This window comes from Schistocerca piceifrons, chromosome 3 (genome assembly GCF_021461385.2).
Source record: "Schistocerca piceifrons isolate TAMUIC-IGC-003096 chromosome 3, iqSchPice1.1, whole genome shotgun sequence".
Lineage (NCBI taxonomy): Eukaryota > Metazoa > Arthropoda > Insecta > Orthoptera > Acrididae > Schistocerca > Schistocerca piceifrons.
This window is the reverse complement of record NC_060140.1, coordinates 129,883,999-130,460,714: the sequence shown is the minus strand read 5'-3', so window position 1 is coordinate 130,460,714 and position 576,716 is coordinate 129,883,999. Positions and strand designations below refer to the sequence as shown.

Below are 576,716 nucleotides of genomic sequence, written 5' to 3'. Positions count from 1 at the left end.
ACAATCAGTCCCCTTCGCAGTGTTCGCTAGAAATCTGAGATAGAGCCTCATTCAATGACAGCGACAATTCCTGTCGGGTTTGAAAACCATTTTCATTGCCGAGGCGTAGGGCGAAGTACCCATATTTCATGTGGGTGCCAATTCTTGGTAGCTGAGTACCTGTCTTACATGGTTCTACACTCAGTAGTTCGCTCCGACAACTAGTAATGACGGGCATTCTGATCGCCACTGTGAGTTTGGCGACGGTGCTGTTAACACTTCGTTCTCCACAATAATTTTTGCATTGCGTACAAGATAAACATTTTCTACATAGTCCCGTTGGAGGTCCTTCCTCAAGTTAGGTAAGACGTACTTTGAAATTATTTCATATGAGACAGTTGTCTGAGCATTCTCTTCCTCATTTAATCGATAAAAGGATTATCCATTGCTGATTTAAGGGTTAGGTGGTCCCTTTATAGAAGTAACAGGTAGTCCCAAATAGCGGTTATAACGGGAAGCCGAAATATAGCGTCAGTTTACACAAGCAGATATTCTGAATTTTATTGCAGATGGCATCTTTGCAGTGACTGAGAGACAAAGGCGTTGCGGCAGTGATGGACTGCGTATATTGCAGATCCGCAACAGCAGAAGTAACTGCAAAGGGTTTAAAAAAAAAGAAAAGAAAAAAGCGGGACCTATCCTTGTGACCCCCTGCTTTTTTCATCCTTAGATTTCCCTCTTCAGCAATCTGCAGCATGAACAGACCTCAGTACTATTGTCGACTGCAGTAATGGAATGGAAGGAACAGCGGTTTCTACTTCTGAAATCAGATCACCTCCTCTGCTTCTACCATCAAATCGAACACCTAGAGCAGGTAAAGAAACAGGGATGACGTGATACCCATTTATGCCACATCGCTGCCCACAGTGATTAGAGTTTTTGTTGGTATATTGTAAATGCAGAGTGTAGGAAGAATTTGTTACGGGAGGCTAGCGATGCGTAGGAACATAAAGCAGGCTCATCTGATGGCCGCAACACGTGAGAACGGCCGGGCCAGGAAGAACCGTATCTTACTGGAACAGGGAGAGACAGTGGGGATTCACGTAACGCTGTAGGAGCAAAAAAGTGCATCTTTTATTACTTATATTTGCTATTTAAATATCAATACACATTTCCAACCGTGCAGATGATGATACTTGCACTGAGAACTTGTTCAGAGTAGTTTAAATATCGCTCAAGCCATCAGGAAATGGTAATTACAAATTTTAGTTGCTGCCAGTATTTATGGAAAGGATGGACCAGTCACAATTTCACCCTAAAGGGGTATGCGCTAAACTGCTAAGATAGCTCACTCATAGTCTACGGTCGGTTTGTGGGGAGAATCATGAATCCGCTTATAAAATCTGATCTCATATGAAGATGCAGTAGTGTGTTAAGAAATTCATCTACATCTACATTTATACTCCGCAAGCCACCCAACGTTGTGTGGCGGAGGGCACTTTACGTGCCACTGTCATTACCACCCTTTCCTGTTCCAGTCGCGTATGGTTCGCGGGAAGAACGACTGTCTGAAAGCCTCCGTGCGCGCTCTAATCTCTCTAATTTTACATTCGTGAGCTCCTCGGGAGGTATAAGTAGGGGGAAGCAATATATTCGATACCTCATCCAGAAACGCACCCTCTCGAAACCTGGAGAGCAAGCTACACCGCGATGCAGAGCGCCTCTCTTGCAGAGTCTGCCACTTGAGTTTGTTAAACATCTCCGTAACGCTATCACTGTTATAATAACCCTGTGACGAAACGCGCCGCTCTTCTTTGGATCTTCTCTATCTCCTCCGTCAACCCGATCTGGTACGGATCACACACTGATGAGCAATAGTCAAGTATAGGTCGTACGAGTGTTTTGTAAGCCACCTCCTTTGTTGATGGACTACATTTTCTAAGGACTCTCCCAATGAATCTCAACCTCGTACCCGCCTTACCAACAATTAATTTTATATGATCATTCCATTTCAAATCGTTCCGCACGCATACTTCCAGATATTTTACAGAAGTAACTGGTACCAGTGTTTGTTCCGCTATCATATAATCATACAATACAGGATCCTTCTTTCTATGTATTCGCAATACATTACATTTGTCTATGTTAAGGGTCAGTTGCCACTCCCTGCACCAAGTGCCTATCCGCTGCAGATCTTCCTGCATTTCGCTACAATTTTCTAATGCTGCAACTTCTCTGTATACTACAGCATCATCCGCGAAAAGCCGCATGGAACTTCCGACACTATCTACTAGGTCATTTATATATATTGTGAAAAGCAATGGTCCCATAACACTCCCCTGTGGCACGCCAGAGGGTACTTTAACGTCTGTAGACGTCTCTCCATTGATAACAACATGCTGTGTTCTGTTTGCTAAAAACTCTTCAATCCAGCCACACAGCTGGTCTGATATTCCGTAGGCTCTTACTTTGTTTATCAGGCGACAGTGCGGAACTGTATCGAACGCCTTCCGGAAGTCAAGAAAAATAGTATCTACCTGGGAGCCTGTATCTAATATTTTCTGGGTCTCATGAACAAATAAAGCGAGTTGGGTCTCACACGATCGCTGTTTCCGGAATCCATGTTGATTCCTACATAGTAGATTCTGGGTTTCCAAAAACGACATAATACTCGAGCAAAAAACATGTTCTAAAATTCTACAACAGATCGACGTCAGAGATATAGGTATATAGTTTTGCGCATCTGCTCGACGACCCTTCTTGAAGACTGGGACTACCTGTGCTCTTTTCCAATCATTTGGAACCTTCCGTTCCTCTAGAGACTTGCGGTACACGGCTGTTAGAAGGGGGGCAAATTGCCTCGGAAGACGTACTTGTACCATGTTGTGTTAATCTAAGGCAATTTACGAACTGTTTTCGAGGTGGCACACGCGAACTATTGCGTGAAGCGCAGCTCCGCGTAAAGATGGATCTGATTGTTAAAGTTGCCTCGGGAAACTTATTTGTGCGATCTCATGTGGATTCTTGGATCGTTGAATCATTTTAGGACTTTTATGGTGCTCGGGAACTAATGATTTATGATCGTGGCTCTTGTTATGTATATTAACGGTAGACTGGCCCTAGAAATCGTTTTGCTGAGTTTTGAATTGGACAAATAAAACAGAATCAGTAGGGATCGTAATATTCCACGATTCCCTTCACGCGTAAGGATATAAACCTACCCAATTGCGACATTATAATGCACTGTTTACTGCACAAGCGTCGGAGCCCGCAATCGATGGGGAAGAAACTAATTGGGACAACGCTTGCAAGACGCGATGTAAGCAAATTGGGAACAAGTCAGTTACGAGAAAAGTGTGTGTGTGTGTGTGTATGTGTGTGTGTGTGTGTGTAGGGGGGGGGGGGCAATGCACTGGAATTTCATATGAAAATCACTCGGAGCATCAACCAGTTCTTTCTCCTTTCTCTTACAACCTTCAGCAGACATCTTCTCTCACCAACCGATACTCTTTCATTACTCACTCTTTCCATCGAGTTTATTCTCCCCATTCTCCCCCTCATCCACATCTCAAATGCTTCTAACCTTTTTTCATCCTCTCGTCTCAGTGTTCATTTTTCTGCCCCATATAGTGCCACAGTCCAGACAAAACATTGGCCAAGCCTTTTCCTTAGTCCTTTATCTAATTTGCCACATAAGAGTCTCCTCTTTCTGTTAAATGCTTCCTTCGCTATGGCAATTCGAGCTTTCACCTCCTGGTGACATCTCAAGTCTTCAGTTATTGTGCTTCCGAGATATTTAAATTCACGTACTTGGCTAATGGTAGATTGTCCTATTTTAATATTGGACAGTCTGCGTCTTGTACTGATGACCATACTCTTTGTTTTTGCTGTGTTTATTTGCATCCCATATTCCACACAAGTTTCATTCAGATCTTTGAGCATGTTATTCACTGTTCGCTCACTTTCCGCCACTAATACCATGTCATCAGCAAATCTTATACATTCTGTTCTCTTTCCATCAATACATATTCCTCTTTTCCCATCTGCTTTTCGCAACACTCTCTTCAAGGTATACGTTAAACAACAGTGGGGAAAGACAACAAGCTTATCTAACACCTCTTCCAATGCTTCTTCCTTCTGACATTTCATTTCCAATCCTTATCCTTACTTTCTGATGTAAATATAGATTCTGTATCAGTCGTCTCTCTTTCCAATTTACTATTTTCCTAAACATCGTTTAATTTTAATAGGATGCATTAAACCCTTATAATAGCATTACATTTAGTATCTCTAACTGAGGAAAAAGGCAAGTAATCGGCGTTGTAATCGATGTGGCAGGAGCAGTTCTGGGTCAATAAACTTATGGAGTGGAAATCACACTTGAACTTTTAAAGACAGTGATTAATTGAAGTGGGCGAAGTTTTGATCAGCGCATATCTGAAGAGAACTGTGATTTTAAGTTTTGGTGTGTACTGTGAGGTTGTGAATACTAAATGTAAGGACTCCCGTGTCGCTGTTGAAAAGGCGTGATATTTTTCATGATCGACGAGTGTTAGGGGAGAAAACTGTTTTTGAACTGTGGACTTAAAACGGATTTTGTGTACTTCGGATGTTTGATTATTGTCACGATACTAATCTGTTGCCGATGTGTGTATTATATGTGCGGAGGCAGAGACATAGAACCGGGGACTTATGGCGATGCCGCCGGCAAAAAAACTTGATCGTCTGGAGCATCTACAAGTTGGCGGCTTAGGCGCAGCGTGGCGGGGCACGAGTGGTACTTGACGTTCCGAGGTCAGCGCGGAACGGCGACGGAAGGGAGGGAGGTCGGCCGCGTTGGCAGGACGACGTGCGCGGCGGGTATCGTGACAAAGTGGAGGAGGTGCCTGATTTCGCTATAATTAACGTAAATGGTACTTACAGAATTATTAAAGAAGGGAATTTTTGCTGTAGTGTCAGGTGATTTAGCATTGATATTTTATGATTTGTAAAGTGTGTGTTTGTGACTTATTCATGACGCAAGAAGAATCTACATCTACATACATGCTCCGCAATCCACCATACGGTGCGTGGCGGAGGGTACCTCGTACCACAACTAGCATCTTCTCTCCCTGTTCCACTCCCAAACAGAAGAAGGGAAAAATGACTGCCTATATGCCTCTGTGTGAGCCCTATCTCTCTTATCTTATCTTTGTGGTCTTTCCGCGAAATGTAAGTAGGCAGCAGTAAAATTGTACTGCAGTCAGCCTCAAAAGCTGGTTCTCTAAATTTCCTCAGTAATGATTCACGAAAAGAACGCCTACTTTCCTCTAGAGACTCCCACCAGAGTTCCTGAAGCATTTCCGTAACGCGTGATCGCATGATCAAACCTACCAGTAACAAATCTGGCAGCCCGCCTCTGTATTGCTGCTATGTCCTCCCTCAATCCGACCTGATAGGGATCCCAAACGCTCGAACATTACTCAAGAATAGGTCGTATTTGTGTTTTATAAGCGGTCTCCTTTACAGATGAACCACATCTTCCCAAAATTCCACCAATGAACCGAAGACGACAATCCGCCTTCCCCACAACTGCCATTACATGCTTGTCCTGTGGTGTCACCGCCAGACACCGCACTTGCTAGGTGGTAGCCTTTAAATCGGCCGCGGTCCGGTAGTATACGTCGGACCCGCGTGTCGCCACTATCAGTGATTGCAGACCGAGCGCCGCAACCCGGCAGGTCTAGAGAGACGTCCTAGCACTCGTCCCAGTTGTACAGCCGACTTTGTTAGCGATGGTTCACTGACAAATTACGCTCTCATTTGCCGAGACGATAGTTAGCATAGCCTTCAGCTACGTCATTTGCTACGACCCAGCAAGGCGCCATCATCATTTGCTATTTATCTTGTGATGCATGTACCGTCAGACCGATGTTCACCAATTACGGATTAATGTTAAGTATTCCAACAGATACGTACTATTTTTGCTAGACCCAGATCCCTGACCTGTTCCAGACCTCACGCCAGCCTGCGTGAGCTTAAACGCGTGCCTTTCGGCTTCACCTCCTAGTGGTTTGGCTGTCTTGCCAAGTCACAACATGTCCCACTTCATATCACTCTGCAATGTTACGCCCAAATATTTAATCGACATGTCTGTGTCAAGCGCTACACTACTAATGGAGTATTCAAACGTTACGGGATTCTTTTTCCTATTCATCTGCATTAATTTATATTTATCTATATTTAGAGTTAGCTGCCATTCTTTACACCGATCACAAATCCTGTCCAAGTCATCTTGTATCCTCCTACAGTCGCTCAAAGACGACACCTTCCTGTACACCACAGCATCATCAGCAAACAGCCGCAGATTGCTATCCACCCTATCCCAAAGATTATTTATGCAAATAGAAAACAACAGCGGACCTACCACACTTCTCTGGGGCACTCCAGATGATACCCTCACCTCTGATGAACACTCACCATCGAGGACAACGTACTGGGTTCTATTACTTAAGAAGTCTTCGAGCCACTCACATACTTGGGAACCAATCCCATATGCTCGTACCTTAGTTAGGAGTCTGCAGTGGGGTACTGATTCAAACCCTTTCGGGAAGTCAAGGAATATGGCATCCGTCTGATACCCTTCATCCATGGTTCGCAAGATATCATGTGATTACAGTGTGGGTGATGATAACACCACTCAAGTAGATGCTTGCAAATACTGAAAATGGTATTAATCAATGAATTAATAGTGCCAATAGTAATTTATTACTCTTGAGTGATTCTCATGATGTAGCGTATGACAAAATTGTTGAGGTAAATATGGAAAAATGTGTTAGTGACATTGTAAATCACATTGACAACATAGTTGACGGTGACAATGTGGAAATAAATTTTAATGAAAATCACGCTTTATCGACAGAATTGTCAAATATTGATGATGAAATTAGTGTTGAGACTCCCACAGAATGTGATTTTACAGTGTTGTTACGAGAAATGAGACAGATGTCAAAGAAATTTCGTAGAGATCTGAAACCAATCAGTAAACAAACTAGGGAAGTTATGTGAAGTAAAATTAATCAGTGAATGGATCAGCTGACGAAATCTTGTGATGAATTTAGAAAGGAAATTGAAATTCTAATGGCCGAAATGAACGCTGAATTGATGGATCGAAAAAATACGTTAATGTCTGGCAACTTGTATACGGCAAACAGTGAATTAAATACTTAGCAGGAAGCATTAGGAGAGATTATTTGTAATGAAAATAAAGTACAAGAATACGACGACGAATTGGACAGAATGAGGATAAGGGTCATGAATTAATATCGTAAATAAGTGTCATAAATGAAAATGTGAGCACACAGCTGTTTATATGAGAAACATGAGTTTAAAATGTGTGTGGAAAGGTAAAGGGAGTAATATTAATCATAAAGTGATGGAAAACTAATTTAATTGTTGTACAGAAGGAAGTAGTAAAGGAATAATGACCAATATAGGCAAAATGGATGAGGACTACATAAATAAATCGCCTTGTGAGATAGATGATGCGCACTTTTGACGCTGTAAACCAGAACAATGATTGAAAATCTGCAACTCTATTGGGTCAAAGAATATTACAAGTGATGCCGTTTATGATGACATAAGTCATTTAAGATGTTATGATAAAAGTAAAACATTGCTAAAATTATTGAGGAAGGATTAGCAAATATTTTCTGAAATTTATATTATTTGGAGAGTCTATGTCCACTGGTTTGAGGTGCAAAAGCATAACCCTCTGAAACGACGGCTTCTGATCACGTCGTAGTAGCATGAGAAGCTGTAGGTGATAACAGTATGTAGTTGTTTGGATTGTCAGAAGTGTTCCTCTTAATTTAGTATTTACTGTGAGGTCATTGTAAGGTTTTACTAATATCGTGTGGCACTGACCACGGATGGTGTAAGTATTACATGTTTGAAGTAAGAGAGAGAATTCATAGAAGAAGTGCTCAGTGTATGGATGTTGAAATCAGGTGGGCTCATAATAGCAGTTCTGTAGACGTGGTTAATGCTGTGCGGGGTGACGAAGTACCACCCACCTGCTGTTGCGGCAAGGTCATTTACAAACAAATTTAGGATATAGTTTCTTATGAGATGAAGAGGAACACTTTATAATTAATAATAAAGTTATTGTGGCAAGACTATTATTAGTTCATGTAATTCACAACTTCGTAATTTTTGTTTCTTAGGAATATTGTAATGTTGGACGTGTTTATGTTTCTATTATTTAACGCATTCTGCCTGTATCAAAATGTACGAGGGAATAGAGAGATGGTGCCAAGAATACCAGTTCGACATCAGCAACTGGCAGATCAGAACGCAAGTCAGCAATTGGAAACAGAAAACAAGTAAATGGGCACAATGTTGCCTAAGTGTTGTCAAGAAAAATAAATTTGATATTGAAATGTAATGTTTAAAGATTGAATGTATGGAAACAATTTTTAAACGTTAAGTATTTGGAGGAGCCAGACTTTTTATATGAATAATTGTGCGGAATTTACTGTATTCCGACAGTTGGGACGAGCTCCTTAGGATTTGGTGGAACGTTGAAATATTGGAAAGTAAAAAATAATAAGGTAAATTTGATGTAACAATGTAGTGAAGGTCCTATCATGGTTGAAGTTCACTCTTAGTTTTTAAATTTTTAGTTTCGTCATAATTAGCTAATCTTAAAAAGAAAAAAATTCAAGTTGTGGGATATGTGGCGCTTTCGCCACAACCTTGCAATCATTTATTACATTTTTGCAGCCATATTTTAATACAAAGAAGAGTAAGACTTTGTTACGGGAGGCTATTGAGTAGGTAGGATCGCAACACAGACTCATCGAATGAACGACGTGCCAGATGGTTACACAACGTGAGAAGGGTTGGCGATTCATTTACAACGGTGGGCGTCATTGAAAAACTGAACACAGATCAATCGAGAAAACAAGAAGAAGTTGTGTGGAAGTATGAAAAAAAAAGCAAAATATACAAACTGAGTAGTCAATGGGCAAGATAGGAAACATTAAGTTATGAGCTTATGAGCGCCGTGGTCCCGTGGTTAGCGTGAGCAGCTGCGGAACGAGAGGTCCTTCGTTCAAGTCTTTCCTCGAGTGAAAAGTTTAATTTTTTATTTTCAGAAAATTATTATCTGTCCGTCCGTCCGTCCGATGCGATCACTTTTTTCGGAATCATTATCACATCCACAAGAAAACCTAAATCGGGCGAGGTAGAAGAATCTTTTTACCCATTCGCCAAGGGTACAAGTTAGGTGGGTCGACAACATATTCCTGTCATGTGACGCTCATGCCGTCACCAGTGTCTTATAGAATATATCAGACGTGTTTTCATGTGGAGGAATAGGTTGACATATGGCCTTGCGATCAAATGTTTTCGGTTCCCATGGGAGGGGCACGTCCTTTCGTCTACTAATCGCACGGTTTAGCGGTGTGGTCGCAAAACACAGACACTAAACTTATTACAGTGAACAGAGACGTCAATGAACGAACGGACAGATCACAACTTTGCGAAAATAAAAAAAAGCAAACTTTTCACTCGAAGGAAGACTTGAACCAAGGACCTCTCATTCCGCAACTGCTCACGCTAACCACGGGACCACGGCGTTCCTGAGCTCAGACACTCCTTGATGTTGCCTATCTTGCGCATGGACTACTCAGTTTCTATATTTTGCTCATTTTTTCATAGTTCCACACAACTTCTTCCTGTTTTCTCGATTGTTATGTGTTCAGGTTTTCATGGCCTATCCACTGTGCCAACTTATAACTAAATGTGAGGGGGGTGCGATGAGGAGGTTCCCTTGTGAGAACCTGTTAATAATACTGCAAACAATGTTGTAGATGGGGCAACCACAGCTATCAGCAGTCATCTTAGGTATTAATAACCGCTTCAGCTGTTAATCCTTTGTCGTTAATCACTATCGGTTTCGTGGCACTAACAGCCGCATCTTCAGGTGAAAATATGACTAAAACATTAGAGCGGAAAAGGTCGGAATCTTTTTACCCAACATTCGTTGTCCGTCAGAACAAAACACCACGAAAAGGCGGTATGTCAATGAATAAAACATCCGGATTAGAACATAGTGGATAGGTCCGCTTCTGCGATCTATACGGAACCATGTGCAGGGGACGCGCCTGTATGCTCTATCACACTCACCATTATGACCAGTATGACAGAGCACGCGCCTATTAGACGGAGCGGGTCCAACAGCCGACAGTTCCAGTCATTCCACCAGGAAGGAGGTACACGGCTTGTGTTGTCTGTAGTTCGACCGTGCCTAGACGGTCAATACCGCGGTTCGATCGCGTCCGCATTGTTACTTTGTGCTAGGAAGGACTCTCAACAAGGTAAGTGTCCAGGCGTCTTGGAGTGAACGAAAGCGATATTGATCGGACATCGACGAAGTAGAGAGAGACAGGAACTGTCGATGACTTGCCTCGCTCAGGCCTCCCAAGGGCTACTGCTGCAGTGGATGATCGCTATCTACGGGTTATGACTCGAAGGAACTCTGACAGCACCGCCACCATGTAGAATAATGCTTTCGTGAAGCCACGGGCCGCATGATGCGCAACTCCACTCCCGACGTTCATGGCGAGGTTCATCTTTGCTACCACGACACCATGCAGCGCGTTGCAGATGGGCCCAACAACATGCCTAATGGAGCACTCAGGATTGGCATCACGTTCCCTTCACCGATGAGTGTCGCATATGCCTTCAACCAGACAATCGTCGGAGGCTTGTTTGGAGGCAACCAGGTCAAGCAGAACGCCTTAGACGCACTGTCCAGCGAGTGGAGATAGGTGGAGGTTTCCTGATGATTTGGGATGGCATTATGTGGGGCCGCCGAACGGCGCTGCTGGTCATGGAAGGCGCCATAACGGCTATACGATACGTGAATGCGACCGGTAGTACAACCATAACGGCAGCACTTTGGGAGGCATTCGTCTTCATGGACGACAATTCGAGCCCCATCGTGCACGTCTTGTGAATGACTTCCTTCAAGATAACGACATCGCTCGACTAGAATGGCCAACATATTCTCCAGACATGAACGCTATCGACCATGCCTGGGATGGACTGATATGGGCTGTTTATGGACGAAGTGTGTCACCAACCGCTCTAAGGGATCTACAACTTGAGCAACTAGTAGTTAGTATGCTATGACGAATATAGGCATGCATCAATGCATGAGGAATTGCTACTGGGTATTAGAGGTACCTGTGTGTAGAGAAATCTGGACCACCACCACTGACGGTCTCGCTGTATGGTGGTACAACATGCAATGTGTGGTTCTCATGAGCAATAAAAAGGGCGGAAATGACGTTTATGTTGACCTCAATTCCAATTTTCTGTACAGGTTCCGGAACTCTCGGAACAGAGGTGATACAAACTTATTTTGATATATGTAAATAATCTAGTAAATAGTAAGATTACCTTCAGTATTACCAGTAGTGGTACGGAAAGAAACATAAACGAATGTAGAAACAAGGAGCTGACAACTTCTCCTTCTTGTTCTGCACATAATTATAACTGAGCAACATTTAGTGTTAGTCCGTTTTGTTGTTTTACCGAATGCAGATTCAAAATGGCTCTGAGCACTATGCGACTTAACTTCTGAGGCCATCAGTCGCCTAGAACTTAGAACTAATTAAACCTAACTAACCTAAGGACATCACACACATCCATGCCCGAGGCAGGATTCGAACCTGCGACCGTAGCGGTCGCTCGGTTCCAGATTGTAGCGCCTAGAACCGAATGCAGATTACATTTAATAATTAGTAACAGTGTAAACTCTGCGCTTTAAGTTCTTCATTTTGATCAAAGGCAAGCGTCTACTGTTATTACTAATAAATGTCAAAGTTGTTTGTGAACAACAGAAACATGTTTTATGTGAGTTCGATGAAGTATTGAAGCAATTTTGTTGAGCGTCCTTCTATTTTGCCTTTTTGTTGTGAAAGTTGAGCTTTCCATCGCTATATCATAAATTGGGTCAAATGGCTCTGAGCACTATGGGACTTAACATCTGAGGTCATCAGTCCCCTAGAACGAAGAGCTACTTAAACCTAACCAACCTAAGAACATTACACACATCCATGCCCGAGGCAGGATTCGAACCTGCGACCGTAGCTGGGGCCGAAATTAACATAAACCTATTCGTTAGTGTAGGGCCAGCCTTTCGATCTATGACAGAAATAGTTTCCCACGAAACGGTTTCAGATCTGGTTGCGACTGGCCAGCCATGTCACGCCACTGGCATTAGAATGTGGTTCTCTTTGGACCATGTCGACAACTCGGAAAACTGCCAACTTCGCGGCGTGTGTTGCAACAGTTGGGGGATGCTCTCCAACTGCATCACCAACATAACTCTCTGGTCACTTGCGAGTGAATCTGCTTCAAAAATCGGAGTTTTTTTCCATCTCAAATCAATATTTAGAGTTTTCTCAACAAAATGGTAGTTAAATGAATCGATTCAGACATGGAGAACATCTTTAAAAACAAATTTAAATGGATGTCGGTATGCGGCCACGACCGTGTTTCCGCCACGGTCGGATGTCAAATGGCGTCATTACTATTTGCGTTGACCTAGAAGCGTGAGATGCGGAAAGAAACAAGGTTTCACAGTGCACCTGAAGGAAAGTAACGGAAAGTGTTTAGTTTGTAATTACATAAGACGAAGAAACAGTTTATCTCTGAGTTCCTTTAATCCGTTTTTCGGTTTGTATTTCCGTCTTTGAAAGCGTATTTCCCTGGTCAAGTAAGCGTATATCAAGTTAAATTGATATCACGTACTAAGGTCGGTGGTCGCTTGGCGGTGTCAAAGTTTGAAGCTTGTAAGTGAAGGCAGCGAGGAGTTAGGGTAATTTATGCGTTCGCGATGTGTCTAATTTATGCGATTCTCTCACACTTGTTTGGATTTGCCCGTTGTAATAGGACAGCTAGGAAAGCAAATGCCGTGGAGTCTCATGTCAATAAGGGAAGTCGCAAAACGAACAATAGATTCGCGAGGAAACCAAAGAGACCAGAATAGCACAGGGGAGCAAAAAACGGAAGCTGTGAAACGCAAAAAATTCTGCACGAAAAGAGGCCAGAATAGCACAGTAGAGCAAGAATCAGCCACTCCGTTACTAATTATAAAAAATGGATTCCTGGGGCAACCAAGGAGGCCAGAATAGCACAGAGGAGAAAGAAACAAAGCTGTGAAACGAAAACAATTCCGCACGAAAAGTGGCCTGAATAGCACAGAGGAGCATGAAACGAAAGCCGTGAAACGAAAAATATTCCGCACGAAAAATGGGCTCCGAAGCAACCAAAGAATCCAGAATAGCATAGACGAGCTTCAACTGAATTTCCCAAGAATCAAACTTCTGAAATGTTTATTTTATGCGTGAAATAGCTAATTGAGGAAGAGGTCTGAAATTACTTATATTTAAGGCCACCATTTGGATAAAAGTAGACTAGAGACACCAGCTTACTATCACGAGGGGGAAAATATACCCTTATTAATTATATAAAATTACCTTAGTTTGGATTGTCTAATTTATGTATTTATAGTACAGAAGCTACTGATTGAAATCATTTGATTTAGCCTGATTTTTAGATAACTATGTCATAAATGCGTGCACAAAGTTTTAAAAATGGTTCAAATGGCTCTGAGCACTATGGAACATCTGAGGTCATCAGTCCCCTAGAACTTAGAACTACTTAAACCTAACTAACCTAAGGACATCACACACATCCATGCCTGAGGCAGGATTCGAACCTGCGACCGTAGCAGTCGCGCGGTTCCGGACTGCGCGCCTAGAACCGCTAGACCACCGCGGCCGGCAAACAGAGAGTGACAGGGAAAGCTTTGAATTACTGACCGACATAAATTTTTGTATAATAAAGTTTATATCGAAGCTATTCTGATTATTCTTATACCAAAATCTTCATCCTCAAAACACTTTCACTGTCCTAAAATTTCTTTGTATTCAGAGTTTACATTACGTAGTCAGACCCTCATAAACTTTATGAAAATTATTTGTGTTTTCCAGCCCTTCAGCGGCAAGTCACCTTAAGGAACCAACGCAGAGTCCAGCTGTCAACGAACAATAGTAAACGCTTCCACAATGGCCTTCCAATGATCACAGGGAATAGCTAAGTGTTTTAAAGAAAGTGACACCTGAGCGAGGTTCTTGTACGTATAAAACAATGAAATAAATTCTGTACACACTTAAAATATTATCGTTGCTCACTTCCACACATGAGTACGCAATAAAGCAGTCACGGGCAACATTTAGAGATTCGTGTTGTGATTCACATACTTACGTATCTCGCGGGTGACTTTGTCACATGACACGACAGCAATGCACCAAGCGCATGAAGTCAGTATTATTGAGTAAGTGACATTAATGTTTAAGGGGTACGGCACTGATATGAATGAAATCCTTTCCAGAAACGCAACACCAACAAATTATGCCTCAAAAAACCCGTTTTTGAGAGTACATTTTCACGTTTATTTTCGTGTCATGGTTTATCTATTTCAATGATGTCTTAAAAACTTCGATTACAAAATTCTGCAAAGTCGTTAGTAAAGAATCTTCATGGAACTTCAGTAAATGGACGCGTCTGTCGATGATATGCCAGGCGTTTTGAAATACCGTCATGGAAAAATAAACGCCTATAAAACCAACTGGCTGCAGGTAATTCATTATGAATTACCTTCAGTTCCCACCTTAGTTCCATTTCAGCCGCGCTAGCGAGTGGACGTTGTTTACACCGCTGTACTTGTGCTTCGTCGAGTGCTGTCCGTCCGTTAATCTCCGTGTTCGTTCATGTTCCTTGTGATCTGATCGCTCCTTCTAGTCAAGTTGTGCTGCTGCTAATTGGAATTTCGTCGCTGGATTAATTTTGAGGTGTATTAAATCCTAGCTTGAACTACCTATTATTTTGTTTTATTTACCATATTCGATATGACAAATTTCTCAATCAGGAATTTACAACAGAAACCAAGAAATCTTTACAGATTTGAGAATTATGAGGAATCGAATCACCCATGTCACAAAAAAAGACCCAAACGTCCTTAACGAAACAGTAACATTTAACTCAGTTTAGTCCTTGGTCATAGGGGACTCGGTCTAGTTAAATTCAGTCTCACATTCGGCACTGATGGAATAATGATCATACTTTGGGCAAAGAGGAAGGCCTTACCTCAGACTGGTGGGTTGCTTATCACAAGATACACCGGTAAAAATATAAAGACGTCATTAATAGGGAGGACTGTACCATAGATGTACGTAATCACACTGTTTAGTTATTCGACTACGCTGGTGATGATCAACAGAGGATCAACCATATATAAATTCACTCTAGTGGCCACAGTGGAGGGGCCAACATCACCGAAAGTTACGTTAGGGTTAGTTAATGTGGAAAGGACGGCTGTCTAATACGATGAAGCCAGATGAGGGCAGCTACACATTCCAGACACAACGTTACTGGTAGCACACGACACAAGCAAACACGCTGGGTCTGACAATTCACAAAGGAACTGCAGAATACGGAGGTATTGTACATCGTTCGTTGTAGGATAAAAGAGGCTACAGAACAGTCACTTAGATAGTACAAGGGAGGGGGTGGGGCGATTGCGATGGCCCACGATTCGGGTTTATGTGGATGAGTTAATCAGTAGCCGAACACAATATGCGAAACAGCAATACACCTTACAATTTAGGATAAGATAGGCTATTGAATTAGCATTGTGACAGACGCCCCAAGATTCAGTTAAATTCGGATGATTCTATACTTCGAAAAATCGATCGCAAACTTCGCCCATGCCATCCTCTGTTGAGGTTAGGAGGAAATACGCTACTGAATGAATACGGTCGGAATGACGTAACACATGCTTTGAACACACGTGGTGACTAATGGTTCAAGATTCAGCTAAGTTTGTGCAAAGAAAATTTCACCGTAATTTGATAAAAAATTGCATATAGTACGCATTCGGTCGAAGGTAAGCGTAGGGGGTCTCGACGTCACAGTCCTAAATGACATACTATTATAAGCACTTAAAAGGCATGTGTTTAACGGACATTATTCATGAACAAAGCCGGTCCTACTGTAAGTCGACAAACTCACCAAACGATACCAGAATTACAACCTAAAATAAAATCGGTGATTATGACGAAACATCAAACAAACTGCTGTTCCTAGGAAAGATTGTAACTCAAAATCGAAAAAACTCAGCAAATACTTTGTCTGAGCAGTGCCAGCAAGATGTGTCCAAACTTACCCAAATCCCAGCGACACTTTTTACTCTCCAGCGGACGGGAAGAGGATAAGTGGAACTGGCGAGTGCCAACCTTTATACCTGCACTCAAGAGTCGAGAGACAGTGCTCTCTTAAAAAGCCATGTCTCTCAACAGATACCCCTCCGTTGTGGTTGCACCTACGGTACGGCTATCTCTATCGCTGAGGGACACAAGCCTTCCCACCAACGGCAAGGTCCATGGTTAATGGGGGGGGGGGGGAGGGATTTTTCGTTAACGAACTTTATTTTATGATAACAAAAATGAGAGGAATTACTTTTTGACTGACCCTAGTAAGTTACGGCTTGCGTACATGAATTGCTTCCATATGATAACTACAGTAAGTCTGACATACGCCTTCCCGACGTCAGATTTATGTGGTCGTTCCACTTCAAATCTTTCGCACTGTGTACTCCTAGATGTTTTGTGATTGTGACTAGTTCCACTGACTGAGATTCAAGTTCGTAGTCAAACAGTGTCGGCTCTTTCCGTCGATTTAACGTATTACGTTACGTTTAGTTATATCCAGAGTGAGCCGCCCGTCATTCCACCTGGTACTAATGATGCACAGCTTCACAATTTGTAACAAGTTTCTGAAGCTCACATTGCGTCTGCATCGAACACCACCCTAATACTCCAGGTATTCCTCGTCCGTTTATTCATATGATGATTATCAGAGGACACGTCACACAACTCATAGCTACGCCCGACGCAATCTTTGGTTGCAACGATGCGTCACATTTACGAAACTCATTGAGTTTCGTTTGCTAGAGAGTCGTCAGTTTTTGGTTGTTCTTTACGCGTGTACTATGTCGAAGGCCTTCTGGAAGGCGAGAAACAGGACATCAACTATAGTCAACTTGCAGAAAGCTGAGGTGGTAATACCAGTATGCACTTACCGATACTCTGTCTGTCAGGGAAGGTATTTCAAAATACGTGTACTTTTACAATTATATAGATAGTGTCCGACAAGGAAAAATGGGAAGGAGGAGGATTAAAAATAAATAATGAACACATTTGCGCTCTTCTCTGTCCAAGGCTTGCATGTCGGGTTGCAGCAGACAAAAACATACCAGTGCAAAATGAACTCAATGCTGACAATTCTTTTAAGCCGAAATGGGGCTAATTTAAATGAACCTCTCAAGTCTTATTTGTAATTTAAAGACAGTTGGTTGATAATAACATTGCTTTAAGAAATTACGTTAAAGCACCGTTTAATTTCGTTTAGATTTAACAAAAAATGAATCATATGTTGGGAAGTAGTATGAAGTTCACTGCTTTCTGTAGCAATGTTACAAAAACATACTGAAGATGTAACCAAAGTGGAGGGGGTAGAAAACGATGATTGACAAGATTTGAATGTCAGTGGAGTGGTTCTATTCCTCCCAGCGGACGGACAAGATAATGACAGGGATGATGCTAACAGTCACGAAGATGAAGAGATTTCATGAAATCAGGTAACGGAGTTGAGTCTGAAAATCCTGAAATCATGAAAATTGAACTTACTGTTGCTTGACACAATCCTCCACAAAATGTCTTTGAACATTTGTGATGAAAGTGTGGAAAATACACTGAAAAGCCAAAGAAACTGGCACAACTATCTAATATCGTGCAGGTCCCTCGCGAGCACAGATATGCTCAATAATGTTTATGTCTGGGAAGTTTGGTGGCCATCGGAAATGTTTAAACTTAGAAACGTGTTCCTGGAGGCACTAGTAGCAATTCTCGACGTTTGGGGTGTCACATTGGCTCTGAGCACTATGGGACTTAACATCTATGGTCATCAGTCCCCTAGAACTTAGAACTACTTAAACCTAACTAAACTAAGGACATCACACAACACCCAGCCATCACGAGGCAGAGAAAATCCCTGACCCCGCCGGGAATCGAGCCCGGGAACCCGGGCGTGGGAAGCGAGAACGCTACCGCACGACCACGAGATGCGGGCGGGGTGTCACATTGTCCTGCTGGAATTGTCCAAATCCGTCAGTATGAACAACGGGCATGAATGTGTGGGGTCCTGCCCACTCGTCTCTTATAGGCTGTCTAAAGGATTCTGCTTTCTCGGATAGCCATACAACAATGGTTTTTATTACATTTAAGTAGCCTGCAATACTTAGCATTGTGTCGCAAGCAGTTGATGACATGCAAATAATCAATGTCCCCTCGCTATATACAGTGTCCATACAAGTAATTCACACAAGTTCCAATGGATCACGAATAACGGCTGTTCTAGTGCCTCTGTTCTAGTGCGTGGTTTGTAGTCCGTGTCTAATAGTGCCTCTGCTACTGCGAGTCTTCTACTGTCCGGCCGAGTCTGGCAGGAGCGGCGGTTACATTCTCTCCGGATAGAGGCATCTCCTGTCGTGGTGCGATCCCAGTCAGGGTACTACTGGCTGACGTCGTCTCACAGCCTTCTCTGCTCTTGCGTTCTTCATCTTTTTGCCGGAGCTTGTCGTTACGCCGGAACAGAATAGATGGAGGTGATCAGACAGGATGCCTACGTGTGTGCCATCTCTCAGAGTCGTATCTAGACGTATCACGGGTCCCATATAACTCCAACTGCACAGGCCTCACATCATTATAGAGCCTCCACCTGCTTCAGCATACCCTGCTGATATGCAGGGTCCATTGATTTATGGTCTCCACACCACTACACGTCCATCCGCTCCATACGATTTGAAACGAGACTCGTCCGACCAGGCAACATGTTTCCGGTCATCAACAGTCCAATGTCGGTGTTGGCCGGCCCAGGAAAGGCGTAAAGCTTAGTGTCGTGCAGTCATCAAAGGTATACGAGTGGGGCTTCGGCTCTGAAAGCCATTCGTTGAATGGTTCGCAAGCTGACACTTGTTGATGACCCATCACTGAAATCTGCAGCAATTTACGGAAGGGTTGCACTTCTGTCACGTTGAACGATGCTCTTCAATCGTCTTGGGTCACGCTCTTGCAGGATCTTTTTCCGGCGGCAGCGATGTCGGAGATTTGCTGCTTTACGTGATTAATGATATTCACGGTACACTTGTGAAATGGTCGTACGGGAAAATTCCCACTTCATCGCTACCTCGGATATGTTCTGTACCATCGCTTGTGCGCCGATGATAACACGAGATTCATACTCACTTAAATCTTGATAACTTACCATTGTAGCAGGCGTAAACGATCTAACAACTGTTTCAGACACTTGCCTAGCAGACCGCAACTCTGTCTTCTGCCTGTTTGCATATCTCTGTATTTGTATGCGCGTGCCTAATCCAGTGTCTTTGGCGCTTCATTGTACGAACAAAAGAACAAATACTGTACTTCACTCACTACTAAGTTTTCCAAAGTAGAGATAAGTTACTAGTAGGGGTTTGTGAGATAAAATATCGACAGATGAAGTCACGTGTCAAGGAAAGCATGGACAGAAAGATAGTGACCCTTAAGTTTAAATAAAGAACACTAAACATTTTCTCAAAAGTTACAGACAACCACTGACCGATCTATAGATTTTTTCAAAGCGTTTCTTCGAATGACATAATGACTCCAATTTGTAAGACATGTTTAATGGTATTTTGCAGTGAAAGCTTGTACAAACTTAGGTGAATTATGCACTTACTTTTGGATTCCCTTGTCGTCTGGAAACCTTAGACCTCCGTTCCGAAGACTTTATTGGGAAACTAAGGAGGATACTATGAACTATGTTGCCTCTAATGCCATGGAAAGAAATAGAGGTGAAGCTATAAGGGCTACATAGATTTCTGCATCTCAATGATAATCAAGAAATTGATTTGTCTGCTGAAGCAAGATAAAGAAAATGCTCCACTTCGAAACATGGCCAAAACAGGAAACTCAAAAATGGCTCTGAGCACTATGGTACTTAATATCTGTGGTCATCAGTTCCCTAGAACTTAGAACTACTTAAACCTAACCAACCTAAGGACAACACACACATCCATGCCCGAGGCAGGATTCGAACCTGCGACCGTAGCAGTCGCGCGGTTCCGGACTTAGCGCTTAGAAACGCTCGGCCACCGCGGCCGGCATAGGAAACTCAGTTGGGTTCCCTTCATGCAATAAAACGTTAGACCTAAAATTACTCTTCTGAGATGAAATGGTGACAGGAAGGTGAATATACGCACAAATCTACCAGAAAACGTTTTAAGTCTAATACAGTGCCAACGTAGGAGTGAAAAAGACAGTAGATCCCTTCGATCAGCATCAAAGCCTCTTCGGAATTCGAAGCAGCTTTAAGAAGGGGAGTAAGAACTACTGCGCTTTCTGCCTAAATGGTTGAATGTTCCTATGGTCAACATCTGACTATTGTACAGGAGCTTAGATATCACCCGAAGAATAACACGGGCATTACTAACTGTTTATGAAGATAAAAACACCAGATACTGTCACTCCGATAAGACTGAATCTGGGACCTCAGGAAGTCCGCTATGAGGGAGTGAACCACCTTGTTGAAAAACAATCGTCTCAACGTAGTCGCGCGTCTGGTGGTAAATGTATTAAGTTATGTTGTATAAAATGCGTTGTAGGTTGACATCGTGACAAAATGGATCACAGCGCTTCAGGCTCTTATCTCGCTCACATAGCGCAGCCACGGTAGTGAAAAAGAGCTCTACAGCGTCGAATTACAAATGGTCTACGAAGTAATCAGTTACGATATTGAACGAAAAGAATTTTACGCTGTCTTGCATAGATCTCACTTGAATATATACGCTATTCGGTATGTGTATGAGTGCTGACATATAAGATGTACTTGCACCTTCAGTCCTCGAAGCCCTTGTTATAGATGGGTAACAGACTTAGTGACTGCTTTATTAAAACTATCGTGACACTTTATGAAGAATTTATTGTTAGAACTTGTAACATAGGTTTACCAATTATAAATTTTTATCATTGAAATATCGTCATATTGGCACAATAAAATTTATGTAAATAGATCATTTGTGAACTAACACGAACGGCATGGACGGAACAATAGTAAAAGATCTTTGAAACGTGAACTTGATCAAAAATAAGAAGAGAGTGAGAAGTGATGTTTTACGATATGACAGGAGTTCATGTGTTATTCTGTAGTTGAGATTATGGAGCCGATTGAAAAAAATACCTTAAACAATTACGATCATCTGATTAACAGATTATCAGTTTGGTATAATGTTGGAGGAGAGTCGACAGAACCACAAATGATAACAACACAATTATGTGTCTTTCCAATGACGGTAAAAAACACAGAACGAAATTAAACTCAAATGTCAGAGGGAAGGCTTCTTAAGCAAATGCTGCATCAGAATACTTCAGGAACAAGGACTATGGATCTGGAAGACAGTGCCACAGTCAGTATGTTGGGCGTCATTTCAACAGTCGTAGATGCATTTTCTGTTGTTTGGGCTGATATTTGCTGTTTCCTTTTCGCATTGTGTTGTAATTTCACTTCAGCGTCAATCTAGGTTGCTATTATGACTGCTGTCAGTTGACAACAGGCCACGAGTTGCCAGTTATATGCCTGTGTGAACAGTGCTCCTACTCCCAACAAACGGTATGAGCCAATCATACACATAAATTATAACTACTGAAATAACTACTAACGTCTATGTCGAAACACTGATTTATTCAGGAGCATGCATACTTGTCCCCCATGAGATCTTTGTACATATAATCCTAGTCTCTGCCAGTCACAGACAACGTCCAGATCTCTTGACAACATGGTAGTGAAGAGAAGCAGCTATTAGTATGATTAAAAAATAATTCAAAAACAGTCTTAATCGCATTTACTATTATTATAGTTATTATACCGCCAACCGGTTTCAACCCGACGTAGGGATCATCTTCTGGCCGTTTACACCATTGGTCGACTGCTGGTGGTGTCACTCCTGTCTACATAACGGCAGGAAACTATTGATTAAAGTCCAGATCAATGAATACTATATCTTCTTCCCGGAGTGGATACCACTCTGTGGCAATGTCTTGCATGGACACTGGACTATTAAAGCCGCATAGGGCTTGTCGTCGATGAGCGTGGGTGATTCCTTGGCAGGTGAAATGGCAGCTGTAATTGGAACTGCCTGTTTAGCCACGAGGTTCGGCTTGGTTTATATACTAGTTTTCCCATTGTTTCGAAACGGCACACTTTTGTTACATGTGGTTACTGAAGTGCAATGTGTTTTACATTTGCAGTCTCTGTAGCAGGCCTCTCGAATTGCTATCGGACTTCCTCCGCCTGGCGAGGAGGAAGACGCAAGCTAGCATGCAGTGGATGTGTGACTACGCGACTAACTCCCTTCCCCCACACTACCTCTAAAGGGACAGATAAGGACAAATGCGGAGCATATTCTTGTTCTGTTAGCACTGTTGTGGGTGGATGAGCTTGATTTCCACGATGACCTCAGTACTACAACCGCTTGGCTCAGCTTGCGTGAGTTTTAGTTGTTGTGGTAGGTCGGTGCTGACTGACGGTAGCGATCCCACGACTTATCCTTCTTCCTCCAGGACCTAGTTGTACCCATATGTAACTGAAGAAGCTTCGTAGCTTTTGAAATGGAAAGGGTTTTTGTCACTGTCGTACCTGGTCCATATGCTTACGTCGGGTAACACTGCTTTCAGCCACTATAAGCTACATCGTTCCTCAGTTTACATACCGCTGTCACCAGTATCCACCATATTTTATTACATACTATTACATAGAGTCATATCACCAACAAATTTACACTTCATATCTACACCACGGCCACGAAAAAAGGGACAAATGTTATCATCCGGTGGTCTCGCGGTTCTAGGCGCGCAGTCCGGAACCGCGCGACTGCTACGGTCGCAGGTTCGAATCCTACCTCGGGCATGGATGTGTTTGATGTCTTTAGGTTAGTTAGGTTTAAGTAGTTCTAAGTTCTAGGGGACTGATGACCACAGCTGTTAAGTCCCATAGTGCTCAGAGCCATTTGAACCATTTTGTTATCATCATGACCAAGTTTACAAGATATCCTAGTCCTTATACACAATGGCTTATCAGTAAAAATAATTTTTGATGTATCTCCAAAACCACGAACTTGAGACATGGTAATCATGAACGTCTGATAACCCAAAACATCACGAGGAGGTATCTGCTCCAAAGACGTTGTAGTAGACTTTGTAGTTTCATCAATACGTATTATTGCAACAGTCATTCAACACTGACCAACAGGATTGTCAGTAACAGAAAATAAAAAGTCAAAACGACCTCCTCGAAATACAGTCTGTCCTTTCAACACATCAACCAGAACAGATGAACTGACGTTCATATTATATTCAGCCTCGACGTCCAGAATACACCTGTAAATAGTAGGCCTCCATCGTTTTCTAAGTCCATGACCTTAAGTGACATGTCGGCTATAAATAGCGTGTTGGGGTAGCTGTCGCACAGTCGGCAGCATGCCTCGTCACAGGATACATCGTGTCTTCCGATGGAGGCCCACTATTTACAAGTCTATTTTGGACGTCGAGGCTGAATATAATATGAACGTCAGTTCGTCCGTTCTGGTTCATGCACTTCTAAATATATTAACTTGTTGTTAACGTTGTATTTCTTCTGCTTAATTGTATTTTCTCTTCCTGCGGTTACCTCAAGCGTATAAGGTACTGTTACGGTAAGGTTCCCATCTGTCCCCGTTTTAGTACAATTTGAATATTTGTGTATATTTTTATACCATATTCTATCGCCTAATATAAAGCACTTGGCACATGATCTGACATTGTTTATGATTATTTCCATTTCTAAGTCATCCCATATTTCGTCTTTCTTTTAGGTGTATTTTTGTACTACTGCTTTCTAATACTCCCTTTAAAGTTTCTGGAGCTATGAAATTCTCTTCTCAAAGATCCGTTTTCCGCTTTGTCTAGAGCCCTTTTTATTTTTTATAAAATTTGGTAAGCTTAAATGCTTCATTGCGTTCAAACACTCTTCTAGCGCTGGGTTTTCTTAAACTAATTGGGGTGCTCTTTTAAACTGGAAGCAGGAGCTTACATTGTTATCACGTACGTTTCTGCCGTACCGACATATAACAGATTAACCCGAGGATTTTCACTTTAAAATTTACGGCCCTCCTCGAGTACAGCCGCATGTTTGTGCACTCTGCTGTGATTCAGAGAGCTATGCTGGCAGTAGCTTAAGCTCCTGGCAGCGCCTGTACAGCCTGACAGGCCTCTTGGCTGGAAGTCAGACGAATAGTAGTCCACTACGTAGACCAGTAAAGGGTTGGAAGGCGGCGGGACTGTTAGGCATAACGAAGCCGGCCCACCTGTACAAGGCAACCCTGAAGAAAAACAGGAAAGGACGCCCTACAAGACCTGGAGTGAAGGCAACTGTCTAAGGGAGACCACAGTCCGCCCCCAAAAGAAACCTCACAGCGCCACCACCTAGCTACTGTGGCCATAGGGTGGTATCCTCTAAAGGCGGACCAAAGTGAGGAAAGAGCTTCAGAGGAGAAGTACGGAAATTTTTGAAAATAGTAGCATGGACGTTAGGGCAATGTTTACTAAAAAAGAACAACTAATAAAATAAATAAATACTACAAAATTTGATGTAGCTGTAGTATCTGATATAAAAAAGAAACTACAACACTAAAAAGAAATGAATAGTCTCAAAGCTGTATCCTTGTTTCTGTGCGCGCCTTTGATGTAGATTATGATATGAAGTTTCTTATTATTTCTCAATACGCAAGGTCGTTAGCCAAATTATCATGAAGCAACACGCAGACAATTTATAATCCTAATCCCAAGTAAATAAACGAATCTTTAACCATATAAGACGAGCGAGAACAATGCTCGTTGCCGTCAGTGTATAATAACTAGTCGTTGAGTCTGTTCATTGTGCACAACGATGCCACTGTCACAATGAGAATAACGTTATTTGGTGTTTAAGTTCTGTCTGTTATTCTTAGGTTTATCAAATATTTAAAAATTATGGGAAATTAAATGATATTGAAATACAAATTATGGTTGCTTATAACCAATTATTATTTGCTCCAGTTGTTGAACACACTATAAGAGAAATTGACAGAGAGCAGAGTTCTGTAAAACCCCTACTGAATTTACGCAAAAAGACGATAACACTATGGGGCTGGAGGGGGGGAGGAGGAGGGAGGGGTGGGGTATCAAATTATATTGGTGACAGCGCGGAGAAAAAGCAACAAGATATCCTTAGGCTGGTCAGGTTGCGAATTCAAAGTTCAAATGGTTAAAATGGCTCTAAGCACTATGGGACTTCTGAGATCATCAGTCTCATAGACTTAGAACTACTTAAACCTAACTAACCTCAGGACATCACACATATCCATGCCCGAGGCAGGATTCGCAACAGCGACCGTAGCGGCGTCGCGGCTCTGGACTGAAGCGCCTAGAACCGCTCGGCCACAGCGGCCGGCGAAATCAAAGTTAATGAGACAAAATCACAAATTAAAAGTAAAATCACCAGCTCGAGTTGCATAGTAGGACATGTAAGTAGAGAGCTGCTCCGATTATGGATCACGCTACCATGGACTGTGACACTTACATTTCCCCAAAATCGGCAAAATGGACGCCCATCAGCAACAGACAATGCCCAGGAGACGACTCTCTAGCAATCATAAACTCACAACTTTCAAAAAAATTCCAAGTTGAGAGGATATGTCAATGCACTTGACAATGATGTGGACGAGAATATGGCTGATTTCACGAAGAAATCAGGTGAATTCAGCAGAAGCATCCAATTCTTGACGCCCAAAATCCACATTATCAAATATGAGGTCGGAACTGGCCCGGAGCAATATCTCCATGTTTGACCGTCTTCTTTGTATAGTATAGTGTACGGACACGTTCGATTGAATAAATAATATTTTTGGAGCTAAAGCAACCAAGTTTCTCATGCTGAATGTCCTTTGATGTTCATGCAGTAAAGGCAAAACTGTCAAGCACAATTACTCTAATGGAATGGCAATGACGGCGTGAAGCTCTCTGCCTTCAGCGAGGACAGGTGCCAGCCCTGCCAGTAAAAGCACAGAGCAGGCCGCAGCCCCACTTCTCTAGATTCCCTGGAGAGGCTCATCTCTGCTGTTGAGTTTCATTGACTATCCTCTGCCGACAAACGGGAACCTGAGACCACATCACGAGTGCACTTTGCTCAATTTCATGGTTCTATCTCAGTTATGGAGCTAAGTTTCCTGCTAATGAAGGTGTTTTCCTGTTCAGCTGTATTTTTGCTTCTGATGAATGTATATTTAGATATACTGAACCCGTGGTCAAGGATTTCAATAAATCTTTATCCTGCAACTGTTTGGCTTTTATCATTTACCGTGAAGTTAGTCATGCAAGTTAGCATTCCTTCATAGTTCCTACCATACCAACGATAACTGATGATAAACAGCTAGAATAAATAAATGCTTTATAATACCTGTGATGTGAGATTACATGTGGTACATCCTATGATCAGAAATTGAAACTGGAAAAAAATTCAACAGCAGGTAGGTACCACAAATACAACTACTCCCAGAAAGCTAGGAGGGGGCATACCGGAGTTAGGTGGAGGTGGGAGATGGTATGGAATATTAAGTAAGGTAAAAAGTACCCACCCGGTTAGCCGTGCGGTCTAACATACTGCTTTCCGGGCGGGAAGGCGTGCCGGTCCCCGGAACGAATCTGCATGGTGGATAAGTGTCGAGGTCCGGTGTGCCGTCCTGTCTGTGGATGGTTTTTAAGGCGGTTTTTCATCTGCCTTGGAGAATTCGGGCTGGTTCCCCTTATTCTGCCTCAGTTACACTATGTCGGCGATTGCTGCGCAAACAAGTTCTCCACGAACGCGTAGACCATAATTACTCTACCACGCAAACATTGGGGCTACACTCGTCTGGTGTGTGATGTTCCCAGGGGGGGGGGGGGGGGCACGGGGAGGGGGGGCGTGCAACTGGGAGCCGAACTGCACAGTAACCCTGGTTTCGGTGTGGGGCAGCGGTGGGGTGAGTGGACTGCTGTAGCCTGTTGTGGGGTTGTGAACCACTGAGGGCTACGGCTGGGACGAAGCCTCTCCGTCGGTTCTAGGTCCCCAGTTCCATACAGTACAATGCAAATCAATGCAAAAGTACTGGTCCTACCACAGGCGTCAGTTCATAACGAAACAGAAATAAAAAAAAGTTATAAAGTATGCTGGCCCTCGCTGAAAATATGGGATCGTTCTAAAAAAATGCGTATACACCCATATCTAATGGTTAAATTAATGGAAAAGTTATATAAGGCATGACCAGTACATCAGACACTGTAGAGAAAGAAATAATCATTATGATTTTTATGAACATATTTTAATTCTTATCAATTGCTACCAGATTTTAATGGGAGTGTAAGAAAAAATTTTAGTCAAAGCAAGGCCAATGCTTTAACAATCAAGTCAGTTTATTTCTAACCATCTCGAACATGTATGTTACATTATATTGGGTGTCCAAAAGAAAAGTGTCGAATACTTTGAGAGGTAGTAGTGCTCATCGAAACAACAAAAATATGTCCAACGAACATCGGTTCGTGAACGCGTACTTCCACATGTAAACACGTGTTTATAGGAAGGACTGTACGACACTTGGTTGCGGATATTAGTCGTCGTAATGGCGCTGCGTCAAATGTGTCGGCAGGTTATCATGTGGTCTTGCTCACGGTATTCTACCTGGCCTGCAGTCTGTTGTGTGGTTCGAGTCGTATTGTAGGCTGCGTTAGTTTTCGTCGTGTTTATGTGCCTTATTGTACAGCACTGTCAACCCTCGGTAGGTATCATGGTGACTTACCCTCTTCCAAACGCGGATTTACGTATGTGTTGTTTTTTGTACGTACAAATGGTGTAGTACTTTTAAATTTTCTCTCTTGTGCCACTTGTTAGCAGTGGAAGTCTACTACTAGACAACTGGAATGATGGATATGATATTCTGCTGTGGTTTACCAACTGGACGTAGCCTACGAGCTTGTGTCCTCTACACTGAAAAATAACCACAGCGCTGAGTACCCTGTGATAAGCCGGTAGGCAGACTTTTCCAAAGTCTGAGGGACACTGTTACCGTTGTACGTCGGAAGACTCACAGTGGTAAGTCCGTCACAGTCTGCACCCCTGACATGGAGGAGCGTCTGCTAATTTCGGTGGAAGAAACCACTGGGACTAGAGTGAGATGAATAGCAGCAGCAAAGGCGTGTCCTACTCCATTATCATTAAGGGGTGGCAGGGGGCGGGCAGGAGGGCAGGGTACTTCGTGAACAATTGTTTTTCTCATATCATCTACAGCGCGTTCAGGCCCTAAGGCCGCAGGGTCATCATGGCAGACTGAGGTTCTGTCGAAGCCTGTTGCAGAAGTGTCCCGCAGATCAACCGTTCACATCCATGATTTTTTTTTCTGATGAGGCAGGGTTCACAAGAGAGGGTTTTGTGAATTTCCATAACCCGCATGTGGGGGCAGATGTAAAGCAATTCAGGAAAGCGGGCTTCAACACCTCTTCTCAATCACTGTGTGGGCAGGCGTACTAGGCGACACATTATTAGGGCCGTACATATTACCACAAAAGGTTAACTGGGGCACATTATCTGGACTTCCTCATTGCTGGAGGATGTGCCATTGCAGCAACGAATGCAAATGCGGTTCATGCATGATGGTGTACACATTGTCCTGCTCGTTCCTCAGACCTCAATCCCCTAGATTTTTGGTTATGCGGACACTTGAAGGAATTGGTCTACCCCACACCTATCAAAAATGTGCGGACACTACAGGGTTGCGTCTTCAATGTGTGCCGCAGGTACAGCAACAACTGGGTATACTTCAAAGGGTGCGTCATTCTTTACGCCGGAGGGCAAAGGGGTGCATTGTCGTGAATGGAAGCCACGTTGAACACCTCCTGTAAACACGTGTTTATCGCAGGAGAGATGCATTCCGGCCCCATGTTTACTGCACTTATTTTTCTTGTTTTGATAAGGTCTACCACTTCTCAGAGCATTCCACATTTTATTTGAACACCCAGTGTATACGAGTATGAGTGTACGAATTCTAGACATCACACTACTCGTTAAGTTCTGCGTTCGATTGAGCTGCAAAGCACGTTTTACAAATTTAAAACTCTTATGTCTAGTAATAATAATGTGGGTATATAAAGCTTAGTCAGTACTAAAATGATTTTTTTGTTCAATAGCTTTTAATTTTCTCTCCACATAAAAGTGTTAAATACATAAAAATTTATTTAATTGACATCCACAATTTTTATATTTGATACTTTCTTATTTTCGCCATTTGAAAGCTGTTTTCGCCTTTTAGAGGATTAGCCCTTTAGTGCTAGCGTGGGGCACTGCGCGCACCCCACACATTGAAAACTGCTCGTATCATTAGTTTAAATTTCCATAATTGTCTACAGCTCCTGCTAGCTTTCGATCTACCAATTATGTAAATAATTACATAAAAATACATTAAATTTTAGTTACCATTGTTGTTCAGTTGCAAAAACATACACTGGTGTGTTCAGGACAGCCTTCGTCAATCCCAATGTAAGAAAAAGAATAATACCTAGTGTCAACTTTTGAAATATTACAGACATTTCATTGTTGTCTCATTTCATGTTATAATAAGTGAACCCAGTGTTGCATAGTACCGCTATTCTAACTGCTTTCCATGTGAAACAAAAGTCTTGGAGCAGCTATTTTTTCTGTCACTGTATGATAGGAACTCAATCTACAATATGTATACGTCTGAAGAAAACGATAGACACATACAAAGTGCGAAGAACTGAAAATATGTTGAAACAGAGACAGGTGGTGATGGTAATGAAATAAGTTTTGAAAATGACAGTTTCTGCTTGGGAAAAGACAAATCAACGAAATGCGTGAATAACCTTTGAATAACAAATAAATATGAGACTGACGTACTGTTTCCGGTTGTAAGATATGACCTGTAATAATAAACGAACGGTTGTAATGAAACTTATACTGTCGCAATGTGAAGGAAAAGCTGCACTGTAATAGTAATTAATCGTCGTAATGCAAAGTGAAGTCTTTAGTACTGTTAAAGTTAACATTCTGATTGCAAGAAATTTTAACAGTATAAACTGCCTGAATAATGAACTTTGACATAAAACGTACGATGATTAGTTTGACGGAACCGATCACAGATCATTAAAACTGATAGACAGCACAGAAAATTCTAACTGTCCCTGAAGTACATAAGTTGGCCCTAACTGAGCTGAAGCCTTAAAAATATTAAGTCTACTGTTTGAAAATCTGGATTACGCGTTGTTGTACTTCTTTGCCTGGCGCGCTGCTGTGTTAAAGCTGCATATTACTATATCTACACAGAGACACTCCTGAGGTAAAAAATGAAATTATAGTATGGCATTTATTGGCCGGGAAATCCCCTTCTGGGTTCGGCCGCTGTATTGCAGGTATTTTTAGTAGACGCCACTTCGGCTACCTGCATGTCAATGATGATGAAGAACACATATCACCCAGTCCCCTGCCGGGAATCGAGCCCAGGCCCCCTTGTATGGTAGGCGGTAACGCTACCGCTGCACTACTGAGGCGGACACTCGGGAGGTGCAATGATTTCAATGTTAGTTTCAAATCGAAGTATTTTCGGAACGCACTTGGTTCCTTTTCTGCGTTTTGAAAAAGCATGATCAATAAAAAATTGTAAGAGAAAGGTAGGAGAAAAATAGCGCTGCAGTAATGACGTCAAAGAAATAACCTTATAATTCCTCTTCACGTAAATAAAAGATTTCATTACACTTCCTCCTTCTCAGATCAGTTACTCCTACATAATCATCTTAATTAAACATATCTATAAATTGAGACTTTACATTTGAAACATAACTGCTTCCTCACGTTAACACAGCTAACCGCTATTAGCTACTGCGCCTTCGCGCAAACCAAAGATAGCAGCCCTACTTCTGCGATACAGCTTTACAACATCGCTGTTCGCTCACAATCAATTCAGATACCAAAATTATACATGACACCTATCACCCTCCACGTAGAAAAATAAGGATACGACCTCAAAATACCATTATTCTGTACCAAGTGTGGAATGTATCTTAGAATGCTTCACGTCGTGTATTAGGAAAGGTATATTCGAACGAATATGTTGATATACTAAAGTATACATAAGAAGCATTTCGTGAAATTTTGCCAGGGAACGTAAAGCCAAATAGAAAGATGCGGCTGACGTTAAGGCTTTTGTTCGGATACAAGGACCAGTGACCCTAAAATGATTGTGGAATTGAGATATATCACACTACGAGCACCAGTTCCTGTTCAGATGCATGTGGTGTGATGACATTCAAAGAAGTCCAGAGAGCAAGAAAAAAATTATTAGTGTAATATCTGAATTGTTCGAAGCGAGCTGTAACAAGAACTACACAGTATCTGAAGTATACTGCAGTGGAAGAGCAATTGGCCGTTTTCAAAGGAACTTTTTCGGCAGTTATACCAAGCAAGCCATCGAAGTGTGATGAGAACATTCTAACGCTATGTGATGCCAGGACTTGGTACGCCACTGCCCACATGGATATATAGTCAGAAAGCAGCCAGATGCGCCATATAACGTTTGAAAATCTTCCCAGGGTGTGGTAAGTCTGCTGAGCGGCGGGGACTGGCCACAATCTAACGGCAGCAGTTGGTTTCCTAATAACAACTTGCCTAAACAGCTACTGAACAAGGAACTTACTTTTGTTGACACTGTTCGAAAAAAATTGAACGTTCTCCTAAATTTGTGAATGTGAAGCAACTATAAGCAAGCATTAGCTTATATGGATTCATAAAGCATTTGACAATCGTATGGTATGTGCCATAAATGAACAAGAACGTGATACTGAACAAGAACGTGATACTCCTTACATCTTTCTACTTCTATAGTCAAATAGATGACGGCAGCGGAGAAAAAAAAAACTGAAATTATCGCAAAGTACAACTCTAGAAAAACAGTACTCGAAACAGTACTCCTACTCAACATAAAAATGGTGCTCGCCCTGCGCAATATTTTCCCGTATTCTTGATGTTTCTGGAATAAATTCTGAATTAATATTTACCAGAAATAATCAGTCCAATAATATGGGCAGAAAATTGTTCCTGACAATTAAATCAGCTAGTACAACCAGCTGTGTCCAATAGAGTAGCGCCGACGTTTTTGTCCAAATCCATAAAACAGGAAGTGGCGGATATGACAACACAAGAAGATGAAAATCTAGGAATTTCAGTGGAAAGAGTGTTTGCAAACAGCAATATGAACTATGAAAGAAAGGAGACATACAAGGTACACTAGAAATGAAGTCGTGAAAACAAGATGCTTTCGTGTGAAGTGCATGAAACGTGTCTAAGTCATATAGCCACAATATGTAATGTTTCTTTCGGTAACAAACATGTTTCTCATTCGGAGGTGTAATGTAAAATAATCCAGGAAACGTTGAAACTTGACAGAACTAATAGATATATATCAATTGAACATGGAAAGATAGAAATATTACTATTTTTATTACTAACAATAGTATTGGTGTTTGAATTAATATTTACAATGCTTAGAAGGTGTATAAAACTGTGGAAGAGTTTAAGATTTCGATACAATAATATTGGAACATTGATTTTTCCACCATTATTATTTTTACTTTGGGGTGTGTGCGTACCAACAGTGCGGCAGTCCATAACGGTGGGGATGACATTGTAGACAAAAAGTTCACGTTTCGGTCATTACAACACGGAAATCGCGCGAGTGTGGACATGGAAATATATATATATATATATATATATATATATATATATATATATATATATATATATATATTGTTTTGTGTTGTGGCTTGTCATTAGTCATCTGCAGTGCTCAGAAGTCGGTCGAGCTGAATGGTTCGCTGCACGCTCTCTGTTATTATATGGTTGTGCAGGAAATTAAGTTTTTGTATCGTTACAACGCGCAGTTTTAAGATTTCTGTTTTAATGGAACGAATGACCCAAGTGGAAAAAAGTGTTACAGTTCTTCAGCAAAACTGAAAGCGTTAGGCCAAAAACGACAACGATACGAAGAAGAGTTAGACAGTTTGCCCTTTGTGCCACTAGATAAATCAACAGTATCGGCCGAGTGAAGACTTCAAGACGACGTTGAAGCTTCCTCAATTGCAAGAGAGCAGGAGTAGGATTCTCAGAGGCAAGGTACGTCGTTAGAAAGATCTACTGATAACTGATAAAAGCTGTTGTGGTGTAAGTATTAAGAATTACCCTCTCGTGCCAAAAACTGTCCCATTTTTCAAAGTTTTGCAGATGCTGATGTGCAAGAACGAAGTTGTTTAAAAGCATCTGTAGCATCGGGGAAGCAGACATAAGACCATGCGATCAAGGAGAGACGACAGTATGGTGACATTTGCTCTGAGGAGGAATACACACAAAAAATGAATTGATATTGTTAGAGAAAGTGATAATGACACTGCCGGAATCGTTTCACACATAGTTCCGTCCTTATTCAAGAGACATCGAAATGTACACTGTAGGATACCTTCAAGGAGCTAAATACAGCCTCAGGAAAGATACCTGGACATTGACTGAACTTCCCATAGTTCATGAGTGAAAGAACAAATTACCTAAGTCAGCATATCTGTCAGTTAACTGACGAAAGACATTATCAAGAAACGTGTCTATGGAAGAGCTGGAGAATCGTAGACGCTACACGATTATCAACAGCCTTTAACGACTGCGCAGGCGTCATTTTCTTCCTCGACTGGATGTGAAAGAGGGGATGTAACTTGCAACGTATGCGTTAGGGTTCCTGGCGAAGTTTGATCCGGTTGTGAAACAGCATTTAACAAAAGCTGAAACATCGAAAGGAGATGGAAAACACACGGTTCATTATACCACACGATGTTCAGAACAAATTTATCGAAAAAGCTAGACATTTTGTTCGCCAGACTATTTTAACAGAGTTAAAACAATAAATAATGTACTGTTACGGTAGATGTGGCTCCCGATGAAGACCAAAGAGAGCAGAACATTTTTATCTTGGGCTACGTCGCCTTCTATGAAGAAAATCGATACAGAATTAGCGTTTTCTCGATTTTGTTGAGAGTAAGGAGAAGAACGGTCAGTCAACAGCTAAAATTATTTTCTATAAGCTGATGTCGTGCCTTACAGCTTAAAAGCGGTTGCTCGTTATTTTCAGGTTACTATTGCTTGCTGTAGGAACGGTGATTTTTGATATTTTGTCTAAACCAGCAAGGTAAAACAGAGGCCACTAGTTCCACCAGATCAAGTGGATTTAGTGCTCACGTATTCACACTGAGCGGTGAAAACTTCCCAGATTATCAGTGGGGAATAATTGAACATGATTATTGCTGTTATCGGTGGCATGCGTGCAATGGTATGCCAGGCGCACGATATTGAATCTTTATCCTACCGTTAACGGTGCGAGACCTGCACGACCTTATGGCAACCGTTATAGTTCTGCATTATTCTGTGACACTAGGGGTGATTTCACGTAATGAAAGGGAGAATATAAGATTATTTACTAAACAGTTGAAAATTGAACAATAATACAACCAAATTGGGGAGGGGGAAGAAAGATTCGAGTTCAGCAGCCTGCCCCAACGTACGTTCGTAACAAGCCACGATAGCAGAAGAAAAGGAATTTTAGTAACGATCGCCGTATTATCAAATGGGGTCCAATTTACTAAAGGAAGGGGCTGCAGGCGTGCAACGACCACCACCAGGAATCAGCCAAAGGCTAATAAAGATGCTGCTGTGCGTGAATCGCTAGGTAGCCTCCCGTACTAAAGGAATAAAACCCGCGAGACGCGAAACTGTTCACAATGATCTATAAGGTTCCCTCTGGGCCGCAGGGCGTGAATCTACAGTGCACGTCGGCGCTCATGCTTACCGAACTTCATCTCCTGGAAGCAGCTCCACCGGTCTCCGGCACTGTCACACTAGAACTGCAGTGCTGCCGCTTTGTCCACTAGCCACCCGCGGAAGGCGGTTGGCACCTACCGGCGAAAAACGGGCGCGCACCTGAACTGGCCAATCAGAGGGCCGGAATCTCACAAGGAGGCGACCTCGCGACGTTAAAATCGAGCAGAAATGGCGGTTACAGGGTTGGTAAGGCAGGTTGGGGAACTCAGAACAGGATAAACTTTGGCCACTACTGAATGTTCAAACGACACCACGTGCTACCCTGGCGATCGGAAAAGGGATGGGAAACGCGGAGTCATCATGGCTGCTAGGAAGACTGCTACCCTCGCCCATAAAGAAAGAAAATTTCTAGCGCCAAGCTCCTCTCACAGATCAGTGTGAGACAAGCTATAAAAATCGTCAAATAAATCAGGCAACCCATAGAAATTATTAATATTGCCTGAATTATTACTTTACCGAATACCAGAATGCTGGGATTAGAAACATGAAATACGAGCACTGAATTGTGAATGAAGTGCACGTCTTTCAAGCTTTCAGACGGTCATGGGTCGAGTTATGACACCGGGAGGTATACGGGTGACACCAGTGAGAGAGCTGAAACGCACATATTAAAAGAAAATGCGATGGCGCGTTTTCCTCCATGTGAAGGTCTTTCACTATATCATTGTGGAGGCCATGCTGTTCAGAGTTGCGCGAATGTGGTAACATTTTTCGGAATACTTTCGAAAACATGTCATTCCTTTCGTTCTAGATCCCAAAAGTGGAAACAATCCAAAGAAAGTATTGGATCGTCTCTTCAATGGCTATCGGAAACGAGGTTGTCTGCGTGGGTAGATAATGTGCTTCCATTTGAAAAGCATTTGGCAGAACCGCAAAGGAGGGTTGAACATGTTTATAACTTTAATTTGACTGCGGAAGCATATACTGAACTAAAGAGCATTCAGAAGTATTTGAAATCATTTCAGCGTGTCTTGCTGTCTTCGATGTGGTTCAAAAAATTAGGCGTGATGAACACAAGAAGCGTGTGCCTCAAACAGTGAAGCCACAATAGATGTTGAAAGTGCCAATGTTAAGGATCTAAGGGAAGAATTCAATAAACTGAGAAGCAGTTGGGACACTATTTACGCAGGATTCTTCAAAGTGGCAGAAAATATTTGAATATCACCTGGCTTGAATGTAACAATTCACGGCATAGATTAATGCAAAGAAAAGAAATAGCTTTATAGATGAAACACTATAAGAATATTTAAATTGAGTCCTGAGGACAGTTCTCTACTAAATGTCTTCAATGTTATTCTTGATACAACTTTAGGAAACATCTATTTGGTATGCTGCCAGATGGCAGTTATAAGAGTCGAGGGGCATCAAAGGGAAGCAGTGGTCGGGAAAGGAGTGAGACAGGACAGTAGCCTATCCCCGATGTTATTCAATCTGTATTTTGAGCAAGCAATAAAGGAAACAAAAGAAAAATTCGGAGTAGGAATTAAAATCCATGTAGAAGAAATAAACACTTTGAGATTCGCCAATGACATTGTAATTGTCAGAGACAGCAAAGGACCAGGAAGAGCAGCTGGACGGAATGGACTGTGTCTTGAAAGGAGGATATAAGATAAACATCAACAAAAGCAAAACGAGGATAATGGAATGTAGTCGAATTAAGTCGGGTGATGCTGAAGGAATTAGATTAGGAAATGAGACGCTTAAAGTAGAAAATGAGTTTTGCTATTTGGGGAGCAAAATAACTCACGATGGTCGAAGTAGAGAGGATATAAAATGTAGACTGTCAATGGCACGAGAAAGCGTTTCCGAAGAAGAGAAATTTGTTAACATCGAGTATAGATTTAAGTGTCAGGAAGTCGTTTCTGAAAGTATTTGTATGGAGTGTAGCCATGTATGGAAGTGAAACGTGGACGATAAATAGTTTAGACAAGAAGAGAATAGAAGCTTTCGAAATGTGGTGCTACAGAAGAATGCTGAAAATTAGACGGGTAGATCACATAACTAATGAGGAGGTATTGAATAGTATTGGGGAAAAGAGGATTTTGTGGCACAACTTGACTAGAAGAAGGAATCGGTTGGTAGGACATATTCTGAGGCTTCAAGGGATCACCAATTTAGTACTGCAGGGCATCGTGGAGGGTAAAAATCGTAGAGGGAGACCAAGAGATGAATACACTAAACAGATTTAGAAGGATGTAGGTTGCAGTAGGTACTGGGAGATGAAGAAGCTTGCACAGGTTAGAGTAGCATGCAGAGTTGCATCAAACCAGTCTCTGGACTGAAGACCACAACAACATGCTGCCAGAGCCTGTTGTGGACTTATTTCGTTTCTTTTGGATCTGCATAAAACTAGACGATTCTGCACTATCTGAGCGCCTGGAAAACATAGCACTTTGTACTGCGTATGATTTAATAGAAGTAATTTTGAAGTTAAAAAAGACTTAGGCATATAATTTCGGGTGTGACCCACTTCCCCTTCTGCACCTTCCGAATGCTTTTCATAAAGGTAATTTTAATATCGTACTTCAGAATGTAACGGTATCCTTACGGATTTTCTGCACTTTACATTTTTCTGATTCCCATAGAGTGGGATCAGTAAACGTTCTTGCATTCCGAGAACTAAAACTGGGCAAGAGCGTCTTGTTAGATTAGCTATGATCACAGTGGAGTCAGAATTAGCCTGCTCATTTTATAAAGATTACAAAAGAGTCCGGATCTAAGTATCGATTTTATGTAAGCTTATAGCATTAAGAAACTTTATTGATAAAGGCATTCTTTGATTTTTGTATTAATTTCCTGTACTTATTCAAAAACCAAAGTTTAAAATTTAAAAAAATGGGCGAAGGGCTTAAGTACGCTTACCTGCTTACCTGGAGATCGCAAATCCTGGCACCGACCGTGGGCGGCTGTACCAGTTCTAGTATACGGGTCAGAGAGCGGATAAAGATCAGTGAAATTTGTCATGAACTAAAAGTCAAAAGCATAATGTACAAAACAGATGAGCACAGAAGGAAATAGCATGAACATAAGCAAACTATATCGAATGAATGAATACCTAAAAGTAATATACAATATTCAGGATACACCTCAAAGGGAAAGAAATGTTGGATGTCCTAAGATGATATGGAAATATCTGTAGCAGTTTACTCTAAACTGGAACAAGTAAAGGTCCCTATACCAAATCTGGATATGATGATGAAATTTACAGCCCTTTGTTAGTTCATAGCTACCAGTTCCCTGTAAGTCTGATATGGTTTCTTGTATGCGGTGTAAAACCATTTCACGTGCTGCTGCTAATAGGAATTTATTCTCGAAGTATACTGACAGCTTTTTATTTAATCTCTGTGCAGTATAATGCACTCGATTTCTTGTTTGGAAACAACAGTCTTACGGCCGAACAAGTGTTTTTTGAACGACTTGTTTCGTGGATGAATTACATTTCCTTAAGATGCTGCCTACGAATCTGATTCTGGCATTAGCTTTTCCTACTATTCGTTTTGTTTGGTCATTCAACTTAAGGTCGTTCCTGATGGTTACTCCTAGATATATTACGGTAGACACTGTTTACAGCAATTTGTCTTCTATAACCTTGTTTTTGAGTAGTGAGTTTATTCTTCTATGTATGCGCAATATGCTATATTTATTTACGTTCGAGGTTAACTGCTAGACCGTGCATCATTAGTACGTCCTTTTGTGAATCAATACAGTCTTCTGTAGTTTTATATAAAAGAAATTTGATTTTCTTCGTCTTTAATTTATAACACCAATAATAAAAAAATAAAACGTAAACCATTGAACTCATTTATGGCATTTAAATCACGATGTAGAAACACTGATAATAAAAACGAATAGCTTTACTATTAGATAGTGCTGAAAGACCTGTCCATGGACACATCGCATGTTGGTGGTCGTTTAGTTGGGTAGGAGGATGTGAGTATAAGGATGGAGGACTGATGGATAGTACAGACGGTAGACAAGCGGATGCTGGGAGACAGGAAATGAGAATAATTTTTGGGTGTCGATAATCCCGCAATATGAGGTCAAGTCGTAGTGAAAGATGTAAGGGAAAGGGTGTCCTGGTGAGGTGGGATTGATTCGGTAGGTTTATAGGTTGGATGAGTAAGCAGATGTCACGGAGAGAGAGAGAGGGAGAGAGAGAGAGAGAGAGAGTTGAAATTTCTGTGAGAGAGGATGTGGACCGTTTGTTGGCGTAGGATTGGTTCAAAGTAAATGAAAAAAGGTAGGCATTCTATGAGATGGTAACCCGTTAAGCCCCGGAGTGCGGCTTATGATTTGCGCTGTGATATAAAATTGTGAACTATTTGTCCCGCCTGATTGATGGCGTGTAACATACATAGTTCCCGTTGTGCTACCACTGTAGTAGGCCGCTCTCATTGCTAGCGGACTCACTCCGCCTGACTAGCACACTACCCGTGCAACGTGCGTTGCTAGAGGGGAGGGCTGGCCTTAAGTGATGTTGCATCCATGAGAGTCGAGATCACAGCACATCGAGTAGATGGTGTCAGCCAAAAGAGATTTTGCCCATCACCTCTTTCATGCGGCGGTAGATGTCAACCGAAAATGTTGCTTTACTTCTCGTTACTACTGTCTTTTTGAAACGGAATTTTGTGTGTCCATTTGTAGTGGAAACATAGATTAATACGATGAGATATTTGGTATAATAATATGCATTAAAAGGAAAATAAAAACACGAAGAACAGACAGTACTACAGTAGAGACTAAGTATAGAGACAACGTTGTGCAGTCTGGCATATGAAACGAGAAGGATCAAGTCACGCAAGTGTGACGTGACAGTCGGCCGGAGTGGCCGATCGGTTCTAGGCGCTACAGTCTGGAACCGCGCGACCACTACGGTCGCAGGTTCGAATCTTGCCTCTGGTATGGGTGTGTGTGATGTCCTTAGGTTAGTTAGGTTTAAGTAGTTCTAAGTTCTAGCAGTTATGTCCCATAGTGCTCAGAGCCATTTGAACCATTTTTTTGTGACGTGACAGAGAAGTGGTTAAAGACATGATCAGTGTAGACAACATGTAACAAAGCTGTACATCTCTCTAAAATGGGTATCTCTATAAATGGGCACATAAAATTGCACTGTACAACACATAGTTTGTAAACGAGAAGCAAACCGTTTTCCCGTTGACAATGGGCACCACCATAATCACGTGTTAAGAAGTAATTTTTTGGGTCTCTAAACCCACATATCGATTAATTAAAAATTGTAAGTATCTGCCGAAACAGCAGGGAAAATGCGCCGTAAAACGCTTAGGAGTGACACCGAACATAATCATTCGAAGAAGAATAAGTTTATGGGGATGACAAAGAAGCATCTGATGGCAATTAATTCTTTGAAACAATGCCTCACTACCGAATCCACTATTGAATCCTCCGTACCTGGCAAACCATAGTCTGCACTAGTAGCCTATATTTTCTGCTGTTCCACCTATTTAGAGACACTCTAAGGTGGGTATACTGACCCCACTACCCTGCGGTAGAGTGAATGTCTTCCGTCTCCTCTTCCTTTCACTCTCTGTGTCATCAGTAAAATGTGAAAACACCTACAGAACGAATGTCCAGATACAAATGTGGCCGTCAATAACTCAACGTACACTCAACGTAGAGTATTATAGTATTCCCTGGACTAATACCTGACCCAAAGTTTATGTGGTTTTTTGGTATTCAGCTCGCAGTGATAGCATTCTGAGGGCTGATGCATAGTGCAGCAAAAAGAATTGAATCTGATTGTATTGAAGGATATTCTGTGTAACAGATTCCCCCCCAACCATTTCGAGAAAGAACAGCGCATACGAATAAATTCTTTGCAAAAAAATGCGAGCTGCACGACACTGCCACGAGAAATTACGAACCGCATCTCTCAGCAGCACGTCAGCCGTTGAAGTTATTGTTCGCAAAGTTTCTCTCTTTGTACTGCGAGATGAATATATGATATCCCTCTGCAGCTATAAACAAACCTTTTTTATCCGAAAAGAGTAGTGGGAGCTCTGATGCACTGCGTCCCGGCATTAAAGTAAAACCACAGCGACGTAATGGTTCTCCCTTTTTTAGTGAAAACGAACAGACAAGAAGGATAGTTACGAGCTCTCTTCCTCGTTTTGGAGTCCTGAACTCGTCAGCTACGCTTTATAAAGCTAAAGAGGAACATGATATTTAGAAGCAACTGGGAGCTGTGAGAGATAGAGCAGAAAATTGCGCTTCCGTCGGTGATGAACTAGCACACAATAAAGCAGAGACTCTACAAAGCAGTTATTAGCCAAAAAAAGTCTCTGTGCATCATGTAGCATGCTCTTATGTTTCACGAATGAAAGATCTTCATCTATTGTTATTTTCTTTTTTGCAATTGACTTGCAGTCATTTTAGACAAAAAACTCCACTTTCAGGTGTCAAAAATTTTAGTTTTGAGTCTTCGTCATGATTTGGTGAAGCTACCCATACGCGGGGAGCTATATTGGTAAATAAGTAAGACTACGCACCTTGATCTAAAACAAGTATAGGTTACAAATTACTGTGTCATTATCTGTGAGGTGTCAGTTACATCTGTGCAGTCCGAAGATGTAACGGTGTGAATATAAGTGCAGATATGTTTATATGTCGTACCTTAATACGTACCAACAACAGTATGTTTGCTGTTTTTCCTTTGCATAAAACAGTCTTCCCGCAAACACGTCACGTAATTAACTGCCTGATATTTTGTGCATGATCGTAGCTGCACCACTAACTGGACTACTGTCGGTGTAGGATAACTGTTTTGCGTCCATGCATTCACACTTCAGCAACTGACCAGCTCCGCAATTAAAAATAAACATTAATACTTTGCACTTGCCACACATACTTGGAGGTACTACCCAGACTGGGAACATACGACTTGAAAAAAACTATAATCGTTAGTTTTAATTAACATATACGTATTTGTGTGTGTGTGCGTGCGTGTGTGTGTGTGTGTGTGTGTGTGTGTGTGAGTGTATTTATGTGTGTGTGGCATAATACAGGAGAAAATTTCCATTGGGGTAAGGCATCTGGGCATCCCTTTTGCTGGAGGTGGGAAAGTGTTGTCACGTAAGCATAACGCTGGAGCGCCTGGAGCAATTTCCAACCAAACATGGAAGAGATCAGACATCTGCAAAGATTACTGGTGGAGTAGCCCGCCACAAATACCCTTAAAGGTGAGGTCGGGGCGCACAGCAAACACACAAACATGATATTAAACGCACTATATATCTGTCGAATCATCGTTTTTGGAGCTTATGCAGTGATTATGGTCAGTCAATGGATCAAAAATGGCTCTGAGCACTATGGGACTTAACATCTGTGGTCATCACTCCCCTAGAACTTAGAACTACTTAAACCTAACTAACCTAAGGACATCACACACATCCATGCCCGAGGCAGGATTCGAACCTGCGACCGTAGCAGTCGCGCGGTTCCGGACTGCGCGCCTAGAACCGCTAGACCACCGCGGCCGGCCTATGGTCAGTCCTCATCACATTTTACGTGTGATGTAGCGGTAGCAATGGTCTACAGATGAGGTGTGATTCTGGAACACGTCTTCTCCTACTTCTTCGTGGCCATATCCCATGTCATCACAGGGTAGGCATGTAAATCTGCATGGGGGATTACGGAAGCGTTAGTGGTAGATGGGGGGGGGGGGGGGGGGGGAGTTGTGCAGAAACCCTTCTTGTCGCCATCAGGGTCTCAGGTCCAAAACTCGCCTTTCCTTCAATTTAAAAAACAAACAAAAAAGAACAAAAAATCAAAGAAGTCATCATCAATGTGGCCGAAGACATCTACCATAAGAACTCAACCTCGTTGTGTCAACGGTCTTGTTAAATAAGACGGAGGAGTGGACATAATTTCAGGGCACTCTCTTCCTCTTGGGGTGTGAAACTTTTCCTAAAAGGCGGAAGAAGCAGAAATTATCAACTGCATGAGCATGCAGGAAGCAATGGAAACCATTAAAAACACTTCATGTGTATCCACAGGACGTCTGGCGGTAATTGAGAAAGTGTCAAGATGATCTCTCCACTGGCAAAAGAGTCCAGACTAGGTTCCAATTCGGATCTCAGGGAGGGGGTCAAGACAATGAGAAAAAGATTCAATAACCAATGAAACGTTAACGTTTTACGAGTCGGCGCATGAAATATCAGAGGTTTGAACATGATGGGGAAGCTAAAAATAGTCGAAAGGGAAATATAAGGCTCAGTCTAGATACAGCGGGCTTCAGTAAAGTGGTGTGGGAAGACAAGGATTTCTGGTCAGGTGAACTAATACCCAATACAGCAGAAAATGGTATAACGGGAGTAGGATTCGTTATGAATAGGAAAGTAGTACAGGGTGTGTGTTACTATAAACGGTTTAGTAATGGAGTTGTTCTCATCAGAATCGACAGTAAACCAACACCGGCAACAATAGTTAAGGTACACATGCCAACGTTGCAAGCAGAAGATGAAGAGGCGGAGAAAGTATATGAGAATACTGAACGGGTAATTCAGTACGTAAAGGGAGATGAGCGAAGGCGAATATCTAACAATCATGGGAGACAGGAATGCGGTTGTGGGGGAACGAATAGATGAAAGGTTTGCGGGAGAATATGACCTTGGTATTAGGAATGAAAAAGGTGAAGGCTAACAGATGTCTCCAATAAATTTCAGCAAGTGAATAGTGGTTACTCTGTTCAAGAGTCACGAGAGGAGGAGGAGGTTCATACGGAAAAGGCCGGGAGATACGGAAAGATTTCAGATTTCGTCATGGTCGGGCAGAGATTCGAAAATCACGTATGGATTGTACCTAGGAGCAGGTATACATTGAGATTGGTGGAGAAAAGCAGGCTGAAGTTAAAGAGATAGTCAGAAACAGTCAATGGGAAAAGAATTTGGATGCGGAAGTACTAACGAATCCCGAAGTTCTGTAAGACCATAGATACTGTGATAACGAAAAACTCAGTAGACAGTTGAGTTGAAGAATAGACATCTCCAAAAAGGACATTCAAGGAACTTGAAAAACATAGGTACAAGGAAGATAAATGAGGAAAAACTATTGGTAACAGAAGAAATGCATCAGTTGATTAACGAAAGAAGGAAGTACAAAAAAGTTGTGGGATTTTCAGGAATGCAGAAACACAAGTCACTTAGGGATGAAATAAATAGGATGCGCAGGGAAGCTACGGTGAAATGGCTAAGTAAAAATCTGAAGAAATCGAAAAAGAATTGATTGTCAGAAGGACTGACTCAAAATACAGAAAAGTCCAAACAACCGTCGGTGAAATTTGAAGCAAGGGTGGTAACGTTGATAGTGCAATGGAAATTCTACCGTTAAACGCAGAGGAGAGAGCGAATAGGTGAGCGGTCTATTAGATGATGACCAATTTGGCTTCATAAAAAATGAGGAAGTTCTTATGTTGCAGTTTACTTCAGAAGCAACACTGAAGGAAAATCAAGATAGGATTTGTCGTTCTAGAAAAAGCGTTTGACAATGTCAAATGGTGTCAAATGTTGGAAATTCTCAGAAAAATAGGGGCAAGCTATACAGAAAGACGGGTAATACACAATATGTACAAGAAACAAACGGATGTAGTTTTCACCCCTACTGTTTAATCTATACATCGAAGAAGCGATAACGGAAATGAAAGTAAGATTCAAGAGTGGGATTAAAATTTACTGTGAGAGGACACGAAGCATGAGATTCATTGATGACATTTCTATCTTGAGTAAAAGTGGAGAGGAACTACAGTATCTGTTGAATGGAATGAACAGTAATGAGTACAGAATATGGATTGAGAGTAAATCGGAGATAGACAAGGTAGTGAGAAGCAGTAGAAATTTGAATAGCGAGGGACTCCACATTAGAATTGGGATCACGAGGTCGTCGAACTTAAGGAATACTGCTACCTAGTCAACAAAATAACCCATTAAGCACAAAGACAGAAGGACTTAAAAAGCAGGCTGGCACTGGCAAACAAAGCATTTCTGGCCAAGACGTTTAATACTACCAATCATATGCTTTAATTTGAGAAAGATATTTCTTACAACATACGTTTGTAACTCAGGGTTGTACGGTACTGAAACGCGGATTGGGCGAAAATCCGAACAGAAGAGAATCGAAACATTTGAGACGTGATTCTACAGACGAATACTGAAAATTAGGTCATTTGGTAAGGTAAGAAATAAGATTCTCAGCGGAATTGACGAGGAAAGTATTATATGGAAAACATTGAAAAGTAGTTACAGGATGATATGACATGTGTGTAGACATGAGGGATTAATAATCCCGTCGGAGGTTTGAATCCTCCCTCGGGCATGGGTATGTGTGTCGTCCTTAACGTAAATTCCTTTAAGTTAGATGAAGCAGTGTGTAAGCCTAGGGACCGACGACCTCAGCGGTTCGGTCCCATAGGAACTTACCACCACCAAACATCAGGCAAGGGATGACTTTATTGCTCAAATGACCCTTTCCGTAATTTGTTCGTCATCAGATATCTACAAAAAACCAGATACAATAATACTTTATAAAAAACGGACTGCCTTAGTTTTAACAAAAATATTGTAGTCTCCTTCCCTTGTCTTACTGACTATATTTAAATTTGTGACACATGTTTGTATAGTTTTCGTATATTTCAATTTTAGGTCACTGTCATATCACTCAGCTGTAGTAACTGTAGCTTTTGACGATGTGTTGCGCACCGTAATATCCTAGAATTTCAGAAATGCTTTGCGTAACTCGTAAATTTTTACCATTTGTATAAAGAAAATATTTCTTTTATAATAAGCTGGTTCACAGCCATCAGGCACATAACGTAATAAATGCATAGTAGTTGACGTGCCTTGACGCCACTGTATATCTTGGAATGCTGATTGGTGGCAAATATATCTTCTTGACCTGCACTATGCAGAACTGCGTTAGTAGACTGCAAATGTTTGTTTCAAACAGAACTTCAAAATCCGTATCTACGTGGAGCAATCGCTCCTGAATCGGTGTATTATAGTTCGTGTCAGATGATTTAAGTGAAAGTGGAATGCTATAGCCATCCATTGCGATGTCTTATAAAATATATTTCTTTCTGATTTTTTATAGATATCTGACGATGAGTAATTTCTGAAACAGGTCATTTAAGGAATAATACAATTCCTTGTCTGATATTTCGTTTTTACCGTTGCGACCCAATCAACCTGATTGATTTTTATAATATTGGTCACTTGGCTCCTGCGTGACTTCATGTCACATTGTATTAGACAATAATTTCCATGTTTCTAGAGGGAGCTCTTGAGGGTAAAAACTGTAGAGGAGAACCGATTGAAATAGATCCAGAAGATAAATGATGACGTAGATTGCAAGTGCATCTCTGAGATGAAAAGGATGGCCCAAGAGAGGAATTCATGGTGGACTGCATCAAACCTTTCAGATGACTGACAACTTAAGGATTAAACAGAAACTGTAGTTTCCAAATTCCCTTATATGTTTAGTCATTTAGAAGAATTGGTGGGTTCGCTTTTTTTTCTTTTTTTTGAGTCATCAGTCTTCTGACTGGTTTGCTGCGGCCCTCCACGAATTTCTCTCCTGTACCAACCTCTTCATCTCAGAGTAGCACTTACAACGTAAGTCCTCAATTATGCGCTGGATATATTCCAATCTCTGTCCTCCTCTACGGTTTAGACTCTCTGCAGCCCCCTCTTGTACCATGGAACTTAATCCATGATGTCTTAACAGGTGTCTTATCGTCCTGTCCTTTCTCCTTGTCAGTGTTTTCCACATATTCCTTCCCTCTACTATTCTGTGCAGAACTTCCTTAATCCTTACCTCATCGGTCCACCTAACTCCCAACATTCCATTCGTCTATAGCACCACATCTCAAATGCTTCGATTCTCTTCTGTTCCGGTTTTCCCAAAGTCGCTCTTTCACTACCATACAATGCTGTGCTCCAAACGTATAATGTCAGAAATTTCATCCTCAAATTAAGGCCTGTGTTTAATACTTGTAGATTTTTCTTGCCCACGAATGCCCTTTGTGCCATTGCTTGTCTGCTTTTGTTGTCCTCCTTGCTCGGCCCATCATTGGTTATTTTGCTGCCTAGGTAGCAGGACTCCTTAACTCCATCTATATCGAGTCCATCAATCCTAATGTTAGGTTTCTGGCTTTTCTCATTTCTGCTACTTCTCATAGCTTTCGTCTTTCTTCGATGTGCTCTCAATCCACATTCTGTACTCATTAGATTGTTCATTTCATTCAGCGGATCCTTCACTTTCACTCAGAATAGCAATGTCATCACGAATTGTATCATTGACACTCTCTAACCTTAAATTTTAATTCCACTCCTGAATCTTTCTTTTATTTCAATCATTGCTTTTGGATGTACCAATTGAACAGTCTGGGAGAAAGACTACATCCCTGCCTTACACCCTTTTTAATCCGAGAATTTAGTTCTTGGTCGTCCACTCTTACGATTTCCTCTTCGTTCATGTACATATTTTATATTACCCGTCTCTCCCCATAGCTTACCCCTATTTCTCTCAGAATTTCGAACATCTTGCACCATTTTACATTGACGAACGCTTTTTGTACGTCACAAATCCCATGAACGTGTCTTGACTTTTCTTTTTTCTTGCTTCCGTTACCAACCGCAACGTCAGAATTACCTCTCCGGTGCCTTTACCTTTCCTGAGGCTATGATGATCGTCGTCTAACACATCGTTAATTGTCTTTTCCATTCTCGTGCATATTGTTCTTCTCAGTAACTTGGATGCATTGGCTGTTAAGCTGATTGTGCGATAATTCTCGCACTTGTCAGCTCTTGCAGTCTTTGAATTTGTGTGTATGATATTTTTCAGAAAGCCAGATGATATATTGACTGACTCACACATTCTACACACCAACGTGAATAGTCGTTTTGTTGCCACTTCCCCTACTGATTTTAGAAACTCCGATGAAATGTTATCTATCCCTTCTGTCTTATTTGATGTTTAGCACTCCAGAGCTGTCTAACATCGTGATTCTAATATTGGATCGACTCCTGTTTCTCCTATCATATCAGACAAAACCTCCCCACATAGAGGCAATCAATGTACTCTTTCCACCTATCCGCTCTCTCCTCTGCATTTAACAATGCAATTCCGGTTGCACTCTTAATGGTACACCCTTGCTATTAATTCCATCGAAGGTTGTTTTGAATTTCCTATATGATGAGTCACACCTTCCAACTATCACTTCTTTTCGATTTCTTCACATTTTTCATGCAGCGACTTTGTTTCGCTGCACCTTCTACTTATTTCATTCCTCATCGATTTTGTATTTCTGGATTCCTAATTTCGCTGTATATTTTTGTACTTCCTTCTTTCATCGATCAGCTGAACCCATGGTTTCTTTACAACTACCTTCCTCGTAAGTATGTTTTTTCTTTCCAGCTTCTGTGATTGCCCTTTTTACAGATGTCCATTCCTCTCAACTGTATTGCCCACTGAGATATTCTTTATTGCTGTGTCTACAGCCTTAGAGAATTTCAAGCTTATCTCGCCAATCCCTAGTACTTCTGAATGCCACTTCTTTGAGTATTAATTCCTCCTGAATAATCTCTTAAACTTCAGTCTACTCTTCCTCACGACTATATTGTAATCTGAAGCTATATCTGCTCCTGGGTACGCCTTACAATCCAGAATTTGATTTCCGCCTGACCATGATGTAATCTAACTGAAATCTTCTCACATCACCCGGCCTTTTCCGAGTATACCTCCTCCTCTTGTGATTCTTGAACAGAGTATTCGCAATTAACTAGCTGAAATTTATTACAGAACTCAATTACTTTCTCCTCTCTCATTCCTTGTCCCATGCCTACATTCTCCAACTCCTTCCCCTACAACTGCATTCCAGTCCCCCATGACTGTTACGTTTTCATCTCCCTTTGCGTACTGTGTTACCCTTTCAGTATCCTCATATACTTTCACTGTCTCTTCATTTTCAGCTTGTGACGTCGGCATGCATACCTGAATTATCGTTGTAATACAGTCTGATATATACAGTCGCGACACTCACTGCTGTGAAAGTTGTTACCATTTGACAGTTCAAGTGACAATAGCGCCCCTAGCGGCCAGAAAGCTCGCCTTCCTCAAACGGCAGATGCGACGTGAAAGTAACGTTTGTTTTTAATTCTTCTTGTACGTAATTTACAAAATAGTTAGAATATTGTAGCGTCACAAGTGTTAGGAGAACAGCGAGAGACATAAATGATCGTGAAATATAAGTAATACAGAGCACGAACTATTGAATGAAGTGGCATAAGCTGTAACATATTCTTGAAGAAATAATTAAGAAGTAGCATACAATCGCACTTACTCCACTGAAAGTAAGAGAATACACACTGCATATCACGCATATGTAGTATATAGATCCTCTTCCTCGTGTAAAAATGAAGCGACACATCACTTTTCTTTACGTTCTGCTTTGCAGGAAGCCTGCTTTCAAAAATACAATTTTCATCTTATTCTTTGTGCTATCAGGTTATCTCAATAAAAAGTATGACTGTTTTAAAACTTTATTATATCCCATTGATACATTTAACGAAAATAAAATGAAATGAATGAGTCAGTCCCAACACTTTAGCAACCCAAATGAGCCAGCTTCACCACATTTTTATTTGTTCTCTTGCTCCTACAGACTATGTCTTGATTCCTGAATTTAATAATGTGAAAGAGCCTCACTTTCTTATTAACAGCAGCTTGGTTTCAGCACAGCACCCAGGTGGAAAATTGGGGATGTCCATCAACATGTTCACAAAGAAAGCACCACAATTAGTTATGTGAGCATATTCATCAGAAGTAGAAGTCATCTTAGTCTCACAATGAGATAAAAATTCTTCGACATCGTCTGTACAAATAAATAGGCTTCCAAAGTTGCCTTCATAACTTTTAAAATGACAATGAACTTTGTCATTTGTATCTAAGTCTTGGCTGCCATCTACAAGTATTGTCCTACATTTATAAAAGTCACGAACTGCAAGCAGTTTCTTTAATACTAACCAAACACGTATCTCATGCTGTTTGCCTCTCCGAGGTCTGTTTGAACTTCCACATTTGGTAGTCTGATCACTGAACTCGTGTCACTGATGACCAACAGTGGTGAAACAAGTAATTTGGGCGCTGCTTTAATATCCACTATAGTCTGACCCCAGTTGATCCCCTCACAATCGGAGGTAGCTACACTGTGTGTGTTCATTAAGGTGCTTAAAGCTCAATTCTTGAATGTAGCACAAAACTGTCGTGTTGATGGGTAGCTACAGAAACCACCTTCATGCCTCATCACTGAGAAAACATTTTCCAGTCGTTCTTGATTAATTTTGCGTGTTAATAAATATAACTTTGTTACATCCAAAACATCATCAGCAAACATGTTCAAAGCGCTTGTTACCCAGAAGTCCTTTAACACACTTAATCCTAGATGAAAAATCTTTCCCATCAACATTCCATGACTGTATCAATGGGTTCAGTGTCTAATGTTTCCAAATGTCTTGAGACACTTGTAATGCAGTTCATTAAGGATACAGGCCCTTGAACACTATATGCATTAAATATGTCAAAAATATCATTTACTTTTTGGCAAAAACCTGCAGTAGCAGTAGCAGATGATGATATGGTGCCACAAGTAGCAAGTGTCTCAATGCCTGCTGCTACTGTATGACTCAACACACTAACTGCAGTGCTTACTTTCATTTTTGAAAATGCTGCCAATTGGACAGCTCTTTTAGTGAGCTTGGGGGCCAACTTGTACTACCTTTCACAATCACTTTAGTACAACTGACAAATGTCCTTCCATGAAGCAGTGTCAATCCATCCTTCATCTGTTATGTGGATAATGCTATTCCTGAATAAATTATTACGTATGCTTTTATCAAGTGTGTGGTGTCATAAAAAAGGTAGATCTTACTCCCTTCGTGTACTAAGCATGGGTTAACTGGTGTGATACCCAGTCTGTGCTTCCACCACACAGAATTCGAGCCTTGGCCAGTCACTCATGTTTTTACAACCAAACCAACCTCTGTCAGTTTTTCACAACTTCAAAAAATATGCGAGTCAGATGGGTGGCTCCTACTGGTCCTTTGGAGAAATAATATACTAATGGCTGTTTAAAAGTTGAGAAGAAGCCGTTAATCATTATAACTAATGCAGTAAGAGTGATTTCAGGTGTGGCGCAGGGGAGTGTCGTAGGACCGTTGCTATTCACAATATACATAAATGACCTTGTGGATAACATCGGGAGTTCACTGAGGCTTTTTGCGGATGATGCTGTGGTGTACCGAGAGGTTGTAACAATGGAAAATTGTACTGAAATGCAGGAGGATCTGCAGTGAATTGACGCATGGTGCAGGGAATGACGATTGAATCTTAATTTAGACAAGTGTAATGTGCTGCGAATACATAGAAAGAAAGATCCCTTATCATTTAACTACAATACAGCAGGTCAGCAACTGGAAGCAGCTAATTCCATAAATTATCTGGGAGTACGCATTAGGGGTGATTTAAAATGGAATGATCGTATAAAATTGATCGTCGGTAAAGCGGATGCCAGACTGAGATTCATTGGAAAAATCCTAAGGAAATGCAATTCGAAAACAAAGGAAGTAGGTTACAGTACGCTTGTTCACCCACTGCTTGAATACTGCTCAGCAGAGTGGGAATCGTACCAGATAGGGTTGATAGAAGAGATAGAGAAGATCCAACGGAGAGCAGCGCGCTTCGTTACAGGATCATTTAGTAATCGCGAAAGCGTTACGGAGATGATAGATAAACTCCCGTGGAAGACTCAGCAGGAGAGACGCTCAGTAGCTCGGTACAGGCTTTTGTTGAAGATTCCAGAACATACCTTCACTGAAGAGTCAAGCAGTATATTGCTCCCTCCTACGTATATCTCGCGAAGAGACCATGTGGATAAAATCAGAGAGATTAGAGCCCACACAGATGCATACCGACAATCTTTCTTTCCACGAACAATACGAGACTGGAATAGAAGGGAGAACCGATAGAGGTACTCAAAGTACCCTCCGCCACACACCGTCAGGTGGCTTGCGGAGTATGGATGTAGATGTAGATGTACATATGAAACCCATGTCTTCAAATCCAATAACACGATCCCTAGAGCTGTCATATATCGAATTTTCCATTGGAGACATCTCATCCATAGACAAATTAGCAATTATATCAATTTCTGGTAACTGCTGCACTTTCTGCTTTAAAAGATGAAATATGTTATTATTTATCCCACAACTTAATTGTATATCTCCCACATACCTTTGTAGGGTACGTACTGATGGAAGGCTAAAACAGTGTGATAAAACACTGTATGGCTGAGTACTATAATACAAGAAATTAAGTGCAAATAATTTAGTTTCATCTTACCATCTCGCACCACGTTTTCCATTCAATGGTATGCTGATTTGGCTTTACAATAAATCGAGAGCATCTTTTTTTTTAAGTACTTGGAACCAATACTTTTTAAAATGAGCTTGTCCTTTTGTACTTGTGTCCTGTGACGTTGTGGTTGCAGTTTATTCTTACGATGGGCACTTTCCTTGTCACGTAGTAATTTTGTACGACGTCTAATGATTTGCACGTTTTTACATTTCGCACAATTTTCCAACACGCGAATAATTTCACGTAATCCAATCATTTAATCTTCAAAAGATGTCTGTGTTGCAAATTCCGTTGATAGTGACTTTGTATATGTCTCTCGTGTAGGAACACTTGTGGTAGCTGTTTCTTCTGTGTCAGGAGACAGTTTTATTGTTTTTGGAGTAATACTTTCCCGTTTGTATGGCAATTTCCTCTTCATCGTCACTATATGTGGCTTATTCGGTACGTCAAATAACGTAGGAACTGCATTCCATAACAATGTCTTCTTTTCCGCGCTCATGAACTGGTTTGATTCGAAACGTAACGCACAAAACTTCACGTTATTGTGCAAATTAGGGACATCTTTTGAAGCAGGTCCTGTCCTCTACTATTTCTTAACCATTTCTTGCTCCTAAAAAAGATAAACAAATTCAGTAATTCAGTACAGTTTTGAAACAAATCGTAAATAAAGAGGGCTCTAATGTGGTGTTTCATACGTCTCAGGGTCCTTAGGAAACCTGAAGATTGACAAATGTGGTGTCTTCTTCCTATTACTACTGCAATTGACTGCGCTATATTCGCTGGCTTTCGTATAAACCATGTAAAAAATAAATATAAACCATACTGTTTATATTTACTGAATAGCGTATTCAGCAGCGTAGCTTCTCCACCGCTTGGGGCGCTGTTGTCGCGGTGTATAACAAAAATCAACGAGAGTGTCGTGACTGTATGTATTAGACTGTGGTTGTAATATATTAATAATACGAAAAAAAGAAAGGCCATCAAACACACCTTCACCAATTTTACTTCAAATTTTTTGACGTTTCCTTAACTCGCGTCACGATGAACATACGCTATAATTATTATATGCGACTAGAGCTCCAATTATCGTTAATATGTACACGGACCAGTCAAAACCGAATGCGAAAAAGAAAACTCTGTTCTGCGCTTTGCTGTGAATGTGTTAAATTTTGTTCCATTTCTCAGTTTGACGTACCATAGCATTTAAACCATTAGAAAAATTGTTTTCCCTTTGCATAGTCTTTCTTGTTATTTTTATTTAAACGAAAATTGTGTACACAGCAGTTTTTTGTTTCTTTTTCTTCACAGAAAACACAAAAATTATACTTATGGCATATCAGCTTATTACTAGAGTACTACTACGGAATGTGAATTTGCAATTACAATAAACAAGCCACAAGATTAGAGAGTGAGGAGGGGGGGGGGCGAGAAGATGGACGGAAACGGGACGTGGGGGGGGGGGGGGGGAGAAGGAATTGGGCATAGAGAGAGGGAAGGAGGAATGACCAGAGATAGGGGAAGCGAGCAGAAGACAGCGAGGGAGGAGGAGGAATATTGTGCGTTGTGTTGTGGTCTTCAGTCCAGAGACTGGTTTGATGCAGCTCTCCATGCTGCTCTATCCTGTGCAAGCTTCTTCATCTATCCATACCTACTCCAACCTACATCCTTCTGAATATGCTTGGTGTATTCATCTCCTGGTCTCCCTCTACGATTTTTACCCTCCACGCTGCCCTCCAATGTTAAATTGGTGATCCCTTGATGCCTCAGAACATGTCATACCAACCGATCCCTTCTTCTAGTCAAGGTGTGCCATAAATTTCTCTTTTCCCTAATTCTATTCAGTACCTCCTCATTATTTATGTGATCTACCCATGTAGTCTTCAGCATTCTTCTGTAGCACTACATTTCGAAAGCTTCTATTCTCTTCTTGTCCAAACTATTTATCGTCCACGTTTCGCTTCCATACATGGCCACACTCAGTACAAATAGTTTCAGAAACAACTTCCTGACACTTAAATCTAAACTCGATGTTAACAAATTTCTCTTTTTCAGAAACGACTTCCTTGCCATTGCCAGTCTACATTTTATATCCTCTCTACTTCGAACATCATCAGTTATTTTGCTCCCCAAATAGCAAAAGTCATTTTCTTCTTTAAGCGTCTCATTTCCTGATCTAATAACCTCACCATCGCCCGATTTAATTCGACTACATTTCATTATCCTCGTTTTGCTTTTGTTGATGTTCTTCTTATATCCTCCTTTCAAGACACTGTCCATTCCGCACAGCTGCTCTTCCAGATCCTTTGCTGTCTCTGACAGAATTACAATGTCATCGGCGAACGTCAAAGTTTTTATTTCTTCTCCATGGGTTCTAATTCCTACTCCGAATTTTTCTTTTTTTCCCCTTACTTCTTGCTCAAAATACAGATTGAATAACATCGGAGATAGGCTACTGCCCTGTCTCACTCCCTTCCCAACCACTGCTTCCCTTTTATGCCCCTCGATTCATATAACTATCATCTGATTTCTGTACAAATCGTATATAGCCTTTCGCTTCCTGTATTTTACCCCTGCCACCTTCATAATTTGAAAGAGAATATTCCAGTCAACACTGTCAAAAGCTTTCTCTAAGTCTACAAATGCTAGAAACGTTGGTTTGCCTTTCCTTAATTTAAGTCGTAGAGTCAGTATTGCCTCACGTGTTCCAATGTTTCTACGGAATCCAAGCTGATCTTCCCCGAAGTCTGCTTCTACCAGTATTTCCATTCGTCTGTAAAGAATTCGTGTAAATATTTTGCAGCCGTGGCTTATTAAACTGATAGTTCGGTAATTTTCACATCTGTCAATACCTGCTTTCTTTGAGATTGGAATTATTATTTTCTTCTTGAAGTATGAGGGAATTTCGCCTGTCTCATACATCTTGCTCACCAGATGGTAGAGTTCTGTGAGGTCTGGCTCTCCCAAGGCTATCAGTAGTTGTAATGGAATGTGGTCTAATCCCGGGGCCTTGTTTCGACATAGGTCTTTCAGTGCTCTATCAAACTCTTCACGCAATATCATATCTCCCATTTCTTCTTCATCTACATCCTCTTCAATTTCCATAATACCGTCCTCAAGTCCATCACCCTTGTACAGGCCCTCTATATACTCCTTCCACCTTTTTGCTTCTTGCTTTTGGGTTTCCATCTGAGCTCTTGATATTCATACAAGTGGTTCTCTTTTCTCCAAAAGTCTCTTTAATTTTCCTGTAGGCAGTATCTATCTTACCTCTAGTGAGATATGCCTCTACATCCTTACATTTGTCCTCTAGCCAACTCTGCTTAGCCATTTTACACTTCCTGACAATCTCATTTTTGAGACGTTTGTATCCCTTTCTGCCTGCTTCATTCACTGCATTTTATATTTTCTCCATTCATCAATTAAATTCAATATATCTTCGGTTACCCATGGATTTCTACTAGCCCTCGTTTTTTTACCTACTTGATCCTCTGCTGCCTTCACTATTTCATCCCTCAAAGCTACCCATTCTTCTTCTACTGTATTTCTTTCCCCCATTCCTGTCAATCGTTCCCAAATGTTCTCCCTGAAACTCTCTACGACCTCTGCTTCTGTCAGTTTATCCAGATCCCTTCTCCTTAAATTCCCACCTTTTGCAGTTTCTTCAGTTTTAATCTACAGTTCATAACCAATAGACTGTGGTTAGAGTCCACATCCGACCCTGGAAATGACCTATAATTTGAAACGTGGTTCCTACATCTCTGTCATACCACTATATAATCAATCTGAAACCTTCGAGTATCTCCAGGCCTCTTCCATGTCTGCAACCTTCTTTTGTGATTTTTGAACCAAGTGTTAGCTATGATTAAGTTGTGCAAAATTCTACCAGCCGGCTTCCTCTTTTATTTCTTACCCCGATTCCGTATTAACCTACTACGTTTCCTTCTCTTCCTTTTCATACTGTCGAATTCCAGTCACCCATGACTATTAAATTTTCGTCTCCCTTCACCTTCTGAATAATTTATTTTATCTCATCAAACATTTGATCATCTCTTCGTCATCTGCGGAGCTAGCTGGCATATAAACTTGTACAACTGTAGTAGGCATGGGCTTCGTGTCTATCTTGGCCCCAATAATGCGTTCATTATGCTGTTTGTAGTAGCTTACCCACACTCCTATTTTTTTCATTCAGTATTATAACTACTCCTGCATTACCTCTATTTGATTTTGTATGTATAACACTGTATTCATCTGACCAGTAGTCCTGTTCCTCCTGCCACCGAACTTCACTAATTCCCGCTATATCTAACTTTAACCTATCCATTTCCCTTTTTAAATTTTCTAACCTGCCTGCCCTACTAAAGGGTCTGACATTCCACGCTCCGATCCGTAGAACGCCAGTTTTCTTTCTCCCGATAAAGATGTCCTCCTGAGTAGTCCCCGCCCGGAGATTCGAATAGGGGAGTATTTTAGCTCCGGAATATTTTATCCAAGAGGACTCCATCATCATTTAACCATACAGTAAAGCTGCATGCCCTCGGGAAAAATTACGGCTGTAGTTTCCTCTTGCTTTCAGCCGTTCGCAGTACCACAACAGCAAGGCCGTTTTGGTTAGTGTTACAAGGCCAGATCAGTAATCATCCAGACTGTTGCCCCTGCAACTACTGAAACGGCTGCTGCCCCTCTTCAGGAACCACACGTTTGTCTGGCCTCTCAACAGATACCCCTCCGTTGTGGTTGCACCTACGGTACGGCTATCTGTATCGCTGAGGCACGCAAGCCTCCCCACCAACGGCAAGGTCCATGGTTCATGGGCGGGGGGGGGGGGGGGGGCGGGGATAGGGAGGAATATTGCATTATAATAAAAAACTTATTGCGCACAAGTTGTGCATGTTAAGATACATTATTTAAAATAGAAGTCCTCGATTGATTTCACCAGTTTTTTACAAGTTAGTACGTGGTATCGGTCACAATGTTTTTCACAGAGTTCACATATGCATATCGAATCCGTGTCGTGGTATGTCTTCGTTCTGCAGATTATTTGGATGGTTGCCATGGTCCACCATGGAATTTACGAAGTGTCTCAGATCCTGGTCTGTGCCGGTCCATGCTCTGTACATGTTGGCGTCTGAAGATTAGAACACTGGGCGTATCTCATTCTTTTTCTTTTCCCTCTCTAGCCGCAGCTTCTTCCAGTTCTCTGTACAGGGCAAGTTGAATTTCCATTTCAAGTCCTCTACTAAAAGTGTTTCTCTCGAGAGTTCGTACGCTAGTCTTGAGTTGGTGTACTTTGAAATTTCGAGGGCTGCCTTCAGGAATCTGGCTATCACTTTTCCATTCGTAGTAGATTTTCATAGTTTAGCTTTTCCCGTGTTATATTTATTCGATATGTTAGAATAGGAACGATTATGGCTTCGAAGGGGGCCATGGCTGTATCCAGGGATAGTTTGATTAGTGACCTGAAGTTTTAGATGGCTTTGATTGTGGCTAACAGAAACAGGGTGTTCTGGCCTAACGGCAAGCGCCGGCACGAAGATGAAGAACGCAGGAGCACAGAGGGCTGGGAGACGACGTCAGCCAGTAGCACTCTTACTAGGACGTCACCATGACAGGAGCGGCCCCTAAACGAAGAGAGTGTAATCTCCGCTCCTGCCGGCCTCTGCCGGACAGTAATAGACCAGAAACAGCACACCCGAACAGTAGAGCCGTCATCGTAACTGTTGCACTGAGAATTGTGCCTTATATTAATTGCTTGTATGGATATTGTCTATAGGGAAGTTTTGTCAGTCTAATTATTTGTAATAAAAACCTTTAATGTGATATGCTTGAATAGTTGTATAGCTATCCGAGAAAGCAGCATACTTTAGGAACCATTTAGGCATCCTACAGGACGAGTCGGCAGGACCCAACACAGGGGTGTGGAGGTGGTGGACAGAGAGAGTGGGAGGATGAGAACATGGAAAAAGAGTGAGAGGGGAGGGGATGGGCAGAGAAAGATGGGAAAGAGGAATCAGGACACATATTGATATCCCATAGATATTTTGGAATTGCGAAGTGCTACCGAGGTCACTAGTGTAATAAAGTAGTTGTGAACTGCTTTAAAAAATGTTGCACCATATCACCGCAGGTGTTCCACTCCGTTTCTGCTCACCATTACTTTAGGTTGATTTCTCAAGCGCAGCTTTCACCGGAAATTCGTTCTTGTACCTGGAGGTAGAACTGAAATAATCGTATAAGATCAAGTTTTCTGCTAAGTTTATGTTGCGATGAATTTGAGAAAGTTGTTGCTTTATGATTGGTGCACTGAATTTATAATATTAGAAACAAATAGAAAATCTTTGTTTTTACATAACAGAGTGCCGACGACCAACTGATCATACAGAACAGTGAAGACAACCTGAAAGAAAGGTTTCTTAGATTAAACAATATGTGTCCCAAGTATAAACTGAAGATATCAAAATCTAAAACAAAAACAATGGCCTTTTTTGGGAAAATATGTCATCTCTGACAATTCCTTGACAAGCCATGGACTACGATACTATAGGAAGAAGGAGTATGGGAAGAGCGAGAAACAGAAGGCTACGCCAGAGCAGGTCAGGAGTCCTAATCGTAGACTGGCAGAACTAGAAGAAGAAAATAGTGATTTCAGCGCATTTTCCCTTTTACATATGTTTGTGTTGAATAAGTAACCTGGCGATGGCTGATATGTGCTAGCATATAAGTAAATCGATGAGCCAAATCATTACGATCATCTTCTCAGTAGCAAATTGACTCACATTCCGATGGCAACAAACGGCGACCTGCGTGGAATGGATTCGACAACTCCTTGGTAGCTTTCGAAGATACTTAGCACCAAATGTCTAAACACGGATACCGTAGATTGTGGGTCAGTTGTTTGTGGGGGTAAAGCTGTCGCCCCATAGCATCCAAAACGTGGTCTGTAGGGTTCATATCAGTCGGATTTGATATTCAAGTTATCAACGAGAAATCGCTACTATGCTCCTACAACCACTGTAGCGTGATTCTGGGCCTGTATACGGACAGCTTTCCTGCTGGTAGTTACCATTACAGTCGGGTAAGACATCAGACATAAGAAGATGCAGGTGGTCTCCCAGAGATGCTGTGTACCATCGTTTGAGCGCCGACTATGATATCACGTTCAAATTCACTTAAATCTTGATAACCTGCCATTGTAGCAGCTATAACCCATCTAACAACTGCGCCAGACACTTGTTGTCATATAAAGGCGTTGCCGACCTCAGCGCCGTATTCTGCCTGTTTACATATCTGTACTTGAATACGTATGCCTATGCCAGTTTCTTTGGCGCTTCAGTTTATATATGGTTGGCACAAACATGCATTCAGGTTTTCCTAGTCTCTATTAGCGTCATATCTTGAATCACTGACTACGAAAGCTGCTAGCCTGTAGACCGCACTAGGGAAACAGACGAGTGTTACATTAAACGTCGTCAATAACCAATAACGTGCTGAGAGCTTCTACAGTAAAGCCTTTGGTAAGTGTATGATACTTCGTATACCCCTGCCGAATACATCCCGTCGCACATCGATACGTTATGTGTTGCCAACCATGCAGGAAACGTAATGAGCAGCGGTGTCTTACAACTGGTCAAAAGAGGCCACCTTCGACAGAACATCTACTTTTGCCACACGTATCACAGGTGCCCATCCAAGACTACGTCACCTGATTAGGGGAGTCAACAGACGACCAGCTCGCTATCTCGTATAGCGGCAGCCAATCGTGCAGTTCCACTGTAGCCACTTTCCTGCTATTATAACCTGTGACCAAGGGCTGCAGAGTCAGTCATATCCCAATTCTTCAGTCACAGTGGGTTAACTGGGATGGCAGCCTGGGAGTCACCACAGCAGTGACGAACTTATTGCACCAAGCACAGTCAGATACTGTACAGCTGTATGGTACCTAGCCTCACTCACAGGTTAAATTGCATGCTTGCGTTCAGAGTTCTCATCAGGGAGGACAGAGTTCTCATCAAGATATGAGTTATTGTAAAAAGGAGCTAGTCTTGGACTAATTTATTGTGTAGTAGTTTCAGAACACTACATTGTTGCAATCGTTAAAGTGGTGGTAGCAATTTCGTATGGGACAAAACTGCTGAGGTTATCGGTTCCTAGGCTTGCACACTACCAGGTGACACTGGTCTGAATGACTCTACGACCAATGTGTCGTAATCAGGTGGTGGGTAGAAATATCTGAAGCCGTAATTTTCGCTCAACTTTTTTTTTAAGTATAATGCACAAAGAACGGTAAGGGTCTAAAGCGCACTGGCATCGATTTTGAGATTTTAGGCTTCTCATATATATGACTCCCACATACATGCTTGCAAGTTCTGCTAGTCTACATTAGCGTCATGTGTTCAGTTACTGACAAGGAAAGCTGCCAGTCTGTCAGGCCTTTGAACGGGAAGAGACGTGTTTTACACTAAACCTCGTCAGTAACCAATAACGTGAATGATGGCTTCTAGAGTAAATGGATGTACCTGACATCTGTTGCCCTTATGGTGATCCAGGTTTTCCTGCGTGTGTATATCACATTAACGGAAAGACATCTCACCAGTTTAGAATAAAATTCAGTTACAAATTAGAATACTCTATGTAGAAGACACTGACATCTGCAAAAACCAATACTGAGCAAGTTACTGTAATATAATTCTTATACTTCACATGAGTGTATAGCCAAGATCTAAAGATTTGTAATTTTTTAGGCTTCTGAAGATGACTAATTTGTCGAAACCAGTAAGCAGCAACTGACGACTGAAATTTATTCTAAAACGTATAATCTACAATTGTTGAAAATTATAGCCATGGACGAAGTAATTTCTTGGATATTCAGTTCCGTAAGACCACAAGCGTGAAGCATAATTTGTTGCCTTGCATTGCTAGGTTGTTATTTATGGTTAATAACATAATTTAATGTCTACTTCATGTATGTGGTAGTAATGTTTCATAATCGGAGGTGTATCGGTAGATGCACTTAACCAATATGATGACAATGAAGACTATAAGGTATTGGAATAGATCATAATTGCGTGTGTGATGAATTTAGTATCTGTTCTATGTAATTTGATTTTAGTGTCACTTGAATTACAATTTTGTGCAACTGTCAAAAGACATTATCGACACTACCGTGTATATTAAAATTTTATAAATTACTTATGATAAATATGATCTTAAATATTAATTGTTATTCCGTAACATATAATGAGTACAGTTTCTTCTTAGGAAGTGTAGGATGTAGAGAGGTGGTTAAAAAAACAAATCAGATCTATGTGACTGATGGTTTGTCTATAAGTTTGATTTTCACAAACGTTTTCTCGGGTCTTATTTTCTGTGCTTTGAGCCTTTATAGCTGTCAGTGGCTGAGTTACACACGTACTTTGCAATTTTCCACTTTTACTACCGTGAGACATAAAATTAACGTTTATGTAAGATACTGACTCACTTTCTGCAATTAACAACAGGCAGTAATGTGATCATTTACTAAGCAAAACTTTATAAGCCTCAGTCTTGAGAAATTGTAATTTGAAGTTGGCAACAACACATTAATAAGCAGTTTTACTAGGAAAATTATTTCAGCAAGCATCATTAACTTTAACCCACCCTCTTGCCACATTAACTTTAACTTTCTCTTTACTATGTTCAAGAGGCATTAATTAGAAAACTGGGTTTTGATGTACTTTCAGTAAGGACACTCGGCAATCACTCTAGTTCAAACGGAGAGGACCCTGAGAGGCGTTGTGATGAGGAGAAAAATCAAGGTAGGTACATAAGTTCAGATATAAATTACCTTATATTTCAGCACATTAGCACATCTATTAAGCTGATCCTTCACTGTACATCATTATAGTATTACGTTGCAATGATTGCGCAATGTGGTGGCAACTGCATGTTGGTAGTTGAAATTGCAGACAGAATTGCTGGACTCTGTCATTTCTTGGTGGCGATGATAGATACAAATTCCAGAATAGTTCCAGCTATTTATCCATCCTTCCGAGACCTTGGAAAGAAGCAGGAAAAGCCTCTCTCGGAATCAGCACAATATGCATCTTTTACATGGCAGTGCACGGACTCGTAGCTCGTCCCCGACTGGTGGCTCCTCCTCGACTGACTATCAGTTCCACCTTTTCCACCTAGGCCAACCACAGTTTGCGTGCGCTACACAGTTCCGTTCCCGAGGGGAACCACTACACCATTTACATACAAACTAACTAAGAACCCTAAGTGAGGATCAGCAATTTACATAACAGCAACCAAATGCATTAAATAAAACAAAACATTTACACATATTGACATCTCTACAAAAAATTATTCACACAAAATTACAATTATATACAGTAAGTTTTGTTCCCTCCAAATGGGACAAAGAGTTTAAATGAAATATATGCTAAAAAAATGGTTCAAATGGCTCTGAGCACTATGGGACTTAACTTCTGAGGTCATCAGTCCCCTAGAACTTAGAACTACTTAAACCTAACTAACCTAAGGACATCACACACATCCATGCCCGAGGCAGGATTCGAACCTGCGACCGTAGCAGCAGCGCGGTTCCGGACTGAAGCGCCTAGAACCGCTCGGCCACCGCGGCCGGCAAAGATATGCTACACATCATAGAACCAAATCATGACATCAAAGCTTGTATAAAGAAAGCAGTATACAATTTTATGTTATCGATTCAATCACACACATTTACAGAAGCACAGCAATGTAACATTAAATGAAACAAAAGCAAAATAAATCAGTACAGCATTAGAGCTATGGTGTTACACATGCCCCATGTTTCGTTGAAATTCCCGTAAGGGACACATCAAGGAAACATCTATAACACCTAAGTGGTGTTGGCTGCAAAAAAAAAAAAAAAAAAAAAAATATTATTCCATCCAACTTCAGTTGGGAAAAAAAATTACATATTACAGACATACAGCATATACACTAAGAAATTTTATACTTTTTCCCTAAATATTTTCAAAAATAAGACATTTACAGTAATTTTCATGCCCACACTTGTTTAAGGAAACTCATTTTCATCATTACATAAGACATTTTTAAGCATGTTCATTGCATACACATACAGTTCAAAAAAACAGACAAACAGTACAAAAATAATCTGCAAATTAGTAGAAAAGGTATAGCCTTCAAATAAAATAAAAAAGTAAACACATATACAATAGCACAGAACATTTTAACATAACAAAGCAGAAATTTGTCTTTCAATATTTTTAAAGGAATGTAAATATTCAAACACACAAGCATGTTAATGATCATAGTACTTTTCACAAGGTTCAGTAGTTAATGTAATGTTCAAAATTTCAGTTTGCACCCACATATGCACAAATATTTACACAAACAGCTATGAGAACCTTTTCCAAATGATTTTTTAAATACAAAAGTAACTTTTCAAGGTTTTCTCAAAAAAATTAACTTTAAAGCTGCTCTTCGTTAATAGCAGTCCAAAATGTTTGTTGAACATAAACACATTAACCTATTCAGACCCTATCTTTAATCATCACTGCTGTATTTTTAAAACAAGGCAGTCCAAAACAAACATCTACATCCATTTGAATAAGAATGCATATATATTGTATAACAACTTTTCACTGACTTCAATAAGAATAGTCAGTTCATAACACACTGTTCAAAAACCTAACTTACTTCACTGCTTGTCTCAGCAGAAGCAGTCCATGTTACTCATTCTGCCCATTATTGGTTTGGCAATATTTAAAATGGCCACTAAAGGAAATGCTCAAAAATTGGAATAAAGATTGGTGAAGCTACACTTTTCTTTAATTTATTTGCAGATGTCTAGGAAATGCTGAGAAAGCGTAAAGAATGTATAGCAAATGGGGTTTGGGAATAACTCTGATTAAGCTCACGTATATGGGACAGGGTTTAGTGAAAACTGATACAGAGGAAGGAGAAATAAAACACTACAGAAGCTGAAAATATTTGGGAATAATAATACGAGTAGATAACCCAGGTACATGAGACAAACGTATTAGTACCTGAACGTCAGTGTGGTAGAGAGCTACTGAAGCTTTGCTTGGGGTAATAGGGAATAATAATGTTCTTCAGGACTCTAAGAAAATAACACTTGACAGTGTGTGGCTTCAAATCATGAAAGGTACGGAGCAAACTAGAACAATGGAGATGACTATAGTGTATGAGTAGATATCTGCAGTTAACGAGGATGTATGAAATATGAAATGAGGACATTTGTAGGGGAATGGAAATGACGTGTTCCATAAGAAAAACTTAGGAGAGCTTCAATGGAGCGGGGACGTACAGAGAAAGTTGAACCATAGGAGTCCAAAAATGATTTTAAACTGGGAGCCGCATAGAAGAAGGCCAGTGCTAAGACGGGAAAATCACACACAGGAAGCAATGGAAGAAATGTGGGCACGGATGACAGAAACGAAAAAGGCTAACTCCTAGGGGGAAGTGCAAACAAGAATAAGAGAAGACTTCCGAGCCCTGAAAATTAAATTAGTTTTGTTCTCCGATGGAACCTCACTTTAATTTTCCAAAAATTCTCATCCAATCTGAGCTCCGCGTGTACAAGAGTAAACGCTCCTTCGCCAGTGTTTACTTTTTTTCTCTGCTGACGCAGGAAGCCTAAGGCGGAAGTGCTCTGCGCTAAATTGGGTCCTCACGGCTGAGCTGCTATCAATAGAGGCCCTGTTGAACGTTTTACTTGGAGACTGGGCGGACGTCAAATCTTCATGCAGGCGGATATTGCTTTCGCAGACTGATGCCAGTTGTACTTTCAAGTATGATTTTACATAATACTAGATCATGACAGACCACCAGGGATTTTACTCTTGTTCATTTGTGGGAGGCTTGTGTCGTAATCTCAAAAGTATTTTAACGCCTTCATCGACTTCGCTCAAGCAAATATAAAAACTATACATTGGACATTAACATCCATATAAGCAGCAATATACTTCCCTTCACTAGCATTATTTACTTTCTTGGCTCAGTACACTCGCAATATCCGATAGATTTCGGGATATTTGAGACTGTCAGCAGAAAGAATTAATATTAACATATTTCTTCGAATGGGAAAAGTCGTTTGACGAAATTCACTGGACTTGCCTTGTGAAGACTTGAAAGACGTTGGTGTAGAGAGCCGTGCAGGCTCCTATCGATCTTGGTTTTCCACGGCAGTTGTATTTTTTGGCTGTTAGGCGGAACCATAGTTAGCGGGTGCACGGATTAGGGATGTGAAAAACCGACAGGTTAAAATCAACACCAGCATTTTTTGGTGTTTGTTTGCACTCGGTTATAACAGATGTCTCTTATTTTTTCCTAGTAACTGAATAAAAAAAAACTAAATATGAATTAGTCTAGCAGCAGTACTAAAGTTTTTGATTGTTAAATGAATATTTTTTAATGAGTAATTTTTATTCGTAATATTTGCATTTGTATGAGATAGTGAGCTATTATAGAAAATGGGAAAAGCGATCACTGCTATTTTAATAAAGAGAAGCAGCACATGGCGTAGGAATTGGCACAACACTGCTGAGACAATAATGTCCCTGTTTTCGTGTGTCGTGGTTTAAGATAAGCGTGAATAAGCACTGCAGAACACTTTCCCCCACCTGGTCTATATGATAGTTTCTCACCATCATCGTCGGACAACCGTCGAGTAGCAAAATGACCCAACGCTAGCCTGAAAATAATTTTAATGAGTAGTAAAACAAACAATAAAAAAGCAAATTATGGTAACAGTAATAAGTTAGAAGCTTAACAACATGTCATTCACACTATACAGTAGAAAGTAGGTGATCTGCTGCCTGTGTCTACATAATAGCCTTTATCTGCTTTTAGGCCTTGAAAACGGATAAATTTAACACGAAAAACCGATTTTTTCAACATTAGTTCTCACCCTTTAGCAATGACTTCTCGTAATGCCGAAATAGTGGTATGATCCATTAGAACATGATTTTCGAGGGTATTTTCTAAAAATTGGAATCAATACGAGAATGCTGGTCATTTTTTGTAATATTCAACCCTTTATCACTTTTCACGTAATGCAGTGAATAGGGGATGAACTAAGTCTTCTTTTATTTGTCTATTTAATTTACTATTTCACTTCTATGTATCTTGAAACTAAGAGAGTCAAAATTGTTCAATCTTTGTTGGAATTCTACGTTTATCACAGGAGCACAGCACTCCGTCTTCAGGCCACAAGTGGCCACCATCGGGAATATCCGACTGTAGTGTCATCCTCAGCTGATGTTGCGGATAGGAGGGGCGTGTGGTCAGCACACGTCTCTCTCAGTCGTTATGATGGTTTTCTTTGACCGGAGCCGCTACTATTCGTTCGAGTACCTCCTCAATTGGCATCACGAGGCTGAGTGTACCCCGAGAAATGGCAACAGGGCATGACGGCCAGGATGGTCACCCACCCAAGTGCCGGCCACACCCGACAGCGCTTAACTTCGGTGATCTGACGGGAACTGGTGTATCCCCTGCGGCAAGGCCGTTGCCCTCTATTACAGGAAATAATCGGAAATCGGTTATTTCAGTAACTGGTTATTTTCAGTGGTTTAACCTGGCGTAGGAAAAAATCGACATAACCGAAAACAGGTTGTTTCAGGGATACCGCCATCCCTAGTGAGGACCTCCTGGCAGATGAATAGAGGGACGTCCTGGTCGGATGCCGAGATGTGAGCTGTGATGCGGGGTGCATACACAGCGCTCCGGGGCGAATATGGCCGCCCGGGTTCGTAGTCCGACTTATCGGCATGATTACTGGGATGTACCGGGCGGTTCGGGTCGGTGGAATAACTTGCTCTGGATTTTCGTACACTTTGATGTTAACTGACTTTGCCGGAAATGTAGATGTATTAATTCACCCGGTTGTATGTCAAGATTGCATCCTTGGTGACCAATTTCGTTGATTGCGTAACGTGCCGCTCTAGTTTTTGTGTGGTTGCCGGAGTGCGAGTCAAGTTTAGATTCAATGTAAAACCTACAGAACAAACTCGCTCCTACAGAACAAACTCGTTCTACTGTATTATAGGAAAAAATACAGTTTAAATGGTGTCTGGTTCCGTCTCAGTCTCCGTTCTGCCGAAAATTGTCAGTTTGCGTGAATGCTGCGCGAGGCATACGCACAGTAACCACTACGTGTTTAGTATTTTATAATTAACCTTTGAACGTCAACAGTCGAGGTCAAGCTGTTGAGCGAACCTTCTTAGTGTCTCTATTCATGTTTCATTGTACTCATCAGAACAAGTGAAACATATTCTCTTGCACCATCGTGGGTTGCAAAGCGCTTACTATCTTAATAACCACGGCCTTAAGTTTTACTTATCTTTTCATATTAAGCAAATTGATTATAACTCTTGTTTTGTGTTTTTCAAGTTGAAAAGCTGCTGTGCAGTCTGAACCACATTGTAGAGTCATTATAACGCCTTGTGTTGAGGGCTGTACCCCGTAGTCAATAAGTATTTTAATTTACAGACGGAATTTGCCGCACAAGGGTTTTTATATGGCCGTTTTTCTTTTACGTTTTTGTTGGAGTTAACCAAGGAAATAAAAGTTCTACTGCAAAGCAGGCCGTGGCGGTTCTGATTTTAAGGAAAAGTAACGTCAAGCAGGTATTTGCTGTTAAATTAACCGTTTTCAACTATTTGTGATACAGTTGTGTTGTTGAAATAGATTTTGAATATTTCAAGGATTAAATTGTTTGTAGGCGTTTGTGCTTGGCAAAGTTCAGTATAAACATTTATTTAACATTTATTAATTCTTGTTGCCTAAGGTGCCTGTCTAAACAATCTTGTTCTAAATTTCATTTTTTGTAAGCAGTTTACAATCAAAATTTAAGAACTTTCATTATTCGTGATGTGTAAATTAATTTTTAAAATCCATGTTTATTGAGCTTCATTAGTTAATTGCGAATGCTGTTATGATGCTCGAAATATAATTTACGTTAGGTTGTTATGACCTGGCCCTCCTAACCAGCAGCTAGTTATGCAGATGCTAAGGTGGCGTACCACATTTCAGACGGTTAAGGGATAAAGCGTTAGAGAATGGATGAACAAAGTTAACTTAGCAGATTAACAAGCAGCTATCGCAGAAAGATAGGAAGAACTACAATTTACGATGAAGATGTTTATAAAAGTAAAGAAAAGAGTCTGTAAGGGCTGTAAATGGAACAAAAAACAATAAGACGATTATAGACGGGATATGACATTTACATTAAAATATGTTTGCAGTAAATCTTGGAATAAGTAAAACATTTTAGGTACTTGGAAAGTTTGATGGTAGAAAACTAAAGCTCTGTTGTGGAAATAAGAAGTCGAAGAATTATGAGTAAAAGATCGTCATTGTTCGGCAGTCATTCACTTGTCGTACTCATCAAAATAACCTCTTTACCTCTAGTCTTTTAAAAAAGCTGTACAGAAAATAAAATAGTTTTCCATACTGATGACGTCACATCAGAGAAGCCTCATTACCTGCCAATGGCGTCTGCTGTCGCAAACCGGCGCATTAGTCATTGCGTGTTTGAAAGCCGGCTATCCTATTTGCTTTCACGATTTTCAGGAAGTTTTCACTGTAAATTTTAATGAAATTGCGAATTTCACAAATGTACTCAACCTCTGCAGTATTGATAGAACCACATTCTTTGTAAGTCTATTCCTGAGACCACAATTGTTGGTCAGACACGTTACTTATTTTGAGGAGAGTAACAGACAGTGTCTGCTAGACACTCTGGCTATGTACTCAGTTTGAAAAGGGCGGAAGCTCGCCTGCCGTCTAGCGCAGCCAGCGTTATTTTAAAAGGATTTTGTAATAATTTGTTTTGAGGAATATTGAAGAGAACGAGAAAAGATTAATGGGAGAATTAGAACTCAAGTGTTAAGGTAATCCAGTTTTTTCATATTTATAACTGTGTAGTTTCTTATTGTTAGGACATTGCTTATCTCTGATGTTTCCAGTAGAAATTGTATAATACAACATGTGGTTTTGTCTTATAAATGAAAGAGGTGCTAAGGAAAGTTATTGTACATAAGAATATTACTAAGAAATATTTTGTTAACCCGTCTAGTTACGAGAACTTCATGAAAGGGTGTATTCTTGTAAAGGCTTAATGAAGCATAGTTATATTTGCTGTCTTTGTTCTCATTTATCAGTTCTCAAGTTTCTTCATATTTTTGTTTTTTTGTTTTTTGAATGTGTTTCTGTACTCGCACTATACATCGCCAATTGTGTGCTGCAGAAGCATTATGTGAAAATGCTTTGCACACCACAAATGAAATCTGGTTTTGAACAGTCTCATCATTATCTTAAGAGTTACAAGTAGCAGAACAGGCGAGCGTTCGGTGCCGACAGCTACGCCAACAAATTTAATTATCATCAAGGTTCACGTCTGAGCTCTGTTACTACTCCAGTTATGTGCTAGAGAAACAAAAATTGCAATTCAACCACAGCTACTCAAAGGAGATAAGAGGCTGAAGATCTTTGCTGATGGACAAACTCGTGGTTGGTACATAATTTTAATTTCAGCGACAGGACAAATTTCATTATTACAGAATTACAAAGCAGAATAACAATATGAAAATTTAATTCGGAACTCTATTCTCTTAAGAAAATATACAACTGACTTTAAACAGAAAATTATGTATTGTATCGTGAATTAATATAACAAACAGTATTTTAAAATAATAATTAGGTATAGAATGAAATTTTCACTCTACAGCGGCGTGTGAGCTGATATGAAACTTCCTGGCAGATTAAAACTGTGTACCGGACTGATACTCGAACTCGGGACCTTTGCCTTTCGCGGGCACGTGCTCTTGGTCCGGCACACAGTTTTAATCTGTCAGGAAGTTTCATATCAGCGCACACTCCGCTGTAGAGGGAAAATTTCATTCTAGAAACGTCCCCCAGGCTGTGGCTAAGCCATGTCTCCGCAATATCCTTTCTTCCAGGAGTGCTAGTTCTGCAAAGTTCGCAGGACAGCTTCTGTGAAGTTTGGATGGTAGGAGACGAGGTACTGGCGGAATTAAAGCTGTGAGGACGGGGCGTGAGTCGTGCTTAGGTAGCTCAGTCGGTAGAGCATTTGCCAGCTAAAGGGAAATTTGCCGAGTTCGAGTCTCGGTCCGGCACACAGTTTTAATCTGCCAGGAAGTTTCAATAATTAGATCTGATTGCACAAGGATCACAGACTGTCACCACCATAAGCACGCTAATAAGTTCATTGCTTACCAAAATTTACAAAACGCTAATGATTCAGCTTGAGTTACTTATAAAGAGATCTCGTCCGTCCCGACGGACAGGCTGGACATTTAACTAAAGGATGGAAACGCGGCTTAGACACGGTGGTACTCGGAAAAACGAGTAGAAAGCAACAGCCAAGCAACTTCGAAGACGATGAGGCTGCAAACCAAGGGCCGGCCAGGGTGGCCGAGCGGTTCTAGGCGCTACAGTCTGGAACCGCGCGACCGCTACGTTCGCAGGTTCGAATCCTGCCTCTGGTATGGATGTGTGTGATGTCCTTAGATTATTTAGGTTTAGGTTTAAGTAGTTCTCAGTTCTAGGGGACTGATGACCTCAGAAGTTAAGTCCCATAGTGCTCAGAGCCTTTTGAACTTACGTCCTGATTGAGGGAAACAAAAGGAGACGGCAGCTTTGTAACCTTTCCCTGAATTTGTTTACTAACAGATAGCTGCTGTTTTTTGCAATCATCTACTTCACCTGTTGTTTCTTGCAAATTAATACTGACTACACCCCCTTCATTTTCTGGTACCGTATGATTATTATTTTTCCGTTCATCACTTTCCATTCGCATTCTGCCTTCCGGTTCCTCTGCCTCCTGATCGCACTGTTCTTGCTTGCGAACTGAGGAAGTTGCAAGCTTTTTTTGCAAACTAGGGCAGAAAACACGTCGAACACACATACGATCTCAGCGTGCACGCCAAGACGACAAACCCCATCTGCCCCACATTCCAGACCATTTCTGTAACAGCAAATAGTTAATGCGGCAGACAAACGCAACTCCTGATTCGCCTTTTTCAAGTCCATGCAAGGCTTACTAACTGCGTGACTATCTGTAACATAACTGTAAAACAAACTGAGACATTTACCGAATAAAAGAACAATTATAATTACACTCATTTAACAAGAGCTCTTGCCTTCATATTAAAAGAAGTCTAAAACCATAACTGGGCGAAGAGCACACTAATTAACATACTACATCAAAGTAACACTGCAAGGAACCTTTAAAACAAGCTATAAAACTCTATTCCCTTTGCATTTGCCGAAATAATTAAACTGCGCTCTGCGGAAACAACACTTCGAAGCCTTAGACTTCGGAAGCTCAGTATAACACTCTCTTATTCAGAACCATGCTCAACTTATCTCCGGCAGATACAACTTGCCACCACAAGTTTCACAAATCTTCATAGGCTAACCGCAGAATATGAATCATACGCAACTTAATGCTTTCAGTTACGCGATGAGTAGATGTCCAGCATGAGATGACGGACCACCACCGTTTCGCACACAAACGCGGCGACTAATCAGCACCGTACACCCGGCGCGCGGCAAAACGGCAATGACAGCGACAGCGGATAGAGACGAGGGCCTGCTTTCGAAAAATGCTGCCTTGTTGAACGCCGACTTGCCACAGGCCAAGACGGAAAACCAATGGCGGAACAGTCAGAGATACAAGAGCAGACGAGTGTTGATATCAGCTACGCAAGTGGAGCCCAACTAGCGCCAGTCGCCACGGCTCAACGTCCACTGGAATTGTTATAGTGTACTTATGAAAATAATATAATCTCAGTTCAGGGGTTTCGTATCAGTGAAAGACTTCAAGATAGTACTCTCTTGTGAATTTTCAATCAGTTTCACAAGATAGTCAGATGAGTTAATATTTACGTTCATTTGCTGAGTAATTACGATAACAGTTCTAATACAGTGATTGTTTGCAAGACTAAGATAAAGTAAAGATTAACAATATTCAGGGCCCACAGTTTTTTTGCAGTCAGATAATATATGTAAATTTCATTTAAAACGATTTGCTTCTCGCTGGCGAATTGTTTGATGTACTGTGTAGTCCTGATTTCATATGCTGTAGCGTGAACTTCACATATTTCCGGTCAAAACTTAATTTCGACACAGTTCTGTTGTGCTGTACTGGAGTGATTCTCCAACAGAAAGAGGTTCCTACTCAATGGTCTGAAGATGACCACAGTAGTGGTCGAAACCGGTCACCTTGATAAATAAATCGTGATCAAGACTGTTTTTAATAGTAAATATTTATAAGACATTGATCACTGCTGTTCCTGTAATGCATTCAAAAGTAACTCTCGTTTATAGATAGCTAAATATTGTTATTGGTGGTTGCCAGTGCTCCTTGTTCTGGATGTACTGCTATCTCCATTTCCGTACGCATTTCTAGGACAGTTTCTTCTAAAATCAAGACTGCCGTTTCCTGAATGTTTAAAAACACAGTGCATGATTCCTGATAACTATCAAATGCAAGTGTAGCATTGGTAGCATCACAATCAGCGGTCTTGGAAAGTGGATCTACTTGTCCAAAGATTATCTGAAGTAATTGCGAGGACGTTTCATCCAGTGATGGGACAGTAGCGACGCCAATTCGTGTCTTAAACGTTTTCGCCTTGTCTTGAATCCATTCTTGTTTTGTGCTTTGTTTGAAATTGTCATAAAACAGTTTCAGTTGTTTCGTTGTTCTTTCATTCACGAATTCGTTTGAAGTAAAACACTCCACAAGCTCGTACCATCCTTTGTCTTTGTCACGCACTGTTGTGCTGTTGGTTTTATTTCATTTTGGAAATGAAGCCCGCAACCAAACTTTTCTCATGAGAAAATTTTGATCCTATCTTCTTTGTGCCATTTTTTCGTTATTGTGATGTATTTGTAAGAGTTAATATAATTTACAACCAAAAGAGATCGACCTTTACCGAATTTATATACGTTCAACCGAAAAACAGAAAACAACAACGGAAACAAACGATAAAATACGATAGCGTCAATGTAGTACACGATACGAGAATTTCATGACCTACTGTAAACCCTATTTTGAACAGTCTATTAAAATAAACGTATTGTCAATTCATTCTGACCTATATTTATGAAACGCCATAGCTTTTGACGATACGTCTGAAATAAACGAGCTTTCGAATTTAACGTTCGTCTAGAATTTTTAGACGGAAATTGGTGAAACCCGGGATTAATTTCTCAAGGTATACACCTGTAGGAAAAATAACCCATATATAAGGTAGTATATGAAAAATTTCTAAGTTTTTGTTCTTAGTCCACGACCACAACGGGAACTTATTTTCTAATAGGCCGACCGCATGCATGAGGTCGACGAACGAGATATTTTATTTTTGGTACAGGATTCTGCTATACTATTGATTTGTTTATTCATATTGACTGCAAACTTACACTACAAGCTCGTTTCGGCTTTTTGCCGTTATCAAGCGTACCTGTGCGTATAATATAATCGCTAAAATATTGTTCCTTAAGTCTACATGATTTTGAACACTCTCCGTACGCCCCACCTGGTACGATTTGGTCCATATTGCATCTCGGTTGTCTTTCTTTCACGTCGTGATCGTGTTATTTAGATATACTTTTATTTGTGTGGTCTGGGTAAAATAATTTTTGACAGCTTTTTAACAGTTCTGGATCCAGCGATGCTATATGTTTCGATGGAAATTTTATTTCACGGGAAGTTAGTCAGTACGTCTAATTTTCAGAGATTGAATTTTTTGGTTTTATGTAAGTAATGTTCTGTTGTTTTCTATCTGCCGTGAAAATTTGCTCTTTTTCTTTTATAATGCCAATAAAACTTTCCAGGTACTTTTTATGTTTAAAAATGCCTTTATTTATTAAGGATCTCCTATGTTTATTTCACACTCATACTGAAAAATGACAGAACTATCTCCTCGTGAAATTTTTGCATTCATTGTGAGTAAATAAATCAATAACGCAGCAGAAACCTACAACAAAAATAAAACAATGACATTGCTTTCGGAATCAGCGTCACTAAGCAACTTGCCTCGAGGCAGAGGATTCACAACTGAAATGCGTCAAGGCTGCTCTAGCCTTGAAAGCTGGCGAATCCTTCTACACCTGACAGATATTCAAGAAAGGTGAATCTGAGGATGTAGCTGACCTGAGGAGCCTCATGGGGACCTTTCGCCACCGTTCTATTCATACACCGGTCAACGTTGCACCCTTCTGAAATCACGCCATTGGAAGTCACGAAATAGAGGGGCTGAAAAAGTATCAACACCATTTGCCGCTTCGGATCGCATTCAAATATCGTCTAATGGTTTTGGTTGGTCCTTAGTGGTTCCACTCTGTATACCAGAGCAAAATATTGGGGTCCAAAGGAATCAGATCACGTTCAGTGATGATATCCTCAGAGTAGGCTTGAAGCAGCCAGTGGGTGTCAGCAGTGTGGAAGACTGTCAAGAAAGTCGTACTGTACCTCATCGCAATGCGACTTTCGTTTTAGATCGCAAAATGTGTAGGAGTCAACGCCACAGGGAAGGGGTGGTGTCATTGACGCCTTTTATGCCACCTCCTGAGGACTTTTTGTGTCGATACTGAACAGGGTGTGTGAAGTTGTTTCTTCGGCTACCGACAAGAAAATCGCATGACTCCAACGCTATGTGTCGCGGTTGAAATCTCTCTCGCAGAGGCATCAAGAGCTGTTTGAAGCGAAGACGAGTTGGATGGCGACGTTCCAGCGAGCTACGCTTTTGCATAATTGAAGAGGAAGGCTGTAGGCAATTTTCAGAAAAATTTCAAACTTATGTTTAGCATTGGGAAATGATTAAAGGATTTTGGAAAAGTGACATTTTTTTTTCGTACTGTATCTGCATAATTTGTGCGAACGTTAGTGAAAGCGCGTCTGTACCTCTTCATCAGAAGAACACACAGCTAGCTACGTGGTTCAGTGATAAAGCTATTCACACGAAACGTAACTCATTAAATTACGAAAATGCACAAAATTTCCAATGATGTAGTGAGTCAGAGGACACACTTCCTGATGCAGTAAGGAGCGTACCAATGTAAGTACTCTGTAATACATGTCGAGACGACTCGTATCATTGTTCTTGCTGCCAGATGACAGTCAAGTAGGTACTTCTGGATGTATCATTACAGTATTTGCAAGGAAGTACTTTTTAATACCGGGCTATTTATAAGTACCTCCAGGATTTCAGAGCACGACTAAGTGTAATCTGTAAGACACACAGAAAATTGATACATGTGAGTGGAGACGGCCAGAGTGACCGAGCGGTTCTAGGTGCTACAGTCTGGAACCGCGTGGTCGCTACGGTCGCAGGTTCGAATCCTGCCTCGGGCATGGATGTGTGTGATGTCCTTAGGTTAGTTAGGTTTAAGTAGTTCTAAGTTCTAGGGGACTGATGACCTCAGAAGTGAAGTCCCATAGCGCTCAGAGCAATTTGAACCATGTGAGTGGACAGAGAATCTCATCGAATATCGGATCGTAATACTTTCACAAAGGACGCATCACTAGGAGGCAGGGTATCTCAATATGAAAACAAATCATCCTCTCTGTTCTGTCACATAGAATTAGTTCGCGCCTGCAGATGGGCGCTGTAGTTGCGCCCTCCGCAGCTCCAACGTATAGCACGCGCGTGCTTTACCGCTTATATAGAAGTTTGCCATGTCACAAACGGTAGCCTTATTCAGCACCTGAGATACGAGTTAAAAATGTACAGAGGTGATCTGTTCATTGATACGTGATTTTTCTGTATGCGTTGATGTTTTCGCGTATTTCTTGCGAAACCTCAAGCTACTTACGAATATCCGTGTACATATTTGTAGGACTCATTATGATCACTCTTGCTCTTTTTCTTAGGTGACACTCGGACCAGGATGAGCGAAATATTTTCGGATGAAGCTAAGCAGCTTACTAATGTAAGTACGCTGTTGAGTAAATGTTGAGGACTCATTACATGATTGACCCTTCTTCACTTGTTCTTATGTGACTCTGGAGATGGCCTGTAGTGCTTCTAAGCTTCCTTCACGTTAATGGTTGCTGAAACTATGAACTGACATTCGTTCTGCTAAATTTGTCTGCAATACCAGCTATAATCGTATAGTATTCCGCTCCCTGTCCCATCGGAGTAGCGTGATTCGGCATGGGAGGCACTACGGGATAGGGTTTATCTACTTTGGAGAGACCTACGCCCTAATATTTCTTCTGGCGCATTATCCTACCAGTACAAATATGCATGTTTGTCTGTTTGGAGTATAATTACTCACACATAATTCCAAATGTCATGATAATTTTTAGAACCTAACCATTTTCCGGAGACTGTTTTGTGTAACGTAAATGAACAGCTCGTCTTTCTGTTCTTAAAAAGAATTCTCGCTAGCTAATTAACGAAAGTCACTTGTGATAACGAATTGACGGGCAGAGTGATCAAAGCCATCCACAGCGCGATGTCATCTTCAAACAGTTTTCAAAATTCCAGTGAAATCGCTCCAGATTCTCTTTACTGTGGAGTTTCTTCAAGATCGTGTTCATAGGTTTCTCCAAAATTTACTAGCTAAACGGCAAAAGTACCGATAATGATGTCAAATATCAGAAAATTTCTGATGAACAGAAGTGTTACAGAGACAGGACATCACATGGACTTGGGCTCTGCTTTGTCACGCCACAAGCACCATGCGATACATATAATAACCCTGTGTTCCGTGCTGAACGTAGGTAACTACTATTTGAAGTTAGATTTCATCTGAAGAGCTTCTGTCGTTAAATCAACCGAACCGTCCCCTTACTGTTGGTTACTAATTCGAAGCAAGTATTTCTGTCACTGGAAGTACAACTTCGTAGCGTGCTATATTAAAAAACACAATATAAAATACGATGGCTTGAGGCCGATTAGTAACACATTTATATTGGAATAAAACTGTTGTTCGAGTGATGTGAGTGACAATAAGAAAGACATGGTAAAGGCTGACTCAAAAGGATACAATGCTTTGTTCACTAATCTGTGTAAGACAAACCAAACCTCAGCTGAAAGTATAACGAATAACAACAGAAAGTGTTGCTGCAGAAGCAGTAAATAAACCATGTTCAGAAGTCACATTCGCAAAGCATGAAACGAGGTGATAGAGATTTAATACTGATTGTTAGAGGTTAACTGGTATTCCATTTACTGTCTCATGTCGGCGATCTAACTACATGAAACAAGTGACGCACTCTCCAGACAGTTCAGTGTGCTATATGGTAAGTGGTTTACTCTGTTTTTCACGACGCAACGGTTATTTAGTGCAGAAACAGTCACAGTTGAACAGTTCAAATGTTTACTTACAACACAGTTAGGATGATTTACGAAAAAATGCTATGCTTGAATACTTATCTTGTACAAGAAATAAGACTGGAACACTGTTGGCAATATGTTAATGCTTTCATTAAGAAACCATGACATTTTTGGTCATCCTTCACGGTGTATGGACTGTATTTTTCTCAGATCTTGTGTTTCTGAAGTTATTTATAAAGACAGTGAACTACTTTTATTTTACTGTGTAACGTAAAACATTTTTCATAAGTGAAGTACACACATTAATGTAGGATTCACTTTGAGTGCTGTGGTGGTAGAAAGAGAATGTCTTGTTACAGAAGCCTACACCGCACGTGTATACCACTGAAATTTCTTGCAAGATCTGACTAGAAAATAATGCTGACTTTTTAAAGATTTAATAACTTACAGGAAAGGAAAGCAAGGAATGAAAAAATGAAGCAATAGCTATTTGCGAGATGGAAGTTTTGTTTTAAAAGAAGTGACTTCAGTTGATGTACCTCTAAATAAGAAATAAAACAAAGGTGCGGTAAAGTGGGTTAACTTTATATCTTTTATGTCTACTGCCTATGAATCAGTAACTCTGAGAAAAGATTACACATTATATCAGACGGGGCCTTAACACACAGCGGGATGAGAATATTAATTATAGATTTCGCTTTTCTTTGGAATCCAGATTGGTCAAATGGAAATGTCGGTTCCCTGAACTTATGTGTTCTCATTCATGTTGTGGTGGAAGCTATAATATGTTTCATGCTTAGACCTATTACATCAACCACTACTCAGTCAATTGATAGGCCAGTCAGTAAATCAATATCATTTCACTTGAAGTCGCAGTCCAAGGCCACTAGACGAAATGGTTCACTCAAGATTAAACGTTACAGGTCAAGCTCAAAAAGAAAGGTAACTAAATGTCAAGGTCAATGATCACATCTATTTCGAAGATGCCATATCCTCCTTACTTATGTTACTGATGACGATTGAAGACACATTGCCAATACACAACTGGAGAAAGCATCATTATACATAAACAAATCAGTAACACATCTTAAAACTGAATCTGGAAACGAAATTGTATTTACTATTTTTTATATCTATTCCTTTTATTTAGTTACCAATGCAGCTTACCATTTCGTTTAGGTGCGCACAAGAAAGAGTAGCTAACATATCAACTTCTAACATGCTCGTGGAATGTGCTATGCTATCTTGCAAGGATATCATTTTTCCAGGAAGTATCATCGAAGCACGAGGTAGTTCTCCGCGCTTACACCTAACACCGTTTCATTATTGTTAAGACCATTAATAACATTTTTCCAAAAGTTAGACTGCCTTGTCTCGATCTCAAGTAATTTTTACAATTTCATTAGTTTTAATTGCATCTGAAACTCGTTTTGCCAGTTCCTGTCTGCTTGCTGATTTATTGTTGCGTTTCTGGCCTGAAAACAAGACCTCTTTCCTGCTGGGAGCCGTTACGGAGCTTCCTTCACCCTGTGCCTGGCCAAACTCCAGACACTCTCCCCCTGAAGTAAATTATCGTTATATTGGTTCGGGTGCTTGCAGCTTACTGGCCATCTGCAGCCAGAAAACTTCAGCAACCTATTCCCAGCCTTCTGAAAATCAGCCTCTGAAAAATTCTACTTCGGTTTTTAAATGAACTATTCAACGTGCACGAGACACATTGTGAACTTTCCAACAAGTGGTCCTGTTTTATTGGGTCATGAAGATCCTGAAATATACAAATAACTTCTTTGTTGCGTACTACATCTATAATACAATCAGTGGTTGCTTAAAATAATTTCTAGGCGTATACTTCCCGATACATTTTGTGTGGATCTGAATTGTTTATATTCTTTAGCTGCTAATATCGTACCTATGTGAATGATGTAGAATAATTTTAAATCATGTACTATTTACCTGTGACGTATCTGTATACATGATTTCATGTTGTACCAAGCTGCTGACAATATGGTTCAATAAATCAAAGGAAAAAAAATAGCGCACTGCAAACATTTTTCATTAGTGAACTCTAATTTCGATCGTAGAATTGTTATTAGGGATAAATCGAGGAATAATATAGAACCCTGTTATTTACTGCACACAAAAATTTCACAGTATTTGTTTGTGGATGTACGAATAAAACAGATCATGGGTAAGTGAGGTAGAAGTGGAAACTGTAGAAGAAAACGGCTATTTTTAGACAAGCACTGATTAAGATCTGCTGTTTAGTAAAGACCTCAAGGAGAGGCTTTCGATGAGGAAACTTACAGCCAAATTTTTTTTTAAATATCTGACATCGTCAGTGGAGCCGGAGACGATCTTCTATATTTGAATATTTGAAAGGGTAATATTCTTATAGGACACTTTATTGCCTAGTTCGCAGGTTTTGTTACACAGATAATCAGTTTCAGCCAGTTCAATGCCCATCGTCAGACCTGTACATGTTAACGACGAAATACAGGCCACTACATCTTAAATAAACAAAAAATTTTGTATTCTTCTGAGTTTCTCACTGAAAGGTACGAATAATGTGGACCTACTTCATGACACAAGTTAGGCAAGATCAAACGATGGTCCTTTACCATTTTGCTTTTATACTAAATTAAGTCTTTCCATACTAATTCGTTGTCTCGAACCTTATCTGCAGGGAACCGGACGATATTCTTTTCCTCATGTGCTAATAATCATCGCTCGACAATCTGTAACGGAAGTTTCCGTAAGACAAGGCTAACTAGTTTGTATTGCATGACTTTCTGCCATTTATTCTTTCCGTTGGGGTCAACAGTCGGATATCGTCGCATGTCTACGAGATTCGTGATCCTTTGAAAACTTGCCTGTAGCTCAGCGAGGAATGATTTAAGGTCTTTCTTAGTCATCAGAGAACTGATGTCGTACTTCAATGCTCCGATTGTATGTGTAGCACACGAATTGCCAACCATTTCACTGACAGATACTTTTCTGATAGGCTATGACTGAATTATACTGCTTTATCAGTCTCTGATAGATGTCAGTGAAAATCTTCAAAAGAGACTTGTCAAATAAGTTTGAAAGTTTGTAGTAACACACTGTCATACGAGTACAATGGACAACGCATCTTTTGAGGCACCACCCTTTCTATGAAATATTTAGTAACTGTACCTCAATAAACCAGGAAGGTAGCTAACATATATCAGTCTTAAGATAGGTATCTATTCACACGTTTTCAAATTACCTCGGTCTCGTGCCGCTCCCTTGACCCGGTAGTAGCTTCGTGCACTTTTTATTATTGTTCCACATTCAAACCCCGTATGTTTTTCCCTCTCCCTCCCCTGTAATATTTCATTCGATTACCCTTCATAGCAGGCTTTTTCCTCTTTCCTATCTTATTTTCTTCGCAATACACACTGTCTGATGAAAAGCATCAGGACAATCTAACGACGCTTGCTAGACGTTTCCAAAGAGGTATGCGTAAGACAAAAAACGAAGCGATGTGCTAAAGCGGAGATGCTGTTAGATGAGAGATATGTGACTGTCAATATTTTTTTTTCGTCGAAAAAGAGAGAAGTCTGTAGTGTGTGTGTCTTGGTAAAGAGAGGAGGCGAACATTTTTATCGCTCCTCCTGTTGTAACAGTTTTGTTAATAATATTGGATTCTGTGTCAATATAAATAAATTGGAGCAAATTTCAGTGCCTGTCTACTTATTTGACGAACAGTCCACCTCACCAAATCGAAACATGAGTTTCTTTCATTAGGCGACACAGTCAACAATTAGCAACTTCTACGGCGGCTGTATTCGACGCTACGATCGCAGTAGGAAGAAGAGGTAAACTCTTCCTACTTAGAAGAATATAGAACGAAGAAAATTTAGTATTAAATTTCTTAGAAAGTTTGTTTCAGATACGTCTGATGGTGTCTGTTCGGCAGCATGCCGTAAGAGCATTTCATTGACTTATGACTTCCCATTTAAAACTCAGAAAATATTTCCAATTTAAAAATTGTAGTTTATTATCCAGTCAGTAGTGAAAAAAATTGAAGCCAATACACTGAGAGCAGATCCCGCAATCTTCGGATCGTAAGCAAAATATAACGTAACTGTAACTGTGATCGTTGAAGTACTAATTTATTGTGTCTTCGTTCCATATATTCGTAATGAGGATACAATGAGGAAAGGAGAATGTTATTGGTAAAAACGGAATACAATTGTGGAAACTAAACAAAATTTTCTTCCGAGACAAATAACTGAACTTCACGAAACGTGAACGGACGTATGTAAGGAAAGGTAGGACTAAAAATATTCCATTGATCATAGCATGCAAAAGCAATTCCACCACAATATCCTGGTCCGTAACCGACTTCAAACCTTTTTGCAAGCAACAATACTCATCGTAAAGTGGATAGCAATAGTAACCGACTTTTATGTACGGAACAGTGACAGAATGAGAAGCCACCTTGTCGCGAAGGTATATCACGAGTGAAATTTTCCACAACTACTGAGAGTCTGTTATATTTCAATAATTCAGATTCAGTGTGCCCCTTTTATTGCCAGTAAAAAAGCGATCACGTGTCATTGAGGAAATTAATACTAATGGTAGTGATCACGAAAATACTGAGTCAGAATCAAATGTATGAGATAATGATAATGACAATGCATCGAAACAGGATAAAAATGTCACTATCGAAAACAATGTACAACGGAACTCAAGTGCAATGAATGTAAGACCAAATGATGCCACATAATTAACAGTCGCTGAGGTTAATTCACGATCTCCAATAGGAAGTCTCTCTTTTCAAATAATTTGAGTAGAAATGCAACAGACGTAGAAAATTTTGCGAACTCGATACTGAGCGAATGGAACGGACACACGCACATACTCAGGATATGTTCACATTAGACAATGATAGTTCGAAAAAGAGAGAACGTTACTCACAGAAATGAATACAAATGAATGCTGAATTACGTACAGACTTGAGTGCAAAACTCACAAGCGTGTTCACTGGTCTAGGGAATTTAGTTCAGACGGCCGCGGTAGCCGAGCAGTTCTAGGCGCTCCAGTCCGGAACCGCGCGACTGCTACGGCCGCAGATTCGAATCCTGCCTCGGGCATGGATGTGTGTGATGTCCTTAGGTTATTTAGGTTTAAGTAGTTCTAAGTTCTAGGACACTGATGACCTCAGATGTTAAGCCCCATAGTGATCAAAGCCATTTGAACTATTTTTTGAAATTTAGTTCAAACTCTCAGTACCTTAGACTAGAAAGTCATGACACTTTTCGAACGACTTCGAAAATTTGCGTACTAACTTGACCACATAGTTGACAGATGCAACGAAGAAACTAAATACAATAGGTACAATCAGCTAGACAAAATACTTTCTAATGTGAGTGAAAAATCAAGGCCAAAGTGCTTGTCAGGTTGAGGAACTTACAACGGCGCACGCTAATTTACAAAGCGCACATGGAAACTTAGCTAAAGTGCTAATAACAAGTGAAACACACTTATCAGAAATGAAGTCTGCCTGCGAAAATTTACAAGATCACATACAAAAAAATCACGAAAGACGTAGGATTTATGACTCCAGGACAAACTTTTCTGGAAACCAAGTACAACTGCATCAATAAGGACGTAAAAAGATTAAGAGAGCTGAGATCTGCGTCTTTGACAGCGATTCTACTCTAGCTGCAAAATGTGTCCAGGAACAAAAATCTTACGTTGACGCCGTTGAAGAGATCATAAACAAAAGTCATCATAAAATTCTTGTTAAAATGATAGCGATATGAAAGCAATAGAACGTAAGTTTCTTTGCAACCTTATCAGTGAAAGAGACAGATCGAGCAAACAGCATCCCGCAGCTAATCAAAACAGGGAAGCGGTAAGAAACGGTAGTCACGCGAACATTGTTTCTCCGAAGACAGATTATGATAAAAGCTTAAGGAAACTGTTTTGCAAACAATCAAACGTGTGTGCCGATGTTACCATTCGCAGCATTGCGGCCTCCGATAAGGCGTAGGACGGCGCTGCAGTTTGATGGTGCCATGCCAGGCCTATTGTCAGTCATAATAGCGGAGCGTCTAATAGAACAAAAGCAATTCCCAGTCTTCTCAAAGAATCCAAGAAAACAAGCCCATGTGCCTTTGTGAGGGGTTTTAGAAATGTTTTATCTCGGAATTGGTCCGTAGTGCTAAAGATCCAGTTCGTTGTTGGTTTCACACATGGCGATGCGCGGTTGTAGGCTGCTGAACAGGCAGATCATTGTAGAATGTATAAAGAATTTGAACAGTTCTTCCTAGAGCTATAATGGGCGCAAGGTATTCAGGAGAGACTATGAATGGAAGTTTTTGATCCGAAGCCGTTTAATGTAGTCAACGCAGACTGCACCGGTATTTCAAAAGACGCTTGAACAAGAAGAGATACTGGAGCAATCCGATATCACACGATCGATGTTTTATGAATATAAAAGAGTCGTTTGCAGGGCATTCGTGAGACATGATAACTTTACCAACTTAAGATCTAGAATACTTTCTCACGATCGTGGATTCGATTAATCTCATCATGAGAGTAGTCAAAACACAAATGACTAACACAAACCAATCGGATCCACTTAAAAATGAAGGATTTAATAATCGTGGTAACAAAACAACAACAACAGCAACTGCAGTAATAACAGAAATCAGTAGGCAACGCACAGTGCGGTTGGCTTCCATGCGCGCCGCCCCAGGGATTTAGCGATAATGGAGGATTCGGAAATCGTCGCAGTAACGGTTTACAAGAGAGATGTAATAGAAATTCCAGTTCATGGTTTGTGGCTCAGCATCAATAAATCACCGTAATGGTTGAAGTAATTGACGTGGCCCAATAATAATAGACAACAAGGGTACAGGAACGGGAATGAACACTCACGCACAAACAACAATTATGGAAACAACGACTGTGAGAGTGGCATAAACAAAAATCAGCGAAACGCCTCACTCACGTAGAATAGAATATGGTAAAATGCCGATCACGTTGTAAACATTTCAGAAGTGACTGTCGGGAGCGGCTACATCCCCCTTCCCCAGACGGTAAACAGCGATCTGTCGGCCTAGATCTCCGCCGCCGATCGAAAACGGAAGTAGGGGCACAACGCTAATAATCAATTATTTCTTAAGCTATAACAAAGAAATCGATACATGAGATAAAGAAAAGACAAATGATATAAAAGGATTAAATGAATATACAAAATTAACAGAACAAACATTCGAGTTTAGGCTTCTACCAATATACGATGGTACAGATACCCCCATTATGCGAGAATATGAAAAAATATGAGTCCGCTTCAAGAGGAAGATACTCGATGGAACAAGAGGGTAACAACTAACAACAACTGACGGTGCAGAACTGACATGTTATGTGTTACTTACGGCGTTCTGTTTTGTTGTAGAGCTCCTGAATCTGGTAACTGGTGTGTTTAAGCATATATAGACAATTTATCAGGTAAACACATAATTCGTGGGGTCTCTATGGTGTAGCCAAACGTGCCCAGAAAATGTCATACCGCTATTTCCCTAACTCTGGACGTAGAGTGCAGCAGGTCATCAACAAATGTGTAATGTGTCATAAGACGAAACACTTAAACAGTTCACGATTCAAAGAATACCAGTAACGTCCATTGTCATCGTATCATTCCATGCCGTATGACCTTTCCCGATGGCAAACGGAGGAGGGAAATACGTAACAGCCTTGTGTGATGTGTTTTATAAATATCTGCATATGTATACCACTAAACTCCAATGGCAGGGCCTATAATGAAGCGAATTGTGGGAGAATATTTTGTGAGAGTGGGTAAACAAAAAGGTATTCCGACCGATAGTGCAACGAAGTTCACAAGTACAAAGTGGAAACAATTTTTCGAGTCACATAACATAAATCGTATTTACGTACCCAAATTTCATCCTGAGGCGCGCCCAACAGTACGGGTATTTTTTGGGTTTAACACTAAACGCATTGAATACTTGACGCTTTTCCATAAAATAGTAAATAATTTTCCACACTCATCTATAGATTTTACAACAATGGAATTAATGTACAAGAAATATGTATTGAGATATGGGTTAAATCTGTACCTGAGTTTTCTGAGAAAGAAACATCGTTAGAAGGAAAGGTTAGACAAGCCTAAAATAATGTTGGAAGCAAAGGTACAAGCTGAAAAAAACAGTATCATAAATGAATAGGCCGCACAACTACTTTTCACGTTGGAGAGGAGATGGTATTGTGCATATACCTTCAATCTACGAAAACAAATAGCTTAACAAAAAACTCGCAGTTGGTGAACACAGCAGCATCCATTATACACAGAATACCATTGAGGGACTCTGCTGAGCAACCCAAAAACATGGAAAATATGTGGCCTATATTCACATATACACATATCAAAGAATTTACGTGCTAAAGATGAGACGTCAGTGCACCTCAACCACTTCAGTGGGTACAGCCCTTATGGAAAACGCAACAATCTACAATCTTCACAGAAACTTGGATTGTCTATCTGACTGTAAAAAACGAAAACACTTCTAGGATGTGACACAATATAATTTCTTAGGTTAAGTACATGCAAAATATCGATATTAGTTTTGAAACAAATTGGAGAATCTCGTAATGAATGTTAGACTAGGTATAATCCAAGGTATGTGGAAGGGGAGGATTTAGCTGATTTGCAGGTCGTAAACATTTCTCCCCTCTCCTCTTCCCACTTTTAATGTAGTCTGCAGCGGTCATATTCGCTCGTGCGCGCTATACTAATGCGCTAGCGCGCCGCTTAACGCATGAATGGAACGGTACAGCGAGTCATTCAAGCATTAACTGGTGGAAATGACAAAATAATACTTCATTTAGCAAAGGTAATACTATGAGTAAACTGCATTAAATAAACACTGAGGCGTACATAACACGAAATTAAAGGAAATTCGAAGAAGTGAACCTGCACATTTTCCATATTCAGTATGCAACTAGTTATGGGAATAAAGATTACACTTGATAACCCTTGTCGTTAGCCAATGCAATAACCATCGTTAGCCAATGTGTTAACCAAAACTAGTAAACATTACTGCACTCTTTCTATTTTCCACATTGATTTCGCTAGTATGAAATATTTTATTTAATGACATGTCCATTTTGCCACGTCATTATGTGACAAACTTCAAAACAACTTCACACGTACGACCATATGTAGCTGTAGGCTATGTACAAGAATAAAGATATATCAGAGTAAGAAGTTATGTAAAAAAGGAATTATTTACACCGAAAGAGCTATGGGCACGTGCAAGGAAGGAACTATTTACAGAAAGCTTACAATTTTACGAAAGTAATAAAACAAATCTTAATGAGTAACCTACGAAGAGGAACAAGCTAATGAATATACTGACGGTATTAAAGTTAAGTGCGGTTTATATTACTCTATCTACAGCTACTTATAATAATGAAGAACTGTGCTGTTTATACACAACTAAAACCGATTAATCTATGACGATTATACAGTATTTCACACTCTTCTGTGGAAAAATACCTCTACATTAAAGTGAATACAAAAAACTAATGTACTGTATACAAAGAAATAAAAAAATAAGAAAAAATTAAATTAGGTCCACATGATTAACGTGGCAAAAACTTTGCGTAGCTAATAGCTACAAGCCCACAGGTAAGTTAAGGTTCCTTACAACAAATAAGTGCTATTTACCCAAACACAGAGCAGCAGACAAATCACTGTCAAAGAGCGCGTGAAGAAGTATGAAATATTGAGAAACACATACTCTGAGAGGTATGAAGACAAAACGTTCAAATGGTTCAGATGCCTCCGAGCCATCAGTCCCCTAGAACTTATAAGTACTTAAACCTAACTAACCTAAAGACATCACACACATCCATGCCCGAGGCACGATTCGAACCTGCGACCGTAGTGGTCACGCGGTTCCAGACTGAAGCGCCTAGAACCGCACGGCTGAAGACAAAACGTTATTACCAAAAATATTAAATGTGACGACTTGTGCTATGTGTGTGTGTGTATGTGTGAATGGACACGCTGACTGATCGATGGGCTGTTATACATAATTAAGGAGTTATGTGAAATAAGAATTTTGTAGAGAATGAAACAAAGCACGTCCCACGTGGCGGAAGGACTGAAATGTAGGTGGAAAGTACCAAATAAAATGTAACCCCCATATTAGTTTATAAGTTATATATAATTGTAATTGTGTGTGAATTTATGGAAAGAAAAGTAGGCACCTTTATATTTAGTACGTTGAAACTGCTAAACGCAAATGTAGATCTGCCAGCTGATGAGTAATAATGAATACAGCGGATCTTAAATAAATTAGCCTGCCTATTAAGCAATGACGTGAACCTTTGAGTGGTCTATATCCAATGAAATACACACATGGTTATGCAAGCCACATTTAACGGTAAATTAACATTTATGTTCACGTTGTACAAAGAGTAATACGAAACTAGCGTTGTGGGAAATATTGAACACTATATTCATACACAGAGTTACCAGTGAAACTGAACACAAAATGCAATGAAAACATATATACATATACATCGATTTGTAGCATAAGACGACGGGTTCAACAGTGATTAACAGATTGAAAAATATAAATATTAAATTAAGGATTTTGAGAGGTAGATATGAATATAAGAAAGATAAACTTTGAGCTGAACTTCCTCGTAGCAAGTAGAATAAAATTGTTTGTGGAAACAAATACTAGTACAAGAAGAATGTATGATGTTTATCTTAAGCAAAAGTTGCTTGACCTAATTCCTATGCCTCTCCATTCCTCGTGTATTCGCGAAATTGTTCTTGACTATGTTCATGATAATATCAGCTTTCAGGTTGTTGCGCGACCTATAAAGATTTTTGAGAAGTAAATAATTCACTCACTGAAAGAAATTAAAATGAGAAAACTTTCTTTGAGCTAAAAATAAAAGCGGCAGCTTAATTAATTACGAGGAACCGCGTATTAGGATACAGTTAACATTTTCTTGTAGTTTTGCCTGTGCGATTTTTATTTGTTTCATGTCTTTCTAAATATGTTCATGTATATTTTGTGAAAACCAGTCTCATGTGACATCAGTCGTATTAGAAAGTGCAGATATATGTGAAATAGTGCTACGTAAGTTGTGCAGCCTACCTAATATACTTGGAGTGGCCACTTAATGGTTGAAAAAGTAGCGCTGTGCAACAGTTAAAGTTAGCAGTCGCCAAGTGATTAATCATCTGCAATGCGCAAGGTCTAACGAATATGCACTCCCGAGGGGAACAGTAGCGCGTATGTGCTAATGGAAATATGAAAGCTCACCAAATATCGACGAAGGTCTCATCCAGATGTATCTGGTCGAGCTGGGTCCTTCGGCTTCACGATGCAGTGGAGAACGTCGTAGCTGGTGGTCTCCGTAGGCAGGTGTAAATGGTTACCCAGAATGGACACTACGAAGTGTTCACACTCCACCACCCGCGCGATGATGCACTGCATGGTGTGGAAAAGGATAGCCGCGTGGAATTTCAGCCAATGGAACCAGGTCATACCGAAGACTCTACGACAATAGAAGTACAAAGTACAGAGATGAATTAAATTTTTCTTGCAAACTAAAGAGAGACACAATTGTCGTACATGTAAATACAGAAAGGTAAATATTTAACTGCTTGGTTTAAATTTTCCTTATAAATTTAATTGTTTTATTTGTGTTTTTGATATAGTGTAAGAAAATCTTTGGTAAAACGTATGACATAATAACGAGGATCCCACAAAACTAAAACATATTGGTAAAGTAGTATATTAAAGAATTATTATTACTTATTGAGATTTTTCTCTCTAGAAAAGTTTTCCTCCCACATAACAAATACCCGGAAATTATTACATCTGTTACTTAAGATCTTAATTTATCTCCTCAGGATGTCCTTCTAGGTGTTCCGATCCTGTATATCGTTTTCCTCTGTGCCAAGTCTTCACATTGTTAATCGTATGTTTTGGAGCTTGGTGATCACAGGCTGTCCTCTTCCCTTCTTTCACTCTGGTTCACATTCCAGAATCATTTCCGGAATTCTGGCTTCCTCCATTCTTCATACATGCCTGTATCATTGTAATTTCCTTCTAACCATCACGTCATGTATTCTTTCTATTACTTCAGTTCTCTTTATTATTTCGTCGTTTCCTACCAGAATACCTCACTGATGACGCAGATGACTTATACAGAGCGGGAAAGAAAATGAAGAAGGTCAATGGGATCCATTTAAGAGATGGATGGAAAATCAGAGGTATAAATGAATAAGGAATTGGCAGTGGAAGGAAGGTCATTGGGATGCTCAACTCAATCTGATGGAGCAGAAATATAATAAAACGAACCAAAGAACTCATATATAAATCGACACTAGAGAGTATAGTTATGTACGGAGTGGAGACTTGGACTACTAATCTGAAACACATAAAAAAAACTGCAAGTGGTAGAAACGGACTTCTGGAGAGGATCAACAAGAATTCTTTGAAAATTTGTTTCCAGCTTACTTTTATTTATTTTACCAATGATTCTCATTAATGTGTTTATAACAAATTCCTCGATAGTTCCAGCACATTTTTCGATGTTCTTTCTAAAATGTAGTATTGATGCAGCCCAGCTTCATTTCCTTGGGTATAGAATCACCCTGTAACATTTTATTGAACAACCATGTTATTAGTTTAACAATTTTATCACCACCATAATTTCAAAGCTTCATACTGATACTGGATGGGCGAAGTGATTTATCATTCTTCCCTGCTATTAATACCTCACTCACCTCTCTTTCGAAAACTTGGATCTCCTCCCCTTCCTATCCCCTTTCTTCCAATGTTCATTCTTCCAGATACTCTTCTCAATCCTCATTTAATAATTTCCTGAAATATTCTTCGCTTTCTTCTGGGGTTATGAGTTCAACATGGTTTTGGCTTTCGTCTCCTGTCGAAGTCCATTTAATACTGACCACGTCTCTTTCGCTTTCGCAAATCCTAGTTTGTTATTGGCATTAGCACATGTCGTTCCCCATGCGTCATCCTTTGCTATTCTTATTTTTTTATCACTTTATTGTTCTTTTCCTTGTAGATTTCCTTGATACTTACAATTTATCATTCAACTACCTGTTGTATGCGTTCCTCTTTTCTTTAACTGACACCTTTGCTCCCTTCGACCACCATTCTGCTGTACAGCTGTGGTTTTTCCCCTTATGCCCAGCGCGTCTGATGCTATACTTACTGGATTTTATGTATTTCGTCTGTACTTCCTTGAGACTAGTCTTCCGATATTTTTTCCATTCTGCCAGCAAATAATGTTCATATACTTTCATCTTGTAGGCTGTCATAATTGACGCGTAGATTTTGAGCTTTCTTAGCACTATTCGTTTTAATTCGGTAATGTTGTTAGAATCGTTCCTTACACTCTTTCATATTAAGGAATAAAAGGTTTCTGACCATTCGGCTATGAAAGCAGACGATTGTACTTTTGTAACTTGCCCCCCTGGGTAAAAAAAGAAAAGAATGTAACGCCTATAAATTAATAAGAAAAGGGAATTTTTGTGTTCTGTTCTGTGTATTCGAATTCATAGGCCACAGTAGAGGGCAGGTGTAAATGGCACTTGCTAGACGTTTCTAAAGAGGTATACGTAAGATAAAAAAAGGAAGCAGAGATGCTGTTCAGTAAGAGAGATGTGACCGTGGAGGTGAAAAAAGAAGGGAGGTGGCACTACAAACCTACGCTGTACGTTGTTTTGAAGCGAGAGTGGGCGAGGCCTGCTGCCATTTTAAGCAGCACAGAACATTAGCAGACTACTGTAAACGATTGCTCCAAGTTCATTATTTATGTCGTGTTGCCGCAACCGCTGCTTTAAATACTAAAAATTATAGAGCTTGTCCGGAAGGCATTCAAATATTTTTCTGTTCTTGCATGCGTATTTGCTCTAGTAATAAGACACTTTTGGCCTCATTAAAGTAACCGCCTCCTTGCTGCCATATTTCGGATAACCAGAAACAGAGGGAAGTGGTGTGAAAAGCATGCTTTTTTAATCCATTTCATTCCACTTTTGATGTATTTGTATGGATAGCAAATGAAACTGGAAATCCTAAACCAATGTTTGTTCGCTTAGTGAGATCGGTAACACTTCTTGCTCGTTACATTTTTAGCTTTCAATTCGTATGCATTTGTAGTGTTCGCGTTTGCAAACATCTTTGCTATTTGTTCTTTGCTAGCCCATAAACATGTGAAATGAGGAAAGAAGGAAGGCGTGAACGTCAAGAAAGTGAATGATTATTGAAATGTGAAGTAAATACAGCTGGATACAGGAATACCTCCATGCAGAATAGACTTCTTGTTTTATCAGACTGTCGGTACATTAAACTCACTGTTTACTCATCTTCTCATTTCGATATTTTACTTATAATGCGTCATTCAGTGTGTGGCCAAACATTTACAGGGAAAGAAAACGACATAATTTTTAAACATCTTCCAACATTGGGGAATTGTATAAATGTGATTGAGGGGATTGTCTCAAACGCTTAAGATCCCTTAAAATGTATATTTTGCTTTGAGATGTGTGTGAGTAACTTGCATAAGATGTAGGCTTACACTTCCAACCGTAGCCTATTTACTTCTTTTCCCGGAATATTTCTCGCCTGTAACTCTGACAGTTTTTCAGGAATAATCAAACATAGCACAATTAAAATGCACTTCTACTTTGATCATTTGCTTGATTTTACTTTTGAATTTCATTTTGAGGGTCTCAAAGTATAGTCTATACCCTGCTTTGCGACATACTAATAGTTAGTTTCATGTTCCACGTATCATTTGCATGATAAATCGTAATGATACAGAACTAGTCATTATACATTGACATCAGTTTTTCTTATAAATGTGCCTCCGTGCTGACCACTTATTAGTTTTTATTCAGAAATTCCAATCCACTACCACTTACACGTTACAGTAATAGTTTATCTGCCGCGGAATAGGAGGAGATTTTAGTTTAGCTTCAACGTTTGATCAAAACTTACGGTTTCAGCATTGTGAATCCCTGTTTGTGCTACAGAAACCTTAATGTGCCGTAATAAATATCTGTTTCTCTTCTGGTGTTGTAATTACGTAAATAATTGTTCCCCGTTGAAGTGCACTCGATTATTTGCAACCAACTTCATGAAGGAAAAGGTATTCTGTGAAATGGATAGATTACTACTTACACCTAGATCACAAGGCAGGCACGATGAAAAGTGTGTTCACATAAATTGGCAACCAAAGCTTTCTTCAGAAAGAAAGCACAGCACACATATGCATTCATACACACAGAACCCTGTCTCACATGACCACTGGCTCCGAATGTTATTGACAGAAACTTTTGTAACGACAGACGGAATGTGAACAAAGAAAATAATTATCGGCGAAAGGACTTTAGGACATCAAATGCTGCCGCAACATTCATCGCGGTTGCGTGGGCGTGTGTTATGCGGGGACAAGACCGTTGATACAGTGTAGCTCGGATGTCGGAGCGTTTGGGAATTGGAAGGCAATGAAAAACACGGGAAAGAAGAGAAAGAACGCACACTGAATAATGTAACACAAATATAAAGTCAAATGAGAGAGATAAAACAACTACTATAAAAGTAAGCAACAGTAATTCATGTGTACAAAGAAAATATTGCTTTAATTGTTCTACTTGGAAAATTTTTAACGCTGTTCCTGTTGTAACCGTTTTGTTAATAATATTGGATTTTGAGTCAATACAAATTACGTGAAATAAATTACAGTGCCTGTCTATTTATTTGACAAACAGTCCATCTCACCGTTTTGAAATATGAGTTTCTTTCATTAGGCGACTCTGTCAACAATTAGCAACGTGTACGGTAGCTGTATGCGAGACGACATATGCATTTACTATTAATTGTTCTAGAAAGTTTATTTGATATATGTTTGGTAGTGTCTGTTCAGCAACCGATCATAGAAGCATTTCGGTAATTTCCATTTATGACTTCACAGTTAAAAGTCAGAAAACTTTTCCAATTCAAAAACTGTAATTCGTTATCGAGACAGCAGTAAAAAAAATATAGACTATAATACATCTGTTGGTGGACATTAATATTGGCTGGTTCCAGCCTTCCCCAGTATGATGAAGAAATCTGCTGAGGACACTTATAATGATTGGAAATGTTTGTGGAGGAATGTCAGTCTATTATTCGACACGAGTAGCAAGAACCGGATTCACAGAGGGTAGAGATAATGGACGTTGGAGTCTGAACCGAAGCCGATGTTCTTAGCCATTCCAAAGATCAACCTTTTGGTTCAAGTCATAGCTATGGACATAACATTCCATTTTAAGAATTTTATTGCCCACAAAATCCATCTCACAGACGTTGCTTTATGGCAGGGAGCATCAGCATGCTGATACAAGGAGTCATTGTCTACGAAGTATTCCTCTGCTTTACGCATTATACAAAGCTATAAAATTTGTTCATATCGTTCCACATTTAGCGTTTTCTTAAGGGAAATAATGGAATCACATTCTAACCACAAAAAATCACCGCGAAACCGTAACACTATCTGTTCTATATTTCACTGTTGGCACTGCACATGACGCAGGTTACGTTCTACAGGCGTTTGCCATATCCAAATCGTTCCTTCGTACTTTTACAAGGTACAGCATGATTCATCACACCAAATCACTCGTTTCCAGTCATCCACTGTTCTGTGGCGTAGGTTAACACCGACATCAGAAATGTATGGCTTACGAGGAGTTGCTCGATCATAGATCACCCATTCCTTTTGACTCGGTACACGCAGCCATTGTGCAAGCTTGAATGCTGGTAGCACTTTGGGACAGCAGCTCAGCTGGTTTGGTGCGATTTTTTTACACCCATTCCTCGCAGTGGTCGGTGGACTCTTTCCGTCAGTAGATGAGGTCTGCCTTGTCTAGGTTTAATTATGGTTGATCCTTCGGGTTTCCACTTCACAGTCACCTGACTAACAGCCAAGCTGGGTGGTTTCAGAATGGTTGAAAACTCCAGGATGGATCTGTTACTCAAATTAAGTACAATGTTTAGTTCACATTCGAAGCCACTGAATTGTCCTGGCCACCCATTCTGCTGTTACTGCTAGTGTGCTGACAACTTAATTCTCCTGACTTCCTTTTATACTGGGGTCTCAAGTAGTGCGACATCTAGTGGTCGATTTCCAATTACATTAGGGTGTTCGAACACTTTAGATGCATTACTGTATGACCCTGTCAAACTGTTTCTTCATTCTTATTTTTTCCACCAGCTCTGCTCCCTCCCTTATTTTAAACAGGGATTTATTTAGTACTCGTTCTGTCAGTCATTTCTACTCTAAGGAATTTGTTAAATATCGGCATTCGAAAACTATTCCTGTTTTTTTAGTGTCATACTTTTCGACTATTTACGCTGCACTCGACACAAAATACTTGGCGACATCATGCGAGTTTGTTTCAGTAATGTACCAATGCAGGTAATTGGTCTACTTGCAGTAGATTTACTATCATGTTTATGAAACGAAATCAAACAGTTGTTAAATCGATAAAGTTATACAAGACTGAGACAAAAGTATCGTTACGTTTATTTATGATAATTTTTAATGTTGGAAATTACACAACCGTGCTGGTAGGAGAAGGGGAGGGAGTTATTAGAATCCACTTTCAGATATCCTGTTTTATGTTTTCTGTAGTTATCTTAAAATAACACCCTCTTTAGTACAGTGCTTGAGATTAGAATTGTAATACCGGAAGGGATAGAAAGTAATTAATTTTATAACTTACACTGAGAGAAAAAAGATCCCAACAACAAGAAAAAATTGTTCGAGGTAAACGTAAGATATTGGACGCCTTTCTATCTTGATAGCGAATTCAGGACAGCATGATATAATGCAACTGAAGATTCAGAGCAAAATGAAGGTATTTGTGTCATTAAGTTTGATTTGCAGTAGGCACTACCTGCCCCCAAACTTTCGGCTGGTTTTGCTTTCTACAAAAAGAAGCTCTTCTGTTATAGTCTCAGCATCAATTCTTCTTCATAAAAACAGGGATTTATTTATGTGTGGGAGATGAAAGAAGCGTTTTGAATGACAAGACATTCGGCGAAAGAAGTTAATACCATACTTGACTACTGCGGAGGGCAATAGAAAAACTGGACCATTGTTGAAAGACTGTGAAAAATAATAGTAGATGGTAATTCAAAATTGTAACACACACACTTTCGCAAGTAGTATATACAATGTTGCCTTGTGCTCGCGATTTTGGTCGTCGATAAATTGGAATCATTGTCAGCACGAATTCTCGCCTAAGAATGGGAAGAGATCTTGAAAAAGTATGAGAAGAAGATATCAATGACTGTCTGCTGTAGGACCACAGCTGATTTTGTGAAAATTTCAAACTTGCGAGATAACTTCAGGCAGGCTCGTAAAACATATTCCGGAGAAAAGTTTGGAATTATAAATGTCGTGAAGATTTTCAAGTCAGAAAATTAAAATAAATGAAACTGTAATTCATACCGTGTTCAATGGATCCTATATCAATAAGGAGACGAGGTCGTCTAGGGCAGTTCATCGAAAGGTTGAATCTCTCTTCAGATTCTGCGCAGAGTTCCCTAACCCATCTAGGTGATCACCTTGAATGACGTTCTTTCTTGTTTCCTGTACACACTGGAGGATTAGCATGCTTATTACCAACCTGTCTCGTTAATACTTTGCCTTCAGTTATTATCCATCAGCTCTTAAAGTCAATTTTTTCTATGACAATTGAACATCTTTAATACCATCACTGAAATGGCATCTACATTTTACCACCAAGAATAACTAGGTATCTGCCACATAATTTGTGTCAATGTCTCATGTACTGCTTCTTTTTCTAGTTAAAAAAATCATTTTGTGGACTTACTAGTGCTTTTTTCAGTGTTCATATACTTAATAAAAAATATGAAGAAAAAATACAAAATTCTGAATGAAAGATTATATTTTCATAAAATTTCGTATCTAATAACAACAATGCACTAACATTTCACCACATTTTAGATCAAGCCCATTAATTATTATGGGTCAAATAATAAAGCAACAAATGATATTAAGCGAACATTACTTTTATTTTTCTGATGCTGTGTACATTGCGTGCTCAGTCAAACAAGGAGAAGGGAGCCTCAGCTTGATCTAATGTAAGTCAAAGTACGCTGCTCCGCAGATACTCAGGATATGCAAAACCGTAGAAAATAAAGCAGCCAATCCAACGCTTGACATGTTTGATAAATACAGAGCAGAGTCAGAAACAACACCCCTGGATCAGAAAAAGTTTGTGTTTATATTGTATTTACATGCAGAAGGACTGCTGCAAAGATACTATATGACTCTGACAGAGGCCACCCACTCGAGAATACCACTCGGCCAAAATCTCCGCAGTACTTGTGAATCATCATTTGACAAAATGCCCTGGCATGTTTCTTAATACCAGAGGTCTGCAGCACGTGGTGCAGGTTTGCATTGGTGCTTGCTGGTCATGTTCTGTTACGCTACAGCACACTGTAAATATGAACCTAAATTATGTCATTTCTTTTCGAATTCAAGCTTGAAATCGCACTAGAATTACACCATTCTTCTTTAAATGAAAGCCAGAAATCACACAAAAATTATTTAGATTCTCTTCGAATGCGTGCTGCTGTGTAAATAAAATGGACGAATAATGTTGTGTTGTGCGCCATCCGTGATAACCTAAAAAAGCGTCGAGCGCTGAAATGATGGTCAGCTATACTACCATCAATTCAGAGAAGGGATGCAGCTGTCTGTTTTTGAACGCACATGCTCTGCAGTGACGTCGTCGCTGCCGGTGCTGTGAGTGCTACGTTGGTCACAGCAACAGTTCACAAGGGAACCTCCCCATCGCAACCCCCTCAGATTTAGTTATAAGTTGGCACAGTGGATAGGCCTTGAAAAACTGAACACAGATCAATCGAGAAAACAGGAAGAAGTTGTGTGGAACTATGAAAAAAATAAGCAAAATACACAAACTGAGTAGTCCATGCGCAAGATAGGCAACATCAAGGATAATGTTAGCTCAGGAGCGCTGTGGTCCCGTGGTTAGCGTGAGCAGCTGCGGAACGAGAGGTCCTTGGTTCAGGTCTTCCCTCGAGTGAAAAGTTTATTTTCGCAAAGTAATGATCAGTTCGTTCGTTCATTGACGTCCGTGTTCACTGTAATAAGTTTAGAGTCTATGTTTTGCGACCGCACAGCAAAACCGTGCGATTGTTATTGAAGTCTCGAGCTATATTTGCTGGATTCATATTGCCCACGGAATACATCTCACGTATTTAATGCACTCTCTTCCAAAGCAGTGAACAGTCAACTGCCAGCCAGGGAGCCTCGTCAGCAGGAATACTCTCTCTCCGTGCGCTGAAGTCGACTGACGTCGTGTGTTTCGATGTTTGTTTAGGTGTAGCGTCCCCATGCTACTGCGCAGTTACCTCGCATCGGACGGACGAACGGACAGATAATAATTGTTTGAAATTAAAAAATTAAACTTTTCACACGAGGGAAGACTTGAACCAAGGACCTCTCGTTCCGCAGGTGCTCACGCTAAGCACGGGACTACGACGCCCCTAGTCTCACGTTCTCCTTCATGTTGCCTGTATTGCGCCTGGACTACTCAGTTCGCATATTTTGCTTATTTTTTTCATAGTTCCACACAACTTCTTCCTGTTTTCTCGATTGATCTGTGTTCAGTTTTTCAAGGCCTATCCACTGTGCCAACTTATAACTAAATCTGAGAGGGGTGCGATGGGGAGGTTCCCTTGTCAGTCTTTTTCCTTGTGCACTGCGTGTGAGTGAGCCCTGACTGAGTGGTTTAGTGCGCAGACAGGAAATTTATTGACTTCTCTTCGAAAGTCACTGCTACAAACCTTTTTTTTCATTTTGTTTTATTCCTAAACTATCATGTAAATTGAAGAGGGGAGAGGAGGGAGAGGACAGAAAAGGAAAGAAATTAATTATACTAGCTGCATCTAGAGTTTGTGCAGAATCAGTGGTGACGAACGAAAATATATGCTGGACTAGTGTTCGAAACTGGTTTCTCCTGCTTAGTGCGAACCTCACCACGCTACCGGGCCGACCCACATTCCCACGTAGCGTCACCTACCCCCAATCCTTATTCATGTTCTCCATGCTCGCTAATTTTAGATCCCTGCTGGGAATCACAAATGTGCATCTGCACTAAATGTAGTGGATTCATTGCCTATCAAGGCGAATGAGTTATATTAATGCGTGACACCACACACTCACACAGTCAAATCATTAATTATAAAATTCAGCCTTTGATTGCTCTCTACACTTTGTGAGGAGAGCGGCTTTGTTGTCGCTATACTACTTGCTTAATGCTGCTAAGAATACTGTTAGATGAAAAAATTTGATTTCTTTACATCTCACAATCTGATAACTCCGCTCGATAAAGGGCTGAACTTGCTTTGGTTATTCGTCATAGCTACTGAGCTGCACAAATTTTAGTAACACTGCACAAAAATTTAAAGACATTGCAAAGGTAAAAACTCATTACTTCGCGTATGTTTGACTTTAGCCCAAACATTGGTGTGTATGAAATGGTTATACTATAACAAAACTTCATTGGAAGCTGACGGCAGAAAGAAATTTCGCTTCACTCTCCAGATTATATCCATTGGACGGTTGTGTACGATACACACATTTTTGTCTCTGTGCATCAGAGTTCACAACCATTGTCACATTTCATTAACTGTTGAAGATATTCAAACAAAGTATTTTGTAATTGATAGCACACAAAGAGGCGCATAAATTTTATGATAAATACTCAAAACTATTTTATTCGCCGAGGTATGGCAGTGACTCATCTGTGTGAATCAGAGGGTCTGCAGAACAGGATGCGTAAACACGTCAGTAGTGCTTAAGTTGTCTAAGCGTTGAGTATGAGGGAATTTCAAGTAGCAGCTCATGTATTTGTTCTATAGCCTACTGTCTAAGCATTTTTGTTGTTGTGGTCTTCAGTCCAGAGACTGGTTTGATGCAGCCCTCCATGCTACTCTATGCTGTGCAAGCTTCTTCATCTCCCAGTACATACTGCAACCTACATCCTTCTGAATCTGCTTAGTGTATTCATCTCTTGGTCTCCGTCTATGATTTTTACCCTCCACGCTGGCTTCCAATACTAAATTGGTGATCCTTTGATGCCTCAGAACATGTCCAACAATCCGATCCCTTCTTCTAGTCAAGGTATGCCACAAATTTCTCTTCACCCTAATTCTCTTTAATACCTCCTCATTAGTTAAGTGATCTACCCATCTAATCATCAGCATTCTTCTGTAGCACCACATTTCGAAAGCTTCTATTCTCTTCTTGTCTAAACTATTTATCGTCCACGTTTCACTTCCATACATTGCCACACTCCATACAAATACTTTCAGAAACGACTTCCTGACCCTTAAATCTATACTCAATGTTAACAAATTTCTCTTCTTCAGAAACGCTTTCCTTGCCATTGCCAGTCTACATTTTATATCCTCTCCGGTTCGACCATCATCAGCATATGGACTGCAAATTTGTCGACTCAGTTCCAATTCCCACCGCTTCCATAATTTTCTTTTTCAGGTTATTTGTTGCTCACAATGTTAAACAAATAATTGTGAAATTTAAATATATTTAAACAGTTCATTATGTATTTAAAATAAATGTGTTCAATTCAGTTGCTGTTGCTGCCCTTGTAAGTCAAAAGACTACAGGCTACTATATTGTAGCGCAATGGTAAAATAATTTTGCACAGCCCACTACGGCAAGATTCTAACACAACAATAACGGTCAGTGAAAAACTGGCAGCCACATGTATCCTTGATTGGGACAGACGCTTAGAGAGGTGCAGTATACTAGACACTCTGGAGCATAGAATTTTGTATCTATCAGTCTCCGCCGTTAGGCAAACTGTTAAGTAAATACTCGTCCATGTGGACCACGTTGAATTGGTCCTACACAGCAACAACCACAGCGTAAGAGTTTAAGCCATTTTCAGCCTGAACCAGATCAGCCACCACGTCAATAATATGAAAACAGCAGATTCCGTCTCCCACCTACAGTACATCGAGTAATTCCAAGTTATAACCTACCTATTTAAGCCATGTATTCAACCTTTACACACAGCGTTTAAAAAGGTGAGATGAATGTCAGCAACCAGGCCAGCCAAAAGACTGTTTAAAAAATCACGAAAACGACGGTCTCGCATCGACGTCAACATGCGGCAACACAGCACTTCATGACCTAGACGGGAAGCAGCTGCAGCAACTGGACGATCGGGGCATCAATCTGCACAGAGTTGGCTTCCCGGGAACAATGAGCAGCAACAAATTATACAAATGGGAATGGATCACAAATGTGGAAACTGAAAGAGTTCTCAGGAGTTAAATCAAAACGCATTTTAACTTTTTATTTCATTAATCTTTTTCCGTTGAATAAACAGTGCAATTTCATAAGATCATAATAAAAGATTCTTTAAAAAGTGCTAGTTTGTGAATTAGACCTAGACAGGCAGTAGTTGATACGAGTGAGCAGTTGCTCGTCGTCACTGGAGTAACGGTGGCCAGCAACGTCAGTTCCAGCGACTCCAGCTCCCCCGTTGCGAGCACCGCTCGTCCAGCACCACCGACATGCCTTCTTCGTTTAATACGCCCGTACTCATATAGGTCTATGTTTTATACATTCTCTGAAAATGTTGTTATTATTCTGCTTTTATTATTTTTAGTTAGATTGTCTATATGTGGCGTAATATTGCTACAGTTGATAAAATAGTAAAAACAATCTAGCAACGCTTCGCAAATTCTAAGACACGTACGATCGATATCTTACGAACACTATACACAAACAAATGCACCTAAATAATTTTCGTGAAAGTGAATATGCTTTTAGCGGTCGCTTTTCTTTTCAACGTGTTAGGTCAAATATAATGTTCTTTCTATGGAATAAAAGTCGTCATCCTTTAGGCGTAGTACAGACCAGTTCCTTAAAATGACTGGCAAATTTGTCATTAAACTGCCTGGTTCAGGCACCCAGATTTGCTGGAAGAAAAATTACTAATTAGTCTGCATTGATAAAATGCACCTGTACAGCAATAATGTAAATTTTAAACGTGCCGCGTCATGGCGGCGGACGGCAGCGCTCCAGCGACGCTGTTTCCGCTTCGCTGAAGACAATGCTATCATTCTGAAAACTGGTTTTATTTGACAAAGGTTTAACACTTCTGAAATTCCCGCTAAACCCGCTTGGCAGAACAGGTGTTTGGGATTGTGGGAAGGGCCAAATAAGGTTGAGGTCAGTTTAACTTTAAATTGTAATTTATTGTAATTTAGTAACACATTTACAACCAAAGCAGCACATAGCCGAACTTTTACAACTACGAGTTTCAAACTCCAAATCGTTCACGGCTGAAGGCCTCCAAACAAGAAATTATAAAAAATCAACAAGGTAAATTCAAGTGACTGAAAACACGCAGTTACAATTACAAATAATATATATATATATATATATATATATATATATATATAGTGTTAGGTTAGTGTTCATCACGAACGTGGTATTGCAGTCAGTGCAATGTTTACAAATACGGAGTTGGCAGATGCCCATTTGATGTATGGATTAGCACGGGGCAATAGCCGTGGCGCGGTACGTTTGTATCGAGACAGATTTCCAGAACGAAGGTGTCCCGACAGGAAGACGTTCGAAGCAATTGCTCGGCGTCTTAGGGAGCACGGAACATTCCAGCCTATGACTTGCGACTGAGGAAGACCTAGAACGACGAGGACACCTGCAATGGACGAGGAAATTCTTCGTGCAGTTGACGATAACCCTAATGTCACCGTCAGAGAAGTTGCTGCTACGGGAGAACCAGTTGTTTCCGTACCATGTACAGCGTGTGCAGGCACTATCAGCAGCTGATTGGCCTCCACGGGTACACTTCTACGAATGGTTCATCCAACAATGTGTCAATCCTCATTTCAGTGCAAAAGTTCTCTTTACGGATGAGGCTTCATTACAACGTGATCAAATTGTAAATTTTCACAATCAACATGTGTAGGCTGACGAGAATCCGTACGCAATTGTGCAGTCACGTCATCAACACAGATTTTCTGTGAACGTTTGGGCGGGTATTGTTGGTGATGTCTTGATTGGGCCCCATTATCTTCCACTACGCTCAATGGAGCACGTTATCATGATTTCATACGGGATACTCTACCTGTGCTGCTAGGACATGTGCCTTTACAAGTACGAAACAACATGTGGTTCATGCACGATGGAGCTCCTGCACATTACAGTCGAAGTGCTCGTACGCTTCTCAACAACAGATTCGGTGACCGATGGATTGGTAGAGGCGGACCAATTCCATGGCCTCCACGCTCTCCTGACCTCAACCCTCTTGACTTTCATTTATGGGGGCATTTGAAAGCTCTTGTCTACGCAACCCCGGTACCAAATGTAGAGACTCTTCGTGCTCGTATTGTGGACGGCTGTGATACAATACGCCATTCTCCAGGGCTGCATCAGCGCATCAGGGATTCCATGCTGTTAAACGCGCTGCAGTCTGGAACCGCAAGACCGCTGCGGTCGCAGGTTCGAATCCTGCCTCGGGCATGGATGTTTGTGATGTCCTTAGATTAGTTAGGTTTAACTAGTTCTAAGTTCTAGGGGACTAATGACCTCAGCAGTTGAGTCCCATAGTGCTCAGAGCCATTTTTGATTCCATGTGACAGAGGGTGGATGCATGTATCCTCGCTAACGGAGGAGATTTTGAACATTTCCTGTAACAAAGTGTTTGAAGTCACGTTGGTACGTTCTGTTGCTGTGTGTTTCAATTTCATGATTAATGTGATTTGAAGAGAGGTAATAAAATGAGCTCTAACATGGAAAGTAAGCGTTTCCGGACACATGTCCACATAACATATTTTTTTTCTTTGTGTGTGAGGTATTTTTCTGGAAGTTTGGCCGTACCTTTTTGTAACACCCTGTATATATATCACGGCTAGGCTGAAAGCCTCAAGGCAAGGGTGGATAGACAAACATAAACAAGATGACAAGATGCAGTACAAATGGCTGAAGGCCCACAGTAATAATTTCAAGATTTTGAAATAAATTACTATAACCTTCCAAAGGCAGAAGGCCGCAATGTTTAAGCTTGAAAGGTAATTTTAAGAATAAGATTCCAAGGCTGAAGGCCCACAATTAATTTTCCGAAATTTAAAAAGAAATATAACCATAAGCCTTAAGTTTTAAGTAGCTGAAACCACACTTAACGAAAATACAACACAACGGCAATAACCTTTCAGCAAATATCCACTTGCCGGAATCCAAACTTACTTACATAAAACACAGTAAAGCGAAGAATTTTTTTTGATCATTGGCTATGATGGATTATAAATAGACAATTACACATCGGTGAGAAAGACAGTAAAGACAACAGCACTCAGAAGCCTCCAGGGAGTCAGTCTGCCCCCGTTCACTTTGGTGAGATGCGTGGTGAGCTCAACTACACTTGATCCGTCGGAACCCAACCAAGGGACAGCCACGGACCGAGAGACAAGCGACTTCCTTGCCACCAATCGGTACACTGCCTGAAATTACGTTAGTGGCCAGGGCAGGCAACCAAAAGTCTAACGGCCACAAGGCAGAAAATTCCGCTGGTACACTTGATTTGTAGTCAACCAATATAGTTAATTCCACCACATGGCGGCTAAATTTCAGCAATACAAACAGTGTTGCTCACAGATAAACCTCCCCAACAGCGAACCACCGAAACGAACCACACAATATGAATGGACCTGGCTTGGGTACTTAAAGCCGCTACTCAATTTTGACGTTCTGGGTCCGTAAACCACGATGTGCGTAGCGATCGGACAGCTGCACACACGCTCCGAAACTACGCAGGGACCGCCAGCGGACTCGGCCGACTGCACTGCGCGGAGATAACTTCCCTGGTCCGCAGCAAGCGACCGACTGCCCGCAGACCACACAGCCAGAAACCATACGCACAAAACCAAAGGTGGTACACGGTGCTGCGCTGCTGCGAGGCGTAGAAGGAAGAAGAACCACGGTGTAACTGCAACAAGGGCGGGAAACCACAGATAGAAACCAAGTTCACGAAAACGCGTAGTTGGGAGTTAGCATGGCTCAAATAAAACTCAACTCAAACTTAACTTCGTATCTATTTGGGATCAGCTCAGTTAATTACATTACAGACCTGGATAAGCAATATACGTAATAACATTTCGGTAGACAACCAGAGATAGAGCGAGAGCGAGAACCTTATATTTAAAAATCGCTTGGAGTCCGCAGGTGAACATTTATCAGTACAATCAAATCGATTATTTTTCAAATACGTCATTATTGTGGCTGTTTTTTAAACTATCATTGTCCTAACTGTTAGCATGAAACACTGTCTTTACGCATGTCATAGTCACACGGCTTTTGTTTCTTTTCTGCGTCTCACTTCTCTTGCAAAAGGTATAACTATTACTTAATGGTATGGGGACGTTATAATGATACCTGTGAAGTCTGTTAGGGCCAGCTGCGCGTCTCCAACACTCTCGACCTTTAGCGTTCCTTACTGCGCAAAAAGAAAGCTCTCACCTCGACGGCCACTGTTTTCCCTGAAAGCAGCCGGGCTTTTTCCGCCCTTTGAGCGCCTGCCGCTACCTCCACTTGTCTGCATAGAGCCGTCGCTTTTTCTTAAATTCTTCACAGCAGCCTGAGCAGCTCTGTCAGATCATTTTCAGATGATGATGCGATTTACAGACAATTCAAGTCACCATGAAATCAACACGATTTGTAAAATGATTAAGGTAAGTTATCGAAATGTGGTCCTACCGAAGAATGCTGAAGATTAGTTGGGTACATCACGTAACTAATGAGGAGGTACTGGAAAGGATTGGAAAGAACAGGCATTAGTGGCACAACTTGACTAGAAGGGACATTTTCTGAGGCATCAAGGGATTACCAATTTAATACTAGAGGGCAGCTTGGAGGGCAAAAATCGGAGAGGGAGACCAAGATACGAATGATTCAGAAGGATTTATGTTGAAATAGGTACTTGGAAGAGGCGTCTTACCACGGATCGCGCGGCTTCACCGTCGGAGGTTCGAGTCCTCCCTCGGGTATGGTTGTGTGTGTGTTGTTCTTAGCGTAAGTTTAAGTTAGAGTAAGTACTGTTTAAGCCTAGGGACCGATGACCTCAGCACTTCGGTCCCACAGAACTTACCACAAATTTTTCATTATTTAAACCTTGTCGACTGAACACCTGAGGATTACATTTACCAACAACTGAAGTTTGGTCCATCTAATAGTAAATATTATGGAGAAAGCAGAACAAATACTGTGCTTTATTTGCGCAATCCCTAGAAGACACCACAGGTCTACTGGAGAGACTGCCTATACTACACTTGTCCTTCTTCTGGCAGTCTTACGTGGTAGGACTCACGGAGAACACCGACAAAAGTCAAAGAAGGACAGTTCGTTTTGAATCAGTTTGATAGAGGAGAGATAATTGAATCTGTGTGGCAACCACCAAAAAAAATCGTTTCTGTTGCGGCTAGATGTTTTCACAAAAAATAAGCAGCAACTCTCTCCACCGTAGGGGAAAATGTTTTTTCTAGTTACAATAAAATGACAGGAATCTGAGTTCACACGGAGAGATTTAGATGTTCGTTTTCCGCAAGTGGAACCGTAGTTCCATAGTCAGAAACTCCACGGCCCTTCTGCGAAAGAGTAAAACCCAAAGCAGTCACGTATACATAGATGTAATCGGCATCTGGTGACTTATGGACGAATCGGTAAGTTAGAAAGGAGCCATAATGTCACATGCCTACAATTCCGGTGTTTTACTTCCTTCTTTCACTACACTCCACCAACACTCAAGAGTAATTCATAAGAGAATATCAGTTGATCCGTTATCCATAACAAGAATTACGTCAAAGCAGCGCAATATTATTGATGTAGTCACATATCTCTCTGCAACAATGACTAAACAATGATGAATAAACGCTTCACCTACTAAAAAGCTCCCTATTTTACTCCGTGACTCGTTCCGTCTCTTATATTTTCTAGTGGAATGTGAAACTCACATTGTAAATGCAGCTATGTCAAAATATAATGGTTTTTAATCTTGAAGTTCCTCAATATTTTTACGAGGGTGAGCCAAATAAAACCTTAAATATTTTTTTAAATATTATTTATTGAGCACAAGTGGTACAAAATACATTCAGACCCTTAAGCACTGAATCCTAAGGCCCTGTCCACATAATAAATAAATTAAATTGTCTTGCCTCTAAAGCAGCAACGGAGCAACGCGATATATTCTGGTCACTCATAAAAAATATGCTAAGTACAGGCTCAGCAGTGTGCAGTGCCGCTATAATACTTTGAAATGCACAAGAAATTCTTTTGGCTGATAAACGAGAACTTTTAAGAAAATTCAACTTTTTTAAACAAATGTGTGACATGGACTGGGAGGCGATATTGATTATGGTGAATTACCAACACTGAGTTCTGTTAGCAAAATTATATTGCAAGTTATGTTTGTCTTTTCAAAAACATCTGACAACTGAAGCTACATTACTCACAGTTGATTCACAAACTTGAAGAATTTTTAACATCGTGCAGCCCCGTCAGCAACTGTAATAATTAAACATATAACAAGTCAACCTCAGTTGCAAATAGAAACCAATCTTTACATAGGTTTCAGGCAAAATAATTTGGCCTTCTTCAGGGGCTATTGACACTGGTTTAGTGTCAATAGCCCCTGAAGAAGGCCAAATTATTTTGGCTGAAACCTAGGTAAAGATTGGTTTCTATTTGCAACTGAGGATGACTTGTTAGTGTCAATAGCCCCTGAAGAAGGCCAAATTATTTTGGCTGAAACCTAGGTAAAGATTGGTTTCTATCTGCAACTGAAGATGACTTGTTACATGTTCGATTCACAATCAATGAGTTTTAAACAGAAAGTATTATCTACCATAAACGTAAACGTTTAGACAACATTGTTATGGATTAACAGCGATTAATATAAATTAACTTAGTATTAAGAAATGGCCCCTGCGATCGGCTGCAACCGGTCGCCACTAAATAAATAAAAAACGCGATTCAGACTGTTTTCTTAACACTAAAATAAATGTAAATCATCAAATTACATACAGCTGTTAATAAATCTTAATAGCATTACAAAAATAAAATATCTAACTAGTCTTTTCTCAAAACAGTTTACGTTCATTCTGGGGTTACTCAACAATTACAAATTATTAGCCAACTCATCTATACTAACGAGCTGGCAAAAACAAAAATCATAATTACTTAATATTTTTTACTTTACACTACCGGCCATTAAAATTGCTACACCAATAAGAAATGTAGATGATTAACGGGTATCCAATGGACAAATATATTATACTAGAACTGACATGTGATTAAATTTTACGCAATTTGTGTGCATAGACGTTTTCAGTTGGTGAGAGATCTGGAGAGTGTGCTGGACAGGGCAGCAGTCGAACATTTTCTGTATCCGGAAAGAACCGTACGGGACCTGTAACATGCGGTCGTGCATTATCTTGCTGAAATGTAGGGTTTCTCAGGGATAGAATGAAGGGTAGAGCCACGGGTCGTAACACGTCTGAAATGTAACGTCCACTGTTCAAAGTGCCATCATTGCGAACAAGAGGTGACCGAGACGTGTAACGAATGGCACCCCATACCGCGATGTTGCCAAACACGGATGCCACCATCATGATGCAGTAAACAGAACCTGGATAATTCCGAAAAAAATGACGTTTTGCCATTCGTGCACCCAGGTTCGTCGTTGAGTACACCATCGCAGGCGCTCCTGTCTGTGATGCAACGTCAAGGTTCAAATGGCTCTGACCACTATGTGACTCAACATCTGAGGTCATCAGTCCCCTAGACTTAGAACTACTTAAACCTAAGGACATCATACAAATCCATGCCCGAGGCAGGATTCGAACCTGCGACCGTAGCAGCAGCGCGGTTGTAGCGTCAAGGGTAACCGCAGCTATGGTCTCCAAGCTGATAGTCCATGCTGCTGCAAACGTCGTAGAACTGTTCGTGCAGATGGTTGTTGTCTTGCAAACGCCCCCATCTGTTGACTCAGGGATCGAGAAGTGGCTGCATGACCCGTTACAGCCATGCGGATAAGATGCCTTTCATCTCGACTGCTAGAGATACGAGGCCGTTGGGCTCCAGCACGGCGTTCCGTATTCCCTTCCTGAAATGACCGATTCCATATTCTGCTATTAGTCATTGGATCTCTACCAACACGAGCAGCAATGTCGCGATACGATAAACCGCAGTGGCGACAGGCTACAATCCAACCTTTATCAAAGTCGGAAACGTGATGGTACGCATTTCTCCTCTTTACACGATGCATCACAACAACGTTTCACCAGGCAACGCCGGTAAACTGCTGTCTGTGTATGAGAAATCGGTTGGAAACGTTCCTCATGTCAGCACGTTGTAGGTGTCGCCACCGGGGCCAGCCTTGTGTGAATTCTCTGGAAAGCTAATTCTTTTCATATCACAGCATCTTCTTCCCGTCGGTTAAATTTCGCTTTTGTAGCACGTCATCTTCTGGTGTAGCAATTTCAATGGCCAGTAGCGTATTGCTATGAGAACTTCTGTTTCCATTTTCAACAATATTGACATACCTACATCTAACTCTTGGTGGCTCTACACAGCACACCACAAAAACTGCCTACTCTATAGTCTTTCCTTCACAGACAGCTACCTACGACTGAGAGCCCAGCGCTCTCTTACTCCAACAAAACATTACAGGATCTTTGGCTCTGTGGTCGCACACAAACAGCAATCCACATTATCGAGCCTATCAGAGACACTCATCGTCTATAGTATAATAGATTCATTCTAATGTATTAATATTCTTATCTTATTCTGGTGCCACGTACAAGTGCGCCATAGCATACTCCTTTCAAGGGGCATAAAGGGGAAACAGTGGTTGAGAGGGGAGTGAGACATGTTTGCAGCCTCTCCCAGATTTTATTCATTCTGTAAACTGAGCAAATAGTAACGGAAATCAAAGAAAGGTTTGCAGTAGGAATTAAAGTTCAGGAGAAAATTAAAGAAAATTTGAGTTTCTGCGATGAGGTTGTAATTCCGTAAGAAGCAGGAAAGGACATGGGAGAGAAGAGACAATGTCCTGAAAGGAGGACATGAGATGATGATAAACAAAAGCAAAAGAAGGTTAATGGAATACAGTCCAATTAAAGGTCATGATGAGGAAGATAGATAAGTAATCGAGACGCTTAAAGTAGTACATCAGTTCTGTCATTTAGACAGCAAAATAACAAATTATGGCCGATTTAGAGCAGATGTAAAATGTAGACAGACAATGGAAAGAAAAATGTTTCTAAAGAAAAGAAAGTTGTTCACATCGAATGTAGATTTCAGTTTTTCTGAAAGTATTTGTATAATGTATAGCCATCGACAATAAACAGTTTAGAGAAGAAGAGAACAGAAGCTTTTGATATGTTACAATGATTATCTGAAATTTTCAGTTGTATTGGAGGCGATCTCAGAATCTAAACAGGGCTCTTCATCTTATTATAAAAGCTTATTCGCCTATCGCACAAAGGTACAAAATAATTACTAGTGTCTGCGAAATTAAGTCACAGTCTTCGGGTCATCTGCAGAGAAAAATTTCTTGCAGGGTCAGTCTATTTCGTCGATTGTTCACAATTATAGGACACAAGTTATAGAGACGGCATTGAATTGGACGCCATTTGAAATGTTGTTCTACAGAAGATTGTTGAAAATTAAATGGGTAAATCACGTAGGACAAGGAACAAATCCTGAAGAGAATTGGGAAGAAAAGAAAGTTATGGCACAGCCTGACTAGGAGTAGGAATCGGTTTATAGGACACTTTCTGAGACATCAATAGATCACAGTCTAGAACTGGAGTGCAAATGCAGAAGGATGGAAGTTGCAGTAGTTATTCGGGGATGAAGATGTGTGTACAAGATAGAGTTACATGGAGAGTTGCATCAAACCAGTCTTCGGATTTAAGACCATAACAGTAACAATTTTACGTCTTTGGGGAAGGTGCTTAGATAAATCCTGGGTTTCTATACACATTGAAACTTCGTTAGTGAGAATTAAATTTGTAGAGAGGGAATGATTACCACCAGATTTCCTGTTATTTATTACTTATCACCACTCTACACCGTAACTGGTTTTACATTTAGATTAGAAAAACGTCCATTGCAAAATATGTATTCGTGGTCATGCCAGGCGAACGGCAAGTAGCTATAGTTGTCTGCATTTCTCCTTATGAGTACTCCCGCTCGTATTCCAAGCCATTACAACAGTTTTTGGACTGAGTATTCTCAATAGCGTTACACATGTAGGTGTCTCGGTTCCGTATTTAACTGTACGGGTCTCCTACCTCCATTCAAAGTCTCAGCATACGAATGCGTGCTGAAAAGTAATGCATCAGAAATTATTATGTGAAAACTATAGAAGTTTGTTTTTTAAAATAAAACATTCTACACCTTTATTCTTAATATATACTTATTTATTTCTCAACATAGTCACCCTGGTGACGAACACACTACTCATAACGAAAGACTAATTTGTTGATACTGTCACTGTAAAATGTTTGACTCTGTTGACGGTGCCACAGATTCACGTACGCCCGTACCGCTTCATCAATTTTAATGTGAAGTCCTTGAAGATATTCATTAAGATCTGGAAACTGATGAAAATCGGATGTGGCCGCGTCGGACTGCATGGTGGATGATCAATGACAATGAGCCCAAGGCCTATGATTGTTACACATGTCTAAGCGCTTTTGTCTGGTCTGGCGTTGTCAAACTGAAGGAGAGGGTGAGAAATTATCGAATTAGAATTCGAAACAGTACATTGTCTCTTGCGGGCCGACGTAGTTTCATACTGCAAGTTACATGCTACAATTCGGACCGTTTAGCCACAGAGGACTGAAAATTTTAGACACAGAGAATGTAAACAACGTTTGTTTTATTTAAAAAGCTTTACGTGTTTTCAGATAAAAAATTCGGAGGTATCACTTTTCAGTACGTGCTCGTACTTTGATGTTCAGCGCTACTTTACGCTACTCAACAGAATTTATTTTTTTTCTGTGGTACTCACTGTGCAAATTCATCTCTAGACAGTATTTTACTTGCCCCTGATTATTCTGAACTGAATGAAATAATGTTTTGCATTTTGAAATAAATGTTTAGGTATAGTTAAGTTTTAACTGTTATGTTCTTCACTCATCAAGGTACAGCTATTTAATTTGGCATATCCGTTATAACCTGGTGTCAAAGTTCACAATTATATCTGTCACACTGTATTTCATCCAAAGATGGCACAGAAAGTAGACTCTAGGTTATGGACAGAGGTGAAGGTCACAAATTTTAATTGGAATACAAGAAAATGCTGTAATATTTTGATATACCATGGTATCAGAGTGATAATATCAATTATAAACAATCCAAACTATTTTGAGAGGTTTTGTGAAGATATTCTTAAATGAAGTAGAGGGAATGAATCAGAAGAAACTACTTGAATTCAGTCGTAAATTGTGTCTTGTTACCTGTAAGACACTCAATATTGTTTGACAGATAGATGAATACATTTGTAAGAATACATTGGACATTTTTCAGTAGTAATGTTAATTTTTACTTGAGAGCAGTCATTTTCCTGCGTAGGCTGTTCGTTTATTACGAAACACATAATTTAGCAAGAGCTGATTTTTCAGTCCTTGGGCATTAGCATTTTGCTATTTTAGACATGAAGTCGGCACGTAAAATTGGAAACATATTTGTCTCTTTGGATGTAGTTTTTGTACTAGTATTATATTAATACTTCGTACTTAACAGAGAAATATTGGTAATAGAGAATGACATTAATGAGTAAATGCATTGACAAGCAGTTGTCAAAACACTAAACTTCCTTCAGAGGTCTTTCAGTATGCCCTAGAAATGGACACAGTTCATATAAAATATGCCTGTAGTCTGAAAGTACAGTATTTCTGCGAAAATAAATATGTAGCTCATTGGCGAACAAAAAAGTGCGAAATAAACAAGTTTTTGAAATTATAAATCATCTATTGTAGTAATCGTGAGAACTGCAGGTTCTGCTGAACTAGGCTCAGTATCTCCCTGTAATCTGAAAAAGTAAGCAATCGCTACTTCGTGTATTTTATTGTCACAGCTGACTGTTTTTGTAGCTTGTGGACTTACATGAGAAGTGCTGAATTTTACGTTCTGAGTCTTGTCAAAATTTCATAATAATTCCGACCACTCCAAAAGATAACAAGTTCTCCATACGTTTCTTCTTTTGTGCGTGCCTATCGACAACTTAACACTAACGTATCTACAGTCTTCAAGAAGTTACCTATAACTTTCATGATAATTCGTTTGCTTTCATCCATCAGTCAATCTTAGCAAAAATTTTGCTGGCTGCAGTTTCAGTGAAATGATTAGGAACCGTACAGCGAGTGAGGAGATCAGATGTTTAGCACAAGATGAAAGGAAGTTGGTAGAGCGCATCCATATATGTAGTGGTCAAGGCGAGACCTGCTGTGTCATAGAAGTTCAACCCTGACGCAGTTAAGTGAACTGCTCTCTCAAACCGCACCCTTCCCTTCCATTTCTTGTTGTTGATGAAATTATGAATTCTCTCTTGGCCTCGATTATCAGTTTTACCCGTCAGAATGCTAATGAAACAGTGCAATAATCAAAAACAACACTTTTAAGGGAGGGTAGGACGTGAAACGGGTGGCCTTGGAGCAGGAGAGGCACCATAGGGCATTTTAATTTGCACTGTCTATAATTTTACAAATAAATTTATAAAACTTTTTCAGCATGACCAGAAAGGATTCATGATCACATTCATAGCAGTGGAAGTTCAAAAACGTAACAAAACTTTTTTTTCCATGTGAAATTTCATCATTTTTCTCACTTAGTATTGGCTGCATTTGTTGCTGTAGATACACTTTTCTTCATAAGTAAGGAAGATTCTTCGATGTAATTTGCACGGCATACACACTTACAGGTGTATGAAACTATAGAATTTCCCAAATATGTTAAAAACTGTGGTAAAAATTGAGATACCTAGCTATAAAACTCGAATTTGCTCTAAACATGAAGTTTAAAATGTAACAGCTCATTCATTTTTCCATAGATTAAATAAATTCTAGAATTTCACACACCTGTAAGTATGGTATGTAAGCTATGCAAAATTCATCGAAGAATCACTCTTATTTATGAGGAAAAGAGTACCTATAGCAACAAATGCAGCCAACAGTAGGTGAGAAAAATCATGAAATTTCACATGTAAAAAAATTATTTTGTCATGTTTTTGAACTTCAACTGCTATGAATATAAATCCCGAATCCTTCTTGGTCATGCTGACAAAGTTTATTAATTTATTCGTATAAGTATAGACACTGCAAATTAAAATGTCCTGTGGTGCCTCTTCTTCTCGAAGCCAGCCCGTTTCACATCCTCCCCCCTTAACAAACTATGCTTTCGATGATGCAGGCACTTAAGTTACATAGAGAAACATGCCTAAATAAAATGGAGCGATTTACATGAATATGATACGTAACTTAGGTGTATAAATCTTTTTTCTTGCATGTATAGTTTGTTTAAATATCACGTAACCTTATAGAGAAGACAGTTCTGGAGATTCACGTGCCACATACAGAGTCTGAAATTAACATGAAAACAGTTGAGTCAGTCGATAAATAACGTTAACTGCTATGTGTGGAGCGACTCTAAGTTGGGGCCTGCCTTCGCGCGGTGCGACCTAGGGACTGCACGACCTTGGCGTGAAATATTGCGTAGCTGGGGGCGGCCACCCGATCCTAGCCCGTAAGCCTCAGGCGGCCCCGGAATGAAGCCCTGTGGAACTCGGCGCTGCGCCTCGCTGCCGCGAGTTATGCCAGCCCGCTCTGCGGCCACGCCCCTCAGCGTCTCATCAGCGGCAGAGGCTGTGTCACCAGCGGATATTACTTTCTCACAACCAGACTCACTCAGGGCAGCTCGTGCTCTGATTACTCGGAACGAATTCTGAATAACCTCCTCTCCTAGTAGTTTTCAAATCACGGTTTCATTTGCGCTCACAGAAGAGAAAGTAATTAATTTTCGGAAATGTAGAAAGTTCTGTTGAAAATAAAAAACCCTGGACAAAAGAACAAAAGCCAATGAAGACACAAAGGAATTACAGACACAGGCGGTGAGAAGGCACTGATCAAATCAATGGAGAAAGTCGAAAATTACTGCTTACTAGTCAGATGTTCTGACAATTAAGCCACCGGGACGCAGCTGTCGTCGCATCTCCCCCAACCACCCCAGCACACCTCCCGTCAGATCCAAATCAACATCTTATTCCCAAAGTACTTACGTAGTGCCCCCTACTCGTTATTATTCCTAGCATATAGCCGATTACCATAAGAGTTTGGGCCTGGTGTGCATCCACACTTAAGAGCTAATCGGCTGTCTTCGCCTTAATTATGTATATGTTGTTTCGGATATTTCTGTGCCAAGGTTTTCATATCACAGTACTTGCAACCTACATCTCAATTATTCTTTGCTGATCCATTATGGAATGTGGTACAACGGCTGACATGTATTTCTTGATACAATAGTTTACCAACAGCCGATGTATTGTAGACATCAATTTATGAACTTCTTATATGCGACCAGTTTCGGCATTACATTGATGCCATCTTCAGGCCCCTGTACAATGAGTAGAACAAATGTACTATAGTAAAAATATAGAATACAAGTAAACAATTGACAGGTATCTACGCTAACTACGTAAGTGTCTAAAAAGAACATATTGTATATCATTAAAACTGTATGTAGCATTGGGACAAATATGCTTCTACCTGTGTCATGCTGTTATTAATAGTTTTCGCTATTTTACTCGAATACAGCATTCGTGAATGAAATTGGGTTTTAAGACAAACTTTTTTATGCTTCCTATCGTTAATATTGCGGCAGCTATTTATGGTACCACACATAACACGACCTAGGCTAAACATACGTGACTTACGTATTCTGACATTGTTATGTCACTTTTTACTGTATTTTAATTTATTTTATTATTCATTCGTGTTAGTTAATGATGTCTAAAAGAAAAGAAAACTTCTTCCACTGGGCCTATGATTGTACGCAGCACATTTGATTGTTGTGTTGCATGACCTATTACAGCTGTGTGATAAGGATTTATGAATAATAGCGTATACTTATGTTCATCTATTATGCTATATTCGAGTAACATAGGGAAAACTATTAATAACAGCATGACACAGGCAAAAGCATATTTGTCCTTATGTTAAATATAGTTTTAATGATATACAACGTGTCCTTTTTAGCCACTTACATAGTTAGCATACTTACTTGTCAATTGTTTACGTATATTCCATATTTTTACTATAGTGCATTTGTTCTACTCATTGTATAGGGGCCTGAAGACGGCATCAATGTAATGCCGAAACTGGTTGCATATAAGAAGTTCATAAAACAAATGTCTACAATACGTACGGTTGTTGGTAAATTAATTTATCACGAAATACATCTCAATTATTCGCTAGATGTATACTAATGTCTGTATTTCTAGACAATTTTACCCTCTACTGCTCTCCCTAGTACTATCGAAGTTATTCCGTGATGTCTTAATAGATGTCTTATCATGCGGTCCTATTTTCTTGACAGTGTTTCGCGTATATTCCTTTCCTTGCCGATCCTAAGCAGAACCTCCTCATTCCTTACTTTATCAGGCAACCTGATTTTCAACACTATTCTGTAGCATCACATCTCAAATGTTTTGATTGGCTTCTTTATAGTTTTCCGCACAGTACACATTTCACTGCCATACCATCCTATGCTCCAGACGTACATTCTGAGAAATTTCCTCTTAAAATTAAGATCTATGTTTCATAGTACAAGATTTCTCTTAGTCAGGAATTACCTTTTCCCCGGCGCTAGTCTGCTTTTTATGTCACCCTTACGCCAAACGTTATGGGTTATTTTGTTGTTTCAGTAGCAGAATTCTTTAATTTCATCTACTTCATGATCACCAATTCTAATGTTAATTTTCTCACAAAGTAGCAACGTCATCAGTTAAACTGAATACTTCTATCCTTCCACCTTGAATTTCAATCCCACTATTGAACTTTTATTTTTGTTATCGCTTCTTCGACGTATAGAATGTAAAGTAAGGCGGAAAGGCTAAATCCCTGTCTTACCCCCTTTTTAAGCCATGCGCTCCGTTCTTGGTCTTCCATGCTTACTCTTCCTTCTTGGTACTTCTACGTAGTGTATATTACACGTCTTTCCCTACAACTAAGGATTCCGAACATCTTCTACAGTTTTACATTATCGAACGCTTTTTCCACATCGACAAACCCTATGAACATGTTTCAATTTTTCTTCAGACTTGCTTCAGTTATGAACTGCAACATCATAACTGGCCCTCGGTGGTGCTTCTACCTTTCTTAAAGCAAAACTAATCATCATTTAACGGATCTCTAAATTATTTTCCTTTCCTCTGTATACTATTCTTGTCAGCAACTTGGATGCATTAACTGTTAAACTGATAGTGCGATAATTCTCGCACTTTTGGCCCTTGTTGTCTTGGGAATTGTGAGGATGATATTTTTCCGAAAGTGCGATGGTACATTGATTTTAAGCCTCCACAAATATTCCAAATTCTGATTCTAATACAATATTCCAAATTTCATCCTTATCGACTCTAGGTTCCTCCTCTGTCTCGTCATCGGATAAATCCTACTCCACAAAGAGGCCCTCACTCTACGCTTTGCACCCATCCGTTTTCTTCTCTGCCTGTGCAGAATCGACTGCAAACCAACATCGACCACGATAGTTTAGGTATGAAGACGGCGCCGAAAGCTGAAGATGAAGAGATAGGAAACGTATACGATGATATTGAATGGGTAGGGCAGTACATAAAGGAAGGTGAAAATCTAATGGTCATGGGGGGACTGGAGTGCAGTTGAAAGAGAAGGAGTAGAAGAAAGGTTATAGGAGATTATGGGCGCGGTACACGGAATGAGAGAGGAGAAAGACTACTTGAGTTCTGCAATAAATTTTAGCTAGTAATATCGAAAACTCTGTTCAAGAATCATTAAGACGTGGAGATATACTTGAAAAAGGTCAGAGAGAGATTCCGAAATCAGATACTCGACTATAAGGCATAATCAGAAGCAGATGTAGACTCAGATCACAAAGTAGTAGTGATGAACAGTAGGCTGATGTTTAAGAGATTAGTCAGAAAGAATCAATACGCAAAGACATGGGGTACAGAAGTACTAAGGAATGACGAGATACGCTATAAGATCTCTAAGGCTATAGACACAGCAGTAAGGAATAGCACAGTTGGCAGCACAGGTAAAGAGGAATGGACATATTTAAAAAGGGCAATAACAGAGGCTGGAAAGAAAAACATAGGTAAAAAGAAAGTAACTGCGATGAAACCATGGGTATGAGAAGAAATACTTCAGTTGATTGATGAAAGAAGAAAGTACAAAAATATTGAGGATATTCAGGAATACAGAAATACAAGATACTGAGGAATGAAATAAAAAGTGCAGGGAAGCTAAGATGAAATGGCTACATGAAAAATGTGAAGAAATTGAAAAAGAATTGATAGTCAGAGGGACTGACTCTGCACATAGGAAAGTGAAATCAATCTTCAGTGAAACAAAAAGGAAGAGTGGTAACATCAAGAGTGCAATGGAGAGAGCGGATAAATGCAAAGAGTACATTCAAGACCTGTATAAGGGGAAGATTGGTCTGATGTAATAGAAGAAGAAACGGGGGTCTACTTAGAAGAGATTGGGGATCCAGTATTAAAATCAGAATTTAAGAGAGCTTTGAATAAGATCAAATAAGGCATAAGGCGTAGATAACATTCCATCAGAAATTCTAAAATCATTGAGGGGAGTGGCAACAAATTGACTATTCACGTTGATGTGTAAAATGTATGAGTCTGGCGACATACCATCTGAGTTTCGGAAAAATAACATCCATACATTTCCGATGACGGCAACAGCTGGCAAGTGCAAGAATTATCGTACAATCAGCTTAACCTCTCATATATCGAAGTTAAGTACAAGCATAGTATACAGAAGAATGGAAAAGAAAACTGAGGACGTGTTAGATGACAATTAATTCGATTTTAGGAAAGGCAAAGGCACCATAGAGGCAATCCTGACATTGCGGTTGATAATGGAAGCGAGGCTAAAGAAAAATCGAGACACGTTCATTGGATTTGTCGACCTGGAAAATGCGTTCGACAATGTAAAATGGTGGAAGATGTTCGACATTCTGAGAAAAGTAAGGATAAGCTGTAGGGAGAGACGTGTACTATGCAGTACATACAAGAGCCACGAGGGAGTAATAAGAGTGGACAAATAAGAACGAAGTGCTCGGATATCGCCCCTTCCTTCTGCACATCGAAGAACCAATGATGGAAGTAAGGATTCAGGAGTGGAATTAAAATTTTTGGTGCAAGTATGTCAATGACACAGTTCGCTGATGACATTGCTACCCTTAGTGGAAGTGAAGAAGAGTTACATGATCTGCTGAATGGAATGAGCAGCCTAATGAATACGGAGTAAATCGAAGAGAGACGAAGGTAATGAGAAGTAGTAGAAATGAGAACAGTGAGAAACTTAACATCAGGATCGATGGTCACGAAGTAGATGAAGAGAGGGAACTCTGCTACCTAGGTAGTAAAATAACGAATGATGGATGGAGCAAGGAGAACATTAAATGCATACTAGCTCTGGTAAAAAGGGTATTCCTGGCCATGAGAAGTCTACTAGTGTCAAACATAGGCCTCAATTTGAGGAAGAAATTTCTGAGAACGTACGTTTGGACCACAGCATTGTATGGTAGCGAAACATGGACTGTGGGAAAACCGGTACAGAAGAGAATCGAATATTAAAAATTTGTTGGATTGATAAGGTAAGGAATGAGAAGGTTCCGCGCAGAACCGGAGAGAAAACGGATATGTGGAAAACGCTGTCAAGGAGAAGGGACAGGATGTTAGGACATCTGATGAGACATCAGGGAATGACTTCCATGGAACTAGAGGGGGCTGTAGAGGGCGAAAACTGCAGAGGAAGACAGAGATTGGAATACGTCCAGCAAATAACTGAGGAATTAAGTTGCAGTTGCTAGTCTGAGATCGAGAGGTTGGTGCAGAAGAAAATTCGTGGCTAGATGCATCAAACCACTCAGAAGACTGAAAATAATACTATTACAACCGCCAAGACTACGGGGAGACAGGAAAAATTTCAGTGACAGGACGGACAGTTCATAATGTCGTGAAAAAGAAGACGGCACAAGGGAATTTAAACCACGGCTCATCCGCTTGGCTGTCCACGTCCAAGACCACTTACCCAGGACGCAGTAGCTGTTAGAGGCTACGCTTTATTGCTCTTGTACTTGGACCGTTCACTGTTTCTACGCTGCATTTTTTTTTTGTAGGTTTCAGTACACCTTTTTCCTCATTTGATGCTTGCTCTGTGTTCAGTTTTTGACGGGCTATCCACTGTGCCGTCTTTATCACTAAATCTGAGGGGTTTGAGGTCGGGAGTTTCCCTTGTTAGGAGCGGTGAGACGCGGATGTCTTATTTGCGTCCATTCAGTAGAACAGTGTTTGGGCATTTGTTTACTTCCTAACTTTTGCGAGTCTTTAGGCACGTATATGGCGCACTCCTATAGACAGGCAACGACCAAAACCACTTTTCAACAGGATCACGCCAGACTACGTGATTCCTAAAAGACGCTGAACATCTGGATCTCCAGGACGTCGTGGGCGTCCATTGCTCAGTTTCGGCCAGCGCCATGTATGTCAAGATGATAACTGCTGAGGAGTACACAACTGTGGAGAACACATCCGCTAACTCAAGTTCGAACAACGCTCACAACGGGGCGGTTACAATGGACTATACTACTCTGGGCTTGTGCACGCTTACAGCTTTTAAACTCCTTTTTGAGGCGCCGGCCGATTTTGTAACTGCGGCTTTCTGACCATACGGAAACATGATCAGCAACGTGGCCGAGAAATGGCCGAGTTATGAGACTTACAAGATGTACAATGGTGTCCGCTAAACAAAAGTCGATCTGACAAAACATGTACCGTTCTACGTTGTAATGTATGATGGCCAACCATGCACGTGTTGTAGCTACGGGGAGAAAGGCCATGGCAGGCTGGTGTGCAATCAACGGCGGCTGACACAAACATCGATCAGAGAATCGGCGCCACCGGCGGATGCGACTATCTCCCCATCAATTCAGGCGACGAAAACACTGCAACATCCAAAACCTCTGTCACCCGTGCCAATCACATTAAACTGGACGCAGTTGGAGATTCGGCAATGTGGATTTTGTGTAGACTTTCCTCTGTGTTCTGTATTGACTGCAACATACCAAATCGATTGTGGCTGCGTGGAATGTCACGCCCTGGGGTATTTCCACCATAATCGTTTGTCGTCTCCGGTACATTGCGCTGTAGATCACCTTCGCCGTCACCAACGGTGGAGCCAGGATAGCACCGTGTGTGTAACTGAGCTCCAAATAAAAACGCCCAAGGTAGGAGAACGGTGCTGGGATGTATCGTAACACCGGGGACTCGACGGAGGCTGGCGCTAGTGCTTCCAGCAGCAAGCTCGTGAGGCTGGTGGGGCGGCGAAGCCATTACCGTAAAAGTGAACTAACGAACAGGGTCACCACTGTGTCCTTGGAGAGTATGAGGGATTCATATAGAACAACGTTCCTTTGCTAATGAAGTAGCCGAGAACCGCCATAATGCTGCGTTCATTGTGCTCGTAACTTAAAGTGCCTATGCGACGTGAAGGATGCGCGACGCTAGGCAGACATTGGCATACTGAAGGATGTTGAAAGTCCGCAGGTGGTGATCTGCTATCCTGCTGTAATTTGGTGCAGGGGGAGCGTATAATTATGGGTCACCGTACGGCGTATTTAATTCATGAAGTCCAAATACAAGCATCACAGCTGTTCACTGACGCGTAAGCGGTGACACTGTTTGGTGGTAATCCTATCCCGATTCACTTTGCTACTGACTTGTAGACGTCATTGCCGCTACTCGAGGCTGCCCCGTACGTCGTGATGTATTCCATGGTGTTCTCATATCACTGCCATGAAGTACCAATATCAAATCGTCCTTGTACGCGGTGCATCGGAAGGCGGTGTATCGAGTGTTATCCCAGTAAATCTATGGCGTAGGCATAACAAGCGTCTACAATCGATGATAGTGGGCAGCCTTGTCGAACCAAGCGGAGAATCTGGATGGCCGCTGTTAAACAACAATTAAAGACTAACCCCGAAAACATATCATGTGGTAGGCCATCACCATTTTTAACGGTCTGAGCATCATATGCTCCGGAGAATTGTAGTCAAGAGTCATTGGCCGACTTGGTAAAATGCTTGACTAAAGTCAATGGTTGCCAGCGCACGTGGTGTGCTCCGATACTTCGCCAGTGTTATAAAGTTCTTATATCGGCACAGATCTGCTCAAATATTGTGGTGACCGGCCAACGATGCTTCATCGTGAGGAATTATATACTGAGTTGTACTCTTGAAATGCTTAACTGTTAACCTGGTGAAAATTTTCATGTCACTTTTCAGCGTCTCAAGATTCTGTAATCTTGGAATGGAACGCACCGGTTGGTTTGTGAACATGCCCTAACAGCGCTTCTCAGAAGGTTGCAGGTTTGCAGGTGGTGATACGTTGGGAAAAGTTAGTTCTTGGAATATCTCTGTCCAATACGGTAAGCAGTTGATTGAAGGCCCTATAAACTTCCAAAGGGAGGCCATTTGGTCCTGGGATATCGACGGTCGCGCCTCTGTCGATGGCATTGGACACCTCGTCTTCTGACACATCCTCTATCATGTCCTCTTACAGTGTGCACTAAGGAGGTGTGGAACAACCCTGAGACGCGGATGCGGTTGCCGCACCGAGTCAAGGACACTGGTCGTAACTTTGGCTAAATCCCTTTGCTCATTGAAATTTCTACCCTCCTCGATGTCGATAACGTGGACTAGCGCCCGTCGTCGACTCTTGGGCGCCTTGGATGTGTTGTACATCGGAAATCTTTCTGTGAGCAAGCAGTCTTCTGCACGCTCACGTACTACAGCTCCCAATGGAGGCGCGTGAGAGAAATGATTTTTATAAAGTATAGACTGCAGTGATCAGTGGTCCATTTTTAGATTTTATTACGCAAATCCAGGTTTTGGTTAGTAGCTAGCCATTCTTAATGTACTGTTTTCTATTCCAAATGCATGTAAGTCCCTGTTGTTCGGGCGTCAGTCACAGTTATTTGAATCCAGCATTGAGAATAGAAAATAGTGCATTAAGAATGACTAGCTACTAGCCGAAACCTCGATTTGCGTAATAAAATCTAAAAAAGGACGACTGATTGCTGCACTCTATAATTTATGTCACATAACATTCGCTAAGTGCACCCACTTTCCGAATGGAAAGTAACCTACTGATTTTTCCTTTGACACGGTTTGAGTGAAGCCAGTCTGTCCAGCGGGTGCAGCTGTTCTGAATATTGTATGTCTGCGCCATGCAGCCGCTTCTCTACTGCACATCGTGAAAGTTCACCCGAGGGCCGCTTTTGCGCAGTTAGTCGATCATCTAAGGGCCAAGGGCCAAAGAGACACTTTTTCGATATACCTTCCACAGATACATCACAGACTGCAGAGAACAAGTGAGTGGTGTTGAGCTTCCGTGGGCTCCTGCTTCGCCATTCCCTGAGAGAACTGAGGCTTACTGCACAGATGTAGGCGAGTGGTCCAAAAAAGCTGTTGGCCACATTTCAACATCACATATCGCCATTTGCAGTCGAAATGGATGACGTCTGGAGAAGTGAGTATAGCTGGGTCTATCAGCGTGGACATGACGTAACTTGTCCACCAGTTGAAGATTGTGGATGAGTATGTCGAACTAAATTCACAGGGAATGGGCTGGGAGCTGATCCGTAGTTACTTGTGAGCAATTAAAGTCACCGCCCATCACCAGAACATCTAGTAGAGTAAAAAAGCTGAAACGTTCCCGGTGTCGATCACTACTAGAAAGGACACAGACACTGATGAGTCTATACATCGTGGTGGCCATGCCCCTGCCATTGAGGTGATATCGAACATCGTCGGCTAACGTGGTCTCTCTGAGCAAAATCGCGACACCAGTGCAGGTCGGCGAAACTTGGGGTACATTAGTTGTGAAACCGAAGAGGTCAGGAAAGCTGGCTATATAGACCTCTTGCAGGGGAGCAATGTCAGTACGCAGAGCATTAGACATTTCTCGCAACATGGAAAATTTATGGCGCGTTCTGATAGTGTTAAGGTTGATTGTTCAGTCGAAAAGTTTGTTGCCTTGTCTCTATCTCAGGTGGTGTCGTCATTGACCACGATAGAATGGGTATCGTAGTATAAACCCCGCTGACTCACTTCCATTTACTTAGTCGCCAAAGGGGTAAGGGTACACTGGGTATCTCCAGTACGATATCTCCAAAAAACTTCAAATGTGTGTGAAATCTTATGGGACTTAACTGCTAATGTCATCAGTCCCTAAGCTTACACACTACTTAATTTAAATTATCCTAAGGACAAACACACTCACCCAAGCCCAAGGGAGGACTCGAACCTCCGCCGGGACCAGCCGCACAGTCCATGACTGCAGCGCCCCAGACCGCTCGGCTAATCCCGCGCGACTATGATCTCTCCAATATATCTCTCTTCTGTCGTGTCACATTCAACGTCGTCTGCCCGGGGGCCATTATATCCCAGCTGTTTTGGTGTAGAAGTTCCCCAAGTCGGATCCTGTATCTCTTTCCTACGAACATCTGACCAGGGGTCAGCTTCCCTTAACGTCGTAGCCAGCAGGTTTAGAGGAGAAGACCGCTGCTTGAGAGTGGAAGGAGTGTAATCGGTCAGCCTCCCCCCCCCCCCTCTCCTTCTCTCGCAGGCGGGGCCCCTGCTGTGTCAAAAATGGTTCATATGGCTGTGAGCACTATGGGACTTACTGCGTCTGAGGTCATCAGTTACGTAGAACTTAGAAATACTTAAACCTAAGTAACCTAAGGACATTACACACATCCATGCCCGAGGCAGGATTCGAACCTGCGACCGTAGTGATCGCGCTGATTCATACTGAAGTGCCTAGAACCGCTCGGCCACAAAGGCCGGCCCCCTTGTGCCTCACCGAGCGAGGTGGCGCAGTGGTTAGACACTGGACTCGTATTCGGGAGGACGACGGTTCAATCCCGCGTCCGGCCATCCTGATTTAGGTTTTCCGTGATTTCCCTAAATCGCTCCAGGCAAATGCCGGGATGGTTGCTCTGAAAGGGCACGGCCGACTTCCTTCCCCATCCTTCCCTAATCCGATGAGACTGATGACCACGCTGTCTGGTCTCCTTCCCCAAACAACCAACCAACCAACTTTGTGCCCTCCTCAATTCCTGTTCCGTTGTGTCGAGGAGGCAATCAACGGATGGTGTGCGCCACCATCATTTATGTTTGCGAGGTGGTAGTGGCTGATGGACAGAAGTTTCTTTGCAGGGGTGATGATGTTGTTCAGTCACCGTCGCCCTCCCACTAAGCCGGACGAGGGTTAGCAGGACCCTGTTATCGACGTCTAGTTGTTCTTGAAGTTCTTCTGGTGATGGAGTTGTGGCTGTTTCAGAGTTTTCGTCGCCTGATTGGGAGATTATCACCTCCCCGGTTGTGCCGATTCACCTATCGGTTTCTGTGACAGCCGCCGTTGAGTAGGCTTCAACCTGACATGGCCTTCCTGGCCGCTGCCAGAACACTTGCATGTTTGGCAGTCGTACGTTACAAGGTACGACGGTACGTTTTTTGTCTGATCGCCTTTTATATAGTGGAGACGATCGTATAACTTATAAGTCTCAAAAGTAAGCCATTCCTCCGCCATATAGCAGATCACGTTTCCGTACGGTCGGAAAGCCGCAGTTACAAGGTTGGCCGGCACCTGAAAGGGGAGTTCAAATATTCTGTGTGGGCAACCCCAGGCCAGCAAGGTTCACAGTAACTGCCCTGATGTAATCTTTGAATTGTATATACCTCGACATTAATCATCTTGACGCACACGGCGCTGGCTTTAATTGAGAAATGGATTCCTACGATGTCCAGGAGATCCAGGCACAGATCGTCTCATGGGAATCGTTCAACCTTACATGCGAATCATCTGACGTGATTCTGTCAAAAGTGATTTTGATCGTTTCCCATCTATAGGAGTGCGCCATATATAGAACGTGAGCGTAACGACTCGCAGCATTTAGAAAGTAAACAAGTGCCTAATCACAGCTGCTCTGGCAGGACGCAAACAAAACGCCAGCGCCTCACCAAAAAATAAAAATGGTTCAAATGGCTCTGAGCACTATGGGACTTAACTTCAGAGGTCATCAGTCCCCTAGAACTTAGAACTACTTAAACCTAAAAACCCTAAAGACATCACACACAACCATGCCCGAGGCAGGATTCGGACCTGCGACCGTAGCAGTCACGCGGTTCCAGACTGTAGCCCCTTGAACCGCTCGGCCACTCCAGCTGAGCACCTCACCGCTGCTATGTATAAACTACTAGGCATATGCTCTGACCACTGTGCCACCCAGACATCGTGGTCATCTCAACTCTGCTGACTAACCTTGCACGCCTCCTTTCAGATTCAAAATCTCATCCTCAGAATAACCCTCCCTTGCCAATTACGACTCACATGGAATTGTGAGTATTTTCAGCGAAGTAAAATTTGGTACAGAAATGTGTAACATCAAATATAAATTAATTTAATTTGTGGTGGTGGTGGTGGTTAGCGTTTAACGTCCCGTCGACAACGAGGTCATTAGAGGCGGAGCGCAAGCTTGGGTTTGGGAAGGATTGGGAAGGAAATCGGCCGTGCCCTTTCAAAGGAACCATCCCGGCATTTGCCTGAAACGATTTAGGGAAATCACGGAAAACCTAAATCAGGATGGCCGGAGACGGGATTGAACCGTCGTCCTCCCGAATGCGAGTCCAATGTGCTAGCCACTGCGCCACCTCGCTCGGTAATTTAATTTGTATTTCTGGAGATTGAACAGTACTTTAGGTGTACACAAAATTTTTCGTTTAAGTAACAGTCACTTTATACCTCTGTAACAAATTTTTTGTGTATTTGGGAATTGAAAACATAAACATGTTATTTTTAAAAGAAATTATGACGCAGTGTTTGTATATTCAAAATTACGATTGTTATAAATATGAAATCTACATAAAAGTGAAAGAAAATCTTGGCAGTGTATAGAATCGGGCCGGAGATTTCACACTTAAAAACGCATTACGCAAAACTTTTGTATATGATTACAATTTTTTCAGTGTATTATACGCTGTAGTTTAAAGTAGTTTCCTTTGCTCATTTATGGTGCATGGTTGCCGGAGAGAAAGCGGAGACAGGTGATGTAGATGGCTTCGCCAGGCGAAGGCTCAGTGGTCGCGTCCGTTATGTGCAGTCAGCTGTGTCACATCTCCTACGAATGTCCGGACCTGTGCGTCCGTGTCTGCACTGCGGTAGTAGATGATTGCGCTAGAGTTGGACCCTGGGGGAGCTGCATAAAAGCCCCGCGGGCGACTGCCGGTAGTTTACCCGTCGGCGAGGCACCAGCGCAGCAGACAGCGTAGCCAGTACCAGCACCTCAGGACGCAGCTTCACTTCAGCTGCCTTCCTGCGTAGCGGCCTCCGGCCTTCACATCTCTGAATATACTAATGAAACAAAAATTTTTTGTACTTAACCTCGGTCCAAAGCCTTCCAATATTCACAGGCGCATTTTTCGGCTTTTTTTTATTTACGTTACATATTTATTCAGGTTTTTAAGCTTCTCGTCGTACTGACTAGAGACAGCGGTTTCTAGGCACTGACCTTCAAATCGAGTATCCTGTCCACAGGTTCAAAGTAGATGTGGTGCAGACGCGTAGAAGCTTCTCAGCAATTGTTTTCGCCTTCAGTCTAGAGGCAGTGATTGAATCCCAAACACATTTATTTTAGTGACGAGATTGCGTACATTAAGCGACACTTAATGTTACTCTATGTCGAGGGCCTATTAGGAGAATATCGACGGACCAGAAGAGAGACTGTAGTATAAGCTGTTTCCTTTTAGGAGAGAGAGAGAGAAAGAAAATATGAACTTGTATTTGTAACAAGTTTGTTTGCGCGGCCATCCTCCGCAGCAAGCACAGAAATACTATAAAACTGCTTTTTCATGCTGCAACTTAATTTATTTTTCGCAGACGCGTTTCACCTTCTTCTTACTCTAAGGCATTTCAGTGGGACCTATAGTTTTGTTACTGTTAGATTATCAAACAGTTCACGTGGCGTTTTTTTATGTAATTAAATAATTACTTACAGTTTGCTGTGATCCGCATTTCCTCTCATCTGGTCTGGAGGTCGCACTGCCATTTTATTTTCCATACACAAGCGTAAATTTGTATTCCGAATTAGAATCAATAATAAAGAACACCTCCGAACCATGCAAGAAAATTACAGCAGAAAGGAAAACCCTGTTGAATGATCAAGTACACATGCCAAACAATTCATTGCTTACACTGATAAAAAATGGAATAACACTCCCAAAGAGGATTAATACAGGGTGATTCAAAAAGAATACCACAACTCTAAAAATGTGTATTTAATGAAAGAAACATAATATAACCTTCTGTTATACATCATTACAAAGAGTATTTAAAAAGGTTTTTTTCACTCAAAAACAAGTTCAGAGATGTTCAATATGGCCCCCTCCAGACACACGAGCAATATCAACCCGATACTCCAACTCGTTCCACACTCTCTGTAGCATATCAGGCGTAACAGTTTGGATAGCTGCTGTTATTTCTCGTTTCAAATCATCAATGGTGGCTGGGAGAGGTGGCCGAAACACCATATCCTTAACATACCCCCATAAGAAAAAATCGCAGGGGGAAAGATCAGGGCTTCTTGGAGGCCAGTGATGACGTGCTCTGTCACGGGCTGTCTGGCGGCCGATCCATCGCCTCGGGTAGTTGACGTTCAGGTAGTTACGGACAGATAAGTGCCAATGTGGTGGCGCTCCATCCTGCTGAAATATGAATTGTTGTGCTTCTTGTTCGAGCTGAGGGAATTCTCTAACATCTCCAGATACTGTAGTCCAGTTACAGTAGCACCTTCGAAGAAAAAGAGACCAAAAACTTTATTGGGTGAAATGGCGAACAAATGTACAACTAAATGACACTTTATAGCTCCCTTAATTCGCCGACAGATAGTGGTTAGCCTTTTGTCGTTGCAGAGTTTTAAATTCCTAAAGTTGTGGTATTCTTTTTGAATCACCCTGTATAATAATACCACCCAATATAATAACAATACCACCCAACATCTTTTCATTCACTTATCCGTGAACCCCTCCACAGAACATTAAAACCGATAGTCAAATCAGATGCCGCCAAAGCTTTCGGCCACTATCTACCAGCTATTAGATTCATATTCAACACTCTACAGTTCCAACCACCAAGCCCCCCAACAACCAACCCCCACACACATACCCACTACAGAAAAACAAGGAAAAGAGCACCCCCCCCCCCCCCCCACACACACACAGTCTCTCTCATATAGACACACACAAACACACACACACACACACACACACACACATATACACATACACAGAAATATAAACATCATGAAGAGAACTTGGTTTTGAACATATAATCCGTTACGTTGTAAACATGTAGGTAAAAAAACCAAAGAGGAGGAAACACATAATGAAGTTACAATACTTACGTTATTAAAAGAACAGTGTTCGAACAAATAGCCATATCTAGTGACAAAAGAATAATACTACACCACAAAAAAGAAAGAGAAATATGGTGAACAGTGTGAATACGTTCGGAATACTAAATTATGCCTATGCTTCGAAAATATAGTGGTAGTGCGACCTCCCAACCCGATGAGAGGAAACACAGATCACAGCAAACTGTAAGTAATTTCTTAATTACGTAAAAAAACAGGCGACATGAACTGTTTGATAATCTAAAAATAACAAAGCTGTATCGTTAAAGATCCCACTGAAGATGCGTTAGTGTAAGAAAAAGGCGAAATGCGTCTGGGAAGAATATATAAAGTTGCAACAAGAAAAGGCCGTTACAAAATAAGCATTTATATTTGCTAATCTTTCTGTTTACATGTTTCTTGGGTCAATACATGAAACGAAGTTTGCTAAAGAGTCTCAGATTTTTGTTAGGTATTTGTACTAGGTTGCAGACTGAAAACCTCTGTACAAGCCATGCCGAAGTTCAAAATACACTAAATGTGTCAACGTTGCAACACTAAGGACTACCTAAGTCTATGAATGGGTGTTGTCAGTTCTTATGAACATGTCTGAAAGAACAGACACAACGCATTCATATAACTGAGTTGCCTCGACGGTCAACGAATGCACTTTCATCAGTGCGGATGCACAATTACACCTGACCTCCTGCGGAAATCTCAAAGTAGCGAGCATGGACAGAGACTGCAAACAGATGGCGCTAGTTGGGAATGTGGGTCGGCCGGGAGACTTGCCGAAATATTCCGCGCAGTTGCTTGTAGATCAGTGGTTAACGCAGCTGCCTACTGAGCAGGCGGTCTTAGGTTCGAAACCCGATCCACTCACATTTTCACTCGTCGCTGCTGACTCTGCGTAAAGTCCCGATGCAGATGACACCAACAGTCCCTTCCCATCCCTTTCACTTACTTTCTCCCTTCCCACTTTCGCCTTCAGTTTATGCATAAACTACCTAAGTTCCGAAAAAAGGACAAAATTTAAAGAAAAAAATATTTTATTGTCTCTTCCTTTACTACATGGCACTGTAATTTCAGTTCCTGAATATTACTTCCCAGTTCCGCTCCTACCATGTTCTCCCAGTTTTATGTAATCACCATGCAGGTAATGTTTGTGTAATCAAGAAGGCGGTAAAATAGCGTCACAGCGTGAGATATTTTTACTCTTTGTTTTATGGTGAGCGTTTACAAGTGATTGCAATGGAGTAACGTTTACGAAAGTTTCGTGTAGATCTACATTTACAGTCTTCAGCATTCCTCGTTCCTATAGAGTGTAATTACTACACTTTAATAATCTTGGCAGACTACGAACTCTATAGAAGCTAGGATTTTATCCAGAAGCTTTCAGCCGGTCGATATTGAAGGAAATCGAAAACAGGAGAGTTGCTGGAGCTGATATTATTACTACTCGGTTTGAAAATCAGATTAACGAAGAAGAAAAGGGAGGAGATGACCGCTTGTGGATGAAGAGGAGTATGCATATGGTTTGCATGAGTTCACCCAAAGAAGCTAATCCCTTATACGCTGTAAAATCTTTGATTCGTGTTTCCTGTAACTTACATTTTGGAATATTTATGCACGGTTTCCCCACAAACCACCGACAAATGGCTCAAAATGGCTCTGAGCACTATGGGACTAAGCATCTGAGGTCATCAGTCCACTACAACTTAGAACTACTTAAACCAAACTAACCTAAGGACATCACACACATCCATGCCCGAGGCAGGATCCGAACCCGCGACCGTAGCGGTCACACGGTTCCAGATTGAAGCGCCTAGAACCGCTCGGCCACCCCGGCCGGCACAATCCACTGACGTTAGAGTACTTAAATCTGTCATGCAACTACTCAATATTGTATTGTTACATTGTGTGGAAGTAATTTTCATTTAATGGAACAGTAACCCATTTGTGTTAGAAAGAGACCCTAAAATTTCGTGTGTTTTCTTACATATATTTGAAAGTTGTAAAAAGCCAGCAAAAGAAGATATCATAATTTTGTTCTAGATATATCAGCGATAATAGTATATCAAATATTGTGCCCAAATGCATCAATTTCTTTGTGATAGATTTTTTTTAAAAAAAGGAATATTCGTACAGATCTTGTTGAAAAGTTCCAGTTGTTAATAATTAGTAACATAAAATGTCAGCGAGAAGGAAAACTTATGTTTGTATGCAATGAAGACTTCTTACCAACTGTGCCAAATTTAGTTGCATTGATTTCAAAATGTTGGACATTATAATGCTTTTTTCTAAGTATTGCAATTTCGCATACGTCTCTCCTTGACTAAAGAGACAAAGGTACCACAGAATAGATATTTCACAAAACTGTTACAAAACTGATTTGAGTAAGGAGCTGGGCATAATAACCAACTCAAAAAATATAGTACAGTGCGAAATAATCTGCCTTTTGCATAAATCCAGATGTATGATTAAAGAGCACCCGGATGTGTTTCTATGAATTATCCACTTGGTCTGTCTAGTTCACAAATCATCAATAGTTGCTGCTGGAGACCGTGTCAGCCATTTTGTTTCCTAATCAAATTTCGAAACGTGTCTTGGACATCATTTCAGGCTAATGAACAGGCTAGGGAAGGAGTGGCACGTGGGTTCTTCGAATAAGACTTGCACGTTCTTTTCCTGGTGCGGTTCAGAAATAGTGCATTTTGACAAGTGTAACTGAATGAGACAAGTGCACAACCTCGCTTTTCTAAGAGTTCTTAGTGTAACAGTGGCTATTCGTAATGCCTTCAGTGGGTAAGATTATGGGCTGAAACTTCCGTCCGCTTGGAGTTGGTCCTGTATGTCGCTCGACAATGGAAGCTGTCAAACTGCGGTCACTAGTGTACTTACCATGAAATATGCTGGCATCGATGGTTTACTGCTGATTTCACTGGACAGCATACTATGGCCTTACCTGCAGAAAATCTAGAAGGGTTGCTGCTGTTACTATCCTAAATGATTTATATAGACCAAGAACAGCAAAGTGCCGAAACACTTCCTTGGGGTACCCCAGATGCCACATCGGTTTCATTAGATGGATTCTTGTCAGTTACTACACAAAGTGCGATGTTAAGCAGGATGGTCTGCAACCAGTAGTACAGTTGACTGATATTCCATATATACAGAATTTAATAAGTAGACTTTTCTGCTGGCCAGAACTATTAAGGATATCTAGAAATAAAACTTCCTGACAGATTAAAATTGTGTGCCGGACCGAGATTCGAGCTCGGGATCTTTGCCTTTCGCGGGCAAGTGTTCTAGTTTGGAAGGTAGGAGACGAAGTACTGGTAGAATTGAACCTGTGAGGACGGGTCGTGAGTCGTGCGTGGGTAGCTCAGTTGGTAGAGAACTTTCCCGCGAAAGGCAAATGTCCCGAGTTCGAGTCTCAGTCCGGCACGCAGTTTTAATCTGTCAGGAAGTTTCATATCAGCGCAGAGTCCGCTGAAGAGTGAAATCTCATTCTGAATCCAGAAATATATAATCAGCTTGATATTCACTGTTTGTAACATTCATTACTTCGTGCGAACTGAGATAAAGTTGTGTACGGTGAGATTGATATTTTTTTTTAAAAATCCATGCTTGATGGGATTTCAAAACCCATTTTTCCTGGAGATTACCTTTTGGGGTGGAGACAGTGCAGGCTATTTGTTCTAACTAGAGACATCTAAATATCTTGAAAACGACCCAGAGTAAAAAAAAAAAAAGAAAGAACTATAGGTGGAATATTAGTAAAGAGGACGTTTGTCTCAGTTACAGCTCGTCGGCTCCTAAGCACTCCGCCTGTGTGGGCGTAGTAAACTTCGTATGTTCAAGTGAGAACCACCCAGTTTCGTTGCATATTCGTATTCTACGCAAAAAAATTCACGGTTTACTAAAACAATTTTTTCCTATTCGTGGTAGATGACTCTGTAGTCTTCAAATATCAAATGTATTTCTTTTTACAATTAAGAACCGACACACGTCATTTCACATTTCATTTAGTATGTTACTGTAAACCTTTGGGTCCGCCACATTACTTCGCCAGAGGGAAAGAAGCATTTAACCACAATTTCAGTGATTGCTGAATCGTCAGAAGTAGTCCGGTATCGTGACCTGGGAGACGATCCGAACATACACCGCCGGATTTTTTTCTTGTGGGTTAGTCTGAAAGACAAAGTATATGCAGAAGTACCAACTAAATACTCGACAGAACACGACAGAACGTATCAGAAATGCTTGCGCAAACATTCCACAACACGTTCTTTTGTGTACATACATCCCATGCACAAATTAATAAATGTGTCGAAATTGTAGGTCGCAGGTTTCAACTTTTGTTGTGAATGGCAGTTACGGAGAGAGGCAAGGCGACTCACCGAAATAAAGTACCCCTACGGTAAGAGGCAAGGGGACTAACTGAAATCAGGTAACCCAATGAGGCAAGAGCAATCATGGAAATGAAACACTGCAAAAGTGGAGGCTTGGGGACTCACCAAAATTAAGCACCGCAATGGTAAGAGGCAAGGGACTAACAGATATCAAGTATCTTGATGGGAACAGAAAACTGTCACATCCATTTCGTAATTTCAAATCAGACTCTCAAACAGCTAAGCATATTGTCCTGTAAAAAAAATTAACGACACTACATTTCGAACATAAATATCAAACTTTAGAATACAAATATTTGTATTTACACCATAAATTTAGAATTAAATGCGTCGGTCCGTAATCACCACAACAGGCACACTTGATATCTGTCGATTACAGTGCCATCTACTACGAATGGAAGACGGGGGTTTGATAAACAGTGTGTATATTTTGACATAGAAACCGAATAGATAATAAAATTGGGGTTCCCATTTAAGAATACGAAGCTGGCCCAACGTATCCAGAAGTAGTGGCTCGGAGGTTGCTAGTTTTAGCTCCTAGAAGTTTTTTTCGTTTGTTGTCTCAAGTTGTCTGAAGTTAAAAAAAAACACCCTCAATCCACCGAAGAACCCAAAAATTACTACCAACCACATTTTTCCACGTTTCTAACGCAGTACAACATCAGTCATGCATGACAGGGATGGGATAAGTCCTTGGTAGGTTTCTAGAGGTATGTGGCACCGTGTGTCTGCGAACAGCTCACGCAAACGCCGTGAATTGATGCTCTGTGATTTATGAGCTGTTGTCCAATCACGTACCAGATGTGGACTGTATTTCAAATCAGGCAATGTTGGCGAATAATACATCGTCAGTACGCTATCATGCTCCTCGAACTACTACATCATGGTTCTGGCCTTGTGACAATTATCGCGCTGGAATATGCCATCGCTGTTGGGAATGACATCAATCATGAAAGGATGCAGGTGATCTATAACTACGTTAATATATTCCGCAGCTGTCATGACACCTTTTATTACCACCACTGGTCCCATGGAAGCAAATATGAATGTCCCCTACAGTGGCAGATCATGACCAACTGCAAATATCACACTAAAATTATGCCACTTCTCTTACAATAAAGTTATAAATGTACTTGAATTCGTCCATTTCTCTTCTAATGCAAGTCAGAAATAACACCCAAATTACGCTAATTGTCTTCGAATGCATGTTGGTACGCAAATCAAATGAACAAAAACATGGTTTGTAGCGCTCTCTCTGCGATAACTAGAAATCAGTCGAGTGCTGAAATGATTCGCACTACTGTCAACTCAGATAAGGGACACAGTTGCCTGTTTTGGACTATATTTGCTTTGATGTGCCGTCATCCCTGCCGGCACTGAAGGTGCTACATCACTCGCAACACACACACACGCACACACACACACACACACACACACACACACATATATATATATATATATATATATATATATATATATATATAATTTTTTGGCACGGATCCAAATGTCCATCCTGATGACAACATTCCTTTTCATTTTATTTTATGCCTCTGAATGTTAAACAATTAATTACGAAAGTGAACACTTTGAATTCTACAGATATGCTCTCTACATTACGTGCTGAGAGCAGCTTTGTAGTCGCTATAATGTTGGCCTGATGCTGCTTTCTGTTCTGAGGGACAGCATTCAGGCGGCTATGTAATATACTATGTGATCAAAATTATCCGGACATCCCCAAGAACATACGTTATTTCTAGTAGGTGCGTTGTGCTGCCACCTACTACCAGGTACTCCATATCAGCGAACCCAGCAGTCGTGAGAGAGTAGAATGGAGCCCTCCGCTGAACTCATGGACCTCAAACGTGGTCAGGTGATTGGGTGTCACCTACGTCTTTCGTCTGTACGTGAGATTTCCACACTCCTAAACATCCCTAGGTCCCCAATTTCCGATGTGATAGTGAAGTGGAAACGTGAAGGGACAACTACAGCTCAAATGGGTACAGGCCGATCTCGTCTGCTGACTGACAGACCGCCGACAGTTGAAGAGGTTCGTAATGTGTAGTAGGCAGACATCTGTCCGGACCACCATACAGGTATTCAAAACTGCTTCAGGATACAGTGCAAGTACTATGACAGTCAGGCGGAACGCGAGAAAACTTGGATTTCATGGTCGAGCGGCTGGTAATAAGCCACACATCACGCCAGTGAATGCCAAACGCCTCGCTTGGTGTAAGAAGCGTAAACATTGGACGATTGAATGACGTTGTATGGAGTAACCAATCACTGTACACAATGTCGCGATCCAGTGGCAGGGTGTGGGTATGGCGAATGCCCGGAATGACATCTGCCAGCGCGTGTAGTGTCAACAGTAAAATTCGGAGGCGATGTTGTTATCGTCGGGTCATATATTTCATGGAGGGGCTTGCACCCCTTGTTGTTTTGCGTGGCACTATCACAGCACAGGCCTACATTGATGTTTTAAGGACCTTCTTGCTTCCCACTGTCGAAGTGCAATTCGAGGATGGCGATTACATCTTTCAACACGATCGACCACCTGTTCATATGGCACGGCCTGTGACGGAGTGGTTACACGACAATAACATCCTTGTAATGGACTGGCTTGCACAGGGTCCTGACCTGAATCCTATAGAACCCCTTTGAGATGTTTTGGAAAGCCGACTTCGTGCCAGGCTTCACCGACGGACATCGATACCTCTCCTCAGTGTAGCACAACGTGTAGGATGGACTGCCATTCCCCAAGAAACCTTCCAGCACCTGACTGAACGTGGAAGCTGTCATCGAGGCTAAGGGTGCGCCAATACCATTTTCAATTCCAGAATTATCGCCGGCCGAAGTGGCCGTGCGGTTAAAGGCGCTGCAGTCTAGAACCGCAAGACCGCTACGGTCGCAGGTTCGAATCCTGCCTCGGGCATGGATGTTTGTGATGTCCTTAGGTTAGTTAGGTTTAACTAGTTCTAAGTTCTAGGGGACTAATGACCTCAGCAGTTGAGTCCCATAGTGCTCAGAGCCATTTGGACCAGAACTATCGTCTCAGGGCGAAACGAACTTTTAAGTCATTTTCAGCCAGGTGGCATGATACTTTTGATCACATAGTGTACGTATCATCCGACCTTAAGAAAACTATTGGGTCACGAATTTTTTTTGTATTTTTCTTTTTTTTTGTATTTTACTGTCTGATATCTTCGATCGATAGAGGACAAAGTTACTATGCTGCTTCAGACTAAGTAAAATCGCTGTACAAATTGGCAGAGTTCGCAGAGGTAGAAGTGCACTTTATATACTTTGTGTATGGTTGATTTAGCACAAACATTGCTGTATACGAAATGTAGACAAGATATCGAAATTTTATTTAAAACGAAGAAAGACCCCTTATTTTCTTCTCGAGATTCTGCTTGTTATATCCTTCAGATAGGCGCGCAGTGTGTCTATTTCTGTGGCTGTGCATTGGGAATGACGTGGTCATAATAATCGTCAAATTTCATAAACGGTTTACGATATCGCATATGACAGCGTGTAGAGAGGCAAGTATATTTTTTGATAAATACTCGAAACTGTATAGCATTGGCAACAAGTAGCGTTAGTCTGTTGTGGAGTCCCACGTTCAACAACGTGAACTGTTACGTGTCGCTCACAAAGACTCAGGAAAAAAATTGATAAAAGTTTACAACACTTTATTGATCAAGGAAAGAAACGTCCGATTCGAGAGTAACAACAAAATCACAGTTACAGTGTCTCAAAGCTATGTAGACTTGAGAGAATGGTCATTCCAGATTCTGATAAAGCAATGCGTTTGGAATCTTCATAGACAAATACACATGTATGGATACTGTTGCAGGCTCGATGAAGCTGTCCTGAACTACACTAGCATCAGAACACAAAAAAATCTATCATGGTTACAGCTGATCGCACTAAGAGAAACAACGATGAATGCTTAACACAGCGACGTCGGTCCCTACGATGGAATTCGAGAGCCTCCTACCACAATGGGATGAGTAGCACCCGCCCTTAGGCTACGAGAATCTTTCGAAGCTGGAGGAACTGCCTTGTGCAGCACTGGCTCGATCTTTATAACGCCCGGCGGTGAACTACTCAAGGCACTATTTCTTGGTCACATGTGTTGCGGACGCGAGCAGGTCTCTCGGAAGCGGGGCCTCTAAAAGCGCTGATACCACGCCTGGTGTCCGTCCGTTAGTGCGACCGGGCAACTTCATGAGGCTGAGGCGGGCAGGGGCAATTTAGGCAGCACGCGTGCCCCAAGTGCAAGAAGTGTTGCCGAGCGCCGTTGCGAAGACGTGCGGTATAGCAACCTGTGTACACGGAAAAAGTATGCACCAGAATGTACTATGTCATCAGAGCTGACACAGGTCCGCGCCTGCCCTGCTTTACAGAGGCGTGGTTTTACTGTCCATCACCCAATTTTCTGTAGATTCTCGCAACAGTAGCTCAGGAACAGCTGATCAGCTTCAACTTCAGTGAGATGATATTCCCAGACATTGGCCTAAAAAGATCTGCCCGTTGTCTAAGTCGTTTACTTCATCGGATTTCCTCATTTCTGTTTATATCGTCACTAGAATTATTCCCCATCCATATATCCTCCAGTTCAATGCCGATCTTACCACATAAAGTGCTCCCAACCACACCATTTGGTATTCAATCTCGCCATTGACCTTGGTCATAATCTCTTGTATGATCAGTGTATGTCACAAAATCCTACAACAAATCGATGCTAATGAAATGAGTCCAAAATTTTGTGGACTTTTTCTGTTTCCTTGTTTTGTGTATGACAATGAACTATACAGCTTTCCAGTCCTATGATACGGATCCATCGTCGGGTGAGCGCTCTATATGTTGCAAAAAATTGCTCTATAATGTGCAGTAGACGTTCTCCTTCGCTAGAAGTACCACCTCTTTCAGGCATGAGCTACAAGTAAAACACACTTATTCTGACACACAAGAGGCAGCACTTCTGGTTCTACGTTAATAACGGTGCAGGGCTTGATATGTTCTCAGATGTTACTCCTTATCGGCATTTCGTCTGAATATTCTGGTTTACAGAAACGTTTGTGTGTTGCGTCAGGTTTCCCTACCTTCATGTCTGAATCTGAGTGTGTGGCTAGACAGAGTCTAGAAGCACAGGAGTCCAGACAAATAGTAGATCTGTCTCAGTTGTGTAGCAGCAGCCGTGTTCTTGGAGTATAAATGTCCGTCGGTGGTGTCACAGCATGTAGCTGTCTTTTCTTTCCTGAAATATTTTGTAACTGGTCTGTCTCTGTCAGCATAAGATTTGTAAGGTTAGGTTATCCTATTTTTTTCCAAACAATAATTTTTCCATCCTCGCTACAGTTTAGAGTTATGAATGGATTCACCTCCGGAAAATTTAATTTAAAAGGATCACAGAATTGTTTAGAAAAATATTCGGATATCTTACACGTTAACTTCAGTTATAGTAGAGATCACAAAATGTCTCCAATACAATATGTGTTATCTTTGCACTTTGCTGCATTTAGGTAAACATCGATTAGGTTCATCGTCTACTCATTACAAGATTGGTTACTAACATTTGATGAAAATTCAGTGCGATTTGTAATTAACTGATTCTAAAACGATTGCCCATGTGTAAGTAAATCTATTTTTTTAAACTCCCCTAACTCCTCTTCAACACCGTAATTTTCTCTTATAATCCCTCACAACATCGATCCTGTATGAAAGGTCTTACCGGACGTAGAACAATTGCTCAGTCTGGATCAAAAAGAGGCTGCTCAGATATTAATACTAAAGGAAGGCAAAAAGTAATCGATCAGAGTATTAACTATCTCGGAACAAAAGCATTCTACATTTCTACGTTGTCTCTTCTTAGGTTAACGAAAACTTCCATCGCTTTCCTGTGACTATATTCTATTCTTGAAGTGCCATTCTGTAAAATCTGCTAACACCACATTTACAACTGATGTAGCCTCTTCATTTAATTCGAAAGTTTTCCTCTCAAAACATCATTTTATGAGGAAACAGGTGTATGTCAGGCGGTGGCCAATATTCTGGATATTGTATATGATCTTGCATTTCGTATTCATATTCTTTTGTTTTACCATCTGCGTTGTTTAAATGAAAAAGGGTGCAAAACATTTTACAGGCTGAATGCCTTGTTGAACAAAATTTATAAATAGATTCCATTACGACTAGTTACATTAAAACAAGCTGCATAATTTCTTACTGAATAGGATCAGAAAAGAAGGGAATAAAAACATGAGACAACGAAAGGACGAGTTTTAAAATGGACTGCATACGAATTTAACGAGGCAGGAGAGAAATGTGAAATATTTATCCAATTTTGACATAAAAGCATATAACTCTGTTGACAAAACATTTGTGTTTCAAACACAGGAAAAGTGTATTACAAATGAGAAAACATAAATATGTTTCAACACATAGCAAGAAGTACAATTACTAAGCTATATAAGAAACTGCATGACGCTTTCAGTGTGATTACACGTTTTCGACACCACGATGGTAAGTTCCTGATACAATTGCAGTGAATCCTAACTCTAATTATGAGATAAAGAGGGAAGCTAGAATCCCAAGAATCTTGCTATAAATTACACTGTATTTGATCTTTCTATTTTTTCTGACGGTGAAACGACGGTTACAAAACGTGCTCACTGACTGAAAAGTCCTACGTAAGAAAATCACATTATCAAATAGCGGCAGTAAGTTCTAAAAACGTTTTAAAAATATAAAAATCCTTCATACTTCTTAACCATAGTTTGAGGCTCAATTGATACAATCAATAACCTTGACTGAACATAATGGTTGTTTGGTGTAAGAGAGCGTGGAGTGGTCTGTTACTAAATCAAGACTTATACAACTGTAGCAGACCTTTGAATGTTCAGGAACAATAGGTTCTTTGTTATGCTTATGAAAACAAAACCGCCAATTGGCCTGGCCTAATTTAAGGACCTTATGGAAACAAACTAGCCACTTATGCTCTTATCTAATGTGTAATTACGACATATTTACGTCACACTATACTAAAAAAAGTGCCTTACTATTTTCCTTATTATTATAATTTATGACCCGAAGTGGCCAACGAAGATTCCTCTCCACCCCTTCCCCATTACTCTACATCAGACGCCTCCAAATATTTTAGATTAAGGGGTACACTAGTGCCAAGGACCTATGGTCTGTCAAAGTTTGCTTGAAGCCTGATGCCATAGTATTACTCGGAACCCCTTAGTACAATTGGAAGTTTTGTGATCCTTACCACTGCTGCCAATCTTTCCGAATTGACACTGAGTGTCACTTATTGACTGAACTTGAACTCAATTTAATTTCGCAAAGCTTGCTACAAATAAATACCACTCGCGAAGGTCGTTGTAACTCGCTTTCACGTAACTTCGTTACTTCCACGCGCCATAGCAACTGGTCAAAACGTAGTGCGTGCTGCGTACGGGATATCTTCCGACAGCAACATTTCTCGGCACGCGGTGGCAATAGTGGTTACCTCTTCGTTCCCTTCGGTCACCGCTGGTGTTGCTAAAGAAAAGTTGGACAGACTATACTTCATTATACCAACATACCTTAGTGTTGAATTACGCGCAGATTTTCGTTTCAGGACTAGATTGAAATATCCACGTCACAGGGAGCGGTGGTGGGCTCCACTGCAAAATTTGCGCTGGCGAGGGGCCACGTCATTTCATTGACGGGATGATAGCCGATACATGTGCTGCGCTTTATTCATTGTTCTAATTACTTCCATTAATGCTGAAGACACAGTAACGACGTCATTTGGATAGTAGAGAAGTTACGTGCAGTAGTAGACCACCGTATTCTGGGCAGCAGCAACATGTGAGATCTCAAGAGCAAAATATGATGGGATTACTGTGTTTTGTAACTACAAATGGCTCTGAGCACTATGGGACTTAACATCTGTGGTCATCAGTCCCCTTTGTGACTACAGTTTCTTAGTGAAGATACAGTGTGTTTAACAGTGAGTATTTACTTTAATTAAACTGTCTTAAAGGTAAGTCCTGTGCAGTACATTATTCACAACATTTGTAGTTAATACTGTTAGTTGGCATCATTTTTATTGGTATTACATTCCTTTTGTGTGGGTTTGCGTAAATACCCAAACGAAACGGAAGGTACACAGTGACTGTAGGAATTTTAAAGAGCAATGTGGACATTAATGTTTCGTCACTAAGTTAAGTAATAAAGCAATGTGTATAATTTGCAATGAAGCAATATAAATTCTCGAAGAATGCAATGATTAATATCAGTTCGAGATAGATATTCCCAAGAGTTATTCCAAATTTGCCAGAAGCTAACTAGAAATATATGCGACTTTGAAATGCGGTCTGAAATCTCAAGTAAATTCTGAACAAGCAGCAGCAAGTCGTGCTAGTATTCGATTGGCTCAGCAACAGATATATGGGAAATCGCTTACTGACAGCGAATTACTAATGGTTTTCAGGTGATGAAGTGTGACCAGTAAATGCTGTTTATTTAAATAAACAGCTTTTACTGGTCGCGTTTCATACATACATACAAACGTAAGACTATCAGCAAACATTGTGGCTCGAATAGTAAATGATGTTGTTGGATGGGTCAACGAATGATCCAGATACTGTGCATTATTAAATGTATGATGAGCTTCTTGTCGTTCATAGTATTGACGGCATGGCCGCTGGAGGTTAAGAACATGTTGTTCAGAAAAAAGATCTTCATTGAAAGAATTTAAGGTGTATCACAACGGATGGTCGAAATAAATGTGTGAAAAAATAAAAGGGTCGTTGCTCTTGTGCCGAAGGTTCTAGAAAATGTCGGTGGATTTGTAAATATTCAAGGAACTTCATATACTTAGTTACAGTTAAAAGGTTAAATTAAGGTGTATCTTGTCTGGCCACAAGGTAGAAACAATTTCTTATTCCAAGTAATTTGTAGCATTTATAGGAATAGAAAATTTTAAACTGTACCGTGTTATTTTGCTTACTGAGCAACGTTCATTCCTAATTAAAACCTGTTACGTGAATATTTCATTCTGTAGGAATTCTTGTAGGATTATTCAGTGTGTTGCATTATGGAAAAAACAGACACTCAGACAGATTTGTAATACAGATCTGTAATATTTTGTTTATAGTACAACTCATCCTATTTTAGAAAAAAGTTTTCTAAATATATTTATTTATGTCAGTGCTTCAGAATTTGTCGAAAAAGAGACGCAGAAAAATCGTGAATAAAACTCGTTGCGTGCATAACTACTGCGCTTTGGGCATCTTTAATAACACGAGTTAGGTGATGGCAGTATTCATAAACAGAAGCTGCAAACGAAAAGGTTACATGAGCTGGCGAAAAACAGATCTCGCAATATCGTTGCAGAGAATTTCCAACATCATCGCAGAAGCCCAAGCAGTGGTATGGGTAACAACAACTGCGGATGGTGGTCTTTGAAATGGTTATTAAAGACTGAAAAATACCACTAAATAGACTCTTTATGTGAAACGTTATTTATCAAGCAACTCAATTTCTTACAGTTTCCTCTATTAGTTTGGCGAATCATTCATTATGGAAATGCTCGATAAGCAAGGTTCGTCCGCAACAAAAATAAACTACGGTGGGACGGATACAGTGCATGCCTGACCCCTTAACGCGGACCGGTGTACGTGGGTGGGTGTTGGCCCACAGGCTGTGGTTTGGAGGCCCCGTAATCTAGACTAAGTTGGTGAGGAATAAATGACAGAATACTGAAATGGGGGTTGTCCTGTTGGTTTGAACAGGATACTACCTTAAGTACTATACACTTATCTATACACTGAGGGGACAAATGTCATTTGCTAGCGCTATGCACATATACAGATGGCGCTGGCATCGCATAAACAAGGTATAACACCTAATGCATTGGCACAGCTGTCGTTTGAACTCATGTGATTCATGTTAAAATGTTTTCGACGTGATTATTGTCACAAGACGAAATTAACAGACTTTGAATTCGGGATGGTAGTTGGAGCTAGACGCACGGGACATTCCACTTTGGAAATCATTAGTGAACCATTCCACTTCGAGAACCGTAACGTCAAGAGTGTGCCGAGAATGCCAAATTTCATTCGTTACCTTTTACCATGGCCAACACAGCGGCCAACGGCCTTCACTTAACGAGCGAGAGCAGCGAAGTTTGCGTGGTGTTCTCAGTGCTAAGAGACAAGCAACACTGCGTGAAATAACCTCAGAAATGAATGTGGGGAGTACAACGAACGTATCCGTTCGGGCAGTCGGCGAAATGTGGCGTTAATGGGATACGGCAGCAGACGACCGACGCGAGTACCTTTGCTAATAGCACATCACCTGCAGTTTATCTCCTGGGCTTTTGACCACATCGGTTGGACCATAGAAGGTTAGGAAACCGTGGCCTCGTCAGACGGGTCCAGATTTCAGCTGGTAAGAGCTGATGGTAGGATTCGAGTGTGCTGCAGACCCCACGAAGTCATGGACCAAAATTATCCACAAGGCGTTGTGCAAGCTGCTGGTGGCTCCATAACGGATTGGGCTTACGTCCCTTTTGGGCGTAAGATGAATCACTCCGCTTTTGCAATACGACAATACTTGCACTTTTATCCGTGTCTCGCGACACACTTTATATACCCTCCACTGATGATGCTGCCACCTGTCACCTATGAGTGGTTATTGCACGCTGACGTCGAATAGAGGCGGCAGAGGTTTTCAAAGTAGATATTGGGTTCTGAGACGCAGCCGAGACCTGATGTAGACACAGTTGACAATTTAGTAATGACGAAGAACAGATAGAAATTTTATAGCATCATCCACAACACTAAGTGGATAATGAAATAGAGCGCTGAAGTACTGAATAACGGCGTCATGGGTTTGTAGTTTTCTGAGGCTGTAGATACCGTGATAATGAATACCACAATAAGACGTCTGCAAAAAGGATAACCACAGAAATTGGGCAGACATACTTAAGTACACGGAATGTAACTGCGAAGAGATCATCTGATAGACGAAACAAAAAAGAACAAAAACGTTCAGAAAAAGATAGGAATACTGCAAAATAAGTCACTCAGGAATGAAATAAATAGGAAGCACAGGGTAGAAAAGGGGAAGCAGATGCTGGAAAAATAGAAAAAAAACTGAAAAAGAAGTAGTGGCCGGAAGGACTGGTTCAGCATATACAGAAGTCAAAACCACAGTAGATGAAATTAAGAGCCAAGTTTTCAGCGCTAAAGGTGCGAGAGGGGTTCCAGTATTGAACTCAAAGGATAAAGCGCATTGGTAGAAAGAACACCTGAAAAGCTTGTAAAAGAGGAAGTTACAGCTGACGTGGTAGAACAAGATATGGGAATCAATATGTAAGACGTAGGGACTTCAGTGTTACAGTCAGAGTGTAATGGTCTTTGGAACGCTTGGGATGAAGGAAGGTGGAAGGCATAGATAACACAGACGATACTGTTGACTACTTTGGAAAATCACAAGGAGCAGAGACGAACAAAGGCTGTCGAATAGGTTTTAAGGATCTATGAGTCTGGAGGCATAAGACTGGATTTTCTAGAACATATCGTTCACAAAATTCTGAATATTGCAACGGCGGATCTGTGCGGCAACTATCTCCTGAAGTTCTCAGGATAGTAGCTGTAAACTACGTATATGGGTAATATACAATACCTACTAGAACAGAGAGAAAAAATTAATGCTGAAGAATGAAGTACTCGGATTGGAAAGGGCATAATAAATGAATGTAGTATTCTGCCCCACTGATCACTCGAGGACGCAGTAGAGAAAATAAATCATTAGGAGTGGTAGCAAAATTCAGGGAGATTGGACTGGGATCCTCATTGAAACTGATAAAAAGTTACAAGATCTACTGAATGGAAAGAACACTATAACAAACGAAGGAATGTAGACTGAGGGTAAACCGGATAAAGACGAAAGAAATGAGAAGTAGCTCAAATGAGATTAGCAATAAACGTAACAGAAAAATTGATGAAAACGACTTAGATGAAGTGAAAGAAATTCAGATACGTTGGAAGGAAAAAAAAAAACACGTGACGGACAGCAAGGAGAACGTGAAAAGCTGTCGACCAGCACAGGCAAACAGGGCGTTCCAAATCTACTACTATCAAACAACGGCACAATATGAGGAAGAAACTCCTGACCATCTATTGTTGAATCATGGGAAAACCAGAAAAGAAGGGAATCCAAGGGTCTCAAATGTGGTGCTATAGTAGGAAGTTGAATATTACCTGACCTCCAGAATCGAACATGTGTAAGACTTTGACAATAAGAAGGAAAAGTGTGATAGGAAATCAGGGAATAAATCCCATGGTACGTGAGGGAGCTATATAGGGTAAATAATGCATGGGAAGATCTATATCCGATTATATTTAACGGGTAATTGAGGACGCGGAGTGCTGGTACCATTCTGAGCTGAAGAGGCTGACACAGAAGAGAAATTCGTGGCAGGCTACATCAGATCAGTTAGTGGACTGAATAGAAGAAAAAATCTATAAAATGAAGATGACTGAGAAATGACTTCATGCGGCGTATGAAAGTGACAGGCGACGAGGTTAACCCCTGTCTGCCTGGGCAGGTCTAATAGACGGGATAGTGAACTGACTTGGCTATTGGTCTAGTAGGGACTCACTGCGGAGGCTCCAAGATCCTGGATGTCGACGTGAGCCCGCACTGTTCCAGAAATGACTCCAGGACATTTTTTACGTGCCTCCTCTTCGCGAGGGAAGGCCTTACGGGCGACATTCGTTCTCCGGTTTAGGGTCCCCTTAACGTTACTGTCAGCACTAAAGACATTATGACCACACATTTCTGCGTTATTGACGTTTCACCGCACTTTAACAGCTCCGTTCCGGAAACATTATGCTACGCTCATAACTTTTATTCGCTAGCGTTTCCATAAAAATAATCTACATTCCTTCTAACTGCATTTTCTAGACCAATTCCTACGAAATATGTCTCAAGATAGAATTGAAACTATTGCACTGCAAATCAGTTGGAACATGTATCTCAGTATTTTCATTTAACTCCGCCATGAAGCGAATTACACTGCTGAATTCTAATTCTAATCCTGAAATCTATGATTGATTTGCTTTCTTCCAGTTACGCCTTGTATTTGTAGTCCTGATTTTATTTGCAAGTTTCATTTCACGTCTATTCTTCCACAGAAATAATTTATTTCCTATCTCTAATTTCTGTTGTATCTTTTCATTTCATACCTTATATTCATACTACAGTGAAGTAATACGTAAAATTCAGTACAATCTGAACTTATTGATTTTTTAAAAATTTAGTGCAAATTTTTCCATGAAGGTAATGGAATCTTACCTATCTGCTTCCATGTTGGTTTCTTCTTCGAAAGGGAGGGTGTATAAGATAAAGTTTAATGAATTTACACAACACATTTTTTGATGTTTCATTTCTGTTTTAAATGTGATAGGCCATAGTATCCTAATGTCTATGGCATTTAATGGTGGGAGGAGTAATTCCACTCGACAAAAGAGTGTTGGCCTTTTAGCTTTTCTACGGAACTAGCTTTTAAGAGGAACGCGGAGTTCTTATAGAGGCAAAACTATACCTTTCTTTCCACAGTATGTAAAAATTTAGAAATGTTATTTAACGGAGGATGCCAAACCAGCGCCTCTTTTAATTTATATCGGTGTGTCATTTTTAACAGTTAGTATTTTCACGTTTAAGTGCTTTCAGGTATTTTGTGTTGTTTCATTTTCAGTATGGGTTGGGTTGATTTGGTGGAAGAGACCAAACAGCGAGGTCATCGGTCTCATTGGATTAGGGAAGGATGGGGAAGGAAGTCGGCCGTGCCCTTTCAAAGTGTAACACCACAGCTCTTATGCTGTATGGATTTATTTTGCTTTTGCTTTATTTAATGTCACATTGTTGATCTTTTGTAAATGTGTTTGAATCGATAACATAAAATTGTGTACTCTTTTCTTTGTTAAAAACTTTGGTGTCTTGATTTGATTCTATGCAAAGTAGTGTATCTGTAATTTAAAGTTCTTTGTCCCATTTGGAGGGAACAATACTTACTGTATATGATTGTAATTTTGTGTGAATAATTTTTGTAGAAGTGTCAATATGTGAAAATGTTCTGTTTTATTTAATACATTTGGTTGCTATTATGTAAACTGCTGATCCTCACTTAGGGCTCTCAGTTATTCTGTATGTAAGAGGTAGTGTGGTTCCCCTCGAGAACGGAACTGTGTAGTGCGCGCAAATTGTGGTTGGCCTAGGTGGAAAAGGTGGAACTGATAGTCAGTCGGAGACGAGCCACGAGTCGGAAAGGACCTACCAGTTTGTGCATTGTCAATGTAAAGGTGCATATCATGCTGATTCAGAGAGAGGCTTTTACTGCTTCTTTCCAATGCCTCGGATGGGTGGATAAATAGCTGGATCTATTCTGGAATTTGTATGAATCATCGCCATGAAGATACGATAAAGTCCGGCAATTCTACCTGTAATTCCACCTACCAACATGCAGTTGCCACCACATTGCGCAATCACTGTAACGTAATACTATATTGATGTACAGTGAAGGATCAGCCTAATGGATGTGTTAGTGTGCTGAAATATAAGGTAATTCATATCGGAATTTATTTACCTACCTTGATTTTACTCCTCATCATAACACCTCTCAGGGTCCTCTCCGTTTGAAGTAAAGTGATTACCGAGTGTCCTTACTCAAAGTACGTTGAAGCCTAGAGCTTTGTTAAATAATGCCTCTTGAACTTATTTGAAAGATAGTTAAAGCTAATGTGGTAACAGAGTGAGTTAAAGCAAATGTTATTTGTCCAATAATAATTTTCCTATTGAAACTGTTATTTAAAGTGCTGTTACCAACTTCAAACTTTAGGCTGAGTCTTATAAAGTAAATGATCACGTTGTTGTCTGTAGTAAATTCTAAAAAGGAGAGTCAATTCCTTGCAATTTTGTCAACATTGTGTTTCGTTGTAGTAAAAGTGAGAAAGCTGCAGTTGTGAAACGTTACATTATCATGTATGCCAAGTGTTTGTCTCTCTTGTGTGCATATTAACAGTATAAAGACCACTCAGTTTGTGTAAACCCTGAAAGTGATAGTGTTTTTCTGTACCTGTTATAATTTTGAAAATAGTTCCTGCTGCTCTAACTGTTAGCTTCAATCTTAAAACATATGTGTGTTAGAGTTCATTGCACTCGCGTCTTGCTAAGTCTAGGTTGTGTCTGTTGTGTTGTCCATTATAGTTACTTATACCTACTTTCATAAACGAGAATGTTAATCTTTCTCTTGCCTAATTAGGCTGGCGACCGTTTCCCTTATTCTATAAACAGTATAGCTAGGCAAAATTTTGTTTGTCACTATTCCTATATTAACGTAATTCTGACTTTCATTTCCGATAAGCCACTTCCATTAGGAACAATACGGTCAACTTAACAAAATTCCTCTCAGAGGGTAACACTGCTCTGTTGCTTTGTGCCATAGTTACTTTTACAAAATTGTTTTATGTTACAACCTGCTTCTGGCATTGAGGTTATGGTACAGTAGTTAGCAGACGGGGAGTGTTATACGTGGCGCCGCGTGACAGGACGTTGTTCAGTTTGCACCTACAGACGGAAAAAATTATAAGTAGTTAGCATTTTACAATCATTGAGTGAACATAAAACGTCCAGCGGCACGAACCTGTACATTACTTGACAGAACTAGTAGTGAAAGTTCAGTTTAAATTAAAAATAAAAGGTATCAGTACTTAATAATAGCTAAAATGGACAGGAAATTAGAAATAAATTTAGACGCGCGAGAGCAAAATGCAACCGAGAGCAGTTCAGGCAGCACACCAACAGATGGCATGACGCGCGAGTTAAATTACGTACGTTATCACGCAGACATTAATAAACAGATCGAAGCTATGTGTGTAGCGCGTACTAAGCAAGACAATGTAGGCGATGTTGTCGAAGACAGTGGCTATGCTGATGAATCGAGGGATATGTTTGAATCACCAAAACCAGAAAGGGGTGTAGGATCTGAACACGAAAAGGCAGTAGAACCTAAAAGTGAAAAGACATTAAATCTGACTGACTTGCTTAAAATACTGTCTGCACAAAATGACAATATTAATGCACAAATTGCAGCACAGGGGCAGTTAATTACCACACAAGGTAGCGATATTAGTAAACAGATTGAGAAAGTTGATGTAAAAGTAGACATTGTGAGTAATGAAATTAAAAACCTCAAAAGCGAAATTACTGTCATCAATGGCAATATTGCCAACATACAAGGACAAATTGATGACATTAACGAAAGATTTGACTCTGAAGTAATTAAAATTCAAGATCAAATTGAACCCTTAGTCTGTACTAAGGTTGACGAAAAGGTATTCGGTATTAAATCCGAAATACAAACCGAATGTAACGCGGAATTTGCACAGATTAAACAATCTGTAACAGAAACAAGCAGAGCTCTAACCAAACAGATTCTTACTTGCGAAAAGAAGTGTGAACATAACACTTCACAAATCCAAAGCAAAGTGTATGACTTGGAAAGGAAAATACAAACCGGACCTACACATTTTACTGAAAGAATGCCTCTTAGTAAAATATTAGAGGGCGAGGAAAAATTCGACCCAGCGAAGAGACATAACGGCTGGCACCCCCTAGACTTTGTAAAGAACTGCGAAAGAAATTTTCCTGAATATTTGTCTGATCAGGAAAAAATTAATGTTGTAATTAGTGCACTAACGGGAGAAGCAAAAAGGTGGGGGTTGAATCTTGATATTAACCAGATGTCTTTTGAAACCTTCAAACAAAAATTTATTGACGAATACTGGTCAGAACAAAAACAAGACCAGTTGTGGCGTGAGTTTTTAATGGCCAGGTTGTATGACATCAGAGGTAGGCAAACCATGAAAGAATTCTGCGAATCATGGTACAGAAAACTGATACATTTGAAGGCTAGAAGAACTGAAGCTGAGATCGTTTGGGTTCTTTGGCAGAAACTGCCTGAGGATTCGAAACGATATGTTGGGAGTACACACAGTAGTTTTTCTGCGTTCTTGGAAAGGGTAGAGGATGAAGATCACTGGCGAAGAAATCGCGAGTACCGTCCCCATAATAACAATAATTATTCGCGAGAAAGTAATGACCAAAATGAACAACCTGAAAACGAAAGATGTCGTGTAAACGCGATTCAAAGAGGTCGTGCGAGAGGTAGAGGAAATTATACGGCGCGCGGCAGAGGATACATAGCACGAAATTCCCAAACTAGAGACGAAATGGAAAACTAAAGACCGCGTGTGTTACGGGCCGGATTCACGCGGAAACCGGTTTTGGGCCCAAAGAAAAGATGCCAAATATTAGATTCGAGAAGGAAAGACGTGAACTACGGGGCAGGAAGGTTAAGGGCGCGCCTATAGCAGACGGGCGCGGAATGATACATAGTGGCGTTCCCAGTGCGAAGTCACGTGACGGTTTGTGCTCGGGCCAGCCGTTGCCGAAGCAGCGTACATTGCACTTGGCAGCAGACACAAATGGCAGACGTCGGAACAAGATGGCTGCCGTAGAGAGAGACAGAAGAGGCGGGATCGGACACTTCCGATGGCCGGTTTCAGTAGTAGATGAATGTAGAGATGAAAATAAAGTTAATATGTCATATGATAATGATAACTCGGTATCGGAATCGTGTGAAAAGACTTTTTTAAAGAATGAAAGGGAGCCAGAAAAGGCGAGTGAAAAGGAGAACATTTGTACTGTTAATGATGTGTATGAGGTAAAAGACGTAGATGTGGGGGAGGTTGTGATGAATAAGGAGGAAAGGGAGGTAGAATATGCCACGCAAAAGACGTGTGCACAATTAATAATAGGCAAAAATGAGGTAGAGGAGGACGTTAGTAATCATGACATTATAAGCAGTGCAGACAAAATTGTTGTTGATGGAAAGGTGTTTTATGATTCTAATGCAGAAGGGTCTAGTAAGAATTTCGCACGATTACCTGAAAATGACAGCATGGAAGAAAATGAAATGAGTGTTATCGAAGTATATGACGATTATACTAAGTATGAAGTTAAGGCTGAAATCGTTCAAAGTGATAAAACAGAAGTGCCTGACTGTCCAAACGATGTGCATTGTGTAGAAAATGAGTCGGAAAACGAAGTGACTGAAACATCTAGTGATAATCTGCCTCACTGTCTAAAAGTTGCTTTCCTCCTGGAATCTGATGACGAAAATGAAATCAGTGATAGTTCAGATAATGAAGGGTATATGAATACAGATAAGAATGAATATACCAACTTTCCCTATTGTTCAAAAGTCGAGTACTTAAGTAATTCTGATGGTGAGGAAAAGAGTAGTGATGACTCCAGTGAGGATGAATTCTCAGGTGTAAATGAAAGTGAATATACTTTTACTGAAAGAGGGTATGAGAAAATTAGTGACATTTTTCCAAAGCAAGATACAGGAAGTAGAACTGGGCCAAAACCGAATGAATTATTTAGTAATGTAACACAGGGGCATAATTTGCAGGAACCTCCAGATGATACTATACTGGGGCAAGCCTTAACAAATGTTTTGAAAGAGTGTGAATCACAGGAACAAAAAGAACCTCATGATAACACTATATTGGGGCAAGCTTTAACTAATGTTTTGAGTAAGTGTGAGGCACAGGAACAAAAAGAACCACCTGATAAAATAATAGCAGAGCAGGAGATGTTGTACCTTGCTAAAAACTTTGAAATTCCAAAACCTAAAAAGCCACCTGATGAAACAAAACGTTGGCAAGATCTGAATAGGTTAGTGAAAGATGTAGAAAGTAGTCGGCCTAAAAAGCCACCAGACTTAGTAACTGTTTTATGAACCATAAAAGACTGCCTTGTTAATAAAGAGACTGGAGGCAGGGTGCTGTATTTGTATATATGTTGTTAATATAATGCATGACTATTATTATTATTATTATTATTATTATTATTATTATATCTGAGTGTTACCTGAAAGTGGATTGTTGTTTTGTTGATCTTGAGGCCTGTTGGAGGTTGTTGCTCATTTATTATAGTGTACTGTTTAACTTTGCTTAGGAAATGTTTATTTTCAATTGAACACTTACTGTTGCCAGTCTAATTATGATGAGAGGGTCATGTAGTGTGAGAAACATGAAAACTTTATGAATAAACATGCTTATGGTAACTTAATGAAAGTGCAAAGAACTCTTCAAGATAATAATTAATTTCTAATATACTTAAAATTCAGAAAGGGCTTATGTTTGCAGTATGTGATTTACTTAAAGATACATGTCCTCAGAAGAGGGTTATTAACCCTCAGGGGGCAATGCACTCTTTGCATTGTCAGGTGCCTGACGAGCACCAGGGACCCGAGTCGTTGCTAGCACTACTTCCATTTCTTTTCGTGCTGCCAACCTTCCTCTTCATCATTCAGAACTTTTACTATCTTCTTTCCTTCTTCTCTATCAGAGTGTATTGAATAGTGTGGCAATGATGTAAGATATTGTGTATTGTTTGTGGACGAGTAAATGGAAAAATAATATGGGTACACTAGAAAATGGCAAAGAATAATGAAAATATAGTGGGTACTGTAAAGGAAAAATGAAATTAAAAAGTAATTGGAAAGAGAAATATGGATGAGAAAAGGTAAGAATATTGAAAAGAAAAGGTAAATGAATGCCATAATATAACTAAATGTAAATGTTTTTGAAAAACAAAGGGGCAAATATGGTGTTGAAAAACTGTATATGTGTTTAAAACTGAGGAGATGAACCTGGCTAAGGTATGTGTAAAGTAGATGTGAGGTATGTGTCTAGTGCCAGCAAAAGAGTTGGCAGAAATCACTTGCAATAGGATATGAAATTATTGTCCTGATCTTGATGTATGTAATGACCTAACTGTGTGTGGAAAAGCAATGATAAAGGAGTAGTAAGAAATACTTTATCCTAACTTGATCCTGAATATGACATTTAATTCTTTCTCGATTAATGTATATGTTACCTGATTGTGTCATTTGAAAAGAAATGGTTTTGTTACCAGTGTCTAATTGCTGTTTCAAAGTTACAGGTTTCATGTTTTATACCACTAATGCAAATTTTACCAAAAGTGTGTCAGAACGATAAAAAACCTGGAAATGATGACAATAAACTGCTCAAAAAATATGTTGATGGGCAGTAAAACAAGACAAAATAATAAAAATGCTGTGGTCCTGATGCTAAGGACTACAAAATATACGATGTGAGCAGTAACCAAAGGACTTGCCATTGTGGGGCAAGGAGCTGATAAGTGGTCATGAACTGCCAAACCTAGAGGATGGGGCAGTGTGTCAATTTAAAAATGTGTTTTTTGTGTATTCTTAATCTAAATTGTGTTTTTGTGTCTAAATGTGTATGTAAAAAGACTGCTAAACCAATAATGGGTAGAATGTGTAACATGGACTGCTAGTGCTGAGGCAAGCAGTGAATTAAGTTAGGTTTTTTTGAGCAATATGTTATAAACTGACTATTCTTATTGAAGTCAGTGAAAAGTTATTATAAAATGTATAAGGAATCTTATTTAAATGGATGTAGATGTTTTTGATACTAGGTTTTTTGAAATAACGTAAAGTTTTGGACTGCCTTGTTTTGAAACACAGCAGTGATGATTAAAGATAGGCTCTGAATATGTTAGTGTGTTTATGTGTAACAAATATTTTGGACTGCTATTAATGAAGAGCAGTTTTAAAGTTAATTATTTTGAAACAACCTTGCAAAGTTACTTTGGTATTTAAGGAGTCAGTTGGAAAAGGTTTCTCATAGTTGTTTGTATAAATAATTGTGCATATCCGGATGCAAACTGAAATTTTCAATATTTCATTAATTACTGAACCTTGTAGAATATACTGTGATCATTAATATGCTTGTGTGTCTGTGAAATTTTACATTCCTCTATAATTATTGAGAGACAAAATTCTGTTTTGCTAACTTAGAATGTCCTGTGTTATTGTATATGTGTTTAAATTTTTTTTTCATATTATTTAAAGGCTTTTCCTATTCTACTTATATGTAGATGAGTTTGTGTACTGATTGCCTATTAATTGAACTGTGTGTGTATGAAAAGAACATGCTTAAAGATATCTTGTGTAATGGTGCAAAATTAGTTTTCTTAAATCAGTCTGTGGATAAAAATTACTGTAAATGCTTTACTTTGAAAATATTTTGGAAGAAATACATGCAATTTCTTAGTGTATATACTGTATATTTGTAATGTGTGTGTGTGTGTTTTTTTTTCTCCCAACTGAAGTTGGATGGAATAAATTTTTTTTTGCAGCCAGCACCACTTAGGTGTTATGGATGTTTCCTTGAAGTATCCCTGATGGGAAACTTCAACGAAATATGGGGCATGTGTAACACCACAGCTCTTATGCTGTATGGATTTATTTTGCTTTTGCTTTATTTAATGTCACATTGTTGATCTTTTGTAAATGTGTTTGAATCGATAACATAAAATTGTGTACTCTTTTCTTTGTTAAAAACTTTGGTGTCTTGATTTGATTCTATGCAAAGTAGTGTATCTGTAATTTAAAGTTCTTTGTCCCATTTGGAGGGAACAATACTTACTGTATATGATTGTAATTTTGTGTGAATAATTTTTGTAGAAGTGTCAATATGTGAAAATGTTCTGTTTTATTTAATACATTTGGTTGCTATTATGTAAACTGCTGATCCTCACTTAGGGCTCTCAGTTATTCTGTATGTAAGAGGTAGTGTGGTTCCCCTCGAGAACGGAACTGTGTAGTGCGCGCAAATTGTGGTTGGCCTAGGTGGAAAAGGTGGAACTGATAGTCAGTCGGAGACGAGCCACGAGTCGGAAAGGACCTACCAGTTTGTGCATTGTCAATGTAAAGGTGCATATCATGCTGATTCAGAGAGAGGCTTTTACTGCTTCTTTCCAATGCCTCGGATGGGTGGATAAATAGCTGGATCTATTCTGGAATTTGTATGAATCATCGCCATGAAGATACGATAAAGTCCGGCAATTCTACCTGTAATTCCACCTACCAACATGCAGTTGCCACCACATTGCGCAATCACTGTAACGTAATACTATATTGATGTACAGTGAAGGATCAGCCTAATGGATGTGTTAGTGTGCTGAAATATAAGGTAATTCATATCGGAATTTATTTACCTACCTTGATTTTACTCCTCATCATAACACCTCTCAGGGTCCTCTCCGTTTGAAGTAAAGTGATTACCGAGTGTCCTTACTCAAAGTACGTTGAAGCCTAGAGCTTTGTTAAATAATGCCTCTTGAACTTATTTGAAAGATAGTTAAAGCTAATGTGGTAACAGAGTGAGTTAAAGCAAATGTTATTTGTCCAATAATAATTTTCCTATTGAAACTGTTATTTAAAGTGCTGTTACCAACTTCAAACTTTAGGCTGAGTCTTATAAAGTAAATGATCACGTTGTTGTCTGTAGTAAATTCTAAAAAGGAGAGTCAATTCCTTGCAATTTTGTCAACATTGTGTTTCGTTGTAGTAAAAGTGAGAAAGCTGCAGTTGTGAAACGTTACATTATCATGTATGCCAAGTGTTTGTCTCTCTTGTGTGCATATTAACAGTATAAAGACCACTCAGTTTGTGTAAACCCTGAAAGTGATAGTGTTTTTCTGTACCTGTTATAATTTTGAAAATAGTTCCTGCTGCTCTAACTGTTAGCTTCAATCTTAAAACAAATGTGTGTTAGAGTTCATTGCACTCGCGTCTTGCTAAGTCTAGGTTGTGTCTGTTGTGTTGTCCATTATAGTTACTTATACCTACTTTCATAAACGAGAATGTTAATCTTTCTCTTGCCTAATTAGGCTGGCGACCGTTTCCCTTATTCTATAAACAGTATAGCTAGGCAAAATTTTGTTTGTCACTATTCCTATATTAACGTAATTCTGACTTTCATTTCCGATAAGCCACTTCCATTAGGAACAATACGGTCAACTTAACAAAATTCCTCTCAGAGGGTAACACTGCTCTGTTGCTTTGTGCCATAGTTACTTTTACAAAATTGTTTTATGTTACAACCTGCTTCTGGCATTGAGGTTATGGTACAGTAGTTAGCAGACGGGGAGTGTTATAAAAGGAACCACCTCAGCATTTGCCTGAAGCGATTTAGGGAAATCACTGAAAACCTAAATCAGGATGGCCGGACGCGGGATTGGACCGTCGTCCTCCCGCAAGCAAGTCCAGTGTGCATCTTCAGTATGCAGTATTCTAATTTATTTATAGTTGGCAGTCTTCCACCAATTATTCCCCTGCAGTTCTCCGATGCTGTGAACGGAGGCAGGGACTTCAAGACGGTAAGAAGGGCCTGTGATTCCTATTTAAAAATAATTAGCATTTTTCCACAGGGTGAACCTATTATAGTGAGTCTGACGACCCGATTGATTTCGGAGGTGTGGATGGGAGCATGAAGTGCAGCTGATTGTAACTATCTTTGTGCAGCTAAATGAGCGGGTATAACGTCACAAGATCCCAGTACCAAACAATGAAATCTGTTCTGAGATACGCGCTTTGTTCCAATTGAATCAACACCGATCCGCCCGACGCAGTTTCTTCGTTTTCTCTCTGCTCCCTCATCAATAGTTGTTAGTTACTTCCCGTCGTTCCTCGGGGTTTCATATTACAATTCGATGTTTCATATGTATTATGAGAAAGATCATGTCTCCGTGCCACTAAATCACTATTATATCAAAGGAGTAGCAGTGTCACTGGTTATGATTACATTTTGACCGGTGTGTAAAACGCAACTAATAAAATTGTGCATGATACACAAATATATGATTAGAATTTCTACTAAATAAGTAAAATATTGTTGATATTAAATCTTTCCTGAACTAGCAATATGTTTACTTCTTCCACCTCTGGCGTCGCCTTTGCGTCCTTGTTTTTGCCGTTGGGAGGATTGGAAACCAATTCTGATCCACTTGCCGAGGTCGATTCAAGATTTACATTCGCTGACGGTGAGTTACCAAAATAGAGCCACTCATCAAAACTTTGCTCTCATCGATGTCGACCGCTTTCATTCAGTTTCGCATTCGTTTCTCATAGAAAAAATACTTAACCAAATCATACAAACATGCAGGAAAAATAAAGCTGTAATCCTTTCCTAAGCTACAAAGCTGAGGATAGCTGTCGGCTATCAAGTAATAAAAATATTGAAATTTACCGTCTGCTTGCGTGAAGTATCGAGTCATCCTCGCACTATTAGCTACACAGTCAGTATAGTTTCTCAGATAGCGCCGTATCTACCAGGTACCACCCCAGTCTACAGTTCTCCGTTCAGAACTACTGCAAACATTACCGGAGAGATATCTTCCTCCTAATGCGAGCATGTCTCGGCAAAAACAGTGTAATGGCCAACGATGTGGAGAACAGTATGATTGTAAAAGAAAGAGACGTGTCCTTGAAAACGTGGGGTCATTAGGTGCTTTAGTCACATTAGGAGTTTCTATCTCTTTTGGTTTTTGAATTGATATTTTTTAATTTTTGAGTAACATTTCATTTTTTAATGTTCTGTAATTGTAAAACTATGGTACATTTTCAAAAAGATTAAAATCTATCTGCTGGTTGTAGACGTCAAAATGTAGTTTGTTACTAATCGCATAGGAAACTACTCAGAAATATCAGTTAAAGTAAAATGAGATTTTCACTCTGCAGCGGAGTGTGCGCTGATATGAAACTCCCTGGAAGATTAAATCTGTTTTACGGACCGAGACTCTAACTCTGGAGAGCTTCTGTAAAGTTTGGAAGGTAGGAGACGAGGTACTGGCAGAACTAAAGCTGTGAGGGCGAGGGCGTGATTTGTGCTTGCGTAGCTCAGTTGGTAGAGCACTTGCCCGGGAAAGGCAAAGGTCCCGAGTTCGAGTCTCGGTCCGGCACACACTTTTAGTCTGCCAGGAAGTTTCATCAGTTAAAGTAGGTTGCAATTAGAGTTGCAGCCGTTACTTTTCCACAGTGACTGTGTTGAAATGAAACATTGTAACGGGAGTAAAACTGCAAAGATAACGCATAGCATTGACGAGGTAACGGAGACGACTCAATCTTTTTAACGGAGATAAGAACGACTTGAAAAAAGGTATATAATATACAGAAGGTGTGTGGAGATTAAACAACGACGCAATTCAGGAGTATTATAACTGAGAGCATCTTTATGCAAAATATTAGAGATGTGTTAGGCAAATGAGATGAAGTCAACGACTTGCTTTGACGAGAAAGCAAGGCTACATCAGATGACCGTAGCAATGCAGACGTCGTAAGAAAACTGGTAGGGTGGGGCTCGTGGGGTTATAAATGAAGGTAATAAACTTTTTTGTAACAAAGCTGAAAAGTATAAAGGAATGGTTTTTCAGATAAAGAATCTTTCCAGCGGAAAGAAACCTAACCGCAAAAAGTTATCCGAATGCGACGGAAATCCATAGATATGATGTACATATACGAAAAAACAAAATGATTAGTTTCAGAGAAATTGGATGATTAATTCAAAAGAAATATCTACACAAACTGAGCAAGTCAATAAACGTTGGTCTACCTCTCTACAGCTACATCTGGAAAAACAAAATGATTAGTTTCAGAGAAATTGGATGATTTATTCAACAGAAATATCTACACAAACTGAGCAAGTCAATAAACGTTGGTCTACCTCTCTACATCTACATCTACATGGTTACTCGGCAATTCACACTTAAGGGCCTGACAGAGGATTCATCGAACCATTTTCATACTGCTTCTCTACTATTCCACTCTAGAATGGCGCGTGGAATAAAAGGACACCTAAATCTTTCCGTTCGAGCTCTGATTTCGCTTATTTTATTATGCTTATCATTTCTCCCTACCCAGGTGGGTGTCAACAAGAAACTTACGCATTTGGAAGAGAAAGTTGGTGATTGAAATTTTGTAAATAGATCTCGCCCCAAAGAAAACCGCCTTTGTTTCAGTGACTGCCACCTTAACTCGAGTATTATATCAGTGACACTCTCACCCATATTTCGCGACAACACGAAATGACCTGCCCTTCTTTGCACGTTTTCGATGTCCTCCGTGAATCCTACCTGGTAAGGATCCCATACCGCGCAGCAGTATTCCAGCAGAGGACGGACAAGTGTAATGTAGGCCCTTTAGTGGGTTTGTCGCATCTTCTAAGTGTTCTGCCAACAAGACGCAGTCTTTCTTTCGCCTTCCCCACAATATTATGTATGTGGTCTTTCCAATTTAAGTTGCTCGTAATTGTAATTCCTAGGTATTTAGTCGAATTGACAGCACTTAGATTTGTGCGATTTATCCTATACTCAAAATTTATCGGATTTCTTTTAGTACCCATGTGGATGACCTCGCATTTTTCTTTCTTTAGTGCTAATTGCCGCTTTTCGCACCACACAGAAATTCTCTCTAGATCATTTTGTAACTGGAATTGATCGTCTGATGATATTACTAGACGGTAAATTACAGCGTCATCTGCAAACAATCTAAGGGGGCTGCTCAGATTACCATTTATATAAGTCAGGTAGCAACGGGGCGTATGACCTACTCTCGCCTTTATGCCAGTACGTCATTGATTGTTAGAGTTGTTGGATGTCCTCTTGAGGGATATATTGCTAAATTTTGTCCACGTAGCGTGTTATGTCGTCAAAATCCCGAGCTGGTTGTATGTACCTGCCCATAATGCTCAAAACGTTCTCAATTGAGGAAAAATCCCGCTATCTTGTGGGAAAAGGTATGATTCGGCAAGCACGAACGCAATGCCAACAAAGCGCCTTCTTTGTTTCGCCTTCTCCACAATATTATCTATTTGGTCTTTCCAGTATAAGTGGCTCGTAATTGTAATTTCTAGGTTCTTAGTCGAATTGACAGCACTTAGATTTGTGCGATTTATCCTATACTCAAAATTTATCGGATTTCTTTTAGTACCCATGTGGATGACCTCGCATTTTTCTTTGTTTAGTGCTAATTGCCGCTTTTCGCACCATACAGAAATTCTCTCTAGATCATTTTGTAACTGGAATTGACCGTCTGATGATATTACTTGACGGTAAATTACAGCGTCATCTGCAAACAATCTAAGGGGGCTGCTCAGATTATCACCTAGATCATTTATACAAATCACGAACAGCAGAAGGCCTATTGTGCTATCGATAGCTACGATGCCACAAGGTAGGTCCGCTCCGCTAGGTTGGCACTACAATAGACACCGACGACAGCGCCTCTAGCCGGTGCTGTCGAGGTCTACGAGCTCCGCGACTGCTTCGCCCCTTTTCATCAGGTGCAGCCAGCCAGGACACTTCGCTTCAGCATCGCACCTACCTACAAAGCTATGTAATCGTTTATCACCTTGTTTTTGCACCAGTAAACCACTTTCTTGCAGTACCGACTTGTATCACCTTTTCCCGTTCCTACCCAGGCGCCGCCTCCGAGGCGGGATACAAAATCTGTGACACTACTCTCGCAAGTAGAGTTGCTAGAGTTGTTGAATGCCCTCTTGACGGATATACTGCTAAATTTTGTCCACGTATCGTGTTATGTCGTCAAAATCCCGAGCTGGTTGGAGGTACCTGCACATAATGCTCAAAACGTTCTCAATTGAGGAAAAATCTTGCGATCTCGTGGGAAAAGATATGATTCGGCAAGCAAGAAGACAAACAGTAGAAATCTTGCCGTGTGCGAGACGGGATTACATTGCTTAAATGTAAGCTCAGGATGGCTTGCTATAAAAGCCAATAAAGCAAGACGTAGAATGTCGTCGACGTAAACGCTGTGCTGCAAGAGTCGCGCAGATGACAACGAAGGCGTCGTGGTATGGAAAGAAGTGACACCCTTGGCCATCGCTGCTGACTGTCGTTCTGTACGGCGGGAGGCAGGCACACTGGTGTCCCATCGAACCGCTGTCTGAGGCGTCTCCAGACATGTCTCCACTGGTCATCGGGGCTCAGTCCAAAGAGGAACTCATCACTGAAGACAATTCCACTCCACTCAGTGATATTACATTCCAAAGATGTGTCTGAAGATGCCCTGGACAGTGGCGGGATACCATCTTGACTGTCGCCTGTCATGCCACCGATGGCTTGGCATATTCAATAGCAGGACCTCTTTCGTTGTAATCCGCGCACTCTTAAAGCGCAGCGGTACGTTGACGATATTCTACGACCTGTTTTTTGCCCTTCTTGCCAAATCATCCTGATCTAACATTTCAGCCAGATAATACCGCACGTACACGGTGAGTATTTCTACTTATTGTCTCCGTGCTTGCCAAACCTCACCTTAACCCGCAAGATAAGGATATTTCCCCAGTTCAGAATTATGAGCAGGGAGCTCTGACCAGTAGTGTGTGCTATAGGACAAGAGTATTTGGTGACTTACTCCGTATATTATGATTTTAACCTTGACTTGCCCATGTATTTTTCGTCGCGTCCCTCACATATTATACCTGGCAATCATGTAACAAAAGTACTTGCACAGCCTGGTACAACGGACATGTAACAACTATTATCGAGATTTCAAGGTAGTAACCACGCTTACCGAAACCTGTAATCGACAATAAAGGTTGTTTAGAGACGACCTTGGCTACGAAGCTCAGACCGTTGTAATATCCAAGACGATATGTTCTAGCCACGAGATGTTAAAATGAACAAAGTGTACAAACTTCAACCAATATTATCGATACTACGTATAAAAACACTGTATCGTGTAAAAATGATGATAATTATTTCATTATTTCTGTAATAATTTAATTTCTGTGTGCATTACAACTATTATCAGAGAACTACATTCATAGACAACGACAATTATAAGCCTTTTTGCTATCTGTGATAATCGTGATTCAGTTGTTCTTCCTGGTCTAACCGACGAACTGTTCGGACAGGAGACATGTGAGGTCTGTAAAGAGAAACCTTAACTATATATTGTTAATTATTATTTGAAAAATATAGTCGCTATAGTCTAGATGTGGATTTGTATTTATTTCAATAGTAATCCAATCTAATTAATGTTTTTAAGTGTTAATTTTCAGCTCCGCAATCAGGAGCGCAGCCGTTAGCGCTAGTAACTTACAGCGGAGTTTACTAGTAGCTGTATAAAAAATATGACGGTATTTATCATTGAAAATGATTTTAAATGCTAAAGAATGGAGATAAAAGGCTTAAAGAGATTTATCTAAATATATGACATTGATATAATAGGAATGGAAAATAACAATAGACAAATTGACTATCGTCTGTCTGCCGCCATCTTAGCAAAAATATCTCCGCGGCCGTTTTGAATCGAGAATTTTAACAAACATAAATGTTGTTGGAAATAAATGAATGAAAATAAGTGTGCGCCGGTGATCCTGAATCTACTTTAAAAGACAGAATTCAACTTGAATTGAATCTTTGAAAATAGTGTTCACAGCACGTTACGTAGTATCAATTTCTTATTTGCTGATCTATGAAGCCTAATTATTTCTGACGATTTACATGAAATATTTTAATAGGAGACATATGTCAGTGTTGTGCGCGGGTAGTATTTTGTGACTGAATGTTCCTTTAGCTAGAGAAAAGTGCTTCCATTTTAAGTAACAGTTGTGTAAAATACACTCCTGGAAATTGAAATAAGAACACCGTGAATTCATTGTCCCAGGAAGGGGAAACTTTATTGACACATTCCTGGGGTCAGATACATCACATGATCACACTGACAGAACCACAGGCACATAGACACAGGCAACAGAGCATGCACAATGTCGGCACTAGTACAGTGTATATCCACCTTTCGCAGCAATGCATGCTGCTATTCTCCCATGGAGACGATCGTAGAGATGCTGGATGTAGTCCTGTGGAATGGCTTGCCATGCCATTTCCACCTGGCGCCTCAGTTGGACCAGCGTTCGTGCTGGACGTGCAGACCGCGTGAGACGACGCTTCATCCAGTCCCAAACATGCTCAATGGGGGACAGATCCGGAGATCTTGCTGGCCAAGGTAGTTGACTTACACCTTCTAGAGCACGTTGGGTGGCACGGGATACATGCGGACGTGCATTGTCCTGTTGGAACAGCAAGTTCCCTTCCCGGTCTAGGAATGGTAGAACGATGGGTTCGATGACGGTTTGGATGTACCGTGCACTATTCAGTGTCCCCTCGACGATCACCAGTGGTGTACGGCCAGTGTAGGAGATCGCTCCCCACACCATGATGCCGGGTGTTGGCCCTGTGTGCCTCGGTCGTATGCAGTCCTGATTGTGGCGCTCACCTGCACGGCGCCAAACACGCATACGACCACCATTGGCACCAAGGCAGAAGCGACTCTCATCGCTGAAGACGACACGTCTCCATTCGTCCCTCCACTCACGCCTGTCGCGACACCACTGGAGGCGGGCTGCACGATGTTGGGGCGTGAGCGGAAGACGGCCTAACGGTGTGCGGGACCGTAGCCCAGCTTCATGGAGACGGTTGCGAATGGTCCTCGCCGATACCCCAGGAGCAACAGTGTCCCTAATTTGCTGGGAAGTGGCGGTGCGGTCCCCTACGGCACTGCGTAGGATCCTACGGTCTTGGCGTGCATCCGTGCGTCGCTGTGGTCCGGTCCCAGGTCGACGGGCACGTGCACCTTCCGCCGACCACTGGCGACAACATCGATGTACTGTGGAGACCTCACGCCCCACGTGTTGAGCAATTCGGCGGTACGTCCACCCGGCCTCCCGCATGCCCACTATACGCCCTCGCTCAAAGTCCGTCAACTGCACATACGGTTCACGTTCACGCTGTCGCGGCATGCTACCAGTGTTAAAGACTGCGATGGAGCTCCGTATGCCACGGCAAACTGGCTGACACTGACGGCGGCGGTGCACAAATGCTGCGCAGCTAGCGCCATTCGACGGCCAACACCGCGGTTCCTGGTGTGTCCGCTGTGCCGTGCGTGTGATCATTGCTTGTACAGCCCTCTCGCAGTGTCCGGAGCAAGTATGGTGGGTCTGACACACCAGTGTCAATGTGTTCTTTTTCCCATTTCCAGGAGTGTATGATAAATGAAATGGAATTTAGTGCCACTCACACGACTTTGCAGACATTTCTACACAACGTCAAGTGGAGATTTCTTTATCGGAGTGACAAATATTAGCCGGGATAATCATTTTTGAGATCAAACGGATTGTTACTCTGACAATAGGTAACTCGTTTTATAATTTTTTGTCTACCTGAAATATCATTTATAAGTAATTAAACTCACGAAATACTATAAACCGGTTCCGCCACACCCTCTGAAGTATCTTCAAAATCAAATCTACCGCAATCCTGTACTACTTTACAAAAGGAATACAAATATGACGTACTAAATCAAAATGTGACACTATGAACAGATTGGTGACACTGCTGCACAAAACTCTTCAGGGACAAGGAGACTACTGAAAGCTATCCAGTGCTATAAAAAATAATTTAGGTGGCAGTTCATTAAGTAAGAGCAAGGAAAAGACTAAAATTTCAATAATGCCACTGAGAAAATTAAGTCTAATATGTTCACAGGAATGAGAAGATAAGCTCAAGTTATCATAGAAATACATAAAATGATAACATATAACATAATAATCAGATTAAATTTAACATGTATAGAAATTTACCTCAATTGAAAGAAGCCGCGTAATAAACGTCGCCTACAGAAATGCTCGTTTCAGAAACGTAGACATTTGATGAGCCCTGCATTCGAAGTTGGCATGATGAAGAAGCTTATAGAAATGTACACTGAGCTGATAAAAGTCACGACCTACCTCTGAATATCACTTCGGAGCTCATTTTGCCCGGTGTAGTGCAGCAACTCAACGTAACATATACTATTCAAGTCGTGGGAAGTTCCCTGGAGAAATATTGAGCCATACTGCCCATAATTGCAGAACTGTTGCCGATGCAGGATGTTGTGCACGAACTGACCTCTCGATTATGTCCCATAAATGCTCGACGGGTTTCATGTCGGGCGACCTGGGTAACCAAATCAGTCGCTCAAGTTGTCCAGAATCTTTTTCAATCGCGAACGGTTATAGAATGGTGCAAATAGCTCTAAGCGCTATGGGACTTAACATTTGCAGTCATCAGTCCCCTACACTTAGAACTACTTTAACGTAACTAACGTAACACACATCCATGTCCGAAGCAGTATTCGAACCTGCGACCGTATCAGCAGCGCTGGTCCGCACTGAAGCGCCTAGAATCGCTGGACCACAGAAGCCGGCGGCGAACGATTACTGTCCGATGACATGGTGCATTGTCACCTATTAAAATTCCGTCGTTGTTTGGGGACATGAAGTCCACGAATGGCTGCAGATGGTCTCCAAGTAGCCGAACATAAGTAGAGGACACAGTCAATTACAAATAAACACAGCCCATATCATTATGGACCCGCACCAGCTTGTACAGTGCCTTGTTGACACCCTCGATCCATAGCTTAGTGGGGTCTAGGGACTTCCTAACCCTACCATCGGCTCTTACAAAATGAAATCCGAATTCACGTGACTAGGCCAAGATTTTCCAGTCGGGTAGGGTCCAACCGATATTTTCATGAGCCCACAAAGGGCCGCAGCAGGCGTTGTCGTGCTGTTAGAAAAGGCACTCGCTTCGGTCCTCCTCTGCCATAGCCCAGTAACGTCGCATGACTTTTGTCGCCTCAGTGTAAGTAGCATCCTACTTGCTCTATCTGCATTGAGAATTACAGGAGCAACTGTTTTGTATGCGTATTATTATAGAATATAAGAAGGAATAAATTATTTAAATGTCTGTGATACATGTGTCATTTCTTACTGTTCTTTAATTTATTAGTGGAGTTATATAACCTGTAGAGATGAAGGAGTGTTCGACTTTATTGTGCGAGGAATCTGACGTACTTCGATCCACCCAGATAGAGCATTTTCTTTACTTGCTCAGAAACTTACTGTGACGTTTCCTTTATTTCTCGTGTATGTAAATGTAACCAGGGTCTGCCCCACAACAGAGAGGATCCTGAGAGCGGCGGAGATAAGAAGGTTGAGTTGTTCAGGAAGCCTCGTTAGCTGCACGACTGCATCGAAGAGCCGCCAAAAATGTCCCTGACGCGGATAAACGTGTGATACTACATTTCTATTAGGGCTTGAGCTATGTATTAAAGTAAAAAAGAGCCTCTAGATATTCTATCGCAGAGGACGCTGTGGACAACCAACAACCACCTGGATGCCACGGCCTGTAGACTGAAGAACTCGTCATGGAGCTCCAATGTTGCTCCTCGTTGCCAACATTTCTCTTCCTCTCAATCTTATAGGGGCTCCATTGATTACATTTTTGTAACACTCCTAGTGCGTGTCTACAAATTAGTTGTACAAAAGCAATATTGAATTGTCAAAAGGGTAAATTGCTTACAGAAATGTTTGATACAGTGTTGAATGCAGTATATCTTCAAGTTTTATTTTCAAATGTTCATTGTGGCTATTTTCTGTAACACGACAAGCTTCCTATCTGTAATCAGGTTCACGCAAAATCCTATGAAGTAACTACAGACGTATGATAGCAAATTGCTCGTGTTATCTGTCGTCGCAGCTCGTCGACGTATCTCGGAAGCAGAGGAATAAACACTGTGTTTTTAATGTAATAATATGCACATCCCATCCTTCTGTTACCTGTTAGTTTCCTCGTCCTTTCTGTTTACGGTGCTACTAATGAATTCATTGAATTCTTTACACCTGCTAGTCGCTTTCCCAAACGGATATTGCAAGTCCGACATCCCATTTTTTTTATTGATAGCCAGCATCATCCAAATTATTTATGCATTCACTACACTCACATCGATCTCGTTGAAGTAAACCACAAATGGGCAGCGAATTGTTTTTCTCCCCACACTCTAGCATCGCGTCTTCTTATTCGTGATGTCAAAGACTCCATCTGTGGCCTTGTATGTTGTTGTAACTTCAGGCTTCTTTACTCGTGATGATGACGCCATCGGTTCGACACGAAGAGAACTAAGGACAGAAACAACTTTGTCTCTCTTACGAACATAAGAGGCTATAATCAGATCTGGATGAAAACCAAATGATGTGGAGTATACTTCACGTCCCTTAGGTGTAATAAAATCTGCAGGAAGTTCGCCTCTGTTTTTTCCCACAGTATAGTGCCAGTTCTTTTGACAGCAAATAATGAGCTAAATCGATAAATGTAAAAAACTATAACGAAAGATATTACATCCAGAACTTACAAGTTCAGTCACCATGTTTTTTACAACATTCTCTCCAAGTCGCACCGCTCTAGTTTCTTCCTCATTCTCTAAGTACTCTTTCATCTTCAAGCAGTAGCTTGTTACACTGTCGCAAGTTGCCCACAACTTTATTCCGTATCAGCCAAGTTTTGATGGGATGGGATGTAATGTCGAAATGGACAGCCACCTCGAAAGGTGACCAAGTGTTCATCCCTGGTCACGCACCATTCTGGAATTTAGGCATCCCTAACGGTTATCTCTCACATCTCAAAAACATTTCTCATTAGTTCCAGCTTTTCATTTGACCGATGTTCACGTCTGCCTGCTGAAATGTCAAAGAACAACACCACGAGAATAGCATAGAAGCGATTGCGAGACGTAATTTCATTGAACAGTGGTCGGCCGTTCCAACACTCCAAAGCTGATAACTTCATTTCTTGACTTGTAAACGAAAGTCAGGACCAGAACACCGAGAAACTTTCTCATTTCATGCATGTTTATATCTACCCAGTCCCTTAAAAGATTTGGTCACTCCTTGTTGGTCCATATATAGAGTTTGTGATTGAAGGTTACAAAGAAGAACAACATGAAACAAGATTCTTAATTATCACAGTTCCTAATGGAATATCTTGAAGATCCGTGGTCTTCTTTCAATACATCCTTCTTCCTCCACCTACCAAAGAATCTTTCTAGGGGAGCTGCAGCCTACGTTTCAATCCAATTACGGGAAAACAATAGGTCACACTCAACAGAATTTGCACTAGATTCTTCTTTTCCATCTTCGTAAAGGGATTCTTCATGGTCATCATCTTCGTGTAGGTCTGTGTTTTCTGAGACGTCTATCTCATCATCATCATCATCATCATCATCATCATCATCACTGGAAGATTCACATTTCAGTAGGTGGCTTTTTAGAATCCAACAACTCTCTTATCTTCTCATCTGATAGTTCTCTTCTCCGTAACATTTTCAGTTTGTAGAACAAACAACTGTTGCGGCATAATGCACCTGAATAAACACGTTCTTATCACAAAGAGTATTGTCAAACGCTGAAAGAATAACAGCACACGTCAACTGTGACAAATGACCTAGAAGAAGCTGAACAGGCAGACATTTGGCTGTCGAAAAATTGCCTCTCAGGCCTGTACAGGAAGAAGCGTGCACCAACACTTTTACACAAAGCCAAGGGTAAATTTTTATAATGTTTTCCCAAAATTATGACTAATGTGACAAATTAGAAAAAGTCATAAAATTTCATTAAAAAGAAACGTTATTTATAAATAGAGAAGATTTTAAACATCACGAATGGGTCAATGAGGCCCGATGCTAGATAAAGTGATAAACAATAATGCACACAATCTGAACCGTTATACGCCTTCATCATGACTTTTGGAATAGCTAATTCAACCCTGTCGACTAGCAGGGATGTCGGGAACAGAGTTCGGAGGGAATAAAACTGGAAGAAATACTGTATTAAATGTTGTATCAAACATTTCTGTAAGTTATTTACCGTTTTCACAATTAAAGGTTACTTCTCTATAACTAACTTATAAGCATCAGTGTTGATGCTCGACAACATGTGCACTTGTTAATGAACCTATTCCACACTTTCCTACGGATCAATGTTTAATGTTCGTTTCATGTTGCTTTGTAAATCCTGATGCAGAATATATCGCATTTTAGGAGCAGAGTTTAAGCTCCTCTCATTCTTACGTTTGTGGATTGCCGTTTCTATTCACCTATAGCCTCATGATTAACTACGCTCAATCTATGTTCAAAATAGCCGCTTGACTCACATCTGCAAATAGGATGGAGTCAGATCCTTCAAAAGAAACACGATACGGTGTCACCTCTAATGGGTTCTATTTGTTAGTGGAAACGGTGGGCATGCGATGTGTAACATCAAAAGAGGGCCGTCACAGAACTACGGATGAAAGCAGGTTAGGATGAATGGGTGTAAAGCCCCCCAAAATTTCAGTATTTCTAATATTGTGGTCAATGATGGGTAAATTTCAATTTGAAGTCATAGGCTGGGTTGTTACCTATGTTGTTGTTGTTGTCGTCTTCAGTCCTGAGACTGGTTTGATGCAGCTCTCCATGCTACTCTATCCTGTGCAAGCTTCTTCATCTCCCAGTACCTACCGCAACCTACATCCTTCTGAATCTCCTTGGTGTATTCATCTCTTGGTCTCCTTCTACGATTTTTACCCTCTACGCTGCCCTCCAATACTAAATTCGTGATCCCTTGATGCCTCAGAACAAGTCCTACCAACCGATCCCCTCTTCTAGTCAAGTTGTGCCACAAACTTCTCTTCTCCCCAATCCTATTCAACACCTCCCCATTAGTTATGTGATCTACCCATCTAATCTTCAGGATTCTTCTGTAGCACCACATTTCGAAAGTTTCTATTCTCTTCTTGTCTAAACTATTTATCGTCCATTTTTCACTTCCATACATGGCTACACTCTATACAAATACTTTCAGAAACGACTTCCTGACACTTAAATCTATACTCGATGTTAACAATTTTCTCTTCTTCAGAAACGCTTTCCTTGCCATTGCTAGTCTACATATTCTATCCTCTCTACTTCGACCATCATCAGTCATTTTGCTCCCCAAATAGCAAAACTCCTTTACTACTTTAAGTGTCTCATTTCCTAAGCTGAATCCCTCAGCACCACCCAACTTAATTTGACTACCTTCCATTATCCTCGTTTTGATTTTGTTGATGTTCATCTTATATCCTCCATTCAAGACACTATCCATTCCGTTCAACTGCTCTTCCAAGTCCTTTGCTGTCTCTGACAGAATTACAATGTCATCGGCGAACCTCAAATTTTTTATTTCTTCTCCATGGATTTTAATACCTTCTCCGAATTTTTCTTTTGTTTCCTTAACTGCATGCTCAATATACAGATTGAATAACATCGGGGAAAGGCTACAACCCTGTCTCACTCCCTTCCCAACAACTGCTTCCCTTTCATTCCCCTCAACTCTTATAACTGCCATTTGGTTTCTATACAAATTGTAAATAGCCTTTCGCTCCCTGTATTTTACCCCTGTCACCTTCAGAATTTGAAAGAGAGTATTCCAATCAACATTGTCAAAAGCTTTCTCTAGGTCTACAAATGCTAGAAACGTAGGTTTGCCTTTCCTTAATCTAGCATCTAAGAGAAGTCGTACGGTCAGTATTGCCTCACGTGTTCCAATATTTCTACGGAATCCAAACTGATCTTCCCCGAGGTCCGCTTCTACCAGTTTTTCCATTCGTCTGTAAAGAATTCGCCTTAGTATTTTGCCGCCGTGACTTGTTAAACTGATAGATCGGTAATTTTCACATCTGTCAACACCTGCTTTCTTAGGGATTGGAATTATTATATTTTTCTTGAAGTCTGAGGGTATTTCGCCTGCCTCATACATCTTGCTCACCAGATGGTAGAGTTTTGTCAAGACTGGCTCTCCCAAGGCCGTCAGTAGTTCTAATGGAATATTGTCTACTCCCGGGGCCTTGTTTCGATTCAGGTCTTTCAGTGCTCTGTCAAACTATACACGCAGTATCATATCTCCCATTTCATCTTGACTTACATCCTCTTCCATTTCCATTATATTGTCCTCAAGTACATCGCCCTTGTATAGACCCTCTATATACTCCTTCCACCTTTCTGCTTTCCCTTCTTTGCTTAGAACTGGGTTTCAATCTGAGCTCTTAATATTCGTACAAGTGGTTCTCTTTTCTCCAAAGGTCTCTTTAATTTTCCTGTAGGCAGTATCTATCTTACCCGTAGTGAGATAAGCCTCTACATCCTTACATTTATCCTCTAGCCATCCCTGCTTAGCCATTTTGCACTTCCTGTCAGTCCCATTTTTGAGACGTTTGTATTTCTTTTTGCCTGCTTCATTTACTGCATTTTTATACTTTCTCCTTTCATCGATTAAATTCAATATTTCTTCTGTTAGCCCTAGTCTTTTTACCTACTTGATCCTCTGCTGCCTTCACTACTTCATCCCTCAAAGCTACCCATTCTTCTTCTACTGTATTTCTTTCCCCCATTCTTGCCATTTGTTCCCTTACGCTCTCCCTGAAACTCTGTACAACCTCTGGTTTAGTCAGTTTATCCAGGTCCCATCTCCTTAAATTCCCACCTTTTTGGAGTTTCTTCAGTTTTAATCTACAGTTCATAACCAATAGATTGTGGTCAGAGTCCACATCTGCCCCTGAAAATGTCTTACAATTTAAAACCTGGTTCCTAAATCTCTGTCTTACCATTATATAATCTATCTGAAATCTGTCAGTATCTCCAGGCTTCTTCCATGTATACAACCTTCTTTTATGATTCTTTAACCATGTGTTAGCTATGATTATGTTGTGCTTTGTGCAAAATTCTACCAGGCGGCTTCCTCTTTCATTTCTTAGCCCCAATCCATATTCACCTACTACGTTTCCTTCTCTCCCTTTTCCTACTACCGAATTCCAGTCACCCATGACTATTAAATTTTCGTCTCCCTTCACAATCTGAATAATTTCTTTTATTTCTTCAATTTCTTCGTCATCTGCAGTTCTAGTTGGCTTTTAAACTTGTACTACTGTAGTAGGCGTGGGCTTCGTGTCTTGGTCACAATAATGCGTTCACTATGCTGTTTGTAGTAGCTTACCCGCATTCCTATTTTGTTATTCATTATTAAACCTACTCCTGCATTACCAATATTTGACTTTGTATTTATAACCCTGTATTCGCCTGACCCAAAGTCTTGTTCCTCCTGCCACCGAACTTCACTAATTCCCACTATATCTAATTTTAACCTATCCATTTCCGTTTTTAAATTTTCTAACCTACCTGCCCGATTAAGGGATCTGACATTCCACGCTCCGATCCGTAGAACGCCAATTTCCTTTCTCCTGATAACGACGTCCTCCTGAGTAGTTCCCGCCCGGAGATCCGAATGGGGCACTATTTTACCTCCGGAATATTTTACCCAAGAGGACGCCATCATCATTAACCGTACAGTAAAGCTGCATGCCCTCGGGAAATATTACGGCTGTAGTTTCCCCTTGCTTTCAATCATTCGCAGCACAGCAAGGCCGTTTTTGTTAGTGTTACAAGGCCACATCAGTCAATCATCCAGACTGTTGCCCCTGCAACTACTGAAAAGGCTGCTGCCCCTCTTCAGGAACCAAGCGTTTGTCTGGCCTCTCAACAGATACCCCTCCTTTGTGGTTGCACCTTAGGTAGGGCTATCTGTATCGCTGAGGCACGCAAGCCTCCCCACCAACGGCAAGGTCCATGGTCCATGGTTACCTATAACCCATCCAAATTCCACCCCTGCCTGGTTACCGATTACAGAGAAGTTTACAGTTTAGCTAAAAGAAAAATTTGTGGGTCTAACTGCACAAAATAGGTTAAGCCCCACAGTGCGTGTCTTTCCCCATTTGAGATCAATATTGGTTCAAATAACCCGCTGTAGCAATTTTGTATCGCAGCAAAGTTACCCAACATAATATATAACTGCAATTTTAACATTATGTATAAAAGTATTTGCACAAAAATAACACTTTCTCGTCCACGAAATGATGGTTAGTAAGGGGGGGGGGGGGGTTACATGAAAAATGGTAAGCTGTATAGCTGCCTACTAAATAGTATACTTTTTTATAGCCTCTGATGCATCGTTGAAATCCATGGCTCTTGTTCTCCTTCTTCTTCGTCTTCTTTTTCGGATAATCCGTCTCCAAATAGTAAGCCCTTATCTATATCTGAGTTATTCTCTTGAAGTGAGAAGCCTTAATCTTACTCTGAAGAACAAGGAACCGGCTGTTTGTTCTATTTTCTTCCTATTTTTGGCATTGGCGAAACGAATATGGCTTGTGTCATTTTGTTTCTAGATACTCCGTCGTTCTTTGGTGAGTCGTTGCTTCTCAGCATTAAGCTTTTCATTTCCCATGCACTCTTCTTCCTCTCGTTCTTTATTAGATGTCGACTTAGAAACATAGAAATCAGTGCTTTTCCAGAATGTGTTTCCTGAATCTTTAGTTTAGTCATCGGAATTACATCTTCAGGTGAGAAAAAATGAGCACCCTTTGTGTTGTCATTGAAGACTTGCCATTCCGTTGTAGGAGCTGCAGGAATTTTCTCAATTTCCCATTTTCGCACGAAAGTGCAAGTGCTGATTTTGGGGACCAGTTGTAATAATTATTTCCAAGCGAAATTGAAGACTGAATGTAGTAATGTCAACAAGTAATTTGCTGATCCTTCGTTCCAAATCCTACATTACCCAATATTCAAGTAAACCTTTAGATAGGTTATATGTAAGCAGTAAAAAGAAAAAATGTTTTATTATGCCATCTCTGGAGCGACCTGCGGGGATGAACTTTGACGGAATAATAATTTAGATGGCAGTCAATTGAAAAACCCGGATATTTTTCCCACACGGGGCTTTAGCCCCCTCCTCCGTACGCCCACTGCCCTCCCGTGGCCTCTCAGCAGCAGATATCACCTTGACGTATACTCACGTCTAAGAGCAGACATTTTACTGCGGTACTGACGATAAAACAGTATTTAAAAAACACCTTTGTATCATGGGCGCAGTTCGAATGTAACCATTTAAAGTTGACACTGAACCACAATAAGTTCATGAATTACTCTGTCGATAATGTTCACGGAGAAGGTGTTTTTTCAACGCCTCGAATTATTTGACAGTTCAGTGTTTGCCTAAAGCTGAGCGATGGGATCACAGTACATCCGGCCGAAATAACACCCAGTGTTCGACTTAATAACACAAACTTGCTGTATGTTGTACTAAAATTCGAAGTGGTCGCAGATTGCCGGTTTAGGGACTGGGCTGCTCTTTTCAAGTGCAGCTGACTTCAATCGATTTACGCACGGTGACATGACACTTTCTGAAGCCCATTCAGCAGCCAAATGACACTTATCTTACTCTTTTCACTCATATAACTTTAGGTACTTTTGTGTCGCAATCAGCAGGTATTATTGTTGTTGAAATCTGGCATCAAAAAATGTTTCAAGATAGCAATCACCTATGAAAATTAGGCCTGAAAACATTTTTGTCTTTTGTGAGTTTTCACATTAATTATAGGCTGACCATACTTTGTCGTTTCTTCATTAGTGGCTGAACAACTGCATATCTACAACACCATGAAGTTTCTTTGTGACACTGGCTAGAGAGATAACGAAAATAATCTTTTTCCATGCTGTTCTGTAGTGCAAAAATATTTTGTGACAATATTTCGTGAGTACGTACAATGTGTTTCACATTCCTTCCAAAATGCTGTAGTTATTCCCATGAATATAAAGCCTCAAAAACTTACTAATGTTCCAGTTTAGTACCACCACACACAAGTTTATTATCTGTCTACTTTCGTGCCACAGTTTCATACTTATTGTTTAATGGTGATTAGTTTAGAAGAAATCAGTTCATTTTCGAATATTCATCACACTAGGAAATGATTAAAGTGTAATTAAAAGCTGACCACTAAATTTTGGTAAGTAAGACTACTGTGGAGTCATTTTTCGCCATATTGTGTGTATTTTTTCGCAGTTGGGTGTTTCCTTCCGAACAAACAATACCTAACACTTTCTAACACTCATAGAATGCCATACCAGCTGAAGACGCATGAAACATTAATAGAATTTGAGTCTAGATTTTATTGTAAAGTGTGTGATAGGAACTGTATCAGGCATCAAGAAAATTGATTTCAGAATAAAATTTCAGTATGTGTCTTCTCTTACATTTTCACTGCAGGATAGTTGCGATTGGTGAGCCCAGGAACATTGAATAGTGTTCCGGTACGCGCATTAGGATTACATTTTGAATACTAAGTTGATAGAAAATTACGTTTATTCACGAAATGGAGCGAACTCTTCGACTACAGAAAACATTTAATGTAAATATTTGTCTTAAGGGAAATCTGTTTCTCACAATGTTAGCAGCATTCAGCAAGCATTAGATTAAGTGAAGAACACATGGGCACTCAGATGTACAAAAATTCAGACACTGAAGGAAGACAGAAGGCAAAGTTCACCGCCTATAGTGCAGTTCGAGTTGTGCAAACTGTCTTGTGACCCACAGGGGAAAGATACCGAGATGCATGAAGTGAATTACTGCTCGATATGGCACAACCTTATCCATATGGAACCTAGTCCAACAATCGGAAAATTCTCACTTGCAAAATTCCTCTAGAAATGCTTCTGACAAGTGAATTAACAATCACAGAAACGTTCTAAAACCGTACACCCTATTTAGTCCCATCCAAAATCACATTACAAGTGCATACAGCAGAGGCACCTCACACTCACCGGACCTACAAGGAGTGTCTGCAAACCTCAAAAAAATCCAACCTGCCCAACTCTGTGGCAGAGAAAGCAAAGAAAGAGACAAAAATTGACAGTAGTAAACTTCCCAATCCGCAAAGAAAATTAGCTGTGGTACCATGCGTCTCGTCCAATCAAGAGATGCCAGACAATGTCTGGTTCCCCGTTCAGAATTTCCCACCGACCCAACATTTAAGATTCGAACAATCGTTTTCCTTGTTCATGGATCTGAAGGAAAGGATGAGCAGACAGACACCTCACCAAACAGGCGTTGCAAGCTATCCTCAGAGACTTAAACCGAGAGGTCCTCTCTAGGCCCTGATGGAAGGCCACATCAAAAAAGTGCTCCTGTATTTACCAACATGCATACACTTTAAAGAACAGTCACATTTATACATTCTACCAGTCATCCATGTTTAGGGAGGCAGTTTAAGGTACATGAGATGCTAAATATCAAGCATAATAGAAATGAGATTAATAATCAATCAAATGATTTCCACCATGATCTTTCCCCTCCTGTATGATAAAAAATCTTGAGAAAACTCAGGCAGAGAACAGACACTATACATAATAGATTTAATTACAATAGTTTGTGAAAAGGTGGGGTAAATGTCGCCTTTCATTTATCGCCATGCAGATTAGAAAAATCATACTAGATCCGTTATTACAATCTGATCACAGGGACAAGTTAATTTTTTCTTATTTATCGTTTCTTTATCCCATCTTATTAATTCATGTGAACACAGGTCTCCTGTTCAACACGAAAAAAATTTGGTTACGTCTACGCTATGTAAAAGTATTTTCAAGTATGTAAACTTGCTTAAGTAACCGGATGATCCATAGCCATTACTTACAAGACCAATTATGAGTCATAAATTTTAGATGAAAATTTTACCTCCTTCGCTCACTCGCAACTTACATTAATCACCATTAAAAATGAGACATTATCTATTACCTACTTTCTGTGAAACAGAAAAGCAATTAGATGCTTAAATGAAATAGCTAAAGACAACGGAAACTTCGGAAAAGAACCCCACAAGACACATATGCAATGACAGCCCACGAAAATAAATCATATGCCAAATATAGATATGAGTTTGTGTTTAAGGTAACAATTTATCAAAAACAATACCACGTGTCAGGAAATGTTATCACTAGTCAAAGATACGTCAAACGAACTATACTACAGCTAATAACCTGGTACATGAAATAAGAACCTCATTTGGATAGAGTTTATTGAAAGAGTAAATTGTGAAACCAATGTCCCTTTCCGGGAACAAGAAACACACAATCAAAAAATAGTAATACAAAATGTGGTCCTCATTCAGACGAAATAAAGAATATGATCTTTACATAAGTCATTGTCTTCTCCGGAAAAATAAATACAAAAACACATACCGAAACAAAACATTACACATTCACTTTTGATATAGAATGCAGTGAACGTCCTAATTACTTTACTTCCAGTTAGGGAAACGGAAAAATAGGTCGTAAAAATTTTTGTGTCTCCTCAGGGGGCGTACTTTTAATATGGATGCGATATTAGCAGGATGGAGAAAGAGGAGGGAGGCATCTTGGAGACATGTCTTTTACATAGTATGTTCCCTTAATTCCACCAAAATGACACCCCTAGGTCACCCAGTATGGAGGTATCCACTGTCAGCTAAATAGTACATTCTTATATTACGGTTCCCGACTCTACAATTAGTTAATAGTCGTACGTCTTTTCAATCTGCATGCTACAGTGGACGAATCCCTGTCATTTCAACAGAATAGTCCATGGCGAAGAACCTTAACTCAGCTTCTAACTCGTGACTATCATTAGAAAGTTCATGTGTTGGTTATAAACCACTTCTCATAACGTAAAAATGTCCAAGCGTTGCTTAACAAACTCCCTGGTTTCAGTTGATATGAAGGTCTTGATATTTTAAGATTGAAAGGAAAATTAGTTCCTACCTCGTACAACATGGTGGTTGCCTGTTGTCAGATGTCATTGCAAGCCTTTGGCTAATTGTTCATCCCGTGCGAGCACACAGGATTAGTAAGAATAATGCTCCTGTAACTACTAATCACCTGCTCACCAGTTCACATTCTTGACGCAGTTAGTTCCGTAGGAATGTCCTCTTGTACAGGCAAGATGGCTCACGGGCGCTCGGCTTCTTGTAGACTAGCAGGACAGATCGATGCATGTACAGGTTAAATAGCTTCATTGAGAGGCCATAAACCTGCGTTCCATCTCTACTACTACTTGTCTTTCATGTACTTACAGTCTGGTTAATATAGAAGTTTTACATATGTTTTTAAACTTTTTAAAATTAACATATGTTATAAAATAATATAGATACGTGAAAGTTATTGCATTCGTCTGGAAGTCTGAGAATACTTCCCCAGTTTCCTATATCTTGTATGCAATAGGAATTAGTTTTGTGGTGGCTGACTTTCACAAGGTGCTAAATGATTCTGAAGGAATGTATTCTACGTCAGACACCTTTTCCTCACTTTCTGTGCTCTGTCAAATTCTTGTCGCAGTATCGTAACTCCCATCTCAGCTTCATCTACTTCTCCTCGTTGTATTCATATTTTTTTTCCCTTGTATAGACCCACTAAATATTCCTTCCGTCTTTTGGCCTTCCCTACTTTCATTTAGTATACATTTTAGATTTAAGTCGAAAAGCTAAAGCTATATAATTCATTTTTTTGTTTATTTTTTCACACTTGCCTGTTATCATGTTACACGCTGTAATCCCTGCATTACTTTACTGCATCATGTCACAAGAGGAACCAAAAGGAAATAGCGCTGCCCATTGATAATGCAGAGCACGTGCAAGGAGTTAGTCATTAAGTTTCTGTTGTAACACTGATAAAACTAAATTACGTCTTCAAACGTTATTTACAAATATGTGGTGTGTGTGTGTGTGTGTGTGTGTGTGTGCCCTGCGTAGAGGACACTCTGTAATCTCTGTGCCACAGTAATACAGCACTCTGATAGAGCATCGAAAACTAAGATTTGATACCCTTCTTGAATTGTAACCAATGGGCTTCAAAAATCTAACTCCTTCACCAGCGTGTTGTCGTACTACGGTGCCACGGGTTTCATTGTGTTTCAGAACTGCAGATATCTACCAGCGAACCAAGAATTAAGCGACTGTCAATCTGTACCAATCGAAAAGATATTAATAAGCAATGCAGTCGCTTTTTACCTTTCCACGAAAACAATCTCTCGGTTGTTATGGTACGAAAATCTACTAAGTTGAAACTGCAAACAGCAGAGAGGTAACCACGCTTGCATTGAGATTTTCGCTGACGCACTCTTTTCGAGTGAAGAGTCCTGTATGAAACCCATTGGGATACGGTTTTCGAAGAGGCCAGGAAGGTGATTAAGGAGTGGAGCGCCTGAGGATAGTTTGGCTGATATCTTTTCATTCTTTATTTAATTTTTCTAACTCAAATTTCATTAAAAACAAAGTCTTCAGATCCTCCGCCAAGTTGAAACACTCGATGTCCTTGGAGTGAGGCGAATGCCAGGTGTGAGAATCCGCCAATCTCGACCAGTGCACAGCCGGTGGCAACGTAGGCGGTCACCCTTCACCTGCTGAGACTGTAGAATGAAAGGAAGAGGGAAGCGCTCTTACCAAAGCAGAGAAATGAGTAAGCTACTTGATCTCACTTCACGCAATAGCACTACTGACTGATGATACTTATAATTATCTCGTATTTTTTACCATAGTCCTAGGGTAATATCTGAATGATGTTTCCGCCATTTGACTGTACAAACTTCTTTATGTTACTTTCATGGTGTCGTCCTTAGGCTATTATCAAATACAACTATGTTTGGTATAATTAGACTTTGTTAGGTGAAGTCGTCGACAGGATCTATTGAACTGGCTGTCCCAGTGTGTACATGAGTGCTAAATAACATATTTTTTGTAATTTTATAGTTATCTACCCGTTGGGTCAACCAGTTTAATATATCTTGACAACGACCTCACTCAAATTCTAATTATGTCGAACATTGCTGTCTCTGATAATGGCTTAAGGCCGATACCATGATAGTAACGTGAAGAATTTTGTACAGTCAAATGGCTAAAATATCATTCATACACTTAATATCACATCGAACCTTCCAGTTGAGCATTATCCTGAAATTCTACATGAGTTGCATTAAATAAAACTTCTGACCCAATAAACATCAAACGTGATATAAACGTAGGTAATGGCTCAAAAAAACACACTTATAGACAAGAGGTTTTTACACGTGGCCAGTTAATAATAAAACGTACATAATGTTAGTAAACAAAAAAAGCGGCCGCTCTCTAAACTACTGCTATGTAGAGTGCTCACTTATTAACTGTATTGTTCTTAAAGTCACTTTCAACTACAGAAGTAGACACTTATCGCGAAAATATGACTGCATTAATTGACACTAGTCGCAGCTTCAATTAAGTTTTCAACTTAGAGCGTTTCTTCACCCTTTGCAGCTAATCAGACCCTAGCCTGATCAACACTGACAGTAAATTCCAGAATAGCTCGCTAGCTTTAGACTATCACTACAGAATTAAAACACTTCCCGCTGTAGGGCGTTGTAGATGAGAACCCCAGAGAGCCACTGAGAAAAGTGAGCGATCACGAGAACGAACTAACGTTCGTTCTTCCTAATGCACCCGTCCGTAAAATGTACAGCACTGAAAAGTGAATCCAACTTCCGAATAACACAACCAACAAGGATTTCATTCCTAAGAATCAGCTAAAACACACAACAGTAATCCTCAAGGAAAACACCAGGACATTGTCGTCGACTTAATATAATTGCACTATCGTATGTTCACCACAGAAGTAATATCAAAACTACCACGAGAATAGCCTACTCAGAGCAAATACGGAGCAACACAAGGCGACGACGCAACTAAGCACTCCCACATTTGTCAACAATGCTACAGTTAACTAGATCCTGACAAATTACTGAAACACAGCCAGTTAAATTCAATATTACGTGGAACGCGGCTGTCCAAGACCACTCGTCACACCTCACACTAATCAACGAACACAGTAGTGTCTCCAGTCTTAATTTAGTTGTTCAAGGTTCGGCACAAAACACGAGCTATTCTAGTCATTCCTCTCTAATAACATCTAATAACATTCAAAACGTTTTCTAGCCAATACACTCACTACTCGTATCATGCTGCTTACACCAATGATGCCACAGCGATCTGAATACAATATTTAATACAAGACACGAGATAGACAAGCTATAAGCCACTGATCTTTCACGTACTTGGACTTCCAAAATGGACGACACATGTTGGCCAAATTACTGATCATATGTACAGTGCAACCACTCCCAACGGAGCTGTAATCGATTCCTGAGCATGCGGTGCGTTGCAGAGAACGAACGCACACGCCAACCAAACCGCTACAAATTTACTTTGGCAACAGCTTGTCGGTGCGTCTCGCAAAAAACAAACGCCAACCTCGTGCTAGTAGAACGAGACCGAGATTAGTCAGATCTTTCGCATTTCAAAATGAAACCTTCCCCCTTCTCTTCTATATCTCTTTTGTTACGCAACCTTCAATTCTACAATAACCTATGAAACCTTCCCTTAGGATTTCTACCTCTTGCTTAGTAATAACTGTTGTGGTTGGCAGGAGAGCCAACACAGTGTTAATAGAGGAGACCGAAATGCACGCGTTTTAGCTCACGCAGGCTGGCGTGACATCTGGAACAGGACAAGGAAATTAGAGTTTAGAAAAACGGACGTAGCTGGTGGAATACTTAACTTTAATCCCTTAATGATGAACGTCGGTCTGGACGGTACATGATCCACAATATCAATAGTAACTGATAATGGCGCCTTGCTAGGTCGAAGCAAATGACGTAGCTGAAGGCTATGCTAAACTATCGTCTCGGCGAATGAGAACGTAAGTAGGCAGTGAACCATCGCTAGCAAGGTCGGTTGTACAACTGGGGCGAGTGCTAGGAAGTCTCTCTAGACGTGCCTTGTGGCGGCGCTCGGTCTGCAATCACTGATAGTGGCGACACGCGGGTCCGACGTATACTACCGGACCGCGGCCGATTTAAAGGCTACCACCTAGCAAGTGTGATGTCTGGCGGTGATACCACATTCCTTCCCCGCAAATCGGCGTACGGTTGTGGTATAAGGCTTCCGCCCGGCGTGGGGAGGACCCCATATTGACGTATGCGACGAGGTGGGGAGCCTCACAACAGGCGAGGCTGTGCCACCCGCACCCTACCATTCGAACCGCGGGGAGATAGGAAACGCCTGAAAACCTGCTCCAGGGTGCACGCCAACATGCGGTGTATGCGCCCGTAGAGAGACAGGAGGCGCCGACGGGTCGACCTCCATCGGGCCGGGGCACCCGACGGGCGAAGACGACACATGGTCCGCAGCGGGCAAGAGTTCCATGTCGGAGGACAACTGGTCCCGGGAAGCGATCGGCGGCGCGTGACCCAGGGAGGCGCCCGGCGGCTGCATCGAAGCGTCCACTGGGGGCGTCGCCGGCGGGAGAACAGGAGGCGGCGGCGGCGCGTCGCCATGGGGCAAAATGGAAGGCAGCGTCGGTAACACCTGGGGCTGAGGAGAGGCAGTAGATATGTCCCCAGGGCGCTGACCGGACGGTACCGTCGCTGAAAGCAGACGGGGAGCGGGAGATCCCGTGCGACGACAGAGGCGCAGCTGATTGAGATGCCGACGCACCTCACCAGAGGCCCACAAAACCAGATACATAGCGCGGCCGAGGCAGCGAAGAATTCGCCCTTCGAGCCAACGGGGTGAACCACGATAGTGGCGATAGTAGACAACGTCACCTGGAGCAAAAGCAGGCGTCTGCCACTCCACAGGAACCTGATGCGGCGGATGTAGGTTCGATGATGACGACCGTGGAGCAACTCAGCCGGCGAGCGACTATCTCGGGGCTGAGACCGATACGAGGACAAAAAGAACAATAACGCGTCCTCCCGAGAATGCGACTCTTTCAGCTTCAACATCTGGGACTTGAAAGTCCTGACCAATCGTTCGGTGGCACCGTTTGACTGTGGCAAAAACGGCGCAGACGTCAGATGTTGAATACCATTGGCCTTGCAGAATGACTGAAATTCTGCGGACATGAATTGTGGGCCATTGTCGGAAACAATAGTCTGTGGAAGACCTTCAATGCAAAAGATAGCCGATAACGCTTGGATGGTGGCAGATGACGTCGTGGAAGACATCCGGACAACAAAAGGAAAATTACTGAATGAATCTACCACAACCAACCATCGAGCATTCCAGAATGGACCAGGAAAATCGATGTGTAAGCGTTGCCAAGGGGAAGTGGCCTTTGGCCATGCAAAGAATTTCCGCGGTGGTGCTGTTTGTTGTTCGGCACATACCACGCAAGAAGAGCGCATATTCGTAACCGCTGCATCGATTCCGAACCAAATACAGTGCTGACGAGCAAGTTGTTTCGTTCTCACAATATACTAATGTCCTTGGTGGAGAAGCTGCAAGACAGAGGACTGCAACGTACGTGGGACCACGACCCTGGACTGATCATTATCAGAACGCAACAGCAAAACACCACGTCGAACAGAAAGTCTCTCATTGTGAGCAAAAAATCGACGAATCAACGGGTTCCCGATCCGTGACTTTGACAAGGGCCATTGCGTAGCAACAAAACGCAGAACGGTAGAAAGGACAGGGTCGGCAGCTGTGGCTGTAGCTACACGACGAAAATCAATCGGGAACGATTCGACCACGTCATCGGTTTCCGCATCAATGAAAATGCAAGCAACTTCGGAGGAATCGAAAGCCCTATCCTCAGCAACAGGCAAGCGGGACTACGCATCGGCGTTTCCGTGCTTAGCAGTGGACCGATACAAGATATCGTAGCGGTACTGCGAGAGAAAAATAGACGAGCGAATGAATTTCTGCGCTGTACGTGAAGGTACAAGCTTGGTCTCATGAAAAAGCGAAGTCAAAGGTTTGTGCTCTGTGATTATGGTAAAGTGACGACCATACAAGAAATCATGGAACTTTGTAACACCAAATACGAGAGCCAATGCTTCTGTCTCAATTTGTGAATAATTTCTTTGCACAGACGAGAGCAACTTGGACGCAAAGGCAATAGGGCGATCGTGCGATCCATCTTTGTGCGCAAGCACAGCACCGATCCCGAAATCCGATGCATCCACCATCAACAAAAGGGGCTTTTGGGGATCGAATGGCGTAAGGTAGGTATTGGAAAGCAACGCCGATTTCAACTGGCGAAAGGCGCGCTCGCATTCCGTCGTCCAGACGAACGGAACACCTTTACGGCGTAAGCGATGAAGCGGAGCTGAAATGGAAGAGGCGTATGGAACATATCGGTGATACTAGTAGATTTTTCCCCGCACACTCCGTAGCTGCTTCAAATTCTGCGGCGAAGGCAAGTCTTGTATGGCACGGAGGTGCTCGGGACTGGGATGTATGTACATGTCCCAGGTATGGCAAGTCACAAGCAAAAAACACACATTTGGACTTCCGCAAGCGAAGACCATTTTGTCACAAGACGTGAAATAATGTTCTGAGATTGGCTAAATGTTCTTCTTCCGTCTTTCCGGAGATCACAATATCGTCCAGATAGTTTGCTGCAGTAGGAACCGACGCACAAACAGTTTGTACATATTGCTGAAACTATGCAGGGGCGGATGCACACCCGAATGGCAGTCGTTTGAATTGATACAACCCAGCTGGCCATTGTGGCCGAGCGGTTCTAGGCGCTTCAGTCTGGAACCGCGCGACTGCAACGGTCGCAGGTTCGAATCCTGCCTCGGGCATGGATGTGTGTGATGTCCTTAGGTTAGTTAGGTTTAAGTAGGTCTAAGTTATAGGGGACTTATGACCTCAGCTGTTGAGTCCCGTAGTGCTCAGAGCCATTTGAACCATTTGATACAACCCAAGATGCGTGTTAACCACCAAAACGCGCTAGGATTCTTCGTCCACCGGTATTTGCAAGTACGCATCTGCGAGGTCCAACTTCAAAAAACATTTACCTGGGCACAGTTTGTCAAAAAGATCTTCCGGGCAGGGTAAAGGAAAAGTTACAATCACTAGTTGTGGATTCACTGTTGCCTTGACGTCCACACAAAGTCTCAATTTTCTGGAAGGTTTTGGCAAAATTACTAAGGGTGATGCCCAGAGAGAAGCCTGCACACGCTCAATTACACCTTGTGATTCCAAATCGTGTAATGTATTTGTGACCTCATCACGCAATGCGTGGGGAACATTGTGTGTTCTGAAAAATTTCGGTTGCGCATTTACTTTCAGTTCCAAATGTGCTTTATAGTTCTTAGCGCAACTGAGGCCCGGTGCAAAAATGTCTGCAAATTCTTCACATAGACGGGAAACACTGTCTGAAGGCACAGTCTGGTTCACTGATAGGACCTGATTTACTATAGACAAGTTAAACAACTGAAATAAATCGAAACCAAACAAGTTCACTGCAGAAGAAGAACGAAGGACGTAAACTGACAAGTTTTGTTTTTCCTTTGTATGTTGCAAGAAGGCTGCACTGTCCTAACACAGGGATATCTTGACCTGAATAACTAGTTAGCTTAACATTTGCGGCACGCAACGGAGGTGTGCCCAGCTGTTTGTACGTGTCTTGACTGATCAGTGAAACTGCAGCTCCGGTATCGAGCTGGAATGGTATCACTTTGCCGTTAATGTCCAAGTCTACAAAAAGTTTATTGTCCTGCTGATGACAAGAGCGACTGTCTCGTACAACGTGAACTGACTCTGGTACATAATCAGTTATGACTTGATGGGATTTCCGGCGATGTCGACACACACTATTTGTGGGACGAACACAGTCACTGTTAGAGAGAGTGGCACTGGGCGGAGTGGAATGAACTACATGAATTTCCATGGGCGAAGTTTCGCAAGCCTGAGTATCCTTGGTTTGATTCCGATTCTAGCGTGAAGCGAAGGGCCTGGCATGATTTTGAGCTTCCGATCTGAGCTTTTTCTGGCAAACACACTGAACATGTCCTTTTTTATTACAATAAAAGCAAATAGCTTGGCGTGACGGGCAATTCTCACGCGAATGTCTAGTAGCGCACCGCGGGCGTGATTTGAGCACTGCATTTGCTTGTCTGAGTGGCACACGTGGCTGAGAGCCTGGCGGCGGCGGCGCGACCGGGCGCGAGGGCTGATTACTGCTCCGTGCAGCTCGCCCGGCGGGCCGGTTAATGTGACACACGGGTGGCGAAGTTTCAAACGATTCCTGAGCAAAGTCAAGTGTGTCCTGCCGATCCAATATGTACATCACTTGTTGAAGGGAGGGATTGACTAGTTTCAAAATCTGTTCCTGTATACGAACATCAGAAACGTTCTGTGCAATTGCATTATGTACCATAGTATCTGAATAAGGGAGTCCACATTGACACTCAAAAGCACAATCCCTAGTAAGGCCTTGCAAGGTTGCAACCCACTCCCTATTAGTCTGACCTGCCGTATGTTTTGTACGAAAGAAGGTATACCTTTTCGCAACTACATTGACTGATTCTTGGAAATATGCAACTAATGAGACAAAATTTCTTCGTAGGACAGAATTGCTACGTCGAGTCGGGGAAATAATTTAACTATCACACGGTACGTTTGTATGCTGACCAATGACAAGAGATATGGCTGCCACTCGTTATCTTGAATTCTGTATACGGCGAGATGGAATCCAAATTGGCGTGACCACTCTGTCCAGCTTTCCAGTGCAGCATGAAAAGGTCGAAATGCGTGTTGTGGCTGCGTTAGCAGGGGAGCTGCGGCTGCCACATCGTTTTGCATTGCACGTTGACCCTGGAAGAGCTATCCAAGGACATCCAGTAAGGCCTGCGTCTGCTGATTCTGTAAGCGATAAAATTCGGACAGTGCATCTAGAGATTGTGGCGAAGCCATTACACAAGTAAATCAGGGCAATATCGATAAAAACGCGGTTTTTCCTCGTCGCCAATGTTGTGGTTGGCAGGAGAGCCAACACCATGTTACTAGAGGAGGCCGAAGTGCAGGCATTTTAGCTCACGCAGGCTGGCGATACGTCTGGAACTGGACAACGAAATTAGAATTTAGAAAAACGGACGTAGCTGGTGGAATACTTAACTTTAATCCATTAATAATGAACGTCGGTCTGGTCTGTACATGATTCACAATATCAATAGTAACTGATAATATCGCCTTGCTGGGCCGAAGCAAATGACATAGCTGAAGGCTATGCTAAACTATCGTCTCGGCAAATGAGAACGTAAGTAGGCAGTGAACCATAGCTATCAAAGTCGGCTGTACAACTGGGGCGAGTGCTAGGAAGTCTCTCTAGACCTGCCGTGTGGCGGCGCTCGGTCTGCAATCACTGATAGTGGCGACACGCGGGTCCGACGTATACTAACGGACCGCGGCCGATTTAAAGGCTACCACCTAGCAAGTGTGGTGTCTGGCGGTGACACCACAATAAAAAATGAAATCTTCCCTTTGAAAATAATTCTCTTTCTCAATCTTCGCACACAAATTTAAATACTGCTTATTAAAAGTTATATTCTGATTATCTCGACGAAACATAGAATGTGTCGTCGTCGTGGCCCTCAGTCGTTACCTGCAATAACCCAAAACTGTTCCTAACATTTTTTATTGTTGTTGGATCGCCATCTGACGGTTACATCGAACTGCGACATGAATATACTTACTCTGTTTTACTATACTCTATTAGCTGCTGGTGGGATGTCATAATAAGTGGCTGTATATATTACCAATGCTGACGTTATTCTTTAATAGCAAAGCTGACGTTATTCTTTAATTAATTTGACTGAAGTTACGTAATTCATAGTTAAACGTTCTATTGACGACAATAAAATTTTGCGAAGTTTTACGTTGATGGTTTTTGAGATGGATTATAATCAGTAATGCAATATTGTTGGCAAAAATTAATTATTTTCTGAATGAAACGATTTTACAAACCTTCAATGGGACTTAATTTTTACAATAATCTTACAACTAGAAATGTGCAAACATACCCTCAGTAGTCTTGAGTTCCTCAAAAAATTAATTCAATAATATTATTTCCTCTCATGATAATAGTTAGCTGTTGTCTCTGTACATCCGTTTATAATCTCTTATAAATCATAGCTGGGTGCTGGCAGGCACACCGCTCCTCTCAACCTCTCGCTTCAGACCTGCTACCAACTCGCTTCACATCTCGCTTACCACTGGCTTCCTACGAATTCTAAATGCGGTCTCTCCTGCCAACAATGCTTTCTGGTGCAGACAATCACTGCTACCATTACAAAATGTATCAATGCGTGGTCTTTCCCGCTCTTTTCTTAAAATGTATGCATATGCAGTCTCTCCCGCCTTTTTTAAAATTATATCAATATGTGGTCTCTCTTGCCAACAATACTTTTGTGCAGACATTCCCTGCTACCACAATTATTTCCAACATGAGAAATATTAATTATTCCTACTTAATTGTCTTAATAAAATATGAACATCTTTCTTAAATTGTGGTTTGACAATAGACAATAGAAATATACACGTCTTACATAACCCTCCACTGGGTTTCCTTAAAATTATCCTACTTTGTTAAGTAATTTGGACTTGACGTAAGGAGAAAATTTGATTATAGAAAAATGGGTAGTGATAAGTAAGTTAATGATAGATAATTTCTTTCAACAAAGCACATACATATACTGTCATAAGAATTTGTTTTCCTAAGTCTGACAAAGGGAATACTCAAAAGAGAATACATCAAAGTACACAAATAATATGAGTCAGTAAGTTGGAAGTGTACATAAGGTAGTAAAAGTTATTTATATCTCTAATAGTAATGGATGGCAACAAAATTAGAACATAGTTTATGTTTCATTACAATTTTTTTCTGTGGTAAAATTGGCATTATTAGTGCCATATTCAAGGAAAGGAAAAAAAAGGAATGGTCGAAGCCCTGGCAACTGTCTGTGAATGCACTCAAAAGTCCGGTTCTTTCCCTCACATAGCACAACACCAGGTTTCCCCATGTGATTCCGTCGTCTCTTTGATCCATATATGTAGTATAACAAAACACTAAGTTAACCGTCGATTTGCCCGAGTTGCCACAGCTACATCAGGTACAAGTTCCAACTCCAATTGTCCTTTAGTAGTGATGGTGTGCATCTTGGTATGCTAGCACTTATTGACATACATCATCACTGTGGTATGCATCTTGGTATGCCGACACCTCACAGAAAACATCGTACATTGAAGTAACGTGGTTTACTATTGACTTTGTTTGTGCTCCATAACCATGGGGATGCACAGGAATAGGTAGGTATAATCATTTTGTCAAAAGGTTCACGGATATGGTTGATACCATTATTACCAAATTTTACATCATCTCTTTCCTCTGTGCTCATAAACATTATTTATTTTTTGTTTAAAAGGACAAAATATGTCACCTTGTGTAACTGTAGAAAAAGTTTATAGTTTTAAACAATTACATAAAAAACACAAGTTCCATCTGTAGTGAATTCAGCCTACAGTACATATGACATTACGTGACAGTCAATAACATAAAGAAATATTCCTGTAAGGGAATTTAGTAGTACATTTAGGCATCAACATTTAAAATAAAATAGACAAGTACCTTTATATAAACTCTGTCACTTTCTATGATTTAACAGATACATTTCCTCTAAATAAATCATAATCTGTTGCTCATATAAATAATTACGCAAATACACTTTTATATTACTTCACAGGGTGTGAATTCACAGTTTTTGAAATATGAAAGTACATTTTGACAAACTATGTCACTTTCTGTGACTTCAGCATGTTCGGTAAGGTAGTCGTCAGTTACGAGTCATATTGTCAGTCGACTATATATTATGTTTGAGTTGCGTAGCGCACATCGTCATTGTTATTTAAAAGAAAACATTTGTATTTTACGCAGGGTGCGAATCGGTATGCTGACATTTGGAGTGATCTGTTTTTCCTATGAATGTATCTAATGTAAAAGATATCACGTTCAATGCAAAAAAAAAAAAAATCGAATAGCGAAGTACATGTAGCAAGCAATTTAATGTGGTTTCTCAATCCATAGTGCTGCGTTGCGTTGTGTCACCTGTTACCAAAATAAACCATTGCTAAATTCTATTCCTTACATACTAACATCTTCAATCTGCTCTCTCCTTTGTACCTCGTGTCATCTCTCTTCATAGCCTCCAATAAAATATTCACTGTTAATTGTCAGCGCACGGCATGACTTCAATATCTCTCTGCATTTCCTATAATAAAATATACATGGTTAATAATCGTCAGTGCACGGCATGACTTCATCATCTCTCTGCGTCTGGAAAATCGCGTCAGCTCTCGGCATGACCTGTAAAGCATTTATCCATATTTCTCCATATTCAAAACTTATATTATAATTAAAACTACGTTTATTTTGGTGAACTATGACAAGAACGCTGCATGCATGGGTTAAGAAACACATCTAAATGCTACTACTATATGAAAATTATTTGTACATGTTATCCATTTACATTTAAAGTAGTCCTGTTAATTGCTTCACTTACCTTACATAATGTGAAATAAATGTCCTGCAAGAACGCTTCTAAGACTGCTATTAATGTTCAGTGTGTTTATCTACAGTCGAATCGAGGTGACCTGTTGTGCACGTAAATAACCCTTTAGTAGCTCACTGTGTTCGAGCTTGTTGGAACGTGTCAAAAAGATCATTATTATACTCTGTCGATATGTATCCCTGTGAGAAGGTTTTTCTATTTTAAGGATTTCTTTATGTTCCACATAAGATGGTTTTCTCTCGATTTTTTGTTCGGAATGTCTCAATATGTACAACATTAGCGTGCGGAATATTTCGAATTCTGTACGGTCCTGCACATAGAAGTTCAAATTTTTTGCATCGGTTCTTCCCTCAATGTGACAGATAATGGGTACGGACTAGTACCTTATCACCAATGTCGTACTTGCGTACTCTACTTACCTGCTTCTGCTGTCTCTTCCGAAGATATACAGCTCTTTTAATGTTCGCTAGTGCCATGTCTATTATCTCACAATGCGAAGTCTACGCTTCTTTGGAGAAGTAATCATATCAGTAAGTTTATTCGGTGGGTCTTCATTCGTCAGTATTACAGTTGGTGAGAGCATCGTTGACTCATTACGGTATTGCATTTATTACTTCCTGAAACTGTGAAATGTATTCGTCCCATGTTGTATGCTTTCTGTGGGAATAAATTCTACATAGTTCCCTATCTCTTTCATTATTCTTTCTGACGGGTTAGAAGAAATGTGATATCTTGACGTGTAAATTGGTGTTATGTTCTTACTCTCTAACATTTATTTCCGTATGTCTGACCTAAACTGCAGTCCGTTATCTGAAATAACCTTCTGTACATGTCCTACTATTGATAGAAAATATCTTACAAATGTTCTTGATTCTGATCTAGCTGTTGCTTTCCTTAGTGGAGAAAATGTTACAAATTTGAATGTCAGTTCTACAGCTACTAGAATATAACCTTTACTTGTTCTGAGGATTTGACCAAAAAGATCTACTGCTGCCGTGTGTCTTAACGTAACCGGTATGATGGACTACAGTGGTGGAATATGTGATAATGTTGATGATTTAGCTTTTTGACATATCTTGCAGGATGCTATAACTTTGCGAATGTGTTTTTCCATATTGTTGAAGTGACAATTTTGTCGAAGAATTAGAAGGCATTTCCTAGCTCCGTAATGTGCATAGCTTAGGTGCGTATACCATATCAATTTTTTTCTGATCCCTTCTGGAATGCATAAAAGCCAATTGTTGCCTACATCTACATCTACATTGATACTCCGCAAGCCACCCAACGGTGTGTGGCGGAGGGCACTTTACGTGCCACTGTCATTACCTCCCTTTCCTGTTCCAGTCGCGTATGGTTCGCGGGAAGAACGACTGTCTGAAAGCCTCCGTGCGCGCTCTAATCTCTCTAATTTTACATTCGTGATCTCCTCGGGAAGTATAAGTAGGGGGAAGCAATATATTCGATACCTCATCCAGAAACGCACCCTCTCGAAACCTGGCGAGCAAGCTACACCGCGATGCAGAGCGCCTCTCTTGCAGAGTCTGCCACTTGAGTTTATTAAACATCTCCGTAACGCTATCACGGTTACCAAATAACCCAGTGACGAAACGCGCCGCTCTTCTTTGGATCTTCTCTATCTCCTCCGTCAACCCGACCTGGTACGGATCCCACACTGATGAGCAATACTCAAGTATAGGTCGAACGAGTGTTTTGTAAGCCACCTCCTTTGTTGATGGACTACATTTTCTAAGCACTCTCCCAATGAATCTCAACCTGGTACCCGCCTTACCAACAATTAGTTTTATATGATCATTCCACTTCAAATCGTTCCGTACGCATACTCCCAGATATTTTACAGAAGTAACTGCTACCAGTGTTTGTTCCGCTATCATATAATCATACAATAAAGGATCCTTCTTTCTATGTATTCTGGGTATGAGCGAATAAACAGAATATTTTGATGTACAGTGTAATTATGTCTGACTTTTGCGTTGCTCTTGTCTCGCCAAAATGTTACAATCTCTTTTAGTGTTTCATCTTTCTGCTGTTCTCTCTCTATGTCCTGTAATGCTAATGATATAAAGTTTTCGAAAGCTACTTGTTTGAAATACGTAATACTATGGTTGTTGTGGCAGAAGGTATTTTCTTTCTCTAGTCGTTTATGCTGAATAGATCTCGATAGTGCGTCGGCAACAATATTCTGCGTACCTGGAATGTGTACAATAGTAAAGTCGAACTCTTGTAGATATAATTTCCAACGGCTTAATCTGTCATGCGTAAGTTTTGCTGACAACAAAAACTGGATTGCTCGGTGATCGGTATATACTGTGGTGAGTCTTCCATATAGATAATGACGGAATCTCTTAAATGCCCATACCACGCATAGTGTCTCTAATTCTGTTACAGAATAATTGCGCTCTGCTGGAAAAAATATCCTGCTTGCAAACGCAATATGTTTAACGATTGCTTTACCTTCCTCCTCCACTTCCTGGAAAATATGTACTCCTAGTGCGGTAGTTGAATCATCTGTTGCAATGTAAAAGTTTTGTGTTGGGTCAGGATGTGACAACAAAGGTGCCCTAAGAAACGCTTCTTTCAAATTCTCGAATTCAGCTTCGTCTTCATTCGATGACCAAATTGTGTTTTTACTTGTGAGCTGGTGTAGCAAGGGTGTGTCTAATTCTTCATAATGAATGAATTTTCTAAACATATTTAATAAGGCCTAAAAACTCCGTAGTTCCTTCTTATTTGTTGGCACGTCGATATCTTTCAATGCTTGCAATTTGTCAGAGTCTGGTGCAATACCTGTTTGTGAAGTGATATGACCTAGAAATTTTATTGAGGCTTTTCCAAATTCAGATTTATGGAGGTTTATAGTTACACCGTTCTGCTCGAATGTATTCAGTAATTGTTGAGGAGTGTGGTTGCGCTGTTCCCAGTTTTCTGCTGCGACTAGAATGTCATCTACATATGTAGTAATTTTGGTTTTAAGATCCTGTGGGAGAATTGTTTTCATGCCTCGTATAAAAGCTGCAGACGAAATCATTAGTCCAAACGGAAGTTTACAAAATTGGTAACGTTCACCAAAGCAAAGGAATGGCGTATACTTTCGGCCATTTGGATGCAACTGGACTTGCCAAAATCCTCATTTGAGATCGAGGGTGGTATATACAGAGGGCCATGAAACTTTAGCAGTAACTCTTCTAACGACTGTGGTCGGTCAGTTTTTGTAATGATTATTTTATTAACTTGACGTGAATCTAAAACTGAACGGAGCGATTCATCCCTCTTTTCAACGATGTGCTATGGATTTATATAATGACTTGCTGCTGGTTCAATTATATCCTGATCAATCATTGCTCGTAACTCTTTCTTAACTGCTTCTGTGTGTATATGCGGGATTGGATAGTGTTTTTCTTTAAACGTCTTGTGTGGTTTCACCTGAAATCCGTACATAAATCTTGTCATCGTTATGTTGCACAAGAATATTTTCTAATTCTGTGCGTTCTGTGTCGTCTTTTGCTATACCATCTCCAACCTTGCGTGTAACTGTCTCTAATACATTATACTCCTGTTTCTCTGCCATGTCGTTATTATGTGTATTCGTGTATAGTGTGAGATAACAATCGTTATCTTTAGAATCTGCAGTAATCTCAATCCTGTGCATATTTTGTTCTTCTGAGGACACTGTATTTTGAAATCGCACTACCACTTCACTGTTCCTTCTGTAACGTTAGGTATGACGATTTAATGTCAATCTCTGCGTAGTACTGTACGAGAAAGTTCATTCCTAATATTACATCAGTTGTTAAATGTGGAACTATCCAACAATTGCTGTGAAAAGTATGTCCTGCAGAAACAAACGATAATTGTGTCTGTCTTTTGACTTCAGTGCTTCTCCTGGAAATGCTTCCTTAACTTTAGTTTCGTTTAACGGGAATACTGGGTAATCATTATTGCTATTGCATCTGTTAAATGTGTCTTCGTTAATTGCGCACATTGGTGAGCCTGAATCAATCATTGCTAAAATATTTTGTGACTTTAAATTTATCTGGATTATTGGGTGGAGTATAGTTTTCTGCATGCTCGGTTTTTCGTGTAACAATGTGTCTTGCACGTCGTCGAATGTAATGGCATTCTCTATCGTTATCTTTTCTCTGTCCTTATCCATAGTGTCGTCATTTAGAGATTCATCACAGGCAATCTCTAGTCATAAATGCTTTGACACTTCATTTTTTGTCAGGGAGTGTTGTGTGTTTTCTATGAGCTGTACTGTTCTACCGTTTTGATTATTAGCGGTAGGTGGCGGATGAAATCTTGTGTCAGGTACATTCATACGATGACTTGAATGTTGTGCACTGTTTGAATTTCGATGAAAATTATCATTGTAGAATGTCCTTTGCGGTCGGTGTACGTTTTCTCTCCTTCTGTCATTATAACTGTGGTTATACGACGAGGCACACGTGTTTCTCTGAAAAGGTTGTCTTTGTTCGTTTTGTGTATTTTGCGGCTGACCCGTGTATTGCTTGCGCCTGTCCCATTCTCTGGGCGATGAGTCATGTGAAAGTTTGACCGGTTCGGCATTTCCTGTCGTATATGTGTCGTGTTATTTGGATGGCTTTGTTGCTGTCTTGAATTGTAACGTACATTGTTGTTATACTGGTGTTCATTAAATCCTTGTGTATAGTCTCGATTAAAATTTTCATTTTCGCTGCAAGAGCGTTCATTACGATTGTTATTGCCAAATCATATTTGCTCAAAATTAGCATTGTTTGTCTGGTTTGCGATATGTCGTGAGAAGTTCTTATTAACAAACGCATAATCTTCCTGGTGTACCTCTAGAAATTGCAGGATGTCTCTAAATGCGTACACACTGTCCTTTTGCTGGCCTGTTAATAATGACACTTTTAATGCTCTGGGAAGTTTTGAAATACACAGCTGTATTAATGCGGATTGACTGTATGACTCATTGAGGTATTGGTTCTGTTCAACCATACCCTCGAAATATTGTGTGGTTGTTGGGTAAGTAGAATTATCGAAATTTGGCAGACTAATTAGCCGAGCTTTGATGCTACTCTGTATGGTATCTGACCAATATGCTGCTAGAAATGCTTCCTGGAATGCTTCTACTGAAAAGCACTGTCTAGCAATTGGTCGCATTCTTCTCGCCGGTTCCCCTTCAAGAAAACTAATAATAAATTCTAGCTTTTGTTGAACTGGCCATGACGGTGGGAGTGCTGCATTGAATTGTTGGATCCAGTCCAGTGGATGTATTTGCGTCCTTTCGTTTTTAAATGTTTTAAACTCTCCCACTGAAATGAAATGCTTGTGGTCGAAATCGTCACGTCTTTGTGTGTAATTATTTTCGTAATGTTGTGCATATTAATTTATGTGTCTTTCTGCCTGATTAAGATCTCTTACTCTCTGAAGTCAACCGACATTGTAAGTATTCTGCATCTGAGGCATGTCGTAATGGTGTGTGTTCTGTTGAAATTGATTGTTTCTTGTGTGTCACCAATCCTTTGCTGTAAAGAATTGATTTTCGGATGTAATAAATTATTACGTGATTCTAGGTCTGTGATTGTTTCTTGCACATTTGTAATTTGTGTATCTTTACTATTAGAAATCCGTTGAACTGAGACTGGTGTAGTGTCATCTGATTTACAGTCATTCTTAGTATCTAACAGGTCTATCCTTTTAGAGAGTTCGTTGATCTTATCTGTCAATTCGGTTTACTTTTGGTTACTTTCTTAAAATCTGCTTTCAAATTTTCTGAGTCTTGATTGATTTCAATGTGTTCTATTTTGTCAGTTAGTGTCACAACTTCTTATGTTAATTTATCCCTAATATACTGGATTTCAGTGTCTGTAGAAATTTTCGCCTCAATTGTGTGTGATTGGATTTCGGTGAGCGTCTCTTGTGTTTGAATATTTGTCTCCTTAACCGTTTCTATTTCTTCCGAAATCGAGTGTATGTGATTGTGCACATAAGTGTTTCCCTGACCAAACACTTTCTTTTTGTCGTCCTGTCGCTGTTTAGTAATTGTTTGTAATAGTTCTTTTTGTTCTTTATCCTGCGATCGCACCAGTTTGCAGTGACGTATCAAACAGTTTTCTTTGTGATTTTTAAAACGTTCATTAATGTGAGCATTTTGTTTAGAAACGTTCTCTGTCATTGTTTCTCGTATGCTAACCGTGAATGCTTCTTGTTTTTCTGTTATTTCTTGAATCTTGGCGTGTAATTCTTGGTTTGATTGTGAACATTTTTCAGCGACTGCTTGAATTTCTACTTTGGTTTCGTGTTTTAGATATTGGTACATTTTGTCTAATTTCTGATCTGTGTGCGTGCGTTCTGCCTTGATCTCGTTTTTTAGGTCTGCTGATTCTTGTGCCCTTCCGTAGTTTTGATTCATGTCTTGTCTCATTTGTAGCAAAAATGCCATTTTGGATCCGTTTCGGATTGACCTCTGTGTGTATTTGCATTCATTGTTAATGGTTGTACATCTGTGTTCATTTGAACATCCTCAGAGGATTGCAATCTTGTCACCTCCTCCGTTGTTTCGGAATTTTCGTCAATAAAACTGTGGTATCTGCTACGCAGATTGTGTAGCTGTGTACCGTTTGGATGTGTTTCGGCACGTAATGGAGTCACATTGTATGACTGCATTATAGTGGTTTCGTTACTGAAACTATTATGTCTGCTACGCCTAATTTGTGGCTGTGTAGCGTCTGTTGCATGTAACAACAAATTATTTTGCACTTGATTGTTCGTCAAAAGATTCCATATTATTACTACTCTCGAATCTCTGCTGACCGAACGTTTCACTATCGGGTTTTTCACACGTATTATTTCTGCCTATTCCTGAAAAGAATTTCTCGTCAGTAATTTCTACACTTTTATCGCTTTGAAAACGGGTAATTATTCTGCGGGACATTTTCTATAATTAACACACCCAACAAAATATATCACTGTTCAAAGCGGATTCAACACTAAAGAAACACTTTTCAAAGCAGAATCAATAGAGCAAACACAATTGCCGATGGGCTGTGAAATTAAAGGTATACAGCTTAGTATAAGCGTTGCGCCACTTTACACTAGCTTATTCATACAATTGTCAGAGTCAGTATATTCATTTTCACAGTAGATTCACTAACGAATCTTACTGATTGGATGTCGCCAAGTGAAACCTTCCCGTCTCCTCTATATCTCTTTTTTGTTACGCAACCTTCCCTTTTACAATAACCTATGAAACCTTCCCTTAGGATTTCTAGCTCTTGCTTAGTAATAACAAATGAAATCTTCCCTTTGAAATTAATTCTCTGTCTCAATCTTCGGACACAAATTTAAATGCTGCTTATTAAAAGTTATTTTATGATTATTTCGGCGAAACATAGAACGTGTCGTCGTCGTGGCCCTCAGTCGTTACCTGCAATAACCGAAAACTGTTACTTAACATTTTTACTGTTACTTTATCGCCATCTGACTGCTACATCGAATTGCGACATGAATATACTTACTCTGTTTTACTATACTCTATTAGCTGCTGGTGGGCTGTCATAATAAGTGGCTGTATATATTACCAAAGCTGACGTTATTCTTTAATAGCAAAGCTGACGTTATTCTTTAATAGCAAAGCTGACGTTATTCTTTAATAGCAAAGCTGACGTTATTCTTTGTTTAATTTGACTGAAGTTACGTAATTCATAGTTAAACTTTTTCTTGACAACAATAAAATTTTGCGAGGTTTTACGTTAATGGTTTTTGAGATGGATTACAATCAGTAATGCAACATTGCTGGCACGAATTAATTATATTCTGAATGAAACGATTTTACAAACGTTCAAATGGGACTTAATTTTTACAATAATCTTACAACTAGCAATGCGCAAACATACCCTCAGTAGTCTTGAGTTTCTCAAAGAATTAATTCAATAATATGGGAAAGCTCTACAGATATGTAGGGTAGGTGGGAAATAAAATACCACCCGTGGACCAACACAGGACCAGAAATCCAAAGGCGACTGTCTCACATTGGGCGGTCTTTGGTCAGCGTCTGTTCCCCAGGTTAGGGGCGGCTGGGAAAAACCTCCAGGGCTAACAACCGTGGTTGTAAATTTGTGGCTCGAAGAGTCACCCCTTACATAATACTATCAATCATGGAAGAGTGTAATGTGAAACAAATTACCCCAGGTAGACAATCCACCGCACCAAGGTGCGCAAGCAGACTATCGGATTCTGGGGAGTCTGCAGCATTGCACAGAGATGAATCGGGACATGATAAGACATCAAGCAAATTGAAATGTAAAAAAACAAGTTACACAGCTACTTTCAATGTAAACTCTCTTTTAAAAACAGGAAAATTAAAACATCTTACAGATACCCTCAAACATCATAGAATACTCATAACATCACTACAAGAAACTCGATACATAGATGAAAACAATTTTGATTCCGGAGGTTTCAGAATATACAAAGGAAAGGTAGGCAAAAGAATAATGAAAAAAACACCCCACCTTGGAACGGGCTTTATAATAGATAAAAGTATTTTAGACTCCATTATCAGCTTTCAATCACAATCGGAAAGACTCTCCACACTCACTTTTAAATCTGCTAATAGAGCATACACAATTGTGAATGCACATGCCCCCATAAATGAAGACAATAGGAAAAATAAGGAAAAGGTGGAACGTTTTTGGGAACAACTAGATGACGTGGTGCAAAAGATCCCAGACAAACACAACATCATACTTACGGGGGACTTCAATGCTCAAGTAGGAAAAGAGAAGAAATACAAAAATATTGTTGGAAACTACCCAGCGCACAATAGAACAAACCAAAATGGAGTCAGATTAGTAGAACTCTGCCAAGCGCATGGCTTGATCCTGAAATCCACAGCCTTTAAGAGACTACCCAGAAAACAGAAGACATGGTCCTCACCAAACCCACACTTGGGTGAATTTCAACTTGATCATGTGGCGATAAAATGGAAACACCATACAGAAATACAAAATGTCAAAGTACTCAGAGGAGCAAACTTGGATTCTGATCACTATCTTTCTAAAATAAAACTCAAAATTATCCCCAAAAGGAAAGATAGAAGCAGTAAACCCAAAAGCAGAAGATACGATCCAGAAAAGATAATGAATTCGAAGGAGTTTCCCCTCGCGACTCAAGATATAAGGAACCAAAATTGGGATCAAATGAAGGAAAGCCTACTAACCAAAGCTGAACAAATAACACCTATAACCAAAATCAAAAAACACGCATGGTGGACAGAGGAATGTGACAAACTTATTGAGCAAAGAAAGAAAGCATGGCAATAGATGCAATCTCAGAAAAATGAATATAATAGGCAAAATTTCCTGAGTGTAAGAAAACTAGTGAGTAAAAACCTCAAAAGAATTAAAAAAGCACAAGAAGATCAACTACTTTTGCAGATCAACGAAGACTTCAACAAAAACAAGACTAGGAGCTTTTACAGAACTTTTAAACAAAAAGTAACCAAGTACAGCCCACCGACACTCCAATTACAAGATAAAAATGGTAATATTGCACACAACAACAGGGATAATTGTAAAATTTTGAGGGAATATTTCAGAAACCTTCTCAACTGTAAAGAACCAATTGAAAAAATGGATTTCAGCAACTCAACTTCAACAAGTCCTAACTCAGAACCACCCACCGTCGAGGAACTACAATCAATCATTTTGAATCTCAAAAACTATAAGGCTTCGGGAGAGAACCAAATTACAGCTGAACTGTGGAAAAATGTCAATAGAAATGCCATAGAATCTCTCCAAAACATTTTTGAAGAAATATGGAAAACAGAAAGAATTCCGGATGAATGGAAGATGGCCCTCATCCACCCAATTCATAAGAGGGGATCCAGAACAGACCCCAACAATTACAGAGGGATTTCGCTCCTTGACGTAACATACAAAATACTGTCTAAAGTCCTTTTGAACAGAGCAGAACTCCAGCTAGATTGTCAACTTGGAGAATACCAGGCAGGCTTCAGGAAGGGAAGATCTTGCCCAGAACAAATTCTAAACCTCAAAATTCTTATGGCCTACCAAAAATCGAGAGCAAAAGCGTATGTCATCACATTCATTGACTTTCAAAAGGCGTACGACTCCATAGACAGGGAATCTCTAATCTCCATATTAAAAGAATTGAACCTAGACAATAAAACTACAAACCTAATTAGAGAAACCATCACCAACACATACTCCAAAATTAAATTTATGGGAGAACTCTCAGACCTATTTGAGATAAAAACTGGAGTACGACAAGGTGATGGACTCTCTCCATTGTTATTTAACTGTGCCCTAGAAAAAATAGTAAGAAAATGGAACAAGAAAATCAATAGTGGAATCCGACTAGGAACAAAAAACAAAGGCATCAAGGTTAATTGCCTAGCATTTGCAGATGATATGGCCCTACTAGCTGAAACATGGGAAGAAGCCAAAGAACAGATCCTCGAATTACAGAAACAAGCAGAGAAAATAGGCCTTAAAATTTCTTTTGAAAAAACCAAAATAATCACAAATATAAAAAAGTCAATGAAATATCTTAAAGTAAGAGACCAAAAGATCGAAATTGTTAAAGAATTCAAATATCTTGGTGAATGGATTAGCTGGAACGCCCTTGAGAAAAAAGCAATAGAATTAAGAAGAAACAAAGTTGAACTAGCCTTTCAGCTTACTAAAAATACTTATAATAAAAAGTCCCTCTCATGGAATTCAAAAATAAAACATTACAACACTGTCATTAAACCAGAAGCACTATATGCAGCTGAGACATTATCTATCACTAACCATGGCCCAATTGAAAGGCTAGAGATCAAAGAAAGAAAAATATTGAGAAAAATTTTAGGCCCCAAATTTCATAACGACAAACTAATTCATACCAAAAATGAAACACTCTACAAAACCACAGAAAAACTTTCGGATACAATGAGGAAAAGAAGAATTGAGTTTTATGGGCACATTCTCAGAATGAACCCAAATAGACTTACAAAAAGAATGTTTGACTACTTCAGGAATAAAAAATCCAAACCAAATTGGTTTATCCAAACAGAGAAAGACTTAAGAGAACTACACATCACAGAAAAAATGCTCACAGACAGGACCGCAAAAATGATAAGCAAAGACAGAAAAGAGGGATTCCAGTTCCAAAATAGAAAGAAAAGAACGATTGTCATCTCTGATGAGGAAAGAAAAGCAAGATCAGAAAGAATGAAGCAGTACTGGGCGAAAAGAAAGGCACAGAACACACAGAAGTGATTGATTCAACGTACCCCAAAGTTGGGTGAAACGAAGAAGAAGAAGAAGAATATTAGTTCCTCTTGTGATAATAGTTAGGTAATGTCTCTGTACATCCGTCTATAATCTCTTGTAAATAATGGCTGGCAGCTGGCAGGCACACCGCTCCTCTCAACCTCTCACTTCAGACCTGCTACCGACTCGCTTCACATCTCGCTTACTACTGACTTCCTACGAACGCTAAAGCGCGGTCTCTCCTGCCAACAATGCTTTCTGGTGCAGACAGTCACTGCTACCATTACAAAATGCATGAGTGCGCGGTCTTTCCCGCTCTTTTCTTAAAACGTATACATACACTGTCTCTCCCGCCCTTTTTAAAATTATATCAATGTGCAGTCTCTCTTGGCAACAATACTTTCGTGCAGACATTCCCTGCTGCCACAAATATTTCCAATATGAGAGATATTAATTATTCCTACTTAATTGTCTTAGTAAAATTTAAACATCTTTCATAAATTGTGGTTTGACAATAGGCAATAGAAATATACACGTCTTACAAATATAAGTTACGAAGCAAAGTCAGAGTGGAGAGAAACAATTCAAAAACATTTTCACCCCAAAGCGCATACTGCCAAGGATCCAACACCATGCCTATTACTTTCTACATGACCGAACTCACTACGCCAAAGCCGCAACCACAACTACGGAACTGGAATACAGGATTTCAATCGGACTGCGTACTTCAGGTCTCAGTGTGCAGCTGACAGTATTAAGTAGCGGGAATAAACTTTCGAGCTATAAACCTCCCAACTTTTCGCGCCATCTGACAATGGTAAATATACTATTAGGAATGGCATGTCATGGTGGAATCCTAGCCAAGCGATCAAAAAGATTTTATTAGGTGTGGTGCCAAACCTGGCGGCAGCACACATGCTCACTAGTGCAAAACGTGAGCCCAACGCGAAATTAAAAACTTTTCCTACACTCGGATCGCACACCAAATACGCACAACACGTATTCAAAATCACCAACAATGCACTTTTTGCTAAACCACTTCCAGTAGACTCAACACGTTTCAGAACAATTGATTCAGGGTAAGTTAGGGACACAAACACATACTACATTCACTGCTAACCACAGAGACGTCAGCCTGCCTGTCCCTACAAGAAACAGCTGTTACTATAGCTGGCAGGAAGTAAGAATTTTATCCCATTCTTCCAACGTTCGATGAATGAGTAACCATGATCAAACAACAGGACCAAGAACTTGGGGCATTTCTGATGTACGGAAGAATACTAAAAAGTACACAACTCCCCTGTATTAACCAAGAAGGCAAAATGGAAAGGCTGTCACAACAGCGCCTAAATAGATGACATTACGCCTTGCCGACGCAACGAGCAAAACCTACCACAACAACCGTAAGAGGCTGACCCTACTGCTAGCTAGTTAGACAGTAGTACATGTCAAGCGAGAGTAGACGAAGTCTCTGGTCGACTCGGCCATCAGTGCTGAACACGGAGGTGGCGGTATTTCAAAAACACCAAATGTCAGGACCATGCGACGTCGGTCTGTCTCGTTTCCTACTCCTCATCTATAGATGGAGCTTAAGGATTACTCTGTTACTCGACTGGAAAGTCGAGTAGTCTTCCACAAAATAAGTTTGTTTCTATTAATCCACCATCCAACGCTAAGTCGATTGAAAGTTCTGACGCTCTCATCTCTAATGAATTATTCAAACGCCCGTTGCCACTTCAACAGTAATTGTGAATATTAAAAACGTTTCCAAGATTTTTCATATTTAATTCTGGATTACTGCTGCTGTTGGCTATACTCAAATACGAGGGTAGCTTGATACGTGTTGTGAATTTAAATGTAATGGCGGTGTATTTTGTAAAGCAAGCTGTTGGTAAGCTAGGTAATTACGTCTTTTTTGTTGATACTTTCAACAGAAAGACCGTGCAGCGAACTTAAGGAAAGCGTCCCACTCTTTCCGTAAAAGTTTATGTATATGACTGATATGTTATAATTAAAAAGTTTTTTTTGAAAGTATTTCATATGTAGTCAATATAGAAACAGGTGAGGGACATTCATGAGGGCTCTGCATCGGAGCTCAATCGTCAGTGTTAATCAGTGGATAAATGACTTTTAAAAGTGTTCACATTAAAGTAGAAAATCTGCTTGCTTTCTAAGGGAAATGTAAATGAAGTCCTTGTTATGGTAATATAAGAGTATCATATTAGGTTATTGAGTTTTTTGAGCTGGTAATACAGAAGTGCATATGTGTCAGACTACAAAAACTTAAGCTGAGGAAACACGTCAGTCATAACCCTCAGACAGTTCTAAGATTTTCCATCTCACTTATCGCTTCTTTAGAGCAATTACCTGAATGTATTAGAAATTCGAGATTTCACCGTGGTCTGGAGTGTACATTAAGCAGTAGACCTTCCTACATCTAACTTGCTTACTCACTTCAATAACTGATAGAAGATAGGGGCTTATGTGAGGACAGCGGCTAATAAAGCTATGCGGTTTTGAAGCTACCTGTAGGGATATAGGCGACTTTAATTTAGGCGCATCATATAAATATAAATATGCCGGGTTAGATTACACATATGTGAAACTCACTGTGAGAGAACATTTACAAATCGTACTTGAAGATGATGGACCGTAAAGCGGACACTTTTTTTATATCGGAATATGACTGTGGATGGAATAGGGAACCTTGTTCAAGCCAAAACCATAATCAGAGCAAAGAATTGCTGCAGATAACACTGCATCAAACGAATAAAAAATATAGTCTTCACACAAGCGGAATGAAAGGTTGGTGGAGAATGCTTAAGGAATTCCAGTGAAACAGTAAATGAAAGACGAATACTTAACACGTGCCGTTACTTTACCTTTGGCACTGTTAACTGAATGAAGACGAAGCTACTACGAGTGTTCTTGTCCACAGGACATCTGGCATAGGTTGTCACGATGACAACTATCAAATAATTTCCCACTTACCTTCCTGAAATTACAGATTTGGACCCATGTGGCATTTCATTCTCGCTTGAGACACTAAAACACACACACACACACACACACACACACACACACACACACACACAGCCATATTGCTTTCAGTAAAAAGGAAGTGAAACCTGGTGGTAATCAAGGGAAAGGAAAGGCAGGATTCGGTTATTATTGTGGATGGGGCCGTAATTAGTTCCCTTTTACAATTACACACAATGTATTTTAAACCAGTAATTGCAGACTCAACAATAAATAAAAGATACCATACGTAATTAATGAAGGAATAAACAACAGTGTAAATAATGTTTTCAGTGGGTTACAATTTAGAAAATCACCATTAAATACAGATACAACAGATAATGTTTTAAAAGCAAGCCACTGTGATCTGGGGAGAAGGCCTTACACGCCAAGAATGGCAATAAATTAATAATTGTTTAAAACTCACTGCAACTTTCAAATTACAGGTATTGAAATACTAAAGGCAAGTCGCCACAAACACATCAGATGGCATCAGACGCCAGGAATGCCAGTAAATAAGGTTCTAAAGGCTTAGTGCGTAAATACAACTACCAAATTAGAATTTTAAGGCAGGCGACCACAATCACGGCTGAAGGCCATACACGCCAAGAATGGCAATAAATTAAAAATTGTTTAAGAACTCGCTGCAATTTACAACTTACAGGTATTGAAACATTAAGGTAAGTCGCCACAAATACAGCAGAAGGCATCAGACGCCAGGACTGGCAGTAAAGAAGGTTTTAAAGCCTACTGCTAAAATAGAAATACCAAACTAGAATTTTAAGTCAAATGACCACAATTACAGCTTAAGGCCTTACACGCCTGGAAGGGCAATAATATAAAAAATTTGAAACCTGCTGTAAAATAGCAAATACAATAGCAAAAGTTAATTAAAATAACAAGCAACTGATCTAGACGGTGATCCAGGAATCGACCTTTGAGAAGGTCCTTCAACAAACACTTTCGAGCGCGATGAGATAGGCAGCGAAGAGTTGCATTCACCTCACAAGATGGTAACTCAGACTAGTGACAGTCTAACGAATGGCTAATGGTAATCTTGCTGAAGGTACCTCACGTCCGCTAAACCAAAGGCAACGATGGCACAATACGCCGAAGCCGGAACCGGCGGTCTGCACTACGTCCAGAATCCCCTGAAACGAGAAAGGAATCATTACTACCAGAGGAATCACCATTCTGCCTACAGTCAAGAAACCTGTCAAAACTACACGCCTCACCGGATAGGAGCGGCAAGGGACGAGGAAATGTACACAGCCGTTACATACACTAACCCCCAGGGCAGGTAACTGGGGCTTTAGAGGCCACCAGGCAAGAAAAATTACCGCTGGTTGAACATAATAAATCGTAATAAGTTGAACGCAGTAAATACTAATAAGTAGTCGAGGAAAGCTAATCACATCCGCCTTCCCCAAGCATTCCACTAGCTGCTCTTCGCCTCGGCGACATTATGAGCAGAAACACGAACCGAAGTCACTGAAGAATCGCCAGATATCACAGTGGTGGAGGTTTCTCTACTTGGATTGAAACGCACTCGTCTTAAGGGGAGCCGGAGGTGCCTATGCTGCCCATGTTAAATTCACTAAGTTTGAGGAACATTTATGAATAAACTACCAAATAGAAAAATTTGAAATTTTTTACATATAGAGTGGTTTAGTATTGCAGTTATGACAGAGGGATTTTGGAGTATCTTTTCTAGTTTCCTTCCAATAATTTTTTTATTAATGACCCAAATTTTTTTTACAAATAATTGCTTTATAATTAAACTGAAACGAAACTACTGAACATATTGCCAAATGGCTGTGTTACAATGTACGTTTGACCACTAGGAGTGCTGTATAAAAATTTCATCTCTCTAGCTTGAGTGGATTTTGAGAAAATGTTCCATATATTCGAAAAATTCTAATTTACAGGAAATGGCTATCAAAGTTTCTCAATACATTCCTGCACTATAGGATGGATTATCAGGGTCCTCTTCTTCATCCTCCAAAAGCTTCCTCTTCTGTCTTCTTTTCTGGCCTGTTTTTCCATCACACTTCATATACCTTTCTCTTCTTTCTGCTCCTCTTATCCTTTCTCTGTCAATATTTCTTAGTGCTCGTACAGTGTTCATCCCAGCTGTAAATTCTAATGCCTTCAGAACTTCACACTTCACACTGTTCCCTTGGTTTTAGGTCGCTATTGCATCATAAACGCCAAAGTGCAGTGTTTTTATGCTTCCAAACACCCTTTTAGGAATCACTTTCCAAATCAAATTGTTTACGCTCTAATTAGGATTTTGCGTCTTTCCGTGTAGACATTTGTGTAACAATTCTGGCTGTGCTAAGTCATGAAAAATTGGTTTTATTGCATTTATCACAGCCGCTGGCAAACCATGTTTGTGATCATAGCCCTTTTTTGCATTATATTTGCACCAGGAATCTTTTGGGCACAGGCTGTGTTTAGGGTATTCATTGGAAGAGGCAGAATGAAGGAACAATGCCCACACTGCTTTTCGCATGTCACTAACATTACTAGTATTTTGCCTTATAACATGCCCATAGTATCTCTGTAGACGTTCAATCACCTCATCAGTAAGCCTGCCTCTCCCTCCTATTGTCTTTCCATCACTGAGCTTACTTGAATCCAAAGTTTGTTTGAGCCTTCGAAGCCATGCACCCATGTGCTTTTGCACGTGCCCAATGCATTCCAACTTTTCAACTACAAATTCATTTCCATATGGTTTTAGTTCTTGTATAGTCTTGAAACCTTTGGAGTCACCATCCCCAAGGTAGTATTTGTACCTAACGTTGTATCTGGGAACTGAACGTTCAAAAATTTGTTTCACACCATTCACTTCCATTGCTCCACTTGATCCACTAAAATTTGCCTCACAGGTTCCACTGCGCTCTCCTTTGATTTTATTTTTGCACCTACAATGTTTTGAAAATATTGCAACATTTATCACTTTTGCACTATCACCACAAGTAGCAGTTACAACCCCATTCAGGGATTTACGACCCCTCCTTTGCCAGGAACCATCTAATGCCACTACCAAATCCCTAGAACCACCATTCATTTCTACAGATTCCTCCACTGCTTCCTTCATGGTTTTCAAAGCCACATTTTAAACAGAGGATCCTACTGGATCACAGTAGTACCCAAATTTTCTTGGAGGCGATGGCAAGTTCATAATACCACAAAACAGTTTACCTGCAGCAGACGCATTTCCAATGGATCGAAGACCATACACAAGTCGAACATTCACATCAGACACTCTAGATCGTCCATTTTCACCAAAGAGACTGGCATGTGAATTGTAGAAAGTCACTTGATACTTGCAACATGCACAGATTATCTTCATCTCACAAGCTAAACCAAAGTGCTTTGTTATCTTTAGTCCCACTCCTACACTTGAACACATTTTGCACAGAACACTTTCTTTCAGCACAGAAGATAATAATCCAATATTCAGCACTTCGTTAATATCATCACTGTCACTAACATATTCACGAAATCTATCACTTCCACCAGTCAGCTTCTTGCTAGAAGATGTCGTAGGGCTATGGCCGGCAATGTGTTGCTTAGCAGAAGAACGCACTGTTTCAGTAATTGTAGTATTGCAACTTGGTATTAATGTTAATTTTCTTTTCCCTACGTTCTTCCTCTTCTTATATACACGGTTACTAAAATGTGGCATCGTAACCATAACAACGCTTTACACCAGAAGTATAATACTACCAACAACAGGCACAACACTGAACTAATTCGAAACGGTAAACAGCAAAGAGACGCTGTTCGGCGCTCTTAGCGCTTCATTTGTCACAGAAAACAATGTAGCCAACCCTTGCACACTCGCTGTATGCGTAACATAAGGCGCTGTATGCGTAACAGGCCAAGAAAATCCCAAGCAGTTCGCCAGGAAGTCACGAGAGGGTGTTAGATGCATTCAGCGGCCGCCATTTCCTCTAAATGGCTCTGAGCACTATGTGACTCAACTGCTGAGGTCATTAGTCCCCTAGAACTTAGAACTAGTTAAACCTAACTAACCTAAGGACATCACAAACATCCATGCCCGAGGCAGGATTCGAACCTGCGACCGTAGCGGTCTTGGGGTTCCAGACTGCAGCGCCTTTAACCGCACGGCCACTTCGGCCGGCCCCCATTTCCTCTGCAGGCGTGGGGGAAAATGGTAATAACTCCACTTCTAGGGCGAGTAGAACAATAATTCAAAGTTTACATTAAAGAGGAATGTTCCAATTAATTTTCGGTAGCAAAAAAGAAATCGTAATTTTTTGGGTTTGACCACCTCCGGCTCCCCTTAAAGCTTGCTGGATCTGGTTTACGACGAGGTCGTGTACCCTCGTGACCACAGGCCTTCCGTCCGGCAGTCCATCCAGCTGTCCCGGCGTGTTCTGGCAGTGCGCGGACCTGTCTCCTCCTGAGTCCTCAACCGAACTGGTCCAGTCACACGACCCGGAAAAACAACGACGTCGCCCCAAAGATAGGGCAACAGTTAGTACATATCGATAACCACCGCTGCTGCCACTAGCGGACAGGCAACGCTTGCGAAACCGATTGGCGCCAGTCAACACGAGAAAAAGACAAACGACCGCCACCATGTCAACTAACGATAGCGTCTGACCTCCGTCAGAGGGTGGAAACCTACAAACAGCACCAACGTGAGCCGCAGCACGGCTCAGGAATTATCCCTCATGAAGTGTTTCTAATAGAGTACATGTATTATCTGTAAATAATTTCTTGTATGAGGAGATATAATTTATAGAATCTATGTGAAGTGATCGTATTGACGTCAATGGGGATTGTGTTGAGACATATACGTCCACGACTATTTCAACAACAGCCGTAGGTTACAGAATGTTCTTTATTATTCGCTCGGATAGACCATCATCAGGTTACGTTAAAATATCAGAAACGTTCTGCCAAAAAGCATCCTCCAAGAAGGCATGATACCGCATAAAACGTACTAAAAGGCAACCTCATGGAGCTGACGGCACGAATAGCAGCACAGAACATGAGGCCGCCTTTTACTACGTTTTATGTGGTATTTGCTTTCTTGACGGGTGCTTTTTGGCGAAAATTTATTATTTCTTAACCTAACCTGATGAAGCCCTAGCCTGGCAAAGCCGGTCGTTCTTAAGTTAATAACCAACGACTGTTTTTTAAACAGTAGGTTCAAAAATGGCTCTGAGCACTATGGGACTCAACTGCTGAGGTCATTAGTCCCCTAGAACTTAGAACTAGTTAAACCTAACTAACCTAAGGACATCACAAACATCCATGCCCGAGGCAGGATTCGAACCTGCGCCCGTAGCGGTCTTGCGGTTCCAGACTGCAGCGCCTTTAACCGCACGACCACTTCGGCCGGCTTTAAACAGTAGGAATAGAAGGTTGTTGAACCATCACGCCAAGATGAAAGAATTTTTAAATATTCAGTATTGAAAGATTATATTATTTACCATTTTCCTACCAAAATCATGAACCCATCGTTGGTTGTGTCTCATGTTCCAAATATCCACATTCGTAGTAAAGAACAGAGTTAAAAGAAGAGTAATCATGCAATCAGCCATGACACGCAGCAAAACGTTTTAAAAGTTACCAATTTTTTTCAGAACAGTAGAAAATGTTTCATAACCTTGCCTTCCAGTATCAAACTTCTTAGTGATTAGCGAGGGAATTTGTGTGATTTCTAAAAAGAGCTATGAATGATTCTCCCTCTTTAGCTTTTTTTCGGAGTAAAATTTTATTTTCGTTGTTCACTCAGTAAGTTTTCTCGTAAGAGGGTCATTCTCTTTTAATACGAATATGTCTTCTGGATATAGTGGATGGAAACGAGAGGATCAAGATTAGCATAAAATAATAGCAGGGGAAGTCCATTTCCTCAGCCACAAGACAGATGCTGTGAGCAGTTGGAGCAAACTCATGTCGTGGGCTTAGGGATGGAACTGTAAATAAATTACTCGCAGTAGACGGGGAGTACGCTTGCTGTTTCGGATGTTGCCCTCACTACGGACAAACTTTCTCCGGACGGCGGTGGGTGGGCGCTGGCGTCATCCCCTTGTTTGTTGCTGCCGCCACTGCCACCCTCATAAAACTGGAGCGCTCCCCGCCGGGAAAGTTTTAAATTACTTTATGAGCGTCACAAGTTGCATTTGCTCACCGAAACTCGATCAGGAAGTTCGCAAGTACATTAAACATCCGCTTTAATAACTATTCCATCTCTGGAATATGAAAACTGGAAGACGTATTACAGGTCCGACGTAATCGCCAGCGAAAAGCTGAAGAAAAAGCTAGACTGCGCCATTTTTATAGTTTGTTTCAATTATGTTGTTCTTTGGAACAAAGGTTGGAAAAAAAACCTGGAAATGCTTGCTTGAACATAAATCCAGATGCCAGCCAATCCTGGAGGGTGCAGTGTTACATTTTATCACGAATAGTATTTGTGAAAAACCCTTAGTACTTTGCAAGGGCCAGCTGTGATCAGAGCAACGTTCTGTGTAACTGGAGCTATAGGGCGACAGTTATTGAACAATACGACAAAAATAAATAAATTAGTTACTAACTACGGCCTGCACGTACTTTATTGAACATGTAAACGTCACCACACTTATTAGCCGATGATGTGCCGCAGACGAATAGCGAAATTCCGGATGATCCGCTGAAATGTTGAAACACCAATGCTGTCGATGACTTCCTGAATCACTGTTTTCAGCTCAGCAATGGTTTTGGGGTATTGCTGTAACCTTGTCTTCAATACAGTCCCAGAGAAAAGTCCGGAGAATATGGCGGCCAATGGAGACCCCTGCCAATGGCCTCCGGGTAGCCCAGAGCCACAAAGCGGTCCCCAAAGTGTTCCTCCAGGATATCAGACTCACTCCTGCTTCGATGGGATCAAGCTCCGTCTTGCCTTGAACCACATCTTGTCGAAATCAGAGGCACTCTGGATAATGGAGATGGAATCATTTTCCAAAACCTTCACGTACAGTTAGGCAGTCACCTTGCCATCAAGGAATATCGCATCGATTATTCCGTGATCGGATATTGCTCTCCACACAGTCACCCGATGAGGGTGAAGAGACTCCTAGATCGCAAAATGTGGATTCTCAGTCCCTCGAACTGCACCAATTTTGCTTACTGACGAGCCCATCCAAATGAAACTGAGCTTGGTCGCTAAACCAAACCATGCGCATGTGCATACTAATTCACACCATGCCTAGCGGCTGACGGTGCAGTTTGAGCGTCCTAACGCAAAACGTTCAAAAGTTATTAGGATTTTATTTCATCTTCAATAATTAACACCCTGTGAGTTCGAACATCGGGTAACTTTTGGTGCTCCTATGGAGGAGCTTCCGTAACAAAGGCAGTGTTTGATGTTTCAAGAATCATCGTATCGAAGATTTACTCCGCATACAGAGAATGCGGGGAAAGGTCATCCACTAATTCACAACGCGGACGAAAGTGTGTTGAGTGATCGTGACATACGGTCACTGAAGAGGACTGTGAAGAAAAGTAAGAGAAAGGCAGCTGCAAAAGCTACTGCATAACTGAACATCGCCCTCGTGGGCGCTGTCAGGGCCGAAACAAAACGCAGGGAGCTCCATAAGCTGCAAATTGCAAGGGGAGAGGGTATTCCAAACCGCACACCTGTGACACAATGCAAATAATAAGAAAACGTGGAGCCGAAGCCATAAAACCTGGAGTGCGGATCAGCGGAGAAAAGCCATATGGTCGGATGAATCTTGTTGCACTCGCGAGCCAAGTCTGTACCAAAACCACACGAGGAGAGTTCAGTAAACTGGAAATGGCAGGACGAGCTGGAATTACAAGCCCAATTATCAGTGATGAAAATGCCCTTAAAAGGAATATGTGGTACCGAAGCCCAAAAACCTGTGGGGCAACGGACGAATGTCATTTGATCGGATTAGTATTGTTCGAAAATGTTTCAAAATCCTGGTCGGGTTTATGTCCCAAGCTTGAAACATGGCGAGGGTGCCGAGATCATTTGGGCAGTCATATGGTGGTATTCCATAGACGGCATCGGTACTCTGCAAGATCACATTATTGTCAGGAATTGTGTCAGCATTTTGACTGATCACGTCCATCTCATGGTATAATGCTTGTTCTCCAATGGTGACGCTGTATTGCAAGACGGAAAGGCTATTCACATTGCTCGCTTCAGTTTGGTGAGTGCGAGGATGAATTGTGGCATCTATCCTGACCACCACACTCACCATATGAATATTATTGAGCTTTTGTGGTCTTCACTGGAGAGAAGGGTGCGTGATAACTATCCACTTCCATCATCACCAACTGATCTTGCTAGTGTTCAGCAGCAAAAAAGATATAAGATTCACGTGAAAACCACGCGCGATCTATATTTAACGATTCCGAGACGACTGCAAACTCTTTGGAATGACAATAATTTTCCAACACCGTATTAGCCATGGTAATGTGTTGTATTTACAGTGTATATATGTCTTTGTGCACCCCCTATAAATGTCTCGTCACAAGTACCGTCTCATATTAATTCTAAATCTGATAATATCAGTCAATTAATGTTGGAATATACAGAGCACATAAGAAATGATGATTAGTACGAACAAAAGCACTTTAAGGAAACAGTTATTACTTTGCCATACTCATAACAAGTAAGTAAAAACCAACAGTATATAAGTTTGCCGCAGTGTTTCCACTTATACTACAATGAATAAATTTCGATACAAAAACTGTACAATGTAGTTTAACTTCAAATATCACAAAGATACGACCGCAAACGATTTTGAAGACCGTTAGGTAATTATCGGCCTTGGTTGGGGAATTATAAGCTTGCGAAGGATAGCTTGTATTACGTCTGCGTCTACACTACATTTACCATCACATGTATACTCCGCAAGCCACGGAATAATGCAGGGCGGTGCTTTCTGTGTGCAAACATTAATCGTTTCTTATTCTGTTACACTCGCAGACACTGCGAGGGAAAAGCTACAATATATTTGCGTCCGTATGAGACCTACTTTCTCGTATCTTCGTAAACTTACGCGAAATGTATGTTGGCAGCAGTGTGATTGTCTGCAGTCAGCTTCAAAAGCCAGTTCTCTAAATTTTCTCGTTACTGTTCCTCGAAAAGAAGGTCGCCTTCCCTCCATGGTTTCCCATTTGCGTTCCCACAGTATTTCCTTAATACTTGTGCATAGTTCGTACCTTCCGGTAAGAAGTACAGCAGGAGTTGATTCCATATCGTCCTCTAAAGCGACCTGTTGCTGATCCCAAACACTCGAGCAGTACTCACATTCCTGAAATCCTCCCTATAAGCCGAAGTCGACTATTTCCCCTCTCTACCACAATCCTCAGATGCTCATTCCATTTCATATCGCTTTGCAACGTTACGCCAAGATATTTAAACGACTTGAATGTGTCAAGCAGGACATTACTAATCCACGTTAACTAACATTTTTCCTCATTTAGACCCAGATGTCATTCATTACCACAACTGGAAATCTTGTCTGAGTCATCTTGTATCATACCGCAGTAGCTCTTTCTCGACCCCTTCCCGTACACCTCAGCATCATCAGCAAACAACCGTAGAATGCTGCACATCCTGTCGGCTAGAAAATAGTAGGGGGCGTATCACACTTCCCTGATGCACTCCTGACGGTACTATTGTCTCTAACACTCGCCACCCACGATAGCATACTGTATTTTATTGCTTAAAATGTCTTCGAGCCACTAACATATCTTAGAACCTACTCCGTAGGTTCGTACCTCCGTTTACAGCCTGCAGTGACGAATATAGAATATTTTTGTTGCCCTTAATCCGTAGTTCGCAGGGTATCATGTGAGAAAAGGCAAGGTGAATTTCACATAAGCGATGCTTTCTAAAACCATCCTGAGTCGCTGCCACAAACTTCTAGGTCTCTAGAAAATGTATTATGTTCTAACTCAGAATACGGTGTAGAATTCCGCAACAAATCAGTGCTAAGGACATAGGTCTGTAATTCTGCAGGTCTATTCTTTTACCGTATTATATATATACGAGTCTTGCTTTTTTCAGTCGCTTGCGACTTTGCGCTGGGCGACAGATTGGCGATAAATGCAACTACGTCAGGGGGAATGCAGTAGAATACTGTTTGTAAATCCAAACTGGGATTCCATTCGGGCGTAGGGACGCACTTCTGTTGAATTCTTTCAGCTGTTTCTGGTGAGTTAGTTATTTTATTCAGCTGTTTCTCTACGCCAGGATATTTACTACTATGTCGTCCATATGGGACTCTTTGTGACAGTCAATCTGTGTATTTTTGTACGATTCTTCTGCTTACGATTTATTGAACGTGAAATTTAAAACTTCGGCTTTCGTTTTGCTATCTTCAACTGGCACAAGAGAGTGGTCAACGAGTGGCTGAATGGATGCCTCATACGCGCTTAGCGATTTTACGGAAGATCCTAATTTTCTCGGCCAGATCTTTTGCTAAGATATGGCAGTTGTAGTAGCATGCTCCGCACATAGATATTTTCACAGACGAGAGAATCTTTACTAACTTTTGTCTGTTGTCTCTTGTGTGTTTTCTTCAACAGCCTCAGCTTTCTCAGCATTTTCCGAATTTCGTAGTTAAACTACGGTGGGTCCTTTTCGTCTATAATCCACTTACTAGGCACATGCATCTCCTGAGCATGATTTATTTCTTCTAGTAAAATTTAATTACTTTTCTGAAGTTCTTCTTCGTTTCCTTCACACCTTCTTGAATTTATGGACTGAATAACATACGGGATAGGCTACAACCTCAACTACTGTTTTCATACGTTTCGACTGTTATAACTATAGTCTGGTTTCTGTACTAGTTGTAGATAAATTTTCCTTCCATGCAATCTTAAGAATTTTATAGAATGCAGTACAGTCAACAATGCCAGAAACTTCCTACATTTTCACGAATGGTGTAGACGTACGTTCTCCCTTTTGTAAGCTTTCTATGTTATTTATCTATATATAAAATACGGAATATTCTTTTTCAAAAAATTTTCTCCTCGTGATACGGGTCCTTAAGACTGTTGATCTTCCCTGTATTGCGCTTGTGAACAGTGTCACCTTCATCTAAGTGAAATGCTTAATTTGAAATAATGAAAATAAATCTAATCAAATCCCAAAAGAAGCTAATTGCATACTCAGTGAAACCTATTTAATTGAAATTCAATACTGACATACATTATGGAAGTTACGGAACATGATGTGCAATGTCTGACTTGAATTTTCCACTAAATAAAAAACTGCTAAATTCGTAAGAAAATAACTTTTTAAGATTACCTTCACTGTTCACTGTGAATTACTCTACTTACTTATCACAACACCCGAAAATTCTGACTGTGTTCAGTTTGCTCACAAGAATGCAAAGTAAGATGCGCACTGAAAGAAAAGTAACTTACTTCTTGCTCAGCATGCTGGTTTGTGTATGGTGTGCTGATGTTCTGCAGTAGCTAAAGAAAAGTAATCAACTCACTATGAAACTTTGCATTGTTTACTTTTGATTACATTGTGGGAGTGAACAGGGATCAATGTTGTAACAAACATTTACTATCAAAAACAGTATTGATCACAAATTATGTATTCCGGTTCAACATCAGTAACAACATGAGTAACAACCTCGGTCTGGTGGTGATTTACGACCAGAAAGAGGTTCTTATTCATTGGTCTGAAGATGACCACAGTTGCGGTCGAAACCGGTCACCGGAATAAATACTTTGTGATCAAGACTGTTTTTGATATTAAATATTTTCTTTGTTTGTCAGAAACAATCTGTGACGACGTGTGCCGTAACTTGCAATGAGCACTCGACGAATTGTTTAAAACTTTGCTAGAAATGACGGAGGGTTTTATTATAAAGAAAAGGGTTCTCGAAAAATAAAGCTCTGATTATTATCGGAAAAGGCTACACAACGTAAGAAGACCCTAAAATTACGAAATTCACTTACAACTATAAATACGGACATCTAAACCAATTGCGCTATTTGTGACGTAATGAAAATTGAAAGTTCAAATTAATACTTATGGTCAGTAATATTAGTTATCTACTGGACACTGATTTCCTTAAATTGCCGGCCGTTGTGACCGAGCAGTTCTAGGTGCTTCAGTCCGGAACCGCGAGCCTGCTATGGTTGCAGGTTCGAGTCCTGCCTCGGGCATGTATGTGTGTGATGTCCTAAGGTTTGTTAGGGTTAAGTAGTTCTAAGTCTAGGGGACTGATGACCTCAGATGTTAAGTCCCATAGTGCTTACAGACGCTTCCTTCAATTAATAGTTCTGACAAACAAACATTTCATTCTTGCACGTGCATTTGTTTCCTTGAAATATTTCACCAAAAATCAACTCCATCCGTAAAGTCAAGGAAATACCATTACAAATAAGTTTAGACCACCATAATAAAGTATTCCAGACAATAATTGCCAGATTCACAAATACCAGATCTCCTCCTCTAAAACTCAACTATTTCCTAGTATGCATCTAAGAACAATGCCCAGTGTCTACTGAACGAACGTTCAGCGAACGTTGTTGCGTACTGGCCTCCGCAACAGGTGTCTGGTTCATGCATCCATGCTGACTGCTATTCATCAGCGACGAAAGCTGGAATTAGCACGCCAGGGCCGCTCCTGGACGTCAATTCAGTGGCAGCAGGTGGCCTTCTAAGATGAATCACGCTTTATGCTGCATCGTACAGATGGCCATTGGCGTGTACGGCATGAAATGTCTGAAAGCAAACACTCTGCAACTATCGTCGGGAGGAGCGAGGCCGGAAGAGGCGCGTTGAGGTCTGGGAAATGTTTCCATGCATTTAATGGGGGATCTTGTCATTCCTGGAGCCACAATAGCTCAACATAAGTATGGAGCTATCGTCGGGGACTTTGTCCACTTAAACATCGGCACGATGGCATCTACCAGCAGGACAATGCAGCATTTCACACAGCTCGCAACATATGTGCGTGGTTCGAAGAGCATCAGGATGAATTTGCCATCCTCCCATGGCCCTGATTTAAAACCAGGCGAGAAACTGTGGGACAACCTCCATCGGGCTGTTTGGGTCAGGGATCAAGCAGAGAAACTTACCACAGGTCCAGGTCCTTGTCGGTTCCTCACTCACTCTCTTCCTGCACGCCTGCACTGCAAAAATGTGGTTGTTCTGGCTTTTAATAGGTGGTCTTTTTAATGTTACTAGAAAGTGCAGAAGCTTTTGAAACATGCCGTTACAAAAGAATGGTGAACATGCTGGGTAGACAGAGTAACTAGGCGGTGAATCGAAGCGGAGAGAAAGGAATTTAAGAAAGAAGGGATTCAATACATTAAACATAGCTGCACAGCAGCAACGGTTTCACGTAATAAAATTATAAACAGCCGGCCAATTGCAATGGATAAAGACATTCTTTACCTAGATTTCGACAAATACAAATTTGTCTTCTTCAGAAGGTAAGCCGGCCGGAGTGGCCGTGCGGTTCTAGGCGCTAGAGTCTAGAACCGAGCCACCGCTACGGTCGCAGGTTGTAATCCTGCCTCGGGCATGGATGTGTGTGATGTCCTTAGGTAAGTTAGGTTTAATTAGTTCTAAGTTCTAGGCGACTGATGACCTCAGAAGTTAAGTCGCATAGTGCTCAGAGCCATTTGAACCACTTCAGAAGGTAACAATTTTACATTAGTAAGGACTAATGTACCATCGCTTTCTTACAATTGTCGGCATAGATCCATGTGTCAAAAATAAAATATAGCACTAGAATTACGGTTTGTCGCGTTAATATAAAATAACTAATGGATCTTGCAGAGCTCACAACCGACCTATTTTATATTAATGTGACGAACCCTAATTCTAGGGCTATATTTTATTTTTGACGCATGGATCTATGCCGACAATTGTAAAAACGGCGATGGTACATTAGTCCTTACTAAGGTAAAATTATTACCTTCTGAAGAAGACAAATTTATATTTATCGAGACCTAGGTAAAGAATTTCTTTATCCATTGCAACTGGTCGGCTGTTTATAATTTTATTAAAGAATTAATAGGGCGTACCATGAGAGATCAAGGTACAGTCCCTTTGGCAGTGGAGGAAACTAGTGGTGGAGGTTCAAATGGAATGTAATTTGCAGTAGCTGTTCAGAGAGGAAGAGTCTCGCACAGGATACACCAGCTGGGCGTACTGGATCAAACAAACCTTTGGGCTGTGGACAGCGAGCACAGCAACAACGACACTGCTAATCAGTGCGAAACGTTTTCCCTGCCTCTGCTCTCCCGAGCTGCGGCCGCTCTGTCCGGCTACCGGACAGCCCGCAGTTGCCTGTGTGCTCTCCACCTGTGCCTGCAGGCTGCACGCGGGCCGTGGCTGTGGTTGCGGCGAGCCGCGGACTGCGCACTGCGTCGCAGCCGAGCGCTGCGCTGCGCTGCGTGTTGCGGTGCGGCAGGGGCGACTCGTGACCGCCGCAGGCTACAACAGGCCGCGATGCGGCGCAGTCAACGTGCCACAGGCACACGCGTAGCGGGCCAGTATTACTGCGGCGAAATACTGGTCGCTCCAATACATCTACATCTATACTCACAAGGAGAACACGGCTAGTGCAATAATCAAGCTACCCAGAACTTCCCACACAAGACCTTTGACCTCGAACCTTGCTTAGAATAACACCCAATCACACAATAACAGTGCCTGTGTCATTTCCATGCAAGACATTGTATTATACTAAAAGTGACATGTTAATAGAGGGAGAAAAAGTACACTACTGGCCATTAAAATTGCTACACCAAGAAGAAATGCAGATGATAGACGGGTATTCATTGGACAAATATATTATACAAGAACTGACATGTGATTACATTTTCATGCGATTTGGGTGAATAGCTCCTGAGAAATCAGTACGCAGGACAACCACCTCTGGCCGTAATAACGGCGTTGATACGCCTGGGCATTGAGTCAAACAGACCTTGGATGGCGTGTACAGATACAGCTCCCATCATGCAGCTTCAACACGATACCACAGTTCATCAAGAGTAGTGACTGGCGTATTGTGACGAGCCAGTTGCTCGGCCACCATTGACCAGACGTTTTCAATTGGTGAGGGATCTGGAGAATGTGCTGGCCAGGGCAGCAGTCGATCATTTTTTGTATCCAGAAAGGCCCGTACAGGACATTCAACATGCGGTTGTGCATTATCCTGCTGAAATGTAGGGTTTCGCAGCGATTGAAAGAAGGGCAGAGCCACGGGTCGTGACACATCTGAAATGTAACGTCCACTGTTCAAAGTGCCGTCAATGCGAACAAGAGGTGATCGAGACGTGTAACCAATGGCACCCAATATCATCACGCCGGGCGATACGCCGGTATGGCGATGACGAATACACGCTTCCAATGTGCGTTCACCGCGACATCGCCAAACACGGATGCGACCATCATGATGCTGTAAACATAACCTGGATTCACCGAAAAAATGACTTTTGCCATTCGTGCACCCAGGTTCGTCGTTGAGTACACCATCGCAGGCACTCCTGCCTGTGATGCAGCATCAAGGGTAACCGCAGCCATGGTCTCCGAGCTGATAGTCCATGCTGCTGCAAACGTCGTCGAACTGTTCGTGCAGATGGTTGTCGTCTTGCAAACGTCCCCATCAGTTGACTCAGGGATCGAGACGTGGCTGCACTATCCGTTACAGCCATGCGGATAAGATTCCTGTCATCTCGACTGCTGGTGATAGGAGACCGTTGGCATCCAGCACGGCGTTCCGTATTACCCTCCTGAACCCACCGATTCGATATTTTGCTAACAGTCATTGGATCTCGACCAACGTGAGCAGCAATGTCGCGATACGATAAACCGCAATCGCGATAGGCTACAATCCGACCTTTATCAAAGTCGGAAACGTGATGGTACGCATTTATCCTCCTTAGACGAGGCACCACAACAACGTTTCTCCAGGCAACGACGGTCAACTGCTGTTTGTGTATGAGACATCGGTTGGAAACTTTCCTCATGTCAGCACGTTGTAGGAGTCGCCACGGACGCCAACCTTGTGTGAATGCTCAGAAAAGCTAATCATTTCCATAAAACAGCATCTTATTCCTGTCGGTTAAATTTCGCGGCTGTAGCACATCATCTCCGTGGTGTAGCAATTTTAATGGCCAGTAGTGTAGCAAGATATCAAAACCATAGGAATTACGACGGTCGTTCAATAATAAATGTCGGACATTATTTATGAAACGGCATTAAGATACATAGACAATTGTCCTTGGTGGTGCTTCACATTTGATGTTTGTTCTGTGCGCCGGTGAAGTTCCGAGTCATTCTGGCAGATGGCAGAGCCGTAGTACACCGTCAAAATGGCGTCTACATACGACTCACGTTACAAGCAGTGTGCTGTTATTTAATTCTTGTGTGCAGAAAAGTAAACCTTGGTGAATATTCATGAACGTTTATGTGCAGTGTACGGCAATGGTGCAGTTGATAGGGGTACTGTTGGGCGATGAGTAAAGAAAGTTACAACCTCAGGAAATGCGGAAACAGAGATCCATGAGCAGCCACGCTCGGGATGTCCTGTCACAGCCACTGCTCCAGACATGCTGAATCGTGCGGATGCCACAGTTCGTGGAGACCGGCGCATCACAACTCGACAATTGGCTCAACAGTTATTCGTCAGCATTGTAATTGCGTCTGCAAATCATCGAGGCTCTCGGATATTCAAATCACCACGTTGGGTTGGACATCATTGTCTTATCCACCCTACGGTACAGACCTGGCAGCCTCGGAATTCCATCTCTTTGGCCTCTTAAGGATTCTCTACGGGGAACACACTTTGAAGATGACGAGAGTGTCAGTCATGCAGGGAAAACATGGCTACGCCTACAGCACAACAGCTTTTACCAACAGGGAATACATGCTTTTCCACAACGTTTGCACACGGATACAGAATGTTATGGAGACTATGTAGAAAAATAGGACATAGACAAGACATTTTGATGCATATTGTCACCAGATTTTGACCCTTAACAATAAATATGTTCTGAGAAAAAAGTGAGGCAGTACTTATTGAGCGATCGTCGTGAATTATATGTAGCTCAGTCACGTAAGTCAATCATTACATCTTCAGTCAACAGTGCAAAAAAAAAACCGATGCTTGAAGTAATTATAATAACGCAAAACACAAATTCCCACGAACGTGATAGTTCGTATACTGTTCCTCATAGTGCAGATACCGGATTTAGGTGAAGTAGTTAAAACAAAGGGAAGAGAACAATTTTCACACCTCACTAAGGCCACGTTCTTATGTTCAGAATGACTTCCTAATTCAAGCACTTCAATATCATAAACCACACTAACTACATTTTTGAATGATGATTTGGGTATGTCAATGTAATAACTTTCCTTTGGCCAGCCATTTTGCAACGTAGGCGTACACTTTGGTGCAGAAAATTGATTGTAAATCGCAGCGCTAAATTTCAAGATGACATAACGATCATATAGCCTCATTTCTGCGTTAGTACATTGTAGTCTTAAAAAATCAGGAGTAGATAATTATAGACACACATCACAATGTAGTAGTGATGAAGAGTAGACTGAAGTTTAAGAGATTAGTCAGGAAGAATCAGTGCGCAAAAAGGTGTGAAAGTGTGATACGGAAATACTTATGACGAGATGCGAGGTTCTCTAAGGCTATAGATACAGCATTAAGGAATAGCTCAGTACAGTTGAAAAGGAATGCACGTCTCTGGAAAGGGCAATCACAGAAGTTACAAACAAAAGCATAGGTACAAAGAAGGCGAGGAAACCACGGGTAACAGAAGAAATACTTAAGCTGATGGGTGAAAGAAGGAAGTACAAAAATGCTGAAGGAAATTCAGGAAAACAGAAAGACGAATCGCTGAGGAAGGAAATAAATAGGAAGTGCAAGGAATTTAAGACGAAATGCCTTCTTGAAAAACATGAGGAAATAGAGAAAAATGATAATCGGAAAGACTGACTCAGGAAATAGGGAAGACTAAACAATCTATGGTGAAATTTAAAACAAGGGTGGTAACATTAAGAGTGCAACGATAATTCCACTGTTAAGTGCAGAGGAGAGAGCGGTTGGTGGAAAGAGTACAATGGAGGCCTCTATGAGGGGGATTATTTGTCTCATGTGATAGAAGAAGAAAGAGGAGTCGATGTAGAAGAGGTAGGGGATCCCGTATTAGAATCAGAATCTGACATAGCTTTGGAGGACTTAAGATCAAACAAGGCAGAAGGGCTACAAAACATTCAATCAGAATTTCTAAAATCATTAGGGGAAGTGGCAACAAAAACGCTATTCACATTGGCGTGTAGAATGTATGAGTCTGGAGACATACCATCTGACTTTCGGTAAATATCATCCACACAGTTCCGAAGACTGCAAGAACTGACAAGTGCGGGAATTATCGCACAATCAGCTTAACAGTTCATGCATGCAAGTTTCTGACAAGAATAATATAGAGAAGAATGGAAAAGAAAATTCATGTGCTAGATGGCGACCAGTTTGGCTTTAGGGAAGGCATATAGATGCGAACTCTATCGTTGATCCCGATTTCGATTCTATATTCAGCACGTTGCAACTTTGTCCCTCTTATTTGGACCACATTCACAAGATTAAGTCTTTTCCTGCTATCAGTGTACACAGTTTGCACGGTAAACCGAAGGTGAACACTCTTGCAACTATTCCATTCAGGCAGCTCGAGCGCTCCCTAGTGTTCAGCCCAGATCACGTAAGAAACAGATTGACCGTCCTTACGGCGGAACAGGCAACCGTAAAAATAGTTTTCCCGCCGGTCAACAGAAGTCGCGGGCGACGCTACAATGCTAACTGACCTGTCCATGTCGCGGAATTGGCAACGCTGTATCTTCGGTGACGTGAATGACGTTGATTTGTGTTCGGCTAGAGCGCTGCGCGCGAAATGCATTTGTCACACAGCTGACTGTAGACCATGATCGGCTATGGTTTTTCCCGAGTTTTCAATCGAGGAATGTAGATTAGCTCCTGTAATTCTACCAACCAAGTTTATTTCTACTGTAGGGATAATTCTCACAATCATATGCGAAATGAAATAAATGAAAAGTAACACACAAATATTTCTCGTGAGTTACTGTTTAAATGCAGACTGTATTGCAGTCGCATAGGTTTTACACTCACCTTCCATGCCATCTATTTCCTCTTTGTTATACAGCTCTTCTGATACGGATTATAGTGGCAAAAAAGTTCTCCACGTGCAGATTTTCAAAACCTTCTCAACGTCTTTGAAATATAATCCGTTAATTTACTGACAAATGTTGCACTGAGCAGTGGGTTTCGCGTCCTGACATTACCGACATAATTATTTACTTTGCATAGAGTATGTATAGGGATTAGGTGAGTTATAACGACTATTTGTTTTTCACATTGAGTCTGTAAATAAGTTTAAGAAACAGATTTTGCTTCCTTTATAAGTATTTCTGTAAGCGTTCTTAAGTATAACCACATTTTGCATTTGATTACTGTTAGTTGTAAACGAACATAATTTCATGTGCGCACTTAACAACGATATCTTAGAAAAAAATAAATATTGTGAAACTTAAAATATCGTAAGTAAAAAAAAAATTCTGTGATGGTAAACATCTTAACTTTGCGGTCAGCACATCTACTATTGTCACAAGCAGTACTGTTTTGCTCAGATTTAACACATTACTTCTTTCTAGTTAAACGTGGTAGAGTAATCAAGGAAGGGCAGCAAAACTTATTTGTGCAGCCTAAAGGAGAATATTTATTTAGTACTTAAGTACAATATGAATAAACTACATATTTTTTTATAATTTTCAGTTTTGAGACAGTTCTACTACACTTGTCTTTGAACGTTGTTCTGCAAACTGTAATACAATTTGCATTTCACAAGATGATTCAAAATGAAAAGTGTGTACTCTCCATATTCCTCATCGTCCAACCAGTGAAAGTTTTCAAGTTTTGATTTGATGTAATTAACAATCCTAAACTTTATATTTCTCTTATAAATAAACTGTGAAAAACAGGACTCATATGCCTGTAAAGACATTTCAATAATGTTGCTAAACTCAACAGTTGGAGCGCTGAGTTCCACTGAAGAATGGCACAAATTCCCAGTTGCGTATTTTTTATGGAAAATAAATAATTCCCTCTTCTCTTGAAGTCACTGCTACGTGTAAGTGTCTCCTTACATGTCAAACAACCATACATTTCGATGCACATGTGCGCTAAGTAGCCAGTAAAATATGCTACTGAACACTGTTCAGAGGAAAGGTCTTGCTGTGAGGAAGACAAATACTCGTCGGCCTCGATGGTACTCCCTTCTTCATCCGTAGAGGAACCAGGGGTGTTCGGAATTCCGACGTTTCCAGAGCTCTCCAACAGCTGAGATTCATCACCTTTTTGCAACACACTGTTGTTCAGTAACAGTATCTTGTCAGTGTCATTCTCACAATTCGAAGCGTCAGAAGGCTTCATTAGTGAGTTAATAGTGCTTGTTCGGAACAAGCACCTTAGTGTTCTAACTGTTGGATTACGGTTGTAGCCTCCTTTCTGACGGTACACAGAAAATAAATTCTCAAGAGTATCTTGATTCAATCTGCTGGTCAGTAAGAATTTAATGCGGGCAGTTTGTTCCTCAAGAAAAAACTGAGCAATAGCATTCACAGTCTGGATTAAACCCGTAATGCATGGTGGTGTCGTTATTTTACCTGTCTTTTTTTCAATTTTATTTATGGTACTTAAGACTTCTGCATTCTGTAGCGTTTCCATTACTACTGGGCGTTGTTCTGATAATGCACACCTATATGGATTAGAGGAAAATGCTGTCCTGCTGTTCAAAACGTCAAACAAATTGTTCATAAATTCTATAAAAGTAGCTGTGCTCTCTGCTGTATCACTCTGCAATTCTTTAGTCGCTACGCAAGTTCTGATAGCTGCAGCAACAGAGTGGCTCAGGACCTGGACTGCCATTTTTACGTTCATTTTCTGGAATGAATCAGGTTGCAAATGACTGTCAGTGAGTTTTACCAACATTCTGCTTTTTTTATTCTTCTTATCAAGGTCATATGTTTTCCTGACATCTTCGAATGAAACAACAGCATTATTTCGTATGCTTTTGAATAAATGTGAGACATCATAAATATAGAACAATTTCTGTCCATTTACAATAAAATAAGGTTTCTCAGGCGTAACATGTAAATGCTTCACAACACTTCGATTACTAGCTCCCTGATCACAAACGACTAATTTTGGCTCTAGGTTTGCATTTTGCAATAAAATAATTAGTTTCTGTAAGAGTCCCAATAAATCCGCATGTTTTACTCCTGAATTAGACAAAAAATGCGAAACAGGCCATTTCCAGTTGCTCTAGATGCCTCTAATCATAAAAACAAGTGCATAATTTGCAGGAAGTGGTTTCCTTCCCCTATCACCCAAATCTTCTAGACCTTCTACTAAATCGAGATCTTTTGCATATTACAGATGACGCATTATCGACATCTCATCAAAAGATACTACACATGCCTTTTCTAAATAAGTTTGTGCCTCAAATTTATTGCTAAGTTGACTAAAAAGGTTTTTGTTAAACCCTGGTAGAAATTTTGTGACGCCAATCCATCGTCTAACTGTGGACAGTCCAGGTAATACGATACCCAATTTTCGCAAAAATTTATATGCTGCAGGAAATCTGTAAAACAACATCAGAGAGAGATTTTTCTCGATAGAAGACCACGGACGTTTTTTGCTCTTGCACTGCATTGCAGCCAGTGCCCTGGAGTAATCAGATGGGAAGCGGAAACTGCTTAACACATGGGCAATACTATTTGAGCTCATACAATGCAATAGTCTACTCTTAACTTTTGACAAGTAGGAAGTTTTGTCTTTCAGTGATCTGTTCGTATCATGTATTCTGTTTCAGTTTTTGCTTCCTAGGAGTATCCTCATCATCATAACGTAGCATTCACAGTTTTCTTTTAACTTGTCTCGCAGGCATTCCTATGATTTCTTTCAGGTCTTGAAATGGTTCACACTTTTGTGGTGTTGCATTTGTTTCTACCAGAAGGTGATTAGCTGCACTGTATGTTCTCCTTGGAATGTTCACTTTCAGTTCAGGTGATGACAAACTATTCTTATCACTAGTTCCCTCACATAATGCTGAAGAACCAGTGTCAGATGTAAATTTTACAGGAATTGCTGTGTGTATAAGCCGTTGTTTCGTACTGTTCATGAATGACTTTTCATCAAAATGGACATCACACAGCAGTCTATTGCGCAGTTTTTCTGGGTCCATATCCAGCAGTTTGACATTCCCTGTAACAATAGCTATCTATCGGAAAAATACGATATATGTATATACCATTAACACATTTACTAGCTCAGTCTACAATAACAAGATATAAAGGAATCTTTCATTAAGTATTTGCTAAGAGAGATCTTTGTGTGCAACCTTTTTTGGACTTTAAATATTATGATTAATTCTGGGAATGTGGTTATGATTAATTCTGGAAATGTGGTCCTATGGCGCTTTAAGGCTGGTCAACACTGACCGAACTAAAACAGGAAAAACTGCATTCTCATATGTGTTGCCGAATTTGAGCAAACGACATTCAGTCGTGCCTCTGAAGTTCCTGCAAAAGTTAAGAAACACGTGATTTCTAACCTCTTCTGCGTGACATTACTTGCTTCGCAATTAAAACGAACATTGCCTATAACGTTGTTTCCCCTTTAGTGCTTAGCTTTTCACAGTGAGAAACAATTAAGTAGCGAAAGCATGACACCAATGTTCGCAAGTGTTTGCGTGATGAAATGCTGATTCTGTAGTGTCCAATTCCATTCACCACTGTGAGACAATAATATTCAGTCTTTTTCGGTACGCATTCGGTAGTGTTCGTTAGTGTTCAGCTGGCTGTCGGTTTTTGAGCAAAGCATCAAAAGAAGTTTGCGTCGTCCCCCCTTTGGCGTAACCAGGACGGAGAGTACTCGTCTTCTTGCGAACTGCTTTATGTTGCTGCAAGTAAACTTCCTCGTCAGGTGTAATGAGGAGCCAGCGAAAGGCGTCAATCGAGATATGTGCAAAATTCTGGAATAAATCTAAAGAAGGCTGGAGCTACAATTCAGTGTTAAGTGCACTGGCACTGCTTCCAAGCGTTTCACATCTACGTAACAGATTAGGCCATTAACATATTTATTTTCCTACGCCACTTTGTTTGCTTTGTCAGAACCAGCGGGCAAAACAATCTTATCTCAGTATCAAAGATCTACATCGTAGCTGTAACTAGAAGTCTGTGCGGACGGAAAAATGCCGCCGTCCGTATGTGCACCGCATCAACAAGATCATTTTCCACATCTGCCAAGTTGCTTATAGGCATTTTGAGATATTAACGTTTTGTAAAGCAGTTTAACCCACCACTGCTCTGTAAAGAGACTTATGGCCGGCCTGAATTTTTGTCTGCTGAAGTCCGCACTCGGTTACGATGCGAATTAAGGCTGGACATATTTCAGTGACAGTAATTTCAAATTAAAATTCTTTTGCTTTGCATGTAACTTATCGTAAATGATATAAGAGTGGCACAAAACGATGAATTTTGGATTGTTGTTGAAAGGGGGCTGCAAACGCGGTAATATACAAGTGAAAGCGTGTTTTTCGAGCATATTTTGGCGGTGTCAACTTTGAAGAGCCACAGACGACAAACCATAATTATGTTAAAAATTTACTTTGTACAGTTTAAAGATAACTCGCAAATATTCGCAACTGACGTACGCTTTTATCTGCAACATAGTTAGTACTGGGGATATCCGCACTCGCGCAGACCTGTTAATATAAGTAGTGTTGTTTTCGAGTGAAAGCTGCGTGAGAATTATTAGCGCACAGATAAAAAAAAAATTAAAATAGGCAGCGCCTATAGTTTTCATGCTATGCTCGTTCTCTTCTATTCTCCTCCCTTCAGTCCAGTATAAACGGTTGTTCACACGTATAAACGAATGGCAGTGAACATTGGCGAATTATCTATGAATACTTATTTGCAGCAGTGTAAACGAGGTTTTACACTCGTTCACTTCGTTCGCTCTAGTATATACCAAGATTTAGAGGGACCGATGACCTAGCAGTTAGATGACGGCTATTATTCATATATTTCACTGTTGAGATTTCAGCTCTAGAGCCATTTTCAAGTACCAAGGGAAAGGACTTGTAAGGTAATGCTTCTTAAATTGTTTACCAAATGTTACCACACTATGCTTTGCATTTTGTTATCCATATCTTATATTGGTTTCAGTTTTCACATTGCACACAAAAATGCCTCTACAGCCAAAATTACGATAGTGAAGTGAATAAACAGTTTAAAAAAGTTCAAATCGCAGCAAAGATTTCATTTAAAAATTATATGCCACGTTATATCAGAATATAAGATCGACAAAATTTAGATATGATCGAATGTTAGGGCTCTTTATTAATTCTTACTCTAACTAATTTATTGATTTACCTGAATTTAAAATCCACTCGCGTAACCTTTCTTTATCTTTGACGGGAAATCTGAACATTTTAAATTCAGGATTTGGTCGTCTACTCCTTCCACAGTTGATATACTCGCAGGCCCTCTGCATGACGACTCGATCAACTACCACTGGTATGTCGGAAACAGCTGTACTTCATAGACGCCAAATAGTGGAAAGCTGCACGCGTTCGGCCGATGTTGCCACATATTTCACAGAACGGAGTGCCATCTCGTGGTTGATTCCACAAGTAAGGGTGTGACGCTGTTGTCGCCTGGGGTTTCCTGACAAGGGTTGCCTGCTAGACCAAGCGATCGGGCAATCTGTTTCTTACGTGATCTGGGGAGTTCAGTCTGGAACCGCGCGACCGCTATGGTCGCAGATTCGAATCCTGCCTGGGGCACGGATGTGTGTGATGTCCTTAGGTTGGTTAGGTTTAAGTAGTTCAAAGTTCTAGGGAAATTATGACCTCAGATGTTAAGTCCCATAGTGCTCAGAGCCATTTGGACCGACCTCCCTAGTGAAGCTACAACATGGCATCGTCTGATGCCGCTAGCAGACAAGTGCTGAGTTTTGGATGGAAAAGACCACTGTCGTTTTTATGATTTAGTGTTAGTCTAAGCCTGATTAAGTGAATTTACGAGCGTTCGAGAACAAAGGTGTCCCTTGTCAGTGTAAGAGAAGCCATAATAAGCGAACACGTTTCTCGGCTCGTTCGCAGATACTCCCCCTTTTCCATTGTCCCCCTCCTCCTTGCAAATCCTCCCAGGCTTTTATTCGGTATCAGTGTGCTACGTTAGTGTTGTGTTTCGGTGCTGTTATACAGTGTCATCTACTGATTTGGTTTTAATTGTGAGCTCGACCTGTTTATCGTCTATGACCATTCCGTGCTACGCCGTCCATCCTGTGGCTGTTTTACTCGTTCTACCACTTTTTATGCTCCGGCTGTACTTTGCCTTCAATCTAGTGTGCGTTTTTTGTGTAACATGCATTTTTGGATTTTTATCTCTTATTTACAGTCACCGCTTTGTATGCTTTCTTTTCTTACATTTCGCCTTTCTTATTTCTATATTCCGCCCTGCTGTTTTGCTCGTTCTACCACTTTTTATGCTCCGGCCGCACTTTGCCTGGTACCTTCAATCTTCTGTGTGTTTTTTGTGTAACATACATTTTTGGATTTTTATCTCCTACTTACAGTCACCGGTTTGTATGTTTTCTTTTCTATTTTTTTTTTTGGTCATCAGTCTACTGACTGGTTTGATGCGGCCCGCCACGAATTCCTTTCCTGTGCTAACCTCTTCATCTCAGAGTAGCACTTGCAACCTACGTCTTCAGTTATTTGCATGACGTATTCCAATCTCTGTCTTCCTCTACAGTTTTTGCCCTCTACAGCTCCCTCTAGTACCATGGAAGTCATTCCCTCATGTCTTAGCAGATGTCTTATCATCCTGTCCCCTCTCCTAATCAGTGTTTTCCACATATTCCTTTCCTCTCCGATTCTGCGTAGAACCTCCTCATTCCTTACCTTATCAGTCCACCTAATTTTCAACATTCGTCTATAGCACCACATCTCAAATGCTTCGATTCTCTTCTGTTCCGGTTTTCCCACAGTCCATGTTTCACTACCATACAATGCTCCAGACGTACATCCTCAGAAATTTCTGCCTCAAATTAAGGCCGGTATTTGATATTAGTAGACTTCTCTTGGCCAGAAATGCCTTTTTTGCCATAGCGAGTCTGCTTTTGATGTCCTTGCTCCGTCCGTCATTGGTTATTTTACTGCCCAGGTAGCAGAATTCCTTAACTTCATTGACTTCGTGACCATCAATCCTGATGTTAAGTTTCTCGCTGTTCTCATTTCTACTACTTCTCATTACCTTGGTCTTTCTCCGATTTACTCTCAAACCATACTGTGTACTCATTAGACTGTTCATTCCGTTCAGAAGATCATTTAATTCCTCTTCACTTTCGCTCAGGATAGCAATGTCATCAGCGAATCGTATCAATGATATCCTTTCATCTTGTATTTTAATTTCACTCCTGAACCTTTCTTTTATTTCCATCATTGCTTCCTCGATGTACAGATTGAAGAGTAGGAGCGAAAGGCTACAGCCTTGTCTTACACCCTTCTTAATACGAGCACTTCGTTCTTGATCGTCCACTCTTATTATTCCCTCTTGGTTGTTGTACATATTGTATATGACCCGTCTCTCCCTATAGCTTACCCCTACTTTTTTCATAATCTCGAACAGCTTGCACTATTTTATATTGTCGAACGCTTTTTACAGGTCGACAAATCCTATGAAAGTATCTTGAGTTTTCTTTAGCCTTGCTTCCATTATTAGCCGTAACGTCAAAATTGCCTCTCTCGTCCCTTTACTTTTCCTAAAGCCAAACTGATCGTCACCTAGCGCATTCTCCATTATCGTTTCCATTCCTCTGTATATTGTTCTTGTAAGCAGCTTCGATGCATGAGCTATTAAGCTGATTGTGCGATAATTCTCGCACTTGTCAGCTCTTGCCGTCTTCGGAATTGTGCGGATGATGCTTTTCCGAAAGTCAGATGGTATATCGCCAGACTCATATATTCTACACACCAACGTGAATAGTCGTTTTGTTGCCACTGCCCCCAATGATTTTAGAAATTCTGATGGAATGTTATCTATCCCTTCTGCCTTATTTGACCGTAAGTCCTCCAAAGCTCTTTTAAATTCCGATTCTAATACTGGATCCCCTATCTCTTCTAAATCGACTCCTGTTTCTTCTTCTATCACATCAGACAAATCTTCACCCTCATAGAGGCTTTCAATGTATTCTTTCTACCTATCTGCTCCCTCCTCTGCATTTAACAGTGGAATTCCCGTTGCACTCTTAATGTTACCACCGTTGCTTTTAATGTCACCAAAGGTTGTTATGATTTCCCTGTATGCTGAGTCTGTCCTTCCGACAATCATATCTTTTTCGATGTCTTCACATTTTTCCTGCAGCCATTTCGTCTTAGCTTCCCTGCACTTCCTATTTATTTCCTTCCTCAGCGACTTGTATTTCTGTATTCCTGATTTTCCCGGAGCATGTTTGTACTTCCTCCTTTCATCAATCAACTGAAGTATTTCTTCTGTAACCCATGGTTTCTTCGCAGCTACCTTCTTTGTACCTATGTTTTCCTTCTTTTCTTATATTCCGCCTTTCTTATTTCTATATTCCGCCATGTTTTCTTCTTTATATTGTTTTAGATGTCTTCCTGACTCTTTATGTCTCCCGGCTGAAGGGCAGCGTTTGTGCAGCGGCCAGCCCACCCCTGTTGGGGGATGGAAATTACAATAAAGGAAATAAAGATTGAGGTATGTGTTGTGCTTTTCAGCGAGAGATAATTTGACCGAAGTGGTGGCACAGTGGCTAGCGTCTCGGTTACACACTTTTGCTCCTCGTTTTCGAAAACCAATAATGGATTTTAATTATTTATTTGTATTTATCTACTAATTTCGGTAGAAAGTTACCGCATGAATGTTTCCTATCAAGTAAGGTGATACAAGGGCATTATATTAATTGTAAAATTTCAGTTGAGTTTCACAATAATTGTTATACTTTTATTATATACGAGTGTATAGTATTTTCAGGGGTCACAACCTTTTTAAATCCTCATATTCTTACATTCCATTCTGATATAGATTCTTAGTTCTTGTAATTTTTTTTCTCATGTTTATTCTTCAGGAAAATTTGGTGAATTTCCCTGTATGATACCGAAATTTTCGAAATATACAAGTTACGAAAACCACGAGCATAGCTCGAAGGCATGCCACAGCGACATTTCTTCGTATGACCCTCACTCTGGAAACAAACATCGTTAACATTGCTGAATATCTCACACGTTGGTAATAAATTCGCAACAAACCACGCCTAACGGATCGCTTTACCGAAAACTGGCGCTTGAAATTGATTGTGAATCAAGATACACTACAGGAATATCACCGAAAAATGTTTGTAATAATTTTTCCATTCATTTATTGTTTTTTTTATTTTTTGTTTTAAATTCATTCATCAGCCTTACGGATAGAAGACGAACAAGGACCACGTTATTTCAATGTACACCGAAAACATTCCTGTAGTAATGTTCTGTTGGAATGGCTATATAAATGGAAAACAAAAATAACACGAATACTGCTCGCAAAAGTGCGAAACCGAGACGTTAGCCACTGTGCCACTGCTTTGTTCGAACTATTTATTGGCTAAAAGGCACATAAAGCACCTCGAAATTTTTTTTGAGAGATGGTCAAATATCTCCGGATAATCCGAAGCACGTCTTCGTGCTACTTTCACTGCGCGAAGTTTCTGAGAAATCGAGTTGTGGCACTTGTAGTTTTCTCCTCGTCAGCAAGCCACCTTATGGTATTTGGCGGGGGATATTTCATTTCTTATCCTTCCTGTTCCATCTGAGTACAGTGCTTCGAAAGACCGACGAGTATATCACCGAAAAGGAACTTCTGAAGCAACAGAGACTACTGAACAATGGATATTAAAAAGCATCGGGCTGCAGATAGAGAGATGCTGAATGAAACAAGTTTGGTTATCAGTAGAATAATGCACAAAACTTTCAAGGATAACCCCAGCAGATTGTTGTCGAAAGATCTTTCACAAAACTCAAATAAATTCTGGTGGTATGTAAAGGCTGTTAGTGACACCGAAATTAGTGTGCATTCAGCACGAGACAGGAACTGCAAGGGAGATTTTTAATGTGTTTTCAAATGTCCCTTCACAAAGGTAAACCCAGGAGTACTGCACCAGTTTTATTCTCGTACCGTAGAAAAGCCATGTGAACTTGATATTAGTGTCATGAGCGCTGAGAAAGAGCTGAAATTATTAAAACAGAACAATGACCTACGGCCGGTGGAATCCCTGTGAGATTCTATGCCGAATTTTCGTCTTAGTCCCTCTTTTAACTATAATTTAATTTCCTTGAACAAAAAAACCGTGCGCAGTACATGGAACGAAGCCGTTCAATATTCTTAACATTCATTTGTTGTAGAATCTTAGAACACATTCTGAGTTCAAGCAGAATAAGGTATCTGAAACAGAATTACCTCCTTATTTTCAATCAGCACGGATTTCCAAAACGTCGATCATATGACACCGAACCCGCACTTTGTTCACATGGCTTACTAAAAGCCTTGGATCAAGACCGATAAATGCACTATTTCTCTATTTCCGATAAACAGCTAACTTAGTACCATACGTACGCTTATTATTAAAATCACAGTCGTATGGATTATCAAGCGAAATTTGTGACTAGACTGAGGACTTTTGAGCAGGTGGGACAAAGCAAATTATCTTCTCTGAAGAGCCATCGGAATATGCAGAAGTTTCAAATGGCTCTGAGCACTATGGGACTTAACATCTCTGGTCATCAGTTCCCCAGAACTTAGAAATACTTAAACCCAACTAACCTAAGGACAACACACACATCCATGCCCGAGGCAGGATTCGAACCTGCGACCGTAGCAGTCACGCGGCTCCGGACTGAGCGCCTAGAACCGCTAGACCACCGCGGCCGGCATATGCAGAAGGATCTTCGGGTGTACTCCAGCTAAATGTGTTGGGTCCCTTGCTGTTCGTGCTGGAAAATCATCTGGGAAGGTGCGAATAATCCAAGCAAAGTCAATGTTAATGTCCTCGTGTACCCAAGGCATGGCCCACACTAGACTCCAGACGCCCTTACTGCCAACTCAGCATACACATCATTCGTAGGTTGGCCTCCATTCCACTCTCTCCAAGCTCACTAAGGACCAATTGAGAGCCAGTGCCTAAGCTTGCTGCCTCAGACCATTTGCACCATTTAAAGCATAAAAAGACTATCGATGCTTGTGGCACAGCTCAGAGAAATTTTGGTCCTTTGCATCGTACGCTGGAAAGCGTTGTAACCGAAAGAGAGTTTTATCGGAAACCAAAAATTGCAACTGAATGTAATAAGGGAAAAACTGCTAATGGGTTTTGAGGCCAGATGACTGTATATAACAGCCCATTGTGAAAGACAGTAAAATGGCTTTGTAATGTAGCCTTCGACCATTTTTGGAACCCCTTTCTTGTGAATTCGTTATACGAGTATATGTGTTAAAAAAGATAGTAAGGGAACGAGAGAGAGTAAATTTTCTAAGCCCCTACAGCCTAACATTGCTCAAGCACACACAAGTGTCATTATTACGCAGTCGCTAGGCATAAATATTTCGACAATGTTAGACAGGCACCAGGAGTGTAACATCAACACTTCTATGGGTGAGTGAGAGCGAGCATGGCAGAAAACTGTAAGACAAGTGCAGATCAACTTACTTCCGTTACTCCCGTAACATTATTCAAGAAGTACTAGGTAGGGCACAACACCTTCCAGGTCTGTTCAAGCTGAAACAAACTAATTAAGCCAGTACTCTTGCAAACCGCATTTCCGCGGGCCATAGACTTTAACGAAAAGTGTAGGAATTGTCCAACTGTGGGTGGCCAGTGGAGCCTGGAAACAGGGCCACAGTGTCTGAACAAGATGGCAATGCAACATGGTTTCGAGGCGCCTGAGACCAAATGGGAGACAGTTCAGTCTTGACTACGTGACTGGCCAAAGGCCAAAGATGGCAGCGGTACAGAGTTGCAAGAGCTAACCAAATATGTAATTTAAAAACAATGTGTACGTGACCAACGGCTAGGAAATTTAGGAAGGCAGGCACACGAGGCATACAAGTAGTTCGTCAGTACGTAAGGTACAGAAGGGGACTTACTTGTTTTCGACTATCCTCCATGCCAGCTGATGCTGCCGAGAAGTCTTCTAGGAGCTGCCAATGGGCCATTAATGGGTAGTTGGGATAGGAGTCAGTGCCAGAGGAGTCACTTGAAGCTATGCTGTAGAGAGGACTTCTAGAGATTTCTACCCTGATTCCTTAATCAGCCTCACCAAGTTCTATTCTCCGTACCACTTACAGTCAGCCAACGATATCTTCCACTCAGCAAATAGTCTACTGAGGTAAGGTCCCTGTTACCCCTCCTTCACACTTTCTCTCGGCACACGAAAGGGGCAGTTAGAAAAACAGGTACTGGGTGTGGGATGTGGGATGTAGTACAGCAGATAAAAACTGCAGGGTACAGGAATAAGTGCTGGGTGACTGGTAAAATCGGCCCAGCACTGAGGAAAAGAGTACCAGCCAGACGTTGCCATCTGCCCCGACGTGGGGAAGAGGCCCACTGTACCAGAAGATTCGCGACCCGCTGCACACTTGGGCAAGAGGGCCACCGTCCCTGAAGTGTCGTCACTAAATGTCGACATGGGCGAGAGGCTGGTCGTAAGCGGGACATCGCCACCGCGATCGATGTGTGCTAGGAGAGCTAGCTGAGGCCAGACAGCGAGAAAACCTACGCACCGAGCAGCACATCCACTATGAAAGGTCAGTGAACAGAATGGAAAATGCCACTGATTCAGTACAGCCCCCTTTGACTAATGCAGGCTATCAATATCTTAGTTACAGCGAAGCCCCTAAACTAGTGCCGGCCGGAGTGGCCGAGCGGTTCTAGGCGCTACAGTCAGGAACCGCGCGACCACTACGGTCGCGGGTTCGAATCCTGCCTCGGGCATGGGTGTGTGTGATGTCCTTAGTTAGATTTAAGTAGTTCTACGTTCTAGGGGGCTGATGATCTCAGATGTTAAGTCCCATAATGCTCAGAGCCATTTTTTCCACTACACTAGTACCTAGGAAGTTTGACAGGGACAGGAAAAAACTTTCGGAATTTCTGGGTAACTTTGACAGCGCCTATGACTCAGTATAGTATAGTATATTATAGGACAAATCATGGGGTCTGACCACAGTAAATTGCTAGTAAGTGATCACACCGAGACTTGGTGCGTGGTACTGGAAATCTTACCAGAAAATTGCTATAACAAACGCACTCGATTACTATGGGTGTAATACCTCTAACAGTGGGCAGAAGAAAGGACGAAGTGTCGTTCGGATGGGTTCTCATGAAGATACGTAGTAACTTCATTTCCGTAAAACGCCGAGGAAGTTTCCGGTAGCAGTGCACTACTTGGTAACCTGGGCGGAGCTGTATTTATTCAGGGGTTGTTTGCTGACGGGATAAAAATTTTTGTGCGCAAAGAAGGTGAATGACGAACTCTGTCAGAAGCACTCGATCTAGCGTCCACTGAAGAATGTGCTATAACAGCCGATGGACAAAAATGCAAGAGACTGTCATCCCCGAAACAGCCCGAAAAATAACAAGGATGTGCTTCAGTTGTGGGAGCGACGGACACACGGCACGTGATTGCAGATGAAGGGTTCCAGTACGAAAAATTAGCCTATCGCAGACAGCACATCCACGCCCAGAGCGAGTTATATTATCTGTTGCCGAGATCGATGCTCGTCAGATTGTAGGGCGATCTGAGAGTCCCCCTCTAGTCAGATGTGCGCAACGCCGTCTAATAGGGCACACACGTGAGCGAAATTAGTGACTTTCTTTACATGTCACCGTATCAGGCATTACGCAAAAGATTGTAATGTGACCCGGTGGACTAACATACGCAGGAAAAGCCCGTCGGGAAACGAACCGCGTGTTTAGTGCGTCACGGATAATTCGTGGTAGACTGCACGGGAAAGAACGACTATGTACAACTAAATAATGTTGAGAAGACAGAGATGGGAACACATCCAGCAAACAGTTGTGGGCGTAGGTTGCAAGTGCTACTCTGAGATGAAAAGATTGACGCAGGAGAGGAAGTCATGGCGGGCCGAATCAGACGTCAGAAGACTGTTGGCTTTAAAAAAAATCGCCTGGAGATACGCCAATTTATGAATAGAGAATAGATTTGAGTCTGATTAAAGCTATCGCCTTAATGAGAGAAGATGTGCACGTGAGGAAGGCAGTACAATCCGGAGTATAGCAAATGAAGATATCAGAACAGTGGGACAGTTTAAGTTGCACTTGCACGCCAAGGCGGGTATTGAATACGATCAATATTTCTTAATTGTAGGAGAAAAAATAGTGTTACCACTTGACGGATTACTAGACGAGATTTCCTAAAGAAATATAACGCAGTACTCGATTATGCATACAGGAGAACGAAGTTGCGAAACGAATGGTTAGAGCTGAAAGAAGCAGTAGGAGGGAGAAGGATGTCAAAGCTGGCCAGGGTAACAAACACTACCGCTAATACCGGGGGAGCGAGTTACATATTCGCAGTCAAACATAGAAGCGTAAGGGGCACAGCGCAAATAGACGGAGGCCATGCGAGGCAGGGAAAGCAAACAGCCCGGGGCACAATAACAACGCCGCGAGATGCCGCTGGCAGCACGAGCCAAGCGTTAGGTAACAAGATGTTTACAGCTCCGTTGCAAGGTCCATCGCCTCATACACCGTCACCAGTCATCTACAGCGAATCACAGAGAGAAAGATCGTGAGAGAACGCTCTTGCGGACAATGATAGCAAACGCACGAATGTGAGAAAACCAAATCAGCAGCACCCACCAGAACGTCAACGTTAAGGAGAAATTTTAACTGGTCCGCAGGACTGAAGTTGCGTTACGCGAGTAAGAGGAACAGAAACTCTGATCCCAAAGGAAGAAGTTCGTCCAGGCGTGTATTCACGGAAGCAGTAATGACTGTGGAAGAAGAAACCTGCATCACTAATATGCTCAATACTAGGGACAAAGGGATTCGCTTAGAGACCCCCGATGTACTCACAGAAATAATACCACTCCCTAGTAGCTTCAAAGTTCAATAAATAGCAAACAAACTGAGGGCTGGCAAAGTGGAAAATCAGTTCATTCCAGGGAAATATGCGAACCAAACATTTGAATAGGGAGGAAAGACAGGCTCTGCCGGCCATAGTGGCCGAGCGGTTCCAGGCGCTACAGTCTAGGCGCTACGGTAGGAGGTTCGAATCCTGCCTCGGGCATGGATGTGTGTGATGGCCTTAGGTTAGTTAGGTTTAAGTAGTTCTAAGTTCTAGGGGACTGATGACCTCAGCAGTTAAGTCCCATAGTGCTCAGAGCCATTTGAACCATTTTAGACAGGCTCTCGAGAGGATATGTACTACATATTGTGATTTATTCCACTTACCTCAGTCGTCGTTGGCCCCGTTCTTGCAGGATCTTTTTCCGGTAGAAGAGATGTCGGGGATTTGATGTTTACCGGATTCCTGATATTCAAGGTACACTCGTGAAATGGCCGTACGGGAAAATCCCCACTTCATCGCTACCTCGTAGCTGCTATGTCCCATCGCTTGTGCGCCGATTATAACACCACATTCAAACTCACTTAAATCATGATAAACTGCCACTGTAGCAGCAGTAACCGATCTAACAACTGCGCAAGACGCTTATTTTCTTATATATGCGATCCCGACCTCAGCTCCGTATTCTGCCTGTTTAGATATCTCTGTATTTGAATACGCATGCCTATTCCAATTTCTTCGGTGCTTCAGTGTACATACATACGAAAAATCTGTACTTGTCAATTTCGATTGTGTGAGTTTTTGCTGAAAAAACATGTGAAGGAAGGGACTCATTCTGTGAAACCGGAAGAACGTGAATTTCATCACTATAGCATCTTGATCGCTAGGGACTTTCATCGCCACCTGGCACTAACTACTCCTCACGTTATTAAATTTCGAAATTACCTTTTTTGATGCAGATTATAACATCCCCTTAACAGTCAATTAATTAGTGTTTTCGTTTTTCAGGATCTATAACCACGACCGTGCAACTGATCGTTTTTAAGCATTGTTGCGATTACCTCCTGGAAGATTAAAACTATGTGCCGGACCGAGACTCGAACTCGGGACCTTTGCCTTTCGCGGGCAAGTGCTCTACCTTCTAAGCTACCCAAGCACGACTACGACCTGCCCTCACAGATTCAGTTCTGCCAGTACCTCGTCTCCTACCTTCCAAACTTCACAGACGTTCTTCTCTGCTCGCAGGAGAGCTTATGTGAAGCTTGGAAAGTAGGAGACGAGGTACTGGCCGAATTGAAGCTGTTAGGGTGGATCGTGAGTCGTGCTTGGGTAGCTAAGATGTTAGAGCACTTGCCCGCGAAAGGCAAAGGTCCCGAGTTCGAGTCTCGGTCCGGCATTCAGTTTTACTCTGCCAGGAAGTTTCATATCAGCGCACACTACGCTGCAGAGTGAAAATCTCATTCTGCATTGCTACGATTAGTGTAGTCTCCAAAACGCGACATTATTTTATGCCGGAGAGTGGTTAGATTAAGAAGCAATGTTTAAACATGGTTTTATTTAGCGATGGTAATTCTTTGTAGACAGTTTCAATTACGGTCGATAGCGCAAATCGCATATAAAATTTAGTAATAATATTAAATGATTTTACACTTCAGGGATTCATTATCTAAAATATAACCCTTTAGCATTTTATTGGCCGAAGAGAAATTCAGTAAATCAATGAACGACTTCTAGGCAGCTCACAGCAAGGGGTATCAGCAAACTAGCGAACCTCTCCCTCCAAACCACGTTTGCTAACTGAATGTCGAACTTTGAAAAACATTCTCTCTTACGATACCTATCCAAGAGATAAGCAAACGTACTTGTAGAATATTTGTGTCCTTATACAATACGATAGAACATGGCAACTCTTCTGTAGAGCACCATTAAAACAAAAATGCATTACTCAAAATTCAACTTCTGTGTTAACTGCTTATTCAGTAATAGTTTCAAAAGAGATGGAAAAAAGATGTGAGATACTTTCTCCAACAAGGGAATTTTCATTTCACATTATGGAATCTAAGTCTTTTCCAACTTCACTTGCGATATGAACCATATTTTAAGCACTTCAGGTATTATTATTAACCAAATCAAACACCCCTTAAGTAATTAGATACAACATTACTGAAAATCAGAAAACTTTGGGAATACGGAGCAGGATTCTAGTACCGGTTACGTGAGTAACATCAATAACTCTCTTGTAACTCATGGAAATTAAATATCAGACCACAGTAAAGGAGACATTGATTGCTGCACTTTTACAAATCGAAGAAACATATACTGCCTGGAGGTAGCAACGCGTTTAGCTGCAGCGGAAATGGCATTCGTTAGTATCATATAACTGTGGTCCAGCATACAACCTGCTCTAACATAATTCTTATTTCCACAACTAAACATCATATACCACTACACAACCATTTCACGCTGCCATATGCTGGTTATGTGTCCATTCCAGTAAGTCTGTTGATAGGTATTCTCGATTCCACTCCAAGATGTTGTTTAAGGTTCGGCGCCCTTGCACCTGTTACAAATGCTATTTTTATTTCCCAAGCTCCAATCGGTCTCCAGCTTGCCTGTCGATCGCGTCACATCGCCCTTCTCAGTTTTGAACACGTAAAGGTGTCTAGAACAATGGAGTCTCCTATGAAATGGGAAGAGCGTGCTGCCATTCGATTTCTTCTTATTGAAGCATCCGCCTCATTTCCTTGGCGTCAACATGACGTGAACTGTCCTGAGTGACAGCACAGTGCGGCAGTGGTGGAGGAACTCTTAAGCAGGCTATATGGACTTAAATGACTCAGACAGTCAGACACGAAAACGAGTGTCAATCAATGATCTTTCTCAGCGGTTGGATAAACCGATTGCAGAGAATCATCAACGAAGCACCATTCAGAACAAGCGAGGAGGTGTCACCAGACATTGTCCTCCTTATATACTTCTGAAGTCGTCAGCGTGGGGGTGATCTTTAGTATTATGAACACTGGATGACTTTTCGTGTAAACGTAGGTGCCGAAACTTGTCATGTGTGTCAATAAACGACCTTAGCGATCTTGACAGTTGAAAATGTATTCAATGTCCATTGTCCCTTTTTATGACAATTCTCGGGCGCACAGTTCACCTTCAACAAACAGACTCGTATTGCGATTTACATCAGAAGTGTTTGTTTACCCACCATACTCCCCCGGTATGCGTCCTTCTGATTTTCATCTCTTCGCTCACGTGAAACGCTGGCTGTGATGATGGTATTTTGGCACAGACAACGCTGCAGACCAGCGTAGAGAATTGGTGGAAAGAACGGACAGTTGCCCTCTAGGACGACGGTTTATCAAGCTGGTACCATGCTCCGAAAAATGTCTTATTCGGTTGTGTAGGTACATAAGGAAAAGCCCCAACAAACTACGACAAAAATTAAAAACCTATGGTAATAATCATTAGCGCGGTCGCTGTAAGCGTCGATAAAGATTTATTTTGCTACGCTGGAAGGCGAATAACAAGCGATAAAAACTCCATTCAATTTCTTTTGTCAATTACTACATAGACTCTGTCTTTAGTTCTCGTGGCGATAAGACGTTTCTTGTAATGCAGTGTGTTATCCGAATAATAATCCTGTGAGAATAAGAAGTCTGAGAGTTCGTTTCTGTGCAAGACCACGAAAGTTTTCTTTTCTTCCGCGCATTATCCCAGTGTCATGTCAAGAAGCTGCCTGCATCTGAAGAGGAAGTGCGACTAATAATTAATATTATACACACGGTCAAGAATGAAAAAAACTTATGGCGGAAGAAGACAAATATAACCAAGGATACCAAATTCGACGTAAGTTCACGACACCACTGGCTCAAAAATGAAAGACAATTTATTCGCTGCAAAATTTATGAGCAAAATTTATAAAAATCAAGTATGTCCATATGTTCATAGTATAATATTTGCACACGGTGCGGCGACTACGTAGTTAAGCAGGTAGAGGAAGTAACCAAATATAGGCAGTAAAACACTGAATTTTCATCTTGGTTTCCTTTTGGAGCTCTTGTATGGCGCACTAACCACGTAATGCCCACAGAAGGATTTTCCTCCAGCTTCTCCTTCCATAACTAAACGTTTTTGCCTGTCAATCCCTATGCAAAGTTCTGTAATATAAACAGGTTCCCATGCTTAAAATACACAAAAAACTATTCATTATCACTACAAATTATGTACATTTATGAATAGATAACAATAAGATTATCACAATGGCACGAAGTGTAGTGTTACGAGGTGTTACGAGCGCAAATAAAGTTCTCTTTGATGCTGTCATTGTAATTTTTCCATTTCTGTAATGTTCCATACTGTAACCATACATCACTAGTTCATCTGTATACAGTTCCAGAAACCGCAGAGTTTGACTGTCTCGTAATTTTATCACTGGACGCGTTATTGACGTGGTGGAGGCAAAACTACGTCCCCATGTAGAATGGGCACTCACACTTGCCTATGACATGACTGGATTTGCCAGGACGCTTCGTTCACACGGGTCGTAGCCCACCAAAACTTGGCCCATACTAGCGTGTCATGTCCAAAAAAATTTTCAAATGTGTGTGAAATCTTATGAGACTTAACTACTAATGTCATCAGTCCCTAAGCTTACACTCTACTTAACCTAATTATCCTAAGGACAAACACACACACCCATGCCCGAGGGAGGACTCGAACCTCCGCTGGGACCAGCCGCACAGTCCATAACTGCAGCGCCTGAGATCGCTCTGCTAATCCCGCGCGGCGTGTCATGTTCCACGGGAGAGAATCTATTCACTACGATAATAAGAGACAGTTACATGGCTGGAACGAAAGAACTAAGTGCTACATAATACGTATGCGTTGAAGGTCTGTAAACCGTCGTATAGCGCTCCCTGCGGTGCCTCGTCTTTTAGCCAAAATGTTTCTTGTGATCAATGTGGAGTTGTTCCGACAGTGACGAAGTGGGTGTTTCTTTTTGTATGTTACACAACAGGTAAATTTGTTTTTGTAATTATGTCTGCTGTACGTTCAGTGTATAAATGCACGCGCGTATCTGAGAAGAGACTGATGATTGGTGCACGTCTTTTCACATACGTCCCGTAACTCAGTTGTTTTTGTGCACATTGAAGTATTATTTCAGTTGTCTAACAAAGCTTGTTTCATCCTGGTTTCCCTTGCCATTTATTGTACATCATATAGCATTCCCAGAATTTTGTGAAGACGGAGAATTTTGACAAATGTTTGTAGTAGACTTTGTAACTATTTCGAAACGCCAGGAACATAGGATCACAAGATCTATTATGCTATTGAAAGCATAGCTGCTGAACAGAAAATGTGATGAATTCTGCCGGTTTGTTTGAGTACTGTTAAGTAAATGACATCTGCAGTAGGCATTACTTCAGTAACTGTTTTTGCCACCTTCTGTTAAATTTTAAATGAAGTATGCTTTCTTATTACAAAATATAGATTATAAACAGAAAGGTCTGTAATTCTCTGTGTATGAGTAGTTACCAGTTCAAAATTGTAACTTGAGATTGTAATAAGTGCCATAGCTAGACAAAATAAAAGTTTAAAAATGTATACTTTATACCAATCTTGATATCCATTGGTAAGTAGGTAGTTGGATAGTCTTTCTGTAGTACTTGGATCTATGCAATGAGGAGACGATAAACTGATTCAGAGGATAGGCTGTTTAGCTATTTCGCAAACTTACAATCAACCAACCACTACTTTGACTGGATGATTCGATTAAATTGTGTTGTACCTGATCCGTGAATGGAAGTTTCCATGTTTGACCCAGGTAGCACATAGTTTATTTTACTTATTTCAAACTCGTGCTACGCAACTTATAAATTACGCACATAAACCACTGATAATGGAAATTTTCTGTAATGGACAAAATGGTTCAAATGGCTCTGAGCACTATGGGACTTAACATCTATGGCCATCAGTCCCCTAGAACTTAGAACTACTTAAACCTAACTAACCTAAGGACGGCACACAACACCCAGCCATCACGAGGCAGAGAAAATCCCTGACCCCGCCGGGAATCGAACCCGGGAACCCGGGCGTGGGAAGCGAGAACGCTACCGCACGACCACGAGATGCGGGCTGTAATTAACATATTTTGCGTATACTAAGGGAGAATTAGTGAAGTTCGGTGGCAGGAGGAACAAGACTTCTGGTCAGGTGACTACAGGGTTATAAACACAAAATCAAATAGGGGTAATGCAGGAGTAGGTTTAATAATGAATAGGAAAATAGGAATGCGGGTAAGCTACTACAAACAGCATAGTGAACGCATTATTGTGGCCAAGATAGATACGAAGCCCACGCCTACTACAGTAGTACAAGTTTATATGCCAACTAGCTCTGCAGATGACGAAGAAATTGAAGAAATGTATGATGAAATAAAAGAAATTATTCAGATTGTGAAGGGAGATGAAAATTTAATAGTCATGGGTGACTGGAATTCGAGTGTAGGAAAAGGGAGAGAAGGAAACATAGTAGGTGAATATGGATTGGGGGACAGAAATGAAAGAGGAAGCCGCCTGGTCGAATTTTGCACAGAGCACAACATAATCATAACTAACACTTGGTTTAAGAATCATGAAAGAAGGTTGTATACATGGAAGAACCCTGGCGATACTAAAAGGTATCAGATAGATTATATAATGGTAAGACAGAGATTTAGGAACCAGGTTTTAAATTGTAAGGCATTTCCAGGGGCAGATGTGGACTCTGACCACAATCTATTGGTTATGACCTGTAGATTAAAACTGAAGAAACTGCAAAAAGGTGGGAATTTAAGGAGATGGGACCTGGATAAACTAAAAGAACCAGAGGTTGTACAGAGATTCAGGGAGAGCATAAGGGAGCAATTGACAGGAATGGGGGAAATAAATACAGTAGAAGAAGAATGGGTAGCTTTGAGGGATGAAGTAGTGAAGGCAGCAGAGGATCAAGTAGGTAAAAAGACGAGGGCTAGTAGAAATCCTTGGGTAACAGAAGAAATATTGAATTTAATTGATGAAAGGAGAAAATATAAAAATGCAGTAAGTGAAACAGGCAAAAAGGAATACAAACGTCTCAAAAATGAGATCGACAGGAAGTGCAAAATGGCTAAGCAGGGATGGCTAGAGGACAAATGTAAGGATGTAGAGGCCTATCTCACTAGGGGTAAGATAGATACCGCCTACAGGAAAATTAAAGAGACCTTTGGAGATAAGAGAACGACTTGTATGAATATCAAGACCTCAGATGGAAACCCAGTTCTAAGCAAAGAAGGGAAAGCAGAAAGGTGGAAGGAGTATTTAGAGGGTCTATACAAGGGCGATGTACTTGAGGACAATATTATGGAAATGGAAGAGGATGTAGATGAAGATGAAACGGGAGATATGATACTGCGTGAAGAGTTTGACAGAGCACTGAAAGACCTGAGTCGAAACAAGGCCCCCGGAGTAGACAATATTCCATTGGAACTACTGACGGCCGTGGGAGAGCCAGTCCTGACAAAACTCTACCATCTGGTGAGCAAGATGTATGAAACAGGCGAAATACCCACAGACTTCAAGAAGAATATAATAATTCCAATCCCAAAGAAAGCAGGTGTTGACAGATGTGAAAATTACCGAACTATCAGCTTAATAAGTCACAGCTGCAAAATACTAACACGAATTCTTTACAGACGAATGGAAAAACTAGTAGAAGCCAACCTCGGGGAAGATCAGTTTGGATTCCGTAGAAACACTGGAACACGTGAGGCAATACTGACCTTACGACTTATCTTAGAAGAAAGATTAAGGAAAGGCAAACCTACGTTTCTAGCATTTGTAGACTTAGAGAAAGCTTTTGACAATGTTGACTGGAATACTCTCTTTCAAATTCTAAAGGTGTCAGGGGTAAAATACAGGGAGCGAAAGGCTATTTACAATTTGTACAGAAACCAGATGGCAGTTATAAGAGTCGAGGGACATGAAAGGGAAGCAGTGGTTGGGAAGGGAGTAAGACAGGGTTGTAGCCTCTCCCCGATGTTGTTCAATCTGTATATTGAGCAAGCAGTAAAGGAAACAAAAGAAAAATTCGGAGTAGGTATTAAAATTCATGGAGAAGAAATAAAAACTTTGAGGTTCGCCGATGACATTGTAATTCTGTCAGAGACAGCAAAGGACTTGGAAGAGCAGTTGAATGGAATGGACAGTGTCTTGAAAGGAGGATATAAGATGAACATCAACAAAAGCAAAACAAGGATAATGGAATGTAGTCTAATTAAGTCGGGTGATGCTGAGGGAATTAGATTAGGAAATGAGGCACTTAAAGTAGTAAAGGAGTTTTGCTATTTGGGGAGCAAAATAACTGATGATGGTCGAAGTAGAGAGGATATAAAATGTAGGCTGGCAATGGCAAGGAAAGCGTTTCTGAAGAAGAGAAATTTGTTAACATCCAGTATAGATTTAAGTGTCAGGAAGTCATTTCTGAAAGTATTCGTATGGAGTGTAGCCATGTATGGAAGTGAAACATGGACGATAAATAGTTTGGACAAGAAGAGAATAGAAGCTTTCGAAATGTGGTGCTACAGAAGAATGCTGAAGATTAGATGGGTAGATCACATAACTAATGAGGAAGTATTGAATAGGATTGGGGAGAAGAGAAGTTTGTGGCACAACTTGACCAGAAGAAGGGATCGGTTGGTAGGACATGTTCTGAGGCATCAAGGGATCACCAATTTAGTATTCGAGGGCAGCGTGGAGGGTAAAAATCGTAGAGGGAGACCAAGAGATGAATACACTAAGCAGATTCAGAAGGATGTAGGTTGCAGTAGGTACTGGGAGATGAAAAAGCTTGCACAGGATAGAGTAGCATGGAGAGCTGCATCAAACCAGTCTCAGGACTGAAGACCCCAACAACAACAACAAGGGGTGTATTAAATACACGAAGAATGATTCTAAACTGAATTGTCAGGACAGTGTCTTCTCATCGTGAATTTCATGCAATCGATCATCGAGGACTACAGTAATTTTACCAAGTCTGTGCAAAACGTCTCGTGAACGGATCAATAAAAAAAGAGAAAGGTCAACACTATTGTTTTGGGCGCTTCAGGTGTTCTACAACGTCTCCTCCCACTTGAGTACCAAGATCTGAACGTTCGTGGAACCATGTGAAACTGTCCGAATAGTGCTCCTTTGAGACATTGCTCGATTCTCCAGTCGCAACGGCTTGAATGTCCATTACGTCATCAAAGCGTCGACCCTTTACGCACTATTATTCTCTGTGTGGATTTGCGGTAGATTCGTATTGATAATGCCAAGTCTCGTCACCTGTCGGGTTTTTTTGCGCAAAAGAACAGATCGCAGTTCGCTTCTTAGTCAAGTTGCGGCAGGCGTCTCCTTCTTTGTGTTCGGGGGTCAAGGTGTGCGGGACCAATCTTGTACACACTTTCTCTTTTCTTGAAAACATTCTGGAGAACACCTGATTTAGATATGTTGCTCTGTTCCAATTTGTGTCGGAACAACAATGACACACTGTGGTAGCACTTACTGCTGCCTGTTCACAACTAAATCGTAGAGTGCACATCTATTGCAACAATTGTTAGTTCGAGCTGCCGACCGAATTTTCTGCGCTGACGTCACTTGTATGTCTACGTGGGCAACCAGTGGTGATCACACTGCACTTGCATCCTAGAGGACGTCGGTTCAAATAAGCATTGCTGGTGAATTTAAAAAAAAATACCTAGTTTCTACAAGGAATCATATAACTCTCTTGGAAAATGGCTTTCCGAGACTGATGTCTGAAATATACTTCTGTGAGACTGACAAAGTGGAGACTGAGGCATTAATTAAATCACTGAAGAATAAGGACTCACATGATGGAGTGCGTAACAAAATGTTAAAGTATTTTGCTGCACAGGTTAGCCCGGTACTTAACCATATTAGTATGTTATCGTTAGAGAATGGTCAGTTTCCTGAACGATTCGAGTACTCAGTAGTAAAGTCGCTTTATAAAAATGGAGAAAGGGGTGTTGTAGACCATTTTAGACCTATTTCTATACCACCAGTGTTTGCTAAAGTTACTGAAAAGGGTGTGTATGTTAAGGATAATTGACTATTTTATATCACATAATTTGCTATCAAATGTACAGTTCGGTTTTAGAAGTCTTTTAACAATGGAAAATGCTATAATCTCTTTTCTCTGTGAGATACTGGACGGACTAAACAAAAGGTTTCGAACGCTAGGCGTGTTTTTTGATTTAACTAAGACGTTTGATTGTGTTGATCACAAAATATTGCTCCAGAAGTTGGACCATTACGGAATAGGGGAGCAGCTCAAAATTGGTTCACCTTTTAACAACAGACATCGAAAGGTCGTTATTTACAGTGTTGAGAATGGCTGTGATATGGGTGTCTGAACAGGGCACGGTCAAATGGGGGTGCTCTTGGGATCAGTGTTAGGGCCAGTCCTGTTCCTTATTTATATAAATGATATGCCCTCTAGTACTATGGGTAATTCTAAAATATTTCTGTTTGTTGGTGACACTAGCTTGGTAGTAAAGGTTGTTGTCTGCAACATTCGCTCTGTTTCAAACAGTGCAGTTCATAACATAAATTCCTAGCCTATAGAAAATAAACTAATCCTAAATCACAGCAAGATCAGCTTCTGCAGTTTCTAATACACAATTCAACAAAACCCGATGTTTTAATTTCACAGAATGGGCATACGATTAGTAAAACAGAACATTTTAAATTTCTAGGTGATCAGAGATATAATAAACTGTCCTGGAAAGCCCACGTTCAGAATCTTGTTCAGACTTATTACTGTCATTTTTACTATTCGAACCGAATCTGAAGTAAGTGATCATTCGACACGAAAATTAGTCTACTTTGCTTATTTTCGTTCGCTTACGTAGAATGATATTACATTTGGGGGTAGCTCATCACATTATAAAAGAATATTTTTGGCTTAGAAAGGGGCAGTTATGGCAATAAGGTGTAAGTCCGCATAACTCTTACAGAATCCTGTTCTCTCTTTACTCTCGTTTATTCCCAAGAATTAGCAGCCTTCACTCAGTTAATACTCGGCAGAAAACCAATCTGCATTTGGATCGCACTTCCTTAACTCTTGTGTGGGAAGGTGTGCTGTATACTGCTGCATCCATTTTGAATAAGCTACCACAAAAATTTAAAAAATTTTGCAGTAATCAACTCGAAACTTAACAGTTTCCTCAAGGGTCCTTCGATTCTGTTGAGGATTTCCTTGAAAATTAAGCTTGTTCTTATGTTGCATTGTTGATTGCGTTTACTTAAACTTATGGCTTGACATTTTTTGGGCTCATGAACATTTTATTTTACTTATTATTACTTTTATGTTGCAATTTCATCTATTCATGATCATGGAGATTTGCCCCTTAATTTGATCTTACGGAACTAGACGTGTAAATAAATAAATAATCAAGATTTGGGTTTCCCGTGATTCCTGTAAATAACGCGAATAACGGGATTGGTCCTATACGTGGACACAACCGATTTCGTTTCCCATCCTCGAACCCTTGCGAGCTAGTATTGTCTCTGTAACGACCGCCATGTCGATGCGACTTTTAAGGGTAATATTCCTTTCTTCGACGGTGGGATCTGCCATCCATTTTACGATGACGAGCGCGGTAAAACTTTTAAACCTTTGCGAAGTGTCTGGACTTCAGTCTAATATTTTAGGTTGGAGATTCTAGGTGCTATAAACTGGCTGACATATCCATTTATTCCAGCGATTAGCCAGCTGTAGCTGTGTGCTATGTTATTTCATTTCTTTCTCCTGCTTTTTCCGTTTCTGCTATGAGTTTTACAGCGCGTTTTTTATGTTTTCCTATTCGGTTCACGGTTTAATAATATAGCGACCTTATCCACAGTTGTCTCATAGAACTTTAAACTGTGCTCACACAACACCATATCATCAGTTTCATCGGTAATGAAATCAGTCTGAATTTTTTCGTTGGACACTTGGTATACGCTATATGATCAAAAGAATCGTGGCACCACTGTGTAATGCTGAGCCGAAACTAGATATCTGCTGCCGTTGATTATGTCTTTAAGAAGATTAAACATCTAATGTTCCCCGTGCCCTATTCGTCATCCAGGACTGAATCAATGTATCCCATTTGTCTGCCTCTAGAGTAAATTTTTTGTACCGAGGCTAGAAAGTTTCCTAATTGTTTTCGCAGCGCCTATGTCAAGCTGGACGTCGCCGGGTATTCATCTAGTGGGATGCGGAAACCGCCTGAAAACCACCTCCAGCCTTCTTCTAATAACTTTCGGGTGTGCATCCGGATCCCGTCGACATTCTGCCATAATATTTCTGCCCAGAGCCATCCGCCCATCTTCGGGTGAGTAGACAAAAACTGAAGAGCCCAGCTGCATTCACGTTATTTATGCCAAATCTCGCGCATGGGAAATGTGCTGGCTTCTTTCAGCACATGCGTCGGGTGATGGCATTAGAATTATCGAGTGACAGCGGAATCGACAGGTTCATTCGATAATCGATGGTTACATCATCTCTCACTTCCATCATCGAGGGCAGCACAAACAACTCGGCTTTCGCGCGCATATCAGTACCCGACGTTTGCGCCAAAAGACACCAGCACATTTCGCTTGCGCGACTTTTGGCATAAACGTTCTTCAGTAGTTATCTGCTCACCTGAAAGTGTCATGATGATCTTTCAATTGGCAAAAGATTTCGGAATAGTTACGCATACGGATCTCCGGTAGGTGACAGCCAAGGAGGAGGCGACCATGAAAAACAGACTGAATAACCAACGAAACGTTCTACGAGTCGGGATGTGGAATGTTAGAAGTTTGAACGTCGTAGGGAAGCTAGAAAATCTGAAAAGGGGTCAGTGAAGTGAAATGGAAAGATGACAAAGATTTCTGGTCAGGTGAGTGGAGATTAGTACCAACAACAGCACAAAATTGTATAATGGGAGTTCAAAATGGTTCAAATGTCTCTGAGCACTATGGGACTTAACATCTGAGGTCATCAGTCCCCTAGAACCTAGAAGTACTTTATCCTAGCTAACCTAATGACGTCACTCACATCCATGTCCGAGACAGGATTCGAACCTGCGACCGTAGCGTTCGCGCGGTTTCAGACTGTAGTGCCTAGAACCGCTGGGCCGCCGTGACCAACGATAACAGGTGGATGTTATTTCGTAATTACCTGCCACTTTGTTTGCCACTGTCCTATACCACGCTTGTTCGTTTTGAGAACATAAAACGTGGTGAAGAGGTGTTCATTTTACCTCGCTGACGTCGCGGAGTTGCTCTCTAAGTAATTCTATCTCTTTGGCAGGAGCGATAGCGTTCCGCCCTTCACGCAGCTTGTGAGTGCTCTACTAGGTGGCTCCGCCAGCGGCCGAGGCGAGTAACTGGTACGGCAGCTGCGGCGCCGTTCCACACCAGAGCTGCCGGAGTTAATGGCGCGTCTCATACTCAACCGCCGGCCTGGCCTGGCCATCCTGCGCTACCCGACTCTGTGGTTCAGGGTTTGGCTATAAACTGGCTACTGGCTGGCGGCCACTTGGGCGTGGGCTGCTGACTTCGGTCTCATTCTCACATCGTGACTCATACTTTGTCACCCCAGCCAACTTCCCTCCCATAACATTTCAACCCAAGTTGTCACAGCTCACTGAGAGCAGTGAAAAATTCTTCTGTATTAAATACCGTTTTATGAACTCATCGCAGGATTCATTACAGAAACTAAATGGTTTACTAACATTAGCAACAAAATGTGCAGAATGCAGTTTCTAAGCATAACTTTCTAACGTTTCTGTTTTGCTGTTGTACTCTACATACATAAAATTTCATCAATCCTTTGGCTGATTAAATTCGACCTTCCTCAACTTCCTGTTCATTGTCAACTTCTTCATCTCAGAATAACACCTGATCAAACGTCTTCAATTATTTCTTAGGTTTAAACCACTGTTGGCTTCCACCTAGAGTTTCTGTCCTCTGCGGCTACTGCTAGTATGTTGGAAATTATTCCCTGATCTCAGCACATATGCTAACATTAGTTCATTCTTCAGGTCAGTGATTCGACACGCTACTGTCCTCACTGACTGTGTGGAGAATCTCATCGTTACTTACAAGCCCACTCAATTTTCCATATCTCAAACGCACCGATTAGCTTCGTTCCTATTTTTCCAGACTCGGCTAATCTTTTCTCTACAGTTTTGTACTCTGGATGCACATTCTCATAACTAAGTACTTACATTGCTCTATTCCTGCATTTTTCTCAACATTTTTGTATTCTCTTTTTTTCATCTTTCTGTTCGAATATTTCTTCTGTTACCCGAGCTTTCTTCCTAGTTTTGTGTAAGGATATTTTTCTGTTAAACTTCTGTTACTGTGCTTTTCAGCGATGCCCATTCTTCTTAAACTGAACTGCTTAGTGTGGAATAAGTATTCACACAACACAGTCTAACTCACATAATCATTCCTCTGAATTTCGGTATCCCACTTCTGTTTCCACTGATTACTTCGGGAGGTTCACTTTAACTTTTGCTTATTCTTCATCATTTCTAAATTGTTATCTAGACCTGTAGTGTTCCCGGGTCTTTATCACACTTACTACTGACTCCATATTTTAACGGAAACCTTTCTATTTCATCCCCAACTGTAGCATTCTGTTCTGTATCATTATTAGATTTTCACCTCAATTAAAAAACTGTCAATGATACTAGTAAAGGAATGCATGAAGATATGTGAAGAAATACTCAGACTGGATATGTAAACAGATCTGTCCCTTTGGAAAATAAATTTTGCTTATAGAAATCCGACTTCACATAGAGTTAGTCTTTCCAATACCAGTTACAATTTCTCCAGTCATACGTCCATGTCTGGCGTGATCGACATCATAACGTCTTTAACTGTGGAAGCAGCATTACATCCCTAACTCGTATAGTACACAGAATTACATGTACTGCTTAATCACTGAAGTTCCGCAACCTGTAAGTGATTGATCATGCTACTGTTGGTTTAATAGGCAAGTAACTTTGTCTATTTTGAGTCGAAAGTGCATACTGAGGAGGTCAATTAGTTATAAGAGCGTAATAAGGTTCGAGCAACTGGCAAACGCCCCAGGGCCATCAACAACGGGCGGGAGAGCAGAAAGAGGGCAGGGAATAAATACTGCAAAGGAAAGTAAAAGAGGCACTATGATACTTAAGTTGACGATTCTCCATGGAATGTAGTCTTCAGGCCGGCCGCGGTGGTCTAGCGGTTCTAGGCGCTCAGTCCGGAACCGCGCGACTGCTACGGTCGCAGGTTCGAATCCTGCCTCGGGCATGGATGTGTGTGATGTCCTTAGGTTAGTTAGGTTTAAGTAGTTCTAAGTTCTAGGGGACTGATGACCACAGATGTTAAGTCCCATAGTGCTCAGAGCCATTTTTGTAGTCTTCAGATCGTGAGCCACGTTTCTAGCCTTGTGTGCTACCGAGATGGATTTGTCTGTCCACACTAGTTATAGCTCATAAATAGGTGACAGAGATGCGGGGAAAGGGACTGAAGATTGATTTTCTCCAACACCTTTCACCAAGATAAGACAAGCACTCCACTTCATGGATAGTAAATAGCAGATAATGCCGGACATGGTACTATGATTACCTGTGACAAAATGAAGTTAACCCGGACCAAGACGTAATTTGTTGCAAAGTGGACGGTAATCTGATGAAGGAGTTAGTGACGGGCAAAGCAGCACATGCGCATTAGGCGAACCAACAAGACGTCTTTGGCTTCCCACAACGCACCTGATACGGAATGCCTGATATAGGAATCATTTTATTTGTTTGTTGTTAACTCTAGCCCGTGTAGCTCCCGACAGGTCGACTGCGTTAAATCGGTTCCAAATGCCGGAGCGTTTCCTACATAACACCAACAAGAGCTTAATTATAAACGCTCCACTTCACGGGGGCTTTCAGATATTGGTTAAGTAGCTTGTGTGTACTGTTGGCCGCAGAAATTTCAACGCCATGAAGACAGTATGCGACAAATGCAAAATTAGATAATTATGCTTGGATATGTAAATGATTAGCATTTCACTGCAAGTCATTTGCATATATCATGTAAGGAACAATTACACAGCAAGTTTCTCAGTAATAAATTATATTTGAATGTTACGAGGGTTATTCGCAAAGTAAGGAACGAAAGGACGGAAATGGAAAATGCAGTGAAAATCTCATGAAGCTTTGCACAGTTGCGTTAGACACTGTGTCCAGTACGCCCGTCGATCGGATCATGTCGCTCTTTTCTGAGCTCACAGTGAGAACGTAAAGATGGCTAGAAATTAGCCTCTCGAGCCAAGTATGAGGACCGGGCGAAAAATTTCACCTGAAGCTATGCCATCCACATAACTGTCATGCGGTTCGTTCTACACGGCAATTCTCGGCCGCACTCTGCAGGGGCAATGCAGATGCTCCTGCAACGTTTTCGATAACAAGTGTTTGACCACCCACAGTACAGCCCGTAATTGCTACCCCTGAGGTTCATCTCTGCTGAAATGAGCCTTTGGCTACGATGACAATATTTTGACACAGACAACGACCTCCAGACCACAGTGGAAAATTGTTGAAACGCACTGGCGGCTGTCTTCTGTAATAATGGAATTGAAAAGTTGTTACAATGCTACGACAGATGTCTAAGTCGGAGCCATGACTGTGTGGGGAAGTAGCTGGAATGTGTAGCTAACTGTTGCAAATAAAACAGTTTTGATTTTCAATGTGGTTTCCATTTCACGACCTGTCGTTCCTTACTTTCCGAATAGCCCTCTTATTTTCATAGAGAGACAACATTCATCTAATGTTGTCCGTCGTCAACTTAACATGAGATATACCATATGCTCAAATATATAAATTATTAACATTCCAGTGCAAGCGGACAAATTGGGCAGGAGGAATGTCACTTACATTCCATACACTGAGCTGATCAACAAAGACAGATTTTTTTTCCTGTGCTTCCGTGGCATTTGTAATGAGCCGGTTTCCGTATATAAGTTCATAGGCGTCACCACTCTTGTACCGATAGCAAGATTGCGGTGAAGATGCACTACCTCGTGCAACAGTATTTAGGTGTTTCATAGAGTTCGAAGAAGGCGTGCGGTAGGCAAGGTGGGCCTGATAGATGGTCTGCGTTTCTGGAATCGATTATGAGGGTGATGAGTTACAGTTGTATCATTACGATCCTGAAGGAAAAAGAGCCAACATGGAGGGGAAATCACCGTTTTTTCCAATACCAAATAGAAAAGAAATTGTCCCACCAGCAGGTAGAGTGATGGTGATGACATGTTTTGATTGCCATAGGACGGTTTATCAGCATACGGTTCCTCCTCACACTACTGTTACAGCAGGATACCACACGTCAGTATTGGTTAAACTGAGGACAAATATTGCAAGGAAACGACCACAACTTTCTCGGACTGGTTTCCGACTTCATCATAACAATGCGCAGACTCACGTCGCAAATCGAGTCAGGCATTTCGTGGCTCAATACTACAATACCTGTGTACCGCTCTTGCACCGGACTCTTTGCATTTCCTTCACTAAAGACAAAGCTTCGGGTCAATGGATTTTTTAACTCTGAAGCAGTGCTCAAGAAAAGTGAGGCGATCCTCAAGGAGCTGATGAAGAGTGACATGCATCATGTGTTCGAGGATTGGCAGAGACGCTATAAAATTGTATTGAAGTAGGAGGGGAGTACTTTAAAAAAGATCATGTAAACACTGAAGTGGAATTATGAAATTTATCAGTGAAAAAGAAAAACGTTGCAGCCTTTGCTGACCAGTCCTCATATAAGGAGCGATTGTTCAGCACGTTTATCATTAGGAAGTTACATCTAAATGTGTCTTTGTGAAAAGGTCTTGCTGTATGTAGTACAAGAAGATCAAATGTCTACTGCCACATGTGACAGAATGATGACCTAAAGAGCTGTGCATTATTGTTGCCAGATACTACTGCTCGCGTTGGTCAGAATCTCACGATTATAGTAAAAATATTCACTTCATGGGTTTAGGAGGACGGTACTCAACCTCATGCAGGATCTCAACTGCCCCACACGACCTTAAGTCATAAAACAGACTTCTATGTTTCTAGACAAGTATCCCAACGAAGAGCGCGACGACGCATGGAGCACTACTTACTGCCACCACGCCGACCATTGGTATGGCTTCCCTTGTCATTGAGCTCCGTGCTATGGATTGAATTACTTGAAATATACAACAAGCAGTCACAACCAGACTGGTTCTGTATTTCTTCACGTAAATAGACGTGATCCGACAGGGGTGTACTCAGTGAGAAAGACTGCCACTGTAGTGGCACAACGAGGTCTTTTCAGATAAATTACATTTCTGCATACAGCTTGACGTCGGACTCGTCCGCGTGGAACGAACGTTGCCGGATTTCATTCGTCATGTTGTTTCCTGCGCGAACCTGTCATGTGGTATGGAGTGCCATTTGGCACATAATATGGTCACTTCTTGTTAGCGAAGCCGGTTATTTGGATAGCCACCATTACCCTTCAGACCTATTAAGAAGTGTTGGTGTCCCATCGTCGAGGCTTTCAACAAGATACCGGGTGTTGCTAGTGCTGTCCTATTGCCCACGTCAGCACTTTCTATCGCAGCCACTGTGACTGCTGAGTGAAAGCAACAAGGTATGTGTCTGCCAAGCTTAATTTTACTTAATGGCCAAGTCGGAGTAGAGCCATTCTTGCTATCAGTAAAATGTGATATGCCCTGTGACTGGAACATAGTACACTTAGAAAGAAGAATCTCCCAAGTAGACAAGTAGACCTGAACGCAGTGTAGATACAGAAACTGTCATATCCATCTGAACTGCCGTTGCATTAGACATTAAAAAGCATAATAAGAACATAGTAAGCACTGCTACTGTCACATAGTCATTCGACGACTATTAGGTATCTGTTATGTAAACACAACCACTGTGAGAAATGTCACGTGGTGGGCAACTGTCTGGCGTACTAAGTCCGAAGCTTAGAGTCTTAAGAGACCACAGTGGACGACGCGAATGCTCGAAGCAGACTAGCTGGTAGCTAGAGATGAGTCTAAGGGTGGTGTCCTCAGAGGCCATAACTGGATGAGGTGAAAGCTTGTGGTTGGTCAGCTGGCTACTCTGCAGGGTAGTGGAGGCAACGTGGTGCGATTTTGGTGGCTGTAACTCGGCCCGTAGTCGGTGATTTCACTGGTTCCGGTTCAATGGCTCGGTCCAAAGTGCTGGAACAGGTGCTTGTTTGGTAGCTTGGACCGAACTACAGAGTAGATATGACTGGTTTGGTCCCTCAGACTCAATTGCTGGACGTGGTTTCGTGGGTGGGGTTGAACTGGCTTTCTGTGGCAGTTCGTTCACATAAACCCCGTAGTGGCTGAGGAACACGGCGGGGCGTACTTTCAGGCGCGTGACACGGCAGATCAAGGTAGTGCTGTGATTCTCGCGCCTTCTATTGGCGATGAACATGCCGACTGTCGGCAACGCCGGCGCCGCTATTCACGTCATCGTCTGCGATCGCTTCCTACGACAAAGAATCGTTGCCGTTGTTACTCTCCTGAATTGTTGTGTTTGTTTTTTTATGACACCCCGCTGTCCATCCCACGTTGTTATTGTTGACACCCACACAGCGCGGCGCTGCCAACGAGCCGGCTGGCCCAAGTTTCACCAACCCGCAGCAACGATCTGTGTTCCTCGTTGACTACATTTGGGGTACACCACTTCACACGAACCCAATGTCGTGTGATGGGAGTGTGTGATGCAAGGGACAAAGTTTCTGAGTAGTGAGTTAAACATGAAATCACTGGCTTCACTATTGTCCTAGGGCTTGTTATTTCCTGTTACTATCTTCTAGTGCGCTTTGTGTCAGAATTATCTTGTGCGACCGAATCAGTTTTTGGAAGGAATGAAAATTAAGATTTACCGTTGACGACGAGTTCCTAATAGACGGCTTAGGTTCTCGCTGTATTACCTACCATAGGTTATTTATTTTGCTCAGTTTGTCATTCATTTGTAAAGAAATGTTTCTGCATATTTCCACTGGCTCAAGTAAAGTACTTACCAAAGTTAACGTTTCATTACTTGATACCTCATATTTCTACATAACATTTCTCTACTTCCTCTTTGTATATTTTATGTACAATTTAGCCTTTTTCACTGGCTTGTATTAACAACTCTAGCTCCTAGACCAACTAATTAATTGAACCATTTACATTTTTTGGATTTCAAACATAACTGTGAGACAGTAATCTGACAAGAATATGATGAGTTTAATACAGCCAACCGCCGGCAACATTTCACTTTAACCTGGTTTCGACACCATCTATAGGTGCCTTCATCATAAAATCAAAACAATCACTTAAACATCAACTAAACATATAAAAATTAATTTTCTTATAATTTCAAAACTGAAAGGGCATTTTATTACGTCAGAGTACTTGTCTGTATCGAAGACATCGCAACAGCCTCATGGTTACATCATGAGATCTACAGACATAAATTTGGCTCTCGCAGCCTCGATAAGGCATGGCGTTGAGGGGCCGAATGTGAGGCCCTAAAACATTACAAGGGTAGTTCAAGAGAATGAAATAGAAATCTACAACTTTAATTTCTGTGTAGAAGACATTTCACTATAGGTCACTGTAAGTGTCAGAATATATGGACCGACATCGCTGTGAGTTTTATTTACTGACCATGTCGAGGGTTTATTCTGCGAAAACAGTACGATGGCAATCCCAGCGCCATTTCCGGTTTGCGATGAATAAATCGACATCGACAAAATAATGGAGGCCATTTGGCGCAGTCGGAAATCAGTTCAGATTGTGTGGTTGCTCCAGGAAATAGTTTAACAAAATAAAACACCGTGACAGGGCAATGTCATAGCCTAGCCTCATGTGTGTTGCCATGAACACAGACGCAAGACTGCTAGCTGACGTCATGTTTTAAAGTACCGGCCCTTGATAGTTTTGCAGTAGCGCTGAACGACTTAGAAGGAATTTTCTAGAGATACAATTAATTTTTGGCTAAATACAACGCCTACAAGATAGAGAAAGATATTATCCGATAAGAAGTTGTAAATTTCTGAAACCGAGAGTGTCATGTAATGCTTTATCAGGAAACGCCATAAAATTTTCAAAAAGAAAAATTAATTTGATGTTTCTTTCCGCGCAAGTGGAACTTCCTGAATGTAATAAAGCACTCATATAAATTTATTTTAGTTGATTTTCGTACATTATGTAACTCGTAAACAATTAAGTCTTTTAAATGTAGATAAAATTTTTATGTGAATAGTGGTGGACACACCTGTATATGTTTTTAAAAGTGAACTCAACAAACCCATGCACAAAGTAGCAAAATTAAAAATGAAATATTGCGTGACATCTAACAGCTCACACCTCGTGCAGCCCACTGTATACCTGCTATTTGGTGACAGTATATCGCTCTAGAAATATTTAATTTGCCAGATGGACATAGACAATAGATGACGGAAAGTAATACTTCCACTTAAAATGTATCAGAATTGTTACTGCCGCCCTACACGGGCTACTAGGAATCAATGTTACTTGGGAACAACCTAGGGATTAAAATGATAAAATATACACTGTCAAATAAGATACTTAGCTTGTACTACTCAAAATCAGTGTCTCGTACAAAGAAGTAGTTCCTCGGGTTCTCCTCTGAGTTGACTTTAGCCAAGTAACAAGAAATTATTTATGCAGCTGTTATACACATAATATTTACTTATCAAATCAAAATCAAATCATATACTACAAATAACATCGCTGTAAAATGTTCACCGCTGAAGTCAGTATTACCAGCTTAATAGCTCTTTCACTTGAATAGTATGAAAGTTACGCCAGATGCATGGCTTGAATAAGTAGTGTCTAAGCTTCGTAATCTATAGTTTAACTGCAAAGATGCTTTTCAAGCTACACTTGGCCTTGTCCCCATGTGTCCTACGAACTTCAAGTCACAGTAACAATACTGCTTCTCGATCAAATGATACATTGTTAGTTATACGGCTGAAGTGTATTTATTGTATAAATCGAAATAAAAGCAACCTTTTAATTCATATAAAACATGTTTAGTAGACAACAGTATAGGCATATTGACACGAGGATGATAGTAACAAAAGGTCGAAAAAAGTAAGTTGCGTAAGACAATGCAAGAATAAAAATTGAGTGCTGTATTATCCTCAGGAATCACAAGGAACATGACAACGAGCGTCGCGTTATATCTAGACAAATAAGTAATACTTTAATGTTGTCGTTCGAGTTCATCCATGTGATGGGAATTAAAAGATCTGCGAAAATGAGAAGTCTGAATTGATGTAGATTACTCTCCTACTTTGCCCGAGATAGCTTCAGTGTGTTAAACTGTTCTTTGTGAAAAGTATCTGAAACGAAGAAGAGCAGTACTTTCCTATTACGGGTTTGATGTGATAAGGTCAAGGAAGCCAGCTCCCCCTCCATCGCCCCACTTCCCATTCCCAAACCATTCAACGCATCTTACGGTGAATAAAATTCGTTTTGCCTGGTAATATATACAATGACAACCTTAGGCTTCATCATATATTCAAGTACAAAGATATAGAACCCTGATTTATTTTCAAAGAATATTCTTCAGAATTTATTTTATTTGCTAGCGATTCATCACGAACATTAACACATTTAGTCACACTATGTAAGCATGGAAGTAGTTGCCAGGGACTAACTGATGAAATCATAACCTAATTTCTTTTAACAAATGGGAATTTTATTCTCTTTAATAATGCCTAAAAGCATTCTTTCAAAGAAACAGATATAAAATTATAGTCAGAAAGCACCCTCTAAATATCAAAATTACAATTTATTCAGAGGCAGGAAGAAACAAGTTTTGACTGTATGAGTTTTCGGGCAGAGAACCTTGCCGCTCCCTTTTGACACGCCTGTAGTTACGACCGCTCACAACAGCCTCTGAAAGACTACACTGGTGCAAATCTGCAACACACCAGATTAGTTTAAACTAAGAGTTTTAACAATTTACACAAGCACACAAACTATGCACCCCGTAGGTGGGATGGAAATGGTACAAAACTCTAACAATTAAAATATTCCTGAAAGAAAGGATATTGCGGAGACATCGCTTAGCCACAGCCTGTGGGATGTTTTCAGAATGAGATTTTTTGCAAGGTTCGCAGGAGAGCTTCTGTTAAGTTTGAAAGGTAGGAGACGAGGTACTGGCAGAAGTAAAGCTGTGAGGACGGGGCGTGAGTCGTGCTTGGGTAGCTCAGTTGGTAGAGCATTTGCCCGCGACAGGCAAAGTTCATGAGTTTGAGTCTCGGTCCGGCGCACAGTTTTAATCTGCCAGGAAGATTCATATCAGTGCACAATCCGCTGCAGAGTGAAACTCTCATTCTGGAAACATATCACCAACCACGTAACTTCTAATAAACTGCGATTGCTCGAGAAGACCTGGCGCAGCACCCCCAAAACGATCTCCCGAACCGTCCGCTGCCAACCGCTTCAACGGACGCAGGAAGGCGCGCCGATCTTCCGTCTCACGGCGTCGCAGCTCGCGCCAGCCAGACTGATGTCATGGGTTGACTCCTGTTGCTCTCTTGTCGACCGCGAAGTCACTACCCCTCGTTATACGCCGCGGCCCACTGGACTCAGATGGCGACTTCACATGCGCCGACGCTCAAGACGGACAGATCATCTTGTGTCTCAGTGCGCGACCGACCAACCGATCGATCCAACCGCCTATGACCATTGCCTGAGCAAACTCGAGCAGACAGGTGGCCTAAGGCGCAGATGCAGGAACTAAGAATACAGAAGAAGTGGAAAGACTCTCATTTTACCGGCATTAAAGGTTGATCCGAACGACAGACATACTAGCACTCCGAACGATAGACAGACACTAACTGCCTAACAAATGCGGAGGAGAGACAGATTAGCAAGCTGGGGACAAGAGACTGACCTAGACTGACCCCACTGGCGAGATTTTTTTTCCTTTATTGTTATTTTATACCTACACATACAACAGGTAGGCTGGCAGCAGCATTCTACGCCGCTCTTCAGCCGTAGAGGAGACAATGATAAAAGACAGAAAGAATACTCTGAAATGACAGAATGGTGTGTAAAAAACAGTAGACATAAAATACAAAACATGGAGCCGTTCACACTCCACGAGAAATCACACCACAAGCTGTTGACACGATGCACAAATATCGATGACTGCGATGACACATGGGAACGATGGAGCATGACGGTGATCACTGAACACAAAACACGCTGGCACGCACACGAGGCACTGATGGCGATGATCTTCGGCACGCGACTGTCCACGTAATGTGTGCGAGTCCAAGGACCTGCCAAGAGGGGAAGAAGGGTGATGGGGAGGGAGAGGGGAGAGCAAAGATGCCAATGGCAGAGGAGTGGGTTGGAGGAGTAGAGGGACGGGGGTAGGGGAAGCCCAGAGGAGGAGTGGGGAGAAAGGGAGGAGAGAGGGAAGGGGGATAGAAGGGAGAGAGGGTGCCTAAAGAAAACAAACGCAGGAAGAGGGACAATGATCAAAGTTGGTAGGAGGAGTAGATGGAGGATAGGATGGCATCATCAGGGAGGAGGAGGTGGCAGAAGCGACCTTGGGAGAGGGTGTGGAGAGTGGAGAGATGGAGAGCAGGTGGGACATGGAAGTACAGGCGTGGCAGCAGATGGGGGCGGGAGAGGATGGGAGAGACCAGCGGGTGAGGAGGGTCGAGTTTGCGGGAGGTGTAGAGGATCCATATCCATTCGAGGAAAAGGAGAAGGTGGGGGAAGGGAATTATGTTGTACAGGATCCGTGTGGGAGAGGCGAGGCGAAGAGCATGGCGTTCCAGAATCAGAAGGGATTTGTAAAAGGTAGGGGGAATGGAGATCCAGGCAGTGCGGCCGTAGCAAAGGATAGGGCGAATGAGGGAGTTATAGGTATGGAGGATGGTAGAGGGGTCCAGACCCCAAGTTCGGCCGGAGAGGTGTTTGAGGAAACAGAGGCAGGAGAATGCCTTGGCTTGGATCGTCCGGAGGTGGGGGGTCCAGGAGAGGCGACGGTCAAGGGTGACACCAAGGTACTTAAGTGTAGGGGTGAGGGCGATAGGACGGCCATAGATGGTGATGTAGAAATCGAGGAGGCGGAAGGAAAGAGTGGTTTTGCCTACTACGATCGCCTGGGATTTGGCAGGATTGACCTTAAGCAACCACTGGTTGCACCAAATGGTGAACCGGTCAAGATGGGATTGGAGAAGGTGTTGGGAGCGCTGTAGGGTGGGGACAAGGGCAAGGAAGGCAGTGGCATTGGCGTACTGGAGAAGGTGAATGGGGGGTGAAGGCGGCGGCAAGTCCGCCGTATGCAAGAGGTACAGAAGACAGGAGAGGACGGAACCCTGGGGCACACCAGCTGAGGGGGAAAAAGGTGTAGGAATCCATGTTGTGGATGGTGACGTAGGAAGGACGGTCGGAAAGAAAGGAGCCGATCAGACGGACATAGTTAATATGAAGGGTGAAGGTTTGGAGCTTGAAGAGGTGACCGGAATGCCACACGCGGTCATAGACTCATTCAAGGTCAAGGCAGAGGAAGATAGCGGAATGACGGGAGTTAAGCTGTTCAGAGAGGAGATGTGAAGGAGAAGGTCATCGGAAGAGAAGGACGGCCGAAAGCCACACTGGGTAACGGGAAGGAGGCGGTGCTGGTGGAGATGCTGGTGGATGAGTTGGGTGAGGATAGGTTCCAGGACTTTGCTGAAGACCGAGGTAAGGCTAATGGGACGGTAGTAGGAGACTGTGCATGGCGGTTTACCGTGTTTAAGGAACATCAGGATATGGGAGGTTGTCTACAGGTCGGGGTAGTAGCCGGTGGACAGGACTACATTGTAGAGCCTGGCCAGGGTGGAGAGGAGAGAGGCAGGAGCTTCATAAAGGTGATGATAGGTGACACGATCGTGACCAGGAGCGGAGTGTAGCGATGAGATCCTGTGTAATGATAGGTGCATTGAGTCCTGTGTGTGCAATGTTGTCCAAGTACTGGAAACCAGGTGCGAGGGGAGGGACAGAGGTGTCACTTCGATCGTGGACATCTGGGAAGGAGGAGTAATCGAACTGGAGATCGTCAGGAATGGTAAAGAGATCGGTGAGGTAGGAGGCAAAGTGATTGGCCTTACTAACGGCGTCAGGGAAGGGTTGGTTGTCATGAAGGAGAGGATAGTAGGGGGAGAGGGCTTAGGTCCGGTAAGGCGGCGGAAGGCGGACTGGTACTTGGACGAGTTGATAGGAAGGGTAGCGTTTAAACGGGTGCATGTCTGTCGCCAGTCCCGTCGTTTCTTAGCCGTGAGTAAGTTACAGATGTGTCTCTGGAGTTGCCAGTGGCGTCGTAGTGTGTCCGGGTCACATGTGCAGAGGAATGTAAGGTAGAGACGGCGGGATTCACAGAGGAGGAGGACGGCCTGTGGGGGTAAGGTAGGATGGTGCGGATGGATTGTGATTGAAGGGACGTGGGCCCCCACGGCCTCAGACAAGGTCTGCTGGAGAAAGGAGGTGGCACGGGTAACATCGTCAGGGTGGTGGTGGGTGAAGGGGTGGACTTCGACCTGGGTGGAGAGGGTATCCTGGTAGGCATTCCAGTTGGCATGGGAATAATCATCGACATACTTTGGGGGAGGGTCATGACGGGGTCGGGGCAGGGGAGACGACTGTCTGAAATGGTGACGAGGACCGGAAGATGGTCACTACCAATGGGGTCCAGGAGATCCACAGTTATGTGGCCAAGGAGGTTAGGGGAGGAGAGGACGACATAAGGAGTGGAGTTGGATTCGATGTGGGTGTGCTAGGGAATGGGGACGAGGTCGCCTTAGAGGGAGGAGAGGAACTGATGCCACCCCCATAACTGGGTGGTGGAACGACTATGGATCTTGAGGTCAGCGGCGATCATGTAGGAGGAGAAGGTACGGTCAATGTGGGAGAGGAAGTCAAAGGAACAGGGGTGTTAGGGCGGGCATAGATGGTGGCACAGGTGATGGTAAGCTCAGGAAAGAAGAGACTAAGGATCAGGTGTCAGTGGGGTCGGGAAGGAGAGGTTGGAGCCGAACTGGGATTTGGTGGTGGTGACCAATGGCAACTCCACCACGCGCAATCGTGAAGGGATTATTGGAGTGGTGAAGAAGGTAGGGCAAAGTGTGGAGGGTGTGTGGGTCTGAAGAAAGGTTTCATTGAGGAGGAAGGCATCCACATGGTGGGTGGCAAGGGTGTGCATGAAGAGGTTCTTGTTGGCAGGAAGGGAATGGATGTTGTTGAACAGGATACGGTGCTGTCGCACAATGACAGGGATTTAGATGAGGGTGTCGCGACGGAAGAAGGCGAAATGGGCCTGATTGTGGGGAGTAGGTGGCATACAGTTTTATGTGAAAGACGGAATGGGCGGCGAGGGATATCTGTTGGAGGGTATGTGGGCGCTGGAAAGGGTGTATATTTTGCAGTACAATGGTGAGGAACCTGATGATGTCCTCAGCAGTGGGAGGGGGACGAAGGGAATTGCCAGGTGGGGTGGGGGCGTCCAGAGGGCGGACAGGGACGACGAGTTCAGGAGTGGTCAGAGTGGGTCGGGCCATACATTTTTGGGGGTAGGTGGGATGCGGGAGATTGCAGGTATTAGAGGAGGGAGGTGACTGAAGGTTAGGGCACTGCCAGAGGAAGTGTGCTTGCTTATAATGCAGGCAGGTGGGGGCCTCGTGGCACTCTGCTGTTGTGTGCGCATTGTAGCACAGACACCTCTGGCAGTGGAGGCATTAAGGAGGGGAACGGGAGGGGTCAACCTTGTATCTATGGTGGAAGAGAAGGCTCCTTCATAAGGTGGTCAATGGAGGGGTCGTCCTCTGAGGAGACCTGCATAAGGCAGGTGGGGCCGGTGGAGTTAAAGATGCGAGATGCAGCGGACCACCCGCACCTCCAGCGAGGGATTCACCTTGAGCTCCGCCAACATCTCCTCCACCGTGATCGTCGGACTAAGCCAAGTGATCACAGCGGTGAGGGTCGGCGGGCGATGCGGGGATGGGGTTCGCGGGTAGGAGACAGGGAAGGAGCAGGAGTGAGGGAGGCGTTAGGGCCAAAACGGGTGATGGGGATGCGGGAGAGGATGTCAGTATGGAGGGTGAGGCTGAGGGAGGAGATGAGAACTGAGTCTCTTCGGGGAGTGAAGAGGGAGATGGGGGCTCCAGGAAAGTGTTGGTGGAGAAGGAGTGAGAGGTTCCAGGCCTCGAGGAGGGAAGGATTGGGATGAGAGAGGAGGTATTTGTAGGAAGAGGGAGGGCAGGAGGAGGAGGGGGCGGAGGGATCAGGGCCAGGTGGGGAGACATCCATGGCATCCTTGGGAGGGGGGGGGGGAAGAGGATGGGGCGGGGCGTTTTTGGGAGCAGAGGAGGTGGTGGTGCCACTAGGGCGTTTAAGTGCGGTGGAAGGGTGAGTGGTGACATGAGGGACGGGAGCTACAGGGAGGTGGCGGGAAGTGGCAGGTCCTGGCGTGGATGCAGTAGTCAGCGCCGGAGACGGTGAAGGCGACAGCGACGGCGATGACGGTGATGGCGAAGGCCATGGGGAGAGCTGGGCATGGGCAGTGGCCTGTTGGGCCACCACCCTAGCTGGAGCTCCAGTGACAGGCTGGGGGAGTGGGGAGAAAGGATCAGTGGTAGAGGAGCGGGAGGAAGAAGCTGGGGAGGGGGTGACAAAGAGCGAGGGAGAAGGGCGAGTTAGGAGGGATGGAAAGAGGGGGGCGACTGGGCACACCATGTAATGGTGGTGGCAGCACAGGACGAAGTATACACTATGGCACTGGTGGTAGTAGTGGCAGAGGTAGTGGGGGCTGACATGACGACAGGGAAGAACTAAAACAGTACAGGACGAAAAAGAGAGGAAAAGACCGGGGATGGACGAAGACAGACGAAGACGGACGAAGACGGATGAAGACAGACGAAGACGAGGACCAGAGTCCCACGCTGCTGGCGCTGGCGACGGCTGGCAGCAACACCGCAGCTGCTGCTGCCACGGACAGGGCCGGGCCGCTGCTGCTGCTGCTGCTGACTGGACTGCTGCTGCTCGGCTGGACCGTTGCTGGCTGGCTGGCACCTGCAACCCTAATACTTCGATTATTGACAGGCACGAATCGAAGGGCGGTACTCATTGCGAGGTACCGCCGGAGATGCCCACTGGCGAGCTCATAGCGCCCCGTAAATGCACGTGAACAGGCAACCTTTTCCCTTTCCCACCAGAGGGAGACACCAAAGCTGCGAGTGCCACAGCGGCGCCACCACCTGCAACGGAGGGCGACTGCTTCACACTATGCGCTGAACGTGGTTTTATAATCGGCGCACAAGCGATGGGACATAGCATCTACGAGTTACCCATGGAATGGGGATTTTCCCGTACGATAACTTCAAGAGTATACCGTGAACATCAGGAATATGGTAAAACTTCAAATCTCCAACATCGATGCGGCCGGAAAAAGATCCTGCAAGAACAGGTCCAACTACGACTCAAGACAATAACTTGACAGAAATGCTACCCTTCCTCAAATCGCTGCAGATTTCAGTGCTGGGCCATCAACAAGTGTCAGCATTCGAACCATTCAACGAAACATCATCGATATGGGTTTTTGGAGCCGAAGGCAAACTCGTGTACCCTTGATGAATGCACAGCACAAAGCTTTGCGCCTCTCCTGGACCCATCAACATCGACATTGGACTGGTGATGATTGGAAACTGGTTGTCTGGTCGGACGGGTTTCGCTTCTATTTGTATAGTGCGTATCGACGTGTACGGGTATGGAGAAAATCTCATGAATCCATGGAACCTGCATGTCAGCAGGGGACTGTTCAAATTGGCAGAAGCTCTGTAATGATATGGGGCGTGTGCAGCTGGAGTAATATGGGACCCCTGATACGTCTAGATACGACTGTGACGGGTGACACGTACGTAAGCATGCTGTCTGATCACCTGCAGCCATTCATGTCCATTGTGCATTCCAACCAGCTTGGGCAATTCCAGCAGAACAATGAGCACCCCACAAGTCCAGAATTGGTACAGAGTGACTCCGCGAGCACTCTTATGAGGTTAAACACCCCAAAAATTAACATTATTGAGCATATATGGGTTGCCTTACAACGTGCTGTTGAGAAGAGATCTCCACCTCCTTGTACTCTTACGGATTTATGGACAGCCTTGCATGCAATTCCCTCCAGCTTCACTTCAGACGTTAGTCGAGTCCATGCCACGTTGCTCTGCTGAGTGCTCGCGAGGGTTCTACACGACATTAGGCACGTTACTACTTTCTTTGTCTGTTCAGTACAAAAGTCAAGTGAACAATATAGCAAATCATGAACAGTTACAGGCTGTTGGCAACACTGCGTCTTATACTACCACAGACGCAATTCTTGCGTTATTAGAAACAGTCGATGGTGTGTTTGCTGTTTACATTTTAGTACAAAATTCATGAGAACCACACGGAGTCCCCAGGAATATTGCGACCACCTTCGTGGGTCTGTAGAGGGTGTTTTGAGCAATAAATCGAGGACAAGAACTTGTGTCGGGAAACGTCATCCAATGACGCTACAGAGCGTAGAAGTCACAATCACCGGCACCTTCCACAAGGATATCTCTTCGGCAGCAAACGTGACTTTGTACGCCGACAGACCGTAGACGGAATGTCTCGCAATATTGTTTGTTATTCAGTGATCGCGACTGATTGCCACGATTACCAGTAGAGGAGACTGATCTAACCCCTGCGTAGAGAGATCTTGTCTTCCACCACTGCGACGCTATGTTGCCACGACGCATGGCAATTTTTGACATGGGTTTCTATCCAGAGTTTTTTTTTCCTAGATCCCTCTAAAATCTCGTGTCCAAAAACAGCGGAGGATTACACGATCGTCTGGTATAACTTCTATGCCACGTCCATCAACCTGTTTTGGTTTACATTTGTAAGGGGCTTATTAATACTTTGCCCAGTGAGCTTGCACCACTTTTCTAAAAAGTCCCGAGCTTACAGCAGACGTCAGCGCAGTAACTATGGTGGAAAGTTGAACTAACAGCCGTAAACGAAAGTTGTGAGCAGGCAGGGTTCAGTATTGGATGTACCATCGTAGCGTGTCAGCCTTGTCGCGTCACACATCGCAATGGAGCAACATCTCTAAATGAAGTATTCCTTGCTTCAAAAAGTCACCACAGTTCATGAGACTTGGTGTTATCAATACCTACCTGGCAAAAGATGACAAAGTGCACAGACTCACATGAAGTTAGTGATATTGTATGTATACAGAGAAGGGCAGCACGAATGGTCGCAGGTTTGTTTAATCCATGGGAGAGTATCACAGAGATACTGAAGGAACTGAAATGGGAGACTCTTCAAGACAGACGTAAACTATTCCGAAAAAGTTTATTAGCAAAGTTTCAAGAACGGCCTTAAATGATTACTCTGGGGATATATTACAAGCCCCTACTTATCGCTCACACAGGGATCCTAATGATAAGATTAGAATAAATTCGCTTGCCGCAGTGGCCGAGCGGTTCTAGGCGCTTCAGTCTGCAACCGAGCGACCGCTACGGTCGCAGGTTCGAATCCTGCATCGGGCATGGATGTTTGTGTTGTCCTTAGGTTAGGTAGGTTTAAGTAGTTCTATGGGACTGACGACCTCAGATGTAAAGTCCCACAGTGCTCAGAGGCATTTGAACTATTTTTGAGAATAATTTCTCCATGCACAGAGGCATTCAAGCAATCATTCTTCCAGTGTTCTCCACGTGTATGGAACAGGAATAACTATTAGAATGGGACGTACCGACTGCCATGCACCTCACGATGGTTTGCAGAGTGTAGATGTAGATGTAGATGTAGAAATAGAAGGGTCAACGTGTTGGCGGCATAACCGAAATTCAGGCCAATGTTACGAGTTGATCACATACTAAGGAAAGACTTTTCCGGCAATTTCACGTTAATGTATGATCGTGGCCATGTACAACACCTGAAACATTGCTGATACCATTTTAGTATTTCGTTCTTTCTTTCCGTTAATCTTAGAACTGTGCGGTGAGAATCTGTGATGCTCATGAAGTCTATAGAAAACTTATACATCAACTATTTTCTAATAAATTCGACTACCGTGATACTATTCTAATTATCTGTTGAATTTCATGGGTAATAGGTTGCAAGTGCAACATAGATAACTGGCTATCACCAGAAGACATCTTAAAACCCATGTCAGCTACGATTCGATTCGAAACAATGTATTTCTGACAAGGCCATAATTATGCCCTCAATTTTCCGACTTCTTTTATACCAGAGACATTGTAATAGTTCTACGCGTGACTATATCTGAGAGTGAATCCACGACCAACAGTCAGTTATTAGTTTCCTTAATACCTTAAATTACACTACCATTTATTTGCAAGACAGGAGTACATGTAGTTCACTACGACATGTTACAGAACAGAGTTTCATTATACAAATCGTTTCCACCCAATACATAGTGTTCTACGTTGGTCGTGGTTCGTCATTCTGATTCCATCAGTTATCAGTGAGATTGTTGTATTACAGAGACAGAAAATCGTGTGCAAGTGTGATACATTTTGATTATATCTGTAATCAGACTGATTGTGGTAATGCAGACCACGGAAAATCGTGTGCAAATATGATGCTGTTTGTCAGTTAATAACAAATTAATTAATACAGGCACAGTAAATAACCAGTTATTTTGTAGTACTCATCCTCGGAAGAGTTTGATACCAGAAACAAGCTACACATATAACATGCAAGAACCAAAACAATCAACTTACTTGAAACTGCTTTATTTAACCTTCCTAATGCTACGGATATAATATGCAAATCTGAGCTATACATCTTCCTTGTTGTTAAGACTATTATTTTCAAGATCGTATCACTTTCCTCCTGTAAGTAAACTGTATCCAATGATGTATTGGTCAGTTTTATACTTACAACACAATAAAATTTCTTCCTGGTTTTTGCATGGAGTAGAACTGTGGTCAGTATGACTCCAGTCTAAATTGTCTTCATGTTCTTGAATGTATCGTTATGAAAATAGAATGACACTTGTTTTGTTGAAAAAGTTTGATACAAAGCACCTTAGGCTATGAAAATAACTTTTTCCACTTATTTTGTACCCACTATTAGAGTTTATTGCCTCGGTTGCGTTTTGCCTCAGAGGCTAGAGTTTCGCCTCAGCTTGTCGTAGAATTACGTTGTGAATCGAGAACAAGTGAGTAGTTCTGAAATACAAGGAATTCTGAATGAAGAGGAGAAATTAAGTACACTCCTGGAAATTGAAATAAGAACACCGTGAATTCATTGTCCCAGGAAGGGGAAACTTTATTGACACATTCCTGGGGTCAGATACATCACATGATCACACTGACAGAACCACAGGCACATAGACACAGGCAACAGAGCATGCACAATGTCGGCACTAGTACAGGCTGCTATTCTCCCATGGAGACGATCGTAGAGATGCTGGACGTAGTCCTGTGGAACGGCTTGCCATGCCATTTCCACCTGGCGCCTCAGTTGGACCAGCGTTCGTGCTGGACGTGCAGACCGCGTGAGACGACGCTTCATCCAGTCCCAAACATGCTCAATGGGGGACAGATCCGGAGATCTTGCTGGCCAGGGTAGTTGACTTACACCTTCTAGAGCGCGTTGGGTGGCACGGGATACATGCGGACGTGCATTGTCCTGTTGGAACAGCAAGTTCCCTTGCCGGTCTAGGAATGGTAGAACGATGGGTTCGATGACGGTTTGGATGTACCGTGCACTATTCAGTGTCCCCTCGACGATCACCAGTGGTGTACGGCCAATGTAGGAGATCGCTCCCCACACCATGATGCCGGGAGTTGGCCCTGTGTGCCTCGGTCGTATGCAGTCCTGATTGTGGCGCTCACCTGCACGGCGCCAAACACGCATACGACCATCATTGGCACCAAGGCAGAAGCGACTCTCATCGCTGAAGACGACACGTCTCCATTCGTCCCTCCATTCACGCCTGTCGCGACACCACTGGAGGCGGGCTGCACGATGTTGGGGCGTGAACGGAAGACGGCCTAACGGTGTGCGGGACCGTAGCCCAGCTTCATGGAGACGGTTGCGAATGGTCCTCGCCGATACCCCAGGAGCAACAGTGTCCCTAATTTGCTGGGAAGTGGCGGTGCGGTCCCCTACGGCACTGCGTAGGATCCTACGGTCTTGGCGTGCATCCGTGCGTCGTTGCGGTCCGGTCCCAGGTCGACGGGCACGTGCACCTTCCGCCGACCACTGGCGACAACATCGATGTACTGTGGAGACCTCACGCCCCACGTGTTGAGCAATTCGGCGGTACGTCCACCCGGCCTCCCGCATGCCCACTATACGCCCTCGCTCAAAGTCCGTCAACTGCACATACGGTTCACGTCCACGCTGTCGCGGCATGCTACCAGTGTTAAAGACTGCGATGGAGCTCCGTATGCCACGGCAAACTGGCTGACACTGACGGCGGCGGTGCACAAATGCTGCGCAGCTAGCGCCATTCGACGGCCAACACCGCGGTTCCTGGTGTGTCCGCTGTGCCGTGCGTGTGATCATTGCTTGTACAGCCCTCTCGCAGTGTCCGGAGCAAGTATGGTGGGTCTGACACACCGGTGTCAATGTGTTCTTTTTTCCATTTCCAGGAGTGTATCTTCCGATTGTGATGGAGAGATCGATGCTATTATTTCTGAAGGCAATGAATCAGCTGTAGATCGCGCTGATGATGTCGGAGATTCGAAAACAGCTGTTGCTGAAGGTGATGACGTCTCAAATATAAAAAAGAAAGTATATTTCATCAACCATTTGTTCAAAACAGCAGTAATAGTAATAATAATAATAATAATAATATGTAAGTAAATATATAAAATATTAATCCCATTGTTTTGAGGGCCAGGAATGGAAAAGAAACATGGGGAAACAATCCTGTTTAGATGACACGAGAGGCAGCCAGCGCGGAACGGATTGAAGACAGCTCCAGGGCCAAACAGGCAAATGTAAATACTGTGGAGCCAGTGTCTGAATTATTTATGAAGCCCAGAATTTTCCAGAAGAGTTTGAAGTGAATGAACAAAGAATGTGGCATTACTACTGGGAGAAATGGGTAGCTGTTCAGAGAATAATTTGAGTGCTTTCTTGGCTGCTTATACTTGCAAGTGGCCACAAAGGTCACAGCGAGGGCATAGTGAATTTATGAAACACAGAACATGGTGGACCTGTCTTCAATAGTTGTATGAGTAGAAGTCACTTTACAAATTCAAAGCTGGCCATTGTGGCCGAGCGGTTCTAGGCGCTTCAGTCTGGAACCGCGAGACCGCTACGGCCGCAGGTTCGAATTCTGCCTCGGACATGGATGTGTGTGATGTCCTTGGATTAGTTTGATTTAAGTAGTTCCAAGTTTTAGGGGACTGATGACCTCAGAAGTCTCATAGTGCTCAGAGCCATTTGAATTGTTGAACAAATTCAAATCCGAGATGCACAGCAGCATCGATAGGATCGCAGCCCTGATCAATCAGCTCCTGTAAGGGACATATTTCAACAGTGGGTAACCACAGTGAACGATAGTTCAATAAAGGGAATATTACAGTTGATGAACAACTGGTTAATTTTAGGAACAGGTTTCCTTCTCGCCAGTATATCCTCTCAAAACACGTTAAGTATGATTTTAAGATATAGGCTGCACGTGACACCACTAATTATTATGTCACAAACCTGCAGGTGTACGAAGGAAAGCGTGAAGACCAGCCTAGAGAAATCAGCCGGAGTAGAAGCGTAACGTTGAATGCGACAACAAATATATCCAGGAGAAGTAGAAATGTCAGAACAGATAATTTCTTCACAAGTTGGTAGTTGGCTAAGGAACTGGAATGAAAAACGATGACTCTGCTTGGAACAATAAGAACAATTTGTTGTTAATTACGTGCATAATTTCTCGTAGGAAGAGGAAGAAATGCAGCTTCAAGTTTCTTAATATTCCAGGAATAAGCCACTAGAGTTTCCTAATATCCCGAAAAGAGGACGATAGTGATATGGCTGAAACTAAGTATTTCAAACAGGAGTAGGGAAAACAGCCAAACCTATCACAAACTAAGAATATAATGCAAGTAAGTCAAGCGTATACACAATGAACAAGTTGGACAGGACCTACAATATAAAATTTATAAGAAGATTGTCCACGGTTATTTTCTATAATATTTTGGATATTAGTCTCTTCTGTGCTTTCATAATTCGGCTGGATTTAAATCCAGATTGTAACAAAGAACCGGGAACATGTGTAGTATAGGAAACAGATTTACTCTTTATCTTCATCCTTCTTCTCCTCATCCTCTTCCTCCTCCTCCTCCTCCTTCAGGAAAGGTGCAAAGGGGTGTAAGATGGATGCTGCTCCCTATGCGAATGTCCTGGGAATAGAGAACACCCAGAAAAGTGCATAAAATGTTTTTCTTCTGCCTGTAAACAACTGATTTGTTTTAAATAGAAGGATGTTTAACATAAAGGTCGCAGAATACATCTTAAGGGGTTTGCACACATCGTTTCCATGTTTTCAATTAAATAATTTATCTTTCCTTCTGAATTCATTAAAATCAATGAAATACGGCAAATACATCGCGTGGAAATCACTAGAGGTCAATATGAGCCTAGTAGTACTGAGCGAAACCAAATCAATCTTGTAGAAAGAGGATTAAAACTGAAACTACTTATTTAAGTTGCAGTCTGTATCGTCACACAATTGCATGTGGCAAAATGCCTAATGATTGAGAACGTGCTCCTTCTAAACAGACTTAATTCAGGGAGAAAAAGAGTTTTTTTTGCTCTCATATGAACCAGATATTAACTGAACCAGCCGCACGATATATTATTTTTCTTATTAATCTTAGGTTGGCAACATTCTAATCCTTTTTGTGCTCACCACAAATATGGTTTTGTTCTTTTCCTTTACGGTATAAATGTTCAAGTTTTGGGCTGGGTCTCTTTAAACCAATGATCTGAGATTCAAAACACAACTACTTCTGAAGCAATAAATCAATGAAATTACAAACCAGAGCAAAGCAAACGAGAATGAAGTAAAGTATTTCTTACTATTCGTGCATTTCTGACGTTTCCAATATGTGTTTTAAATGTGGCTTAAAAGTGCTGGAAGAAGACAGGTTTGTTAAACCTTAAATCCTACACTTGAAAGCCCATCGTACGTGACGCGGTTGGAACTTAGAAGATAGGACATCAGAAAATTTCAGCACTTACATCAACAAAATATTGGACTCATTCTAAATAGTAATCGATTCCGGTTTGTACGTTACACTATTACCAACATGTAATTTCTTAAGTGAACACTTTTCGACGTAATTGAGACATGTTCGCCAATGTAAAGTGAAATCTTCAGAATAACAAGTACTGTCTATAGGAAGAGTAGTATATAATATATGAAAGAGCCAAGAGGGAACAGTACGATATATGTGGGGAATAGATCAAATTCAAAACGCCCCAAGGTGGAAATGCAGTCTTTGTTCTCTAATGTTCCTCCGGATGCCAAGGAAGCAATGGAGAAAACGACAGAAAAATTTAGATGTGATAAAAAAATTGATGTTGAGTTTACGTTAATGATAAGATCGTTGACGTCACAGCTATAATGCGGCATAATGAGTAAGACTTAGTGGGCGTGTTGAATGAAATTAACGCATAGAGCAGAATAAGAGTTGATACTAAACGAAGAAAGACTATAGCATTGAGAGACAGCGTACGAACCTGATATCCAAACTTGAGATCACGTAGTACATGAAATGATAGAATCCTGATACCATGGACAATAAATAACGCTTGATAGGTGAAGGAATGAGGGCATGATAAGCTGGTTAGCGCAGGCATCGCCAGAGGAGGTCTACAGATGTCGCACATAGGCTTCAAATTGAGAAAGCAATTTCAGGGAAAACCCATTAGGCACAGCATTTTATAGAAATTTATTGTTGTATTTATTTATTATATTTATTTTCTATATATATTTTATTAATGCCCTTAATAACCGAGAAAGTTTTTTATGAGTGCCAAATTGAGATTTAGAGGCGAAATAGTGTCGGTTCACATGAGACTAATATTTTAGTTACCGTAGGATCCACAGCTACCATAAATTTCTTGAATGATGACAGTTTGCTCACTTGCTATTATCGTTAGGATTAAAGCCTTCCTGAATAATGCGTTGTTCACTGCTCCGTAATTTCAGCCATGTAGCCATTCTGAATGATAGAATATAACAAAATAAAAGTGAAAATATTCGGGTTATAGTCAGTGTACTTGTCTACAAAGCAAAGAGAGGTTGGCCATACATTAGAGTTTTAGGCATAACATCAGGTGTTACGAAAACAATAATTACACAGCATGACCATGCTGTCACAAGTGTGACGTAATATACTGAACTATGACCATACTGTCACAAGTGTAACATAGCATAGTGAATCATGACCATGCTGTCACACGTGTAACGTAGTATACTGAACCATGACCAAGCTGTCACACGTGCTACGTAGTATACTGAACCATGACCATGCTGTGTAATTATTGTTTTTGTAACACATGAATTTACGCCTATAACTCTAATGTGTGTCCAACCATTTGCTATGTACACAAGTACACTAACTAGAGCAGTGGTAGGACTTTGGCTACGAAAAGTAAATGTTACGGATTATGTGAATTCACTGCATTTATTCAGAAGCAGCTTAGCGCTCGCTACTTCGCTCATGTAGGCTGTATTATCTGCACAGGCATTTTTTTTGTTTTCCTGCAATTGAATTTTTATGTTATTCACAAATTGTAACATCTGAAGTTTGCGAGTTAATTGAGGCCATAGTAGCATGGGCATTTCAAAATAAGCTTATGATTAAGAAGTGATTTTGGCAGGTAGAGTCGAAGATCTTAATCCTGCATTCTGAGCTCTTGTAGTGATATTTCCATAGAAACTTTCATCCTATATCACATATTTATTTTGAAGCCAATTAGTAATTTTCGTAGATTTAGCCTTAAAAATGTTTTAATGTAAGGAAATATTTCATAAAAATTTCCGTTCCCTATTTCAGCCTCCTAAGGTTGAATTTTCCAAAACAATGAAACACGTACTTTTTAATTTCTAACTGGGAAGCCAAATATCTTTTTACCATAAGTGTAGCTTTAAAACTTCTTTATCAAGACTTCACTAATGATTTATTTTCCAAAAAAGCGTCACCACTAATGCTTTCCTTGATGATTGAACTCCCAAAATTGCTGAGGCACGTACTTTAATTTCTGACAGAGATTTCAAATACCAGTTTTTGTAGTTCTAGCTTCAAAATGCCCTTAATAGCGACAAATTTTAAAAAAATTTTCGTCTCTACTTCACCCCCTTAGGGGGATGTAATTTCAAACGATCCCTTATTAAAATGCCTACAGTATAAGATCAACTTCCTGTCCAAATTTGTGTCCTTTGTGGCTTGGGGTCGATGGTGATGAATCAATGAATCAGTCAGGCCTTATTTCACCGCCTTAGGGGTTGAATTTTCAAAAAAAAAAAAAAAAAAAAAAAAAAAAAAAAAGACGTTGTATTATTTTCAGAGAGTTACTTTCCAAAATTCTTCCATAATGAAAAATTTTCCTAAAGTACTTTGGAAGTCGTTTAATAATGATTTGTTTACCAAAAAAAATTCACTCACTGGTTCACTCCCATAGAGGTTAAATTTCCAGAAATGCTGCAACATGCATTTCTTTATTTCGGACCGGGAAACCAAATACCGATTTTTCTAGTTCTATCTTCAAAATTGCATTAGTAGGAACATTTTTCAAACAACATTTCGTCTCCTATTTCATGTCCTTAAGGGTGGGATTTCGAAAAATCCATTCTTAAGGGAGACCTACACTATAAGATCAACAACCTTTTGAGATTTTGGAGCTTCTATCCTTAGTGGTTTGGGCTGAGCGATAATGAGTCTATGAGTGAGTCAGTCAGTCGGGACATTGCATATTATATATAAAAAGATCAGTATACGGCTCACATCCGTTTTAAAAGTGTTTCGAAACAGTCACTGTAGTCCATTTTTGGGACTGCATTTAGTACTGCAGTGAAAGTTTCTTAGATGTCGTTAAGTGCGTCGTAAAGGTGTCCTTTCATTGTCAACATCAATTTGAGGAACACCCCTGAGTCGGCTGGTACAAAATCCGATGAATATAGAGGGTGATCCAGGACTGTGATCCGTTTGCTGGCCAAACACTCGCCAACAGTGTTCGCTTTGTGGGTGGAGACGGCGTGGAGGAGCGCGAGGAGCGACCACGTGCCTGCTTCTCGTCATTCTGATCGAATTCGACGAATTCTCGCCCAAAAACGTAAAACTTAACACAAGTCTTGATGTTGAATCACTGGTCAGCCGACATTTTCCGACAAGTGTCAGATACGTACTGCTGCATTAGTGGCCAGGACGTTTCTGCAGCGACGATTGCACTCTGACCTTCTACAGGGCTGTTGTTGAAACTTCACGTATCTTAACGCCCTATCTCGCCACGAGGAGGCATTGCAGTTTGGAATTTCACACAAGTAGCCCTTACTGAACTGTGACACACTGGGTACAACCCAAGAATGTTCATTTAGTACATTCTACTCTACTGCTACGTAGTTGTGAATGGAATTAAATAAAATGATGGTTTAATCTTAACAGTTGCAGCCAGCGCGGCAAACTGATATGATTCAAGGAACATACCAAACTACTCAGAGGAGTGACGACCTTATACGAAATGTTATATAGAACATCTTGGCCGTAAGCACGGCTGTGCTAGTATTAGTCGCAGGAAAGGGGAATTTTGTTAAAAATTCAGTAAAGGCGCGGTGTTTGGGCGATGAAGTCTGGGCCCACTGGCAGTGTGTGGTAATGGCTGGCAGCCAGTAGGCAAGGCAGAGCAAACATGGCGCGGAGCTGCAGCGGCGTATTGCACGTACGATTTGTTTGGTGTGGAGCAGCAGCGAGGCAGGGAACTGCAGCGGTGCTTTAAATTATTGCGATGTATGAGGCGAGTCTGTAGGTCAGAGTCGGGAGTGGTGATGTGTGAGTGGCTGACATATCGGAATTTACCCCTGCCATAGTTTCTGTCTCTGACACTACATCAGAAGCGAGGGGAAAAGCAGTGTAAATAGTCAGGCACTTGAGGAGTGTGCCAGGTCAGACGAGAGTCGGGTCAGACCTGTGTTGGTCTATGCTTAGAGGGGCCAGTCTGGTAGCGATGTTACAAATATTTTGTGTGAACCTGTACTTTGTTTCTATGTACATGTTCGGGCTGTATTCCACCTCTGGGGACACAACATCTTAGTGGTACGGAATGGCAGCTGGGTACTTGGGCGTTGCATGGTCTGCCTGAAGGATGGCAGTGACAGCGGTCCACAGTGGGCAAAGGACGGGCCAATGGGACACGTTGGCTTCCCACCTGGCGTACCAGGGTCTGGGTGAAGCGTACGCTGCAGGAGGTGTGGTAGCGCTGCAGCAGCGCCGGAGACGGCAGCTGCTGTTGCCATCCGGCAAGCACCACCAGTGACAATTTGCGGCACCGCATCCAGGTGGGCGCAGGATCGAGTCCGGTCCTGTCCTGGGAGCAGCTGAGGCCGAGGGCCGTGGGTGACCAGTGTATCCACCTTCGTCCCATGGTTGGACAGGGCATGCCAAATGGGACGGAGGGCAGTGGGGACCAGGGACTGTAACAGTCTGTGGAATCGTGGGCAGCTACGCAGCTGGCGGGCGACGACCGGGGTAAGCGCGGCTGACTTCCATCATCGGGTAGCCTTGATGACTGCAGCAGCGATGTCGGCAGTCCAGGAGTGCTGAGACGGCTGGCCTCGCGGTACAGCGTGCAGGCGGCGCGCCGACATTACGCTTCTGTAAACTAGCTGAATAAAGGAATACTTCCGAATACCTCTGTATCACTCTGCACGGCTCCTTGATGCTGTAGACCTTGCTCAGCCTCCTGACGAGAAATAGCGCGGTGGGCCCCGGTTTCAGCTCTGCCAACTGGAGTCCCGGATACAACCATCAACAGTCAGCAACAGCACTCTAAATTCACACAGATTACTAAATTAGCGTGAAGGGGAAGGAACCTGGTATCACTCCCGTTTCAGGCCATTCACAACCAAATTTTGAATCAAAAAGGTGAAATGGCGGAACAAATAAGGATTCCCAAGACCTCTTGACTCCATCAGCTTCGCAGTATTGTTACAACCATGCTTCACTGTGACTAATTTAAAGCATGAACAAATAGATGCTTTGCAGTAAAGCATGACTTAGACCTGTACTGGTTATTAATTTCTTTCGAAAGAGGAATCTAAATACAAGAGTGTGCAAAACGTGAGAATGAAACTAACTTTTGCGTGATACGTCACTGCTAAGCAACACAGCTCAACAAAACATGCTTCATAGATACAAATAACTGCTATGGTATGGTACAGAAGGTAACTCTTGTAACTGCGAGTGGAACGGTCGTGGGGTTGACGTGACGGTTAGCGCAGCGTGAGCCATGGAGCAGCACACAAACAACAACACGAACTGGAGACGACGAACACGACCAACAACAACAAAATCGAAACCACAGACTCGCAAGAAAACCACGTCCACTCGTTCACAAAACACGGAAGTAAAGACGCTGTCTAAGGCAAGGCGATGTGTCCAGAGACGCAAGCAAGATTAGACTAGCCGGCTGAGCGAGAGGCAGGCGCTTAAATACATGATCGGAGGCGCCGCTATTGGCCCCTGGGACCACGCACTCCACCGTGGCGGCCTCACACTAAATGTGGGCGAGGAGGCGCGCGCCGTCACGGCTTACGGCGCGAGGGTGCACAGACCTCTAGGGGTCTTCGACGTCCATGACGTCTGGCGCGGATTCAAATTCCGCGGCGCGCGGTACCAGAGTAACAGAAAGTAACACGAAATGAGGCGAACGGAAAGTGACACTTCTACTCAAAGACAGTAATTACACTGGAGCCTTCGCAATTTATGATAGTCCCCTGGACATAACAAAAGGCGGGGCATGGTTCTTAATATGCTATGTGATCACGACGGACGCAATGCATGCTCTGCAACATGCTGCCACAAAGGCAATAATGTTGGTACGGAGTTCTCGTTGTATGGCGGTCCATGCCTCCAGCAGCAATTGGAAACTTCTCGGTGGTCGTTGTCCAAGGGGACGTAATTCAAGACGTGTCCCCAGCGCACCCAAGTGTTCGTCTGCACGTTAGTCGGAGGAACGAGAAAACTAGTGCATTCAACGAATATTCTCTTCTGCCAAGAACACCTCCATCTACACCGTTCAAATGGTTCAAATGGCTCTGAGCACTATGGGACTTAACTGCTGAGGTCATCAGTCCCCTAGAACTTAGAACTACTTAAACCTAACTAACCTAAGGATATCACACACATCCATGCCCAAGGCAGGATTCGAAACTGCGACCGTAGCGGTCGCGGGGTTCCAGACTGTAGCGCCTAGAACCGCTCGGCCACTCCGGTCGGCCATCTGCACAGTCCTACATTAACATCAACGTAGACACTCTGCAAGCAACCGTATGGTGCGTGGCGGACGATACCCTGTACCAATACTAGTCTTTTGCTGCCCTGTTCCACTCGAAAATAGACTGAAGGAAAAACGACTATATTTACGCCCCGTATGAGCCGTAGTTTCTCGAATCTTATCTTCGTGGTCCTTACCCTTACTCTGAATGTACATTGGCGGTAGTAGAATCGTACGGCAGTCAGCTTCAGATCCCGGTTCTCTAAATTTTCTCAATAGTATTTCTCGAAAATATCGTCGCCTTCCCTCCAAAGATACCCATTAGAGGTCGACAACCATCTCCGTAACACTTAAGTACTGTTAGAACCTACTGGTAATAAATCTAGCAGCCTACCTCCGAACTGATTCGATGTCTTCCTTCAATCTGACTTGTTACGGATCCCAAACACTCGAACAGTACTCAGGAGTAGGTTTTTGCACTTTACAACGTTACTGCGAGAGATTTAAGCGACTTTACTGTGTCAGGCGGGATACTAGTAATACCTTACAGGAACACTACAGGTCTGTTCTTTCTACTCATCAGCATTAATTTACATTTTTCCATACTTTAGCTAGCTGTTGTTGTCCATGCCGACTATAAACTTTGTCTAAGTGGTCTTATATCTTCATACAGTCACTGAACTTCGACACCTTACCATAGCCACCCTATTAGCCAAATCATGTATGTATTCAGCGAACAACAGCGATCCTATCGCACTTCCCATGGACGCTAGCGACGACATCCGTGTCTCTGATGAACATTACCCGTCGATGAAAACATTATGTTACTTCAGAAGTTCTTCGAGCCACTCACATATCTCTGAGCTTGTTCGACTGGTTCCTACCTTCGTTAACAGCCTGCAACGGGGGACCGTGTCGAACGCCTACCGCAAATCTAACTGTTGCTCTTCATCCATAGTTAGCAGTTCATGAGCAATCGCACGCTGTCAATCGCAAAATTAAAGTCAGGTCATAATGTATCACCTGCCCTCTTAAGAAGATATTTGGGAAAATGTATTGCGCTCAGGAACATTATCGTACAAAATCCTTTTGTTGGTTCAAAATGGTTCAAATGGCTCTGAGCATTATGGGACTTAACATCTATGGTCATCAGTCCCCTAGAACTTAGAATTACTTAAACCTAACTAACCTAAGGACATCACACAACACCCAGCCATCACGAGGCAGAGAAAATCCCTGACCCCGCCGGGAATCTAACCCGGGAACCCGGGCGTTTTGTTGGTCCAGGTGTTATTGTGGTGGTTTGCACAATGTTGCATGGGCGTATATACCTCCAAATCTTTGACCACTGACAAAGTTATTGTGACGCCGGACGCATTTCTTATGTGTGTCTTTTCAAGAATGCATTCCGCCCTGCCTCCGTTCTGTGGATGACAATGCAAGGTCGGATCGAACTGCACAGGTAGAGAAGCACTTTTAACAAGTGTGTACTCTGTGAATGTACCGACATGTCCGTTCGCCCGACCTAAAACTCACCGAGAACGTAGAGGTTGCGCCGGGGAGACGTACACTATATGCTCAAGTATCTGGACCCCTGGCTGAATGAAAGTGACTCACAAGTTCGTGACGCCCTCCATCGGTAGTGCTGGAATTCAATATGGTACTGGTCACCCTTAGCCTTGATGACAGCTTCCACACTCGCAAGATTACGTTCAATCAGGTGCTGGTAGGCTTCCTGGGAAATGGCAGCCCATTCTGCACTGAGGAGAGGTATCGATGTCAGTCAGTGAGGCCCGGCACGAATTCGGCGTTCCAAAACATCCCAAAAGTGCTCAATCGAAGATGCAATCGCCATCCTCGAGTCGCTCTTGAGCAGTGGGAAGGAAGAAGGTGCTTAAAACATCAATGTAGGCCTGTACTGTGATAGCGCCACGCAAAACAACAAGGAGTGCAAGCCCCCTACATGAAAAACACGACCACACCATAACACCACCACCTCCGAATTTTACTGTTGGCACTACACAGGCTGGCAAATAACGTTCACCAGGCATTCACCATACCCACTCCCTTCCATCGGATCGCCATATTGTGTACTGTGATTCGTTACTCCAAACAACATTTTTCCACTGTACAATCGTCAATGTTTACACTCCTTACACGAAGCGTGGCGTCCTTTGGCATTTACCGGCGTGATGTGTGGCTTATGAGCTGCCGCTCGACCATTAAACCCAAATTTTGTCATGTCCCACCTAACTGTCATAGTACTTAGCAGTGGATACTGATGCAGTTATGAATTCCTGTGTGATGTTCTGAATAGATGTCTCCCTATTATACATACGTCAACAATCCAATGGCTCTAAGCACTATGGGACTTAACATCTGAGGTCATCAGTCCCCTAGACTTAGAACTACTTAAACCTAACGAAGCTAATGACATCACACACATCCATGGCCGATACAGGATTCGAACCTGCGACCGAAGCAGCAATGCGGTTCCGGACTGAAGCGCCTAGAACCGCTCGGTAACAGCGGCCGGCTATACGTCAACAAACCAGATCGGCCTGTACGCTTTTGTGCTTTCTGTGTCCCTTCACGTTTCAACTTTACTGTCACATCGGAAACAGTGGAACTAGGGATGTTTAGCTGTGAAGAAATCTCGCGAACAGACGTATGACAAAAGTGAGACCCAGTCACCTGACAACGTTCGAAGTCGGTGAGTTCCGTGGAGCGCTCGATTCTGCTCTCCTCCCGATGTCTGATGACTATTGAGGTCGCTGATATGGAGTACCTGGCAGTAGGCGGCAGCACAATGCACCTAATACGATAAACATATGTTTTTGCGGGTGTCCGGATACTTTTGATTGCACAGTGTAGTGCAGCACGTCCTCATGCATTGATGATCATCCTCACTCATCAACCGCGCTGGTGGGGGAATCTAACGCCCTGCCACAAGAATCCTTATCAGTCTAACGGCCGTTATGGAAGCACGTTGCAGAGTATGCGTTACCGTCCACAGTGATCACACGCACTGTGAACAATAATGTCCAAACTTTTGTAATGTGCAACAAAGCACCATAAGCTGCGTTAACTTAAGCGTAATAATTGTTTTTGAATACACCTGTCGTTCCTGTTCGTCTCAACGCGTATTTCTTTCAGTTATGTTCTGTTCAAAAATGGTTCAAATGGCTCTGAGCACTATGGGACTTAACTTCTCAGGTCATCAGTCCCCTAGAACTTAGAACTACTTAAACCTAACTAACCTAAGGACATTACACATATCCATGCCCAAGGCAGGATTCGAACCTGCGACCGGAGCGGTCACGCAGTTCCAGACTGTAGCGCCTAGAACCGCTCGGCCACCCTGGCCGGCAGTTATGTTCTGTATTATACTGTAAATGCTTTATCTATGTGCGGTCCGAATTTCATCACGATAGGTTACTTGACACTGTCATATCATACGAAAATTACTTGCTCCTTTAAGTTTTGCACACCACTCCACATTGATATTGTGGAAGTAGTTAGCTGCTGGTTGTTAATTCGTCTCCTTGTTTCTGCTTTTAGATTGTAATTAATTTCTTTTATTTTAACACATCGCACTTTAGTTACATTTAATGGCGATGGATTTCATTAGATACAATCGTACACATTTAGACCGCTGTAATCGTGTTCAGAATATAAATGATAAATTGAAAGAATGTTATAGCATTAGAAGCTACTTCTTGATCATAAGTCATGTCCCTGGCAGCAGTTGGGCCTGCGGCGTATTTTCCGTGCTTGCAGCGTTCATAACGCAGCAGAAATTAACTGCTGGGCGGATGTTTCACCTTTCAGCTCGGAGGTGAATGCCGGCCTCTTTTGGAGTCGCTGTGCTGCTTTTAATGATTAACGCACACCTGTGAGCAGAACCCTGCATCATTACAGCTCGTCGAAAATTAATTGGGACCGCTCCCTCTAGTTAGATTAATAAAGCGACACCAGCGTACAAAATTGATTTCATGGCTATCAGCTTACATGATTACCGCATCATTACAGAGACTATATTTTTACCCATCAGCGTGACAATGTGATAGCGTAATTTTAAGAGCAGGTATGAAGTTGTAGTACTAACGTATGAAGTTGTATACGCGATCTTTTACGACGTAGTAATGAACTCAGATAAATAAAGCTTCCAACCCACAATTCACAAGATGTAGCACATAAAGGCCCACAGTTTGCTTTGAGATAGGAATCACAACACTTCAACAGGGATCTCCTTTGGCAGCACAAAGCATTTTTTTTCGAATCGTCTGCCGCTGCAGTGTTAGTACTGGCTGCGCCAACAAAGAAAACTGTGTAGCTTTTTAAGGTCCTAAGATGTACTTTGATGTTGCAAAGATTCTCATGTTAGCTCCGTTAGGTAAACGGAGGTGCGGATTATTTTAGAACGTTTTCGACGTGACCGCGCCAGCGTTGTGGAAAGTTTTCACGCAGAACATCCACACTCTCTGCGTCCAGTAGCATGGGTCAAGATGAGGCCCTAGCTAATAAAAGCGAAGTAATTAATGTTAAGATTATATGTTGTAGATGTTTTACTGTGAAGCAAATTGACTCGATATCGGGCTACACGTCAGTCTTCAAAAGACAACGCTCCTGCGTGTTGTCGACTGTGATTCGGAACAGAACCTGTATGCTGTGAAACCCACAGTCCACATATAGCCAGATAATTGATCCTGTGATATGTAACGTCATTTCCTGAGAGGTGGTAATATTTTTCGTCTAATCATTGATTTTGTGGATCTGTTTTAACGAGGCACGTGCGGAGATGTAACGCTCTCATTTTTTCTGCCTTGGCGACAGAATTATGGCTCCAATCACGGTATACTACAACCAATATTTGTGGTTTTTCCAAGAAAAAAATCTTATTAATAAATTACAGGCTCCGTCACGCTTAACCCCGCAGAGCTCCTGCAACAAACAGGAAAACATTCTGAATTTCATATCTGTATTTTTACTAGTTTTTAAGCTAGAAAACAAATTTTGACTTTATGGGCATTACTTTGAAGCGATGTAGTTTCCATAAATTACTTAAGGCGAAGGCTAGGATGGGTCATTCAAAGTTCACGTATTATTGAAATCCCCTTCCCTTCCAAATCGGAACTTGATCTCTCTCTCTCTCTCTCTCTCTCTCTCTCTCTCTCTCACACACACACACACACACACACACACACACACACATACACACTCTTGCTCTCGAATGATATTGTTTTTGACGGACGGTTGAACCTCAATCTTCCTTTCTAGCTTCGTGGGTTATACAGTGTATTCGAAGTTGGTGATGTCTTCATAGTTCTCTATAAACACACACTTTCGTTGCACGTAAATTACTATCCGTAGACTCTGAAACAGAGTTTTTTAAAAACGAGTGGCTTTCTTGTATCGCAGAATTGTTCCATGCTCGACGTAAATCACTTGTTCGATTACAGATATTCAACCAATCGTCGCCTCTTTCTGCTAGGACGAGGTATCTCTGCCAAATCGAGAAATTACAAGCGTATCTTGCCGCCAGCGGAGAGCTCTGACCTACTTCGGATAATGAGAACGTAAGACGGTGGAATTCGTTCCATTCCGCCATGCTTTGCCGGAGAAAGGTACGACTTTTTCAATATTCCTTGTCTGAAGTAGGACGTTCTACGAATCAGTTTTGTAAATATTGGTCTAGTGGGAATATGAACTTATTCGACAAGCAAATATCGGTAATATGATGAGATCTCAGTCACCTGTAAGCACTGCCGTTGCCTTTGTGTAATTGCGAACTACGATAGAAGTAAGGTTACTTAAAAGTCGTACCGTTTAGCGAGTTGTGTATACATATTCTACATGCAGAATAATATCTTTTTTCACATTTTACCAACTTTAGCACATGCGATGTTCCAAAACCATCTCAGTATTAGGCATTTGTAAACTCCATTCTTGACCAAGTGTTAAGGTGGTCTGTAATATTACTCTTCTTGTGATAATGTTAGTTGTTATTAATGTCTGTTTATTCAGCGCCACCGTGGTAAGATTATATAAGCAATCTACTGGCAAATTGTACTGTTTTACAGTTAGGTATTGTGAATTCATTAACTCATTCCTTTTCCTGGTACTACGAATTTCAACAAATTGTACATTTTTCCTACTTAGAATTCTTATGCAAATGCATGAGCTGGATGTAAATTCAGGGTTACTTTATCCAAAATTTCGCTGTTAGAATTTCTTGTCTTATAAACAAATTTCAATTAGGAAGGTAATTTGACGCTGTTACTCAACATGTTTCAACTGCTGTGAATGTGGACCATTGCATTCAACACACACAAAGACAAAGTTTATAGGTTATTAGGAAAAGTATGAAGCAGATGACAAAACATTGGTCCTTGCTCACATCGGAGCTATAAGGTGCTATTAACAGCGGTTGGAGGTGGTGTTGTACGCATTTAACACTTTCATGCAAATATTTAATTTTAGTTGTGTTGCTTACAACTAACTTCCCCTTTTAGTTGCTCTTTACGTGAGTTCACCTATTGTTAGTAAAAAGGTAAGATCACGTTTTTATTGTTTCACATTAATTTTCTGGGGCTATATTTCGGGTTTAAATATATTCATCATTTTGCGCGAATGGTTATAATTAGCTGAGATAGGAGGGCGTGTTACATATTCAGCGATTTCTGTCTGAAGAAGCATCAACACTTATTGGCGACGTATATATCCTTGAAACGTTTAACAGTTTATTTATCAGTATTTATGTATTGCAGTTAAAAAATGAACATGGTTTCCAGTTACATAATTCACGTTGAGTAATGTAAAATACAATAAGGAAATCAGAAGCAAAGAGTTCGCAAAAATTTTACGAAATATTTATTCCTTTATCACAGCTGGAACCATTGATCCAAAGACATCACAAATAAATATATCACAGATAAATGTCACTTTATGTAATGTAATTTATGTAGATGTAGGACATGGTATCAATGGAGCTAATGTTGCTCTAAAATCAAAGTCTATACCAAACTAATCAAAGATGATCAAATATGACTACTTGCTGCAAATATAGACTGCGTTGCAACAAGGATATTACCATTGAATTTCTGTGGCTGGAGTTGTATCATCCAGTACATTGTATTTTAGCCACAGAATCGTCTGATCCGTAACTGGGAGAAGTCTATGTGTCATGAGCTACAAACGTACATCATCAGATTTTTCTCGTCTCACAATAGCCCAGTGCCAGTATACAAGATCGCTTCATCAACTGACTATGACTGCATCTGTGTGGCGAAGCATCGTGGGTAGCAATCATTTGTCCTCGTTCGAGATCCACACTGATCGGTTCCACTGGACAAACGATTCCCTGTAAGTGAGCGTGAGACAAGAGAAGTTTTTTTTTTTAATTAAATTTCTGTGCCCGTCATGGGCAGGGGAGGGCTGGCAGAAGTACACTCCACCGCCATTCAACAAAACGATTTCATAAAATACAGGAAGGGGGATAAAAAAGGGGGACAGGGAGAACACTGGAAATGAAGATGAGGGGAGTTAGAATACAGAGTATTATAGGACATGAACTCGGGGATAGTTAAAAGTGGACGTAGAGATAAAAGAACACAGTGGGCAATTTGAAGCACACTTAAAAAATACTCAAGGCAAAAACAATGTAAAAGGCAGCCACAGTATAAAAAGCACATGGGCAACCATGGAATATATACAGGTGAAGCACACAATTAAAATCACATCACTAGACGACACTGCATAACGGCACCGAACACAACACTAACGCAGCACACTTGATAATGAATAAAAACCTGCATGGATCTGCCAGGAGGGTTGGGGGGAGACAAGGGAGAAGAGAAAAGGAGGCGAAAAGGAGGGGAGAGATAGGGAGTGAGGTGTGGGGCTCTCTGAAGGAGGGCTAGGGAGGGAAGGGACAGTAGAGGAAAACAGCTGAGGAGGGGGTGCAGGGACTCAGGGAGGGAAAAAGGAAAATACGCTCTGGGAGAAGGAGGAGAGAAGGAGAAGGGGACCCTGGGGAGGGGAAACAAGGCTAGATAACAGTTGAAAGGAAGCGTACTTGTCACAGCAAAGTTCAACATCAAGGAGGGTGAGGTGCTGGAAATTTATCTGATGAAGGACAAGGAGAGTGTGTAGCTGGAGAGAGGAAGGGATACAGGCAGGGATAGAGGCATGGCAATGGGCGGGGTGTGGAGAGGAAAGAGGAAACCTGGGATGGGGCGATCAAGCCTGAGGACAGTGTAAAGGATGGAGAGAGGTTGGAGGAAAAGGAGGTGGTGGGGGAAGGGTATAAGGTCATAGAGGAGTTGTGTGGGAGAAGGAAGGCAGATATGGAAGGCAAGGCGGAGCACGTTCGAGGACTTGTAGAAGCGGGTCGGGAGGGGGGGGGGGCGGAGATCCAGACAACACTTGCATAATAGAGGATAGGACGGATGAGGGATTTGTAGGTGCCGAGGATGGTTTAAGGATGCAAGCCCCATGTCCAGCCAGACAGGAGTTTCAGGAATGGGCTTTCTGCTGGATGGTCAGAAGATGAGGGGCCAGGTAACGTGACAATCGAGGGTGAGGCCAAGCTATCTCTGGGGGGGGGGGGGAGGTGAGTTGAATGGGCCAACCATAAATGGTGAGGTAGAAATAATGGAATTAGCAGGTGGTGCAGCCTACGATGATTGCCTGCGTTTTGCAAGGATTGATATGAAGGAACTACTGGTTACACTAAGTGGTGAACTGGTCAAGGTGGGTTTGGAGGGTGCATTGGAACCGTTGAAGGATAGGATAGAGAGCTAGGAAGGCGATGTTATCAGCATATTGGAGCAGGTGAACATGAGGGTGTGGCTTTGGCATATCAGCAGGGTACTGGAGATAGAGGAAAGAGGATGGAGCCCTGGAGGACGCCAGCAGCGATATAAAAGGTACAGGAGTTGGTGATGTGGAGGTCGACACAGGAAGGATAGCGTGAGAGGAAGGAAGCGACCAGGCAGACGAAATTGATTGGCAGGCCGTAGATTTGGAGTTTAAAGAGGAGACCGGGATGCCATACGTGGTCGTAGGGATTTTGGAGGTCGAGGGAAACAAAAATGGCGGAGCGACGGGAGTTAAGCTGGTGGGAGAGAAGGTAGACGAGGTTAAATTGTTCAGCAGAGAAGGAGGGCTGGGTAAGGGGGAGGACGTGGTGTTGATTAAGGTGCTGATGAATGCGATGGGAGAGTATGGATTGGAAGACCTTACTGAAGACAGAGGTGAGGCTGATGGGACGATAGGAAGAGGCGATGGCAGGGGGCTTGTTGGGTTTGAGGAATAAGAGGACGTGGGAAGTCTTTGACAGGTCGGGGTAGAAGCCGGTAGAGGGAATGACGTTATAGAGACTGCCAAGGACAGTCAGGAAGGAGAAGCAAAAAGAGAAACTTGGTGGAATATTAGGAATAAAATGACGACACTCGAAGTAAGTACAGGCAGACCTCTAGTCCAATGCCTTAACTGGTTACGGTTATGGCTCTTGTGGACGATTGGCGCTCTCGATGGTATTGAACACGGGCATGAGACCTTGAGCCTTGAATTTTGGAAAAAATCTTAAGAAGCGCTTCGTACTAGGGCAGAATTTGTTACATATAAGTGTGTGATGCAATCTAGTGACAGACGAGCAAACTCGGAGAACCACCACCCGTGTACATCGCTTGTAAGTTAAGGAATGTTGAGTACCCTAATGCCTATCATATCCGCTATACCGTTGGATTGTCTTCTTTAAACTGATGCCCACTACACCCAACGAACGCAGGCATTAAAGCGAGAGCTAAAATATCGATTAAAGGATTTCAGTCACCGAACTTAGACGTTCTTTCAAAAGTTGGAGCGAAATGTGCCTACGAGGAATAGTCTAAAGGTTTAATAAATGCAAATGCGTATTTTCTTTGCATGTAAGGTGACAGGTGATTGGTTTTTTTGGTTATAGCAGCCAGTCAGAATGCTCAGTAATACGGCAGCTCTTATCTAGTAGCAACACACGAGACGACAACGTTCGTTTACGAATTATTTGGTCGAACTTCAAAATAAAGCATTGAGACGCCTTGCTAAAACTGCAGGACAGGACAGGTATTTTAAACTGCGAAATGGGCCAAAATAAGCGGCTGTCAGGTACACTCGACACACAACTTTATTTATTTGACCAAACCTTACAAGGAGGGGGGGGGGGGGTTGTTTAGGGGAAGAGACCAAACAGCGTGGTCATCGGTCTCATCGGATTAGGGAAGGACGGGGAAGGAAGTCGGCCGTGCCCTTTCAAAGGAACCATCCCGGCATTTGGCTGGAGCGATTTTGGGAAATCACGGAGAACCTAACACAGGGTGGCCGGATGCGGGATTGAACCATCGTCCTCCCGAATGCGAGTCCAGTGTGCTAACCACTGCGCCACCTCGCAAACCTTACAAGGGCCAAGAAATTTAATAAAAAATCAGCATTAATTTTTGGAATTTAATTACTGGCTGAATGCGTCATACAACCTCATGCCTTAAGGGCAAGACCACTTTAATTTAAAATTGGCTGAAAGCCAATAACTTAAGACTCAAACCAAAATGAGATTTTTAAAGGGCCAGAGGCCTTATGTTATAACTGTTCTTTAGTTAGGCTGAAGACCCAAACAACCTGACTCCTTAAGAGCAAAACAACTTCAAAAATCGGCTGAAGGCCCATCACTTAAGGCTTAAACCAAAATATTTTTTTTCTTTAAAAGGGCAAAACGCCTTATCTTCAAACAGCTCTTTAATTAGGCTGAAGGCCCAAACAATCTGACATCTTAAGAGCAAAACAACTTTAAAAATCGGCTGAACGCCCATCACTTAAGACTCAAACCAAAACAAAGTTTTAAAAGGCCAAAAGGCCTTATCTTAAAACAGTTCGTTAAATTAGGCCGAAGGCCCAAACAATTTTACACGTTAAGGACAAAACAACCTTAAACAACAAGAACAAATAAGAAAGGCAGTACACTCAACGGCGCTCAGAAATTTCCGAGGGTCGGCCTGGAATTCAAACACTAACGCTCGCTTAGGTGAGACAGGCAGTCAGCCCAATCATTCTTGATCCGACAACAACCCAACCGTCAGACAGTCAATGGACCCACCGACGAAATAACTTCCGCTCCACCCGACCAGCACACAACAGGGAGGTCAATGGAACAACCGAGAAGATGTTGACTCCCACAACCAATTATACATTGAGCTGCCAAACTACACACCATGCTGGACAGCGACAACACGATGAGGAAAATACACTGCCTGATTTTACGTCAATGGCCAGGGTAGGTAACCAGAACGTTAACGGCCACAAGGCAGAAGATACGGTTGGTGCACTTCAATTTAAAATAACCAAGTACAGCTAAACTCCACCGGATGGTGGCTAAAATTTGCCAACTTGGGAAAACACGTTGTTGCTTGGGGAATGTCCCAACAGCCGACAACGAAATCCAAACGACACAATGTGAACAGTCGTGACTTACTGGTAGATTAAGTCAAAACTCAACTTTCGTGTCCAGGATCGGTGAGCCACGGACCTCGTAGCAATGGAAACAGCACCACGCTCTTTGACCGCAGGTGAACGACGCCAGCAGCCTTGACCAAACTACGCGCCACGGAGGTTTCCTCGCTGCTCCACGCCAACCGACCAACTGTCCAGGCCCAGAAATGGTGAAAGGACCAAATATACGACAGTCGATGAAACGACCAACCGAATGACCAATCAACAGTCATCCCACTCCAAACTCCCTCTGTTGAACAGTTCATTTGTGTCGCCAGTGGTCGTCGCGGACTGGGTGACCGCACCTCATCGGCGCTTCGTCCCCGACTTCACTGTTGGTGCGTCCCGACTGCACTGTTGGTCCCTCTCCAACTGACTGCCAGACATACGACGACCCGGAAATACTATCGGTCGCCCGAGAGATGGCACGACAGTGCACTTACCGATACGCGCTGCTGCTGCCGTTCACGGGCAAGTAAGGAAGGAAGTTAGTGACGCCAGCATATGTAATAAGAAAACGAGGCGGCAGTACCGTAACAGAAGATGAAAAAAAAAAAAGGCATGAACACGAGCTGTGCACGGCTCAAGCGAGTTATTTTCATTTACCTGTGTTTTCTGTAGTGTAATTCGTAAATTTCTTAGATATTTTTGTGCTTACTAGGCACAGTCTAAAGATTTAACAATCGTGAATCCGTAGTTCTGGTATTCTATGAATAGAGACCACGATTTCTGTGCCTGGATGCAGGCTGAGTTGGTGACCCTTTGTATAAAGTTCCAGGCGATGCTGACTTTAGTCATAGAGCTTGAGGCTGTTAAGTGTGCATCATGTTGGGGCCAATGGGTGGATCCATGGGACATCCACAACTTTTGACACGTCATCCAATTGTTCCAATACTGTGGCTACCCTTGCTATGGCCGATACTGACATCGATTTCTCATCGGTGATGGAGCGGGAAGTCGTCTCATGGTGCGGTAGACAGCTAGAAACCTTATCTGTGTACCGATCAAAAGTCATCCTTCGTCGTCTGATGTACAGATTTCAAGCACTAACTGTTTTGATAAAGATCCTGATCCTGGTGCAGTCTCTTGCCCTGCTTCAGAGAAAACCCCTGTGCCCGAAAGATCCAGTTATTCACAGAGGTTGGGATTATTGATAGTTAGGAGCTCCAGTGCTAGCTAGGTGCGTAGTGAGGCCCAATAGGGATATGGCTGCCAAGGAGAGGAAGAAATCCATTGTGTATTCTGTGTGCATACTGGTGGTAGTCATACCACGTGTTGAATGGGTGCAGTCAGTTGCAAACGGCAGCTCACATCGGTAGCAATGATGTCTCACTTTGGATCAAAAGAATTCTCTTTGGTTTTGGGTGGCAATTTGAAATGACAAAGACTGCCAGTCTTGCTTGCTGAATGAAGGCAGAGATAACCATCCTTGGCATCGACGACATGAGGCAAATTAATTTGGGTTTTCAGGCTTTCAATTTTTTTAAGTTAAATTATTTTGAGTTATTATTGGCAACTTCAAAATAATTCTTGATGTAAATGCTCAATGGTGCATTTGAATTGCTTTGATACTTAATTTAAATAATTGGCTCCTGTAAAGAGTTCTGAAGATCAGTGTGCCTTAATTGAATCCTTAGCTCCTTTAAACTATTTTAGAATTTCATACTCTTTTATCTATTTCGGGTGGAGCTTCTGAAGGACTTACTAATGTGATAGTATAATTGTTTCCTTAGATACTTTAATTATTTTTGGAAGTAGATGTTATTTTACCTCTTTTGAAGAATCTTATAATTACTTTTTATGATTTCATATAATTTTAGGATGAGTTAGTGACTTATAGATTGAGCGTGATCAGATTACCAGCGTGTGCCATATATAAATTTTTGTCATACAATAAAATTGTCTATTCTGTTACTGCCTGGGCTTAATTCTCCTACTGTCTGAGCTCAGTCATTTACCACCTCCAAATTTCTGCATCTACCATCGCTGCAGTCGTAGTAAATAACCGTAGATGTGAAACTTCCTGGCAGATTAAAACTGTGTGCCGGACCGAGACTCGAACTCGGGACCTTTGCCTTTCGCTGGCAAGTGCTCTACCGACTGAGCTACCCAAGCACGACTCACGTTTCATATTAGCGTACACTCCGAAGTAGAGTGAAAATTTCATTCTAATAACCGTATATGTGTTTGGAAAGAACCGGCTCGCCGAGCGCCAATAGAAAGCACTGAAGTTTAATTTGTTACAGGTACTGAAAGTTACCTAAAACTGAAATTTTTGCAAAGGAATTAACCGTGTTCAAAGTAATAAATTGGTTACAGTTGTTGAAGATGTGTTTGTTGCTGTTAGAAATAGTTTAACCTGTAGCAAAATTGAAGTGGATAATCCGTGTAAATTAGTATGGCTGGATGTTATACCTGACTACCGGAATAAATTAACAACTAGTTCCTTTTGCTGACTCCCTGACTTAGATAATACAGTTGCTGAAACGTTCAAAGAAAAAAAACCGTGAGTGTCATCGCAAATAGGTACACCACTCACACAATTGTAGATGTTAATGACTTCAGTCCACCATTGGTACGATGGCTGGCAAAAATACATGTTCAAAGCCGGTGGTAGGAACAAAACTTCGTCAAAAATTATACTAAAGCTTTTTCCGAAAATTATTTTGAGCAGTTACTTCAGGAGCCCACTCTAAGTGTAAATGGTTGCGGGAACATGCTTGACCTCTTTGCAACAAATAGTCTAGAGCAAATAGGAAGCATAGCGGCCGATACAGAGATTAGTTACCACAAAGTAGTTGTACCGAGACTGAATACCGTAACATCCAAAACCACCAAAAACGAGTGCAAAATAGGTCATTGTAAAAGAGGAGATATAAATTCGTTTGGTGCCTTACTGAGAGACAGTCTCCTACCTTCCAAACTAATTATATAAGCGTAGACCAGATGTGGGTTCGATTAAAGGTAGTATCGACAGCACTTGAGAAACTACACAAAATAAACTAAGACGGAACTGATAGCCCTTGGTACACGAAACAAGGAAGAACGCTGTTTCAGAAGCAGCGAAAGAAGCTTGCCAAGTTTAAAAGAACTCAGAATCCCCAAACTGGGGAAATTTTACAGAAGCTCAAAATGTAGTACGGATTTCAATACGAAATTCTTTCAATAGTTTTCACAATGAAACTGTCTTGAAATTCAGAACTAAATCCAAAATGAATCTAGTCGTATGTAAAGCACATGAGCGGCAAGGCACAATCGATGATGCACTGTGCGCAGCGGTAGTATAGTTATAGATGAAAGCGCCAGTAAAGTGGATATACTAAATAGGGGTTTCCGAAATTCCTTCGCGAAACAAGACGAAATAAATATTCGTGAATGGGAATCAATAACTGCAGCAAACCTGAGTAACTTAGAAGTAGATATTCTCGGTGAAGGGATGCAACACAAATTTCTTAATAAAGGCGTCTTCCGGTGCAGACAGCATACCAATGGGGCGCCTATTAGAGGATGCTGATGTATTAGCTCTGTTTATACCAATCGTATTCACACCCTCATTCGCCGAAGGATCCGTACCTAAAGATGGAAAGTTGCACAGATCATACCAATACTTAAGAAAACAGAGTATTTGTTTTCTGGAAATAGTCTTGAATGATTATATTATCCTCCTATCATGCTTTTTTCCTCTTCAATTTCAGTACTGTTCAACAAAAATGGAAATAAAATTCAAATAACTTGAACGCCCGCTAAAACGTTCCATTCGAGTCTTGTGTGCATGTGACGTCGTTGGCTAGGTCGCTGTCCTAATGTCTTGTTTTGGAATTTACGTTTCGGAAAATGGTTTACAAATGGTGTGCAGTACCATACTGTGGAAATACATCTACAAAAACTCCTGAAAAGTGGTTTCTGAGTGTTCCAGAGAATGACAAGATACGTAAAATGTGGCTGCATTGTTCCGGCAAATTGCCACCATGTCGACGCACAAGTTCAATAACTTAATTAAAAATGTGTTGCGCTGTGAAGTTAACATTAACTTGTGTACGTGGTATGGTCTCCCACTGTTACAACGAAGAATAGCGTCATTCAACGAAATTAAACACATAGTGAAAATTGTCGTATTAGCTAACTACATCCCAGTTATTCGATAGCTCAGTTCTTACAGCGGTAAACCGTCGAATTTTATAAGACAATGTCCATAGGTTGCTCGTTGGAGTATAATCCGACAGTACAATAATACATTTGTAAAACGACTCGACAGTTCTCTCACGTGAAAACCAAATCACGATTACCAAACTTCACCAGACTGATCAGATACGGAATATTGCTGTGTTTTCCTTGCTGTTTACGTGCTCTTATGTTTGTAACCGCTTTTCACACACACACACGCACTTTACGTTCAAAAAGATATTTTCTAGTTAAAGTGACCACACAATCTTGGCTTTATTAGAAACAATGTTTTTATCTTCGTACTGTCTTCATTCGCTGTTTAAACTTTTGCACTTTCATCGTCTTACATAAAGATATAGTAAGTCTGCTTCAGACGCTAATGTTAGTATGCACTCACAGACACGACAACCTTGACGTTTGGGTCACCTGCGTGTTGTACACACTTTATATTTCTTCGTATAGCTTCTTCATCCTACACCTCGTTGTATTGTGGCCCTATGGTGATACTTTCACTACCAGCAATGCTTCCCATAAGGTGAATTTATCCTCTGATGTCTATTTCTCAGACTAAGACTAATATGAACCTATATACAATACGTCTCACAGTCGAGACAACTGCTACAATCAGTTCTTGCTACCGCTATTTTCGTATTTCGTGTAGAAGATTTAAAAATACATCAGTCCCAGGATTCGAACATGTGACATGTTTTTCTGCAGTTGAATACACTATTAGTTGCGCCACGGAATGCCTGCTGAGTCAGGTGTCTCTGCTAAGCGTCATCTACCTGAGAACCAATACTACGTGTTGCCAAGAGTAATTTCATTGTGCTTTTGGTAGTAGCTCATGACTGATAGTCGACAATCTAGTTATACCAACTTACAGGATAATGACGCGACATTTCGATTTGTTATTCCAAATTTAAGGTTTTTATTTGACCCACCCTCTTACTATACGGTCCCATTTGCAAAAGTTCTACAATTCCATAGGTATGAGCGAGTTTAATGATGTTGCAGTAGGGCTATTGGGAGAATAAGTTCCAACTGATCGCGAAATGGAAACCACTCTGAAAATCAAAAATATTTTATCTGCAACAATTAACTACAGCTTCCAGTCATTGCTCTACATAGTCACCACTCCGACTTAGACACTTGTTGTAGCGTTGTACCAACTTTCCATTATCCTCGTCATAGAAGGCAGCCGGCTGTGCTTCCTGCCAATTCGCTACGCTCATCTACAGCTCGTTGTCTTTGCGATAATGTTGTCTTCTTAGCCAGTAGTTAATGTGAGCAGAGATGAAACACAGAGGGAGGCAATTACGGTCTGTAGTGCGGGCATCAAACACTTCCCATCGAAAACTCTGCAGGAGCATTTTCATTGCCCCTGCTGATTGCGACCGAGAATTGTCACAATGTAAGAACCGTGTGACAGTGCTGTAATGTGGGCTGCATAACATCAGGCGAAATCTCTCACCAGGAGGACCTCATACTTGCCGGGTGACACTATTTCCCAAGCATCTTCATGTGCTCACCATGCACTCAGAACTGAAAAAAGCGAAGTGATGTAGCCGACAGGCACACTAGACACACTGTCAAACACATGTGTTCAAAGCTTTATTAGATTTTCACAGCGGTTTCCATTTCATAACTGATCGGAACTTACTTTCCCATTATCCCACGTATATATCGCCTCTCTAAATGGATGAAGCATAAACAATCAACTTTCGCAAGGATTCCACTATCAGCGTCCACAAAATATGTTTCTACTGTTACTTAAAAGTTGTAATTGCGTTTTCCATCTCTAAATGACTGAATCATTTGCAGTAAAAGTACGTAAAAACTTCTTAACTTAGGCTAATGCCGACAACCTCGCAGAAGTACGTCGAACACACACGGCATGCTACTTACTGACCACACTGTCTCTATGAAAAATATGTATGCACGTTTCCTGTAACCAGTGTCCTATACTCGTTGGTCCGACATGGTGCCTTACATGTGCTCCACTGGACCCAGGGATATGGAGCTGCTCCCTTGGAAGATGGCGGATCGGCTCCCTCCCATAGCTGTCATGAAGAAGGCGTCGGGATTCACCAGACCATCCAATGCTCTGCCGCTGCACCAACGTTCAGTGCCGACGGTCACAGGCCCATTTCAGTCATAGTTGCCGATGTCGTGGTGTTAACGTTGGCATATGCATAGGTGGTCTGCTGCGGAGGTCCATCGGTAGGAGTGTTCGGTACGCAGTGTGTTCAGACACACTGCACGGCATTAAAATCTGATGTTAGTTCCGCCACAATTCTCCGCCTGCTATGTTTTACCAGTCTGCCCAGCCTACGAAGTCATAATTTCTAATGGGGTTTAACGAGGTGTGGTAGCCCAACCCCATGAGGTCTGAACATGGTTTCACATTGGTTTTGCCATGTGTTGAAGACCCTCACCACAGCACTCCTGGGGCACCCGACAAGTTGTGCAGTTTCCGTAATGCTCTGTCCTCGGTCAAACCCAGATTGATGGCGCGCCTTCCCCATTCTACGCGGACAGCACGCTAACTGATACCACTTGCACCATGTGCGTGTCTGACCAGCCAGGTGACGCGGCCCGGTGGTCATAATGTTCTGGCTGATCAGTGTATTGTTGACTTAATTAAGGTCAAAGTCAAAGCAAACAAATACAATTTAAAAAAAGAAAAAATGAAACATAGTTACTCACGGTACGTATGACAAATTTAAAATTTCAACTTCCAAGTTTTGTGCAGCAAAAATGTTTATGATCCCATCATAGTTTGTGGAAGCGACCCGTTTGTGGTCTATGTACATTACACCAAAATTTTTTAGCCTTTGTTGAGCACTCGCGCTCCTCAAATAATGTTTTAATTAGTTTCAGCTTGCTGAAATTTCTTTCTCTAGAGGAAACAAACTGGGATGGTAAGGAATATTTTTAAGCTGTATTAATGTTGGGATACACCCCCACAAATCTGCTTTCATAAATCAAACTTAATGTGGAAGATGCAGTGGAATCTGGGAAGCCTTTCTCTGCAGCCAAAGCGTGGTGTTTGAAACTTTCATTTTCTAAAGTAAATTCTTTCTTGTTAAAAATCTACGTAGGTATCTGCCAATTCCTCTGCTTTGACCTTTTCAGCCCTCCTCTTCCATTTCTTCAATTTGGACACCACTCAAAAACCAAATTTTGCGCTAATTTACTCCACTGCCTTAAACCTGATACCTACATTATCACTCCCTCAATTATTTCCAATAGGGACATCTTAAACAAATCTTCACGTGAATGTTCGGGTACTTCATCCTCACAAAATTCATCGGCTACTATTTCTTTCCTCTAACACGTTCTTCTGATAATTCCACGGATATTTCATTAGTTCCTGCTAATATTTTGATCTCAGACGTCTCTAGAAGCTTTAAGAAAGCTCAGAAGCGTTGAATATCTCGAGCAGCTTTATCAATCGTAAGATCTTCTATTTGCAGAAATTGATTGAGATGATATTTCCTTTTTTTAATACTGCATACCAGAACAAGTTAAATCACTGAATTTGAGTTTTCTATTATTCTTTAAAACAGACTTTACCTTACTTTCTATTTCTGATTTTAACAAGTTATAAGTTTCATCTTCGCCCAGACGGTTTACGTGTTTTCAAAATGCTTGTAAACAGCTTCGATCGCCTCTTCTCTTGTAGACCACCTACTCGTTCTCTGCTATTTTTATGCTACGGAAACATGTCTTTGTGAGATTTCGCTCTTGAAATTGAAGTCACATAGAACAGATATGAACGATGGATAATTCAAAAAAGGTTGAGCCATAGCAGAGGGGTCTACTTCATGTTCTACTAAATTTGAAGAGTAAGCAACACATGGTACAAAACAGACCAGATGATTCTTCTCAGGTATTCTTGATTGGACCTATTTGTTCTTCCGAGACATGTCTGCCCCGTTGTCATAACACTGCCTTCTGCAGTATGTCGTGTTTAACACATATTGTACTTTATTTTTTTCCGTATATCTCATGTAGTGATTCTCCTACTTTGTCTCTGACTATTAAAAAAATCAGTAATAGCTTCCACAATTGAGTCATTTAACTTGACGTAATTTACCACTTGAGTCATATTCCCACTGTGAATGATATCTGCAGCGAAACTACACATCAATGAAAAGTATTCATTATCTAAAATATCTTTATTTATGTCTTATTTTGTTGGCAATTACATCAAGGAACTCGCATATCTTTGTAAAAATAGCTAATTATAGCTAATTCGTCCTCTCTTGTAGTGTTCAATATGCTGACGAAGGGGACCACTATACTGTGATACGAGATCAGCGATATTTAGATATATTCGACTCTGTGGAATACCAAAATGACCAACGTCCTTTGTTCCTCTAACTGTGCTCCCGTGCTTCGCTAGAAAAAGAACAAAATCAATAATACAGTGCTCTCTAATGATATTCTTTTTTTTTATCTAGTCTTGCAGATCTCTGTCAATGCCCTCCAGTTTCTGAGAGAAGACTCTAGAGGCTTACATGACCAAAATTAAAACTTGTGATTTGGTGAATGCTCACGGCCAGGCAATCTTTCTTTGAGCTTTTCGCAGTTAACCAGCCCATCCTCTTCAGCTAATATCTGCTGGTTATGCATCATGAAGAATATTTGCTCTCACTATAGCCTATCCATGATTTCCTTACTGCAGGCTGCTGTACCTATCCTTCCTTCGCAGTTACCTTCTTTGTACATATGTTTTTCTTTCTAATTTCAGCAAGTGCCATTTTTAGAGATGGTCATTCCTCTTAAGCCGATTTGCCTTCTGAGTTATTCTTTATCGCAATATCTATAGCCCCAGAGAACTCTGAGTATATCCCTTTATTGCTTAGTGCTTCCGTATCCCAGTCGTTTGCGTATTGATTCCCCCTCACTAGTTCCTTCAGGAGACTCTTTATCACTACTATATTGTCATCTACACTGACCCCTTTTCAGATTTTCTAGCTCCCCTACGACGTTCAAATTTCTAACATTCCACGTCCCTACTCGTAGAACGTTCCGTTGGCTATTCAATCCGTTTTTCATGGTCGCCTCCTCCTTGGCTGTCACCTCCCGGAGATCCGAATGGAGAACTATTCCGGAATCTTTTGCCAATCGAGAGATGATCATGACACTTTTTAGTTACGATTTTATAGCCAAAACAATGAATAACATGGTGTACTGGAAGCCTGTATAAAACCAACATGCTTTTTTGGAAAAAATTGTGATCAATTACTTATTGGACTATTCTCGAGCTTTTTTGCATAAATTGTATCGAGTGAAGGCGAAATCAAAGTTTGTGGTGTCTTTTCAAATACAGTGACATGTTAAGGTATTCGTAATGTGTACTATGTGCCACATCTGCTTGCTTACCCTTCCTCTGGAAGTTGCAGAGTTTGTATAAAATTTCGGATTCAGGCTGCCCAGTAAGCTTATAAAGCCAGGTGAATCGTTATAGCTGGGGATTTATGGATCAGATGCGCCAGGCTGCCTTTACGGCGCTGCTGTGGCTGCACGCTCTGGAACGTTCCGCCCAAGTAGGTCGCAGGTGTGTCTCTTCGCGGTCTGGGCGTTTCCATAGGTTATCATCCTTCAGATGAGGTATTCATTACGAAGAAAATAACGGCAGTGTGACAGAATTCCCGATTATTTTGTACAATCCATTCCTACCTAGTATTAAGGAAAGAACTACAAGTCAACATCGATCGGAATCTAAGGAAGACTAACGAGAGCGATGAAAATAAGTTCTGTGGACTTCAACTAGTTACTCCACAAACACATACATCATGTGTAGCGATGCTGGCCTTTGCAAGCAGCTGTTGTCGCAAAAGTGATGCTTGCAATAATCAGCTGACGTAGCATTTCGCCACTGTGGCCACCCTCGTTGTATTGGGACAACCACTCGGTCGGCAAGAACCGGCGCAACCTAAATCCAGGACACTGCTTTATGTTACACCACAGGAGCTCCTTCCAGATTAACCACCTAACCCTAGACCAGATGTGGCTAAATTTGAATTAATTTCGTTGACAGTGGAGAGATATATACCGAACAAATTAATAAGCAATGTTCCTGATCCTCCATTTTAAACAAAGCAGGTCAGAACACTGTTGCGGGAGTAACGGAAAAAGCATGTCAAATATAAAAGAATCTCTGAGACTGGCGACGTTTTTGCAGAAGCTGAAAATTTTGCACTGATTTAAACGCGAAGTGCTTTTAATTGTTTCCGCAATGAAACTATCTCGAAATCTGTCAGAAATTCCAAGGCAATTCTGGTCGCATAGAAAATACACCAGCGGCCAGCCGTGACCAGTACCTTCACTGCGCGATTGCAATGGTAATGTTACTGACGAGAGCGTCACTAAAGCGGATTTACTAAGTACAGTTTTTCAAAATTCCTTTATCAAAGAAGAAGACGTAATTATTCCAAAACTTGAATGAAGAAAAGCTTCCGACATGAGTAATTTAAAAGAAGACAACCACAGTGTAGCGAAGCAGCTTAAATAACCTAATAAATGCCGCTGGTCAAGACTTTATACAAGTTACACTCGAGAGTACGCTGATACATTAGGTTCCAATTTAGCAATAATGCACGACCTCTTACTCGACGAAAGATACGTATCTAAAAATTGGAAAGTTGTACAAGTCACACCTATTCTCAAGGATGGAAATAGACAAGTCAGCACCAAAACCACCTACGTAGATTTACAGTAGGATATTGGAACATATTCTGTGTTGAAACAATACGAATTACCTCGAAGAACCCGCACTATTGACAAATAGACAGAATGGATTCAGAAAATATCGTAATTCTGATATATAACCAGTTATTTATTCACACTAAATGAGTACCTTCAACTCTGTATGTTGACTGTTTCCATATTTATATTTCTATATTTTCAAAAGGCTTTTGATATCGTTCCTCACAGACGTGTTCTAATCAGATAGAGTGCCTGTGGGGTATTGTCCGAGTTGTGCGACTGGATTCGTAATTCCTTGTCAATAATTTCGCATTTTGTAGTAACCGATGTAAGGTCATCGAGAAAAACGGAAGTGATACCTGGAATTTTTTTTTTTCGGATCATACTGCCTTTGACCTTCACTTATCTGTCCACGGTATAGCCATGCTAGTCTGTACCGCCAGTTACTGACGCATCTCTGCCACCGTCAGGAAATGCGAATCACGCAAGGTTAGTCCACTGCTGGGATGCGCTGAGCCATGGCGGCCACGGTAGACAATATGACAACGGACCACTCCCGAGGACTGTGGATTCTATGTCCCCGCCCCCCTCCCCCACCACGAGACTGTTGGACATGGGTACTCCATTGCACGCTACTAAACTGACTGGATTTGCCACTTGGCTACGTATCACTGAATCTCGTGCGATTGCGACAGCTACGATTTAAACTTGTGAAGTAGATAAAAAATGCGCTAATAGACTCACGTTCCGGGAAAAAAAACAGAACACTTGAATGCCTAGAGGTTGGACGTTCATATTCGCCGGACACGTACATTACCATGTTCTGCAGAAATGTTAAGCATTTCATTCAACTTGGATCAGCTTGCGCCCTGTTTCCTAGTAGGCACAGGTTCCGCCATGGATCCTGACAATTTGTTCCATGCGTGATGCCATCGACCCTTATATGGCGAGAGTGGCGTCCTATGGTATACCCATCCATGCTGCATTCACCTGCTTCCAATGTTCACCTTAGTTGGTCGACGTTGGGTCATAGCACTGCATCCCTCGTTTCACCAGGTCCCACACAATTTTGATTGGCAACAGGGCGAAAAGGCGACATTCTGTGATACCAAGAACGCACTTGTTCGTGCATTGTCTTGCTGAAAAATGGCGTCAGCGGGTTGACAAGAAAAGGTATGCCACCTAGATTGATATATGGTAAATGTTAGCAGTGAGCATATTTTGATGAATCAACTATGAGGGTTGGAACTTTAATATTGGCAACTATTTATTTACAGCTCGCACAAAAGGGATACGTGTTTCAAAGTTTTACTGACCTTCAATGTAGTCACCAGCATTGTGTATAACCCGTTGTGGAAGTCGTAGGATCCTCTTAGCAGTGCCAGTTGTGTTGACAGTTCGAGCGGCGCGGTCTATTGCCCGACGAATTTGTAGCAGTTCTGAAGCGAATGTCGTGAAATGTTTCCTTCAGTTTAGAAACAGAGTTGAACGCATGAGGGCTTAAGTCAGGGGAGTGCAGTAGGTGGTATAGCGCTTAACAGCCCCATCAGTTAAACAAATCAGTAACAGCTTGCACTGTACGTACTTGAGCACTGTCCTGCAAAATGTTGGTCAGGTACTGAAGAAAGTGTCATCACTTCTGTCTCTATGCTGTTCATTTTGGACCACCACCTACGACCAGCTTAGAAACGTCGAGAAAATTGGGGTTAAAATATAGGTAGAGACGTTTATTGTGGGACAGTTGAAAAAATAGTCGTAACGTTAAAAAACGCAGTTGGCGATTCCTGGAGCACAGAAAATACACACCCAGAAGATTAAAATTTAGCCAAATGATTAAAACACTCCAGAATGAAGACCCTTTAAAACCACTTTCAAAGATGGAGGGCACATGACGAAAAATAAAAACTGCCAGGAGGGACCTGCCAAGAGGGAGGAGGCCTGAGAGGAGGGTAGAGTAAGTTGCAGGGGGAAGGGGGTTGGAGTAAGTGGAAGGAAAGGAAAAGGGAGGTCCGGGGGCGCACCAAGGGGCAGAAGATGGATGGGTGGTGAAAGGCAAGTCAGGAGGGAGTGCAAAGGTACAAAAGTGGTGCACTGGAAAGTGAGACAGTGGAGGAGGGAGGAAAACCACTCAGGGGAAGGGTAGGGGAAAGGGAGCCCTGAGGAATTGGGGGGTAATGGTAGAGTAGGTAGGAGGGGTAGATACCAGGCCAAAGCTCATCATCTGGGAGAGATAGGTGCTGGGAAGTTGCTTTGAGAAAGGAGGTAGAGTGTGTGGAGATGGAAAAGGGTGGGACACCATGGCAAAGGTGTGGCAATGGGTTTGGGCTAGAGAGGAGAGTAGACACCATGTAGTGGGGGGTCGAGTCTGAGGACGATGTACAGGGTGTGGATGCATTCAAGGAAAAGGAGAAGATGTGGGAAGGGTTTGAGGTCATAGAGGATCGTTCAGGGGCACAAGAGGTGGAAACGGAAGGTGAGGCCGAGTGCACAGTGTTCAAGGATTTGGAGGGCTTTATGGAATATGGGAGGGGCGGTAATCCATCTGACATTGTCATTACAAAGGATAGAGCTGATCAAGGATTTGTAAATGTGAACAATGGTGGAATAATGCAGCCCCCGTGTCTGACCAGACAGGTGTTTAAGGAGGTGGAGTCTATTGTGGGCTTTGTGTTGGATTGTAAGGGGATGGGGACTCCAGATGAGGTGATGGTGGAGGGTGAGGCCAACGTAGGCCATGGTAGGAGTGAGGTGGATAAGACGACCATAAATAGTGAGGTAAAAATCGTGGAGCCAGAAGGAGTGGTTCTTGGAAGGGTTGATGTGAAGGAGACAATGACTGCACATGGTAGTGAACTGGTCAAAGTTGGTTTGAAGTGTATGTTGGGACTGTTGAAAAGTAGGATGAAGGGCCAGGAAGGCGGTGTCATCTGCATTTTGGAGGATGTGGACAGGCACGGGAGGTTTGGGCATATCTGCAGTATAAAGGAGACAGAGGAGAGGGAAGGATCCTTGGGGCACAATAGCAGAGGGACAGAGTTGGTATTATGAACAGTGACGTATGAGGGATGACTGGAGAGGAAGGAAGCAACGAGATGGACGAAATGTATGGTAAGAGCGTAGGTCTGGAGTTTATGCAGGAGTCTGGGACGCCAGATATGGTCGTAGGCATTCTGGAGATCAAGGCAAACTTAATATAGTGGCGCAAAGGGAGTTAAATTGGAGGGAAAGAACATTGGAATGGTTAAGGAGCTGGTTGTCAGCTGAGAAGGAGGGCAGAAGCCACACTCGGTAAGGGGAAGGTGGTGGTTAAGGTGGTGGTGAGTAAGGCATCTGATGATGGACTTGAAGTCCTTACTGAACGTTGAGGCATATGGGATGATAGGACGAGCTGCCAGAGGGGCATTTATTGGGTTTAGAGAACAAGAGGACACAGGAAGTCTTCCACAGGTGAGGGTAAAAGCCGAGAGGAGAATGTTATATGGTGTAGCAACAGCACCCAGGAAGATTGCGGTGATTCCTTAAGGTGGCGATAGATGACTCTGTCATGACCAGGGGCAATGATGCGTCAGACTGGAGGACAGGTTTGATGTCATTTGCGGTAGTAGGAGTGCTTAAGTCTGAGGGGGTAACTTATCTGAGCACTGGAAACTGCGAGCGAATGTCAGGACAGAGATATTGGTGCTTTCAGGGACTGTGGGGAAGAGGGAGTAATCAAAATGGGCATTGTCGGGAATGGAGATTTCGGAGAGGTGGGAAGCAAAATCGTTGCCTTACTCAGGTTGTCAAGGAAGGGGCGATTGTCGTGGAGAAGAGGGTAACAGTGAAGCAGGATGGCTACCAATAAGGTGGTGGAACGCAAACAAGTACCTGGAGGAGCTGGCAGGGAGGACAGAGTTGAGGTGTGTACATGTCTGGCGCCAGTCTCCACATTTCTTTGTTGGGAGGTGGTTTCCATTGGTGGAGAAGTGTATCCCAGTCATGGGTTGGAGGAAGGAGCAGCAGAGCCTATGGGATTCACAGAAAAGAAGGATGGTCTGACGGCGTCAGCATGGGTGATATCAGCAGGTTGGTGTAAGGTAAAGGGGTAGCTTTTGACCTGTTTGGCAATGGATTCACAGGGAACATCATACATAGTCAGGCCATGATAATCACAGCCAGACTTTGGAGGGAAGCAGGGCAAGGGGGGGGGGGGGGGAAATAGGCCAGAGGAGATGGTGAGAAGAATGGGAGGCAGTCACTACCAATGTGGTTGAGGGCATCCAGAGCAGTACCACCAAGGAGGCTGGGGTAAGCAAGGACGACATCTGGGGTGGAGTTACTTTTGGGATGGATGTGCTGTGGGAAAGGAACAAGGTCATTGTGGAGGGTGGCAAGTAACTGATACTACTATCAAAGGTTGGCATGGCCACAGCTGTGGATGTTGAGCTTGGTGGCAATCATGTAGGTGGAGAAGTTGCAGTCAAAATGGGAAATTAAATCGTAGGGGAGAGGAAACAGACATAGATAGTGGCACAGGTGACGGGAAGGGAGAAAACTTTCTGAGCAGAAGTTGTTCGACTGGGTCAGTGTGCAGGGGATGTGGCCAGACAGAAATATACTTGAGGTAGGCAACAGTGACCCCACCTCTTGCGAGGGGTAAGGGATTGTCGGTGCAGTGAAGGAGAAAGGGAGAAGTGTTGACAACATGATGGGGTTGGAGGAAGGTTTCGTAAAGGATGAATGAGTCGACGTGGTGGTGGGACACGGTATGCATGAATAAGTATTTATTGCAAGGAGGGAGCTGCAGGAGACGATACTGTTTGCGTACCAGGAGGCGGGAGGGGGACAAAGAGCGGAGGGAGGAGGAGAGAGAGGCTTAAATGAGGGTGTCCAGGTGGATAAAAGTGGGCCTGGTTGTGGAAGTATGTGGCACAGTTATTCAAATGGAAGACAGAACAGGCAGCATGGGACATATCTGCTGGAGAATGTTGGAGTGTTGGAAGGGCTGGATATTCTGAAGGTCAATGGTCAGGAACCAGATGATGTCTCGGCAGACAGATAGGCTGGCTGATGGGCAAATGGGGACAGTAACCTCGGGGTTGGTGGGAATGGGTTCGGCTTTGTATTTGGAGGAGTATGGGGGTTGCTGTTCATTGCAGGTGTTGCAGGATGAAGGACAGGGGAGGTTAGGACACTGTTTGAGGAAGTGAGGGTAAGTGGGAGGGTTTCGTGCAATTCTGGGTGAGGTTTCCAGCAGCAGGAGGAAGGGATTTGGAGGTGTGAACAGGGTGGCGATGGTTGAAAATCAGGGCACCCTGAGTGAGGAGCACATAATGAAAGTCTAGAACGATTACTAATTTTTATTACCATTATATTTTTCGATATATGTAATTTATATTGGTGAGATGCGTCACATCAGTGCATATGAATCAGCTGTAAAGATTTAACTTTGTGATTCCTATGAAATACAATATGCTTTTTAAATCGTGTAAAATTGTTATGAGACTGATTACAAAATATTTCAGTATATATCCTTAGCTCTGATATCCTTCTGTTAGCGAATTTATCATCTGAATGGGGTTTTGTTACGTCGTACCCATTTGGCAGAGGTTTCCTCGTTATTGCAAGCGTTTCGTTGAACAAATCAAACAACTTTTCCGTATCTCTTATGTCTTCGATTAAGAGTGATGTTTTTACAGTCGTCAAGCTGCTTTTCAGTTCTTAACGACATCCACAACAGCCTAACTGTACTTCACTCAGAACCCAACAGTAAGAAACTTAATCTACTAGAACAGTTAGAAATATTGCTACACAAAGAAAAATATTCTTAAAACTTGTTGAATGAACAAACAGAGTTTAACAGCCACAATTTTTTCTACACCTTTAAAAGTTTATTTTTTCCTGAGGAATCAAATCTATAATAGCACCAACAGCTGACAACCTACAACATGGTGCCAAATAGTTATTTTAATAATACCTGTGTACTAGCAATACTATACAATATTATCTTCTGTGAAACAAGAAAATCGATTATATTTAGAAGTAGATTATCTGTATGAACGAGAATCTTTGGCATGTTTACGTTCTGCTACTCCAATGTGCGAAAAAGTGTGTGACTATGTATATATCCCAGTATGTACTGCAAAATTAAAGATGTGTATTGTGTACACCAACTGCACAACAGAAGCAGACACCATACAATAAACTGTAAGTTATTTTCGTATTATTAATGCTGTGAAACTTATATCTACAATATACCATGTCGTAAAACAAAAATGTAAGATCAGCAGGCAAACTACTAAAAATCCTGATGTAAATCACTAAAAATCACCTGAAGATGAGCCTCCAGGGCTCGAAATGCATAGTGCAGTAAATAAATGCAACTTAAGACTGAAGGCGGTTTGCTCTTCTTTGTTATTGTTCTGTAAGATTACTTGTTTTGCTACCCATTCCCTTCTTTGTAGAGTATTTACAAAATAGTCTTTTTTTCCTTTTTGTGCTACAATTCGTCCTGTTTTTGTTATGTCTCTAATGCTAGCTACTGATACCTTATTTTTGTTATATTTATGTTATTTCCTTAAGAACTATATTCCTGCTTCACTCATTTGTATGTCAGTGAGACTCATTAAAATGTGTTGAAAGCCTTGAATGAGACTCATTGTGAGTGTTTAACAGGGAAAGAGAGAGAGTGTTGTCCACCAGTTACACACTATCTCCTGTGAGGGACAACTGCAGCCATAAGCAGACATCATGAATAATAACCGTTAGGCTGCTCCTGCAAATAATTTATTTATTGGCCAGTTTCGTAGTTTTGAAGCGACATCATCAGTTTAGATCTCTGGCTTAGTGAGTGCTTTGCCTTGCCAAGGAGTTTGTTACACACTATTTTGTATGAGGGACAATCAGAGCAGTAAGTAGACATCTTGAATAATAACTGCTTGTCTGCCGCTGTAAACAATGTATGTAAAGACCAGTTTTGTAATTGAGATGCTTCATCATCAGGTAAGATCTCAGTTTTAGCGAGTACTTTGCTCAGATTCAAAAGCCCATAGAATATCTTCTTCGTTCTGCCAGGCACTTTGTTGCTTGTAAAGGTACAATCACAGCCATATGAAGAAATCTTGGTTAAAAGCTGGACGTTAAATAAATTATTTACCAGAGCATCCAAGTTGTTATTACTCATTTTATTGCCTTTTGAATTTCCGTAAAGCACTGGCTAAATTTAAGAGCCAATCTGATTATGTGGCTTTAAAGCTACTACACTGATCGGTAAATGAGCAGCAAAGTGATGATTATACGTTGTGTCTTTGAGACAGCCTATTTGACTTTTTTCTGTTTCCTGTTGTTATGTTGGTATTTTTTCTGCTCTCAGTTACGTTTTATGTATCACGAACTATATAGCTCTACCACTACAACTCCCTTACTTTCCTATTCCACTCGCAAATTGAGTCAGAGACAAACGACTGTCTATGTGCCTTCCTACAAACCATAATTTCTCTTATCTTCGTGGTCGTTACGCAAAGTCATCTTGGCTGTGTAGGATCGTTCCCCAGGCAGCTGCAAAACCCTGTTCTCTAATGTTTCTCCGTAGTCTTTCAAGAAACGAACGTCTGCCCTCCAGGGATTCGCATTTGATTTGACGAAGCCTCTCAGTAGTACTCGCGTATTGCTCGAACCTACCGGTAACAAATCCAGCTGCACGCCTGTGAATTGCTACGCTATCTTGCTTTAATCCGACCTGGCGGAGACCCCAGATAATCTGGCAGCACTCTGGATCACACTAGTAGTATCCTATACGCGCTCGCCTTTACAGCCGAACTATATTTCCTTATAATTCTCCTAATAGACAGAAGGCGACCAGTCGCCATCTCTAAAGCAGTCTTTAAGTGCTCCTTTCATGTCATATCGCTGTTCAACTCTACGCCTTGATTTTCATTCGACTTGTCTGTGACGGGAAGCACACAACTAATACTATATTCCAATATTACAGGAGTGTTTTTCATATTCATCTACATTAACTTACATTTTTATACATTTAGAGCAGGTTGCAATGCATCATACCAAATAGAATGCATTAACTTACATTTTTATGCATTTAGAGCAAGTTGCTATTCATCATACAAAATAGAAATTCTGTCTCGGGAGTAAAACGGTACGCTTCTACACTCGCTCAACAACGACACTTTCTCGCATATTACAGTGTCATCAGTAAATAGTCGCAGGCTGGTACTAATGACGTCTGTCAGATCATTCTTCCAACGTTCACTCCTAACGATGCTATTGCTAGGATGAACACACGCAACCGATTATCATTTCCTTAAATGCAGCGCGTGATCCAAATTATCGAGCCACCCCAATGTAATGCGCGATTCACCACTGGATGTCACGACAGGCGGGCCCATCTGTATAGTGGGAGCCGGTAAGACTTGTTTGTAGAGAAAGAGTAACAGCAGAATGGGCACGTCAGAAAAGCTCAGTGATTTCGAACGAGGACTAGCTATTGGGTGTCACATGAGTAACGAAACCACCGGAGACATTTCAAACTATTTAAAGTTGCCCCAGTCGACTGATGGTGATATGAATATGAAGTGGAAACACCAAAGAAAAATCACAGCTAAACGAAGTCTAGGCAGACATAATGTAATGAAGAATATGAATTGTCGAGCATTGCCAAGAATGGCTGTACAAACTCGCGTTATATCACTGGAAGAAATCATTCGTGAGTTACATAGTGCTACTAGCAGTCCAACCAGCATGATGACTGTTCGTATTGGGTACAGTGGTCGAGGTCTTCATCATGAGCCCCACGTATCTGTAGTCAGTGCGAAGCAAAGTTTGAGATCGTGTAAATGGGATCCAACTGGACATTGAATGATGACGATTGTATCTAGGATTAAATCGGTAAGTGGGTCAAAATCATCTGTTCATTCTCTCAGTGACCATACTGGCATCGTATCAGAAGGAGAGAATACTGAATTCGGCCTTTCGAAATGGTTTCACCATGGAAGACTGTAATGCGGTTCCTCCTTTCAATCTTCGTATGTACGTCGAAATGGCAGATACTGAGATAATCGATCGTGGAACAGAGAAACAACTACTATCAAGAGCAGTGGAAAGGCATCAGAACTAGATGAGATGCATATAAGATTCTACAAAGATTGTGCGAAGAAACTTGTCCCCTTCTAGTAGTAATTTATCGTAGATCCTTCGACCAAGGAAGGGTACGTAGCGAGTGGAAGAAAGCTCAGGTCATTCCCGTTTTTAAGAAGGGCAGTGGGACAGATGCACACAATTACAGACCTACATCGTGGACGTCAGTTTGTTGTAGAATTATGTAACGTGTTTTATACTTAAGTAATGTGACGATAAGGAAAATCTCCTCTATAAAAATCAACACGGATTCTGCAAACAGAGATCCTGGGAAACTCAGTTCGCTGTGTTCATGAGATCTACAGCACTGTGGACACTGGCACTCGGGCTGATGCCACATTCCTTGAGTTCGGGACAGCATTCGACACCGTACTGCACTGCTGTTTTGTGAAAGAAAAAATACGAGATTATCGAGTATCCGGGCACATTTGCAACTGGACTGAAAACTTCCTTGCAGACATAACTCAAGACGTCGCTCTCAACAGAACAAAATCCACTGATGTAAAGATTATTTTGGCGTACCCCAAGGAACTGTGATAGGACCGTTACTGTTTACGATGTATATAAATGATCTAGCAGAAAGCGTCGGATGCTCTTTAAGGCAGTTCACTGATGATGTGGTTGTCTATGACAAAGTGACAACGCCAGAAAATAGCAAACGCAAACATTTGCAGAATGACCTCTAAAGACTTGATGAATGGTGCAGGCTCTGTCAGTTGAACCCAACGTAAATACATGTAAAATATTTTGCACACATAGGGAAAGAAATCCACTGCTCTATAGTTACACTACTAATGACAAACCACTGGAAAAACTATCTGCCGTAAAACACCTAGGAATAACTATCCGGAGCGACCTTAAGTGGAACGACCGCATAAAACAAATAATGGGAAAAACAAAGTCAGATTCATAGGGAGAATCTTAAGGATATGTAAGGCAGTGGTTGAAAAGGCCCTTGTTTCACCGATACTTCAGTATTGTTCATCTGTCAGAGATTGCTCCTAGATAGAACTGCTAGAAGAGATAGAGAAGATCCAACGAAGAGCGGCACGTTTCATCACAGGATCAGCTGGCACAAGAGCGTTACGGAGATGGTTAACAAACTCCATTGGCAGAAGTTACAAGAGGGGCGCTATGCATGACGGAGAAATTTACTACTGAAATTTCAAGATAACACTTTCCGAAAAGAGTCGGACAACGTATTACCTCACTCACATACGTCTCGCGTGATGACCATGAGGAGAAAATTAAAGACATTACACCATTACTGACGGTTAGCGACAATCATTCTTCCCACGTCCTATTAGCGAGTAGAACCGGGTTGGAGTGCTCAGTTAGTGGTATACAAGTACCCTTTGCCACACAGCACTAGGTGGCTTCCAGAGTATCCTGTACATATAGATATCACCATGACAAAGCATCTTGCATAAAGCTGCATCTCTGGGGCCATGATGTATGGACAATTTATGGACATTCCTTAAAGTGACTGGCCCACCCAGAGTCCCGACTAGAACCCGATAGAACACCTTTTGGATGAGTCAGGCGTGTCCACAGCAGAGTTCAAGCCATCTTGAAAATGACAAGTGGACATAAACCATACTGATGCCCAGTAACAAGTATCCGGATAACGTTGATGAGTCAGTGTAACTATACCAGTGGTGTAAACGTTTTCTTTACAGATGCACTAATATGTCATTTGTATATATCGCGGATTTTCCTAAACTTGCGACGAGTTTTAGTGTTTAGGCACTAAGATACGAGATGTCTCATCATTTGGATTTGCAGCTCCTTGTGTTTACCGAGTTTGCAGTTAAGATTTCTGGATATAGGTCCGCCAGTTATGCAAAACACCGTTTTTTCCACGTTACCAAACATGTTTCAGCACCTCTGTGCCATGATTAGCGGGTTTCGGTTACATTTAATTTTTGCACTCGGTTTGCCTGGTTTTTCAGGACCACTTGTGTAATATTTATCACTGGTAGCTTGTCATGTTTTTAAGTAGCAAGCCCTTTATTCTCGGGATCATGGTGAGGTGTTGTGAAGCACACGTAAATATTGCACGTATTTTCGCAAATAAGGTCAAAAAGCACTATACACTTCATATAATTACACTGTGCTTTGGTGAAGTGCAAAGTTCTTTTACGATATTATTTGTGAAAATACGTGTTATATTTACGTGAGCTTTACAACACCTCACCGTGATGCTGAGAATAAAAGGGCTTTCCAAACAAAAACATGACAAGCTTCCTGTAATAAATAATGCACAATTGGTTCTGAAAAATGACGCAAACCGAGAGTAAACGTTAAATAAAACAGAAACCCACTGATGATGGCACAGAGGTGCTGAAACATGTTTGGGAACTTGGAAAAAACGTATTGCATAACTGGTGGACCTTACATCCAACCATTACGAGCTATCTCACTTCCTAAGCTTGGCTGACAACAGCATAGAAGTACACTTTATCTAAGTGTATAAACTGCTCTCTCTCTCTCTCTCCGAACAGGCCTTGAAAGGCCCAACGGGACCGACCAGCCACCGTGTCATCCTAAGACCACAGGCGTCGCTGGATGCAGATATGGAGGATCATGCGCTCAGCTTACCGCTCTCCCGGCCGTATTTCAGTTACGAGACCGGAGCCGCTTCTTCTGAGTCGAGAACCTCCTCAGTGTGCCTGACAAGGGTTGAGAGCATCCCGCTCGCCAACAGCGCTCGGCAGACGGGGTGGTCATCCATCCAAGTGCTAGCCCAGGCCGACAGCACTTAACTTTGATGATCTGACGGGAACCGATGTTACCACTGCGGCAAGGCCGTTGGCAGATGGATAAACTTGACAAAGAAAAATTCGTTACTTGTCTCCTAAATAATGTTCGTTTTTAATGCTTAGCGCTTAAATACCATATAAAATCCAGTAAAACTGTTGTCATTTCTCAAATAACACTACGCTTTGGGAGAAAGTAAATATAATAAATTTAATTATCGGTTTCTACTCTTTGCTTAAACACACTAACCTTGTCTGTCAACAATTGATACGTGTAGGTCGGCGTCGAACAAAGCAGTGTTCACGGCCGCTACGGCCTTCGTTGTGATATTCGTTTAACGGTGGTTCATGGCATATTTGTCTGGAAAGCACTCATCGTCCAATGCTGGAGACATCATCAGAGGCTATAACGACTCTGGAATCAGATACAATACCAAACGCGCTCAACAAGCCGAACTCTTTAAACGTACGCACACAATTGTCGGTTCGTCAGACGCCTAAGATCCAACGTGCGATATGGTGCTTGTAGTGGGGAAGAGTCGACGGTGTTCGCTTTATATAGCAGTAAGGCCAACAACTTGTCTCCTTTTAGGCCTTTATTTTTTCTAGTAAAAACTATTTCTTCTCTTTAATACCTCAGCCCTTTCTGCACACCCGTGCGAAGTGGCCGTGTGGTTTGAGGCGCCATGACACGGATTGCGCGGCCCCTCCCGCCGGAGGTTCGAGTGTTCCATCGGGTATGGGTGTGTGTGTCGTTCTTAGGATGAGTTAAAGTTAGTGTAAGTAGTGTGTATGACTAGGAACCGATAACCTCAGCAGTTTGGTCCCTTAGGAAATGAAACACATCTGAACATTTTCTTTCTGCACATCCTAGCCTAACAATTATAGGATTTCAATAATACAACAGCATCAAAGAAAGGCATATGGACGTTCCCTGGTCGCAGTGCATGATCAGCTACTGTGTTCCTTAAGATGGATTTCAGTGCCTCTTTTTTTGTAGTTCCACTGTGCGCATGGTCCCATAAGCAAGGAATTTTACATTTTCCTGCTGTGGCAAGTGGCAGGTGTAGGTCCTTTGCAGGGTTCAAATGTTCGCGTACTTTGCTTGGTGGTTTAAACAGTGTGTCAGTGCCGTGTTTCCTAAGTACTCTGCTAATTGTCTTTACGAACAAGAGGGAAACTCTCCCTTAGGTTGTGTTTCTCACTAGAAGCTCTAGACTTTTTTGTGTGTAGCTCCCTATTAATCTCTGTGTTAGAGGAGGCATTTCTTCTGAAGGCCGTTCTTAAATGGGGAAGTACATTCTCTACGAACCGTGGATCACAGAAGTTTAGCTAGGTCCACAAACTTTTAGAAAACTCCATTTTTCAGCTTATGATGTTTTTCTTAGTCCTTCGTCCCTCATTGGTGCACGGTCGGCATGGCTATTAACCGATGTGGCGTCACCTGTTTGAGGGGTGGCATGATGCCCTTTATGTTGTCCACACCCCGTTAATGAAGGAAAACAAAACTTAACGGGGAAGAGAGGTGGAGCTCTTGATGTAAGAGATGAAGAGTTATTTAATTTTCACTGTCATTTTTCTGTTATTCGTGAGATGTCCATCACCGTATTAGCTTCAGGCCATTACTTTAGTCGGGTTTTCACACACCAAAGTGTGCTGACATAATGGTTTATGCTGAGGACAGTAGTTTCCTGTTACTTCTTCACTTCGTGCTAACTCCAAAGCTTAAATTTATTTAACGATATTAGATTATACAGTTTTTGCTCTATTGATACTGTGTAATCGCATTATCAAAGATAGTGCATGTGAAGCAACAGAGGCATTTGTAGTGAGTTAAGGATTTGAAGCCAAAAGTGTTTAGAGTCACGTTATTCAAAGTCAGGTCATCACTCATTCCTTATTACGCCCATTAACATTTTTCCAACCAGGAACAATTTCTTGTTTGTTGCTTGTTCTGCTCAGTAATTAAATTTTATTACCAAGGACATTCTGAAGTCTAACAGATGTAATCTGCCAACAGTAATAAGCTGATAAGCATCAATTTACTAGGTTTGTGAAAGCTGTTTTTTATATAACGAAATTAGCTTACCCACATATCCATTTTCAGCAGTATACAGTAATCCCCCGTATTTACAGGTACAGCAGCATTTGATAAAGTGTGTATTTTATCCATGTATGTGTTCCACTCACTTGTGATCACTAGGTCCAGCCTAATTAATGTAACCATTGAATGTGTTCCACGTCAATGTGCAGTAACCACTCACAGACGGTATGTAACGCCACTAGCAGTGGATGGTATATAAACCGGGTCGGGTAGGACGCAGCAAATAGTGCAGTCGTAGTAATGTGGGAACAGAGAGCTTTATCTCACCTCCAGATGGGTGTGATCATTGGTTTTCGGATCAAAGGTGGAAGCATTTCCGAAACGGCTAGGTTTGCAAAGTGTTTGTTATTAAAATATACCACGCATGGCAAAAAGGCGGTATCGAAAATCGGCGATAAGCCAACTGTGCTGCACTACAGCTCATAGATGACAGGTGTGAACGACGGCTATGGATATGTGTACGAACAATTAGACGTATAACTGTTGGTCTTTTCAGATGAATCATGTTCTATGCTCCACTGGACAGACGGCCGTGGGCGTGTATGGTCTGCAACAATCATCGTAAGGATACGAGCCGGAGAAGAGAACATTATGTTATGAGGAATGTTTTCGTGTCAATTCCTAGGTGATCTCTCATTCTGGAAGGCACAGTGGGTCAACACAAGTATTTGTCTATTCTTGGGGACCACGTCCACCCATACATGTAGCTTGCTTGCTCCTCGACTCCACGACATCTACCATCAGGACTATGCAAAGCAACGCGCAGCTCGCGTCCTGGGAAAACTATGTGGTATGTTTGTATTGCACAAGTCGGGAGCGCGGTTTCGCATGCATTTCACACAAAAATTCGAGCAGCTAGGGAAACATATCTTAAGGGTTAAGCAGCACAGCTCTACATATTTTTGATATGGCTGTACCATGCAACTTAACAACAGGTTTTAAAAGTGGTCGTATATTCGAGGGAACAGTAAGTTAAAAGACTTTGCAAATTAAATAGCAGTTAACAACTTTGTTTGTGTGGCCATCCTCTGCAGCAAGCGTATAAATACTTGTTTTGTAAATAAATCTGCCTTTTCCTGCTGCTAGTTACTTTATTTATCCCATACGCGTTTCGCCTTCAGCTGTTCTAAGGCATCATCAGCGGGATCTATAACGATACAGTTTTGTTACTTTTATATTATTAAACAGTTCACTTCGCGATTTCTTTGTAAAAGAAGTATTTACTTACGATTTGTTGATCTGCGCTTCCTCACATCTGGTCTGGAGGTCGCACTACCACTTTTATCATTGCCATATAATCACACCTTTGTGTTCTGGCCTTCCTCACACTGTTCACCATGTTTCTCACTCTTTTTTCGTGGTGTCTCGAACATATACTTTGATAGGTTGGCAACAAATAGGTAAACATACCAAAGAAGATGAAACACGGAGTGCTATATTTACGTTGTGAAAAACAGTGTACAACAAAATTGTTGTATCGAGTGACAAAAGAACAATAGTAAACTATAAAAAAGAGTGAGAAACATGGTGAAGAGTGCGAGGAAGGACAGAACACAAAGATGTGATTATATGGCACTGATAAAAGTGGTAGTGTGAACTCCAGACCAGTTGTGAGGAAGCGCAGATCAACAAATCGTAAGTAAATACTTCTTTTACAAAAAAATCGCGAAGTGAACAAAACTACTTATTTAAATCTTGTAGAGTTAAAAATTTTTATAATGTCGTTTTAAAGTTCGCTAGCGAAGCGTTACATTATCTAAATCAAGCGATCATTATCACCCCAGCAGCGCAGCTACTTCAAAGTCGAAAAAGCGACTCTATCTCTCGAAAACGGCCAAATTCACCCACCGAGCTACAAACATCGTATGGATGATGTTCCTCCATTAATTCTAAATGCTTTGAATGACAACAAACTTTTCGTTCACCCCTCATGACAACAATATATTTTAGGAACTGTGAGAGATTACAGTATTAACAACTGCTTTTGATTTGAGCACGCATGAAAATTTCTAACAGGGAAATATCACCAGCTTGGTAAAAGTATAGTTGTCAGATAACAGACCCAACAATCGATTCCGAGCGAAATTTTGGGCCATAATTTTGGAAGTAAGCGGTTATGACCTTGTGAAAGCGCGTATTGTATGTTTATTACTCGCTCTGCGCTGCTGAAGCCGCCTAATGCCCGAGAGCGAAATAGTGTACCGCAGAGCCATGCAAGCACTTGGCCTACCCGCGCGGCCCGTACGCACCCGTGGTGTGTGAGTGAGAGCGAGAATGCGCTTCGCAAACGACTGTGGAAGTTGCCGAAGGTTACAGATTCCAATGACGGCCGCGAGTGGGACTGCTCGCAGCCGCGCGGATTTCACCCGCCCGCACTACTTGCAGGTTGACTGCCAGTTTAAAGTGTGTTCATGGACGATGCGCCTTGCTTACCACAAGTGTTGGGCGAAATTTATCAGAATGATGAATAACCAAGACAGACGTAAATTATTAAGCATTATTCCTGAATAACAAATGTTCAAAAATGGTTCAAATGGCTCTGAGCACTATAGGACTTAACATCTGAGGTCATCGGTCCCCTAGAACTACTTAAACCTAACTAACCTAAGGACATCACACACATCCATGCCCGAGGCAAAATACGAACCTGCGACCGTAGCGGCCACGCGGTTCCAGACTGTAGCGCCTAGAAATGCTCGGCCACCCCGGCCGGCAATAACAAATACTACTCGGAACATTATTTACTTATGGGAATAAAAACACTTATTCATCATTTGTGAATAAAACATGTTAAGAATAATAGATAAATTCGAAATCCAGGGCTATTGATTGCTACAGTTCTGTATTAAACGATTGTGCCTTTTATTTTTTTTAAATTAGTTTTCAGAAGAACTCCTTTCATCAGACATCTCATCATGAATTTGTTTGATTTGAGACACTAAGTAAACTACATTCTATACATGCAATGCAAGCCTGATTTTGTCTTTATTTCGTGAAAACGATATGTGGCTTGCAATTCACAATCTTCTTCAGCGCCGGCCGGTGTGGCCGTGCGGTTCTAGGTGCGTCAGTCTGGAACCGCGAGACCGCTACGGTCGCAGGTTCGAATCCTGCCTCGGGCATGGATGTGTGTGATGTTCTTAGGTTAGTTAGGTTTAAGTAGTTCTAAGTTCTAGGGGACTGATGACCTCAGCTGTTAAGTCCCATAGTGCTCAGAGCCATTTGAACCATTTTTCTTCTTCAGCAAAAAGTGAGATATCATCAAATCCAGTACAGTTTTTGGTAAATAATACGTTAGCTGTAATTCCCTAATTACATTCCAAATAAAATCTCGTTTTTACGTCATATTATCATTCGATACTAGTGACCCGATTTCCTTGACGGTACCTTCGCTATTATACGTGCGTAAGCTTTGTTATAAGCTTCTTTTGGTTATGGACAGCAATGCAGATGATGAACCACTTGGTTTTTTAAACAATGAGTAAAAGGTATGTGCAGTAATTGCAGTTGGTGTTTAATGGCGAAAATCTTCTTCCAGCCGTCTCCTGACATTTTCACGATACGAAAGCTGCAACTATGCTGCAACATTATGAACATTTTTATGTGCTCGAACCCAGTGTCTCTTCCGATATTTTTGAATCTCAAAGGTCTGCATTATTGCACAGACACATGTCGAACGGAAAAACTATTTCATGTTCTAACGGAAAGCTTGCTCAGAGTTAATCCTAAAACACTTTAGGATGACTCTGGACGTCCACCAGCATTCCATAAACAAGTTTAGTGTAAAAGTCTGGTGACGTTAGTCGTTAGCGACCACTGAGTTCTTGCTTGGGTCACTCATTCTGTAGCACTAAGGGCACGAACGAAATGCGTATTTATATTAAGGAGACAAGCGTATCCGATTGTTTTATCACTCTAAGGACGTTGTGGCAGATTAAGAATTTTTATCGGCAACGTTTTCATCTTTTCCTGCTTACGCAGAGTTTTTGGGCAAGTCATCAGTGGGGAGGGAAGAAGTGCTGGCATGCGCCGAGACAGCTGAACGGGGCCGAGTCGGTGGTGTAACGGCTATAACCCACTAGGAAGCCAGACTATGGCAGGCAATAAAACTATAACGGTGCATTGCAGCCCGCGCACTAGGCAACTATGGTAACATGGCTACGGCAGCTATTACAGAGCACGTCTAATAGCGTGGCAGTCAGCTGGCTCCATGGAGCCACTTGTTTGTAGGATGTGGCGTGGAGATCGTAGGTGGGTGCTGTTTTGTTGGCAGAAGAGCCAACACCGTGTTACGATGGGAGGCCGAAATGCACGGGTTGTAGCTAACGCAGGCTGGCGTGAGGAGGGAAGCACTGTACTGACGTGAGGTCTGGAACATAACAAGGAATTAGAATTCAGGAAGCTGACGTAATTAGTTTGATACTTAACTTTAATCCATTAATGATGAACGTCGCTCTTGACGGTACATGATTCACAATTTTATCTGTTCAGAATACAATCTATGAAGATTATGGCGCCTTGCTAGGTCGTAGCAAATGACGTAGCTGAAGGCTATGCTAAACTGTCGTCTCAGCAAATAAGAGCGTATGTAGACAGTGAACCATCGCTAGCAAAGTTGGCTGTCAAACTGGGGCGAATGCTAGGGAGTCTCTCTAGACTAGACCTGCCATGTGGCGGCGCTCAATCACTGATAGTGGCGACACGCGGGTCCGACGTATACTAACGGACCACGGTCGATTTAAGGGCTACCACCTAGCAGGTGTGGTGTCTGGCGGTGACACCACAGGTGCTTTCAGTCTCCGCGCCCCTGTCGAACCAGCCAGACCTTGTTTGCAACCAGAAAGAAACTTAGCGATGACCGTCGACAGTTTGTAGGGTCAGGGGGATTTTTCAGTTGTGGAGGGAAATGCAATGTATCTTCATATTTACAGCCATCTCTTCCTGGCAAATAATTCTCTAAAAATATCATGCTTTTATCACAGTGTGGCAATTTCCAATTCTTTTCGAACAGCCTCTGGACAATGAGGAAGTTCTACAGTTATTTTCCTGAGTGTCACATTTGGCTAGCCCGAGTCAGTCGGGGGTTACATATTCTTTATTTGTTTCTTCTACAAGGAAGCATTACATTTCGAGATATACCAGCAATGACGTACGACACCAGTACTCCATTCTATGATAGGGGGCTTTTCTCCGTAAATGACACCAAGAGTGCCAGATGGTAGCAGTAAATATAAGTTGGCTACTCTTGGTGGGCGCCTTAGTCCGTTGTTACCTGTGGCTCGCCTTCATGCCCTCTTTTTTAAAAAAATTGTAACTTAAGCCCTTCTGGCTGTTATTTATCTTTTACGTGACATGTACTATCTCTGTCTTGCATTGTTAGCCGCTACTTCCACTTTTATATAAAAAAAATTTATTTTCTCATAAATTTGCTATTATATTCTAGATGACTTTAAAAATTTAAATTCTGATGAAGGCATTCTTAGAAACGTTGAAACTTGGTTAATGAGACTAAAAATTGTGACCGAGGGCTCATTTGTTTCAACTTTAATTTGAAGATATACATGTGAAAAAGTATCACCACAGCTGTATCTTGAGAATGTCTTTATTCCACCACAGGATTAGTTTCGGCGGCACATTGGCGCCATCCTCAGCCCCTTCACTGCCAAAAGAATACTTGATTTATTTGGCGTATTTACTGTGGGATCCTTGTTACTATCTCACGTGGGCTAGCTTTCATAAGGAATGTAGCCAAGCGAAGGGAACAAACAGTAGTTACAGAAATATATTGGAGAAGTAAACAAAGAAATACAGCGGTGTTATAGACTAGTGACCAAAATTAAAGCAACAAACGGAAACTTTGCAAGGTTGCTTTTATTTTGCTACAAACAGTATAAACTAGTGAAAGTAAAAATAGAAACAATGCAAACAATTCCGAACGTTAACCACTGCAACATGCGTAAAGGTAGACAAAAATGTTCTTCGTTTTTTCGAACTGAATGGATTTGCGTGAACACTCCGACAATGTGTTGATGTGCTCAGTATGGGATTTGGCCTCCTCTGGCAGCAATACAGTGCTGACAACGATGAGGCAATGGCGCCCATTCTGCCTGCAGAGCTGCTCGCAGTCTTGGACAGTGGTTGGTGGATGCTGACGTGAAGCATGCCGACTCACTGTCGCATCCCAGACTTCCTCTATGGGATTCAAATTGGGAGAGAGATCACGTCACCCATGCGTGCAATATGTTCGTTCCAAGAAAATATCAATCACTCGTGCTCTATAAAGTTGAGCATTATCGTCCACTAATACGAAGTCAGGGCCCACTGCACCTCGCAATAATCGCAAATGAGGTCCCAAAATCTCATCACGATATCTGACAGCAGTTAAATCTTGCTGATTCGCCCGTACTGTTTCTTGAATGGGGGTTAGTGTGGTAAACACAATCCTTGCCCAGACCATTAGGGATCCACCTCGATATCGGTCCCTTTCCACATGGTTTGGGTGCCGAGATCGTGTTTAACGTTCCCTCCAGGTGAGAATCCATCGAGAATCACTCAACAGACTAAATCTGGACTCATCAGAGAAAACAACACTGGCCCACTGTTCCACCGCCCAGGTGACTCCACTGTCGATGTTCACTTCTGTGAAGGCGCGTCAGAGGTAGACATTCAGCATTCTCCGACAATAGATGTCACTCTGCCAAAGCCTTCTGAACACCGTTTGCCTCTATACAACGCGTCCAGTGGATGCTGAGAGCTCACATGCCACTTGGAGTGTAGTACTAGTGCGGTACTGTCGTGCCCCTACACACAAATAACGGTTCACTCTTCTGAACTTACATGTGGTCGGACCTGCCCTGGTCTTCGCGATACAATTTCGGTCCCTGTAATCTGTCACCACATCCGAGAAACAACTGAACGATTCACACTAAGCCATCGGGTCACATCACTTTGCGACTGTCCTCCTTCCATTCCTTCTACTGCCCTCCACGGAAGAGAGTCTGGTAGGCATTTTGTCTGTGCCACACTGCACTGTCTGTGAAAGTGTACACATGAGATTGTTACCTCGTTTCATATGTGCCATTACGTCATCGTTGGCTTGATTGTCCGTCGACCGGACTGCCATCTTTTATGCAGAACAAAATCGTACGGACATCAGCTTGACAGTTTGAATGATTATATCGTGAAGGACACAGGATGGGGAAATAACGGTTTGTTGGTTTAATTTTTGACACCAGTGTATGTTGTTCGCTGTTTAAGTTACAAATAATTTATTCGCGAATCAATTTGTTTGATTGATATACTTACTCGAATAACTGTCCAGACAGAAATTTATTGAAATGAAGCACATCTCTGCTTTCCATTAAACCCTACGCTTCCTTTCTCTTTGCGTATATCGCTGTTCATATTATTAACTGTAACGAGTCCTGTAAGTTCATTTGCTTGCTTTACTCACGACAGCCTACAGTGTAGCTGGATTGAAGTTTTTTTTAATTTTTTTTTTTTGTTAATTGAAACGTGATACTTATAGGCTGCGTTATACTCCTTTAAATAAATCCTTTTAATTTGTTCTGTTCAAAATATGTCTCAGTGTGAGTGCGATTTCAGCAGCTAACATTATTCCAACAGCTGCTTCCGCGAGTCATAGACAAACGCTACTCACGTGGATGCAGCGCTCTTGTGTACCGTACAGCGGAGTGACAAGAGCGCTACGTGGGAACATATCTGCATAACGTGCTTTGAAATTATGTTGCGGAACACCAGTTATTCAGTGCGAAAATAGCTAAGTAATATGAGTGCGTAATATGTCAGCCTCACCCAGATACATATTCAACATTATTTTATAATCCTTCCTGGTCTTGCTGCAAAGATTTATGAATTTATATTTAAAAGTATAGACAGTGAAATTTAAAATGTTCTGTGGAGCCTCTCCTGCTCCAGGTTGGCTCGTTTGACGTCCTACCCCCCTTTAATGCTCTTTTATGAACAACATTGCAGAAAATCCCCTATCCATTCGAGAAAAATCCTTTATGTTGCACTCCACCGTTCAGCCACTTTATAGAAGTCTTTTTCAGTGGCGGGAACCCGACCCTAGTACAACCACCGGCATTATGTTAGAGAACTAACTTCTCCAGCTTCAGAAGACAGTTAATATCTACTAAGACTGACATTAATTTTACAAAAGCTGAGATGTCGCTGCTGGAGAAAGGCTTACAGTATGTCATGCCTCAGTTATCAAATCAAAATATACTTGTAAATTTTCTTGTTGATTTAAAATCAGGCCTAGATAGTGTGAAAATGGACGGTTCCCTTCAGACTAGTGTAACACATGACGTTTCTAATATTGTCAAAAAAAACCTAACAAATATTTATAACATTGTTAATTCTGACAAAAACTAATGACAACCATAAATACCAATCTCGCAGAACAAGTTGCTTTGGTAACGAATGCTGATAAGGGTAATAACATCATCATTGCTAGTAAAAAAGAATATGTTTCAGAAACTCTACAGTTCTTTCAGGAAAACGATATTTCAGAGATACACGAGGACCCCACGCCAACATTGCAGAAAGAAGTCAGAACCACAATTAAGTACGCCAAATCTCTTCTTATACCTTTTCAAAAAAAGCAGCTAATCAACATGAACTCGCAACAGCCTAAGTTACAAGCTCAGTTTAAAGTCTATAAAAAAGACCATCCGATCCGCTCAATTTTCAACAGTATGAACAGTGCCTGTCACAACTTAGCAAAATTCTTTGAGAATGTATTGAGAAAATCGTTCAATTTCCACAAAAATTATTCTGAATCCAATAGTCAATACTTAGTAAATAAAACTGAAGACGTCCACTATGACAGAGATACGAAATTACTTCCTTTTGCCATAAAAATGTTTACACAAATGTGCCAGTGTTTGCAACCTCAGACACAGTAGAAAAAAATTTACGTTCATTCAAAAAAGACTTATCTGATGGGCAAATCACCGATCTTACGAATTTAAGTCGTGTTGTAGTGAGATACAGTTATTTTGAGTTTAATGGAAAACAACAACTAGATGGTCTTGCAATGGGGAACCCCTTAGCAGGAATCCTTGTGTTCGTTAATTCCTTACAAGTAAAATTTTTCAAAAATTTCTCAGCATCAACTGTAGGCATTCCTTCATACGACAGATACGTCGATGACATCTTCATCATTTACTAAAGACGATATTGATCGACTTTTTAATTTGTTCAACGAGTCTCATCAAAAAATTTCTTACACTTGTGAATGTGAAAGTGAGTCCCGGCAGTCAAACTTTCTAGATCTCATTCTTACGATAGCAGACTACACAATTAGCTTCAATATTCTCAGTAATGAAACCTGTTGTGATCAAATTTTACCATTCACTTCAGTACACCCGCATTCTTATAAAAGTACTTTTTTTTTATTCAGCTATTCATAGAGCCGCCTCCACACCCCTTTTTAGTGGAAACCTCAATTCTGAAATCAATCTGATTAAAGCTATTGCTGTCAGTAATGGCTCTGACCCCTCTATAGTAGATAATATTTTTAGTATGAAAACCCCCAAGAAAGTCACCATCCTACGCCTTTCTGATATTGAACCTAATGAAAAGAAAAAATTTTCTCCCTACCATTTCTGGGTCGAGTTTCTTACAGGACACAAGGTCTGCTTCAAAATAAATATAAATCTAGAGTAGCCTTCCCCACTACAATATTTTAAAAGGTAACATCATACATAACTTGAAACCTACGCTTTCCCCTTTGCAAAATTCTGGTGTTCATAAAATTATTTGCGGTAACTGTCCCGCCTATTACACGGGGCAAACAGGCCGAGTTATTTCGATAAGATTCAAGTAACACCTTCCAGACAAAAAAGGCACCAATGTTCACAGTTCAACTTCCGCTGACCATTTGTTAATCACACTACATAATCCTACAGGTGTAAAAGACGTCCAGATCTTGCACTCGAAGAAAATAGACTTTAGGCTTCATATCTTAGAAGAGATAGAAATTTTTAAACACCTATAACTGATGGGCGGTCTCTTTCTTAACGAACAGTAGCAATTACGCAACAAAAACGTTTTTCAAGGTATAGAACCGCTAATTAAAAATTGTGTGAATGGTGATGTTCTCCTCAATGTCGTCTCCTAAACATCCTTTTCCCTTCCATTTTCATATTTTCTCTGTAGGTACCTGAAGTACCTGTAAAGTACCTGTAAAAAAAGACTCTTACGTCATGTTGTAACTTTATGCACTGAGTCCTATTTGTTACCTGAAATGTTTAAAATTGTCTTCGCAATGCCTCATTGTTCTTGCCTGTAATTCGATTACTTCTTGCTAGATGGCACGAATGTGTTTTCTTGTTCACCTCGTGGCTGCCTTTTTGGCCTATTAGCCGTTTAGTCTGACGGTAGCGGCTGTGTTGCTGCAGTTCTTGGCTCTAAGCGACCTCGCGGCTGCCATTGTATTTCCATGGAATATTTTATACAGTTGACAAACATGTTATATTTTTACAATTTAGTTTTTGTTCTTGTGACATTTTCTATTTGACGAGAGCACTTTTGATCAGAAGTTTTTCACCCACGGTGTAATTGCATGTAAGTACACTCTGTCTCAACAATTTATGGAAGTAATGCTATAAAGTATATTGTATTTCAAGCCATGTGATTATATAATCTAGGTAATTCCACATATTTTTTTATTCTGATGAAAGCTGCCTGAGTGCAATCGAAACCATGGTCAATTTCACAATTTTGTGCAACCGAGGTGGCTATACATACATCTTGTTATTAATAACGTGCGTTTGCTGAGTTTCAGCCAATAAAAATGTTTAAAATTTCACACATTGATATTTTTTATTTACAGATTACAAGATGAGGTGTCGAATCTTCCCTGTCCACCACAATCACCACATCTCAGTACTATTCTGCTTATCCATCCACTTTGAAGAGAGGGGTACATGATGGCTGTGCACTTCCATCGTCAATACCTGAAAGTGTCAGTATCTTGAAGTAGGAGTGGTATAAGATTCTCTTTAAACCCATGCAGGATCTGTATTTATTCATTACGAGGCGACAGGAAGCACTTTAGAATGCCATTAGGTTTCCTACACTGTGCTAGGTATTGTAATATGTTGTGTTTTTGGTGTTTCTATATCGTGTTCACCACCTGTATGTAGTATTGAGTATCAATTCAATCTGTGTTTGAGAGAGATATTTTCTGAAACGATTATTATTTTTGTTGCTTTGCTGGTTTAATAGCAGCAGTACAAGCGTTGGGGATTAAATTATTTCGCGAGTGCGGTTCACATCATGACTTACAATAATCCGCGAGTGAAACCATAGAGAAATTTCAAATCTTTTATAGAGAAGTGGGTTGCCACGCACCGAAGGTTTCACTGTTTGATTAATTTTTCATGAACTTCAAGAGACACTTTGATTCAGATATTCTAAATTGTTCTGTTGTTGTCACAACAACTATTACAACACGGGCTTTGTTGTTGCTGTTGTTGTTGAATGAGTTACTGAATTTAAAGGTAATGCCTAATGTCGCCTAGCTCATACGACAAAAATCTGCTCCAGCTGCATTTATTAATTTATATTGCAGTTACCAAGTCTCCAGACAATTTCAAAACAATTTGTCATTAAAGAATCTGTTTTGCAGCACCAGAACTGTTGCAAATAAACCCGATTGTGCGTTTATGTTCGGCTCCCAAGATAAGTTTATTAAAATAGGGTGGTAACTATCAGCAGCAGAATGATCGGGAAGGAATGGTCTGTACGATACAGCAGATATTTCCTTTATGTTATCTTGTTAGCGATCCCAGACCACTTCGCCTCCCAAACCTAAAGGCGTACCCAGTCAGTCCTAAAAGTTTCTTGACTGGATTAGTGAACAAATAAGTTAAGAGGAAGGCTTTAATGCTTCAGATCTTCTACGTAATCTCTCTCAACTTCAGAGCAACGCACAGAACGTTCATACAACCATGCGAAACTGTCAGAAGAGTCGTACTTTGTGATCTTGCTCAACTCTCACGACACACTGGCTTTATTGTTAGTTATGTCATCTAAGATTTAATGGTTCTTGGGACTTTCTGCGCATTGTGATAAGTTATAATTAACAACGCCAACTGTCGTCATCCGAGAACATTTTTTTCCGCAAACGAATTGTACGTGTTTCGAATTTCAATCAAATCGCAGCAGATGTCTATGGTCGTTGCGTTTGTTGAGGAGTCAAGGGGTCCGTAACAAACGCTATTCTCTCCCTCAGAACATTCTGGAGTAGATCTTGATTTTGAAATGTTGCTCTATTGCGATTTGTGACACTACGATGCTGAAACACTAGGGCTGCACTTCCACCGGTGATATCAATATATTTATGCAAGTGCAAACTGTAATGCACCTCACCTTCCTCTGAAAGCAGGCTGGTTTTGTTCAGTATCGCGATACACCACACTATTTCCACTTTCTCGGCTACGAGACTCTATTTTTCATCGTAATTTCCCTTCCAGAAAGGAATTTTCACCCTGCAGCGGAGTCTATGCTGATATGAAACTTCTTGGCACATTAAAACTCTGTGCCAGACCGAGACGAAGTCTTCCAAACTTCCCAGAAGTTCTCCTGCATACGTTGCAAAACTAGTACTCCTGGAACAAAAGATATTGCGAAAACGTGGCTTAGCCACAGCCTGGGGGATGTTTCCAGAATGAAATTATCACTCTGAAGCGGAGTGTGCGCAGATATGAAGGCAGAGGTACCGAGTTCGAGTCTCGGTCCGGCACACACTTTTAATCTGCCAGGAATTTCATAATTTCCTTTAACCGCCACCGCCTTATGCCACCTCACTGGGAGGTCCTGTCCACCTTCATGGTAAAACACTGCTGGTCGACAACGAAGCCAACGTCTTGCCACATCAATAAGCTCCCCATCGTCCTGCTGCTTGTCCCAGAGTGCACCCTTCATCGACCCAAATAGATGTAAGTCGGAAAGAGCGAGAACCAGGCTGTAGGGTGGAAGAGGAAGAAGAGTCCTATGAAGTTTTGTGAGCTCCTCTCGGGTGTCAAGACTTGTTAGGCCTTGCATTTTTGTGGCGACAAACACGCTGAAGACGTTTCAAGAGGGGAGCAAAATACCCTTCAGACTTGATTGTTGCACCATCGAGGAGGACATCAAACAGAATAGCCCCTTCAGAATCCCAGAAGACGGTCACTAGGATTTCACCGACTGAAGGTGCGGCTTTGAACATTTCGGAGGACAGGGGATGTCACACCACTGCATTCACTGCCGTTTCGTATCCGTTTCGAAGTGATGAACCAACAATTCGTTACCTGTGACGATTTTCGACTAACACTTGTCACGATAAGATTCGTAGCGCACACGCAATTCCGCACATATGGTCCTTCGTTGCTCTTCGGTTAGGTGGCGATGAAGTCAGCGGGCATACACCTTTTAGTTCTCCAACTGATCGACAAGTGTGTCGCCACTATCAACAGACACGTCCAGACGAGCAGCGAGGAGTTTGAAAGTGATTCCTTGATTACCTCGAATGAGAGTGACCGCGCGTTCCAAGATTGAAGGGGATCGAACACTAATGCGCCACCTTATGGTAACGATTAGAGACGCCTCCCCTAACGACTCATTGCGCTTTTGTTCACTGCCTGGTCTCCGTAAACATTCCTCAAGGATCTGTGAATAACTGCGATGCTTTCGTTTTCCGTCGAAAGAAAGTCAATGACACCTTGCTGCTTGGGACGCACCTCCGTATCAGACTCAATTTTGAAGGATACGTATAGTGCCACCACATATCAGAACTTCATGAAACGATACATGCTGGAGTGGGAATATTCTATTATGTCCGAAAACAAACTCCTCATTTTTTAAATCGAGATTGGCCAAGAGGAAAAAGTGTTGCATTACGTATTGAATGTCCCTCCTAGCTATCGTCGGAAAATGGAAAAACAAGTAGCATACGGATTTCAATCGGAACAGAGAACGAGTGATTTATGTGGAAACGACTAAAAAGTACATGTAATTCGTTCAAAGTAAACAAGCGATTACCTAAGTATTTTGTCTTTTTTGTCGCAGTGCGTCCTACAGTAGTCCAGCATGACAAGGGTCAACTGGTTACGTCTAGTGTTGGGCATCTTATACAGTGATCGTATGCGCTGAAGCAGTTTTCCTTCGATATTCATTCACGCACAAGTGCTTGTCATGCAGTTTGCACGTAATGGATAGAATCTGCTTTGTTTACCTGAGCCTGCTGGGTGTTTATAAGTGTCGTTAGATACTTTTTATCACCCTCTCCTCGCCCTATTTTCAGCTGTTTCTTAATATGCTAACTCTGTTATTTATATGTATTTGTGAAATCATATACGCTGCTCATTGCAGCTGTGCGCATGTAGACCGCGCAGGAGCTCTAGGTACCAAATGCAAGGTAGTGCTAGTGCCTCTACACTTCAGCCAGTCAGAGCATGTCACTAGCTCTGAAGGTAACATGCTTACACTCCGTTGGATCGGCTTCTACATTTATATTTTCATGTCAGTTTTACACTAATCTTACAAGTGGCTTTTTATATGGTGGTTTATGCACCGTCAAATATGGGATACATTAATAACTTTTAACACAAAGCCCTACAGTAGACGGCTACAATTTTTGTATAATGTATTTCATATGGTGATTAAGTAGATTACATGTACTAGACAGAGTCAATGACATCCACACTGGCTACATATAATGTGAGTGTACGTGAGAATGATTCAATAAAATTTTTATTTATAAACATTTCCTGTAATTTTGATAATTGGAGTGATACTATTTTTGTTCCACACACAATGTCCTGATCTTGTTAATAGCTACAGTATGTTAAGACGGATTTGAAACCTTCGAAGCCACGGTCAATGTTTAATAAACGTGTACTTTGCAACTACTTGATCGTTATTTCTACTCCACTGATTAAGTATGACTTACGTCCGCATTCCATTTCTCTTGCACTGGCCACAGAGAGAGCCAGTACATGGGTTGTTGAGATTCCATATAAAACGTGCGCTAGGGCGGTCGCTGGCCCGGGCTCATTCCAGCAGTTGGCGGCGGTTCCGTTCTGTATCAGAGCTCCGGGACACGTGGGACGTACACGTGCCACAGCGGCACACGGCAGGCCCACGTGGTCTAGCCTCGCCCCCCCTTCCGCGCAGCACGAACCGTAGACGTGAAACACAGCACTGCTACACAGGTTTCCGCAAAGAGCGTGTCCGCGCGCATAAAGGGACTGCTTACCAAGTTCATTTCGCTGAAATCGAGTTTTTAATTAAATTTGCCGAAGATGCAAAGAAGAAGGGTAGTTTTTTTTCTTTCAGTTACTGAATTTCAATATTTTTGGCTTCCCAGACAAAGCATATCGATGGAACAAAATTTATGGGTATTACACTGAACAGACAGAAAGGGTGATAGGTTGGGCGAGCGGAAAAGAACTGATATAGCAACCGAGAGACAGTCCAGAAGATACACTAAAGCACTTTTTTATACAGCTATGCATTGCTTTCATCAGTAAAGTAGTATTCCCTAAAGTAATTACTCTAACTCTCATATCTGAGGAGGATACCATGAATTTCGTTTTCCATCCTGCGATTCTTACAGTAAACGTAATAAAGCTCTGAAGCGTACCGATGTAAATCTTGTGTTTATCACAGTTGCCAAGTGAGTAAAGAGGCTAAATCGGCATTATGAGTGGTTTCAGTTTGCTGCATGTCGTACAAAAGAAATGAGAGATGGAAAAATCTTCTGATAACGTATTTCAACGTGCATGTGAATAGTGTAAGACGTGTATATTTCTATTGTCTATTGTCAAACCACAATTTATGAGAGGTGTTTATATTTTACTAATAGGATTAAGTAGGAATAATTAATATTTGTCATGTTGGAAATAATTGTGGTAGCAGGGAATGTCTGCACCAAAGTATTGTTGCCAAGAGAGACCGCACATTGATATAATTTTAAAAAGGGCGAGAAAGACCACGTATGGATATATTTTAAGAAATGAGCGGGAAACACCGTGCATTGATACATTTTGTAGTGGTAGCAGGGATTGTTGCACCAGAAAGCATTGTCGCAGGAGAGACAGCACTTTAGCGTTCGCAGGAAGTCAGTAGTAAGCGAGAAGTGAAGCGAGTTGGTAGCAGGTCTGAAGCGAGAGGTTGAGAGGAGCGGTGTGTCTGCCAGCCACCAGCTATGATTTACAAGAGATTATAAACGGATGTACAGAGACATCAGCTAACTATTATAATAAGAGGAAATAATATTACTGAATTAATATTTTTGAGAAACTCAAGACTACTGAACGTATGTTTGCGCATTGCTAGTTGTAAGATTATTGTAAAAAGTAACTCCCATTTGAACGTTTGTAAAATCATTTCATTCATAATATAATTAACTTTCGCCAGCAATATTGCATTTATAATTATAATCCATCCCAAAAAGCATCAACTTAAAACCTTGCAAAAATTTATTGTTGTCAAGAAAAAGTTTAACTATGAATTTCGTAACTTCAGTCAAATTAATTAAAGAATAACGTCAGCTTTGCTATTAATGAATAACGTCAGCTTTGGTAATAAATACAGCCACTTATAATGACAGCCTACCGGCAGCTAATAGAGTATAGTAAGACAGAGTAAAAACACAGTTTGGTCATGGAATGAAGAGGCTGAAGCTGAATTCGAGAATTTGAAAGAAACGTTACTAATGGCACCAACACAACACAAAACTTTTACATTGCAACAGATAGTTCAACTACAGCACTAGGAGTACATATTTTTCAGGAAGTAGAGGAGGACGGTAAGACAATCGTTAAACATATTGCGTTTGCAAGCAGGATACTTTCTCCAGCAGAGCGCAGTTACTCTGTAACAGAATTAGAGACGCTATGCGTAGTATAGGCATTTAAGAGATTCCGTCATTATCTATATGGAAGACACACCACAGTATATACCGATCACCGAGCAATACAGTTTTTATTATTAGCAAAACTTACGCATGATACATTAAGCAGTTGGAAATTATATCTATACGAGTTCGCCTTTACTATTGTACACATTCCAGGCACGCAGAATATTGTTGCCGACGCACTTCGAGATCTATTCAGCATAAACGACTAGAGAAAGAAAATACCTTCTGCCACAACAACCATAGTATTATGTAGAACAACCATAGTATTATGTATATCAAACAAGTAGCTTTCGAAAACTGTATATCATCAGCATTACAGGACATAGAGACAGAACAGCTGAAAGATGAAACCGTAAAAGAGATTGTAACGCTTTGGCGAGACACGAGCAACGCAAAAATCAGACATAATTACACTATACATCAAAATATTCTGTTTATTCGCTCGTACCCAGACGTCAACAATTTGCGTTTATGCATTCCAGAAGGGATCAGAAACAAATTGATACGGTATACGCACCTAAGCTATGCAGATTACGGAGCTAGGAAATGCTTTCTAATTCTTCGACAAAATTTTCACTTCAACAATATGGAAAAACACATTAGCAAAGTTATAGCATCCTGCAAGATATGTCAGAAAGCTAAATCATCTACAGTATCACATATTCCACCACTGTATCCCATCATAACGATTAAGTTAAGACACATGGCAGCAGTGGATCTTTTCGGTCAAATCCCCAGAACAAGTAAAGGTTATAGTTATATTCTAGTAGCCGTACAACTGACATCCAAATTTGTAACCTTTTCTCCACTAAGGAAAGCAACAGCTAGATCAGAATCAAGAGCATTTGTAAGAGGTTTTCTATCAATAGTAGGACATGTACAGAAGGTTATTTCAGATAACGGACCACAGTTTGGGTCATATAAATGGAAACAAATGTAGAGAGTAAGAACATAACACCAATTTACATATCAAGATATCACAGTTCTTCTAAACCGTCAGAAAGAATAATGAAAGATATCGGGAAACTTTGTAGAATTATTGCCACAGAAAGCATACAACATGGGACGATTACTTTTCACAGGTGCAGGAAGTAATAAATGCAATACCTAATGAGTCAACAATGCTCTCACCAACTGTAATACTGACGAATAAAGACCCACCGAACAAACTTACTGAAATGATTACTTTTCCAAAGAAGCCTAGACTTCATCATTGTGAGCTAATAGACATGGCACTAGCGAACATTAAACGAGCTGCAGATCTTCGGAAGAGACAGAAGATGCAGGTAAGTAGATTACGCAAGTACGACATTGGCGATAAGTTACTAGTTCGTACCGATTTATCTGTCACATAAAAGGAAGAAACGATGCAAAAAATTTTAACTTCTGTACGCAGGACCGTACAGAATTCGAAATATTCCGCACGCTAATGTAGTACACATTGAGACACTCAGAACAAAAAGATCCAGAGGAAACCATCATACGTCAAACATAAAGAAATTCTTAATATAGAAAAACCTTCTTACAGGGATATATGTTGACAGAGTATAACAATGAGCTTTTTCACACATTCCAGCAAGCCCGAATACAGTGAGCTACTAGTTGGTTATTTACGTGCACAACAGGTCACCTCGATTCGACCGTAGATAAATACACTGAACATTAATAGCAGTCTTAGAAGCGTTCTCGCAGGACATTTATTTCACATTATGTAAGGTAAGTGAAGGAATTAACAGGACAACTTTAAATGTAAATGTATAACACGTACAAATAATTTTCATACAGCAGTAGCAATTAGATGTATTTTTTAACCCGTGCATGCTGCATTGTTGTCATAGTTCACCAAAATAAACGTAGTTTTAATTATAATATACGTATTGAATATGGAGAAATGTGGATAAATGCTTTACAGGTCATGCCGAGAGCTGACGCGATTTTCCAGATACAGAGAGATGTTGAAGTCATGCTGTGCGCTGACGATTATTAACCATGAATAATTTGTTGTAGGTAATACAGAGAGATATTGAAGTCATGCCATGCGCTGATTAACAATGTATATTTTATTATAGGCTATGCAGAGAGATGACACGAGGTACAAAGGAGAGAGGAGAATGAAGATGTTAGTATGTAAGGAATATAATTTAGTAATGGTTTATTTTGATAACAGGTGACACTGCGAAGCGCAACACTACGGATGGAGAAACCACATTACATTGCTTACTATAAGTACTTTGCTATTCAAAATTTTTTTCTGCACTGACTATGATATCGTTTACATCAGATACATACATCGGAAAAATAGATCACACCAAATGTCAGCATACCGATTCGCACTCTACGTAAAATACAAATGTTTTCTCTTAAATAACAATGACGATGTGTGCTACACAACTCAAACGTAATATATAGTCGACTGACAATATGACTCGTAACTGACGAAAACATTACCGAACATACTGAACTCACAGAAAGTGACATATTTTGTCAAAATGTACTTTCGTATTTCAAAAACTGTGAATTCACAACCTGTGAAGTAATATAACAGTGTCTTCATGTAATTATTTATATGAGCACCAGCTTATGATTTATTTAGAGTCACAGAAAGTGAGATAGTTTGTATAAAGGCACTTGTTTATTTTAATTAAAGTGTTGATGCCTAAATGTACTAATAAATTCCACATACAGAAATATTTGTTTATGTTATTGACTGTCAAGTAATGTACGAGTAATACACTCCTGGAAATGGAAAAAAGAACACATTGACACCGGTGTGTCAGACCCACCATACTTGCTCCGGGCACTGCGAGAGGGCTGTACAAGCAATGATCACACGCACGGCACAGCGGACACACCAGGAACCGCGGTGTTGGCCGTCGAATGGCGCTAGCTGCGCAGCATTTGTGCACCGCCGCCGTCTGTGTCAGCCAGTTTGCCGTGGCATACGGAGCTCCATCGCAGTCTTTAACACTGGTAGCATGCCGCGACAGCGTGGACGTGAACCGTATGTGCAGTTGACGGACTTTGAGCGAGGGCGTATAATGGGCATGCGGGAGGCCGGGTGGACGTACCGCCGAATTGCTCAACACGTGGGGCGTGAGGTCTCCACAGTACATTGATGTTGTCGCCAGTGGTCGGCGGAAGGTGCACGTGCCCGTCGACCTGGGACCGGACCGCAGCGACGCACGGATGCACGCCAAGACCGTAGGATCCTACGCAGTGCCGTAGGGGACCGCACCGCCACTTCCCAGCAAATTAGGGACACTGTTGCTCCTGGGGTATCGGCGAGGACCATTCGCAACCGTCTCCAAGAAGCTGGGCTACGGTCCCGCACACCGTTAGGCCGTCCTCCGCTCACGCCCCAACATCGTGCAGCCCGCCTCCAGTGGTGTCGCGAGGGACGAATGGAGACGTGTCGTCTTCAGCGATGAGAGTCGCTTCTGCCTTGGTGCCAATGATGGTCGTATGCGTGTTTGGCGCCGTGCAGGTGAGCGCCACAATCAGGACTGCATACGACCGAGGCACACAGGGCCAACACCCGGCATCATGGTGTGGGGAGCGATCTCCTACACTGGCCGTGCACCACTGGTGATCGTCGTGGGGACACTGAATAGTGCACGGTACATCCAAACCGTCATCGAACCCATCGTTCTACCATTCCTAGACCGGCAAGGGAACTTGCTGTTCCAACAGGACAATGCACGTCCGCATGTATCCCGTGCCACCCAACGTGCTCTAGAAGGTGTAAGTCAACTACCCTGGCCAGCAAGATCTCAGGATCTGTCCCCCATTGAGCATGTTTGGGACTGGATGAAGCGTCGTCTCACGCGGTCTGCACGTCCAGCACGAACGTTGGTCCAACCGAGGCGCCAGGTGGAAATGGCATGGCAAGCCGTTCCACAGGACTACATCCAGCATCTCCACGATCGTCTCCATGGGAGAATAGCAGCCTGCATTGCTGCGAAAGGTGGATATACACTGTACTAGTGCCGACATTGTGCATGCTCTGTTGCCTGTGTCTATGTGCCTGTGGTTCTGTCAGTGTGATCATGTGATGTATCTGACCCCAGGAATGTGTCAATAAAGTTTCCCCTTCCAGGGACAATGAATTCACGGTGTTCTTATTTCAATTTCCAGGAGTGTATGTATTGCAGGCTGAATTCACTACAGATAAAAAATGTGTTTTCTATGTAATTGTTTAAAACTATAAAGTTTTTCTACAGTCACACAAGGTGCCATATTTTGTCCTTTTAAACGTAAAATAAATAATTTTTATGAGCACAGAGGAAAAAGATGATGTAACATTTGGTAATAACGGTATCAACGATATCCGTGAACCTTTTGACAAAATGATTATACCTACCTATTCCTGTGCATCCCCATGGTTGTGGAGCACAAACAAAGTCAATAGTAAACCACGTTACTTCAATCTACAATGTTTTCTATGAGGTGTCGCCATACCAAGATGCACACCACAGTCATGATGTATGTCAATAGGTGCTTGCATACCAAGATGCACACCATTACTACTAATGGACAATTGGAGTTGGAACTTGACCTGATGTAGCTGCGGCAGCTCAGGATATTCGACGGTTAACTTAGTGTTTGGTTACACTAAAACTATGGATCAAAGAGACGACGGAATCACATGGTGAAACCTGGTGTAGGGCTATGTGAGGGAAAGAAACGGACTTTTGAGTGCATTCACAGAGAGTTGCCAGTGCTTTGACCATGCTATCCAATTCTTCTTTTTCCCTTCCTTGAGTATGGTACTAATAGATCCCAATTTATAATGAAACATAAACTATGTTCTAATTAGAAATATAAATGACATTTACTACCTGATGTACACTTCCAACTTACTGACTCATATTATTTGTATATTTTAAAGAATACACTTTTAAATATTTTCTCTTTGCTATACTTAGGAAAACAAATTCTTATGACAGTATGTGTATGTGCTTTGTTGAAAGAAATATTCTATCATTAACTTACTTATTACTACACATATTTCTATAATCAAATTTTCTCCTTACGTCAAGTCCAAATGACTTAACGACGTAGGAAAATTTTAAGTAAACCCAGTGGAGGGTTATGTAAGACGTGTATATTTCTATTGTCTATTGTCAAAACAAAATTTATGAAAGATGTTTATATTTTATTAATAGGAGTAAGTAGAAATAATTAATATTTGTCATGTTGGAAATAATTGTGGTAGCGGGGAATGTCTGCACCAAAGTATTGTTGCCAAGAGAGACTGCACATTGATATAATTTTAAAAAGGGCGGGAGAGACTGCGTATGGATACATTTTAAGAAAAGAGCGGGAAACACCGTGCATTGACACATTTTGTAGTGGTAGTAGCGATTGTTGCACCAGAAAGCATTGTTCGCAGGAGAGACCGAACTATAGCGTTCGCAGGAAGTCAGTAGTAAGCGAGAAGTGAAGCGAGTTGGTAGCAGGTCTGAAGCGAGAGGTTGAGAGGAGTGGTGTGTCTGCCAGCCACCAGCTATGATTTACAAGAGATTATAAACGGATGTACAGAGACATCAGCTAACTATTATAATAAGAGGAACTAATATTACTGAATTAACTTTTTTGAGAAACTCAAGATTATTGTAAAAAGTAACTCCCATTTGAACGTTTGTAAAATCATTTCATTCCTAATATAATTAACTTTCGCCAACAATATTGCATTTCTAATTATAATCCATCCCAAAAAGCATCAACATAAAACTTTGCAAAATTTTATTGTTGTCAAGAAAAAGTTTAACTATGAATTACGTAACTTCAGTCAAATTAGTTAAAGAATAACGTCAGCTTTACTATTAAAGAATAACTTCAGCTTTGGTAATAAATACAGCCACTTATTATGACAGCCCACCAGCAGCTAATAGAGTATAGTAAGACAGAGTAAGTATATTCATATCGCAGTTCGATGTAGCAGTCAGATGGCGATCCAGTAACAGTAAAAAAAGGTAAGGAATAGTTTAGGGTTATTTGCAGATAGCGACTGAGGGCCACGACGACGACACATTATATTTTTCGTCGAAATTATCAGAAAATCACTTTTAATAAGCAGCAATTAAATTTGTATGCGAAGATTCAGAAAGAGAAGAAATTTCAAAGGGAAGATTTGATTTGTTATTATTAAGCAAGAGATAGAAATCCTAAGGGAAGGTTACATAGGTTATTGTAAAGGGAAGGTTATCATCAACAAAAGAGGTATAGAGGAGACTTGAAGGTTTCAATAGTGGCAAACGTGTAGGCGTTATGTTACTTTACCAGTGATTACAGCTGTTGTCACCGTTTCTATAAAGCAGACGAAACCCTATGTAGGTACCGTTACTTGTAACATTGCTGCGAAATGGAATCGAATATTTATGCTTCGTAACGTCACATAGCTGAAATATTAGCAGCAAAATAAAATCTTCTACAGCCATAAATGGAAAATGACAATATTTTTACTGTGTCCAACATATGGCACGGGACACAGTCTACGTAAAAGAACACCGAATGACCCAGGCAAAACACAGTAAAACTAGGTTCCGGAGAGGGGAGTCGATGTTACGCATACACCTTACGTCACAGAAACGTATCCCTTGTCGATATCCGTCCGTTAAACGTCAATACGAGCAGGCGCACGGTTCTACTCAGCGAGTACTTCTGAAAGGCAGTCGTTTGATAATTCTCACAATGTATTAGAACAGTGTCTCGGCAAGAGTCTCAGGTCTCATTCACAGTTACTCTCCAGAAGAGAGGAACTGTGCGTTATACACAGCGCAAAAGTAATACAAGTTTTGCAATAATTAATTGAAGTGTAAAGAGGTCATCCAGTTATACCACACTCGCCCCCTTCCCCCCTGCGTGGGTGGGTGGCGGAGGCCACTTTGAAATCTTCAATGGGAATCCTCGTGTTTTATTACATATAACGATTCTAAGGCAAAATCTACATACGTTTTGTCTGAAACATTTTTTTCGTTTATCCATAGATGACGCTGTAATCGGAGGAATAGAAATTGGTACACAATCGTGATTTACTACATGCTTCTCAATGTCTCTTGAATATCCAGTAGCATGTGGGAACCCACCTCATTGGCCAGTATTCCATAGTTCTAGTAGGAATCCCCATACGCAACGTTGTAATCCTCTGACACATTGAACGGGGGACTGCACGACGCATCACTGTCGAAGTCACTCGAGGCGAACGCTACTCTACTCTTCGAGTAACAGTAAGTGTTCAATCGTAGTGCCGCCAACATCAATACACTTAGTCGTCCGCTTTTCAAATGACCGCACACAGGACGGAAGTATATCTGTTGGAACGTCAACACAGGTGTTTCTGTTACAGTCGACCATGTCCTCACGGCCTGTTAACACTTGCTGGTATATCTTATGCTTTAAATATCTCCACAGAAGGAAATCCAGCAACGTAAAACCCGGTGACCTGGTAGACCAATTAAGAAGGACACCTCTGCCGATGCAGCGAGCATTGTAAACACGGTCTACCTTCCACACTTCAGTGGCATATTGCGCTGGGGAACTGTCATGCGAACATCATTAAGTTGTCGAACGTCCACGGCAAAATCCTGCAGTAGCACCGGTAGTCCCTGTTCCAAAACCGATCGATGTCGGCGTCCAATCAACGTGCCATCTATGAAATACGGACTAATGAGTTTGTTTCCTACGATGCTACACTATACGTTAACCAACTATGGACGTTGGCGGTTAACTTGCCGTAACCAGTGGGGAGCGTCTACATTCCAGTAAAGCATGTTTTTCCAGTTAACATTACCATGGTTGTGAATGCAGGCTCATCGGAAAATAGAAACTCTGAAAAGAACGTGCTGGTGGTTTGCATTTGATCACGTGGCCATCCACAGAACATTACTCGGTTATAGAAATTGTCTCCATGAAATTCTTGATGAGGTGACACGTCATATGGATGATACTTCTGACGATGTAGTATTGTGATAACACTACCTACGGACATACCGGAACAACGGCGTAATTTCCAGGCGCTTATCCGTGGGTTGTTGTGGACTGCCGCTAGTACACCTACTTTATTAGCTTCTCCTGTAGCAAGTTTGCTCCGTCTTCTTTTGCCGCTCTGTACGCTGCCATCAGATATAAAAGCGTTCACAACCTTCTGAAAGAACGAACGAGAGCGAGCTTTATCTGGTAAACGCTCGGCGTACAAAGCAACAGTAGCCTCAACATTTCTCCTACATTCTTCGCAAATCAGAATCATTTCAGTTTTTTCTCCTGTGGTTGCAACATTCACCGTTTACTTGCACGTCTGTTCACCAAATGATAGGTAGGTGTACAGCAATTAACAATGTACACGTGGTACATGGAGGTGTGGTCCCACGTGCCACTGGATATTCAAGGGCCATAGAGTAGTACGTCGTAAATTACGATTGTGTACTCATTTCTATTCCTTTGATTACTGCCGGCCGTGGTGGCCGAGCGGTTCTGGGCGCTTCAGTCTAGAACCGCGCGACCGCTACGGTCGCAGGTTCGAATCCTGCCTCAGGCATGGATGTATGTGATGTTCTTAGGTTAGTTAGGTTTAAGTAGTTCTCAGTTCTAGGGGACTGATGACCTGAGATGTTAAGTCCGCCGGCCGGAGTGGCCGTGCGGTTCTAGGTGCTACAGTCTGGAACCGGGCGGCCGCTACGGTCGCAGGTTCGAATCCTGCCTCGGGCATGGATGTGTGTGATGTCCTTAGGTTAGTTAGGTTTAATTAGTTCTAAGTTCTAGGTGACTGATGACCTCAGAAGTTAACTCGCATAGTGCTCAGAGCCATTTGAACCATTTGAACCATTTTGTTAAGTCCCATAGTGCTCAGAGCCATTCGAAAAATTTTGAACCTTTGATTACAGCGCCATCTGTGGCGAAACGAAGAAAATATTTCAGACAAAACGTATGTAGTTTTTGCCGTAGAATCGTAATCTGCAACACAAAAAGAGGGGTTCCCATTGAAAATTTCGAAGTTGTTCCCCGACACCGACGCACGGGGTGGGTTTGCTGTTCGAGGGTGGTATCGTTGAATGTCCCCTCCCGAGACAAAGAAATTCTAATTATCTTCATTCTATGTGTAGTTTCGAGATATTTCACCGTCTTCAGTTAAAATGAACATCTCGTGCAGTGAACGGCGACTAACAGATGTACACTGTGCCACTGAATTAAAGCATCGCTTTTCCGAAATTCCACCCACTGTAACGCTTAAGTTTCAAATTTGGCTCAAATTTGAGTACAACCTTTGTTTGTAATTGTGCAAAATCGTGGCGGCCTCCGACATCACCTTCGGACTCGACGGCGCTTCAAACAGCAAGATGTCCATACATGAGAGAAAACGCCAGAGCTCAGTTCATGTGACGTGTAAGGTGGGCGCCAAATTTGATCAAAATTCGGCCCACTGCCACATTAAAAGTGTCACAAGATCGGAAAGTCGTCACAACCACTCTTTCCAACATTTGTCTCCTGCGATCGAGCTCAGAATCGCAATGCCCACAGCTGAAATATTTTCATTTTATTATGAGTTCTCGCGGAAAATATCCCAGCCACATCGCCGATCAGAATCGACATGAAAAGTTTCAGGGGATGGCATAAGACGTTTTTCACAACCTTTGACACTTCTGACACCCCCGGGCGTTTCATCCCTCTTCTGCGGGCACTGTCATTCTGCATCCCCATCTAACGTGATCGCAGCCGTTTTGAGCGCAGTGCGACCGCAATTTTTGTTCTCGTGTACAAGTTGGAACCACTAGGGATCGTTCAAGATCATTCGACGAAATGTGAAAGTGAACAGAATGAGGTAAGAATGCTTATGGTTTTTCCGCGTTCCTAATTTGTATCCTCCTGTGACGTGATCGCTTTTGAGCTGTGGCCTATTTCTTGCATTCATCGACGCCTTGCTGTTTGAGACGTCGTAGAGCCAAAAGACGACGTCGCAGGACGCCACGCTTTTGCACTATTACAGAGTAAATTTGCACAACACTTTGAGCCAAATTTCAAACTTAAGCATCGCAGTGGGTGAAGTTTCGAAAAAGTGATGCTTTAATTCTGTTGCGCAGTGTACATATGTTAGTCGTTGTTCACTATGTTTTGGACTTTATTAGTGCTTTAAGATATATCAGTCGATGTTTCTACGTAAATTCGTTACATTTCAGTCAATTATTGCAAAACCCTTATCAATAAATCACTGTTAACTTTCGCTAAATTGTGTTGGCATCTATTTTTGACGGAACTGTAGTCTAACACTGTTCAGCCCTGTGACGAAACAATATAGTTGTTGGCAGGAAGCATACAACCTATTAACAGCAACTTCAGTCGAGCGGGTTTATCCTCACTTGTATGCTCGACACAAAGTCCGCTAGGAAAAATTCTCATCTTTCAATTTCAAAAAGATTTAAACGAAGTAGTAACATTTTCTTCACTCTAAACGTTGTAGCTGGTCCACTACATTACGTGTAATTGTTACTTGTATTCGATTTTTCCATTTCAATACCATGGTTAGAGGTTCCGTGGTTCCGTGGTTCCGTGACTACTATCTTAAGTGCTTTGTGTCATGCAATTTAATACTCACGTCACATAAAGTATCACGAGCCTTTGCGTGTCCTGAAACGAGCATCATTATAAAAATCAAAACTAAAAGTACTGCCAAAGCTACAATTTTGTATCTTTGGGCTTATGATGCTAATCAGAAAAAGTGTTATCTTTTTTTGCAAGATACATTAGTGTTCAAATACTAAAAGAAATTAGGTCCGGAGAAATATACGAGGGAAATTCAACAGTTACGAAGATAAACTGATGTAGAAACAGATTGTAAGAGAACCTTAGGTTGGCACCACTGAGATGAAATAAGAACATCTGACAGGTAACAACTGTTTTGTTTATCTACATCTACATTTACATCTACATCATAGTCCGCAAGCTACATAATGGTGTGCGGCGGATGGTACGTTCGGTACTACTATCTTATCCCTCCAACCCTGTAGCACTTGCGAATAGTGCGTGGGAAGAATGATTGTCGGTAAGCTGCTGTACTGGCTCTAATTTCTCGAATTTTCTCCTCGTGATCATTACCCGAGATGTATGTGGGGGGAAGTAATTCCAACTATTCCAGAAAAGTACTGTCCAGAAATTTCAATAGTAAATCTCTCCGTGATGCACAACGTGTCTCCTGTAACGTCTATCAGTGGAGTTTTTTGAGGATCTCCGTACCGCTCTCTCGCCAGCTAAACGATCCCGTGATGAAACGCGCCGCTCTTCGTTGCATCTTCTCTATCTCCTCTATCAGTCCTACCTGACAAGGATCCCAGATAAATGAACAGTACTCAAGAATCGGACGAACAAGAGTCTTATAAGCAACTTCTTTCGTGGATGAGCCATATATCCTTAAGATTCGTCCGATGAATCTGGGTCTGGTGTCTAATTTTCCCACTATCTGTTTTATATGCTCATTCCACTTAAGGTGGCTTTGGACAGTTACGCTTAGATATTTTACGGCAGACGCTGTCCCCAGCTGTTTGTCATCAATAATGTGGCTTTACAGTAATGGACTCCTTTTCCTGCGTATGCACAATATGTTACATTTATTTACGTTAGGGGTCAACTGCCAGAGTGTGCACCATTCATTAATTCTCTGCAGGTCGCTCTGCCAATTCTTACTATTTTCTGGGGTTGCCACTTTCGTATAGACAACTGCATCATCTGCTAGTAGCCTTAAAGAGCATCTGACGCTATCCACTGGATCGTTTAAATATATTGTAAACAGCAACGGTCCTATCACACTTCCCTGTGATACTCCGGATATTACCTTTACAACTTTCGATTTAGCTCCGTTAAGAGCGACGTGTTGAGTTCTATCTACAAGAAAGTATTGAATCCAATCGGAGGTCTGCTCCGATAATTCCTAAGCTCGTGCTGTTTCTTCATTAAATGGCAATGCGGGACGGTGCCAAATGCCTTACTGAAATCAAGGAACACGGCATCAGACTGAGCGTCGTTGCCCACTGTGCTGTGGATCTCATGGAGGAACGGAACGAACTGAGTTTCGCAGGATCTCTGTTTGCGGAATTCATGTTGATTTTTATAGAGGAGATGTTCATTTAAAAAAAATGGTTCAAATGGTTCTGAGCACTATGGGACTTAACTTCTGAGGTCATCAGTCCCCTAGAACTTAGAACTACTTAAACCTAACTAACCTAAGGACATCACACGCATACATGCCCGAGGCAGGATTCGAACCTGTGACAGTAGCGGTCACGCGGTTCCAGACCGTAGCGTCTAGAACCTCTCGGCCACCCCGGACGGCTGTTTATTTTCCCAAAAGGTCATAATACTTCACCATAAAAGATGTTCCATAATTCTACAACAGATTGACGTCAACGATATACTGTAGGTCTACAATTGTATGGATCTGTCTTACGGCCTTTCTTAAAAACGGGAGTGACCTCCGCTTTTTTCCAGTCGTTGGATGCCTTTCGTTGCTCAAGTGATCTACAATAAATTACAGCTAATATTGGAGCAAATTCTTTCACATAATCCTTATAGAATCTTATAGGTATCTCATCTGGTTCTGAAGCCTTTCCGCTACTAAGCGATTGTAGCTCCTTTTCAATTCCGCGATCGGTTATTTCAATATCCGCCATTTCGATGTTCGTACGACGACTGAAAAGTGGAACAGCGTTACAATCTTCCGCTGTGAAACAACTTCGGAAGACTGAATTTGGTATTTCGGCCTTCCCTTTGTTATCTCCCGTTTCGGTGCCGGTGTGGTCGCTGAGAGAATGAACAGATGATTTTGACCTACTTACTTTTTCAACATACGACCAAAATCTCTCAGAGTTTTTTCTCAGGGCGGTTTACAAGATGTTGCTTTCAAATCATTGAACGTTTCTCTCATTGCTCTCCTTATGCTCATTTTCGCTTCGTTCAGCTTTTGTTTGTCGGCTAGGTTTTTACTTCTCTTGAATCTGAGGTGAAGTGCTCTTTGTTCACATAGCGCTTTTCTAACACGGCTATTAAACCATGGTAGATCTTAAAACCTTACTCGGAACTTACTTGTCTAGGGCATATTGAACTTCTTCGTCCTCATCATCGAATATTTGATGCTAGCTACTGAGATATTCTGAAATTTGTATCTTGTCACCCTTGCTGAGTAAATATATCTTCCTGACTTTCTTATACATTCCTTGTAGGACCCGTCGTCATCGATGCTGTCACAGCCTTATGATCGCTGATACCTTACTCTCTGTGAACTGATTCGACAATCAGGTCTGATTGTTGCCAGGAGGTCTAAGACGTTACCCTCTCGAGTTGGTTTTCCTACTATATGCTCAATTTAATTTTCGGACAAGATATCCAGATCAATTCCACACGATTCCATGTCTCTGGCACCAGTTTTGAGGGCATATCACTCCCAATCTATACCTGGCAAGTTGAAGTCACCCCCTATTTCAACGGCTTGAACAAAAAAAGCACATTCTGCACGTTCTATCTGAAGTGCTCTACAACTACAGATCCTGACCCAGGTGGTCTATAAAAGCATCCGATCACCACATTTGACTTCCCACACCCGGGATCCCGGGTTCGATTCCCGGCGGGGTCAGGGATTTTCTCTGCCTCGTGATGGATGGGTGTTGTGTGATGTCCTTAGGTTAGTTAGGTTTAAGTAGTTCTAAGTTCTAGGGGACTGATGACCATGGATGTTAAGTCCCATAGTGCTCAGAGCCATTTGAACCATTTTTGAACCACATTTGACTGTTCTTTGACACTCAGTTTTACGCAGATTAAATTACATTCTGAACTTTTTATCTAATATTTTTTGCAATAAACACGCCGCCTCCATTGGCGACCAACTTATCCTTATGATAAACATTCCAGTCTGAACTTAGGATTTCGTCGTTATTGATGTCTGGTTTCAACCGGCTTTCTGTTCCCAATACTATCTGTGCATTATAACCTTCAGTAAGCGATGCTAATTCTGAAACCTTTCCTTGCATCCTCCTGCAGTTTACTAATTTCATATTAATCTTTTCCATCTTTGATCTGCAACGACGAAGATTCTTTGAGATGTCTGTGGCTGATTTAACAGGCAAATCGTCTTTGCTCCCAAGGGAGGAGTTCCCTAACCTAAAAAACTCCATGTGCACACCACATGTACTCCGATACTTTAGCAGCCGCTTCCTGCGTGTAGTGCACACCTGACCTATTAAGGGGAACACTACAATTCTGCACCCGACAGTGGAAGTCAAGAAATTCACATCTGATGCCGTCGCAGAATCGTCTGAGCATCTGGTTTAGATCTTCCACTCTGATCAAAACCAGACGACCGCGATCAACCCTGGGTGCAATGCTACAAATAGACAGCTTAGCCTGCTCCCCACGTCCGTAGTTACACTACTGGCCATTAAATTGCTACAACAAGAAGAAATGTAGATGATAAACGGGCACGCGTTGGACAAATATATTATACTAGAGCTGACATGTGATTACAGTTTCACGCAGTTTGGATGCATGGTTCCTGAGAAATCAGTACCCAGAACAACGACCTGTGGCCGTAATAATGGCCTTTATACGCCTGGGCATTGAGTCTAACTGAGCTTGGATGGCGTGTACAGGTATAGGTGCCCATGCAGCTTCATCACGATACCATAGTTCATCAAGAGTAGTGACTGGCGTATTGTGACGAGTCAGTTGCTCGGCCACCATTGACCAGACGTTTTCAATTGGTGATAGATCTGGAGAATGTGCTGGCCAGGGCAGCAGTCGAACATTTTCTGTATCCAGAAAGGCCCGTACAGGACCTGCAAAATGCGGTCGTGCATTATCCTGCTGAAATGTAGGGTTTCGCAGGGATGGAATGAAGGGTAGACCCACGGGTCTTAACACATCTGAAATGTAACGCCCACTGTTCAAAGTGCCGTCAATGCGAACAAGAGATGACCGAGACGTGTAACAAATTGCGCCCCATACCATCACGCCGGGTGATGCGCCAGTATGGCGATGACGAATACACGCTTCCAATGTGCGTTCACCGCGATGTCACCAAACACGGATGCGACCATCATGATGCTGTAAACAGAACCTGGATTCATCCAAAAAAATGACGTTTTTCCATTCGTGCACCCAGGTTCGTCGTGGAGTACACTCCTGTATGTGATGCAGCGTCAAGGCAACCGCAGCCATGGTCTCCGAGCTGAGAGTCCATGCTGCTGCAAACGTCGTCGAACTGTTCGTGCAGATGGTTGTTGTCTTGCAGACGTCCCCATCTGTTAACTCAGGGATCGAGACGTGGCTGCACGATCCCTTACAGCCATGTGGATAATATGCCTGTAATCTCGACTGCTAGTGATACGAGGCCGTTGGGATCCAGAAAGGTGTTCCGTATTACCCTCCAGAATCGACCGATTCCATATTCTGCTAACAGTCATTGGATCTCGACCAATGCGAGCAGCAATGTCGCGATACGGTAAACCGCAATCGCGGTAGGGTACAATCCGACCGTTATCAAAGTCGAAAACGTGATGGTACTAATTTCTCCTCCTTATACGGGGGTATTACACCAACGTTTCACCAGGCAACGCCGGTCAACTGCTGTTTGTGTATGAGAAATCAGTTGGAAACTTTCCTCATGTCAGCACGTTGTAGGTGTCGCCACCGGCGCCAACCTTGTGTGAAGGCTCTAAAAAGCTAATTATTTGCATATCACAGCGTCTTCTTCCTGTCGGTTAAATTTCGCGTCTGTAGCACGTCATCTTCGTGGTGTAGCAATTTTAATGGCCAGTAGTGCAGTTGCCTTCACCAAATAAGCCAGCCGCCGAAAAGAGCCAAGGATGACCTCAGAACCCAAGCGGCAGTCGTCATTCATGCCGACAAGTGCCTCTACATGCATCCGGTGCTACCAGTGCGCTCGATGGCCGCTGGAATGGCCTCCTCTACATCACGGATGAGACCTCCCAGCAAACATACCGAATGCACACTGGAATTCCTTCCTGCCTTGTCTGCTATCTCCTTGAAAGGCTCCATCACCCACCAAACATTGGAGCTCCCGAAGACTAACATACCCACCCTCTGTACTGGTCTGGACTGAACACGAGTGGCATCCCGTGGTGGCTTAGAGTTATCATCAACACTGGGTAGCACCTCGTATCTGTTACTAAGACGTAGGGAGGCAGCTGCATGGTTCCCTCTTTCGCCTTCCGCACATGGACATGAGAACCCACCACTGTCTGCCACCCACACAGAAGTGAGGACGGACGGGCCAGATGTTGCTTATCAGAAGCCACAGCGACGTCCGTCTCATCAAGGGATTCAGTGGCACCAAAGGTGTCGAAGGTTTCGTCACTGGCGCCCCAACGTCACCGCAGCTTCGAGCATTAGCTAAAAGCTTGTCGACGGTAGCCAACGCAGCTTCCAGCTGTTTACGGACGGCAGCCAACTCTCCTTTTTCCACTCACAGCAAGCATAGTCCCTAGCCACATCGTACTGTGTGAAAACTAGTTATAATGTCTCAAATGGTGCTACTGAGTTTGAAAAGATGCCAAAGAAGAATAAACACTATGACCTTAATATTGCATTAACGACGCTCTGTCTGTTTGAAATTTCCACATTACATTACAAACGATCAGTGACAAATTTTTTACTTTCTGTAGGGAAAAATACAGCGAAAATCTTTTCTCGAATATTTTACAGTATGGTTAAAGTAGTACGAAAAGTGGAAATTTTCGTAAATAGGTAAAAAAATTCAAAAGGGTTGAATTTCCGTAACAGATGAGGAACGTCTTGGCCGGCATGTTAAAGTGTCAATTCTCTAGCTTGAATTCCGTATTGACGATGTTATTCGTGAACATATAGCAAGAATGGATGCTGGATGCAGTGTGGGTTGGCACACTTCAAAACAAAAGGAAAAATCTAATCTCAGCTGCAATCGGACACTGAAATGAATCCAATGGAAACAAGTGAAAAATTGTCAGACAGTTATCCCGAAAGAACAGATCGAGCACATGTAAACAGTTCACAACGTTATCAGTGACGATCTCCAGTACAGGAAAAATTTGCTAGGTGGTTCCCAAAAGAGTTAAAGCAACAGCACAAGGAAACAAGACTTCCAATGGCTCTGAGCACTATGGGACTTAACAGCTTTGGTCAACAGTCCCCTAGAACTTAGAACTACTTAAACCTAACTAACCTAAGGACATCACACACATCCACGCCCGAGGCAGGATTCGAACCTGGGACGTAGCAGTCGCGCGGTTCCGGACTGCGCGCCTAGAACCGCGAGACCACCGCGGCCGACAGAAACAAGACTCAGAGGAATGCTGTGAAAGGGAAGTGACCCTTATGTAAACAAGATTTTTACGTGTATTGAAACTCGCTTCCACTACTTAGAATCGGAGTTCAAAAGATAAAGCATGGGATGCAAGTACAGCAGGTCATCTTCCCGTCAGTCCTGAGACTGGTTTGATGCAGCTCTCCATGCTACTCTATCCTGTGCAAGCTTCTTCATCTCCCATTACCTACTGCAACCTACATCCTTCTGAATCTGCTTAGTGTATTGATCTCTTGGTCTCCCTCTACGATTTTTACCCTCCACGCTGCCCTCCAATGCTAAATTTGTGATCCCTTGATGCCTCAAAACATGTCCTACCAACCGATCCCTTCTTCTAGTCAAGTTGTGCCACAAATTTCTCTTCTCCCCAATCCTATTCAATACCTCCTCATTAGTTACGTGATCTACCCACCTTATCTTCAGCATTCTTCTGTAGCACCACATTTCGAAAGCTTCTATTCTCTTCTTGTCCAAACTGGTTATCGTCCATGTTTCACTTCCATACATGGCTACACTCCATACAAATACTTTTAGAAACGACTTCCTGACACTTAAATCTATACTCGATGTTAACAAATTTCTCTTCTTCAGAAACGATTTCCTTGCCATTGCCAGTCTACATTTTATATCCTCTCTACTTCGACCATCATCAGTTATTTTACCCCCTAAATAGCAAAACTCCTTTACTACTTTAAGTGTCTCATTTCCTAATCTAATCCCCTCAGCATCACCCGACTTAATTTGACTACATTCCATTATCCTCGTTTTGCTGTTGTTGATGTTCATCTTATATCCTCCTTTCAAGACACTGTCTATTCCGTTCAACTGCTCTTCCAAGTCCTTTGCTGTCTCTGACAGAATTACAATGTCATCGGCGAACCTCAAAGTTTTTACTTCTTTTCCATGAATTTTAATACCTGCTCCGAATTTTTCTTTTGTTTCCTTTACTGCTTGCTCAATATACAGATTGAATAACATCGGGGACAGGCTACAACCCTGTCTCACTCCCTTCCCAACCACTACTTCCCTTTCATGCCCCTCGACTCTTATAACTGCCATCTGGTTTCTGTACAAATTGTAAATAGCCATTCGCTCCCTGTATTTTACCCATGTCACCTTCAGAATTTGAAAGAGAGTATTCCAATTAACGTTGTCAAAAGCTTTCTCTAAGTCTACAAATGCTAGAAACGTAGGTTTGCCTTTTCTTAATCTTTCTTCTAAGATAAGTCGTAAGGTTAGTATTACCTCACGTGTTCCAACATTTCTACGGAATCCAAACTGATCTTCCCCGAGGTCCACTTCTACCAGTTTTTCCATTCGTCTGTAAAGAATTCGCGTTAGTACTCTGCAGCTGTGACTTATTAAACTGATAGTTCATTAATCTTCACATCTGTCAACACCTACTTTCTTTGGGATTGGAATTATTATATTCTTCTTGAAGTCTGAGGATGTTTCGCCTGTCTCATACATCTTGCTCACCAGATGGTAGAGTTTTGTCATGACTGGCTCTCCCAAGGCCATCAGTAGTTCTAATGGAATGATGTCTACTCCCGGGGCCTTGTTTCGACTCAGGTCTTACAGTGCTCTGTCAAACTCTTCACGCAGTATCTTATCTCCCATTTCTTCTTCATCTACATCCTCTTCCATTTCCATAATATTGTCCTCAAGTACATCGCCCTTTTATAAACCCTCTATATACTCCTTCCACCTTTCTGCCTTCCCTTCTTTGCTTAGAACTGGTTTGCCATCTGAGCTCTTGATATTCATACAAGTGGTTCACTTCTCTCCAAAGGTCTCTTTGATTTTCCTGTAGGCAGTATCTATCTTACCCCTAGTGAGATAAGCCTCTACATCCCTACATTTGTCCTCTAGCCATCCCTGCTTAGCCATTTTGCACTTCCTGTCGATCTCATTTTTGAGACGTTTGTATTCCTTTTTGCCTGCTTCATTTACTGCATTTTTATATTTTCTCCTTTCGTCAATTAAATTCAATATTTCTTCTGTTAGCCCTCGTCTTTTTACCTACTTGATCCTCTGCTGCTTTCTCTACTTCATCCCTCAAAGCTACCCATTCTTCTTCTACTGTATTTCTTTCCCCCATTCCTGTCAATAGTTCCCTTATGCTCTCCCTGAAACTCTCTACAACCTCTGGTTCTTTCAGTTTATCCAGGTCCCATCTCCTTAAATTCCCGCCTTTTTGCAGTTTCTTCAGTTTCAATCTGCAGTTCATAACCAATAGATTGTGGTCAGAATCCACATCTGCCCCTGGAAATGTCTTACAGTTTAAAACCTGGTTCCTAAATCTCTGTCTTACCATTATATAATCTATCTGATACCTAGTAGTATCTCCAGGATTCTTCCAGGTATACAACCTTCTTTTATGATTCTTGAACCAAGTGTTAGCTATGATTAAGTTATGCTATGTGCAAAATTCTACAAGGCGGCTTCCTCTTTCATTTCTTCCCCCCAATCCATATTCACCTACTATGTTTCCTTCTCTCCCTTTTCCTACTGACGAATTCCAGTCACCCATGACTATTAAATTTTCGTCTCCCTTCACTACCTGAATAATTTCTTTTATCTCGTCATATATTTCATCAATTTCTTCATCATCTGCAGAGCTAGTTGGCATATAAACTTGTACTACTGTAGTACCCATGGGCTTTGTGTCTATCTTGGCCACAATAATGCGTTCACTATGCTGTTTGTAGTAGCTAACCCGCACTCCTATTTTTTTATTCATTATTAAACCTACTCCTGCATTACCCCTATTTGATTTTGTATTTATAACCCTGTAATCACCTGACCAAAAGTCTTGTTCCTCCTGCCACCGAGCTTCACTAATTTCCACTATATCTAACTTTAACCTATCCATTTGCCTTTTTAAATTTTCTAACCTACCTGCCCGATTAAGGGATCTGACATTCCACGCTCCGATCCGTAGAATGCCAATTTTCTTTCTCCTGATAACGACGTCCTCTTGAGTAGTCCCCGCCCGGAGATCCGAATGGGGGACTATTTTACCTCCGGAATATTTTACCGAAGAGGACGCCATCATCATTTAATCATACAGTAAAGCTGCATGTCCTCGGGAAAAGTTACGGCTGTAGTTTCCCCTTGCTTTCAGCCGTTCGCAGTACCAGCACAGCAAGGCCGTTTTGGTTAATGTTACAAGGCCAGATCAGTCAATTATCCAGACTGTTGCCCCTGCAACTACTGAAAAGGCTGCTGCCCCTCTTCAGGAACCACATGTTTGTCTGGCCTCTCAACAGGTACCCCTCCGTTGTGGTTGCACCTACGGTACGGCCATCTGTATCGCTGAGGCACGCAACCCTCCCCACCAACGGCAAGGTCCATGGTTCATGGGGGGAGGGAAAACGCAAGTATCAGCGTGAAAAATCATATTGACCAGCCTGTGGGATGCCCAAGTTATCCTTCGTGATTATGCTTGTCTTCAAGCATACAAAAAGAGTATCTACTACTAAAACCAACTAATCAACAAAGTAAATCCATCGATGAGAGGAAAGTCTCCCATTTCAAAGAAAAAGCGTGATATTACTGCATAACAATACACATACCGGGGGATCAAAAAGTCAGTATAAATTTGAAAAGTGGATAAATCATGGAATAATGTAGATAGAGAGGTACAAATTGACGCACAAGCTTGTAATGTCATGGGGTTTTATTAGAACCAAAACAATACAAAAGTTCAATAATGTCCGACAGATGGCGCTTCATCTGATCAGAATAGCAATAATTAGCATGACAAAGTAAGACAAAGCAAAGATGATGTTCTTCACAGTAAATGCTCAATATGTCTACCATCATTCCTCAACAACAATAGCTGTAGTTGAGGAATAATGTTGTGAACAGCACTGTAAAGCCTGTCCGGAGTTATGGCGAGGCATTGGCGCCGGATGTTGTCTTTCAGCATCCCTAGAGATGTCGGTCGATCACGATACACTTGCGACTTCAGGTAACCCCAAAGCCAATAATCGCACGGACTGAGGTCTGGGGACCTGTGAGGCCAAGCATGACGAAAGTGGCGTCTGAGTACACGATCATCACCAAACGACGCGCGCAAGAGATCTTTCACGCGTCTAGCAATATGGGGTGGAGCGCCATCCTGCATAAACATCGTACATCCCAGCAGGTGTTTATCAGCCAGGCTGGGGATGATGCGATTCTGTAACTTATCGGCGTACGTCTCACCCGTCACGGTAGCAGTTACTGACGTTTTGCTGTCCAGCGCCATCTGTCGGACTTTTTGTGAACTTTAATTTTTTTGGTTCTAATAAAACCCATGTCATTCCAAGCATGTGTGTCAATTTTTACCTGTATATCTACATTATTCAGTGGTTTATTAAATTTTCAAATTTATACTGACTTTTTGATCACCCGGTACTTAGACAGCCCAGCTGACTAAATAAACCATTGAAAAAATTGGTTGGGAGATATTACTACCCCGTCCCTACCGTCTAGGTTTATCTCCCTCGGATTTCCATTCGTTAGGTCCACTCAACAAGCATTATGTAGAAAAAAGTTTGTCAACAATCAGGAGCTCAAATGAATGTTATGAAACTGTGTCAGACAACAAGACAAAGACTTCTTGGCATCAGCTAAAAAAAACTAGTTCATCGCCGGGACAAGTGTATTAATATTGCCGGAAATTATGCTGAAAAGTAAAAGTCTCATTTTGTAAAAATACACAGCTTTTTCACGGAATCAGTTTCTCTCTCATTGGAATATGGGCTATTCTCTCCTAAGATAGCTATATTCCTGTAATGAAACTTCAAGTCTCTGTAGAAACTTATGCAAATCAACTGTACGTTATTTTGACGTCGCTCGTCGCTCGAACATTCTTCTGTGACGAAACACCGTCAGAATGGGATCACTAAAAACTACGAAACTAATATAGCGTAAAAGATTACTGAGCCCACAACGGATAGATGTTGGTACATGTTTGTCGTGCAGTATTGGTTTTACCTTTGATGTCCACTACCAGTGTTGGCTCAAGCACGTTTTTGTTAACAATTAACATTTAGTAAAATTACAACTTGGTATGGCGTGGAAACACGTCTAGCTGCAATACGGATTCAGATTTAGTTTTGAAGAATTTTACGCTGATGAATCAAAGCACTGTGAACACCTGCTTAATGGCTTGTTTGTCCGTCCTTGGAGCGAAATACATCACTGGTACTGCGTTCAGGGATCCAACAATATGTTGGTTGGTTTATGGAGGTAAGCGGCATTAGATGTCTAGGAACAGGTCCTGTAATTCGCATAAATAACGGGCCGCTGATTTCCATAGGCGGCAATTGCGCCCCACAGCGAAATAAATGGGTTCCATAGGGATTACTTCAGGAGAATTTGGTCGGCGAGAAATCAACGTTAGTTCGCTACAATGCTCCTGAAGCCAGTGTAGCACGTTTCGGGCTCCGAGACACGTACAGTAGTACTGCTGAAAGGTGACACCGCCATCAGGTAAGACATCAAGCATGAAGGGACGCAGGTGTTTCGCAGCTGTCAGCGTGTCTTCGATTATTACCGCAGGTCCCACGCAAACCCAACAGAATGTCTCCCATAGCATAATATGGCCCCCAGCAGCGTGCATCCGTGGCGCGCTGCACGTTTCGAGCCTCCGGCGTTTGTGTATCAAAAATGTGATTTACCTGAAGAGTCGACACGTTTCCATTCATCGACGGTCGAATCCCGTTACACGTAATACAATCGTCTAAATCACGTCCATTCGGCGATGAGGCAGGGCCAATTTTCAATATTCTGTGTAGCACCACCACATCTCAAATGCTTCGATTCTCTTCTGTTCCGGTCTTCCCCACAATCCATGTTTCACTACCATACGTTCTGTGCTCCAAACGTACATTCTCATTAATTTATTCCTCAAATTAAGACATATGTTTGATACTAATAGACTTCTCTTAGCCAGGAATGCCCTTCTTGTCAGTGGTAGTCTGCTTTTGTGGTCCTCCTTGCATTGTCCGTCATGGGTTACTTTACGCCCTAGGTTGCAGAATTCCTTAACATAATCTTCAGCCGGTTGGTGTGGCCGAGCGGTTCTAGGCGCATCAGTCTGGAACCGCGCGACTGCTACGGTCGCAGGTTTGAATCCTGCCTCGGGCATGGATGTGTGTGTGATGTCCTTAGGTTCGTTATGTTTAAGTCGTTCTAAGTTCTAGGGGACTGATGACCTCAGACGTTAAGTCCCATAGTGCTCAGAGCCATTTGAACATCATCTTCTTGTGACTCTGTATCCCGATGTTAAGTTTCTCGCTGTCCTTATTTCTGATATTTCTCATTACTTTCGTCCTTCTTCGATTTACTCTCAGTCCGTAGTCTTTACCCACTAAACAGTTCAATCCATTCAGCAGGTCTTGCAGTGCTTCTTCACTGTCGCAGAGTATAGCAACATCTTTAGTGAATATTGTCAGTGATATCCTATCACCTTCAATTTTAATTCCACTCTTGAATCTTTCTTTTATTTCTGCCATTGTTTCTTCCATGTATAGATTGAACAGTAGGGGCGAAAGACTACATTCCTGTCTTACATTCTTTTTAGTCAGAGCATTTCGTTCTTGGTCTTCCAGCCTTATTCTTCCCTCTTGGCTCTTGTATATAAAATATATTACCCGTCTTTCCTTATAACTTACCCCTATTTTTCTCAGAATTTCGAACATCTTGCAGCATTTGGCATTGTCGAACGCTTTTTCCAGTCAAATCCTAGGAACATGCATATTATATTGAATTCACACTCCTAGAAGTGATTGTTCCAGTATCCCGCTTAACTACTGCGTGGCTGATCGCACGGAGACAGTAGTATGGCTTTAGCAACTGCTGTATAATCGTTCGTTTGTTGTGTTAAGTACCGAAGTAACGTTCATGTACCAAATATTGAGTGGATTATCTCCAGTCCCCTGGGATATAGTTCTGTTTGTATTCTTGCAGCCTTCTTCCACCCACCCTTCAACCCCCATCCCTTCTGGATAATCAAAAACAAACTACTACAATTAGAGAAGTAATTCCACTAAATCAGCACTTACCTATTATGCTGCAAAACCGTGCCGCTGGCAGTTCTTTCGAAGACTTTAAATTTACAAGTACAGTTTAACCTAATAGTATTTGAGACATAGTTGTGGAAAAGTGTCGTGTTATGCTATAACACATGCACTAAACGATTATACTCTGTAAGGTAAAGTATACATAAATACACATAGATACTTTTATTAATAATGTTACAGTAATTAATTTTTAAAACTATCCTTCGTGGGATTTCATTGTATTTTCTGGGACAAAAATCATACGATTCATCCTTAAAATTTTTTCTTTACTTATATGCTGTAACATCCCACAATGCTAGCAGTTATTTATGCACTTCGATGCTCAATCGTCTTATTTTGAACTCATATTCAACATCACGACAAAACGAACAATGTATGCAATGATATCCGCAAATAACCTTGATCCACAATCTGTAGCACGTGACAGTATGTCAAAAATATTGTTGATGCGGCTCACAGGCGACACAATATTTCGAGGCAGCGCAGTTAGTTTGAAAAGCTTTCGTTGCTCTAGTATTATTGCGTATCCTGTCAATATTATCCCTCTACGTTCATTATTGTTGAGCATCAGGTGCTATAGCACTATGTTATTAGCCGTCTAAGGGGCGCTTTACTATGTGGGGAAAAAGTACAAAGAGGCACTTCGGTGAGTTTCATTAAACAGAGTGGGAGTGTGAAAGGAAAGTTCAGCAAACTACCGTTGTAGACGTTACGAGCGGGCAATATGTATGTGAGGTAGCCAGGAGCTCATGTCCCAAAATGAATCAAGAAGCATCTAGCTTTCATGTCGCGTAATCAGCATCACATGAAGTGCAGAAAAGTTTGGCCTCCTACAGGTGATGCAATCCCAGTAGGGTACAAGGTCAAATGTTCCACACGCCATGGCGACAGCAGTGCTACCTCTGAAACACGAGAGGTATGACTAATTCAGTGCCTTATGAATGCACAAAAATAGCAAAAGATGTCCATCAACGTCACATTTGAAGTGTTTTTAGGTGTGTTATTTATAATCTTATATTATACTCTTAAGGTCATCTCAACATAATAGTCATTTATCAACATCAAAAACTCCGAGAAAAATAATTCCTATGAGCTGTCACATCCGGAATCCAAATTTACTCCCATTTAATTTATTTTTGGTTAAGTTCCGCCCCGAAAAAAAAAAACACAATATACACTCCTGGAAATTGAAATAAGAACACCGTGAATTCATTGTCCCAGGAAGGGGAAACTTTATTGACACATTCCTGGGGTCAGATACATGACATGGTCACACTGACAGAACCACAGGCACATAGACACAGGCAACAGAGCATGCACAATGTCGGCACTAGTACAGTGTATATCCACCTTTCGCAGCAATGCAGGCTGCTATTCTCCCATGGAGACGATCGTAGAGATGCTGGATGTAGTCCTGTGGAACGGCTTGCCATGCCATTTCCACCTGGCGCCTCAGTTGGACCAGCGTTCGTGCTGGACGTGCAGACCGCGTGAGACGACTCTTCATCCAGTCCCAAACATGCTCAATGGGGGACAGATCCGGAGATCTTGCTGGCCAGGGTAGTTGACTTACACCTTCTAGAGCACGTTGGGTGGCACGGGATATATGCGGACGTGCATTGTCCTGTTGGAACAGCAAGTTCCCTTGCCGGTCTAGGAATGGTAGAACGATGGGTTCGATGACGGTTTGGATGTACCGTGCTCTGTTCAGTGTCCCCTCGACGATCACCAGTGGTGTACGGCCAGTGTAGGAGATCGCTCCCCACACCATGATGCCGGGTGTTGGCCCTGTGTGCCTCGGTCGTATGCAGTCCTGATTGTGGCGCTCACCTGCACGGCGCCAAACACGCATACGACCATCATTGGCACCAAGGCAGAAGCGACTCTCATCGCTGAAGACGACACGTCTCCATTCGTCCCTCCATTCACGCCTGTCGCGACACCACTGAAGGCGGGCTGCACGATGTTGGGGCGTGAGCGGAAGACGGCCTAACGGTGTGCGGGACCGTAGCCCAGCTTCATGGAGACGGTTGCGAATGGTCCTCGCCGATACCCCAGGAGCAACAGTGTCCCTAATTTGCTGGGAAGTGGCGGTGCGGTCCCCTACGGCACTGCGTAGGATCCTACGGTCTTGGCGTGCATCCGTGCGTCGCTGCGGTCCGGTCCCAGGTCGACGGGCACGTGCACCTTCCGCCGACCACTGGCGACAACATCGATGTACTGTGGAGACCTCACGCCCCACGTGTTGAGCAATTCGGCGGTATGTCCACCCGGCCTCCCGCATGCCCACTATACGCCCTCGCTCAAAGTCCGTCAACTGCACATACGGTTCACGTCCACGCTGTCGCGGCATGCTACCAGTGTTAAAGACTGCGATGGAGCTCCGTATGCCACGGCAAACTGGCTGACACTGACGGCGGCGGTGCACAAATGCTGCGCAGCTAGCGCCATTCGACGGCCAACACCGCGGTTCCTGGTGTGTCCGCTGTGCCGTGCGTGTGATCATTGCTTGTACAGCCCTCTCGCAGTGTCCGGAGCAAGTATGGTGGGTCTGACACACCGGTGTCAATGTGTTCTTTTTTCCATTTCCAGGAGTGTATCATACTTCTTTCTCAGCTAGACGTCTTTCGCTAGAGTTACAGCATCGTCAGTGTTTTTTTTTCTTTGTTTCTATCGAATAACAGGAAAAATCGTTTTCTTCAATGTTTGTACACATAAAACATCAGTATTTTACTAAAGTGTTCACAAAAAACATTATATCTCGTTAACACTTGCTTTGGTTTCTACAGATTTCTGTACTTTGCATTACACCCGTTATTGTTTCACAGTTTGTCATATGCAACCACAGAAAACTTGATACAGAAAACTAATTTATGTAGAAAATTTTAAGCTGTTATGGTTTACATTGTTTTACTAGATGTGAAAAATGTATGTGTTTATGTGCATGTTAGCAATATGTTCATTTTTACTTTTCCACATTGTCCTTACTGTGATAACTATAGTTGTAACTTGCGCTGTCTCACTGTTTACAGGATACGAAAACTAGTTTCTGATCATAGTAATGTGTTCTGTGCAGGAATTTTGAGTCCTGTTTTGACCGTAGGCTCATTTTTATTTTCGTATCTTGACCCAGGAAGGCAGGGCAAGTTAAAAGTGCAGTTTTTATAGTGAAGACGGTGTGGAGACTAATATAAGTAAGTATCCACATACAGCATCAGCGTTATCAAATAAGTAAGTTTATTCATTGCTGAGTGGCATGACCTTGTTTCTTTACTCACCTCGTATGATGTCAATTCTTAGAACAGACGTCTCCACCCGCAGTTATCTTCACGTCTTCTTAATACTAATATGAATCGGGAGGCCGGTAACTTCTTCTCTTTATCCAGCGACCTACTTGCTGCTCTTCTTCGTGGTCCTCTGCCTCCGATTCTGCCATGCAAAATGGTCTTTTCTTAATTATCCCCTGCACTTCTCAGATTGTGCCCAAGTAAGTAGAAATATCATGTGTCTTTGGCTGACACGCGATAACGCTTTGTTGTATTGCGTTCTTCAATAGTGCATATCCACACATACACAAACATAGACATACATTCTTTCACATACATTAGAAGAATATAAACCACAAAAGTTTAGAACACCAGCAGTAATTTTCGATGTAAATAAGTTTTCTCTGTGGTTGCAGATGAAGTGTAAGAGGGTAACACTAATACTGAAAAGTACAGAGAGCTTCAGAAACCACAATATCTGGTAACAAGGCCTAAAAATTTGTTTTAGTTTGAGAATACTTTACGTTGAAACTCAAATTCTGTGAGTACAGATACTAGAAGAGAAATGTTTCCTTTTATTTCATAGAAAACAAGAAGAAAAAATTCATTCAAAATCCTGTAACGCCAGCGAATGATGTTTGGGTAAAAAGAGAACAAAGTTCTGTATGCTCAAGGATCCTATCCAAAAAAAATTATTCGGAGGGAAAGACGAACACAGATAAGGTAGGTAGGCGGGGGAGGGGTGGGCCATATAGAGAGCGTGGCCGTCCCTGCACTGCTCAGTTAATGACACACATCGCTGCCGTGAGTCGAGCTAAAGCTGCCTCGCCGATGCCACGTCACCGTGACAGCAACATGATGGCAGTCACCGACTTTTACCTTTTCGTGTAAACTGGAAGGGAGAAAGGAAGGAAGGAAGATTGGATTTAACGTTCTGTCGACATCGAGGTGTCAAGTATGGGGAAAGACATCGGCCATGCGTTTTCAAAGGAACCAATCGGCATATACTTAAGGAAATAATGGAAAAAATAAATTTTGATTGCCAGACCTTGGTTTCGACCGTCGTCCTCCAGAATGCGAGTCCATTGTGTTAACCACTGTGCCACCTCGCTCGGCTTGGAAAACTGGAGGTGTCGGCGAATTCGGTGGGACTGCACCATGACGGCCATGTACGTTCTGTGCCTGGTCATACTGTAGGCACCAGCAACGCTCCTATCCAGAAATATTTAAAGCAGTTTCGTCATGTCAGTAGGTGAAGCGGTACGTGGTGTGATCAAAAAACATAATAGATGTTCTTTATATTTTTTCTTAAGTAGCAACTGCTAATGTTGCAACCATTTGTTGTAATTTGTCCGATAGCCTGATGCCTTGAATAAAACTGTCAGTTAGCGTCCATACGCTGTAGAGTGAGGTTATTTGTACAGTGTCTGTCGCGCATCATGGATTTCGAGCAAAATGTGATTATTTAGTTCTACTTCAAGTTGAAAAAAGTGCTAAAGAAAGTCACGAAAATCTGAAACTGGTGTATAACGATAATGCTGTACTTCTGAAGATTGTTTCCAAGTGGTAAGAACTGGATATGAGTCGGTGGAAGACAAGAAACATCCGGGATGTGCATTAATTTGAAAACTGAGAAACTGCCCCTAAAGGGCTGATAAATCAGCAATAATTAAGGGCATTATGATGCAGAAGGCAACAGAAACCACTGTATTAAAGACACACAATGTGTATCCACAGTACCTGTCGCGTGTATCTGTAGCTGAAAAGTGTAAGGATGAACTCCCCAATGGCATATGATTCCAGATTAGTCCGCCATTCCACACCCACTAGGTGAGTACAAAGGGAGGGGCAACCACGAGAAAAGAGTGTTATAACCAACGAAGGGATAACATATTACAGTCGGAGCAAGGAATATCAAAAGGCTGAACGTGGTACTACTGCTAAAGGTCCTAAAAGGCTATAAACGCTTCGATCTTGATATAGTGGGGCCCAATGAAGTGAAACTGAAAGGAATTAACGAGTTCTATGCAGACGAATGTAGGGCAATAATAACGGCAGCGAAAATGGTATAACTAGAGTGGGATTCATTACTAATAGGAAAGTAGAGCAAAGAGCAAACTACCAGAAACAATTCAGCGTGAAGAAATTGAAAACGAAATTATCGTCGGAAGGACTGACTCATCTTGTGTCAAATTAAAACCGAGGGCGATAATATTAAGAGTGCAGTAAGAGCTACACTGCTAAACGTAGAAGAATGAGAGGATAGGTGAAAAGACTGCGCTGAGAGCCTCTATGAGGGGAAGGATTGACTGATGATAGAAGACGAAACTACAGTCGCTAAGGAAGACATGAGGATTTCAGCATTAAAGCGTAATTTAAAAGAACTCTGGAGGACTTGAGATCAAATAAAACAGAAAGGTTAGGTAAAGTTCCATCGGAATTTCTAAAGTCAATTGGAGGAATGACAACCAAACGATATATCAGTTTGGGGTTAAAGTATATGAGACTGTCGACGTACCATCATACTTTAGGAAAAATATCGTACACATATTGCAGAAGGTAGCAAGGGAAGATAAGAGAGAGAACTATCGTATAGTCAGCGTAACGTCTCATGAATCCAAGCTGCTGACAAGAATAAAATGCAAAAGAATTGAAAAGTAAATTGATGATCTCTTAGACGACGATCAATTTGGCTTTAAGTAAGATAAGTGCACCAGGGTGGCAGTTCTGACTTTGTGCTTGATATCGGAAGTAATACAACATCATAGGATTCGACGCTTTCGACACAGCATTCGACAATGTGAGAATCTGCAAGATGTTACTAGTTCTGAGGAAAACAGGAGTAAGCTGCCAGGAAACACATGTGTCATACAATATGTACAAGAACCAAGAGGGAACAATAAGACGGAAGACCAAAAACGAAGTTCTCGGATTAAAAATGGTCTAAAACAGGGATGCATTTTTTCGCATCCGTTGTTCAAGCTATACCACGAGGAAGCGATGATGAAAATGAAAGGAAGGTGCGGGAACTGGATTAATCTTCTAGTATAAAGGATATCCGTGATGACATCGCTATCTTAAGCGGAAAGGGAATTACAGCGTATATTGAACGGAATGAACAGTCTAATGAGTGCTGAATATGGATTGATCATAAAGCAGAAAAACATAAAGTATTGAGGCCTAGCAGAAATGAGAATAATAAGAAACTTAATTCCAAAATTGGTGGTCAAGAAGTAGACTAATTTACGGAATTATGCTACCAAGGCAGCCAAAACACGTATGAGGGACGTTCTCAGGATTTCATAAAAAGCAGACTAAAGGGCGTTGCTGGCCAAGACAAATCTACTGCTTTCAAACATAAGTCTTGATTTGAGGAAGTAATTTATAAGAATATATATTTGGAGCTAAACAATGTATGTGGACTATGGAAAATCGGAACGTAAGAAAATCTAAGAGCTTGAGACGTGACGCTACAGAAGAACTTTGAAAATATGGCGAACTGATAAGGAATGTGGTGGTTCCTTGCAGAATTGTCGAAATAAAGAACGTACGGAAAACAATGTCATGAAGGTACAGGATGATAGGCCATGTGTAAGTCACCAGAGATTAATCACTACGTTTTTAGCGAAAACCGTAGAAAGTAAAAAGTGAAGGGGAAGACGAATATTGCAATGCATCCGGCAAATAATTGAGGGTGTAGGGCGCAAGCGCTGCTATGAAATGAAATGGTTTGTGCAGGAGAGGAATTTGTGGCGGATCGCATCATCTAGACGGAAGACGACTTAAAAAAAGTATGATTCTATACTCTGAGGTAGCGTTTAATAAAAATCGTGAAGAATAATTGAAGTAATATACCAAGTCCCACCACTCTGTTACGGCTCCGTAGCAACATCCAGGGCTATAGCTGCAAAAATTGTTCATTATCGATACACCACATCGTATGGTAGGCTGTAGAACGTTTCGGTACACTAGCTATGTTGTGTGTACAGGAGTCGATCTTCTTTGGCAGTCATTTCTGTGGGAGCCCCAACAGACGTAGACTGAAATGTGGCGTCAATAGAGTTAAACAGAGCACTCAACAGTTTCCTACTAAGTGAAACACTTTGATGGATCTGTATCACGAAGGTAACGTTACCTATTTATAAAAGAAAGTTGAAGGTTAGGTTTAAACATTACATCTACAACTCGGGATATTGATGGTAATATGTCATAATTTATTCTGATTTACATTTATAATTTCTCTTGACAGATTAATTATGACATTTTTGTGATTTGGCTTACGGAAATCTAATCGTAATGACCTAACAGTGAAAGAAGTCGGCCCAGTGGACGTCGCCTTCTTTCATACTGTTCACAAGCGTACCCCGTGCAAGTCACTCTGTTTTAAAGTATCTCGTTCTTGGCGAGTTCGAACGGACATCGCCTGCTACCCTTGCGTTGTCGACCATAAGATATCTCTTTCGCTATAAGTACTTTGACCTACGGCAAGCAATGGGAGAGAGAACCCGCAAAATTCGGTTGAACCAGTTTGCAAAAAAACAAGAAATACTCTGGGTCCAGCACTCATGTGATATAACTATTGATGTACAGTCCATGTTTGGTGTGAACGGAAGATGCTCTTCGGATGTGTCAGCATTGTGCTTGATGTAAGGGATGAGACTGCTGGCCGTTGTAGGCTTTATCCATTTCCGCTTTATCCATTCCCGCTCTCGCTTTTTGCATACATGCATATTTTCAGTCATGTTTATTCAGAATAGCTTCTTGTGTAATGCGTTTATTCGATTTTCAGTGGGACTTGAATATTCTTTTGTGTTCTGCTCAAATCCACGTGCACACGTGTGTGGCGGTATTCGTTTACAATTATTCCGTCTGTGAATATCGATGTTTTGCAGTCTCTCTCTCTCTCTCTTTCAAACACACACACACACACACACACACACACACACACACACACACACAAACACACCCTGTCTGTGTCTCCTTTTCAGCAAGTAAAACGTTATGTAGCTTTCACTTGGGGCCTTCTGTGAATTATCATGTAACTTTGCGTACTTGTACAACGCCTGTATTGCTATGACTCTTCATGGAAGATCAAAACTGTGTTCCGGATCGTGACTCGAACCTGAGACCCTAGCCTTTTGTAGGCAAGTGCGCTGCCAACTGAGCTACCAGAGTACGTCTCACGACTCATTCTCATAGCTTTATTTCCTCCAGTACCTCATCTCCTACTTTCCAAACTTGTACCCATAATTTGCATTGCCCATGTGGGACTATCATTAAGATGGTACCATTCCTTCATCATATTTTGTGTACCCTACTTATTACATTACATTTCCTTTAACAACACGTACAACTACTTCGGCGTACTCACCCACGTTGTTTGTATTTGCAACGTGGGATATGGTCCCATTTTTCTGTGCGGTTTGTTTCGAATGAAGGGCACCTATTAATTTTCGCAATGCGTGTGCCCAAGTATCTTTCTTAATATTACAAGAGATCAGGTAAGACGACGTGACTTCGTTCCTGAGAATTCTATTAATCACCCCCTCTGCTCACTGTTTATTAGTTTTTCAGGTGAGAAATACACGACGTTAGAGATATAACTGTAGCTCGTGTGGTTATTGGTACCTTAGTAGGTACCCACTTCCGTCTCTTACTTGTTTCTTCTCTGTGTCTAACAGTTCTCCCTCAAATATGTCACGTAATTATCTACGTGATGTTTTCTGCACGGTCGTAGCTGCACCACTAAGTGGACTATCGCTGATAGAATAGACGATAGAATAGACGAGCCCACACTTCAACACCTGAAGTGCTTTCCAGCGGAAGGTAAGATTTAATAGCTCGTGATTGCCATATGTACTCGGACTTGAGGTACTAACCAACCTAAAAACATACTACGCCTAAGAGCTATAATTACACAGATTTACGAAAACTTCTTTTAAAATATTTTTTTTACTTTGATAGCTGATCGTTATAGATTTTTATGAGCTGAATCCAAATCTAGCTTTAGCTTTTTTGTATCACCCATAGTTTTCGAGCAATATGCTTTTTACTATATAGTATAAAAACCTATGCTATACGGTAAATGGGGAAATTAATGAAACTCTTAGTACCAACATAAGCATGGTCTGTATTTACAGTTAGCTACTTCAAACAATGATGTGTGTTAATAGCGGTTCCACTTGTCAGCTGGAGTTGGTTAGCGTTTTCTTTCTGATAGTATAGACTGAACGTTTGCATCCACGAACCCACACTTCAACATATGGTTTGCGTTTTGTTTCTCTTTTTTCTTTGAAGCTTCTGGTGTAGCTTTTTCTACTATGAGTCGCTTGCTGAACTTTTCGGTGAAGTGAACAACAGTAGCCCCATCATGTTGGTGTTCCAGTGGCCTTGGTAGCGTTTTTCCATCACTGTAATGTCCTGGTGGAAATGCTCTCCTTGCTCTTCATTAACATCTCCCATATTGTCAGGGAAGCAATGAAGGTGACTATTCAAAAAGTGAACTTTCAGGCTAATTAAACGTCCTAAAGTCTTAAACTTCTTTAACATAGTATCTATAATTGAAACTTATTGCCGGCTGAAGTGGCCGTGCGGTTAAAGGCGCTGCAGTCTGGAACCGCAAGACCACTACGGTCGCAGGTTCGACTCCTGCCTCGGGCATGGATGTTTGTGATGTCCTTAGGTTAGTTAGGTTTAACTACTTCTAAGTTCTAGGGGACTAATGATCACGGCAGTTGAGTCCCATAGTGCTCAGAGCCATTTGAACCATTTTTTGAAACTTATTCTGGGTCTTTTTTCATGTCCTAAAGACTTTGTAACGACTTGCTTGAATGAAACCCATGCTTCTTTATCATTTTAGATCACTGTGGATTCAAAGTTAACATCAAACATCAATTTGCTAATGGCAGGTCCAACAAAGACGCTCTCTTTTAGTTTATCTTCTGAAAGATGTGGAAACTTTAGGCAGGGATACTAAAAACATGGTCCATCTTTATGCAAAGACTTTAGAGAGTTTCATTAGGCCTAACTTTATGTAGAGGTGGTGGGAGTCCGTTTTTTCGATCTACAAGGTTTTTGTGTAGAATGTTCTTCTCACAAGGTTTTAAACACTCCCTCACAGCCCAGTTTTTTCTGCACCAGTGTTGATACCAATCCGTACCGTCCCATCCACACAAGAAACATGGAAATTTGGTAAAGCCACCTTGTTGACCAAGGAGCATGCATGTTACATTTATATCGCCACATATCATCCAACCATGAGCAGAAAAGCCTTTTTTATTTAGCAATATTCATAGGTTTTCATAGCTTTCTTTCAAAGGTACAGAATGTCCAACACGTATAGATGCATACATGTTACCATTGTGTAATTAAACCGCCTTTAAACTACTTTTGGATGAATCAATAAACAGCCTCCAGTATTCCTTTTTAGTATTTCATACCAAACTCATTCATCAGACCAGGAATGTTCTGAGCAGTGCACTAAATCACCTTCTTGTTGAGAAAACTTGGGAAAATGTTGCTCTCTCTCTCTCTGTACGTGTATATGCTGGTTCCAACTGCCAATAAGTTCTTTTCTTTTAATCTAGAGCCAAGCAATTCAGCTTTTTCTTGCGTTAAACCCAGATCCCTAACCAAATCGTTAAGCGTTCTCTGAGTAAGCAATTTGGGCTCTAGACTTTCTGTATTACAATTGAATTCATCATCATCTGGTTCATCTAAATCACATTGTACATCGGCAAATACTTCTGTTGGAATAGAGTTTAAATCATCTGGTGGTTCAGGAACCGGAAAATCTACACCATGCCTTACTGGTTGGATGGAGGACGGAAGGTTACGGTAGCTTATTACCTTTTTGTTTTGCGAATTGTGAGCAGTAATATCAACACTGCAGAAGTAGAAATCATCAGAATGATTTCTTTGCTCCCGCCATGTCATAGGAACAGCAAATCTAAAGATCTTTTTCTCCTTTTTGAACCAATTTCTCAGATCTTCAACACACACACAACATACCTTATCCGGCGCCCAAGATTTATCTTGATCACCAGGTTTAGATCCAAAGTATGATGGATAAACCTTTTTCACAAACTCTGTAATGTTTAATTAGTGTTTTTTAATCACGAATGCACCACAGATATAACAAAAACTGTCAGCAGAATTTTACAACCACGATTACACATTGTACTGAGCAGATGTACGGGAAACGGGAAAGTAAAGTTAGGTTGACAATAAACAAAACACCATCTGTTAACACATAAACAGAATCGAACTTTTTTGCCAGTGCTACCAAAATCATCTACAATTATTACACCTCCTTTTTAAATTATTTTAACTATATAAAAGCTGTTAAATTCTTTTAAAAATCGCTTAATTTAATATATGTAGCTGTAAAATGTGAAGTAATGGTAGGTGATACAGTTTTTAAATATAATATTTGGATTTACCACCCTAAAAAGCGTAAGAATAAGGTATTGTGAACAAACAAGTTTTCCATCATAGTCCCCTGTTATTAGTCTGCAATGTTATTCAGTGTACTGTCCTCAGTCAGCAAGAAAAATATCTACATTTACAGCCATAACGTCCTGTATAACCGGTGACAAGCACATTTTCCTCTCATGAAACGAGCCGTAAGTCAAAGTTCATTACACTCTTCGTCTAATCTTAGAAAATGTGTGTTTATCTTTTGATTTGTGCCACGAAACAATATTTTACGAATACCTATGTTGCGCCTGCAAAGATTTTAGCGCGTCAGCATATATTTTTTTGTGTCACTTCCCAAGATACATATCTGAATATCTGGTGTAGAAATCAGGGCGAAATTTGTTCCAAATTTCCTTTGAACATTGAGAAGAAAATTTGAAAGATGTTGTAGGTTAGAAATAGTTTTTATAAACCAGTTCGAGGGTTGGTTCAAATGGCTCTGAGCACTGTGGGAATCAACTGCTGTGGTCATCAGTCCCCTAGAACTTAGAACTACTTAAACCTAACTAACCTAAGGACATCACACACACCCAAGCCCAAAGCAGGATTCGAACCAGCGACCGTAGCAGCAGCGCGGCTCCGGACTGGAGCGCCTAGAACCGCACGGCCACCGCGGCCGGCCAGTTCGAGGGGATTTGCACCACTTCACTCAGGCCTTTGGAAAGATAAACACAGTAACTGGTTTCATATGGATCTTCTAAACCCATTGACACATAATGAAATCACATAATGAATCCAAGAGAACTGAAAGAGGAATTATTTAATACAGTTTCTTTCTTGTATAAAAGAAACTAAATTAAACTCCACTCGAACAGGTATGAAGGGCCAACGGTACCGTCCGGCCGCCGTGTCTTCCACAACCCTCAGGCGTCACTGGATGCGGATATGGAGGGGCATGTGGTCAGTACACCGCTCTCACGGCCGTATGTCAGTTTACAAGACCGAGTTAGCCTCAGAAAGGCTGAGTGCATCCCGCTTGCCAACAGCGCTCATAAATAAAAAGGAAAAAGTGAAGCTAGTAAGGCCGACTGTTATTTGGCTAAACTTCTTAGTGCGTCTATGTTCCATTCTTTTTATTGGGAATAATGTATCAATTATTACTTGTTGTTAATTCAGTACTGTAACTGTAATGTAAGGTTGGTTCTCTCGTCCTTGCATTTCATGTTGTAAACTTTGAAAGCGAGCTATGAGCTGCACGGAATTATGTTAGCGTGGTTGACGTCGGATGCCGCACTCACTTAGATACCACACGGTACAAATGGCAAAAAACATCAGGTATCTGTGCCACAGATAGTTAAAACAGCCTATTTTTGGTAGATATTTACTGTTATTTTATGCTATTTAATGGGTAATACTGTTATTTTAACGTTTAACAAGGCTATTCAGTTGTGAGATGGCTACGAACCAAAGCCCTAAATTTCTCGTGAAGATGGAGCGAAGTTTCCAGAACGTGCAGCAGCTAACATGCGGTACCTGATACGTTGTAGAACCAGCTTACCACAGGGATTTTCTGCTTTGATAACCTAACGAATAGTCTCTGCAGCATCTATCACATATAGACTTACGAGCGAGGTGTGATATATACGTTTAAACCTGTAACATTAGTGACAGTTGAGTCACAATATCATGGCCATCTGTTTAATAGTGTTGTTCCGCCTTTGACATGCAACAGAACATGAATTTGACAAGTCCTTGGTATGTCTCCAGAATTGTGACACTCCAGATGTTTCCATTGACCGCTTACCCACGGCGATCGTAACTCACGATGTTGTTTGGTCATCATTTGAACGCACAGGCATCATTTGCAATGGAGATTCGTGTTTGACGATGTGCACTGAATGTTGTGCTCCGAAACACTTGCAGCCACACCAGCATTGTACTCTGTCTTCACATCTGCCACATATCCCTGCCTGTTCAGCTTTTTAGAGCGGGAAACCCTCCGATCTCCACATTCTGTGATGAGGTGTGGACGTCCAACACCTTGTCGGCTACTTGTGGTCTCGGTGTGTTCCAACCACTTCCCATAGATCGTCACGACGGCAGCGCACGAACAGACGACCAGCTCCGCCGTTTCCAAGACGCCCCTTCCAAAACGCCTTGTTATGACTATCTGTTCTTTGTCGCTTATGTTATTAGATAACCATTTGTGTCTAGAATCGCCATTAGAATGATTCCTCGTTTGTCTCTCTTCCTATTATAAATGTTTCACACATCGTCCCCGAATAACCACCAGGTAACACGCAGTCTCATGGTGTGCAGTGGACATTTTGCTCAGCCCCACGTGTAGATCTGTTCAATTCTTATTTTCAACTTGTACTACAGTTTTGATGATAAGTCAAGAACTAATGGAAACTCATTAATACTAAAAACACGGGAGAACTGCTGGATATCAGTAGCTTCCTGCCACGATATTTCGGCGCAGAGTCTTCTGACCATCTTCAGGTAATGCCACTGTAGTAGTACTACAGTGGCATTCACCTGAAGATGGCCAGAAGACTCTGCGCCGAAATATCGTGGCAGGAAGTTACTGATATCCGGCAGTTCTCCCGTGTTTTTATGGAACAATCAGTACGCCGGGAAAGCTTTAAACATCACATCATTAATACTAGTTGGCAGTGAAGCGGAGGGTGAGGTATTGGCCAGTCTTTAAAGCAACTTGAAGCTATCTATAGGCGTGTACCTATTGCGGTAAGCTGGCATCACTACATTTGTCCATAACCTGGAGGTCTTCGCCATTCTCGTAAGCTGGGAGGTCTTGGTAGCACCATACTTTCATTTATTCTCATTTTCACAGAAGAAGACACACATAATTTCTCTCGTAGACATGGAGTGTTAACCTAAGAATAGTCGCTGCTCACGTTGCCAAACATGGATTTCAAATCATACACGCTTGTACGGCGTTTGTAGGTTTCTTTGAATTTGAAAGATGCTTCATTAGAGCAAACGGCACTAGATCTGGTTTGTGACAAAAAATGATAACACCTACAACCGTCCTTAAGATTTTAATTTATTTTGTAGCTACAAAACAAATCAAAATCATAAGGACAGCTGTAGGTGTTTTTATTTTTTGTCATGACAGTAATCGGCCGTCGCCCCAGAGACCTCCTGCTAAAAGTATGGTCATACAAAAGCTAGATCTGGTTTCTCATTTTTTTTTTCTTTAAATTCAGCCAACCTGCAATGTGTGTGCTGCAAGAAGATGATCAAAATCTAAAAATTTAGTGACCTGTGCCAATGGAAATAACTATGAGTTTCACAGCTTTATAACAATAAGATTCACCACGTGGAACGGTATGTCGGTAAAACATACATAGGCGTCTCCTTGCATCTGAATCATCCGTCAGAATTATCGCCAACGGAGTACCATTTGACCAGAAAAATTAGTCATTCTTCTTTTCTCGGAACGAAGATTTGTCAAAGAATAAACATCCGGAACATTTACGAGCTATGCATTCAGCCCAAAATGTCGCTTTTCTACGACGACGCGTGTAACGTACTGCGATATGAATGGGAAAAGCGGGTTTGTATACAATAAAATACGGGAGAATGAACTTCAACAGACACAGTGTTACAGACTGTCGACATGAACAAATTAATTTGGGCCCGTGGCAGAGATGTGTAAATAGACCACATTACATTCCAACAAAAAAGGAGCAACTGCGTCAGAAAGGTCTGAGAAATTAGTTGCGCAGAGCAGCCTCGCTCCAGGGTGATTTCAAAATTAATTATAAACGCTCGGTCCGTCTGAACTCCAGAACTCCACGTAGCTTCTGTTTTGTTTTGCTTCTGATGAATGTGGCAGCGGCGGCACTCCATACGCCGCACTTCTGTTTCCAACGTCGCGCCATTCAATATAACCCTCTGCTTTAGCAGCTATAGAGAGCTCTTCTACCATTTATTGATCGAAAAAAATAATTTCTTCACACACAGAGATTTTTTAGGACAACTTCGTTATAAATCAGTTTTTCCTGTCTCATCCAGCTTTCTACTGACAGTCGTTACCTCTAATGTGAAATTCACATGACAAGAAATGAGTAAAACATATCAAAAATTGAATCAAAATGGGCGTGGGGAACTAGTAGTGGATACGTAACCTACATTTTGTCCTGTTGTAAACGAGTGTATCTATGCCCTGCGCCTAACGCATCGGCTACCCGCGGAACGATTCTTTAAAGCGGGCCCCGGGCAAGCAGGGGTTAGGTTTGCCGGTCCCCAAGTGTACGTAAACTCCTAATATTTTTTATTTCTTTCTTTACTTCGGCTTTGGGTCACAAGCACCATACACCTAACAATGGTTATAAAGTGCCAAAGAAACATAATTGCAAAAAAGCAGAATGGAACAAAATTATGAAGCAGACATACAAACACATTCTTAATAAAGTAAGATAAAAAAGCAATTAAACATCAGACGGTAGAGTTAACACTGACATTGGAGCAGAATTACGAACATCACTACGCAGAAACGTTATGAAAAACATGCACATGGCCTTAAAGTAAAAGACAATACGTGAAAGGGCAAACAACATCCATCACACAATAGCTACAACAATAGTTGAAGAACCAAATTTCAAATAACATATAACAATATGGAAATTTGGAATCAAGACAGACGTACTTAAAGTAAAACAATGGCAAATACAATACAACCAACGGTGTGTACAATAGTGCCAGTAGAACAGTGGCATAAAATGCACGAGAGGAGAGTAAGAAAATTTATTGAACAAATACAGGCCTGCAAGAAAATTAAAACACAAAATTAGGCACCCGATTACGAACCGGGCTAATGCCACGTGAAAATGAAGATCAAGGCAATTCATAAATTAAATCTGGATTCCTAGAGCTTTCAAACAATCTGTGAGCAAATTATATTTATCAGAATGGTTGAGTAAAGCAGAAACACCCAGACTCTCATAGGTGGCCACTAGGCGGTCTGACATCCGCCACTAAAGGACGCGATGTCCACGGTTCTACTTTCTCCCGCACACCACGTGACGGGACACAGTCAGCAATGTATCCTGGAGCGGGCGCATTATGTAGGCCCGCGCCGAGGTACGGAAAGTCCTCACATCGAGTGAGTCTCTCCTGGCAGCAACTGAGGCGCCGGCCACCTTCAGCCTATCACCGACTCGTCCACCGCTGGAAGTCTTCACGTAACTGGCTACCGAGACGGTTACGTAGTCTCCGACGGTTGGTTGATTAACCTGGTATCATTCGTAGTTGCTTCCCGGACATGACGTTTTGAGTAACGCTGTTGTGACTTTCCAAAACATTGGAAGAAAGGGTCCTAACTCCAGGTCGCTACCATACTCACTGACGATGGTCATTCATGTTCGTACAGAGCTGCGATTCATCGTTGAGAACAATGCAACGAGATTCATCAGGTGTCCATGCGCTGTACACAACCTTAAACACAGCCGTTCGTGCTGTGGTGTTTACAGGAGCCCATGTGTGGGACAATAACTCCCTAATCTGGTTGCTATTTGTCTCCGACCAACAGTACGAGTTGACACGTAACGTCGTAGGGGTTCCATTACATGTTATCCGATGCCAGGCGCACATGTGAAAAGGTTATGATGTGCTTATTGCACAATATGGTGGTCCTCCTTTGTGGTTGTCAGACGTGGTCCACCGGAATACTGATGGCGAGTGAGCCTGCCTTCATGTTCCCCTGCAGTGTAAAATCGGGTCACTTTCGCATCCGACCGCCCCACAAACAGATAAATTGCACGATGAGAACACCTGGCCAGTGAGGCCCATTTCAAAGTCTGCAAGGTGATGATTACGCTGTCTGACAGAAGTGAGCGGCATATCCGTGCCCTTCATGCTCATCACTCAGCATCTAACACTGTTTACGCGCTTATCAGGCCTGGTAACAACACTAAATATGAACGACACTAATCCATCCCAGTGGCCGATCTATATGTCACGGGAAATAGCAACTGTAGTCATTCATGTACCTCACAACAGTGAGTCCCCAATGGCCTTGAATCAGTGTTAATACCGGTTCTCTGTCAGGCAACAGAAGTTCAGCGCTGTCGGACTTCGATGAGTGACCGTTGGGGTCACCGAGCGGAGTTGGCAGATGAGGTGCACTCAGCCCTTGTCAGGTCAAGTGAGGAGCTACTTGTCTGAGAAGCAGCGGCTCCGGTCACGAAAGCTGACAATGACTGGGGGTGCAGTGTGCTGACCACACGCACCTCCATCTCCGCATCCAGCGACACGTATCGGCTAAGGATGACACAGTGCTCGGTCGGTACCTCGGTCCTTCTGAGGCGCGTTCGGACAGTGGTGTTACATTGACACCTATTTTTCCTTTCTTTGCACTCAGTAGTTGGATATCCTCCATTGACAAACAACTTGTATTTACCAAATGTGTGTTTTTCCTCAAGTACAAAACCATTTTAAATAAACTCAGGAGGAGGTTTCATCAGCACATAAAACTTCGTTTAGCTGTGTAGATAAATACCAACGTAGTTGTATGGTCGTCACATACTTGGCACGTTCTAGACGTTTCTTCTCAAGAGGTAGCAAAAGTATGGTAATATTGCAGTGAGATAGGTGAGACTCTTGGGGTGGTAGAGGTACAATACAGACTGTGATAAAATATACAGCCGGAAGTCCGTGAAGAATCTGACCTCATAACGAGAAGAGCGTTTATTAAAAACAAAGGTTATCTGTCTGTATAGTCGCGTCATATTGTAAGAAACTGTAACTGGAAAAGTGGAACACAGGTTAGCCACTCTCGTTGTTCCACCAATGGAGAACCATAAAACAGTTCTACGCACTCTACCTGTATTACGCGCTACTGAAGGTCGTAGATTAATTTAGTCACTTGAGGGCACACCTGCGCTTTGGCTCATAATGAGTCGTCGCTTCCAGTCTCTGCCACCAACACTGAATTTTACTATATATATGAATAGCTGTATACCTGATACTGTGTTCACTACACATCACTGAGCCGTGTGGCTCGATCAGCGATCTTCCCGCCGCCGGTATAGGTCATCTTTCCGGTGGTGTGCTCAGAGCTCGTGGTGGCGCCACCTACCGGGCCGATCGGGGAGCGCGGGGTAAGCTTTAGCAAGTAGCGGCGATTTTGCTCTGGGATGCCTAGCAGTAACGTCGTTTGGGAACTCTGGCGGACTGTACAGGCGCCGTGCGAGGCAGCAGGAAGAGCACATCTAAAAGGGGCTGTTTACTCGGGTGACGGCGCCGTAGCAAATATCGCCGGCGTAGAAGCAGTCACGTTACTGGGAAGCCGTTGATGTATTTCGCTTCCAGCATCTCTCCTGGCACCGGGATCTGCGGCGGTTGGCTTCGACGAACAAGCAAGAGGGTAAGGGCCTTGCTTGTGCTATAAATTGTGGCCGGAATCGACTACTGGGTGCAGTGCTGTTGACTTCATTTTCTTGGCCAGCCGTTCTACTCCTACTGTCCACGAATGTGTTAATTTCAACTTGCTTAGTACGCAAGGTTCTAGTGAGAGCTGTATGTGATGCGATGATTAACATTTACTATGGCCTGGAGTGGTGATACATTCTGTTTGTAGATTGCTACTGTCAGTGTTAAGCGCCATTGAAAACAGTTTGGCTGGTCCTTGTATTTATATCACACGACGAAGTTAAGCTGGCCAGTTGCTATAGATATACATGTACAAAATATACCCTGGCTATATTTTTCCGCGAATTGCAATAACATTACTCTTACGTTTCCATTTGAAGTGATAGTGTGTCTGAGAGACATGTGTCTAAGTCTGCACGAGTAGTTTCATAAATACTTAAAAGTTACTGAAAGGCCAGTCGTTATTGTGTGTTTAATCATAGTTTATGAATAAATAATTTTTAACTCATTTCACTAAATGTGTTATAGGCCATAATGGCGTGGTTTGTGAATGTTTAAATTTCGATGTAACTTGTTCTCATGTAAATGACAATTTTAAAGATGTGTGGTAATTTTAAAAATGTGTTGATGTTTTTCTTTGCTATTTGTCTTGTTTAAGTGAGCCAAATAAACGTTCAGTGCAACTGTCGATGGCGATTGCCTGACGTGTCACTTGGCCCAGTCCTACCACCCCACAGCCTATTGCGCGGAGCTTGTGTCGTTGCGTAAAAGGTTGAATTCCATGCTGTGGATGGACGGGAGGCCAAGCGGTTCTAGGCGCTACACTCTGGAACCGCGCGACCGCTGCGGTCGCAGGTTCGAATCCTGCCTCGGGCATGGGTGCTTGTGATGTCCTTAGGTTAGCTAGGTTTAAGTAGTTCTAAGTTCTAGGGGACTGATTGTAACAACAACAACTGTACATATAATAATATTTCTTCTGATTTTCGATGAATTAATGTAAGCAATGTTTTGATTTCATTTCTTTTTCTTTTCGTGTCATTATTTTAAAGAAAATGTAAGCAACTTTCGATGTGAATATTAATATTTATGTCAAATTTCAAGAAATGCTATAACAGAATTGAAGTGTAACACATGTTGTATCTATTGTAACATGTTTAAAATTGTAATTGTGTGCCTGGTCCATACGTAGGCAATGTATTAGGATATGTGGAATGTAAAACCTTTGGTGAATACCCCATCTGTAGATGAGCGGTAAAGGGTGGATGGCAGGCAAGCGCGGGAAAATGCACACGGGCGCGGCACGGCACAACGGGCTCAGCAATACAGTCGGAGTTGGGCATCGGTCTGAGGAACACGTTCCGGATCGAGTAGGCTACCCTGGAAAAAGTGGCTTCATTGAGCCTCGGATGTGCCGTTTCCGACGACTATACAGCATGGCAATATTCTATAGGCACTGAACTGAAAAGGATTGCGACGCTAAGAAGAAGCAATGTGCCGATACAGCAAGAGCCATAGCTGTGATTGTATGTGTGCTGTGCGCCTCGCCATCTCGCTGCCCGCCAACCGCCGCATCGATTCGAACAGGTTGAATCTTTAGAATTGTATTCGTGTGGACCAGTGTTAATTTTGTTCCTGACTATTCAATAATAACTTAACTTTTACCAGAATTGCCCTATCAATTAATTATCCTCATCACTAACCGAGACAGGGTTGGTTGGTTGGTTGGTTTTGGGGAAGGAGACCAGACAGCGTGGTCATCGGTCTCATCGGATTAGGGAAGGATGGGGAAGGAAGTCGGCCGTGCCCTTTCAGAGGAACCATCCCGGCATTTGCCTGGAGTGATTTAGGGAAATCACGGAAAACCTAAATCAGGATGGCCGGACGCGGGATTGAACCGTCGTCCTCCCGAATGCGAGTCCAGTGTCTTACCACTGCGCCACCTCGCTCGGTCCGAGACAGGGTCCTTTCCACATGTTGTGCAATCCGAGTGTCCCGAAATGAAGATTTAAAGTTTATGTTAATAAGAATTTCCTGCAGACCTTTTTATGCTAGAATGAATTTTAAGGAGTTTTATTGTTAATGAAAATATAAGCAAAGAACAAAGGTCTGACGAAGTTGGAAGTTAATTTTGGAATTGGTTTAGTAATGAAGCTTAATTAATTTGAGACCAAAATAATGGTAGTTAAATGAGGAAGTAATAAGACAAAAAGAGTAGTAACTCATATTTTGTAAATCTTGAGTGATTAATGTTTCCAATAGTTAATAGTTGCAACACAGTGATCATAACAGTTTCAGGCCCCCCCCCCCCCTCACTCTTTTCTTTTCTATTCATTTAAATTCTGGAGTGTACTGAACTGATTTGACCTGCAAAGTTAAAGTCAATATAAAACCTAAATTTATCAGTGTTTTACCCTTGTTAAAATTGACATTGTTTGTGTGTTTCAAAAGTGCTATTTCTATGGTAACCTATGCCTGATTTCAGTCAGATCAATAGACAAAACGCAGTTTGTAGTAATCATTATAGTGTAATGTTGTGTATTTATAGCTTGTCCAAATTAGTACAGAAAGGGAAAATATTAGTTCAGTAGATTTTTCTGGTTCTAAAATTTACCATATAATGCAGTATTACTACGTGTTGTTATGCTTGCACGTACATCCACTTGTACAAGGAAAAAACTCACTTAATGCCTAATTAGGCTGGCGACCGTATTATTAACAATTGGTAGCATCTGCTGTGTATGTTTCTTGCCCGTCCTAACATGTAGTTGCACTTTAGACTTGCTTGCCGTATCATTGTTGTTACTGAGTGGGTGTAAGTCTGATTTTGCCTCCATTCAGGTACACGCGGTCAACATATTTACTAAAATCCTTTCTTATAAGGTGAAGCCCGTCAACTTATCATAGTACAGCCTTTAAAGAGTTAACGTACGCCCGAGCGTAGCCGTTACATGATGACCACAACAGTTAAGTCCCATAGTGCTCACAGCCATTTGAACCATTTTTCCATGCTGTGCTGACACATCAATCACGATATTCACTTGATATGAACATTGTTTGAAGTTATTAATCCTTTTCGTTGTTATTTCACTTCTTTGCTCATCAAACAAATCATGTAAAAAATCTTCATGGAAGATTATAAATATGTGCCAGTCCGAGACTCGAATACAGAGACTCATCTTTCCTTGTCAGCGCTGTGTAAGTCAAGGAGTGCTACTTCTACAGGGAAAGGATGTGTGGCACTTCACCTCCCAGAGCGTGGCTGTAGTGGAGCTGCATCAGATAGTGGGCAGTGATGCTTCATGGACATAATGCTGGTTGAATCAGTCCTTTACTCCATAATAACTGTAGCAGTGGAGATGGAGATGCAGAGCGGTCGCTGGCCTCCTCGATATATGTGGTCATTGCCGGTACTGCGAGCCAGAGTCAGCCGCAGTCCGCCAGAAGGACGGCGCACTTTATGTTTCCTAGGCCTGTTTTGGTGGCCAGTGAGGTGCTGCGGTCAACACAGTAACAGAGACCCAACTGGGGGCAGCAGTGGCCACAATTGGTGGACAATGCAGACGGCCTCGGCTGCTGGTCTGCTTGTGCAGCTCGACAGAAGGTACAATGGGCAATGTGAGGTTAAACTGTAGCCTCCGGTATGGCTTTTGACGATGGCCTGTGGGCGTACCGGGTGATGGATAGTGTCTGCCCACATAACGCGAGGACAGCTGGGCCGCCAAATGCTCGTACGGTGGTACGCTATGAAGGCGACGAGTAATAGATGACATTCACTCAGCAGGTGAAACACTGGTGGAAAGACGCCAAGTCATAGAATTCCGACTCAGCAGGTATTGACAGCAGCGTCTGGCAATGGTAGCTGGCTCCTTCGTCTCGAAGCATAGACAGGCATGTATATCCGGTGACGACTGAGTGTCAACATTTAGTGGTATGTATGCTGGCTGCATCCGGTGTTCTTTACACAACAGTAGCTGCTTTACTCCATAAGGCAAGGCATGAGGCCCGGTTGTTGAGCAACCATGATATCATACTCCAATTCTTCCACCATACTGGCAACCACTTTGACGAAAACGTACTTTAAAGGCGTCGGAAATTCTCTTTGCAGAAGCCCTGTCTACCGTCAACCGCTATGTCATTTTGCTGTTCCTGCATACTGACTGTGAGTTCCTTCGACATGGGATCTAGTTTCAGAGCTGACTTGTGATACCCCCCTAGGATTTCGTTTTACAGAGACATAGCAAGAGCCATCTACGACGCCGGATGGGACTGTGGTGCAACACTCTTTGCCCCTTCGAGAAACCCAATCCATCGGATTTCCTACCATTTATGTTTCTGAACAACAAAACTCATGGTCTGACAAATACGAGAGTTGTCCAGAATGTAAGTTCCAATCGGTCGCGAAATGGAAACCACTGGGAAAATCCGGTAATGGTTTGCACAGATGTGTTGGGCAGTGTCTCTAGTATGCCCGTCGATTGCTCTTTTCAGTTTTGAGTGAGCAGTGAGCATGTAAAGATGTGTAGGGAATAGCGTCTCCCACGAAGTATGAGAGCCTGGTTAGAGATATCGCCTGTGTCATGCAGCCCACATAACACAACTGTCGAGCAGTTCCTTCTTCATGCCAATTCTCGGCCGCACACTGCAGGGGCAATGAATACGCTCCTGCAGCGTTTCCGATGAGAAATTTGTTTTACAACCCACAATACAGTCTGTAATTGGTTCCCCCTGAGTCTCATCTCTGCTCACAAGAATCTCTGGCTATGCAGAAAAAATTTTTCCACAGACAAGGAGCTGCAGACCAGTGCAGATAACTGGCCGAAAGCACAGGTGGCTGCTTTCTATCACCAGGATATTGGAAAGTTGCTACAACACTACGGCAGAACTCGAAGTTGGAACGGCGACTATGTAGAAAAGTCGGTGGAAGGTGTACCTAACTGTTGCAAATAAAACGTTTCTGGTTTTGACTGTAGTTTCCATTTCGCGACCGATAGGAACTTATTTTCTGGACAATACTCGTATATACAATATTCCCCAATTCTTCTTGCTATAGTTCAGTAAGAACCACACTGTTCATTGGCTTCTTATTAAATTAATTACAAATTTCTAATATAAAGTCTGATGGCAACTGATACACTGGGATCTCAAGGGACTGTGCTGATTTCCACCGAAGTAGATACAGATTACGCAAAGTAGAGTCAGATTCACAACGGAACCAGAAGTCGAGACAATTATAGCCAACTCTTTGCAACGTCGTTCGTCACTGTTTTGATGTACTTGCTCGATCCTCAGCTCCAAATTGCTATCAGCTCACTAAAATTTCCGTTCTCATCCGTAGACATTAGTCCACTAAATCATTATACCACAAAGCAATATAATAATATTGCAAAACTACGCCATCTTAACAAATCCCTTAACAAATCATTTTAGAGCAAATAGATCAACTTAAACAATTTATCATGCTTGGAATTTCTCCTCGCTAAAGAGGTGACGTCTTTACTGGTCGCTTTGATACATCACCCTGAACTTTGTCTTCGCAGCGAAAGTTCCCCTTAACGTTTCTCAGGAAACACACTCTTACAACTATGCTCACACAAAACAACAACTGATCATATAGTAATTGGTAGATCCACTTGTTTCCTCTACTTCAATGCTAACTACAGAGTGAGTCCTTCTTGCAGAGCTACTTGCAGTTTTAACTTCTAGCACTACATCTCACGAACTGGACCTTGATGGCTTCGCACTCAGTTACGACAGGAGATCCACGTGACAGTGCATTCGCAGGAGTCTCTCCCAGCCAAAAAATTTTTTCAAATAGCTTCGACGGTGTGCTGCAAAACATCAACTTTCGTATCACGTTTCCTCTTACTCAGTAAATTTTATCTTGCAAGCATCAGTATCTTTAAGAATCTCTTGATCATCAAGCTGCAATCCTGAAGGTGTTTAGCCTTGTTGGACCGATTATTGATCTTGCAAGCACGTTTCATCTTTCTTCTCTTTCCCGTTCGAACTTTCTGTGGTTACGGTGCCACAACATGTGGTGACGAATCAGCGTTCTTCATAAATAAATGCGTCTGTAACACATAATTACCAAGAATATTTGCAAAACTATTAACGCCATCAGCAGCTTCCTGTTCATCCTTTACAGTATCGGCAATAAAACTACTGTCCTCATACGTTGTCTGGATGACACCAAAGTCATTGTCATATGCACTTCCCTGTACATGCCAATCCTGGATTACATTTGGCACAAGCTCCACGGGCTGCACATAACACTTATCACCCAATAGAGTGGATACAACTGTACCTTAATCAGTATCACCTGTGTTGCCACTTACACCCTCGTATATAAGGGAAAGCCAAATGAAATCTGAACATCCACTACAACGGGACCATGAAATTGACCCATTCAGAAGGGATCAGCGTAGGCGTTAAGACAGCTATCCCACTTGGAGGTGAGACGATTAATTCCTGTTTCGTAGAACGTGATCTGGCACTGCAGGATCCACAACTGGATCCACTCTTGCCCTCCCTCCTCCGACTGAGACCGACGTCCTCGCATGTGTTTATTCGGTCGCCAAAGGTTGAAAATCGCGTGATGAAACATCGGAGCTGTACAGAGGATGTTGCAATGTTTGCCAACCAAACTACTAAAGTGTAGCCTTCGTCCAATCGGCAATGTGGAGGCGAGTATTATCGAGCAACAGGATGCTTTCTCTGCTCGCAGAGTTCCTAACTGCGCAGCGCTATGAAGACTTTTGCAGAAACTTCGACGCACCATTAAGCCAAAATGCCTAGGAAAGGTGTCAGATGGAATCATCCCGTTGCACGATAACGCCCACGCCATGATCGGACGATGGCACATCTGTGGCGATCAGAAGAAAGACATTGGTGAACGTCGATTTCAGTTGTACAAAGAAGTATAAGAGTGGGTGCGATTATAGATCAACCACCAGCCAACCACGTTCTATGAAACGGCAGCCGATCGCCTCGTCTCGCATTGGGCTGAATGTCTTGAAGTGTGTGGTGATTACTTTTGAAAGAAACGATTCCCTGATCCCATTGTGTCGACCGCTCGATTACCATTTCACTACCCCATCTCCAGTCCGTACCAATGATGACATTAGTAAGTTGAACACAGGTCTCTTATCTTTCGCACCCCTCATATGTACAGAACCTCGGATAATCGATTTTCTACAGTTCGGAACATTTCCTCAAATGTATTCCCCTGCGGTAACAACACCTAAACTGTGACTCTCTATCAATGAAAATAATATCCGGAGTAAAAGAGCAAAATAAAACGATGCGGAAGATACTTCAACGTTGTACTGAAATAATAATGTCTACTGAAACATAATATCTCCGCCTGCTCATAATTATCGTGCTCGAGAATGTTGACGTGATAAATGTATCTAAAGTTTTTATATGACTGACATTGCAATGCCTTTGAAAATGATGGAAAGTCGAAACACGTAAGGTTGATGAAAAATAAAAGTGTGGTCAAGACATAAGCAAAAGTTATCAAAAGTGCATCCATATGACTGCGTCGTCTCGTAGCATTTTCATGCAAACTGCAACATTGCCCATACTCAGTGGCACAAACTAATACACATTTTTTTACAATCCTCAGAACAGTCTGTAGGTCTATTTTTCCGAAACAGAAGATACAAACACAATTAAACATCTGGTAAAAGACACACTGACTTGCCTTGAGACTTGCAGTCACAAAAAAAAATCCTTAAAAAGCAGACTGCATTCGTCCTACTTCATGTTGACATTGTAAGCTCCAGCCATTATATGCAGTCAATAGCATCTGACACTAGATGTATAGGTCGGTGAGCGTTACATCTATTACATGAGGCGTAGCTGGTTGTGATAGTTAATCATGTATGGCAGTTCACCTCCCAGAGCAACGCAACAGTAAAGTTGGGTTGTGATCATGTACAAAAATAGTGCTGGTTGACGAACTCTCCATAACAAGTACAGCAGTGGAGATGGAGAGGGGTTAGTGGTCCCCAAGACGTAGGCTGCCGCGGATAGTACGACGTGACTAGCGAGGTGCTGCGATCAGCACAGCAGCAGAGGCGGTGAATTGGGCCGGCTGCAGAGATCAGAGAAGGACAAAGAAGGCATTCTCTTCTGGTGGCCCGCTCCTGCAGCTCAGCGGAAGGACACCGGGCATAGAGTCTAACCGTGTATAATGAATTCTACTCTGTAAATGATGAAAGTCTATGTGAATGCAGCTTGCCGCTAACTTGGTGTAATGTTTTGTCTGTACAGAGGTGTATCTGTCGCCTTTATTACTCTTTCACTCTCACACATAAATCGGTACAATAAAGTCAGGGCTTCGTGTTTTCTTATTAGGCTGATCCGTGAAAAGACAGACAAACAATTATGCTAATGGAGGATTCTGAGTAATTTCTCGAATTCCATTCACTCTCTCTCTCTCTCTCTCTGTCCTTTATCTGTGTACAGTTTAAATATATTAATTACGTGAAATCAGCCTAGTAGAATCTCTGGTGGAGCCCTTCGTCTTAATATTCAGCGGCTGGCTTGCTAGAAAAGATCTTTGCATTTGTTATTATTATTAAGCGCTGCATTCAGTTGGGAAAATCGATCGTTGGAACAATTCGTTGAGTTTACGACAGATCTAAAATTTCAGATGTGCACGAAGCCTTTTTGGACGATTTCTAAAAACTCAGAGATTGCAGGCTCTCTTCGTCACAGCTGAAACTTCCCAATTAATTACAGGGCACAGACAATCATCAATGATTCAGACAGAGAACTCATTCGTCATTCACTCTAGAATAAAATGGTCACAAACCTTATTTCTGAGGAAAATTGTATATTGAATCCATTTCCGTACATGTTCCGTTTTCTGTTGGTTCCAAGTCTCATGTAATTTACTTTTACAGGTTTTTCTTTATCTTAATCTATCACGCTAGTGGCACAAACTTTCCTAGCTCACTTTAGCGCGAAGAAGAGTAAATAAATCTCGTTTAGCAATCCGAAAATCCTCCAACCGATACTTCCGAAGCTGTTCCTTTCTCCCACTATAATAACCATTGAGCATACATTTCTGTACCTCTGTTGTTCCAAAGAATAAACGTACTAGAAAAATACTTTGGCGTCGACGAGCTGTCGGCGCATATATTACTAGAAAATCTGATCAGATACTTTTCAAACGTAAATAAATGTGGATGATTTGGTTGACCATTATTAATTATTGCGTGGTAGAGGGTAATTTCCCGTGGGGAGATTACACGTGGGGTCTGGCATGGCTGATGGCGATGGCGTACATTCATACTGGCCAATGGAGGGAAACAGTGCTTGCTGCTCAAGGTGATGACGGCTGGGCAGCTAGGTGATCCAGACCCGTAACAAGGTGTACCAGGAAGGCAACTGGCGGCAGATGACAGTCATTCAGTAGGAGACTCACCATTCGGAAGGTGTCAAGTCGACAGCATTAGAACTCAGCACATTCCATGGCCTGCTATAACGGCGCAGTCTGATGATGGCAGCTCGCTGGTTCATTTCGTAGACTGGCGTGACAACCCATCGGCCAATGGCTGGTGATGACTGAGATTGAGGTACTTATATTTTGCTGTGGCGAAGACCACTGTCACGGCTGCAACAGTAGTGGTTTTTCCCTCTAAGTTAAGGCTGGAGGCTCGGCCCTTTGAGCAACCATGACATAGTGCTCCAGTTCTTCCGTCATATCAGCAACTTCACAGCCCTGGGGCTGCTGTAAGGATAACTCGTCCTCTCAGAATACCTGTCTGTTGTCTTTAGACAGTTCAGCTTGCTGAATACTGGTTCATGAATACTGAATGAGAATTATAAAGCGTGGCATGTAGTTACCAAAGTAACATGCGATTTTTCACTGCGTCATCACAAGAAATTTCCGTTGGGTCAGGTGAAACGCTGTTACAACAATGCTGTCACTGACTCTTATCCAGGCACGACGACGCGCAAATCGCCGAAGTGGCGTCAAATCGAAAGATTTGCATCCGGCGAACGGCCTACCCGACGGGAGGCCCTAGTCACATGACATTTACATTTTATACCCAGGCATGACAAGCAGAATCTTCTGCATATCTTACTGGATTAACAATCCTAACAGAAAAAAAATGATTACATTGTTTCGGCGTGAGCTAGATATGTTGTTGTTACGGTCTTCAGTCCAGAGTCTGATTTGATGCAGCTCTCCATGCTACTCCATCCTGTGTAAGTCTCTTCATCTCCAAGTACCTACTGAAACCTACTATTCTTCTGAACCTGCCTAGTGTATTCATCTCTTGGTCTCCCTCTACAATTTTTACTCTCAATGTTGCCCTCCAGTACTAAATTGGTGACTCCTTGATACCTCAGGCCATCTCCTACCAGCCGATCCCTTCTTGTAATCAGGTTGTGCAACAAAATCCTCCTCTCCCCAATTCTATTCAGTACCTCCTCATTAGTTACATGTTCTACCCGTCTAATCTTCAGCATTCTTCTGTAGCACCACATATGAAACTTTCTATTCTCTTCTTGCCGAAACTATTTATCGTCCATGTTTCACTTCCACACATGGTTACATTCCATACAAATACTTCCAGAAAAGACTTCCTGATACTCTATACGCGATTTTAAGTAACTTCTCTTCTTCAGAAGCGCTTTCATTGCCATTGCCAGTCTGCATTTTATATCCTCTCTACTCCGACCATCATCAGTTACTTTGTCCCAAATAGCAAAACTCGTTTACTACCTTAAGTGTCTCCTTTTCTAACCTAATTCCCTCAGCATCATGTGATTTAATTAACTACGTTCCGTTATCCTCGTTTTCCTTTTGTTGATGTTCATCTAATATCCTCCTTTACAAACACTGTTCACTCCGTTCAACTGTTTTTCAAGGTACATTTGTGTCTCTGACAGAATTACAATGTCATCAGCAAACCTCAAAGTTTTTATTTCTTCTCCATGTATTTTAATTCCTACTCCAAATTTTTCTCTTGTTTTCGTTACTGCTTGCTCAATGTATAGATTGAAAAACACTGAGGATAGGCTACAACCCTGTCTCACTCCCTTCCCAACCACTGCTTCCCTTTCATGTACCTCGTCCCTAATAACTGCCATCTGGTTTCTGTACAAATTATAAATAGCCTTTTGCTTCGTGTATTTGACCCCTGCCACATTCATAATTTTAAAGAGAGTATTCAAGTCAACATAGTTAAAAGCTTTGTTTAAGGATACAGGGTACTTTTTCGGCTCAATATTATGTCAAAATCGACACCTATTTCTTTCAGGCACTGTTTATAATGCATACGTTTTATAGATCTTTTTGTTGACATCAGGTAATGCAGGACACTTCCTAAAAAAATTAGAATTATTTTGAATGTTTTTGAACCTGCTTAGGGTTAAAAAAAATACAAAGTAACTGACTTATTTTTTTCCGAAATACTTACTCAAATTGAGGTAGCAGTCAATCCAATGTTATCCATTTGAGGAAGACCAAATTTTTACCAGATATGCATTACATAATGGATGAGGTACTAGACTTATTTTATTACACCTATTATGTATACTACAAGGATAAAAAATATCACATTTTAATTTTTTTAGTTTTTTTTCTAATAAGAACGTTATTTTTTTGTATAATTCAGTTGATTCTGCAATAAAGCTTAGATCTACTACATATACGGACTATTGGAAGTTACAGAAAAAATTAGAGCAATGCTTAATAAACTTTAGGAAATATTTGTACCTGAATTCTGAAAGATATAACTCGCGGAAAATTGCCAATGAGAATATGAGTCCAAGTAAACTGTGCTTCAGATCATTCCTGAAGCATAGTCTGCATCCTGCAGCATTTCTTCATCTTCAGGCTTCATCTTGGCATTCCTTATAGCACTTTTTGCTTCTTTCGTAACTTTAATAGCGAATCTTTCAGTTCCATGCACCCATTGTCTGTCACACGCAACCAATTAATCTTCCTTTTATACCTAAAATTCTCAATACTTCCAACCTCCCTATCACTCCATCACTGAAAGATGTCACTGTATCTAGTACAACAACTTTTAATGCATTTAGTCCTACAAAAACGTTCTTGGGTAATCTTTCCCTTATGCAATGGTTGAAACTTTCATTTGTATTCTGAGTGCCCCTGTGAAGACATTTACCAAGCAAATCAGGGTCACTCAGGTCTCTAAAAATTGGTTTCATTTCATTCATAGCTGGCTCAGGAAGAGAACGCTTATAATGGTATATCTGACCACTTTCTTCTGCTTTTTTGTTACCACACCAAGATTGTGCTCCTTTAGGGCAAAGTACGTGAACAGGGTGCTTATCTGTGGATAACGTATGAGAGTAGGTGGCCCATACAGCTTTTCTCATTGCTGTAACATCATTCAGAGGCGTAGTTTGTCTAATGGTCAGTCCATTATAACTCTGAAGAAAGCCTTTTTCAGTTTCTGTCAATTTTCCTCGGCCAGACAGAGGTTTTCCATCAGATAGCAACTTTCCTCCACTTCTCTTCGTAACTTCCTCAACATACCACCCATCCCCTTTTGCACATGTCCACAACACTCCAGTTTTGTTACCAAGGTATCACCATAGACAATGACGTCATTAATTTTATTGAAATATTTAGAGTCCCCATTGGCTAGGTACTTCGTATATCTAATGTCATAAATGGGGAAGGACTTCTGAAGTATTTTTAGAGCTCCATCACACTCCATATCTCCACTGCAACCATCATAATTCCTAGAACACTGATGTTCAATATGTCCTTCAGTGTTACCATGGCAGGTGTGGCAGTACTTAGATATGCACACAACATCAACAATTTTTCCATTCTCTTTTTCGATTTCTTCATGTTTTTCATGCAGCCATTTCGTCTTAGTTTCCCTGCATTTTCTATCTATTTCATTCCTCTGTGGATTGAATTTCTATACTCCGAAATTTACCTGAACATTATTGTACTTTCTTCCTCATCGATCAGCCAAAGTATTTCCTCTGTTACCCACGGTTGCTTTGCAGTTACCTTCTTTGTACCTATATTTTTCTTTCCAGCTTCTGTGATTGCCTTTTTCAGAGATGTCCATTCCTTGTCAAATGTACTGCACACTGGGCTAAGCTGTATTGCTGTACCTGTAGACTTACAGAACTTCAACTGTATCTCGTTACTCCTTAGTACTTCTATATCTCACTTCTTTGAGAATTGAGTTTTCCTGACTAGTCTCTTGGTCTACTCTTCATCACTACTACATTAGGATCTGAGTGTATATCTGCTCCTGGGTACGCCTTACAATCCAGTATCTGATTTGAGAATCTGACCATGATGTAATGTAACTGAAATCGGCTTTCCGCTGTCTGAATCTCTCCCTCTGTCTTACGTTTTACCTTTCTTGCGTATGTTTTACCCTCATAACTTCAGGATTTGAATACAGATTTGCTGATTCAAAAGGTTCTTTACAACATTTTACTTTTTCCATACTTTGTTTTCAGTTTAAGATCCTTTCTACTGAAAAGTTTCAAACCAGATTGCCTTGCCTCTCTTTCATTCAAACGATGCGTCATGATGCATATTGACCATGCTTTTTTACGCAAGTTAGAGTCATATGCAAATCAGATTCATTTCAAATTCAATCCAATCGAAATCTGGGAGACTGCGGAATCTCACGCTTATTTTCAGTTACAGTAGAACAACAGCGACTTGGTATATGATTTCTTCCCTTCATTCGCTCTAGACACTATTAGATATTCCAATGCATAAACTAGACATGGGATAAGTCGATTTTGCATGCTGCGCCAGCCGCAGAACAGCAAGGGCAGTCCAGTAGTGCTATTCCAACCCCCACTGATTTCTGTCGACCTCTAGTGCTGGGCTCACGGAGAGGAAGGACAGATACTGGAGGTAGCCGTGCATTATGCTGTGTCGGCTTCTTGCACAGACTTTGTGAGCTAGGAGCATTCTGCAACATTTTTTTCTGTTAAGAACGTTCATGAAACACTTCCCTGGTTGCAAGAGGATTTGCTGACTACGATGGCCAGTTTCTTGAGCTATTGGTAACTATCCATGGGAAATAGCGATCTGGAAAGCTTTCGAAGAGACGACTCTGTGTGATGTCAGTGCATGCGTTCCTTTACTACAAATTGGAAACAAACACCATCAGTGACAAACAACTTGCATTCGAGAAACGACTTCAGAAGCCTGCTCTACTATCCAAACATATACACAGCTAGATTAGAGTTTGCTGAAAAATTTATGTCATGGGGATAAACTGATCTTTAGTAGCCAGGAGAAGCTTAATTTAGACGGAACGGATGGGTTTCAATATTATTGGCATAATCTGAGAACAGAGCAGCAGTTAAGAACGAGCAGAAGTTTTATTGGTTGAAGTATTACGATTTTGACAGCCTTCAGCGCTAAAGGCAATTCAGGCGTTTCTTGGCTGAAGACTAGAAGTGAACTGAGATGTTAGAGACAGACCTGATTAGAATGTATGACGACCTGAGGGACGAAAGTCTAATGTTTCATCAAGGTGACGCTTCTTTGCATGTTTCTGCTACAACTAAGAATTGGTTTGAAGATGAACATAACGATGTCTTGGTCGGATTTGAACCCCCTCTAAAACCTTAGGATAATATTTAAAAAGCGTGTTTATCGCAATGGAAGACAATTTGAGGCCGTATTTAAGCCGCAAAGAGCGATACTAGAAAAGAGGGCGACAGTTTCATTGCATGAACTACCAACCCCAGCAAAATCACCGAGCGAGGTGACGCAATGGTTAACACACTGGACTCGAATTCGGGAGGATGACTGTACAGACCCGCGTACAATCATTCTGATTTAGGTTTCCCGTGATTTCCCTAAATCGCTTCAGGAAAATGCCGGGATGGTTCCTTTGAAAGGGCATTACTGATTTCCTTCCCCATCCTTCCCTGCTCTAATGGGACCGATGACCTCCCTGTTTGGTCCCCTCCCCCGAATCAACCAACCAACTAACTAGCAAAACCATTCAGGAAGAGAATTTTCCAGGTAATAAGGGAGAACGGAGGTTTGATGAAGTACTACCAGTCCAATTACACTACAGGACTCTGAGTGCCTTTCTACAAATTTCCATACAGGCAATGCAAACACCTTACTTTATTGTGTTATGAAAGATACGACTCCTCACGTCTTCTATGCGCCTACTACTTCCATGATAAATTTGATACAGTTATGCTTCAGATATTATACTATTGTTTTCGCAGGGACTCTACGTTTATACTGATTTCGACTACTGTTGCGAACCTTCTGCACCTACTGCCACCAGCGCATTCACAATCCAACGACGGTGCGATTTACGAGTAGCACCGTAGGTATAGGTCGCAATGAATTTAATAACCGTTAGTAACTGAAAAATTGCGTTCTACCTAATCACTGAGCCTGGAACAGTAGCACAACCACTATACTTATATTCCAACCAAGAATGCAATCACCACTGTCGAATTTGAGCAGGTTAAAAATTAATATGTTTGAGGTCTGAACTTACCATCACTTGCTTTCCTTCATGAACTTTGCCAACCATCAATCACGTCAATTTTTTCTTGTTTTATGATTATTATTACCATCGTTGATTTGGAGTGACGTTTACTCAATTATTTGGCAATGTTTTCAACTAAGTTATCTTGTGCTAATGAACTAAGGAATTTGTCAGAACTCTGTAATTCATTTCATAACAAGTCTTTCCTGCGTATAATTAAGGAAAGTATGTGATCACCCATACCCACTGATCCATTGCTGGGCCAAAAATTGGCGTTTATTAACCCTGTTGGCGCAGTTGAGTTAGCATGGTTTCCTGTAGGAGAGCTCTAGATAGGTAACTAACTAGCATGATCCCTCACTCTCAGCAATTACAAAGCCGGTTTTCAAACTACTGTCCTTATTAATAGTGTTGCTGTATATTATTTGACGTACGCTTTACAAAATTTTCCGTGGTTTCTTGGTTTGTGTTTAGCTTTTGTACACAACTATAAAGTTGTTCAGGTATGTTATTACTTCATAGCCCATTCACAGTATTATGATGATGCACCTCTTCTAATTTATGGATCTCAATTTTTCACCAGTTTTCAGTTGCATATTCGCCTGGAACATCCGGCAATATGGAAATCTGACAGAGCTCCGGGCGTATTTTCATAATTCAAAGCTTAATTCAAAAATTAATAAGAAGTTGGCAGCTGCTTGCTTACGCGCCGTTATCGGAAGTCGCGCAAAATATTTTCAGGTCCGATGTATTTTCGCTCGTCTCCTCTTTCACTGTTTGTGCTACACCTCAGAATTCCCCCTTTTAGAATGTCATATTTTCTGCGGTTTATGGTACTCTGTGTCTGAAAAACAGAACGTCTTTATAAGTGGCTGGCTCTGTTCCTCACTCTCTGCATATTCTGTAATTCTGATGGTTGTTTTCGTTTTCTTTCAGGCTTCTCAGGATAAGCTGCCTACGAAAAACAGCGTATTTTGTTATATATATGGTAGCATCAGGGAAATCTCTCCCGCTTAAAACGAAAAAGAAACGTCTTCCTTAGTTTGTTTAACGAAATTCAGAAAATAATTAATAATGATCGTATTTGCAGACCGACAAAGAAACAAATAAAAACGCAATTAAAATTGAGTAAGGTAGTTAGGTAGGAGAAGAAGTACTGGCGGAATCAAAGCTGTGAGGACGTGGCGTGAGTCGTGCATGGATAGCTCAGATTGCAGAGCACTTGCTCGCGAAAAGTAAATGTCCTGAGTTCGTGTCTCGGTCCGGCACACAGTTCTAATCTGCCAGGAAGTTTAATATCAGTGCACACTCCATTGCAGAGTGAAAATCTCACTCTGAAAATTGTCAAATATGTCTGGTTAGCAACGTCAACAACCATCAGTTTTCATGTAGTTCTCGAGAAATATGGCCAATTTAATATCTGTTCATCTCTAAATTGTGTTGCCGTGTGGCCGGCAGCTGTGGTCGAGCGGTTCTAGGCGCTTCAGTCCGGAACCGCGAGGCCGCTACGGTCACAGGTTCGAATCCTGCCTCGGGCGTGGATGTGTGTGATATCCTTTGGTTAGTTAGATTTAAGTAGCTCTAAGTTCTAGGGGACTGATGACCTCAGATGTTAAGTCCCATAGTGCTCAAAATCGGAACATAGCTCCACCGGACGCTCCTCAACAGGTGCTATCAGTACGTGAAAAGGCACAACAAATCGGTCGCAAAATCAGTGGTGTGACATCTGTCAATTTTGATGTAGACCCACAGACCCCGAACGCAGAGGGAAAAGACGACTTTCGGAGAGTGGAAACGCAGACGCAACAGGATGACGAAACGAAACGGCCCACAAGCAAGGAAACGAAGAACAGGACTCCATCTCAACTTGGGCCAGAGACAGAGTAGTGTCAACGCAATGATACGAGAAACTGGGCAGATGACTGCGAAGAATTTCCCGCAGATGAAGAAATGAAGAAAGTGTCACACCTACCAAGAGGAAAGATTCCAGTGCAGAAAAACAAGGAAATGAGGCTCCATCGACAGTGGGCCATAACGACTTGTATACTTAATTAATCACGACATCATTAGAAGCTTACAGAATTGGGACGTTGAATCTAAACAAGATCCGTAGCGAATTAAACCTTAACAACTTGCAAGATATGCTCTATGCCGCCGATATTGATGTTATTGTATTACAAGAAGTAACAGCTATTAGACTGGATGCCATCACAAAAAAATGGTTCAAATGGCTCTGAGCACTATGGGACTTAACATCTATGGTCGTCAGTCCCCTAGAACTTAGAACTACTTAAACCTAACTAACCTAAGTACAGCACACGATACCCAGTCATCACGAGGCAGAGAAAATCCCTGACCCCGCCGGGAATCAAACCCGGGAACCCGGGCGTGGGAAGCGAGAACGCTACCGCACGACCACGAGCTGCGGACTATGCCATCACAGGTTACAGTGCAGTCGTAAATCCAGGGATCGACCGTGCCCTCGGAACGGTCATACTCACCAAAGAAGGAATCATCATCAAACATGTGGAGAAACTGGCAAGCGCCAGAAGTCTAGCAGCCACCTTTCACAATACGCGTTTTTTAAATATATACGCACCATCTGGCACCGGGAACCTGAAGCGAAGAGCTGAATTTTGTAAAGATAGTTCCCGTTTTTGGTGGCCGCTACGAGCACATAATTTTTGAAGGTGACTATAATTGTCTGCTGTCTCCAAGAGAGCGGTCGCCACATTTTAATAACTGCGCAGAACTCGTAGCCGTAATTACAACCCTGCTTAGTTGACACCTGGGACCTCAAGAACGGGGCATTTCCGGGTTTCACTCATATTACGAATCATTCCACTAATCGCATTGACGATCTATGTAACAGTCGACCTGAAAACGCACGTCCTCCAAAGAGAGTTATGGCCCACTATCTTTTCGGATCATGCAGCAGACATATGTACCATGAACTTAAAACGGCAAGAAACGAACAAGGAACGAGGAGTGTGGAAGTGTGTGGAAGTTGAACGTGGAACACCTAAAAGACCCTCAATACCATGAAATATCAATAACTTATGGAGCGCGTACGAGAACCGATTCACTTTATGTCATGCCTGAGCCAAAGTAGCCCCTGAGTGCCAGCAACCCATATTACACCACGGAGGACAGGGTTGTCTATGATCAAGGCGTAACAAAAGCACCATGGTAAACATCGGCAATTTACATACAAGATAATTGCACCAGACATTCCGAGCACTACTTCCTGTAGGGGGAGCTCGAGCCACGACCTGCAGGAAGTATCACTATGCCAAAACCTGATTTGCTGGAGACAGCTATTTCAGGGCTAGAACCAGCCCCAAAGTTCAGTTCACTTCCAATGCCGACTTCGTGGACTTCGACCACTGAAGATTACGTCTTCGTCTCTGAATTGGACTTTTACTGGTGTGTATGTGGTACCATGAACCTTTGTGGAAAATTAGAAGTGAACTTTTTGTTTGCCTCATTTAGGAGACTTTTACTGGCATCTTTATTGTTACCTCTCATTTGTTGTTAATTTATCAACCTTGTAAACGTACGTAAATAAAAGTTGTATTTGTGAAAAATTTGCGTATTGTCAGTCACTACACTTCATATACCTCGGCACTGACATGGTTAACGAAATGTGTGAAACCCGCGATAAGAAAACGCTGATGAATTACTCCCGCGAGAAAAACGTTTGGCAAACACGGACAGTGAAATATGACTTACAAGTCATTCATGACCTGTACCAATCTGATGTGTCAGTAATTGCCAACTACGTGGAAATAAAACGAATTCAGGCTAAAATTCTCGCTTTGAAGTGGAAACAGCTGGAAGGTCATCAAGTAAGAGCAAGACTTCATGATGCCTTACAAGGAGAACTAACATTTATATATCATGTGATTAATGAGAGGAAGGGGAACGTAGGAAAATAATAACCGAACTAAGATCTTCTGACGGCAGATTACTGACGCAGCAAAGTGACATCAAGAACGTAATTCACAAATACTCCACAGAGTTATTAGGCAATACGACAACGGATATCCCGGCGGACAATGACTTCATGGAGGGATTAACACGCAGGCTCGATCCGGTAGAAGCAAACAACCTGTTAACTCAAATTACAGAAGAAGAAGTCACAGACGCTATAACATGAAGCCCGAAAAACAAGTCTGCTGGGCCTGACAGCATTCCGGCCGAGTTTTACCATATGTTCAGGAGGCAGTTGATTCCCAAATTTACGTGTATCTGTGACGAACTAATGAATCCCACCAATGGCGTCCCCCACGACTTCCTAGAAGGAACTATAGTTCTATTTCCGAAACGTTCTGCCGGAAACTCGGCAACAAATTTCAAGTCTATCACTCTTCTAAACTCTGACTATAAAATATTTGCCCGCATCACAAATGAAAGATTAAAATCAGTACTGAACACAGTCACTGGATCATATCAATCGAGTGTAGGAAAAGACAGGTCCATGTACCATACACTGTGCGACTACAGAGATATGATTTCCATTGCTGCAGCCTGTAAAATAAAGTGCGCCATCGTATTATTGGACTTTGAGAACGTGTTCGACGGAGTCGATCATTCTTACCTTTTTCATACCATGCATGCCATGAACTTTCCGCAATGGTTTATCGACGTTATTACAAATCTTCTGCAGAAGTCAACACCGACAATTATGGTAAGTATGGTAAGTGGGCAATCCAGTAGGCCCATTGCAATGAAAAGTTCGGTGCGACAAGGGTGCCCGATATCTATATTACTCTTTGCAGTAGCAATAGAACCATTCCTCTTTCGCCTGAGCCACAACCTCCAAGGACTCGCTACACGCGGCCGTAGGACTGTCTGCAGGGCATATGCCGATGACGTTGCATATATTGTCAAAGACAACGACGAGTAGAGAAAGCACTCGACATAATAAACAAATGTGAAATAATATCTGGCGCGAAACTGAATAGAAATATGTCTGACTTAATGAATATTGGGAGCGGATTAGGGGTTCCCATTCGTGGAACGGTAAAGGAAACTGTCAGCGCAACATTTCTTGGGATGGAATATACAAGGAATATTTGGCAGACCATCGCAGTTAATTACAGAAGAATCCTCAACACCATGCGTGCTTGTATACGTCAGCACAATCTCCGTACTCTTGATGAGATACAAAGAGTGGCTCTCTTGAACATCTATCATCTAAAATAAATTACGTGGCGCAAGCCCTGCCAATGCCGAGGGAAGTGGTGAACAGGACTATGGCTGCTTTTGCACACTTCGTCCGCCGCGGCCACATCTTCAAATTTAAATATCAAACGTTGACTCTACCGACTGACAACGGTGGATTGAATCTTACAGACGTGTACAGTTAAGCACAAGCATTGTATGTCTGTAAAACATACGAACTGAGGAATCGGTCTGTCAATAGTGCTGCAGCATTTCTATTAAATGAAATAGTGCCTGCCAGCCAGGACGCCCCAACTGACATTCACCACATCCCAAGTGAAATTTATCTGCTACAACATTTGTTCATAGAATATAGCTACATTAAACTGGGAACACCCGAGAAAGATGTCATCAAGAAAATCAACCAAAATTTAATGAACTTTCAGACCAGTAACATCATAAAACGAAAATACTCTTGGCATAATATCTGGAGGAATACACACCACCTGCATTTACCAACAAAAGTGCGGTCATTGTGGTATTCTTTTGTGAATAGAAAATTTCCAACGATCTCCAGACTACATTCCATTCATCTGGACGATTCCCCTTTGTGTATCACTTGCAAACTGACTGACACAGATGGCCGCGCGGGATTAGCCGAGCGGCCTAAGGCGCTGCAGTCGTGGACTGTGTGGCTTTTCCCGGCGGAGGTTCGAGTCCTCCCTCGGGCATGGGTGTGTGTGTTTGTCCTTAGCATAATTTAGGTTAAGTAGTGTGCAAGCTTAGGGACTGATGACCTTAGCAGTTAAGTCCCATAAGATTTCACACACATTTGAACATTTTTGACACAGATGAACATCAATTTGTCTGTGGTATTGGAAATAACATATAGCTGTCAATCAGAAAACAATTAGTAAGTATGCAGAGAAAACCACCGTATTTGATAACCCCAAAGGGCCTTTTATTCCCGGAAGAAGAACTACACCCCGCCCCGAAGATCAATGCCGTCAACTGGTTGAAGGAACACGCGGTATTTTACCTGCTGTCCAGTAAAGAAAGGAGTGAAGGAGATTTTTGGACGTACATCTCCGACCAGCATCACAAGCTACTACACATCAACAATTACTACGATACATACGCCAATTTCCTCAGAAGAATCGTCATGTGACTCCAGTATTCGACGATGCGATTCAGAGCATGCAGAAGCGAGAGACCCAAAGACTGGAAACTCGCGCAGGTCACCCCAATATTCAAGAAACGTAGTAGGAGTAATCCACTAAATCACAGGCCCATATCGTTAACGTCGATATCCAGCAGGATTTTGCAACGTATATCGTGTTCGAACACTATGAATTGCGTCGACGAAAATTGTCTATTGACATGATGTTCTGAGTCCTATTGACAAGGGATTTCAGATCGAATCCGTATTCCTGGATTTCCGGAAGGTTTTTGACACTGTACCACACAACCAACTTGTAGTTCAATTGAATGCTTATGGAATATCGTGTCAGTTATGTGGCTGGATTTGTGATTTCCTGTCAGAGATGTCACAGTTCGTAGTACTCGACGGAAAGTCATCGCGTAAAATGGAAGTGATTTCTGGCGTTCCACAAAGCAGTGTTATAGGCCCTTTGCTGTTCCTCATGTACATAAACGATTTGGGAGACAATGTGAGCAGCCGTCTTAGGTTGTCTGCCGATGACGCTGTCGTTTATCGACTAATAAAGTCATCAGAAGATCAAAACAAATTGCAAAACGATTTATAAAAGATATCTGAATGGTTAGAAAATTGGCAGATGACCCTAAATAACGAAAAGTGTGAGGTCATCCACGTGAGTGCTAAAAGGAATTCGTTAAACTTCGGTTACACGATAAATCAGTCTAATTCAAAAGCCGTAAATTCAACTAAATACCTAAGTATTTCAATTACGAACAACTTAAATTGGAAGGAACACATAGAAAATGTCGTGGGGAAGGCTAACCAAAGACTGCGTTTTATTGGCAGGACACTTAGAAAATGGAACAGATATACTAAGGAGACTGCCTACACTACGCTTGTCCGTCCTCTTTTAGAGGGGGAAATAGTCACCAAGATAAAATAAGGGAAATCAGAGCCCGTACGGAAAGATATAGGTGTTCGTTCTTTCCGCACGCTGTAGGAGATTTAAATAATAGTGAATTGTGAAGGTGGTTCGATTAAACAAACCTCTCCCAGTCACCTAAATCTGATTTCCGGACTATCCACGTAGATGTAGATGTAGATGTAGATGTAAATAGAATGCTTCGTTACTCGCGAAGAGCTGCACTGCTGTTGCTGTCGTTTTTTGCTCACCTTGCTGAGACACTTGTTGACTGTTTGCAAATGCAGTACCAAGTGATGGTTGCTTCATCCCTACGCAGCCGTACCAGTACCGGCACCTTACGGCAAGTCACAACGCTAATACCACTAACAGGACAAATCCTACATCTCACAATATAAACGTCAATCTTATAAAGTTGGGTACCCACTAAGCAGATAGTTCTCCGTCTACAATGACGCGAGTAGCGATAGTGTAATTACAACCACCCTACTAAAAACACATCTCTCTCGTTAAACGGAAAAATTTTATCTGTCAATTGCATTCGGTAAGAATGAACCTGGAAGAGTTGGTATAGTTATTCCTCTCACAAATTTTACAGGGGATCTGTACTTGAAACTCTTCATGTTCTCACTGTATGTTATTGATCCCTGACACTGCGAGGCTTCAACTTAACCAAACATTTTCTTCTGATAACGCTGTAAACGTTCCCGCCATCTTCGCAGCAAGTCGGTATGATGGACCTATACTTTACTTCAATTTTTTGCTACTGCACGCTTTTGGAATCTAATGCGTCAAATAATTATTGGTGTTCAGATGCGACACAATGTACTATTGTAATGAACTTATAAGAAATTTTGAAGTTTTTCACCTCGGCTATTATTCAGAAGTACGTCCGAAAGAACAGACACCATATCCATGTAAGTATATACAGGGCTATTACAAATGATTGAAGCGATAAATTCACTGTAGCTCCATTCATTGACATATGGTCACGACACACTACAGATACGTAGAAAAACTCATAAAGTTTTGTTCGGCTGAAGCCGCACTTCAAGTTTCTGCCGCCAGAGCGCTCGAGAGCGCAGCGAGACAAAATGCTGACAGGAGCCGAGAAAGCGTATGTCGTGCTTGAAATGCACTCGCATCAGTCAGTCATAACAGTGCAACGACACTTCAGGACGAAGTTCAACAAAGATCCACCAACTGATAACTCCATTCGGCGATGGTATGCTCAGTTTAAAGCTTCTGGATGCCTCTGTAAGGGGAAATCAACGGGTCGGCCTGCAGTGAGCGAAGAAACGGTTGAACGCGTGCGGGCAAGTTTCACGCATAGTGATGTGAAAGATTCAGTGTTTAAACCTGCTCTACCAAGAAACGTGCCAGAACTGCGAGCTCGCATCAAGAGTGCTTTCGAACTCATTGATGGGGACATGCTGCGCCGAGTGTGGGAGGAACTTGATTATCGGCTTGATGTCTGCCGAATCACTAAAGAGGCACATATCGAACATTTGTGAATGCCTAAAAAACTTTTTGAGTTTTTGTATGTGTGTGCAAAGCATTGTGAAAATATCTCAAATAATAATGTTATTGTAGAGCTGTGAAATCGCTTCAATCATTTGTAATAACCCTGTAGTTCTGGGAATACCGGGCATGACTTTCCTCTTCTGTGCGGATGCACACGTATTACGGGTGTTGGTAAGAATGTCTTCCACGAGTAATGAGTGTGTTGGGTAGGGACACGACGAATGTAGTGTGTGGACATATAAGGTGAGAATGCGGGTCTCGCCGGAGGCGTCCGCGAGATAGTCCCTGCAGTCGCACTATCGTCTGTGCCCTCGCTGGCTCGGATGGAGTTAGCGTCTGCCATGAAAGCGGGAGATCCCGAGTTCGAGTCACGGTCAAGGCATACATTTTCACCTGTCCCCGTTGATATATATCAACTCCCATCAGCAGCTGAAGGTATTAATATATAATTCTAATTTCGTTGTAGACGGCTGCAGGTCATCAATGGCCCAAAGAGCAGACAACATACCCGTATAAGTATATCCTGAGCAGTCCCCGCCTGGAGATCCGAATGGGGGACTACTTTACCTCCGAAATATTTTACCTAAGTGGACATCATCATCATTTAACCATAAAATAAAGCTGTATGCCTTCGGCAAAAATTAAGGCTGTAGTTTCCACTTGCTTTCAGCCGTTCGCAATATCAGCACAGCAAGGCCGTTTTGGTTTGATGTTACAAGGCATATCAGTTAGTCATCCAGACTGTTGCCCCTGCCACTAATGAAAAGACTGCTACCCCACTTCAGGAAGCACACGTTTGTCTGGCCTCTCAGCAGATACTTGTCCGTTGTGGTTGCACCGAGGGTACGGCTGTCTGTATCACTGAGGCACGCGAACCTCCCCACCAATGACGTGGTTTTTGGTTGAACAGATAAAACGTTCCGATTTCTTCAGTTGCCACTTCGTTTTCTATAGTCCATAACTCCACTCCCTATCTCCAAATGGCAAAAGGACAGCAAGTAAACGCAAATATCAACAGTGAAATACAAATAAAAAAGGCCAGTCAATATAGAGGGTGATTCAAAAAGAATACCACAACTTTAAAAATGTGTATTTAATGAAAGAAACATAATATAACCTTCTGTTATACATCATTACAAAGAGTATTTAAAAAGGTTTTTTTTCACTCAAAAACAAGTTCAGAGATGTTCAATATGGCCCCCTCCAGACACACGACCAATATCAACCCGATACTCCAACTCGTTCCACACTCTCTGTAGCATATCAGCCGTAACAGTTTGGATAGCTGTTGTTATTTCTCGTTTCAAATCACCAGTGGTGGCTGGGAGAGGTGGCCGAAACACCATATCCTGAACATACCCCCATAAGAAAAAATCGCAGGGGGTAAGATCAGGGCTTCTTGGAGGCCAGTGATGAAGTGCTCTGTCACGGGCTGCCTGGCGGCCGATCCATCGCCTCGGGTAGTTGACGTTCAGGTAGTTACGGACAGATAAGTGCCAATGTGGTGGCGCTCCATCCTACTGAAATATGAATTGTTGTGCTTCTTGTTCGAGCTGAGGGAACAGCCAATTCTCTAACATCTCCAGATACTGTAGTCCTGTTACAGTAGCACCTTCGAAGAAAAAGGGACCAAAAACTTTATTGGCTGAAATGGCGAACAAATGTACAACTAAATGAAACTTTATAGCTCCCTTAAATCGCCGACAGATAGTGCTTAGCTCTGCCTTTTGTCGTTGCAGAGTTTTAAATTCCTAAAGTTGTGGTATTCTTTTTGAATCACCCTGTATAAACCCATAGCAACCGGAATACAGACATGAGTAACAAAAACATTGCGAACTCATATTATTCCACCAAACATACTTGTTACAGGTAGACTATAGTAAAATACGACTTATAAACATCAACCCTCTATGTTACACATTGCAAAATGTAAGTAGGTTCCTATATTTAGACCATTTCCTCTAATGGTCAGTGTATGTCAAGTTAATAGAAAAAAAGTTATGAAAATAAAGAACTTACAAATGAGTTTCTGATTAACTTGAAGGACTATTAAATTTGTCTTTTTAGTCCAGTGAAATAGCGATGAACTCGTGTGGAGAAGTCTTAGGTTCCACACGTAATAGAATAAGGTCTTTGAAGCTATTGGTAGGGAGTGAGAAAGTTATCAAGAAGTAAGGAGGCGAAAGTGTGCAGCAGATGTGGATGAAGCGCTAACCGGTTTAGGGAGTCGGCAACAGGTGGTTGGGTAGGACCCTGCAGTTCTTGGGACCTCCCACTCCCGTCTGCCACCTCTATCTCTCCCTCCGGCCAACACCTTGGCCGCCGGGGCGGCGTGGGGCGGGCTCCACTTCCTGATTACTTTCTATCGAGCGCTTCCGCCGCTCTCTGTGCTCAAAGACCCGAGGCACGTGGCCAATAACTGCGTGAGTCCCTTGAGAGGGACGGCACAGTGCTGCGGGAACACGTCAGGTGACTTTCTACGTTTACCGCAGTTTCTCTACGTATCTACATTACGTCATTTTTCTACCTTAAAATTCCACGCATCACATAAAAAAAAATGTTTTCAGATTTATCCAAGTAGCCACCGGAATAATACTTGAAATTTGACAACAGATCAGCTTTGGGATTAAACGCATGTCTTTGTGGACCAAATCTGTAAGCGTACTGCTCAGTTTAAGTCTAAATTATCGGTGTAAGGAAATGCGAACATGATCTAATTAGGGAAATAAATGCCCTTTTATGTACAGTGTGGTCCGACACCGACAGAAAATCTTGTAAATATGTTACAGGTAAGTTGTGCTGAGATATAATTGTTAAAGGAAAAATGAGATCTGCTTCGTCGATTTAATTAGCACGTAAGTTAGACAATCAGCTCGAAGCGCGGGCAGATTCAAGCAGCCTGTGTAACGCAGCTACCCTTTGGACGAAAAATGAAAAATATAAATCTAGTCCTCACACCCAAGACGAGCCCCACGCCCAAGTTCCAAATTTCATAAAAATAAAAAATGTTCGAATGTGTGTGAAATCTTATGGGACTTAACTGCTAAGGTCATCAGTCCCTATGCTTACACACTACTTAACCTAAATTATCCTAAGGACACACACACACACCCATGCCCGATGGAGGACTCGAACCTCCGCCGAGACTAGCCTCACAGTTCATAAAAATAAAAAAAGTCCCTCTGTACTTACATTGCATGACTAGTAGCAAGTAGACTGAAAAGAAAGTAATATAAAAAGAAACAGAATAGAATCTTGGTAGCAAAGTAACTTAAATGTTTTGAAAATGAATAATAAGGTAATAGAATCCATTGGTTTCAAGATTAAATAATGGTAGATCACAAAGAAGTAGACTTGTAGACCACGGAATATAACAAGTGACCTCAAAGAATAGTCCTTGTGAGTGCTGTTTGAGGACACTGCGAGATACAGAAGTTGTAGATTGTTAATATGCTTCTGGCGCTTGCCTTGTTGTGTCGTAATTGAACTTGTGCGCTCGTATGTAGTATTGGTAGGCGATATGAGATGGTTTGTTACATTTTGAAGATTTTCGATCTGCTAGAAATGATTAAAAACTGAAAGAGGTAAATCAGCAACTTTGAAAACATGTTTGTTGTAATTCAAGCTAGGAAAATAACAGAATATATTTTCTTAATTTGATCATTATCAATGAAAGATTGAACCTAGATCCAGTGCGATAGACAATTAATAGTTCAACTGATAGCAAGTGACGAATAGTGTAAACTGTGAGGAATATACCTCAAATGCGTTGAAGTAAATAGCGTAATCTGGATCTTGCTGTAAATTCTTTGGCTGAATTTAGGTAACTAATTCCACCCATTTAAAAGAATGGTTACTTCTTTAAGACAATAATAGGAGGTGCATAGACTAGAATAACTCAACATAAAGTGAATTTGCAGTATAATTGCGTAGGCTTCCGCGGCCAGAGTCAGTCGACATTGCAGCGGCCTTCTTCTGGGTCTAGACCTAGAAGAAGGCCGTTGCAAACATGGCCGAAACGTTGGTTTTTCCTCCAGCAGCAATAGTTTTTACATTATGACGCGGTACCAAACCAAGAAAACTTTTATGTCGACTGAATTTACCGTGTTTGACATTTCTTTCAACCCATTTAATACTATGTGCTCATGAAACATTTGCCTGTGCGACAACATAGATTATCAACAGAGCGCTGCATTCATAGATATTCTTTGGCGCTCTAGAAAGCTGTCGTACTGATTCAGATTATTTAGCTCACGCGAATTGTAAACTTTCATAGATAAACTCTGAATGTATACTCCTGGAAATTGAAATAAGAACACCGCGAATACATTGTCCCAGGAAGGGGAAACTTTATTGACACATTCCTGGGGTCAGATACATCACATGATCACACTGACAGAACCACAGGCACATAGACACAGGCAACAGAGCATGCACAATGTCGGCACTAGTACAGTGTATATCCACCTTTCGCAGCAATGCAGGCTGCTATTCTCCCATGGAGACGATCGTAGAGATGCTGGATGTAGTCCTGTGGAACGGCTTGCCATGCCATTTCCACCTGGCGCATCAGTTGGACCAGCGTTCGTGCTGGACGTGCAGATCGCGTGAGACGACGCTTCATCCAGTCCCAAACATGCTCAATGGGGGACAGATCCGGAGATCTTGCTGGCCAGGGTAGTTGACTTACACCTTCTAGAGCACGTTGGGTGGCACGGGATACACGCGGACGTGCATTGTCCTGTTGGAACAGCAAGTTCCCTTGCCGGTCTAGGAATGGTAGAACGATGGGTTCGATGACGGTTTGGATGTACCGTGCACTATTCAGTGTCCCCTCGACGATCACCAGTGGTGTACGGCCAGTGTAGGAGATCGCTCCCCACACCATGATGCCGGGTGTTGGCCCTGTGTGCCTCGGTCGTATGCAGTCCTGATTGTGGCGCTCACCTGCACGGCGCCAAACACGCATACGACCATCATTGGCACCAAGGCAGAAGCGACTCTCATCGCTGAAGACGACACGTCTCCATTCGTCCCTCCATTCACGCCTGTCGCGACACCACTGGAGGCGGGCTGCACGATGTTGGGGCGTGAGCGGAAGACAGCCTAACGGTGTGCGGGACCGTAGCCCAGCTTCATGGAGACGGTTGCGAATGGTCCTCGCCGATACCCCAGGAGCAACAGTGTCCCTAATTTGCTGGGAAGTGGCGGTGCGGTCCCCTACGGCACTGCGTAGGATCCTACGGTCTTGGCGTGCATCCGTGCGTCGCTGCGGTCCGGTCCCAGGTCGACGGGCACGTGCACCTTCCGCCGACCACTGGCGACAACATCGATGTACTGTGGAGACCTCACGCCCCACGTGTTGAGCAATTCGGCGGTACGTCCACCCGGCCTCCCACATGCCCACTATACGCCCTCGCTCAAAGTCCGTCAACTGCACATACGGTTCACGTCCACGCTGTCGCGGCATGCTACCTGTGTTAAAGACTGCGATGGAGCTCCGTATGCCACGGCAAACTGGCTGACACTGACGGCGGCGGTGCACAAATGCTGCGCAGCTAGCGCCATTCGACGGCCAACACCGCGGTTCCTGGTGTGTCCGCTGTGCCGTGCGTGTGATCATTGCTTGTACAGCCCTCTCGCAGTGTCCGGAGCAAGTATGGTGGGTCTGGCACACCGGTGTCAATGTGTTCTTTTTTCCATTTCCAGGAGTGTATATAGACTCTAATCAGATTAGGGCAATAATCTCAGTTTGTATGCATTTACGTGTAGCTAGGCTCGTACACGTCGGGGAGCTAATGTTCATCTGAGTAAGCCGGTACAACTAACATGCACTCGGCGTCAATACAGTGCAGAAAGACAATTCTTTTTCGTGACTTTCCTCGCAAACATACTGCCGCGAATTATCCGGAGTCTGAGCAGCGTTCATTAACAAACAATCAATATGAAAGGGGAAGTTGCACCTGCCAGAGACATAGTTCCCAAATGAGTTCTTTGTTTGGTTTCTTAAAACTGAAAAAGAGAACGATACAAAAATTGAACGTGGGATGGTAGTAAGGATCTAACCGAGCCAAAAGCTGAGCAGTCTCTTGTGGTAGCTTCTACACTATAAGAACAATTTACGCTAATTACATCTAGCGTGATGCTTGAATTTTCGCACGCAACGGGCTGATAGGCTAACTTCAATGCTAATTAAATTGGAAACAGCAAAACGTATAAAATTTTTTCCTCAAATACTATTTCTCAGTGCAACCTACCATGTAGCACACTTACAAGCTTTTCAGTCTGTTTCTAAACACCCAATATAAAGTTTTGTCCCACGGATCAGTTTTAGGAAGGCGATTTGACTGTAACACATCCAGGGATGCTCTCTTAAAGTGGAAGAAGCTGCCTAATCCAGCGTGTGATTGCGGGACTCCGTACCAGACTGTTCACCATATTATCTGTGAATGCAGGATTCGAGCCTATCATGGTGCTGAAGAGGACTTCCTTCTAACAACACCAGATGCAGTGAGCTGGATTGGACTGGATATTCAGTTGTAGAGACAAACTTAAGTTTCTTGTGTGTCAATATGTACATATGTATGCGTAATTTAATTTTATGGTATGTCTGTAATAGCCATACGCTAAATAAATAAATAAAAGAATGAAAGTAAATTACCTGCGAGGTTTACATTTACTTGATAAGCACAACGGTTAATAACAGGCGCAGCAAGAAGTAAGTGAATTTCGGTAAATATGAAACGTCATATCTAGTTTCTCGGCAAATATGAAATTGCTTAAGCAACGTGAATTGTAGATAGTTGCCACGTAAATGTGGATGTAAGCCCCAGACTGTAATAATAATACTTAAATATAATGCGTAGAACTAAGCATAGAATCTTTCCCATCTGTTTCAGCGTCAAGACCTATCTTACACGCTAAAAATCATACAAAGAGTTCACTGTATACTATTCATAACAAAAGGGGGCTAGCTTTTATGGGAAATGCAATTATAAACTTGTGAAATGTTGCCAACTGCCGCGAGGAGTGACAGCGTGGTTTCAGGCGCCATGTCACGAATTGCGCGGCCCCTCGCGCCGGAGGTTCGAGTCCTCCCTCGGGCATGGGTGTGTGTGTTGTTCTTAGCATAGGTTAGTTTAAGTAGTGTGTAAGTCTAGGGACTGATGACCTTAGCAGTTTGGTCCCTTAGGAATTCACACACATTTGAACATTTTGTTACCAACTGCGAAAGAAAACGTTACTACGTTACTTTTCAAGATCGCACTATCTCATACCGGCTGTAGTGTACAATTCACGCAAATCCGGCTAAATAGAAATAAATATCAATTGATATTAAATAACAAGAATATATAGAGATGACTTTGGAGAAGCAGAATATGCCATGGTAGTATACGCGGGCAGGTAGCACGTGGCACGCTATATTTCAGTACACAATAACAGTAAATAAATAAGGTTTAACGGAAGTCGGAAAATATTTGGAAAGTGTCGCTGACAAGACGAGTGGCTGATTTGACTGTACTGCCATTCGGATTACTTTCAGGCAGATGTCATACCATATTTGTAACCTACTGTTCTACAGCGTCATAAAGAACTGGCAACCACAAGTGGCAAACAAATTCAACACTCTGAAGTCGTATCGGTTTCACAACACGAACAAAGACCAACTTAACAACGTACATTGTACGTGCACGTTCTGAATGATTAAGGAAATTGTACTGGAAATACGTAGACGTACACGCCTACATGTTACCGTCTCACCATAAAGCAAACTCAGCAGACAGCAACAGCATTCAACCCAATTATAGTATTTTGACTTCACGGCAGAAGACAAGAGGCGCTCTTCAGACGCCAGCCCCTTGAGTTTTCTTATAGTAGGCAGAGTTCTCATTCATGCGCCAAGTCGCAAAGCTTACTCCATGTAAACCTCACAGGCTAATCTCCAGAGATAAGAAAGTAATTTGTAGTCGATACCAGGTACACAATCTCATCTATGCAGTATCCATGCGATGAGTAGAACACAAAAGTGACTGAGTTATATAATAAAAGAATTCTGTATCGGAAGTTACAATTGAACATCCAGTTTGAGAACTCAAATTCTATAATGCTTTTCTGACAGGGTTCTACTTGGTACACAGTATGCAACAAAAATGCTTCTACGTCGCCCTTTTAATGCTCCATTACTACTCCGTAAAGAATGGTCCACCCATAGGCATACTCACCCACAACAGTTACAAGTGCATCTACAAAAACCAGTAACGCAAGTTTGAAGTCGCTTGTATTTGGAGGTGTTCAATGACAGTTACGTATTTTCTCAGTAGTTTCTGGGATTTTCATCTTATCGTTCTTCTTCTGCTGTCTGGTGGTGCAGTACACGGCAATTAGTACGAAGCATGTAGCTTAAGTACTTTTATGCACTTTCCTATATGCTGAGATACTGGGTATGATGTTTCATATTAACCGAAATTCAATTACCTCTCGCAATACAACTATTAACCGTTGCGTTGTTACAGTAAGTGTTAACTGCGCAGATAATTTTCGGTAATTCTTTTTTCTTTTTATGGTAAGAAGGAATCTGACAAGCTTGTAAGTGTGTTGTAGGACAAGTTGTGATGAGAAATAATACTTCATGAAAGAATTTGATACGTTGCACCGTTTCCGATTTAATTAGTATTTAAGCAGCCCCAGATACATTTAGTGTCAGCTATTCTAATAGCGTAGATGATACCGCATCAGACTATTCAGCCTTTGGCTCGGGTTCAAACCTTACTACCATCCAATGTTCAGTTTTTCAAGATGGGATAGTAACGTCTGTTGAAAACTGGCGTGACGGATAAAGTATGTCCCACTTCGAGGAAAATTAAAGTAACATAAAACTCGTCAGTTACTAATTACAAAAGAAGTGCAAGAACTCATCCACCTAGGAGGCTAGATTACACGGGATGACTGAAGCAAGGAAGACAGCAGAAGTTACATCGCACTGGTAAAACAACTGTCCTGTATAAAACACCGCTACTGATGAGAGTTACTGATAGGGAACTAAGAGAGAAGTTGCTTAAAGTGCATGCCTGAAGTACAGCCTAGTAGCTAAGTATATCGTGGACCATCCGGAGCACAGGAAAAGAAACTGGAAGCGTTTGGAATTCGGCGCTATGGAATTAAACGGGTCCAGCCCAATATGAAGCACAGTCGAGTCCCGATAGTTCTAAGTTCAAGGAATGTCAGAAATTCTTCGAATAATTAAGAGTTCGATTTAACGAACGTTTGACTGATCAAGGTGGAATGAGGATAAAGTAAAGATAAAGGTATCTTGTACAGACAAAAAGATAAAACATAGTACCTTAATTTCAATAACATTCGGATTTTTTCACAAAGAGAAGCAGAAAGTTACAACTAGAACTCAAATTAAAAGAAAGTTGTTGTTTTACGTGTTTCATTAATTTTTATTTATTTTAAAGTATCAAACGAAAGATTCAGACAAATACTCCAAAATCTGAGTAAATAACGAAACTTCAGTCATATTTAGTAAAGAAATTGAAGGTCTTTTCTGCTTAACTGGCGTCCCTCGTATTACTTGTCTCGTTTTCTATTGTGACCAAAGCCGAAAGTACAGCAGGCTCTCCTTTTCAAAGCATGGGCATCGACATTACCCCTTTTGATGTGACAGTTGGAATCGGCTCTCTACTTCTCCTTCTTTTTTATGCTCGTCAATTTTATCACACAGAACAGCCTCTTTCTACGTCAGTCAGGGCACTATAGAATTCCACATGATCATATTAATGTACGAAATGGTCAGACGTCACATTTCATCCAAAATGAGGAAGGTGGCTGTTGTGGAATCAAACACTTCTGGTTCTTTAACGTCATTTTTACAACTGATTTATATTCTGTAGCACGCAATTCGTAGCTGAAAAAACAAAAGGAGGTACGTGAAGAGTTCAAACTGGAAAGAGGTACGGGAACAACTGACAAAACGCTCAAATTGCCAGTTGACAGACAGCCAATATAACGATTTATACAGTTATTGTTGGCGATCTTTCATGACAATCTCCTGGATTTATACCGCACAACTATTTCTATTCAGTTTTACGGGAAATCCATTTATCGAGGTTCTTATAAGGAAAAGCGGACTATAATAAACAGATGTCTTGATGACTGAAGTCAAAAGAAAGCTCTTGCCCGAACAAGAGACAAGAAAATTTTACCAGAATAAATTGTTTTTGGACTGGAAGGTGCAGAAGAACACAAAAAGAGTAGAGGCATACCAAAACTAGAAGACGCAAAACCGTTGAGAGTCTGTGTAGTCAGTTACGTGCAGATGGACAGATTAGCACAAAGAAAGAAGAGATAGTGGACAACTTCAAATCATTCAGAAGACTTAGGACTAAAAATGAAATTAGCGACACAACTGTGGTACTACGAAATGGACCATGTTACGTCCACTGCTATTGTTCTGTATTTGGTAAATAAAACGCCATAGTGTTCTCCCAGCTCCTCCTCAACCATTTTTTTTTTTTTGTAAAGGTTTTGAAATAACGTTCTAGTTGAGTTTTTATTAGAAAGATAGCAATTTTACCCTATGTGGACAAGCAACTCTTAAATGTTTTATATATGAATAAGCACTTTCTGCAATGATCTCTTAATAATTTAAAAGCAGTACTTACAGTGGCTATGAATCTGTGTGGCGGTCTTTTAACCTGTCATAACCGAACCTTCCTCCCAGCATACATGATTTCGCTGGTCATTGCTTGTACGAAACTTCAACAGTTATATTCAAATTGTGCAATTAACTACCGGTTTTTTCTGCGTTTTGGTAAGTATATCCTTTGTCGTCTTTATCACAGTCTCAAGTGTTTGTATCTAAAATGTTATGTATTCTTTTATCGAAAAGTGTTTTGTTCTTGAATATCGTTCGTTTAGAACTAACTTTTCTTAGACATTTGTGTTTCTTTAAAAACTTGTGACATAACGTGTGTTACTTTGTCTGTTTATAATAGGTCATCAGATCATGGGTTATACCCCAGATGGGTCATGAGAGTTAATAAAGAAATTCAAAGAAAACGAACGACTGTTTTTCAGCAACGACGCAGCTTTTTCAAATTCCTTCCAATAATTATATTCATAATGGTCGCATGCTCTACAAGAACTTTCAGTCTGATTTAGAAACGGTAATTTCTAGAATTTTGCGCATTAATGTCCTTTCTTACAAACGTCTGCACCCTACGATCCATTGACAAGTTGTAACCGCGAACCGAGCTTAAATTACTAAACGGAGCTTCAAAAATGGCTCTGAGCGATATGGGACTTAACATCTGATGTCATCAGTCCCCTAGAACTTAGAACCACTTAAACCTAACTAACCTAAGGACATCACACACATCCATGCCCGAAGCAGGATTCGCACCTGCGCTCGGTTCCAGACTGAAGAGCCTAGATCCGCTCGGCCACACCGGCCGGCTAATCGGAGCTTCCATTATCTGTTAATTCTGCAGAGATGTTTAAAAAAAGTGAAAGTGTATATTTATTGTCGCCGATGGAACAACACACAGCCTGTATTGATCTGCTTCGGAATTCCTGTAACTCGCACAGCGATATAATTGCGTGCAGAGGTCACGTTTGCGAATAATGGGCCGCTGATTCGCGGAATGCATTGGCGAGCGCTGACGGTGTTCGCTCTGTTTGCTCATACGTCATATGAGCCCGATTAATTTGGCTCACGGGTCGCAGGTGATTGTTTGCTGCCGATCGCATTTCATTGCCCTCCGGTACCGGCAGGGTTTTGGGGTTGGGTGACCCGTGTAGTGCCGGATGCCGGAGCAGCGATGGCAGTGCGCTCTGGCGGCGGGCGGTGCAGGCGGCGTCGGCATCTCTTCGGCTCTCCTCGCCTCTGCGCGCCTCCCACCCGGCCGTAGCACGGCCCAAATGGTAAGTGCCCTTAGGGTTAGGGCATTACGCGGGCGCCCTAGCAGCAACGAGGTGACGTCGCCACGGCCGCTGCAGGCGAACGCGAGGGATTGTTCTGCGCTGTTGAATACGACCAACACATTATCCGAGCGAATGACCAACTAGGATCATTCATAACATACAGCAGTATTGAATGAGGGCTATTTTTCTAAAAACTCAGATTTAATGGCAAAATCGGCATTCTGAATTGAACCACTATGCAAAACAGAGCTAACTTTCGTTTGCTTTGAACAACTATGAGACCCAAAATTTAGAATGGTGGTTCAATTTCATTTAAATACTGGTTATACAGATTTCCAATAGAAAAAAAAAACATAAGGAAAAGAAACACCACCTCTAAGATCGTTACATGATCGAAAGAATTAAATATTCTAGTACTAGATACAGAAGGCTACATATTTAAATTTTACTGATAGTTATTATGAGAAGATAAAAACTGAATGATTTTAAGGTGGCAGTGTAGGAAACAGTGTTTTATTATGAGATATAACAGTTGCAAGTGAAGAAACCACTGAACATTTATTTCTAAATTAAAACACACAAGGATATAAAATATTCAAAAATGTTGAAATGTGTGTGAAATCTTATGGGACTTAACTGCTAATATCATCAGTCCCTAAGCTTACACACTAATTAACCTCAATTATCCTAAGGACAAACACACACACACACACACCCATGCCCGAGGGAGGACTCGAACCTCCACTGGGATCAGCCGCACAGGATATTAAATAAAACACAACTGCTTGGTATGCTGATATTTAAACTTCGACACATGATACGCTACCTGCGTAAGAAAACAATCTCCACACATGGAACCAAATGTGCTAGGTAACAGGTAGGATTAACTTGATGCAGTGGCATAAACATTCACGCACACCATCCATACAGCAAGAGGGAGCGAATTTATAAGAATTCTTCCATACTTTTAAGTATACTGCGTCAGAGAGTAATTAGTTGCCGGCTGCTGTGGCCGAGCGGTTCTAGGCGCTACAATCGGAACCGCGCTGCTGCTGCGGTCGCGGGTTCGAATCCTGCCTCGGGCATGGGTGTGTGTGATGTCCTTAGGTTAGTTAGGTTTAAGTAATTCTAAATGTATGGGACTGATGACCTCAGATGGTAAGTCCCATAGATCCAGTTGAACCATTTTAGTAATTAGTTTTGACGGTCAACTTCTGATGGCAAAGGCCCGTTCCAGGAATAGGGTACAAATTCTCTAATTTCACGGTACAATCATAAATAAAAACAGATCTACTCTGTAGTGGAATTTAGGAGAGAGGTGATTATATCGGGTCACGGTCTCGTATCTTACAAGGAAGCACTAGTGACGCAACAGAAAGCACGTTTTTAAACCCATGAAGACAAGGTACGAAACGGACAATAAATCAAATAAAATTTAGCGCAAGCACACAGGAAAGCACACGACACATTCATACCTGGTAACTGACTTTTACATCGCTTGGCGGCACCACTCGCAACCGTCAAGTTGCACTTGAACAAAGGATCACAATAAATAAACTGAATATTAATAAAAACAACACTGTACCCTAGCAGAAATGGGTTGTGTGGCACAATTACCGATGAAGAAACTGAAGGACTACTAGAAACTCAAACGAAACAATGCCTTACTCATTCTAACTTATACTGCTAGAGATGACCACTCAGACCACCCTTACTCGCCGGCGACCCAGGGGAAAGTAAAGGCTACATCCAACCTAGCCGGGGTTCTGGCAAAAGCCGGAAACGCTCAGAGAGTTTACGCGGTGGCTACCTGTACTAATCTAATAACAGCTGTTGAGTAATGGCCGCTAATGTTTCTTTGACCCAGAGTAGCTCTCTTCAAATTCTACACAACGGTTGTCTAAACTGCTCGTTAGGCCCAGAGAATCCTTCTTGCAGCAACGATTACTGAAGTGCCACGCAGAGACAACTCACACATTCACTGTAGCAGACGAAAGTAGAAGCAGGAAAGATGTGTTCACGTAAGAAGTTAGGTTGGCATTGGCTATATCTTTTGGTAACCTCATTTTCTTGGAAGGCAGTGTATGAAAGACGTTAGGGCGAATTTTCAGTCATAAATCCCGTTTGGATATGGATTGTTTGTGATAAAAAGTTTGGAATGCCCCGTATGAGGAGGAAAAACGCCTAGCAGCTACTTACCAAAACTCGATAGGTCGTGGTATATCAAGAATACAGGTTATCGGTCCTCGATATTGCTGCTTGCTTCGGTTGGTTGCAGACATGCAAATATTCAGTCGATGGGTGCAGGATGGCGATAGTGCATTGAAAGGTAGCAACAGCCGCGCACAAGCAGTACCCGACTGGACACAAACGTCGGCATGTAGCATCGTACAACAACACCAGTTACCTTACGTCAAGGGATGGGTTTGATTTCAGCACGACAAGTATCCACAAGGGCGGTACCTTACGCTTGATGCCCCAATGGCTGTCAGTACGGCAACCATTGTCACGGCTTCCCTCGACGTGGCAGCAGAGCGAACCATGGCGATAGTGGTACGCCCAGTGACCACAATGGACACAGAAACGGCTCCGAGTCGTGTTTCCGGAAGTACCATGATCGATGCATCCGACGTGGCTCAGTAGTAAGAACGTAGTTTGATTCTCATACGGGCTCGAACACCACGTAGAGACGTTGTAGGGTACCAAAGACTACTCAACACGATCACCTCTTGTTCGAAAAGCGGTAATTTGGAGAGCAGTTTCTAACGTTTTAAGGCTGGTTTCTTCGCCCTATCTTCGTTTGTTGTCCGAAGTGTGCTAACCTACTTCCATACGAAGGGTGCTTTCTATTGCCCTGTCCAGCAAGTTTTTCAGTCGAGAGTTGCCGAGAGAATGCGACGCCACCACTCGGCAGCCATTACCATCGAGGAACTCAGGCACAGAATTAAGACAGCATGACATGAGGTACTTGCACCTGTGATCCACGCTCAGTTCCACTTGATGCCTAGCCAGACTAGAGCCATTGTTGTTGTGAGAGATGCAAGATCTGTGAGTAAAGTTCTACTCGCTGTCCACCTCCTTAATTGTTTACAGTTCATCTTATATTGTGTACGCACTGTGGTATCGTGCGCTGTCGATACCACACCGGTCTGTGCATGTCTGAAAGTTGGCGCCGTGTGACTAAGCGGCCAATCCGCGGCCGCCTCCGAGACACACCCTCTGCAGCCGACGTAAAAAGAAGACGCCGCAAAGACCGCTGGCAAGTCTCAGTCAGTTCACTGAGCTCTGCTTGCACTCGAAGCGTTGTCAGTTACTCCCTATTGTTATTGTTTGTGACAAACCTGTCTCTCTCACGGAATTGAGACCGGGCTGTATTCTGGACTTCATTACTTCATTAAGTAAACTGGAGTTACGTAAATAATAGGTATACATCTCATTATTTTTGCTCTCTGTTTTAGAACCCACCAAATCCTTGATATCCATCCCCGGTGCGACCAAACACGCACAATAAGTTAAATTTCGTTACTTTATACCTTTGCAGGTGTTGCAGTTTTACTGACCAGCAGTTTATGTAACAGTATATACACTGTACATCTAAAAAGCTGCTGGAAGACATGTGGTCGAAGCATAACAGCTTCATTCTCTTTGTAAGCAGTAATCACTGACGGCAGTAATCTAAATAGAACTGCTATGAAGCTAACATTAAAATATAGGCTCAGCCATGTTACATAATGCTAGAAAGACCTCCCCTTACACCAGGTAAAATCGTATTTTATTAAAACACGACCAGCTGTAAGTGGATTTCTTCCTAACATCGTGCGTTTCAACACTGGCGGCTGCCAGGACTATAAAATAGATTCTCATATGACATAAAACAAAACCAGTACATTGGTGCGTTTTGAAGGAAAAAGCTTTCATCATTATAATTATTCGACGCACATCAAAAATGCGTTGCACTACCTCAGTCCTGTACAGTTGGAATAGAGATGAACATAAACATCATTTCCGCCCTTTTTATTACCCATGAAAACCACACATTGCATGTTGTACCACCATACAGTGGGAACTTCAGAGGTTGTGGTCCAGACTGCTGTACACACCGGTGCCCCTAATACCAAATAGCAAATCCTCTTGCACTGATGCATGCTTATGTTCGTCGTGGTATGCTGTCCACAAGTACATCAAGGCACTGTTGATTCAGATTGTCCCACTCCTCAACGGCGATTCGGCGTAGATCCCTGAGAGTGGTTAGTGGGTTACGTCGGCCATAAACAGCCCTTTTCAATATATCATAGGCATTTTAGATATGGTTCATGTCTGGAGAACAGGCTGGCCACTCTAGTCAAGCAATGTCAATATCGTGAAGCAAGTCATTCACAAGATGTGCACGGTAGGGGCGCGAATTGTTGTCCATAAAGACGAATGCCTCGCCAATATGTTGACAATATGGTTCCACTATTGGTCGGATGATGGCATTCACGTATCTTACAGGATCCCATGACTACCAGCGGGGTACGTCGGCCCCACATAATGCCACCCCAACATCGTGGAACCTTTACCCTCCTGCACTCGCTGGACAGTGTGTCTAAGGCTTTCAGCCAGACCGGGTTGCCTCCAGACACGTCTCCGACAAATTTCTGGTTTAAGGCATATGCGACACTCATCGGTGAAGAGAACGTGATGCCAATCCTGAGCGGTCCATGCGGCATGTTTGGCCCATTGTACCGCGCCTCATGGTGTCGCGGTTGCAAAGATGGACCTCGCCACGGACGTCGGGAGTGAAGTTAAAAATCATGTAGCCTATTCCGCACAGTTCGAGTCGTAACACGTCCTCTGGTTGATCGAAAAGCATCATTCAACATGGTGACGTTGCTGTCAGGGTTCCTCCGAGCCATAATCTTTAGGTAGCGGTCATCCAATGCTGTAGTAGCCCTTGGGCGGCCTCAGAAAGGCATGTCATCGACAGTTACTATCTCTCTGTATCTCCTCTATGTCCGAACAATATCGCTTTGGTTGACTCCGAGACAACTGGACACTTCCATTGTTGAGAGCCCTTCCTGGTACAAAGTAACAATGTGAACGCGATCGAACCGCGGTACTGACCGTCTAGGAGTAGTAGAACTACAGACAACCTGAGCCGTGTACCTCCTTTCTGGTGGAATGACTGTAACTGATCGGCTGTCGGACCCCCTCCGTCTAATAGGCGCTGCTTATCCATAGTTGCTTACATCTTTGGGCGGGCTTAGTGACATCTCTGAACAGTCAAAGGGACTGTGTCTGTGATACTAATCCAAACTATCTTCAGAAGTTCTGAGAACCAGGGTGATGCAAAACTTTCTTTTTGGGTGTATAAGAACGTTATAAAAGTGATAAAAATAAAAAAAAATTACAGAAAATTATTGATAATTCTTCTTCACTTCCTTGTAAACGCCTCTTCTTAAAATCTGCTTAAATATCAGTCGTCCTCTTGGCAAAACAAATTAAAATTAATTGAATTTATGCCGTCCGTGAATTCAGGTTCTGGCATGGCAACAGCTATTCTAGTGCACAATCCGTAACACCTACAGGAGAAACACACCCGAATAGAAACACATGTAGCACGACTGAACACTTCGTGTGAATAACATGTAATCAAAGACGCTCTCACCAGGGACCAAAGATATTTCACACCCCTGCAGAGGTGCCTCGGAATTCTAATTTTGTCACACAATGAATGGCAACAGTATTATTATATTTGAAACAGCTGGTATTATTAAAAACGTACAAAATTTTTAAAAGTTCTTTCAGTTTTCTGTGGACTGTTCATTTAAAGTATTTTCATTGCTCCCGCTCTGTATCGTAGTTTCTAACCATTGCAGCACATCCAGTTCCCTACCCGTATTCTGTACTCGTAGGTGCCAAATTGTAAGCTCTTCTTGAATGCCCAAGAAACGGTGACCAGGTTCTTTTATACAAATGACTACACCAACATTTTCGAAATTATTAATCAGGAAATTGTCCCTTTCTTCCTTATATTTCAAACTGAATGATCTACCAGCCAGCTCGAAGTACTTCGTATTACAGTGGTTAACCTGAATTTTGTAAATACCCGATTTGTTTTATATATAAACCTCTTGTTTTAAATTATTACTTCATTTGCATCGTAGAATGATGCTGGTTTTAAAAGTAGCTTCGACTTTAAAATGCTTACAAATCTTGAATACTTTCTTAGATAAATTACCGAAATACTAAACTGTGACTCGCTTATCATAATGCGTGGCGTTCCTCGGTAGCTTCAGGCGCTGTTTCCAATGTACTAAGTCGTTCATAATGCTTTAATGCCATCCGTTAGCTCTGGCTATCTGCCTCTTAATATTTAGCTGATTCATTCCATTCTGTTTACTCTTCAGCGCTTTAACCTTTCTATCTACACTCCTGGAAATTGAAATAAGAACACCGTGAATTCATTGTCCCAGGAAGGGGAAACTTTATTGACACATTCCTGGGGTCAGATACATCACATGATCACACTGACAGAACCACAGGCACATAGACACAGGCAACAGAGCATGCACAATGTCGGCACTAGTACAGTGTATATCCACCTTTCGCAGCAATGCAGGCTGCTATTCTCCCATGGAGACGATCGTAGAGATGCTGGATGTAGTCCTGTGGAACGGCTTGCCATGCCATTTCCACCTGGCGCCTCAATTGGACCAGCGTTCGTGCTGGACGTGCAGACCGCGTGAGACGACGCTTCATCCAGTCCCAAACATGCTCAATGGGGGACAGATCCGGAGATCTTGCTGGCCAGGGTAGTTGACTTACACCTTCTAGAGCACGTTGGGTGGCACGGGATACATGCGGACGTGCATTGTCCTGTTGGAACAACAAGTTCCCTTGCCGGTCTAGGAATGGTAGAACGATGGGTTCGATGACGGTTTGGATGTACCGTGCACCATTCAGTGTCCCCTCGACGATCACCAGTGGTGTACGGCCAGTGTAGGAGATCGCTCCCGACACCATGATGCCGGGTGTTGGCCCTGTGTGCCTCGGTCGTATGCAGTCCTGATTGTGGCGCTCACCTGCACGGCGCTAAACACGCATACGACCATCATTGGCACCAAGGCAGAAGCGACTCTCATCGCTGAAGACGACACGTCTCCATTCGTCCCTCCATTCACGCTTGTCGCGACACCACTGGAGGCGGGCTGCACGATGTTGGGGCGTGAGCGGAAGACGGCCTAACGGTGTGCGGGACCGTAGCCCAGCTTCATGGAGACGGTTGCGAATGGTCCTCGCCGATACCCCAGGAGCAACAGTGTCCCTAATTTGCTGGGAAGTGGCGGTGCGGTCCCCTACGGCACTGCGTAGGATCCTACGGTCTTGGCGTGCATCCGTGCGTCGCTGCGGTCCGGTCCCAGGTCGACGGGCACGTGCACCTTCCGCCGACCACTGGCGACAACATCGATGTACTGTGGAGACCTCACGCCCCACGTGTTGAGCAATTCGTCGGTACGTCCACCCGGCCTCCCACATGCCCACTATACGCCCTCGCTCAAAGTCCGTCAACTGCACATACGGTTCACGTCCACGCTGTCGCGGCATGCTACCAGTGTTAAAGACTGCGATGGGGCTCCGTATGCCACGGCAAACTGGCTGACACTGACGGCGGCGGTGCACAAATGCTGCGCAGCTAGCGCCATTCGACGGCCAACACCGCGGTTCCTGGTGTGTCCGCTGTGCCGTGCGTGTGATCATTGCTTGTACAGCCCTCTCGCAGTGTCCGGAGCAAGTATGGTGGGTCTGACACACCGGTGTCAATGTGTTCATTTTTCCATTTCCAGGAGTGTATCAGAAAGCAAAGGCCAGAAAGATTTGTTGTCGGGTTACTATACACTATGTAAGCATGCCTACTGACTTGATTCATGAAACTTATACCAAGGAATTACGGTTCATCATTGGTTTCTTCTAGTGACTTAAGTTTTCGTGTGCCAATCATTAACTGGATTTGCTCTTTTCCCAGCCTCCCTTTACTCTCTATCAAAAGCCGCGAATCATCCACCTAATGTGTATAGCGGGTGGTTATGCTCGTAAATAGAGTGGAGATCCAGTTCAGGTAGTAACTATCGGATACCTTCGAATTTTAGTAGGTACGCTAATGCGTTAACGCGAAACCGATTTACACTGGAAACAATTAGTTCCAATTTTGTCCACCAGGTGCAAATCTGTCGCTTCACAGCGTCTCGTCGACGCCTTCCGTGCTGATATTGAACACACTGTGTAAGCTTAGGTTAATAATAAAATCAGCATTATGCCTCTATGTCTTGACTGACCTTTTCTGCCGGCATCCCGTTCCTAGCCCATACACGCTGTTCTTGCATTAATAGCGCCATATTTGCACCTTGTGGCAAAAATTAGAACTAATATTTTTCTATCATAAATAGATTTCGCATTAACTCATTAGAATATGTTTCGCTGTCATACGATAATTACTGGCCACATTGATCTCTTTGAATAGCTGCACTGATACTACACGATTCTATGGACGAACTTATGCACATAAAGAATTTGCTTTTCAGATGATTAATAAAAATGTCTGCTATAGTGTAACAGCCACAGCCTTGTACCCATCTTGGTTACAACAGCAGTTTTACAGAACTCGTACAGTTAAATAATCGTGGTGACAGGGCTGATATTAGAATAAACAGTATGTTTCGACTTATATATGGAGAAGACGGCACATACATTTATCCCGCTGTGAGACAAGACGGCCAATGTCCTTCTGGCAAAATGTTCGCTGTTGCCTACGGAACCAAGCTTGTATACAGGTGTGCACATCTTCGTCCGAAGCAAATCGACCGCCACGAATGTCTTTCTTTATAGCTCCATAAATATGGAAATCGCATGAGGAGAAATCGGCACTGTGTGGAGGATGTGTAAGGGCTTCCTAGCGAAAGTTCTGCAGCGTAGTCTAAACAACCTTGGCAGCATGTGGCTCCATCTCGTTTTCAATTGACGACTCTTTACATTATTTAGTATCTGACGAAGAAATACAGTGGGGGTAGAAATCACTCACCTTCTGTTCGGGTGGAAGCGACAGCGTGAGTAGAAGCCGGTGGAGGAGGAGAAGGACAGACATAGAGAGCATGAGGTAATGGATTGAGAAAATAAAGATGATAAGGCGGGTAGAGAGAAGGGAGAGGGTCAGATAGTGAGTGGACAGAAGCGGCGCAGGAGATGTTGGAGAGTGGGGAAGGAGGTGGTATACTAATAGAAGATTAGAATACATATATATCCAGGAAACGCCCGATACTAAGCTAGTAATCAATTGTTCTGTATGTTGTGAGATCACATTATGGAAAAAATTTGATTCCACGACACATACTACAACCAGTACACCTACGAATCATTAAAGACTTGATTTTGTGTGTGCAAAACTGCTTCAGAGGTCTGATTACAATAAGTTCATGTGATAGATATTTGATTTTAAGCGTGTAAGAGAGATTAATATAGTGTAGCTGGTTGGCGCACCTTGAGTTACGCTGTCTCAAGACGTACAGGGTGTTTATAAATGAATATCGGGGTTTAAGCGCCTTATAATATTTATTACACTAAACTTACAGTTATAAATGACATGTCAAATGAAAGAGCAACTCAAACAGTTTTACCAAAAACCTTATAAATGTTCAATGTGAGCACCATTTGTCGCACGGCACCCAAGCACTGGATAGGCCACAAAGGGCCCAATGACAGGCCTTGCTTTGCATGGCCTCCACATTCACCAGATCTAACGACATGCGATTTTTTCCTTTGGGGCTTCATCAAGGATCGTGTGTACGTGACTCCGCTACCGGCAGACCTCCATGAATTAAGAAAACGGATTGAAGTAGCTGTTACTACAATCACTGAAGATAAACTTATCAACGTTTGGAAAGAACTCGGCTATAAGTTGATGTGTGCCGTGTGACAAATGGTGTCCACAATTGAACATTTATAAGATTCTTGGTAAAACTGTTTGAGTTGCTCTTTCATTTGACATATCACTTATAACTCTAAGTTTAATGTAATAAATATTATATAGCATTAAAACCCCTATATTCATTTATAAACACCCTGTACATTGTTTCTATGAGCAATAATGATCTTGCTGTGATAAAGCTTCAGTATAATGATTAGATTATAACAAAATTTTAAAATTTTAAATTCGATGAATAATTGTTTGAAGTATTGAAAATCAAATATCTGCTATCCCTGGAAACTGTTAGACAGGAGACCTGAATGGACCCAGTGTATAATATCCCATGAACTACCATTGCCGTTTACTAATATAAATCACATATATTAAACCTCTTTTTCAAAAATCTCTTATCTGAAAAATGAAATTTCGCACAGCGTTGCTAATGTGTTCTAGAAACTACATGTAAGGTGTGTACAATGTACTAAGATGCTTCGTGGGGGTTGATGTATCAAAGAGTCACAATGGAGTCAAACACACGTGTTACCATAATTGTCTTTATTTGAGTATACTTGTGGCTGCTTGTAGAGGAGAATGTTATTTTATTCATATATCTGAAAAAAGTGGTAATGCTGTGGTACGAAGATTAATGTCCAATTGTTTCCTTTCACATTTTTCTAGCATCATAGAATTTCTCTTAACTGATGTTTTAGACGGTCATAAGGAGAGAACGCTGGTGAGATTTTGTAAAATTGTATACTGAATCGGAATTCTTAAACCGTATTGCTAACGTTTGTGCAAATGTATAAGTCATATTAAATAAAATAATTGTAGTTCTATGAAAAGTGTATTGTAAAGTAGGATATCACAGTGACACATGTTAATTCTATGACAGTTCACTGATGCAAGGTAGTTCCATTAGAGCAAATTAAACTGAAATCAGTCAGCTGTGAGACAATGAACTATCTTGTGACAAAACTAGTGTTTAGTGAATGTTTAAAATTTATGACATGAGTGATAGTAAATAAAAGAGTATTTATCAGTAGGGTTGGTCTTTAACTGAATTCTTAACTAAAGGCCGACCGCGGTGGCCGAGCGGTTCTAGTCGCTTCAGTCCGGAACCGCGTGACAGCTGTGGTCGCATGTTCGAATCCTGCCTCGGGCATGGATGGGTGTGATGTCCTTAGGTTGGTTAGGTCTAAGTAGTTCTACGTTCTAGGGGACTGATGACCTCAGCTGTTGAGTCCCATAGAGCTCAGAGCCATTTGAACCATTTCTTAATTAAGTTGGATTACTGCAGCTGTTAACAACTTGCTGCCAGAGTCTGTAGCACAATAGTGTCTCAATAACGCGAACCCGTTCAACTGTGATCAAGACAAGTTATATAATTTTTTATATCAGACAAAACCCCCATGAACCACGGACCTTGCCGTTGGTGGGGAGGCTTGCGTGCCTCAGCGATACAGATAGACGTACCGTAGGTGCAACCACAACGCAGGGATATCTGTTGAGAAGCCAGACAAACGTGTGGATCCTGAGGAGGGGCAGCAGCCTTTTCAGTAGTTGCAGGGGCAACAGTCTGGATGATCGACTGATCTGGCCTTGTGACACTAACCAAAACGGCCTTGCTGTGCTGGTACTGCGAAAGGTTGAAAGCAAGGGAAACTACAGCCGTAATATTTCCCGAGGGCATGCAGCTTTACTGTATGGTTAAATGATGATGGCGTCCTCTTGGGTAAAATATTCCGGAAGTAAAATAGTCCCGCATTCGGATCTCCGGGCGGGGACCACTCAAGAGGATGTCGTTATCAGGAGAAAGAAAACTGGCGTTCTACAGATCGAAGCGTGGATTGTCAGATCCCTTAATCGGGCAGGTAGGTTAAAAATTTAAAAAGGGAAATTGATAGGTTGAAGTCAGATATAGTGGTAATTAGTGAAATTCGGTGGCAGGAGGAACAAGACTTTTGGTCAGGTGAAAACAGGGTTATAAAAACAAAATCAAATAGGGGTAATGCAGGAGTAGGTTTAATAATGAATAGGAAAATTATAATTCGGGTAAGCTGCTACAAATAGCATAGTGAACGCATTATTGTGGCCAAGATAGATACGAAGCCCACACCTACCACAGTAATACAAGTTTACATGCCAACAAGTTCTGCAGATGGCAAAGAAATTGAAGAAATGTATGATGAAATAAACGAAATTATTCAGATAGTGAAGGGAGACGAAAATTTAATATTCATGGGTGACTGGAATTCGTCAGTAGGAAAAAAGAGAGAAGGAAAAGTAGTAGGTGAATATGGATTGGGGGTAGGAATTGAAAGAGGAAGCCATCTGGTAGAATTTTGCACAGAGCACAACTTAATCATAGCTAACACTTGGTTCAAGAATCATAAAAGAAGGTTGTATACATGGAAAAAGCCTGGGGATACTGACAGGTTTCAGATAGATTATATAATGGTAAGACAGAGATGTAGGAATCAGGTTTTAAATTGTAAGACATTTCCAGGGGCAGATGTGGACTCTGGCCACAATCTGTTGGTTATGAATTGTAGATTAAAACTGAAGAAACTTCAAAAAGGTGGTAATTTAAGGATATGAGGTCTAAATAAACTGACTAAACGAGAGGTTGTATTGAGCTTCAGGGGGAGCATAAGGGAACAATTGACAAGAATGGGAGAAAGAAATACAGTAGAAGAAGAATGGGTAGCTTTGAGGGATGAAGTTGTGAAGGCAGCAGAGGATCAAGTAGGTAAATAGACGAGGGCCAGTAGAAATCCTTGATTAACAGAAGAAATATTGAATTTAATTGATGAAAGCAGAAAATATAAAAATGCAGTAAATGAAGCAGGCAAAAAGGAATACAAACGTCTCAAAAACGAGATCGACAGGAAGTGCAAAATGGCTAAGCAGGGATGGCTGGAGGACAAATGTACGGATGTAGAGGCTTGCCTCACTAGGGGTAAGATAGATACTGCCTACAGGAAAATTAAAGAGACCTTTGGAGAGATACTTGTATGAGTATCAAGAGCTCAGATGGGAATCCAGTTCTAAGCAAAGAAGGGAAAGCAGAAAGGTGGAAGGAGTATATAGAGGGTCTATACAAGGGGGATGTACTTGAGGACAATATTATGCAAATGGAAGAGGATGTAGATGAAAATGAATTGGGAGATGTGATAGTGCGTGAAGAGTTTGACAGAGCACTGAAAGACCTGAGTCGAAATCTAAACAAGGACACGGGAGTAGACAACATTCCATTAGAACTACTGACAGCCTTGGGAGAGCCACTCCTGACAAAACTCTACCATCTGGTTAGCAAGATATATGAGACAGGTGAAATAACCTCAGACATCAAGAAGAATATAATAATTCCAATCCCAAAGAAAGCAGGTGTTGACAGATGTGAAAATTACCGAACTATCAGTTTAATTAGTCACGGCTGCAAGATACTAACGCGAATTCTTTACAGACGAATGGAAAAACTAGTAGAAGCTGACCTCGGGGAAGATCAGTTTGGATTCCGTAGAAATATCGGAATACATGAGGCAATACTGACCCTACGACTTATCTTAGAAGCTAGATTAAGGAGAGGCAAACCTAAGTTTCTAGCATTTGTAGACTTAGAGATAGATTTTGACAATGTTGACTGGAACACTCTCTTTCGAATTATGAAGGTGGCAGGGGTAAAATACAGGGAGCGAATGGCTATTTACAATTTGTACAGAAACCAGATGGCAGTTATAAGAGTCGAGGGACTTGGAAAGGAAGCAGTGGTTGGGAATGGAGTGTGACAGGGTTGTGGCCTCTCCCCAATGTTATTCAATCTGTATATTGAGCAAGCAGTGAAGGAAACAAAAGAAAAATTCGGAGATGGTATTAAAATCCATGGAGAAGAAATAAAAACTTTGAGGTTCGCAGATGACATTGTAATTCTGTCAGAGACAGCAAAGGACTTAGAAGAGTAGTTGAACGGAATGTATAGTGTCTTGAAAGGAGGATATAAGATGAACATCAACAAAAGCAAAACGAGGATGATGGAATGTAGTCGAATTAAGTTGGGTGATGCTGAGGGAATTACACTCCTGGAAATTGAAATAAGAACACCGTGAATTCATTGTCCCAGGAAGGGGAAACTTTATTGACACATTCCTGGGGTCAGATACATCACATGATCACACTGACAGAACCACAGGCACATAGACACAGGCAACAGAGCATGCACAATGTCGGCACTAGTACAGTGTATATCCACCTTTCGCAGCAATGCAGGCTGCTATTCTCCCATGGAGACGATCGTAGAGATGCTGGATGTAGTCCTGTGGAACGGCTTGCCATGCCATTTCCACCTGGCGCCTCAGGTGGACCAGCGTTCGTGCTGGACGTGCAGACCGCGTGAGACGACGCTTCATCCAGTCCCAAACATGCTCAATGGGGGACAGATCCGGAGATCTTGCTGGCCAGGGTAGTTGACTTACACCTTCTAGAGCACGCTGGATGGCACAGGATACATGCGGACGTGCATTGTTCTGTTGGAGCAGCAAGTTCCCTTGCCGGTCTAGGAATGGTAGAACGATGGGTTCAATGACGGTTTGCATGTACCGTGCACTATTCAGTGGCCCCTCGACGATCACCAGTGGTGTACGGCCAGTGTAGGAGATCGCTCTCCACACCATGATGCCGGATGTTGGCCCTGTGTGCCTCGGTCGTATGCAGTCCTGATTGTGGCGCTCACCTGCACGGCGCCAAACACGCATACGACCATCATTGGCACCAAGGCAGAAGCGACTCTCATCGCTGAAGACGACACGTCTCCATTCGTCCCTCCATTCACGCCTGTCGCGACACCACTGGAGGCGGGCTGCACGATGTTGGGGCGTGAGCGGAAGACGGCCTAACGGTGTGCGGGACCGAAGCCCAGCTTCATGGAGACGGTTGCGAATGGTCCTCGCCGATACCCCAGGAGCAACAGTGTCCCTAATTTGCTGGGAAGTGGCGGTGCGGTCCCCTACGGCACTGCGTAGGATCCTACGGTCTTGGCGTGCTTCCGTGCGTCGCTGCGGTCCGGTCCCAGGTCGACGGGCACGTGCACCTTCCGCCGACCACTGGCGACAACATCGATGTACTGTGGAGACCTCACGCCCCACGTGTTGAGCAATTCGGCGGTACGTCCACCCGGCCTTCCGCATGCCCACTATACGCCCTCGCTCAAAGTCCGTCAACTGCACATACGGTTCACGTCCACGCTGTCGCGGCATGCTACCAGTGTTAAAGACTGCGATGGAGCTCCGTATGCCACGGCAAACTGGCTGACACTGACGGCGGCGGTGCACAAATGCTGCGCAGCTAGCGCCATTCGACGGCCAACACCGCGGTTCCTGGTGTGTCCGCTGTGCCGTGCGTGTGATCATTGCTTGTACAGCCCTCTCGCAGTGTCCGGAGCAAGTATGGTGGGTCTGACACACCGGTGTCCATGTGTTCTTTTTTCCATTTCCAGGAGTGTAGATTGGGAAAAGAGACCCTTAAAGTAGTGAAGGGGTTTTGCTATTTGGGGAGCAAAATAACTGATGATGGTCGAAGTAGAGAGGATATAAAATATTTGTTAACGTCGAGTATAGATTTAAATATCAGGAAGTCGTGTCTGAAAGTATTTGTATGGAATGTAGCCATGTATGGAAGTGAAACATGGACGATAAATAGTTTGGACAAGAAGAGAATAGAAGCTTTCGAAATGTGGTGCTACAGAAGAATGCTGAAGATTAGATGGGTAGATCACATAACTAATGAGGAGGTATTGAATAGGATTGGGGAGAAGAGAAGTTTGTGGCACAACTTGACTAGAAGAAGGGATCGGTTGGTAGGACATGTTCTGAGGCATCAAGGGATCACGAATTTAGTATTGGAGGGCAGCGTGGAGGGTAAAAATCGTATAGGGAGACCAAGAGATGAAGACACTAAACAGATACAGAAGGATGTAGGTTGCAGTAGGTACTGGGAGATGAAGAAGCTTGCACAGGATAGAGTAGCATGGAGAGCTGCATAAAACCAGTCTCAGGACTGAAGACCACAACAACATATCAGACAATTCTTTTTCGTTTAGTAAAATGTTTGTGTAGTTCATTCTCACATTAATACCCATATTCTTGGTGGAAGCGTTACGTGCAATCACCTCATATGCTTGAATTGATTCAATGCCAGTTGTTGTAGAATATCTTCAGTCACGTCTTTAAGTTGATGAGGAGAAGAGAAATTACAATGTCCATGTTACGAATGCAGATGCAGAATACGACCATGGCGATTACCTGCACTACTCTGGACAACTACGCTAGTAGTAGTTATTGTTCTCGGTATGGCCTTTGATCAGAACACTTGTTTGATGCAGCCCCCTACGCTTGTCTATTCTGTGCAAGTCTCTTTAATTCTGAATAATTACCTACAAATATTTGAATCTGCTTACTGTGCTTTATCCCTCAGCCCCCTCTCCCTCTCCCTGTCCTCGCCAGCGAATTCCTTCCATCACCAAATGGACTATTCACAATGCATCCGGATATCCCTTCTTTTAGTCAAGTTGTGCCCCAAATTGATTATTCCCCTATTCGGTTCAATACTTCTTCATTACCTATTCGATCTGTCCAACAAATCTTCAGAATTCTTACACTGGACTCGCATTCGTAAGGGGTGGGAGGGGGGGGGGGTTCAGTATCTCGCCATCATGATTTAGGTTTCCCGTGATTTACCTAGATGATTTCAGTCAAATGCCGGGATGGTTCCTCTAAAATAGCACTTTCGTTCGCCATCCCTCCCTAATCCGTGCTTCTGCTCACTCTCTAATGAGCACGTTGTCGTTAAGCGCTATTCTCCTCCTCCTCCTCCTCCACCTCAGAATCTTCTCGCGGTTCTTCCACGGCGGTCGTCGCATAGTGTACACTTGTGTGCAGTGCAGCCAGTATTTAAAAGTTACGAGCTTATCAAAGGAGAAAGTGCATCACTCCGTCATCTAATCCCAACACTGTAGGGGACAAAACACAAAGCAATCGAGAAACTCAAGGTAGGAAACTAGACAAAACGTTAGCACGTTCACATCTGAATCGGAATGCTTAAATATTTCCGAAGTATTAGGCGAGAACTTGGATCCGTTCAATGTCAATTATACCGACAACATGCCGGTAGAAGCAGACAAGTATTCTCTCAGCGAAGAATTTACGGAAGAGGAAATATGTATGAAGTTTTACTGAAAAGCCCGTAAGAAAATTCAACAAGTACAGGTGGCATACCAGCTGATATTTGTTTCAGTAATTTGAGATGAATTAAAAGATGAACTAATTAAGCCTCAGCTGAAAGTCAACAGCTTCCTACAACCCTACAGGGGAAGATAATCATATTGCTACTCAAGCAATATCCACCAATAAACATCGAATCCCTTAGGCTGTCGACAAAATACTAGCTCGAGCAATGAACGGAACGTTGAGGAATGTAATGAAGAACATGACAGGAGATTACCGAAGCTGTGGCGTCCATGGGCGCAGTACAATCGACAAGTGAGTGACTACCGTGACGTAATAGCCATTACGGAAATCCGTAAAACCGGAGATCAGTTATAGGTTAGATTTTTCGGAAGTTTTCCTCTGAATTTTTAACTATTTTCTACTAAAAGCAAATCTACTGTACTTTCTTCCTATTCATCAGTGTCATTTTGCAAGGTGTCCGGTCCAAAATCTCTATCAATGGGCAACTAACTGGACCATTCGGTCAGCGGTGTGCTCTATACTGTTGCGGTGAAAACTTTCCTCACGAAACTTAACATCTTGTTCACAGGTTTCATCTTATTATAAAATAAATTCGTACGTTGGGCACAGTGTCGGCACAAGACCAGTTAACGCAAGCAAAACTTTAACACAACTACTGTAAAACAACAAGAGCCGTCAGTAACTGTAGCAAATCTAAAATAATGCACTTGAGGAAAGTGTTACCACTGGACGTACGCCAGTGGTTACACACGGCATCAAGACAACAATTCAAGCAAATCGAATTAGTGAATTTTAGTCCAAAATGAAATGATTACCGTATACAACTTTGTGTTAAACAGATGTGTCGCAAGCAAAGGGCGGCGGACAAAATAGACAATGTTCTTCAGTATATACAATCCCTAAGTCGCTGGTCTTGAAATGTTTAGTCTCTATGCTGCTGTAGAAGTCGACCGCGACGAGTCTGCGCGGCGCGTATGTTCTCTTCGCATAGGGGCCGCTGCTGTTGCGTTGTCGTCCTGGAGAGGGGTCGGTCTGCGTGCAATTGGCTGACGTCTTCTTCACAGCCCTCTCTGGTCTCTCGTTTCCGAATGGCGTGCCGGAGATTGACTCTACGCCGTAACAGGTACCTACATCGGTACCCTTTAAGTTGAATTATAATGTTACCCATTACGGACTACATTTCTTGCAGATACATAGTACGTGGTTTTTATACAGTGAAAACAATACATGACATTTTTTATATGGAAAGTGAAATATCGACGCTGGTAGAAGTACAAGAGATAAAAATTAAAACTGACAGCAGCCAAAAAACTACAAAACAGAGATATGTTGGTATCGTATGGAAATTTAAGCGTGAGATATCTTTTCCGAAAGTATTTGTCTGGAACATAATGTTTGGCGGAACTGAAACATAGATAATAAACAATTCTGACAACAAGAGAATACAAACTCTTAAAATGTCATGTTGGAGAAGAAAAGATGAGGAAATCGGAAAGCCAATTGAGAGATACTGAATCTCTCTGAAAATGAGTTTTGTGGCACAACTTTATTAAATGAAGTCATGGACTGACTCTGACCATCACGCGGTGTCAAGAAATAGTTAATACGTTAGTGGAGCAAGATTGTGACGGGTTGGATGGCGTGAGGGTGAAAGGGTTTGCTAATGCAAACAAGTTCAGAAGCTCTTCAGTAATGATGAGACTTGGACAGGACAGACAAGCGGGGTTATTTGCATTAAACCGTGCTACTGCATTGGTTCAGCCTGTGGCGGTACGCTTATTCGATGTTCGCGTAATCTGGAGGTCTTGTCGTATTCAGAATATTTAGAGCGTGCTCCATTATTGACACTATATTCTTCTGAACGCATCTGTCTCCCTACTTTGCAATGTATTGTCTCATTTATTGTTAAACACGAAATTCTTCAGTAGTTTTATGTAATTAATTCAATAAAGTGTAATATATTCGATTCCAACTTCTTTTCTTATTGAATTTCTTCATTTAATTCTATTCATGGTAATTGATTGAACCCTCAGCTGCCGAGAGGTCGTGTTGATATACCCCGATGGGGACAGCTGAAAATGTGTGCTCCGACCGAGACTCGAACGCGGGGTCTCCTGCTTACATGGCAGACGCTCTGTCCATCTGAGCCACGGAGGACACAGATAAATGGCGCGACTGCAGGGACTTATCCCTTGCACGCTTCCCGTGAGACCCACATTCCCAAATGGATGGATATTTGCCCATGAGTGGATGGGCAAATATCTATTAGGTACATTGCGTATGTTGATGGTGGACAGTATTCGAAAAGTACCCACGCCGACACGTGTACAGAACCTGTGGTAGCACACACAAAAAGAACAACACAAGTGCACACACTAGTTATGCTGATTCTGACCAGTAAGGAGACAACTGACCATCACAGATGGTGTTCAATATGACCACCGGCAGCGGTAGTACACGCTTCCAGTCTGGTATGAATCGACTGCTGCATACGCTCTAGAAATTTTTTGAAATTTGTGGTATGATCTCATGGGAACAAACTGCTGGGGTCATCATTCCCTAAGCTTACGCACTGCTTTTTTTAGTTTTTTTTAAATCTTTATTCATCGAAACCAGTATTATACAACATAACCCATCACCTAAAGACATTAGTGGGTCGAAGTTACATACGAGGTTATATTTTCCAGCAGCATTTACCAAAACACTATTTATCAATTATTAGTATCAACTGCAGCATAGGAAGTTAGTTCTATGGGTATCTAATTGATGTACTGTTAGTCTACCATGCTATCTACTCAATCCTACCCTACTAACAATTACATCCTGCAGCGTTACAGGTGTGCCAGTAAGAAGATATACACCTACTATCTCTTGGCCGTGCCCACCGAGCTAATCCCAATGGGGGTGCTCCTGGCACTTTGCTGGCCTCCGGGTCTTTAAAAAATATCCTACTATCTATTTGCTACAGGTAATTCTATCTACTAGGTCGTAATCAGTGCGCTTTTTCTATGATCGGTGTGTTCACACCCTCCCCCTAGTCCTGGATGCGACGGATCCCGATCGTCACGGCGGTCGGCCAGTACGCATCCTGGCGGAATGAGATGGTACGTGATGTCACATATTGGTTCTTTCACTACGCAATCTCCCTACGATATTCTCTCAGGACCTTGGCGGACACCTCGCTGGCCAATTTATCAACGATAGTGAACGCCCATGGGTCCCTAATAAGGTGGAAGGTGTCTGTATTTGGCAATGAATTTCTTAACTGAGCGGCAACGTCGTCGGAAAGGGAACACTCATAGACCACGTGATCCGGTGTACCCGTTTCGGCACCACAGTCACACGAGGGTGTCGCACTTTTCCCGAAACGGCAAAGATATGCCGGGTATGGGCCAGGCCCAGTGAGGAAGTGCAGCAGCCCCTTGCTTGGCTGAAAATGCTTCATTCTCAATCTTTCTTGAACGTTTGGTAAAAGTTGTTATGTTCGTCTCCCTGTCTCATCCCCATCCAAGATATCTTGCCAAAGTTCCATTCCCCTTCTTCTAATTGATATTTTATCCCCCACTCTGACCCCCATAATATCCCCGGTTTTTTCGATTTGCCCCTTTTTCACCCACTACCATGCGGCCTGCTCCCTAATTTTTGCATCTAGGGGGCACAGCCCCATGAGGATCAATAATGCTCCCCCTGGTTATGTACGATATGCCCCAACTGAGCGTAGTAGCATGTTCCGCTGCACTCTCCTCACGCCCATAGCAGGAACGACCCTCGTGAGCCTGTGAGCCCAGATCCCGGACCCGTAGCCCACAAGGGAGACAAGGATTGTGTTGTGATAGAGTTTGATGAGGTTTGGCGGGAGATGTAATCGCCTATGGCCTATAGTGATAAGGTTATTTAGTACTTCTAGCAACCTATATGTTGTGACTTCAATGTGCCAGGCGAAGCTCCACTTTTCGTCTAGTACTACTCATAAGTATCTTGCTTCCCGACGACGTATTACGGGTGTGCCATCCATCCTGACTGTAGGGTTTCTGACCAATTGGCCTTTTAAGAGTAAGTAGGAGGATTTACTGGGTGCGACTTTCTGTTTAGTTCTGTGGCACCACTGTGATAATAATGTCATGGTCATATCTATTTTCGGCTCTAATTCCTCTCGGCTACGGCCACCAAAAAACCAACAGGAGGAGGTCATCAGCACAGTCTTCCGGGGTGTCAAGGAGAGGCTCCATACTGACATCCCAAAAGAGTTGCCCCAGGACAGAGCCCTGTGGACAACCCTTTGTTATCTTTTTGCCCACTCTTCCGCGAGAGGATGATAGCCAGACCTCCCTATCCATACAATAGCTCCTGAGATATTCATATAGCGGCCCTGGACACTCCTTCTCTCGCAAGCGGGAGAAGAGCGAAGGCCACCACAGGTTGTCGAAGGCGCCACTGACGTCTACCATGATGCCAACTATGTACTTATGAATGGACGACCCGCAGACCTCGGCCGCCATGGCGATTGCGTCAGACGCAGAACGCCTGGGCCTGAAGCCGAATTGCCTGCTGCTCATCCCATAGAGGACCTGGTGTGCCATCAGCCTGTCAGCCAGCAACCTCTCCAGCAATTTTCTCTTCTGTGTCCTCTTCTTCTATATCATCCGGAAGCAGGGACCAGAGAAGGACCTCAGCAGTTTCCTGCCATGATCCTGTCATCCGATTCCCATCCCGGACAGTTGATAGTGCCATGGGCGACCTAATCTTTCCCCTAACTATTTTATATGGGATGCCCCAGGGATCTGTAGCCAATTTTCTCTGAACGTATTTATCCCGACTTTTAAGTCTAATCCTTTTGAGCACCCTTTGGAACTCTTCCTTAGCATTCAAATGGTTCAAATGACTCTGAGCACTATGGGATTTAACATCTATGGTCATCAGTCCCGCAGAACTTAGAACTTCTTAAACCTAACTAACCTAAGGACATCACACAACACCCAGTCATCATGAGGCAGAGAAAATCCCTGACCCCGCCGGGAATCGAACCCGGGAACCCGGGCGCGGGAAGCGAGAACGCTACCGCACGACCACGAGCTGCGGACCCTTAGCATTCCTGTAGGTTTGTAACCATCTCTGTTTCTCTTCCCAGACGACACTTTGCTGGTAGTACCTCCTCGCCATCCTGACGCATCTGTCCTAGTTTGGCGGACCATGGTGACGGGGAGACCGCCACGGCCCTCCTCTTGGTTGGCACTGCAGGCTTCACCGCTTTTGTGATGGCACGAAATAGGTCTTCAGCGTGCTTGTCGACGTCTTCATCACCGTCTGGCCATGTCAGGGTGACAAACTCTCTTGCGTGGCGCTCCCAATCAGTTTTGTTGTAATTCAACTGAAATTCCCACCCTATGTCCCAGTGGCATTCCCTGTCGGTGAGCTCAAAGGTGATTAGGTTGTGGTCACTTGTCGTGACTTGGTTTCTTACTGTCCAATTGTTTAGGTAACAAGCAAAATTTGGTGAGACTAGTGTTACATCAATGTTTGTTCCTTCTCCTCCACCGCCTGTATAGGTGGGGGGATTCCCTGCTCTCTTGGCAACCAAGTACTGCAATGACACTATTGTTACCTCCATCTTCTCCCCTCTTCCATCCCGGCTGCCACTGTGCCACAGGGGGACTTCGCGTTAACATCTGCCACCACCACTATATTTCGACCTCTCAATGCTGTGGTGATTCGTACTAGTAGGTCTACGTACGTTTCAATTTCGTCACCGTATTGGAAATACATGTTTACTAACTGTATAACTGCAATGGGCGTCTGGAGTTCAACAACAATGCAATGTTCGTTTGAAAGGTGCGCTAGCACTGTGACTCTTAGGGCTTTATTTATTATTATGATGGTGGCTTTAGGGTCGTCTCCAAAACATACTGTTTGCCAATTAACGAGAGCAAAAGCTATGTTACCCGCAGTAGAGTATGGTTCCTGTAGGCAGAGTACGTCAAGACTCATCTCCTCCACCACCCTTCGGAGCTCCTGCATGACTAGTCGGCTACTGTGTGCATTGAGTTGTCCTAGCTGTATTCAGGTGGTCATGGAAAGTATGTGTGAACATATGAGTCTGGAAAGGTCTTTCTCCAGTCATAAGCTATCCTACCGTTAGCTAAGACAGCCTGATCGTAGATCTCATCGAGATCAAATTTCTCATTTCTTCTCTGGAAAATCTTTTTGACCAGGTCACGCAGGACGCCAAAGTCAGTGGAGAGATTCATGGTCTTTAACTGTATTCTATCGATAGCCTCCATGGCCGAGAAGATGACTTAGGTCCATACTTATGTCCTACTCGCACTATGTGCCTTAATGCTGTGGTCAGGATAACCGGCTCCTCCAGGCGAGACAGTTGCAGAGCGTGTTCTAAGTTTGGGTGGATCCTGACGGGATCCACCTCTAGGCGTTTTACTAGTGATTGATCAGAGGTAGATGTGGTATTCGTGCTGCTAACTGCGTTTACCTGAAGTGGTTCTTCGGATGTGTAGTTAGTTTCTGCAGATGTTATTTGGCCCTTTATTGCAGGACGCCTAGCTTTTGGTGCCCGATCTTTAGGCAACCTCGAGTTCCGGGGGGAGGGGAAAGCGGCATCCTCCCATTCACATAGGTCTGTCTGGACGCACACGTCCACCATTCCTATTCTTCCTGTTTTGCTTCCTTCAACGAAGGTCAGGAATTGCTTAAATTTGGCAGCTCTAGCCGCATCCCTACGCCTCTTCCCCGGAGACTTCCTTTTTGGCATCCTGCGCACTACTGCAGCTTCAGCCATAATCGGTTCTTGAGATCAATCTCTGCTCCAACATCCTCTAGGTTGGACAGTTCCTTCCTGAGGCGTTACAGGTCTTTTTACCTCTCTTGACACATGGAATACAAATTCCAGATTTTGTACAGGTCTTTTTTATGCGGTCTTCTGCCCCGCATCTGGAGCAGGCCGGCTTCCTGTCACAGTACTTGTGTATGTGATCAAGGTCTCCGCAATTGTGGCAGTGAGGCACCACCAAATAGTCCCGCACCTTGATAGCATGGACTCCTACGTATGTCCTACCCATAGATGTGAGTTTTTTCACATGGAGCCCGATACTTCTGCTACATGGTGTACTGTGTGTCTGTCGCTTGGGCCTGTCCTGAATCTCAGTTTGAAGTCATTTTTAAATTTCTCGTCAGTCATGTCGTCAAAGTTCTGATGCTTAATTGTTTCGCATAATTTATTGTTATCCATTGTAACCGGTACATCGTACATGATTACAAGTGGGCTTCTCTTTTTGGGAGGTTCACATCCTACTGCCTTACACAGGTGTTGGTTGTTTAAGATCTTGTTTCTGTCCTCTTCGGTGGCTACATCTAAAATTACAACGTTTTTAGTTGCTTTCGCCTTATTTACTTTTATTTTTTCCTTAATTGGGTTTACCATGGTGGTGAATACCTCCTGTACCTTCTTTGTGTCTTCGCCGGGCAGGGGTCTTAAAAAGACCGCCGTGTCCGGTTTTTGTGACACCTTCGCTATTGTTTCTTTGGTTGTTTTGGTTTTGGGGGCAGCCTGAGCTACTACACCTGCCCATGTCTTAGTCTAATTTAAACTAACTTAAGCTAAGGACAACACACAGACACCGATGCCGGAGGGAGGACTCGAATCTCCGACGGAGGGAGCCGTGACAAGGAGCCCCAGACCACGCGGGTACACCGCGCGCTCTGCATTTCAACGGAGATGTCCGAGCAGGCTGTAGAAATACTGTACTGTGTACTGTGTGTCTGTCTCTTGGGCCTGTCCTGAATCTCAGTTTGAAGTCATTTTTAAATTGCTCGTCAGCTGCTATGTCGTGGAAGACAGGGTCTTTCAGCATTCCCTACAAAATATACCCTACACGCGTGAAATCCTCCCGGGAGAGGTACACGCCCTCTTCGTCCAACCCAGCGTTTTTTAAACAGTTTGTGAAGACATGCTGCAGTAGTTCGTTTACTGTGGGCTGGACAGGCATAATGCTGGTACGACTGGTTCCTCCCAGTGTGCAGATAAACTTTTTCTAACGTCAGTGGAAGATGATCTGTTAGAAGCCTGCGTTACTGGAGCGCGTTCAGTCTTCCATCTATCAAAAACGGGCCAATGAGCTGATGGTTCACTATCCAACACCACACGTTACATTGCATTGTCGCTGACGTCCCACCTGCCGAACCAACAGTGCATGTTTAGGTGGTGTACCTGGCCATGGTTGATAAAAGTGACTTTATTCCTACACAAGATATCTGATACATCTTGAGTATCCTGTGTCAATGCTCATGGATATAACTTGCCACGATCCTCATAGTCGTTTCCAAGCAGTTCTTGATGAAGAGAGATGCGATAGGGATGGTCTCCATGTCAATGGAGAATGCGCAGGACACTTGTCTCACTCATGCTACTTTCTCGTGCAACTGCGCGGGAGGAAACGTGTGCATCAACTTCAACAACACCAAGAACATTAATTTCCCTCTTTTCTGCCATCACTTGTTTCCTTCTATTATGTTCACTAGGTGTCACACTACCACTTTCACGCAACTACTTCAAGAGGTTGATAAATAACTCTCGAGGTGGTGGACATCTATTGGGATATCTTGCCGGATACACTGTACAAGGACAAACCGCATTCTTCCTACACTCTCCATACACCATGAGCATGTCGACTTCTTCTGCATTGGGAAATACCTTCCTCCACTCACGACCTGCTACTTCGACGGTTACACAATGACTGACTAGCAAGTCAAAGTGCTCTCGAGGAACACACAAGCACACTGTGAGCAAACATAACAACACCATAACTGGTAACGATGCATGTTGAACGGTGCAAACAAGTGGCAGTGTGGAAACTTTTCAAAATACTATATATCGCAAACGTCTCGCAGTAGAGTCATTCAAGAAACAGCACTTCCATTCACTTTTACCCTACGTTTAGTGTGTTAATGTCAATATGCACTGTTCCATTTAAAAAAAGGTGTATGTTTGCACAAAAAGTTCACTTTCTGATTATCACTACAATGTTTTCATTGGCTAACAATACGAGCTCCTGACGAGCTACACATCCTGTGACAACCGTACGTCAATAGTACTTTTCACTTCCGCAATATCTGCGGTGCTTATTTTAGGTGATTCACATTGTATATATACATAGATACAGATTGATTCGCAGTTCATGTTACACATTTCTAGAGATTATAGAGGAAAATTAACAGATCAAATTTTACACAGGAACGTCACCCAACGAAGCTACATAGCGTCAGAATTATAGGCGCCGGCTGATTCTGTGATGATGTTACAAACTTTAAAGGATGACGGAGAGCAGAAATGTATTAATTTGAGCCAAGGCTCCCTGTACCGGAAACAAACTAGTCGAAAGTTATAACCGAAAACCGTTCTGATACTCTGACATTGGACTACATGTACTGGTACTGTTCAAATGGTTGAAATGGCTGTGAGCACTATGAGACTTAACTTCTGAGGTCCTCAGTCCCCTAGAACTTAGAATTACTTAAACCACACACATCCATGCCCGAGGCAGGATTTGAACCTGCGACCGTAGCTGTCGCGCGGTTCCAGACTGTGGCGCCTAGAACCGCTCGGCCACCACGGCCGGCTACTGGTCTGTTGTTGCTAAGATTGTAGGGTAGACAACTTTCAGGGGAGGTAGTGTGGACCGAAAACAAGGAAAAATTTCTAGTAAATATGGGCTCTAAAATGCATACCTTAAGATTTTTGAGCACTTGTTCTGCAGAGGAGATGTGTTTCACAGTAGCGAAGATGAAGAAGCGCTCATAAGCAGTGACTTATGCATTTTAGGGCCTACGTTTGACAGATATTTTCTCTTATTTTGGACCATAATAGCACATCTGATATTGCATACCCTACAATCTTAGCAACAACAGTGCTAATACATGTATTGCACTGTCAGAGGTATGAGGATTATTTCCGCTTTTAAGCTTTCCAATCTTTCGTTCCTGAACCCGGTAGCCTTACCTCAATTGCATACATTTATCCGTCTTCATCATCACGGAATCTCCCTATATATAAATACACTTACAAACGCCGGCACCTATAACTCTGATGCTCTGTAGAGTCGTTGGATGACGTTTCCGGAAATCAGCTTGATCTACTAAGTCCTCTATACAACCAGTAGCACTGTGTAAATTGAATTTTGAAACAACCTTTATATGTATTTTTATTTGGCAAAAGTATTTTCTTCTTTTTCAACTTGATGATGAGCTGTTATTCGATGATCGCGTTTATACGTTTGATTTTCTTTCACTCGGAAAAGCTTGAAGGTGGGGACAGTTGAACAGTTGGCACTGGGTCGAAATCCCTTAAGCTGCCAGCCACTTACCGCTATTGCCTGTGGGGAAGCAGTTCCTGTCTCACCCCATCATCCTGCAGCGCCAGCGAATGGGCGGACAGGCAGCCCTACGGGGCGTGCTAAAGTGGATTGCTTGGCCTGTTTCCAGGTCGAGATTCATCGAGATGACCGTTATCTATTGTCACGTACGTTTCAGTCGTTACTATCCGATAAATGTTCTAAAAATCTACGAAAATCGTTTTTCACTGTTAATCGGATGACTGATATTTCACACGAAAGTCAGTGTCGGATTTCAATCTTGTGAAGAATTAAATACAGTTTATATCAGTAGGAATACTTATTGCAACGTTTGAATCTAAATCTGATAAAGTTTCAATACCGGTTGAGAGAACATGTGTTGGAAAGAATACTGCGAACTCACTGATAGCAGATTTTGGTAATAGCCACCCATTCACTGGTTGAGCGCGAAAGACTTTACACCTTTCCTCAAGCCCTCACTATCTTTTCAGTGCATATAATATTCATAACAAAGGTGCAACTGCACAGCTCATGTACTTCGATTCTCTTCCTTTCCAGATTTAACCCAGCTCATGATTCTCCTGTATGTGATTCTGTGATCTCATAAATATTTTCCTTACATTAAGGTCCATCTTTGATACTATCACACTTGTTTTGGCGAGGAATCTTCCTATTTCGATTTTAAAATTCGACGACAAAATCATTCCACATCATACAAAAGAGGCAGCTGAATGGCTTTGATACTCAATGCGACAGCGAACTCACTATTTGCGACCTCCATGCTGTCACTTCAGATTGCTCAACTTTTCATTTTCCAGCTTTCTCCTTCCCGTTACGCTGTATCTATGGGCACTGATTGCATGTTCTTACTGAACGCTACAAACCTTTTTCCCTGATTTTCTAGGAAACTGTTATGTATACCGTTTCGAGCGTCCTGGGATGTTGCCCATTGTAGAGACTACAGCTTATTGAATCTCGACGACACCACTGGAGCATAAATCTCGCCTGACCCCAAGTAACGCTCTAAACGGGTCTTCCGGAAGTTTCCATTCCAGTCTGCGGCCCAGTATTTTCTGGCACTGACGCGCCACCTGCATCCCGCCTTTGCAGCACACACAACGGAGCAGCGGGCCTTTCCGCGCTATGCCGCCGCGCAGAGAGGTGCTGGCAACGGTCCGTTTCTCGCAGTCCATGGGTCGCAGAAGGCTCTTCTGCTACATTTAGTCGGCGAGCCTCGTTCCCCACCATTTGGTTCAGCCGTGACAGCCAACGGCTTGTGAAATCAGAACCTCGCCCCCACCTCCTACCTCCGCCCTCGCACTGTGTGCCTTCATCTGTCTGCAGCCTCTCTCCCAGCAGCCGCATCTGGCGCTCCCGTGTTGTGTGCTTTTTTTTTTTTTTTTTTCCTCCTTCACTTCACCATTTCTCTCACTCTCTCTACTGCATATGCGTGGTTTACCTCGAACACATACACACAAACATACACACACACATCCACCCACCCACCCACCCACCCACACACACACACACACACACACACACACACACACACGCACGTGCCACACTCAAGCATTTATGGATCTGAAATGATAATTAAATAGACACCCTAGCTGCAAGCAGGCGTTGATACACTTCATTGGGGACATGTTGAAAACGTGTGCCCCGACCGGGACTCGAACCCGGGATCTCCTGCTTACATGGCAGACGCTCTATCCATCTGAGCCACCGCGGGCACAGAGGATAGTGCGTCTGCATGGACTTATCCCTTGCACGCTCCCCGTAAGATCCACATTCCCAACATGTCCACAACACTACATTCGTAGTGCGCCTAATAGATGTTTGCCCATCATACTCATTACTCGTGGCAGATTAATCTACCATCTTGGGCATTAGACCCAGTCGTTTTGAAATTAAAATCGGAATTAAAACTGACGTTTCGATCGTCTTTACAACGATCCACCACAGGGTGACTAAGTTGCTGGCTTCTCGAATGGATTTCCGTATATTCCGTCGTATTTTGTTGACGCGTGACCACTGTGATCCCTTTTCAAAAAGTTGATAAGCTTCGCTACTTCCGAATTTTCGCTACCTAAGGCCGCATATAAGCTATAATTTCAGTATTAATGGCGTGAAAAATTCTCCTTTCTACATGATTTGACCAATTAATGATCTGACTGTGTTAGTGAAGTAAGTCCTAGTGGCGAACTTTCGTAGTGCAAGCAAGTATACAGAGTGGTTAAAATGCCCTTGCCCATGGGCTTTATGCAACCCGCAACAGCTGTAAATATCACGTGCCAATTTTCAAATTCTGTCGCTCGCTGCACACAAACTCTTAATCCTATAGAAGAAATGAACAGGACCTTGTTCAACAAAAGACTACACAAGTGACCTTGAAACGCATTTTTCTTGAATAACTAGAAAATGGTGACCTCCAGCGAAAACGTATCACAGTGCCAAATATAACTAGAGTACATTTCGTACAAAAATGTCGTGTTCATTATTTCTGTAAGATTAATACCTTGCCCATAGTGAGTGAGAAATTACGATAATCTTGCACATGCTTTTTGAAGCCATTGTGGGTTACATAAAACCCATAGGTAGGGGCAAATGGATCACCTTGTATAAAGAAATATTTTATATGTGTTACACTGAGACAAAATTGCATCTAAGGTCTTTAGAAGTTCTAATGCAGCTCATGTGAAAGCGTAATTTCTCATACAAGAAGCATGTGCGACGTAAATGGAACTGCCGTTTGTATGGTCTGACATCTAATGACATAAGAATGAATTGGTGAAATTTAGGCTAACGTCTCGAAATATTCATTAGTACAACTCTGCCGCTTGGTATCTAAGTCCTCCTCGGGTTCGACCTCCTGAATTGATATTGCCTGCCAATCACCTGCTAGAGTATCACAATAAAAAAGCGTCCAATACAGCGCCCCTCCACAGATAACTTGACTGTGAACGGTTTGATGACGTTGAAAGCCGTCTATTAAAGAGGCTTTCATTCAGTAGATTCCTCCGTGAGATGACAATCACTATGCAAGGGCTACACAGTTCTCTGCAGTTCGCGATTTCACTTAATTGGATTGTAAATATTTATAGTGCAATGGATCTTCTGAAGGTAGATTGTTTATAGTAATCTGTGCTTTCACCGACAAATACTGAGAACAGAGACTACAGGAGCACATGTGCAAATGACCCTAATACTTCGTATGAAATAATTATTTCGTGAGAAAGTAGGTTTGAAGTTAATTTCAGTTACTGTTTAAAACGACCATGGAAATTCCTGAACCATACGTACAAATGTGCACAATAGCACCACGTGATCGTACAAATACCATACATTCACAAAAGAAGAAACGAACCCAACACCCTGTTAATACACGGTGTTCAAAATGTCTCTCCGCAGTGCCGTATGGTTGTTCGCCTGCCTGGGTTACTTCCCTTCAAGTGGACTGTCCCAATATTCCATTACGTGAAAATTTGAAAGTAAAAATGAATATTCAATAAATTAATAACTTGTATTTCACTGAGTTTCATTTCGGTATATTCACTGCGGCATATGGCGTGCGCGGCTAACAATCATACGGCACTGCAGAGAGAGTTTTTGAACACCGCCTACTATTAGTTGGTGATCTATTTACACAGATGACCTAATTACAGACTGATATTAATCCTTTCATATTCGGACAATGATTCGATCTGAACAAAGAAACCAAACATTACACACATGAATAAACGTCTGCCATTATCATTATTGTTATTATTATTACTATTATCACGAACGGTCGTAGCAGCAATAATGGTACAAATATTCACAGTATTAACCTTATTAATTCATGTTATTACTTGCTCACATTGCCGTTATAGACAATTAAATCATACTAATACTCTTTGCACATTAAAACTGTTTTTTCTTAGGGTAGGGTGAAAAAGGTGTTTATGTATGAAACCCTGCTCCGATGTAAGTGAGGGCCTGATGGTCCTAACTAGACCAAGTATAATAAATAAATAAAATAAAAAATTAAATAATCTGAACTTCTACTAAGATATCGGCGTGCAGTACGATGTAAATACCGTGTCTAGCTGCAAGCGAAGCGAGAAAGGAAGAAGGCGTAAATGTGCATTTTCCGAATGTACGAGGGCAAGGTGAACTCCACACTAACCGCCTAGCGACCTGATTGGTTGATAAGGCTCTGCCTTTAAAATATTGCTTACAAATATGCTCCATAACTAAACATAAACCTGTGCTTGCATTCGAAAGCATGGACAACGTAGCCTTTGGATCGTGATTCTGATCACGCGGAGGAATCCACTCAATGAAAGACTGTTTAACAGACGGTTTTCAACATCATTAGGCCTTTCAGAGTCATCTGTGGAGTGGAGGCTGTATTTGACGCTTTTTTCTTGCGATAATGTATCAGGTCATTGGTAGGCAATATCGATTCGTACCCGAGGAGCACTTCGATACGACGCAGCAGTTCTCTTGGGTCCGCTGCAGTAACAGTTGAAATGTCTGTTTGAATAGCAGTTCTAGTTTACAAATCAAACGGCCTAATGTCCAAAATGAAATTATTTGATACGACACTGTCCGAGGGTGCTCTCGCGCTTATCATCTTCTCAGTTGTTCAATAATATTGCGGGTAACAACTGTAGAGATCATTGGACAATAACTGCAAAATGTTCCACTTGTGTACATGTTGTGATTCTAGATTAACAATACACTTGGATGGTACCAGCATGTGGAACATTTAAAAAGAAAGCTTGTCTGCATTTAGAAACCTCTCATCTCTGTGTTGACCTCTAGAAAGGATTCCTAGCATATTTTTCAAACTCAGTTCTGTCCTATTACACAGTCTTTTGGGGAAATGTAGCTAAAGTCAAATATGTATTTCCCGGCAGATGCATGCAGTAACGACGCGAAAGCCGGTCAATATTTTCATATCTGAAACTGTGAGTTAATACAACAACAGTAACCTGATTTTAATGCTCTTTCACATTTCCTTGTAAATGAAATATGATTCCTAAGTGAATACAACAGGTATCTGACTACTTTTTACCTCATATGTTGCACTGACCAGGACTTCCTCACAGCGCAGCGGAATAACGATACGAGTACCTAGCTTAAGCTAACCAAGATATCTTGAAACCTTACAACAGATCTCTCCTAGGTACGCGCTATCAGGTAGAATTCGTGCGACACACATGTACAGTGGTGTGCGAAATTTAAGGACGAACCCAAATTACGTATGATGTGTCACTGCCAAATAACGTAACTCGATGAAACTTGGACGACATATGGAAAGAACTGCTGCAGCATAGTACGGAAGCTAACAGAAATTGTAAAGTTGGAATGTAATTATGTTTTTGTAAGTTATCGGTGCACAAGTCAGAAAGAGAGCAAGTTATGCTGCTGTTAAACAAGCCTTGGTCTTGTTGTGACAGTCTTTGCCTCTGTGCAGTCTGATACATTCTTGATTGTGGTGTGTTGGTGAGAGATGTATTGAGTAGTGCTGTGTTGACTTGCCGTTCTACCTATTAGATGAAGAAATATTTATTCTAAAGGACAGAAACGATGAATATGATGTATATGTTTGAAGGCGAAAAGAATATAAATTTTGAATAATGTAACGTTTTAAAGAGAACAAGTTTGAGATAATACTGCAGCACTGCGCAGCTTGCTTGTCGGAATGATTATTGTCAGTAAGTTATCTTGCTCTGAGTTGAGAGAAATGACACCCCACTTGCCTGAGTCAAGCATTAAGATATCAACTAATTGAGCTGTTTGGTTTTTATAGAGATTATCTGTTGACATTGTACCCATTTCAGGTCATTGTTCACTTTGTTAACATTAGTATTGCACAGGCCAATGTTATGTGTGAAAATCAAGTGAAAATTTACCGTATCGCTTTGTTTATGTACTTCATTCGAAAATCGTTGACCTCGAATATAATTTAATAGAAACAGTTACTACCTCCACCGCACTTTTAAAGAAGGTTCATCATTACGAGATAGCACATGCACCATGACATGGAACTGTCTGGATATTGCTTGGAAATTTTATTTAAAAATAGAAATCTAATTTAGCCCCTGCCTGCTTGCTGTTTGATGTTTTTCTTTCGAGAACTCTGCAGCAAAGTTATCAAGACACAAGGTAAGTGGAAATTTTTATAAGGGCCAAGAAATTGTTTCACTTTAATTGCGCATTTAATATAAAGACAACTTGTATTCCGACCAGTTACAGTTCGATTGAAATTAGGTTCTGTATTGTCAGAAGTTAGCATAGGAGTTTAAGATACGTAACAGTTTGTGGGTACATAGTTTTAGTAATACAAAGATTTTGTATAGAGTGGGAGGCATATTTGGGCTATGTTTCATACAGAAACATATAGCGGGGAATTTACAAAATACACAATGAGACGAACAGAGGAAACTCTTTTCTTCGAAGACAATCATTATTACACTGCAGTCACCGCGATTCCTGTGGTACCTGCCGGCCTCTGTTGCCGAGCGGTTCAAGGCTCTTCAGTCTGGAACTGCGCGACCGCTACGGTCGCAGGTTCGAATCCTGCCTCGGGCATGGATGTGTGGGATGTCCTTAGGTTAGTTAAGCTTAAGTATGGACTGATGACCTCAAATGTTAAGTCCCATAGTGCTCAGAGCCATTTGAACCATTTCGTATAGGTGTTAGTGGTGACGTGGCACGGAAGAGATGGAAAAAATCGACCCGTTAAAACCGATAACGGTATATTAGTAATGAATAACCGACATTTTCCTGGATTTACTCTGTCTCGATCATAACAGCTCTTTTTCATGTTATCCTAATAACCAGCTAAACAAACCGACATATCAATTTTTCATTGCAACTATACCGAAACTTTTAGTTTTTAAATAAAGCCTTTATTAAAAAAGAGTAATTCGCAACTTTTACAGCGCTTTGAAATATGAGCTTGTTAAATAAAGGGGGAAAAGCGGTCGCAGCTATTCTAATTACAACGCCCACATTTATAAATAGCAGCAAACACACGACACAAGAATCGGTAAGCACTACTAATACAATACTGTACCCATTACCTCGTTGCGTGGCGTATTAGACAGTACGTCTGTAGATAGTTTATAAAAAGCGCTTTAAAAGATTAAAAATGGGGGGAGGCACAACATACTTGCGACGTCATGTAGGAGATAACATCCACAACGTTCCATGAAAAAGAACCAAAATTTGATTGGCATAACTATAATTTTATCGACATATTATAAACGTGACGTTATAACTGAGGCCTTAATTATGTGCTTTCTTCAGGGTGAGTAATTGATAACACCCGAATATGACAATGCAGGAATTCATCAACTCGTGATCTCCCACTCACGCCATCACCCCGCCCATCTCCTTCACCTCCGTCATCTCTGCTGGAGACAATGAGATCAGTTTCTGCCTCAGCCTCAACACCATATCGATCGAGATCTCCTAACTCATTCGCCTCAATTACAATTTTTCAGTCTTTGTTCTAAGTCTGCCATTATAACTGGAAATGATCAAATGAATGTGAATTCCTAAGGGACCAAACTGCGGAGGTCATCGGTACCTAGACTTACTCGTTAAACTAACTTATGCTAAGGACAACACACACATCCATGCCCTCCGGCGGGAGGGGTGTTACTGGAAATAACAGCAATAAAGAAAAGACGGTTTCACTCAGAAACCGATTATTTTTAGCAGTATTAACATTCAGGTTAAACTGAAAACGGAAGAGACCGGTGTAACCAAAAACCGGTTGTTTCAGTGATGACCGCCACCCCTATGGCACAGCAGTCAGACGGCCTTACGCCAATCGAATTGTTTTCACAGCGGCCGAAGAGTTCACTACGTCATAGCTCAGCCAGTTAATATGAAATATTTGTGAATTACAAACAGAAACCTTCCTCTATTATCACTCTACCTATTACTGAAAACCAGATCAGAATCACCCTAGTGATTCCTCAGATTTTTAACACACTGCGAATGCAATTTGAGTTAGTAATGGCAATTTTTGAATGATATAATTACATAATAATAATATTTGGATTTGCGCCTTTACTTGTACCGTGCAACGTTAGCTCTTGCCAAATTTCATGATTTTAAGTAAAAGGCAAGTACCCTAAAGTGTTTAGAAGTGAACGGGAAGTATCCTACAGATTTCGATATGTGAGTTATCAAGTATCAATAATGTTTGTACGTTTGATAGCATAGAGTAGAAGGCTTAAATCTTTTTTATTGTCCAGCGAATGTATACCTTAGTATACGACTTGAATTTCAATTTGATAATTCCACCCGTTCCTGAGGAAAGAGATCTTAACAATCGGACAGACAGACAGATTGACAGGAGGACAACTAAGTAGTTGTATAAGGGTTCCGTTTTAACCACTGAGGTACGAGAGCCTAAAAAGTAAGTAAAGTGTTTGGTATTTCAAAGGTAATCGACATAAGCGCTAGTATATTTATCCCACTGTGAGACAAGACGACCAATGCTGCATGGGAAAATATGTTTGCGGTTGCTACAAAACCATGATTCTATCCAAGCGTGTACCTCCTCGACCGAAGGATATCCACAGCAACGAACGTCCGTATTATTCAAAAAATCGCAGGTAGAGATATCGGGACTATGTGGATGATGCATAAGAAATTCCCAGCGACAATTCTGTAGCGTAGCCGAAACAATCTCGGCAACATGTGAGCCCATCCACATGTTGCCATAGTTGTTCCGAGGTTTCCTTCAACGGACCACGTGACTTTTAATCCCTCAGAAAAACAATCCAATTTACACGATCGTGGGCATGATATTAATTAATAAGTGGACAAGCAATAAGCCAAACTGACTGAAGACTCAAATGAATTGTAAATGGATATCATTTCTCACTGGATTTAACCAGGCAATGAAACTGATCAGAGAACTTCCTTTGCTCACACCAAGTCTGATTAAAAAGCATTTCACGGGAATAAATAAGAAAACAATGAAATCGATAAATACGGAGAAGCAGCACAAACTAGCAACCATCTCGGCAGAATCCTGGACGACGTCGCTTCAGTATGTCCAATCCCAGTATCACAAAACAAAAAAATACAGAGTATCCCAGGAGAAATGGGTAGATTCAGGGATATGACACAGCGTTCATTCGAGGCAGAAAAGCGCAGTAAACGTGGGCTGTACATTGAGTATCTAAAAAGCAATGAACACTTCTTTATCTTTACTACCGCCAAACAAGTCTACTGAACACTCACCCATAGTTCCTAAGGTACGCATCTTAGAGCACATGTTCGCTAGTCTTTCATGCCTCCAATTACCGTTTCTCTCATATCCTTAAATATTGACCAATCCTTGTGGGACACGCTGTCTACTAAATAGTTTCGTACGTTCAATAAGCGGGAAAGCAGAGCATGTTCACGGCAGCAGGCGGAAATGAGAAGTGGTGCCCTTGTCCCACAAACCTTATTGGCCCCCTCTAACCGATCTCAGCACCAATCTCGATGTTTAAGTAACATGTGTGTTTGAGGCATGCAGTTTCGGTTCTCGACCAAAGATGATTCTACCCTAACAAACGAAGGACTATGTATTTATAGTTCTAGACGTGCAAGTGTTTAACGATGGCCATATGAATTCGTGTGGCACACGGCTTCCGTGAATGGTTTTTCATTTATCTAACATCGTACTCAAACAAATTAATACAGAACTTTGATCTTTCCTTCGAAACAATGAAAAAAGGCGTTAACTTTGTTTGGAACTGAATACTGACAGCTACGGTCGCAGGTTCGATTCCTGCCTCGCGCAGTGATGTATGTGATGTCCTTAGGTTAGTTAGGTTCAAGTAGTTCTAAGTTCTAGGAGACTGATGACCTCAGATGTTAAGTCCCATAGTGCTCAGAGCTATCTGAACCATTTGATTTAAAACACTTTATTTAATTGGAAAATCAAATTCCACTGCTTGGTTTAAGGAAAGTTATTAGAACTGGTTTTGGTACAAGCTATTCAGAGGCACCAATCATATCGAAACAAATTATTAAACCTGAGTTCTTTGATTAGAGGAAAGTAGTGGAGGGGCGTCTTAACAGAAGGGAAGAGCATTAACACTTCCAACGCACTCTGCTTACGAACCAGCCACGCAGTGGCTATTAGTATGCCCCGGCGTCTATAGAAAATTCGGGACGCTCAACAAACGGGTACCCCAAGTAGACAGGCTCCGCCTCCGTGGAACATAGACACAAACAGATCTTCACACAAACATTAACATCTACTGACAATGTAAGCCCGTCGCAAGATCCATTTATTCCAGTTCCCTTTAAGCGACTAAAGAGCGCGCAACACCAAAGCTCTGGCAACTGCCTTTAAATTCCAGGTCGGAACAAGCAACAGGGGCGTACAAAAGTAATACAGAACCACGTATTAAGCCCACTGGTAGAACCGCTCCCTAAAGTGCAGGGAAAGCGGCTGTTATTTCACAGACAAAGTTTTGTGCCCTAAGAAACTTCACCACAAGGGAGCTACTGTGATGAATCGCTACGGAGGCCCGCTCTTACAGGGTCGGCGCCAAACTCTCTCGCACAACAAGACAAAACACTGTACTTGTCATCTTAATACACAAGGAAGATACAGTAAGTTTTCAAAGCTTAACATTGCATAATGTACTAAGTAGAAGGTAAATGTCAAACATGGGTGAATGGCCCGCGCCCCCCCCCCCCCAAAAAAAAAAAAAAAAACTGGCATAACGTGTGGTCAAATAACAAGATCATCCAAATGATGGTTATTTTGTTTGAACGAATAATCCAGAGTTCTTCTCACACTTAAACAAGCCTGAAAGTTCTCTAGAGAAAAGAGATGATAACTTTTGAGAAAAGCGATGATAATCAATTCCTGATGAAACTTACAACCTTTAATGTTGTCATAACAGCTGGGTAACCGACAAAGGCAACACAGTGTAATGGTTTACGCAAACGCCTTAAAAGTGCCCACTAAATACTTCGTACAGAATCTTTTAGACGAGGTAAACATGACAATCAGGTGTGACAATAATTTGGGACCCCAACTGATTAAATAAAACTCGCGCAGCCACACGCAACGCACAGTCAGTACACCAGCGTGTTCACGAAGTTCATTATCAACGTAATATACTACCAGCAGAATTTCTTCAATATGTAAAACATTAAGGAAACACTCAATGAGAAAAAATACACAATCCGCACAGCAGCCGATTTTTATCATGTATTTTTTTTTAAAGTTTAATACTAAAATTAGACACACTTCAGAAACGTTCAAATTAATGGCACTTCACGCTGTGAAGTTTGAGCTGTGAGTGCGATGCTACCGTTAATACTTTTACTACCAAATCATCGGCGAGACAAAATTGACAGTTCCAATCGCTAATAGAAATTGGGTTGAATGACCGTACGAATGGTCACAGTGTAAACAGGCACACAGAGGCACAACGATACTGTCACAGGCTCTTACACGGTGAGCACGAAGCAATAAGAGAAAGGAAAAATGGTTCAAATGGCTCTGAGCACTATGGGACTTAACATCTATGGTCATCAGTCCCCTAGAACTTAGAACTACTTAAACCTAACTAACCTGAGGACATCACACAACACCCAGCCATCACGAGGCAGAGAAAATCCCTGACCCCGCCGGGAATCAAACCCGGGAACCCGGGCGTGGGAAGCAAGAACGCTACCGCACGACCACGAGATGCGGGCAAGAGAAAGGAAAGTTTTCAGTGTTGCTGTCCTGGTGTAGTGCAGAAAGGTCACGGCGGGGATGGGGAAGCGGCGTCCTGCTGCAGGCGTGTGATGGAGTTGCTGCCCGAGGCGATGTCTGACGGAAGAATCGCAGGGAGACTGACGACCAATGTCTTCCTGCTGGAAGGACAGTTTCATCTTGATACGCGCACGTTGCCTTTACTGACTGCCATCGAAGTACGCCCGCACGTGCTCGGTCTACACACCACTCAACGAACCTCGGAATCCATGCGATCACAAGAGAGACCGACCCGACCATTCTGCCGCCGTTGTTACGCCGCCCTCTTTCGCCCGTCCTCTCTCCAAGTGTGTCCAAGTCCCTTCCCGATGTCGTCTCGGACCAAACCTTGCTCCCTCTCCCTCTGCCCAAAGATAGGCAGTCCCGGAACGTGGTGCGAGGTGTAGGCAGGAACGAGCCGCGGCTCAAAGTGGTACGAACGACGCATACAACAGACTGTATTCAGATGTTACGTAGCGTTGTTAATCAAACGGGTTGCTGAAGCTTCTTCAGTGACCTCGGTGTTCTTGCATTTTCATGTATCACTCGAGTCTAAATACATCGATTCCGCCACGAAAGAGCCGACGTTATCGAGTTAAAAATACTTTGGCACACGACTTCTCAGGATAGAGGACACCTCCAGCGAATCACCGCGATCCGCCTCCTATACGCCTGAATGCCGTTATAGGCAGCGGCTGGAGCTCCACAGTCATATCGTCTGCGGAGTGACCAGCTATCGTTGGGAGCATGCTACTGTATTAGATTACAGACCGCTGCAGGAACAATTTATTGTTGTGCTGATAATAATCTTCTAAGGCCTTACAGACTTTCTTGTACGATTCTTCCGCCATCAATATTGCTCACTCACACCGATCCAGCTCGTTTAGGTTTCCGTGAAGTGTAACTTGTCAAGTGGTTGTCTGAATGTGTATTAATAACATCTGTGCACTTTAGGCCAATAAGTTTACTTCCTAAACATATTTGTGGCTAATAATAGAAGTGAATTTATAATTAACTGTGCAGTGCACAGAATAATAGATGATAGAAGTAACTGTAGTTTCTATATATATATTATTTATTTCTCTTTAGCGATAAGAATGGAATTTCTTGTTCAGATACAAAAAGTACATAGTTTGCCGATAGACACAGGAAACTGAAAATACCTTGGTTCTAGAAAAGAAAGGATACCGATTGAAATAGCGAGTTTAGTGTAACCAATCAGTCTTTTATTAATATACCTAATGCGTTTTAAAGTTGAAACTTTATAATGGATTATACTGTATATGATGAAAGTATGTGAATGCAGCTTGCCGCTAACTTGGTGTAATGTCTCTCACACATAAACCTGTACAGTAAAGTAAGGGCCTCCTGTTTTATCTTTAGGCTGATCCGTGATAAGACAGGCAAACAATTATACTAATGGAGGATTCTGCGTATTTTCTCTAATTTCATTCGCTCTCTCTCTCTCTCTCTGTCCTTTATCTATATACAGTTTTAAATATAATATTTCATTACGTGAACTCAGCCCAATAGAATCTCTGGTGGAGCCCTTCGTCTTAATATTCAGCGGCTGGCTTGCTGTAAAAGATCTTTATATCTATTATTATTGTTAAGCGCTGCATTCAGTTGGGAAAATCGATCGTTTGAACAATTCGTTCATTTTACGACAGATTTAGAATTTCAGATGTGTCCGAAGCCTTTTTGGATGATTTTATAAAATCTCGGTGATTGCAGGCTTTCTTCATCACAACTGAAACTTCCCCACTAATTACAGGGCCAAGACAATCATCAATGATTCAGACAGAGAACTCATTCGTCATTCACTCTAGAATAAAAGGGTCACAAACCTTATTTCTGAGGAAAATTGTATATTCAATCCATCTCCATTACATGTTCCGTTTTCTGTTGATTCCAAGTCTTACTTCATTTGCGTTCACAGTTTTTCTCTCTCTCTTCAAATAACCTGCTAGTGGCACAAACGTTAATAGCTCGCTTTAGCGAGAAGAAGGGCAAATATGTCTCTTTTAGCAACCTGACAATCTTCCAACAGATACTTCCGAAGCTGTCCTAGTTATCCGTCCCTAACAACCATGGAGAATACATATATGTATCTCTGTTCTTCCAAAGAATAAACGTACTAGAAAAATACCTTGGCGCCGACGAGCTGTCGGCGCATATATTACTAGAAAATCCGATCAGATACTTTCCAAAAGTGAATAAATGTGGATGATTTGATTGATAATTATTAATTATTGCGTGGTAGAGGGTAATTTTCCGTGGGGAGATTACAACTTCCATCATCAGGTGGATATACAGGTATTAGTATGACGTATCTGTGTGTTGTATTACGATTCTGGAGTCACTTGTGGTACTGCCTAGTGGAGAAACAAAAACACTGTTTCAGAACATGGTTTTGGTGATGTTTTTGACTGAAAACTAAACTTATATCTAAAGGTGAAAATAAACAAGTAAATAGAATACCTCTAGTGGGCACAAGCCCCTCTCTCTATTGTAACACATCACATACAAACTGTTGTATTGTGTACACAAAGATAGTGTCTGGAAACTATTTACTACAAGGAGGTACAAAAGCAATATCTCGAAGTGAGAAGATTGTATACCATAACAACATCATTATTTTCAAATAAATTCTAAAAGATTGTGAACGTCTCGTTTGCGTTGCTCAATACATGCATTGTAATAAATATTTCAAGAGGTATACAAATACTTTTGAGTCAAGCTTATACAACTTGAATTTCTTCCTCCTTTTTATAGGTATGTGATATGTTGCAACCTTTAAGTACAAAAAATTATCTTATCAGTAGTGGAAAAATCATACATAAATAACAATTTCGGCTGGGATTCAGGGACTGGGATGATGTGGATATAAATAAACAGTGAATGGTAATAGTAAACTTTATTGTTTCATTCGGTACCAATAGCAGTCATTGTAAAGCCTACCCTAAATTGTTTGCATTCAAACGAAGGATACCTTATGAGCCACATCAGTATATTTTATTTGAGAAAGTGATTAATACACCGGTTAACCACCACAGATTACGTGTTACAGGATTTGACTAGTTTCACTCCCCAGACACGAGTATACTGCGACATTCATTGACCTGGTGTCAATGCTTTAGTGAATTGAAGCACCGCTCAGCACCCTAGTGTAAAGTAAATGGTCTGGATTGGATGCGTGTGTTAATTACAACGGTCGCTGTGTCGCCTGCAGGCGATCCCAGTGTGTGCTGAGATACGGGGGAAGCAAACTCCGCTTAATTCTGTTTGTATTAAACAGATCTTGACTTCGCCTGTATTCTGGAAGCTTGTACTGTTCACTGTAAATTTATATAAACGTTTTGCTTGAAGTAATGTATTCGATGAACCAGCAGATAAGTAGATTAAGAGAAGGAACAGTGGGTTGTTTCCTCCTAATACACAAACGGAGAGTAATTCGAGAGATCTTTCAAGGGAAAAAATAGAAATCTTATTATTGAAAACATTAGTAAATAGGACTTAGTATGTTTTGTGTTAAGTAGAAATAACAACAGAAGTTTTGACATTAGAAATGTGCGAAAATCTACAATGCTTAAGGTGCACATTTTCAACGAGAGTTTAACGGCTCTTGGAATTTGATAAATAATTACCTAAATCAATTGGAAAACGTAACCACAATATTTCTATTAGCACATGACGGCATCATGAGATTTCATTACATTACTGTGATTTAGGTCTGACGAAAATCTTTGGTCCAGAGAATTACCTACGAAAATGTAACTTGTAACATGTAAATGACACACAGGACTACTACTGTGGCATTTGGGACTCCTAAATATTAGCAAATGAGCACCTCATGTACTCCACGCTGAACTTGGTGGGATGTGACACAGATGCTCTGCAATGGACATACAACTATAAATAGCCCGGTCAGTCAATTTTGACGGAGAATGAAATGCATAAAAGGAAATCGTGCTTCCCTGGTATACTGCCATAACAGTGGACCAAGGCAACGGCAGTACGATAATTCACACGCTAACCAATACACATACAGCGATATCAAATTTAACTCCAGTTACAAATGTTCCAAAACCTGTAGGAGTTTTTATTCGTGTAAATTTTTATATTGGTTACCATATTCCAGCTATTCCCATTTCGGAAGACATAGTTGTCTTTGATGAGTAACGACCGACTTTGGCAGTATAAATCTTGTTTTTTGAGACAGTTTTGACTGATCATGAGTTTTATGTATAATATATAATAACAGTTCGCCATTCCCAGTTGGACATGGAATGGGAAAAAAAGTAGGGCTGTATTCCTCGGTAAGAAGTATTTACTTCCCGTATACGGCAAAAGTTAATGACATTTTCAGGCTTTACTAACATCCAGCATACATAAATAATGCATTAATAGAACTTGTTTGAAGCCAGATGATGCATTTAAGGTCTCCGAAGTATCGAAGACACGACAAACTCCAAATGTCAACATATACTTTTAACCCATCAGCTTTCGGATCTTTATTCATAGCATTCTCTTAAAAATGGTAGTTAACCGAAACCATATGTGCATATGTGTTTTTTTATCTTATTATTCTCAGAGGTACAGCGAGTCATACTGTTTTAATTATAATTACGAAAAGATAAACTGATGTATTGGCTTCTCCTTTGCTTTTAGTTACGTGTCTTCATTTGTGACAAACAGTCAAATCCCTACTAGCCGGCCAGAGTGGCCGTGCGGTTCTAGGCGCTACAGTCTGGAGCCGCGTGACCGCTACGGTCGCAGGTTCGAATCCTGTCTCGGGCATGGATGTGTGTGATGTCCTTAGGTTAGTTAGGTTTAAGTAGTTCTAAGTTCTAGGGGACTGATGACCATAGCCGTTAAGTCCCATAGTGCTCAGAGCCATTTGAACCATTTAGCCAAATCCCTGCTCCACAATACTGCGGCACGCCAAAACAAACAGGCGCAGCTCATTCGGAAAGTACCGTGCGGTTATTTGGTTCCGGCAGCAGTGGCAATGTTAGGGCAGTGTCAGGCTAATCAAGTTGGCTACCGATGAAGGCGCAGGAAGAGACAGAAAGAGAGCGGCGAGGAGGGGGTGGGGGAGAATGAATTGAAGTCTTTCCCTCTGTGCCTGCTATCCGGTCTATTACGCGTCCGGACTGGTATAGTTCGTCTCCAATTTCGTAGAGAACCAGCAATATTCTTTTGTAGGCTGTTATCACAATGCGGTCGCCAGTCCCCAAGGCATTTGAAGCTACAAGCTTAAGTCTTGTTCAAACTTTTCCAAGTGCTCAAGTATTATTCTGACACACACATTCAGTTCAATCAGGTTGAATCGTCCCGGGCTGATTTTCTAAGCACGATGATGAATTGTCGTACCTCTCCTCCCCACCAAGTCAGCATATTTCTCTATTACTGAGCCTTCTCTGTCTACTTTGGACAGAAGAGATGTGATCGCTACTCACCTCATCGTTACCTCAAATAGCCACTACATTCCAGGAAGTATGGTATGAGATTACCTTGATAGCCATTCTGAGAGTGCGAAATCAATCCATGTATCTACCTTTTACATTTGCAATCCACAGTTCACTTTGTGATGGATGACGGAAGTGCCTGTATTTAACTATCATATAGCTCCCAGCTTGTTTCATTGGTGACAGGACTCAGCGACAACGAATGACAGTACCGAGAGATTAATATGGCAGAAATATGCTGCTTTACTGCTCTCGGAATTTTATGAGTATCGCTCTCCGTGATGCACAAAGCTACTCTTTCAGCATCTGCCACTACAGATCGCTGGCATGTCTGTGATGCTTCGGTCTACTAAATGAACCGCATGGATATTATTTGGATCTACTATTTTTTCTCTATTAACTTTACCTGGAAACGGTCCCACACAGGCCGAATACCATTTATGAGTCGATCTGATGACGGCTTTGTAAGCTACATACATTTTTTCGTCGCTCTTCAAACGAATTTTACTGCTGTTTCTGATCTTCAGACGTGTTATTCTATCTGATTATTCTACTTTTAATCTCTCTGGACATACATCCCTAGTTAACATTTGCAAAAACTCATTGCCAGTCGTGTAAGCACGAAAAAACCTGATGTGACATTCTCTTATGTCCAGTTTTTTTTATGATATGCTGATAAGCCAAACCATTATCATCACCTGTTTAATAGTGTTTTGATTATTCTTTGGAATGCAATACTGCAGAGATTTTGAGTGTCATGCATTCAGTACGTCATAGTATGTGCCCGGGAGTGATTTCAGTTTCACCGGTTTCAGACCAACAGATTTGGAGACTATGACATCAACAAGAGGTTAAAAACAAGCTCTTCAAGCCACTATAGCACAGTTATAGCCTTATGGAGCAGACATGTATCCTTTTAGAATATGCCAACGCCTTCAGAAAACACCACAAAGCACTGAGAAAACTTGTGGTCCACGAAAATGCACACAGTGCTCAGTTCTCACGACACGTCCGATAACTACCACAGTCCCAAGGAAAAAAATATCGCAACATCACAAACACAACACACTGCTTCGCCTAACACGGTGTAGGTAATCCGTTGGCGTTCAAAACAGTTTCCAGTCGTCTCGCAATGGGTATATTATACCATACGTCCTGCAAAATAGTGGAAAGTTGAGGTAACCATGATGGAAATAAATAGCAATCACAGCCCTTCTCTCCAAAGTAGGCAACGAAGGCTTAGTAATAGTGAAATATGGTGACTTGGCAGGGAGGTGAGGTGCAACAATTTTTTTTTTTTTTTTTAATTTGTGGTGAGGACTGTGGGACCAAACTGCTGACGTCATCGGTCCCTAGGCTTACACACTCATTAAACTAACTAAAGGTCAATACACACACCCATGCCGAGGGAGGACTCGAACCTCCGAGGGGGAGGGGGGGGGGGGGGGCGGGAGACACACGAACCGTGAACCGTGACTAGACGCCCTAAGACAATTCATCCCCGTGCTTAGAAAACCATCCCGGGACGATGCAACCTGACTGAAAAGCAGACCTGTCTTCTTGGAGTCTACCATCGCTATTGGGGAATAATGTTCAGCCAAAATGGTCACATAAACCTTGGCAGTAATGCGACCTATGACAGTAACAATGGAGCTCATGACCTATGTAACACACTTCCTGCGTACTGAGCCGTAAGGGATCCAAGAATATTGTTACGTTCATGCATGTGAACATAATTTACTAACTCACAGCTATTACAATTAAAGTGGATCACGTTGATTAAAATAGGACAAGATCCAAATGTAGAAATTTGTGACTTTCAGAACAATTTACAAGCCAAATCCAACTAATAATATTCAGCAATTAAATGCAGAACGCTGATGAACAAAATACCTTTCATGATTTAAATATTCAATCAAACGTAATAAAATTAATTAGTAGGAAAGAGACTTTAATAGCTTCCGCAAAAATTTAAAAATAAATTCCTAAGGTCCTCCCGGCAGAAATAATACCAAATAACGGAAACTAACTCCCTGCTGCCCTACAATTGTAAAGTGTTTCTTCAATTTTACAAGCGTGAAGGAAACAGTAGGGGCAAGGTCACCCCCGAGAAAAACATAGAGACTCCTTACAACACGGACAGCCTGAAGAATACTGAGATTTCCGCCTTCTATAACACACACGTAATCATTTTAAACACAGGCAACACTTTATTATACCACTTGAAGTAAGATTTCACCTGCAAGGGGAGCGGACATCACAGAGGCGACGAACGCAACTTCCCAAGCGGAATACAGAAAACAATACACCCAAAACAGTAGCTTAAGCTCTCCGGTAAGAGGAACCGAAACAAATTGGCACCAAGTTCACTCCAAGAGGTAACGAATTGGCCGGCACACCAACATCAGAGGTTCTGCCAACAATTTGTCCATGTTAAGCGGCTTACAGATCATCAAGATAAAACCCCACTTCCCATAAAAAAGCCCTGGGGCGATGTTCCTAGACAGAAACGTCAACGTAGACACGAGCGGTGGCCGCGACGGTAATCGATTCAGGGAAGTGGCACAGTCAACAACAAGAGAAGCGCGGCAGTAAACGGCTGAAACAAAACTCCACTGGCAAAACGCGAGTAATCAGAGTCCCGTCGAGGAACTGCTCCTCGCATACACAAGAACGAGCCCCACACGCTTCACGTCTGTAACGGGCCCTCTACACGCGACTAACGGCGCCTCACAACTCGACCCAGCAGTCGCACCGTCACCAGCACTTCCCCGTGCGCTCTGCCTCGAAGCCCCGCCAGCCCACACTGGGAGCAACCACACATCCTGGCAGCACGACCACACTTCCCCTCAGTAGATCAAAGAGGTGACGCAACTCTCTATCGTGGGACAGCTCAGAACACTACGATTTGGCTGCCCAAATTATCACCGAACCCCCGACATGTTTCACTCTTGGGCTGTAAACTCGGCCTGAAATTGCAAACAGTGTGAAACAAGACATATCCGATCACATGACTTTCTCGCATTACTCCATGATGATCGGTTTTGGAACTGCAGCTCACCCTCTTATTCTCTGCCTCTGTAGCTCCCTTCGTATTGTTTTGGGGCTGACAGTATTCTCGAGCTCTATATTCACTTCTCCAACAACTTTTTTAGATGTTGTCCTCTTCGGTGACCGTCAAGATGTCTCGATACATACTTTTGTCCGCTTTGTGTCTTAGCGGTGTAAATCTTCGATATGGTGCCTCCTGAAACATCTAACACTTCGGCTACTTTTCCCACATTCGAATTCACTTGGCTGCGATACTCACAACAACTGAACACTGTTCTAATCAACACTGATACTTGCGGCATACTGAGGACATTGCACAGGTGATTTTCGTGGTTAAGTACAACAAAACAGCCTGTAGCTTGGCTAGTATCTGCGTTTATGTCCAAGCATTCAATTCTCGCGGTGTTTCCCTGTTTTTCTCCAACGCTAAAAAATGGCCCCTGTACTATAATAGTACCCCACTTACCTGCTTGCGTGACACGATGAATGTTTCGAGCAACCGTTCGCCCGGAAGACTGCTTATCTAGAAAATCGATCTGATGTAAGAAGAAAAGTGATTCCTCTGACCATTGCTGCGCAGTCCAGTCTCGCAGACCCTGTTCCAAATGCAATCGTCACTGACAATATAGGTGTTGTTAGCTGCAGACCCATATGTTTAACAATGCGAGCTGAACGGTCTCCTCCGAAACACCTGTTCCTGCACCAATATACCACTCTGACGTCAGATCTGCCCGAGCGCCTGTCCTGCTCTGCAGGCTAGGCAAGCTTCCTATTTCCACATCTTGTAATGAGGTATGGACGTTGTCGGCTACTCTTTATTTCACCGTCCTTCATCCACTTACTATCGATGGCCACGACAGTAGTACTCGAACAGTAGATAATCCACGCCGTTTCCAAGATGATTGTTCCCTGGCGCTTGGTTGGGCCCACATCATCGCTACAATTATTCCTCTTCATCTCTCCTACGTGCCGGCTGTTGTGACCGAGAGGTTCTAGGAGCTTCAGTCTAGAACCGCGCGACCGCTACGGCTGCAGGTTCGAATCCTGCCGCGGGCATGGATGGGTGTGATGTCCTTAGGTTAGTTAAGTTAACGTAGTTCTAAGTTCTAGGGGACTGATGACTTCAGATGTGATGTCCCATAGTGCTCGGAGTCATTTGAGCTCTCCTACGCTTACACAATTTCCTCGCTGCGTCACGACCGCAAAGCCACTAGGTGGCGTTCAGTGGGCAGTGGTGGTAATATAATGTTCGATCAGAGTCAGTACTCCACAAGACACTGTACAATGCTCGGCTTAGGGTACCTCATTCCAACATTACAGATTTTCTGTCCACTTCCATTCGTGCATCGGACGAAAGAGAAACGTGGTTTTCCACATTTACCCAACGAGGCGTCCAAAATACTGCGTTACTTCCAAGGTTTTAACAGTAGCTTGTCTCGCAATATTGTATCCTTAAGGTAATTAATGCATGCTGCGACAATTTATTTCATTTGACACAGACGTTACCTGAGCACATAATAAAACGTTATTCACTCACGATCGCAACACTAGTTGGGGATGGTGGTGGGTTCAGAGCAAGACACTTACGAGATTCGGATGTGAACTGTTTGGGCTACTATTCAGCTTTTTCAATGGCCTTAGGTTGATCGACTGAACAAATATGGTCTCAGAGATGGGAGGTAGACTTCATGCTGCGAAAACTTAGTGTTGAGATACGTCACTGAATTTTAAAATTTTTATATTCGCTTTTAGCTGACTGAAGTTTTTAGGAGACATTAGTGTATGTAACTAAAATTAAAACGTGGGGTGATTACCTACCACTAATGAATGTTATCTGTGGGAACCAGAATTTTTTATGGCACTTAATCTTTTCCATGTAAGGAGGCATTTTCCCGCAAAAGTATTAGCAATGAAAATAGTTGACCAGATGATTCGGTATTTCTGCTTATATTATTCGACGACGGTGTTACGTGAATTTGGGATTACTCTTATTATGGAGTTGCAGTGGATTAGAAAGCTGCAAAAAATGTGCAACTGTCTCGCTTATTAATTTTGCATTTTAGAAAACAAAACTGCGATTGTAAAATGTAGTCCTCGAAGGTTAAAAATTTCCAACTTATTAAAATATTCTGGGCTATTATGTTCATCGGAATACGAATTTCTTGTTGCAATAACAAATTCATACAAACACGGCCTAATATCCAACAATATTTTAATAAACAGTTGAAAGTTAACCCGTGGGGCTGACAGTAGAAGAATGATTGAGAATGTATGCAAAATTTAGTTTACTGATAACATTTATTTTCCCAAAACAAAGACAGACATAAATTACGCTAAACAAGTTATGACTGAATATCGTAAACAACTAACAGGTGGTTTAAGACCACAATGTTTATAACGCAGTCTGAATTGATCTGAAGCTGCGCAGGATTGCGGCGTGCATTGATACTCTACTGAACTTTCTCAATATGGTTACAGCTGGGAGCATGTGGCGATTGTGATCTGCACGCCCTGCAGCAGTACGTTACCCTGTTTGCTTCGTGCAGCGATATAATTTGCAGCTGGTGAGATGAGTGTGACGGAGATAAGATGTGAGGCGGCACCTGTGAATCGATCGCGACCATTAAAGAAATGCAAAAATCTCACGGTCTAGCGATCGGGCAGACGGATCGCAATTTACACTCGACCAGAGCCCTGAAATCACTGTAGATTTCAGTGTGCGACACACCAATTTGCTGATCTTACCAAGGACCAATTTGGCAGACATAAACGACAGAGTTGACAAGGACACCTAGCGTTTATACAAACAAAAACGAATAAGTGAGCCCTCGGCAAACGAATAGTCTGAGACGTTTGAAGTCACACTGTCGGTACAGTAAGAACTTTGCCACAGGCACCCCAGTACAAACTACTCACAAGTGAAGTCAGTTTCAGGACAGGTCCCAAGCATCGACCACACATGCTAGAGCATCGACCACAAGTTCTCTTACCGGACCAAAGTCCATGACCTGAGAGCCTCTAACTTCTTCAGCAAAAGAGAAACCGTTTCTCCGCAAAGTGCACGAATGAAATCGCCTTCACGGCGTCTGGAGCCTATCACAGTACTCTAGAGGCGCTAAATCTGCTCTCCCACACAATACTACAAACCCCTGTCGAACCAGGGCAAGAGTTAAGAAACATGCGTCTCTGGAAGAAGAAGAAACAGCCAATTACTGGCTTTTTTGTTTTCGCAGAAGAGGAAGATGTTTTTCTCCGAACTCGCCTCGCTTCCCATGGTAACAAGCAAAACAGATACGATCATAATTCTGTATCCAAATCTCCTGTGACTTGGAGCTATGAGGTGTAATAAAGATTCTACCTCTTAACAATTCTCTGACTCCAGAGTTTCTTATTCATCGGAGGCGTCTGATGGAAGTTTGTCACAGGCCTGTTTGCATTATCAGTAAACACAAAAACTTGTGAATTTTTATGATGTGTGGCTCTTCGCACAATGACCAGTTTATGACTCCACTGTCTAGACGCGTTCGTTTAGTCTGTTGCCCCCAGCCCAGTGCAGGTATAGCAGCATTGTTCTGCTGGAGACCTGTCTCAACAAGGGGCTGATCTGTTTCCCCTGTAGGGCTGTGAGCCTGTCCAGCAAGATGTACTGAGGGTTGGGCTCGCAGCCAATTGCTTCCGTTTCCCAATATGCCGTTTCTATGAGCTAAGAACCATAAAAATACATCATGCTTATTGCGCCGTACCAGGCTCCATCAACGCCTTCTCAGGCCGTTAACTTTCTAGATTCTGAAAGTGCATCAGGTTGTAATAAAATCCTTAATGATTTTCCATACACGAAAAATATGTGAGACAGTAACTTGTCCTCTATCACAGTATTTAATAACCGAAAGGGTTTAATTTTATTAAATTTGATCAGTAACGTTGGAAAATACTCATTAAATAGAGGTCAAATGTTTCGACGCTCTTGACAGTATAGACCTTAGAAGAATAGTGCCAGCATTCACATGTGTAAGACCCACAATCATTTATTCTCTCTTGGTCCAATGAAAACGGAATATCGCATGAATTTTTCTCATTTAATTTCGATACTCTGTCATGCGATTATCAGATCCGGCAATGTTACGAAAAACTACAGAGAAAGATGTCTTCGCTGGGGAAATAATTGCACTAAGGAACTCCATAAATGAGATAATAATACAGTCTTGGCTGCGGAGATTCCTATTTTTAAATTTCAATGGCGCATTACACCTGTGGTAGGCATCTTCAGATTATAGAAATGGTCACTTCTGAGAATTTATTGGCATCATGTGATCAGTTTACGGACGGCGTGCCCCGTGAATAGTTTCTACAATTTGAAGACGCCTACCACAGGCCAAACATGTCACAGAAATTTGAAAATCAAATCTTTCGTAACCGAGACTGTATCTTTATCTCAAATTTTTGGCTGTATCTGCCCAAATGACGGAATGGAAGAAAACTGCATAATTGTTTCTAATATTTGACGGAATATATCGTAACCAGGTCTGTCTTCTGCTAAACGCAAGTGCCACAAAAAATTCTTTGTTCTACAGCGGTAAGCGTTTAATTGCGCCTGGTCCTTTCTTCTGCCATGCAGATGTATTCTTTTCTGTAACAGTACAGCTCGGCATATATCCCGCTCTTACCAATTTTCTCTTTTCTGCCCTCATTCGAGGCGGGAAATTGAATTCCTTGTACGCTCCTGCTATTCACAGAAATGAAACGACCGAACTGGTTTCGTCTGCTGCTACGGAGGTGCTGGTGCGGTGTGTTACCCTGTGGTATTCCCTACCGGAGAGTGCGAGCCGTGTAGTACTTTCAGACGTCGTTCTCTTTGTCGGCGCTGGAGGGGCCTGGAGAACAAAACGGGTGCTAAAGTTTAATTTCATCAGACTTCTTTGAAGAACACGTTCCAGAATAATTGAGTTGGTAATGAAGGAGGAGCTTTTCGAGAAATATGACGCCGGGAAAGGCAGATGGTGGTGTTGGAACTGGGTCATTCGGGTCTGGCATCACACGGGCAACGTTTGCAACGCCTAGTCTCTCAAAGCAGCTGCGTAGATAATTAAAACCGGAGACAAAGATCTCGACTTTTCGTCTTTATCGCCACCTGCTGCAAGTGAAATTCGAGGAGTTGCCTCTGAAGCGGTACAACGATCCCAGTTGACATATTTCATACTGGAAATGCATTAATACAGAAAGCCTTCGGCTACAGTTTTTGAACTCGTAAGTAGCTATGCCCCCAATTCTTACGTCCTGAAATGTTACCTCTTTGTATAAAATGTGATCTATATGTGAATAAACTTAATCTGACTAACTGTTTTTTAAGTTTCGTAATGAGAAGAAGTTTCGTAAAGAGCAACGGAACAATTAAAGTGAAGGGGGCTTGCAAGAGTTAACCAAGATAAAACACAAACTACAATATTTACAAGGAAAATTCCGCGTCGCATCCTGATGGGATTTAGTGTTAAGATGCCCCAGTGGCCAGCCTGTAAAAAACTGAACACAGATCAAGCATGAAAAGAGGAAGAAGGTGTAATGAACTGTGAAAAAACAGGAAACTAGAGTCTGGTGTGTCATACACGACATTAGTGACTGCGTGTGCCGTATGACAGGAATTTTTTACCGACGCCTAGTGAGTGAGTGAGGTATGATTCCTTGCCTGATTTATATGTTCGTATGAATGTGAATGTAATCACTCCCAAGCAAATGACGAAGATGTAGTAGTTTATCGCATAAGCTGCAAGAAGTGAACGCAATAATTTCACAATCACACAGTTTCTCTGTGCTCTGTCAGAACATATATTTTTAACGTTTTTGAAGTTGAGTACCATTTTGTGAGTTTTGACTCTTGAATTCCTTTTCTGTGTCATAGCTCGCAACCGTTTATTTATTGTTTTAGTCTCCCTGAGACGTCTCTGCCGTATCTCTCCTGATCTCACTATTCAGCACGTTTACTTGCGACGGTAATATGTTCTTGCCACATGACTCATATTCTATAAGCAACGTATAGTATGACAATTGCCAAATCTACAGAAAGAGGACAAAATATCAATGACCGGATGGACAGTTCGTAACGTGCTGAAAAAGAGCTAAATAAAAGGCACGAGGGAGTTTTGAACCTAACTCTTCCGCTTTGATGTCCAGCAACGTGACCAATTTGTCTTTAGTTTATCTCGTATTGCTAATTACTGATCGTTGCATTTGTCCGGGCGGATATCCCATGAGACTCTTTCAAGTTCATAGTTGATCAATTTTTTCAGGTTTTTTTATTACAGATGGCAGCTAACCCTCTGACCGACCTCCCAATTCAGACGATAGAATTTCTGAAAGATTCAAAGAAAACTTGAGTTTAATTTAGAATATGTACCCGTTTCACATAATTATACTTGGTGGTAAATTTGCCCTCGATATGTTGGTGAAAGTACATATTTAAATCCGGAGGTACGCATAGAACATCATCCGAAATCGTGCTAAGTGCATTCTCTGAAATTTGTTTCGAGCAGTTTGTTCATGAGCCCACGCGAATCCCATACGGTTGTGAAAACACACTTGACGTCTTAGCAACAAATAAACCTGAGCTTATAATGAGCATTAAGACGGACACAAGGATTTATGAGCACAAGTTTATTGTAGCGCGACTGAATATTGTAACCCCAAAACGCTCCATAAATGAGCGTAAATATACCTATTCCTAAAATCAGTTAAAAAATCGCTTGACGTCTTCCTGAGAGCCAGCCTCCACTCCTTCCAATTTAACGAAGTAAGTGTAGAACAGATGTGGCTTTAATTCAAAGAATTAGGATCGGCAGCAGTTGAGATGTTTATACCAAATAAATTAACAAACGAATGAGCTGGTCTTCTTTGACACAGAAAACGGGTCGGGACACTGTTCCAGAAACAATGAAAAATACAGGCGAAATTTAAACGGAAGCAAAATCTCCAAGATGTGTGATCTTTTACAGAAGCTAGAAATTTGGCGAGGTCATCAATGCGAGATGCTTATCATAGTTTCCACAACGGAACATTGTCTCGAAACCTGGTAGAAAATCCTAAGAGATTCTGGTCGTATGTAGAGGACGCTAGCGGCAAGACGCAGTCAATGACTTCCCTGCGCGATAGCAATGGAAATACTATGGACATCACTGCGAAAACACAGTAACTAAACACAGCCTTCCGAATTTCCTTCACCAAACAAGACGAAGTAAATATTACAGAATTCAGATCAAGAACAGCTGCCTACTTGAGCAACTTAGAACCAGATATCCTACTCTTCTGGTCCAGCCTGTATTCGAATTAGGTTCCTTTCATATTATGCTGATGCAATAGCTCCATACTTAACAATCATATGCAACCGCTCTCTCAACGGGAGATCCGTACCCAAAAACTGGAATGTTGCACAGGCCGCACCAATAATCAAGAAAGGTAGTAGGAGTAGTCCACTAAATTACCGGTCTCTATCATTAATGCCGATATGCAGCAGGATTTTTGACACATATTATATTTGAATATTACAAATTGTCCCAAAGATAATGTCCTATTGACAGACAGTCATCATGGTTTTAGATATACAACACATAAAGATTTTGTGTTACACAACTACTCTTTACACACACCAAGTGATTTGACAAGTGATTTCAAATTGATTGCGTATTTCTAGATTTCCAATAGGCTCTTGATATTGTAGCACGCAAGCGGCTTGTAGTGAAACCGCTTGCTTATGGAATATCGTCTCATTTATGTGACTGGATTCATTATTTACTGTCAGACAGATCGCATTTCGTAGTACGGGACGGGAAGTCATCGAATAAACCAGAATTCTGGCGTTCACCAAGACAGTGTTATAGGCCCTGCCCCTTATCTATATAAAGGATAGGGGACAATCTGAGCAGTGGTCATAGGTTGTTTGCAGATGATGCTGTAGTTAATCATCTAGTAAACTCATCAGAAGATAAAAAAAATTTGCAAAATGATTTAGAAAAGATATGTGAATGACGCGTAAATTGGCAATTGACTCTAAATAATGAAAAGTGCTAGGTCATCAACATGAGTGCTAAAAGGAATCCGTTAACCTTCGCTTCACGATAAAACAGACAAATCTAAAGGCCGTAGTCAACTAAATACCTAGGAACTACAATGACGAACAACTTAAATTGGAATTAACTCATAGAAAATGTTTGGGGAACGCAAACCGAAGACTGTGCTTCATTGGAAGAACACTTAGAAAATATAACAAATGGCTCTGAGCACTATGGGACTCAACTGTTGTGGTCATAAGTCCCGTAGAACTTAGAACTACTTAAACCTAACTAACCTAAGGACATCACACACATCCATGCCCGAGGCAGGATTCGAACCTGCGACCGTAGCGGTCGTGCGGTTCCAGACTGTAGCGCCTTTAACCGCTCGGCCACTCTGGCCGGCAGAAAATATAACAGATCTACTAAAGAGACTGCCTACACTACGTTTGTCCGTCCTCTTTTTTAGTGCTGCTGAGCTGTCTGGGATCCTTACTAGATAGGATTAACGGAGAACATCAAGAAAATTCAAAGAAAAGTAGCACGTTTTGTAACATAGCGGAATAGGGGAGAGAGTGTCACTGACATGATACAGAATTTGGACACCACAAAAAGGAAGGCGTCCTTCGTTGTGACGGAACCTCCTCACGAAATTCCTATGACCAACTTTCTCCTCCGAATGTGAAAATATTTTGCTGACGCCGATCTACGTAGAGAGAAACGATCATCATAATAAAATGAGGGAAATCAAAGCTCGCACGGAAAGATATAGGCATTTGCTATTTCTGCACGCCATGCGAGATTGGAATAAAAAAATATTGTGAAAGTTGTTCCATGAACCCTCTGCCAGGCACTTAAGTCTGATTTGCAGAGTCTCTATGTAAATGCAGAACACGCTGAGATACCATTCCGAACTTAACCACGACGACCTGGCTCTTCCATTTTGCTCGATGGTGCACTTGTTAAGTTTAGTCCATTCACTGTTTCTACTTTGCTTTTTCTCGATGCTTGGTCTGTGTTCAGTTTTTGACGGGCTGTCAACTGAGCCACCTTACCAATAGACCTGAGGGGGGTGCGGCGGGAAGTTTCCTTAAGAGAATAGGTATCATGCAGCTAGTAACTGTACATGTGTATGAACTGCATCCTGCAGACACAGTTCGTGCGATGCCGATATTTTTCCTTCTGTATCCTACAACACGTACTTATCTGAAAAGACCTGGGCGAGTCTGATAGCATAAATTGTATCGATATCTCAGTCTTCGCTTGCTCGTGTCTCGAAGTTCAACACCATAAGGAACCTCTTTTACAGCTCATCATTGCTTAAGGCAGCTTGTTTTTTGTTTTTTCTTTATTGTTATTTCACACCACTGCCCCATGTGGGATGGGCACAAAACGCCACTCTTCAGCAGAGAGGCAATATAAAATATTGCAGGAGAACGGTACATACCCAATATATGGGGATAAAAGATGAAGTTTGCACTTGACAGGGGGAAATATTTGGAGTTCAAATTTACAAAAGAGGGATAATTAAACGAGACATGTTTACATAAATGCCACCGATACTTAAAATGACACCCGACTTAACGCATAAACACTGGCGGTACGAAAACACAATTAAAAACGGCGTTCACAGTATGGGACAACACTGAACACACACTGGACTTATCTGACTTACACGTCGAGCACCAAAACGACATTAGCTGGATGAAAATTGGAATGACCAACCAAACGAGGGGAAATCAGAGAGGAGGAAGAGAGAAAAGGGGTCGGTTGAGGAGGGGGGGGGGGGGCAGGAAGACGCGAGAGGGGTGAAGTCGGTAGCACACCAAGGAGATGGGCAGAGTGGGGTGGGAGTAACCCAGGAATGAGCGCAAGGACTGGGAAAGTAGAAGTGATAAGGACAGGAGGGTAAGAGGGAGGAAACAGCAGAGGGGGAGGGGAAGGAGAGGGAGCCCTAGAGAGGATGGGAGGTGAGAGTAAGAAGGAAGGATAAATATCAAAGCGAAACTCATCATCTGGGACGGAAGATGCAGGAAGTTTCTTTGGGAGAGGAGGTGAAGGGTATGGAGATGGAGCGAGAGTGGGATGGAGAGAGAGTGGGATACAGTGGTAAAGGCACGGCAGCAGGCGCGGAATGGAGAGGAAAGGAGACAACAGGGGGTTACGGGGATCGAAGCAGTGCAAGTGTAGAGGATAGAGATGTGTTCAACGAAAAGGACGAAAGGGATGAGGTCATAGAAGATCCTCAGTGAGGGTGGAGACCAATGCAGAAAGCAAGCAGGATCACATGGCGTTCAAGGATTTGAAGGGCTTATGAGAATTTTGGAGGGGTGGAGATTCAGGCGACACTGGCACATCAAAGGTATGGGATGGTTCAAGGATTTTTAGGTATGAAGGATGGTGTAAGGATGCAAACGGACGATTCAGGAGGCGGTGTGTATTGTGGGATTTGCGTTGGTTGGTAAGGAGATGGGGAGTCCAGGTGAAGTGACGCTCAAGGGTGAGGCTAAGGTATTTCAAGGTGGGAGTAAGTTGGACAGGACGATCACAAATGTTGAGGTAGAAATCATGCAGCCGAAACGAGGGTGTGGTACGTCCTGTAAAGTTTGCCTCGATTAAGGTAGCTTATTACCTTAGTGCTTTAAATGCAAATGAAGTGAATGAACAACATTCAAGTACGTAGTTCCTACGAGAACCCATGCTGAAATATGAAAGACGTGGAAAATTAACTCGAGCAGAGACCAGAGGCAATAACAGTAAATTTTCAAGTGTTCCAAATTATATTCAAACTTAATATAGACACATTTCTAATTAGTTACCACGCAGTAACAGTAAATAATTTCAAAACCACTGACTCATTGTTTTCCGGGAGCTCGTCACACCTCGCGCTCTGTCGTCAGGTTTTAATAAGCTAAGCAACGTGAAACCTTGCATGACTGAACTAACACTGCATATTGAACCTAGGTGTCGTGAAAGTTGAATGGACGAACAAAGATCTTACACACCCCACGTTAACTTTGACAGCAAAAATGTACGGCGGAAATATATCCACTGCTGGGTAATCTGAAAGCCACGGAACGTACAATCACGTAAATGTAGCACAAACGCGCGAGCCAGCAAAGCATCTCTCCACAATCCTGAACGAAATCGGTTGAATACGCCTAGCCACTATGACAAGATTATTGTGTGTATATGTATTGAAGCGGGGACCTAGAAACGACGAAGAGGCTTCGTCCTCGCCGTAGCCCTCAGTGGTTCACAACTCCACAACGGGCTACAGCAGTCCATTCACTCCACCGTCACCCCGCCACCGGGGCTCAGATACAAGCAGGACTTATCACTAACGACGATTCTACTCCAGTCAATGAAATTCCACGCCGAATGTGCCCAAGACCATAGCAAACGGGCTTGGGGATGTAGTCGGCATAAACGACGCTGTTAGCTGAGCCCTCTTTTAGTGAGCCTCCTGTTAATGGACCTCGTGGTCACTGAAGCACCCGCTGCACGTTGGATCGATGATAACGATGAATCCGGGGCTCTGAGTGCCTCTCTGACAACTGCTCCGTCCTCATGTTATGTCCCCTTTCTATGTCGACCGCTTCCTTCTCGACGCAGTGTTCTGCCATGGTTCACCCATTCCTGCCAACATCGTCGAATAATGGTTCGTTTCTATTCAAATGTTAAGCGATTTGGCAGTTACTCCAACTGCCTTCTTTCAGCTCAACTACACGTCCTCTCTCAAGCATACATACCGAGCGAGGTGGCGCAGTGGTTAGACACTGGACTCGCATTCGGGAGGACGACGGTTCAATCCCGCGTCCGGCCATCCTGATTTAAGTTTTCCGTGATTTCCCTAAATCGATCCAGGCAAATGCCGGGATGGTTCCTTTCAAAGGGCACGGCCGACTTCCTTCCACGTCCTTCCCTATCCCGATGAGACCGTTGACCTCGCTGTCTGGTCTCCTTCCCCAAAACAACCAACCAACCAACGCATACATATATGAATATTAATTTATGACCAATTAGCACAACTCTTTCATGGTGCGTCTGTTTTTGTAGGTGCCGAAAGATAAAGGTACAGCATATGCCAAAATGCCCTTTATATTGTTATGAGACGTTTTATAGCCAATTCAAAATGCCCAAGGAGATAGAAATATTTTTACTTTTTTAAACATCACTGGAAGAACAGTGATCTAAATGAAATATTTTTAAAAAAATTGCCTATGGCTTCTGTCACGGGCTCTTGTCCGTCAGTTGTGTGATGATTTTTCTTACGTTTCACCGGCGCGAGTGGCTGGCATTGTCAAAGTTTCACCCTCCATTGCTGGTGGTGGACTGGAGCCGAGCTCGCGGCCCCAGATTTTATTTCTGGCGCTCCAAAGTCCAAGGGCTTTTATGGTGCTGTTCTCTTCGTGCTACCTGCAGTGGTTGTTCGCTGCAGCACCGAAATCCAGGATCCGTTTACCTTGAGGCTTCCGTATTTCTTGTTAAAGCTATTCACGTGTTAAGTGGCAGATGTCAGAACAATCATCAGACACACGTCGGCCGGTAGAAACCGAGACAGAACCTAAAAGGCAAATTGTTAACTAGTGGCCACGAAAGCCCTAATAATTTTATGTGTTTTAAAAATATTTTTATACTTAAAAAGTCTTGTCCGCACAAATACCATTTACTAAAATTGCGACCGCTTAAGATCGCTCATGTTGACATCAGTCTCCAGCAGTGGCAGGGAAAGAACGTATATATTATTTTTATCGAGACTGTTCTAAACTTTTTTTTTAAATTAAGAAAGTAATAGTTAAATACGTCTCTCACGTTCAAATATCTCAAATCTCATTATTTACCAAAACTAGGTTTCGAGAGAGAATTTTAATTCTTCTTTCCAAGATGATCATTTGGAACGTCATCAACATAATTTCGTATGAGCTGCTACGTCCTGTTACGATGGTAGCTGATTATTCCTGAATTTGGTCTATGTCTGCTGTCATGTTACCTAGATGAACCTCATACATTGAAGCAGTACTGAAACATTTGTCGCGCTTGAGGTTGCCATTACATCCTTTGCCTTCCGCACATTTCTCCAACAAATCAAGATAATTTTAACAATGCACCGGCTCCAAAATTTTAGCACTAATGTTTGAGTGATTCTTTCTCTCTGTTTTGACAATTTCCCGCACTCACGGGAGGCGTGCCAGCGATAAGTCCCTGCAGTCGCACTATGCTCTATGTCCTCGGTAGCTCTGGTGGATAGGGCGTCTGCCATGTAAGCAGGAGATCCCGGGTACGAGTCCTGTTCGGGCCACAAATTTTCAACTGTCCCCGTTGACTTATATCATCGCCTCTATGCAGCTAGGGGTATTCATTTCATTGTAACCCCATTCCTTTATTAGCATATGTAACGTCATTGTCTGAGATGTCAGGTGCACGGATGGTGTGTTTGTGCAAATGAGTAGGTACAGCGGTAGCTAGTGTAGTGAGTTTTGGTTCCACAGCCTCCTCGTATTTTTTAATGTAATTTTAGAGCGTGTAATTTGTTCAAAAATGGTTCAAATGGCTCTGAGCACTATGCGACTTAACGTCTGAGGTCATCAGTCGCCCAGAACTTAGAACTAATAAAACCTAACTAACCTAAGGACATCATACACATCCATGCCCGAGGCAGGATTCGAACCTGCGACCGTAGCGGTCGCTCGGCTCCAGACTGTAGCACCTAGAACCGCACGGCCACTCCGGCAGGCTGTAAGTTCTTGTTGTGAATATTCTGTTCGACGATTTCCATTGTTCTGTTCGCTGTTACCGGCGTTTTCATCAGTGTTGTACTGTTTCTGCTCGTTTTGTAGGGTGCTTTCAATTTTTAGCTTAGTTTCTCTACGCAGCTGAGGTCTGATAAAAATGGAAACAGTCAAGTCAGTTGAGGAAAGTTCGGAAGCGTGCTAGGAAACACAAGGCACGTTTATGGGTGATACACAAAGTCAGAGTCCACTAGATCGAATTCTCTCGAAATTAGAAAATCACCATCACAGTTAACAGCCATAAGGGAGGAGAGCTAAATACGTTTTGAAAGATTGGAAACTGAACTAAAACTTTGCTATCAAAAACTTGATCGGCAGATCACTGAAGTTAGGCATGAATTAAAGACCGAAACGCAAAAGATACGGATGGAGGTCACCAACAGCCTGGACGAGGTAAGTAAAGAGTTGAAAAGAAGGTTGACAACTTAGAAACGCAGGTAAACGCGAAGATGACAGATGTCTCATTGCACATAGATGAGGAAAGTAAATCATCCAAGGAAACACAAACACGAGTGTCAGTCGTGTCAGTGCTTGAGCAAAAAGTTCTGGAATGCGACAAGGTAATGTCCTCGTAAGGCAGGTCACGCCAACGAATTTGCAGGCCGCACTACCGATTCATAGGGTGGACATACCATTGCTCAAGTTCGGCCGAAGGCGCAGCACTCACCCAAAGGCATACCTAAAGAATTTAAAGGCGTATCTGCGTCCGAAAGGAGTGGCGGAATGTAACGCTTTACTCGTCGCACGCCAGACGCTCGATCAGGAGGAGGCTGCCTGGTTTGACGTTACGATTTCTGAGAACAGTACTCACAAGGACTTATGCACTAAGTTTCTGGCAACGTACTGGAACCTGGCCGCACAGGCGAGTGCAAAGATGAGTATATATCGGGGACAGTAGGCGCCACAGTCACGCCAGGCCATGGCATTCTACGCTTCTGACTTTGTCGTTCTGGCGCGATACTTGGATGACAAAATGTCAGATGAAAAATGGTGCAGCGCGACGCACTCCCATTGTCCTGCTTATTTAGAACGTGCACTCGTCGTGCCACTGTCGAGAGAACAGTTCCTCGATATTGTAAGGTCCGTGGACGAAATCTGAGAGCAAGAGTATAAAAGTACAGCAAATTGACACCCAATTGGGACAGAAAATAAGGCGCTGCAGGGGTTTCTGCGCCGCAATGACAGACAGAACTGGTGCAATAGCGAACGAATGAGAGAAGAAGGGAAAAGGCGAGAGCGACGAGATAGACGTCTTGGTCCACACCATGGAGAACAAAGCAGAAGTGCAAGCGGTGCATTATGGAAGAGACAGTGAGAATAATTCAAGTTCACTACCTCTGACCTCACCTCATGCAGAGGAGTGTGAGATCACACAAATCATACAAATGATCAAAGGATATATACTGCACGGGACGCCACGGTAGAGAAGGGCCATCACATACGCAATGTGTGGTATTTGGAATCACAAGACGACATTGACCAGAACTGTGTGCCGGGATAAGCGGACAATCGGTGTCCCCTCATTGAAATAACTGTAGAAGGAATTAAGACGAGAGCTTGTCTGGATTCTGGGTCGGAAGTGGCAGCACTTTCAACGTCTTTTTAGTCAAAGCTGGTAGAAAATCTGTAGTAAATTATCTGGGATACCTGTAAAAGGAGTCTCACTAATTCCGCTTCTGGGGTGAAAAGTAAGAAGGTGGAGAAACAAGTCGTGATGTCGTTAAGCGACGTAAGAAGTACCTTCCAGGTGAATGCAATTGTTATCTGTGGGTTGTGGCTCGATTTTTTAAGCGGGAACGACATACTCTCGATCAGAGCGGTGGTCATGGATTGGACCACAAAAACTGTAGTCAGTTTGTTCGAAGATCCGATCGCATGGGGTGCAGAGGGCACAAAGGGCACAGTTAATTTAGTAAAATATAGGGAGAGTGAGGAAATTGTCATAGATGGGCCACGTGAGCAAAAAGGTGATTTATTACGGGTAACATGGGTTCCAGATGAAGTCAGTTGCCGGCCGCGGTGGTCTCGCGGTTCTAGGCGCGCAGTCCGGAACCGTGCGACTGCTACGGTCGCAGGTTCGAATCCTGCCTCGGGCATGGATGTGTGTGATGTCCTTAGGTTAGTTAGGTTTAAGTAGTTCTAAGTTCTAGGGGACTGATGACCACAGCTGTTAAGTCCCATAGTGCTCAGAGGCATTTGAACCATTTTTTGAAGTCAGTTTTCCGTCAACGGGTCGTGATGATTATTCCAGGAACACAGCGGACGAAAGTGAATCTGATGGACATGAGCGACTGGTCGTGGGTTAGAGACCCTCGCCCACATACTGCTAAGGTTTAGAGGGCCAGAGGTCGTAAATGAGTACGCTCCCGTGATACCCCAAGCCGCCCATGCGATTACTGATGACATGCTAAAGAAAGGAACATGATGATATGCAGAGCGAGACCACAGTCAAATGCTGTGACGATGAGTGCACCGTGAAAATGAAAACAGTTGAAGGCGAAGCCCCCACAGCAACAGAGAAGCTATTGTGGAAAGCAGAATGCGAAAACGAGTGACCAGTGGTAGAGGAGCGCTGTGAAGTGCGCCACAGAAGTATTAATGTCCACTCGGCAGCAGTATAAGACAATGTTGTTTCCTCCACAGTAGCAGCATGTGCAAAAGTGAGACGGTTTTTGGGGGATCGCAGGTATTTCCATGCTTCCAAGTGTGTGTGTTTTGTTGAGTGGTACTTAAGGTAGGTAAATAAATTTGTGAAAGCCATATGAAGTGAAGTAGAAATTAGAAAATAAATGAAAACCTTAGTTTAGTTTAGAAGAATTACACACTGGGAAACAGCGGACAAAGCAGCAGTGGCAACGGCCGAAAGTCAGCGTAGCACGTTCAGGAGATGCCATCGCCCTCCCCACATAAGCGGAAGCTGTCGATTCAGCCGTCAGGGCATCGCCCGACCGGCTCACGTCAAGAAGATTCTTCCAGAAGCTTTTCAACGTGACAGAAGAGGCCATCGCCCTCCCCACATAAGCGGAAGCTGTTGATTCATCCGTCAGGGCATCGCCCGACCGGCTCACGCGTTTCTCAATTGTCACATGTGATCAAAGGCCCTCGCCTACATTCCAAGAGCCAATGGCCGACGTTAAGAAGATTCTTCGAGAAGCTTTTTAGCTTGACAGAAGAGGCAATGACCGTGAAGTCGTTCACTTCCAGTGAACTGAAGTCAATAAATACGTGAGACGCAGTGGGCCCGAGGAGAAGAGTAGCAGTAGTTTTCAGTTAGTTTCGGTGCTGAAGACCGTCATGTAAGAAGAGACCACATCATACACAGACGCACCAAGTCCGCCGCTGTAATGGAATAGCAAGCAGCAGCCTCGGCGCCAGAAGACAGAGGTTAAAAGATATTTGAAGTCTGATTTTTACGTACCTGGGTGACTCGTGAGGACGGGAAGGAGACGGCCTCACATCAGCAGTCACCTGTGAGCTGGGATGAAGATCTGACAGCCGAAGACTGGCAAGCAGGAGTCCGTTGTTCAAGTCCGGGACACTGGCCTTGCCCCGCCGCGCCGCTCCGCTGGCCGACGCACAACACACGCGGCCGCTTAGAGAAGAGAAACACTGGGACGCCACATCCAAGTTATCACCATCCAATTCACGACTTCATTCTCAATCATTAAACGGGTCACAGCACGATGCACGTCTCCACTCAGTTGGGCGAGACGGCGACACGAGGTACACACCGCCTGGCGTAATCAGACGCCGCCGCTGCCGCAACAGAAGGCTTCGCAAACGACACAGCTGCCACTCTCCGAGCAAGAACATCCAGTAAGGAAACAGTTGTACAAAACTTTCAATAAAAGTTATCTTATGTAAAAATTCTGTTTCATTCTACCTCATACCAGTGCCAAGGAAGAACCCACCCTGCCGACATGTTGTTAAGAGAGAAAAATTAATTTATTTAGTTTTTTCACCCTAACATAATGCTTTAGAAACAAATGCCCTTTGCAGTAATGCTCATCCTGACAATTGACTAGCATCAAAAGAGAAAACCCAGTTACATTTAGTGTCAGAAGTGTTACAGTTTGTCCATAGGATAATTTAGGTTATGTAGTGTGTCAGCTTAGGGACTGATGATCCTAGCGGTTAAGTCCCATAAGATTTAACACACATTTGAACATTTTGAACACATTCAGATAGTTAAGCAAGACAAAAATTTAAAATGTGATACGGTAACAGGTACAGCAAAACAGTAAGAACACAAGGGCTTGGGGAAAGGGATGAAAGCGGAAGCACAGAGCATAATGTAATCATGGCCAGCACCTTGCTTAAGAAACATGAAAGAATAATACATACTTGGGACAGAGTTTTCGAAACCAGATTTTAAATTGTAAGACAGTTCCCAGTGCAGACGCCAACGGACAATAATTTATTGGTTACGAGCTGCAGTTTACAACTAAGGTGACAGTAAACGGTATCAAATTAAGGAGATGGAACTAGAATAAGTCAAGACCCATAGTTTTTCGATAATCTTAAAAAAAATTGTTCAAATGGCTCTGAGCACTATGGGACTTAACCTCTAAGGTCATCAGTCCCCTAGAGCTTAGAACCACCCCGAGGCAGGATTTGAACCTGCGACCGTAGCGGTCGCGCGGTTCCAGATTGTAGCGTCTAGAACCGCTCGGCCACCACGGCCGGCCGATAACCTTAAAGCTACCATAATGCAACTACTGACTGAAACAGAGGAAGGAATCCGCTAGAATACGAATGGATATCATTGAGAGAAGAAGTGGTGAATACAGCAGTGTATGTGAACGGGAAAAAGCTACATTAGAAATCGTTGGATGAAACGTGATATATTAAATTTAATTGACAAGAGGGAAAAATATAAAAATGCAACAAATAAAGTAGGCCATAGGAAATAGAATTGTCTAAATAAGACGTTTACAGAGAGTCCTAAATCGCACTTGGAAAACATAGGAGAATGAAAATGAGAAAGAAGAAAGAAAACTTTGCTCAAAGGAGAAGCAACTGCCAAGAATGCAATTGGCAAGCCATAAATAAGCAAATAAGAGAAGGCTAGAAACTGGAAGGAATTTGTAGAGAGGAGAGGGGGAGCGGTTATACAAACTAACATAAGCACAATGTTAGATTCCTGTGAAATGTCTGAACACGTAAGGCAATACTGATCCTACCACATAGCTAAGTAGACAGACTGATGAACTTCAAAACTGTGTTTATAGCATTTCCATGTTTAGAGAAATGTTTTGACAATCCTAATTGAAAGACATTCCATGGAGCTCTGGATAAGTCATCGATAAAACACAGTGACACAAGATTATCTACAGCTTGTACAGAACCCAAACTGCATTTCTAAGACTTCAATGACTTGAAAGGGAAGCAGTAATTGAGAAGGCAGGAGAGGATATAAATTGAGTAATGTCAATAGCAAGAAAAGCGTTCTGGAAAATAAAATTTCTTCACATCGAATACAAACTCTGATGGTTGGGTATTATTTTACAAAGGTATTTGAGTTGAGTGTAGCCTTGTATGTAAGTATAACGTGGACGATGAACAGTTCGGTCAAGAAGATAATGAACACTTTCATAACGTGGTGACACATAAGAATGCTGGAGATACGAGGATCGTGTAACTAAAGAAGAGGTACGGAATTAAAGAGAGAAGGAAGAGGAAATTATGGCACAACTTGACTACAAGAGGGGTTAGTTGACAGGGCATTTTATGAGGCATCAAAGAATCGTCAGTTAGATAATGGAGGCTAAATGGTGGAGTGAGAACAAGGAGCCGGCCGGTGTGGCCGAGCGGTTCTAGGCCCTTCAGTCTGGAACCGCGCGGCAGCTACGGTTGCAGGTTCGAATCCTGCCTTGGGCATGGATGTGCGTGATGTCCTTAGGTTAGTTAGGTTTAAGTAGTTCCAACTTCTAGGGGTCTGATGACCTCAGATGTTAAGTCCCATAGCGCCTAGATCCATTTGAACCATTTGAGACCAAGGCTTACCAACGGTAAGCAGATTAGAATGGATGCAGGATGGAGCAGTTATGTAGAGATGAAGAGTCCTGCAGAGGATAGACTACTGTGGTACACTGTATCAACGCACAGACGAGTTGTATTTCTTGTTAATGCAACCCAACAGCAAATAACATCACTTTTCATTATGTAGGTCAGTTGCGTTTTTATTGCCAGAATATTTGTTTAATGTAGCCTCTAGCACATATATTGGTGATGTATTTGCGTGTTGTTGTTGTTGTTGTTGTTGTGGTCTTCAGTCCTGAGACTGGTTTGATGCAGCTCTCCATGCTAATCTATCCTGTGCAAGCTCCTTCATCTCCCAGTACCTACTGCAACCTACATCCTTCTGAATCTGGTTAGTGTATTCATCTCTTGGTCTCCCACTACGATTTTTACCCTCCACGCTGCCCTCCAATGCTAAATTTGTGATTCCTTGATGCCTGACGACATGTCCTACCAACCGATCCCTTCTTCTAGTCAAGTTGTGCCACAAACTTCTCTTCTCCTCAATCCTATTCAATACCTCCTCATTAGTTACGTGATCTACCCACCTAATCTTCAACATTCTTCTGTAGCACCACATTTCGAAAGCTTCCATTCTCTTCTTGTCCAAAGTACTTATTGTCCATGTTTCACTTCCAAACATGGCTACACTCCATACAAATACTTTCAGAAAAGACTTCCTGACACTTAAATCTATACTCGATGTTAACAAATTTCTCTTTTTCAGAAACGCTTTCCTTGCCATTGTGTATACATCTCTATTAGTCTCTGCAGACCGCCCTATGTTAGGGAAAAGTTGCAACTTGAATACAGTTTTCCTATGGCGACTATCAGCAAATGATGAAGTTTAGTTACTGTTATGGCCACTCTGCCATTTGCAGCATTTTCATACGACATGTATTCCTTCATGAAACAACAACCAATTGTTGGTTACGTGTTAGCCATGGCTTTCGAAAGCAGTGGCAGTTCTCAAACTGTTTAGAAGTCATCAGTGGCAAATGTATCGTAATGCATTTTTACATATGCTGGCATACGGTTTTCGTGCAGTGGAAGCTTTTCTGCTGACATCAGATACATGTGGCCATTCTCAGGCTTATTAAGGGATGCATGAACGTCGTATGAAACTGTTTTTAATTACCGTTTTTGCCGGGGAAAGCAGGTTAAACAAAAAATAAATACGGTATTTTGGCAACCAAATATGGAATCGGCAATTGGATTATAACGCCCAAAGTGGTAACTGAAAGTGCTTATTATGACTAGTCCTTCATAACTACTTGCAAGGCTTTCATCAGTGAAACTTTATGGATATGGAAAATTATTAACATAATATTATATTTGCAGCATTATGCCAAGGTGTGTGACACAAAGATTCGATCGGGGATGTAAAATCTTTCGGTAAAAGAAACCTTTCGAAAACTGTTTGACAACTACTGCATTCGCTTTCAACTTTCTATGACTATCACTTGCTAGCCGCACACACATAAAGATATAAGGAGAACAGAAATAAACAAACATTAGTTTTCAATATATAATTCTTTACGTTGGCAACATATACATAAACAAACCAAACAGGAAGGGACATGAGGTGAACACACTGCAGTTACGAGTTTTAATCAGAGTTTTAGGTAAAGTGTCTGCAACTAGTGGCAGAAGAAGAAAGAGCGAACATGAAAATGTGCACATGTTCCATAAGCTAAGATTTAGTTCAACCTCCAGCATGTGACCAGGTGAGGGGAAACGCATATGTCCACCAAAAACTCGATTAACTGTAAGTTATCAGTTATTCACGAAAAAAAAAGATGTGAACTGTTTTATAATCTGCAAGTATCACATATCAAAACAAATCTGAATCATTATAGATTCCACCGAAGATGCCTTAAAGTAAAAGGCGAAATGCGTCGTGAACAAGTAAAGTACACTGGCGCAAGAAAAAACGTTTGTTACTCACTAAAGGACATAATCAATAACTGTAGATACTTAGCAAATTACGACATACCAGCAAATTAGTTTCGGTTTAACTTCGGCAAGTCCATATAGAATATTGTAAATATTAACGTGTTCCATGTCACTGTATTTCTCATTCTACATGCTATTCAATGCCGTTTAAAAAAATTCATCTATCCATTCTGAAAAACTGTTGTTACTTTCATATCTCCGTAGATAAATAAATTTTGGATATTTATCATGCGACGAATTACTTGAATTATTAGAAGTTATCGTTCGTAAGAAAAACAAGTTTCTATTTCTTGAACCGTTTACGAAATTTGCGGTTGATACAGCCACATGGTTTACGACGAGCAGGACGAAGTATCGGTCACATGGCGAGCAACCCTCCCGCGGTCTCCGCACATCCCATCCGCCGACATATCATTCAATATCTCGAGAACGGTCACAGCTATCGTTCTGCTCTCAGCTTTGAAAACAATTTAGTTATGTTGACTAAATTTCATTGGCAATAATGTATTACCTATAGTGAACTACACGTAAAGTCTACGCAATGCGTTTTAACCTCTGCATACTCATTAAAATTTCGTGTAATCGTATAGGTAAATGCGATACAGCAAGGAACGACGAATAATTACGAAAAGAAATTCGGTTCTTTATCGACAGAAGATACCAGGCTGTAACATGCACAAGAATCAAATTTTTCTACCGAGTAGTTTCCTGGAAATCGGATGATCTTAAGTATTTCATAGCTGCCACCGCCTCCGCGACAACGGTTCGGCGAAAGTTCGTGTGGCCCAGTGTTCCGTACCTGACGTTACGCTCAGCGTGTTCTGTGATTGGCGGCGCGGACCTGGAGCGCAGCATGCGGCAGCGACAGCGGTTCGACATGGACAAACCGCGACGCAGACCCCTCTGTGCCGCGCCGCTGACGGCGTCTCCATGGCTACCAGGCCTCTGCCACGCGGTTTTGGCGCGCCGCAGCCCTAGTGGGAACGGTGCTGAATACGACGAACGATAACGGAGAAAGCTGAGACGATTCATTCGCTCCTCCTTCCCCTTAATAACTGAGTCGTGTCCCCGCCCAGTCAAATTGGCCCTCAGATCTGTTGTTTAGTTTCTTTCTGTAAACAGCATGGAAATAAATTTCTTTTCATATTTTGATGATATAAGCGATTGTTCACATTCATAAATGAACACCTTGATGTTGTACCCTTTGTGCTTGATTTCGTTTAGTTACTGATGTCAGTTAATTGTTGGTTCCTAACGTGGGGCAATCTCATTAGTCATCTGCTCATCATTTCATGTCTGACAGCAGAGAGAAGAATTCTCAGTTCACAGCATTTTTGGAGCCCAGCGTGGGGCGATCTTATTGGTAATTGTCATGGTACCTGATGTCACAAAATAATTTCTCAAGTTCGCTACAACATTTACAAAGAATTCATTCATACAGAGGAATCTAGCAATTCACAATACATATGAGTGAACCACAGATGCGATAACAATATCCGCTCTGAATTAACATAAAAATCAGAGGGTGCAGTTGTAACAAAATTTTACATTACATTTAACTTTTGCAGAGTTACAAGAACTGCACATACTGCTATGAACCAGCATGCCTTACTTGATGTGACAAAAGTCATGAGATGTCCCGAAACATCGCCCACACGCAACTTTACGAGACATGGATTCAACAAGGGACTTGAGGTCCCATGAAGAAATATTAAGTCATGCTGCCCCTATAGCTGTCCATAATTGCAAAAGTGTTGCCGATGCTGGATTTTGTGCACGAAATGACCTTTCTATTATGTCCCACAAATGTTTGATGAGAGTCAAATGGTTCAAATGGCTCTGAGCACTATGGGACTCAACTGCTGAGGTCATTAGTCCCCTAGAACTTAGAACTAGTTAAACCTAACTAACCTAAGGACATCACAAACATCCATGCCCGAGGCAGGATTCGAACCTGCGACCGTAGCGGTCTTACGGTTCCAGACTGCTTCGCCTTTAACCGCACGGCCACTTCGGCCGGCTTGATGAGGGTCATGTCGGGCAGTCTGGGTAGCCAAATCATTCATGCTAAATGTAAGAATGTTCTTCAAACAAGTCGCAAACATGTGCAGTCCGGTGACAATCCCACCGTTGTTTGGAAACATGAAGTCCACGAATAAGTGCAAATGGTCTCCAAGTACATAACCATTTCGAGTCAATGATCGGTTCAGTTGGACCAGAGGACCCACTCCATTCCGTGCAAATAGAGCCCACACCATTATGGAGCCACCATCAGCTTTCACAGTGCCTCACTGACTATTTGGGTCTGCGCTACATCCGAATCCTACTATCAGCTCCTTCTACTTTCCAATGGTCTACAGAACAAGCGATATGGTCACGAGACCAGGAGAGGCGCTGCAGGCGATGTAGTGTTGTTAGCAAAGGTACTCGCGTTGGTCTCTGCTTCTATAGCCGATTAACGCCAGATTTCGTCCCCCCTGTCCTCACAGATACGTTCGTTGTACGTCCTACATTGATTGCTGCAGTTATTTCATGGAGAGTTGTTTGTCTGTTGCCACTGACAACTCTGCGCAAACGTCACTGCTCTCTGTCGTTAACCGAAAGCCGCTATATACAGCATTCATTTAGAATGGTCATTAATGCAGTAGCTACAACAAGCCATATTTCAACTGTCAGAACTTTCGGAGTAAGTGAGCTACAATTGACTTCACTTAATGCAGTTTTGCATATCAGACGAGACTCAACGTACCACAAACACAGGAGTACAACGATATCAACAACTTAGAAGTACTCCGATTGTGCTCCCCCGATCCTCGCTTTCCGTCAATGCCGTGTGTGCAACTGGAGCAAACAGCACCCTCTCTGAAGGTAGTTGTTCATACGCCAGCGCTAACCGTGCCGAATGTGTCCATCTGGTGTCGATGAACACGCCAGGTCTCTGAGGGTCTTGGACTAGGCTTCCTGTAGAAATACTTTCCTTGGTGTCACCCTCTGTCACTGCTGGTCGTCTCTAAAGAGGACAGCACGGAACTGGCATCACCTGATTTCCCTGGAACTTCGCTCAGTGGAAGACACCGGTCTTGTCTTATCCATTGATGCTCGATTGTTTGTAAAACACAGCTATTGAAGTTTTCTAAGTGGTTTAGTGGTACTTTACGTGCCTTTTAGTGCGCTTTATACTCAGATGAAATTGTGGTTCCCATTTTAACGCCATGGCTTCTTAATTTTTCGACCCCTGTTCGAAACTTGATTACTGTTTTATTTAATTTATTTTACTTTGTTCCTATTATTTCTATTTATCCACCTATGTCCATAAAATGTTACTACACGAATGTTTCTTAGCAAACACAAAGACATTACATTATCTGTAAAATTAAAATTGGATTTCAGAGTAAGTGTCACACATTAATTATATATGTGTGTATGGTGTGATAATGAGTTTCAAAATTTTGAGACTCTCATATTCTGATATTTCATTCTCATACCAGTTCTTATGTTGATTCTTATATATTATTCATATGTTTATTCTAAAGGAAGACTTGGTGCATTACCTTCTACGATACTGATGGTAGAGATATTCAATACACAAACATTCCAAACACCAAGAGCATCGCATGAACGCCGGTTTACCATAAAGACATTTCTTCTCATGGATCTAACTCGGGAAAGAAACTTCATTAACACTTGCCCCCTCTTCCAGTGAGCGAAGTTTCTAGGAATTTGGGTGATGACATTTGCCATTTTCTCGTCGTAAGCCTCAAGCCTTGGCCGCCGCCACAACCCTCCACGCCCCAAGAGGCCAAGACACTTATTTTGAACCCCGTTCCAGTGAGCATAGTTCGTGGGAAGCTGGATGATGGCCCTTGCCATGTTCTCTTCATTAGCACATGCCGAGCATCCAGCCTCGGCTGCTGCCGCAGTCCTAAGCACCCTACACTGACTCCCGACAGGTCACCACGGGCCCTGACCACCGACACAGCGCTTTCTTCTGGGTGATGAGTCCAGCTCAATGGCAACTGCTGTTCACACCCGCCCCAACACAGCCGTGGCATTGCTCACATGCCTCTTTGCAGCCAGACACTGTCAGCACCAGTACCACATAGTCGATAAGAAGGTCGTTGGCACTGGGAGAAAATCAACCTTGCTTTTAAACACAGGACGCATTGAAGAAAGGAAGATTAGTCGGACACGCCCTATTTGAAAGAACCATCCCAGCATTCGTCTTAAGCAATGTAGGGAAAGGGTAGAAAACATAAACCTGGTTTCTCACAGGGGGATTTGAACCACCATCTTCTCAATGTGAGTCAATTCTGCTAAACACTGCTCTACCTCTCTTGGAAAATACTCATTGATACATCAGAATGTGGTCCATCTCCATAGTTGGGATGGTAGAGCTGCTGACTGCCATGCAGGGGACCCTCATTCGATTCCCGGTACTTCCAGATGCTTTTCCTTGATGGGACGACTGGTACCGGGTGCACTCACCATCGTGAGGCCAACTAAGAAGCTACTCGGCTGATCAGTAGTGGTTCTGCGGTCAATAAAACCTACAACGACTGGAATAATGGTGAGCCGTGGCTGGCTCATGCTATGCGCTGGATTAAACCTTGGTTGCGATTCTGTGTTTAGTCTCCCTCGGTTATCGCGATTATGCTGTTATCCTCGCCTTCCGCGGGTGTATCGATGCTCACATCTTGGACTATCCTTGACCTGGCGCTTATTGTTTCCGGCTGGGCGATGTGCGACCAGTCGGTCGGTTGGCATGGAGCAGCGCGGAATTCTCTGTGGGACGTGGTTTGGCCGGGGCAACTGGCGGTCTCTACGTGGTACCAGAATGTGTGGGGCTGCTCCCATTGCTACTAGGTCCGTGGCTCACCTACCCTGGGCACGAAAGTTGAGTTCTGATTTAACCTACCAGCAAGTCAACACTGTTCACATTGTGTCGTTTGGAGTTCGTTATCGGCTGTTGGGATATTCCCGCGAGCAGCAACATGGTTTTCAAATTTGAAAAATTCTAACCACCCTCCGGTGGAGTATCAATGTATTTGGTTATCTGAATTGAAGTGCGCGAGCGGAATCTTCTGCCTTGTGGCCGTTAACGTTCCGGTTACCTGCCCTGGCCGTTGACGTAAATTTCAGGCAGCGTAGTTTCCTCATCATGTTGTTGCTGTCCAGCACGGTGTGTAGTTTGACAGCTCCTTCTGCGTTTTTCCGTTCAAATCCCTGTTGTGCCCTGGCCAGGTGAAGTGGAATTTATTTTGGTGGTGGGTCCGCTGACTGTCGGTCGGTTGGGTTGCCGTCGGATAGTGAATGGTTGACACGATTGCCTGTCTCACCTAAGAGAGCGTTAGTGTTTGAATTCCAGGCCGACCCTCGAACATTTGAGTGCCCTTGGGTGTACTGGCTCTTTTTTATTTGTTCTTGTTGTGCGTACTTCTATGGCTTCTAGGTGAATTTTCTTTTAAAATGAAGGTTGTTTTGCCCTTAAGACGTAAAATTCTTTAGGCCTTCAGCCTAATTTAAAGAACTGTTTCACGTAAAGCCTTTGGTATTTAAAAAAATTAATGTTGTGGAGCTTTGAGTGTTAGGCCCTGAGCCGATATGAATTTAACTTGTTTGCTCTTGAACTCTCTGATTCTTTGGGCCTTCAGCCTAAACCTGTTGTAAGATAAGGTTTGCTTTTTAAATATCCGATTATGCTTGCGTTTTAAGTTATTGGCCTTCAGCCGTTTTTAAATTAAAATGGCTTTCAGCAAGTAATTACGTGCCAAAGATTAAAGCTTTGTGTTAAAAAAAAAATTTTTTTGGGCTCTTGTAATGTTTGATCAAATAATAAAGCCGTATGTTCGAGTGTAACTGACAGCCCCCTATTTTGGCCCCTTTCCACAATTTAAAGTACCTGTCCTGTCCTGCGGGCTTAGCAGGGCGTCTCAAGCGTTGTGCTAACCACATTCCTCACGTCCGGTGAGTCCATTGGCAGAGGATGGCACTGCTGTCGACCTGGCCTGATTGGCCCATCTAGAGGCGGGATGCGTAACATTAATGCTATATCCTTTTTAGTCAAATTGTACCATAAATTACTATTCTACCAACATTCAGTTCTGTACTTCTTCATTTGTTAACCGGTTTTTGGATTTAATTTTCGACGTTCTATAGCACTGCGCTTCAAAACCCGCTACTCTCGTCTTGTTTGTACTGTCCACAGTTCTTTTCCGTCTTTTCAATAGGAGGCTGATATCCAGACAAATACCTCCTTGATGTCCTTCTAGAACTGAAATTTATTTCGAATGTTAACAAATTTATCTTTACCACGAAAACTTTACTTTCCATCACCTGTCTGAATTTTGTATCGTGTTGACTTCTGCCACTGACAATTACTTTGCTGCCCTAATAGCAAAACTTCTCTGCAGCTATCACCGTCACTTTCCATACTTTCATTCACTCGACAACATTTCATTTAAATGGACTTCACGCTATTATCTTTGTTTTAACTATATTTTGGACATAATATCTTCTTTTGAAGACATTATTCAATCTGTTAAACTTATCTTCCACTATCATGCACATCTATAACACAGTAGCAATATCGTATACGAAACTGAAATTTTTCCATTTCTTCTCCCTGAACTATTATCAGTTTCCACAATACTCCTTAGTTTCCTTTAGCGCTTGTTTAATGCTGCTTATACATGAGCAGCCCAGCACCTGATGATTCGATCACGTAGACCCTTTGCACTGCGGATAGCTTTTTTACTTAAACGAATTTTGATTCTGTTCACAAATTGCAACATCTAATCTTTTCACTCTAATTAAGGCCATATAAACATGGCCTTTTCCGAATTTACTTCCGACCAAAAACGATTCTGGTAGCTGGACTCAAAAACTTTTGATTATTATGCCTTTTGGGTAGTTGCGGAGATATTTCCGTAGCAACTTTCATCCTCGAACAAATATTTCTCTACATATAACAGCGAATTGAATTACCAGTTTTCATAAATAGAGCATTAAATTTTTTTATGTAATTTAATATTTTGTTGAACATTTTCATCCTCTATTGCTCTCCCTTAGGAGCTGAATTTCCAGAAACACATATTTTTTTTTTATTTCTCTCCGAGAAGTCAAATACCAGTTGTCACGCATGTTGCATAAAAAGTCCTTTTGTGGCACTTTAGTAATTATTTATTATCAGAACAAAGCTTCGGCCCACTAGTGGTCGAATTTACAAAACTCCTGAAACACGTATTTTTTATTTTCTGACTGCGAAACCAATACAAATTTTCGTAGTTCTAGCTTCAAAATTCCCTTAAGAGCGACATACTTTCAAAAAATCTTTCATACCCTATTTCGGCCCCTTAGAAGTGAGATTTCGTACAATTCTCCATTTTAAACGATGCCTACAGTATAAGATCCACACCCTCTCCAAACTTCAAGATTCTATCCCCAGCCGTTAGATCTCGGCGGTGATGAGTCACTGAATCGATCAGATCCTATTTCACGCTCCTAGGGGCTGAATTTTCAAAAACAGAGACTTGCGTACGTTTTATTTCCAACAGAGGAACCGAATACTAATTTTCAAAATTTAGCTTCAAAAATGCTTGCATAATGAAATATTTCCATAAAAATTTGCATCCCCTATTTCAACTTCATAGGGGCTGAGGCACTGAATTTCCAAAAACAGTGAAACATTAATTTTTTTGTCTATAACTGAGAAGTATAAACCATAGACTCAGTTTTAATATGCTTTCGTAGTAAAATATTTTCACCAGAAATCTCATCCATAATTCCACCCCCTAAGGGGTTCAGTTTCCAAACACACTGCAACTTACATATATATTTTTTGTTTGTAAACGAGAAGCCAAATATCATAGCTGTAACTATAAAAATATTTTAGTAGCTCTTTAATAATGTCATATTTAAAAAAAAGCCTTCATCCACTATTTTACCCCCACAGAGTTAAATTTCCAAAAATGCTGAAACAGGTATTTCCTTATTTCTTATCAAGGAACCAAATACCAATTTTCAGGTCTACCTTCAAAATTACCTTGAGCTTGACATTTTTCAGAAAACCCTTCATCGACTATTTCGCGCCCTTAGCGTTGGAATTTCGAAAAATCCCTTCTTATACGATGCCTACCGTATAAGATCCACACCTTCTCAACATTTCAGTTATCTATCCTTAATGGTTTGCGCGGTAATGAGTCAGTCAGTTAGTCAAGACATTACCTTTTATTTGTAGATATGATTCCATCAAAATGTTACATATTTTCAGGGAAGATGGAGATGATTGATGAGTAAGCGTATCAATTTAAGGCAAGGGATCCTGGTCCGGAAACAACAGAGTCGAAGTTATAAGCGTTAATTATTCTGATATCTCTGACAGTGGACATCTTCTACTACAAACTTTTGAATTCCGCATCTTGGGGGAGGAAGAATGAACTAAAAAAAAAAATCAGGTAAACGTGCGATCTAAAATGCCTATCGTAAGAGCTATGAACGTTTGTACAGTAGAGGAGATGTGTTTCATAGTAGCAAAGATGAACATGTGCTCATAGTTCTAAAGGTAGGCGCTTAATACCCCTTGCTTACTGGACATATTTTCTTGTTTTAGTCCATACTACCACCTCTCAAAATATGGAAAGCAAAGAGCTTGCAGTAGCAGAGGTCCACTGCCAGAGGAATCAGTGATTTTTGCTTATAACATTCCACTTGGTCGTTTCCATAACAGGGCTCCTTACCTCGAATTTATATATGTACACTTCTCCATCATCCCTGTCAATTTTTACCATCATCACGCAATTACCCTATACACTTATATTATGTGGTCATTCGTATTTGCCCATACACAAAGTTTCTTTTCTTTATTTTTATATATATATATATATATATATATATATATATATATATATATATATATATATATATATAATTTTACACCTAATCCGGGGGATTGGTGGCTAGGGGAGTAGGTAAACTAATCTTGGAGTTCTCCGAATCATATTTTTACAAATATGTCCCTATGTTTCTGGGTCGCGTATCTATTCAATGAAACTAATTTTTCATCACCCCCGAGCTATCTTTGTGGTACGAGGTAAGCCTCTTCTTTAACGATAACTCATGGTATGTAAGTCACAATACAAACAAAGCATAATAACTTCACTGCCAACTTCACTATTACTATTGAAGCATTTCAGTAATAACATTGTCTGGCCATTTGTATTCCTATTACAAATGTCCAGGGACCACAATAAAATGTCTTCGTAATCTTATCTTTGGACACATTTGTACCACAGTTGCGGTTTCTGTTATCTCGAAAGGAATACTATAACTGCAAGAAATGGAAACAGAGACCAAATTTCATAGTCCTTAAACTATTGTAAATGGTAGCTGAAAACTTTAATGAAGTACAGAAATTAGCGTCTTATGAACTCTGATCAGCTCTAAGTTCTTCAGCTAGGACATAGGAAAGAGGAAAGTATTTTCTGTTGTACAGAAAACAATGACGGATTTTTTGAGCCGAATGAAAGTAGCATTATAAATCTAGGTTTTAATATCTGTCTCCCCTTCGTATTTAGTTTTACAGGTTTCGTTTACGATTTTGCAATTTATTTTTCTTCTGTTTTACAAAATCCTACCTGCTATAACTCAAATGAGTGAAATTATGGTTGCCATACCTCTGTGGAAATATAAAGTCGTATTTCGTACGCATTGGAATGGTATGTAATTAAAATGTTTTTCACTGCTAGTTATTCATTTCATAATCTGATTTAAATCAGATGTTTGCGACGTTTGTTGGCGAAATAACCTGAAAAAACTCCCACGTAATTGGCTGCACTGTAGCGCTGGTTTTTAATTAAAACGGCTGACTGACTACCTTTCAGGACGTTTTGTGGGGAGAGAGAGTTGCGGCTGTTTGCGCTCTACCAGGAAGCTAAGCCGTGTTTGACGTCGCTCGTTAAATGCGCTTACCAGGAAGGACTCCGGCGTTGGATAGTTCGAGGACACTTTTTACGGAAGGAAATATACCGGATGCGGACGGCGATATTATGCTGTGCGTTGACTGAAAAACTGTTACCGGAATTTGTTGAAATTATTTTATGCTCTTTTAACATACTTGATATTCAGGAAGAAAACCCCATGCAGTTATTAAAAACGCTGAATGTCTGTAGCGGCTTATTCTCTTGAAATTACACTATCCGGTCTCATTAATGTAGCCCCCTTTCGAAAGCTTGAATAATCACCTTATGCAGTGCGAGGCACACAGAGAGGTGGTCAGTGAGGTTCTGGAAGGTTTCGACAGAGACGTAAAGCCATGCCGACTCCGGCGCCATTGCAGTTGTGCTAGGTTTCTCTGTTGAAGTTCCATGGCGTGAACGGCCTATTCGAGGTCGTCACACATATTCTCCACTGGCTTTAAATCCGGAGGATTGGTGGCTAGGGGAGTAGGTAAACTAATATTGGTGTTCTCCGAATCACGCACGTATATTCTGAGCTTTTTCCGACCCGTAGGTCCTTGTGCCTAACTATGTAACGTTTTGTACATCTAGCAGAACCTGACAGTAATGGGACAAATCATTTGTCGTAGATGCACCAAAAACTCCTTACATGGCAAAATACATATGAGTATAGAACATGGATTCAATTTTTGCGTTACAGGGTCATTAGTAACTATAGATAATGGTAGATTTAAAACTAGCCTTATACACTGCTATTGGACAAATAACCTTGAGATATAAAAGAGCGAAACGTAATTTACTGTGCACAATATTACAACATTAAAATTTGCAATATTACAAAACATTATTTACAATGTTGAGTGACGGGCACATACATAAATGAGTCGTTCGGTCGTAAAACATGGTAACCAACAAAATGAAAACTTCCGGGAAATCGGCTGTTAAGTTTTAAGGAAAATATCGAATAGATTGCAGATAATCTATGTGTACTGAAAAGTAAAATTCTTCATAGCTGCTCCTCATAACAGTTTGTTTGCGAATATAAGAACTAAAATCAGAGGAAAGATGCCCGTAGATACCATATTTTTCATTCACATATGAGACATTGCTACCTTGTTATCTGCCAGATACCACGTTTCACAACTGATGTTAAATGTTGCTTCTGGTACGTGGCAGTTACCACATAGATGGAACCTTACTAGGATGTTTACAGCGCAATGGTGTAACAAGATAATCGCATTGGAAATAAAATAAAGTAGCCAGAAGTTGCATTACCAATTGTTTTATTAGTAGTTCTTGGGTACAATAATTTTACATTTAATGCTCAGGAACTAAGCTCGTGTAATATCCGTGATATGCCTCTGGAATATACGTGAACAGGCTGAGGACATCGCGCAATGTTTCCTTACTGATTGGTATTGGTGTAAAAAAAAAAGTTCAAATGGCTCTGAGCACTATGGGACTTAACATCTAAGGTCATCAGTCCCCTAGAACTTAGAACTACTTAAACCTAACTAACCTAAGGACATCACACAACACCCAGCCATCACGAGGCAAAGAAAATCCCTGACCCCGCCGGGAATCGAACCAGGGAACCCGGGCGTGGGAAGCGAGAATGCTACCGCACGACCACGAGATGCGGGCAGGTATTGGTGTATTATACAGCAGTGGAAGAGGTGCGTTACATTTCCCCAGAAAATCTTCTGTAAGAGAACGACCTTTCAGCTTCAATATTTCTTCACCAGATCCGAAATATGATTAATTTATAAACAGTCAGAGAATCTGGTTTTTCGCGGACCAACAGAAGTTTGACAGACGCAGCAATTACATTCTTGGGTGCTCTAAACAATGCCTTCAGTGAAGAAACTTGAAAGAAATCTCCCTGCCGCATTCTGTACGCATTAAAGGGAGGTGAGCGTTGCGCGTTTTTCAAGATCTGTCCCCATTCCTCCGGGCAGTACACATACTGAATGTGATCCCTCACATACTGCTCTACAAGGCCGAAATCTCTATCTGATGGCAACATAATATGTCCAACTACTGGAAAAACATGTTCAATACGTTTTACACGGCAACTTTCCAATAATTTAAGCCAGAGAGCGACTATTGTCCAATTTTTATTTTGACCACAGCAGTTATCTGATATTACTATCAGTTTCTTGCACTGTATGTCATTCATGGTGAAGTGTTTCAATATGCAACTTGCAATTTCATCACTTTCTCTCCTAGCAGTAGCCTCGTCCCAGTAATAAAAGTACCCTACGTTATTGGAGCAATAATGAATGCTGAGGTTGTAGCAAAACAATTTTATTTTGTAAAATGCAGGTCCAGTGGCTAACTTTGGAATTGGCAACGCCTGTTGGAGATCAAATGTTAGAACATGGGCTTCTTCGTCCTCTGGGGCAACTTGCTAAAAGTTTTGGCCGGCAGCAGCATGTAGGTGGTGTCTCTCGATTTTGTGTCCAATTTCGTGGACTTTAGCGTCATTTTTATCGTTTTCGGCTTGTTGCAGTTCAGTTCTCATTGAGTCGCAGTCCTTACATGTGTCTGTCTTAGGAGACTTGAATCCTATATTAAATTCTTCCGTACCTATTCTTCTGAACCTGTCTGAAGATACAGAACTGCTACCTCTTTCTGAACAGAACTGAGTATAATCTTCAAAACAACGTTGAACTGTGTGTTCCGTAGACATAAACATCTTTTAAAGATCTTTGCGCCTGGTGTAGTGACTTTCGTATTTGTGAAGTTTTGATATAAAAGTATGCGCATTTTTTCTATCGTCTTCTGAATATTTTTTCTTGTGATGCCCATGTGCACCTCTTTTATCTCATGGTGGAGTATGAGCGCCATTGGTTTTTTTTAACCAAAATTTCGACTCTCCCCCTACTTTTTTATTTTTTTCCTATTGGTTAATTTCACGTTTCCTTTTTCTACCTTTTTAGTTTGATTTTTCCTGATCATTTTCAGTATACTTTTGTTCAAGAGGTACCGACGATCCTGCATAACGGACTCTACTAGGCGGATTAGATTTTCCAGAAGCAGTAGCTGATCTTACATCCGCATTGTTTTCGTCAAGACTGTTGGTTGTAGACCTACTGGTACATGGTTCCGATTCACAATCAAGGTTGATATTGAGCGCGGTCGATTTCTGAAACAAAACAAGGAATACTTGTATCGAAAAGCTCATTACTCTTCTTTCTAAACAAAAAAAAAGTGCAAGGGATAATAATAAAAATCTCGTGTGCCTCCCAATTCTGTTGCTAGTCTATCAACTTGAAGCCACTTGGGAGGTTCCCGTATCCCCAACCTGCAAGAGAAGGGATCTACAGTTCATCGCGGAAGCCGAACCGCGGCTGTATCTGGCGTAATTCGTATCTTACTGAAAACGATCGGTCCGAAGATTAACTGAAAACGCTTCGTGATCCGATCAGGATTCAATCTCGTGACCTTTGGCTTGGTAGTCAAGCGCTTAAGTCGTTACACTACAGGACGTAAGGTAAAAGTGTTGTGTTTACGTTTCAGGTAGACATTTCTTCTGAAGAGCTGAGTTACACCACGATAATAGAAAAAATCCTGAGTGATTTAACCTAGTGGGTGTAAAACATGGTAACTCTAGTAGATACCGTGGTCGCTTTCGCACATATTTACAATTTGCGAATTAAAATGAAACCTATTTTGGTTATTTCTATATAATGCATTGTGTTTATATTTTACGAAGTTTGGTTACCACGTACTCAGTTCATATTTGATGAAAGGAATGTTCAGAATTTCCGTTTTTGAAAAGTTTCAATACGGAAGAGGCAGTAAAACTTGGTAAGTGCAGTACATACCATCTTTTACTTTAAACATATTAAGAAATAAAGGAATCAATTCTTACCTTTTTAGGAGTAATTTGCATCCGATTTGTTTGCACTCATAAACAGGATAATGCTCTGGGCTTTCATCTTCGTCATTATAGGAAGAACTGTAGTCAGAATTATTGTTAGCGCTCGGAACTTTCGATTCAAGTTCCTCATCACTACGGAACAGACTGTGTCGGGCCGCCATTATTGTTACTTACAATGTTTTACCTGCAGTCAGCTGTCACTTACCATAACATAATAGCAACATAATTTCTTACAGCGTACACATCTCCCACAGATTCCTTCACCAACTTATGAAATCAGCTGTAAGGAGTCCGACGTTGCCAAAAACGCCAATTGGCAAAGATTGTTACATACCATGTTTTACGACCGAGTGCCTCAAATGTGTAAGAACAATGGCTAGGACATTGCATGCCAGATGTCAGACTCAGTTTGGTTCACAGACAAGGTAACATCACCAGCTTAGAAAATTTAAGTTTGTGCCTGCCATTGAGATCACAAGTGGATAATTGACGGATTAGTGTGTTGGTGGAAGAATGAAATTTGGCACAGAAGTTTTCAGATATGGATGAGATCTCCTCTGCAACAGTCTTTATTTGTAAGTCATTGTGAACGTGGTATATAAAGAACCATCGACCATTTAATATGATGTGCAGTTCCTTGTTTCGAACGACTTGAGGTTTGTGGAGATGTGTAGACGTGGCAGGTCCCAAATGGGGCAGCTATGCAACATAACTGGACCTATTACCGATCTATAAAGTAGGAGACTGTTTTTCGAGTTTACAGAAGACATTGTGTTTATTAGGGGATACAAGATAGCTAATACACTGTTTGCTTTGTTCGCGACGTCGGATATATGTTTGTTAAAGATACGACATTTATCGTGGTGAACTCCAAGACATCTGGCAGAATCAGTCCAAGTAATACCTTCGTTGAATAGCAGGTGCGATGTATTTAGAGCCTTCCGTTTTTCTTTTATAAAATGTGGCTTGACTTTTTCCCACATTTATCTTGATCCCTCATACCGTAAGCCATTTCTCAAGTAGTTTTATTGACACTCCTGGAGTTTAACATGAATGTCCGATACGTTTTTGTCAGTGTAATATTTCAGCTTATCAGTGAACGAAGCTATGTTGACCGGTAGCTAGTCTCCTATGTCTTATAAACAGATATTAAACAATATCGGTCCCAAAAGGGAATCTTTTGACGCGCCGGCGCTTGCAGGGTAGACATCAGAGGCAGTTTCACCAATGAATACACTAAAAGTGTGTAAGATACGAACTATTTAATCTGATAGCGTACAGTGGATATTGTAATTTTATTAACTTACACAGTGAACCATTATGACATACCCTATCGAAGGCTTGAGCAATATCCAGGTATAGAACTACCGAGAAATGAGCATTATAATAAGCACCTATAATTGCTTCCTATAGCCGCAGCGACCGTAGCGGAGCTGAATATTTTGGACGAAATCCAAACCGCAGATCTCCCAGAGGCTCGCCAGTCTTTGCAAGGGTCGTGCTTGGCTACCAAGGGGCCCTAGCGTTTGCAGCATCTTTTCCCTACGTTGTGCATGTCTATCCTCTTGCTATTCTTTTTCCCCTCCCTTGACGAGCATTCTGGGGCGTTACTGCAAATGTTCCACATTGTCTGTCATTGACATAACAACAGTCTCACCACTGTTTTTCGTTCCATTTTTCTCTCTTTGTTTCCCTTCTCCTCTCATTCCTCCGGCGTTTGAGGTTCCTCTTTTCTCCTACCTCTCTGTCCGCTCCTGACGGTTAGCCCACACGTCTGATGCGTAACAGGGGACCGGGTAAGGGGTAATTCCCAGCCCCGGGTTGACAGGAATGGTTCGCACGTACCCCTGGTACAGGCCAGGCCCAGGGAGGGGTGACTGCCTAAGCTACTACCTTACCAAAGTGCCGATTGGTCCTTCTGTCAGGTGTTCAAGAGGTGCGATCTGAGATGTGAACAGTCACCTAAGGTCGATGCACCCCCTTGTGAACGGGGAAACCAATTGGAAGGTGCGTGCCATCGGAGATATTGGCAGTCATGGGGAATTTTCCCGCAGTGAGCCAATCATCTTCACAATCAACGTCTACGAAAGGCAAACGGAATGAGGCTAACGAGTCAAAGACCCTTCCAGCTGCACCATGGTTCTTTGTGTTTTCACGTACTGAAGACGATTAGTCCCTCGCAATGGCAAATCCGTTTATTATTCAGAAAGGTGGTGATGTCATTGCCGGCCCTGTGATATCCTGCTCTCGTTTACAGAATGGCACTTTGTTTTTGGAGACTACTTCTGATTCTCAAGCACAAAAACTGCTTGTCGTCTCAGTATCTATAGCTATCCTGTTCGTGTTGAGGCTCATAAAACTCCTTCCTGTGGGGTTATTTATACTAGGTAGTTCGACAGTCTGACCGAGGCCGAAACCTAGTTTTACCTCTCTGATCACGGAGTCACTGTCGTCCACCGGGTGATGAAAAAGATAGACTGGTGCTCCCGTCTAAGATGAAAGCAGGCTATGAAATTATCGGTCCGTACATACTGAACCCGATGCGCTGCTACCAGTATCATCATTTCAACCACACTAGAACCTCTTCTCGATCTAAAAATCTGTAACCCGTGGTAGGGATGTGCATGAGGGCGATTGTCCACCTCCTTCTCCCTGCTGTATCAACGGCAAGGATGGGCAGTGCCGCCTCCTCTCGGGATTTTCCCAAGTATCTTAATGAGCAGGCTGTACAGGAGATCCAGGTAAAGGAAAAAGTTCCTCACCCAGTCGCTCGCAAGTTATTGTCTAGTCGCAAACTCTGTGTTCTACTGTCTGGTACTTATAGTTCTGTTCCTGTTTCCTCTCCATCCATGAACGACATGGCCACGCATACATGCAACCTCTAATTCAGCTCTGAGGTTGTGAAATCGCCCGGTGTCAAGGCAGCATCGCCACCCCAAGGTCCAGCAGTGTATCAAGCCATCAAACTCTCGCCTCAAGGGGCGAAGCCACCAGCTACACAACTGGTATGCTGGAAAGGACAGAAGGAATATTATTGTGAAGTCTTCCTGCGTCCCTCCAGACAACCAACACCTGAAACGTCCTCTGCTAAATGGAAAGGCTCGAAGAAGTCCAACAAAGGCATACTGTCTTCTCCTTCACCAATTCGAAGATCCTCTTCGATGGTGTTGCCATGTGAACCCTTGGCCCGGCCAGCCTCCGTGTCGTCAGTGTGTACCACCAACAGTTTTTTGTGCACTGGACTCCACAGACGACAGCACAAGCAACTGATGCTTCTGTGGACCTCATGGAGCAGGATACTCCTGCTTCTGTGCCCTGTAGCAGCGAGTATTTCGTTTATTCCTTATCATCACTCTCCTCTAATGGAACGTTTGCGTCATTTGGTCCCACAAAGGAGATTCACATCTGCTTTTTACCGGCGCAGCGTCCCCTTGCATTCTGCCTTCAGGAAACTGTGTCCTCACGACTGCTTTGAGCTTCTACGTTTCTCTCCGGTTCGTTTCAACCTTGCCCCTGAGATGGGCATTCCGTCTCATGGAGGCGTCATGCTGCTCATAAGGGATGACATTCTTAGTCAACCCCTCTCCCTGACTACCCATCTTCAAGCAGTTACAGTTCGTCTTTTCCCTCCTCACCTGACTTTTTCCCTCTGTACCATTTACGTACCTCCACCATTTGGTGTCACCAGGGCAGACTTCCTTCAGGTTATTGGGCAGCTACCTCCTCCATTTCTGATACTCGGTGAATTCAGTGCACATCATTGCCATTGGGGTTCTCCCAGAGCCTGTCAGAGAGGTGCCCTCTAGGCCAACGTTATTAATCAACCTTCTTCTGCCTTCACAATGGAGCACCCACAATCCTTTCCGACTCCTTGCACACCTATTCCCATTCGGAACTAGCCTTCTGCACTGCCCAGATTGCCCATCGTCTTGAGTAGTCCGTTCTTTATGACCTCTACTCGAGCGACGTCCCATGTACCATTCGTTTGCTGACTCTTATCCCACTTGTGTGCGCACCCAAATGGCAGCTTACTAAGGCTGACTGGCAGCTTTACTCCTTCCTGTCGACCGTCAAATGGTTCAAATGGCTCTGAGCACCATGGGACTTAACTTCTGAGGTCATCAGTCCCCTAGAACTTAGAACTACTTAAACCTAACTAACCTAAGGACATCACACACATCCATGCCCGAGGCCGGATTCGAACCTGCGACCGTAGTGGTCCCGCGGTTCCAGAGTGTAGCACCTAGAACCGCTTGTCCAACCCGGCCGGCCGACCTTCGAAGAACAAGATTTTCCCAGGTATAAATTTGGAAATTTGTGGTAAGTTCTATGGAACCAAACTGCTGAGGTCATCGGTCCCTAGGCTTCCACACTACTTAATCTAACTTAAAGTAACTTACGCTAAGGAGAACACACACATCCATGCCCAAGAGAGGACTCGTACCTCCGACGGGGGGACATCCTTATTGCTGCTGAACGTTCCATTCCTCGCACTTCCTCATTAACACGACGTGTCCCAGTCCCTAAATGGACTGAGGGATGCCACGACGCCATTCACGCGCGGAGACGTGCTCTCCGCGTTTATAACCTGTCGTCCTACGATGGCAAACTGCCTTCATTGTAAACAGATGCGTGCAAAGTGTCGTCTCGTTCTTCGGGATAGCAAAAAGCTATCAGGATTTCATTCACTAGTCCTTTCAATAGTTCCACACCTTCCTCTGTCTTATTGGCCAACCTCCGACGGTTGTCTGGAAGCAAGATCTATTCGCAAATTTCCGGCCAGATAGTAGCAGACGATGTCATCGTGGAACCTAATGCTATCTGAAACACCTTGGGCCGCCATTTTGCCGAAATTTGGAGATCTTCCCACTATCACCCTGCCTTCCTCCATCTGAAACGAGTGGAGGAGGCTTGGAGGATACCCTTCTCTTCTCAGGGTCGTGAGTACTATAAAGCCATCTTTACCATGAGGGAGCTTTATCATGCTCTTTATACCTATCCTCCGCCCCAGCATCAGACGCTATGCGCATCAGATATTTCAGCACCTTTCTCTTGCGGGAAAGCACTATCTGCTTAATATGTACAACCGCATCTGGACAGAGGGTGCATTTAATGAACGTTGGCGTGAAGCCATCGTCATACCCATGCTTAAGCCGGATAAGGACAAAAATCCTTCTACTAGCTAATGCCCCATCTCTCTCACCAGCTGTGTTTGCAAGGTGATAGAATGTATGATTCATGCCCAGTTGGTATGATGGCTGCAGTCTCTCAATTTACCAACGACTGCACAGTGTGGATTTCGAGGGCGCCATTCTGCCGTTGACCATCTCGTTACTTTGTTCACCCATGTCGTGAATGGTGTTCTGCGGAAACCCCATACTGTTACCATGATTTTAGATTTGGAGAAAGTCTTCGGCACCTGCTGAAGAACTGGTATCCTCCATACTATTTACATGTGGGGCTTCCGTGGCCGTTTGTCCTGTTTCCTCCAGGAATTTTAAAAGAGTGGATTTTCAAGGTGCGTGTGGGTTCTGCCTTGTCGGACACCTTTATCCAGGAAACCGGTGTGCCTGAGTATTCGGTCCTGAGCGTCGTCCTCTTTGCTATTGCCATTAACTATATCATGGCCTGCCTCCCGCTGGGTATCTCCAGTTCCCTTTCTGTTGACTATTTTGAAATCTATTGTAGATCACCATGGACCTGCCTCCACTGACAAAACCGTCTGTATGAATTTCCGGCGGTGCAATTGGTTTCTCTTTACATCTTGAGCCTGTTGCTCTTCCTTTCGTTGAAACTACGAAATTCCTGGGGCTCAAGCTCGATAGCAAACTCTCTTGGTCCTCCCATGTGTCTTATCGGGCAGCCCGCTGTACGCGGTCCCTCAATCTCCTACGTGTCCTCGACGGTACTTCATGGGTAGCAGATCCACCACGCTCCTCTGTTTGTACCGGTCCCATGTCCATTCGAAAGTCGACTATGGGTGCTTTGCTTATGCGTCTGCACGTCCGGCCCTCTTACGCAGTCTCAACGCAATCCACCATGGTGGCGCCTGTTACACTAGCCCAGTCTGTATGCTGAAGCTGCTGAACTACCACTGTCCTACCACTGTGACTTTCTCCTGAACAGGTACGCACGCTGTTTGTCTGCCATGCGTGGCCACCCATCCTATGTCTCCTCCTTCGATGATTCCTTTGATCGCCAGTACGGAGCGCCTCCCTGTTCTCTGTTATTTCCTGAAGTCCACTTTTGGCACTTGCTCCAGTGGCTTAACTTCACACTACCTGTAACCTTGGCTTCCTGAAGCAGCCCGTATTAACCTTGGCCTTCATTCGCTTTCTGAGGACACTACTCCAGCCTCGCTTTATCACCTTCAGTTTCACGATCTTCGCTTAGCACTTCGCGATAGTACCTTTGTGAACGCTGATGACCCTCGGACTGACCATGGTGTCGGGTGTGCCTTCGCTATTGGCGCCCACGTCTTTACGTATCGGCTTCCGGTACACTGCTAGGTATTTATAGCTGAGATCTTCCCCTTGTAACAGGCCACGAAGTACATCCGGCGACACAGACTTTCCAATTGTGTCCTCTGCTTAGTCTCAGCGCCCTTCAAAGTCTATGTACGCTGTCCACCGCTGATCCCTTACTGCAGTGGATCCAGTAAAACTGTCACTTGCTCACTCTTGATGGAGCTAGTGCGATGCTTCTGTGGGTTCCTGGTCACGTCGGTCTGCCAGGAAACGAGGCTGCTGACGCTGCTGCCATGGCTGCAGCCCTCGTAACTCAACCCGCGAGTTCCTATATTCCCTCCGATGATCTGTGTTGCCGTCTGTCAGCAGGTGGTGTCACTTCGGCATCGCCATTGGTCCTCCCTTCGTGGGAATAATCTCAAGATTATTAAGCCTCTCCCAGCGGCTTGGACGACCTCCTCTCGGCCCTCCCGCCGGGAGGAGGTCATTATAACTAGTTTGCGCATTGTGTCCTGCCTTTTTAGTCATCGTCAGTTGCTAAGTGGTGCTCCCCCGCCACTTTGTACGCATTGCGCCCAAGTTTTAACTGTCAGCCACTTCCTGCCGAAATGCCCAGTTTTTAACCGTTTGCGTTCCCGCTTGGAAATGCCGTCTGAGTTACAGGCCGTTTCATCAAATGACGCGCGGGCTGTCGATCACTTTGTACTTTTTATCCATCAAAGCAATATGACGAAGGACATTTCATTTTTGATTTGAACCTCCATTTCGGTATGTGTCTTTTGTAGCCCTTTCTCCACTTCCCTGTTTTTAGTAGCTGTTTTCTCTTATGCCAATTGGAATTGTCGTATAGTTGTTTTTTAACTCCTCTCTGACTTCGTGTTCTGTGGTTTTGACTTGAGTGCGTCTGATACCAGTTGTTTCTGCGTCCTAAAACAAAATAAAGCAAACTCTGCATTTGGGAGAACTGACCTGTCGTTGCATGGTTTGCTGAGTCGAAGAAGTATGACCTGTTCCGCCATTTTTGAAGTGGGTGATAAGATACGAATTTTTCTTTAATTTTTGGGATTCCTGTGGTCTGTGGCTGGTTTGGATTTACCAATGATCTAGATATCTTTCCACTGACTGGGAAAATTCCTCAGCTTTAACATAGAATTAATGACGATGACCATCACTTGTCAGGCACAGGGAGTCAGGTTTCGTAACGTCATGTTGATTGCCCATCAATACCAGGGAAATGGATGCTCTTATTTTCATCGTCGATGTAAGTGGTGACAGTATTGTTAATAGCATCAGTGTTATGGGGATCAAACGGTGAGTTTCTTTGGCCTAAGCCTGAGCCTGAGTAGGCCAGTCAAATAGTGGTTGGATAACAGACGGATTACGAAGGGTTTTCCGAATAAGGTTCCAGACAGAATTTGAATCCGGACTGATGAGTTTAAATCTATAGTACCATGCGTCGTCCTCATGTAGCATTATGTTTTCACCGATTTCCCTAGTTAGCCTATTTAATTCAGTTTTTACTGTTGGCTTACGCGTCCGTTGTCAGAGTTTTCGTATATAGTTCTTAGTTTCCTTTAACCGAGGAACCTCAGAAGGAAATTCAGGGGTGTTACCAGTCCGGATGAAGGTGCTGAGTTTAGCCGCTGCGGTCAAAAAGTCGGTAAATAACACAATTGGCCTTTCTAGCTCTTCAACAGTCTGAATGTGAGGGACGACATCAGTCTTTGTTTCAAATCGTTGCTGATACAGTTCCCACTTAATATTCTTGTGCGTCCGAATTATCTCTCTGCCCGGCGAGGTATCTCCGACTGATGTTATTACTAATTGAGGGTACAAAGGGTATCAAGAGTTTTAAATGTAGGAACATTTTAGTAGAAGACGACATCCAGAACGTCTGGTAAGAACACAGCATTTGTGGGGTCGGTTGGTTTATTTTGGAAAGAATCGCCAGTTTGGAGTTATTATAACAGGTGAACAATATATTCTTGCTGAGTCCTTGAATGCCACATGGGATGTTTAGAATTCAGATCACCTAATACTAGTAAGGGTTCAGCAGGGCCGGCCAAGACACTATAGAGATCAGGCGATAGAAGTTTTCTCTGTTGTGGCTGGTACACGGAAGACGGAGACTAACGTTATGTCACCCTCAGACGTTCGTACCTTCACAGCTGTTGCTTACAGGTTAACTGCCAGCTGCAAAAGAAATTCCCAGTGCTGCATGTTTTGCCGGACGAGTACGGTGGAACCACCGCCTCGTCGGAGCCATCAGTACGGCAGCATTTAAATAATGGTATCTGAAAGCCACATCTGAGTTTCACTGAGTAAGATTACATCAGGTAATATGTCACTAATGAAAAATTTTGCTTCAGGAACTTTCTTTTTCATGCCGTTTGCGTTCCACTAAATGACTTTAAGGTTTTCCACTGCTACACTGTTTGCCTATAAGAATTGCTAGACTTTTACAGAGGCAGTTTAAGGGGTCTTTTACTCTGGGTGCGCTAACCTCTGTAAAAGATTTATTAGATTAGGTGTGACTTCGTGATGATGTTTGAGAGGAGGCGTTGACGTGTGTAATAGTTTCGAAGGAAACAAGTTTGGCCATCGCAGGTGGGGTTACCTGATAGTTGTGAGAGAGTATCTTCCGTTATGTCTGCATATGAAACACTCTTCTTGGACAAAGAGGCTGGACAGCCAGAGCGGATGGGTCTTGTTTGACACTCGTAGCTGTTTGTGGCAGCAGGGCTGCCTGCTGCTGCTGCTGCTGCTGCTGCGTGAATGTCTTTAGTTGGCGGTCCTGGCGTGAGCGCAGTTGCTGGAAAACAACGCAACCTTTGTGTGACGCGGGTTGGCTTTCGCCACAGTTAATGCGAGAGACTGGAATGACTCTGGGTTTTTATAGTCTGACGTTAGGTGATTTTGAGCGCATTTACACAATGCGGCTCCGCGTTTCAATGTACTGATCACTGATTAAATCTTTGACACCCATGACAAAAGTTGGGACCTCGTGACCTGTAATCTTCTACAGTTAGACCTGAAATACGGAGTAATTTTTGTAGGAAGTATATGCCAGCAGCTTCAGCATTACGAGTTAATACTCTTACGGACAAGGGATATGATAGTTTACAATATGGCGAATGCATTTGTTCTTCTGAATCTATTTGATATCCTTGGTCAGTGCAACAGCAATCTCCTCAGACGTTGTGATTGGCAGCTCTGTAATGACTAATTTTACCGTTTTAATAAACGTTAACATGGTCGTCAGTAGTCTGTAACGTGATTTTTATTTAATCCTGTGGTTCACTCATTTCGACTATTTGCCATTGTGAAATTTCCCTTTTTGAATAATTTGTAGAATATGCCACATACGTTTGACTAAGGCTAAAATATGAGATTAGATCTTGTTGAGAACACACCCTAAATCATCTCCTAAATAAAAAAAAACAATAAATTGCAACTAATGTACGCTGTTCCATAAAAGATTATCCGAATACCTCATGAAGGAAGCTACCTATTAGCCCATACTCCGTCACTTGAAATTAAAGGACTTCATCACAAAAGGATGTGAAGAAATGTGTTCAGTAAGCATGTCTGCACAGATGTCACAGTATTTTGTCTTTTATATTTTATCTACCGCCCTGTATTGTGTATGCACTCATTTTTTGAAGTGTTGTGCTGAACCTGTTATATTTTGAAGGTCTATCACTCAATGAAGAAAGTGTACTGTTGTACCAAAACAAATAGACAGAAATAATACCAATGGTAAAAACACATAGAAAAACTTACTAACTTCTACTTACATTCAGCAAATAATACTAATAGACCTTTACTGCTACTAATGCTAAACACATGTCAGTACTTTTATGCACCTAGGTTGATCCATTGATCGTGACCGGGCCAAATATCTCACGAAATAAGCGTCAAACGAAAAAACTACAAGCAACGAAACTTGTCTAGTTTGAAGGGGGAAACCAGATGGCGCTATGGTTGGCCCGCTACATGGCGCTGCCATAGGTCAAACGGATATCAACTGCGTTTTTTTTAAAACAAGAACCCCCATTTTTAATTACATATTCCTGTAGTACGTAAGGAAATATGAATGTTTTAGTTGGACCACTTTTTTCGCTTCGTGATAGATGGCGCTGTAATAGTCACAAACATATGGCTCACAATTTTAGACGAACAGTTGGTAACAGATAGATTTTTTTAAATTAAAATACAGAACGTAGGTACGTTTGAACATTTTATTACGGTTGTTCCAATGTGATACACGTACCTTTGTGATCTTATCATTTCTGAGAACGCATGCTGTTACAGCGTGATTACCTGTAAATATCACATTAATGCAATAAATGCTCAAAATGATGTCCGTCAAACTCCATGCCTTTGGCTATACGTGTAACGACATTCCTCTCAACAGCGAATAGTTTGCCTTCCACAATGTTCGCACAATGCGCTGGCGTATGTTGTCAGGCGTTGTCGGGGGATCACGATAGCAAATATCATTCAACTTTCCCCACAGAAAGAAATCCGGGGACGTCAGATCCGGTGAACGTGTGGGCCATGATATGGAGCTTCGACGACCAATCCACCTGTCATGAAATAAGCTATTCAGTACCGCTTCAACCGCATGCGAGCTATGTGCCGGCATCCATCATGTTGGAAGTACATCGCCATTCTGTCATGCAGTGAAACATCTTGTAATAACATCGGTAGAACATTATGTAGGAAATCAGTATACATTGCACCATTTAGATTGCCATCGATAAAATGGGGGCCAATTATCCTTTCTCCCATAATGCCGCAGCACAAATTAACCCGAGGAGGTCGCTGATGTTGCGCTTGTCGTAGCCATCGTGGATTTTCCGTTGCCCAATAGTGCATATTACGCCGGTTTACGTTACCTCCGTTAGTGAATGACGCTTCGTCGCTAAATAGAACGTGTGCAAAAGATCTGTCATCGTCCCGTAATTTCTCTTGTGCTCAGTGGCAGAACTGTACACGACGTTCAAAGTCGTCGCCATGCAATTCCTGGTGCATAGAAATATGGTACGGGTGCAATCGATGTTGATGTAGCATTCTCAACACCGACGTTTTTGAGATTCCCGATTCCCGCGCAATTTGGCTGCTACTGATGTGCGGATTAGCCGCGACAGCAACTAAAACACCTACTTTGGCATCATCATTTGTTGCAGGTCATGGTTGAAGTTTCACATGTGGCTGAACGCTTTCTGTTTCCTTAAATAACGTAACTATCCGGCGAACGGTCCGGACACTTGGATGATGTCGTCCAGGATACCGAGCAGCATACATAGCACACGCCCGTTGGGCATTTTGATCACAATAGCCATACATCAACACGATACCGACCTCTTCTGCAACTGATAAACGGTCCGTTTTAACACGGGTAATGTATCACGAAGCAAATACCGTCCGCATTGGCGGAATGTTACGTGATATCACGTACTTAGGCGTTTGTGACTGTTACAGCGCCATCTGTCACAAGCGAAAAAAGTGTTCCAACTAAAACATTCATATATCTTTACGTACTACACGAATATGTAATTAATAATGGGGGCTCCTACTTAAAAAAAAAAAAAACGCAGTTGATATGTTTGACAGATGGCAACGCCATCTAGCGGGCCAACCATAGCGCCGTCTGGTTTCCCCCTTCAAGCTAGACGAGTTTCGTTCTTTGTAGCTTTTCCTTTTGATGCTTATTTCGTGAGATATTTGGGCCGGTCACCATCAATGGACCAGCGACATTTCTTTAGCATTAGTAGCAGTAAAGGTCCATTAGTATTACTTGCTGAATGTAAGTAGTAGTTAGTAAGTTTTTCTATGTGTTTTCATAAAAGTATGGTTATGTTGTCAGAAGTGACTCTATGTAATGAGAAAGTATCGCACTACGACACTAGAAGTGTGAAATACGAAAATGAGGACTGAGTATTTTGTCAGTGAAAAAATTATTTTCAGTGTTAGCTATATAAAATCTAGATGTTTGACATTTTTACTATGGAAGATCTTTCTGCAGAGATCACTGAAAGTATAGGATAAGGGAAAGTGATGAACAAAAGCCACATGAGAACTGAAGCTGTACTTCTATAATTTGTAGCCTAGTATAAACATAATCAGATGAGCCGTTACTTGCAACTAATTATATATAGAGCCAGAAACAGTGACATTCAGTGCAAATAGTTACCTTCTAGTAAAAATTGTTTTTTTCATGTGATACACTTATATATTGAATACTACCAAGTAAAGAACAGTTAGTGAAAGCTGGCAGTGAACTGTATCTAAACTGAGTGCATTCAATGATTACACTTGTGCTATATAGACTGACACTAAATTGAAGTGGTCATTTATTGAAGGGCAGATGTACAGGCCATGCAGTAACAATACTTGGATTGTAAATACACTCCTGGAAATTGTAATAAGAACACCGTGAATTCATTGTCCCAGGAAGGGGAAACTTTATTGACACATTCCTGGGGTCAGATACATCACATGATCACACTGACAGAACCACAGGCACATAGACACAGGCAACAGAGCATGCACAATGTCGGCACTAGTACAGTGTATATCCACCTTTCGCAGCAATGCAGGCTGTTATTCTCCCATGGAGACGATCGTAGAGATGCTGGATGTAGTCCTGTGGAACGGCTTGCCATGCCATTTCCACCTGGCGCCTCAGTTGGACCAGCGTTCGTGCTGGACGTGCAGACCGCGTGAGACGACGCTTCATCCAGTCCCAAACATGCTCAATGGGGGACAGATCCGGAGATCTTGCGGGCCAGGGTAGTTGACTTACACCTTCTAGAGCACGTTGGGTGGCACGGGATACATGCGGACGTGCATTGTCCTGTTGGAGCAGCAAGTTCCCTTGCCGGTCTAGGAATGGTAGAACGATGGGTTCGATGACGATTTGGATATACCGTGCACTATTCAGTGTCCCCTCGACGATCACCAGTGGTGTACGGCCAGTGTAGGAGATCGCTCCTCACACCATGATGCCGGGTGTTGGCCCTGTGCGCCTCGGTCGTATGCAGTCCTGATTGTGGCGCTCACCTGCACGGCGCCAAACACGCATACGACCATCATTGGCACCAAGGCAGAAGCAACTCTCATCGCTGAAGACGACACGTCTCCATTCGTCCCTCCATTCACGCCTGTCGCGACACCACTGGAGGCGGGCTGCACGATGTTGGGGCGTGAGTGGAAGACGGCCTAAGGGTGTGCGGGACCGTAGCCCAGCTTCATGGAGACGGTTGCGAATGGTCCTCGCCGATACCCCAGGAGCAACAGTGTCCCTAATTTGCTGGGAAGTGGCGGTGCGGTCCCCTACGGCACTGCGTAGGATCCTACGGTCTTGGCGTGCATCCGTGCGTCGCTGCGGTCCGGTCCCAGGTCGACGGGCACGTGCACCTTCCGCCGACCACTGGCGACAACATCGATGTACTGTGGAGGCCTCACGCCCCACGTGTTGAGCAATTCGGCGGTACGTCCACCCGGCCTCCCGCATGCCCACTATACGCCCTTGCTCAAAGTCCGTCAACTGCACATACGGTTCACGTCCACGCTGTCGCGGCATGCTACCAGTGTTAAAGACTGCGATGGAGCTCCGTATGCCACGGCAAACTGGCTGACACTGACAGCGGCGGTGCACAAATGCTGCGCAGCTAGCGCAATTCGACGGCCAACACCGCAGTTCCTGGTGTGTCCGCTGTGCCGTGCGTGTGATCATTGCTTGTACAGCCCTCTCGCAGTGTCCGGAGCAAGTATGGCGGGTCTGACACACCGGTGTCAATGTGTTCTTTTTTCCATTTCCAGGAGTGTATTAGTACGTAAGCAGCGTGAAAGGTAGCATTTTTAGTTGATAATTCAAGCTGGAGCCCGAACAAGGTGCTACTAGACTAATATTTTTTTGTATGTAAATGTTTAAATGCATGCTAATCTCTTATATATTTAATGTGAGTTGATATGACTTTTATTTTTAAATAGAGAATTTCTGTGCGAAGGTATACTGGCACGATTTAAACAGTATGATCCATTATATGTTAAATGATCTGAGACCATGTTATGTGAGTTTATGTTGAGCAGGAGTTTAGATTTTTGCCACATGTGATTACAGAGGCACGTGTTAATTTCGAGATCAAGATTTGTGTTGTATGGATTTTGTTTGTGCATTGCTCTTCGGCGATGTGTACCTGGTATACGATTATTTCATCGGTACATGGTAACATGACCAAAACCAAGGTAATGGTACTCAAGCTGTGAAATACACTCCTGGAAATTGAAATAAGAACACCGTGAATTCGTTGTCCCAGGAAGGGGAAACTTTATTGACACATTCCTGGGGTCAGATACATCACATGATCACACTGATAGAACAACAGGCACATAGACACAGGCAACAGAGCATCCACAATATCGGCACTAGTACAGTGTATATCCACCTTTCGCAGCAATGCAGGCTGCTATTCTCCCATGGACACGATCGTAGAGATGCTGGATGTAGTCCTGTGGAACGGCATGCCATGCCATTTCCACCTGGCGCCTCGGTTGGAACAGCGTTCGTGCTGGACGTGCAGACCGCGTGAGACGACGCTTCATCCAGTCCCAAACATGCTCAATGGGGGACAGATCCGGAGATCTTGCTGGCCAGGGTAGTTGACTTACACCTTCTAGAGCACGTTGGGTGGCACGGGATACATGCGGACGTGCATTGTCCTGTTGGAACAGCAAGTTCCCTTGCCGGTCTAGGAATGGTAGAACGATGGGTTCGATGACGGTTTGGATATACCGTGCACTATTCAGTGTCCCCTCGACGATCACCAGTGGTGTACGGCCAGTGTAGGAGATCGCTCCCCACACCATGATGCCGGGTGTTGGCCCTGTGTGCCTCGGTCGTATGCTGTCCTGATTGTGGCGCTCACCTGCACGGCGCCAAACACGCATACGACCATCATTGGCACCAAGGCAGAAGCGACTCTCATCGCTGAAGACGACACGTCTCCATTCGTCCCTCCATTCACGCCTGTCGCGACACCACTGGAGGCGGGCTGCACGATGTTGGGGCGTGAGCGGAAGACGGCCTAACGGTGTGCGGGATCGTAGCCCAGCTTCATGGAGACGGTTGCGAATGGTCCTCGCCGATACCCCAGGAGCAACAGTGTCCCTAATTTGCTGGGAAGTGGCGGTGCGGTCCCCTACGGCACTGCGTAGGATCCTACGGTCTTGGGGTGCATCCGTGCGTCGCTGCGGTCCGGTCCCAGGTCGACGGGCACGTGCACCTTCCGCCGACCACTGGCGACAACATCGATGTACTGTGGAGACCTCACGCCCCACATGTTGAGCAATTCGGCGGTACGTCCACCCGGCCTCCCGCATGCCCACTATACGCCCTCGCTCAAAGTCTGTCTGGTGCACATACGGTTCACGTCCACGCTGTCGCGGCATGCTACCAGTGTTAAAGACTGCGATGGAGCTCCGTATGCCACGGCTAACTGGCTGACACGACGGCGGCGGTGCACAAATGCTGCGCAGCTAGCGCCATTCGACGGCCAACACCGCTGTTCCTGGTGTGTCCGCTGTGCCGTGCGTGTGATCATTGCTGGTACAGCCCTCTCGCAGTGTCCGGAGCAAGTATGGTGGGTCTGACACACCGGTGTCAATGTGTTCTTTTTTCCATTTCCAGGAGTGTATAAAAAGAGGGCGGTAAAGAATTTTGTGAACATCAGATCATGAGCAATGTGTTGTAACAAACACATGAGCAACACATTATTCGTGTAAAGTACGCCACTTGTGAGAAATACAAATATAAAAATAATGTCAGTTAATTTGTACACGAAGCATATGCGATCCAGGGAATAAACAGACTTGTTTAAGTATGAAAAACTAAGTTATTTATTTGTGAGTGTTTTTATAAGTGAAGATTGCAACGTGAACTGGTGGAAAATGGTCGCAATAGGACACTCGAGCGAGTGAATTTGTGAATCCAAAACATATAACGTAAATAGGTATTACGTGAAGTGAACAGTTTATATATCAAACTCACCAGTGTGAACTGCATGCCGGCCAACGCAGTGATAAGTCTTGTGCACCTGACTTGTCTTCGATGTGTTCACACATGTTCACACATGTATCCACACACAAAAGAGACTTAGTGAACTTATGAAAGGCATTATTGGGCTGGCAAGGTAACGGATAAGTAAATTACCGGCTCATCAATAAACATACTTAATATGAAATCGTTATTAACTGTCGCCGAACATAAACTTTGCAGTTATACACTACATGAAATTTCTTTCTTGTGTGTCAACTCTAAGCAGTGACTACGAAGAGACGTTCATGAACTGCCTGTGGTGAAAACTAAAAAGCATAAACGAGTACTGTTTGTTGATGAACACAGCGGACAAGAATTTGACTTCCTTAGTTTGAAAATGCGCAATGATCCGTAGACAGTGATGAAACTACAGGCTAGTGAGAAATAAAGTTCCGTAAAAGTAGACCTAGATTGCAAGAACAATACACATGAAAGACAATCATGAAGGTGAAATCTGTTTTGCTAACCTTTTTTTTTCGAGGACAACTCTGCGATATTGAACTACTGTTTGTATAGCTGATATTGCTTTGCTTTGATTTTTATGTGTCAACGGCCGCAGCCGATAGTCACGTGTGTGGTGCAAGCTAGAGAGGGTACGTGGCCAGTCACCAGAGCGGTTTGCACTCGTGGGCCTTCAGCTGGGCAGCGGGTTTTCTGGAATCGCCGCCAGAGGTCACCGTGTGAGCCGACGGTTCCGCCTCCTCAACAGAGGGCGCCAAATTGAGAAAGCGTTGTGATGTGTCACTCAGACCCGCCGCACGCGTTTCATAGTTACAGATAAGACCGTCATGATTCTAAAAAAAAATAAAAAAAATTAAAGAAAATCAGTCAAAAGTCAAAATATGCAAAAAAGATAACACACTGAGAATGAACGTATATCTATAATATTGTCTAATGTCATCATAAAACCTTTGTCTGAATTAAGAACCTACTTTCCTCTTCCATTAATGTCACATCTCAATTTATTACGTTACATTTTAGAGCTTTTTCAGGCTGCAGCGAAAGAGAGTTGCCGACGAATTGCTTGGTGGCCACAGCCGAACGCTAATAATGTTCAACTGGCATTTACTTCATCAAACTTTTCTTTCAGTGTCCCTGAGATCTCTTTTACCGATCTCTTCCATTAGTACCCGGGCAAGGTAATTAGGCAAACTGCGTAATTTTGAGATCGGTCACTGGGCTCTAAGCAATGTGATCTGTCAACGATCTCGTCGGTGTGATGGGAATCTGATACTGGATGGCGGAATGAAAATTCATTGCTAAACAAGTAAAAATTTTCTATCCACCATTTTCTCATTTGAGAAGCTTTGGCACCAGTAATATACTATTTTATTATTTTTATATACCAGTAATATTATAACTGTCAAGCACTTGTAAAACCAACATGGATAAGCAGTACACTGTCTGCATGCATCGCATGCATAACTAACACTTTACAAACCTCACATTAAGATAAAACATGTAATGTTTTATCTTAATGTGAGGTGTATAAAGTGTTAGTTATACATGCGATGCATGAGGACAATTTAGTGCTTTTCCATGTTGGTTTTATAAGTACTTGAAAATGACAAGCAGTCAAAATGAGGTAATCGCATGATTACATAAAAATCGCGTTACAGCCTGCTACTGACCATCTCTACTGTTATTAAATATCTGGAGGGTGTGGATCCCCAAAAATAGAAAATTTTTAGTGTTTTATTAGTCTGGTCAGTTTCATAAGTGTGAAATTCTTCTAAAAAATTAACACCCTTCCTTTATGCGTCAAGTGTCTCAGTCACAATGTTTATAACATCACGTCGTTATCTAGCCATGTACGGATGAGAGGATCCACTCTAGGTCTCTTGCTATATCTTTCGATTTTCTACGGGAGGGAATTTGATTTCTGTAGATGGTTGCGGAGGGCTTTTGTTGACAGGAGGTTCACCTTCACTGGCACAAGAATTTGCAATAACTTCAAAGTGATTTTGAACTGGCAGGTTATACTGTACTCCTTGATGCTACTGGTGTTGCGCACCTGTCAAATGGATAGCTGCTGTCTGCCTTGGTTGATAAGGTGGTTGCTGGACCAGTTGGATGTCATGGGAAGCTGACGGCTTGACAGTGCATCGCCATGTCGCCGATGGGCTACGGTTGCTGGCCTCCTGGCAGCAGAGGGTGAACGCGCTGCTATTGACACTGGACGCTGTTTGGGTCTTGGTGAAGGTGCTGTGTAAGTGGTTGTACGTTGTGACGTTGTTCTGGAAACACTTCTGGGTCTTGATGCAGATGATATTGGAAACCGTGTTCGTGGACGGCATTAAGATGAGGAATAATTTCCGGGAAGTCCGCCGGAGTAACTGTCTTCTACACCTTCCATAGCTTTTTTACGCTTTGTTAACGGTCCACACATGCGCCGTAGCGCGATTGTGTGAACGTCCTGGCGTCATGTTACAAAACGCGGGACTATTTCGTAGCACTAAATTTGAGACTGACATAGTGGATATGACTTGAATTTAGTGTACCCATTCCCGTAAAGGCTCTAGCGGAGGGTAAACAATCTTGCGGTTAACGATGTGGACCGGACGGCTGCTAGACTCGGAATCACACTGCGAGCTGTGTGACACGTTGTATTGTCTTACTGGTAGATACCAACGTGCCGAGGAAATCCAAACTGGATGTAGGAGCGCACATAGTCCACAGGGATAGACACAAACATTTGTTGACTCATGTGGCCTTCCAGGGTAATGATATCACCCAAGGAATGCCACGAAAACATTCCCCAGACCATAACGCTCCCTCCTCGATTGCTTTTAGTCGTTTCGCGTCAAGAGCAATCAGCATGGGTTGCATGAAGCTGGCGCATACTTCGGAGACCCATCCATAGAAACGTCCGCTCAGTGTTCGTTGAGGAGAGTGTTGCTAGCGCCTTGGTTTCATCAGGGCGCCCAGCTGCTCACGAGTTGCATGTCTACTCGCCCGTATACATCTACACAGCCACGATCCACCCCTGTCATCAACGACCTTAGGTGCCGCACCAGCCTCGGCGTCGGTTTTGTACAGCGCCATTTTGCTACGTATGGTGTACTTTAACCACGGCGGCACTTGAACAGTTACAGACTTTGCCGTGTCCGAAATACTTCCAGCCTTCACTGAAAAGCCAATTATAAATGCCGTTTCGGACATCAGATAATTCGCTCCGTTTCGAAATTACGACGATGACTGCGCTGTTATTCGAGTCCCCATGAGATGCTCCACATACCCTCCACTGCTATTGCTGCCTTCTGTTGTCTGTGACTGGTTATTGGCGACGATCACATTAATTTCACTGCATCATGTAACATTTGGCCACGGCCTTGCCACAGTGCATACACTGGTTCCCGTGAGATCACCGAAGTTAAGCGCTGTCGGGCGTTGTCGGCGCTTGGATTGGTGACCATCCGGGCCGCCACGCGCTGTTGCCATTTATCGGGGCGCACTCAGCCTCGTGATGCCAATTGAGGAGCTACTCGACTGAATAGTAGCGGATTCGGTCAAGAATACCATCATAACGACCGGGAGAGCAGTGTGCTGATCCCACGCCCCTCCTATCCGTCCTCCACTGAGAATGACACGGCGGTCGGATGGTTCCGGTAGGCCACTCATGGCCTGAAGACGGAGTGCATCATGTAACATTTCTACATAAATTTTTCCGAAATTTGTTTTAACTCAAGAAGAGAAAATTGTGACCATTGTTTCATTTAATATGCAAAATACAGAGTAAACGCTTTTTCCGTCTTGAGAACTGTGACATCGTTGTTGTACCTTCAGAGCGTGCTTATTAATTTACACTGTCACACATCTTTCATTAGAGGACTTGGTGCCCCTCTTCATGTTCCATTTAAGTTTTGTCCTGTGAATATATCCACAAAAGTAGACGTGCTTTCGGCAGCAATACTTTTTCTAGTTCCTGTGATCAGTGTCAGTTAAATATTCTTCTTGCGTGATCTCGTAAGTAAGGAACCAGTACCATTCCGAAGACAGATAACAATATTATCTCAAAGATACTGATAAGGACATCCGATGTCGGGTTATCGTGTTACACACTAGGACTCCGTCGTGTGGCTGTGTAGCTGCGAACGCCTATGATTGCATACAGTATGGCCAGCACCTGCCGAAGAAATTGCGGTTGTTGCCTAATATTTATGGCCAGAGATCTCCCGTCCACGGTAGTAACGGTAAAGAGATCCCAAGTTGTAGGCGGAAATATCAAAGACCGGTACACACCCAGATCATGAGTCTCCTCAACTGTATTATTTGGATAATTCCGACACGGAATGTCCTCTTTATACGACTGTGGCCACCAGGTCGGGATATGGTGTGCTCCACATGACTAGAACTACGCCTGTCCATATCACCAGAAGTGGTACAGGTAACTGCCGCAAGTGACGTTCAATCGTCCAGGGACACGGCATCCCGCCGCATTAAAACACTTCTGCTGGTAACCGCTGCTAAGGCCGTGGTCTGAGTAGAGGGATGCTGTTCCCACAGAGGGTGAAGCACGAACCTATTTGACGACAAGGAAATGTTCCGGCAGCGTTTCGGGAGATGCGAGCAGTTGGTACTAACAAAGTGCAGGGGGCGTTCGTGTGTAACACAAACCAGATCCTGTTTCTCGTGCGTGCAGCGAGCGGCGTGCCATGTCTCTTGAGGAGATTATCACAACCTTACCAGAATCTGAGATTAAAATATTTTTAGCAAAAAGAATGATATTAGATATATTAAAATAATAGTTTCTTCGGTTCCGTTACTACAGGTCTCGCAGTCAACTATGCTATACGAGTTTACTTTATTGTCCTAATGTAACCTACTTTCAGTTCAGTAACTGAATTCTGCAAGCAAATTCGCAGTGTCACCATGCCAGCCTTCTCAGTTCGGTTCTTCCAGTGCTGTTGTGGAGTGTTCTGAATATATGCCATTTCTCTCAGCCAATGAAATACCAGATAACTGATAGCACTATGTGGACGATACGTCTGAATTGTGAACCGATGGTGGTAAGACGTTGAATTTCTTCCTGTTTCATCGATATAGCACTAGCCAAATATTAATTTACTATGGAAATATGGAGCAATAGCTTAATTTTCGGAATCTGTCATAACTAACTGTGCCGACTGCACGTTTGGTCATTAGATGTACAGGAATGAAATAAATATAGATCTAAATATCCATAAGGAAAGTGAATACCATCAAAAACAAAACATATGTCATTAAAATCCTTGTGAATGTTGTTGTTGTTGTGGTCTTCAGTCCTGAGACTGGTTTGATGCAGTTCTCCATGCCACTCTATCCTGTGCAAGCTTTTTCATCTCCCAGTACCTACTGCAACCTACATCCTTCTGAATCTGCTTAGTGTATTCATCTCTTGGTCTCCCTCTATGATTTTTGCCCTCCACGCTGCCCTCCAATACTAAATTGGTGATCCCTTGGTGCCTCAGAACATGTCCTACCAACCGATCCCTTCTTGTGGTCAAGTTGTGCCACAAACTTCTCTTCTGCCCAATCCTATACAATACTTCCTCATTAGTTATGTGATCTACCCATCTAATCTTCAACATTCTTCTGTAGCACCACATTTCGAAAGCTTCTATTCTCTTCTTGTCCAAACTATTTATCGTCCATGTTTCACTTCCATACATGGCTACACTCCATACAAATACTTTCAGAAATGACTTCCTGACAAATCTATACTCGATGTTAACAAATTTCTCTTCTTCAGAAACGCTTTCCTTGCCATTGCCAGTCTACATTTTATATCCTCTCTACTTCGACCATCATCAGTTATTTTGCTCCCCAAATAGCAAAACTCCTTATTACTTTAAGTGTCTCATTTCCTAATCTAATTCCCTCAGCATCACCCGACTTAATTAGACTACATTCCATTATGCTTGTGTTGCTTTTGTTGATGTTCATCTTATATCCTCCTTTCAAGACACTGTCCATTCCATTCAACTGCTCTTCCAAGTCCTTTGCTGTCTCTGACATAATTACAATGTCATCGGCGAACCTCAAAGATTTTATTTCTTCTCCATGAATTTTAATACCTACTCCGAATTTTTCTTTTGTTTCCGTTACTGCTTGCTCAATATACAGATTGAACAACATCGGGGAGAGGCCACAACTCTGTCTTACTCCCTTCCCAACCACTGCTTCCCTTTCATGTCCCTCGACTCTTATAACTGTCATCTGGTTTCTGTACAAATTGTAAATAGCCTTTCGCTCCCTTTATTTTACCCCTGCCACCTGTAGAATTTGAAAGAGAGTATTCCAGTCAACATTGTCAAAAGCTTTCTTTAAGTTTACAAATGCTAGAAAGTCGTAAGGTCAGTATTGCCTCACGTGTTCCAGTGTTTGTACGGAATCCAAATTGATCTTCCCCGAGGTTGGCTTCTACTAGTTTTTCCATTCGTCTGTAAAGAATTCGTGTTAGTATTTTGCAGCTGTGACTTATTAAACTGATAGTTCGGTAATTTTCACATCTGTCAACACCTGCTTTCTTTGGGATTGGAATTATTATATTCTTCTTGAAGTCTGAGGGTATTTCGCCTGTTTCATACATCTTGCTAACCAGATGGTAGAGTTTTGTCAGGACTGGCTCTCCCAAGGCCGTCAGTAGTTCCAATGGAATGTTGTCTACTCCGGGGGCCTTGTTTCGACTCAGGTCTTTCAGTGCTCTGTCAAACTCTTCACGCAGGATCATATCTCCCATTTCATCTTCATCTACATCCTCTTCCATTTCCATAATATTGTCCTCAATTACATCGCCCTTGTATAGACCCTCTATATACTCCTTCCACCTTTCTGCTTTCCCTTCTTTGTTTAGAACTGGGTTTCCATCTGAGCTCTTGATACTCATACAAGTCGGTCTCTTATCTCCAAAGGTCTCTTCAATTTTCCTGTAGGCAGTATCTATCTGACCCCTAGTGAGATAGGCCTCTACATCCTTACATTTGTCCTCTAGCCATCCCTGCTTAGCCATTTTGCACTCCCTGTGGATCTCATTTTTGAGACGTTTGTATTCCTTTTTGCCTGCTTCATTTACTGCATTTTTATATTTTCTCCTTTCATCAATTAAATTCAATATTTCTGCTGTTACCCAAGGATTTCTACTAGCCCTCGTCTTTTTACCTACGTGATCCTCTGCTGCCTTCGCTATTTCATCCATCAAAGCTGCCCATTCTTCTTCTACTGTATTTCTTTCCCCCATTCCTGTCAATTGTTCCCTTGTGCTCTCCCTGAAACTCTGTACAACCTCTGGTTCTTTCAGTTTATCCAGGTCCCATCTCCTTAAATTCCCACCTTTTTGAAGTTTCTTCAGTTTTAATCTACAATAGATTGTGGTCAGAGTCCACATCTGCCCCTGGAAATGTCTTACAATTTAAAACCTGGTTCCTAAATCTCTGTCTTACCATTACATAATCTATCTGATACCTTTTAGTATCTCCAGGGTTCTTTCATGTATACAACTCGTGAATAGGATGGATAAAATATGTGAACTGGTTTACATACAAGAAGAACCGAGTTATTCACTGTCTTCTTTTGTGAAGAATGGATACTGCAGTACGGAAGTGGAACAAGGACTACGGCCAAGAGAGGAAGAATCCAGGAATAATGAAAAAGAAAGATCACCAAAATGAAAAGTTTTACTTTCCCTCGTTATCAAGGTTACTGGTCGTATGGGAAAAGTATTGAAAATAAAAAGCTGAAGCTTCCCGACAGATTAAAACCGTGTGCGGGTCCGAGATTAGAAATCGGGACCTTTGCCTTTCGCAGGTAAGTGCTCTACCACAATTGTTCGTTGTATTTGGTCGTTGCGGACGTCAGATGACGTGCGTTAAAGTTCGTTGTTGATCCCTTAAGTCAGTTTTTATTTTATTTATGTATTTATTTTTTTAACACAGGCCAGCAAGCACTCTGACCAAACACGTTGAGCTACCGTGCCGGCTACCATCTGAGCTACCCAAGCAAGTACCTCGTCTGCTACATCAGATGGTAGATCACTCTCCCGCGAAAGCCAAAGGTCCCGAGTTCGAGTCTCGGTCCAGCACACAGTTTTAATGTGCCAGGAAGTTTCATATCAGTGCACACTCCGCTGCAGAGTGAAAATCTCATTCTGGAAACAGAAGGATGTCTACAGACAGCAAAAGATGTACGTTATCCACCATCGACAGTCGATGTGAATAAAATTCTTTGCAGAGGTGTTCAGGTATATATTGGAACGATTGAAATGGGCATGATCCGACAACGGCCTTGCCACACTGGTAACACCGATTCCCGACACATCACCGAACTCTTAAGCGCTATTAAGCTTGGCTAACACTTCGATTGGTGACCGTCCGAATCTGCCGAGCGCTCTTGGCGAGCGAGGTGCGCTCAGCCCTTGTGAGGCCAATTGGGAAACTACTTGATGGAGAAGTACCGGCTCCAGTCACGACAACTGGCAACGGCCGGAACATCGGGGTGCTGACCACTTGCCCCTCCATATCCGCAACTAGTATCGCTTATCGGCTGAGGATGAAACCGCCTTACCCGACCGTGAGAGGAACGGTCGCTTCTGACAAACTCATAAGTGAACATGCTTAGCAATGTGGCGACAAGGAAATGAAATATCTCGAGACTATCCTTTTGGCCGAGACAGCAGAAATGTATAAAGATCATCATCTTAACAGAAATAATAGGAGATCTAAGATACATAAAATATGGATGACGAATTTGCTCCAAGACACTAACGATCGATACTTTTAACGGAGAAAGGCTTTACCTGTCAGAGATAATCATGCGTTCGGCTTTACGTAGCGAAATGATGCTGCCCTCCACCCAGATCAAAAGGCGCACATAATTTAAGGATGCCTCAGCTCTCGGTCTCGTTTCCAGTCTTTATCTTTTCGGAAGATATCTCCCATGGATAGGGTGCGTCACAAAATTTTAACATACAAATTGGTGATGGGCATGGTGATGTAGTGAACAGAACACTGGACTCAGTTGCGATCGACCCACGACCCTCCCACTCCTATTACCAGAGCGAAAAATCCTGCACTGTACTTGCATTCAGGCCAGTAGCCGTCACAAGTTTGCGCTGCAGAATTTACCTTTGCGTTTTATATTAAGGTACTCTATTAACGCAGCAAGCACGTTTAATTCATTTAGTTATTAATTTTCAAGTTTACACTTACGTTCAGTTCTTGTTATTTAATGTAACATAATTAAACCCAATTTTATGACAGTTACACGCTAAAAGTAATTACAGCGACTGGAAAACTAATAACACAAGAATACTGCAAGAAGCCCTGCTAGCCGGCTGGAGTGGCCGAGCGGTTCTAGGCGCTTCAGTCTGGAACCGCGCGACCGCTACTGTCGCCGGTTCGAATCCTGCCTCGGGCATGGATGTGTGTGATGTCCTTAGGTTAGTTAGGTAAGTAGTTCTACGTTCTAGGGGACTGATGACCTCAGATGTTGAATCCCGTAGTGCTCAGAGCCATTTGAACCATTTGAAGCCCTGCTGTCATTAGTAACAGAAAACAGAATGGTAAGTAAAGGACATTGGTAATATTAGAAGTGAAAATGTGGTGTTAAGAACAGACCGTTGATGAGATACAAAGAGTGAAATCCATTTCATGTAAGGCACACTGGTGCATATTGAATAAGCAGAGTACAAGAGGCAGTCAAATGAAAAGTATACAGATGGGAAAAAAGTAAGTAAACTGTTCATTATTGCATAAGTAATCGCCATAACTGTTAAGACATTTATCCCACTGCGAGGGAAGACGGGCAACACAATCATGGATAAAGGCAGTTACTACGGAACCATGTACCCAAGCGTGCTCCTCCTCGTCTTAATCAAATCGTCAGCCTCGAGTGTCTTTCTCCTGCATTTAAAAATATGGAAATCCTATGGAAAGAAATTGAAGACAGTGTGCGCTCTCCAGTGAAACTTCTGCAGTGTATACGAAACAACCTTGGCAAAATGTGGGGCAGCCAACAATACAGAAGTTTCGATGGGAAACCCTGATACATCCTCCACATAGTCTCTTCCGATACGATTCACTGATATTTTAGCGTCTTGAACAAAGTCATTCGTGGTCGTCGATGTGTCTTTCGGGTGAAGAGGGGCATGCTTCGATACAGTCGTGGTTCCTTAGGCATCCAAAAGTATTTTTCCATGAAGGCACTGGCTGCCTTGTCTCAAAGTGGAATAAATGTGTTGAGGGCTACGATCACTAATTGTGAAATAATAAACAGTTTTCTTGTTTCTCCCATCTGTCTCGTTTTCATTTGAATACCCACTTATACCTCGTGGGACAATTTGTTATTTGTTTGCAACGAAGTACAGAGATATGAATTACCTACTCTCAAGTCAGACGTGCAGAAGATTACGTCGAGCAAACGTATGATATTGGAAATGGTGTAAAGAATACTGAATAGTAGCAGCGAAAGAAATTTCTTCAGTTTTTTCTCCCTGGGAACTAATACATTCTTTCTTCTTATGGGGCTCGGAGCGTTTTGACTGTCTTTACTTGTTGACTAGGGCTGAAATGTTCCTCGATAGCTTAGTGCTGTAGTTATTGGCTCAGATCGGAAGTTATTATGTCAAGACATGTAGAATCTCTATCTTAAATAATACTCAATTTTTTTTGTCTGCGTGTTTCACGCTTGAATCGATAATTGTCACGATTTTTGTCTAGTACTTTTAGTCACCTTTACATTTAAAAAAAAAATTATCGTAATGTGGCAACACATTTGCATTTATGCTTAAATTTTCCTTATCTGGTAGTGCCTTTGAAAAAGTAACTACACGGCAGAACAAACACTACTAATACGATATTGCAGTGCCTGCGTTTTTATGATTACGCTGCAAAGTTCCTTTGACACGCATGCATCTCCAAAGGAACAGGCGCAGCGGCGACTACAACCATTACGAACTACAGAATATAATGACGACAATGAAAATCTGCGTCAGACCGGGACTCGAACCCGCATACGTGTGCAAAGGAACTTTGCAGGGAAATATCGTGTTTATCTGCCGATACCGTGCAAGAGACTTTCAAGTACAACGTCTGACCTGTACGGGAATACACATAACGGATGTACGAGTAGAGGTCCTAGACGCATGGTTGACGACACATGGAAGCTTGGGTCTGGCCGTGACTCAATGTCGGCACGGCAGCTTAACGTGTTCAGCTAGAAGGTTAGCTTCCCATCGTAAAAAAAAAAGAGTAAATTGATCAATGAAGAACCTAACCGGGTGTCAGCGGACATCCGCCCCGAACAAATTCAACGAACAATGTAAAACAAACTGAGATCGACAAAAAAAAAAAGAAAAAGGTAAGGCGACCGCTCGCGATAAGCGGAAAATCCGGGTTCGAGTCCCGATCTGGCAGAGATTTTCATTGTCGTCATTCTTTTCTACAACTGATGGTTGTCCTTATTCGCAATTGCGAATACGTTTAATGTAAACACTACTAAGGCTGTTTATTCATCCTGGCTGCTTGTCTGAGATTAGTAGAATGCTCCTCCCCCACAGTACCAAATTCGCCCTCTGGAGCTGAGACAAATGACATTTCTTACACTTTATGTAATAATATTTACCTGTCGTATAATATATAACAATGCATATATGATTTATCACCATCAAACACCGAATCATTACATTTCCATTTACTTCCTTAATTTCATGCTATTTTTTATTAGTGAAAATACTCATTCATACCCAAATTGCAGTCAGAGAAGAGTTGCAATTTTGTTACAAATCTGCGAGAGATGGAGAGCTTATTAATTTTGTCCATAAATAATAGTATTAATAGAATAACGGTACGAGTAGTGGAAGTTAGTTGTTACTGGCTGGCAAGCGTGGCTGTGAACTTGTTGGGATATATGTATCAAAGTGATTCATGTTATAACCTATTATTCCAGAAAACAGTAACGTGAAAGCTGTGACAATGGAACAGCGGAAATACAGGTTTGCTAAAGCAACTGCTTTCCGTACATAGCACGGTGTGTGAAGTTGCAGCGTAAATGTTTTGTAGTACTTACTATCACGGGATAAACTACGAAGTTCCAACGGTGGGGTAAAGGGTTTACTAAGCCGACTCTTTCTGACGACGAACACTTGCTATGAACTACAAAAGTAAGAGTACCGAAGTATTTTCGTCATAAATTGATATGTAAGAAAATAATGTGAAATTGTAATGCTTCAACATGGTTAGGAGTGTTCATTAAGCACATTAATGTTGATGAACATTAAATTATTTCTGTGTGAAGCACGTTTGTTGTACATCGGCGACTCCAGATATTTCGAGCAATGAGGAGACTGTAAATAACGCAGTTTCTACAACAGTTCTGTCAAATGGCCATTTTCAAATAAGATAGTCACTGTATCAGTTCTCAATAAGGATTACACTTTCGTTTTACGCAGCGCCAACGTGGGATGACGACATTCCACCTTCAACGAACGTGCTGATTATTGGGTAGCTTTCATCTCGTTTAAGAAAAAAGTCTTGTTTACTAAGTATGCAGTTTCTTTAGCTTAACTTACGTATATGTCTTCTCACTGTTGTTGCCCATCTCACGTTACGTTGTTTCCAAATATTTAAGTAGTACTTTGAGTAATATCCAAAGATTAAACTGAAACTAGTTGCTTTATTAAACTCTGTTTCACTGTGACATAAAATGGGAGAACACTATTATTCTGATACAATTGGCATTCGTGTTGTATCAGCTGGTGTCACACATGTTTCTGCAGTAAAAATAAAATTTCCGTTTTATGTTTTCTTCATCTTCTTCTATATACAAAAGTGGATTTTCCATGTTTGTGGGTGTTAGTATTTTGTTTATGTCTGTACCAAAATATCGTGGCGAATTATGTATTGGTTCATCTATTGTGGCAATAAAATATGCGCATCGCGCTATTTCTCTAATTAGGAAAGAGCAGGTGGATTGTCATTGGTGAGACGTTTAGAACACGCGAAACTTTGAATATAATAGATGCTTGTTGACATGTGTATGTTTACAGCCCAGCACTCGTCTCAAAACTGTCTGGCAACCTACTTACCTGTTTTGGTGACTATCAGTAATTGCTTCATTGCAAGTGGTTGTAATACTCCTTTAATTCTGAGAACAATCAAATTTTTCACTTATTCCAAGATTACGTATTAGAAGTCTTTTGCTAATTATGTTAACAATGTATCAAAATTCGTCCTTCATTTCACATTTATCGATAACATTATCCTTCAGTTTAAAAGATCGGATACTTTTTGTTGTTAATTTTAATTTCTAATAGAAATAACGTTAGGAAGGGTCTCATTGTGTTTTAATCTGGAAACAATGCTACAGATGACTAAGGTAGTTGTCCCAGGCGAGGAGAAATATCTGTACCTCTGTCTCTTGCATGGACATAGTGAGCTGTCACACGATGCCCGTCTGATAACCTTAAGTTTTCTTTCTGTCCCCCACTTCAGAGTCGTATTCAGACACACATGTTGTAGATCCCTCGCCGCTTTGGGGTCCTCATTCACGGAAAATAATAACACATCTATTGGCGCATCTTGTGTTATTACGAGGGCTGCTTGTTTGTCAAGGTACGATCGGTCGAGAAACGGAAACCACAGTGAAAATACGATGAAGCTATTTTGGGCAGTGTCTCTTGTACACCCATTGATCGCGTCTCGCCCCTCTTTTAGGTACTGGGCGCACAGTGAACTTGTGAAGACGACTAGAAAATAATGTCTTCCGCTAAGTGTGAATGCCTACTAACAGGCTTCGTTTGATTTCGTGCAACCCACCACAAAGTAACTGCCATAAATTTCCTTCATGAGCGTTCTCCGCCGCACATTTCACGGGCAGTGAAGACGCTTCTGCATCGCTTTCAACGGGAAGAGGCAGATCACCCACTAGACAGTCCGGCCTTGTCTCCCTCTGTGTTTCAACTCGGTTGACATGAACGACTGGCTATGAAACCAGCCTTGAGAGCCGGCCTGTGTGGCCGAGTGGTTCTAGGAGCTTCAGTCTGGAACTGTGCGACTGTTACGGTCGCAGGTTCGAATCCTGCCTCGGGCATGGATGTGTGTGATGTCCTTAGGTTAGTTTGGTTCAAGTAGTTCTAAGTTCTAGGGGCCTGATGACCTCAGATATTAAGTCCCATAGCGCTCAGAGCCACTTGAACCATTTGAACCAGCCTTCAGAGTTAGTAGAAAGCACAGGTGAGAATATTAGAAAGTTGGTACAACGCTGCAAGGAATGTTTCAGTGGGAGTTGCGACTATATAGAGAAGTAGGTAGAATGTTTGACTAAATGTTGCAAACAAAACACTTTCAGTTTTCACTGTGGTTTCCATTTCGTGACCGATCGGATCTTAATAAAGGAATAGCCCTTGTATTATGGCATTTATGATATATTTAAACACAGGCAGCCAAAAATTTGGAATGACAGTAATACGAGAACTTCCAGGTCAAGCTGACACAAGCGTATTATCGTCTGTTACTCGTCAAACGCCGTTTGCTCTTTCCTTCCCAATGGTGGTCCAGTTTTTCTACTTTTCCTTGAAGTTTGTACGGGTTCCTCAGCGCTAGTCGACATTGCTTTATAGCAAGGGGCAGTCTCTATGCGTGAAGAAAAACGAATTGACGCAGGGAACCATTGTCTTGGCGCAAAAGCAATACTAATTTCGAATATGACATCCTTAATCGTTTCTTTTTAACTCGTTGAAATACCGATGCCCTGTACTTTGCGAAAAACGTGTAGTGTTTACCTGGAGAGAATGGTATGGAGTGAACTAGGTATGTACTCGGTAACCTCGTGAAAGTATTGCTTTCGAGATACATGACAGCTTTCAACCTCGCAATCATAATCACCAACAGTGTCAGTTGTGTATTCGAGATCAGATGCAATCTACATCAGCCAGTTTCAGTGTCTTTTGACATCGACATATTTCAAAGCTGCATATCGCCAGTGAGGAAAAAGATGCCATAATTTAAAAAATAGGAACGCGTAAAATACACTACTGTTTGTGAAAACTGAAAAAGATGGAAAGACCGGTCTGTATCACTCCTGAATTGAGACTGAAATTGCAAAGAAATTGAGTTCACGTAGGCGCAGTAGCACCGTCCTCTGTCTAACTGGACAGACCAATTTTACGCCACGCTCATTCGGCGCAGAACCGTCAAACGAAGCAGAAACATCCAAGCACGTGCCGGTATGCCTTGCTGACATCAAAAGGCTCAATATCAATGTGTGCATATCGCACGGGGCAGAATGTTTGGTCTCGGGGAAATGTGCTTGTCGTAACGTAACATTGCTGCTCGTGCAGGTCGCACTGTTCGACAGTGAGGCGTAAATGGAACCAGTCTATAACAGAGGGTCGTATACAGTGAAGAGCAGACACTGGGCCACACAGCCTGACCACTACACGAGGTGACCGCATGGCCGAAACCGAGAAAAGAGTTTCACCCACAAAGGTTGCTCAATGCTGGAGCAGTGCAATGGGAATTGACATGTTTGCGTTAACGGTTCGACGCCGTCTTTAAACTCAGGTGGCATGCGCCATTGCAAAATCTTTCATCGACCAAAAGCCCCCCACGCTTGACAAGAAGATGGACACATGGAAGCCGTCACTTGCGTACTGAGAGGCAAAATGTAGCGTCTTCGGACGAGAATTGCTTCAACTTGCCCTTCAGCGATGAAAGCAGACGTGTTCCACGTATCGGACAGACTGCACTGTTGAGCGGCATATCGAACAAACGCCAAAGTGTCATGGTCTAGGGTGTCATTGGATATAACTTATGATCTCATCACGTACGTATTGAACCCAATAAGAACAGAAACCGCTACATCAAGGAGTTTTTCGAGTCTAAGGCACTGCCCCTCCTCTAGTCAGTTCGACATGCCATATTTCACCAGCAAAACGTCAAGCCACATGTGATGATGAATATGCAACGCTCCTTCGAAGAACGACGGGTCTACTGCTTATCTGGCCGGCGTGTTCGTAGTTCTTGAATAAAAAAAGCATTTTGTGCGATCTTCGCTTTTGAATGGTTTTTAACAATCAATACATTCTCCTTCAATATTCTCATAATGAGAAAATTCGATGAGATAAAATCAGTAAAAAATGAGCCAGCGCCTGACGTAAGCCTCGTCAAATTCTAGCTCAGTTATCTCCTCTTTTAATATACCGTTATATCCAATAGTTTGAAGTAGTAGGACTGTGTACTACGTGGGACACTTGTTTGTACTGTACTGTCTCCTCGACCTTGAAAAGTCACATCCTCATCCTTATCATTGACGCCATGCATGTCGCAGTCGATGATCATGGACACATGATGTCATCACTCTAATCAATGATGTTGTCATCCTTGTTAGTAGCATCATCATCATTATCAGTGATGTCATCATCATTATCAGTGGGAAGTCAAATCTCCTTATCTTCAGAGAATCATGGCGTAGCACGAAAAAAATCCCAGATGGTGGAAATAGCCTAACTGCATTAGTGGAAAAAGTTAAAACACCTCTCCCCTGTCCCAGTTTTCAACCAACCTCATTTCAGTGGTCAATATATCCAGTGCAGCTTTAAGAATCAAATATTATGGAAATAGAACAATTGTATGCTTCATCTACCCTCCCCCCCTCCCACCCCCCCAATCTCCCTTTCCTCCAACCAGTGAGAACGTAGTATTTAAATGATATAGCAATTACAAGACATTATCAGATCTTTAGGAGGCGATCAATAACTACCAATGCTGTAGTCTTCTTGTGGGGACAGTTTATTAGACAAGACTGAAGTCATTAGCAAATTAAACTGCCATATTCAGGTCACTTAGTATAAAGTAGCAGTGTCTACGTCGGTCTTTGAAGCTAGGCATTTTTTTAGTATAAAGTAGCAGTGTCTACGTCGGTCTTTGAAGCTAGGCATTTTGTCGTAAGAGGTGCTTTATAAACCCCATCCCCTTTTCTACAAACAATCGTTCACAGTATTAAAAATTCGTGAAGTACACGTTAAACACTAAAAGCTAAAGGCTGAACAGTAGACACTAAATGTTAAATGATAAAATGCCAAGTGATAAACACTGAATTGTAAATGGTAAACGATTTAGGATAAACGATGAACACTTAACAGTAAACGCTAAACTGTAAATGCTAAATGGTAAACATTGAACCCAAAATTTGTAATGTATAATGCATAACACCTGTTTATTATTGACTGTCATTGATTACTGATTGTCACTGATCACTAACCATAACTGATCACTAGCCATCATTGTAACTATCCACAAGTATCACTAACCATATGTGGCACTACTGTCGTTTTTCAGTAATAAGATCACATAAAAGTACATCTTCTAATCATGGCTAAGGAAAGGTTGTAAAATCTATGCTCTGTCTTACATGAAATGTATTTGCATACTGATAATGTGAACAACCATCAGCTGTATAAGGGAATGACGACAATGAAAATTTGAAGCAGACCGGTACTCGAACCTGGATTGCCTCCTTTACGCCAGTGGTCGCCATAACCGATTTTGCTATCCGTGCAGCAACCACGGCCAGACCTAAATTTCCATATGCCGTTGTTCATGTGTCACAATCTGGACTCATACACATGTTATGCAATTCCTGCACAGGGCAGAACATTTTAATTGAAACCAGCTGCCTGGTATCGGCGGATAAATACGATATTGCAGTGCCTGTGTTATCTGTAGGAACACTGCGTCATTGTTCTTAGCAACACAGGCAGTGGAATATCGTATCCTCCGTCTGCCTACAGTTTTAATTATAGACTAACGTCCAATGCGTAACGCCTCCAGGCACAACACTATGATATATTACACAGGGACTGTAGTTTCTCTCCCTCCAGTAACTGAAATCCATCTGGGGTTAAAATATTGCTTAAGACTCAGTATCATTTAATTGTTAATGGCTAATGCATAATGCATAACGCGGACTGCGTAATTTCTAAGATGCAAAGTTGTGTTCACCTATTTACGATTTGTGTAATATAAACAAATGACTCAAAGGTCAATTATATGAATTATTGCATTCCGTCAGAAAGGAGACCACTGACTGTTGCATTGTTCTCCGCTTACAATGTAATTGAAGATCAGCCACCCTTTGTTCTATGCAGAGAGAATGGGTGGAGGCGTGTTTCTTGGAGCTGAAAGCATATGAATCCACTATAATCTCCCACGGTAATCCTTCTAGAACGTTTGTACAGTCTTTCTAATAAAAATTATGTTCACCAATCTTTCAAATAGTGTTGGGGAAATTTTACCTTCACAATCTTTTTAAAGAAAATTGTAGTACATTTTTAGGGATTCTAGGACAGAATGTGGCTACTTTTTGGTAGATGTTGTACATGAAAAACGTGATTTGTGTGCTAGAACTCTTACACTAGATTCACCTATATTACTAATATATTGGAGAACGTACGTATTTCTGAGAGACGTACTATTATTATTATACTTCGGATGCTAGCTGGGAACGAAGGTTAAAGGTCGCTCTTCCTCCAACAGAGTACATTTCTTTGTGCTTGTTTAATGTCCAGACTAAAGTACACCGATAAATCTGTAAAGTTCTTCACTCCTTACAGTTTTTCAATCATATGACTACCTTGTTGCCGGATTGAATAAGGCATCGCAGAGAGAGGGTGTTTATCATGTTTTTACATGCACGATACAATCGGCCACCTCTACAATCGAGTGGCTAGCGTCGATGCCTTCGCTGCGAAAAGTCCTGGGTTCGATGACCGATACCTCCTTAGATTTGTCGGAGGTTGGCATTGTGAAACGCGTAGGCGAAAAAAATAGTGAAACGTTTACGAAGTATTTAAAAATCACCAGTCGAACTCTGACTGGTTTGTCAAAGACGACGTTTGGTCCGAGAAGTTCAAACAGAAAAAGATTTTCGTTAAAAACGAGTATTGCTCGACTGAAAATTTCGCAATTAACGCTGCTGTCCTTAGCTGACCTTTTCACGATGTTTTTACAGCTCTGATACTGGAAGAGAAATGACTTTTAGCGAGACAAAGCTTCAGTCATTGTAACTGAAAATTGTGAAGGAGGAATTTCGGCAAATTATAACTTAATGTTACTGTAGCATGAACCAATCGAAAGCTATAGACGATAATATCTACTGACTAAAGAGTTCATGAGGCATCTTACAAAAAACACTGATTTGTCTGTCACGCATAAGACACCGGCCAGTTGCCTTCAAGACGGGTATGCATTATACTATGTTCTTTTAAGGACTCGCCAGCTGGGTTAATGTGCCGTAGAACACGGAGCTGTGTGTGGGTACTATAACGCCCATTAAAAGAGTATGTATTATATTATCTTTTTTTAAGGACTCGCTAGCTGGGTTCATGAGCCATAGAACTCGCAGCTCTGTGTAAATATTAGAACGCATGTTATAAGCGTGAGCTTTTTAATGCATGAGTTTAACAACAATAACAAGAGACAGGAAATTTTATGATATTCATAAGGTCACACAACACATGAAGTATGCCATCTTGACACACACATTCTCTCACTGGAATTCTTATCTGAGCACGGGCTTTCAATATGATTTGTACGTACAAATACATGTTAGTCATGTAAAAAATTGGTTTGAAGCTGTTATTAATTTCTTTAATTTCATACGGAGCACATCCTCCTTTTCTAAAGAGGTAGAGGATAGAGGCTTTTCATTACAGAGATAAACGCTAGCAAATGCCTGTGGGAACAAGTCACAGCTCGTTCTTTTCTTGCCTTCAGAAAAATCTATCTGTTTGCTCACCCTTGGTATTTGTGGGAATCTGGCACTTCCTGATGATATGCTTATGCAAGCTCTGATTCAGCACACGGGATGACAAATCTCTGCTGACTCAAAAGTGATGTGGTGCTATAACAGGAGGAAAATACCCGCCTTTAAGTATTCAGCTGATCCTGAACCATTGGGGATGGCCGACATCATGCGCACAGTTGCGATTTGAGAGAGTATGGTCGGAAATTCGGCAAAAAATATTATGTAAGTTTAATTCTAGTTAGTCCAGTCTGCCATTTAAACGTTTTCTTTATCACACCTCTGAATATATATGTGTGTTGTCATTTAATGCTATAAAATCTGCTATCTTGAAAGGAGTAGCAGTCTGATCGAGCCGGAGAAATAGAATAAGACCAGCTGAAATTTGTGGGCGCCTTCGTTGTCGTCCCTATTGTCGTCGTCACCATGAGACCAAGTAATGTACTACTATATATGTAATTATAAAAAATGTGTGATAAATCCGCAAATCATAGTCTAGAATGCGTTTGAGATGATGCAACTTTTAAAAATCGTAAATACACTGTTGTAATAGACAGTTATGATGGTTTCAAAGGTACTAAACAATTTCTTGCTGCACGTCTCCCAGTTTTCACCAACAGAGTGTGAGAACTGAACCGATCAGTTATAGTATGAACGGTTTACTACTCTGCGAGTTCCTTTTGCCGAAGACAGACGAGGTTATGGGAATGTCTCTAACCCAATGTCTCTAACCCAATCTGATGCCACTAGTGAATGGTTTTTGAAAACACTGGAAACCTTTCAGGGTCATCATTCTCGGTTGAAGCTGAAGGAAACAATTGTACTGTGCGTTATAGCTACTGAAAATAAAGGAGACTATGGAGGAGTATACGCAAAATGGCCCGAGGTAACCGCAAATAAAACTTTGTAAATAACGTTCACACAAAAATTAATGCATATTTAAGTAGTCCGTTTTAGCAGAATTCTACCACGTAAATAAGCATGCAAAGCGTGTTTCTAGATATACTCTATGTACAAAAAAATTCAGCTTTGCCGACTTACTATTCCCTACAGAGCTCGAACATGTTCATATTTTCAGAAAACAGAATGAAGACGTGTCTATGAACAAATACGGCACCCAGCATAATTATGAGTGGATGACTGTAGATGGTAAAGAGAGAAGACAAAGAAACTCCAGTTTTACCACTGCACGCTACAAAACACCATGCAGCAGACATGTCATTTTACTAATTTCTAGCATTCTGGGAGGCATGAAGTCAGCAACTGTATGGTTCATCGCATTGATGCAATAAACTACACTACTGGCCAATAAAATTGCTACACCAAGAAGAAAGGCAGATGATAAACAGGTATCCATTGGACAAATGTATTATACTAGAACTGACAAGTAATTACATTTTCACGCAACTTGGGTGCATAGATCCTGAGAAGTCAGTACCCAGAACAACCACCTCTTGCCGTAATAATGGCCTTGATACGCCTGGGCATTGAGTCAAACAGAGCTTGGATGGTGTGTACAGGTACAGCTGCCCATGCAGCTTCAACACCATACCATAGTTCATCAAGAGTAGTGACTGGCATAATGTGACAAGCCAGTTGCTCGGGCACCATTGACCAGACGTTTTCAATTGGTGAGAGATCTGGAGAATGTGCTGGCCAGGACGGGAGTAAAACATTTTCTGTATCCAGAAAGGCCAGTACAGGACCTACAACATGCGGTCGCGCATTAGGGTTTCGCAGGCATCGAATGAATGGTAGAGCCACGGGTCGTAACACATTTCAAATGTAACGTCCACTGTCCAAAGTGCCGCCAATGAGAACAAGAGGTGACCGAGACGTGTAACCAATGGCACCCCATACCATCACGCCGGGTGATACGCCAGTATGGCGATGACGAATACACGCTTCCAATGTGCGTTCACCGCGATGTCGCCAAATACGGGTGCGACCATCATGATGCTGTAAACAGAACCTGGATTCATCCCAAAAAATGACGTTTCGCCATTCGTGCACTTAGGTTCGTCGTTGAGTACACCATCGCAGGCGCTCCTGTCTGTGATGCAGCGTCAAGGGTAACCGCAGACATGGTGTCCGAGCTGATAGTCCTTGCTGCCGCAAACGTCGTCGAACTGTTCGTGCAGGTGGTTGTTGCCTTGCAAACGTCCCCATCCGTTGACTCATGGATCGAGAAGTGACGGCACGATCCGTTACAGCCATGCGGATAAGATGCCTGTCATCTCGAGTGCTAGTCATACGAGGTCATTGGGAACCAGCACGGCGTTCCGTATAACCCTCCTGAACCCACCGATTCCATATTCTGCTAATAGTCACTGGATGTCTACCAGCGCGAACAGCAATGTCGCGATACGATAAACCGCAATCGCGATAGGCTACATTCCCACCATTATCAAAGTCGGAAACGTGATGGTACGCATTTCTGCTCATTACCAGAGGCGTCACAATGACGTTTCACCAGGCAACGCCGGTTGACTGCTGTTTGTGTATGAGAAATCAGTTGGCAACGTTCCTCATGTCAGCACGTTGTAGGTGTCGCCACCGGCGCCAACTTTGTGTGGATGAAACTTCCTGACAGGTTAAAACTGTGTGGCGGACGGAGACTCGAACTCGGGGCCTTTGCCTTTCACGGGCAAATGCTCATAAAAGCTAATCATTTGAATATCACAGCATATTCTTCCTGTCGGCTAAATTTCGCGTCTGTAGCACGTCATCTTAGTGGTGTAGTAATGTTAATGGCCAGTATTGTACATACCACCGTCGGAGATCCAGTACTAATTTTCCTTGTGAACTGATGACTAGTTTAGAGCGAAGCTCATTATCAAATCGTTCAATAAGCTATGCAGTAGCGTACATTACGCCATGTAGCTCTCGTAATGTACATTACTATATAGCTTATTGGATGAGCTAATTATAAATTTTGGCCCAAAACTAGACATCAAGTAATAAAGAAAATTAATATTGCATCTTCGACGGTTCTCTGCAATTTATTAAGCACTGGATAATTTGTAGGCATGTGAAGCTGTTAACGTTGTAGGTTGTTGATAGTACTGGAAAAAAAATTTTCAGTTACATAAAAAACTTGCTAAGACTTACAAGGAGTAACATTATTTTTTCTCATCACTTTAATGTAATAGGCGAGTACTGCCTACGTTCTTTTTATTCCAAGGAAATGCTTTAAGCACGTTAGTTGAGACAATATGTGTGTGAAAAATGGGAATTTTATATTCTGACTTGAGGTCACTACTATCTTAATGTAACAAACTTTCTTATAATAAATCTTAAATCTATCACATTTTGCACAGGTGTTCTTTTTTCCTTTCGTTCTTATTCTGTAATTTATTACCGCAATAGATTATTCTGTCTGTATCTGCCTCTGAGCTGTCTGTACCTGCCCAAGGCAGGATTCGAACCTGCGACCGTAGCGGTCACGCGGTTCCAGACTGTAGCACCTAGAACCGCTCGGCCACTCCGGCCGGCGACATCTCTCTCTCTCTCTCTCTCTCTCTCTCTCTGTCTGTATGTGTGTGTGTGTGTGTGTGTGTGTGTGTGTGTGTGAGAGAGAGAGAGAGAGAGAGAGAGAGAGAGAGAGAATGGTTACTTTGCATGAGAAGGACTACAGAGAGAGAGAGAGAGAAAAGGTTACTTTCATTGAGACAGGTGTTTAAGAAATATATTATTTGATATAAGGTATACAGTGAGGTTGCATGTTTGTAAGGAGCACAGAATTTGATCTAGCACAGAATGTGACATACAGAGGGGACATTTTGTGTATACCTTGCACTAATGTTTAATATTACTCCAGATGTAACTCTATGTATGTATGCACGGTAATATATGACATTTACTGATTCTTATTCATCACACCAATTATGTTACAACAGAGGTGAGAAAATACCTTGCTGGAATAAGCATATCTTTCGAGGGAAATAACGCGTAGCTTTGACTTGCAAGTGGAAGTTATATTATTTTTTACATCATATCTGGCATATAATTTTAATACTACATTCTGATTGGGTCAGAAGTAGTGTAATTTCACACCATTTTTACATTACACTTTAAGTGGTTGGAGATAGGGAAGAGGCGACCTGGAGTATAAGGCTCCATCGGTTTGTTTCCATCATTTGATTTTTTAATACTGCACTCTGACTGACTGAAGAGAGGGAGGAATAAACAAAGAGAGGCGGAGTGTAATTCTGCTCTTTTCTACTACTGGTTGGAATAAGGAGGAGGGGAGGGGATAATAAACACACAAATCGTCAGTTTCCGCACTCTTGTCACGAGTTCAAGCTCATCGACGAAGTCGTGAGTTATATCTCTGATGAGGATGATGACGTCACTTTGTAACGTATATGCAAGTTATATGCCTATGTTCGTCTGTGAAAATGGACTCGACAAGCAACCTGAGCTATTAGTAATCGGAATCTAACCTACGTAACACTGTGTGTGTTTGTATCGGTATAAGTTTCACTGTCATTTAAGCCCTCAGCAGATAGTTACACGAAAAATTTAAAACTAACATTTCGATAAGCAATCTGACTGCATTTTTGAACAAGAATTTTCAAGTGATACCGAATCTGACTGATGCAACGGAATTTACTGGACTAGAGTACATGAAACTTTGAGGTGTGTCAGTTTCTCTGTTTTGGCCCTAAGTTTTGCAGTCACCTCTTTAGGTGACTGCATTCTTCCATGTGGTTTACAGCAATGCGCAGTAGCATGCAGCAGCAGCGGCTACAGCTGATTGTTACTAAGAATGAATTTAATAAAAAGGAGGTTGCTTGGATCCTGTTAATTACTAAATAACTTTTGAGAATGGATTTCATTAATTAAGTATATTTAAAACTTAAGGATCATCATGACCAATAATACACAGTGACAATGACATAGGTATCAATAATGGCTGAGTGTCAGATTAACAAATTATTTCAATTTCAAAACAGCATTACATTTAGTATCCACAGCATATTATTAAATGTGGAGAATAATAATTATTATTTTGGAAGATAAGGAGGCTTATTTCACTGACAAGCAAAACGTTGGATTATTGCAAACAATCACGAGCCTAACCCTGCAATTGCTTTTGCGCTATGCTTACGAATTTTACCTTGAATTCCATCTTCAAGTGTAGTTAAGCCATCTGTATCTCTCCTGGCTATATAAATGAAATCAGGCCTTGGGTGTTGTAAGATCTACCATCGCCAACGTGCGGGCAGCGTGACACGCCTTCTGTCTCCGAGCTCTCGACCGACATTACTACTTCCACTCTTGCAGACAGACCTCGTCTCACAACAATGCTTAGAATCTCGCTCCCATGTTTTTCCCTCAGACTGTTACTATCGATATCTGAGTGCTTACACAATGCAGAGAATAGCGTTAAGGTCTATATTGTTTTATGTAAAGGAGAGTTCTGGCACACTCCTTACAGCTTTCAACATCTGGGCAACACAAAAAGCGTCCCAGGTGGTGCATAGCCGTAGTGCTGCTGGAAGAAAGCAGAGTTCTACAAGAATAGGAGCGGAAGTTATCAACAAAACGTTTGTCCAGTATCCTTGGCATCCATATAATGTGGAATCTTACAGCACATTGTGAGTACAAACGTAATGAGGTATCTTAGACAGAATGATCTTCTTCATGGAGACAAGCATGAATTCTGACAATATCAGTCAAGTGAAATCCTACTTACCGTATACTCATCTGACTTCCTGCAGCCACGAATAAAGGCACCCACATTTTGTATTTCTTGATTGTGCTTGTAATCGAAAGTAGAATTGCTGTATCTGCGGCTACACGCCTGCAAGATAGCAACCTGTCGCACACCTGTCACCCGGTTGTCCCCCGTACGCGGTATAAGTCTCGGCTTCTATAAACACGAAATACAACTGCCTAGGCTACAGAAGCACCCAGCATTAGAGCACCAACAATTAGCCATGGGTCGAACTCACTTACATACGATGAAATGCACGCACAGCTGCACAGCACAGTGTTCTGACCACGGGTAACATTTGCAACGTATTGAGAACATTTACACCGAACGTAGTCAAGTACAAATGTGCAACATGCAAATATACAGGCTTAGCTAGCATCTGCATTTATGTTCTGGCACGCAATTCTCTCGGTGTTTTCATATTTTTGTCCAACTTCTGTCTGAATTTTATCACCCCTGTACGAGTCTGTTTCGAAAGGAACAAGGTTCACCAATGAAAACCGACAGAACAGCATGTACGGTCACAAACAACGGAGAGGTTATCCTTGTTTAGAAATAAATAATGCTCTCCAATGGAAGCCAGTGACAAAACTGTCTGGGATTAAGTACCATTAGAAACAACGAAAGCATGACTTATTGTGTACACTCAAGACACAGTGTAACACAGTCACCGGGGGACGACTTTGTAAAGAAGTGTGGATTTTCTTCGATTTCAGCTGGCATCGACAGAAGCTAGTGTTCCAGTTCTCAGGCAAAACCAGAGCGAGCGGAAAATAGCCTCCCTCCTCGCACATATGACAGCCATACATCTGCGCCGCGTTCCTAAATGGGCGTTGGCACACGAGAAACCAGCAGCAGTGGATACGGCACCGAGAGCTGATCACAAAATACGCAGAAGTGGTCAGCATGAATGCCATTAGCACAGAGACCATTCTTCCTCATTGCATTAAAACTGGTTCAACTGGCTCTGAGCACTATGGGGCTTAACGTCTGAGGTCATCAGTCCCCTAGCACTTAGAACTACTTAAACCTAACTAACCTAAGGACATCACACACATACATGCCCGAGGCAGGATTCGAACCAGCGACCATGGCAGCAGCGCGGTTCCGGGCTGAAGCGCCTAGAACCTCTCGGCCACAGCGGCCGGCTGCATTAAAACTCACTTGATTTTCATTGAAGTTACTCAATAATGTTTAATAATATTTAACGGGAGGAAAGAACTAGCTACAACTAATAGTTTCATAGCAGCTGTAAAGAAAAACGGCTTAACAGACCGACAAAATAACAAAGAGTAAATAATACGGGCGTATTTTGGTTTGCAACGAACATGATTTTTAAGACTCAGACGCTTCCTTAGTGCTAGATCGAGAACAATATTAATAACACCAACTGTCACGACGCAATTCGGTCGTAAGATTATTCCAATTCATCTTCATACAGTATATTACTTCATGCGTGATTGACAACTGCTTGTCAGCACTTTTAAACCATATTCTGATATATGTTATTAGAATCGACCAACAATGGAAGAAAAAGTCCCTCGCAAAACTTAAATACATCTCTCATTGACGAGAGAAATTGTTTTTCTTCGTTACAATCACAAACAACAAAAGTAATGTTAGTGTTTATTCATAGTATTACTAGTTTAAGATACATTACTCGTAGGCATTTTTAAAATTATTATTAACTTGGACAACTGATCGAATTTGAGGTGCCACACTTCTATCTATATGTCTGACTAAATCTTTATACTTTTTTCTTCTTTTATACAAAAATAATGCTGTCTAGTTTTCTTTCAAGGACTGTTTCACTGTTCGCAGTAATATTGTGACTGAATAAACAAATGGAAAAAAAGCGCGTAGAAGTAAGGTGGAAGTTAACTTCCATTATGAAAAACTGTATTATCAAAGCTTTAGATTTTTTCCAGTAAAATTCCGTTTCATCACTGTCGCATTCGTACGTTAAAGCTCCTAAATAAAGAAAATTCTATACATCCATTTCTGATGACAGTTGATAAACATTACCAATGCAATATTACTTGTTGCAGTCCTCTTATAAATGTACTTCACTACTTATCTTTACTTCCATCATTAAATCCTACCCAGTTCAAAAGTTTGCATAAAAATTATTTTCTATAGCGTTGTTGTTGTTTTTGGGAAGGAGACCAGACAGTGAGGTCATCGGTCTCATCGGATTAAGGAAGGACGGGAAAGGGAGTCTGCCGTGCCCTTTCAAAGGAACCATCCCGGTATTTACCTGGAGCGATTTAGGGAAATCATGGAAAACCTAAATCAGGATGGCCGGACGCGGGATTGGACCGTCGTCCTCCCGAATGCGAGCCCAGTGTCTAACCACTGCGCCACCTCGATCGGTTTTCTATAGCGTCTGATGCCTTCTGGCATAATACAACAAACAATTTCTCTTAACTGAAGTTACAAGAGCAGGCGCTGAACTCTGAGTTTCCGGGGACATCTTGCCAATTGGGTGTTAATCTGCTTCTAAACTGGTAGATTTTTCGATATAAATAAAATAATTATGTAGAAAACAATAAACGGCGCTGCTTTAAATATAACGTCGATAAAAAGATCCTCATGTTTCAGTATTCTAAAGAAATACTGCACACTAACTTCGTTTCATACGAATCCCAGCCGCTGAATATTAAGACGAAGGGCTCCACCAGAGATTCTACTAGGCTGATTTCACGTAAATAATATATTTAAACTGTACACAGATAAAGGACAGAGAGAGAGAGAGAGAGAGAGAGTGAGAGAATCCTCCATTAGCATAATTGTTTCTCTGTCTTTTCACGAATCAGCCTAACTAGAAAACACGAAGCCCTGACTTTATTGTACCGATTTATGTGTGAGAGGGAAAGAGCGATAAAGGCGACAGATACACTTCTGTACAGACAAAACATTACACCAAGTTAGCGGCAAGCTGCATTCACATAGACTTTCATCATTTACAAAAGCAGAGTAGAATTCATTATAGTGGCGACCGTGACAGGACACGTTTTTGGACGTTGTCAAAATAATTTTGTTCTCTGTTTCATGTGAACTACGACGAGACAACTTAACTTGGAAAAGAGAAAAAATACTCGCAGGCAAATTAAGTGGATCTACATATAAAAGCAGCACGTTGGGCACAGAATAATGGCCAGATCTATAACTTTTTATTAACGCTTGCTAGTATTTAGGAAGTAGACGTGGAATTGACCATTTACTAATTGTATTCATGCCAGACGTAGTTTGATTGACCTGCCATAGTTGCATTTACCTGTATAAGTACTGTAAGAAAGTAGCCACAGAAGTATTCTTGTGTGAAGGGAGATATATACATATTGACTGTAGAACATTTATATGGTTTTAACTAGGGCAATGTTTAAGATGAGTCAAGCAGAGCAGAGCAACACGCAACAGCCTTCAGCTGTGAGCACGGATAATAGTGATGTAGTAAGAAGTGTTGTAGAGCCGATCGCTACAGATAGTGCAATAGAACGCCCGGTAGACACGGCTGGAGATGTAACAGCAAGTATGCAACATGGATTAGATCCATTAGTAATTATCATGAGACAGATGCAGATGATAACCGAGAGCATGAATAATATGGAAACCGACATTAATGCGAAGTTAGCCTCAGTTACCGAGGGGCAAAATGATTTGAATGCGAAATTAGCCTCAGTTACTGAGGGGCAGGAAAATCTGAAAGCTGAGAATAAGCAGCAGTTACATGACAGTTTTTCCGAATTAGAGCAGCGGATAGAGGCGAAGGCAAAGGAACTTAAAGATCAGGCCGAAGAGACGGAACGAAAATTAACTGCACAAATAGAATTGGTTAAAGCTCAATGTGAGGTATCTACTCAACGCGTACGTGTAGAAATGAAGGAGTATGTGGCTATTAAGATAGATACCGTACGGGAACAGGTGGAAATGGTTCCACAATTAGTACAAAAGCAAGATGCCATGTCATGTGCAATTGCGCAACTTCCTGAATTGGCACGTACGCAGACGAACCTAAAGAAAGTGTTGAACACCTGACCGAACGTCAAGACGTTATAGACCACCAAATTAATGTATTAACGGGTAAATTGTCCGAAATCACATTAGAAAACAAAAGGCTAATGTGTGAAAACGTTGAGCAAAATGTTAAAGCAGCATTCCAGAGTCTATGCGGCAAACAGGAAGAGAATTTGTTTGCGAAAGGACTTGAGGAAGTGCGACAGCAGTTAGGTGCTGATTTCCAGCATTGGAAACAAACGATAGAAGAGTCGATACGCGTTTCACAACAAGGCTCAGAACAAATGAATACCGGCCAGCAGCAGAAGTTGGCAGCGTCTGTAGAGCCAGTTACTGCACATTCGCACGCGATACCGACTTGTGTAAGTAACTCAAATATTAAACTGCCACGAGCTAGTTGTTCGCGTGAAGTTTTATCTGACGGAGATTACGAAAGCCTTTGCCATGCCGAAGAAAAAATGATAAAGCATCGGCAATTCCAGATTTTTAACACTGACAAAAGGGGGGTCCATCCGATTATTTTTATCCGAAGTTTTAGAGGAGTGCTACCCAGAAATTGGTCGGAGTGGCAGAAAATCAGTTTCGTGACTGGGTATATACAAGGTTCGGGGCGATCTGGGCCTCGGACATGACTTCTGTTTGCTCGACATATGACGATTTTGAGAAAGCGTTTTTAGCAAAATTCTGGTCAGAAGGGGTACAGGAACGCCTAAGGCAGGAGATGCTCTACCCAGAGCCTTTCTCTTTTTCAAAAGGAAGCCTTAGGAAGTATTTTGAAAAATATATAAACAAAAGTAGATATTGGGACAGACCTATGCCTTTGCCAGACATAATAAACATACTTAAGGCAAGATTACCCACTAACATCCGGAATCAATTAATTTACGGGAACGATAAAGACTTGGAGTCGTTCCTCACGACGTTAGATCATATAGACATTATAGAAAAGAGCAACCAGAAAGCCCGTAACAACAGATTCCAATATAGGGAGATAGAACCTCCGCCAAATGGTAGGCAAGGGAACGCACAGAGATCGATAAATAGTGGAGAAACCCCTGAAAATCTCAATAATAATACCGGCAATAGTCTTGTGAGGGGCTATCCAAGGAACAACAGGAATGGGAAACGATACAATCTCGTATGGGGGAACGAAAGGAATATCAGACCGCAAGCCTGGAACAATAACAGTAATAGAAAGTGGAATCAACCGGGGGGAATAGATTCAAATAACCAACATCAGTGGGGACGGACATCTACGAATCAACCGGTAATTACCGAAGTGACGGACGATGTCAACCACCAGGCGAATCAAAATCCAACAAACTTGTAAGGACCCACTCGTGCCCCGGAGGAGCGGTCAACAATTGGTTGAGGGGCAACAGGATATGTGTACCCATGCTAACGTATAATGATTGACGATTACTGGCAGATGAATTGACCGAGGACTTAAACTCCAAGATGAGGATAAGGAACAGGTGGCAGTAGCCGAAGTGCAAGTCATTTTGGAGACTGTACCTATAGTGGCGGTTTTGGACACAGCTGCAACCACGAATGTTATTTCGGAGGCTCTATTCAACAAGATCAGAAATATAAGACGAGTACCAATTTTTCCAGTTCAAAATTGCAGAATAATAGGCGCCGTTGGGGCTAGATCGGCTAATGTAAAAGTGCAGTCACTACTTAGTGTAGAAGTCGGAAATGTAGCAATATTAAGCACATGCCTTGTTGAAAAAAATTTGGTGGTAGACTGCATTATAGGAGTCGACAGCCTACGTCAATACGGATGCAGAATAGATTTTAAAACAGGAAAAATTTGGTTAAATGTAAATAAACAAGAAATTGAGTTGGACTTGTTGAAAAAGGAAAGCCTTACCAGAAAATATATTAGTGGGATCAGTGTGCAAGTAATCAGGACTGCACAAAATTCTAAACAGCACGTAAATAATGAGTTCCAAGTCAAAGGAGACTTCGGTCAATTAGTGTATGAGAAGTTAAAGGAATCCGACTGCATTATTGAAGAGCAGAAGAATCAGCTCAAAGAATTATTATTAGTGTATGAAAACGTGTTTGACGAAAGGCCAGGAGTTATTAAGGGATACATATGCCATCTCTACGTTAAGCCACACGAAACGTATTGTAGAACTTTCTATCCTGTTCCCTGGAGGTTAAAGGCTCAAGTTCAAAAAGAAATAGATCGCATGTTGAAATGGGGTTTGATCGAACCCTCTACAAGCCCATACTGCTCCCCATTGTTGGTCGTGCCAAAAGCAAAATGAACGCTCGTAAAAAACATAACAATAAACTGTGTGTGTAGTGATAGAAACCTTTAAATTGAAATAGTTAATGAGTGACATAGAGTATAGAAATAGTGACTAACTATTATTATCGAGTGTTGTAAAGAAGATAGTGGAGATAGGCTTCACCTGTGGTTTGGGTGAACATAGAACTTTAGCGTTGCTAATGTCATCAAGAATGATTAAGGATCTAACTGACCTTCAAGATGAATGAAATGTTTCCCGCAAATGACGCGGAATAATCAAAAGAGGTTCCGAGTGAATATTCATATATAATCTCATGTGAACGCTTACATGTGTAAACGTGTGAAGGGATGTGTTGTGGTAGTGAATCGTGAGTGACGGTTAACACCGAAAAGATAATTTCCCGCGCAAAACAGTTGACGTCGGCGCGAGAATTAAAATCGATATAGACGATACAGATATGCTTTGTAAGAGACTCGCACCAAACGCGACGATAAACTGATTCATGTTGAACTCTAAAAGGAATAGGTGTTATAATTAGAAGTTAAGAGTTTTTAATTTATTAATGAATGATTAAAGAAAGTAATATTCATACATTCAGTAGTAATTTAATGGTTCGTGTTCGTTTGGGAATTTTGTGTGAAAAATCCATTTCCATATATGAGCATGGATGAACACCGTATGAATCAGAGAGTAATTGAAAGAAGCGAATCCGCATTCCTCAATGCTAATAACTTTTACATTTCAGCACTCAAGCGAAGAAATATATGTATTTAGAATAAAAAGTTTTGAGTATAGCTAAATTATATGACTTATCAAGGAAATATGGATGATGTCTTGGTATAAAATGAACTACACTTTCCATTATTCGATGATTTGAATCCAAAATCTATAGTAAGTTACATGAATCCTTTAAATTACGAAGAACAAATCAGTGACAGAAAATGTGTTAGAACTTTTGGACTTATAAGCACAAGTGGGGAGGCAAAGTCAAAAGGAGTATTCAAAAGGGAGTAAATCGGATGATGCTTTTGGCAACATCATTAGTTAATGGTTGAATTCCTTGAAGTACGTCGTAACAAAAAGGATCCATGAAGCCATAAGGATTTTGCTTTCAAAAAGGAGAATCTTGGACGGTGCAACCTAATCAGTTCTCTTACAGGAAGAGTTTTCCTTTTGGTCATTGCTAATTCTTTTGGAATGAATGTTGCATGTGAATTCGAGTATCCCTGTTCCTTCTACTCTTCCCATTGTGGGCCGCGTAGAAGATCAACTACAGAGGGGGCCGCGTAGAAGACCGACTACAAATGTGGACGTCGGGGACATGCAAGACCCGGGGGAGTTTAGCACCGCAAGATATTGTACCAGGAGCAAGATTGTAAAACGAGAATTCACGTTATTTATTGTAAAACGTTTTTTTTTTGCTAGAGGCACAAACCACTCTTCTCCAAATCGTGATACAAATTGATCCCTGTCTTTCCTTTAGAGATCTATTTCAAAATTAATTTTTTTTTCTTCTATAGGCTTTCCTATCTTCTATGTACCGTAGGCTGGGGGTCTAGGCTTAAGAGGTTTTCCAAGGTTTCCCTGCTTAAGAAAGTTCCCGAATGGGTAGACCCTGACATCAGTTCATGAAAGATCATCTTCCTTGGTTGTGCACAGCAAATATAACACCTAGATGCACGTAAAAGCAATACAGCCGCGGTACCGGTCTCTTCATTTCTTCTGTCTTCAACATTTCTTTTCTTCGTCTGTCTCAAATATAATATTCTTTTTCAGTCGGAGGACTGACAATCATCACTTCCGGGTTATCCACGCTAATAGATAGCTCGCGAAGTGTGTTCGGTGAATCAAAATTAAGCTCACAAACTTCGCTCGCTGCGAGGGGCATTGTAATCTCCCCACGGAAAATTACCCTCTACCACGCAATAATAAATAATGGTCAACCAAATCATCCACATGTATTTACGTTTGAAAAGTATCTGATCAGATTTTCTAGTAATATATGCGCCGACAGCTCGTCGACGCCAAGGTATTTTTCTAGTACGTTTATTCTTTGGAACAACAGAGGTACAGAAATGTATGCTCCATGGTTATTATAGAGAGAGAGAGGAACAGCTTCGGAAGTATCGGTTGGAAGATTGTCGGATTGCTAAAGGAGATTTATTTACTCTTCTTCGCGCTAAAGCGAGCTAGGAAAGTTTGTGCCGCTAGCGTGATAGATAAAGAGAAAGAAAAACCTGTAAAAGAAAATTACATGAGACTTGGAACCAACAGAAAACGGAACATGTACGGAAATGGATTCAATATACAATTTTCCTCAGAAATAAGGTTTGTGACCATTTTATTCTAGAGTGAATGGCGAATGAGTTCTCTGTCTGAACCATTGATGATTGTCTGGGCCCTGTAATTAATTGGGAAGTTTCAGCTGTGACGAAGAGAGCCTGCAATCTCTGAGTTTTTTTAAATCGTCCAAAAGGCTTCGTCCACATCTGAAATTTTAGATCTGTCGTAAACTGAACTAATTGTTCAAACGATCGATTTTCCCAACTGCATGCAGCGCTTAATAATAATAACAAATGTAAAGATATTTTCTGGCAAGCCAGCCGCTGAATATTAAGACGAAGGGCTCCACCAGAGATTCTACTAGGCTGATTTCACGTAAATAATATATTTAAACTGTACACAGATAAAGGACAGAGAGAGAGAGAGAGAGAGAGAGTGAGAGAATCCTCCATTAGCATAATTGTTTCTCTGTCTTTTCACGGATCAGCCTAACTAGAAAACACGAAGCCCTGACTTTATTGTACCGATTTATGTGTGAGAGGGAGAGAGCGATAAAGGCAACAGATACACTTCTGTACAGACAAAACATTACACCAAGTTAGCGGCAAGCTGCATTCACATAGACTTTCATCTTTTACAAAAGCACAGTAGAATTCATTATACTGCTTTAAATATAACGTCGATAAAAAGATCCTCATGTTTCAGTATTCTAAAGAAATACTGCACACTAACTTCGTTTCATACGAATCCCAGAAGCAAATGTGTCATTCACTGGGATTTTTCCATTTATATAATATCGATAATTATTAAGAATTTATATTCGTAATTAAATCTGGAATTTTGCGTGTAATACGTAACCAGAAACTGGAAGACGTATTTTTCATAAAAATAATGATTAGATATGTTTTCATTAGCATGTATTTGACGAATTTTATACAAAATGATGTAGGTGTTCGAACTGAACGAAAAAAATATCCCATTGAAAAAAAAATCTGTCATTACTTCTGATGTGATATATATGATAGTTTCGTTTATTAACAACAATCTAAAATACTCTTCTCTTTGAGCGTTATCACTGAGCCGTGACATCATGCGATGCTCCAGGCAGGATAGTTTATCTGTCGAAGTTACGCGTTTTGCGTCGTCGTGGTTGGCTAGCGCCCTCTGTTTAGGACGGCCGCGGCTCGCGATTTGAGCGAGCCTCGGTCTGCGGCATTGACAGAGGGAAGACAGCGTACGGAGCATGGCGAGTAGTCAGTCTGCGCTCGGTGTACTGCGAGGACGCACGGTGTCGACATTCCGGCACCTGCTGCTGCTGCTCTCATCTGTTGCTTTCCCCTCTTTGGGGAAGTGTGAGGGGGAGTCTGTAGCCTTTCGGTTTCTACTCCCCTGTGAACGTGTGTGTGTGATTTTTCTATAGTTTTTGGTGTCTGTGAATTGTGATGATTGTTGTGAGTGTGTCTGGTACTTGCCTGAGGTAGGCGAGAAGTTTGGTGTTATATGGGAAGGAACAGGATGATGGATTGGGTGTTGGGATTTTCTCTTCGACTTAGTCGTCGAAGATCGTCATAGGGCGCTTGTGCTTATCGCGGGACATGTCATACCGACCTAGGGAGTGGATGAGTGCGTTTCCGGATCTGGAAGAACCCTCATAGAAGGCCCTTGCCAGATCCTGGAAACGCTCTCTCAGGAATGGGATTTCGGCTGCGGCGTGCAAGTCGTCTGTAGGGAATCCAAGAGGTAAGTGCAGTGCCCTTCTGAGAGCGCGGTTCTGCAGCCTCTGGAGTTTGTCCAGGTGCTGCTTTGCCACGTATCCCCAGACAGGGCACGCATACTCCATTACTGGCCGGATCAGGGCCTGGTACACATTTACTGCTACTGGGCAGGGAAGGGAGCTGGTTGTGTTCAGGATAGGATATAGGATGGACATTCTGGCGCAGGCCTTCCTGTGGACCTCGTCTATGTGTGGTTTCCACGTAAGACGAGAGTCCAAGGTTACGCCAAGGTACTTGGCGGTTCTGCGCCAGGGAAGGGGTTCCTTTTAGGTGAAGGTGGAGGGGGGGACGTTGAGGAGGATCGCGCCTTCCGAGCCTGTGGGTAATCAGCATTGCCTGCGTCTTCTCAGAGTTGATGGTGATGCGCCAGCGACGGGCCCAAGTTTCTGTGTCATCTAAAACCTTTTGTAGCCTACGGATGACCAGGTCCTTGTTCGCGTTTCTGGTGTAGAAGGCTGTATCGTCAGCGTACTGTGCAGTGTGCACCAGGGGGGCCGTTGCAGTGTCCGCAGTGTACAAGCTGTACAATACGGGCCCCAGGACCGATCCCTGTGGCACCCCAGCACGAATACGCCTTCTGGTGGAGGTGGCAGTTTCTACTTTGACGGAGAAAGTCCTATTCGTGAGATAGCTCATGATCAGCTGAACTATGCTCCCGGGAAACCCTTGTGTGTACAACTTGTAGAGTAGCCCTCTATGCCATACTGAATCAATGGCTTTGGCTACGTCTAGTAGCACTATCCCGCAGTAGCCTCTGTGGTTGAAGCCCTCTGTGGCTGCTTCAAAAAATTCTCATGACCTGTTGTGGGGCAGAGTGGTTCTGTCGGAAGCCAAACTGGAAATCCGGCAGAATTTTCTCTCTGGTAATACGTTCTTGTATGGGTCTTAGCAGGAGGCGCTCATAGATCTTGCTGAGAGTTGGCAAGAGGCTAATCGGCCTGTAGTGCTGCGGGAATAGAAGGTCTTTCCCTGGTTTGTGTATCGCGACCACTTCCGCATGTTTCCAGCAAGCTGGGAAAACACGGGATCGAGTAATCTCGTTGAGGACGTTCGCGAGGTGTGTGATCGCTGTGGGTGGGAGTTTTTTGACTAACTGGTTTGTGACACTGTCGTGCCCTGGCGCCTTTTTTGTAGGGAGGGACCTGATTACTCTTGCCACGTCCTCGGGGGCAAAAAGTATGGGTTCGTCCTCTGGGTCCTCCTCGGCATTGAGGAAGACGGCCAGTTGACGACTGACTACCTCTTCATGCTCTTCATCCTGGGGTTCTGCCGCTTGGAACTGCTTCTCGAAGGAGTCGGCGAGGGCGTTGGCCTTTCCAGCATGGCTGTAGACCAGTCCCCGCTCGCCATGCAGTGGCGGCATCCTAGCGCGTCGTTTTGTAAACTGTTTGGTCGCTTGCCATAGTGTATGATCGTCTACTTTCAGAGCTGTGAGGCGGTTTTGCCATTGCTGGTTTCTGTGCTCATTGAGCGCTACCTTCAGTTCTCTCTGTAGACGATTGAGCAGCCTCCTGGTGGCCTGATTTCTGATGATCTTCCACTCTTTTGCTACTCTGTTCTTATGTCGAATTTCAGCTAGCAAGTGTTCCGGGAGCTGTATTTGCGGCGGTGGGCCGTCCCTTTGTGGAGGGGTGGCTTCTTCCGCTGCCTGCAAGATGCTGCCTGTTAGGTCTTGTAGCGCTTGTTCTACTGTTTCGGCAGTAGGTGGCGGAGCGCGAGCGATATCAGAGGCGACAGTTTCTTGGTATCGCCCCCAGTCTGTACGTATGTACGACGTCTGGTACCGTGGGAGTGCTACCCATTCTCCCACATCGACCTCCAGAAACTCTGAGTTGTGGTCGGAGGACATTTTGTTGATTGTCCTTGCGGTCACAAACCCTGCGATCCTCCTAGTGAGAGCTATATCTATCACGTCCGGCCTGCCTCCATTTTTTGGAAAATGTGTGCGCTCGAGTGGACCCCATGTTTCGAAGTGGTGGGTGCGCACTAGTTGTTGCAGTTTGGCGCCTGCTCTGGAGGTTACTCTAGAATTCCAATCAGGATGTTTGGCATTGAGGTCTCCTCCTATTATGAGTTTGCCTTCAATTTGCCGTAGAGCAGCTATGTCTCCCTCATCCATCTGGTCATGTAGGGGTCGGTAGACTGCAACAATTGTTAGGGGTTCAGTGGCAGTGGTTACTTCCACCGCCACTGCTTCGATTTTGTTGGTAGCTGGTAAGAATACCTGGTGGTGGGGAATCCCTCTTTTTCCATATATGGCCACTCTTCCGCCTTGGGTTGGCCTGTCTTTACGGTAGCTAACGTAGTTGGGAACTGTCGCTTTTACTCCCGGTTTTAGGTGGGTTTCCCCCATCATGCATATGTCGATGGAGAACTCCTTCATGAGTTCTCGGAACTCGACCTCTTGATTAACAATGCCGTCTGCGTTAAAGACGCACATTGTCAGGCCTTGAATATTCGGTCGTCTATTCATGATGGTGTTTTGATACTACTGAGGATGTCGCAGAGGGGAGCGACTGCTGGACTGTTGCCTGAAGGGCGACGAGGATCTGTGTGTTCTGCTTCTGGGTCCGGCACCTGGGTCTGGCGGCGAGCGGAACTGGATTGCGAAAGCAGGCACCGGTCAACATAGGCTTTGTTTAAGAGTCGTGTATACCTCGTATCCTGAGGAGAGCGCGGGAGGTTACACTGGCGTGCATGTTAACAGCGAGCTGCTGGACTAACTTTAAATGGTGAGCAGTTTTGTGGTGGAACTATTGGATGCGATTTCTCCTTGAAGCCACGTTGATTTTTGCTAGTCATTCCTCAGACCACTTGGACATGGGTCCGGGATACTTGGCATTGCAAGTCCATGTAACTGCGCTGTGCCCTGGTTCCGTTGCATTGATCTTGAAGGTCGATATTCTGCGATTCCTTTTTTTTCATTATTATTGTTAATACGATAAGTGGTAAATTTCATAAATCAAAGTTCATTCTCTGTATAAAACTGGAATTGCAAACTTTTTTCTTGTTGGCAACTATAATAGTAATAATTTTGCGCCGTCAAGCGGTGATAAGGTTGTGTGCTGATTGTATGGTCATTATCACCTTGAGCTCGTTAAGGCTTATAAATTTATCAAGTGAAATTTCAAGTCATTGGATATTATTTAATGAACTATTGCTTTAATAGTAACTGATGTTGTCACACTATAACGTTTAACATCTCTTCCTCCATTTGGCGCTACCGAGTTCTTGGCTGTTGCTTTTAGTATTTTAGTGAACTGTGTATTAATACTGGCTTTGTGTGTTCTCGAAGCCGTTACTGATGTGCGCAGGGGCTCCTGCCTGTTGTTGTCACTTGAGCTCTCGAGCACGGAATTCAGACGCGCGGTGAATGTGAGTGCCAAGCGTCGAGAATGTGCTGATAGCTGTGTAGATCTTTCAGGCTATCATAATATCATATTACCGAATGTTTTCCACAGTAGTTAATTCACGTATTTATGAGATCTTGCTATTCGAGTATGTTTTGAGACCTAATAGATTTTACAAACTGTTATTTTTCATATTCACAAGGCCTCATAATTGACTTAATTTCACAACTAATGACAGCAGATATGCATTTATATTAAAGTTATATTTGTGTAAAGTAATTTTGTATTAATTTAAAGTTGGGCCATGAAGCTATTTTTCTTTTAAGTTTTTTTTTAATTATTCTCATTGCTTTTATACAATTGAATAATCGGTGTATATCACTGCAGTTTGCAAATGCTACTTAATCACTGTGTTGTTACCAGTACTCTATTTTAATTAACGTGGTGAAAATAAATTTTTGTATCCTAAAATGGGGTCAGCATTCCACTCCAGCAACCCATGTGCCCTTCTTACCAATCATATACCTTACCAGTGAATCACTTGCTGAATACTAATACTGATATCTTGAATCATTTATGAAACATGTTGTAGACATGTTATGAATATTTCACTACAGGCGTATTGTTTATAAAATCCATTTCCTGAAGAATGCTCATAGATATAGACTTGCCTGCAATTCTAAAGAAAAATTCAGTATGGTAACAACATTTGATACACACCAGAATATGACCGTACTTACACTAAACGTAAGCTCATTGTGGCCTCATTTTTTCTTAGCTGACTATTCGAAATTTCTGTGATGATATATATAATTCCCTAACTACCGCAACAATTATGACCATTAACGAAAAGATAGGCAGTTAATCCTGAAGCTGACATATATGTCTATAAATAACAGAACACTCAAAATTTTTCATCTTGTAGTTTCCGTAATATCGTCTGTGAAAATTGTAGGGTAGCCAATGTGTGTGAGCCTCCCTCTTAACGAAGCGAAGAATCTAGGTGTGAAAGGGATCACACATGCACACTGTCTGAGACAGTGGCATGCGCCTACACACATGCCTCTGTTTGCATATGAGATAAGAACAACGGCTAGGTGACTTGCCACGCGGTACACAAGTGTAAACGGTCCTTTACGATCGCTTTAGACACGTTTGATGTGTAAAGTAAATATTTGATGTAAACTCCGTAAACGTAAGGGTGTTGTTTTTCCATGAGGGATACGTACGACATGAAGAAAAGCACAGAGAAATGGGGATCTGTCACCAAGTTACCTAATGAGTACAAAGTTCGTTAGTCGTCAGTTACGGATATATAAAAACATAAGATCAGAATTTTTATATCTAAGTTTGATTCTGCTGATGCATCAACAAGTCATAAAACTATGTAGCTCACCACGTAGACGGATCTAGATCATGTGGGCTACAATTGATTTACAGAAACCCTGGTCTCATTCTATGTGAAAAAGCTATTCTCTTTAATGAAAACCAAGAATGACCGTTAAAATGTAAACATGGGCTGGTAAAAAGTTTTGAGCTAGGACACGGATTTCGTGTACTTCACATACCAGGAAAATCTGTCTGCTGATTCTTCAGCAGCTAGTTCTTTCAGAACCAAACCAAGGGACGTATTGAAGAAAGAAAATTATGCTCTTGAAAAAGTTTACAGTGCTGGTGAAAGTGAGCTCAACTGGTAAGCTTCACAAGAAAAACTTGCTACCTCATTAATTACCAGCATCTGGTCCTGAAATAAGCTAGGATCATTTTACTGTGTTGGCTATCACCGTTTCCTTTCAGAGCACCGAATTTAAGGGCCGTCGCGCTTGGCTAGCGTCTAGATGAGTCACCATATGGATCTTCCTAGCACTATTGGCAACTGGGGTGCAGTCTGCCTTTGTGAGGCCAATTGAGGATGTACTTGCTTCAGACGCAGCGGCTCCGGTCGCTGACAACGGCCGGAAGGGTGGTATGCTGACTACATGCCCCTCCATCCCCGCAAGCAATGACGCCTATAGGCTGACGATGACACGGCGGTCGGTCGGTATTGTTGGGACTTTCGACGCCTGTTCGGTGGGAGGGTACTGCTGTATTCGCTTGTGTTTATACCACTGGTAACCAGTGATGGCCTACGGTCCACATTGATGAAAGTAAGAAACTGCGTTGTTTCAAACACGTTAATATGTCTGTGATGAGTATTATTTACACCTCATAAAAGAGCGTATGGATGGATAGGACGATTTTTACAGAATGGTTTATGGAAGTTTTGGTCCCATCTGTAAAATCTCATCAGTTTAAGAATAACAAAGGAAAGAAAACATTACTCCTCCTTGACATTGCACCAACTTACCCATCACGTGATGAAATGAAAAGGACGAGCTCATAAATGTGATGTTTGTTACTTTTAAAGTAGCCCCCTTGTTACAGCCCATAGATCAAGGCATTATTGAGACATTTAAACGGTATTATAGAAAGGGACTGTTACGTAACCCCTTGTTTAAAGTGGAGAGGAGGAAAAAGAGTCTATTAAGAGCTCATAATGAAATGGATCTGATAGATACCTCATGCATGATCAGAGAAACATAGCACTTGAAAAATGCTTTGAATCAAAGTTTTGATTTGGTGGAAAGTTCTCAAAGTCTCTTTGATGAATGGAGAGTTACCTTTGAAATGTTCAGTAGGGTAAAAGAACTCAATTTACATGAATGTGATGAAGAACACGTTCAAAAATGAATGACTGTCAACGATGCAGATTCGGGGCACCACATACGGCAGGCTAACGAAACTGTAAATGTCATCAGTGATAATAGTAATGTCTCTAGCGCCCCAACAACTGGATGCCCGGACAACGAAGATGAAAACATACAGCTTGCTTCTAAAGTGTTTACTGGTTTAGATACTCTCTCGCGATGGCTTACAGCTCAAGATGAAAGCGACCAGACCTGCCCTGAAAAAAATGCGTGACTTAGTTGCTCGTAAGCAAGTAGGCTTGCTTAGCCAGTCCAAAATTAAGAATTTTTTAAGCTTTAATTGTGTATGAGGGCATAGGTACTGTACATAAAAAATACGAGGACAGTTCGCAATGTAAGGTCCGATAGATCGCGGAATGGAAGCGACAGTGAAAATCCAAGGAAGCTTTGGGCAGATGTTTTGGGCAGTTTCTCTAGGATGCCCGTCGATCGCGTCGCGTCGCTCTTTTCAGTTCTGAGCACACAGTGAGCACTTAAAGACGCCTAGGACAATATTGTCTCTCGGTGAGTGTAGGTGCGCACTTTGAAGTTTCGCCTAATTTCGTAAAACACAAAATAACGTACCTATTATGCATTTCGTTCTTCATGACAATTCTCGGCCCCACACTACAGGGGCAGTGAGGATACTACTGCAGAATTTTCGATGGGAAGTGTTTAACGACCCACCATACTACCCAAACTTGGCAGACCAGAGTAGAGAAGCGGGAGAAGGCACAAGTGTCTACCTCCTCTGACGAGGGTGCTGGAAAACAGGTACAGTGCTACGACAGATGTCTAAGTCGGAGGAGTGACAGTGGAAGCATAGCTGGAAGATGAAGCAAATTGATGCAATTTAAATATTTTTGATTTTCACTGTGGTTTCCAACTCGCGACCGATAGTACCTTGAGCTGTGGTAAAAATTGCTGTTTTGAAGAGCGCGCCGCAGCGCGTAGTGTGAAGCAGTCGCCCTCCGTTTCTGGCGGTGGCGCCGCTGTGGCAATCGCAGCTTTGGTGTCTCCCTCTGGTGGGAAAGGGGAAAGGTTGCCTGTTCACGTCCATTTAAGGGGCACTATGAGCTCGCCAGGTGGTCAGCCGCAGTCAATCTGGGAGTCGGTGCAGTGAGTCGACAGTCACTCGGAAGGCAAGTACTCGCATGTTAGTCAGTCGGATCTAAGTCTCAGTTTCTATTGGGTTGTGGGCTGAGTCGGGTTCGTCGTTACTTGGCGGTTGGCAGTCAGTAGCAGGCAGGTCCGCACGGTGCAAGTACGCGCCGGGACCGTGGTCGACGCAGACGGAAGGCCGTTTGTCGATCGGTCGGCTGGTCGTCGGATGGCATGTGGTCTGCTGACCACTGACACCAGTATCAGTCGGGAAGAGTTGGCAGCCAGCAACAGTCGGGTCCGTATGGTGTTAGTATTCGCCGGGACCGCTGTCGGCGAAAGCGGGCTGCCGTTGGTCGTTCGCTTGGCCGGTCGTCTTAGTCGACGACGTCTTAGATCCTCAGGATGAACACTATTTTCCGAGTCGGTATGTGGTTGGACCCTGTTGGTTCGCTGGGACTGAGGAGCGACGTAGTCTCCACAGGGCGAAGCCAGGCCGGGGCTTTTGGCAGTGGGCACGCGCTGTTGCATTTGGATTCGCTAGCTGCGAGAGCGACGTTTCGCTTTCCTCCGAAACAGGATACTCAAGTTAGTAATTGGTGACTCCCTTTTAAATCTCGACTGTTATGGTTTGTTCGTTATTTGTGGATTGTTGTTTCCTCAGCCGTTCACGCTTGTGATAGCAAGTGGTGTGTGTTGTTGTCTAGAGCCCGCAGCCTTCTTCCGTAGTGATTTGACATTGTGACTTGTGTTTTCTGTATTCTTTTAAACTGGTCTTGAGTGGTGTTTGATGTCTTGATGATGAGGCCGAGTTAGTTGTAGGTATCTTGGTTTATTCGACTTCGGCTTAAAAAAATGGTTCAAATAGCTCTGAGCACTATGAGACTCAACTGCCATGGTCATCAGTCCCCTAGAACTTAGAACTACTTAAACCTAACTAACCTAAGGACATCACACACATCCATGCCCGAGGCAGGAGTCGAACCTGCGACCGTAGCAGTCGCACGGTTCCGGACTGCGCGCCTAGAACCGCGAGACCACCGCGGCCGGCCGACTTCGGCTTATATTCTCTGTTGTTTGAGCAGTTGGATCTGACGGTTGGAAATAGGTCAGAATGTCGGTCGGAGTGCTAGTATGTATGTCGTTCGGAGCTGCCTCTGTCATGTTTGTCGGATTCGGTGTGTTAACGAATTTATTGCTTGGAGTGTAACGGCCTAATTCCTGAAATACGTTTTGATCTAGCCTATCATCTTGAGAAGAGGTATATGTGTACTGTAGAGTATGGTAACTCGTTTGGCCAAGCTTGTACAATTTTATATAAGATTGCATTTCGTGGGCTTTTATTTAAATGGTCATTTTAGTATATAAAGTTGCCACCCTTCCACTGAAAGACTTTTCTTAGAAGTTAAAATCAAGTTGCAATTTCGGTGGCCAGTTAATATTTTTAATTTTAGTGTTTTGTACCATTTCCATCCCTCCCACGGCGTGCATAGTTTGTGTGTTTGTGTGAATTGTTAAAACTTTTGGTTTAAGGTAATCTGGTGTGTTGCAGATTTGCAACAGTGTAGTCTTTCAGAGGTTGTTGTGAGCGGTCGTGACTACGGCCTTGTCAAAAGGGACCAGCAAGGTTCTCAGCCGAAAAGCTCATACAGTCAAAAATTTGTTTCTTTCGGCCTCTGAATAAATCGTAACTTGATATTTAGAGGGTGCTTTCTGATTATAATTTTAAATCTGTTTCTTTTAAATTAAAGTGAATAAAATAACCATATGTTAAAGGCAATTTGATTTTGATTTCATCAGTTACTCCCTCGCAACTACGTTTAAGCTCACATAGTGTAATTAAATGTGTTAATATTCTTGATGAATCGCTATTAAGAGGAATAAAATTTCAAGAAAATTCTTTGAAAATAAATCACGGTTCAGACCTTACTTTCCAAACAGCCTTTGTTGTTGTGGCCTTCAGTCCAGAGACTGGTTTGAAGCAGCTCTCCGTGCTACTCTACCCTATGCAAGCTTCTTCATCTCCACGTACCTACTCCAACCTACATCCTTCTGTATCTGCTTAGCGTATTCCTCTCTTGGTTTCCCTCTACGATTTTTACCCTCCACGCTGCCCTCCAATACAAAACTGTTGATCCCTTGATGCCTCATAACATATCCTACCACCCGATCCCTTCTTCTAGCATAGTCGTGGCACGAATTCCTCTACTCCTCAATTCTGTTCAGTACCTTCTCTTAATTTATGTGATCTACACATCTAATCTTCAGCATTCCTCAGCAGCATCACATTTTGTAAGCTTCTATTCTCTTCTTGTCTAAACTATTTATCGTCCATGTTTCACTTCCATTCAAGGCTACACTCCATATAAATACTTCCAGAAAAGACTTCCTAACACTTAAATCAGTACTCGATCTTAACAAATTTCTGTTTTTCAGATACGCTTTCTTGCCATTGCCTTTATACATCTGTGTTACATATTCTTTTGTTCACTACACTGTACTGCATAATTTCCAACACATTTGTAATAATAAAAGAGATTCATGTTAATAGAAATGGATGAAATTTTTATTGATGAACTGGTAAATAAAAGATGCAGTTCCAGTATCGGAATAAATTTGTTTTGCGAACAGCCATGTCCCCCAGTTAGTCTGGATCATCGATGTTCTACTCCAAGGATGAATACAGGAAGCTTCTCCTTCTTCATAAACTTGTTTATCCAAAGTGCTCTCACCATACAACAAAAAGCCATTTCTGTCACATTGCGATACAATAAAATCATTACTTTGTAGTTGCATCCATTTTACACTAGTCATCATTCACAAGATCGTAATATTTGTTTTATTGTTTTTATTCGTTGCGAAGACGTACCGGGTGATCAGAAAGTCAGTATAAATTTGAAAACTGAATAAATCACGGAATAATGTAGATAGAGGGGTACAAATTGACACGCATGCTTGGAATGACATGGGGTTTTATTAGAACCAAAAAAATACAAAAGTTCAAAAAATATCCGACAGATGGCGCTTCATCTGATAGTAATAAACAGCATAACAAAGTAAGACAAACCAAAGATGATGTTCTTCACAGGAAATGCCCAACATGTCCGCCATCATTCCTCAACAGTAGCTGTAGTCGAGGAATAATGTTGTGAACAGCACTGTAAAGCATGTCCGGAGTTATGGTGAGGCATTGGCGTTGGATGTTGTCTTTCAGCATCCCTAGAGATGTCGGACGATCACGATACACTTGCGACTTCAGGTAACCCCAAAGCCAATAATCGCACGGACTGAGGTCTGGGGACCTGGGAGGCCAAGCATGACGAGAGTGGCGGCTGAGCACCTTATCAGGCGACGTGCGCAAGAGATCTTTCACGCGTCTAGCAATATGGGATGGAGCGCCATCCTATATAAACATCGTGTGTTCCAGCAGGTGTTTATCAGCTAGGTTGGGGATGATGTGATTCTGTAACATATCGGCGTACCTCTCACCCGTCATGATAGCAGTTACGAAACCAGAATCACACATTTCCTCGAAGAAAAAAGGCCCGATAACGGTAGATGTGGTAAATCCAACCGATACCGTGACTTTCTCGTCGTGCAATAGAGTTTCCACGACAGTTGTAGGATATTCGGTAGCCCAAATTCTGCAGTTGTGGGCGTTGACAGACCCTCGGAGCGTGAAATGAGCTTCGTCGGTCTACAACACGTTACTCAACCAATCGTCATCTTCCTCCATCTTTTGAAACGCTCACACCGCAAATACCCTCCGCTTCACTAAATCTCCAGGTAACAGTTCATGATGCCAATGGATTTTGTACGGATAGCATCGTAGGGTACGGCTAAGTGCCTACCAAACAGTAGTGTATGGAATGTCGGTATGACGTGCGACTGCACGAGCGCTGACTTCCCCCGGGCATAGACGAACCCACTACAGTCTCCATTTCTTCCTGAACTGTCTCAGCAGCATTACGCCTTGTGCTCGGTCGGCCACTACGGGGTCTATCGTCTAAACTACCCGTGGCTTCGAACTTCGAAATCATTCTCGCCACAGCTGCATTTGTCAACGGACCTTTACCCATTCGAATGCCCTTCCTATGGCGATAGGATCGTAACGCTGAACTAGCACATTCCTCGTTCTGATAATATAGCTTCACTAAAAGCGCCTTTTCAGGTAACGTCAACATGCAGCGACTGCTGGCGCATCTGATTCTCTCTCTCATTACAGCTCCTTTTATACACGAGTGTCATGCGCAGTCACTGACATTTGGCTCTCCAGCGCCATCTGTCGGACTTTTGTGAACGTTGTTTTTTTTTTTTTTGGTTCTAATAAAACCCCATGTCATTCTAAGAATGTGTGTCAATTTTTACCTCTATATCTACATTATTCCGTGATTTATTAAGTTTCCAATTTGTACAGACTTTTCTAACACCCGTTTTTTACAATACCGTTTGTACGAAGTTTTCAGACACTTTTGAGGACAAGCAGAATAGCTAAAGGCACATTTAAAATCCACACCCATGACAGAAGTACAGTTCAACCTTCTGCCTCTTCTCGCAGAGATCCGCAACAGCGTGAGACACACTGCTGGGTGCCCAGACAAGGACACATACACTACTGGCCATTAAAATTGCTACACCACGAATATGACGTGCTACAGACGCGAAATTTAACCGACAGGAAGAAGATGCTGTTTTATGAAAATGACTAGCTTTTCAGAGCATTTACACAAGGTGGGCGCCGGTGGCGGCACGTACAACGTGCTGACATGAGGAAAGTTTCCAACCGATTTCTCATACACAAACAACAAAACAACAATTGACCGGCGTTGCCTGGTGAAACGTTGTTGTGATGCCTCGTAAAGGAGGAGAAATGTGTACCATCACGTTTCCGACTTTGATAAAGGTCGGATTGTAGCCTATCGCGATTGCGGTTTATCGTATCGCGACAATTCTGCTCGCGATGGTCGAGAGCTAATGACTGTTAGCAGAATAACAAGGGTAATACGGATCGCCGTGCTGGATTCCAACGGCCTCGTATCAATAGCAGTCGAGATGACAGGCATCTTATCCGCATGGCTGTAACGGATCGTGCAGCCACGTCTCGATCCATGAGTCAACAGATGGGGACGTTTGCAAGACAACAAGCGTCTGCACGAACAGTTCGACGTCGTTTGCAGCAGCATGGACTATCAGCTAGGAGACCGTGGCTGCGGTTACCCTAGACGCTGCATCACAGACAGGAACGCTTGCGATGGTGTACTCAACGACGAACCTATGTGCACGAATGGCAAAACGTCATATTTTCGGATGAATCCAGGTTCTGTTTACAGCATCATGATGGTCGCATCCGTGTTTGGCGACATCGCGGTGAACGCACATTGGAAGCGTGTATTTGTCATCGTCATACTGGCGTATCAACCGGCGTGATGGTATTAGGTGCTACTGGTTACACGTCTCGGTCACCTCTTGTTCGCATTGACGGCACCTTGAACAATGGACGTTACATTTCAGATGTATTACGACCCGTGGCTCTACCCTTTATTCGATCCCTGCGGCACCCTACATTTCAGCAGGATAATGCGCGACCGCATGTTGCAGGCCCTGTGCGGGCCTTTCTGGATACAGAAAATGTTCGACTGCTGCCCTGGCCAGCACATTCTCCAGATCTCTCACCAATGGAAAACTTCTGGTCAATGGTGGCCGAGCAACTGGCTCGTCACTATACGCCAGTCAATACTCTTAATGAACTGTGGTATCGTGTTGAAGCTGCAAGGGCTGCTGTACTTGTACACGCGATCCAAGCTCTGTTCGACTCAATGCCCAGGCGTATCAAGGCCGTTATTACGGCCAGAGGTGGTTGTTCTGGGTACTGATTTCTCAGGATCTATGTACTCAAACTGCGTGAAAATGTAATCACATGTTACTTCTAGTATAATAATTTTGTCCAATCAATATCCGTTTATCATCTGCATATCTTCTTGGTGTAGCAGTTTTAATGGCCAGTAATGTATTTTCCTCGACATGGTGCGTCCACTACCCTCATAATGGTGAATAGCATGCAGTCAATGTAATGAAATTCAAACTTGGTGTGCTGTGCTGTGTGACGAAAGCAGCAGCGGGGTTCGTAATACAGAGTAGGGTGTTAATCCGGTGTTTTGTTTGGGCGTGATTGTCTCCACTGGCAGAGGCGCAGCGGCGGCGCTATGAGCTGAATAGGTGGCTTAATAGAGAGTGACGGTGGCGCGGACTAATCCACGCAGTCGGCTCGGCGGCAGGAGGCTGCCGGGCCGGCATTAGAGGCGCTAATTCTGTAGCGGAGTGATGAACGGCGGGCTGGCGGCGTGGCGGGGCGCGGCGCGGCGCAGTCGCTGCAGCCGCCGCTGCACCAGGGAGGCGGGCGATCCCACGCGCGGCAGCCCGTCACCTGACTACCACCACGCTCTGCTACACTAATGACTGAAACAAAGCGCATCCCATTAAACATCTGACGTAACGGTGAAGAAATGTGTGCACGTGCACAACGTGATATATCAACTCCTCTAATTACCGTTCCATTATGCTCTACTAATTTATGCGCTGCTAGTCATTAAACCTGTAACATTAGGAAGAACAAGTAAAAAAATTTAACTCAGTTCCAAATAATTAGGGGAAACCAGGTATGAAACAAACTGGGAAAAGACTATTTTGAAATTTCACTGTCACAACAATAATATTATCTTGGAACTCGTCCATTTGCTCCGTGTTTGCATAGAAAAACAGAAATATCAGAAATTGAGTCCGCCTTGATGCAAAACACCTTGTTATTCGTTTATTTCTTTATTATCCCCAAACTAGTTTCGGTGACAAATATCACCATCATCAGTGGAGTTTTCTAATCTAAAACGTGCAGAAAATGGCATGGTTGTACAAACACAGTAAAACATTATTACATTTTTACAATTCTTCTTTTGAACATGTTGTAACATACAATAAATAAGGTAGTATGAAAGTATGCTTTTGACAGTGTTGACTGGAATACTCTCGATCAAATTCTGAAGGTGGCAGGGGTAAAATACAGGGAGCGAAAGGCTATTTACAATTTGTACAGAAACCAGATGGCAGTTATAAGAGTCGACGGACATGAAAGGGAAGCAGTGGTTGGGACGGGAGTGAGACAGGATTGTAGCCTCTCCCCGATGTTATTCAATCTGTGTATTGAGCAAGTAGTAAAGGAAACAAAAGAAAAATTTGGAGTAGGAATTAAAATCCATGGAGAAGAAATAAAAGCTTTGAGGTTCACCGATGACATTGTAAATTTGTCAGTGACACAAAGGACCTGAAAGAGTACCTAAACGGAATGCACATGGTCTTGAAAGGAGGATATAAGACGAACATCAACAAAAGCAAAATGAGAATAATGGAATGTAGTCGAATTAAATCGGGTGATGCTGCGGGAATTAGAGTAGGAAATGAGACGCTTAACGTAGTAAGTGAGTTTTGCTATTTGGGTAGCAAAATAACTGATGATGGTCGAAGCACAGAGGATATAAAATGTAGACGGGCAATGGCAAGGAAAGCGTTTCTGAAGAACAGAAATTTGTTAACATCGGGTATAGATTTAAGTGTCAGGAAGTCGTTTCTGAAAGAATTTTGTGGAGTGTAGCCATGTGTGGAAGTGAGACATGGACGATAAATAGTTTGGACAAGAAGAGAATAGATGCTTTCCGAATGTGGTGCTACAGAAAAATGCTGAAGATTAGATGTTTAGATCACATACCTAATGAGGAGGTATTAGAGAGAAGAGAAATTAGTGGTACAACTTGACTAGAAGAAGGGATCGGTTGGTAGAGCATATTCTGAGGCATTAAGGGATCACCAATTTAGTACAGGAGAGCAGCGTTGAGGGTAAAAATCGCAGAGGTAGACCAAGAGATGAATACACTAAGCAGATTCAGAAGGATGTAGGCTGCAGTAGGTACTGGGAGATGAAGCAGCTTGCACAGGACAGAGTAGCATGGAGAGCTGCATGAAACCAGTCTCTGGACTGAAGACTACAACAACAACAATGAATGTATCAATAGAAAACTATATTTCAAAAGACGAATTGTAAAAATATAATAATGTTTTACTGTGTTTGTACAACGATGCCGTTTTCTGTATGATTTAGATTAAAAAGCCCCACTGATGATGGTTATATTTGTCGCCGAAATTAGTTTGGGGATAATAAAGAAATAAACGAATAACAGGGTTTTTTGCATCAAGGCGGATTCAATCTCTGATATTACTGTTTTTCATTGTCACAAAATGGAAACAAATTTCTGACTTACAAAAGACATGTGTGATAAAAAATTCATTTAAAAATACACAAAACTGAGACACTGCAGCAGAGTCATCAAACCAGAGTAACTTTAAACATAAATAGAGACACTGAAGAAAACCCAAAAGAGACAAATAAAAGTGATCACGGTTGTTTTAGTTCTACAGTATCCTGAAGAGTGAACTTAAAGACTAAGATCAAATTTACAAAATTCTAAAAGCATTTTCCTGGTTTTTTGTGCCAGGCCAACTCATCAATCCTAAAATTACTTTCTGTCTAGTGCAATAATTTATGTGGATCTTGTTTCCGTTAGATCTTCCCTCCAACACCAATCAATTTAATCTTCCATGGTTTTAGCTTGACTGTGAGTTGCATAGAATTCCACGATGTATCTAGTTAATTTGTTGCTGTGTCTTCCGAACAAGACACAGCCAGAGCAAAATCATCATTGGCGCAAGCCAGTGCCATAGAGACACGCCATTTGTGCTGGTACGCCACGGGCGGCGCTGAGTATGAAGATATCGGCTTCGCCTCGGCCAGTTGCTGACTGAGTACAGTCCGCAAACGAACGGCCGACAACGGACAGAAGCCCACTCCGAAGACAGAACAGCAGGTCTTGGTTATAGATCACCGTCCAGGGGTGACTTAGACAGGGAACATCGTTTAGTGAACTCTTAGAAGTGAACAGACAGTAGTTGTAAATTGCATTTGCTATGTAATGTGAAGTCACCAACGATTATATGCACTTAGCCATTTACGACCATTTTTGGTCTTACATTACACGCAGTCCTGCAGACTTCATTATTCAACAGGTCACAAAGATAAGTAAGCTTCCCAATTCATTTGGGTGACTTTGTCACTAATTTGTTGGAGTGTTGTAGAACCTTCGTTCTCCTATCATGTTACCTGATCCTGCGGCACAGCTGTGTAATAGTAGCATGGAGAAATTGTCTTAGCGGTGTACTGCACCAGAAACCGTTTCACGAACTCACAAACTCGGTCTACCGTAACCACAGTGGTAACTCGGCCTCCGCAGCAGCGGCGACGAGGCCTTTACAGAACTGGCGACGATCGTTTACAAAATCCTGCTTGTTCCATTTCTTCATAACTGTTGTATTTGGAAAAACTAGTTACCTGGAAACCAGAATATAAACTGATATTAGGAAAAAGATCAAGTGACTGCAGATGTGCAAATCACTTAAAACGCAGTGTATGGAAAAATCTAGATATGGCTATGGAATGCCAGATACCAGCATCTACTGTAAGTACCAACTGGAATTTGGAGAACTCGTAGAAAACAATGGATCCAAGCATATTTACTACATTCGGGGATATACAGAAAACCTTTTTATGAATCTCCGTTTCCCTTTGGATCTCCTTAAAAAGGGGTAATATACTGTATCAACATGCGGTGTTCCAGACATTTTTTATTTATTAAAGTAAAGGCCATCTGCATAATTTAAAGCTGTTAGGATAACTACATATTCCGTTAAAGTGGTAAACCTAAAATTCTATATGGAACTTACATTAGGATTTGGGGAAGGGCTACCATCGTACACTCAGGATGATGTGTAACGTCTTAAGAATATTACTTTGCTGTGAAATTAAAGGAAAAATACAAATTCTTCAGTGCCCACAGCTGGAAAGGTTGGAAAAAGTTATGAGGTAATTTTTAACGAGATATGACACATTGCTTAAAGGGAAAATTAGATATGAATTGGAATTTGCGCACACGCCTCCTTTGCACAGAGCGAATTACTGACTGAAAATACAATCATATAATTCAGATGTAGATTTACGTATAAGTTAAAAATCAATCTGGATGCTAATGAAAACTACACCAAACGAAAAGCAAGAGTTTTTTCTGTGTATAACACATATGCAAAAATTAATACAAACGTCGTACAAGAATGTTTGATTTCTTATTCGTTACTCTGCCAAAATTCTTAGATAATTCTCCTATTTACAATAGTCTACATGTATCCTATGGTGATGTTTAAAAAGGAGTTGAAAATAAATATCTAGGTGACATTCATTAGTAATCAACTCTAGCGAGTTGAAAGTAAACCAAGACCCATTATAGCTATATAAAAAGTTTTCTTACAGAAAGTAAACTAGTTTAAAAATTTAGCAAAAGAAACCAATGAGAAGACTATCATTCTAAGTTTTAAAAAAAAGGTTTAAGACCAGTATTTAGAATTTATCGGAGAAAGATTCCATCATCATCATCATCATCATCGACGACACCAAGTATCATTCGGCAGTCACGTACCGAGCTACAACACAAGGCTCACACAGATGCTTGGCTAACCGCGAGAAAACATTTCTTTTTCACCCACAGACCAGTGTTGGTTTAGAAAAGAAGAACGTATTTATGAGCTATATGTACCGGCAAATGAAATGGGATGTCAAGCTTACCACCTTATCATTCCTATAACAACCGTACTGAGATCATTTGGGCCTAAATTAAATAAGCAGACTCGAAAAGCAATGGGGTTAAAACTGCAAACGTTGAGTCGTTATTTCACGTGCCTTCAAAAACATCACAATCGGACAATGGCAGAAACCCGTTCAGCATGCAGAAAATCTAAAGAAAGAAGATTGTGAGAAAGTAAGCGACCGAGACATGGTAATCGAACCAATAACCGTCAACTGCTGTGGCAACTGAACAACCACAGAGCAGAAGAAGGAAAAAAATTCGATGAGGAAGGTGACACAACTGAAGATAACTGACATGGGATGTCTGAAACATTTTACACTTTCCTGCTTATGGCATTCGTCGCCGTGAAAAAAGTGTGACAAGTGAAGTGGTGCATGATGTTAGAAATTCTGAGAAAAATAGGAGTAAGCTATAGGGGGACAAGGATAATACACAGCATCTACAAGAATGAGGAACCGGGAAAAGATGAAATAAAAGAGATGTAGCAGAAAAGAGAACAGCGAGAAATATACCAAGAAAGTTAGGGATCACGAAGCAGGTGAAGTTAGGAATTTCTGCAGCATCGGAAGCAAAATAACCAATGATGGACGGAGAAAGGAGGACATCAGAAACAGACTAGCACTGAAAGAAAGGGCGTTGCTGCCCAAGAGAAGTTTACTGGTATGAAACATAAGCCTTAATTTGAAGAAGAAATTCCTGAGAATGTACATTTGAAGCACAGTACTGTTCGAACGATAACTGTAGCTTACTTCGGTATGTGAGTTGCAAATCTACGTCTTATCTATTATTCTGCTAACAACTACAACTGTATAGTGCCTTAGCAATAATGTTTTCAGTGTACAAGGGGAAGAGTATATTAGTTTTTGGTTCTAATCTTGCCGAAGACAATAATTTTACCTCTTCTGCAGACAGCTTCTGGCAGACAGATAGACAATAGGTAAAGAAACTTTAGGTAACTTACCACCCAATAAGATTTAAGCGGAATCCGCAGCAGTGATACATTAAACTGAAGGAGGTGGGGGCAGAAAGAGAGAAAAGGGAAAGACTTCTGATGTCAGCTAAATCTGGACATTACGCGGAAATAGCGGCGGTGAGGTGAACTGTGTGCCAGACTAGGATTCGAACCCGGGATCTGCTGCTTGCTAAGCAGTTGTGTCCACCACTGTGGCACCCAGACACAGAGCTTATCACAGTTGCGCGCACTATCTCTGCAAGCCGCTCCGCCGACCCACACTCTCAGCCAGCACCACCCATCCACAGCCCCTGTCCATGTTCTGCGTGCTCGCTACTTAAAGATTCCCGCAGGAAGGCAGACGTAAGTGTAAATTACCGGTCAAACCTGATTTTAGGATAAACTAGTTTCGCCTAGGTCAAACACGTTCATCCTGTTACCGACAGGATAAAACAGTTTAGCCTAGGTCGAATCGGTTTATCCTAGTTACAATTTACGTGCTTTAGGGCAAACTGGTACGTCCTAGTCTGAACTAATATCACCTACTTTCTATCTTTTATAAGCTTTTCGAAGTAAACTGAATAGAGGAATACAAATAAAGTAGTCAATATGATTAATTAAAGTTATTTCTTAACTAATCAGTAATTTCACACCCATCACCAGATCAACTAACATATACCTATCCACAGAAGTCACATTGTCTGCAATTTGACTATCCACTTATTTTTGCAAGGTTTACTTTGGTGACACATAGAATTGCAGAGAATTGCAGAGTACATTGTTTTTCTTACAATTGCATTTGTTTGTTTTACAGTTTTTCATGCAACTGCATTTCACAAAGCCTTGGCCTGATCCAACAGAATGTTTCGCGTCTGCAGTCCTTAAATGTATTTCCCACATCTAAAAACTTCTGAATGCAGACGTCGAAATCAGTTCTAAAAAAATGAAAAAGAAGTCAAAAGAGATATTTTTTAATATTTTATTGCAAACAATTATGGAAAATTTTAATAAAACTATACCTTTTGAAGTACGCCATGTTTGGTGCCAACTTTGTAGCGGTCCTCATCTGTATTTTGAAATAATACACCAATTACGTTTCGAGGGTCACCTCTGCCTTTATCTACATCTGGAATATATATGGTTACGTTGTCTCCAGTGTCAGCTGCTGGATGGGATTTGTCAGAGGAAGCTTTCATTCCTTTGGATTCTTTTTTTTTTTTTTTCAAATTTTCTGTCGCAATTTCTCTATCATTTTGATGTCGTTTGTGTCAATGTTCACAATCATCACTGTTTTCGTACTGTTCAGAATTTCTGTCCTCTTCGATTGCCTTCTGTAGGTCATGTTCATCCCGAATATGATTTATGATTTCTTGAGGCAACGAGGAAGTCCTGCTCTAGGTTCGATTCCTAATAATGCTTTCTAAGGTGATTATTTTAAGCCAGAGTGGTAAGCCGGATTTCTCACGTATTGGTCATACCTTAATCCTTCCGACCACTTCGTCGAGTTGTTGTCCTTTAACCAGACATTTTCAATGTCTTGGTCGGCATGTTCAACACAAACCTGACTTTGGCTGTGCCTTGGTTTTCCATGCACAATTTTCAGTTCTGACCAAAGCTATGCGAATTCACTTATTGCATTATTGACAAATTCTCTGCCATTATGAGACTAAAGAATGCACGGCGCCCATACAGTTAGGAATATGTCGTTCAAATGATAAACAACTTTTTCAGCCCTCTTTGATGTTAACGCATGAAGGAGAACAAATTTTGTGACATGGACTTGGTAAACTAGAAAGGCTTTTAAATTCCCATCTGGTTGTGTTTGGAAACCAATCAAATCGACTTAATATCTGCTATTCATTTCCGAATGGAGCATTGGCTTTGAAACTAGTCATCATTTCTTTTTTGTTTCTTTGTCTTCTTTTGTTGACAAACATCACACATTGATAAATAGAGGCATTCCATTTGCTATGTGATACACGCATATTTTTCTAATGTCTCAGCTAACATCCTGTCGCGACTATCATGACCCACAGCTACATGAGGTGCGTCAATCGCATCATAAGGTTCTTCAGCTGGAACCACGTATTTTATATTGCTTTCACACCATACAATGAGTTTTTTCACATCACCAATTTTCAAAACGTTAAATCGTTCCGGTCAACTTTTTTGTAATGATCTTTTTTCCCACTTTTCGACGTCTTCTACTTGTTTAACCAAATCCACATATTCGTCTACTGATAACACATTATAATGAGAAGACTTTTTGTTTTCACTCTGCAAAATTTCCTCCAGAAACTTTTCTCTCCACAGCCTTTGATTGGCTTGTCTAATACACGAAGGCTCATCCATGATGAAACGCGTGACAATAATTATACTAGGATTACAATAAAATCCTTTAAACGCAACCAGCAACTTAACACGCACTCACGTCGATGCAAAATACCGTTCAAAACAAAGAACAGTGCTAGAGAAGAGCGGTTGAGAGGCGTGAGGGGCAAGCCAGCTATCATTCGGGGATTCCCCGTTCGTACAGGCAGCGTCATGCCTTCCGACTAGGCAAAATTAGTTCAGACTAGGACGTACCAGTTTATCCTAAAGCATGTAAATTCTAACTAGGATAAATCGATTCGACCTAGGATAAACTGTTTTATCCGATCGGTAACAGGATGGACGAGTTTGACCTAGGCGAAACTAGTTTATCCTAAAATCGGGTTCGGCCGGTAACATATATATGGTTGGCTAAAAGGTAGTGGCAGCATTCTTATAATTCAAGCTTCACTTTACTAATAGACGCACTACATACCGTTAATATAAGTGCCCTCCATCTCGTTCACCTGCCCTCACACAGATGCACTATCAACGCGTCAGTCTCTGCTGATGTCTCCCAAGGACTGATCTATGTCACGGATGACGTCTTCTCTGATGTTGTAGCCCATGCCACAAAGTCGTTGAATGATTTTGGAGAACACCTCGTGATCCCATGGACTCCCATCAGGAGAATACGTCGGATGTTCCAGTGTCTCCCACCCCCACACACGCAGGAGCTCCGGAACGGAGTTCGCCAATGTAGCGTCGTGCATTATCATGAAGGGTGATGGAATAGACTGTGAAAAGGTGTTGCCGCTTTCTTCTTAGTGCGGGGCGAACGTGATGTCGTAAGAAATTGCAGTAGCAGGTTGCAGTGGCCGCCTGCCCCCGCGGTACAACGCGATGCGGGATTAACCCATGGATATCGAAAGCCACAACAACCATCACGTTGGTACCAGCAGGTTCACAGCGCACCTTCTTTCGGTGAAGAGAACCAGGGCATTTCCATACAGTGCATTGCGGCTTGAATCATGACTCCTACGACCGAGCCCAGGTTTCGTCGACAGTGATGATCCAAGGAAGACTTCACCCTAACTGCGTCAGCGATTGAATAGTTCCTCTGCAAGCGCATAATCAATTCCACCGTTGCACCTCGCTCAGTCCGTGGGGGCGTCCTCTGCGAGATATTGACAGAAATGAACGTGATAACGGTATATGACTCCTTCCATCTGTGTAGGGTAGGTGATCGAGATGCTGAGTAATAAAGCTGAGGGCATGAAATATGGTGAACGTCTGTCAATAAAGTCTGGTACGAATTGTAACAGTGTTCCACCACTTATGCAGCTCATGTAATTATCGTCATGTCCAACGGCTGCTAAACTAGCAGCAATATCATGAGTCCTCGCTTATGCTTCCGTAGTCGCGTACTTCTTTCTACGCTGCACTTGATATTCAGCATCTTTTCCTATAGCTTAGACGCATTTTCCAGTGTATTTCGAACACCTTGCACGATTTTCACTGTCAAACGCTTTTTATAGATCCACGAGTCCTATGCAGGTGAGGATAGCAATGTCACCAGTGATTCTTATCACAGATACCTCTTCACACTGAACTTTAAACCCAACTTTGAAATATCCTTTCATTTCCGTCATAGACTGAACAGTAGGGGTGAATGTAGATGTAGATGTAGAATGTCCCTGTCTTACTTACACTTCGTTCCTAGCTTTCCCATCTTATCGTTCCTTCTTTATACTTATACATACTATACATTTGCCCGTTTTCCACTATAGCTTACTCGTTTTTTTCTCAGCATTTCGAACAACTTGTATCATTGTACATTGTCGAATGCTTTCTCTGCGTAAACAAATCCTATGAGCGTGTCTCGAGTTTTCGTAAGTCTTCCTCCCTTATCAGATGCAACGCCAGAACTGTCTCAATGGCGCATATTCTTTAAATAAAGCAAAACTGATTATCTAACACATCTTCAGTTGTCTTTTCAATCTTCTTTCTTGTACTTCGGCGCATATTCCTTAAATAAAGCAAAACTGATCATCTAACACATCTTCAGTTGTCTTTTCAATCTTCTTTTTTGTACTTCGTAATCCACGAGCAAAAAACGTGTTCCAAAATTCTACAACAGATTAACATGAGTGACACAGTTGCTGTCACGCTTTCGTATGAAGCAACTGCACAACGATCGGAATTCACGATATCCAGTTATATGGCGCTACACGATTTTTAAAAAAGCGTATGGGGCCTAAAGATGGCAAAATGAATTCCCGAAACTGGTTGATTCCAGAATTAAAATAAAGTATCTTAAAGTGTACAGTTATTGGTAAAGTTTATTGACATTGAAAGTACTTACCAGCCGATGTCCCATAGCCGTAATGGATCAACGGAGATTGGCCGTAATGGATCAACAGAGATTATAGTTGTGGAAGTATTTTCGTGGGCCATTGTTGAAAACGTATTGACTGGTATACAGGGTATCCTTATATTAGAGTTCCAGTTCTAAGAAGCTGTAGAAAGAGGACCACTGCTCAGAATAAAATCAAATTTGAACAGCATATTACTGAGGCAAGGGGAAACGTCATGGAACCAAAAAAATCAGTAGATGGCATTGTAAATTTTACCAATAGATGGCGCTGTAACCGTCACAACATGCGTACCAACAGATGCGTAGCATACGGCTGTTCCTCAGTTTGCGTCAGACACAACCAACATGATTATGTCCATGCTGTTAAAGCGCTTTTTAAAGCGCATATCAACTATGCGTCAGTAGCCCTGCAGAAGTTCCGGACATTCAGAGATATGAAGAAAGACAGTGATCCGATGTCTGCTACAGGTCTGGAGAAAATGATTGCAAAATCCGAAAAGACAGGTTCGAGGTGCATTTTGGCAGAGTGTGGAATGTACGTCTGTCGAGGATTCTTCCACAACTCTGCAGGAGCGCTCAAGCGGTGGTATGCAAACATGCGATGCACGAGTAATTGCCCGAACGCTGGACATATCTGCGAGAACGAAGCATAAAATCATACGAACGACCCAGCATTGCAATCCTTACAAAATGACCCATATTCAAGAGTTGCTTCCTGCTGACCTGCCAGCCAGAGAAACGTTCGCTCTTGAATTTCCTGG

At 42.1% G+C, this 576,716-nt stretch overlaps 1 non-coding gene across 1 annotated transcript; it reads right to left on the bottom strand.

Moving 5' to 3' along the window:
- Positions 1 to 445,725: 445,725 nt before the first annotated feature.
- Trnat-ugu lies at positions 445,726 to 445,800 on the bottom strand. Its single transcript has one exon. It is a non-coding gene; the product is annotated as a tRNA-Thr (tRNA).
- Positions 445,801 to 576,716: the final 130,916 nt, after the last annotated feature.